Genomic DNA, 516,352 nt, shown 5'->3' with positions numbered 1-516,352 from the left:
GATAAAAGGTACCCAAAAAAAAGCAGTTTCCTCAGCTCAGATCAAAACATAGTTCACAGATGCATGCAGTAACCACCAAGCTAAAGATCACTTATGAAAACAATGCTTGTTTGTAAAGGAATGCAGAAGCTAGTGTTTACTTACATGATTTACAGAAAGAATCCAGGCAAGATTTAGGTTGACCCCCTTGCATTCAACATGCTGTAAACGACTAACAACAGTAGTTGGACACTTTGGCTGTAGTATTCTTATCTTTGTTTGGTACAAATTATCCCACTTTGATACACACATCAACTGGCAAGAAAATTGTTGGATGCCAAAGGTAATGCATGACAGTCAACCATAAATATATTTTTATATACTTGGACTATGCGTGCTGCCATCATTGTCACATGGTGTGTAGTCATAATCTGCTGAAAAGTTGTCCAACTGATTTATTTACCATCGATCATGGAAATGCACCTCATATGCTAGCCCACATTTGACATCAGGTCAATCAAGCCTTAGCCAACATTTCAAATACTGAATGCTGGAGGAAAACAAATTCTTTATGGTGCAGAATTGAGTAATGAAAGTAAGGGATCTAAAATCTATTGTTTGAAACAATCTGCCGTAGTTGCCACACACCTAACATTTATACTCCTGTAATAAAAGCTACAAATGCAAAGGTAAAGGAGACACAAGTGTTCATCTCTACTTTTCATCAACACTGCATATAATACTGCCACCGTGAACTTTATTTAGTCCAAGTCTTGTGACATGTTGCACTTATTTGGGAATGCCACTAGGACCACCATGCCTTACACTGCAGTTTGGCTAGCTTGTAGTAGGTACTGTAGTTCCATGACACTAGAGGACAACTATGTAATATTGATTAGAGCATCATTTTGGACTCGCTGTCATCTCAGCCACAGCAAGAGAATCTGTGTTTGTGTACTGTGTATTAGTTTGTAGTTTGTTTCAGGCATTCATCTAGAAAATTACTGGGGAAAAATACAGTTTAAGGGGGAGGGGGTGGTAGTGTAAGCATCTTTGTGCTTACTTTTATGTGCACGGCATCTAGGGACCATGCATGCCCACTAGACTGTGATTGCTTCTGGCGTATTCTCAGGTACAGTACCTGAGAATAGCATGCGACTCTTTTAGATTGCTTCTGGTGCATTCTGAGGTACTTGAGAATGACATGCCACTCCAGGAAAAAAATGTATTTTAGATTGCTTCTGATGCATCCTGAGCTACTTAACTATTACTTAAAATTTAAAGGAAGGGAGAATTTGTCAAGAGGGAGCAAGTGCCCTCCCCCCAATTCTAATTGAAATCCTATAGTTTACCATGTTGTATATTATGATCTTTACTGCCAGCTAGTGCCAAACTTCACTTGGCATTGTTACTTGCATACATTTCACTATTTCAATACAAAATTTATTATGTATGTTATTTGATCCTGTACAGTATTTGTGCTGTTAGTATATAGTGTATGCAATAGTTATACTATCAGCATTCATGCTTTGCCTGGTATATACGCACCGACACTTGAGTCTGTGGCCCTCAGGCAAGTGCGTATGTACCTGGCAAAGCACTCATGCCTGTGGTATACGTAACTACTAATATGTGCCATATGGATTAATCACCTACACATGTGGGAAACTGCTGACATGCTTCACGAGTGTATTGGGCCATGTGAATTTCAATAGTGGATGCTGGAGACAAGGTATTGTTGTGCTAAGAGTTCAAATGAACGTGCAATGACACAAGTTTGATGTGGGTTTATACAGTCAACAAGGAGACATTAAATGGTTGATAGCATAAACACATAGCTATATGCAAACTACTAAATAATACAAATACATCATATATATGAAATGATTTATTAATGTTCTTCTTACTGGCTGACCACATCCTAAGTAGAATAAGTTAATTACAAAAAGTATGCGGTATAGAGTAGTATAAAAAGACTGCACTTGACCAAATGTGTCATTTGTATACACTGTAAATTACTCTTGTAAGCTTATCAGTGCTGATGGCTGCTACCATGTTGATCATACTAATTGTTGGATTGAAATTGATGTTGGTTGATGGACACCCTATCTTCAAATATGCTTGTGGTAGCTGCTGTAAGATTGGAGTAGGCAATCAGTTCAAGTTTGTTACTTCTCCATCCAAGTCCGATGTTTACAATATTACAAACTTTTGTGGAGATCCTGAGCTTATGGCTGAAGCCTACTGTGATGCCACTACTAATGGAGGAGGATGGCTGGTCATTCAAAGAAGACAAGATGGAAGTGTTGACTTTGACAGAGACTGGTTAGATTATGAAGAAGGATTTGGTGAACTGACTGGAGAATTTTGGTACGGATTGAGCCCTATCCATTGTCTTACTAACCAAGGACAGTGGGAGCTACGTATTGACTATACATTTGCTAATGGAACAAGACGTTATCTCTTTTACAAGAACTTTAGGGTAGGACTACCTTCAAGCCAGTATCAATTGACCATATCAGGATATAGTGGATACACACGTGATCCCATTACACAGACAACAGCCTGGAGTTCAAGAACTTTACTTAACGGTATGAAATTCACAACTAGGGATAGAGACAACGATCAGTATTCAGGTGCTAACTGTGCAAAAACTTGGGGAGATGTTAATGGTGGTGGATGGTGGTATAACTATTGCAGTGCAATAAGGCCTAACAATCAATACAAAGGTACATACAGGATTTACCTTGATAGTAAGTGGCACAATCTACCATTCATCGAAATGAAAATCAGACCAACTAGTTGTAGCATATGACTTCATGGTTGATGATGTACATGTGTGCTGTTTGACAGATAATATCATGTATGCTTATTTTACCATCGTTGTTGGATTTGGTCAGTATTTCTTATATTTAACTGAAATCTCTAAATATGATGTATATAGAAATAAAGAACAATCCGGACGATTCCCATTACCAGTGGCGTAGCCAGGCCTCCACGGATGGGTGGGCACACTCACCTACACATTTCACCCCATGCCACTAACTATAGTACAAATGCAAGTCCAACCTTAGTGGACTCTACATACATTTGATTTTTAAAAACTGTTTAAACGCGTTTCCGAAAAATTCTCTGCGGGTTTAAGGGTATAAATGTATTTAGCAAGCTAATAATATGCTACGCTGCTGTTCCTGCAGCTTATTTCACTAGTCTAAAGCTACTGCATGAATGATATCATATCAAAACTCATATCAAATTAACCTATACATTACAATTTTCCATAAAATATTATTATGCGTAAAATCAATGTACAGTAGCCTATGGAGGTAAGTTAGTTTTAAGTTACATTATTCATCACAATCTGGCTCTCAGGGCCACCCAAAGAAATTAAGGGGCCCAGGGCAAAGAGTTAAAGTGGGGCCCCAGAGGCAAGGAGGTTTCCATTCTGAATCACAACTTCTGTAAGTTGAAGACCAAAAAAAAAAAGTCATGACCTGCTAACAATGACAATAGCTACCCCTCACCAACAATATCAAGACACACGGTAGTGTGTCGTGCGGCCCAAGAATCCGGCGCGCAACACCCGTGAGTATATTGACAGGAAGGACGAAAACGTAATTTTCGCACCTCCGTAGCTCTGTGTTGCCTTGATGAAACAAGACGATTTTTGCTGTGGACACTCCTTCCAACTTCAGTACTCCACATTCCAAATTTGAGCGAAATCGCTTTAAGCGTTCCCGAGATATCACAGGAGATGAGCGACGGAAATTCGGAATTAAAGAAATACGAAAAACTCACCATGATCGGATGAATATTCGCCAAACGCTCGGATTATTACATAATCACTCCCTGTATACGCACGGTTCCTCGAGAATAACTTTTCATCAATGAATGGGATTCATGGCTACAGAAGCTACCTCGAACTCGGCCTTGACAGTGGATATAGTCTGTGGAACTTTGCCAGTGAAGTTGCTCATACCAGAGACTTATCTTGTGGCAGGGGCGGATCTAGGATTTATAAAAGGGGGGGGGCTAACTCAAGGTACTATAATCTCTTGGATAGAGGTGTGCGAAGCATGCTGGAACCATAGATAGTATATACTATCTATGCTGGAACTAGGGGGGGTCTGGGGGCATGCCCCCCCCCCCCCAGGAAATTTTTGAAAAATATAGATGCTAAAATACTGCAATTTGGAGACATTTCCACATAAAATTCATAAAATTTTCTGCCTGTAGATATTTTATATACTGCCTTTAGATTATAGGTATGGCTCTCTGACTCTGAAGTATTTTGCTAATGGAAAAGTTTGGGTAGGTACAGGCAACCAAGTACATGATGCACCCCTCTCACAATTGCACAACACTGAATAGGTGCATGTTAGAATACTAATATTGAAAGTGGAAAATTTTGAAATTTGAACAATACAAGATAGAATCTGAGAGCATTTTCAATGGAAATTGTGTACCTGAATTAAGTATTGTCATACATATTAACTACACAAGTAGATGAATGAAGCCCTTTAAACAGACCAATGCACTTCATTGTATGTGTAGGTGCAGGCAGATTTGGAAAAATTCATAACAGAACCAACTACATGTTTCCAGTGAATGTTCTATTAGAGTAGTTAGCTGACTGCTCTATTAGAGTATCTCGATCTTGTACACTTCCAATGCTGATCCGAATCCTTGTTGCATAAACTTTAGCATAAATCCACTAATAATACCTTGGAAAGATGTTTATAAGGTGGTTTTATGAGTATTTGTATTATTAGTGATCATATAATTATGCTAAGACAAACTTTCGTTATAATACTCAGCATATTGATCAAGTAAAGGCTGAATATGAAGGGGGGGGCTTCAGCCCCCAAAGCCCCCCCCCCCCCCCCCCCCCTGGATCCGCCCCTGTGTGGGTCTAGCCGTTGCATCGAGTTTGGCTCTCGAACCCTGACACCCTGTGAGTTTCAGCGCGAAGCGGGTAAAGCCTCTGCTAAAAACTGGAAGAATACCATCCGCTATCAAGATCAACCCCTCTCCCGAAACTTGGACTCTTTCGTGGATTGCTTTGGTAAACGTTGTTGCCGGTTTATTGGTGTGCCATACCCTCCAAGTGTTCAATTGCAAGCTGGCGCAAACTCTCAGCCCAACTTTCCACCTTCTACTGCTAGTGCTTTAGCCGATACAACTCAAGCGTCAGTACCAGCGGACTTAAATAATGCTATTGATACCAAGTCGACTGACGTTTCTTCGCTACCTATTTCAATATCTGATAACATTGATAGTTCTACTCAAGACCAACGCTGTTCCCTACCGGACCGTGGCTTTGAGCCTTCATCTATTCCTGTATTTAACTGGGGATCTGTTGACTCAGACACTTTCTGTCATTCGCTTGAAGCAAGTTATAGTGAAGTTGTTCACTGGAGAAACAACGGTTTTAAAATACCTTCTGGAAACGTTGGTAAGAAATTTGTGCAGGAGCTGGCCAGACTCTTTCGTTCAGCTGGGGAAGGATCCAGTTTGGAGTCCAGTGCTTTGAAGGCTGCTTTCACATTTTGCACCTTAGTGACTCAGAAGCCAACACGTACTTCAAAATCAAAAGACCACATATCTTGTCTTGAACGACGGATGCTTTTGTGGAGTGATGGCAATCTGAATGAGTTGATTCTAGAAGGCAGAGCTATTCAAAATCGTCTTAAGACCAGCAATCGTACTTCTAGTAATAATTCATTATCACAGTCCTTTGCTAAATTGATGTTCTCAGGTAAGACTGCAGCTGCTATGCAGCTGTTAGCCTCTGAACCTGGGAGAGGATGAGTTCAGCGTTTAGATGATACCATACCTGGATCTGGTAAAGTACATGATATTCTCAAGTCAAAACATCCTGCTGCTGCCCCATTACATTATGAAGCTTTACTACCTGACAGTGTTACTACACATCCTGTGCATCCTGTTATCTTTGATGCATTGGATGGTCCAGCTATAAAAGCTGCTGCCCTACGAACTTCAGGTGCTGCCGGACCTTCTGGAATTGATGCTCACAGTTGGCGAAGACTGTGTTCCTCCTTCCGCTCTGCTTCAGATGAACTTTGTTCTTCCATCGCTTTATTAGCCCGTCGTTTGTGTACCATGTTTGTTGATCCTGTGATGATTTCCCCCCTGATGGCTTGTCGGCTGATAGCTTTAGACAAGAGACCAGGTGTCCGACCTATTGGCATTGGTGAAACAGTTAGACGTATTATTGCTAAAGCTGTTTTATGTGTGATTGGTGAAGATGTTCAGTTTGCTGCGGGCTCTTTGCAACTGTGTGCAGGACAACCATCAGGAGGGGAAGCCGTTGTCCATGCTATGAGGGAAGCTTTTAATGATGATGATACTGAGGGTATGCTACTAATTGACGCTACTAATGCTTTCAACTCTCTTAATAGAGCTGTGGCTTTGTACAACATCCAGCGTCTCTGTCCATCATTTTCCACCATTCTAATAAATACTTACCGACACCCTGCTTGCCTCTTTGTTGATGGTGATGTTCTCTACTCTGAGGAAGGGACAATTCAAGGTGACCCACTTGCAATGCCATTTTATGCTCTAGCCACTGTACCTTTAATTCAGAAACTCACTGTACCTGTCACTCAGGTGTGGTATGCAGATGATGCTGCTGCCTGTGGTAAAATTTCTGCTCTTCGTATATGATGGGACCAAGTTTCCTCACTGGGCCCTAGCTTTGGTTACTTCCCTAATGCAAAGAAGACATGGCTTGTTACTAAGACTCAGTTTTGCTCTGTTGGTAAGGAATTGTTTCATGACACAGCTGTAAATGTTACATCTGATGGCAGGCCTCACCTTGGTGCCCTAGTTGGCACCTCTGAGTATGTGGAAAGATTTACTTTTGATAAGATTAGCCAGTGGGTTTCTGAAGTTAATACACTCTCCTCCATCGCTATCTCCCAACCTCATGCTGCTTATACATGTTTTACTCATGGACTATTTAGCCGTTGGCTGTATGTAACATGTACAGTCCCTGATACATCTTCTAGTTTCCAGTCACTCGAGAAAGCCTTATTGACAAAGTTTATTCCAGCCTTGACTGCCCTTGACCCTCCTGGTGCTCTTCAACGTTCACTCTTTGCCCTTCCAACTAGATTTGGTGGTCTAGGCATTGTTGCACCTGATTCTTTATCATCTATTGAGTTTTCTGCTTCAATGTATGTCACAGCACCCTTACGATCACTCATTTTATCACAGAATTTTGGCTATACTGCTGATACTCGTTGTAGTCTGTACTCCCGTAAGCTTGAAATTAAACAATCCAAGACTATCAATTGTCCACTCTTTCTAAGGAACTGTTCTCTAAGCTTACTCCCACTCTTCAGAGGGCTGTTAATTTAGCACAGGAAAAGGGTGCTTCTAGCTGGCTTACTGCCCTACCTGTGCAGGAACATGGTCTCTCCCTACACAAGACTGCCTTTCAAGATGCCCTTGCTTTGAGGTATGGCTGGATTCCCTCTCGTACACCTTCCCACTGTGCGTGTGGTACCAACTTTTCTATTGATCATGCCCTATCTTGTCCAAAGGGTGGATTCCCTTCAATACGCCACAACGAAGTGAGGGATATCACAGCTGAATTGTTATCTGAAGTGTGCCATGATGTGGAGGTTGAGCCTCATCTGCAGCCTCTAAGTGATGAAAGATTTCAACAGAAGACAGCCAACACTCAGGATGGCGCACGCTTGGACATTATATTGCCATGAATGGATTTTGGGGTGGTCGTTATGAAAAATGTTATACGGACGTCAGAGTTTTTAACCCACTTGCACCATCCAACAGTGGAACCACCCTTCAGTCATGTTACAGGAAACACGAAATAACAAAGAAGAGAGCTTATGAGTTGCGAATCCGTGAAGTGGAACACGGTTCTTTTACCCCTCTAGTGTTCTCTGCTTCCGGGGGAATGGGCCATGAAGCCAGTGTTTTTTACAAGCGATTGGCGAGTTTATTGTCTGACAAATGGAATGACCCTTATGCCACAGTACTAGGATGGATTAGATGTAGATTGTCATTTTGTTTACTGCGTTCAGCAATCCAATGCATTAGAGGAGCACGATCTTCACAAGGTCGTTACATCAAAAGTGCTCCTGTGGCCTTGGTGCAATCAGAGACTCAGTTTTTGATTTAATTGTTAACTGTTATTTGTATGTTCTAATCTCATTTTCTTTATATCTTCAAAAAAATAAAAAATAAAAATAAATAAATAAATAAAAAATGGGATGAATAATCGGAAGGCGTTTCCGCATTACCTCTGTTTTCGATTATGGTTTACAATAATTTAATGAATATAAAGGGCGCGGTTATACAGTAGGGTGGCCACAAGAGTGCCAGCAAGTCGCGAGGCCAGTCGTGATCGTGGAAATCTCCCTCCTCCTTATTGTCCTCATTGCAGTGGGTACGTTTCAAGGGCTACGCTATATCGCCACCGATTGAAGTACTACGACCACGTACCTTACCAACAAGTGAACAACACGTGGCAGACCTGTACAGGTGGTGTTTCCACCGAGGCTTTGTCTGATGGACATGCACCCGTTGTGGACAGTAGTAGCGGGATCAAAGTACGTACGTAAGTATAATTAATATTTTAGGTTCTGTCCGCATGATTGCTGCACTCAGTCTTGCTTCGCCTCCTTTGTATGCAGAGATGCTAACCTCTCAACAATTTTAGGAGTGAAACCTCAAATACTACCAGCAATGTGGACTAGACTCGAGTGCAGCTCGAGTATTTTTGGTTGTCATTGTTATTGTTATTAGCGCTTTACAGTGACCAGCACTGAAGGTCTGACAGCAACATGTTGGTATTGAAGACCAAAAAAAAAGTACATTAAGCACAGGGCTAATTATTAAGCAGATCAGGTTATTATATTATTCTTATTATCCTCTTTACCAGTTAGGCACTGGAGGGTGTACACAGAAGGCAAAGTCTGTACGAGGTGTTTACCTATAGCCAAGGAGCCTAAACAAAAATCTTTGAACTAAATATCCTAAAGTGAAGCAGGACAGATATCTAGAGGGGTTGAAAAAAGCCAACCCCATCGTGACTTGATCCGCAGGTGTGATAACTAAGCTGAAAGAGAGAGAAACAGAGGGTTAGGTGTGAGAGTGTGACATTACTAGCCAAAGAGTGAGACTCACGCCTAATGCGTAAAAGCTGGCATGTCTGTTATATGCTTGAAACAGAGCTACATCTGTTGCTATATCCATGCAGACCCCCAAAAGAATGAAACTTAATTACAACATTGTAGATAAATAAGGCAAGCCAACAACATCTTCCCCTTCCCTGGCCCCTTCCAACATACACTTATCTCATAAACCGGTGCACAAAATATTTAGTCTGGAGTGGCCACCCCTTAGCTAGGTATCATTGTAAATGTTCTGAGTGATTCACCATGCCTTAGCACGTATCTGCTCTACCAATCTGCATAGCTCAGATCAGCTAGCAGGTGATTATTTTAATATGGTATGTACTAGCGGACAAGTCCTGGAAATATCACTAAAATTCTTCACCATCACCACGAGCATTCGATTGTTGCTTGTAGCCAAAACCTGCCAATAACGAATGATGACCATCTACAATGCCAAAATATTACGGTGAAGTTGAACTACACTTGTTTAATTAGTTGTATGTATACAGGCTACTAATAATTTGTGCAGCATGTGTTAATCACGAGTCTTAGTGTATATGGCTGCAAGGTACGCCAATAAATCATTTAAAGCGTTACCTCGCTCTCACTTGTCTTCAGTGGTGATATAGCACTAGGCTTCAGCTCATGCTATATTCTATATCCATCTCGAGTGCCACCTGCTTTATTTTCCACAGCAATGCTTTAATAATAATATATATATTGTACAGTGTGAGCTACTGTGTGTTACTCCATTTTCCCACTGGTCCCAAACTCAAATGTGTGTTACTCCCTTTTCCCACTGGCCCCTTCAATTATATATGTACTTCGTTTACTGGTGTTTGTTTATGTACCTTTTCAAAAATGCTGACAAGCATACCATGGGTGACACTGCACCTGTAATTTTGCAATGTGAGTTTCACTTATTGTGACAGTACAGATGTAAATGCTTTACTTACTTGTTACAAAAGTAAAATATTTTCGTTTACCTATCAGGAAATGGGCATGTCTGCGAATGACAGTACACCAATGATTTTACAGTGTAAGTACTATATACTGTAGTACCTTTTGAGGTAGTAACTACTTGCATGCAGAGGGAGACACTATAAACTTTACCTACGCTAGTGTTTGTTGTACCTTTTATAGCATTATGCAAATTTTTACACTTGGGTGACTGCCCTCAAGGACTTGCCATTTCCTAGCTATCCACACTGAGATAATGTGCTGTATTTCCTTATAAAAGCTAAGCTTTATTTACTAGCATTTTGTTCCTGGCCTATAGCAAACAGGACCTTTTTAGAAACCACACTAGAGTGATAAGATGCTGGGTGTTTATTATCATAGTATAACATGGTGTGTTGCCTAGCTAAACAAGTGTAGTCCTAAACCTAGAACAGTTCTCTACATGTATGCAAACTTGCATGGACTAATCACATAATTGCTCACAGACCTTCATTCCTTAGCTGGCTCTACACTACTAGCGTAAGTGACCGATTATCGAACAAAGTGTATACTTTACTTCATAAATATCTCCAGGAAAGTAGTATCAACCTCGACTTTTCACCAGGAGGTAGTGCCTTTCTTGCAGAATACCTCACGTAAGTTTGAGTAATAGTATGCAATTAGTGTCCGTGTTATGAGAGGATTTCTGCATTCCGTAAAATATGAATTATCGAACACCGATACCTATTATCGAACGCCCTTTAAAATGCGTTAATCAATTATTATCGAATGTTTTGCAACTTTTCTACTGTGGTGACTTCAGTGCACCCTACACACTCTTAATTATTGTATCAACGTGTTATCTGAAGTACCATGATACTGTAACTGAAGTATAGTTTTGATACAAGCATGCACTTGTGAGTTACAACAGTGAATCATTTAGTGTAAAATGCGTACAGTGAAAAATCAGCACATTACGACCAATAACACAGTCTTATTATCCTTGTTTACAACAACCCCTTCTGTACAGTCTTCATGGATACATCTTTTACTCAGGTAAATGACAAATGCACGGGGGGGGGGGGGGGGGAGTCAGCCAAATTCTGCCAAAGTCACGCTCGAGTTGTACTTCTTTCACGGCGATTCCTGTGTTCTTTTTCTTCATTTCTTCAGTAGAGGGATCAGCTAGAAGAAGTCACCTTGTAGAGAGTTCAGCTACAAAGAAACCATCATGTAGAGAGTTCAGTTACAAACAAATCACCCTGTAGAGAGATCAGCTAGAAGAAGTTACCTTGTAGATAGTTCAGCTACAAACAATTCACCCTGTAGAAAGATCAGCTAGAAGAAGTCACCTTGTAGAGTGATGAGTATCAAGACTGCTGTGATGTCCACACATAAACTCTAAAGGATGGAAAGCCCATTAAGAATAGGCTACACTATTGGAATTCTCCATATAAACACCTTACGAGTATGCGGAATAAAATTGTAAACTTCCGAATACGTTACGTGATTTTTATGTTCGATAATAGGTACCGTTCGATAATAGGTCACTTACGCTACCAATAATAAATTCTGTCAGTTAATTCATATAAGGAAGTGTAACGAAAACCTTCATAGTATATTGTAGTAAAGGGGATATAAAGTTTAGCTTAGTTGTGAATAGTTTATGTACATTGTATGTGACTGAAGTTTGGAGAATCGCCGATATGGGAGCATTTGACACCTAAACTATTTTATAGTGCACATCTACTTGTTAATGGTTTTAAGTCATTATTAATACCTTTAATTACAAGAAAATTCTCTCTTATTTGCAACCCACTAAACATGAAAATTAATTCTAATTATTTCACGTACGCCCAAATTGGTGATTTTCCAAAATTCAGTCACTGGATCTGATATATTGGCACATTTTTCAAATTCTTTATAATTGAATAATTATAATCTACTTAGCCAAGTGTATGCTCTAGCAAAAGTTTAGCCTTGTATGCAAACAACTTTTGTAGTTACAACCCTATAAAGTAGCAACAACAGTAGGATTGATTTGTACAGCAAGTATTGGAAAAAATAAATTACAGGCACTTACAAGAACGGCTGTAACTTACAAACACAATGCAGTACAGAGTTACAACTTACACCATTGTCTTCGCCATGAATAGGGGAGTCCATTACTTTAGACGTTTACCCTTCTATCACCTTTCTTCACTACATACAGAGACAAAATCGGTGAAGAAAGATCAATCATGTATGATCACTTCAATGTGACGTAAACAATTGCCCACATCTCATGTATCCTTTGATCTACTGTGATAAAACAAAAGATTTTTGAACTCCTTTTGAGTAGGCAAATAAGATAATATCTCCATCATTGGACCCTTTCTTCACAAAAAAACAAAGTATTTTAAAAAATTATGATTCTTTTCAATTGCACAAATATTTTACCCATGGTTTATACTGAATATTTAGGCTTGCACCATTATGTTGGGTTTCACAGATATTTGAAGATCAACCCAAGTATTGCTCTTCTGTTGTTTCACTATCCGGGTTTTAATGCATCCCACATACAGTAAGTGCTTTCTGTGTATGCAAGTTTCTTATTGTCACCTGTCCACACATGTTGTAATAGATAAAACTTCTAACAACTAACTTAACACTCTGTGTCAGGTCTAAATTGTGTATAGGATTCTTCAGTGGATACAATGTCAAACATATCACTTAGGTGCAGCTGAGGTGAGATTATTAGCTCCAGCTTTCATTCTTTTGAGGTTATTTATGTACTGAAAAACCATGGCATTACTTGTTGGTGAAAGTGAATAATTTTTGTTCTGATGTTTAGAAATGGACATGTCACAGACTATTTGGACAGTGGAACACCGATGACCTTACAAATGTGAGTATTACTTTTTGTAAAAATAGTTTGTGTGTTATTGTTTCTTCATCTTCAGCAATTGGATGGAATAGTCAGTGTATCCGTGCAGAGTGCAAGCACTACTTGTGTCAAAGAATGTGGGAGCATGATTACAATGTAAGTGGTATTACTTGTTAGAGTATCTTTTATCCCCTCAGATGTATCATGGGTGAATGGAGTGATGATACAAGATAAAGAAACTTGGATTATTTACAAAAATATTACAATGTCAATTTTTTTTAATTTGAATAATAATTATAACTATTGCAGTAATAATAATAATAAAAAATCCAAATGTTCAACTTTAAAACTGGTTGTATGGGCAACTAAAAGTGGGTCGCACAGTAAGCAATTGCTACCTATATAGTTTGGTATTTATTTAGCTCTACCTACCTGCAAAAACTGCTGTTGCTATACCAGGCCATTATTTTGTATATAGTTGATTACCTCTGTTGACTCTAATTGCCAGTATGTTGTTGCAATTAGCACTATCGCAGTTGATGTCTAGTTACCTTTGTTGAATTGACTGTAGCCAGTTACCATAATTATAGTTGCCAAGTGTTACATCGATATCATCAGTGCATAGCTAGACTCAGTGTAGTTGACTGTGTTGTAATTACCTCCGCTGACTCAACTTGACTAATTACACATGTACAGTATAATACATGTAATCACTGCCTCTACTGTACAGTGTATACCTGGTACTGTAGTCATCCTCTAGATTGCAGTTACCCTCTATACAGTAACCTTAATTATAGTTGACTGTATAGTCAGCTGTTGACTGTATACGTAGCGGTTACATAGTATACCCTCTACTGTAGTTGAATATAGTTACCCTCTCTACTGTACATTATAGTTACCTTGATCTGTTGACTATAGTTACCTTCTTATTCTTAAGTAACAAAACATGCACATATCATATATAGCTAGCTCATACTAATCAGTCACCTTGCCATGTAAGTGCAGTGTGTAGCCAGTATTCCCCCAGTTTCTTACCAAAAAGCTGTTGAGCCTTAAAAAGTAGGTATATAGCTACCTGCTATATATGAGACTGCATGACAATAAAAAGAGATTAACGCACTGTAAATTGAATGTCATACAAAATTGCCACAGGAGTCATACCATTTTTGACTCTTGTAATTTTGTTATTTCTGAATCAAGACACACGGTAGTGTGTCGTGCGGCCCAAGAAGCCGGCGCGTAACACCCGTGAGTATATTGACAGGAAGAAAGAAAACGCAATTTTCGCACCTCCGTAGCTCTGTGCTGCCTTGATGAAACAAGAAGATTTTTGCTGTGGACACTCCCTCCAACTTCAGCACTCCACATTCCATAATCGCCCTTGGCAGAAGCCATGTTGTTGATCACACAAGATGTTATATTTACTAAGATGAGCATAAATATGTGAATAAGCAATGTGTTCTAATAGTTTTGAGCAAATACAAGTTAATGACACAGCCATCTAGATGCAACCTCGTTACTGCAATACATATTGGACAAACATGATACAGTAACTTTCCTTATAGCTATATGTCACCCACTTAGATGATGGCGGGCTTCCATGTAGATTCAACCAAATGCATATAGCTAGCTGGAGCTTTTAACAGGAAATAGCTATGTAGGTGTCACGAATCCTGGGGCTGGAGGGATTTTTTTTTCCTTACTTTGGCCCTTTTCTGTTACACCTTATCAGTCAGTAAGTCAAGTCATTAGGTCTAAGTCCCTGAAATTAGGTTAGGTAATCCTAAGGCTGCAGCACATGTTGCTGTCAGACCTTCAGTGCTGGTCACTGTAAAGTGCTAATAATTATATAACCAAGTACTAAGAATAATACGAAACGCGGTTAAAATTACGTAATAAATAAATAAATAAATAAATAATTAAATAAATAAATAATTAAATAATTAAATAATTAATAATTAATGTTTGAGAAAACTACGAGGCCTAGAGACATGAACTAACCGGGGATAGATTCGCCTGTGAATGAAGGCACAAACGTATAATCGTCGCTCCTGTTTGTGCTGATGACTTGACCATACGTGTAATTCTATATAACGCCCTGTACCACACCCTTGCTTAATTACTTACATATTGCGCGAAGAAGATTAGTGATGCCCGTGCAGGAGAGCCAGAAGCCACTTGTGTAAACAAGAAGATTACAGAAGCCACTTGTGTAAACAAGAAGATTACAGAAGCCACTTGTGTAAACAAGAAGATTACAAGTAAGTTTATATGTTTGTAACATCTCAAGTCTCCATGCCAGCTGCCAGTGGATTCACTGATTCATGTAAATAAACAATACAAGAAAACATTAAACTGACATATGCCACGCTCTTTACAATAAGCTTACAGTTACATATAAAATACAAGTAAACAATTTTGTCTTGTGCAGCTGGCATGGCGAACTTTCTTTGTGTTGGTGTCAGGCAATTCAATACGTGCTTAATCTTTTTTGCCTTCACCTGGCGTAGCTACTAGGCTCTAGTGGCTTGGCTGTCTTCCTTTATCTGGTTCATCTGGCTTGCATACGCCTACAGCATTGTGTAGCTATCTCCTGAAAGTTGTGTATGCATAACTATGGTGTGTCACCCATCACTGTGCCATTGCTACATCACTGATGAACCTTACTTAGCTCTAGTTGATGTTGATATGCATTGCTGTATATTGGCTAATAATTTTTATCTGCATGGTGATGTTGCCTATAATGTATTGCTGCATACAATACTGCAATAATGTATAGTTCTCTCCTGTATGTTTTGTATACATATACTTTGTACACATCACTGTGCCATTTATACCACACCAATGATGTACTGGCACTTAGCTACTGGTGGCCTTTAGTTACGATGCCACTATAGTGTTATATCTGTCACTACTGTGACATATTGAGTTGATTTGGGGATAATGCATTCACCACCTAATAGCCTCACCGGGGGGCTGTCACGTTGGTGTATGTACTTGGTTATATGTGACGCGGTCCTAGTAATAATAATAATAATAATAACTAGCCATTGCAAACCGGCATAGTACTGCACTTTGGCTGTTGTGCAGTGGCGATCTAGACCTGACCTACAGAGGGGCCAAGAAGGGAACAGCATGACTATTGTTGTTTGGCTGTAATATAAAGTAGAATTTCAGGGGGATCTGGGAGTGCAACCCCAGAAGCTGCAAAATTTTTGCAATTCAAGACTTGAAAACCGCAGCCTAAAATTTATGTTTAAAACATGAAAAATGCTAAAAATAACAAAGCAATGACAGATTCAGGATGGGGCATCTGGGGAAAATGCACCCCCCCTCCCCTCCCCCCTCTTGTGGAGGAGCCAGTCATACTTCTGATTTAAATAATTACTAAATTTTGTCAGGCCATAGTATAGATAGGCATATTCTACGTACCCGGATATAAGCAACTAGTTGAAGAATTGAAACGTAGAAAAGCTGCAAATGAACCTAACCTAACAATTCGGAATGGAGTTATTGTAACCAAACGTCCTTATCATAGCAACAAAGGAAGCAAATCTCAATCCAATACTAATCACCCACAGCCCTCAGAAACCCAGAATTGACTAGCTTCGGCTACTTTCTGTGCTGATTCCAAAGTTTTACACAATAACAGTGAGCAAATAATTAATGCACAATCAGTAGAGCCTCCTATACATAATATAAGCTCCCTCAAGCTGATTTTCCTAAATAGCCAAAGTATTTTATCAAAGAGAGCTTCTTTCTGTGCACTTATGGATGAGTATAAACCAGACATTGTAGCAGTTTCTGAGACATGGCTGACACCTGATGTTTTAAACAGTGAATTTTTCCCTGAAGGTTATCATGTTTTCAGGAAGGATAGATCTGATGGGTATGGAGGAGTACTGTTAGCTTGCCGCAATACAATCACCTGTCAGGAATTAAGTTTTGACCATGACACTGAAGCAGTAATTTGTGAGATTACGTTAAACAGCCAAAACTTAATTATCTGCTCTTTATACAGACCTCCTAATAAAGATATTTGTAGTGTTGAAAGTTTATGTGACCTTTTTTCAAACCTAACAACAACTTATTCCAACTCTCCTATCTGGCTGGTTGGGGATCTCAATTTACCAAACATTGATTGGGTTAATAGTTGTACAGATGGTGCTGCATACCCCCTTGCTGTATGTGACACTATGATTAATTTTGTGCAGGAATATGGCTTCTCGCAAGTAGTCGATTTCCCTACCAGAAGACACAATACTCTAGATGTATTCATTACCAACAGACCATCCCTTATACACAGTTGCAATCCTGTTGCAGGCATTAGTGACCATGAGGCTATTTTAACTGAATCTTCTGTTACAATCACTCACCAGCAGCCCACCAAAAGGAAGTCATTTCTTTGGCATAGAGCAGATATGGTAGTTATAAAAGAAATCATAAGTCAATTTAGTGATGATTTTTTAAGTAAATACTCTTTGTCCACACCAGTGGAGGTGTTATGGAATGAATTCAAACAAATGTGCTTCAAGTGCTTAGCTCAAGTACCATCTAAGTTTTCTTCCACTAATACAAAGCAACCATGGGTGACCTCTCACATTAAGCGCTTATCTCGTAAAAAACAACGACTTTACAACTTAGCCAGGCGCTCAAATTGTAATCATCACTGGGATACTTATCATAGTTTTAAACACAAAGTTCAACAGGAATGCCGTAAAGCTTACAATGATTATATTGAAGGGCTAGTTGATTCAAATGGTTCTGTGTCAAAAAAGCTTTGGACTTACATCAAGAGTCAAAAGAAAGACCACTGTGGTGTGGCACCATTAAAGGTTAATGATGTTGTAATCAATGATAGCTTAGTTAAAGCACAAACACTCAATGAGTACTTTACATCAGTATTTACTCCAATTACAACAGAGACTCCTCCAGAGTTACATGTCCAATCTGCACCGGACATAAACCCTATCATAGTTGACACTAATGGTGTTTCTGAGCTGCTGCAATCTTTGGATATCCATAAAGCTTGTGGACCTGATGGAATACCAGCCCGTCTACTGAAAGAAACTAGAGAAATTATTTCTCCCTCCTTAGCCTTCATTTTTCAAGCCTCATTACAACAATGTTCGCTACCTTTAGATTGGAAAAGGGCAAATATTGTACCACTCTTTAAAAAGGGTGATCGTTCTCTTCCTAGCAATTATAGGCCTGTTTCATTAACATGTATCTGTTCAAAACTGTTAGAGCACATCGTTTATTCACATATTTACTCCCATTTTGCTAAATATAATCTTCTGTGTGATCAACAACATGGGTTTAGACAAGGTCGCTCATGTGAAACTCAGCTACTATTGACAATCAATGACTTTGCCGAAAGTTTAAATAACAATGATCAAACCGATGTTGTACTACTAGATTTTTCAAAGGCATTCGACAAAGTGTCCCATCAACACCTGTTCCATAAACTCCACCATTACGGTATCCGAGGTAATTTACTTGACTGGATTAAAGACTTTGTACTGCAGAGATCTCAGTGTGTGGTGGTTGAAGGTCAACAGAGCCACTTAACAGCAGTTACCTCTGGTGTTCCTCAAGGTACTGTCCTTGCTCCACTTTTGTTTCTCTGTTTCATAAATGATTTACCAAATAACATATCATCCAAAATCAAGTTATACGCTGAAGATGTATTACTTTATGCCACCATTCGCACAGAACAGGACTACAATCAGTTGCAGAAGGATTTAGATGTACTGGGAAAATGGGCAGACAATTGGAAAATGGTGTTTAACCCACAAAAATGCGAATTTCTTAGGATAGCTAACAAGAAACACACAATACTAGCTCAGTATAATGTTCAAAATAAACCAATCAAGGAAGTCAACCATGCCAAATACTTGGGTGTAACAATAAGCCAAAATCTATCCTGGTCAGAACACATAAAACAAATAACTTCCAAGGCTAACAGAACTAAAGGTTTTCTTCAGCGTAACCTCCACAATTGTACACCAACAATTAAGGACAGGTTGTACAAAGCAATGGTTAAGCCAATTATAGAGTATGCAGCTGTTGTCTGGGCACCTCATACTAAGAGGGATATTGATATGATTGAGAGAACACAACGACAAGCAGCTAGATTTGTGACCAGCAACTACTCCCATTACGCTAGTGTCACGCAAATGCTTACAGACCTTAATTGGCCTACACTTGCCGATGCAGAGATGAACTGAAAGCCATAATGATGTTTAAAATAATTAACCACCTTGTTGACATCCCAGTAAATCCGTTTCTGACATCCATATCCACTGTACATAGTACCAGAGGTCATAATATGAGATTTATGCAACCAATGACACGGATTGATTCTTATATGTACTCCTTTTTCCCTTCGGCAATCAAAATCTGGAATGATCTACCCCAAAATGTGATTGACTCCAATGATATTGATCAGTTCAAACAAAAACTAGCAATTATTTAATTTGTATACTTGTATGTATGTTGTGACCTGTGCACTATACTCTAATAGAGGTCTGCACAGTATTACCAATAATATATACGTAGAATATATACTATCTATGGTCAGGCCAAGAAACTCATGAAAATGTACACATTTTACTAGCAATTATTACAAATTCACCTAGCGAACCAAAGTCAAACTAGCTGTGAAATTGTCATCCAACACCCTCGTGCATATTAAGCGCCTCTAAAATAATTATCGTTTGCTGTTGTTTGCACTTGGTCGTTTGAGACATTCAGAGCCGTTTAAACAGCTTCTAAGACTTCACAACCATGGCCAAAATGGCAAATCTACAGTGAGACACTACTAAAAAGTGATCATTTGCTGCTTCAAAAATGCAGCACTGTACTAGAGAATCCGGCTCTCCCCAACCACTTACAACTTGAAGCACCTCGTACAGGCTCTGCCTTCTGTACAAACCCTCCAGTGCCCAACTGGTAGACTTGATCAGTAATAATAATAACTTAGCCTGTTTGTGCCCTTCCCCTTGCTAGCTCCTGGATCCGCCCCTGCAATGCCAATCTATACTGCAACTTCTCCCATTATTCAGCCCCCCCTAGAATCGCCTACGCTGCTGTGAATAAGAAGTAATGGAGAGCATAGCTGCAAGCATAGATAATATACGCAAGTCAGTCAGAGACTAAGCGCAGGCGCTTTTTTTTCAAGAAAGACCCACCAGAGAAAGACGAATTGTCACAAGTTACTCGAGGTCACTATCGAGGGAGATAAACGGTTTTATTCGTATTGCAAAGGTATGTTATGTATACATTGTACTTATAAAGTGGTTACTGCACATAATTGTCAGCACCCCTTCTTCTTGGGCTGTTTTATTATGACAGTAGACACCCCATACGACAGACTAAGCCGGAGGGTATGGTCACAGGTATACGTAACCTCGTGAATAGCTGAACCTATCCAGATGTGCCCCGGCCATCAATGTCATCATCAAACCACGTGATCAATATCGAGCTCATACGGTCAAGTGCATAAGGTTTCCGCCCTTTTGGTGATGGTTTATGGTGGTTGGCTCGGGGACTCTGATGTGTAAGGTTAGGGCACAGAGAATATTTTTTTTGTAATTAGGTTTATTAATTTTGTAATTATTAAGTAGTTCATGTTCCTTTTGTATTTGTTTGTGTGTAATTGTACATGTGAATGTATGTTCTGTGTTGGGGATCACCTTGTACAGGCAGTATTGCCTTTTGTGTTACCCATCTTTGGAAAAATTGATAATAATAATAATAATATAATGTCTGGCTAGTTTGGCGCCTCCCGCCCCTTTCGGAAATTGTTTAACAGACATGCCAAATTAGGCGTGAGTCTCACTCTTTGGCTAGTAATGAATCTCACGCCTAACCCTCTGTTTCTCACTCTTTCAGCTTAGTTCTCACGCTTGATCTACTAGCCCTGTGTACTTTGAGCATGCAGCGACCTTTTTTTTTGGTCTTCACTACCAAAAACCCTGGAGTTGCACTTGAGTCTAGTCCACATTGCTGGTAGTATTTGAGGTCTCACTCCTAAAATTGTTAAGAGGTTGGCATCTCTGCCTTTCATGAAATACAGTTACAAGGGGTACACGTTGTAGGTAGATCTGCGACCACGGTCAAAGTTGACCTGTCGAAATTTCACTTTCGCCTGTGACTAAGAGCCTTTTTCAATCTTGGACCAATGACTTAGCAATGATAGACTGCGGTCGCAGATTGACCTACAGCGAATGTCTGTTTGTCACCCCCTTGAGATACTAACACCCCATTCATACTACCTTCTAACCCGGGTAGAGCACAGCATGGCTCGAAACAAATTGCAGTGTGAACCAATCGAGCCATGCCAAACTGGGTCCAGCATGGCACGACAAGGAGAGGTGGGCTAACATGGGTTGGTCCGGGATAGGATACAGTATGAACGAATTCCGAGCTGGCCAACAATATAACTTGCTTCTGTTAGCTACACAGAGAGTATATTCCCCTAAAACCGAGGTCTAAAACTGTTCATCAAAAATGGCTACAACGTACCGTAGTTCTGGTAGACTTTGTGGCAGTTACGCTCGAACAACACATCAATATTCCTGGTGAAAGGAGCACCCACTAGCTTAAATGTGGCGGCTATAAAGTTATACGACATATTTCAGCTGGTTCCACGCTTCCTTGCTACAATTCTAGTACCTTTTTATAAAACGCCTAAATAATCAAAAGCTCATGCGATTGTTTAGCTAATTATTATTTGGCACTCGCACTGTCAAGCTCGTGTCAGATGCAGTAGTGTGAACAAGTGCCAACCCAAGTTGAAAACTCTGTGGCTAACCCGGGATAGTTTGAATGAGATGTAAATCATTTCTACTGCCCAGATTCAGCGGTAGCCAATTAATGCGTGCCAATGACATTCACACAGAAACTGCCTTGGCAACACAATGCTTTTGTTCGAATTGAAGGGAATCATCTGACGTAACGGGCAGTTACATGCACTGTCTAATTGAATCCCTTTTACGTGTATTTCACCAGACCCTTACTTTTTGCAAAGGGAGTAGTGGTTTATCTACTTCAGGCCACGTCAAATTGATTAGTTGTTTTACAGGCCTGACCAACCCCTATGTTGATAGAAGTTGTACCATACTCTCTGAATTTATTATCAATCATTGTATACATGCAGCCTTTACCAGGGTGTGGTGGACCAAGGGGCTGTAGGTGGTATGTTCCCATTCTCTTGACATATAATATGAAATAAGTGCCATTGGAAAGAATTTGTATTAAAATTTTTAATTGCGAAAAGTAACATCTTAATAGACTTTGAAGGCTTTGTAGGTGTAATGAACCTCCTGTAAGACAATTGTTCAAAACTTCCATAGTACAATTACTCTATTCCACATAATTTTCCATGGAGATAGAGTTCTCTGCAGTTACAAGAAGGCAATAAAACGTGGTTTTTCAGAGGGCCATCTATGTAACAGTACTGTGCTTACTTAGTTCAAGGTCCCTGGCAATAGCTTCCAAGTGTGCATAGTTCTGCTCACTTGCTGTTGACCAGTGTTTTAGAGAAATGGCATTCTGATCCAAATGGCATTCTGATCCATGAAAAATGTGGCTGTCCTGATTCCATAGACAGAAGCATCATCAACCACAATGGTAAGCTAGGATCATAGTAGGCTAAAACAGATGTTGAAGTTAGCCAGTATTTGGCCTGATTAAAGCTAAGTCCAGTGTCTTCCCTAAAGATGCAGCACTGCTCTACTTTGTTCAAAATTCCTTTGATGTAGTAAAAAGAATGTGAAAAACTAATTTACTTTGATGTTGGTAGCAAATTAACAATTTTATCGCTGTACTTTATTTTGCTGGGGAGAACTCTGTTTGTCATATCACTTAGTTGACCTCCAGGGCTCATTCAATGGGAGCAACTGTCTGGGTATGAATTTCTTATAGTAATTGAGGAGACCCAGAAATGCTATTGGTTACATAACAGTCATCTTTCCTGGAGAAATGTACTGCCCCTCTGTGTGTCCCAGCTGCTCTACAAAATCTTATGTAGCCTAAGTAGTTATTAACCTAACGTCGTACTGGAGATAACTTCAAATAATTATAATCTTTGTCTGTTAGCCCATAGCACAGTATATGGGCAATATTGCATCCCTGGCTTGTTGGATTATAGCAGGAGCAAAAGCCACTATAATGTTAAAGCCCCTTATGTTAATTTATGACTTTATCTAGAGTCCTGGTCCAATTCCACCTTGCTCCAAGTACACCTCAGTAAATTTCTGGCCTTCTGCTGGTGAAGCAAAAAGATTTTCAGGTTTTGGTAGGGGGTGTTGATCTACTGCCAATGCAGGGTACACACACACACACACACGCACACACATACACACACACACACGCACACACATACACACACACACACACACACACACACACACACGCGCACACACACACACGCACACACATACACACACACACGCACACACACATACACACACACACGCACACACATACACACACACGCACACACATACACACACACACACGCACACACACACACACACGCACACACATACACACACACGCACACACATACACACACGCACACACATACACACAGATATATATATATGTGTGACAAACTTCACCATAACCTTTGTAATCAGTGCGGCCCGCTCACTGTGTACTTCTTTCTCTAGGTATTGTAGTTCTTGCTCAATGGTTGCTGTTGTTGCAAAGTGCATGAAACAAGGATGGTGAAACACTTGCTTGGTCTGGTTTCAGTTAAGTTGTGTGGAAAAAACACCCTAAAATACTAGTCCTTAAAAGTTTTTTTTTTTTTTTAAACTGGTAACAATTGTGCATTACAACAACACCCTAATACCTATATGTAGAGTATGCGACTGCTCGTTACCACAAGCAGTCTTCCCAAATTGTGCACATGACCTCAACAGACATGGAGATACGAACCCAACACTGTGTATTTTGCCTAAGTACAATCCACACAAAAACAGCCAAACTGTAAAGAATGGTGCGGCTGGTTTGTTTTTACTCACATTTCTTCTTCTACCAATGATGATTATTGAAGACAGACTTATAAGTGTATTTTATGAATTGTATCGCATGATTTATTATTGTAATATTCTAATAGAGTGCACATATTTTTTAGGACTTCTAATAGAACATACAAAAAATGTTCCAGAACAATCTAGTACTTCTGTTGGCAGATTTATGAAATTACAAACATTTATTTATAAGTAAATTTAACTAGAATTTTCATTTATAAAGCAGAAATTATTATCAGCCAAGACCACAGTGGTTCAGTGGTTAAGGATGCTGGTGTTAGGTATGGAGGTCCATGGTTCGAACTCTGATAGGTTTTTTTCGACATTTGAGTATCTCAATCCTGCAATTTTATACTTGTTTGATTTTTGTTTTGTAACTTTGTAGCTGTTATTCTATTGCTATTCAAACTACCAAAAGGCACTGCTACAATGATCAGCCTATCTACACAAAATTTTCAGTTATTCCCATACTCGGTTTACCCTGTAGCCGTGACAGAAGTTTGGTCTTTTTTACGTAAATAAATGCTCATAACTTCATGAATATTCATTATGTGAATTCACACTTTATATGCTCTTTATTTGATCAAGACAATTGACTTACACGTTTACATTTTATAACAATTTTTGCAAAGTGTGCAAAAATTAATTGAGGTCCCCATAAGCCCCCCTACAGCATAAGAAGAAAAAACAAAGAAATTAAATCAAAACTTTGAATTCCTATATCTCACAAATAACTGTTGCGAGTGCTCTGTGGCCTACCTGACAGCTGTAATCCAAAAATGGTGTGCTTTGGAGCATGGAGCTATGCATGTGTGAAAAAGCTGTTTCCTTTCTGTCAATATACTAATGGTGTGGCACACTGGCTGTCTTGGCCACACAATTTGAAACATTTCCTGGGAGAGGAGAGGCAAGAAAAACTACTTCACACTTCTGCCTCGTGTATGCTCACTGTACCGCACATTTATGATATCGTTAGCCTGTCCTCCAGTCTCGGTCCTCATGACTGAGACTCTAGACCAAGGATTCGCCGATCAACCTGGGTCTAGCCCTTAATTTACAACAACTGAAACCCAAAAGCATTAAGGTGGCAGTCACCTGTAATTGGTGGTTTATGAAGCCTTTAAAAAGTGAAACCATACATTTTGCCACAAGAATGCATTAGATACTCCTAGAATCAACCTCATAATTTCAACTCTCAGCAAGCCACCGCACCTCTGTACTCCGTAATTCAACACAAAGTTTAATTCCCTAGACTTGGAAATATACCGTTTTCGACCTTTGTAATCCGACAGAGAATAATAGTGGCATTAAAAACAATCACAGAAAATAATTTTTAAGTATTTAATTGGTTGACAGTAATAGAAAAGGCTGTAATACTTGCAAATTCTAAAATTAATTCATGCTAAAAACCTTGTGTGATTTGTTTTACCTGTAATTTACGGCTTAATCCAACATAATTCTAGATATTGTAACATGTCGGATTACAGAGGTGACTTTATAATCCAACAACCTCCTTAATCCAGCAAAATTTATGACTCCTATTGAGCGTCGGATTAGAAAGGTTTGACTGTATGCCCAAGAACTCAACACCAGGTGGTACACCGATTCTTATAACATTCCTATGCTAATTTTCATGGTCAGATTACAGAGGTTGTTTTTTTTTATACAAAAGTGTTGGTAAATGATATTTTGGTCGGAGTAGAGAGGATTCTGGTGACAGATTAGAGAAGTTTGACTGTACATGGTTAGATGAGTTCAAAGTGGAGCTATGAAAATACACACTTCAGACTGGAAGACCAGGTGACTGCCACCTTAAGGAATAGTGATGCACTAATACTACTTTTACCAGTGGTATTTTCACTGTGTTGACACACTGAACTCAAAACATGCAAGGGTGAATGTTCTATTAGAGTAGTTATGTGCTCAATAGAGTATGTCACATGTTATCTAATAATATAGTTGGGGTCATGCCCTACCTCTGTCTACATTTTAACATGGTATAGTCATTGTACATGTAATAGTTATTTTAAGGATACGTGACTGAATCTGCAAGAACCCAACAATCATGCAAGCCTAAGTTTATAATATAAAATACTTACATATTGTTCTTTGTGAAGAAACAGTCTAACGGTAAAAAAACTGGATATCATCTTATTTGCCTACGCAAGAGGAGGTGGGGGTTTTGTTGCAGTGCATCATTGGAAACATTAAGTTATGAGTGTTTATGTCATGTAGAAGCAATAATATGCGATTGACCTTTCTTCACTGATTTCATCTTTGTACTCACGAGGAAAAAAAATACTTGGCAATGGATTTTCCTATTCATGTTTAACACGATACTGCAAGTCTCAACTTTATGTATTTGTAAGTTACAACTGCTTTAGTAAGCATCTGTGATTTGTTTGCTTTTCAAATTTATCTTTCTGTTGTTGCTACTTTGTAGGACTACGATATAAAGTTCTTGGGATATGAGGATGAAACTTCACTAGAACATACACTTGGATAAGTACCATATAGTAAAAAACTTTGGTAGTAAAGGAAGACCCACTATTGCAAAATTGATGAAGAAAAACTTTAGCAAATGGCCCTTCACCTGAAATTTTTAGCTACCATGTACTGTACGTATTGCTTGAATGCAACATCACTACACGTGAGTACAAGTGATTAACAACTAGCCAAATAAGGAGTGTGGCAGCTGTTTTGATTGCGAGTCTTTATCCCTCGCATTGAGGGATGATGACTCACAATAGAAATGACTGCCACACCCCTTAATTAGCAAGTCTTTTATTTGTTTGCATTTGCGCATAGCAGTGTTTCATTCGAGTGGTAGTTAGCGTACAAGTGTAAGTATCGTTCACTGGTTCTTGTAATGTCAAGAGCAATGTTTAGATTTTCGTGAACACTTGTGGGACAATAAACCTGGTGACAATCTAAGGGAACGCTTGCAAAAATATCCATGATACCTGTCATGATACTTCAATACCCATCCTTTCAACATGACTAATCTGCTCACGTGATTGCTAAATATAGTTGGCGGATAAAACCTTGGCAATTGTAATGCTATTTGCCAAATTCGCCAAAGTTTTTTACTATATGGTAGATTATAGTTGTTTATGTTCAAAAAAATTGGGGTTTTACAGATCTGGTCTTTAATATCTCCCTGTTATGAGCTGCCATGCACATTTTAACAGTGTTCATGAACCCTTTAGGTTAAAGATATGACAACTTGTATGCAAACATTGTTACACTTTCTTATTGCCATTGCTACTGTTGGTGGTATCACAGTTACACCAGTTGATGATATAAGACAAGGAAATTGTTCAGGAAAGTTGGACTATTTCTTGTGTACTTGTCTATCAACTAACACCACAATAGACATCCACCTGTCACCTGGTCATTATCACTTCACACAACAATCATGTGAACTATCAGATAAGAATGGAGTAACAATAACTGGTAGTGATGTAGTGATTGAATGTAATGGTAGTGGCTTTAACATTGTCTTCATGAACACTACTAATATTAAGATTAGTAATATAACAATGAAGGGATGTGGAGGAGTGTTCAGGGATTCCGTCAGTCAAAATTTTCAAGGCATAGTACCCTATGCTTACTTCGGAAATGGATCAAGATTTGTTTTAACGTTTTCTGACTCCAGTGATATAACCATTAATAACTTGACTATGTTTGATAACTTAGGCTATGGTATTCTTGTTTGGAATACTTGGGGAACTATACAATTGTCTCATATCCAGATTGTGAATACCACTTTTAGCAATGACCCTCAGTGTGTGAATTATGATTATAGTAGTGAAGAAGCTGATTCAACTTGTTCTGGTAGTGGAATATTAATGATTTTTGTAAATTCAACGTCCAGCAAAGATACAACCGTGAGCATAGATGACAGTCATTTTGAAAACAACGTCAATATTATTCCTCAATCACAACTCCAAAGAGTTTCAGACTTGGTTTCCACTGCTTACTATCGTGATCGTGTTCCAATTGCTGGAGCTGGCTGCATTTCTATTTATTATATTAGGAACATATCTAGTGTTACTACAACTATAACCAATACAATATTTCACAACAACAATGGTTCTTACTCAGCCACAGTAGCTGTTACAGTACTATACAGTATATCGGGTAACACCAGCTTTGAGAATTGTACGTTTCTAGACAACAATCGAATGTCATCATCAATGTTTGAAAATGATCTGTACAGTTTACATCGAAGAGGAGGAATTGTGTATTTGTATTTGATAGTTCGAGATGGGATTACTACACCAGTATTACCTGTTGTCACATCCACAGAGACAAGACTGCTTACACTGGTACGTTGTACATTTATGCAGATAGGAGGCAATATGGGTGCTTCCTTATATGTCGAAAAGATTTCACCTGATTTTGTAACAATTGCTGTAACAATTAAGGAGTGCAGTTTTATAAGTAATGAAGCTGATGTAGGATCAGCAGTATATGCAAAGCAACATCAATTTCGTGTATCCCTTCAGTCTGAAGTCAGTGGTGGAATCCAGTTCTACTTTATAAATGTGAACGCAACTAATAATGTACTTTCGCAAGGAAGTGAACTTGATATAACCTCAAATACATTTGTCACAGGAGTGTTTTCATTTGACAATTGTCGTGCCTTTATCAACTGTAGTCAGGGATGTAGTTTTACTGGTAACCAACCATCAGTGTTTTATGGGCGTGATTCTGGGTTGATGATATCAGGACATGCAATATTTGAGTACAATAAAGGAACATATGGGGGAGGATTTCAGCTACTTGATACAGTCCTGTATATTCATACTGGAACTGTGATATTATTTCAACACAACTTTGGTACAAAAGCAGCAGGAGCTATTGATGTTTACTTTCCAAACACTAATATCGAATCCGAGGATATTTGTCCAATCCAGTTCATTGGATCTGGTGCTACCATATTTGAACTCAAAGATGTTGGTCAACTTAATGTGAACATTTCTTTTTTTAATAATTCTGCTATATCATCTTCTTCTTTACAATCCATCTATGCTGATGTGTTTTACGTCTGTTCATGGTATCCTGACACTCTCACTCAAATTGTGTTAGGTCGACGAGCCCCTGTAATTAATGGGAGACGACAGTCTGTATATCGCAGTATCTTTAATTTCTATCCAGTTGATACCACCGATAAACACTTGCTCATACTGGCACATTTACCATGCTTGTGTGATGAATACTTACATTATAATGCTACTTCCTGCTTTAGTGATCAGTCGGTGTATACCAGCCAACATGTAGTTCCGGGAAGATTGTTTAATCTTTCCATCATAGCACTAGATGTGGTCGGATCAGTGGGTTTTGCTGATCAGCTGTTAAGTGAAGTTTACCACACTGATCGGTTAGATAGACTGTTAGCATTGGCTGAACGCCAGTACACCAGACCATTCACTATTGTTAATAACACTTGTGCATATGTAGAGTTTACAGTGTATGTAAAAAATCAGACAATTCCTAACAATGGAACACTAGAAATGTCATTATCTGAAAGACAACTCAGTTCAAAAATAATTTTTAACTTTGACAAGTGCTCTATAGGATTTCAATTGCATCAAATTGGCTCTGATACATTTGGATGTGTTTGTGATGATTTCTTTGGCACTAAAGAACTTCAAGGTAAATTCCAATGTGATGCTTCTACTGGTAACATAACACGTCTTAGTGAACAATCTTGGTTATCAGTATATGATGGCGACTTGGAATTTGTTAAAATATGTTTACCAACTTATTGTCATGATCAATTGTTATCATTTGACGTCAGTGAAGCTGATGTACTGTGTACCATTCATCATTCAGGACGAGCATGTGGTGGATGTGTTGATGACTTCAGTAGAGTGTTTGGTTCTGACACTTGTAAGAAGTGTAATAACATTTGGTTGATTACAATACTGCTGTATGTTGTTCTGGGGCTGGTACTAATATTTCTATTGTTCCTACTGAAATTAACAGTTGCTCTTGGATTGATCAATGGACTGATATTCTTTTGTAATATGATGAGCATAAATGAAAAACTTTTCTTTAACACAGAAATTTCAAAGTATTCATTTTTGCGCATGTTTATTTCACTAATAAATCTGGATTTAGGAATTGAGATATGTTTTTATGATGGGATGTCTCAGCTTGCTAAAACAGGACTGCAGTTTGTGTTTCCAATATACCTGTGGTTGTTGATGGTAATCATCATCTATGCGGGTAAACATTATATTCGCAGCAGAAGCTTGTCGTTTCGTTCTGCAATTCCTATTCTGGCTACTCTAATTTTGCTCTCCTATTTAAAAATCCTTCGTACAACAGTCAGTGTTTTTTCATTTGACGAAGTTTCATCATCAACTGGTGACTCCATTCATGTTTGGCTACCTGATCCAAATGTGAAATATTTAACTGGAGTTCACATAGTTCTGTTTGTGATAGCATTTTTGTTTTTGCTGTTCTTCATACTACCATTTGTCATCTGTTTCATCTTTCCACGTCTAGTTTTAAGATCAAAAAGACTAAGTTATTTCTTTCCAATGTTGGATTGCTTTCTAGCACCATACAAACACAAATATCGATTCTGGTTTGGGTTACGTGCGTTAGTGTTACTATACCTGTCAGCCATGGAAGCTGTCATCTTCTCATCCAGAGAAGCATTACTACTATCAAGTATTGCTGTTGTTGGGTTCTTTGCTTTACTACAAGCATATGTCCATCCTTTTAAGGACAAACTGGTAGATGCTATTGACCTAATCTTCATGGGTATTTTCCTACTGCTAGCTGCAGTTACCTTGTACCTTTACCCTAGTGAGAATGGCTTTGAAGAAGTCAACATAGCAGTTACAGTTCTTGGTTATGTGGGTTTTATTTTGTTCTTGGTGGTGATTGTTTACCATGTTTATGATGCTACCAAACACACACAGTGGAATATCTGGCTGACTAAACTGTTTTGGGTGAGGGTAACCAAATATTGTAACAAAGGAAACAACTTTTTGCCATCGACAAATAGTGTTGAAACTGATTTCACTAGTTACAGTGGACAAAGCTATAATGAATCAGATGGTAATTCCCCGTATGTGAGATTTCAAGAATCATTTCTTGAGCAGATATGACCTGCTACAATTTTTCTGTACCCATTACAAGTTCTGTATTCTGTAGGTAATATTTATATACGTTCTGTATTTTGCTGTTTGACACAATTATGTAATTATAATATTGTATTTTATTATATCATTGGGTGTAATTATAACATGGTGTATTTCTTGAGATTTTGTGTTTTGTGTTGTACAGCATTACAGTTGTGTGTATACGTTCAGAGGCGTGGCCGGGATTTTCTGAAGGGGGGTTCCGACAGCAGTATTAAGTTACCAGAAGCTGGGGGCAGAGAGACTTTTTCAATACTTTAATGAATCAAAACTCCACAAATTATATTTTAAAAAGTACATTAATGACAATGCATATAAGTGCCCCTGGGATGAAGCTAGTGGAAACAGATCTAGACAGCATAACACAGAGACGCATAGACACCTGCAAGTGTTATCTCACTGGTATAGGAACCATGCATGAATCCACTGATACAAATGGAATGACTTACAATCAAAACATTATAACTACAAAAATGCATAGTATGGATTCATTTTGCATGCCCAAGTGATAAATTACTGGAGTTCTATATCTTTAAACACTGCATACCAAAGCTATAGCAGTATAAGGTTATGCTCGGTTTTGCATTTAATGCTAGAATGAAGTTCCTTATATAACATATAAATATTTACATGCATGTTCTAGTAGAATATACATGACCGCTCTTTTTGAGTGTATACCTGATTGCTCTATTAGAGTATATAGATCTTTTAAACAAGTTTCAAAAGGGCTCATGTTACCTCTATACGTCCTTCCCTGAGAGATGAATGCAAGCTTTATCAATTGTGCTGTGCCACACACTATTACTCACTCATTTTGTCCTGCCACACTAAATGGTGTGTTAGGGTCCTCCTGTAAACTCAGAAGTCTAAATTTACAGGGGGAGGGGGGTCCTGAACCCCTTGAAACCCTCTCCCTATACCCCTGATGTTTGCTGTATGATTATAATATCATATATATCAGTCTCCCAGATACACAATGACCAGTTAATTCGTCATCTTCAATTATATAAATTCTCACTAACTTGTGATAAGTCAAGTACATAGTATACAGTTTACAAAGAGGTGCATCAACCTGTAATTAGTGATATATACACACATCTATCTGTAACCAATACATCTCTATCTCTACTACTGCTACGTATTTACTATATACAGCTAACAAATTGAAATATTTTACAATACTCTACTAAAGCTACATGTATACTTAGAAGACATACTAAGAATGATATTTTGTCAATCACTAACTAAATTGGTATGTAGTACATTCCAATGGCATCCAAAAACTGACTTGACCGACCAAATAATGCAACTGCTCTACCACTTAACGTAAATTCTTTTTCACTACAACTTCCGTATGGTCCATATTGTTTCTCGCTGCCATCTTGTTTTTGTGTGACTATGTGCAACCTTCCAACAATGTAATCTGGAAACTTGTCCTTGTATGTGCCTATCCTTAGTTTAACTATCTCTTCGCCTTCTTCAAAATCAACCGAGTTTATCTTTCCTTCACTGGTGTGATCACCATATCTCAAAGCATTTAATGTCTTCCCAGTTGTGTCAAAGTAAGTTACTTCGATTGACTCGATTCTTGAGGAAGATTTCACTTTCAATGACCTTATGCCAGCAATATCGGCAATATTATCAATGTCAAATGGTTTGCCATCACTTCCTCCTATCAGCTCAGTACGTTGCAAGGAATAATAAAATCCCAGAGCATCATCGAACCATCCACTACGACCATACTGACCCAGTACTGTACCTGTTATTACAAACTGTGATTTACCATCACTTCCATAAGGTCTGTACCATTTGGTGGAACCATCTTTCTTTTGTGTTCTAAATGCTAATTGTTTGATGATACTGCTGGGTTTTGGTAGTTGGTAGTCTTTTGATCCTTTCACTTGATAATCTGTTGATCCTTTTACTTGAATTATGCTTTCTCCATCTTCAAGCTGCAAATCGGCTGTCATATGTTTTTGAATTCCATGAGAAGAAGCTTTCCATATTTCTGCATCTTGCAAAACGTAGGTTGACTGGATAGTTGCAATGTGATCTTCTGTATATGTGAGGCTTATGTTCTTTACACCTACAACTCTAGGGATGCGTGTTAAAGTGTGCTCATCATAAGATGACCCGCCAGTTCCACCAAACATCTTGCTGGTTATAATAATGGGATGTGTAAATGTGAATTTAAACCCAACTGCATTAACAAAATGATCATCATCCATTCCTTTTATAGCTAGTAAATTTCCAGAGAGTTTTAGAGTTTCAGAATGGCTTGGCACAACAGTACCATATGGACCATATTGCTTGTACTTACCATCAGACTGTAGGGTGACTATGATCAATTGACTTAACCTTGTAGTGCTCGAACACATAGCACTAACAGCTATGATGGCCTCCTGCATATTGAATCGTAAAGAGTCACAGTTTCCTGTTGAAGAACCATGTAAAGATCCCATATGTGATGATCTGTCAGCTAAATAATATGTTGCTTTAATGCCACGTATGGAAGAGTCGTGGTATATCAGAAGTTGTTTAATGCCAACTATTTCACTATTAAGGTGTTCATCAGTAGTGTCATCAAAGGATTTGCCACTACCAATACCAAACAACTTACTCTCTGATATTGTTTGTGTTTGAATTTTGGCTTGAACAATGACAGGAATGCTAGGCAAGCAACCTGATTTAGTGGCAGTTAAATCCAGCTCTACAGTTTTATGGTGTGGTGCTGTAGTAGGAAAAACAAGAAACCTTTTCTGCATTGTGCAAATGTTTGCATTCTCCACTGTTCCTTTCACTAATCCATATTCCCCATAATAAGAGATACCGGTTGTCACAGAAGGATCAGAATTGTCCCAGCTAACTGTTAGCTCAGGATCAGTGGTACTGAACAACACTTTGGATGGCGATGAGACACGTTTTATTATGAAACAGCTGTTGGAGCTGTTGATATACAAGTCATTACCATGACAGCATATTGTGATAGCAATAGACACAACTGAGCTATAGATGTTGTCCCAATCAGAAATTTGTTCATTCATGTCAACTTGTATACTTGTGCCTGCTGTTTCTTTACTAAAGGAAAATTTGGTTCCACCTTTCACTTCTAAACAGACTGTCACCTTGTAAGCTACAGCGTCACTCACATTAGACCAATCGGCTGATAAAACTGAGGTGGCCTCTTTATATTCTGCAGAGAGAACTTCAGGTTTCTTTAAAATTTTCACAGGATTAGGAAATAATGCCAATTTACTTGGTAAAGCTGAACCATCACCTAGTGATTGTCCGAATGCAAGCCATTCTTGTTCTAATTCACCAGCATCCCTTAGCAACTGTCCTGAAAGGTGTACTTTGTATTTATCAGATTCTTCTTTTTCAGCAACATTAGAAAATTTTTTGGGGTTTGATTTTGAACGTAATCCCAACAAAACATCACTAGTTTCCAATGTACTCTGACAAGAAACTGTAATAACATCAACAGTGCTAGAGTATGAGCAGGAAAGATTGATAGGAGGTATGTCTCTATTCATTTCCTTAGAACTGGAAGTCTCACTGGTTAAATAATAGCCACTTCCTACAGCAATCACACTAGTACTAACCATTGCAATGCTTGGAAACATTACTACAATTGCTCTGTCAAAAGCCATTCCCATTAATACTTCATCGTTATCACTGGATTGACATATCCTTGACAGTTCTTTTAATATGGCCTTCTTTGAATCATAGATAACACAGCTGAGATGATAATGATTGGCATTAACAATGGATGGGATTGCAACCGTCAACACTTTGAATGATTTGTTAAACTGCATTGATGTGATGACGGGTGTAGACAAAATGGTTACACTTTGTTCTAGAAACAAATGAGGACTTGGCAGTTCAGATGAACTACTGATATTAATCAGGGTTGTTTGTGCATAACCTTTCCATGAATGAATTTTATTTATTCTAAGCTCATTTGCTGAGAAAGTCGCGATGTATTTTCTAGCAGGTTTTTTTACAACTTTAGCGATGTTTGATATAGAGCCATTTTGTAGATTACCAATAAATCCTAACTTGTAGACATGGTCCTCACGATAAACTGGCAAGCATGTGAGTGTGATAGTGTCTTTCTTGGCTGCATATGAGTACCTAATGTTTGATGGACATGGTAAAACTTTTAAATGCTCAATAGAATCCATAAAATCACCGCTAAGGAAATATCCTTGACCCAAGGCCTTCACATAACCAGTAATGGTATCTCCACTGACACATTTATCTATGAAATTATCTACAGGAATTCTTGCTGAACCATCAGGTGGTGTAATAGCTTTTGCAACACATGTTTTTCTGCTAACAAGATGATTAAGTAATTTATAGGCATTGCTGACTGGCACAGGTATCAAGGATACAGATTCAACTTCACTGTTATACAATAGCCAATACATCGCAGGAGTATCCAAAACCCGAAGAGGATTCTCTGCTTTACTAGGAACAAGAGAATCCATATTATTAATACTGTCTGCGACTGAGGTTATTTCAACAATGTACTGAATATTTGGATTGCTAATATTAAATTTTCGCAAATCAGAATATGGAATAATGATGCCAACTTTTCCAGCCTCAATATCAGGCGCTTTTACTACCTGTACAAGCTTAGAGAACACAACCTCCGAATTCAATCCAAGTATCTGTATGCCATACTTCAGTGTTGTTTGAACAAAAATCCAGGATATTTCTAAAGTATCTTTATCACCTGAAAAATTACATGTTACACTTTCGGATGATCGTAATGATATAACAGAATGACAAATAAATTTACTATCAATCATTTGATTGGAATTGCTTGATGCACTGACTTGAAATTGTAAGCTAGCTGGATCATTTGGGGAATGGAGCTTAGTGAAAGCACTAGTAATGTCACTTATTGAAAATTCACATGTGGTTGGAAGTGGAGCGCTTTTAGAGAGAGGATTAATCTCCTTTGAAAGCAAAACTTTGCTTAACTTGCAATCAATAACTTGAGACAAGAAACCAGCAGTTTTCGTAACATCTGCAGGTAATTCCCATGAAACATTAACAGTTTTACTCTTGTCGCTAAAATGTGGCACAGCAAGTCGCAGGTTTCTCACAGCATCAACAACAGTTAACTGATTGGAATAACCAAACTCACTGGAAGCCATATTTGATTTTGATTTAGCAAGGGACTGACCACGAACTTTGACTACAGTACTGGTTGATGAATTAATTGCAGAATGTGAGAAATGACACTGTATTTCATTTGTGATGGATGATGAACTAACAATGCACTGTGCCAGTGGCTCATCTTTGTCAGTCACTAATTCAAAGTAATACTTCTCAGCATGTTCTACAGGTAAAGCTACAGTACTAATATGAAGTGATGCGTGATGATAGACTATACGAATATTAGATGGTGGGTGTAGAGTAGGGTGCACGTGTGGTACATTTACTGTATACACTGGGCCATTGTACGTGTGTTCCTTTTTAACTGTAAGTGTACCATTAATAGATACCTTGAGCCCTATGACATTGTAGAGCCTTTCATCTTGAAATGTGATGTTACTATCAGAAGTGATGCTGTCATAAAGTGTAGCAGAGTTTGTGTTTATCTGGCCAAGGCTGCTTTGTACTTCATGTGATATTAAAGTCCCCGTAATAGTGACATGATACTTAACTACTTTATCCTTAAGTGGCTTCCAGCTTGCTGTTAACTGGTCTGGAGGATGAAAAGTTGCAGAAGGACTCTGTTTAATGTCTAATGCTTTTGACATCTTTCGTTTAATATCATTCATTTTGTCATCGATTTGTTTTTTGCGATGTTCTGCCTCCTTTTTCTTTTTCATGTAGCTAACAATAGCACAGAATGCTAGAATACAACCAGTAGCAACTACAATTCCTAAAAAGAGCTCAGCTGCACCAGCACCTGCTACTGCAGCTGTAGCTGCTGCTTCTCCAGCTGCTACTAAACTTTCACCCACAATTTCTGCTTCAAATGCTGCTGCCGCTTCACTAAATGTACTTTCAGCAACTTCTGCATCAAGGAAATCATCCACGGTAACATCTATTCCACCTTCTTCAGCAGGATCTAAATCCTTACTATCAACATTTCTGCAAAATAGTGTTCTTATTATTTCTTTTGTGATCTGTTTAAATACTGAAATTGCAAGTATTTTAGCAAGACGTTCTGGATTCTCTGCTACCTGCTGAACAATTTGTCGCGAGTTTTTGGCAAACAAATCTAAAATAAATTTAGGTAGCTTACTTAGAGTGAAATCATCTTCGATTGGTATTCCTACTCTAATATCTGGAATTTTAACTGAAGCAATTTTTACCTTTTCAAACAAGAGTACGTCATATGTCCCTGTAATCTCAATATCAGCCAAAAATTTATCAGGATCCTTTGTTTTGGAGAGATTAATATTGATATCAAACTTTGTTTGAACACCTTTTTTGAATGCCAAATCAACAAGAGTACCACAATCGTCTTTGTGTTTTTGTATCATGTCAAAGAAATCAAATGCATTCTTAAATGAGCCAACTGCTCTACACTTTGTCACCTTAAATCCATCCTCTTCACTCCATTCAAAATCTATTGAAGGATTTTCTATGAATCCAATTCTTCCATGGTAAGTCAACTGACCAAAGAAGCAACTATTTCCTCCTGCTTTAGACTTGTATCCAAGCCTTGCAATTCCTAAGAATGTTTTAAACAACACAAAACCAATATTTAAGGAAACAGAAGTACTTTTTGAATTAGTAACAAAATAGACTTCAGGACCCTTGGATTCATCAGGTTTGCTGGAATCCTTGTCATCCACTCCTGTGAACTTTGCAAATCCTAAGTCTAATGGGGAATGGGCATAACCTGTTAGGCTGATTTGGTTAGATGCTACATCTGCACTAATATTAAATACCTCTCCAAATATTTCAATGTCTGCTGAAATGTGGTACCCACTCTTGTATGTGACTCCATTTATTTCGATCGATTTTGTACTTCCTTTGTACTTAGCATAATATATGTGCCCATTAACAAAGCCAATATTAAGGTACTTTTTGGTATCAAACTCCCATCCAAACACAGTATTTATAAAATCAGCAATTGTTAGAGGAGTTGATGGCTTTATAGTGATGTCCACAATAGAGGGAATGAAGTTGACAAATATTATTACACACACAAATGACATTGGTTTGGCTAATTCCTTGCTGGATGAAGATTTTTTCTTTGAGCAAAAAGTTACCTTTGCTGAAATAGTATGGCTGAATGAATGGGACTTTCCTACTGGGTAGTTGTACGTCATCATTAATCTTGCATCTTCCAACTTGACGCCATACATTCCAAGTGGCTTGGTAATCTCTATACCATGACCAGAGCTGACCAAGAAATCAGACTGATCACTAGTGCACACAAATTTACCCAGGAAATCATATTGGGTTTTGCCAATCATCAAATTTATAGTACCAGTAAGCTCATAGGTAAGTAAGGTAACTTCATTTGCTGGTTTGTAGCTAAAAGTGACATGGGTGAAATGAATGCTTCCAAGGAGAACTAGTTCAGCTATGTATGCTCTAAATTCACTTAGCTTGGGATCTTTGCTAATCAGTGAGCTTACTGTTATATTGGGAATACGACTATCAGTGTCACTGGTGATCTGAACTATGCTATTGAATAAAGATCCTACCGTAGTTGTGTGAAAATTTAATTCCCCATAGATACTAAGACCAGGAATGAGTACTTGATCTTTAGTAAACACATCAAGATTTAAGTCTTCAAAAGGAAAAGTGTTTCTGTAGTCGTCTGGACATATAGCAGAATCTTTTGCTGCTTTTATTTTCTTGTAAAGGTAATCGACTTTTGCATTCTGTACAGTGACTATCACACAATTTACATTGCTAATGGTAAGAATGTCATCGATTGGTAACAAGTCAGGTATCAGATTCGAAAACATGAATCCTTCTGGAAGAGATATGCCAAATACATACCCATAATCCTTACTGTTAAACTGTCCAGCAATTAAAAAACCATGACCTATTGAGACCAGTTCCCCAAAACACAGAAAAACTGTCTGTGAAAAGTTAATGTTAATAAATAATTTGGAATATTTAATTGATTGCACACTGTGAGGTAGTAAATCTTGAAACAATATTCCACCTTTGTTATGTTCTTTTGAGTGTTTGAAATCCAATATATCATCAGTAACAGCTGAAACATCTATCTGGTGGTCCACAGCAGCTGAAACTGATAAAACAGTTGGAGAGTTTACTCCAAAATGAAGCTCAGATTTCATCAAGATACTGTCAGTGAATCTGAATTGTCCAACAAGATAAATATTGAGTTTTGGGCTATCTGGCTTGGATGATTTCTCAAAGCAGAGAATGCCTCCAAGTTGTTCAACAACAAATTGCTGGAACCCTATATCAATGTGCCAAACAAGGCTAGATTTCCCTGCGAATTTCACCAAATTCTTGTTTACTGTATAAAGCAATTCTACATCTAGTTTTGCAACAGACACATCAAAGTTTTCAGGAATACCAATGTTAGATGGAATTGGTGAACTTTCAGAGTCCTTAGGGGTTAGCCGATTAAAACTCTCTTGAATGTCAACAGAATCATGATCCTTCTTTATGATTAAAGTGAAAAAAGTTCCTTTTTCTTTTTTACTGCCTTTGAGCATCAATTGCACATTTCCTAGGCTAAATTCACCAGTTAGGAAAGCTTTTGTAGTTGGAGTAGCACTGGAGTCGTATTCCACCTGAAGGGAAATCTTACCAAGTTTTATTACAGGAGAGTCCAAAAGTATCACTTCACTAACAGTAGAAATGTCAACCTCAAATGCAATTATTTTGCAAGATGGAAGTGATAGAGTGACAGTGCCCTTTGTTACACCAATGTCAAAGAATGATGGCAATATTTGTCCTTTAATTTGTGGTATTGGTGGAGAATTGATACCAAGTACAGACAAAAATGACTTTAGAGTGAAGGAACTACCTTCTACTGGCATCAAGGAAGCTTTAACAGTATTATTCCCTGCAGTGTCAATTGTTAAATCAAGCTCTATCATGGCCCCAATAGAATGCACATCACTAAACAATTCTCCAGATAATTTATATGAATCCTGTGACTGAGAATCCTTATCAGTTACATTATGATACTCAAACCATAGCTTCTGAAGGGTAAGTGGCCCAATTGAAAGTGACTTATTTAAATTTATAACTAAGTCAGACAATTTGAAATTATTTGAAATGTACTTTACTGAAATCGCTATACTCAAAGTAGCTGATTGAGAAACATTTCTGAATACATCGTTTTTGTCTACAATATGTGTACCTTCCCTGTTTACAGCAGCAAGTACATCAGTGAAACTGGCTTTGTTGAAACTGCTGATAAAGACCTGTCCTGACAAGACAAAAGTTTCGTGGTCATAGTTTACATCCAAATAGACATTGTCATTGATGAAACCACTGATGGAATATCCAAAAACATAGCAATTTTGTGTTGGATCCAGAATGAAGCCTATACTACAATCAACTTGTGATAAATGAAACAACGATCCTATGTTAACTGCTTCGGAATGCAGTGAAATTCTTCCCTCAGTGATTGTCACTGTGCCATTGTGTGCTTTAGACATCTGAAGAAATGCTTCATTAACTGAAATATTTAAAAATTGTCCAACTACTGGTATGCTGTCCATGTTGCCCAACCCAAAAATTCCAAGAAATTTTGCTATTGTGAAGTCACTGCTTGGATTTGTGAAGTTAAATTTCGAAGGACGAGTGCCATCATATAGTTCAAAGTGAGCATTTACAAAATACTTATTGTTAAAAACTACAGTAGCATCAAACTTTGATGTCCACTGTTGGTCAATGTAACTCATGTTTATATTTGCTTCATCCACTACAATTTTATCAGGTATAATATCCCAGTTAAAAATCAGCAATTCTAGGATGAATGCTTTAATTTCTTTACTACCAGTGTTCAATGCTAAAAAAAGTTGTTTCAGTTCAACATTTTGTAAAATAGAACTTAAGATAGGAGCACTTTGTGCAGCTTTAAGAGCACTAGTCAACCCAAAAACTTCACAAAAATCGACTAAAGTAACACCTCCCTCAGTTGCTCCAACAACATCAGATTTTGCATTCACTGACACTGTAAAATCATGACTGGAAGGTGTTCCATGATCGCCTGGTACAGGCTCTGTTGCAAATGATGCACCCAACGCTATGTTCTTACCTCCAGGTAACACTGCACTAAATTCAAAACCAATTTGCAATCCTATTTGAGCATGTGGTAGTGTAGGCTGATACACTTTGACTTCTGCACTAACACTTTTTAAACATGAGAATGATGCTGGAAGATATTTATCTAAATTTTCAAATGTGATCCCAAACGCTATGCTACTGAGGTAGGTTTTTTCAGAATTCTGAACACCCTGTTGGTAAACAAAACTTGCCTTGGTGATGCTTATATTTTCAAGTACTTTAGATGTCAGAGGGATTCGGAATTTAGATATCCCAGAGCTAATCTGAAGCAGACTGACTATTTTACTAAGTGAAACAGGCTGTGCAAGCGATACTTGCAAAGTTGGGGGTGCATTTTTATCAGTACTGCAAGCTTTTATTTGCAGTTCAATATCTGCTACAGATGCATTAGCAAATAAATATGTATTCTCAATGGAGTGCAGTCTGCTAGGTAGGGTAAAACCAACCTTTGTGAGTTTTATGATGTTCTTCATCCCTAAATCAACTGTTGCTTCATTTTCTGGCAATTGAGCTACAAGATTAGCACTTATGACAACTGGGCCAGTTGGAAAATCAGCAAACTCTACTGCACTAGCCTCTTCATTAATGCCCCACCATAAGACATTGCTAAGCATTTTACATGCTAGGGAAGATAAATAAGTGTAAGAGGCTAACGCAGATTGATTAAGTAAAATCAAAGCATCATAAATTTTAAAAGAACTAGGATTTTTCATGATACCTAAACACATTAGATACTTTTGAAAACTGCGAACAAATGTTTCACTTTTCAAGGGATACATCAATGTTAAGGGAAAGTCACCATCAGTTGCTTCCAGCTCCAGCGTTACCTTTTGATGAACAGTTTTTGGATTGTTAACTACAAATGCTGCTCCAGTTATTTTGTAGTTGTGCAACTTCAATTTTTCTGATTGCATGATCACTGTGACTTTTGCAGACAAAATTTCAGAATCTTCTACAATGAAAGTTGAAGATCCATCTACCACGTAACCAAGAGCACTTGCTATGACCTTTCCAATGGCAGAATTAGCATAATCATTAAGCAATTGAGCGATAAACTGCTGGGATACAATAATATGTAAAAGTTCTTTGCATAGTATTGTACTCTTGGTGTGCTGAATAAGTTTTAAAAACTCCTTTAACAACATCAATTTATTGCTTGCATTAATCACAGCAGTGCTTTCTAAATTTAATGGCAAGCCACCTGCCCTTGAATTTATAAAGTGTTCAGACAGTGTAACACTTGGTACTGGTACTTCAGCAAATTGAAAGTTTGTAGCACTGTTTTGATAAATCGAATAAGATAGTACACCATCTTTTGCTACTAAATAATTTGCTGTTTTACCATCACTGACGCACAACAAATAAGTTTTGATATTTCTCTTTGGAGTGTAGCCTAGTAAGCCAACAACAGTTACTGAAGCAGTAAAAGCAGCGTGTGGGTCACTGAATGAAAATTGTGTTACAAGGTTTTGAGGTGGCTCTACAAATGTTATGCAAATGCATTGAACAGCAACTTCTGTCCTCCCACTGGACAATCTTAGATGTGTTCCTTTCAAATCAGACCATACATGAAGCCAAGAATGTTGATCATTGGAAGGTTTGATTTCATATTTACCAGAATTTGCAGCTCTGGCAATTTTTAATGCTTTGGCACCTTCTGTTTGATTGTAGCCATGAAGGAGCTTCTTAAGATCCCTATCAGATGTTGTATCCTCCCATTGTATGGCTCCAGGAAGAACAGTTAATGGATTGTTTTCACTGGCATCTATTTCTACTGAAGTAGTATCAGATGCAAAGTACTGCAGTGAACAATATTGTGTCCAATCGTCACTTAATTCTAAACTCCGCACTTTATCACCCTTGATATTATTACCGGATGTGAGCAATAGACGACATGTGTAATTGTGATCACTACTATGTCGGTCATGAGCAGCAGCAATAATCCCATTAACTACTTCCCAATTAGGATGGTGATGTAATTGTCCAGAGGAGATAAAGTAAGTTTTCGCATTAATTTTAGAGTAAAATTCTCTGTTTGCATGAAATGTAACCATACTGACAAATAATTTTTCAGTCTCTAGTTTGGAGAAGAAATCCTCCCGAGCTTTAGCTACTCTTCCTCCAGTACATAGTTTGTCTTTGATTTCTTCATATTTACTTTTAAATCTCATCATGTCTGCTAGATCTATTCCATGTGTGTAGATGTCAACACTACTAACATTGGGATCATTCAAATTATCATTAATTTGGTTGAATACAATTGTGAGGGTTACTAACCATCCGTGAGCATTTTTCAAAAGTCGTACAAATCTCTTTGCTAGATCTTCAAGCTCTATACTATAAAATAAGGGGCTCGGCAACACACGATTCCGCCTTTTTTCTATCTTTTTGTATGTAATAAACTTTTGACAAAATTCCTTTTTATAATCTTTTGGGAGTAGTTCATCAACCTGTGAACGGTCATTATTCACACCCAGATGAAGAAGTGCTCGAGCTGCTAGCAACTTTTTAATTAATTCCCCATTGTTAGGAACATATTTTTTCAATGCAATACTGTTATGAACACTGCCATGATGAGGAACTTTGAAAATTTTAGGATATGAACCATTCAACGACTGTAAAACTGAATGGCCAAGAGCATCACCATTTAATGATATCAATGGATTATCCTCATTACTTGGATTACTAATAACAAGTAATATTGTGGACTTGTTGGCAATAGTTGTGCTTGGACTATATCTGGGTTTGGCTGCTGGCATTGAAGAAGAAAGGGCAGGACCAGAATTAGGAGGACGACAAACATATTTATACAATGTTCCAGGATATTTATCAAGAGGGTAAAAAAATGTAAACCACTTATGAAATCCAATAATTTCATCACCAGAAGAAAGCTTTGGTGTTACTTGTTCTATAAACTTTACGTTTTTCAGTGAATCAATTATTCCTTTGTATTTCTTTCCTTTAAAATATTCTGTAAGTAGTAAAGGACCCTGAAATTCAAACTTAGCTTTCCCAGGCTGGGGATCTTGATTTGGAGGAAACTGTTCAAAGAGTTTTATAACTCCTTGAATATGATCAGCATCGGGATGTGTTACCATAATACCATCAGCCTTAAAAGTGTCATTACTTTCAGGATTAAATGCATACTTCAGAAATGTCTCCACCAGGTTTTGAAAAAAACCAACTCTCATTTTGCTTTCTGGATCAATAGTTGGGCCACCATCAATCAGATAGTGCTTCGTTTTACCTACAAATCACAAATGTACCATTATTTTAATTGTTGCGCAAAAAGGTAAAATTACTTTACAAAATCTATTGAGACAGACATGCATTGTATACTGCATACAATATTTACCATATTAGGATATACAACACTTCCTTCATTTAGCTAGCTACCTTCATTTAGTAAACATAAATATCAACCTTAAAATCAGTTTCGAAGTCAACTTTAAACTTTGTGCCACCCTCTCCACTGGCCCAATTGAGGCAGGGTGATATGGTTACATTCAGATGTGCTTAATACCACTGGCAGTCATACATCAAATTGTGGTCTGTTATCAGAAATCAACTGTTTGGATAATTCAAATCTTACATCCTATAGGTCCAAGACTTGCCTTTTGCTTACTGCAGCAGCTACAATACATGCATGCATGTATTGTGGATTTACCTTTTTGTCCTCCCAATTTCTAACCAGGTGGGTGCATGTGCACCTTGTTTACTGAAAATGTTTTCATAAATAAACATGTACCTATCTACGTATGTACCTATGTACTTGTTAGTCCATTTGCACTAATGTCAGCAAAATCATAAACAGCCAGCATGCAAGATATAAATGCTAAATAAAGCCTGTAGTTAACATCTACTTAATAGTAATTTCACAATGGAAAATCTAGAATATTCTATGTGTGTTCTATTAGAAATCTTCAAAAACATGTGCACTCTATTAGAGCATTACAAAAGTAATAGAATTCCATTGAATAAAAGCCCAATATTATAGTGTGTACAGATTGTGGAGTAGTACACTACTATCAGTACGACCTACTTGCGTCAATCGTCATCATTATAATCATCATAATAAGTGCTTTGCTAATAAAACTTGTGACAACAGGCTGGAAATTGTATTCTAGTACAGGATTAGCTTTGTTACAAATTGAGAAACTGCAATTAATCATGCATGTTTTGCATGCAAAATCAAGATACTCTAATAGAACAGTCACTGAAAAATCCTAATAGACAAATAGTATATTCATGTATACCTAACTTGGAAGGAATTAACTTTGTTATAAAACACTATTGCAAACAAATACAGGCACTATAATATAACCATGAACAAGTGAGCACAAAATTGTATCAGTATATTATAAATTGGCTTTGGTATCAGATTGGTAGGTATTTTTCTATTGGTAGAGCAGTAGTTTGTTTTATATCATCTTGTAGATAAGAAGAACAATGATTTGTATAAAGACAAACCTCAAGGCCAGTTTATAGTTGGCTTTGAGATACACTACAGTATATTTATGTGCTGATTTTTAGGTACAATATCAATGGCTTCTCTTTGCTGGCTATCATGTTTATAACAGGGACCATCTTTAATTTTCACAGTGAGTGAATTGATTGCAGAGATACTCCTTGTGCTGTTCTTTCATTGTAATACTGTGTAATGGATGAATTGTAATACTGTGTAATGGATGAATTGTAATAGAAAACAAAGCTAAATGGCTACATCGTGTGTTATACTGCATTTACACTTACCTTGTTCATGTCACTACAGTATCAACAACCTCACAATAAAGCTTAAATGGGGGTAAAGGAAACCCTATATCGAATGGAACAATTCAACATTTCATAGCAAGAAGACCACAGAAGACACACAATTACTTACAGGTATTGACTACATCATTATCTAGTCTGCCCCAGGTTGCAAGGATTTGATGCCATGCAATAAAATGAACAAAAGTGTGGTCACCAATCAGATTAGAGAATGCCTCTGATGTCAAGTATTCGATATATTTCATGTGACTAGAACTCACTTTATTCCTTTCATCATCTGGCATATGTGCTGGTTAACAGTCTTTGACATTTCTTTATGGTACTATTATCAACAGTGACCCATCATCAAATCAACCTCATGCACCGTGATCACATAATGCATGATATCATATAAATGTTGTGAGGTTTTGTATTATACAGTCAAGTGTTTCTATTGCATGGCACCATGCAAGACCCTTGCAGTCTGGGGTAAGACTAATTGTAACCAGGGACATCATAGATAATATATTCTTCATCCCTGAAGTATATACTATATATCCCTAGGAATATTACCAGCTGGTATAAGCCAGTAACCGTAACCATCCCTTAGAGCACAATCGTGCTAATGCACCACTGTCTTTCTTCCTAACCACCTGTTAATAGGTTCCCATTCCAGGCTAGGCTTTCATTGTAGTGGGTTCTTTCATTGTAGTGGGTTCTTTCATTGTAGTGGGTAGCGGTCATCGAAATACATGTCCACAAGCAGGATGTGGAACTGGAACTGGTTTGTACACAATATTGGTAGGGGTGCACGTTTTTAGCCACACAATTAATTTATGCACAGCCTCACTAGTTTTGTAGGGATTTAAGGTAAGAGGTCACCTACACCTGCAGCTATACCAGTAATGGTATTTAATCACCACTTCAGTTATGGCTATATACACTATTGAAAGGTTATATAGTAGGAATTAAAAATGCACTAGTATAGCTGCAGGTGTATGATCTCTACTTCAATTTATATTTCTCAATAGTTATACATCATCTAAGGATGGCATACTGCACAGCTGTGCTTGCCAAGAAAACCTAGGAACCAGGAATGCATTTCAAAGATAAAATTAACATTTGCCCACACAATGTTTTAGGGGACAGGAAACTTCAAGCCCACACAGTGTAGTCAGTGGTTTGTTCCAGGTGCTTGATTGCACTGCAGGGCACAAAGTACCACTGATAACTATCATTATATTTATAACCCCACACTATTGTAAAGGTGTGTTCCAACAATTGTGGAATTCCTTTGCAGCTTCAAGTCCAAATATAGAGATAAGTGGATTTCAATAAAGTTCTATTTCTTGGCCCCCACAGCAGAGAGCTAACAGAATATATCTAGTTGCTGAGAGTACTTTCAAGTTTATAAATGCCACTGTGTCACAGCATCAATGACACCCTTACACAGCGAACTTACTTAATTATTTTACTTTCGTATTTTCCCTTTTCTTTAGTTCAAGTCCCTGGCAGCACTTGCCAATGGCTCAGTACCTTAATTTGGACTGTCAAACATTAATAATAATAATAATAATACACTGTTCATCAAAGCACTATCAATGCTTCAATTAAATGACATTAGTATCTGCCAATTGGTGAAGACCATGCATCCTTTTGAGAACAGCAACCATCCTATGAAGGCATTTTGGAACTCCCAAGTTCTGGTTGAACTAAAATCAGTTAATTACCAACCCGTGTATTGTGTTTGTGTGTGTGTATGTCATAATAATTAGTTATAGTTATATCCCGTTACGAGTGTAATAACAATGATATCATCCGAGTATACGGGATATAACTATTTTATATCCCAGTGCGCGGGAGTGCACAGAAGTTTACGGATAGTAAATTAAGTTCTAGTTTGAGTTCCTGTCACTGTGCTCAAGATTTTGTCCGAATTGGGTGGAGATTCTACTTTGTAGCTACAAGAGAGACCTTGGATACTGCCTACAAACTGTGAAGGACGGTGTTACGAAACGTGGTTCCAAGTACGATTCGCCTTCGTCAGAAGTTGGTATGGTGGTGTCGCGTGGTGTGCAAGAGAAAAAGAAAGACCAACAAGTTGCTACCGTAGTCCGAGATAGAACGATGAAGCTAGAGGAAGTTAGTTCTTCACCATAGTGACCGTTGGGAGTGATTGCTGGAGTGAAAATCGTCACAGACTGTTCTTGACATTTGTTAAACTATCGTATTGGTAACTTGCAGTGTTACTGTGTAAAGGATTAACAGTTTTCTTGTACGATATAGCAGGTTTAAGTGCTGTATTGGGTGTTTTGTATCAATATTTCCTTATTTGGCTCTTTGTTCCATTGGTAAACAATACCATTTGCGGTTATTATGATGTCACGAACGAGACTGAGTGGCTCTGCAACAGGGTGATAAGTTAGTTATCACTGGGTGATAACTAATACATCGTACAGTAGCAGCGCTGCTCTGTCTAGCTATATGGTAGTTATAACCCAGCACGGCACTTTGATACTCCCACGCACTGGGATTTAAATAATCATATAGTACGGTAGTACTGTACATTAGGGATCATGGAGATTTGGGGTTTTTTAGCCAAAAAATCACCCAAAAACCAGCTTCACAATACCATCCTAGTGCCTTAGCAATATTGGTAAGGTATAACCATGTCTTCAGTATGATCCTAAAGGCTTCCAATAAATTACTACATTTTAAAAATTTTATTCTGTCGAATTTTCTACTGCCTGCCTGCCTGCCTGCCTGCCTGCCTGCCTGCCTGCCTGCCTGCCTGCCTGCCTGCCTGCCTGCCTGCCTGCCTGCCTGCCTGCCTGCCTGCCTGCCTGCCTGCCTGCCTGCCTGCCTGCCTGCCTGCCTGCCTGCCTGCCTGCCTGCCTGCCTGCCTGCCTGCCTGCCTGCCTGCCTGCCTGCCTGCCTGCCTGCCTGCCTGCCTGCCTGCCTGCCTGCCTGCCTGCCTGCCTGCCTGCCTGCCTGCCTGCCTGCCTGCCTGCCTGCCTGCCTGCCTGCCTGCCTGCCTGCCTGCCTGCCTGCCTGCCTGCCTGCCTGCCTGCCTGCCTGCCTGCCTGCCTGCCTGCCTGCCTGCCTGCCTGCCTGCCTGCCTGCCTGCCTGCCTGCCTGCCTGCCTGCCTGCCTGCCTGCCTGCCTGCCTGCCTGCCTGCCTGCCTGCCTGCCTGCCTGCCTGCCTGCCTGCCTGCCTGCCTGCCTGCCTGCCTGCCTGCCTGCCTGCCTGCCTGCCTGCCTGCCTGCCTGCCTGCCTGCCTGCCTGCCTGCCTGCCTGCCTGCCTGCCTGCCTGCCTGCCTGCCTGCCTGCCTGCCTGCCTGCCTGCCTGCCTGCCTGCCTGCCTGCCTGCCTGCCTGCCTGCCTGCCTGCCTGCCTGCCTGCCTGCCTGCCTGCCTGCCTGCCTGCCTGCCTGCCTGCCTGCCTGCCTGCCTGCCTGCCTGCCTGCCTGCCTGCCTGCCTGCCTGCCTGCCTGCCTGCCTGCCTGCCTGCCTGCCTGCCTGCCTGCCTGCCTGCCTGCCTGCCTGCCTGCCTGCCTGCCTGCCTGCCTGCCTGCCTGCCTGCCTGCCTGCCTGCCTGCCTGCCTGCCTGCCTGCCTGCCTGCCTGCCTGCCTGCCTGCCTGCCTGCCTGCCTGCCTGCCTGCCTGCCTGCCTGCCTGCCTGCCTGCCTGCCTGCCTATTTGTAATGCTGTGTAATGGGCTGAACATAGCTTATAGCGAAGCATAATGGCCACAGCACTTGTGAGACAGTATTTGATAGTTGGGGTACGTGAATCGTTTTGTGGTGACTGGATTGATTGCAGAGGTACTTCTTCTACTGTTTTTTGTTTGTAGCACTGTGTAACGGGCTGAACATAACTGAAAGCAAAGCATAATGGCCGCTGTACTTTTGTTGAAGCAGTATTTGATAGCTGAGGCATTCACACGAAAACATCCTTTCTTTTGATGCGATATGCGTGGGTTCACTAGTCATAATAATCAGTGTTATAAAAAAGTAAACAAACAAGTGTAAGGAAAAATTAGGAATTTTAGGGATCATAGAAAAAAAAGCACAGAAACAAGGGGGGTCGCCTACACCTGCAGATATACTAGTGAACACCTAATTCAGTCTATACCCAAGACCAAGACTGAATTAGGGATTAAATGTACCTGCAGGTGTAGGTGACCTGCCTTGTTTCCCAACTTTTTTTTCTATAATCCTAATTTTTCCTTATACTTGTAATAATAAATAGTACACAAGTACACTGATGATTACTATTATCTTGATGGTGATGTGACAAACCACTGAGTAAGCAGTGAATATAGGATGACTGCCCTATATGGTATTGAGGTTTAGAATTTTATTAGTTGTGTAATGACATCCACTGACATCAGTAATTATACTCTAGCCAGCTACAGTATATACCAAGTAAGACTGTATGTACTGTTCAATCCCTTGTGGCACATCACTACTAAATGAACCAGCTGGTGCCCAGTCTGAATTTTTCTCTATTAGGATTACATTCTCTCAATATGCTCTTAAGACATGATAAAAAGATACCACCATAAGATTTTGGTCCAAAAAGTCTGGTCAATACATTTTTGCCTCGGAGGAAAACCTCTATTGGTTTGCCATAGAGGGTCCACTTTAAGAGGTAACTGAAATCCTGGTAATACGTCTACACCTAGTTATGGTAGCTATCAGCGTTGAAACTGGGTCACTACTGCTGACCCGGATGACCCACTGACCCAGATTTGACCCAGATGTGACCCGAATTAATTAAAGCTGAGGCGTGCGATAAGAGCTATGTTTTGGGTGGTCTCAAGCGAGTGAGACTACGTTTTAAGCATTCGATCCTATGGCTCGATTCGTGTTGAGTAAATGAGTATTTATGTGATAACTAAGTAGTCTTGAACCCAGAGTGCAAGCCAGTAAGTTTATAAGACTCTCTCAACAATCTATGATTTAAAATCAGTCAGTGCATGGGTTTGGTTCCACGTAGTTACTGTGAGTTTACAGACAGCAATTGGGTGTGGCTTTGTACATACCTAGTATTACAATTTCCCGATATATTAAAGTGGTTGTGGCTCACTAAAGTACTTATCCTGCTGCAAGACTAGACTATGTACAACAAGTACAATAATCAATTAGTGGGCATGGGTTTTGTGCTACAGGCTGCACTTTCCCCAATGAAAAAATCGACTTTCACCAAACAATTTCTTTACTACTGCAGGACACTTAGCTTGTTGTACTGATATTTGAATCACTACAAATCAGAAGCCACAAGTCTTAGAAATCGGCACATCGTATTTTCGCATATTTCGTGATTTGCAGCAAAAACATGGAATTGTAAGTGTAGCTTCTTGCAAAGGACTGAGTTGAACTTCTTATTAGCTGTATGTTATCTTAAGTTGTTGTGCTGTGCAAACATGCATAGTAATGGGTAAACGCCTAGCTGGGTGGCTTACAATGGCTCGTTTTTGTGTCTGCAAAATCATGAAAATTATGTTTGAGTTGCTCTGGCTCCTACCACGAGAGAAGCCAGATCTTCCTCACAGCATGGTCATGCAACTGGATGTTCCCTCAGTCTATAATGCAAGTTTGAAAAGAATCTTAAACTGTATGCTATCTGGTTGGTGACGACGAAATATTACGGTGATTTTACAAAAAATAATGCAGCCCACTGCTTGTGCAATTAAAACTACTTTACTAATTATGGGTTAATTGCAACACTAACCAGTTACACTTTAAATATATCAAACCAGATGGCACGAAGCTGCAGCTGCTTTGGTGGCAGAGATCGCCAACGTCCCAAATTCAGTGTCGATAAAATATTTCAACATCACCAGCCAGATAGCATACATCCTTGGATTCCTTCCATCTTTGCAGCATAGACTAAGTAAGCATCCAACTGTGTCATCATGTGGTGAGGAAGGTCTGGCTTCTCTCGTCATAGATGATACTGCTTTCAAAACAATTATTTTTATGATGCTGCTTTGAAGAAAGCAACCTTGTGCAAGCAATACAGCCAGACATTCGTCAATAACTATACACGTTTGCAGAGCATAGCAAGCCTAGATAACACTTAGCAAATAAAAAAAGCTCAAACCATATCTTTGACAGTAACTAGAAACTGACGTAGGCCTAGCTTGGTCAGTTTCTAGCCCCGGTTTCTAGCTGCTGTCAAAGAAATGGTTTGAGCTTTTTTATTTGCTAGGTGTTATCTAGGCTTGCTATGCTCTGCAAACATGCATAGTTATTGACAAATGTCTGGCTGTATTGCTTGCACAAGGTTGCTTTCTTCAAAGCAGCATTGTAAAAAAATTGTTTGAAAGCACTACCATCTACAACGAGAGAAGCCAGATCTTCCTCACCACATGGTGACAAGGTTGGATGCTTACTCAGTCTATACTGCAAAGATGGAAGGAATCCAAGGATGTATGCTATCTGGCTGGTGATGTTGAAATATTTTATCAACAATTTGGGATGTCGGCGATCTCTGCCACCAAAGCAGCTGCAGCTTCGTGCCATCTGGTTTGATACATTTAAAGTGTAACTGGTTAGTGTTGCAATTAACCCATAATTAGTAAAGTAGTTTCAATTGCACAAGCAGTGGGCTGCATTATTTTTCGTAAAATCACCGTAATGTTTTGTCGTCACCAGCCAGATAGCATGCAGTTTAGGATTCTTTTCAAACTTGCATTATAGACTGAGGGAACATGCAGTTGTATGACCATGTTGTGAGGAAGATCTGGCTTCTCTTGTGGTAGGAGCCAGAGCAACTCAAACACATTTTTCATGGTTTTGCAGACACAAAAACGAGCCATTGTAAGCCACCCAGCTAGACGTTTACCCATTACTATGCATGTTTGCACAGACAACAACTTAAGATAACAAATAAGAAAGTTCGACTCAGTCCTTTGCAAAAAGTTGTACTTACAATTCCATGTTTTTGCTGCAAATCACAAAATACGCAAAAATACGATGTGCCGATTTCTCAATCTAAAAGACTCGAGGCTTCTGATTTGTAGTGGTTCAAATATCAGTACAACAAGCTAAGTATCCTGCAGTAGTAAGAAAATTATTTGGTGAAAGTCGATTTTTTCATTGGGGACCCTAAGTCTAGCGTTAATAAGTTCCACGTCATCAAACTAACAATTTCGTTTCTCACATGACCCAATCCAGGTCAGATCCAGATAATCTGTAAACCGGGTTGGACCTGGATGACCCGGAGAAAATGTGACCCGGTTGACCCAACCCAGTTTCAACGCTGGTAGCTATGGATACCATAGTGCATGTGTTAAATATTATAGCATTTAGCTATATTATCACATTACAAGTGCTAGTAAACTTCTATAATGCACCTATCAATGTCATCATGCTCCACCTGGGCAATAGGTGTGGCTTTCCATCAGATTTGTCATCCAAAGCCATCCCCGGATTAGGGCATACTTGCTGAGTGTTATGGTTAAATGGCATGAAAATCCCCACCTCTCAGTCTGTCTGACTTGAAGTGTGACAATGGTTGGCACATTACCATGCTGTAAGCCATAGTTGTAGCAAGCAACTACTAGCAACAGTTCATAATAATAAAATAGTGTCTCAACTGCCAAAGCAGCATGTACAAAATCACTGTGTACATGCAGTTGATTAACCACAGACACGCTTTTTCTTGTGATAAGCCTGAGAACTGTTGATAGGTGTTGAGAACTGTTGATAGCTAGGTGTCAAATAAGGTAAAGCCTTTTTATTGAGGTAGCGATGCTCTATTTTACGCTGAATGTGTCCTAGTTAGACACTCTGTCTCACTATTTAGTAGCTATTATGAACTCTTGGTAACATGCACGTGCACTTTCCGTTCTATTAACCACTACACACCACCTGCTAGCTAACATAATCAGACATATCCCAAGTGATTAACGCCTAATAAGCCTTACAAGGACATAATTATGACTGACAGTGGTTGGAACACATGCATGAGACATATATAGTAGCTACCTGTTTTCATAGCATAGTCTACGTAGTTAATGTACATAACGGAAATAGTGCCTATCTCACCATTTATATCTGTAACTTCAATTAATGTAGCGTCTCCAAAGCCAGCATGAATTACTATCACCTTGAAGTTAACAACATTTGCCAAATCCCCCTTGTTGTACAGCAACCTGTGCCTCCGCGGGCGTTCCGCCATAACGCTAGCTACTTCGCTAGCTAGCACAGGTAGCTAAGATACACTGCTTTCTTTTCCTGCCGGACCCAATACAAAATAAACCAAAACATCCGGTCTAGTTGCCACGCCAGCGCCACAATACGTACAGCACGTGATCCAGTACGTGGGCAGTACATTAGAGTGCATGTGGGCGGGCTGGTAACATGCATGATAATTATTTAGCTGATCAACCCACGCAAACATGCTTAAAACAAGGAAACTGACTTCATCAAGTGCCTAACTAGTATTAGCTAGCTGTAGCTGTTAAGTGTAAGGATAACACAGCTCAGTACTGAATGATATTAAGTGTCATAAGGCATACATAAATTACTGGGGGCCTAGACTCAGGGGTAACCCTGGCAAGGCATAGATTTACAAAATATACATATCATAAGGATAACTATAGCTACTCATGTATGCAGCAGACTGAGAACAAACCATTTGTGCATTAACAAAGAAACTCATGTAGCTGATCCCGGAGTGGGGAAAAGGTATGGCTTTTGTAAATTCACATGCATGTCTACCTAACTACCAGGCCATTTACATTATTAGATGCATACGTATATTAATACAGAGCTAGAGCATAAATTATGACCAATCATGACTGAGACATAGCTACTCGTTGTTATATGAACAGTCACACCACATATGCCTGTCATTAGTGCCAATAATAAAGATGAAAATATAATAGTAGTAAATTGGATTAGCAGAAACACACAATGTAATCGGTTTAGTCTTGCACACACATCATGAATTCATTTGGTCTCTCTGATCCTATGTACAAACACCAAATATATATGCCTACATGTAAATATTAAAATAGAATATATAATAGATATGTTGGTCAACAGATATCATATATAGCAATTATGATCTCACATAGCTAATACCACTTTGACACCTCAGATCAAAAGAAAGTCAGTGCATATATATATCACATACTGCACTGGCTTAAAATGCTGACAAGATATATACACTGCCTTAACAAGATATACGCACTGTAAACAGTGCATATATCTCGTTAAGGCAGTGCATAATCTTGTTAAGGCAGTGCATAATCTTGTTAAGGCAGTGCATAATCTTGTTAAGGCAGTGCATAATCTTGTTAAGGCAGTGCATAATCTTGTTAAGGCAGTGCATAATCTTGTTAAGGCAGTGCATATATCTAATCAGGGGCGTAGGGAGGGGGGGTTCCGGGGGGTTCAGGAACCCCCCCTGTAAAATTTAGACTTCTGCAAGCAGGATCCTAACACACCATTTAGTGTGGCATGACAAAATGAGTGAGTAATATAGTGTAATGGCGCAGCACAACAATTGATAAAGCTTGCATTCATTTCTCAGGGAAGAATTCATAGAGGTAACATGAGCCCTGTTCAAAACTTGTTAAAAGATCGATATACTCTAATAGAGCAGTCAGGTATATACTCTAATAGAGCAGTCAGGTTTATACTCTAATAAAGCAGTCAGGTATACTCTAATAGAACATGCATGTAAATATATCCATGTCCATATGAAGTTTTTCAGACATTCTAACATTAAATGCAAAACTTAGCATGACCTTATACTGCTATAGCTTTGGTGTGCAGTGTTTAAAGATATAGAGCTCCAGTAATTAATTTATCGCTTGTGTTATGCAAAATGAATTCATACTATGCATATTTGTATAGTTATATTGTTTTCATTGTAAGTCATTCCATTTGTATCAGTGGATTCATGGCTCCTATACCACAGTGAGATATAACTATCACTTACAGATTACTATATGTGTCTCTGTGTTAAGCTGTCTGTTTCCACTAGGTAGCTTTATCTAGTACTACCTTCATCCCAGGGACACTTATATGCATCATAATTAATGTACTTTTGCATAAAATATAGCAATTTACTCATTAAAATATTGACAGTCTCTCAGCGGCTGGGGGCTGCACCCCCAGATCCCTGCTTCTGGTAACTCAATGCTGGTGCTGGAACCCCCCTTCAAAAAATCCTGGCTACGCCCCTGATCTTGTTAACTCAAGACATTGCACACTTAATAGGTTTGCAGTATCTCACCCAGAAATCATCAGATTTCTGTTATGTTTTTATCTTCTCTTATATAGGAAGCTGTGATTGTGGATTGAATTTTCACAAGCAAGATGTGATTATGGGATGGAATTTAGTAACATGTATTAAATAAGTCAGTTGTTATGCTGAGCTGCTATCATTGTAATTTACAGTGACCAGCACTGAAGGGTCTGACAGCAACATGTGCTGCAGCCTTAGGAATACTATCAGGAACTGGAAACTTTATATGACTACTTAATCTAGCTAACAATAAGGTGAAGTGTATCAGTAATGTAGGTGTTTAAAATCATATTTCTTTTATTGCAATAATAACCATGGTCACTATGCATAAACTATTGTTGGTGCACTAAAATTCCATCCCACAATCACATCTTGCTTAGCAAGTTCAATCCCACAATCACGTGACAGTTTACTTAGTTTCCAAAGAAGAGAAGATACTGCCAAAAACTTATTTGGTATGCAATGGCTGAGTGTGTTAATGTAGAACATATTAGTTATACCACGGTCACCCGTGCTTTATCTGATATACATCAGGCAAAGCACTCGTTCCTATAGTATAACTATTACATAGCCTACAGTACTTTTACAATAACAATTAAGTGTACTGTTTGATCAATAACACTTACTCTGTGACTATCCTTTGACTGAATAATGTCACATAATATGACTACTACTACTATTACTACTACAAGGTAGTTGTTAAATTGACCCTTCTCTAGTTTTCCACCACTCCACTACACATATGAATACATTATAATAATGTCCTTTTTTGTATTATTATTAAATGTGACCTTCACCAGTTTCAGAGATCAAGATGACTGTCATAGACATCCTCAAAGATGATTCGTCATAAAACACTCTAAATTCTGGAATAAATCCACCAAGACTCCAAGCTTATGTATGTATCAGTAGCTACACAGTAGTAAGTATGTACAAACAATATTTAACTTCCTACAGTATTAACTGTAGCTATATCTGTTATAATAATGCTAAGTGCTCAGTTCCCATACATGTTTTGATAATAACTTGTGAGCAAATGATTGTAAATTGAAACATTATACTCTAATAAAACAGTCATGTCTACTGCACTGCTCAATTAGAGTTAGTTATTTGGAGTATTTTGACCTTTTGTGAATTTCATAAGTACAGCTTAACATATTTTGCTAGCAAAATACTTAATAATCAAGGCACCTACAACATTATGTATGCCATCATAATCAGTGCTGAGGCAGCTGCAGAGTGCCAATAAACTGCCAACAGCTACTACAGCCTATAACTAACTTGAATGAAAGCTCTTGTAGTATTTGAATTGATAGTAATCATAAATATTTTTGGTTAGCTTTTCAGTTGATTTCTGTACAAATGTAATTTAATAGTAATACTCAACATTAAATTGTTATTGATCAGTTGCCCACATAATATAACAAGCTCAATTGCATTTGTGTATGTGACATATTTAGGAAAGGCCACAGAGGTCTGACTCTCCAACTTATATGGTGGCCTAAATAATGTCATAGATGCAGAAGACATATTATGTTCACTAATCAGAATTAATCTAATTGTACAGATACACTTTTATTAAAGATAAAATACCCTAATAGATTAGACTCTGGTGGTATAGTACCTGTTTGTTCTATTAGAGTACTGTCATAACAATGCAATTACATAACAATTTAGTATCACTAAAGCAAGCCAAGACTTAAAAACTCCATTGAATTCCAAAGATAAAAACACTCAATGAATACCATCAGCCTTAGAATAATGAGTGTCTATGCACACATGCCTCCACATGGCTAGCATTATAATATGTATAGTAATTTTTACATTGAATCATGTATACTCTATTAAAATTAACAGCAGTCTAAAAACATGCAACTATAACTATTTGCGTACAGCATTAAACAGCAAAAAATAGTAACAGCAAGCAAGAAGTAAAATGAACTACAGATCAAAGTATGTGTAAATGTTATCCAACAGATTATTGTTATCACTTAGCAAGCTACATCTCCTCAAGGAAAGATTCTTGAAACCTTGCACTTTTAGGGATAGTATTTATCTCACTGTAACGATGATCACTATGATAAGTGGAGTCATTACCTAAGCTGCCAGACAATGATATTATGCTGTGTCGCTTGTATTGCTTGTTTACCCTCTTTTGGAAATACTCGGTCAAATAAACATTCCACTTAGCATGTCTGGTCTTATGGTAAACATGGTAAGCAATCACTACCAGGAACAAGATAAAACCCACATAACCAAGAACTGTAACTGCTATGTTGACTTCTTCAAAGCCATTCTCACTAGGGTAAAGGTACAAGGTAACTGCAGCCAGTAGTAGGAAAACACCCATGAAGATTAGGTCAATAGCATCTACCAGTTTGTCCTTAAAAGGATGGACATATGCTTGTAGTAAAGCAAAGAACCCAACAACAGCAATACTTGATAGTAGTAATGCTTCTCTGGATGAGAAGATGACAGCTTCCATGGCTGACAGGTATAGTAACACTAACGCACGTAACCCAAACCAGAATCGATATTTGTGTTTGTATGGTGCAAGGAAACAGTCCAACATTGGAAAGAAATAACTTAGTCTTTTTGATCTCAAAACTAGACGTGGAAAGATGAAACAGATGACAAATGGTAGTATGAAGAACAGCAGAAACAAAAATGCTATCACAAACAGAACTATGTGAACTCCAGTTAAATATTTCACATTTGGATCAGGTAGCCAAACATGAATGGAGTCACCAGTTGATGATGAGACTTCGTCAAATGAAAAAACACTGACTGTTGTACGAAGGATTTTTAAATAGGAGAGCAAAATTAGAGTAGAAAGCACTGAAATGGGTGAGCGAGATGATAAGTTTTTATTACAAACATTATGTTTACCAATGTAGATAATAGTGACTATCAACAACCACAGGTATATTGGAAACACAAACTGCAGTCCTGTTTTAGCAAGCTGAGACATCCCATCATAAAAACATATCTCAATTCCTAAATCCAGATTTATTAGTGAAATAAACATCCGTAAAAATGAATACTTTGAAATTTCTGCGTTAAAGAAAAGTTGTTCATTTATGCTCATCACATTACAAAAGAATATCAGTCCATTGATCAATCCAAGAGCAACTGTTAATTTCAGTAGGAACAATAGAAATATTAGTACCAGCCCCAGAACAACATACAGCAGTATTGTAATCAACCAAATGTTATTACACTTCTTACAAGTGTCAGAACCAAACACTCTACTGAAGTCATCAACACATCCACCACATGCTCGTCCTGAATGATGATTGGTACACAGTACATCAGCTTCACTGACGTCAAATGATAACAATCGATCATGACAATAAGTTGGTGAACATATCTTAACATATTCCAAGTCACCATCATATACTGACAACCAAGATTGTTCACTAAGACGTGTTATGTTACCAGTAGAAGCATCACATTGGAATTTACCTTGAAGTTCTTTTGTGGTAAAGAAATCATCACAAACACATCCAAATGTATCAGAGCCACCAATATGACGTAAATGAAAACCCATAGAACAATTGTCTAAATGAAAATACACTGTTGAACTATGCTGTCTTTCAGTCAGTGATATTTCTAGTGTTCCATTTGGTGGTATTGTTGGACTTGTCAAGTACACTGTAAACTCTACATCAGCACAAGTGTTGTTAACCACCGTCAATGGTCTTGAATACTGATTTTTAGCCAGTGCCAAAAGTCCATCCGTCTGATGGTAGCAATAAACTTGACTAAAAAGACGATTTGCTTTTCCCACTGAACCACTTACATCAAGAGTTATAACTGAAATATTGAATGATCGTCCAGGAACAACATGCTCATCCCTAACCACTGGTTGATTAGTAAGACAGGTAGTGGTGTTATACTGTAAACCATTATCACATGCACAAGCTAAATATGCCTGAATATTCAAATGGTTATCGGTGGTACCAGCTGGATAGAAATGAAAGATACTACGATACACAGACTCACGCCTTCCATTAACAACAGGTGCTTGTCGGCCTAATACAATTTGAGTTAGTGTGTCAGGATACCATGAGCAAACATAAAACACATCAGCAAAGATGGATTGCAAAGAAGAAGGTGTCACAGCTGAGTTGTTGAAAAAGGAAACGTTCACATCAAGTTGATCAATCTGCTCTAGTGAAAATATTGTCTGACTGTTATTACTAGATCCGATAAACTGGATTGGACAGATATCCTCCAACTGAACATTAGTATTTGAAAAGTATACATCTATAGCTCCACCAGCCCTAACAGCAAAGTTGTGCTGAAACAACAGCTCTGATCCAGTGTAGATGTACAAAACAGTATCTAGTAACCGGAATGCTCCACCATATATTGCTATGTTGTGTTCAAATATTGCATTCCCTGATATCACTATTCCTGAATCACGTCCATAAAACACTGATGGTTGATTACCAGTAAAACTACATTGTTGATTGCAGTCAACAGAAACTCGACAACGTTCTAATGTAAATACTCCTCTCATGCGATGACCAGAAGAAAAATTAATAACACTGTCTGGTAATGTAAGTGTATTATCAGTGGCATTAACATTAACTAAGTACAGCTGAACTCCACCACTGACATCAGAGGGTAATGATACACGGAACTCATTTTGTCTGGCATATATAGCTGATCCTATATCAGCTTCGTTGCCTACAAATGTACTCTCTTTGATTCTTATTGCTATTGTAACATAATCAGGAGAGATCTTTTCAATGTACAAGGATGCACCTCTGTTACCTCCTAACTTCTCAAATCTGCAGTGCAGTATTGTAAGCATGACTAACTCGGTGGACTTAGCAATAGGCATGACTGGTACAGAAATCCCGTCTCGCACTAACAAGTACAAAAATACAATACCACCTCTTCGGTAAAATGTTGATTGCTGTTCATCAAACATTCTATGAGATATCCGATTATTGTCCAAAAATGTACAATTTTCAAAGCTGGTGTTGCCTGAGATACTGTACACAGTTGTAATGGCCACTGTGGCTGAATAGGACCCATTGTTATTGTAAAACATTGTATCAGTTATGTTTGTAGTAACACTAGATACATTCTGTAAATTGTATATTGTAATACAACCAGCACCAATCAATGGAACACGTTCGACATAGTAAGCAGTAGATACAACAGTTGAAAATATTTGGTGTTGCTTTAATGGCATGGCGTTCTTGTTGTTGGTAAACATACATCCATCTATATTTACAGAGCAATTTCTATTGTGTAAGAACATCAGAAATATTCCACTGCCAGAACATGAGAAATCAGCGACATCATTGTTGTAGTTATAACTCAGACACTTAGGATCATTTTCAAAAGTTGTGTTTTCAATTTGTACATGTGATAGTTCTAGTTTTCCCCACGAACTCCAACTGAGAATACCATAACCGAGACTGTCAATCATAGTCAAGTCACTAATAGTTATATCACTTGACTTAATAAACATCAGCACAAATCTTGATCCACTTCCGAAGTAAGCATAAGGCAATGCTTGGTCTAAGGTGTGACCGACAGAATTACTGAACACTCCTCCACATCCCTTCATTGTTATATTACTAATCTTAATATTAGTAGTGTTCATGAAGACAATGTTAAAGCCACTACCATTACACTCAATCACTACATCACTACCAGTTATTGTTACTCCAATCTTATCTGATAGTTCACATGATTGTTGTGTGAAGTGATAATGACCAGGTGACAGGTGGATGTCTATTGTGGTGTTAGTTGATAGACAAGTACACAAGAAATAGTCCAACTTTCCTGAACAATTTCCTTGTGTTATATCATCAAATGGTGTAACTGTGATACCACCAACAGTAGCAATGGCAATAAGAAAGTGTACACAAATCAGTGATCTTCGTGTCTTTGTCATGCTTTTCATCTGAAAGATGAATAAGTTGATGATATCACTTAAAAGTACATTTGTGTCTACTAGTGAATTGATTCAATATACATACAAGGACCAGAATTTACAAATATTCCAATGGGGCATTCAACACTGCAGAGGAACTGACTGCTTTATTAGAGTAGTGCACTACAGTGCATTAAATAGAACACTGTGGTGGTGCAGTGGATTACTGATTGGATGCATTCAACAAAATTCTCGCACCTCAATTTTTTTTACTAGCTACATGTGTGTGGCACATTAATTAGTCCAGAATGCCTCTACAATTTGACAGTGCATAGTTTACTGGACCAAAGTACTTCATGTAATGATACTTCAATAATCCAACATCCTTACTGACCCGATACAATTTATGATGCCAATGAGTGTTGAGGTTTCAGTGTAAATGGATTATATATAAATTTTAATATGTACACAGTATAATATGCTTACCATGAGCAGTCAGTGTACTCAAAATTTATATACACCTGACTGCAGGTGTGCTGTATTTACTGACATTATTATTTTCTATTACATCAAGCTGTACAGTGTACAATACTAATGCTTATACTATAGTATGTGTAGTAGACAGCTAGCTTACATACTGTATCAGTGTACTAACTATTGTAAACAATTATTAAACTGATAATACACCATACTATGTAAGATTATTGACCAAGTTACCAAGTAAGTGATAGAAATAGATATCACCAGTATGGGGCCATCACTGGATTAGTCAAGTACCTTTTTCTTGCTCCTTAAGAGATTGTCTGAGAGAAGACCTGACTTCTACAAATTTGATTCGTTATACATACTATAGACTGACAGAGCCAAAGTGACTACAGAAATTAACTGAATACCACAACTCAGTGTACATATATGGTTAAAAGAAAACCTTCAAATGTTGTAGGGAAATATCATACACTACACATCTGACCATATTAGGGATGGGTAGTAGTACAACATATAATAGTGTGGCAGTCCCACACATAGATTAGGTGATAAACAAGTTCATGACAATTATCAGATTTTTATAGCTATGTATAGTTCACTTGAAACTTTAGCTGATAAACAGGTAAGAGGCCATATAGGCTATTTCTTGGAAAAACCATTAAATAGTAGTCATAAGTGTGTGTATTTCAGGAAAACATGATTTTGTAGTACATCAGAGACTTTCCCTTACAGAAACTGATTATATTTTCTGTGAAAGTGATACCAAATTCAACATAGCTAAATCAGTCCAGGCATCATAAAGCACACAGTTGTCTTATTTCTCAAGTTACATCTTTTTCAACATCAAGTAACTTGTGTAATGTCCATTGTTACAGCTAGCATGCATACTACCTCACCACAGCTAATTCTTGGTTGTTCCCTTTAGTACCAAAGGCCACACTATACATGCAGGGATGCACAGATATGCTGGCATGCCTTCATTTATTCATCCCCCAAAACTAACACAACTAAGGAACCAAATGTTGTATAATATACACTATTAGCATTTATACCAAAATTTGATATCACAGTTTTACATCAACCAAACATCACCTTATATCTCGGGGCTACTTTAATACACTGAAATACTCTAATAGAGCAATCAACATGTATTATCCCTATTTTACTAAGGACCTGTGTAAGAAAGTGTGAAGCAGGCAGTCAGAAACATATACAGACCAAGTGGTGACTGGATCACCAGGTAACTTATTTGGATTTGTAATTGCTAATTATGTTTTAAGAGAATCACGTGATCTGTTATACAGTGTAACCATTAATTTTTTTTTTTAATATTGCAGTCAAAAGAAATTGAAGAAACACTTTTTTTGTGGTGAACCTCATACTCAACAACTAAATACGTACAGTCATTATTATTAATAAGCTTTTGTACATCTTTAAGTATATAGTTCTCCACCTATCCCTCTTTCCACGTAATAGTAAATCTGCAGGAAGTTTAGTACAAAGTAATACAGCTGTAACCTGCCAGCTACGTATGAAACAATCAAAGGATCTAAAGTCACAAGGGTTCTGAAATCTTAAATGGTTAGCAGGATCATAATTATGAAGTCTCTGTGATCTTCTTGTGGTACTGGTGACAAATTTAGGACAAAAAGGTCAATAGATTACCTCGTCCTTCACCAGCTAACAGCCGACAAACAAGGCCCATTATTGCAGCATTTCTATGGTTGCATAAGGATGGAAATTTAGAGGAGCTCATATGTTCAATTTATGTCTGTAAAGCATCAAGATGATGTAAATGGGATGGTACTGCACCAGAATACAAAACATATCCATATTCAGTTGTTGGTCTCACCCATGACTTGTAAAGGATTGATAGTTTAAAAAGTTATGACATCGATGTAGCTAAATTGTTGCTTTCCACGAGTCAGCACCTTCACAATATGATCTTGCCGAGGTAGAGCTAAAAGTAAAACCCACAAGAATATTAGTTGAGTTAACTTCAGAAATATGGTAATCATTCAGAAACAAAGGTGCATGTTCCAAAATATTTGTCTTTAAAGAAATTATTAATGAGAATGTATTGTATGGGGGAAATTCTATATTCCAAGAACAGCCAAATTGATATTCAAATCGATCAGCATTTACTTGAGCAGCAGCATTGCAGCATGCAGTCTGACTTCTGAGGGATAATTTTCAAAAGTGTATAGTCATCGGCATATCCAATCATTTGAACAATGCTTTACTACAACCGGATGTATAAATTAAACAGAAGTGGTGATCAGATGGTCCCTTGAGGTACTCCTGCAGAGATTGAATAATGTTCAGATGAATCTACAGAAGTGACAACTTTAATGTACCGATCTGTCTCAACATGTCACACTCCTTAACTGTAGTGAAGACAACTAACAGATTCTATGTCACTATATATCCTCCTAAATATTTTTGTCTTTAATATTATTTGCAAGAATTGGTTATGTAAACTGCAAAGGTGTTAATGTTAATCTAGAATGTTGTCTATCCACTTCTAATAACCTTCTAACTATCACCAGTCTTGTATTACAGCTTGGGTTTCACTGTAGGCAAGAAGTGCTTAGGTACTTACCCACTGTAAAGGAAGCTTATAACAATGCTGATCAAAGCACATTATAGCACGATTACCATGATGTAAGGGGAGAACCCCTTGGAAAATCCCCTTATGTAATGGACCATATGTGGGATCTTTACATGCATGTTTTGCTTCATTGCCTACCAAAGGCAATATTATTCATCTTGTATCAGTGACAAATTGTCACCATATCTTTGCCACACAGTTTCTTAGTCAAAGAGTATGATTGTGGTGTCCAATATGTTGATGTCTAAAACTAAAAGTGATCTTTGGGTACGTTTTATTCAGCCAGTGTGGTTTTATGATAAGAACAAGCAATCAGCATCTTGCTCAATCATACTTAGTTATAAACCTTATTTGTGACAAATTTATTAGCATGCAAATACAGTGATATTACAATAACTGTATAGAGGGAAACTTTGGCAGGGAAGAACAATGGCGATTTGCTATAAATTTGCCAATTACTCATAGTGCCTGAGATTAGCATCTCCATAGCTAAAAATGAGCTTGAATCTATTTCTCCAAATGCACTTTAGCTTGCTATTTGCCAAAGATTTCTCCCACCTAAGTTTCCCTTTGTACAGTATATAACTTTGAAATTCCCATAATAATAGTGTTGTATAAATATTATCAATAGTGATAATATGTAAATAACAAAATATATATGTGGGCTGCATAGGCTTCTTGGGTTACAAAACATAGCTGATGTTACAAAAGGTAATAAAAATTTTAAGATATACATTTTAAATGCTATTCAAGCTCATCAAGTCCTCCTTCAGTTCTTCTGCTGGTCTTACATAGTCTATAGCTATCATAGCATTATACATGTTTCTCCAAGTTGGACGAAAAAATTTATCAGGGTGATTGGGGTTCCTTTTCAACCATCTACCTAACATGTCAATACACTTGCTGCCACATGGATTACTGAGTTGTCTGATATTGCTTAGATCATGCCCTGGAATATCAAGATAGAGGCCAACGTCGAACCAATCAGTAGCTATCCTAGGCACAACATCACTCTCGAGAAAAGTGAGATCCAACAATCTTCCTTGATTTACTAAGTAAAACACACAACCACTTCAAAGCTTGATGCAGGGTAAATGATTACGTATGGCTTTAAGGTTCACAAAACAGCCTCCCCTGGGATTTTATGGCAGCTGTTTACTTATAACCAACTACCTACATGGATTCCTTCAACTATGACATACTATTTAAGTACCTTGTCGTAGTTTTGAAGCATAAGCAGCATTTCCAGCCTCTTCAATAGCTTTAATCAATTTACTAGCTCTGATTCTTGTAGTTCTCGTTTTCCACAAGTACAGCATTGCCTTACAGCACTCTTCAACATGTGGAGGCTGATAATTTTTATCAATTTGGTCCAACTCTTCCACCTCAAACTTTAACTGAATGCCAATATCATGCCACCGATCTGCAATCCTAAAAGCAACACATCTTTTTAGTTGGAGTAGATCTGTTGGAGTCCTGTCCATAATCTGTTTTGCAAAATCTGTGAAACATATTATACTATATGACCACAGGTAGAAAAATTAATAATGTGTACACAATGAAGAATACTGCTTGGTTATGCAGTGCTTGAAATAATGGTCGGACATCTGACATTTTCCGACCAAAATTGGTGTTTGTCCGAACATGTTCTATTTTGGTCGAACATCATGTCCAACCAAAATTGGTATAAAATTTACTCAGACAAATGCATATCAGACTTAATATAATAATTTTTCATGGTAAAAGTACTCAATGTTTGAACAAGTTTTATAAATGTTTGGTCAAAAATAGTTTAGTTTAGGTGCTATGTCCTAGCATTTTTGTCTGCTTATTTCAAGCACTGGTTATGGCACAGAGATCATGTGACTTCCTGCTAAAGAGATCAAACAAACACCAGTTTCACATTACCTCTGTGTCACCTTGGCATTATTACAATCAGGACTTGCGGTACTAGTAAGCTTCTACTATAGTCAAGTCCAGATGTGACCCAGTCTGAGAAAACCGGTCTTATCGCCTATTTAAAAGTATCGAGAAATGCCAGTTTTAAGTATTTAGTCTCGCCAATGGTTGAAGCTATGTGTATCAAATTTTCACACGTTTTACACCAATTCCTTACCTTCCAGAGCATCCACTGTGCAAGTAGCCAACACCCGCCATTTTAGATAGTTTTTAAACCGTGGTTGACTGTATCAGGTGAGCTCCAAAAGGGGAGGGAGGCAGGGGCCTGGAAGGAGGATAAGAGACTGTTCAAAAAATTGAAAAGGAAGGTGTAGGGATGAAACTAGGCCAAGTTATGGGCCATTCGGGTATCAAAACTGGCTAAAATGAAAGCAGATTCCCAGCAGAGGTACTTATTCAACACCACAGAGCTGTATAGCCACATACAGCCATCCCCAGGCTGACCAGAGCTCCATTAAGGCCCCACATCACATGTACGGATTGACACTGGGCTTGGGAAAAGCAGCCAGCAAAAGCAGACCACTCAAGTCTAACTGATTTTGATTATGAAATTAGATAGTTTATTCATGTAGCTTTGTGTTCTGGGTGAAAAATCGAATCTGCTAACATGGGCGATAAGACTTTCCCAGACTGGGTAACAGATATGCTTTCAAACAACAAGTTTCTACATTTGTTGAATAATTACTAAGTGGTGCAACGACTAATACTCCTATTTCACTGTTAGACAGTTAACACACACCTTTGGCATACCATAGGAGCTACATGTGTCATGAACTTCCCTTGTCCCCATCCTTTTTCTCTCTAGCACTAAGATATTGATTTGTGGGTAGCAAATATCTCATGTAAAAATACAGCGACTGCCTATAAATAATAATAATATTTTACACAGTTACTATTGAATGTGCACTAGTATAACTGCAGGTATAGGCTATAATGGTCAATCCCTACTCATATTTAAAATCCATGAATAAAATCAGTGTAGCTAACAATGCTTGTCAAATGCTACCTGTCAATGTACATAATGACTATGCTCAATCAGCAATTAATCACATTATACAAACAGGAAATCCCTAGGTTTTTCCTAGAACTACTCAATGCAGAAATGATGCAAGGGAAAATTTTGAATCAGCTACTTTGGTTGCCTGGCCCAAAACTACTTTTCCTGTCATCCGTTACCTAGGAACCTTTCAATAAACTAATGAAGTGTTGCTACACAATTGTGCTCCTTTAAGGTGGTTACTATAATATCATTTATTGGCTTTGTCGTATGATGAACATTAGATGGACGCATATACAATTACTTCCACTTGTATTACATACCACTGCCTCAAATTTAATCATTTCTGATCCACGATGGATGATGAGATTATCTATCCCTGCCTGAGATATAGTATACTTCATAACTCCTTCCCACTAGTCCCTTTTTTCCCACTGCTCGTTTTTTTTTGTGAAATTGGCATCGCTTAGGCCACTCCAAATAAATTCTCTGTTTCCCGTCCACCGCCCGCATCTGGTTACTGCCAGCTCTAAATATTCCAGTATTCCGTATTCTTCCATTATTTTCCGGTTATTCTTGCATACTGATAAGCTCAGTAAAAGCTATCTTGAAACAGTGTCAACAAACGTGTCAGCAGTGCTATTAATTCAGCACAAATTTCACGTTTGAGTTATTTTTGCAACTTACAAAGGAAGGAACAAGCTTAAGCATGTTTTTATGCAGCCTTTTTGGCTGTGCCAGGCAAATAATGGCTTGAAAACTAAGCTAGCCAATCTTATAATGAAATAATGGGAATGGACCACCCACCCGCATACAAATATGCCTGAGTCCAGGACGGGAAACAGAGAATTTATTTGGAGTGGCCTTATCGAAAGGTTCTGGACACAACTCTATAGACTCAGTGTGGGCAATCATCAAACTTTGATCCTCCCACATGCACACACTGGCAGTAATGTATGGCTGCAAGCTAAAGCTCAACACCAACTTCAAAGCAGCAAACACATCTCTACAGACTAACACTAGTACTTCCCTATAGGCTCTAATACAACATTCAACTCATGATCAATCAACTGCTCTGATGAGCTTACCTCCCCCTTTTCAAACAGCCTTTCTCACAGCAGGGTGGCCTAGTGAATTAGAACAATCACGCCTAAGTATAGCTACTGTAGATGGTCTACCCGCATCAGACTTGGGGTTTTGAAATCTATGTTCACACAGTAGCACTGGTAGCTACCACATGTACATTGCAGTGCGCCGCCAGGACTGGGTGTCACTCATGTACTACGTGTCGATTAAACAAGTCACCGTATTCATACACTCACCTTTCTGAAGACCGGCCATCCTACACCGTTGAATTATGTATGATACAGCGAACACAACGCGAAAAAAACGTCGGTCAACGCTGTACCTGTTATATGGTTAAAGAAAGTGCAGAGTCATACTTCTGAGGTCCATAATACTAACATTGAGGTTTTTTCCGAGAGACATTGTTTATCGCTTCTTCATCCGTTTAATAGGGCCGGAAAAACTGTTTTAATTTTTATAATATACATTATTTTCGCGATCCTTTAATTATTCAGTCAATGCACTTAAAAATGTAGTTTTTTTTTCATGGATCAAGATTTATTGTTTTCAAAAGCCAGTGTTAGAGCTGTTTTGAATGAAATGGCTGGGGCATAAATTTCTGTATCTCAGAGGATCTTTTTTGGGAGGAACTGTAAAGAATGGACTATCAACCCAGACTAGATTTTGCAGTTACCTTATAGGGCTTTTTCTTATTGTATGTATGTATGTACGTACGCTTGTAGTTACACTTTTTCTTTCCTTGTCATGCCCACAACTGACTACTGTGTAGATCAGATCTGTGGTCGCATGTTAGTCCGAGGATTCACATACTTGCCTCTTTTTTTTGGTTGTTGTTATTGTTGCACACATTCACTGATCATGATGGTCTTTTCTCTACAAGTTTAACCACAGGTTAAACAGTGTTAACTAGAAGGTTGTTTACATTCATATAGCTAGCACTGTTGATCTGGAAATATGAACAACAGTGCAGCCACGTGTACCAACATAGTGTGGGTGGGAATTTTAAATAAGATTGAGGCGCCCGCCAACTGGTTACTTAGTGACGTTCAACAGACAAACCGTAGTGAGCTGGGAAGCTGCTTTCCCACCCTCCCTTCCTTTAATTCACCTAAATTCGTCTCCATTGATCATGCCTAACCTGGTATGGTTAATGTGACATGGGTTCAGGGTGTCAGAATATGGACAGTTGTGGGGTTGTTTACCACATGAGTTTGTAATGAAGATTTGTAGTGGCTGAATTGTCTCCCGGATCACGTGAGATGCTCACGTGTCCCCTAAACCAGGAATATGGTTAGCTACACAATAACGATACAAGACAATTCAGCCATTCCACCCTGGCACACCCATTCCTCCACACGAGCCTCATATGTATTCATATAATAGTATTGGTTGGTCATAGAAACCGCAACTAGTTAAAAGCTAGCTATATTTATTTTTTGTTAGTGTTTCTTCTAGTAGAGCGGCTAAGCAACAAATTTTGATGAAATCGTTTACTTTGTGATAAAAGCACCAAATTTTCTGTGGAAGTTGTCAAGAAGCATGGAGGGTCATGGTATATAAAGCCATAGATGTGCAATGTATATTTCTATTGGATTGTGTATTTTTAACACTGAGATATTGGCTCCATTAGAAGTGTTCAAAAAACAGTTTATTTTACCACATTTTGAAGATTTTTTGAAATTTTGAAATAGTTCCATGTGATAAGTAAATCTGAATGTGCTTGTATGGTTTCCTGGTCAGTTAGAAATAGGCTTATAACCCAGCTTTAAAGTTTCAAAACATGCTCTAAGGCAATGATTTTGATGAGGCACCATATCTCAAATGGTTTAGTATACCTTAATTACTCATGGCAAACTAATCCTTGTTCAGCTTTTGGATACGACCATCCCTTGCTCATCTACGTAGATGCAAAGTTCCAGAATATTTCCTATAGAGCACTTTTATGGCTTCAACAATACATTTTCTATTGATTTTACTTGTCGGGTTCTTTGAGCGTGACATGATTGGTAATTTTAATGGCACCGTATCTAATATGAAATAGTATGAATTAAACAAAAGTTGTACAAAGTTTGGTGCTTTTATCAAAAAGTGAACGGTTTTTTCCCTTAGCCGCTCTACTATTAGTTTCAAAGAGCAAAGCTAATGTGTTTAGTTTAGGCACTATTAATGAGTTGCACAGAAAGTCAGAAATGTAAAAACTCCATCATGATTGTGATGAACAAAAAATGAAAATTAAGTGCATGTATGTATATGGATCCTTGGTCAACATCCGGCGACCACATAATCTCTGACCAACTTGGGTCAGCTGTGGGCATGGCAAGGAAAATAAACATGCTAATTATAAACTAAAATTACAGCAAATTATAAAATCTTAAGCATCATGTAGGTGCTGGCAGTTTGACTGAGGTCTTGGCCAGCTGGACCTTTTGTTAATTTTTTTTGTCATTAATTTTTGATTTAGCTAGCTAACTTAAATCTCAACTATTAATGCCTGGGTCTACGGATTCAAAGAGGTGAGGGAGGTAGGGGCCAGTTGGTTAAGTGAGTCTATCCACCCTTTGCATGATCTAGCTAAGAAAATTAGAGGATGAAATGATACTTTTACAGGCTGCAGCTGGTGCAGCATCACATGATACAATGATCTCTTCACTTGACCTCTGTATTCCTTACACTCCTTGGCTGGCATCACAAAATGTCTGGCTAGCCACCTATCTAATGTCCTATCCAGCTCAAGAGCTCATAATAATACTGAGTTAGTAGTAAGATTTTATAACTCTGATCTTGATTACAAGTATTATCTCTAAAATAGTCTGCTTATCTATATGTACTGCCTGTATTCAGTAACATTTATTGTATGAGTGCAAAAGAAACAATGAAAGTGTTAGTGGGTTGAAAAGGGTATAGGTGCTCAATGAGAGAAAAATCGTGCATAGCATGAGAAGTCATACACAGTGGAAAAGAAAGGACATACTTGTTGAACTTTATTGCGCTATTACACTCTATGAGTATCTTCAGTGCCAAAAAAAAATTCAGCATGAAACTATGTGGTGAAGTTTTAGTCTATTGTAACTGTGCGGCTGTTATGGGTGCAGCTAGTTGATGATTTGAAAACAGAAGGTGCACAGTGAGAGAAAAAGTTATTTAAAAAGCTTCACAATAAGATAGCTCATAACTAGGGAAAAAAATGTACCAAAAAGGATGTGAAAATAAAAGAGTGCACAAAAAAGTTGGCTAAATGAAAAAGTATGCAGATTCAAACCACCACTAACATAGGGCATCACAATTATCAAGAACGTGAAATGTCAGAGGAGCCATGAAATGTCAGAGGAGCCATGAAATGTCAGAGGAGCCATGAAATGTCAGAGGAGCCATGAAATGTCAGAGGAGCCATGAAATGTCAGAGGAGCAATGAAATGCTTCATGAAAACATTTTCGTGTAAAGCTTCTGAGTAGATTTTTTCTGAATTCATACTAAAATTCGTACAAAAAAAATTCCTGTCACACATTAGTGTTTCATATAAAAGAATCTATGAACATTCTCTAGGAATTCTACATGAAACAGGAACTTATTTCATTAGTAACGTAAACAACTGCACATATACTGATATAGTCAACTAAATGTATGAGCAAGATGAATGGCATAGGTGTATATACTTGTGGTCATGCATGTGGTTAATAAAAAGTATTTCACTGAGTTTTGGTTCAACTCTCCCGTCTTCATGGCATATAGAGAGTGACCAAAAGCAAATATAAATTTGCTATAATTGGAGTTGCAAATGATGTACGTAGTTTTAGTTGGCTACATAATGTATGTACACATGTGTAGGAATAAATTTAGGAGTATAGTACTTATAGCCTAGCTCATAATGGTTATTACAAGTGGGTAATTGATAGATGAGGACTTATATATTTTTATGTGATTGAAACATTATAGCTACAATCTGTTGGTGTAAAGGTGAAATTTCTAGCTAGTGTTCCATTTGGTAGTATTGTTGGACTTGTCAAATACACTGTAAACTCTACATCAGCACAAGTGTTGTTAACCACCGTCAATGGTCTTGAATACTGTTTTTAGCCAGTGCCAAAAGTCCATCCGTCTGATGGTAGCAATAAACTTGACCAAAAAGACGATTTGCTTTTCCCACTGAACCACTTACATCAAGAGTTATAACTGAAATATTGAATGATCATCCAGGAACAACATGCTCATCCCTAACCACTGATTGATTAGTAAGACAGGTAGTGGTGTTATATTGTAAACCATTATCACATGTACAAGCTAAATATGCCTGAATATTCAAACGGTTATTGGTGGTGCCAGCTGGGTAGAAACGAAAGGTACTACAGTACACAGACTCACGCCTTCCATTAACAACAGGTGCTTGTCAGCCTATATACAATTTGAGTTAGTGTGTCAGGATACCATGAGCAAACATAAAACACATCAGTAAAGATGGATTGCAAAGAAGAAGGTGTCACAGCTGAGTTGTTGAAAAAGGAAATGTTCACAACCAGTTGATCAATCTGCTCTAGTGAAAACATTGTCTGACTGTTATTACCAGATCCGATAAACTGGATTGGACAGATATCCTCCAACTGAACATTAGTATTTGAGAAGTATACATCTATAGCTCCACCAGTCCTAACAGCAACGTTGTGCTGAAACAACAGCTCTGATCCAGTGTAGATGTACAAAACAGTATCTAGTAACCGGAATGCTCCACCATATATTGCCATGTTGTGTTCAAATATTGCATTCCCTGATATCACTATTCCTGAATCACGTCCATAAACACTGATGGTTGATTACCAGTAAAACTACATTGTTGATTGCAGTCAACAGAAACTCGACAACATTCAAATGTAAACACTCCTCTCATGCGATGACCAGAAGAAAAATTAATAACACTATCCAGTAATGTAAGTGTATTATCAGTAGCATTAACATTAACTACTACTACTACATACTATTTATAGCTATAACAAATTCATGACAAATATTTTGTTATAGCTATAAATAGTATAGCTGATAAACAGGTATCTAGAATTAGTCTTGTGCTTAAGCTGGACTGCTGGAGTCATGTGTCTGGTATGAAGCCACATAAGCTATTTCTTGGTAAAATCATTAGATAACTTAAGATTGTTTTCAGTTCTGAAAATGTGTGTATTTCAGGAAAACCGTGTTTTGTCATGGTATCTAATACCTAAATGCATTCATAACTTTTCCTTACAGAAACATATTATATTTTCTGTGAATGTGAGACACCTTTCATACCACATTCAATTGGCTAAATCAGTCCATGTGTCATAAAGCATGCATTTGTCTCAAGATACACATTTCCATTGTTACAGCTAGCACGCATGCTACCTCACCACAGCTATTTCTAGTTTGCTGCCAGTAAATTTTAAAGGCCACAAAAAGCTCAGCTGTTTTGGCTTGGACATGTAGGGATGCACAGATACGCTGGCATGCCTTCGTTTATTCGTCCTCAAAACTAACACAACTAAGGAACCAAATGTTGTATTTATACCAAAATTGATGTCGCAGTTTTACATAAACCAAACATCACTTTATATTTGAGGGCTATGACACTGAAATACTGTACTCTAATAGAGCAATCGACACACATTATTCACTATTTTACTAGGCCGGGACCTGTAAGAAAGTGTGAAGCAGGCAGTCAGAAACCTATACCAGCTGCAGACCAGGTGGTGACTGGATCACCAGGTAACTTGTATGTATGGAATGGATTTGTAACTACCGTACAGAGGGAAACTTTGGCACCATTAAAATTTGGCGAATGACCATGAATTCGCCAAATTTTCCCCATCCAAATATTTTCGCTGGTGAAGAAAATAGCAAATCAAGTCTCAGACTAATCAATTTTATACTCGACCAAGGGCTACTTGGGCCAGGCATCACACTAGAGCAAGGCTTGCCTCGACTATACCTCACTAGGTAGCTAGCTATACTCAACTACAAACTATGTTATTCTTTAACTTGTAGCTACTCTTTATAGCTAGCTACCCCTTGTAATTATTATTTGTAGATGTACAGCTTATTGTAATTTCTAAGTAATTAATTATGGCTATACCAGTGCAAGACACTGGTAGGCCTTCAGTTCTGTAATTTAAGCTCTCAAATTTTGTTTAATGATCTGTACAGTCCTGTAAAGTATTATTAATAAAACTAGCTACTGTATGTACATGTAGCTAGTCTCACCTCGAAACGGGCATGACAAGTAGCAAACCCCTTTTCTGTTACACCTTTCCAGCTATAAGTCATTAAGTCTAAGTCCTTGAAATTAGGTTAGGTAATCCTAAGGCTGCAGCACATGTTGCTGTAGACCTTCAGTGCTGGTCACTGTAAAGTGTTAATAATAAATAATTTAGGTTTAAGTAAGAAAATCCATCCCTCCTGGAGGAAGACTGATCCTGACTAGACATTGGTGACCTGCAGTTCGAATCCTGGGGCCGAGGGATTTTTTTCCCCCTTACTTGGACCCATTTTCTGTTACACCTTTCCAGCTATAAGTCATAATAAGTATTAGACCTTGAAATTAGGTTAGGTAATCCTAAGGCTGCAGCACATGTTGCTATAGACCTTTCGATGCTGGTCACTGCAAAGTGTTAATAATAATAAAGTCCTACCATATTAAGTACGATATTCACTATTCAAGAGGGTGTAGATCTACTGTTAGTTGATAGCTAACTCAAGGCATCAAAGAGGCGTGGCACTCCCAGTCATATGCAGCAATTAGTAATCAAATTAATTAAATAGGGCGTGCGCTTTGCTAATAATTCGCCTAATTTTATTTTGCTAACAGTGATATTTTGTTTGATTCGTCTAATTTTTCCTCCTCCAAAGTTTCCCTCTGTACAGTACTGATTATGTTATAAGAGGGTCATGTGATCCATTATACTACTAATTAAAACAACTTTTTAGAAACACTTTGTCTCAATATGTCACACTCCTTATCGACCTACAGCAAGAGTCTGAGTGACACCCCCTTGTATAGCGAAGACAATTAATTAACAGATTCTATGTCACTATCCTCCTAAAGATCCATGGTGTAGCATATTATTTGCAACAATAATAAGAATTGTCTATGTAAACTGCAAGGGTGTTAGCTAATGTTCAATCCCACACATCATGATCATTATAGACAATTCTCTGTAGAAACACTGTAACTGGACTGTATTACAGCTTGGAGGCAAGAAGTACCTAATGTAAAGGGACCTCAGAAACTTTCAATAACAATGTACATTTTAGTGCTGAACAAAGCATATTGTGGTAACATTAATGATGTAAGGGGGAAATCCTTGGAAACTCCCTTTATGTAAGGGGCCATGCTCTTTACATACAACCTGATCATTACCTATTAAAGACAATGTTCTTAACTTTGTATCCTAACTGTCACCATATCTTGGCCACATGAATGAATAACTCTGAAATCTTTTTCGTTGTTCTTATCAAGAAGTGCCACACACTGTTCAAGTGGTTGGATAAAAGCATGCCCTAAGATCTGGAAGATTTGTCAATAGTAACAATTCACTATACAGAGACAACATGAACATAAGAATATGTAGGGACAAGGACACCACAACTCATACCAAGGCATACAATGTATACTGTGACACACAAGAACAGATTCCCTAGCATGCACACTATAGTTATCTATATGCAACTCTGAAATTCCCATAATAACAATGTTGTATAAATAATATGCAAATCCAAGATATAAATGTAGGCCGCATAGGTTTCTTAGGTTACAAAAAATACAATTGTGTGCTTTACAAAAGCTAATGGATATACATTTTAAATGCCATTCAAGTTCATCAAGTCCTCCTTCAATTCTTCTGCTGGTCTTACATAGTCTATAGCTATCATAGCATTATACATGTTTCTCCACGTTGGACGAAAAAAATTATCAGGGTGATTGGGGTTCCTTCTTAACCATCTACCTAACATGTCAATACACTTGCTGCCACATGGATTACTAAGGTGTTTGATATTGCTTAGATCATACTCTGGAATATCAAGATAGAGGCCAACGTCGAACCACTCAGTAGCTATCCTAGGCACAACATCACTCTCAAGAAATGTGAGATCCAACAATCTTTCTTGATTTACTAAGTAAAATACACAACCACTTTACAGTTTGATGTAGGGTAAATGGTTACTTATAGCTTTCTCATTTAAACAAGATTCACAGAACAGCTTATAAAGCATCCCCTGGCAGCTGCTTACTTATGATCAACCCCCAAACGATTATGACATAATAGAGTTGCAGTATTTGCATATTGTATAAGTACCTTGTGTTAACTGTGAAGCATAAGCAGCGTTTCCAGCCTCTTCAATAGCATCGATCAATTCTTTAGCCATGACTCCCGTAGTTCTTCTCTTCCATGAGTACAGCATTGCCTTACAACACTCCTCAACTTTTGGAGACTGATTATTTTTATCAATTTGGTCCAACTCCTCAACTCCAAACTTTAACTGAATGCCAATATCATGCCACCGATCTGCAATCCTAAAAGCAACGCATCGTTTTAGTTGAACCAGGCTTGTTGGAGTCCTGTCCATAATCTGGCCTGCAAAAAATGTGTAACTAGATGAAAAATAATGATGTGTAGACAATGTGGAGAAGTGTGCTGAAACAGATGTGCACATAATAATATAGTATGGCAGCACCAAATAGTGACTTCTTGCAAAAGAGATCGAAAAGACACCATCGCATGCCTTGGCATACCATAGGAAATACATTGCATTTGTCATGGACTTGCATACCTTGTCCTCCCATGTCTCCCATTCCTTTTCTCTACTAGCATTAAGATGTTGATTTGCGATTGGCACATAGCTCATCACACAACTCTTCTTATATTCACAGTGAACAGATTGACTACAAACATGCACTGCTAACCATTTTCCTTGTATACTGTACAACATTGTAATGAGCAGAACACAACTGAAGCCAAAGCAAAATGATTATTCAACTCACAAGTAAGGCTGGGAAATATACTGGCAACATTGGTAAACCATTTGATGTTCTTTTTGCTATTCATCATATTGGTTGCCTACATCTGCAACCAAACTAAGATATTTACTTCCTTCACTATAGTCATGGCTATTTAAGGAATGTTTGTCAAACAGTGTGTGTCATATAACCACGAGTATGCTTAATCAGCCATAAATTACATGCAAAAAGGAAATCCCTTGGTATTTCTTAGAATAACAGATATTATCCAATAATTTCATTACAGTACATCCCCACAAGATTGCAAGTACAGCATTTTATTTCGATTACTTTCTATCAACTAAAACAAGTGAGTAAATTTCCCCCAAGAAAAATCTAGATCTTCTGTTTTGGTTTCCCCTGGTACAAAAATATTATCCAATCAGTTATTCTATACAAAATTCAGTTACCTATGAATCTTTCAATAAATAAATGTAGTGTATACCATAAGGTGGGTCTCTTATACTATAACTGTAGGCTTAGTTTGTTGTCTAGCGAACATTAGACGAGCACAGTCACTTACTTTCATCCATACGTACATTACTGCCTCGGATTTTATTTTGCTGATCCACAGAAATTATATGATTAGTTATATCCTGTTATGAGGGTGATATCATTGCTATTTATCATTGTTATTACACGAGTCCGAAGTGGAGCCGAGGATATCATCCGAGTATACGGGATATAACCATTTTATATTCGTGTGCGGAAGTTTACGAATAGTAAATTAAGTTCTGGTTTGAGTTCCTGTCACTGTGCTCAAGATTTTGTCCGAATTGTGTGGAGATTAAACTTTGTAGCTACAAGAGAGACCCTGCACACTGCCTATTAACTATATCAGAGGGCGATATTACAAAGCGGCAGTTCCAGGTACAATTCGCCTTCGTCAGAAGTTGGTATGGTAGTGTCGCGTGGCGTGCAAGAGAAAAAAAGACCAACAAGTGGCTACTGTAGTCCGAGATAGAACGATGAAGCTAGAGGTTATCGAAAGAAGTTTCTTCTTCATCATAGTGACCGTTGGGACTGACTGTTGGAGTGAAGACTGCTCTTGACATTAATTCTGTTAAACTATCATATTGGTAACTTGTAGTGTTACTGTGATTAACAGTTTTCTTGTAAGATTTAGCATGTTTAAGTACTGATGTGTTTTGTTTCAAGATTGCTTTATTTGGCTCTTTGTTCCATTAGTAAACAATGCCATTCATGGTTATTATGATGTCACGAACAAGACTGAGTGGCTCCGCAACAGGGTGATAACTAATATATAGCACAGTAGCAGTAGCGCTCTGTCTAGCTATACAGTAGTTATAACCCAGTGCTTATAACCCAGAGCAGCACTTTGACACTCCCACGCACTTGGATTTAAATATATATAGTGTACTTACCATTTATCAATACTAATGCCTCTCACTAGCACTAGCACTCTTTTACACCCACTACTCACATGTAATAAAAGCTGGTAGCAATCACTGTCAAAAAGGTTTTAAATACTTATACAAATTAAGGCTCAATGTGTCCAACCAGAGTTTAGTCAAAACTTTGACATTGTCACACTGTTACTTATTGCAGTATTTGCATATTGTATAGACAGAAATTTCAAGGGATGAAACTTCTGTGTTTTTGCTCATTTTAAAACCCTCAAATGTTTTTGCTCTTTTGAAAAATTTGTCTTTTGTTTTTCAAGGGGGTGTCACGTAGGTACGTGCTATAGGGAGATCTGCGATCGTGGTCAAAGTCTTGACCGGCCGAAATTTTGCTTTGACCTGAACCTTTTTCAATTTTTGACTGGTGACCTAGCGACAATATTTCAGTACTTTTCGATTGTGGATCAGAAATTTTTACCCTTGACCACTGACTTGACACAAATTAAATTTGGTGGCCTTGACCTTTGACTTAGACCACTGTTGCCAGATCTACATACAGTGAGTGCCTGTGTGTCATCCCCTTGTTTTTGAAGTGTTTTAATTTGCTCTTACCAATTGGTCTAGGTACAATACAACTCAAACCAGATAGCAAACACATCTCTACAGATTGCATCCACAGCTACCTCTGTACATCACTCTAATATAGCATTATTTTATGACAAGAGACTGCAGATTAAAGATGGTTCAAAACTATAAAATTCTACGGTTCTAGTTTTAATGAGAGCTTTGAACCAACCATGCACCTTCTCAGAACCCGGCCGCCTCACAGGTAAATACCTACCGAGATAGCAATCACGATAGCCTATAAAGTACAGATACTCGCATCATAGCCTTGGGGTAAATCTATGTTCGCACACTACTCGGCGCCTCTTGGTACACCAGTACCTGTACACCCTCGACTGATCATGACGACTGACCGCGTCTATCATTTGCTACATGTGTCCATTAAACACATGAAACAAGTGTGTAAAATGTGACGATAACTGTTAAATATACAGACAGCTTAATACTTACAGGATCTGTCCATACAAACTCACCTGTGCCCTCGCCTGCGCCATTACCGGCCATCCAGCACCCGATCGAACCGCTACAGTATGATTAAGTTACAGCGTACACAAAAATCTTCTGTGCTGTACTATTATACCTATGGTTAATGAAAGTGCAGACTCATATCGCTGAGGTTTTCACGAGGGATTTTCACATGGCACATGCATGCATCACTACACTGCCGGAACACACCCTGCGGAAGAGTACAAGTTAATATGTTTGCTAGCTACAAATATTTCGCGAGTCTTTATTAGTAATATTTGAGGCTGAAACGAAGTTTTTGTTTTCGCGTCTAGTAGTTGCCCGAGCATACGACTTTAGGGGACGCGAAAAGTGGCATTAGCGTTAGGGTTAGGGTCGGGTTCAGCTTTGGTTTCTTCTTCACCTTTAGGTTATGTTCTTCTTACAGACTACGGCTACGTGAGTGACATTTATAAAGGGGTAGCTAGTGCCATAGAATAGACACTGTCAACAGTTCCTGTAGTCCAGAGTCCGTGCCACAGCTGAGTTTTGTGGATTTTATTTTTCGTTTACTGAGTGACCCTTTTTCAGCGGCAGATCTAGCTAGGATTTTTAAAAGGGGGTTTCTGAAAATTGGTATAACTAAATAAGGCATCTGATGACAATTCTCGGAAAATTTTGAGATTTTAGAAGCTCTGAGATTGGATTTTAGGCTATTTTTAGTTAGCAATTACAATAAATTCAATACTTTAAACTGTATAATAGTTACTAAATACTATAGCTAACTATATAGCAAATATGGTGACCATACAAGCTGTAGCTTTGATTGCTCTACTAGAGTAGTTACTTGCATGACTGCTCTATTAGAGTATCTCGATCGTTTTTAATGTAGTGGGAGATGAAAAGTTTATTATTATTATTATTATTGTGATTTTGCTGCTGAAAGACATGGATACAAACTGGGGGGTTGGTATAAAACTAAACTAGACTATAAAATACAGCAGCTGGTGTGCTGATAAGAGCTATCAGCACCCAATTATAAGTTAAGATTACAAGGGAGCAACTAAAAATTACAAGTAAACTAATTAATTAACAAAGGGGTAATTGGGGTGGAACTACACCTATGACAAGGACATACAACATGATAAGTACAATAATTATTGTCATCAAAGTTTGAAGTGAAAATGGCCCAGAAGATGTTGTTTAAGTGAAGTGTTGCTGAAAGTTTAATAGCTATAAGTTAGTTATGTGCAACTACATGCATACTACTGGTATATAGTTGTTTACTATGACAAATTGTCAATTTATTATGCATTAAGAATGCCACTAAACTAAATAAACCAGGATAAGTTCATCAAACCATCTGCTACTGTTGATACATACAAATTTAGTTTTTACCCAAGATCAATTACCTTATGGAATCAACTACCAATCAATGATATTTTTTTCCCTAAATGATTTTGATAGTATTCTTCAATCAACACTGACACATTCAATGAAAAACAGTAATTACTAATCTAAAGACATTGTTTTTATACTCAAATTTGTGAGTTTTACAATCATAAATAAATATATATACATATAAATATAAATGGGGGTTTCTGTTGAAACTCCAGAAACCCATCTAGATCTGCCACTGAACATGTACAAGTTGAGCTGGATCCTGAAAAACAGCTAAAAATTGAAAGTTGATTTTTTCTCAAAAGAGTAAGCATTTCAGCCAACCAAATGATTGTCAACAACAGACATGTATGGTTTGGCTCCATTACAAGTTCGGGAATAAGCTGAAATGGAGAGTGTACTTTTGTGGCTTCTCCGTAGGAAATGTATGGTGGTTTGAAATAGTTTTAGCAGTACTGTAAAATCGTGTGTAATCACATCCATGAGTTATTAAATGTTTTTGAGAATCCAGCTCAATGCGTACATACATACCATAGCTAGGTCATACTTGCTCTCCAGCAAGACAGTTATTATACTCTATATGATGTTGACCATGCATTGTTGGTGTAGTGTTAAATATGCATGGACTGATTGGGGTAAATGAGGAAGCTAGTATATCCACCAGAACTATAACTGACTTGTTATATACAGTTTTATAATTTTCACTCAAACTTCAAAAGCAATTCCAGATTCAATCTCAGGCCTAGGAAGTTATTTCAGTGGGGAAGCAATTCCCTAGCAATACATGCGTGTGCTTTGTACAAGCTTGATAAAATTACACTCTGCCAAATCCCCGCTTCATATTTTAAATTTTGTTACTGTAGTGATGCTTGTATTACATGAAAGACCAAAGGCATGCAGCCACTGCTTTTGATATATTTCTGGATCACGGTGATCCTGTGTTTACTGGGTGTAAGATGAAAATAATATATAACCATTCAAATGTTCACTATGCAACCCCCAGACTCCACATTACAAAACTCACGGTACACTGTTGAAATCCCCTTTGAAAAATCCTCCCCAGAGGAACAGACATTATAAACATGTTAGGAATTTATGACATAAAACATGTAGCTGAAGGTCGGTATGTATTTACTGTGGAAGATGTTTTTGAGTCACCTAACTGAAAGTTATCTGACTGTCAATAAACTTAGTAGCTATTAATTGTACAATTGTGAAAATGTATTGAGTGGCATGGTCACAGAATAGAGTTTAGAGAGGATGTTTAGACATTTTAGCTTCTCTGCAGAGGGTGGTGCTACCGTTACAAGTGCTTCTTACTATAAATTTCCAAAATTAAATGATAGAATATGCTATAGCCATTAACATAAACTTTTCAATGTAACAAAACATATCAAACGATTTGATCTTGATTTATTATTCCTCACAGTAGCCGGCAGAGCAGTTCTTTGCTACTGACTGGAGCACACATATATTGTGTATGAAACAACAAAAACAATATATACAATACATAATTTAATATCAAGTCTGTGACAGTTTAAGATATCCTATACATTTAGACCTTATTATGGTAAAAGGAAAAATTATTGCACAGCCATTTTGTTTCCATACATTATATAATTTTCATCATATAGCATTGTATATTATCAAGAGTTAATAATAGTGGAGGGTACTATTGTTAACTCTTATTATGCATTTAAAATTCTGGCCTTAGTAATCCATTAAAATTACCATAGCTTAAGAGCAAGTTTGAAAATTTATGTTAGGAAACAGAATAAGTCAGCTGTACTCTACAGACTATATCTAACACTATGCAATGATGCACTGTGACTCATGAGATGTACATGGCAGAAGTTATCTTAACTATGTTGTTTTATACTGTTAATGCATGTAGTATAGGTGGCTAGTGTTGTTTTGTATTGCTGCAACTATACCTTGTAGAATATTCCAATTTCTGATTTTTACAGTTGACACTACAACTGATTTTTCTAGAACAGAGGGGAACCCATGCAGAAATAATTTTGTTAAATCTGGTGACTTCTATCCAATTCTGCCAATATACTAAAAGCCACTGTTATACTATATAATAAATTTGCTTCCTAATTTTCTGTACAGCTTTTTGCGTAGCTGGCCACTAATAATTGCTAGTCAAGATTTGATAAGCATGCTTGAGAGCAGGGTGTGGATGACAAAAATACTTCCCAGTAGGAAGTTAAAGGCGTTTTCAGGAGGGGAAAATCAATTTCGGGATAGGGTAGGCATTTTCAGGATGGAGTAACAAAATGTCTCTTGCTATTCCCTATTGAAATAACTTTGTAAGGATATGAGATTAGCTAATACGATATATTGATAAAATGTGCATACACAGACAACACAATATTATTTGGTTCTACATAAGTTACTCCAATGTTACATGCAATATAAAGTTAATTTGGGACTTGGCAATCTGTGTCTGTTTCATCTTCTACTCTTTTTAGTTCATCTTTCATATCTTCTGCAGCTTTAATCATTTCCAAAGCACACATGGCATTATACATGTTTTGCCAAGTTGGGTTAAGTCTCTTATTTTTAGGATCATCTTTTCTTTGTAACCACTTTTGTAGCATGCTTCTACACTTCTCTCCACAAGGATCAGTGAGGTGCTTAATACCATCTAGCTCGTGGTCTGTAATGTCAAGTTCTAGGCCAACATCATACCACTTGGTGGCTATCCTAGGAGTAACAGTCCTCTCAAGATAGTCAGTGCTTAAAATGTCATCTTTTTCATTCTCTGTATAATGAATATTTTGTTATGCATGTTATGTAACCTGTTAACTTTTATTTCATATTTGGAAATAACAATAGACATGCAAGGTTATGATACTATTAACACTGTCTTTGTAACATACGCATCAGCAGATGTATGCCATGTGTTGCATTGCGCTGTGGCAGTAGTACCTACAAACTGCATACATCTTGGAGCCTATATATATTTCCTACTAGAGAAATTTGAAAATGTGTTATGCATACCCAGCTAACTATTCTGTACTGTGTGCAAGCTTATTTATGCTAGCTATTGATGATGGCCAGTTATTATTGGCCACATGTTGTACGTATAGTGCACCACTGTTTACTTCATCCCCCAATACCTTGGTAATCACCATCAAATAAAATGTGTTCGCATGCAGTCTTCCTTCAGTGTATACTGTATATTAAGTAGTGGCCTGTTCACCAAAGTATAACCAGAATTCCCTCAATACAGTTGCTGCTCCTATCCCATTTATTCAAAAAACACATCGCTCTAGTCGGCCATGGCTATACATCATATTTGGAAATAGCACCCCAGCTGACTGGTCACATCTTTTACAGAGAACAGTTTAAGCCATTTTTTTTGACTGTACATACAAAACTGGAGGCAAATTCTACAAAAAATCAAGCCAATACTTTTTTTTCGGGGGGAGAGGGAGGGGGGGGCCTCTTACTTTTCAATTGGGAGACATATGCACCCATGGCACCCTGCTCTGCTGCTCTTGTTTGCACTGCACTACTTTGTAATGAGCCAGAATGATATGACTGTCAGAGAGCTGTGCTCGAGTGTGTTTCAAGTTCTCTACATCAGTGCACATGGTTGTCAGGCATGCGTTCTTCCATTCTTTTAGAATTGTATTCTAATTTTAGAAATATAATTTAATGTATTTATGATTGTGGTCATGCTTTTGCTATTCTTCATGACTGTTCTATTAGGGAACTTGTAAAGTGCAATCAACAAATCACCTTGCCAAGTACATTAGCTAACTAAATGCATGTATGATGCACAGATGCCATATCATCCTTAGCAGTAAATTTTCATTGAACTTTTGTTTTGTATGAAACTTATACAGTACATTGTGTGCATTCACACATATATACATACACACATATACAGATATAGGGACAAAGGTAAATGCACTATCCAGAAATTATGATCAATGAAAACAACTTTTTAAGATAGAATTTTTAATGGTGCTATCAGCAGAACACTCAGTTGTGTACACTGTACATGTTGTTTTGTTCCTTTCACAGAACATGTACATCATGTGGCTACACAAAAGTTAACCTTCGCTTACCTAAATCTGCAGCAAAGTTGGCATTTTCAGCCCCTTCTTCTATGGCACCAATCAATTTCTTAGGTGTGACGTTTTTGCCCTTCCGTTTCCACAGAGAAAACATATCTTTGCAGCATTCCTCAACAGGGTGCTGCCTAGTGCTTTGATTACGATCAATAGCATCCAACTGATCAGCTGTAAACTGTAGCTGAACTCCAATATCACGCCACCGAAATGCAATCCTGAATGCAACAACTTTTTTAAGCTGCTTTAAAGAAGTTGGTTTTGTTTCAAGGATATCTATAGAAAGAAATTATATGAACACAGGATAGTTGGTATTCATTACAGCTGAAAACCTTGAGTAAAACAGTAAAACAAACTCACTAGTAATTATAATAATGAAAGTTTTGCACAGATTTACAAATCCAAATGATGGAAATAGCCATAATAGTTAGCCCTTAGCTATGTAATGACAATTTTATAGCACTTTCATTAGGGGGCATATCCAAACTGATTTTGGTACACTTAACGTCATAATGATGTTAAGGGGGAGGCCCACGACATTAATAAAGCAGCTATAATGCGGAAATTCTAGGAATGGGACACTAAGGAAAAAGGTCTAAACGTAACATCATTATGACAATAAGCATACCGAAATCAGTTTGGCCTCTCCAAATAAATTCTCTGTGTGTCGTCCTCCACTAAGGCATATTTCCATGCGGGTGGGTGGTCCATTTCCATTAAATGCACGGATCTATATCCAACAGTAGCGCTAAGCCCACTGTAAGCATATTCATTGTTTTCCATTTTCCCTCAAATTTGCATGCGAGCAACCGATTATTTCATTACAGCTATTCGGGCTATAAATTACTGTACCTACATTAAAAAGAGCACGAATACAGCAAAAGCTATGAGGTTATTGCTAAATATAGTACTTGGGTCAACTGCTAGACAATTATGTGAAAATATTCAGTTGACAGTCGGCATAACAAACAAAAATATGTAGAAGAGAATCTGCATGTGGGCGGGAAATGGGAAAAAACTGAAGTATATGTGACCTGCTGAATGAAACCTGGCTTGTTTGCATAATTCTGTTTTTGAGATAAATGCCAATGAAATGCATTGGGTAAACAACATGTGCTACATAAAATAATTCTGCGCATGTTTTATTCACTTCAGTAAACAGTGAAGAAAGAGTGAAATTGAATTATCTAATATACCAATGGATTTGCCTTTTCATGGAAAATAAGAATATCTTTGTTTCGTTTCTGTACCATAAAGTAAATGTGAGTTATATGTAATGAATTTTTAGTTACGGTAAAACGTAACCTTATCTGTTTCTAAGCTTAAACAACCTTCTTGCTTAATAGCATGAGTGTATTTAAACAAAAAATCTGAATGCCCCAGTTCATGGTGAATGGAATGATACAATTAAGTCCCAACTCTGCATTTCAGTACACTCAAGACTTACTTCCCCATATAGGCACTGTACAAATTGATTGTTTTATGCTTCTTGTTGTTCATCACTAATGCTTTAAGTTGTTATGGTACATATGATGTGAAACTAAATTTAATCTAGATGTACATGTACACCTCTGTCGCTTCAATGGCACCTCACGCATACTAAAGTTTCTTTGTCTGATGCATTATGATGTGTAATATAATTGACAAACCACAATACACTAAAATGTGTTATATCTACAAAACAAAACAAAATCTAACTAAATCACATGCACCAACCTATCCCACTAGTAGCAAGGATTGATAATAGCCAAAGTGTATTTTACCATTTCAGTGGACCTTTAAAAGATGAAGATACAAGCTTTAGTTAGGGTCTGCAATCCGAAAAATTAACTTTTACAAATCGATCCACCTACCATTGTGGTATGTTCATTGTAGTATCCCATTGCTAAATCGATCATGAAACCTGAGGCTCGATTGTTGTCTTCACAGAAATATCAATTTCAGTATTCCATGAGATGCAAAATTTATTTTTAAAATTCTATGCTCCACACAAAGGAGCAGATAAAACTTGCTACTTAGCTAGATATTATCTAGAGGTATTGTAGTTAAAAACTACGTACAGTAATAAGCAAATGATCCACTGGATTCTCGGCACAGGTTACTTTCTTTCAAAAATCAGAAAACGAAACACTAATTGTCGAATTCAAACTGCCCTACCAGCCAAGACAAGAAAAGCCAACTCTTCCTCATAGTGATGTGATAAGGTTGGATGTATAGTCTGTCTATGCTGTTAGTCAGGAAAGGATCTGAGACTTCTCACCTTCTGGGTGAACAACGTCAAAATTTTCGGTCGTCATTCCACAGGATTCTCTCAATGGTACCAAAGTCTTTTCCAGTACTTCTGATGCCACACTGGTCACCTAACTTAGTTTAGGAGGATGATAAATGATGATAAAAAAGTTTGGTAGTAATAGCAGTTGGTGTTTCTGTGATTTCATATGATGCAGTATACCAGCAGCTCACCAGGAGTCCCACCCAGCTCGAATCGAAAATGAAAAATTTTATACTTTTTTTTGGTTTGTTTTGCAATATAATGGTGATGTAGGGTGATCTAGTAAAGATTTGAAGCTGTTGTGGAATGTGAGAGGTGAAGTCAAATTTGGACGATTTAGCTGCCTACCATGGTGCATCGCTTAGAGCGAGGTGTGGAAGGTATGGATGAAATAATTGGCAACCACTACTACCAAACGTCCAGTGACATCTTTTGCAATAGATTTAGTCAATAAGTAATGATTGTTGTGGCTGCAGAAGCGCTGGAAATGGCTAGAAAGCGCGATACAATTCTTTACTGCTGCAGAAAATTTTGACGCTCTTCACCCAGATGGTGAAAAGTCTCCAAACTAACAGTATAGACAGACTATGCACCCAACCATATCAAAACACTAGGAAGAAGAGTTGGTTTCTCTTGCCCTGGGTGGTAGGGCAGTTTGAAATCGAAAATTCGTATTCCTTTGTCTGCTTTTTCAAAGAAAGCAACCCTGTGCCGGTCATCCAGCAAATCATGTACTTATTACTGTGCGTACTTTTTAACTACAACAACTCTGGATATGATCTGGCTAAGTAGCAAGTTTCATCCGGTCCTTTGTGTGGAGCACGAAATTTTAAAAATAAATTTTGCATCTTGTGACATACTAAAAAATTAGGCAGGTTATATAGAGCAGGCACTGGTTACAATGTTTTGCCAGCTATATAATACTTAGAATGTTACGTGTATTAAAAAAAGCTTGCACAAAAAACCTAAGAAAGCGAAGAAAAAAAAAAGTTATCTAAGCGAGGGCTCGAACCCTGGCAGTCCTAAGCAACGTTTGTAACGATTATACCATCGGCGCTGCAGCTACTCATCTTCTACCTTATAAACATCCGACTGAAGTGACTTCTATATATAACAAGAGTGAAGAAGAAACCAAAGCTGAACCCTAGCCTACCCCTAACGCTAAGGAACTACTTTTCGCGTCCCCTAAAGTTGAATGCTCGGGGCAACCTACTATACGCGTGTCCTAAAGTCGAATGCTCGGGGCATATTGGTCGCGTACCAACTCTAGCTCGCCTAGACACAACTAGTTTGTTTGATAGTCCAGCAAATGATGGAGTTGTGCCGGTAAAATAGCCGTTCACGTTCGTAACCGGTGCCGGTACTAGCTATATCCACTTTGAAAAAATTAATGTTATTTCTGTGAAGACAACAATCGTGCCTCCGGTTTTGTGGTGGATCCAGCTAGCAATGGGATACTACAATAAACATCCCACAATGGTAGGGGCCGGGATCGATTTGTAAAAGTTGATTTTTCGGATTGCGGACCCTACTTTAGATTAGCTGATTGCTACCGACAGACGACAAACTTCACTCACTGATATCTTTATTGTCAACATCCATGGCGACCGCTTGGGACATGATACTCCTGCACACTGTCTAGCTGTAAAGAATTACCACACAATGACTGGACACATACACTCGAGTAAACAATGATCATGAGCGACGCTTTTATATCAATATGCACACGCAAGAATACGTCATGCTAATCACGTGACATCGTGTACTGCACTATTCTCTGCAGTATGGCACAACATTTTATGCTGCTAAAAAGCATCAGTAAAGTTTTCAAAATTTCTGTAACAACTTTAAACAGGCTGTAGAACCAGGTGTCCTACAGACTTTCAGCACTTGTGCTGTAAAGCCTTAATAAATAAATAAATAAACAAAGCAACGAACGATGCTCGTAATGACGTGCATGTTAATGAAATTAATAGCTATTATGTCATATGTGGTTACTTTAACAAACTACCGCAAATGGCATCATAATGCACAATGGTGTATCAAATTACATTAGGGAGAATTTTTGGGGAAAATAATGCTGATATTTCATCTTGCATTGTTTGTATAGTGTGCCATGCATAAAATACTGAGTCATTAATCCCACAACTGAATAAATATAATGTGCTCTATAAGGATGAGTCAGTAGACAATTAAATTGTGACCTTTGCGGTACTACCAAGAGTTAATAATAGAGAGTAGCTAACTTTTGGTACCACTGCAATGGCCAGCTAGATAGTAGAGAACGTTGCACGTTCACCTGAACAATTATAGGCAATGGGTATTGAGTATTACATGTCAGAAGGGTGGACATGTGTAGAGTGATAGCTACTCAAAAAGATAATGAGCTGCAATATATAATACAATAAAACTATGCCATAACTACAATAAATGCCATCAATGGGTAGTGCCCGGGAACTCGGACAATTGGAAACAGTGGAAATGGAAAACGGAAATGGTCAAATCATCATATAAATGTACCCTAGAGTAAAACCCTTGTTTAGTGGCCACCTCTTAAAGACTACCTTCTTATAAAGACCATCTCTGCACAAAAAACCACATTGTAATTAGATATCAAAGATGGCTAAGGACCACTTTGTGGTCACCTTTGATAAAGACCACCTCTTTACATGGTAATATTTGGTAAGCTTCAAACATGTATAAATTCATAACTCATATCAATGTTATCTCTCCTTGTCCACACTTCACTCAAGTCATATACCATCATCACTTAGTTTGTACCATGGTACCAGACTATGTCACACACAAAAAATATAGTTATATTTCATGCAAGAGAAATGTAGCTATTACTACTGTATCAATGAAAAATGAGGTTTCATAAGAAATGATTACCTTAAGAGCCTAGTTTTTTAGAAAGCAGTCATGATATAGGATGTTTGGCTATTATTACAATATGAAGAGGTGGTCTTTGTAAAGAGATGATCTTTATAAAAGGTGATCATGAAGTGGTCAGTATATGCCTTAGCCATCTTTGAGAACTAATTACAATGTGGTCTTCGTACAGAGGTGGTCTTTATAAGAAGGTGGTCTTTAAGAGGTGGCCACCAAACAAGGGATTTACTCTAGGGTACATTTATGTAATGATTTGACCATTTCTGTTTTCCATTTCCACTTTTCGTTTCCAGTTTCCATTTCCACTGTTTCCAATTGCCCCGGGAACTCTCTACTACTGAACTATGGCTATGTATGCATACTAACACACAATGTGACATAACATAATGTACAGTTCTACACATACCATACTAGCCTGTATACTAGCACTACAAACAAACAACATACATACCTAATTATAAGCCTCATGAGCCAGAGCTGACACAAATTGTTGCGACAGTGGAAACGGAAAATTGAAATTCTCAAAACGTTATTATACATGTATGATCCTAGAGTAAAAACTCATTTAGTGGTCACCTCTTAAGCCCACCTTTTTACAAAGACCACTTCTGTACAATGACCACATTGTCAATGTCTCATAACAGTGGAAATGGAAACCGGAAATGGAAAGTGGAAATGGAAAAGAGAAATGATTAAATTGTGTACTCAGAGCAAAATACTTGTTTAGTGGCCACCTCTTAAAGACCACCTTCTTACAAAGTCCATGTACCCTCTGTACAAAGACTCTTCACATTGTAATAATGGTCAAGTTCCAACCATCCATTTCGTCAAAACAGCTAAGTCAGCTAAAAAGACTATAGGTTCTTAAGATCATGATCTCCATATGAGACCACATTTTGCTATAGGTTACAGTGTATGCTTCACTTGCATGGACTATTAAATTTTTTGCATGACACATAGATACTTGTGCTGTAAAGCCTTAATAAATAAATATAGCCTGAGTGAAGTGTGGACCAAAATATGGGAGATGATTTTTTAGTTTCTATGAGTATTAAGTATGTATATGTTTGGAGCTTATCAAATATACCATGTAAAGAAGTGATGATCATGATCAATTAGACCATTAAGTATGCCTCAGTTATCGTTAGAACCTCATTACAATGTGGTCATTGCTGCACAGAGGTATATGGTCTTTGTAAAAGGTGGCCTTTCAGACCACTAACTGAAGTTTTTGCTCTATAGCTAGGTATTATAATGATTTGACCATTTCTGTTTTCCATTTCCAGTTTCTGTTTCCAATTGCCCATACTTATCTGTAGCCAGCTATTTCAATGCTGTATTATAACTACTTAATTATTTGAAGATGTGGTATGCATTGATGCTGCCTCTGTGCATGCGTCTTTTTATACAGCTAAAATTTCATGCCGGGTCATTACCCACATAGCTATATATATATGTATATTGTATATATAGGCCAGCTGTTTCTTGCATCTATAGTATGGACAAAAAATCTCCACTTATAATTGTATAAAATAGTAGCATGGATATTTATATGCTGTAAAAAAATAATGCATTATAAACATATGTTAATTGTGTTATCCTGTGTCTATGTTCCTCAAGTCATGTTTTAAGTCTTCTGCTGCTTTTATCAGCTCAACAGCTATCATAGCATCATACATGTTTCGCCAAATGTTACGACGACTTATGTCAGGATCATCTGGAGTCCTTGATATTAGCCACATCCTCATCATTTCATTACATTTACTGCCAGTTGGATTACTCAGTTGTCTGATTCTGTCAAGCTCATACTCTGGGATGTCAAGGAACAGGCCAACATCATACCAATCGGTAGCTATCCTACAGACAACATTGCTCTCAAGATAAGCAAAATCCAAGACCTGCTCTTGTCCCAAGAGATTCAGTGCTTGGCTTAGCCGTGAAGCATAGTAGACATTCCCAGCATCTGCAATAGCATTAATCAATTCATCAGCATTGATACGTATATTTCTCTGTTTCCACAGGTACAGCATCTCCTTACAGCAGTCTTCCACAGGTGTAGGTCGGTAGTTTTGCTCAATTTGTTCTAACTCTTCTACAGTAAACATCAACTGGATCCCAACATCATGCCATCTATCTGCTATCCTGGGTCCTACATATCTCTTGAGCTGTACAAGACTTTCTGGTTTGCTTTCCATAGTCTGTGCAATGACAATAACTGCAAAAATATAGCTATAGCTATATACTCTTGTCTTATTTTCAAATAATGCAGCTAGCTAGATAGTTAGCAAATGCTTCTAAACAGGTAACTGACTGGTTTGAGTTTCGCATGCCAAATTTATAGTCATTGTGTTGCTAGTTATAATACACATACTGTCACGTCAGTAATGTGTAACATGCACGCACGTAATGGGACTTTACAATGGAATCCCCCGTGTTTATTTTATGGTAACTACGTAATAACCACAAAAACGATGATCTTATCTTCATAGAACGAACAGTAAGCCGCAAGCTCTAGAGTAAAACTGCTGAGCCCTGAGATGAAGTCCATGCCGGCATGCATATCCACTGAGTGACGTAATTACTGAACTTTCGCGCTTTGTGCGCGCCTGAATGTGACTACACAACCGAGCTACTGAGGTGAAAAAATCTTATATACTACCCACACGCCTACATAAAGATTGTGTCATGGTGGACATAGCTACATGCAACTTGGGTAGCTAACAGAGGTTCGATCATAACATACACCTAAACTTCAAACACTGTTCACTGGCTGCATACGCATCAGAAACTGGTGGCAAATACAATTCACTAATTATAAAGTTCAGTGACAGGCTCAACTAAAGAAGTACACTTATCAACTGATATGAAAAATAATAGCTGCATACTAGGAAAATTCTATATGTATATTTAGCTAGCTATACTGCATGTGTGTGTGCATAGGTTGCATTGCTAGCTATTTTCCAAATCCGTATGACGGTATGGTCATGGCTGTAATGTGAGTAGGGAGGTATATATATATGACATCACATGGCCTTATGGAGTTGCTATTTCAGAACTATATGCCTACATGTTTAATACCTTATATCATTCACATAAACAAATTAGCTACAGTGACATGAGACTGCATTCACATTGCATAGTGTGTTATATCATGTAATCATGTAAATCCTTTAAACATAAATTGTATGTAGTGTGTAATGTTGCTATGGTAATTGTAAACCATTATCCACAAAACTAGATTGTTTCAACATGATCAGTGCCTTCCTAAGATGAGTCAGCAAACCTGTACACATGAAGGGAACATCATACAGTACAATAGTACTGTATAGTAGGGATCACAAAGGAGTATATAGGTGTGGCCCATGAAATAACATCACCAAAAACCAGCCTCAATTTTCCCTGACGACGATGAGGCAGTATTGGTTAGATAAAACTAAACCCAAACAAGCTTTCAGATTGACAACAAGTTGCTACGGAATTTCAAGAAAAAAAATTTAATAGAATTTTTTACTGACTGAGTAACTGATACCTTCAGGCAAGCGTAACTCAATAACAGCTAAGGCTAAGGGTTTGATTTTTCATTGTTCGACATCACTTTGGCCCAAAAGGTGCCTTTTGGCATACCACAGTACATACAATGCATTCTTCATGGACTTGCCAGTGTCCTCCTTTGTGTCCCATTCATCTTTGCTGACAGGGAAAAGCATCGATTTGGCAATAGCACATTAGGGAGTCCCTTGTAACGGAAATTGTCTGTATTTTTCATAGTGACTATTTTGATTGCAGAGGTACTTTACAAACAGTTCTTGATTCGTACTGTTGTGTAACGGGTTGAACATAGCCAACAACAAAGCATAATGGATACTTTACTTTTCAGACAATTATTGATATATCTGGGATGTGTGGTGCCATTTCAGATGCGGTAGCTATACATGGGTTTACCAGTCATGATAATTATTTACAAAAATTGTTAACAAACAAATACACAAAAAATTGGAATTTTCAGCTAGAGTAAGGACCATAGCATGTTGATAAAAGTACTGAAACAAGTTGGAGTAGTCCATGATATTAAATCACAGTAAAACAATAAGAAGTGTCACTGTCATCCCTACTGTGCATTTCCAATATGCAAATAAATACACAAAAAATTGGAATTTTCAGCTAGAGTAAGGACCATAGCATGTTGATAAAAGTACTGAAACAAGTTGGAGTAGTCCATGATATTAAATCACAGTAAAACAATAAGAAGTGTCACTGTCATCCCTACTGTGCATTTCCATTATGCATGGTATATTGAGCAGAGTAGGGATATAACACTTCTTATTGTTTTACTGTGATTCAATATCGTGCACTACTCCAGCTTGTTTCAGTACTTTTTATCGATGTGCTATGGTCCGTACTTTTTGTGTACTTGTAATAATAATAATAACATAGCCTTTACATAGTGTCAATAACAAAATCTGTACATGCATGTACTGCATATATGGTACAATCTTATGTAAAATTTAGCACACGCTGCCTTCTAAATACAGTACAATGTGCTGATTGTCACATGCAGTGAGATGCAGGAAAACAAATATGATGCTATAGCAATATAATTATGTTCTTTTTTTTTCATTGCATTTCAGTTACAGTTACAGTTGCAATAAACATAACTTGGCATTGTTATTGTATAGTGAGCAGCTAGATGAGTCATGCTAGTCAGCTAGTATAGTTTATCACATTTTGCAAGGGAAATATTTGTGGGATTTCCCTTGACATAATCATGTAGTACAAAATAAATCTTGCAAGTGGATATATGCAGCTTATTTAATTATAGCCTACTTCACCATAGGTAAATCTACTAGTCTCCAGTGGGATAGTAATTCAATATAGTACATTATATACACTGCATATTATACATTACATGATGGGTGTGTGCGCTACAAATAATGTACCTATAGCTATTGCTATTTGTACAAGTCACATTTCAGATCTTCTGCTGCTTTTATCAGCTCAACAGCTCTCATTGCATCATACATGTTTCGCCAAACGTTGCGACGACTTGTGTCAGGATCATCCGGCGTCCTTGATGTCCACCATTTCTTCAACATCTCAGTACATTTACTGCCAGTTGGATTGCTTAGTTGTCTAATTTTGTCTAGCTCATATGCTGGGATATCAAGGTACAAGCCAACATCATACCAGTCAGTAGCTATCCTACAGACAACATTGCTCTCAAGGTAAGGAAGGTCCAAGAGCTTTTCTTGCCCCAGCAGCTTCAATTCTATGTAACAGACAAAAGAATTGATAAAAATTCACAAGCACATTTTTAGAGACCAATTAAAAATGTCTTACCTTGCTGTAGTTGTGAAGCGTAGTATACGTTTCCAGCATCCTTGATAGCTTGAACAAGTTCATTAACAGTAATGCCTTTCTTTCTCTGTCTCCATGAATATAACATTTCTTTACAGCATTGTTCAACAGGCATAGGCCGACAGTTCTGCTCAATCTGATCCAATTCTTCAGTAGAGAACATCAACTGAATCCCAACATCATGCCACCTGTCTGCTATCCTGAAGCCTACACGTCTCATGAGCTGTACAAAACTGTCTGGTTTGTTTTCCATAATCTTTGCTGTATATAAAAAGCCAAAAATTAATACATAATTATGCAGTACAATATTTGATACTCAGTCAAATACAGAATGATGTAACTTAAACTATTGTTATCTCAGCATTTTTGTGTTATCTTTGTGATGGGCACGTGACATACAAAGTTACGTATAGGGGCCCGGTTTCCAAAGGATTCTCCCGGCTGATATATAGTACCGGCAGTTTGTCACGCTGGCACTATCAGAACACAAAGAAGCACAGTTTGTCAGGCTATTCGCTATGGTCGGGTATTTGCTATAGACTATATACAGAAAGCTAGCAGTGTATGTGCAACTATATCAAGGCCATAAACCATGCACCATGCATGCACTTTCAAGTGTGCTGAAGACGCGCCTTTAGCTACGTACCAATGTCGCTGTCTACTCGTTGTTGCCACGGAGAGGGAATGGTCGAAGACATCATTAGAATATAGCTAGATAAAGCACTAACTAATAGCCAGTAATCAATTCACCTCGCAATTCATCAAATGGCTTAAAATAATAACTATTCCGTTTTTAATAGGCGCATTTGGGAGGGGCACAATTGCATCATTTACTATATTTAGTACTAAATATTGCATCATAAATATATTTGATTCTCCAAAACCACTAACTCAGTAACTGCTGCTGAGGAAAATGACATGTAGCTAACAAAGGTGGATTTAGGCAGGTGCTTGCATGAACTTACAATTGAATCACACAGACAATCAACCTCACAACACAAACAAAATAATTATCATCATTTGCGGACACAAACTAGCTATAGCCTTGAAAACCCAGGTCCCTCACTGTGTGCTTCTGTGACCTGCACATTAATGAGAGCCTCGGGAATTGGGCTTACAATTTGGACTGGACCGGGATCCGGAACTATGCATGCATGTAAAACACCTTATATTTAACTCTAGCAACACCTGATCTCATTCTGAAACACTTGTGACTAAACTCTCTGTGATAAATGCATACAGATTTTCAGTAGTCTTTGTTTTGTAAATGTGGAATAAGTTACCAGTCTCTGTATGTAATTTAAATTCGCATAAAGTTTTTTGTTCTCCTGTAGCTACTTATCTTGCACGATTTTTTGTTGTTTTTGTGTATATAGTCTGTGCTTGCTGTGATGTAATATTTGTTGGAGGTATTCTTATACGTAGCCTCCTACTCTCCATAGTGAATTTCTACAAATTAATAAAGTAAAAATCAGTTAAATCAATACACGCATTATTACAGAACACAAACTGGAAGAAAAAACTTATGTAACTTATAATGAATCAGCTCTATCACTGTAAGCCCACACTTGGCTGGTGCTCAATATAGGTTGGCCATCCTCTTGTATGCTTATACCTCCTGTGGTAGTAAAGTCATATGTGGGTGTGAAATGATAATCAATGTCTCTAATCCTCTGTTCATATTCCCTTCTCTTTTCTTGGTGGTAGGCAGACTAGACAGGTTGAACACTGCATATAATTATAATAAATAATTTAAAATTTTGAGCATTAAAAATATAACTCAATTAAGCCTCCAGGAATTAAATAGGCTGCAGATGAGGCTTAACTTCAGCATTGTTCGCATTGCAAACCTCAGTCATCATGTTAGCTGTCAAGTCACGAACTTCATTGTGTAATAAAATATGGAAATTCATCCCAAGGACTGGATATGGCATGGAGGAATGTCTGCAAGTACATAAAATGAAAGGCATTCAGTGATAACACAGGAAACAGCACCATAGAAACATGGGGGGTGCTTGCATGGTTGCTGATCATAAAGCACTGAAACACCTCTCTGAACTTTTACTAGTCTCACGCAACCAGCTGCAGCTGCTGGTCACTTTTTCTTCTTATATCATTTGGTTAGGAGGAAGTAATTGGTGAAATTCTTAGCAAATGCTTCTTCAAATATTTCATCTGATAGGATTGTTCCATTCTCTTACAGTATTAGGAAAATGGATCCCAGACACTGGCTGCATATTCTATTAATGATCCACAATGGTGAGGTAGGCATTCATCTTGACAGCAAATAAAGCGTAAAGCCTTGTTGAACTTGTTTGCACATATACATGTGACGACTGCATGGATTCATGAAAAATAAATATTAGTGCTAATTGTTCTTATCATAGCTATATTCATCAAACCATTAGTTTTTACTCAGTAAACATGGTGAACATGCATGGTATATAATGCATGCATAAGTAATTGTAAACATGGGTATACATTATAGATATATAATAGTTAAAATTTATTTATTAAAAAAACAAAAATAGTATGAAGATGGGTAAACATTGGTAAATTGTGGCAAATATTACAGTGGAAAATTTAACTGTATATACATGGGTAAATGCATGGGGTAGATATCAAGTTTTTAAGGTTTGGGACTTGAGACAATGAAGGAAGTTGTCACACAATATTTCATTGAAAAGATTTCAATGCTTTCTTAGAATTTTGATTCTCAGTTTTATTGCACATGTGTTACACATTGATAGCTAAATGAAGGTTCGTAGATTATACACATGTGTTATTGTGGAATCACACACATGCACAAAAGAACAGCCACACCACTTATTCTGCTTGTACTGATCCAACAGGAGGGTCAACAGTTTAAATGGAATCTAATGAATTATCTAAATTGCTATGGTACTAAATAATTATTGTTAATGTTGCAGTCTCTTACAATACCTACACCAGTAGCTGATGAATAATTAGCTGTGCTATCTTTTTGTATATACACCACTTGCACCAACCAACATAATTATGCAATAATACAGAAGTCCAACTCTGTAAACTAACAACCATTGGTTAATTAAATTGAAATTCTTTTATAATTTGTGTAGGTCTTGTTTCAACTCTTCTGCTGCTCTTATCAAATTTATAGCAAGAAGAGCATCATACAGAGTCTTCCATGTTGGTTTTAGCTCAGGTGTATAATCTGAAGGATCTTTGCTCAGCCACTTCCTAAACATTTGATCACATTGACTAGCACATGGATTATTCCCTTGTTGATTAATCAGCTGTAGCTCATCCTCTACAAGACCAAGGTACAGTCCGAGGAAATGCCACTTTGTAGCTATGTTAGGAACAACCTTGCACTCCAAGTAATCACTTCTTAAAATTTGATCTTCTCCTTGTTCATCCTTGATATTATCTATGAGTACAACAGTTCTAGTAAAGTCACACACATGCAGAAACACTGAAGAAGATAGCTAATCTTACACTTCATTCAATGGCTGTTCTATTAGAGTATTTCAATATTTCTAAATGGAGAATTTCTCATGGCATTGCAAATAGGTTGTTTTGTCTTTATATGATTTAAAATGTCAACACAGAACAATATAGCATTGTGATAGAGGGGATTCTATATCTGCCACCATAGTGACGTGTGACCTAAACAAAGGCTGTAATTTAATGGAATACAACCGCAACTAAGGCAACTGCCTAGTTAGATTTCTATGCTGTTACTTAACACTATGGCCGATACACATTCATTACCTGTCAGTGCAGCAAATAAGGTGAACACGAGTCATGGAATACCAAGGCTCTCTCTAACAGAACAGTTCAAGGTTCATAGCACTACCCTATGCTCTAAATGATCGAATTATTTAAATTAAAAATTTTTGACTACATCTATGATACAGATGTGACCTGGTCTGACAAAACCAGTATTATACTTCCAAGTTCAACAGCGTGTAAAGGGCTGCACTGATTCCACATTTTACCGATACTTCAAATACCAAGTACTCAGCTGGGAAGTATCTGCAAGTACAAGTACCGATACCAAGTACCTCAAAGTAGCTACTTCATAGTGCACACATTTATTATATAGTGTATTTCATGGTATTCTTGTACACGTTTTCAGTATGATTCATGTTTATAATGAAGTAGCCAATCAAGATTCACAAAGAAGGAAGTCACTGAAATGCAAACCAGTGGATATTCCAGTATTCTTCTGGAGGAGTGTAGATAATATCATAATGGTGAAAACAAAAGGTATTCTAATACTGAAACAGTCACTTCTGCCTGATTGCTCTATTAGAGTTATTGACTGTTCTATTAGAGTATATCGATCATTTTCTCAGTAAAGTGTTTTCACACGTATAGGTTTCAACATAGATCAGTAATTTTGCTGGTAGTTAGCTATTAGTGTTATACTTCAGTGATGCTTTTAGGCGTCCACTGTGCTAGTAAAATAAGCAAGTAGCTAAACGAATGTTATTTTATTCTCCTCGCACATGATAAGAATCGGTATTTGTAACAATATAATGGCCAATTCCGATACTTCATGAAAACAGCAGCATCGGCCCGATACTGATACCAATACTAGAATCGGTGCAGCCCTATTTCCATCCCTTACATGTTTCTACTGGTAACTTTGCCACTTAATTGTACTATCAAACTGCTTTAAGCTGACCAAGTTTCAAGTTTCACAAGACAAGTTATGAGTTGTCAAATTGAAAGGCTATAAACTGGTTTTGTTAGGCTGGGTTGCTATAAACTGGTTTTGTTAGGCTGGGTTACAAATAACACTAGAGGGTTTAGCATACGCATGCAGTTACTTACACATGCAATATAGCTACTAACCTTTACTTAGTTGTGCAGCAAAGAAAATATTACCGATGTCTTTGATAGCACCAATCAATGCTTCTCCAGTGACATTACTGCCTTTCTCCTTCCACAAGGATAGCATTTTTTTACAGCACTCTGTAGCGGATGGTTGCTTATTGCCTTGTTTAATCTGCTCTAATTCTGGAATTGCAAGCCCCAGCTCAATCCCAATAGTGTACCATTGACTAGCAAAATTCTTTGATTGAATAACCAGTTTTAGCTGTTCAAAACTCTCTGGGGTCTTATCCATGATGTCTGTGAAAATGATATGTTATGAAAATGGAAAGAAAAAAAACAATTATTGGTTTTCAAATGCCACTTAATTTACCCTATACAAATCCTACCGGTTGAGTGTGTCATACCTCCTCTGCAGACAGCCATGCATGTTCATGTTGAAACTTTACTGATATTGTAGTACTGAGCAAGGGCAGACCCACAAGCTGACAGGGGAAGGGGCACATTAATGGCAACATTGATGATCTTGTTGAGTATAATAAATGATCAAATTCAAACACACTATATAGTAATGACTGTATTACTAGAGTTATATACTGACTGCTCTACGGATTTTGGTTAAGGTGCAGAAGGCTATATATATATAGCCTGCTATGAGGAGTGTCCCTAGACTTTTGTCTCAATGAAGCTAGCCAGCATGAAAATGCAGTTTCTTGTAATGGTAACCCTTTTAGTAAGCACAAAGGGAGAGAAATAGGATTTTAAAATACTGTACTTTGGACCATTGCAACACTGACACTGAAGATGAAAGCCACACACTATTCAACTGTGTGAAAACACTTTTGTTTTGTATGCATAGATTCACCAGCTACAAAGAAATTAAAGACTTTCAAATTTGAGTGAGATTAAAATGTGTTTACTATATAGCTGCAGGTATAGGTGATCGCAAGCATCATTGTTTCATTGCCTTTTATTTCTATAACCCTTACTCAAATTTAAAATTCCTACTTGTACTTGAAAGCACAGGTATCAAGTTTCTGGGATTTTTCTGATCTAATAAAGTTTGTTGCATGCTGGATTTTTCATCAAAATGCCTTTTTGCTTTTTGCCAGATTCTTCTACCATAACAACCGAAATACTCTTGTAGAGTGTCACTGTATCAGCTTCAATCACTGTGACCTTAAAACCAAACACATAGTTATTTTAAGTGTTTTTAGACAAAGACTACTGTTGATTTAATGACTGCTCTATTAGAGTATCTTGATCGTGTTGGGTGGAAGGATACAGCAATAAAAGGTGTAAAATTTATGACATGATGAGCTTTCTGACTCTCTAGAGCTCCACTGCCCTACACATTCTGTAACCAGAACATTTTAGGCCAACATTTATAACTTCCTTGTTTCCCATCACCCACCTGCATTCCACTTTGCCTATCGCAATGGTATTTATTATTATTGGAATTAAGATTTAATAATTGTGTGTTAAAATCAAGATACTCTAATAGAGCGGTCAGCAAACTCTAATACAACATGGAGCAGGGGCAAATCCAGACTTTTGAAAAGGAGGATTCCACTCTGGAATTGCAACTTCAGCTTAGCTGTAAGTCGAAGACCAAAAAAAAAAAAAAAAGGTCAACCTACTGACAATAGCTGCCCCTCACCATAGATACCCTCACCAACTATATTTCCTTATTTATAACTCCACAAGTAGCCTGCTACACTGCTCTCCTTAAGAATACTGTGACTGCTCTATTAGAGTAAGTATCTCGAGTAAGAGAGACTCTTTCAAAAGGGGGGTTCCATGGAACCCTTTGAACCCCTCATTTTATTAGTTTCAAATCCCTCTAAAAAGTGTTACTAAATTTCTTGGAAAGTGCAAGTCACAGTCCTTTGAAACATCTAGCCTGTTGCTTGAAACAAGTTAGCTGGTGGACAGTATTGTTATTTTGAAGGCTCAACAAAATAATGAAAATTTTAATAATTGCCTGCCCTCACTAGTCTCATAACCAGACCACATTTTTCTTGTGTGTAGGAGGGGCCCACACACAAAAGAAAGATGGGTACGAGACTACGCCCTCACTACCTGCTTGCTTTCAAGGTGACAGGAAACAAGGAATCTTATTTTGTTGGCCTCATCATAGATTTTATTCATTTGCACACAAATGCAATAACCTTATTAAGAATCATAACTAACAATAATGCACCTATCAATATTAAGCCCCACTACCCCCTCCTGGGCGTACATGGGGGAATTGATCCAATTTGACCTTAAAAATTGCCCCACTAGTGGGGCATTTGACCATTCGCACTTGCTTGACTTTATAAGCTATGCACCTCCAGCAAGAATAACTTACTTTCCCAAAGTATACTACGTGGGGATTTGACTACTCGGCCCCGTGGGGAATTTGATTTTTGAAAAAGTCAAATCCCCACCTTTCCCCGGGAGGGGGGTGGTGGGACATAATATTGATAGGTGCATAACCGAACAGAAGAACAGCTTTGGCTTACTGTGCTGCCTCCCTGTTAAAATTACAATTCTAAAAAACCCTACACTACTCATGCTCTTTTATAGCTGTTGTGGGGTAACCGGTAAAGGCATTTCGTTTCGTTATTCAACACAGTGACTCCCCATCAGAGCCGGAGGGTAACACAAGAGCTGCACAGCATGTTAACTGAAATCTGGCAAGTGGGAAACAGGTAGTCATTTGCAAACAACTAAATTACCTGCATTACGAGTACTGAGAGCTGCACTCATGTAATGATACACTATTGCTAGCAAGCTCACCCATTTTGTCCTGAGCAGTCATTTCAACGAATCCGAGCTCTAGTATTTTCCACAAGTGGCGCTTACAAATTAAATTAAAATTACACCCATGAACTGATTTCGCGGTTTAACAGCAAATATTTTACCCTTGAAATATTTATAGACCTCCATGATCTGCTGTAGTTAATACCAATATTTATAATACTCGTGTTTGCAAATCCATGAAAAATTTTTAATTAGGTAACTACTCAACCTCGAAAAGTTTAGGCTATACAGTACAAAGATTTAGGGTTCTGGAAGAATGTCCAATACGAAGTTATAATTAATAAGGGGAAACAAATCAATGGTTGATGCATGTCAGAATACACACTGGAGTATATTAAACATCACACAGCATATAGCTACAGTAGCACAAAATCCAGACATCTACACATTACATCATTCGGTACAACTTGTTACATCCTTTAAGTTGCCACCTTGTCAAACAAAATGACCCTCGATAGCGCATAATGTTGGAGCCTGAATAGAGAAACATAGACACTACACAGACAAATATAGTAGCGTCACAGAACACCCAATTCCCCCCCCCTAAACCCAGTGATATTACTAATGTACATTTGTTGTGTGTGTGTGTGTGCAGTATAAATTAGTGCTTAGGCTTTGATTTAGTTGACAATCTAGTTCTCAGTCTTGGAGTAAGTGATGGCTCAGCCTGTGAAGGGAAACATAGTAAAGTAATAAGATACAGTATAGTATACAACAAGTAAATAACACATTTAATCAACCTTATGAATACCATATTTTACACAGCAACTGCAAGCAGGGCCACCCAAAGAAATTAAGAGGCCCAGGGCAAAGAGTTAAAGTGGGACCCCAGAGGCAAGGAGGTATCCATTCTGAATCACAACTTTACCCAAGCTGTAAGTTGAAGAAAAAAAAAGAAAAGGTCATGACCTGCTAACAATGACAATAGCTACCCCTCACCAACCATATCTCCTTATCTATAAGCTTACTACACTGCTCCTCTGAAGAATACTGTGACTGCTCTATCAGAGTATTTAGGTCTGACTGCTCTATTAGAGTATATCGATCTTTTAAACAGGTATTCAGGGGGCCCCTTTCAGGCTGGGGACCGGGGCAAAATGCTCCAGTTGCCCCCCCCCCCCCCCCCCCCCGTGGGCGGCCCTGACTGCAAGCAAAAAGCATCAAACAAAATAGCATCATGCAGGGCAATAAATAGAATAATAGTCATAGAGCGAAGCTTAGCAACCACCTCCATAAAACACTAGTGGTCATCTACAGTACAGTTACTGTATGGTGTACAAGACCTCATTACTATGCTACTAAGGCCACATTTTTGGTCCCATAAGCAGCACAGTCATTCTGCCAACACAAAACTTGTTTACATTTAGAATGAAGTCCTCCTCTTCTTCAGTGAAGTCCACTGTCAGTTTTAATCTCTTTGATGCATTTTCACCATCTGATTCTTCATCTGATTCGTCATCATCCTTGTCATTGCTGGGAACAAACGAAAAGATTTCACACATGGACATAAACACATACACAACACACATGTGCACATGTGTGCATGCACACACCACATTCATGAACACACCAAACATGCTATGTATTTTGGGTGCTGAAAATATTCTTAAAAACACACCTTGAAAATGTGGACACCCTGAAAAAAGGACAAATCAGGTCTCATAAACTTAGCCTGGTGGGTATCACTGAATATACTAATGACATCACATATTGTCACCTTTCAGTCACATGATCCTCAGTAGGAAGCAGCTCTACATACTTTCTGTTACAATACTTGTACTCATGGGGTAGTAAGGGGCCAATGATGTCCGTCTCTTTGGCTATCTTATCAGCCCTCTTCTGACGTAGCTTCTCCACAAACATGGCAGCTTTCTTTCTTCTCTCATTCTTCATTTTCTCTTGCTCTTCAACTGGTAATGACAACTTGGGCAAGGCAGTTGTAGTAATCACTGAATGTAGAAGAGTAACACACAGACACTGTGTAATATTCTAACTTTTACTGACAATACATCACTTTCCAATTAACATGCAGTACCCATAGTGTTTTAACCATAGGATGTGACTGTACACAAACACTACCGTACCTTATACTACTGTGTATGAAAACCATACACTAGCAAACAGCACATACGCATGTTTAAGTTCTTGCATGGAAGCACATGACAATAGAATACCTACACACTACACATTAAACACACTGTAACTGCTTACATAAAAATAGTTTGTAGTAAAGCTTTACATAACTTTGCAATACTCAGCATACCTGTTGTAGTTTTTTTAGCAGTGCTGCTAGTGACAGTATCATCACCATCTGTTTCTGTACTACTAGTCTGTGGTGGCTCAGAGGGAACTGCTGTCTCCTGCTCTTCCTGGCAGCCAGCAGCTTCCTTGTCTTCTTCTGTACATGTCCCTTCCCCATCATCTTCATTACCCTCACCTTCTTCCTCATCATCACTTGCACTTCCCAAGTATACTCCACTCATCACCTTCTCTTCCTTGCTGGCTATCTTAAACTCCACAGAGCCGTCTTCTTTTAATGCTTGTACCTCACTAGTGTTAGTGTCTTTGCTGGTCTCAGTTGGTGGGGACGGCAGCGGCGGTGGTGGCGGCTCTGGTGTGTCAGTCACATCTTCAGCTGGTGTTTTATTATTCTTATTAGTCATTTCTTCCATCATGAACTTCTGCTGGTATAGATTCTTACGGAGCATAAAGTATTTGTAGTATTCATGATCAGAGTTAATAAACTGAAGACGTGGGTCACCATTACGTTTAACAGTATCCTCAAAGGCATTCCCATGTTTGGCTACGTACTCTGCCAGCTTGTCAATGATTGGTTGAAGGTCGGGTGGAGGTGGATGTGGCGGGTCCTCAATCAAGGCGTTCATTGGAATACCCGGCATTATCCCTCCATATCCACTATTATAGAGTGCTGCCTGATCCATGTAGTAGGCTGTATGTGTACAATATGATATAGTAATCATTTGTAATGTATGCTGGCCTCCCCATCATGTGTACATATACAGTCATGCAGCAACACACACACACGTACACACAACTGGGCGTTTACTGTTGCACACACGTACACACAACTGGGCGTTTACTGTTACACACACGTACACACAACTGGGCGTTTACTGTTGCACACACGTACACACAACTGGGCATTTACTGTTGCACATACATACACACAACTGGGCATTTACTGTTGCACACACGTACACACAACTGGGCGTTTACTGTTGCACAAACGTACACACAACTGGGCATTTACTGTTGCACACACGTACACACAACTGGGCATTTACTGTTGCACACATGTACACACAACTGGGCGTTTACTGTTGCACACACGTACACACAACTGGGCGTTTACTGTTGCACACACACACAAACTAAGCATTACAAGCTGTTACAGTACACTATCAAAGCTAGGAGCACATTTTCAAGAGTGCATGATGATAAAGATTGCATGGCGATATATATATATGCCGCAAGATCTTTCCTTTTACAGTGTTCCAGATAACCATCAAGTTAGAACAAACCTGATGGGATAAATGTACTTGGGTTTTCTACAGAGCTTCCAGGGGAGAGAAAGATAGCAAAACATTTCTCACACATGCACTACAAACACGATCGCTCACCATAAGCCATCTGTTGCTGGTAGGAATCACTGTACATCTGTGATGACATCACATCCCTAAAATAAAACAGTAAGCAAACGTGAGTAACAGTCTATTGACATGCAGTGCTTCACGTAAAAAGAGATCACTAGTGCACTGTATATTCCACACACTTTACACATTTTTCCATACGTATTGGATGTACACATGGAATAATTGGCAACCTCTTCAAAATAACTGATGGTTTGTTCAAAAAATGTAGTGAAATGATGTGAAAGGTTTTAAAGCCACAAAATAACTGCCAAAGTAATCTATGTGTACAGTAGTAGGTATTAATACAACAATGCGTGCACCAACAGTGTTATATACAACTTACCCAGACAAACATATGTACATGCATACATACAATATTGTCAATGGTGGATGTTTGACTCACTGTACAGTTTCGTTAACACGCACAACATGTACGCCCGGTCCCTGGCACCATTCTGCAACCTGCTAGACACCACCCTGTCGGCTAATCAGCAGCCATGCTTGAACATCAGCAAGTTCTCCACTTGTTACAGTTAACCCTCAGACTTCATACTTACCTTCCAATGTATCTACACGTCTATATGTACGTATGACTGGCCATACGTACAACAGTGACTTGAGAACAGTTGTGAAATAAAGTGTGATAAAGGGTGTTTACAATACAGAGCCAGGTAAGAACAGAAAAAAGGAAAGAAAACAACAGAGGAATTGTTTATTGTAACTGAAAGGCCAACATTAACAATCACTGACCCATTCTGGCCAATCGTAGAAGAGTCCTGACTAGTACTGTTTGTTGTAGTCCGTGATCCCAGTAGAGAAGGGTGTAGTTCATAATCACCATCGCTATCTTCATCACTAGATTCATCATCCACAATGTCCTTTTTACTTGACTGTTCTAATTGTTGCACACTATCATTTTTGGTAGGCTTTGGTTCAGGCTGTACGACAGGTTTGGGGGTGTAGTTGCCATTGGTGACGACTCGTAGCAAGTGCTTGTAGTAGGGGTGTAGCCGGTCGTTGATGTCCATGAAGGCGAAGTAGGGATTGTTCTTCTGGTTGATTTTAATCCTGATCTCCATCTGTGTGCCCTGCTGACTGATGAATAGTGCAGTCCTCTCAATAATTGAATGAAGTTTATTAGTGGTTGGCTGTGGACACAAAATGAAAACTAATTAACTGAGCCAATCCATAATGTGCATACATGGATAAAACACTGGGTAGTTTTAGCAAAACACAAAGCCTAGAAGATGTAAGGTATAATTGTTTTACAATGTCTGCTAGCCAACTTGGTACACAGAGTCACAAAATAATACACATTCATAATACCTGGTTATTCTATTGACCTTTTAAAAAGTTTTCTACTTGTAAGCACAGTGGAACCTGTCTTGGCAGCCATGTGTACAAAAAGGTCAAGCTCTCAAAACATGTCCTTATACAACCAACACATACTACCAGCTTGTTAGTTGTCACTTACAGTTTCAATACCAGCTGGAAGGTTTAGACCAACTGGAACAGTATAGACGTCCTCATCATCAGGACGATCCACTATCACCGAGCTCAGTGGGGGAGGGGCTGGGGGCTGCAATTTAGTTGTTGCTGGAGGTTGTTCAGTACCTGTAGCAGTAGGAATAATTATGATATGTATGTGATAGCCCCTACAAGGTCTATGTTAGTACACAATCAATATCCTTTAATCCATGGCTGCCATGTGCATACTGTATACAGTGGAACATCTCTAGTCTAGATGTCTTGGACCATGATAATGCAGGCCTTAATTTAATTTTTAAGGTGCTGAGGATAAATGTCCTACATATTCACAAATGTACAGACATAGCATCAAATTGTACAGACATGAGCTAGAGGAGCACTTTGTATAGACTGCTGGAATTGGAATAGAGAGTTTCCATTGAAAGTTTTGAGGTTAAACACAACCACATAGCTGCACATATCACCAGACTGTGGTCATAACAGCTGCTGGTGATAGCAGTACACAAAGGGGAGGTGGCATTGGTAAATCCTTGGGTTGGGAAAATGTAGTATCTCCTAGCAACCAAGTGACAGTTATTGTTAGCACTACAAACAAACATGCACACATCAGCTTTTATGGTACCACTATTGGTTTTGCAAGGACATGTGTGTCCACCCAAAACTATGTACGTGCAGACATTGTGCTATTTGTGCGGATTTTGTCCATTGACCGCACGTTAATTTAAGGCCTGTAATGGGTTCTAGTGAGGTGTTAGGTGTCTAAATAAATGTGTGTACTCTAATACAAAGGGCAAATGTCCTACTTCACATTTCAGGGAGCCTTTTATAGGTGTTCCACTGTATTTTTAAAGTGTATATAATAGTTACACTACTTAGTGTATCTACCACTACACATGTACACACCTGTGCTGTCTGAATACTGGAAGCCGACAGCAGAGTAGCCTTCTTGCATTGCCTCATACATCCTCTTCTCTTCCTCCTCTATATAGTAACACACATGACCACCAATATCAACCCAACAACAATCCCCAGTAGCGCTTGATAAACAATTAGTCATTATTCAAGCATTATCTTTGTTACTCTGATATTCATTCAATGATATGCCCTCATTCACTATATAGTGGAGTGTTATAACCATATATGAAGTATGAAGAAATTCACTCCTACAGTCCTACCATACCAAATTCTGATGCAATACACTGATCATTCAGATAACTACATGGCCAAACACAAAACAACAATTGTAAGAACACACAATCACTGTAGCACAAAACATATGGATTAACACTAGCATCAAGAGATCATAATAAGAGTTCCATTATGAACTCTTGCTAGCATGTATTCCTATTAATTCTAAATGAAGCCCACCTCTCCTAATGTCTTCCTCTCTCAGGTCCTCATTCAGTGCCATGTAGCGCTCACGATCCAACATCTCCTCAAACTCTTCCTCTTTTGCCGTCCAGCGATGAGGAAGGTTGGACTTCAGCCCAAACTGGCCCTTATCATAAAGGTGTCCTCTACAATCGTATCTGTGATGCGGGGAATAGTAGGCAAGACCAAACTTAGTACACTTGGTGGCTACTACAGTACTTCTTTAATAATACTATGTCAAGTAGGACTCCCTAACACAGTTGAAATGTACTTCAGTGCCCTCATTAATAATTTACAGCAATTATCTTTTAGTCTGACAGGTATTTTACTGTATGACACCAACTATGGGACTAAGTGGTCTCCAACTTAGGAGAGCTACCTGTCATGGCCAATGCAATGATGCGGTCATGTTATCAAGGTAGTGAGATTTTCTTTACTGGCATAGTAAATAAAGTTAATAGCTGTGGCTTGTATCTGCATATACTGATGCAAGCATTAATAAGACGCATTTGAAGCAGAAACCAGGCAAAGGTAAGCCAGGAAATAACATTTTCGAGAGAACTTAAAATGAATGATATGATTAAACAAGGTCAGTCACTCGTGAATCCATATAAATGCTGTGGACTGCTGCCACACAAGCCCATAGTAGCCACCTTTGCAAAGCAGCCACGGCTATTAACCAGTCAAATACAGTATGCTGATGTTGGCCACATGAAACAAGTGGGATGATAATCCTACATTAACTGTGTGGCACCACATAACAATATAACGTGCAAAGTCAATTATTCCAGAACATATACCAATAGTTGGAAGTAACTTATCATGGCCCATCAGCAAAGTTCATCATGATATACAATCTCGTACACTGTGTCTCTGTATGTTGTTGTTACACAGACATGTCCACCCTCCAGTGACAACACAATAGCATACCTGTCTATCATCAGAGAATGATCTCCCATCCATGGGATTAGGTACACGCCGCTGTCCTCTGCTATCGCCTTCGCATCGTCCCGGTACAGCTTACACGCGTAACCAAACACTAACAAATCGTCTTTATCCTCAGGTCTACCGTCTCCACTCTTTGTGCCAGTGGGATGACCCAAAAACGACATTTTTTATATTGGATATTTAAAAGTGCGTGCAAACTGAAAAGAAGAGTTTACAAATGCGTCATGTATTGAATAGTTACTTACTTTATCACTATAAAGAGAATCTACAAGACAATTTGTGCCGCTTCATATTTATGTATTCTAATATTTTAGTTCAAGACCTCGTGGTCTACTCCCACAATTGTCATGACAACGCTAATAAATTATGGAAACGTCCACCGTTCTGGAACCAGACGTAGAAAAACCTGAGGATGCTTTAGTGCAAGAAAACAGAGAAATCCAGGTGACTTATATTGGGGTGCTAAACTTTAACGTACTAAGCTTAATGACATGCACATTAGTCTAGGTGGTGCGCATTTATACGATTACTGATGTTTATTCATAGAAAGTCACGACAGCTCTGCAGGGCGAAATCACCACCTCATTGGCTCAGAATTCATCAGATAGTATTACTGAAAATGCGACAGCTGGTGTAGCGACAGAGGAAGACCCTTCACAAGATCAAATCGAGGTGGGGTCTGAACATAGTGACACTGGATGGGAGACTGACCTAGAAATTGAAGGTGTGTCTCTGTCTCTGTCTCTGTGTGTGTAGTTTGAGTGGGTGAGTGACTGCACACGCACAGAATGCAGTATCTGTGTGTGGTGTAGTATCAATGTGGGTACGTCTGTTTGAAATTTGTGTATGCATCACTGAGCCAAACCATTTTATTCACTTCAGAGGAGAAAGAAGAATTTGATGTTTCTGGGAAGAAGATATACCTCAAGGCTTGTGAGACAATGGGCATCATTCCAGCCTCCTACTTTGTACGTAACATACAAGAGACAGATATCTTAATGCAACACCATGGGATTGGCAGTAAGGGTGCTAAAGCTATTGCTGTTGCTTTAGTGGTAAGATTTATTTAATGTTCTGTACATTGTTTATTAGTACCTCTCTATTATTTACTCTTGTTAGTACTAAATTCGTGAACTTACTTGTGCAAATTTCATGTGCAGAGAAATAGTTAGCTGGATGTTCCTATTGAAAACAAATGACGATTTGTAATAGTTTATTTGTTGTGAATTGTTTCTTATCATGTAATTCACACATATTGATTTAGACTATTGTAGCAGTGGCTGTCACAATATTATTGATGTCAAACACATAGTTAGCATTGTTTAACACACAGTGTACTGACCTGTAAAGCTATAGGGGATTCTTGAGAAGCTGTATACTAACATCCATACTCTCCATATTCGTAGAATTCCTGAATGACCAGGTTATGTGTTATGTTGGAGTCCGAAGTATGGGGCATAAGGGGTATTGCATTAGCATCTGAAAAGTGAATAATGTAAATGGGTGTATATAGTTAACAGGTTCATAGAGGTGCCATGTAAGGAATCTCCAGACTGTAGCTACAACAAATCACAACATTTTACCCAAATTTTCTCGTGATACTATTTTAGCACACTTTTTCTTTCAAGATTTATCAATAAGAAGCTTTCAATTATGCTAGTAACAAACCCTCCCAACCTTCAATTATTCTTGAAACCTTCTGTGATGACACTGTTTCTAAAAGGTTTGTGGAAATTTTTAGTTGCTCAAGCAGGAAAATGGTTGAGCATGTATGGGTTAGCAATTTAGTATGCAGCTTCTCGTAAATTCATGGAATCTTGGAATGGTTGCAAGACATACAGTAATATGGTTATCTTCCACTTAACTTAAATACTGGCCTGTGAATTTGCATAAACTAGTTTGGTACAAAAACAAGTTTTAAAATAATGCTACACCCACACGAGATTTCTGCACTGTCAGGCTTGATACTTGTCAGGTCTGCTTTTGAGCTGATAAATAATACAGTGTAGCACTTAGTAGGGTTTTATAACCATTTAGATTGTGGAGTACAAGTATATCAAGCTATCATGTCCTACCCCCTGGCTGTTAGTACCATAGTGATGTGGTGTGTGAGCCACATGACACTACTGTGTGCCTTGGACCTGTACTAATATATGGATTTGGCCATACTATGTAACTTGCCAGATTACGCTCACCATCAAACCAGCAAATAAATTATGTTTAGAGGCAGCTAGGTGTCCGCTACACAGTCAAAATCGTTATAAATATAATTACCATGTTATCTATTATCAATCTCAATCATACTTACATATATTAGCAGCCTACTCCATTACAACGAAACTGTTGTGCATAATGTCAATAGTAGAGTATACAACAATTATAACAGTGAAAATACAAGTATATGAATGTACTGCAATAGTTGTACTGTAAAATATCAAATACAATAGCTCAAGGTTCTATATAGACCTAACAGTACAATGGTTGATGTGACTTGATGACTTTTATGTTCTGTTGATCAAAGTTTCTGCACAGGCTTCTCCAGATTTTAATTCTTTTTTAAATTTTTGGTTAAATGTTTCACATAAACACAAACCTGTACCTCCTAATATAAGAATGGGAACCAAATAGAGGTGGAAGCCAGAGCAAAGACACATAGCAAGGGTACCCACTACAGTAGCCAGTTTACCAATGAATGGTCCATTTTTGTAATACCAGATTCTATTTTCCAAATTTTTGCAGTATTTATTAAATTTTTCTTGTAGTCTTCGTAATGCTTTACTATCTTTTTGCATTTCATTGATCATGTCAGCCAAATATTTCATAAACGCATGGCAAGCAGCAATTTCTTCTGCATTAAACCATGATGAAAGTGCCTTTTCTATTATGTCAACAATGATTTGCAAGTAGTTTAACAATCCCTTAATAGCTTCATTCACTTCTGTGTCTGAGGATTGTGAACTTAAATTATTTTTGACAGCTTGTAGCTCTGCGATACATCTGCTTAATTTCTGTTCAAGTGGTTTTTGGTATGCTTGTTTAATCATTTCTATAATGGCATGGTATAGCATTTGCACACCGCTCAGCGTATCTTGAAGGACTTCTATGGCTTTGTTATAGGCAGCCTCGCCTCCTTCTCGGAGTTTGCAGCTTGTAGTTGACTGTAGTACCAACCTGTAGCGATCTGGATTGTGGTCAGGAAGCTGCAGCCTGTACTCGTCAATTAGCATCTGTGCTAGTTTTTGGTACTGGGGGCACATCTTTAAAACTTCACAGAATCGCACAAAGAAGTCTTCTGGGCACTGCCTGGTGATCATTTCAGTAACCAATTGATCAAAAGACTCATATGTATTTTCATCTTTGAGCAGTTCCCATGTAACAAGGACCCTTCTAATAGCATTGTAGTCCACAACAGCCAATTGGTGCTCACAATTTTTAAGAGCTTTAATATGTGCTGGCAACTCAGTACTACCCTATAATAATTATGTTATTGGTAATGTATATATTGTACAACCAGCTAACCTCAAGTACAAATGCCATAGGTTCAGTTGTTCAGTCACTATGTGTAATCCTCTGCATCAAACAAAAAGAATGATCTTATTGTAGCTTTTATACTATACTGTATATGCTATGACATCATTATAATAATATTACCCCTGACTCTTGTACAAATATGTAACAGTTCATTATGGTTTGATGACTATTGGTGTGGTGTCATAGTTTGTTGTCTAAGTTATCCATTCATGGTATTTAATATGAGTGTAGGAGTCAACAGTATTGTCAGGAGTTTAATTTGGCAGATACGCCTGTATCTTATTTTGTCAATCTGCGTGATTGAATTCTTCACCAATTTAACCCTATAATACATTTAGGTCCAATTATACTTTTATAAGGGTCTGTACATACAACCAATAGTGTAAACAAGTCACAGAATTCGATACACTCCTGTTACCAAATATCCATTATGTAAAAAAATGGTCTGTTTATGTGGTACATGTATCTGCACCCATTCATGAGTTAAGATATGTAGTATATAAAATCTTGATAATGGTTAGTTAGGGTCAAGTAACACCCCTGTGGACACATTCTTGTAGTTCCATATCCTATTAGCCTCGTCTGTACATTTATGTATGCAAAGGTGTAGGTAGGCAATGCTAGGGGATGAGCAACTACAATATTTTAAAGCAAATAATTGACATGTGGCATTAAAAAACAACAACATGAAAATGCGTACATTATAAACAAGAGATATGTTTAAAAATAACTTTATGGTGAAATAATATTATAGGGACACCTGTGTTGAAAAATGCTTAGCTTTTCATAATGAAAGTCAGAAAAGTTGAATTGGCTCAATAACAAGTTTATTGGTTAGACAGGTTTTTCTTTGTATGTTTACAATTGTCTGCTTGTAGTAGGGAATCTCCTGACATATTTGTGTACTGTTAAGCTACATCATGAATATGATCATAAAATTCCCTGGTCCTGTCCCATTACACAATACGTCACCTGATACATAATTTTGTGTGTCAACCTCAATATCTAAGTGTGTCTAGCACATGTAATGAGCAGAAGCTTCAGTTTCTTGAGTGTGTGTGTGTGTGTGTGTGTGTGTGTGTGTGTGTGTGTGTGTGTGTGTGTGTGTGTGTGTGTGTGTGTGTGTGTGTGTGTGTGTGTGTGTGTGTGTGTGTGTGTTGCTTTACTCTACTCACTCAACCCATGTCAAAACTGGTGACTTAGTGTCAACTGGGGAAGCAAATTTCCAACTAGCGGTATTGGAGTCATTGTATAAATCTGGGTACCACTACCTCTATGTGAGACATGCTCCTGTGGGATACTAGTCCTGCCCCAGGAAAATATGTCTGTACTGGCAGAGACCCAGTGCTGGTTCACTGGATGACAAGTTGACAACAGCTTTGCATGATTTCATGGCTGTCAGAGGCTTTGCTTTTTGCACTGTATACCATTATTTATATATTATGTTGCAAGTGTATATTCATATTATATTATTTTTCATGTTAGTCCAATACAACAATTACTACACTCAATTTGGCTGATAATGGGATAGGTACAGAAGGAGCGGTAGCCATTGCTGATATGCTCAAGGATAACTGCTACATCACTAAATTGGTAAACCGAAACCCACAATCATTCTTATACCATCTTAACACGCACAGGACATATCAGATAATGCTATTGGTGCAGCAGGGGCCTATGCCATCTCTGAGATGCTCAAGTATAATACAACCATCACTGAGTGCTCCCTACGAGGCAACAACTTCGATGATAAGGCAGCAGAAATAATTGCTGAAATAATCAAGGTCTGTTGCCGTATATACATTGTTACAATTATAGTGGTCTTGTATTACAGGGTAATCTTCACTTGACTACACTTGACCTCAGTTATAATGAACTAGGAGATGCTGCAGGAGTTATCATTGGTCCTGCAATAGGTTAGTGTGTGGTGGGGGGGGGGGGGGTAAGATTGTAAACATTGCAGAGATTCGCATTCATGCAAAGTATGCGTTTTACTCTTCTGAAGAATAGCTTGTTACTTCAGATAATGGACACTTGTATTAAAGCCGGCTCATCATGCATCAACATAATATTATGTATGTGTACCTTCCCATCATCTGTATAAAGGCCAAATAAGGAAGCATGTTAGTAGAGCATCCACTATATTTGTACTGTAGTTAATCACTGAGACAGTCACTAATTGTTAACCTGATGTGTGTCACCTCTACAGCTGACAATGAAGCATTACGAGTACTAGATCTTAGCTGGAACCACATACGAAGGAAGGGTGCTGTAGCAGTGGCCTCTAGTCTGAAGGTGACTTCTTGTGTATACATGCGTATGTATGTTGGGTAGATTTATACGTATGTAAATGTGCGTGCAGTTATATCGTATAGAGGGAAACTTTGGTGAATAGCAAGCTAAACTGCATTTGGCGAAATAAACTTTGGTGAATTCAAGCTCAATCTATACCTATAAAGATGCTAGTTTCAGATGATACAAGTAATTGGTAGGTTAAACTGGCGAATTTGTAGCGAATCGCCAAATTTGCCGAAGTTTCCCCCCGCCAAAGTTTCCCTCTATACAGTATACCATGACTACTGCGTATTGTTACATACAGTATATGTAAGCTAACAGCTTCCATAGAAAAAATCTGAGGGTTTAGGGAAATACGTGATTGGCACTACTGGCCAGTGGTTCTAGTCCTGCAGAAGTGTATACTGTATAGACGTTTTTCCAGTGTAACGGACTAACTTAGTAAAATCCGGAAATGCGTTACATTGGTAGGCAACTATGCCAACCACTTGTGTGGTTGTAGGTTGTAATAACCGCAAGTCTAAGCAAAGCCTTATCAGTTTTTATCGGTTTCCAAAAAGAAAAGAAGAGGAAGAGCGTCGTCGAAAGTGGATTGCCTTTGTTTCAAGGAAGAACAGCGATGGTTTGGCTTGGAAACCGGGTAAAGGAGCCCGGGTTTGTTCAGAACATTTCATAACAGGCAAAAAGTCTAACGTGTATACTAACCCTGACTACGTACCATCTATTAAAGCCAAGAAGCCGCGAACTGCTGAATGTAATGCCACCCTGTCTCGTTTTGAACGTGCTAGCCGTCGAGCCAAATCACAGACGGAGAGGAGAAGGAAAGAAGAGAGAGACGCGCTGGAGCTTAGAAGAGTGGAGGAGGAGAAGAATCGTCGAAGCATTCGTGGTTTTAACAACGACCACATGTACACTGGCCCATACACTCGTCAAGTAGAGAACGGTGAAGAATCAAGGGAAGAACCACTGATGGAAGACTGTATCATTGGGGCAGAACTCGAGGTAGCGGAACTTGTAGACGACACGAGTTTACTGATAGATTTGCAGCCAGAATTGTTACAACCAAAGCACGATATTGCCACAGATTGTTGTATCCCAGCAGAAATAGGTATGGTAGTTGTTAGTTCAGTACAGTAATTCCTAGCTAACTGGGTAATTTCAACTCATCTGCACCCAATAGTGTTTTCTGCCTAATTCAGCCCGGCACCAGCCAGGAAATATTTAGTTCCAAGTTGACTAGAGTAGACAGATTTCACTGTAATAATGATTGCACGCTTGCACCTAAATACTCTTATGTACTTATGTGTTTGAACTTGGAACTTAGTCTCACGTAGCCGGACCTTTTCCCCACAGGGGCTTATTGATTCCAATAAGCTGCTGCTTGTAAAAGATTCTGGAATAACAAACTTGTTTTAGCACCCTACAAGTCTGTAGGGTGTTACATGGTTAAATGGTTATATTCTTCATGTCGCAATGCAATGTCACAATAATTATATGCAGACTCTAATTAGTTTTGAATCGAACTCAACGGAGACTGCATATATATATACCACACCTGTGGTTGAGATCAAAAGCGCCGCACTGTGGTATATAACTGATATACCAGGCAAACTGTGGTATATAACTGATATCCCACGCTTTGTGCATGGCTACGCTTACCATATATAGTATAACTTCACACATTCCGCGAAATTCTTATCTAATAACAAGCACCTAAATCAACCAACAATTATTCACCTGAGCAATTTTCGATGAACTCTTGTCTCCTTCACTAACTTCAATAATCGCGAGTGGGTAGGCGTGGCACCGCCATAGAGTCTATAATATAAAACGCCTGATCCATCAAGGATTTCAAGTCTCTAATACTGACAAGAGCCTAGAATCACTCACCTGAGTAAGGAGGATTTTCAATGAACTTTTGTCTCCTTCACTGATCATGAGTAAATGGGCGTGGCACTGTTGAATCTAAAATGTCTGATCCATCAAGGATGTCTACTCAACAGGTGCTGTTTCACTATACTTTGCCATCTATAATCGTTTCATCTACTGGGCTGTAGAATATAACAGTTATAACACGATTACTCGGGATATGACAAAAATATAAGCACTAGCGCCTGCAGTGCTTGTGCATATATATTTGTCATATCCCTTGTAGGCATGTTATAGCTATAAAATATATATTGTGACATTGCATCATGCACTGCAACCACTTGTTTCATTAACACCCTACAGATTTGCTACTCCAAATCTCCCAGGCCCTTTTGCAAGCTGGCACTTTAAATGGAATCGATAAGCCCCTGCACGGAAAAAAGGTCTGGCTACGTGAGACTACTTGAAACTATTAACAGCTTTGGACAATCCTTAGTTTTTTGAACTTGAATTGTAAATAATGCTTTGTTTTATTTATTGTTATATTACTTCTTATAGAGTGCCAGACAGACGTAACTTGGAACACAGTTGAACAGCGGATCAACCTGCTAGAAGCATTGTTACATCAAAGGCCTGAATTCAGTGTATCAACAATACTGAAGGGAAATGATAAACTGACTCGATTTTATACGGGAATGCCAATTTACAACAGTTTTGTAGCTTTTGTAAACTACATTGAACCCAAAGCTCTACATTTACAACCTTGGCGAGGAAGTGAAACCACCAAGCTGGATGAAGCTGTTTCAGCGGAAGTGTCGAGTTCACGAAGAAAAGGGTTTTCGTCATTGCCAGTGGCCGAGCAGCTGTTTGCAGTATTGATCAAGTTACGACGAGGGCTAGAATCTCTTGATGTTAGCATCAGGTTTAAGATCAGTGAGACTACTTACAGTAGAATGTTCACAACTTGGATAACATTTTTATCGAAAGAACTTAGATTACTTTTTCCATTTCCATCAAGGCACCTAGTGCAACAGTGGCTACCCGATCGTTTTAAGAAGTTCAGTAACATCCGTGTAATCATCGACTGTTATGAGATTGAGTGCCAGAGGCCATCTGGCTTGCTCAATTCCTCAAAGACCTATTCACAGTATAAAAGTCGTAATACCTGGAAAATTCTTGTAGGATGTACACCCACAGGACTGATAAGCTTTGTGTCAGAAGCATGGGGTGGAAGGATATCTGACAAAGAACTAACTGAAAGGTCAGGTCTGTTGGACATGCTAGAACCAGGGGACATGATAATGGCAGATAAGGGATTTGACATTCAAGAAATGGTAGCAGCTAGAGGAATCCTAGTAAATGTTCCTCCTCGGTTAGAATCTAAGCAAAAACAAATGCCAGCCTCAGATGTCGAGAAGACCCGGAGAATAGCTGAACTATGCATCCATGTGGAAAGGGCAATTGGAAGGGGACGTCGTTTTAAAGTCTTGAATGAAAAGTTCCCTAGCACAATGTATGATTTGGTTAGTGATGTTAACTCAGTATGTATGTATATTACTAACTTTGATAATCCCCTGGTCGTTTAATTAATGACTTTAATGTTGTAATATTTGAAATATTGTAAAACAGTGTAGTGATACACATACAAAGAAAATACACAAGTACAAATAAGATAAAATCACTTATCACTTGGCATTTTCCTTGTAGCACCAATGGACCGGACTTTGTCAATATATTGCATTGGTCTTTGGCTTATCTTAGTTTGTTAGCAACAATAATAATGCTAGGAATTTTTTATGTTGCTTCTAATCACTAATGAAGAGAGCCTGGGTGTGAGAATACAAAGTTTTATGCAGTCACCCCAAACTTCTCTAGGAACATGCACCTCGACAACAGTTCTGGTACAACATGGTAGAGGTAAAACTGTTCTAGTTTCTCTTCTAGGTTCTTCCAGTAGTCTGCATCAGCCAAAATCCTGTCTACCACCACAACGCCATTGCTGTACACAATGAAGTCACACCACTCAACACCTAATATTGCCATTTCTCCCTGTACTTGTGCATAATATCCATGGTTGGTAGGAAGGTGTAAGAGGCCATCAGATCCTTTCTTCATGAAAAAGGCAGGAAACTGTTCTGCTATCTCAGTGGGAGTGAGTTCAATTGTGATGGTACTCTTAATACTATATGGACACTTTATTTCAAGACAGCCATAACAACAAGTGTCAGTACTCCTACATAATATCTTCCCATCTGATGATGCTCCTAGGAAACTTTTGTCAGGTAGAAGATGTAACCCCGTCGGTTGCACTATCATGTCTTCACCAATTGATTGCCTGTTTTCTAAATAACATTGCCTGGCCTTTGCTTCGTTTTCTTTTCCCCACCGCATTGCAGGAGGTATGTGCTCCATGGGTCCATTATATCCCATAATGTCTATAACTAGTCTAGTTGGATCTGTTGCAGCTCGTCTCTTCAATATCTCACCAAACCGAGAACTAGTGAGCCTTCCATTATGTAGCACTATCCACAGTTCACTATCAGACTGCGTACGAGTAGCAGCTTCTATTGCTTCCACTTGACTGTTAGAAAGCTGCATGCTACTAATGAAGCGATGACAATCAACTACAGATGGATCAACTTGTACAGCATGTGTTTAACTGTTCCATGTTTTGTGTGAGAATAAAACATGATTCCAAAGACTAGGGTTATTGATCTCTGCAGCAGGCTGCAAACATCTAGGGTTTGGCGAGTCACGCCAAAACTGCTGTAGGCCTGTATTGGGTACAGAATTCTGCAAATCTGTCAATAACAAATGTAAATGGTTTCGATCAATTTCAACGCGATGTTCTGGTAAACGTGGATCAAATGAGCTTCTCTTGATTTCACTAACTCCTTGTGTTTCAGATTTAGGGGTGTCACCATGACTAGGTTTCACAAATTTCATATTCCGTGCACATTCTGGAGAAACGATTTTTTTTGGCGGTTGATGCCAAGCCATAGGTTGCGAAGTCTTTGATAATTCTGATGGCAATTCCTCATCATTAGCATGATAATCAATAAAAAACAAAAGAGCTGCAATGTGATTGCATGCCTGACCTAACCTATAAAGTACATAGTGTACATAATACATAAATTTTGCACCTATCATTGTATTGCCTTTAAACTATTATATATATATATGGGACTATGGTGGGGATTTGACATAGCATAAGGCCCAGTTTCAACATGGGGATTATTTGATGCTGTATAGAAAGTACAAAAACAAAAAATACTTGGGCACTTAATGAATAGATGTCCAATACTTTTCCCCTGTAAAGCTCCACCTAAGCCCAAGGGAGTGGGGCGATACAATTATAGGTGCATTACACCCACTGGTCACTTACCCTGATACACAAGAACATTTCCCAGCATACACGTCGCCATTGTCACCATTGACTGCAACATACACCTCAAGTGGAGTCTCACAAGACAGGGAATGATATACATAGGCTCTGAAGTACAGGACTCTCAAATTCAAATCATTGCTGACAGGACATTGATACAGCCATACATTCTTTACAAAGCCGTCATAAAAGAACTTAAAGGCTTTCAACTGCCTGTACGCATTCATGCTTTGCATATCAAACGTCTTGTCCCTTCCATACACAAGATATACTACCAAATTCATTAAGGTGAACTCCATCAGTATTCCAGACAACTTCTTTTCCCACCAAGTCACACTCGCAAAAGATGGCAGGCTGCGAAGGACGCGCTTTGTTTCTTCAGTCAAGTAAGATATGGTGGTGATATCATCTGACTCGGGATTTCCACACTGCAAAGCCCCAATACGAGCCATCCCCATAATTCGATCGATAATGTCATCCTTTCTAATGGAACCGGTTAAACGAACGTGAACTTCCTTAGCGAGCGTCTTCAATTCTTGCACCTTCAGCTTCTGCAACAATGTAGCAAGCAACTCTACTTCTTCATCAACCAGCTCCTGGCCTCGGAAAAGTAATTCCTTGGCTTCACAGAGCGCCGCCATTGTTGCGTTGCCTACCAACGTGACTAATTCCGGATTTTACGGACAACTTCGTTATACTGGAAAAACGTCTATAGAGGGAAACTTTGGCAAATAGCAAGCTAAATTACATTTGGCGAAATAATCTTTGGCGAATCCGAGCTCAATCTATAGTTATATAGATGTTATTCTCAAGCGCTATGAGTAATTGGTGGGTTAAACTTTGGCGAATTTGTAGTGAATCGCCAAATTCGCCAAAGTTTCCCTCTATACAGTATTATGATATCTTTAGAGTACATGATAGTATTGTCATTTAATACAAGGTCTGGAGGTGGTACCTGTAGACTACTCTGAGCTCTCCATTTCATGGTACCAGCAATTTCACCACATAATATATACCTGAAATCTGTGAATTCTTAACCCCAGCAGGAAATAGTCCCATAACAATGGAATTTCCATTGGTATAGTTGACCCTCATTATCTGTACTATTAAATTAAATATAACTGTTCAGTAAGTGTGTGCTCAATGTAAGAATATTTGAATGACTGCTAACCTGTTGCTTGTACAGGCTAATCAGATGTTGAAGGTGGTCAACCTGTCCAGTAATGGGTTCAGTAATGATGGGGTGACTGCAATAGCTGATGCCCTCAAGATCAATTCTTCACTATTAGAACTGGATATCACGTATGTGTGTATGGATAGTGTAATTCATACTCCGGACCCTTGATAATAGAACATTGACATCGGTAGTGATTGTTTTATTGGAGTAAATTAAGTGTTGCATTAATATGTTGCTGTACTTGTTAAGGTAGTAACTAGTTCTACATTGTTACATGTGTATTTGTTCATTTACAGTAATAATCGTTTCTACTCTGATGGGGTCACTGCACTGGCTAAGGCACTACAAGTCAATGAGACACTAAAACAGTTGAAGGTACATATATATATATATATGCATACACAATGTCAATGTAAATCTCACAGGTTCAGTAATGGCTGGCTTTTGGTTGCCTGTCTTGTTCCATCTAGCTTATTGAATCATTTTCAGACTCAGAATTACTGAAAACACATTGCCAGAAACATGTATGCTAACCCACATGCTCATGAAAATATTGGCCCTTGACTGTCCATAATATACTCTAATAGAATAGTCAGGAAGTTAGCACTCACTACAGTAATTTAACGTAGAAAGCTTTTAATGCACTAATGCTCTTTATATTCTGTACACTGTGGGAATTAAAATCATAAGGTACTTGCAAATTTTAATCTCTAGAAAATTCCTTGACATTGTATCGTCATTGATATCAAAAACTGTACATTACAAATTATCCATTATGAGAGTGTAACTGCACATACACACTAACCACAGTACAATGTATATAGTATTTACTGTCAATACAGTAAATTTCCTTTGGTGAATTGTGTGGTTTGAAGCAAGTCATAAAACAGACTCTTGATCACTTAATTTCTTAATAGAAACATTGTTACAAATGAGGCTTTAGCAATTTTATCCAGCTTGGGAAGCACTATATTACATGCGAATGTTTCTGTATTTATTGTGTTGTTACCCTACAGCTGGGCAAGAACCCCATACAGGCTATGGGGGTGAGGACAATAGTCAGTGTGGTCAAGACAGTCACTAATACTGCCCTGGAACTATTGGAGTTCAAGGTAAGTGTTTATGTGGAGCTGTTGTGAGCTAATGAAATTATGTGAAACAAGGTCACTAGTTTATAAAACAGTACAGTAGTACTGTTTAGTAGGGCTCCCCTTACGTAATGTAACGTAACTATGTCGTAAGCTTGTAAAAGCTACCATGATTTTGTTTCTCTGCTTTTTCACTAGAACTCTACTTCATTTTTAAATTTATAATTTAAAATTGTTCCATTTAAGTAAATTTAGGGTTAAAGTAACTGCTAAAATCCTTTGTGATTCTTTTTTTAGTTGAACTACTGAGGTTGAAACCCTCTTTACTAAAGTGTTTATCTGTGCTCTCTATACTGAGTGTACAATTAGAGTAGTTTGTGTCTTGTGGTACACCTACATAGACCTACTCGATATGGTCGTTATAATGTGAGTCGAATAGAATCGAAATAGTACCCATGTCAAGTAGGACTCCCTAACATAACTGACATGTATTTCATAATCTCACTAATAAGACACTTGAAATCAGAAATACTGTTCTGTATATTTCAAGTGCAAGTGTATCTTCTATTAGAGTATTTCAAAGTTGTTCTGTGTATAAATGTGTGTGCTTCAGTTATCCAAACAGTTAACTTATCTAAGTGCCTTTACCATTACCTGAGACACATTGGGGCTCAGATAACCCAGGCTCCACTGTACCACATTATTAAGACTGCCTCATTTACAGTTAGCTGTGTGTTTGGTGGCCCTGTGCACCATACACATACTATGGTTTGCTTATGATATACACAGTCAGTTCACCTCATGATTACAGGATATTACTATTGATCCTGATGTGGAGAAGGAGATCACAGAGTTGAAGGAGGCACATCCAAACTTGTCAGTAATCCATGGAGGGTTAGGTGGCTATGTCAAGCCCAAGCCCAGACCAGAACCACTCAGTAGACTACGTAAACACTTGGAGGAACACAACATTAAAATGATTGATGTGTTCAGAAAGTTTGATCCTGAAAATAACACTACTGTGTCTGAACCAAGCTTTAGAGAGGCCATAAAGGTGTGTATGCGTATATGTATGTATACAAATACTATGAACTCTAAGTCTTGTAATCATGTATACACATAACTTTATTTTATATTTCAGTTCTTAGGCCTTAAACTGTTAGAGAGTGAAGTACAGAAGTTGATGAAGCTATGTCATGAGGGATCGGACACTGCCAACTTGCATTATGAGTGAGTGAAATAGTCCCAGTTGTCATAAAACACATTATGTTTTTTGTAGAAAATTACTTGAAGCTGCCTCCACAGACACTCTCACAGATCAATCCAATACTTGAATTCACTTTTCATGGTATATGTGTATAGCAATAACATGATGTATAACTCTGTATAATAACTGTAGAATTGATATCAACAGTAATAACAGTAAAATTTAATACTATACAGAGTATTTTGCTAGGTGGTACACAACAAATGGATCCAGCAATGTGATACTCATTGAGAACCATACTACTTGCATCTACACTTGTGTGTGTACATGTTACAGTCAGTGTAGGTGTGCGCGTTGTTTAATGAAGGTAGTACACATGGTAGAGACATAGCCAGTTAAAAATTGTTACTAAGAATGCTATGTGAAAAGGTTAGCATATTCAAGTTATGAGAGACCTATAGCATATTACATGATCAGGATCATATTGGATTTGAAGTGTTTCTATTAATAGCTTATTATGTAACCGAAATGAAGATTGTTGTTATGGTTACATATGTGCTGTTAGTGCTGCCAAATTGCTAAACAACTGTTTATGGTCCTGCTATTGGACAGGTGATCATTTTATTGGATGATGTGGAGCACACTTCTGAGGTTTTTTGTTGTTTTTTTAACTAGGAAATCCTCACAATACTTATACAAATAAAAATGTTAGCTACACACAAAACGCTGAATGTCTTTTAGTACAGTGCGTCAGCCAGAAACTTCTTGCAAAATCGTATCAGCTGGAAGGCCATTTCATATATCGGCAGCTGTAGCCAGCCAACTGCACTTGAATCTGTCTAGTGTTCTACAGTTACAGGGTATCAGTATAAGTTTCCTGTTATAACTACACTACACTGTTCTTGTACCTTTGTGCATCCAAACTTTGATAGTTTGGTGTTTTCGTTGCAAGCTCAAATGTTAGAAGAGGGTTTTTTAGAATCCCAGGACCCCCTCCCTCTCCATATGCCACTGGCTACTTAACTGTATTCCTTGTATATCACAACTTTCGTTGACTTTACATGTTTTTGTAGTTGAAGACTGTTTATGTAGCTGTTTTAAAGCGGAGGATAGCAATTATGTTGATTATTGATATTATCTTGAGTATACCAAACTATATCAGACATACTACCTTATCAGTACATTTATTGTGTATGTATAGTGACACAACACCATGGTGTATAGTTACACAATACCATAGTTACACAATGCCATGGTGTATTGTTACACAATACCATGCTTTCTGTATTCATAAAATGCATATAATAAACTTTTCACAGTTTGAACTAAATTAGTTTAATACCTTGATGTATCAGCAGACAAAGATGTTATCTTAAAAATATTAGCAGCTGGCATAATCAAAGCTTGTTTAGCAGACAGTTACAGGTTTTTGCAATTGAATTCGGCGACTTTGCAATTGAATTCGTCCCGTTTGCAATTGAGTTCGTCGCTTTTGCAATTGAATTCGTCCCGTTTGCAATTGAATTCGTCCCGTTTGCAATTGAATTCGTCGGTTTTGCAATTGAATTCGTCCCGTTTGCAATTGAATTCGTCACTTTTGCAATTGAATTCGTCGCTTTTGCAGTTAAATTCGTCCATAACAAGAATGGCAGCTGGAGCAAACATGAAAACATGATGTAGCAGCTGCTACAAGAACTTGTTCAAGTACAACAGTAGTAAACAACTCTTTATAAGGCAATAATTCTTCCTCTACAGCCTATCCAACAACATTCCAAACTCTACTACGCCATTCGCGATGGGTGTGGTCACTCGCGAGCAAGCTAATTAACTTGTCAGACAGCTATCAACTTCGCGTACTACCAGCTTCAATTACCTTCTAGTGTCTCAAGTGTAACTCTCCAAGGCATAAATAGTTGAACGGGTTGGTTTCTTGGAGCCGTTTTGTTTATGACGAATTGTAATGCAAACGCGACGAATTCTATTGCAAAACCGACTAATTCAACTGCAAAAGCGACGAATTCAATTGCAAAACCGACGAATTCAATTGCAAACGGGACGAATTCAATTGCAATACCGACGAATTCAATTGCAATACCGACGAAATCAATTGCAAACGGGACGAATTCAATTGCAAAGGCGACGAATTCAATTGCAAAAACCTGTACTAAAATTCATTGAATCTTACACCCTTTTCACATGGTCATTTTAAACCACATTCAACCCTGTTACAGGTTTATATAGGCTTGTTGAACCTCACTCAAAGTCATAAAATACCATAAGCGAGTTCAACCCTAGGGTTCAACCTGGGTTGAACTCTGGTCTGCAGAGTAAAAGCAAGAGTTCATAATATGTGACTGAATTTGACAAAACAAGGCTTCGACGCACAAAGCTTTGTTAGGAGATATGGCGATTTTAAGGAATCATTGTGTAATAACTTCCCAGTGTCTACAGCTGTGCAAACAAAATTTGCACCAATTAGCTATCACTGAGTGGGTGTATACATTTCTGATAACCAAAATTTGCCCTGTTTTGGGCAGCTTTTTTCGAGCGGGTAATAATATCACAGCTGGTAGTAATAGGGTGGGAGGGTGGGGGTGGTCTTAATATAGGGGTATAAAATGAAGTAAGAAGATGATTGAAATCCAGAGGCCAAGTTTGGGCTCTCCATGGCCCTCAAATTACTCCAAATTGACTGTGAACACTATTGGCGAGCTCTCTGTGAAGTCCCAGCTCACTACACACCATTATCACAAAGCCATGGCCATTTAATGGCGCCAATCTCCCACTCGTGGCTTTGACAGGGTCGGAAGAAAGTTGCTACAGAAACCAATTATGAAATCCGGTCACATATTATGAACTCTTGGTAAAAGCAAGTTGCAGTTTTTGATGAATACATAAAATGCTTAGAAAACAATTATCACTCGATGAATACCATCATGTGATAATTGCTTGTGAACAGAAACTGGGTTGAATGTGGGTTATTCAACTGGGGTTGAATGTGGGTTATTCAACTGGGGTTGAATGTGGGTTATTCAACTTGGGTTTAACTCACTTTTGAGTGTCCATGTGAAAATAATGTTAGATGTACATGGCTTCAAGCAGCTACAGACACAGAGATTTTCTCCATTTAAGGCTATAAATTAATATAGGGGTATAAAATGAAGTAAGAAGATGATTGGAATCCAGAGGCCAAGTTTGGGCTCTCCATGGCTCTCAAATTACTCCAAATTGACTGTGAACACTATTGGCGAGCTCTCTGTGAAGTCCCAGCTCACTACACGCCATTATCACAAAATGGCGCCAATCTCCCACTCGTGGCTTTGACAGGGTCGGAAGAAAGCTGCTACAGAAACCAATTATGAAATCCGGTCACACATTATGAACTCTCGGTAAAAGTGAGTTGCAGTTTTTGGTGAATACATAAAATGCTTAGAAAACAATTATCACTCAATGAATACCATCATGTGATGATTGCTTGTGAACAGAACTGGGTTGAACCTGGGTTGAATGTGGGTTATTCAACTTGGGTTGAACTCACTTTTGAGTGTCCATCTGAAAATAATGTTAGATGTACATGGCTTCAAGCAGCTACAGACACAGAGATTTTCTCCATTTAAGGCTATAAATTAAAGCAGCCATTAAGTATTATTAGTGCATGTAGTTAGAAATGAGATTGTATTGTAGCTTGGAAAATAGAACAAACAAACATTTCAATCATATGTCTGGAGGTATTTACTTAACACGTTTTTTACCTGTTGTATTTTGAGGGCGAAAGTAGGGAAATTGAAAATATGTAAAAAGTGCAGTCCGTAGTGTGAGGTTATATAACACCATTTTCTACCATTCATGATCAGTGTTAACTTAGACTACTTTGCTCCACTGAATTTATGAAATCATATAAAAGTGCTCCTAATTGTCTCCCAACAGATATTATTGTAACGCAAGCGTCAAGCTTTCACCATATCTTCATTTGCTCTAGCTGGCACATGTTTCTTTGCACCAAAACATTGATAGTACAATAAGCATACCACAAACATATTGCCTTCAAAGTCATGAAATGGGAACTTTTATTAATATGGGGAATCTTCATTTGATTTCATGAATAGTTTATGTATGACCTTGTGGAAACGGTGGCTCTATTTGTTGGGTAAAATTAAGAGGGGTGTACTTTTTGTACATCCTGCCTCTGCATGTATAGGTAGAGATTGGCACAGTTCTTTGTTCGTGCAGAGGCAATATGTGGTATTTTGTCCGGCTACTAGCTAGGCCATATGATGTGTGAAACTGCATGGCTGACACTATGTACAGGTATATGCTCTTAGTTTTCCATTATGTACAGTAAACTATTTAAAGGCTTACTTAAGTTATACAACTTCTTTGCATGGGCTTAGTGACACTTTCAGTGGTTAAATTTGTAAGGTAGTATTCTAAATATAGACACAACCTTATTAGGATGATACAAAAAGGTGAGTATAAAAGCACAAGTTTCTGACCAGCTCATCATACCTGCAGGATTCAGTAGAGTTATAGAAAGTGAACAATGAGTGCTACTATTGCTGTAATCATTTCACTACTAGCAGGGTGTTCTGTTGCAGTCAGTGGTTGTCCTATCCCAGAGTCTCCTAATGGAAGTTGCTGTGACATTAGTGGAGGAAGTGAACCATTTAAGTTCAGCCCAAATGCAATAAGCAGATCTGGTGTTTACAACATCTCAAATTTTTGTGGAGACTGTGAACGTTGGGCTTATGGATACTGTGATGCTACTTCAGGGGGTGGAGGATGGTTAGTCATTCAGAGAAGAATTCAGAGATACTCTACTGACTTCCATAAAAAGTGGGTTGACTATGAAAATGGATTTGGTAATCTCAATCAAGAATTTTGGTACGGTCTTCATCCAATGCACTGCTTGACAAACACTGGAACATGGGAGCTACGCATTGATCTTACCTTTACTAATGGAACTAAGACTTACATGCAGTATAAACAATTCAGTGTTGGGTCTGTATACGATCAATATCGATTAAGTGTATCAGGATTTGTTGGTGTTACTCCAACTGACCCATTTATTTTGCACAAATTAAATGGGAAACCATTCAGTACAGTTGACAGATTGAATCATAGAGCTTGTGCACGTAATGCACATGGCAGTGACTCTCCAGGAGGATGGTGGTACAACCACTGCTTCTTCATTAACCTGAACTATAACTATGGCGGTGACCATGGGTTTATTTCATTTGATAGTGGTGGATCATGGCACTCTCCTAGCTTTATAGAAATGAAAGTACGCCCAGCTACTTGCAATATCTAATGGTAGCCATTTGCAAATTGTACTAGTTATGATTTCCCCTTTTTGGTTAAGTGTTAGAGACTACTTACTTGCTCTCAGCTGTAAATTAGTTACAATTGTAATGTATTTATTGTGATCATGAATAAAACAGTGTGTATGACAACCATAGTCTACAATTATCTTGTATACCTGTCACAGATAAATGTTAGTACATACAAAGTACAGTATATATCTCTCTTGAAAATTTTACACACATGCATGGATGTTGGATTTAGTGTATTTAGGAAATATGCACTTACTCCTTGCAAGTGTGCTCTTCCACTAATCAAGTACGTGGTCAAGCTTTGTGCTGATGGAGAACAAATTTGCTCAAATGTCTTCCCGTTATTATTTGTACCCTAACCTTATTGACATTGGTATTCATGTGATCTGGCATGACTGCAGAAATCCTATTATGTACTATTTCCTATTTTACTGAATGGGTGAAGTACCATACCTATATGCAGCAGATGGCTGTAATGCAGGCGTTTATGTCCTGGGCTCTATGAGGTAAAGAATGAACAATGTCACAGTAAAAGAGACGGAGCTGCCAGACGCTGCCATTAGGTTATTCATATACGGAGTTTGTTGTGTGATGAAAGCAGTTCTATTTGTTATAATTATATTTGTGGAAGTATACAATACATAATTAGTATGTGACACTGCACATGGATGTTGCTTTAACTAAAATTTCATTTGTTGCAGTGGTTATTGATTTGTTTACAGCTGGCAGATAGAAGTAACTTTTTTAAATTGCTCGCACTCTTGCGAGACGATGTTGCATTTGAGCGGTACCATATGTGTATGTTTGGGGTGTACAGTGCCATATACCTTGACTATTCTTCAGCCTACAGCTAGTCCTAATGTGACTGCTCTATTAGAGTAGTTTTGTTAAAGTGCTTAAAGTTTGTCTTAAATTTTACAGCTGTTGTGATATTCAATGCAGGATACAAACTTCTTATCCATTTAAACACCAAGTGCATGGTCCCAGGATAGGGCCAGGAAACTTGATTAATAGTTTCTCATCCCCACCCGAATCCCTTTTTACCTCACTGCCTCTAATTCATTATTGCTATTATCCATCACATGCACACGTATTTTGATGCTAAGAAGGCTGGCTATCATTTTATGGCACAACAAATGTCACTTGCATCTCAGAAACGATGATAAAACGTAAGTACTAGGTTTTAAAGGCTTTAGCTAACCTTTATAGTAAACAGACAGCTTGATTTCTTAATAAAACAAGTTCATGTTGTGAAGTTCATGTTGTGCTACTTCTAAAAATCAGATGCCATGAACCTAACTGGAAACTAAACTAATTTGTTGCTACATACACAATTGAATCAGTAATAATATAGTAATTTGTATTTCGTAAATAATGAAATATGTCATAATTCTGTAATTACGTTGCTAAGGTGTACGATGAACAAACTGCTTAACTCATTAATAATGCACATAAGTATCTTCTTAACTGTTTTATAGTTTATCTATAACATTTTCTATGTAAATTCTCTAAGCAAAGCCTCAAAGCTGCTCTTCATTTCCATTCACATATGTATGGACACGCCCCCATTTTCAACTCAAAGGAATTCATTATACTTGGTAGCCTAGGAGGCCAGCTGTGTTGTTTTTTGGCTGTTAGAACCCATTTCCACTAAGCACTACAAACTGTTACAGTACACTATCACAAGAGTAAATGATGATAAAGATTGCATGGCAATATATATGGTATAAAATGATTCCTTTTACAGTGTCCCAGAACAAATCATGAAGAACCATGAAGAACCATGAAGAACCATGAAGAACCATCTTTTACAGTGTTCCAAATAACCATCAAGTTAGAACAAACCTCATGGGATAAATGTACTTGGGTTTTCTACAGAGCTTTCTCACTTATGCACTACAAACATGGCTGCTCACCATAAGCCATCTGCCCGGATCACTGTACATCTGTGATGAAGTCACTCCCCTGTAATAAAACAGTAAATGCATGTGAGTAACAGTCTATTGACATGCAGTGCTTCACGTAAAAGAGATCACTAGTACACTGTATATTCCACACACTTTACACATTTTTCCATACTTGGTGGACGTACACATGGAATAATTGGCAACTTCCTTCAATATATCCAATGGGATTGTTCAAAAAATGTAGTGAAAGGATCATCAAAATAACTGCCAAAGTAATCTATGTGTACAGTAGGTATTTACACAATGCATGCACCAACAGTGTTATATACAACTTACCCAGACAAACATATGTACATGCATACATACAATATTGTCAATGGTGGGTGTTTGACTCACTGTACAATTTCATTAAACATGCGCCACACACATGTCCCTAGCACCACTCTACAACCTGCTAGACACCGGCCCTGTCAGCCAATCAGCAGCCATGCTTGAACATCCACTTGTTACAATTCACCCTCAGATTTCATACTTATCTTCCAATGTATCTACACATCTATATGTACGTATGACTGGCCATACATACAACAGCAGTGGTGTAGCTACCATTGAGGCAACCGAGGCAGCTGCCTCGGTAAAAAAATGTCCAACAACAGGCTGAGCAGGCCTGAGTTTTGGCACCCCGGATTTTCTACTCAAACGTTACTAGACAGCATTACTGTACCCCAGTAGCTTTACTGTCCAGCACCATGTCACCATAGGCTCCAGCCCACTTAGTACTACAGCCATAGATTCTATTTTGTGTGGCTTGAATTTGTAAAAGATCGAGATACTCTAATAGAGCAGTCATCGTAATATACTCTAATAGAGCATTCAATACAGATGATAGCCACTGTTCTCATTACACTGCTTACATTTATGTTAATTATCTTTGCATTATTTTTCAAAAGTTCCAATGAGTCAACTGCATGGCATTACATTGAGCTAATTGATCATGCATATCATGCATTAGCAGTTACAATCAAAAAAATAACCTCCACATGCCATTTCAAAGCATATATTTTCAAAATTTTCCTTGAGGGAGCATTCCCCAGACTCCTAGCTTGACATACTTAGCACATGCAGTTGAGCATCACATGAAAGAGGTAATTATCTCTGACTTAAACATCACACCAGATCAAAAAAAAGTAGTGTGCATGACTATGACCTCCGTTGCAGTCCATGGATGGCCTGACCGCTCAAAATATCTCTGGAGTAAGTTGTGTTGCAGGCAATTAAACTAGTCTAATAATTGAAGCTGTTAGCAGATTCGCAAATTAACCTGACAATTGACTACAAAATAGCTTTTAATCAGCAACTCAATAAACAGTGTCACACAGTGTACAGCTACTCAATTCTACTCTAAAGTATTAAAAGTTACAACTGCTTTTATACCTACAAAACCACAGAAAAGTTCTGTACAGGTCCAGAAACTTCTAGAAGCATGTGATTACAATTACAAAACTAATTCAAAACCTTAACTACATTATGTGGTAATTTACAGAGACAACCTGTCTGATTACATAGCTACACAGTAATACACACATGTATTATGTCATATTACAACACTCCCACCTAATCGACAGGTTACATACTTAAAAGTTCAGTTAGTCCCATAGCATCACGTAACATTGTAAAACGTCCTCTTGGTAATGGTTTTGTTAACAGATCTGCTATCATGTTCTCAGATGGACAAAAGCACAAGTTAATAGTTCCATTTTGCACAGCTTCACGGATATAGTGATAACGAATATCAATGTGCTTAGTTCGAGCATGTGCAACAGGATTCTTGGCAATTGAGATGGCACCTTGATTGTCTTCCATCAAAACGGTTGGTTTTTGTGAAGTAGACTTGAGATCAGTAATCAATAATTTCCTCAGCCATACAACTTCCTGGGTGGCAAAACTAAGAGCAACATATTCAGCTTCAGATGTAGATAATGCTACAATTGCTTTTTTTTTGCTCAACCAACTAACTGGACCTCCTCCCATCATGAAAATATTACCAGTTGTAGAATGACGATCGTCCAAGTCACCTGCCCAATCTGCAACCAATCAATTCTTCATCTTCTAATTTTTGATATCTAATTGCTAAATTCAAAGTTCCTTTAAGGTATCGCAATACTCTCTTGGCAGCTGTTAAGTGGGATTGATTTGGTGAGGAACTAAACTTTGCCACTACTACTCCCACTGCTTGAGCTATGTCTGGGCGAGTTGCTATCGCAGCATACAGCAAACTTCCAATGATTGATTGGTAGGTAACTGAATCAACTTTGTTGCTGACACCATCATCTTTCTTAAGTTGAACACTAACATCTGCAGGAGTAGAGACAACCTTTGCATTGGAGAGTGAATACTTCTCCAGCATATTCAGAATGTACTGCTTTTGGTGTATCCACAAACATTTCCTTTCTTCATCCTGCTCAATACTTATTCCCAGACAGTAATGTAATTTACCCAAATCTTTCATCTGAAAACGTGACTTCAGGGTTTCTTTGATCTGCTGCATTTCTTCTAATGTACTGGCCATTACAATCAGATCATCCACATAAACAGCAAGAATGACAATTGCATCAGTCATCTTGACATAGATACAAGGATCTGCCGTACTTTGTTTGAACTGAATTACTTCCATATATTCTTGAAATGCTTTGTTCCAGCACCTAGGCGATTGCTTGAGCCCATACAAGGACTTTTGCAGCTTACACACGAGAGTTTCCTTTCCAGGCTGAATGTAACCATTAGGTTGCTCCATGTATATTCCTTCTTCAAGGTTTCCATTCAAAAATGCTGTAACTACATCCATTTGATGGATCAGCAGGTCATTCTGTACTGCATAGGCTAACAATGCTCTGATTGAGGAAAATCTGACAACAGGAGAAAATGTCTCATCATAGTCAATACCGTACTTTTGAGCATAGCCTTTTGCTACCAGACGTGCCTTGAAACGTTCAATTTTGCCATCACTACAGTATTTGACCTTGAATACCCATTTACAACCAATTGGTTTACGGTCACTTGGTAGTTCCACAAGTTTCCATGTCTCATTCTTCATTAGTGATTCAAACTCAGAATCTGCAGCAGCTCTCCACTGATTGGCATGTTCTGTAGCTAAAGCCTCCTCTAATGATTTTGGCTCTTGAACCTGGTTGACATTGTATGCAACATGATGAACAAACTCATGCATCACTGTGTCTGCATATTCGTCTTGACCATACCTAACAGGAGGTCTTCTCTGTCGCTGTGGACGCTGCTGCTGTTCTACTACAGGTGTGTTAGCTTCTCCTTGGCTAACATCTACATCAAACGTGTCAGTAAGCTTCTCTTCAGCTTGACCAAAATCTGTCTCGTTAAAGACCACATCTCGTCTTACAATCACCTTCTGATTTTCATCAAAGAGTCTGTATCCCTTAGACTGTATGCTATACCCAACAAATCGCAGCTTCTCTGATTTCTTGTCAAGTTTCTTTCTCTGTGATTCAGGTTTGTGAGCATAAGCCATACACCCAAATACCCTCAAATTACTTACATCTGGCTTTCTTCCATACCACTTTTCATAAGGTGTTTTATCTTCTCTGATTGCTGCTGTTGGCATGCGGTTTCTGATGTATGCAGCTGTGGCTATTGCTTCTGCCCAGAAACTCTTGGGAAGCCCTGCATGTGACAGCATACTACGAGCAGACTCTACTAGGGTGCGATTCATTCTTTCTGCTATGCCATTTTGTTCAGGTGAATGAGGAACAGTAAACTCATGAAAAATTTCTCTTGATTTCAAATAATTCTCAAACTCTTTTGAAACGTATTCACCATCATTGTCAGTTCGTAGCCTTCTGATTCTCTGACCACTGCTAGTAGTGGTAGCTGTTTCAAACTCTTTGAACTTTTCAAACACTTCATACTTGTGTTTTATGAAATACACAGAACAACAACGTGAGTAATCATCAGTAAAGGTGACAAAATACTTTCTTCCCCCAATGGAATCTGTGGACATGGGACCACACACATCACTGTGTACCAATTGTAATTTCTCAGTTGATCTAATTTCTCCCACTGGCTGAAAAGACTGACGGTGTATTTTTCCTTCGACACACCCTTCACAAAAAGATAACTCTTCCATTTTTGAAACATTAATACCACTCACAAGTTGCTTGTTCACAGTCAGTGAAAGACGTTGTTTTCCAGGGTGTCCTAATCTCTGATGCCATAAATCAATCACACGACTTTTCTCAAATGCCACTGACATACTCTCTGAAGGAACCAGTTCGCAATCAAGATGATATAATTTGTCTACTAGCGAGCCCATGCCACAAACATCCCCAGCTCTATTGTAAATCCAGCATTTGTCATCAATAAACTTCACTGATTTGCCCTTTGATGCTGCTGCTCTCACTGAAAAGAGGTTGCACGCAAGATTTGGAACATATAACACTTTGTGGATCACAAACTCTTTGGATTCACCTTTTGCTAGCTGCATTCTAATATAGACATTTTCCACTCCAATTGCATCAACTGTGTGGCCATCTCCTAGGCCAACCTTTTCAGGTTTCTTAAATTCACGGAAGTTAGCCAGTGTCTTCTTATTTGATGTCATGTGACTAGAGGCACCTGAATCTACCAGCCACTTGTCTACCTGAGGTAATCCCTTTGAACCAGCTGATGTACATGTAGCAAACGCACTTTCGTGTGGATGGTCATCAAGTTTGACTTCAGGAGGTTCCCCAACTACAGTTTTTGCTTTGTGCTCTGAGTTGTTTCTCTGCTTTCTTTTGGGACAGTCTCGACGAAAGTGTCCTGCTTGTCCACAGTGGTAGCACCTCAAATTCTGTGGCTTGACTGTCTTCTTGAATTTACCGATTAATGCAGAGTCACCCTGCTCTTCACTGTTGTTCTGCCCTTTCATCTTCAGCTCTTCGTGTATTAATGCCTGCTGGACGAAATCTAACTTGATGTCGTCTACTCGAGCTTCAAGGGCTGTTACGAGAGTAGAATAGCTCTGGGGCAAACTACCTAACAAGGTAACTACCTGATCTTCCTCAGTAATGGGAGCACCAATTGCTGCCAGCTTGTCAGTAAGCTCTTTCATATGCTTCAGGTGGGATTCCATCGAGGTACCCTCCTTCATTTCAGTTCGAAAGTATCGCTTCTTCAAAAACAGTTTATTTGCTAGGGTATCTCGCTCGAAATGCTTTTTCAAAACATCCCACGCATTTTTAGGTTGCTCACATGATGTGATCAGGTACAACTGTGACGTACTGACAGCTAAAACTATTGTGGAAAATGCTCTCTGAGATTTTTTACGAAATTCAGCCTGTGCCTGAGCATTTGCATCCTCAGCTAGTACCTCAGTACCATCCACATGCCCCCAGAGCCCCTTCGCGAGTAGCAAGTGACGCATTTGAAATTTCCATGTAGTCCAGTTTGAGCTGTCAAGTTTCTCAATTGACCACTTTTCATCTATCGCTGATCCTGCCATTTCCAGCCTATTTATCAGCTGATACAGCACTCGATACCAATGAAATTAAACCAGTTACGTATGCCAGTAACTCCTGTCGATTACTTAAAGCTCAAACACTTAGCTACAATACTCAGTTGATATAAAAGTTTAACCACTTCGCTCTTCCAATGTCAGATCAGTTAACAACTCCAGGTGTCTGGGCCCATAACCTGTTAGCAGATTCGCAAATTAACCTGACAATTGACTACAAAATAGCTTTTAATCAGCAACTCAATAAACAGTGTCACACAGTGTACAGCTACTCAATTCTACTCTAAAGTATTAAAAGTTACAACTGCTTTTATACCTACAAAACCACAGAAAAGTTCTGTACAGGTCCAGAAACTTCTAGAAGCATGTGATTACAATTACAAAACTAATTCAAAACCTTAACTACATTATGTGGTAATTTACAGAGACAACCTGTCTGATTACATAGCTACACAGTAATACACACATGTATTATGTCATATTACAACAGAAGCATGGTATACTGTAGCATTAACTAGCTATACTGGAGCATTGTTTATGACATGTAGAAAAACACTGATCCTCTATCCAACCAGATAGTCAACCTGCAAATGCTGCACCACCCATACTTGAAAGTATTTGTGAATCAGTTGAGTCAGAAGCAGACCCTCTCAATTTGGTCAATGTGTATAGCTAAACTTTGCCTCGGTAAAAAATTTTTCCTGGCTACGCCACTGAACAGTGACTTGAGAACAGTTGTGAAATAAAGTGTGATAAAGGGTGTTTACAATACAGAGCCAGGTAAGAACAGAAAAAAGGAAAGAAAACAACAGAGGAATTGTTTATTGTAACTGAAAGGTCAACATTAACAATCACTGACCCATTCTGGCCAATCGTAGAAGAGTCCTGACTAGTACTGTTTGTTGTAGTCCGTGATCCCAGTAGAGAAGGGTGTAGTTCATATCCACCATTGCTATCTTCATCACTAGATTCATCATCGACAATGTCCTTTTACTTGATTGTTCTAATTGTTACATACCATCATTATTGTTAGGTTTGGTTCAGGCTGTATGACAGGTTTGGGGGTGTAGTTGCCATTGGTGACAACTCGTAGCAAGTGCTTGTAGTAGGGGTGTAGCCGGTCGTTGATGTCCATGAAGGCGAAGTAGGGATTGTTCTTCTGGTTGATTTTAATCCTGATCTCCATCTGTGTGCCCTGCTGACTGATGAATAATGCAGTCCTCTCAATAATTGAATGAAGTTTATTAGTGGTTGGCTGTGGACAACAAAATGAAAAAATTAACTGATCCAATCCATAATGTGCACACATGGATAAAACACTGGGTAGTTTTAGCAAAACACAAAGCCTCTAGAAGATGTAAGGTATAATTGTGTTGCAATGTCTGCCAGCCAACCTGGTACATAGACACACAAATAATACACATTCATAGTACCTTGTTATTCTATTGACCTTTTAAAATGTAAGCACAGTGGAACCTGTCTTGGCAGCCATGTGTACAGAAAAGCCAAGCTCTCAGAATCCTCAATTGACAAAGTATGCACTTATACAACCAACACACACACACACTCAGGGCTCAACCCAGAATATTAACCTAGAGGGGGTGAAGTAAGTCGCTTCGGATTCTAGGGGGGTCTGGGGGCATGCTCCCCCAGGAAAATTTTGAAAATTTAGGTGTAAATATACTCAATTTTGGTGAAATTTTACTGTGATGCCATTGAATATTGACCATTGGATTATACAACTTTGGGATCAATTAAACCTTTCCATTTCTCAAGGCTTTAGGTATAAACCTAGGGGGGGCAATAGCTAACCCAGAGGGGGCCTGTGCCCCCCCCCGGCCCCCCCCTAGATTAACCCCTGACACTACTAACTTGTCAGTTGTCACAGTTTCAATACCAGCTGGAAGGTTTAGTCCAACTGGAACAGTGTAGACATCCTCATCATCAGGACGATCCACTATCACCGAACTCAGTGGGGGAGGGGCTGGGGGCTGCAACTTACTTCTTGCTGAGGGTTGTTCAGTACCTGCAGCAGTAGGAATATGATAAGTACAATGTGACAGGTACGTATGGTAATAACAGCCGCTACAAGGTGTTCCACTGTATTTTTAAAGTGTATATAATAGTTACACTACTTAGTGCATCTACCACTACACATGTACACACCTGTGCTGTCTGAATACTGGAAACTGACAGCAGAGTAGCCTTCTTGCTTTGACTCATACATCCTCTCCCTCTGTATAGTAAAAACACACACATTACCACCAATATCAAGTGTGTATGGTGAAAACCCAGCAGTGGCGTAGCCAGACTTTTCGCCATGCCTGGGCAATGGGTGGGCAAGCCATTTCCCATGCAACACACGTACACATGCCCATCTTCATATGCAGTGGCGGATCCAGGATGGGGCATTTGGGGCAAATGCCCCCCCCCCCCCCCTTCAAGAAATTGCATACAAGATCGATATACTCTAATAGAGCAGTCAATTACTCTAATAAAGCAGTCAATTACTCTAATAAAGCAGTCACAATGTTCATGAGGCAGTGTAGCTTACCTATGAAGCTACAAATAGGATTTTATTTTACATAACAGACGTGATATAGTAGGTAAGGATAACTAACTATTATTGTTGTGACCTTTTTTTTTTTTTTTTTTTTGGTCTTCAACTGGTTTTCAGCAAATTTTTTTGGTCTTCAACTGTTTTTCAGAAAGGTGCCCCCCCTCTTTCGAAACTCTGGATCCGCCCCTGATATGGACATCAATATAACATTTTTAAAATGCATTATGTATCATCCTACACTACTGTATGCAAGATGACTAATATCAACCTAATAGAAGCGAACGGCTAGCTAGCTATTGGCCTTCTAACATATTACATACATCTAGCTACATGTGTCTTAATACCAGACCACAAAGATTCTTGAATTAAAGCACGAGGCGCTCTATCACGTGATGACTATGCTCTGCCACTACAGTTGTTAGCCTAGAAAAGTGGAAACAAAAAGAAAAGAATTGCTGACTGAACAAGTACTCCATACCGTTTCAACTGAGCAGTATCCACACGGATAGATGGGTGCTAATTTCACAAATACCTCTAGATTGCTTTGCCTCCCGAGTTTTGACCACACCAATAGCTACCGTGATCACTTAATCCAAATGTAAACCGTCCAGTCCACTATAGTGAAACCAATTCTTTGTCCTTCACTCCTTGGCACAATGCTGCGCGGTTTATTGTAATCACGTGATCTTGCTTCTATTTATTGCCTCCTATTTGTGTACAATCAAGTTACTCGTAGGGAAAATCCCTTGGATAACCCCATCTCTGTTTAGCCAAAAAGAAGGAAACCATCGGCGAAAATGGCTCGGTGAGTGTTGTATAAGTTGTGCAGTGACTAGTTAAGTAACTTTAGCAAAATCTCGAGCTATCCAGCCCACGTCTTTATAATTACTCTAGGAGCTGATGGTGGGGCAAAGAAGTCTGATGCCCGGGCAATGCCCTGGCTTGCCCGGGTTTGGCTACGCCACTGAAACCCAGCAATAGTCCCTAAAAGCACTTGATAAACAATTTGTCAAGCACTTTCTTTCTGATATTCATTCAATGACATGCCCTATTGGTTATATAGTGGAATGTTATAACCATATATGAACATATGTAAGTATGAACAATTTCACCTCCTACTATACCAAATTCTGATGCAATACCTTGATCATGTATTCAGCTAAATACATGGCCAGGAAAGGGAAAACACAAAAGAACAATTGTAAGGAGACTATTTCACAACCAATGTAGCACAAAACATGATTGCATGCTATTAGCATACATATTCCTTATTCCCACCTTTCCTATTGTCTTCTTCCCTCAGGTTTTCGCTCAATGCCATGTAACGCTCACAATCCAACATCTCAAATTCTTCCTCTTCTGCCGTCCAGCGATGAGGAAGGTTGGGCTTCAGTCCAAACTGGCCCTTATCATAAAGGTGTCCTCTACAATCATATCTGTGGTGTGGGTAATAATAAGAGTCAATCCACTATTACTAATTGTTGGTAATAATAAGCAAGACTATTCTAGTTCACTTAGTGGCTACTAATTCTAGGAGAGCTACCTGTTGTGGCCACTGCAATGATGTGGTCATATTATCAAGGTGGTCGCTAAGTGAGATTTTACTGGCATAGTAAATATACATCAGTACTGACGTTGGCCACATGAAACAACCACAAGTAATAATCCTATCTAAACTGTGTGGTATGACACAACAATATCATGCAAAGTCAATAGCGGACTTGCATGATTACATCATGCGTGAGGGTACACGCCCATTTATGCTATCACGTAAAATAAATTCTGTATGAAATGTATTGAAATTTGTCACAGGTGTGCGCTTCAGGAGCCACTACAGCTACATTCTACTATATATTTCTATGAAATGTTGTGTGGTTGAAGCCAAATCATAAAGCTATCTTACTGTGAAAACCACTCATTAATACCTCTTACAGAACTGGACTTATGGAAGCTGCTAATGGGACAAAATCTGCTGCAGCTAGGCCTGCGCCTATTATGCCGGCATAATTTAAAGAATAATGGGTGCTTAACTTTTCAGGAATAATTCTAGAATAATCGGAAGTTATTGGGAATAATACGAGAATAATCGGGTTTAAAAAAATGGCCGACTTGGTTGGAGATATTCTTAATGACCACAGTGGAAGTAGTGGTATAGATTCTGATGATTGTGATTCACACGGAGCGATTCCAGAGTATATAATGGATGAGACTGACACTTTAGAGTATCCTGCAACGCCGAAAAGTACCACCTCAACAGTCTCTACCAGTACTCGACTAGTGTGCCATCAACAACAGATACTTCAGGATCATCAAATACTGTGAATAGTTTTCTTAGTATCCTACATAGGCCGACTTCATCTGAGCTGTCACGAAAACGGAAAGTAGATCGAAACCCACCTCCTAAAGGAAAGAAGCGTTCGCGAGGGACGGCTTCTACAAATGATCCAAAATCCGTCACGCCCTCTCAGCGTGTTAGGCAGTACAAAGGTGAAAACCTATCTGTTTCAAACAAAAAGTTGTTCTGTCTTGGTTGTCGGGAAGAGCTTTCAGTGAAAAGCTCCATGATCAATAATCACATTAAAAGTACAAAACATACCACAGGTAAAAAGAGGCTGGAAAACCAAAGAAAGGATGAACTAGAAATAGTGGAGTTATTACGATCACAGGATGCTTTGGAACATCCCAAGGGTGAGTCTCTCCCGGACCACCAAAGAGTTTATCGAATTAAAGTAGTACGTACCTTCCTTTCAGCTGGAATAGCTCTTAACAAAATACCTGAATTCAGAGATTTAGTAGAGGAGCATGCATTCTGTTTGACTGATAGAAGACGAATGTCTGACCTAGTGCCATTTATTCTGGATCAAGAAAAGGAGAGATTGAAGAAATGAGATTGCTGGTAAACCATTGTCTGTTGTTTTTGATGGAACAAGCAGGCTAGGGGAGGTTTTCGCAGTTGTTATTTGCTTCATTGACTCAGGGTGGTGCATTCAACAAAAATTAGTTAGACTAAAAATGCTAGCCAAGAGCCTTAGTGGTGATGAAATTGCCCGTGAGTTGATTAATACATTGTCTGTTGATTATGGTGTCAAGTCTGAAAATGTTATTGCCATCATGCATGATTGTGCATCGGCTAATAAAGCCGCAATGCGCACACTGCAAGTCCTTTATCCTGCTGTCTTGGGAATTGGCTGTTTTTCTCATACTTTGAATCGGGTGGGAGAAAGGTTTAATGTCCCTCATGTCAATGATTTCACGACTTATTGGGTAAGCTTATTTTCGCATAGCTTTAAGGCTCAAGCAATTTGGAAACAGCAAACGGGTCGTACAATTTGTGGCTTTAGCGCTACTCGTTGGTGGAGCAAATGGGAGGTTATGAACCAGATATTGGAGCTCTTTGGAGATATTGAACCTTTTCTTAAAGTCCCAGAAGATTTTTCAGGCAACACTAGAACTAAATTACTCGAATATTTTGCTACACCTCGTATACAGCATAACCTCAAGGTAGAATTAGCTGCTGTCATTGATGCAGGTAAACCTTTCGTACAAGCTACGTACAAGTTGGAAGGTGATGGCCCTGTAGCAGTTGAATGCTATGAAATTATTAGTTCCTTAAGTGTTTCTGTTAGAATGGAAAATTATCCAAATGTGCAAGCTATTGCAAAGTCTATTGCTAGTGGCAAAGCAGATGTACAGCAGAGGTGGATGAGATATGCTAAATCATGTATCAAGCCTGCCTTAGACTATTACAAAGAACACTTAAACGCAGATCTAATGAGTATTCCAATGAAAGCATTCAAGGCAGCTCGATTGTTTTCACCACTTATTCTCCAAAAAACAAAGCCTGAATGCACCGCATTAACAGATTTGTTGGCTTTTCCATTTATAACCAAGTCAACTCTAGCAGCACTAAAAGAAGAATTCCCCAGGTATGCAGCGATTGTAGAAGATGTTTCAAATGAACATACTGTTTTAGATTTTTGGAGAAACAATTCAAAATCATTGCCAAAGTGGGCAGAGGCTGCAATCAAGGGTTTGCTATGTCAACCGTCTTCTGCAGCTGCTGAACGAGTATTTTCTATTATGAAACATTCGTTTGGAGACCAACAACTTAGCAGTTTGGAAGATTATTTGGAAGCTTCAATAATATTGCAGTACAATAAAGTTAACAATGTTTAACTATTCATACATGTATACATGGATAGACAATGTACATGTAATGCAACAAAATTATGCTGTGTACAATGTATTAAACTCTTTGCTTGATTTATTTCTTCCGTGATAGTTGAAATACCTAAAACATTATATACGTAATTATACTTAATTATAAACAGCAAGAATAACTTAAGAATAATAGGCCTGATGTTTGGGAATAATGGGTAATAATTTTGAGAAATTCTTGAAAGAATAATAGGCAAATTTTTAAGCATAATAGGCTCAGGCCTATCTGCGGCCACAGAAGAAACTCGATCAGTTCATAAACCAAAACCTAGGGGCAGATATATGTGCTGTGTTCCTGGCTGCTACTCGAATTCTATGAAGGATACAACGCTTTCTTTCCATAAGATTCCTAAAGATGAACCGTACAGAACGAAGTGGATCAATGGTATAAAGAGGAAAGGGTTTACTCCAGGTGAGCACCACTGTGTGTGCTCTGCACACTTTAGAAATGGAAGAAAATGGGTATGACTGATGTTCCAGTGTTATTTCCTTTACTACCCACACCTTCTTTTAGAAAACCACCCACAGCATGACAAGCTCCAGCCAAAAAGCATAAAGCAAGCTCCCAGTCAATAGCCACAAGTTATAGTAGTAGTACCTCAACACTGGCAGATTCTGACACCACTGAAACCTTGACATCTGAATCCATTACTGAAGAGCTTCAACAAGAGATAGCTGACCTTAAGATAAAGGTTGAAGCCCTAACAGCTGAGAAGTTTTATTTGCAACGTTTCACTGGTAGTGATAATGATATACGGTTTTATACAGGATTTTCTTCATACGCTATTCTCTGTACTTTTTATGAATTTTTGGGCCCGGCAGTAACTCAAATTAAATTATTGGGGATCTGATTTCAAAAGTGACCGACCAGTTGGAACAGATAAATGTAGTCCAAGCCGAAAAGTCCAGGCTACTGATGAATTTATTGTTCTGTACCGACTTTGTTGCAATCCATTAGAGAAGGACATTGGTGATAGATTTAATTTACATCCAAGCACTGTTTCTCGTATTGTAATAACCTTTCTTTATTTCAAACTGTTCAAAGCAGTTGCCAATATGGGCCACTAAACAGACAGTGAATGACACAATGTCAGCTTGTTGTAAAGCTCATTATCCACAAACACAAGTTATTATTGATTGCACTGAGATTTTTATACAGATGCCTTCATCATTTAGAGCTCAATCTCAAATGTACACTCAATACAAAAGTCATACACAGCTAAAGGTTTAGTGGGCATATCTCCAAGTGGAATGGTTACATTTGTATCATATTTATATGGTGGACACGTATCAGACAAGGCCATAACCCAAAGCTGTGGGTTAATTGAGCTTCTCGAGGGAGGTGATGTTACAATGGCAGATAGAGGCTTTGATGTGCAGGATTTGCTAGTAGAAGAGAGTCATTTCACCATTTTTAAGGGATAGAGAACAGCTAACGATTGAAGAAGAAACAGAAACAAGGCATATTGCCTCAGTGCGGATACATGTTGAAAGGGCCATAGAACGAATTAAAAATTTTTGGATTCTTCAGGGTGTTATCCCCTTGTCGTTACATAATCAGTTGGACCAAATTTGGTTTATTTGTTGTATATCGACAAATTTCTTATCTCAGCTGGTCACTGTGAGAATGTAGCTACACTGGTTTCTTTGCATGTTAGTCTGGTGGTTCAAGTATTATATTTTGTGGTAATGTAAGGTATGTGGGTGGGTTGGGCACAAAATTAGAGTACCAGCAATAAGTTTGTGTACCTACATGCCTAATCATTTATATGATGAACTGTTGATATTAACCGATAATACTCTGAATATGACAATGGACTTTACATCGTATGCAACTTTTTCTCCAATATAGGTATCAGTTCCCATAGAAGTCCTTCAGTTTTGGTCACATTGTCATCCAGTGAGATTCATCAAAACTGATACGTTCAACTGACACTTTCTTGTTTGCATATATTACAAAGTCACACCACTTTCTGGAGCTAATGGCCATCTGCCCTTGAATCTGATAAAAATAATTGTGGTTCCTTTTGAGTGTAATGGTGTCACCTGCCAGAGTTCACAACAGAAGTCTCTGTTTGCTGCAGCTTCACAAGGGTCTATATCATGGTATTTGTAGGAGCATTATATTTCTAATATGCCATTTGGATCAGTGTTGCTAGAGTCTGTCAGCAACCCATCTGGAGACGCACCCAAATAGGGAAAGCTTGGATTGATTATAAGACCTGTTTGACCAACTGTAATGATTTTATTTAGCATTGCCATATGCTGAATGTAAGTTTCTATAGCCAGTGGCTCCTTGTCTTTTTCCCAAGCACATGCCAATGGGATAAATTGTTTTTTTTACATTGACTGATAATGGTAGTTGCTAATTTATTACCAGATGTTGTTTGCCGCATTTTACAGACTCGGCCAAAGTAGGAGGCTGTTATTCTACACTGACGTTCCTTATACCATGCTGAAGATTTTGATTGCTCTTTCGTTTCTACCTGAATCCTTTCAGCTTCTAATTGGTTCACACTAACATAAGCAAACACTGCTTCCTCAGTGCTTAACAGTTTCCTCTGTGCTTGCACTGTTTGTTTCAGGATTCATTTCTTCATCAATATAACTCTCCAATAGATCCTGTTCAACGTTGTTTGGTGCCATGCTGCTGTGTACTGTACTGTCATCTTTGACATCGTTACTTCTGTTGTCTTCTGTATGAGTACTGTGCTTTGGATTAGATGTTGATGAGGTGGATGAACAAGCTTCTCTTTCAACAAGTGGTATGCAGTCATTGCCCCTTAAAACTTTAGGAAATGGAGGATTATCTGTATGGGATTCAAGGCTTGTGCACAAAGCACGGATTTGACCTTCTGACACAGCTTGAAGTGATGTTGGACAAACATGGTATTCCTTACGTTTACTGGATCTGGTATATTCTTAGCTTTACGTTTACCGTATACATGATGCACAATTAATATGTCTGAGAATAAAATTGGACCGTCTGTAGAGTTTTTGGCTATATTCCATTGTTGAGGCTTATCTGTACAGGTTTTATGATCTGGAATCACTTGGAGCTGACGTTCAGAATAGTCTAACACACAGTACAACAGAGCTGCAACACGTTTGCAACAACCTCCACCTCTTGCCTTACATTTACAATGTGCACCACATACTGCACCATTTGATCTATATAAACAAATCAATGTAGAACGGTGTACTGATGTTTTGAAAGAAGCTTGCACCAGTGCACTAAAAAAGCATACATTTTGATCAATATTTCCTGGATTAAATTTTATTCTTTTGACATGGTCATCTTGGAAAAGTCTATATCCTGCCTCTTTGTGTTTCATAGCTCCTGTAGTCTTATATGTTTTCTTAGCTGATGACTTCTGGTTAGCTGCAACAGTTTTGGAGTTAGACACCAAGTGTGCAAACAAGTGATCATATGAAAATTGTGGTAGACTGTCTAAATTCTTATTCCAACCATCAGTTGGCAATTCCCAACTTGTCAACAACAGTTGTTGGTCAGTCTTAGCTCCAACATGCTGCCGGCCTCCATTAGGATCCACTAAACGAGTGGCTATACCAGTCATGTACTCTACACAAAAAGTAACAAACAAATCTACAACTGAATGACTCATCAACACTAATCATAATGTATTAAATGGATGGAGTTGTAATTTTAGTACTTAGGTATATAAGTAGAAGTAAAAACAGAAACTGGACAATTTAATGTACGTGTGGACACTGAATTATTTACCTCTTAACAAGGTCAGCTTTTCATCCTGAGAGCTTAGCTCCTCTACACTTCCACCAACACTTAAGCTCCTGCACATGAAGCTCGCTGGGATCCTGACCAGATAGAGAGGCACCTGGTATATCGTCCTCTGTTAGCTCTATGGGAGTGGATTGTAGGAATGGCCTAGTTAACAGGTATCCGTGTACCGATAGTTGATACAGTGACTACAGGGTCTGTCCCATTAGCAGCTTCCATAAGTCCGTTCTGTAAGAGGTATTAATGAGCGGTTTTCACAGTAAGATAGCTTTATGATTTGGCTTCAACCACACGAAATTTCATAGAAATATACGTTAGAATGTAGCCGTAGTGGCTCCTGAAGCAAGCGCCTGTGACAAACTTCAGTACATTTCATACAGAATTTATTTTACATGATACCATAAATGGGCATGTACCCTCATGCATGACATAATCATGCAAGTCCGCTATTCATTTACAAACAACTTATCAAGGCCCATCCCTTCTCCACCATACATCATGTCTCGTACACTATATCTCTGTACATTGTTGTGTTACAGACATGTCCACCCTCCAGTGACAACACAATAGCATACCTGTCTATCATCAGAGAATGATCTCCCATCCATGGGATTAAGTACACGTCTGCTAATGCCTTCGCATTGTCCTGGTACAGCTTACACGCGAACCCAAACACTAACAGATCGTCTCTGACTTCTTTATACGGAGGTCTACCATCTCTACTCTGTGCCAGTGGGGTGAGCCAAACTACATTTTTATATTGGACGTTCAGAAGTGTGTACGAACTGAAAAAGAAACATTCACAAATGCGCGCTTATTATGTATACAATAGTCACTTACTTTATCACTTATAAAGAAAACCCTCGAGAAAAACCTTCATATTTCTGTATTCTAATATTTTAGTTCAAGACCTCGTGGTCTCCTCTCACGATTGTCATGACAATGCTAATAAATAATGGAAATGTCCACCGTTGTGGAACCAGACTTAGGAAAACCTGAGGATGGAGAAATCCAGGTGACTTATATTGGAGTGCTGTTTGGTATAGTTGTATGTTGTGTGTAATTTTTGTGGGGAAGTGCCCTGTACAGGCTTATGCCTTTTGTGTGACCCTGTCATTGACACAAATTGATAATAAATAAATAAACTACTAAACTTAATGACATGCACATCATCAGTCTAGGTGGTGTGCATTTATACGAATTACCGATGTTTATTCATAGGAAGCCACGACAGCCCTGCAGGGCGAAATCACCACCTCGTTGGCTCAGAATTCATCAGATAGTATTACTGAAAATGCGACAGCTGGTGTAGCGACAGAGGAAGACCCTTCACAAGATCAAATCGAGGCAGGGTCTGAACATAGTGACACTGGATGGGAGACTGACCTGGAAATTGAAGGTGTGTCTGTGTGGTGTGTGTGTGTGCGTGCGCGCGCGCGCGTGCACTGAATACAGTACCTGTGTGTAGTGTAGTATCACTATGGGTACGTCTGTTTGAAGTTTGTGTATGCATCACTGAGCTTATTCACTTCAGAGGAGAAAGAATTTGATGTTTCTGGGAAGAAGATATACCTCAAGACTTGTGAGACAATGGGCATCATTCCAGCCTCCTACTTTGTACGTAGCATACAAGAGACAGATATCTTAATGCTACACCATGGGATTGGCAGTAAGGGTGCTAAAGCTATTGCTGTTGCTTTAGTGGTAAGATTTATTTAATGTACTATTATTTAGAGTATAGTAGTATGATAGTACTATCATTCCATAAAAAGTTGTCATGAGCAGAATAGCCGTTCTTGTTGAAAAGGGAGAGTAACTGATGATTTATGTTGTAAAGCATTTCTAATCATGCAATTTGCATATATTGTTTATTACATCAGTTGCTGTTGCAATATCTGTGTCAAACACATGGTCCTGTTCTGACCTGCAAGGCTATTGGCTGTGTGACACACAGTATGGCACTTAATTACTTGGTGCATAGCAATACATGTCATACAAGATTTCTATAGCATTTTAAAAATATGCATCAATAAACTTATCAGGTCTGCTTTCTGCGTTATTTCTGACAACAATTACAGTGTTACTTACATGTACATCAAGTGTCATTGTATCTTACCTTCTGGCTATAATGACACAATGGGTCTGCTGCATGACAATACTGTATCTTGGTCTGTAGTACTGATGCATGGCCTATTTTAATTTGGCCAAATAGCCAGATTATGCTGGCCATCAAACTACATAAAAAACCCTGTGTGTATAAGCAGCTGTGTAGTCTTTTGGTACACACATCTATTTCCACGTTGGCTAATGTAGTATCAACATGACCTCTAATACTCAGTTGCATAATTATATAAACAATCTTCTCATTTACAACAAAAATGTGATGCAAATGTCAAGCTATGTACGTTCATCAATTACAATGGTAAAAACACAAATTTATTTATAATGTACAATAACTCAAAGTTCTGTGTAGACCAATAATCAATGTCATGTAGGAGCTTTTTCGTTAATTAAATTTTTTCCAAGGGTATTTCCTGATTCTAATTTTTTATTAAAATATTGGTCGATGCTTTCGCATGCACAGTAGCCTCCAACTCCTACTAAAACAATGGGAACCAAATAGATATTGCAACCAGCATAAACACACATAGCAAGGGTACCCACAATACTAGCTAGTTTACCAATAAATGGCCCATTTTTGAAATACCAGATTCTATTTTCTAATTTTTTACAGTATTCATTAAATTTTTTTTGTAATTTTGGTAATGATCGACTAACTTCATTATCCATTTGATTGACCATGTCAGCCAAATATTTCATAAATGCATGGCAGACAGCAATTTCTTCAGCATTGAACCATGAAGACAGTGCATCATCTATAATGTCGACAATGATTTGCAGGTATGTTAGCAGTGTCCTTATAGCATCGTTCACTTCTGTTTTTGAGGACTGTGGGCCTAAATTATTTTTAATAGCTTGTAGCTCCATGATGCATTTATTTAATCTCTGTTCAAGTGGTCTTTGGTATGCTTGTTTGATCATTTCAATAATGGCATGGCAAAGCAGTTGCACACCACTGAATGAGTCCTGAAGGGCTTCTACAGCCTTGTTATAGATAGCCTCGGTTTCTTCCTGGAGTTTGCATCTTGTAGTTGACTGTAGTACCGACCTGTAGCGATCTGGATTGGTTTGGTCTGGAAGTTGCAACGTGTAGTCATCAATTAGCATCTGCGCTATTTTTTGGTACTGGGGGCACATCTTTAAAACTTCGCAGAACCGTACAAAGAAATCTTCTGGGCACTGCCTGGTGATCATTTGAGCAACCAATTGATCAAAAGAGTCGTATGTGTTTTCATCTTTGAGCAATTTGAATGTAACAAGGAGCCTTTTAACAGCATTATAATCCACAGCAGCTAATTCTTGTTCACAATTTTTAAGAGCTTTGATATGAGCAGGCAACTCAGTGCTCCCCTATGTGAAGGTAAACATTATTCTGTACATGTCTACATACAACCAGCTTACGTCAAGTACAAATGCCATATCACAATTCAGTCACTATAATATGCTGCTAAACTCCTTTGTGAATGCTTCAATGACAATCCTATTACAGCTTTTATATGCTATGCCATGACATCATATATTTTATAGGGCCATATATAGTACAAGCTTATTTTCAGTAACAGTATAAATTGCAAATGTGGGTTGATTTAATTGACAGGAGTTATAGTTTGTGGTTTCATTAAGAGCTATAACTCTTGGTTTCGTTAATCAGTTGGTATGTATATACATGTAGGTATTAACCATGGAGCATTGAAATCACAAAATTACGTACAAGGGTGATTGTTTTAGATGGGTTCTACTGTAGACAAGTTTGTAAATGGAACCGGTACAAAAAAAACCAACTTGCTATAAAAAAAAGAATGCATCAACAATCCACCAAATTAAATTCTTAACTGATTTACAGTACACACATTTGTAGTTTATTGTGAGGACCTGTACAGACCACAACTAGTCATAGGATTTAATGTGTTCATAACACCATATACAGTGGAACCTCTCTTAAAGGACCCTCCAAGACTCTGTATATTTAACTTCACTATAGAGGTCAGTTTCTGAAGTCCTTACAGACCTCTACCAAAATGATTTTACCTCTGAAAAAGGATCATGACAGTAAAATTCTGTCAAAATCAGCGCTATGGAGGTTCCAATGTGCATAAGTGTGAATAAGTGGTTATCTGAAAATTTATGTTGAAGGTGCATATTATAAGCAGTTATGAAATTATTTGCAGGCTCTAGGTTTCTTTGTTATGTGGTTACATATGTTTGCTAGCAGGGGATTCCTTACTGGACATATTGGTTATTTGTATAATAATAATAAATTTCATGCATTCATTTGGGAATTACCATAAAATTCCCTGGTCCTGCCCCATTACACCATAGATCTATATATGATTACACAAAATATCACCTGATCAATAATGCAAAACCTCAACTTCTCTTCTATGTTATGTCAGAGAAGTAGTGTGATTATGCAACCAAACATAATCCCAAGTATCTCATATTGGGTGTGCTTTTTGTTCTTAGTTTATCCACCATAATATCTTCCTACCTATGTTCTAGTCCAATACAACAATTACTACGCTTAATTTGGCTGATAATGGGATAGGTACAGAAGGAGTGGTAGCCATTGCTGATATGCTCAAGGATAACTGCTACATTACTAAACTGGTAAACCAAACCCCACAATCAGCCCTTTACTATCTTAACACACACAGGACATATCAGATAATGCTATTGGTGCAGCAGGGGCCTATGCCATCTCTGAGATGCTCAAGTATAATACAACCATCACTGAGTACTTCCTACAAAGCAACAACTTCGTGATAAGGCAGCAGAAATAATTGCTGAAATAATTAAAGCCTGTTGCTGTGTACATTGAGGTACATTATTATAATTATTGTGGTCTTGTATTATTCACTTGACCTCAGTTATAATGAACTAGGAGATGCTGCAGGAGTTATCATTGGTCCTGCAATAGGTTAGTGTGTACTGGGATAAGATTGTAAACTGGAGATTAGTGTTCATGTATATGTAAAGTATGTGTTTTACACTTCTGAAGAATAGCTTGTTACTTCAGATAATGGACACTTGTATTATAGCCCTCTTATGCAGCAACACAATATGTATGTGTACCTTCCCATCATCTGTATGAAGGCCAAATAAGGAAGCATATTAGTAGAGCATCCACTATATTTGCACTGTAGTTTATCACTGAGGCAGTCACTAATTGTTAACCTGTGTCACCTCTACAGCTGACAATGAAGCATTACGAGTACTAGATCTCAGCTGGAACCACATACGAAGGAAGGGTGCTGTAGCAGTGGTCTCTAGTCTGAAGGTGACTTAATTCTTACATAGGTTGGGTAGATTTGTATGTATGTGAATATACCATGACTACTGCATATCGTTACATACATGAAATGTAATGGGTTCAGTAATGATGGGGTGACTGCAATAGCTGATGCCCTCAAGATCAATTCTTCACTATTAGAACTGGATATCATGTATGTGTGTATGGATAGTGTAGTTCATACTCCGAACCCTTGATAATAGAACACTGACATCGGTAGTGATTGCTTTATTGGAGTAAATTAAGTGTTGCATTAATATGTTGCTGTACTTGTTAAGGTAGTAACTAGTTCTACATTGTTACATGTGTATTTGTTCATTTACAGTAATAATCGTTTCTACTCTGATGGGGTCACTGCACTGGCTAAGGCACTACAAGTCAATGAGACACTAAAACAGTTGAAGGTACATGCATACACAATGTTTATGTAAATCTCACAGGTTCAGTAATGGCTGGCTTTTGGTTGCCTGACTTGTCCCATTTAGCTTATTGAATCATTTTCAGACTCAGAATTACTGAAAACACATTGCCAGAAACATGTATGCTAACCCACATGCTCATGAAAATATTGGCCCTTGACTGTCCATAATATACTCTAATAGAATAGTCAGGAAGTTAGCATTCACTACAGTAATTTAACGTAGAAAGCTTGTAATGCACTGATGCTCTTTATATTCTGTACACTGTGGGAATTAAAGTCATAAGGTACACACAAATTTTAATCTCTAGAGAATTCTTTGACATTGTATTGTCATTGATATCAAAAACTGTACATTACAAACTATCCATTATGAGAGTGTAACTGCACATACACACTAACCACAGTACAATGTATATAGTACATACTGTCAATACAGTAAATTTCCTTTGGTGAATTGTGTGGTTTGAAGCAAGTCATGAAACAGACTCTTGATCACTTAATTTCTTATTAGAAACATTGTTACAAATGAGGCTTTAGCAATTTTATCCAGCTTGGGAAGTGCTATATTACATGTGAATGTTTCTGTATTTATTGTGTTGTTACCCTACAGCTGGGCAAGAACCCCATACAGGCTATTGGGGTGAGGACAATAGTCAGTGTGGTCAAGACAGTCACTAATACTGCCTTGGAACTATTGGAGTTCAAGGCAAGTGTTTATGTGGAGCTGTTATGAGCTAATGAAATTATGTGAAACAAGGTCACTAGTTTATAAAACAGTACAGTAGTACTGTTTAGTAGGGCTCCCCTTACGTAATGTAACGTAACTATGTCGTAAGCTTGTAATAGCTACCATGATTTTGTTTCTCTGCTTTTTCACTAGAACTCTACTTCATTTTTAAATTTATAATTTAAGATTGTTCCATTTAAGTAAATTTAGGATTAAAGTAACTGCTAAAATCCTTTGTGATTCTTTTTTTAGTTGAACTACTGAGGTTGAAACCCTCTTTACTGAAGTGTTTATCTGTGCTCTCTATACTGAGTGTACAATTAGAGTAGTTTGTGTCTTGTGGTACACCTACATAGACCTACTCGATATGGTCGTTATAATGTGAGTCGAATAGAATCAAAATAGTACCCATGTCAAGTAGGACTCCCTAACATAACTGACATGTATTTCATAATCTCACTAATAAAGACACTTGAAATCAGAAATACTGTTCTGTATATTTCAAGTGCAAGTGTATGTTCTATTAGAGTATTTCAAAGTTGTTCTGTGTATAAATGTGTGTGCTTCAGTTATCCAAACAGTTAACTTATCTAAGTGCCTTTACCATTACCTGAGACACATTGGGGCTCAGATAACCCAGGCTCCACTGTACCACATTATTAAGACTGCCTCATTTACAGTTAGCTGTGTGTTTGGTGGCCCAGTGTACCATACACATACTATGGTTTGCTTATGATATACACAGTCAGTTCACCTCATGATTACAGGATATTACTATTGATCCTGATGTGGAGAAGGAGATCACAGAGTTGAAGGAGGCACATCCAAACTTGTCAGTAATCCATGGAGGGTTAGGTGGCTATGTCAAGCCCAAGCCCAGACCAGAACCACTCAGTAGACTACATAAACACTTGGAGGAACACAACATTAAAATGATTGATGTGTTCAGAAAGTTTGATCCTGAAAATAACACTACTGTGTCTGAACCAAGCTTTAGAGAGGCCATAAAGGTGTGTATGCGTATATGTATGTATACAAATACTATGGACTCTAAGTCTTGTAATCATGTATACACATAACTTTATTTTATATTTCAGTTCTTAGGCCTTAAACTGTTAGAGAGTGAAGTACAGAAGTTGATGAAGCTATGTCATGAGGGATCGGACACTGCCAACTTGCATTATGAGTGAGTGAAATAGTCCCAGTTGTCATAAAACACATTATGTTTTTTGTAGAAAATTACTTGAAGTTGCCTCCACAGACACTCTCACAGATCAATCCAATACTTGAATTCACTTTTCATGGTATATGTGTATAGCAATAACATGATGTATAACTCTGTATAATAACTGTAACATGTAGAATTGATATCAACAGTAATAACAGTAAAATTTAATACTATACAGAGTATTTTGCTAGGTGGTACACAACAAATGGATCCAGCAATGTGATACTCATTGAGAACCATACTATTTGCATCTACACTTGTGTGTGTACATGTTACAGTCAGTGTAGGTGTGCGCGTTGTTTAATGAAGGTAGTACACATGCTAGAGACATAGCCAGTTAAAAATTGTTACTAAGAATGCTGTGTGAAAAGGTTAGCATATTCAAGTTATGAGAGACCTATAGCATGTTACATGATCAGGATCATATTGGATTTGAAGTGTTTCTATTAATAGTTTATTATGTAACCGAAATGAAGATTGTTGTTATGGTTACATATGTGCTGTTAGTGCTGCCAAATTGCTAAACAACTGTTTATGGTCCTGCTATTGGACAGGTGATCATTTTATTGGATGATGTGGAGCACACTTCTGAGATTTTTTGTTGTTTTTTTTTTAACTAGGAAATCCTCACAATACTTATACAAATAAAAATGTTAGCTACACACAAAACGCTGAATGTCTTTTAGTACAGTGCGCCAGCCAGAAACTTCTTGCAAAATCGTATCAGCTGGAAGGCCATTCCATATATCGGCAGCTGTAGCCAGCCAACTGCACTTGAATCTGTCTAGTGTTCTACAGTTACAGGGTATCAGTTTCCTGTTATAACTACACTGCACTGTTCTTGTCTTTTGTCTGTACCTTTGTGCATCCAAACTTTGATAGTTTGGTGTTTTCGTTCCAAGCCTGCAAGCTCAAATGTTAGAAGTTTGGTGTTTTTTTAGAATCCCAGGACCCCTTCCCTCTCCATATGCCCCTGGATACTTAACTGTATTCCTTGTATATCACAACTTTGTTGACTTTATATGTTTTTGTAGTTGAACACTGTTTATGTAGCTGTTTTAAAGCGGAGGATAGCAATTATGTTGATTATTGATATTAACTTGAGTATACCAAACTATATCAGACGTACTACTTTATCATTACATTTATTGTGTATGCATAGTTATACGGCAATACCATGCTTCATAAAATGCATATAATAAACTTTTCACAGTTTGAATTTAGTTTAATACCTTGATGTATCAGCAGACAAAGATGTTATCTTAAAAATATTTAGCAGCTGGCATAATCAAAGCTTGTTTAGCAGACAGTTATACTAAAATTCATTGAACCTTACACCCTTTTCACATGGTCACATTCAACCCTGTTACAGGTTTATATGGGCTTGTTGAACCTCAAAGTCATAAAATACCATAAGCGAGTTCAACCCTAGGGGTTCAACCTGGTTTGAACTCTGGTCTGCAGAGTAAAAACAAGAGTTCATAATAATATCACTCTTGGTAAAAGCAAGTTGCAGTTTTTTGGTGAATACATAAAATGCTTAGAAGACAATTATCACTCGATGAATACCATCATGTGATAATTGCTTGTGAACAGAACTGGGTTGAACCTGGGTTGAATGTGGGTTATTCAACTGGGGTTGAACTCACTTTTGAGTGTCCATGTAAAAATAATGTTAGATGTACATGGCTTCAAGCATACACAGAGATTTTCTCCATTTAAGGCCATAAATTAAAGCAGCCATTAAGTATTGTCAGTGCATGTAGTTAGAAATGAGATTGTATTGTAGCTTGGAAAATAGAGCAAACAAACATTTCAATCATATGTCTGGAGGTATTCACTAAACACGTTTTTTACCTGTTGTATTTTGAGGGCAAAAGTAGGGAAATTGAAAGTATTTTAAAAGTGCAGTCTGTAGTGTGAGGTTATATAACACTATTTTCTACCATTCGTGATCAGTGTTAACTTTTAGACTACTTTGCTCCACTGAATTTATGAAATCATATAAAAGTGCTCCTAATTGTCTCCCAACAAATATTGTTGTAGCGCAAGTATCAAGCTTTCACCGTATCTTCATTTGCTCTAGCTGGCACGTGTTTCTTTGCACCAAAACATTGATAGTACAATAAGCATACCACAAACATATTGCCTTCAAAGTCATGAAATGGGAATTTTATTAATATGGGGAATCTTCATTTGATTTCATGAGTAGTTTATGCATGACCTTAAATGGAAATCGTTGCTCTACTTTTTGTTGGGTAAAAGAGGGGGCATACTTGTTCGTAATTCCTTGTGCATCCTGTCTCTGAACTTGTATCTTTATGGGGAATCTTATTTTCATTTGATTTCATGAGTAGTTTATGTATGACCTTGTGGAAATGGTGGCTCTATTTGTTGGGTAAAATTAAGAGGGGTGTACTTTTTGTACATCCTGCCTCTGCATGTATAGGTAGAGATTGGCACAGTTCTTTGTTCGTGCAGAGGCAATATGTGGTATTTTGTCCGGCTACTAGTTAGGCCATAGGATGTGTGAAACTGCATGGCTGACACTATGTACAGGTATATGCTCTTAGTTTTCCATTATGTACAGTAAACTATTTAAAGGCTTACTTAAGTTATACAACTTCTTTGCATGGGCTTAGTGACACTTTCAGTGGTTAAATTTGTAAGGTAATATTCTAAATATAGACACTAGGATGATACAAAAAGGTGAGTATAAAAGCACAAGTTCCTGACCAGCTCATCATATCTGCAGGATTCAGTGTATATCAGTGGAGTTATAGAAAGTGAACAATGAGTGCTACTATATTGCTGTAATCATTTCACTACTAGCAGGGTGTTCTGTTGCAGTCAGTGGTTGTCCTATCCCAGAGTCTCCTAATGGAAGTTGCTGTGACATTAGTGGAGGAAGTGAACCATTTAAGTTCAGCCCAAATGCAATAAGCAGATCTGGTGTTTACAACATCTCAAATTTTTGTGGAGACTGTGAACATTGGGCTTATGGGTACTGTGATGCTACTTCAGGGGGTGGAGGATGGTTAGTTATTCAAAGAAGAATTCAGAGATACTCTACTGACTTCCATAAAAAGTGGGATGATTATGAAAATGGATTTGGTAATTTCAATCAAGAATTTTGGTACGGTCTTCGTCCAATGCACTGCTTGACAAACACTGGAACATGGGAGCTACGCATTGATCTTACCTTCACTAATGGAACTAAGACTTACATGCAGTATAAACAATTCAGTGTTGGGTCGGTATACGATCAATATCGATTAAGTGTATCAGGATTTGTTGGTGTTACTCCAACTGACCCATTTATTTTGCACAAATTAAATGGGAAACCATTTAGTACAGTTGACAGATTGAATCATAGAACCTGTACACGTCATGCACATGGCAGTAACTTCCCAGGAGGATGGTGGTACAACAGCTGCTTCTACATTAACCTGAACTATAACTATGGCGGTAACCAGGGGTTTATTTCATTTGATAGTGGTGGATTATGGCACTCTCCAAGCTTTATAGAAATGAAAGTACGCCCAGCTACTTGCAATGTCTAATGATAGCCATTTGTAAATTGTACTAGTTATGATTTCCCCTTTTTTTTTTGACTACTTACTTGCTCTCAGCTGTAAATTAGTTGCAATTGTAATGCATTTATTGTGATCATGAATAAAACAGTGTGCATGACAACCATATAGTTTACAATTATCTTGTCACAGACAAGAGCCTGCATATCGCTCTGTTTAGTGTATTAGGAAAATATGCACTCACTCCTTGCAAGTGCGCTATTCCACTAATCAAGTATGTGGTCAAGCCTTGTGCTGATGGAGAACAAATTGACTGCAGAAATCCTGATATGCACTATTTCCTGAGTGAGTGAAGCACCATACCTATATGCAGCAGATGGTTGTAATGCATGTGTTTATGTCTTGGAGGTAAAGAATCAAATGCACTGTGCAAATAGAGGGATATAATATGGTATTTCCAGTGGCTTATTGAATACAAATAAGCCTTAATATAAATCCTGTATTATACTCATTTTATACTTTAGTATAATCCATACTATACTATTGCATATATGGTTTCAGTTTATTTACCACATTACCTCAAATAGCTTATATCTAATATAATGCCCACACTATACCATCGCATATATGGTTTCAGTATATTTAACACATTAACTGAAGTCTTACATGAGATTGTTAGTATAATACAGGATATACCAAGCTTTTTTGTATTCAATAAGCCACTGGAAATACCATCTTATATCCCTCTTTTTTCACTAACCAATGTCACAACAAAAGAGCCAGAGCTGCCAGACACCTGCATGGTGCTGCTATTAGGTTATTGGAGTTTGTTGTGTGATCAAAACAATTCTATTTGTTATAATTATATTTTTGGAGGTATACAATATGTAATTAGTATATGACACTGCTCATTTTTTTATAGCACTGATGTTGCTTTAACCTTTAACTGAGATTTCATTTGTTACAGTGGTTATCTTGTTTGATTTGTGTACAGCTGGCAGATAGAAATAATTTTTTTAATTGCTCGCACTCTTGTGATACGACATTGCATTTGAGCAGTACCATATTTGTATGTTTGGGGTGTACAGTGCCATATACCTTGACTATTCTTCAGGCTATACAACTATATAGTCCTAATGTGACTGCTCTATTAGAGTAGTTTTGTAAAAGTGCCTAAAGTTTGTCTTAAATTTTACATCTATTGTGATATTCAATGCAGGATACAAACTTCTTATTCTGTTAACCTGTTGGTTGTACAGGCTAATCAGATGTTGAAGGTGGTCAACCTGTCCAGTAATGGGTTCAGTAATGATGGGGTGACTGCACTAGCTGATGCCCTCAAGATCAATTCTTCACTATTAGAACTGAATATCACGTATGTGTGTATGGATAGTGTAGTTCATACTCTGAACTCTTGATAACACTATGTTTGTTGTTAGAACTCGACATCATTAGTGATTGCATTATTGGAGTAAATTAAGTGTTGTATTAACGTGTTGCTGTACTTGTTAAGGTAGTAACTATTTGCATTGTTACTATCTGCATATTTGTTTATTTATGGTAATAATCATTTCTACTCTGATGGGGTCACTGCACTGGTTAAGGCACTACAAGTCAATGAGACACTAAAACAGTTGAAGGTACATATATATATGCATACACAATGTCAATGTAAATCTCACAGGTTCAGTAATGGCTGGCTTTTGGTTGCCTGTCTTGTCCCATTTAGCTTATTGAATCATTTTCAGACTCAGAATTACTGAAAACACATTGCCAGAAACATGTATGCTAACCCACATGCTCATGCAAATATTGGCCCTTAACATGTCCACAATATACTCTATTAGAATAGTCAGGAAGCTAGCGTTCACTACAGTAATTTAACTTAGAAACTTGTAATGCAGTAATGCTCTTTATATTCCTGTACACTGTGGGAAGTTAAAGTCATAAGGTACTCACAAATTTTAATCTCTAGAGAATTCCTTGACATTGTATTGTCATTGATATCAAAAACTGTACATTACAAACTATCCATTATGAGAGTGTAACTGCACATACACACACACTAACCACAGTATAATGTATATAGTACATATTGTCAATACAGTAAATTTCCTTTGGTGAATTATGTGGTTTGAAGCACTTCATGAAACAGACTTTTGATCGCTTAATCTCTTAATAGAAACATTGTTACAAATGAGACTTTAGCAATTTTATCCAGCTTGGGAAGTACTATATTACACGCAATCATTTCTGAATTTTACTGTGTTGTTACCTTACAGCTGGGCAAGAACCCCATACAGGCTATGGGGGTGAGGACAATAGTCAGTGTGGTCAAGACAGTCACTAACACTGCCCTGGAACTATTGGAGTTCAAGGTAGCTGTTTATGTGGAGCTGTTGTGAGCTAATGAAATTATGTAAAACAAGGTCACTTGTTTATAAAACAGTACAGTAGTACTGTTTAGTAGGGTTCCCCTTATGTAATGTAACGTAACTATGTCGTAAGCTTGTAATAGCTACCATGATTTTGTTTCTCTGCTTTTTTCGCTAGAACCCTACTTCATTTTTAAATTTATAATTTAAAATTGTTCCATTTAAGTAAATTTAGGGTTAAAGTAACTGCTAAAATCCTTTGTGATTCTTTTTTTAGTTGAACTACTGAGGTTGGAACCCTCTTTACTGAAGGATTTATCTGTGCCCTCTACTGAGTGTACAATTAGAGTAGTTTGTGTCTTGTAATACACCTACATAATTCTTGGGATTTACTCGACATGGTCATTATAATGAGGTGGGTATGAGTCAAATAGAGTTGAAATAGTGCCCATGTCAAGTAGGACTCCCTAACATAACTGACATATATTTCATAACCTCATTCATAAGACACTTGAAATCAGAAATACTGTTTTCAAGTACAGGTGTATGTTCTGTTAGAGTATTTCAATGGTGTAAATGTGTGAGCTTCAGTTATCCAAACAATTCACTTATCTGAACACTTTTACCATTACCTGAGACACATTGGGGTTTGGATAACTGAGGTTCCACTGTACCATATTATTAAGACTGCCTTATTTGTGGTTAGCTGTATGTTTGGTGGCCCAGTGTACCATACACATACTATGGTTGGCTTATGATACACAGTCAGTTCACCTCATGATTACAGGATATTACTATTGATCCTGACGTGGAGAAGGAGATTACAGAGTTGAAGGAGGCACATCCAAACTTGTCGATAATCCATGGAGGGTTAGGTGGCTATGTCACATTCAAGTAGCTGCACCAGTAGATGCATACATTTACTACCAATATTTCAGTCAAATACATTTTATTGCAAATCCACAAAAATAAATTAAAAATTTGGTACCATTGCTCAACCTCAAAAATATTTCCCCTCGGAATATTTAGGCTGTGGAGTATGCACCCATCAGTTATATTGATAATTTTTGGTATACTACCCCAAGAAGGCTGTTGTTTTATGACAAAACATTTTTTTTATAAATGACTATATACCATGCAATATACCATGGTTTTCTTCTTGCTCATAAAAAAATGATCAAGCAAGAGGATCATCATTTTAGATGGCAGCTGTCATGATTTGTTAATGTTTATATAGCAGTGGCTTTACATTGGTATTGAAACTTCATTTAACTTTGATGCATCAGGCTTCGATTGCAAGCAGCTTGGTGATAGCACATGGGTATGATACACATGCACTATGTAAAGTAAGCTATAATATGTTTGCTGCTATGATTTACACTGTTGTGAGCTTCAGATGAACCATTCCAGCCCCACGCACTGTACAGTATAGTAGGGACAATACATGTAGCATCTATTATAGTTATTTTGATACATATCCAGAAATCAACAATAACATACCTTCAAGATACAATAGAAACAACCAACTTATTTTTGTACAGTATGTGTGGTTTGTATATTAAGGCCATGCATGAAGCCATATGGTACTTATCTTTCACTTGGAAAGAAGCCATCACAGCAGTCATAGAATATCTTATCGACGCTCATCTTCCAGCTTCACCTCAGCCAGACTCATGTTGATAGTACTCCTGCTGTGATTATTATTATTATTATTATTATTATTAGTTAATGGATATACACAAGTGATACAAAAATAAAAGTTTAGGCACAGGGCCTTTGTTCGTATCCATATCCTGTGACAAGACAAGCCATAAGTTGTCTAACTTCTTTTTAAAAACTGATATGGTGGGTGCTGAAACCACTTCAGCTGGTAAACAGTTCCATTGATTTTTAACCCTCTGGGTGAAAAAGTTGGTTCTCAGTTCAGTCTACTTTGCTGTTTATAGAGTTTCAGATGGTGACCTCTTGTGTGGGAGATGGGGCTAAGTGTAAACAATTTCGACCAGTCAATATCATAGTAACCTTTCAGTAGTTTATATGTTTCAATAAGGTCACCACATTGTCTTCGACAATATAAAGAATAAATTCCAAGTTCTTTCAGTCTTGACTCATATGGCTGATTAACTAGAGCAGCTACAAGTTTAGTTGCACTCTCTCCAGGGTATCAATGTCCTGATATAACATATGTACAAGCTTACAAGCTGTATTAGGGATCATTATTTTCCTTGTACTTGTTTGTTAACTAGTATTTTTTTGGCAACATAATTCATGCTTCTGTATACGTTCCTATTACTGGTAGGAATTGGTGGTTTGTCACGAGCTATAAGAAGGTATGACTTGTTTGGAAAGAAAGTGAAGTGAGCTACTGTAATGTGAATCATAATCAGTCTTAGCATAAAACAAGATGGAAATATAAGTGGTAAACAGATTGTTTCACAGTTTCATAGTTATCAACTGTTTCTTCATCACTAGGTACTTACAACAATCTAATAAACTGTACGGTAGGGCTGGCTTTTTTGTGTTGTACAGGACTACATGCAGTATTCAAGTGCAGGGGCGTAGCCAGGGTTTTTTGAAGGGGGTTCCAGCACCAGCATTGAGTTACTAGAAGCAGGGGTCTGGGGGCGCAGCCCCCAGCTGCTGAGAGACTTTCAATATTTTAATAAATCAAAACTCAGCAAATTGCTATATTTTATGCAAAAGTACATTAATTATGATGCATTAAGTGCCCCTGGGATGAAGGTAGTACTAGATAAAGTCACCTAGTGGAAACAGACAGCATAACACATAGAGACACATATAGTAATCTGTAAGTGATGGTTATATCTCACTGTGGTATAGGAGCTAGGGCTGGGCGGTTTCTCGGTATTATAGTAATACCGCGGTATTGCAATGAAACGATATCTGTATCGCGTAGATTTCGGTGAAACGATAATATCACGATATCGATATTATTTTTAGTGTTTGTGACAGCTTATTAAGCCCTTAAGGTTGTTATAATGCACCTCAAATAATCACGTGATACTACTGCAAACAAGGACCTAGTACTAGCTAGTCAATTTTTTTTACAAAGATCGAGATACTCTAATAGAACAGTCAGCTAGGATCGAGATACCCTAATAAAGCAGTCAGCTACTCTAATATAGCAGTCATCTTTAATAACCGCGATAAATAGTAATATCGTGATATATTTCTGCACGATATATCGTGAAGCGAAACTCCAATACCGCCCAGCCCTAATAGGAGCCATGAATCCACTGATACAAATGACAATCAAAACAATATAACTATACAAATATGCATAGCATGAATTCATTTTGCATAACACAAGTGATAAATTACTGGAGCTCTATATCTTTAAACACTGCACACCAAAGCTATAGCAGTATAAGGTCATGCTAAGTTTGCATTTAATGTTGGAATGTCTGAAAAACTTCATATGGACATGGATATTTAAATGCATGTTTTATTAGAGTATACGTGACTGCTCTATTAGAGTATATACCTGACTGCTCTATTAGAGTATATCGATCTTTTTAACAAGTTTTGAAGAGGGCTCATGTTACCTCTGTAAATCCTTCCCTGAGAGATGAATGTAAGTTTTATCAATTGTTGTGCTGTGCCATTACACTATATTGCTCACTCATTTTGTCCTGCCACACTAAATGGTGTGTTAGGATCCTGCTTGCAGAAGTCTAAATTTTACAGGGGGGGTTCCTGAACCCCCCTGAACCCCCCGGAACCCCCCTCCCTACGCCCCTGAAGTGTTATAGAGAATCGACACAATTTTAAATTCAGATGTATGATTTTATCTATAACCCTTGTCATATAGCAAGAGTAAATACTACTTTACTTTGTTTTTTTACACATGTTTTAGTTTTCAGTGGTGCAACGTACATTTCCTGCTTGTGTATTGATCAGATAAGATTCTCTTATTCATATACAGTCGAACCTCTCTAATCTGACGCTCAATGGGAGCCATAAATTTTGCTGGATTAAGGAGGCTGTTGGATCATCAAGCCACCTCTGTAATCCAATATCTAGAATTATGTTGGTAAAACAAATCACACAGTGTTTTTAATTTAAGAATTTGCAAGTATTACAGCTTTTTTCTCTTGTTGTTAACCAATTAATTACTTTGGTTGCTTAAAAATATTTTCTGTGATTGTTTTTAATGCCGGTAAAGTTCGAAAACAATGTAATTCCAAGTTTAAGGGAATCAAATTTTGTGTCGGATTACGGAGTACAGAGGTGTCAGATCACAGAGGTTATTTTCTATACATAATGTTGGTAAATGACATTTTGGTTGGATTAGTGGATCATGTAGGTGTTGGATTAGAGAGGTTCAACTGTATGTATGTACAGCCACTTGAGTCATGGCTAGCTGTATATCATCTTTGAAACCTTGCATGGCTTTACTGTAATAATTTATTCTAAATATAGACAACACTAAGGACCTTATAAGGATATAAACATGGGTATATAAGGGCACTGGTTCATCATTACCTGTAGCATAATATCAGTTGAGCTAAGAAGTGATGAGAGTTACTACGTACACTGCTATCATTTTACTACTAACAGGGTGTTCTTTTGTAGCCCGTGGTTGTCCTATTCCAGTACCTCTTAATGGAAGTTGCTGTGAAACCAGAAGTGAAGAATTTAAGTTCAGCACAAAATTTAATGCAATAAGCAAATCTCGTGTTTACAACATTTCAAATTTTTGTGGAGATTGTGGACACTGGGCTGATGGGTACTGTGATACTACTTCAGGAGGAGGAGGCTGGTTGGTCATTCAAAGAAGAATTCAGAAAGATTCTACTGACTTTCACAAAAAGTGGGATGAATATGAAAATGGATTCGGTGATCTTAATCAATCCAATGCACTGCTTGACTAACACTGGGTCATGGGAACTACGCATTGATCTTACCTTTACTGATGGAGCTAAGACTTACATGCACTACAAAAATTTCAGTGTTGGATCTGCCTATCATCAATATCAATTAAACTTATCAGGATTTGTTGGTGTTACTCCAGTTGACCCATTTTCTGCACACAAATTGGATGGACAACCATTCAGTACAGTTGACAGATTGAATTATGGAACCTGTGCTCGTAATGGACATGGCAGTAACTCTCCTGGAGGATGGTGGTACAAAAGCTGCTTCCACATCAACCTGAACTATAACTATGGTGGGCCAGATGGGTTTGTTTATTTTGGTTCCAAATGGCAGAGTCCTAGCTTCATAGAAATGAAAATACGCCCGACTACTTGTAGTGCTTAGTGGTAGCTATAGCAAAATTTGCAAAACTACACAATGTTTCTTGTTCATGTGCTCTGTTTTATTTGTGTCAATTTTATTATTAGACTATGTACTGTCATGGAGTAAGCTACAGAATATACCGTATAGGGGGGAACACTGTAAATTCAGAAGTGTGATGTTCATACTGAAAGTATGACTCCTGCGGTTGCTTAGTGTGATGATGCCCATACTTCAGAAGTATGACAACCACACTAAGCGACCGCAGGAGTCACACCATCAGTATGAACTTCACACTTCTGAATTTACAGTGAAGTTTCGATGGGTGCGAGGATGGGCGAAACTTTCGCGGATTTCGCGGTTTTGTATGTTTATCAACAACCGCGAAAGTTTTCCCGCGATTTTTTTCTTCATTGTTAAATGAAATGAAACAAATAAGCAAAACCACAATTGCTGTAATCAACATGCAAGAATACTAAAAGCTGCTCAGTGGAGAATGCATGTGGAAAGTCCTGCAACAGCTGCTTATTTCGTGAGTCACGCCTACTAATTGGGATTATGCATCACTGTCTGTAGTTGGAGCCACAGTGTGTGTTGCTGCAGTCTGAAGACACGAAGCCATTGCTGTGTGTACGCCGAATGTAGAGCCACGCCCACTTTAATCGATCGTGTATGCATGCATCATAATCGTCGTGAGCCCTGCCCACTAAAGTGTATTTTTACATGCACGGCTTTTAAACGGGCGCCGCCATACTGTAGTTTACCGCGAAAGTTTAACCGCCGATAAGTTTGTTTACCCACTACCGCGAAACTTTGGCCCATTGAAACTTTTAGCATCAGGTAAGTTTTATTTTCATGCGGTCTGAATAAAAATGCATTTCAAGTTGTTTAAATTTTAGAATTGCATGCAATGGTAATGCTATTGTGCAGAATTGTCCTCTGCCCCATTGCATGCTATTGCAATGGTAAGGCCAATGAAACTTGATTACCAGTTTCTCGCTCAGATTTTTGAAAATTTGATGCGGGCGGGCGGTTATTATTCATTATACATTATTTTCCAAAAGCACAACACACATCCCAAACATGAAGATTTCTGCCAAAAAACAGTGAGATCTACATTGATTACTCTTGCATTAAATAGCTAAAGTACGTTACTAATCCACATAAGAATATTCAGCTATTTCTGTTCCTCCTAAACAAGTGATTTTTTTCCATTTAGAGTATAGCTGACTGCTCTATTAGAGTAGTTCGATCTGAATTACCAATAATGAAATTCCATGCGGGTATATAAAAACCATGCGGGCGATGACGCGAAACTGCTAATCAAGTTTCATTGGCCTAATGCTATTGTGCAGTCTGCAGGGCCGCTCACAGGGGAGCGGGGGGGGGGGGGGGGGGACTGGGGCATTCTGCCCCGGGCCACAGCCTGAAAGGGGCCCCATCAAGAGCCCCTTGAATACCTGTTTAAAAGATCGATATACTCTAATAGAGCAGTCAGGATCTAGATACTCTAATAGAGCAGTCACAGTATTCTTCAGAGGAGCAGTGTAGCAAGTTATAAGTAAGGAGATATGATTGGTGATGGGAATCTATTGTCGTTGTCAGTATGTAATGACCTTTTTTATTGGTCTTCAACTTACAGTTAGGCTGAAGTTGTGATTCAGAGTAGAACCCTTCCTTGCCCCTGGGCCCCTCTTTAACTCATTGCCCTGGGCCCCCTAATAACTCTGGGCAACCCTGACAATCTGTATCATCAGGAAATAGAAGTCAATGGATATTACCAGGTGGTCTGCAATTTTGGTGCATGGTTTCTGGAACTAGAATTTCGGATGCACACGTCTGTCTGTGCATGTGTGCAGCATGCGGTTGGTATATATACGAACATGAAAGTATATTTTTAGAGCAATGACCTCATCCCTAAAATGATCATAGCTATGTGCACAGCCATATAGCTAGTGGTCAATGAAAGCAGTGGGTACACTGTGGCTATAGATTGTCCACATCATTAAAAATATTCATGTACTTAAATGCATTCCTATCAACTTTACACTACATGCACTAACAAAGCAAAGCCTAACACACACACACACACACACACACACACACACACACACACACACACACACACACACACACACACACACACACACACACTACACAACATTAAAGAAACCATAATTGATACTCAGTTTAGAATGTCGTAGAATGTGCCTGTCACAGAAACTTGCAAATTCTTCCCTGTATCAAAAGCACTGATTGTGCCAACTAAAGGTAGTGAATTTGATAGTGACAGACTGTTAGCAGCTATAGTACTTTTTGTGATTCAAAATGTCTATAGGCCATGCTTGCATACATGGCTCAAAAGCAATAACAAAGTAAGTCCTTCCAAGCATTGGTGACACAAAGACTAACGGCTGTTGCTTCAAGCCACTTAATGCATTCATATGACCACCTTAACCAGGATTGAACCTTGAAGTCATTAACCAAGTTCAACCCTACAAAAAGCTGTAGGGTTGAACTCAGTTTATGGCTTCAAAAGTGGGCCATATGAAAAGGGTATAAGGTGATCATATGGAAGCGTTAACCCGGGTTGAATGTGAGTTCAACCTGGTTAAGTGACCATATGAAAGGGATATTATACAGTGTTCCCTCAGTAAAGAGGCCAAATGAGCAGGCAATGAAGGTATCAGTGCAAAGGTGCTGCTCTTAAGTGCATATTAATTTTTACTACTAATATAAAAGCTATACCCATTATTCTGGCAGTATACTTTTCCAACCATTATGTCTCAAGTAATACTGGAATAATTGGTACAGTGTATATTCCTACCTTTTTCTGTGATAAACTCTACACAGTGATCAATTGTAATATTGTTGTTACAACAACAAGGCAGTGGCTGGTTTGTCGAAAGCCTTATAATAGGTTAGTTGAAAACCTCCACTTTGTTTTATTGCCACATTAATGAGGTTTTCGGTAATAGGGCCATCTGAGTAATAGGGCCACTTATCATGGTTCCCATAGGTGGCAAGATTTCACTGTACTGATACTTTAATTATTGAATGTTCTATTAGAGTATCTGAACACTTTTTCATTGTGGTTACATGTGTACTCTTGTTCTCTCCTGAGGAATCAGTATACGTTTCTTGTTATAACTACGTGACTGTTCTTGTCTTTGTCTGTACCTTAGTTTGTGCATCCAAACTTTGATAGATTGGTGTTTTGCTCCAAGCCTACAAGTTCAAATTTAGAAGAGGGTTTTTTAGAACCCCAGGACCCCATGCATATGCCCCTGGCTACATCCTTGCTGTCTTCCTTGTATATTGCAACTTTTGTTGACTTTATAGTGCATTTGTATAGGTTTATGTAACTGCTTTAAAGCCTGTACCAGAGGATGGGACCATGCATTCACTACACTCATCAATTATGTTGACCTTGTCTTGAGTACCAAACTATATCAGAAACATTACTTTACTCTTTATTCATAAAAATGGCTAAGCATGCGGATAAACAACATAATTAATTTAATTTTCACAGCTTGACCAAAATTGGTTTGAATACCTTTGATGCATCAGGTTTCAAGATGTTATCTAATATTTAGCAGCTGTCATAATTCAGACAGTTACTAAAATTCATTGAACCTTAGATGTACAGGGCTTCAAGCAGACACAACAGAGACTTTCTCCTAACACTAGGGCTTCAAATTAAAGCGGCCAAGTAGTGCATGTAGTTAATGAAATGAGATTGTATTGTAGCTTGAAAAACAGGACAGACAAACACCTGGAGGTATTACTTAAGATAAATTATTAAGCACTTTAATCAGGATTATGATGTATTATGTATGCATGGAATATATATTTTATAAATCTCAAGGTATGGTATGTTGAGCCTCCATACGAGTTTTAAAGCCGTTCTATTTGAAGGGCAAAAGTACGGAAATTGAAGGTATTGTAAAAGTGAAGTCAGTAGTGTGATGGTATTGAGGTTATGAGTATACTGAAAGATGTAACACTATTTTCTACCATTCATGATCAGTGTTAACTTTATAGACAACTTTGCTCAGTGAAATCATATAAAAGTACTGCTAATCTTCTTTCAACAGATATTGTTATAGCACAAGTATCAAGCTTTCATCATATCTTCATTTGCTCTAGCTGGCACATGTTTCTTTGCACCAAAACATAGTTGGCGCAATAAGCACCACAAATATAATAATTATTACCTTCAAAGTAACTTAGTATGAAACGGAACTTTTATTGATATGGGGAATCTTCATTTGATTTCACGAGTAGCTTATGCATGACCTTAAAATACTTTGTGGCTTATATTATAGAAATAGTGGCTCTATTTGTAGGATAAAATTAAGAGGGAGGTCTATCATACTTGTTCGTAATTCCCTGGTTCTGCCTCTGCTTGCATAGGTAAAGATTGGCACAGTTCTTTCAAGTTCATGTATATATAGGAAATATATATGGTATTGTGTCCTACTAGGTATAGCTAGGCCATATGATTTGTAAAACTGATGGCTGACACTACATACAGATATTAGTATACTATGACATTAGCGGAGGAAGTGAACCATTTAAGATTAGCACAAATGCAATATAGCAGATCTGGTGTTTACAACATCTCATTTTTGTGGAGACTGTAAACGTTGGGCTTACGGATACTGTGATGCTACTTCAGGGGGAGGAGGATGGTTAGTTATTCAAAGAAGAATTCAGAGATACTCTACTGACTTCCATAAAAAGTGGGATGATTATGAAAATGGATTTGGTAATCTCAATCAAGAATTTTGTTGGTCTTCGTCCAATGCACTGCTTGACAAACACTGGAACATGGCAACTACACATTGATCTTACCTTCACTAATGGAACTAAGACTTACATGCAGTATAAACAATTCAGTGTTGGGTCTGTATATGATCAATATCGATTAAGTGTATCAGGATTTGTTGGTGTTACTCCAACTGACCCATTTGCTCCACACCCAATAAATGGACAACCATTCAGTACAGTTGACAGATTGAATTATGGAACTTGTGCACGTAATGGACATGGCAGTAACTCTCCAGAAGGATGGTGGTACAGAAATTACTTCCATATCAACCTCAACTATAACTATGGTGGGCCACAAGGGTTTGTTTATTTGGGTTCCAAATGGCAGAGTCCTAGCTTCATAGAAATGAAATGCGACTGCTGTATTAGAGTAGTTGACTGTTTTCTGCTATATTGCCTTAAAGTTCTCTGTAAGATGATTATTTTGCTGGAAAAAAGTTCCATATCTGATTATTTTGCTGGAAAAAAGTTCCATATCTGGGATACAATTATTAAAATCCTTTAAGTAGTCCCAGTGGTATTGGTAATTATTCATGTCAGAAACCTGTACATAGTGGCTACATCACACTTACTGTAACAGCTCTTTTTTTATCTTACTTCCACAGCGGAACAGCCCAAACTCTAGGTTGTGCATAAGCAAAGTTGCATTTACACTGTTCAGTCACCTCTACAATCAGTGACCACCACTATTTTATTGAGCTCTACTTTGAAATAACCTAAACTAAATCCCTGTAATACATTGCTCAAGTATACACCACTTTGTTGACCATTAGTTGGTCCCAAGATGGCCAAGTTAGAAATTAAACAGGTTACACTACCATACTATAGATGAATGCATCTGTTAAAGTGGTGACCTGATTTCCCAGGCCAGTTTATGTACTATTGGGTGCTTTGAGACCTTGACTAAGTGTCTGGATTATGTAAACGTATATACACAGGTGCTCACATTAACAGGCTCCAGTGTAGGACACTACATACTAGATCTACTACATACGAGCATCTAATATATGTTCAGGAAACTAATACATGTGTTGGATCGGCCTGTCACAGGCAGCTAAGCTCCACAGATGGCTCCAATAAACCAATCATTATTTCATTTGTTTTCCAATTGAGAAATAGAAAATGATATATATTAAGTGTGCAAATAAAAATAATAAATTAAATTAACCTGTAATTCAATGAAAACAAATGAAATAGATACACACAAGTCATGTAGTACAATGTTGGGTGACGCCAGATGTTCCTATACTGGTCTGCCAACACTTGTAGCCAGCTTGTTCTAGTTCAGCCATTAAACCAGTCAACTTCTGCTGAGAATAACCTACACAGGAGTAGTATAACCACTACAATAAATTGGTATCTCCTCTTAAATAAGCTACTAATTCACTACAAATCTTACAATAAACTTGTGCCCCAATAACAAGACCTACTACAGATGATGGAACTTGTGGCTTGCCAAAATGACACTGCTATGAAAGAGCGAACAGACTTTACAAATTAAAGGGTTTCATTGTCAACCCTGAAAAGCCAATTGTTGATGAAAACACAGAGGCAGACACACTGATGGATATGTAAAGTAAGCAAAGCTATCAGCTATGCATGCAAAACTCTGTTCTCCCTTTTAAATTTTGGAATGCACTGAAATTACAAAAAGATAGATAGTAGCTGACTGTTCCATTAGAGTTATTAGACTGAGCGCTCTATTAAAGTATCTTGATCTAGTATTTTCTAAGGAACTTGCCTATATAGATCAAAGTTGTTCGCCATACCTTGTTCACAGCAAAACATTTAGACTTCTGTGATAGTACGTATGGGTGTATCATAACAATGATACAAGCAAGAACCATCTGTTGTTTGCTTCTTGCAGGTCCTTAGTGGGAAAGTGATTTATAAATAAAAGGCTTAGTTATAAGTCAGTGATGGCATGCAGCAGTATATCCTTCCCCCTCCTCACCACACACACACACGTATGCACGCACACACACACACCCATGCACATACACGCGCACACACTTACACACACACACACTTCACCTGGTCTGATGACAGCAAATGCACATCCACCTCCTCCTGCACCGGTGAGTTTACAGCTGAGCTCATGTGATCGGCAGATGTGACAGACACGGGTGAGTGACTCATGCCCCACTCCCATCAAGTCTAGTAGTTGCTGGTTCATGGATACCATGTCCTGTGAATAAAACATGTTGAGTTGGGTAGACACATTGTACACATATAACTACTAAACCAACTCATTACCTTGTACTCAAGCTTTACCTTCAGCCTATATTTAGGCTTTAATGCATGCCTTTGTATAAACTACAATAAACTTGTATCTATTGGTCTATGGATAAAGTACTCGGCGCTTGGCCTCGATGCTAATAAAGCAATCGGCTTCACCTTGTGCTTTATTAGCATCTCGGCCGCACACCTCGTACTTTATTTTTCATATAGCACTCGCGGCTATGCTTTAAATGATTTATGGAACTTTCTAGTCATGTAGCTTCACCATACACTAGGACTTGTAATTAACACGCGTTGCATGAACTATCAGCAGCCTGAATGCACACAGACTAGTTTAACAAAGTACCTCACGCATAGTTCACCATAGTTTGGCATGGTAGACGTTCATTGCGTCTTTTGGCAGGTTTTGCTCACAACCAACAATTGATTCTATTGTGAGTCACATAGTGAAGTATTTCCGTGATACCTCCAGGACTTCTCCATTAACATTAACAAACGTAACAGCAACGTTACCTTCTCCCACCCATCATCTAAGCATTTAGGTATGTCTATAAAAGCAATCCAGTGCTAGAACTCGTATTGGCTGGGGTGATTGATCACTCAGCGTGGCGAGGCTATCAGCCTTCACCGGCTTGGGTGATTAGTTGTACTGGCGCGAGCCCCGTAGACTATTAGCCTACACTAAGGCACGTGGGCAACTGTGCTTTATTGCCCACAAAGAGTGCTTTATTAAACGAATAAAGCACTCTTTGCGGTGCAATAAAGCATTCTTTGTGGTAGATGAAGCAGTTGGCCGGCTGAGAGTATACTTTATGACATTTAAAGTACACCCTTTCCTTTGATCTCGCCCACGCAAAATTCTATAAAGTAAATTAAAAGATCTTTAAATGGATGTTTGTATCATTAAAAACTCCATCGTCAAGTTCTGCTGTCCATCGCTTTGTATCAAAAGTACTCTTTAGTGCTGTTTATATGCTATTGTAGTGCAAAGGTTCCATTTCATGTATAAAAATAACCCGGTGTACAGAAGGCTGACGCTAGCAGTTACGCATATTTTATGTTCGAAATTAATTTGGAAGCTATCAAATGTATTAATGCGATTCTAGTGAATTCTTTGCATGTAATATACGATGCAGTCAAACAGTGGGGTCTGTGCTAGGACATACACTTACAATACACATAAGTGGCATCCTAATTGTTAACTTTGTACTGGAAACTTGGGTAGAGTGGAATCCCTATGAAACAGGACATGTACATATTGTACACCCTGAAATGTGGACACCTGTTCAGGTGGTGTACATATATGCTTACACAAATAAGGAGACCAAAATTAACTTCAACATGATGTCTTGAATGGGCGTAAGGGACTCCAATGCCTCATTACAGTGGTATCCGCAGATAGTGTCAACTTTCCAGGTCAGTTATAGTTTGTGGCCTTGTGTAGGTGTCCCGTGTCCCATATCCAAATTAACAGATAGCTGCATGCACCCATACACACACACACATACACACCTCCAACTGATCATAGATTTCCCCTATACCATCACTACTATTAGATTGCTGTAGTGGTAGTAACTGATGTAGCTGGTCCCTACAGTGTAGTGTGATCCCCTCCACTGCATCTAGGATATGGTTCATTACCTCAGGATACTGTAGGATACAAACATGACACAGAACATTAAGATAACTGCTGTGGCAACCTTGTCATGTTTGGTCCGTACAGCAGTGATCAACTTCTTTGAGCTGCGAGGTACCCCAGTATTGATCAGTAAGATGTCCAGCTTGGCCATGCTACAGGTGTGAATTAGTATGGTATACAGAGATATGACCTATAGCAGTATGTGTGTTTTATTAGAGTAATAGTATGGGAGCTATAGTAGCAGTTATTGGTTTGTAGGTAACTAAATTCCAATGATTGATGCCCCTAATTATGTTAGGGGAGAGAGGGGTTGGGTTGACATCAATACGGAGATGTATGAAAAAGTAATACAATACTGTGTCCATTGTGGTCTAGTGTAACACATCTCTCACCTGTCAAGGTGCTCCATCTTACTTGATCTCAACATGATGGTCCCACCTGCAGGAAGACACAGCGAAAACACATCAATGTAGACGATGATTAATTGTATATCAGTGGATCACACTTCACAAAGTCATTTTTAGTCATGCGTAGTCTAATGCACAGTTTTTCTAGAGCCCTACAATGCCCATACTTCTTGTGAACGACACTGGTAACTGTGTTTAGCTGCACAACACATGTGCTATTATTACGTCACAAACTTATGACGAGGCAAATTTTAGCAGTTAAATGCCTGAAACCTCTCTTACGTACCAGTGTAGGTTCCTAAAGAAAAGCTCAGACTGGTAAATCTTACATATGCAAGTGGTCTTTTTTGTATGTCACTCACCATAGCAACTGATGGAGTTATCAATACCAGACGGAGTACCATGGATAATCTCTTCAACAGTAAACGCCCACTTGTTTATCAGATCAAGATCACTGCTTGTCCAATCACAAAATGATGGACAATCTTGTGAACTCCCTGTTATTCTTGCCCTTAGGCGTTCAGGGATTTCATGCTTATTTGTTGGTTTGATAGTAGAGTTCAGTTTGCCAGTAGCTGACAGCATTGCTCCAGCAAATGTCACTGCAAAGGCTGCAGAGGAGCCAAGTCCCGCCCCCATTGGGAGCTGTGATGTCATCACAAACTGCAACCCACCACATGTCCTGGGGCAACAATAGACATGCAGCATGTCAACATGTGCATACACAAGTACACCTAAGGGTGAAGCTATATAAGGTCAAATGAACCACAAGTATTTTTATTAAATTTATTTTAGTCTGCCCTTTATCATTTAAATTGTACCATTTTGATGTTAGTCATGGGGACACCATAGAATATTGAATGAATGACAATAAACTTTTGCACCATGACAGAAAATTTGATGGAAGAAAAGTTGACGAAAATCATGAAGTGATAGATAAAACACCTATCTATCATGGTTTGATGAATGAAAAAGGGCCTAATGTATTTCGCGGACTGGACTCACGCACTGGACTCACGCACTGAGCTGGAAAGTTTTTAAACAATAATCCAGACATTATCCATCTCTTGCAACACTGGAGACCCCACTATCGAGCTACAACTACTGATACTGCTCTTCCTTACAAGTCTACAAACTAGCGCATGCACTAATTAATGCAGTAGATATAACTTATTACAATTACAAACAACTATTACAACTACATAAACTACATAAACTACAGCTAGCTACAGGGGGAAAACTATTACTAGGGGGAAAACTATTACTAGGGGAAAAGGGGATTGTCATCATCATCCGAGCCCTGAAGGGCCCAGTACCTCAAGATCATCTTAGCATTGTTGGACCACAGTTGCACAGACAGTTGCTGTAACAAGTTCTTTCTAGCAACTTTCCGAGGGACACCGCTGCGAGGAGTGGTACGGTCAGCTATATTCTGTAAAGATTTTAGAGCAAAAGGTGTCCAAACTCCAAATGTTTCCACAACTAAAGGAATGAAATCTGACCCCACCTTCTCCACAGCTGCTAGAATACACTTACGATACATGAGTACTGGCAGTGATAAAGCGTGATAGAGGTTATTGTTGTAGCATAGATGTTTTCCTTTATTGTTTTGGCACTAGCGCTAGGGTTGTAGAGATGAGTCAGTTACAATTCTTAGCAGGGTAGCTATAGGTGGCACTGCCCAGCGAGGTGATGGGGCTATGCAAATAAACTGGCTCATCACTACAGCCCTAACACTAGTCCTAAGTACTGGAGTAACAAAGAAAAAACATCTAAGCTACAACAATGGCCTCTATCACGTTTTATCACTGCTAGTAATCGTGCATCGTAAGTGTATTCTAATTAATTAGTGCATGCGCTAGTTTGTTGACTTGTAAGGAAGAGTAGTATTAGCAGTTGTAGCTCTACAGTGGTGTCTCCAGTGTTGCAAGAGATGAATAATGTCTGGATTATTTTTGTTTAAAAAACTGTTTCCAGCTCAGTGCGTGAGTCCAGTCCGCAAAATACATTAGGCCATGAAAAAGTGGATAAATTCTATACTGCTTTGTGGTTTGCTACGTTTTTGTCAATTTTTTTGTGGCCTAATGTATTTCGCGGACTGGACTCACGCACTGAGCTGGAAACAACTTTTAAACAATAATCCAGGCATTATCCATCTCTTACAACCCTGGAGACACCACTATCGAGTTACAACTGCTGATACTGCTCTTCCTTACAAGTTAACAAACTAGCGCGTGCACTAATTTATTAGAATACACTTACGATACACGAGTACTAGCAGTGATAAAGTGTGATAGAGGCTATTGTTGTAGCTTAGATGCTTTTCCTTTGTTGCTTCAGTACTTAGCACTAGTGTTAGGACTGTAGTGATGAGTCAGTTTATTTGCATAGCCCCATCATCTCGCTGGGCGTTGCCACCTATAGCTACCCTGCTAAGAATTATTACTGGCTCATCTCTACAACCCTAGCACTAGTGCTAAAGCAATAAAGGAAAAACATCTAAGTTACAACAATAGCCTCTACCACGCTTTATCACTGCTAGTGCTCGTGTAACGTAAGTGTATTTTAATTAATTAGTGCACCGCTAGTTTGTTTACTTGTAAGGAAGAGCAGTATCAGCAGTTGTAGCTCGATAGTGGTGTCTCCAGTGTTGCAAGATATGGATAATGCCTGGATTATTGTTTAAAAGCTCTGTGCGTGAGTCCAGTCCGCGAAATACATTAGGCCATTTTTTGTCAGTCAAAATTTCTTGCATGTTATGTATGATAAGGCGATACACTGTATCACACAATACAAAGTGGAGTATAAACAACACATGTGCTTATAACTGTTTTGCCACTTCAATACTTACTTAGTTAAGACTACAAACAATAGCTCATCATGCAGCATAGTTCCTGTAGTGTAGTGGCTATCATGTGAGTCTAACACACTCAAGGTCCCTGGTTCAATTCCAGGTACGAACAATTGTTTTGTGTGTTTTTTTGTTTGTTGTTGTTATGAAGTTGTCTAGACACAACACCACTACCCTCACTGGCTTAAAAATAGTACTCGGGCAAACAATATTTTAAACTTACTACATATAATCAAGAGTTCTTTTCTATAATGGACTCTTGATATAAGATATTATACAGTACGGTAGAAAGCTTGTACATTCCAATTAAATATTGACCAGAAACAGCCTCACAATATCCTCACAGTGTCCTAGCAGTACAAGTTACCAACCGCAAAAACTTTTAAGAAACTTTTATTTAGTGGAATTTTCAGCTGATTGATTAACTTACCTTGTGCTGTCAATGGGACACAAAGGAGGACAAAGTTACAGTCCATGATCCATGCATTGTACATACTGTGTATGCCAAAAGGCACCCGTTGGCCTGAAGCGACATGTAACAATGAAAACTTAAACCCATAACCTTATCCGTTGTGACTTGTGAGCTACAGGTGTATGCTTGTCTGAAGGCAACAGTTTCAATTTGAAATAGTGTTATGGCTTCCTTGTGGCTTTGTCACAGTTATCAACCATATTTTCCATAGTGACTGGATTGATTGCAGAGACATTTCTTGTACTGTTCTTCATTTGAAATGCTGTGTAACGGGCTAAACATATGGCTTCTTCATTTCACATAGGGTAATATGCAAAATTAATGTCTACTGCTGTTCTTTCTTTTGATGCGAAATGCAAGGGTTCACCAGTCATAAGTATGTTACAAAAGAGCACAACTATGAGCTTTAAGTTCGATTAGGGAATAACTGATTTAGGGATTATATGGCCACTAGTATATCTGCAGGTATAGGCAACCTCCCTTGTTTCACTACTTGTTATTTCTGTAATCCCTCATCAAACTACCCTAATATTCCTTGTATAGTATGGAATACTATTGATCTATTTACAGATACACAGACATAGGCTACTACTTATATGGTACAGATTGATTGATTGATTGTTTATTATCTCTAAACAGTCGGACAAAGCCGCTCTTCCCTGCCAGAGGGGGCATACATACATACATACATACAACATAAAGTAGTATAGACGTGCACACACACGTACAACACACATACACTACACAAAACCTCTGAAGCCTCCTCCAGTAGCCATGCAAAACACAACTATTGCCACCCAGCGAACCCCACTAGGATGACTCTGCACTACTCAGACACTTGAGTCTTGGGGCAGGCTAGGACTGGTAACCAACAGGAGGACTGTCGGTCTCACACAGAACCTGAAGTTCCACAATGACACCAGGCCACAAGGTCCCCATTATATAGCTCGGTAGATTGGAGAAATGTGGGTCAAGTTTCTTGCTCAAGGAAACAACAACAACACCAAATTGGGCAACCTGGAAACTTTCGATTAGCAAGCCAATGCTCTAGCCACACACACACACACACACACACACACACACATGCATGTACGCACACACACACCTACATGCATACACCTATAGTACATGCACACACATGCACGTACACGCATGCACGTACACACAAACATACTTCAGGTAATCTCCACATATAGCCAGTAGCAGATGGAGAAATGATCGAGCAGCCAGCACCTTCAAGTCCCCCAGTACAGTTCCCACTTCAACACCAGCCATCCTCACAATATCCTCACTCATCTTCTCCTGCACATCTTTGTCAGCAGCTGCAGGTCCTCCAGCACTGAATAATGGTCTGTAGGCCTCTGTGAATACAATATCCACTGTGTGAGGTGACTAACAAATGTCTATATGTACTTGTGTGTGCTCTACACAATAGAGTGGAACCTCTATAAGACCAAAAAAAATTTGTCCCAACTTTTTGCTACAAAAATAGGTTTTCTTTGAAATATATGGAGCCAGACCAGAGCATGACACCAAAGCCTTGGTCCTTATTATGAAGGTTGTCTTTAATCCACACAGAGAGGTTATACACTATATGAGTTATCAGGGATTAGAACGTACATACATAAAAGACAAACTTGTATGGTTTAGTACTATCCTTTGGTACCTAAAGGACATATTTATGCTTTATGATGGTCAGCTAACACTAATGTAGAGAGCATAAAATACAACATGTTTAAAGTATTCATACACACATACATAATAGGAGACCACCTTTACACCATTGTGTTACACTAGCTTGAGAACATTGAATACCCCCTTGAAGTTTGGTATGTAGTATTGCACATTGAGACTCTGTCACAAAATGTCACACAATCTAACAACAAATTATTTACCAAGGAAAGGAGCCAAGTCATTTCTACTCCAGGAGAATTGAAACTCCAGATCCACCAGTTCTAATGAGATGATGTCTGCATCATGTGATCTACCCATCATTACATATGTCCTCACATCAAGACTGGTAGCCATAGCAGCCTGGAAACATAATTACAGTGACATCGTAAAAATATGCTTTAACCCATTAGCAGCTACTTGGCACCGCCTGCCCCTTCACGAAAGTGTCTGGTGAAATACAGATACTAAATCATTTCAATTAGACAGTGCTGGTTACGTCAGATGATTGCCCGTCAATTTGAACTAAAGTATTGCATTACCAAGGCAGTTTGCATGTGAACATCATTGGCATGCATTAATACAATTGGCTACTGTCGAATTTGAACGTTAGAAATGATTTTGTATCTGTAATTCACCCTTACTTTTTGCAAAGGGGCAGGTGGTGCCAGAATACTAGCCCCTGCATTAACACTCTTATCATTTACAACAAACAATATTGATGTACAACTACAATATACAGCTGCAGGTGAAACATATAAGTGGTTAGAAGAACCAGAAAATTTTCTAGCTAGCATACTACTGTAGCCTGTAGACCTTACTACTACTCACAGCAGTATGATCTGGAATAAAACAACAGCGTAATTCAGTATCTTAAATATCCCACAAAAAAAAAGGTCACAGCTAAAATACCTGCATTTATACTCACCTTCCCGTATACTACAGCATGCTCACCGTGTAGGATCACCTTGCCAGGAGCTGAAAACACTACTGTCAACTCCATACTAGCTACGCCGAGTAACCTAGATGAATTGCAGGAAATATAAGCACCACAATCGAATTCTAATTATCTATTTCTATTTTAAGCGCACCTTCAATGTTCGTGAAGTAAATTCCAATACTTCCTTGCAATGAACGAAGACCTGGTATTGGGGATTGATATTGGAACTAGTTCTGTAAAGACTTGCATTGTTCGACGAAGTAGCGAAGATGTACTGAGCGAGTTTTCTAGCCCTTCAAATGCCACGGTGAAGACGGAAGATTCCAGTGGCGATGAACAATCAGTGGAACAGATTTTCTCCTGCATAGAGTCGTGTATGAACCAGCTGCCTGAACAATTGTTGACTCGCGTGAGTTGTGTCGCCGTGTGTGGGCAAATGCATGGCTGCGTTTTATGGCAAAGTGACCGGATAACTCCGGTGTCTACAGATCATATTAAAGAAGCAACAAGCAATCTGATCACCTGGCAAGATGGAAGGTGTACAGAAGAGTTCCTTAGATCTCTCCCTTGTACAACACAACCAACGAAAATCTCCACTGGCTATGGTTGTGCATCACTGGCGTGGTTACATAGAAACAAGTTGGACCTGTTAAACCAGTTTGACACATCAGGTACCATCATGGACTTACTGGTTTGCGTACTGTGTGGTGCTGGTAGGCCACACATGTCCACTCATAATGCTAACAGTTGGGGATATTTTGATCTTCAAGCTAAACAATGGGAACTGGAATTGTTAGTGAGTTGCATGGGTAGTAACAGTGAAACGTCCATAGCTACCTCTGTATTATAGCCATCTCATTAGTGGAGGTCCCAAGCATAGCCAAAGTGTTCTTTGTGACCTCATTGATAAGATCACCTTTGTTCAGGTTGATGAGTCTGTGCTGACTAACAGTATGTCCAGCTCCTTAAATTGATGAAGTCATACTATGCACAGAATGCCTGAAATTAAATTTTTAGATTTGTCCCACACAAAACCTGTTCATGTACTTTAATTGTAACAATAAAATTTGTTGAACTGTACAGGAAACTTGTCTATTCAGATAAAATTACCTGAGCAGGTGGCTACATTTTTTGTGCACATATGGGGATTGTTACAGTGGCCACTTTAGACAGGTGACCTTATTACACAGTGGTCTGATTAGACATGTTTCATTATACAGATTTGAAGTCTATTCTAAGTGATATGAATGTGAACATTGTGAATTATGTTGTCTAGACTTTGTTGACACTGGAGATTTAACAGATGCAATCCTTGATGCTCTTTATTGTATTACTACTAGGTTGAAGAAGGAAGGTTTCCCTGTTGAGTATCTCCCAAAGGTAGTTGAGGCTGGAACAACGGTTGGTCATCTTGCTCAGTCATGGTATCATGTTCCCAAAGGAACTGCTGTGTTGGCCGCAATGGGAGACTTGCAGTGTTCAACTCTAGCAGTTTTGCCTGGACCTCATGATGCTGGTGTGTGGTGTGGTGTGGTGTAGTGTGTTTGTTGTTGTGTTGTGTGTTTGTTGTGTGTGTGTGTGTGTTTGTTGTGTGTTGTGTGTGTGTTTGTTGTTACATACAAGTGCACATTGTGTTAGAACCCTACCCTGGTAACTACAAGTTTGGTGTTTAGTGATGCCCAGTTGGTGTTATTTTTGTTTCCTTGACTAAGAAACTTTACTTAGTTGTATTTTTAGGTGTCAACCGGGAAGCAAACGATAAACTGTCCACGTCTCACATTACATAGCAGTGTTGGGGTCATTGTGTAACTTTAAAATTCTGTGACCTCTGACATGACACAGTCCTTCTGTTGATTACTGTTACTACCCTACTAGATTGGTGTAACACCACAGTGCTTTTCTAAAATTTATTTTGGTGTGGTTATATTTTTATTTATTTTTACAGTATAAGTGCTTCTTCAAATACAGGCAATTATATAGTTATAAGTAATAATATTACTTTGATGTTGGAAGCAAGGTAATACCTTTTACTGCTGTACTCCATTTTGATGGGACTTTAGGAGGAATTGCAAATGCTGACTCTAGTACCCAAGTGGTGCACAGGTATCCCAGTACTAGGCAGCAATAGGAGTGTTTCACACAACTGCTGAGGCTTTGCTTGTGTTTGGTGTGTATGCATACGTGTGTATATGGCATAGTCAAGTAGTTAGAGCACTCTCCTGTAAATTGAAATGCTCCAGGTTTGATGCCTAGTTATGTCCAGATGCTGTTGTTGTTTCTTTGAGCAAGGAATTTTACTCACATTGCTTTGGTCTAAGGGACCTGATGACTTGGTGTCAACTGAAAAAGCAGTCCGCCAGCTGTAACATTAATGGGTACCTGGTATTAACTGGGAGAGGAAATGCTAACTGTCTATGTCTCACACAGTGGGTGAAGCTCCAGGTGGGACTTTGGGTGCCCACATCTTCTGGAATTATACAGCCTCCTGCGGGTTATAGTCCTGCCACAGGAGGTTAACCCTAATAAAAGAACGCTGAACTATTGTTCTAGTCAACTCCAACAGTCCATTTGGAGAATTAAATGGTATTATGTCACTGATGCTGTGTGTTGGTACAAGAGATTTGTATGAGAGTTGTTATCCTTGCCAAGGCATACACGTTTGATTTCTGCTGCATGCATGAATAGCATTTCATGTTGTCTTTTCTTTTTAGTGCTCAACATTGGAACATCAAGTCAACTAGCAGTTGTAGCTACTGAAGGCAGCATATCCATCAAGGACCATCCTTCCTTGTTACAAGTACCGTATTTTGGTGGGAAGAATTTAATTGTTGCTGCTTCACTGACTGGAGGAAATGCTGTGGCCCAGTTTGTCGACCAGTTAGAAGGATGGTGTAGTGAGTTGGGTGTACCCACTCCAAATAAGGACAGCATATATCAACATTTGTTTGAGAGTGCTGCTAAGATTCATGAGAGCTCTCTCTGCTTAGATCCACTGTTTTGGGGTGAAAGACACTTTCCCAGTGGACGTGGGTCAGCGTCCAACATTCATACCAACAATGGCAGCTTGGGGGACATAACACATGCTCTCTGTAAGGGCATCATCGTCAACATCAAGAAAATGATGCCTGCTGATATCTTCCATGCTTGCAAAGTATGTGTGTATTTGTAGGGAGAACTCAGTAGCAGTGTAAAATCAAGGCATGCTTTTATGTGGTTATTGTATTGTTTGACATCCAACACTGTGCTTCTACTGATATTGGCCTCTGCCTGGAATAATGTGTAGCATGTAATGATGAAATCATGTGTTAGTTGGGAAGCCATTTGGTGACTTTATTGTTAAGTTATCCCATCATTGAGAAGCCTCATGATCAACCTTGTTAATATGACCACCTCATTATAGTAGCCACTTAAATAGGAACTTCATGACCTCATTAATCTGACACCTTGTTTATTGTTGTGGTCATACACAATTGATGATGTCATCAGTAAGAGGTTTAATTAGTCAGTACATGTGATATACTTGCTGTCAGGCATGTGCTTACAATATAATGAGACCTGTTGCCAGCTCCTATATACAGTGTGGTAACTGGGGTCTCGAGTTAGTAATGTTATAGTTTTTACCAGAAGTGAACAATACATTAATGTATTAGTGCTCCCAGTCTCCCTGCCACTTCATTGTGTATTGTTTGTATTATGGGATGTTTGTGTTGTAGGTGGACTGTATTGTGGGGTGTGGTTCAGCATTGCTGCGTAATGAGCTGTTACAGAGATACATCAGAGAAGTATTTGAACTGAAACTACAACTAAGAACCAGTGGCATCAGTGCAGCGTTCGGTGCTGCCTTGGCTGCCAAATCTGAACATGCCAAATCTCAGAATTAACACTGTATGTTCTAATAGAGTATTGATAGTTGAAAAAATTAAGATACACCCATATGTACTATCACAGTTGTGTTTGACATAATAAGAATGTTTAGTAGTACCAATAATTGTAAGACATGGAGTATAATAAATTACATAGAAATTCTTTGTATGTAAATAAATAAATAAACAAGTTTTATTGATATATTTAATACCTTGGAGGTCCACCCCAGTATCCCCCTCTTCTACTGTTCCAATTATGCCACTGGTACATGTGTGGCTGGGCATAAGGGTACATCATTTGTGGCTGGGGATGACGCAGTGGTGACCGGTACTTGCATGGACCAGCTTGATAGTGTGTGCGACCACTGTAAGGATTGTGCTTCCCACTGCCCTTGTTTGCATAGCTAGGGTTACTAGAGTTTGGTTTACCACTGCTTTTCTTTTCCTTGTCTTTTTCTGACGTATTTTTTTTGGATGTGTCTGTCACTTCAGCACCTGTGTCTCTGTCTGGTGTACTCTCAATTGAAGAGCTAGGGAGAGAGCTATTAGAGCTGATGTCCATGTCAATTATATCATGATCAGACTCTACAATAGTTTGATGCATGGGGCTTTGTGTTCCATAATCTGATGTTGTCAGTAATTCTAAAGTGCTTCCTTTCTCCTTGTCAGTTTTTGTGTCTACTGGTGGCTTTTCCCCATTGTACATTGCAACCTCCATATCATCTACCGAAGGAGTCTCATCTGAGCTTGGTGATCCTGCTGACTTGTGAGGAGAGTTCTTTGATTCTAGAGTGCTCCAATAATTATCATTCAGTGGTATTCCATCAAGTGCAGGTCTTTTTTTGGTAACTGAATTGCTGTCAGTAATAGGTGGTTTCTTTCTTTCCTCAGGTCGCACAACTGTAAGATGTGTAGAATCCTCAGGACATTTGCTATCATGCATAGCAGTATGTGGCTGTCCCTTAGCTGAATTACTACTAGTGTAATTGTGATCAGTGTGTATACCTGTGAATGCTTTAGTTGGTGACTCTGATGGTGACTGATATAACTTTGAATTAGCCGGCACAAAACTCATTTCAGTTTCACCATTCTCTTTCTTAATAGGCATACCTACCTCCTCCTCATGGGTAAACGGTTCATTACTAGATACACTACTAAATTCAGGTATGTGTTTTTCACTATTGTTCATTGTATCAATACCAGATGTATTATTACGTACATTATTATCGACTTCAGTTGACTGAGCAGATCCTTCAGCTGTTACTGTTGTACCATTGTTGTACTGAGACAACAGCTGGTTAATGTTTGGAACATTGTCATCACTTCCTTCTGAGTCACTCAAAATGTCACTGTTACTTAGTCCACTACTATCATACGCATCATCTACTGGTGTAGTGGTAGGAAGACACACTACTGGTTGGTTGTCATCCATCAATGGTGTACCAGGCCTATCAACATTGTCTGGTGCTGAATACATGCTACTAGCTTGTCTCTCTTTTGCCATAATTGAAGGCAGTTTTGTTCTTTTAAGCTTCCTCATGTAATCACATTCTAATACTCGCCTCAACTGTTTTGGGTATAAGGTAAGTGATTCCTGCTTTGTACCATCAGGATGGAACAACCTGGTTATTTCTTGATCCAGGTATTTGATAGAACTGGAAAGTATGTCATTAAAATGGAACACGTCACTTGGGTATGTCTCCAGATACTGAGCAAAGTTGTTGAAGAAAGCAGAACACATGGAGTTGTCTGTCTGTGCCTCTCTGCTGTTCTCAGGAATAGGATATGTCTGTGATGCTTTGCTGTGAACAAATAGTAACATGTCAGTTTGAACTTCTTTTTCATACACAAGTTTTGTTTGTTCAATGTTTATTTCGTCAACTGTTTGTGTACCCATACTCTTTACATTGGTAGAAGTGTGTGTGTCATGTTTCTGAGTATGGCGTTCCCTGCGCTTTTCTCCCCTGCTACTTCTTTTGTTACTTCTAAAGTGTCTTCTAAACTCTGTACTAGATTCTCGAGAGGAGGATCTATGACGATGGCGTGATCTGTATGACCTGTGTGATCTAGGAGACTTTGATCTTGATCGTGTCTGTTCACGATCAGAACCACGACAAGAGTCTAAGCTTTGAGAACGGGATGATGACTTCCTGGACCGATGTGGAGATCTCCCACGGCGTGACTTTCTCAGACTTGGTGAAGGGCTTCTACTCAAAGACCTGCAACGCCTTGGCTGTGGAGATGAATCACGGCTACTTTCTGTAGAAGGAATAACACGCTTCAGTTCGTTCTGCAAAGTCTTGGTGAACCTTTCTCTCAAATCCTCAACCTGTGCCATTTCACTTTCAACGTTTGAGATAGTTGCAGTAGGCATAGGGTCATAAATAGGAGGTCCCATTAAAATGGATGATGGTGGTAGGTGTGGTGCATTAGCAGGATGTAATAAGTACGGCCTTGGTGGTGTTGGCAGCAGACTATTAAATACATTCGGATAGCTTGGCCATTCAGAGGGATAGCCATACTGAGATCCACCATAGAACTGTGCTGACAATTGCTGTAGATCAGTGGTCAAGTTAGTGGTAGTGTACTTGTGTGACAAGAAGGGACCACTTGTGGTCGGACCTGTCAGCACTGACATGGGATGTGGAGGAATCTTAATTGGACTCTTCATGGTAGATTGGCTCTTGCTGTACGTCACCACTTGTAGATCAGACTTAGATGGTGATGATGATTCTGGTTTGCTTTCCTCTTTAAATGATACAGAAACATTTGCTTTTGATGTGACTGTACCATCTGAAGAGGATGCCACATCATCTGATTTTGATTCCTTTACATCAGCAGCAGCAGCAGCAGCAGTTGTAGTCACTGCTGTTAATGCTTTTGTTGGTAAATCAATTGTCAATGCAATTTCCTCACTTTCTGTTGTACCTTTGTTAGTAGTAGAAACTGCTATTGATGTAGACTGGCTATCGTCCACAGTATCTTCACTATCTTTTCTGTCTTTGTGCCGCTTCTTGTATTCCGCTAATCCAATCTTTCTTGGAATCCTTGGCTCCCTGGTCATTGTTGGAGAATAGTCATCTAGTGGTGGAGGTGTGGCCACTTCACTGTCAATTTCACTTCTACTGCCACCTTTCAGAATAGACTTGGGCCTCTTGCGTGGCCCATCATAGACCACCTTAGGTACATTGAACCCTGGCTGCCCTATACCACCAGGTGACACAGCTGCGTCATCAGTTGTCGCTGCAGGTTCTGTATCTGAAAGTTTCTCAACTAGCGACTTTACTTCACTGGTGACAGGTGACTGACTCTTTACAGGTGAGCTACTTTCATAAATTTCCTTCACTAGTGGCTTGATAATACTGTGCAACTCCCTTGTACTGGTGGTCATCACACATTGCTGTGAGAGAACACCATAAACTAACCAACAGCACCACTACTACCTGTAACGGCTCACCTCAGCTGGTTGAAACACTTCATCAGCTATTGTAATATCATCAGTGTTAATGTCTATAGACACACACTATATTTAATCACTGCTTTCTGGCTAAATTACTAACCTGCTACAACATCTGCAGGATATGACTGGCTGTTAGTTGATGAGTTTCCACTATTCTTTCCTGCCAAAAGTTGTTGGAGACTACTGTGAATTGATGCACGTGTCCTTTTAGCTGGACTGGCACCTGTTGAATCACTAAGCTTCCGCTTTTGTCCAGGTTTCACCTCAAGCTCTTTGGATAACTGTTCTTTAGAAGCATCTCCTTCAGTACTTGTTGCGGGCTTTGCTTCAAGGTGATTTGCTGAGGAAAAACTGTCCGCTACCTTGTTAACAGCTGCTTCAATAATTTTATCACTAGTGGTAGCATCAAATGTTGGCTCAGTCTTTACAGCACCATTGTGCAGAGCATGGATGATCTCTTTGTCATTGTTGGTCTGTTTTGCTGTAGCTGGCTGGTAAACGGTAACTTTGTCCCTACTTATCTCTCGGTCAGGTTTAGCAAGACCAGCTTTGTAGAGACGGTCAACTGGTATGCCTTGAGATGTCCGAGCATCTAAATACAGAAATGTACAATTACAATATATTGAAGAGTAGATTGCCTGAATATCAATCAGCTGAAATTCCGATTATCCAAATGCTAAAATAACTATTCAATTAGAGTATTTTGTTAACAGGTGTGTGTTCTATTAGAACAACTGAACAAGCACTGTGTGTTTCTTTTATTTAATTATTGCTTTACAATGTATACCAAGATTATCACATAATTGGTGAGTACAAAACTAGGGGCGGTGTTTAGGGTCAGAATATGTATTGGGTTTTTATGAACATTTCAGGTACAACCATAATAGTTTGGATAACTAATTCTCCATTGTATAATTAACTAATTAGGGACAAAACACATATTTGTAGTGTGCAAATTATTCTGAATCACGTACCTTTGTTCACTAGAAACTTCACAAAAAGTCCGTGCAACATTTGTGGATGGTTTTTATGAGTTATTCCTACACAAATAACACTAGCCATTCAACATGCTCATTATATTGTATACCATATATGTACAAATTTTTGGGAACGTATATTTTGTGAATTAACAAGTTTTAGTAGTTTTATTTGCCTACCTATTGTATAGCCATTATTTTCAGGATGAAAATTTCGTGGGAGTCAAGCAACCATGAAATCAGTAAAAATTAGGTCCCTCAAATTTGTACATAAACAGTGTTTCTAGACCTACCAAGTTCATGTGACAATGAACACGTAGGGAAAATGTACATCTTAGTTTCCTTGCTTGTTTGTATAACAGCCACCTACATAAAGAAAGTACAATTTGAAATACAAACGTACAATGTATACTGTTAATATTACCCATTCTTGAGCTAGCAGAAATTCAGCTGTCTTGAAACCATTATTGCCGAGGTCATTAAATGGCCTCACCTCCGTGTAGAGATAAGCAAGGTTCTTGTATCGTACTAAATAAACAAAACCCAACCAACTAACATTTTGAATTAGCCAGCTAGCAATATATGGAATGCTTATAAAGTACAAGACACGTACAGTATAAAAATCATTCAACAAATTATGAAAAAATGTTGTGGGCGCAGTAAACTAAAAATCATTTTCCAAGATAAATTTAAAAATCATTAATACCCCCCCACACATGGATAGCCCATGTTATTAACACAGAGTAAACTAAATATACACTTATGACAACTGTTCTGGTTTATCAAAGGGTCTACATTCAAAGCTTTTTACAAAGGATACTTACATGGTTCTACGCAGGATATCATGGGATAGGCAGGATCAAACATTGGCTTCGGTAGTAGCTTCCTTGCTTTAGTAAATGGCATGCGTGTCTTGATGTTCAGAGACCCATCACTACAAAATAAAATGTGGCACTATCAACAATTACTAACATTTTGTTACTAAATGAGCCATCATGTGGTTCAGGGGTTAACACATTTTACTGTTGCATAGGTGATGTGTTGCTTTAGCCTTGTTGACAGCTTATTTGCACAGTAACTGAGAGGGAAACTTCTTAGTTCCAAGTTGACACATATCACCTTCTAAAGTGAAACCTTCTAACAAATTGAGGACTGGGCAGAAGCACCCACAAGGACAAAAGTTTTTGTTTCTCAAGGTTCCATACACATAAATCTCAATATCAAGTAAGAGATGGAAAGTTCTTGGTCAAAGATAAAGAGGTTATTTGTTTCACTACACTTTAGGCTAAATGGTATATTTGATTACATCAATTCACTAAGTTGTTGTAGCTACTGCGACTCACATTTCGAACGGCATCTCAGATCCATCGAAGAATGTTATCAGTTTCACCTGCGTTAGAAAACTGCCCTTGTTTACCAAGTCACCTGTCCATACGCTGGTGCCTTTGGAGTGAAAACCTGTCGTGTATTGAAGGGTACATAATCAGTACACAATTTGATAAAAACTACATACCCTCAATAGCCTCACGAGAGAGATCTTCATCTTCCATATCGACGCCGAGTTCCCTGCTGAATCAGCGCGTTTATTGCTAAAACAAACTTGCTTCTTTTTTAAAAGGCGTTGCTTTGATTACCTTGATATCACGTGACGCGTAACCTCAAAAGACAACCACCTCTTAAATGAAGTTACTTGTGGTTGGCGGAGGTGCTACTGGTAGCGTAATTGTTCACCTTCTCAGCAAGAGCAATGTTGCATCGAGAGTGGCGTTGTCTATTTGGGAGAAGGCCAGAGGAGTTGGCGGGAGGATGAGCACACACCGTTTTGAAGGTGACGCACTGGCAGACATGGGCGCTCAATACATAACTGTACCCTGGAATTCTAATAAACCATCTACAGGGTCATCTATTTTTAATGAATCACTACAAGAACTCTTGTATTCTAACATTTTAGTACCGTTTAATGGTAGCATAGAAAATGAAGTGAGCAGTAGCGAACTGCAGAGGAATTTTGTCGCGCCTGGTGGGATTAACACAATCGTGAAACATTTCATTAACAACTCGAAGGCCCAGATATCCGTTAATACAAAGCTGGTATCTCTCGATGTTTGTAAGGAGGGCGTAAAGTGTTCAACGGATGACGGATCAGAAATATTTGATGGTGTTGTATTGACCATACCGTTACCACAGGTCAGTGCTTTACAGGGAGATCTTCGTACATACTTGAAGGCACATGAGAAGGTATTCAGTGATGCAGAGTACTCTTCACGCTATGCAGTGGCATTCGCTTACAAGCAGAGTACCCATTTGCCTTTTACGTGGAGTTCCAAGTACTTTCAAGATGATGTCATAAGGTATGTTTCTTATGAGGCAAGGAAGAGAGGTGTAGTGGAAACATTGGCACCAGTGTTAATGATTCATACAGCAGTTCCTTTTGGAATGCATCATTTAGAAGATGACAAGCAAGAAATTATCAAAACAGTACAGTCTCGTCTTCTCATGCTAGTACCCGGTCTACCGCCACCTGTTGACAGCTATTGCGTACGCTGGAGGTACTCACAAGTGCGTCGACAGGTGTGCAGTAGTAATGGATACTCGATTGTTCACCAGAATCCCATGGTTGTTTTAACTGGAGACGCATTCACATATTCTAACTTGGAGGGGAGTTTCAAAGCAGCAGAAGCTACTGCCAGAATGATTGAAGAAAAACTGACTAAAGAAACCACAAAAACATAATATTATTGTTATTGATAGTACTAGTGTATTGAAGTGGAAATAGTGTAATGAGTTCAGCAGAGACAAGGTGCTATAAAAAGCATGTTCTGTTTGCATTGCTACAGGAAGTTTGCTGCATGCATGCATGTATCTCATACTTGAAGTCACTAAAAACATTAATTTTGATGGTAAAATTTTATAGGAATGCAATCTTTCACTTGTGTGTCAGCCAAAAAATGCTCAGTAATTTGTCTTGTGTGATCTAAATGTTGCACACTTGTATTATTCTGTCAGTACATGCAGTTGATTTGTGGTTCATGATCAGGTAATTTGTCTTGTCAGTACAATCAATTTGTGGTTTATAGCTGAGTATATCCATCAAAGCTGTGGTTGTAACCACACACAAAAATGTGGTTTTGTAATCTCACTGCATTGTCACATTAAAAGTCAGATAAGGTATAAGTAAATGAGTGTTTATCTATACTTTCATTATACACTTGAGTGTCATGTTTTTTTCTCCACTATAACACATTTGATTGCCATGTATGCTTACTGTTATAGAAATGCCAAATGCATTGACCATATAGTAATGTGTCTAGCTACTATCTTAATCTGTACGGTATACTACGATCTGTATATAACCTGTTGTTTGGTGTAAAGGATGCTCATGCTATATCTCATGCATAAATGAATAACCTCAAAAATTACTCATAACTGTATATTGTACATGTATGCACTCTAAGCATATAATGTGTGGTGTCATACTGCCCTGTGATAGGAGCATCAGGTATTCAGTCACAATAGTTGTATAGTGTCACTAACATGGTAGTCATCACAGTCTCAGTATGATGTTTCTCTGTGTGCTTGTGCATGCTGTTTAGATTTTAACACCTTTGAGCTCATCATCTTGTAAAGCAGTTAATCCGTTATAATCTAGTTGACAAAAGTTTATTTATAAGGACAGACAAACTTGATTACTTATTTCTCATCAACAAAAATTTGGATTTCCATGTGGGCAGGAGGTCATTTTTCATTATCCATCGTTGAATAAAATAAGTCAAGCTGTCTGTTACTGTAAAGGTTAGCTAAATTTAGCTTTTTAAGAACTAGTACTTACATTTTACCACCATTTCTGAGGTACAAGTGATATTTGCTGTGCTGTACAAAATATGTCACAGTGTACACGTGATTGATATTAACAGCAACAATGAAATTAACTGCCAGTACTTAAGCACTGACTGGCTGGCTGGCTGGCTGACTGGCTGCATGTGTAATTTGAACTGTCTGCATGCCGTTTACCTTCCTACATGTGGCATGCATGTGTAAGGCAGTTGAAGCTACATTATAGGCCTGTGCTGGAGCCAGTCAAAAGATTCATGAGCCATAAAAATTTCTTGCATGTCAAATTAATTGCTATATAACCACAACTTGCATGCATACCAAAATCGATTGCTATATATGCTTGCTGACTTACATACCAAACTCTTAATAGCCGTGTAATGGGGCATGGTATATGTACGGCCAGGGCTGCTATTTGTATGCACAATGCTGTGACCTGGCCAGTAAATCTGTTATAGCTATAGGTATATTGCCGCTGAACGGTTGATTGTTATTAATGTTACTAGTGTCAGTAAAGTCTCATGTGCCTCATTATGAGATTGTACAAAGCACACATTGACTTCCAACCAGCCAACCTCTTTTCATAATTTAATGGCCAGCCCTGAACTATGGCTTGGTGAAAGATAAACATGTAGCTACAATCCCTAGCCAGTGAGGTCCAACCCAGGTGCGGTTATTGCTAATTGAATACTACAATAGTAACAAATGTAATTGTAGTTTTTAACTAGTTCATACATTTGAAAGATGAATAATATGGTATAACGATATATAATCGGGCGCCGCGAGGCCTCTATTAACTGATCATACTCATATCACGTGCTCGCCAAACTGTCAAAAATGGACGAGATTACGGAGCAGAAAACATCAGAACTGCCGTAAGTGATTTGTATAACACTACGTATAGTATAATGAAAATGACCTAAGGCACCATACCGTAAGTCTAGTGTGAAAGAGTGGGAACGTGTCACGTGATCGCGCAGTGGGTAACATTTATCGTACTGAACGTCCCTCTCACTTATCCGCGCCCCTCTATTATCTCTGCACTTATTAACAGGAATCCCTCTAAACACCCGATATGCTGCCATAAAAGAGCAACAAAAGTCACAAAAAAGCTCGCATCTAGTTTCAAATCTAGCAGAAAACCCTTATACAAATTGAACACCGATATCTCCAAAAACTCTGTCTGATGGCTACAATACAAACTCATGTGGCATGTGCCTTTTAGGGTTTCGATGAGTGTCTACCCACCGTACCTTGCCTTTACCTTTTGTCTAATCACAGAGTACAACAACTACACATGTACTGGCACCCCTTTATTATCTAGTAGACTTATAACAATTAGTTTTGCTGCAGTAAAGTGACCACACAACCTTTATTTGACCTATCATTAGGCTACTTCTCATTCACAATCAAAGAGAAAACACCCTGACCACCTGGCAGATTCCTGTAAACGTTTGAGTGCATGTAAATCGGATGGCTGCAGGTTCAAGGCCCAGTTTTTTCCTTTCTGTACCTTTTCAAACATACTATATAACATTTATAAACTGGCTGCAGGACCAGGTGTCCTATAGGTCTTCAGCACTTGTACTGCAAAGCCTTAATAAATAAGAAAATCTAATAAAACAGTCACACATGTACAACATACTATAGCAATGTACAACATAGCAACATGACATGATAACATTTATGTAGGGCTTGGCATTAATTTAAAACCATGTCCATTTTATTAAAAATGTGACTGCTCTATTAGAATAGTTCATTATCAAAAACAAATTAGTCAGCTTGTATTGTAGTAACAGAAACTAGAGACCATTCTTTCTATAGTGAATATATGGCCACATCAACTTAGTCATTAGTTTCTGTACTACTGCTGTAGGTGGGTGGATTTATAGCTGATTTATGTAATTCACATGACCCAGAAATGGCCAGAATGCAACCGTTTTAGTCTCCTCTAGCTAGTTACCAACTTTATAAATTGCTAATAGCTATATTCAGCCACCGATAGTAATTTATACAGCAAGGAGAACAGTGACATGAGTGGGGATGAGAAATATGGCTTATAGCATTAAATGTAAAAGCTTTACAGAAAACTTTCCATATGCCTGCTACCTGTCCATATATGGCAACTTAAAAGAATGTACTTAGATTTAGATTCCTTGACTATTAAGCAGTATTGCAATAATAACCAATATTTGTGGGCATTCAGGCATGTTATCAGATGGTGAAGCTACATCTTGCTAGGAGTGAGTGAGAGTTAAACCTCCTGGAACCAAAACACAAATTGTGCCGATGCAATATAAGAAGACCATCAGATAGTTAGCAATCCTCTTCTTTGTACCATACATCAAGAGCTGAGCAAAGAGGCATTAATACACCATGCGAAAATTATCATGTATTATAACCAAGTCAGTGAAATTACACCTAATATGCCAGCATAATTTTGAGAATAATAGGTCACCAATTACAAATGGGTACCTTTGATCCATATGGCACTGTACCACAAAATAATTAATATCACACTATTTGTAAACAGTCTGCCTTGTAGCTTGCAGGCCTTGTACTTCATGTGTGTACATACTCACAGGTGACTTGGGTGTGTTTATAACTCTTACTTATTGGTATGTTTATCATGATTGTACTGAAACAGTAGGTGGCTTCAAGATACCACACTATAAAAAAGAGAATAACATCAGTTTTGCTTCAGTGGCTATTAAGCAGGACTGCTCCAATTGTTGCTCCATTTTACGATCCATGAAACTAGAGTTATTTATAGCAAACAGTATACACGTACTCGTCATATAAACACCCAGAGGTATTAAATGTATGATTAATCGTAAGGTTATTACAGTTGTTCATGTTGTGTTATAAGGCATATTCAAAGTGGAAATTAGGTGTCTTATTAATGAAAAACACCATGGCCTTATTATTATTAATTGATGCTTAGCAAATAGTGATAGAGTGACTATTTAATTAGAGCATTTCATGCCAGCTGTGTGCTCTATTAAAGTGATGTGTAATATGATTAAGTATTTGGACATAGCTAATGATAGGGACACTAAATTATGAGCAGACTTGAATTGGAGGTTTGGGAATAGAGTTGTTCAGATTAATGAGTGTGCACTATATAGACTGTATAGATGATGGGTTCTATGGTTAATTGTAATTGCTGAGTATTGATGCTCTCAGTTTGCTTGTTACTTTGCATATCTCTATTACCAGGATTATAGGTACTCTTGTTTAGAAATCCTGTTGAATGTCCAACTAACCAATATTAAGGGAAAATGTTTTAAAATTAGGTATGAAATTATTTATTAGCAGAGGGTGTGTGTGGAAGAAGGGCCATGTTTCCCTCTCCTCCCACCAACTTCTTTTCATTGGATGGACAATGTTTGCAAAAAAAAGTTTGAGATAATAGAAGTCACTTTAGTATTTCTTTTAAAAACTGATAGTAGCCACTTCATTTAGGCCATACCTATTTGAAAAGTTGTTGCTCGGATTTATTTTACAACAAAATGGGTCGGTCGGTAGGCAAGACAAAAAAAAAGAACAGCTAGCTACAGTGTAGCTATAATTTTAGATGTGTACATGCTTATGATTTCTGGTTACAAGCCATATAATAGATCAGTAAGTCATATTAAAGCTGTATGCAGACCTATCAAATCCCTTCTAATACATAACTATTAAAAACGGATAAACATACGTAGCTAGTAGTTCAATGAGCACTGCACTGCTGCTATCATAGATTTTTTTCGCCAAGGGTGAGGAACTCGCTGGTTTTACGTTTACAGATAGCTAGCATTATAATTTATTTGACATCAAAATTGTACTGACTGACTGTTCTATTAGAGTATCTTGATCTTTTGCAGCAATTTTTAAGGTGTCATGTAATCTAATTTTTTTTCTCTTCTTAATTAAAATCAGTGTAAAATTGGGTCGGTGGGGTCCAAGCAACAACTTTTCAAATAGGTATGGCCTTATCTGTAATAAAATACTCAGAGCTTCTTTTGGCAGGCCCCCATGAATAACATCAATAACTGTTGCATGCTTCAAATACCACTATGTAAATCTCTTTTGTCAAAGTTGGCCTCTGCACACATTCTTTGACTTACTCCCCTGCCTCTGTCAGGTAGTTGAAATAGCATCAACAAAAATCCACAAAATGTTGGCTGGTATTGATATTTAGAATTGCTGCTATTATTGCCTGACACATAGGTGATGAAGACAGGGAGGCAAGGCCCCCCCTCCCCACTTTTATGGGACAATGTTTACAAGAAAAGATCGAGATACTCTAATAGAACAGTCTAGATCTAGATACTCTAATAGAGCAGTCACAAGCTACTTAGCTACGTATGTGTGGCTATAAATAAGGAGATATAGTTGGTGGAGGGTAGCTATTGTCAGCAGGTAGTTACCTTTTTTTTGGGTCATCGCTTAAAGCTGGCCTGGCCCCCACACTCTTTGGCCTGCTCCACCTCCCCTGGCCTGACAAATCAATTGGTACATCATTACTCAATACTCACCATCGTTTGTAGGAGGATATATGGTTCTGCCAACAAAAGGAATTGCATGCGCAAGACATGACCACAAAAATGGGAACTTAAGGCTATACTTGGTTGATGAATGTGTGCATGTTTGTGTGTACATAATCCTGTGATGATATGTGGAAACATTCTAATATAGTACAAAAGTACCTTACATATAATGATTAATAGCAAACACAGTATTGTAACAATATGTTGACTCTTCACTTGTTGCAGTGCTAAAGTCACTACCAATTTGACAACCAAGTTAACACTCATCCAGATAACTCCTGATTCATTTTCTCCACCCACTGATGTAACCCTCAAGTTATCTGATGGTAGTATTGATGCTCACAGGATGATACTAGCTGCTGTGTCCCCTGTCTTTGAGAGGATGTTCTATGGAGACTTTAAGGAGGGAAAATCAAAGGAAGTGGGTTTGCCAAAGGACAGCTACAAAACCGTGCAACAGCTCATTGATATTATCTACAAAGGAAGTTGTGAGATTAATGATCTTGATGACTCTGTTCCACTGATGGAGATGTTCAACCGTTTCCAAATCAACAAGGTCCCACTGCAACATGTGTGGGGTGAAGCCGTCCTATCACAATTGGATTCCTGTAATTACCTTACCTTGTTACCAAAGTATGTAAGTGTGATGAGTGAGGAAAGTCACAAGAAAGCAGCTAATAAGGTCATGAGCTACACTAACAATGATTTTGTTACTACGTTTGATGAGACCAAAGATCTTCCTGAAGAAGTAATGCTTCAAGTTTTAAAATGCTTTGGTATTACATGTTACGACATAGACATTTTTGAATTTCTGATCAAATGGCATAATTATCAAACGAAAGATCTTGGAAAATCACTTCAGCTTACACCTCAAGTCTTCCAGTGTGTCAGGTATTCTCTGATCATTCCTCAGTTGTTGTACTCCAAAGTGGCTACAAGTGATCTCACAGACAAACAACTTTTAAATGAAGCTTATTGTTACTTGTACAATAGTAGCAGTCCACTGGGAGTATATGGTGACAATGACTGTAGGCACCCTCCTGAACAGTCTTCTAGAAAGCCTTTTGTTTCAACAAAAATTCATTGGGTTAACAATAAAAGTGTCTCATACAGTTCTAATGAAGCTGACAATTATGATGTCAGCTTTAATCCTTGCTCAGTACCTGGTCATGATTTTGTTATCAAATCTATGCCACTCGGGAATGGAATTTACTCATTTTATCTGTGCAACTTATCTTTTACGAGAACCAGTAATGCTGCCACAAATCTTGACCATTGCAATCAGATTTCATTTAACATTGCTGGTAGGAATCAACAGTTTTTACATATTAACGCTGTCATCTATACGAGTCTCTTAATCACGATTTACATACATGATGATAATTTATTTATAAAGTTCATTGAAGGTGGAACTGTCATATCAACCACCACCACTACTGGAACAAGGCCGTTCAGTATTTATATTTGTAATCTGATACAGCCACCATCATCTTCCAGTTATTCATTTTCATCAAGATTTAGTATTAGACATCTAAACTGAATTTACAACCATTGCATGCGTAATTGTAACATGTGCACACTTCAACCTACTGTACATTATCATACAGTACAATAGTACTGTTAGTAGGGACATTGAAGGTGTGGGGGCGATCTGTGATATAATATAACCCCAAAAACCTGCCGCGATTTTTCCTCACAATGACATGACAGTATTGATTGGGTAAAATCAAGCCCAAAGGTTTTTTAGATCGACCTGAAACGTTTCCGTCAAGTTGCTATAGAATTTTTTTTTTAAATTTATACAACAGAATTTTCTACTCCTGCCTGACGCCTTCAGCCAAGTGTAGTGGAAAACTGGCTACAGCTACAGGCCTAATTCTTTCGCAGAAACATTTCTAGTTCACTTAAGGAAAAACCTTTGGTATATTGATAAACATACAATGCTATATTTATTCAAACTAATTCAAATTATTTGCTATTCAGACTATTTGAGTAACAAATTTGATATTTGTTTCAGCTCTAGCATCAACGAATAATCCACAAAATGTCGGATAATGAAGCTGATATTGATTGATATTTAGAATTGCTGTTATTGCCTGTGGATCATTACTGTCGCCATGGTGTGGTACAACAATTCAGTTGTGAAGATACTATCCTACCTCCAGGAGGAATTGCATGCACAAGGAATCTGTGTTGGCATGACCAAAAAGATGGAAGCTAAATGCTTGATGAATGTGTGTTTGTGTGTACATAATACAAGCTTGTGCTATTATGTGAAAACATGTAGTAATGATTAATAGCAAATACCTGGTCATCCATTTTTTTCATTCTCTAAATGTTTGCATATAGAAAACATATGTAAGTACTTCGAATTGTGATTTGATAGGAATTGTAATAACATTATTTTAGTAACGTACTACAGTGGAACCTCTTTATTATGGACATTTTGGGACCAAGAATTTTTGGCCACTTATTACTGTAATATAGAGGTTTTCCTCTTTCAGAGGTAAAAAATGTATTAACTAGACCTGTTGAGACTAAATTTTTTTCCTGATTATGGAGGTTTTTCATACTGTGTCCTTAATCCAGGGAGTTTGTTAAGAGAGGTTCCACTGTAGTACAAAGTTTGGAAATTGCAATAATACTTAGCTGCACTTAAATGTTTATCCTATAGGCCACAAAATGTTGTAATAAAGCCTGCTTTGAGAGGTGATGTATCTTGCATGAAGTTCTGCAGCTGTTTATAGTATAAAAATTTTGATACCTCTGTCACCATAAATGTTGTTCAAGAGGTCTTAATTGTTTGCTTTGACTATAAGTTACATGCACATGGGGTCATAGACTTAATGGTCCTACATAATAATTATATAGCATGCAATATACATGTACACATGTACATTAGATACTGCATATTATAGCTATTATCTGGCTGATACCATGCAGTGCTTAGAATGTTGGGTAAATAAATAAATAAAAGTCGCAGATTATATTATTAATAATTTATGCAGCAAGGAAGATGAATGACACAAGATTAAGGTTAATTCTATGGTCTTTATGCACACAGAATTATGTCAATCACTTGTTTGCTGAATGATACCTGCTGTATACATGTGCCAGCTGCAGGTTTGTTGTGGCAGTAGTGTACTAATAATAGAACATTCCTTATAAAGAAAACGTTATTTTTAGCACAGCTGTGAAGTTATTTATACACTGCAAAGTGCTCAGTATTTGGCAGTTATAAACTTTCACTGATAACAGGCTCTTTGGTACTTAGCAATTTTAGCAGCAATATCCATTGTGAGTGCTGCAGTAAGTTGACTACAATGAGTATGGCTTGTGTGCTAAATAAACTTCCTGGGAAATCTTGTGGAGATATTTACCGGCTAAATCCAACAAGTCGTGGTAAATCTGGCTATTATGTTGTACAAGCTGGTGATAGGCCAATGTTTGTATACTGTGATATGGAACTGGAATGTGGTGGAGAGAAAGGTTGGATGAAAGTAGCTGATCTTGACATTGGAGATTCCTGTCCTCGTGGATGGAGTAAGATTACTAGTCCTGTTGCAGTTTGTAGAGCTCCTAGTGATAATGCTGGATGTTATTCTGCTCAATTCTCAACTCACCAAGTTTCTTACAGTAGAGTGTGTGGAATGATGATAGGTTACCAGAAGGGCACTACTGATGCATTCCATGCTGGAATAAAATCTATAGATGGTCCATATGTTGACGGAATTTCTATAACTTATGGTAATCAACGAAGACACATTTAATTTGGACCTATGCAATGGTTCCTCAAGGTATAGTCTTAGGCCCATTAATGTTTTTATTATACATCAATGACATTACTACTAACATCACATCCAGTGTCAGACTATTTGCAGATGACTGTGTACTATACCGTGTCATTCACTCAGAACAGGATCATCATCTTTTACAACAGGACTTAAACTACATCATCCAATGGACTAAGCGATGGCAGATGAGCCTAAATACCAACAAATGTGCTATACTCTCCTGTTCTAGATCTACCTCACCACCTGAGTTCCAGTATTACATAGACAATAAAGCACTTACTCGTACAAATCAGCATCTATATCTCGGAGTCCTATTTCACTCATCAATGTCATTCTCTCCACACATTAGCAACATCACTAGTAATGCAATAAAGTCACTAAACTTTGTGAGACGTAACTTAAACAGTTGTGATGAATCAGTTAAATCCGCTGCCTACCTGGGACTATAATTCGACCAAAACTAGAGTATGCATCCTCAGTTTGGGATCCTCACTTATCTAAAGATATCCAAGCCATTGAGAGGGTGCAGAGAATTGCTGCCAGATGGGTAAAATCTAACTACAACTGGGAAAACAGTGTGACCAGCATGCTTTCAGAGTTGCAATGGCCCGCATTGAACATTAGAAGACAAATTTCAAGGCTCTCTATCTTATACCAAGGACTACACAATTCAGTTTCACTAGAAATACCTACTTATATTACAGCCACTACCACTACACCCTTCACTAGATTTCAACATTATTTTTACTTCAATATACCTACTGCTAGAACTAATTACTATCATAATAGTTACTTTCTAAAATCCTTTCGTGATTGGAACTTGCTACCCATTTCTGCTATCGAAGCTGCTACTGTAGATAATTTTACTAATCAACTACGTAAGTTATTAATTGTATAATTATATTATCGTAACTTCTTTTTTTATTGTAATATATGCACTATAACTCACTGATTGATTATAACTAACAATTATATGTATGTACTGTATGCTGTAACTTATTATTTATGAATAGTAATTGTAATCAACACATGCACTGTTTATTATTAGTAACTGTAACATACACATTGTAGCATACATACTTTAACTTATTGATTGTAACGTGTTCTGTGATTTACATCCTAGGCAAACCAGCTGTGCTGCCTGCCTAGTAATTAATAATAAATAAAGAAAAAAAAATAGGGTATACTGAGTTTTATGTGTGTCCTTGTGCTCAAACTCCCAGTCTCCTGCCACCAACTTTTGTTCATGCATGAGAACTATTACTGTGAGTCTGGATCATATAGTAAACCAGGATGGGGTAATTACTTTACTAATGATACGGTTTGGGATGGTGAAGGTTGTTCCAATGAAAACGGTTGCTGTGCAGAACCCAACCTGCCATGGTTTTATCGTCAAATACCACTAACTACTAGCAGGAATCTTGAAGCTAGGATTTGCCGTAATGAAGTATTTGCAAATGAAGGTGTTTTAGTGAAAGAAATCAAACTGTATGTGCAGTGAATTAACTACTAACTATTATTGCTTTTGTTCTGGATCAAAATTAATATTGTATGTGTGCCATATAGCTATGTATGGTAGTTTAAGCAATGTACTAGCTTGTAATGCTATCAATGCATGTAACCACTACATGTAGTGTCACTCAGTGAACTTGTTTTACTTTTTGTGGCTTTTCATACTAGAACTATAATGCATACAGGCTGTTGGCTATACTGCTAGTCTGCTAGCTACTGACTAGCTGCTGCTGCTGCTAGCTAATGTGTGCGGCACGCCTAAGTAGTTTTCCCTTCGTATCATGTGTTTGAGGCATCCGCAGTCTTCACTTTAGCAAACATATCAAAACATATGTATGTGATTTGTCAAATGAGGCATTTTCAGGTGGTCAACATTAAAAGTTTTCAAACACTGGGTTAAACCTTTAAAAATTAAGAATTATGCATTAAACAAATCTAATATCTGTTTAATATCTTTTTTGAAACCTCAACTTGGTAAAACAGGCTGATCATAAAATCTCATCATTCCTTGTCCTTTGCTGTCCAATACAAAATACATGTATTTTACACTACACACAAAAACACTAATTTACAACCTTTAACTCACAAAATTTCTACAGCACACCATACAATAAAAGAAAGCCCTTGAATTTCTCTATCCAATTCCGACCGTACAAATGGGAAAATGTCGCTATAGCGACAGTTATTTACTGCTGATGATGACATAATACGCGCTCCATACATTAACCTATTGGAAAATTTAATTATCTCGCCGGGAAAATCCCAATTTACAAGTTGTTATCCTCAATGAAATTCGCTAAATTTGGTATCATTCTACGCAGCGAAGGATGCTTAATAAGACTCCGACCGTACAAATTGTTAAACAGATTAGTTTATAGAAATATGTTTAAAAACACGTGTTATTACGGGCATCCTGAACACGTAAATTTCGCGGTACAAGGCTCCTTTTTTAGCTTCCCCTTCGTTACTACACAAAGAACTTACACATGAATCGAATCGCCTTTCATCAAGGAATCTGATACACCAAACTTCGTGCCTGTCAACCAAAGTACGCGGAAGTTATGGCGCCTTGTTTAGAGGACGGTGTTATTTTATACGAAACGGGCGTAACCCATTCGGAAATCCGGAATATCTTACACAAGTTTTGATATGAACCATCACGTCCATCAGTGTGTTAACATGGAACAAGATTCACCGTATACTGAATCTTCATCTGATTCACCGTAAGTATTGCTCTAGCAATAGCTGCAAAACGGCCTTTGTGTAGTGCTATGATGTCTGTGGATCAAGTCCTGGCCTGGGATTTTTTACTGCATTCAGCATAGTTTTTGTTGTGTATCTACTGAACTTATAGTTATAATTGTAATTGTGATTTCTACTTGATTTGTAATTATCAATATGGTATTTATATCTGATTGTAATCGATGATCATGAGTGTGTGTACGCATGCGTGTTGTTGTATCATGGAACTTGTACATGTATGGCGTGCTTTGTTTGTTGATTTAAGATCCTTCCTGATCGTGTCTAGAAACATAATACTGGCGACGAGGACGGGATATAACAAAGATTAATGGCTTCTTTTGGGAAAATTGACATATTCCAGCCGGAATCTGAGGAGTTCTCGGCGTATCTAGAACGAGTAGAACTTTATTTCGAAGCAAACGGGATCAAAGAAGATAAACAAGTACCAGTTTTTCTTAGTCTGTTGGGAGCGAAGACGTACAGTCTTTTAAGGACGCTTGTTGCACCGGAGTCTCCAAGGAGCAAATCGTTTAAGACGCTAGCAGACTTGTTAAAAGATCATTACGAACCCAAGCCCTTGGTGATCGCCGAGAGATTTACGTTTCACAGAAGAAACCAACGTCGCGAAGAATCTGTCATGCAATACTTAGCGGAGCTTAGAAGATTGGCCACTCATTGCAAATTTAAGGATCATCTTGACGAAGCGTTGCGTGACCGCTTCGTCTGTGGTTTGATCAGCGAGACCATTCAGAAACGACTATTGACGGAAGATAACCTTGATCTCAAACGTGCACTGGAGCTAGCACAAGGAATGGAAGCAGCTCACAGAAATGCACAAGTGCTTCAGGACAACAGCGAAACTACTGAATTAACAGTAGCACACAGTGGTAGCAGGGGACCCAATACAGTTGCTCAGATGCAAGGAGAGGAGGAAATTGATCGGGTCAGCAGGTACCCCAGGACACAAGGAGCCAGTAACACAGGGAGGAGTTGCTATAGATGTGGTAGAAGTGATCACCTGGCACACAATTGTGTCCACAAAGACTCAGTTTGTCATCACTGTAAGAAAGTTGGACATTTAGCAAGAGTATGTCGAAGCCAACCACAAAGTAAAGTGCCAGTAACCAAGAACCATTGGGTGGAACAAACTACAAGTAAACCGGAAGAAGATGTCACAGACCTTGAAGAAGATGTGATATTTAACCTAACCTCAAGGACGACACCACCCTACCAAGTAGTAGTGGAAATCAATGGGCAACTGATCCCCATGGAGATTGATACTGGAGCAGCGGTGTCAGTGATGTCTCAAGAAGTTGGGAGGCCAGATTTGCAGAGTTAACCCTGGAGCAACCTTCACTGTGTCTCCGTACCTATACGGCAGAGAAAATGGCAGTTTTGGGAGAGACGTCGGTAGTGGTGAGGTATGGTAAATATAAGGGTACACATAAATTGTATGTTGTAGAGGGCACGGGTCCTACCTTACTAGGCCGAGACTGGTTGCGTTCCATACCTCTAGATTGGGCTAATATCAAGTCAGTATCGGGAATTGATTCCAATGTAGATAGGTTAATGGGAAAGTACCCTGAGGTTTTTCAAGAGGGGTTGGGCACATTGAAACACTTCAAGGCCACACTTCACTTGCTACCAGGTACCACTCCCCGCTTTTGTCGCCCTCGTCCCCTTCCTTTTGCAATTAGAGAGCAGGTAGAGGGGGAACTGGACCGTCTAGTTGAGCAAGGAATCCTGCAGAAGGTCGATTATAGTGATTGGGCAGCCCCAATTGTGCCAGTGCCAAAGAGTGATGGGGCAGTACGCATTTGTGGCGACTATAAAGTAACCATCAACCCCTCGCTGCAGGTGGACAAGTATCCCTTGCCCAGGCCTAATGACTTGTTTACATGCCTAACGGGGGGTAAGGTGTTTACCAAGCTTGACTTGACAGCCGCTTATCAACAAATGTTGTTGGATGAAACATCTAGTAAATTAGTAACCATCAATACCACTAAGGGTCTTTTTAGATACACGCGGCTTCCTTTTGGTGTAGCCTCGGCACCGGCAGTATTCCAAAAGACAATGGAAACCATCTTACAGGGTATGCCACAAGTTATTTGTTATTTAGATGACATTTTAGTTACTGGTCGTACAGAATCCGAGCACACTAAGAACTTAGAAGAGGTGTTGTGCCGATTGCAAGAGCATGGAGTCCGACTAAAGAGAGAGAAATGTTGTTTTTACAAAACTTCTGTGGAGTATTTAGGACATAGCATTGATGCTAAGGGGGTGCACACTACCAAGAGTAAGGTTAAGGCTATTCAGGAAGCACCTATACCTAGAAATGTACAAGAACTTCGCTCTTTTCTAGGGTTGTTGAATTACTATGCTAAATTTATTCCGAACCTGGCATCACTGTTGCGACCGCTGCATGTTCTTCTACAGGCAAAACAACCGTGGAGATGGACTAAGGATTGTACCACTACATTTAACAAGGCCAAGAACCGTCTGGTAGTGGCACCAGTGTTAGTGCATTACGACCCTGACCTGCCGCTGTGCCTAGCTGGGGATGCTTCTGCTTATGGTGTTGGGGCTGTATTGTCCCATGTCTTCCCAGATGGCTCAGAGCATCCCATTGCTTTTGCGTCACGCACCCTCACTTCCAGTGAGCGTAATTACGCTCAAGTAGAGAAGGAAGCCCTCTCCCTTATATTTGGGGTAAAGAAGTTCCATCAATATGTTTATGGCAGGGAGTTTACTCTGGTGACTGACCACAAGCCGCTTACCACCATACTGGGGCCCAAAGACTCTATTCCATCTCTGGCTGCTGCTCGGTTGCAACGCTGGGCATTATTACTAGCCGGGTACTCTTACAAACTCAAATTTAAGCCTACCAGTACACATGGCAATGCTGATGGCCTTTCAAGGCTACCGCTCAACGATTCTACTGCCGTGGGCTACTTACCAGATGCTGCAAACTTTAATATTGCACAAATTGATGCGTTGCCAGTGACATCCGCAGAGTTGGAAGTTGCTACACGAAAGGATGTTGTTCTCAGCAAAGTCTTGTATTACACTAGGACGAGGTGGCCAAATACCATTAAGGAGCCTTTCAAACCTTACTGGAATCGACGCTTGGAGTTGTCTATTGAAGGTAACACACTCTTGTGTGGGGTACGTGTAGTTGTACCACTAGCGCTTCGTCAGCGGATTATGGAGGATCTTCATCAAGGCCACCAAGGTGTAGTGCGCATGAAGGCACTGGCTCGAAGCCACTTTTGGTGGCCAGGAGTAGATAAGGACATTGAGGAGCTAGTGAAGAGTTGCTCTGCTTGTCAGTCAGTGAAGCATGCGCCTGTTAAGGCACCATTGCATCCTTGGGCTTGGCCCACAGTTCCATGGGATAGGGTACATGTAGATTTTGCTGGCCCTTTTGCCGGTAAGATGTTTTTATTAGTAGTGGATGCGCATTCTAAGTGGCCAGAAGTGTGCATTATGTCCACTACTACCGCTACCAAAACTGTTAATGTCCTTCGAGAAATCTTTGCTAGATATGGCTTACCGCAACAACTTGTTTCAGACAATGGCCCCCAATTTGTAGCCGAAGAATTTTCCTTGTTTTTGAAGTTAAATGGTGTCAAACATATCCGGTGTGCTCCATACCACCCTGCCTCCAATGGTGCTGTTGAGAGAATGGTCCAAACCATGAAACAATCTCTCAAGGCAGGGTTGAGTCAGGGAGTTCCAGTTGAGCAAGGTTTGATGAAGTTTTTGTTACAGTATCGTATTACCCCACATGCTGTTACTGGTGCATCGCCTAGTTCCTTATTTTTGGGCCGTACTATACGCACGCGTCTTGATCTTCTCCACCCTAATATAGGCTCAAGGGTGCAAGCTAAGCAACTACACCGGAAAGCTACTGTAGATACTCACCGGCGGTTACGCCAATTTGCTGCTGGGCAGCATATTATGACACGAGATTTCTACAATGGGGCAAGGTGGATACCGGGTACCGTAGTAGACCAGACAGGGCCAGTATCCTATAGAGTTCGGGTCCAAGGGGGGAGGGTATGGCGTAGGCATGTAGACCACTTGTTAGAAGCCAGTGGTGAAGGTGTTCACCGAGACCACTTACAACAGAATGCTGACAGTGAATTGGATGTCATGCCTGACAGTGAATTGGATGTCATGCCTGGGAATAACTCTGCCTTACGGCCTCCCACTACTGGACAATCTGACACTGCAGCTCAAGCTGATGAACAGTCTGAACCTGTTGCTGATGCAGACTCGCAAGGTCACGAGGTCACAGATGCTGGAACTGAGTCAACAGAGTCTCCCAGATATCCCACAAGACAGAGAAGACCTCCACCACGCTTCAAAGATTATGTTGACAGTCAAGGGGTGCATCAGATTTAGTGGGGGGGAGATGTTGTGTATCTACTGAACTTATAGTTATAATTGTAATTGTGATTTCTACTTGATTTGTAATTATCAATATGGTATTTATATCTGATTGTAATCGATGATCATGAGTGTGTGTACGCATGCGTGTTGTTGTATCATGGAACTTGTACATGTATGGCGTGCTTTGTTTGTTGATTTAAGATCCTTCCTGATCGTGTCTAGAAACATAATAGTTTTCAGTTACAGGTTTCTGACTCCCTGCTTCACAGGCTTACTGTTAGCCGCCTTGCAGGTCCCTAGAGGGAAAGTTGTCTAATAAATAAATAAATAAATGTTGTAAAGGGCGTGGCCCAAACCTCATGACTAGCAGATTGTATCATATCTACATAGCGGATGCAACCGGTACATAGTGATGTGCGTTAAATTTACCATTTCACAGGCAACTGATGTATGCAAAGCATCAAATGTTCTGTAGCTATGTATGTAGCTGGACACGTACACTCACAATCACTTTCCCAGTTTTCAATAATGATATGTCTGTACTCTCAGTTTGTGCGGTATTTTGCATATTATGTGCATGAACCTATAAGCACAATTCGGCACATAGACATTTGCTTCTCTCTGCAATTTCACTTTTGTTTGAATTTCACTTTTGTTTGTAGTAATTATAGATATTATATTTTATTTGTTTATCTTGTTAATATTTTTGCTATCGTATTTGTGTCTGTTTGTCATTGTACATTTATGAAGGTTACCTGTAGCTAATTCTGTATGTTTGTATGCTGTGGTAAGGAAGAACAACTATGCCAATTACCATGAGGACAAAACAAAATATCAATCAGTCAATTAATCAACAAAGGGTGACTTAATACCACAATCAAAACAGACACACCCAGTAGTGTACATAAGAGGAAGTACTTGGTTAATTAAAGGTGCATGATTCATAACCTTTAAAATCTTAATTCATGCACACTATACTACCACGCTTTATCAGATGCTATATAATCAGCACACATAACACACACACACTAACTTACTCTGTTGCTACCATTGAACAGCTATAAGGAAGCCAAAAATGGCAACTGGAAAAATGTCATAAATTATTCTGCATGTGTGTACTGATAGGAGGGAAGAAAGCCTGACATGCAAAGAGTGATGCCATCAAGTGAAATTTCTGCTGCAGCAACAGCCATAGCCACAGATAATGTTTGAAACCTGACATTAAAAGCAAAGCCCACTGCATTGTATCTGTCCTTATCAAGGTGAAAAGTGATATTGAAACTTTAAGATTGCCAACCACCTGTGTTCTCTGCTGCCAGTGGCACGGGACCTATCACTATTAACTTTTACAAATGTTTGGCTTCCTTTCATCAGAAAACTTCATCAGACATACAATCTTGTTGGCTTATTTCAGCTCATTCTCTCTGTTGTAGTCGATGATCATGCATGTGTTTATGAGGGGTAAGTTCTTCATGCTGCCAGTGATATTTCCCTGGTAATCGGTACAACTAAAATGCAACTGTATTAATTGTATTGTATTGTAAACTAAACTAGTACCAATCCCAATGTCAGGAGAAGGGACTTCAACCCTTGACTTCTCAATGAGTCAAGATGATAATTAATGAAATTGAGATACTCTAATCGAGCATTAATAAAACAGTCAGGTGCATGTAAGAATAATGAGCCTCCTGCCTGCATTGGTTTAGGCTAACTTTCTGATCTGAAACATAAAACTAGCAATAAGTAGCCAAAACAATAAATCTAATGTGATGCTGAAAGCAAATGCTCGTTTTAGGAACTAAATTTGTGTCAATACGCAGCATCTGAGCATTGAATAATTGAGTTCCAAACTAATAGGCATAGAATTCTAAACTAAATATTGTTACACAATATCAAGCATCAGCATCACTTTATGTTTTTGTTGTTGCACAAGAATGTATTGTAATTGTATTTATGTAATGTTTCAATGGGGAATTCACTCAGTGCCGAAACACTGATCTTCAGTGGAGCCCTGTGTACAAGCAACAAACACATATACACACATGCAATAATTAAGGGATACAAAAATATACTAAACAATGTAATCAATATATCATAGTACAGTTTCCTAAATGACGAAAATTGGTTGCTTCAGGATAGGAGAAGTATAGGTCTAAGTCATGCCTAGATTGTACGTTTTCTAGGGATGCAATTCACTGACATTATTATTATTGTCTGCATTTGGCAAAGCTTTCAGTATAAATTTTCTTGGCCCCCTTTGTATATAGGTAGTCAATCTTTATTTAGTGATATAATGGTTTAATATCATGTGACAAGTATACTGGAAAATATACTGTATTTATGTGGACACTTTTACCATGCAGAGCAAAAGTCACTAGCAGCTTGGCAACCAAAATAACGTTCATCCAGATATCACCGACCTCATTTTCTCCACCCACTGACGTAACCCTCAAGTTATCTGATGGTAGTATTGATGCTCACAAGATGATACTAGCTGCTGTGTCTCCTGTCTTTGAGAGGATGTTCTATGGAAACTTTAAGGAGGGACAATCAAAGGATGTTGATTTACCAAAGGACAGCTACAAAACAATGCGGCTACTCATTGATACTATTTACAAAGGAAGTTGTGAGGTGGATAACCTAGATGATACCATTCCACTGATGGAAGTGATGGACCGTTACCAAATCAACAAAGTCCCACTAAAGCATATGTGTGGTGAACCCGTTTTATCACAATTGGATTCCTCTAATTACCTTACCTTGTTACCAAAGTATGTTAGTGTGATGAGTGAGGAAAGTCACAAGAAAGCAGCTGATAAGGTCATGAGCTTCACTAACAATGATTTTGTTACTAAGTTTGATGAGACCAAAGATCTTCCTGAGGAGGTGATGTTACCTTTGCTGAAAAGCTATGGTATCACACAACCTGAAATCAATGTTTTTGAATTTCTAGTCAAGTGGCATAACTATCAAACTAAAGATCTTGGCATGTCCCTACAACTGACTACTCAGTTGTTCCAGTGTGTGCGGTACTTCCTGATTCTCCCCCAGTTGTTGTCTTCAAAAGTGATTGCAAACAGTCTTGCTGACAGGCAACTTGTAGCAAAGGCTTTTGATTATTTATACAACAGCCCCAGTCCATTGGGGTCTTATGGCGATGGCAGCCATCAACTTCCACCTGAGCAGTTTAGTGAACTATCTAGCTGTTCAATACGTACACAATGGATTAGCAATACGAACGTGTCACTGAAACCAGTACTGCTAGACAGGTACGATGTAAGCTTTTATCCCTGCAATGTAGCTGTTAATTCGTTTGCAGTCAAATCGATGCCTCTTAGTAGTGGCATGCATTCATTTTGTCTGTCTAATTTATCATTCACTGTAACCAGTGGACAGGGCCAGATTCTTAACATAAATAGCCAAATTTCAATTGCCATTTTTGACAAACACGACCGATATTTAGACATACATCCAGTCCTATGCAACGATATATTAATATCTCTGTACATACACGATGATGATCTATTTGTAAAGTTCATTGAAGGTGGTAAGGTTAAGTCAACCACTACAACTTCTGGAGAAAGTCCATTTGTGATTTGCATTTGCAATTCTGAGCCTTATTCAGGAGGCAACCATTTATCCAGTTTTAGCATTTGCCATTCACTCAACTGATGTGTCTCAAAATCGTTAAACATTAGTAGAAGCTAGGAACTTAATAGCAATGTACTACTACTTTGTCAATTGCGAATCATGTTTATTAATTGTATACATGCATGAAAGTAATTTTTAAGGAATTAAGCCACAAACAAGAGTTACCTTGTAAGAGATTAAATCTGAGGAGCAAAATTGCCCCACTAACATCTAGTTTTTGTAAAAACAACTTTTTGCACACATGCATAAGTATAACCCAAACCAGTTTAAACATACATGCCCAAGTGTGCATGCATGTATGCAAATTAAAGAAGGGTCTTAAATTTCACACAACGGTCTTACAAATGACTTCGTTTATCAATTGTAATATTATGCATGTATGGTTTATTGTTTTCTTTGCAACAGAGTGCAACCGAGAAACTTTATTTAGGATATGCACACTATCACTTTTACAAAGTAAAAAATGAAATTTTTTTCTAAATTTGCTTTCTACCTGTTGGACTAATGTTGCTAAAATGTTTCTCTATAACTTCTAGCATGCATATAATATTAATGTGCAATATTTGTGTATTTAGGCCCCTATTTGGTGATTATTAGTTTCTCATCCACCGCCCGCATCCTTCTTAAGCTACCGCATGGTAAGCCATTATTTACTCTGCGCATGCTCAGAAGAACACGTGATACCAAACTGTTATAATTTTTGTTGATGAACGCTACAATGCGCTATATATCACCAGGAGAACTGTTGTTTTCCTTAGCAAATTGCTGCAGTGCCAATTGCAATCGTGCTCTATCGACTTCATCAAAGCAGGCTTTCAGCTGACTGTCGAAAAACAGTTGGCGATCACGAAAAGTAGAATCAGCTGGTGAAGGAAATGTTTGTAGTAAGAAAGAAAGACAATTTGGACAAGGTCTGTACATCAGAGTGTTAATATTATAAAATAATGGCATAATGGTAATACCCTCCCGCCCGCATCATAATAATTAGAAAGGCTGGATGAGAAACTAATAATCACCGAATAGGGGCCTTAACGTGTTCGTATTATTTTCACCTGTGCATGTGTGTCTGTGTGATAGTGTATTACATGTATCCTCATTACTACAAAAGTAAAGTATAGTACTTCAAAATGCCATAATATATTTTCTTGATGATCTGATTCCGGATCCCATTTTCCCTTCCATACACGTCAGTATAGCCAAATGCAGGGCCGCCCACGGGGGGGGGCAACTGGGGCATTTTGCCCCGGGCTCCAGCCTGAAAGGGGCCCCAGGAGGCCCCATGAAGGGCCCCCTGACTACCTGTTTAAAAGATCGATATACTCTAATAGAACAGTCAGATCTAAATACTCTAATAGAGCAGTCACAGTATTCTTCAGAGGAGCAAGCTTATAGATAAGGAGATATGGTTGGTGATGGGTAGTTATTGTCATTGTCAGCAGGTTGTGACCTTTTTTTTTTTTTTTTTTTGGTCTTCAACTTACAGCTTGGGTGAAGGGCCCCACTTTAACTCTTTGCCCTGGGCCCCTTAATTTCTCTGGGCAGCCCTGGCCAAATGCACAACCAGATTTACTAATGCATGCAGACATGTGCCTGGTGCACTTCACTCTTTAGTGTTAATTTTGTCGAATAATTACCATATTATGTTTTGAGCGGTAGCTACTCGCCCCTAACATAATTATATACACTCAAAATTAACGTTTTATCTCAAGAGCTGACAGTTATATTATACATGTTTTTGACATTACCAATAGTATATCTACACTTTAATACTTTAGGCCCATTCAATTTAACATTAGTATCTTGAAAATAATCCCACTATGCTTGAAATTTCGTTAGCCTATTATACTCAAAATAACGCTGTATATATAGCTAACTATCAAGTTATATATGCTGTACCTCAATACACTATCATGCAATGCATAATAGTGTATTGAGGTATAGTTAATAAGTTTGCTAATTACTGAGTATTGTGTGTAGTTTTGTATTCCTTTCACTTAACAAGAAAAGGGAACTGGCTACTCCCCTCCAAGTAGCTATTCATAATTAGTTCCCTTATCAGAATAGAATTATTTGTGTAGCTATATAGCTTGTACGTCCTAGGTATAGGACTGATTATCATTTTTTATAATGATTGATTTGTATGCATGTAATTGAGCAGGATTTAAGGGCTGTGTCTTTTCCCTGCAATTAATAGAGCAGTTTCAAAACCATGGTAACCAAAATTACGCAATGGACCACACCCAAATTGCCATGTTTTTGTACCAGACTGTTTCATGTTGCAAGTTGAATTCCTCGCTAAATTCATGCCAAGACTTATTAATACGTAAGTAAAATAGTTGCCAGTGATAGAAAAAGTATGTAGGTGAGTTATTAGGCATTAAAAGATACGTACTGCCTTCCAACAGGGCAGTTTCGTAGGAAAGAGAAGTGCGTAAAGATGGGTTTGGCCAAATTGCGACCTATTCACCGCCCAAAGGTGGTTAAAACTAGGGGAAACGTACAGTACAGGTCTTTATCCAGCACCACAGTATCGTACAGCCACATCCAGCCATCCCCGAGTTAGCCAGAATCGCTCATGTGCTGGGATTCCCACTTCGTGTGAAAAAGCAGACAGCAAAATAAGACCGCTAAACTTTAACTGATGGTTGATTTCGACGATAAAACTTATCTCTAGCAAAATTCACCACTAAGAGTCTTTTGCTGCCGTTTTATCACAGTTTGGTAGTACGCCATCACCGGCCTCGTGCCTTTCAGGAGCTCTGGCTAATCCTGGGATAGCTGGATGTGGCTGTACGCTACTGTGGTGCTGGATAAAGACCTACACTTCAAGTTTCCCCTAGTTTTAACCACCTTTGGGCGGTGAATAGGTCGCAATTTGGCCAAATCGAGGGGTCCGCCACGCTTTAAATCTAACTTATCCGAGATTCAAATCTCTTGGAATCCCCATGCAATCTACAAGAATCTTCTCAAATCTCTGAATCTCTGTGAAATCTGCAAAATCCATTAAAATCCATGGAATCTTTAAAATCTTCCTAATCTTCGTGACAATCTTTTACAATCTTTAAAATCTCGCTGAAATCTTTGAATCTGAGACTACCACAATCAAATCTTAATCTTCTTGTTAGTAAATTTCAGTAAACGTTTGGATATTTTACTCAAGCTCTTGCTTGTTAACACGTATTCTTGCACCTAGGCCTGTTCGTCCACGTGTACTGTGTGATTATTGGGTTCTTGCAGTCTACGTATATTGCCAGAGATATAGCCAGTTGTTCCGCCCGAGGTTGTTTCTTCTTCGCAACGCCTTTAGCTACTTGACGAACTCGTTGGGACAAGCTAGTTAGTGACCCTGACTCGGATCTTTGTTAGGTGAGTCTACATACTGAATTCACACCTGTGAAAAGAGTGAGCATGGTGCATGTACGGATTCATATTGCTCCTGACATAATAGCCAAGATAAAACTCCAATAGCTAACAGCTACATCTCTTTAGTGAGCTCTTTAGCTAAATCAGGAGTAGCTAGCACGTCTCGTCAATATTCACATTCTTGAAAATCATCATGCAGTAATTATAATCAGCACATCTCAATCTCTATATTCTAGATATAGTATAGACCTCGATATAGACTAGCCAACATTCATGCAGCAAATGAAAAGTTTAGCTACACATGTGGGACCCCTGCTTTTAGTGATATGAGTAGTGATATTTGCTATGTAGTTTAATTTGTTATCCCACTCATATGGGACCTCAGCTGTGAAGGCTACTGAAAGCCTTTGTCAGTTTAGGGAGTCAGAGACATGCTGGCAAGAAGAATACAGAGAAGACTAATAATCCCTGCTATGGCTCCATAACCATAGGTACATGTCTTGATTGTATGTGGCTGTGGATCAAGTCACAACACGGCTGGCTGGAGTCTCTGAAATCTTAAGGTTTTGGTTACAAAGAATTTGCATGCTTTTGAATATTCCTGCACTGGTATCTTGTGCCAGCATCCCACAACATTAAGCTCAGGTATGAAAGCTTAGTCCAATTATAATTAGCTATGTAGCAACATGCACTATGTAATGTGTAAGCTTAACTCTACCATGCCAGCAAGTAATGTGTCCAAATGATATCACACTCTTAGCTGAACAGATTCGAGCAGATTAAATTACTATCTCATCTATTATTGTTTAGTGAAAGATAACAGGAGATGGAGCAGCAACCTCAGGAACTATCCACTACCAGTTTGGAAGTTGATATACTTGCGCTGAACGCATGAACGCATCTGATACCATCTGATACCTGATACCTTGAAATGCATGAACGCATCTGATGCCTTCGCTTAGCTGAGTTCATGTACGTATGTATATACATACAATTTACAATACACGCACAAACTTTAACAAGCATGCTAGCTAATCATTTATATCTCAATGGGTCAATGTCCATATCACTTTGCTAACTCAGGTAGACAGTCTCAAAGACAGTTGCACTATAAGTTATATTATATATAAGTGTGGAATCTATGTGTAAAATCTAATTGTGTGGTATATTCCACATTTGCTGAAGTCACCTACACCATTGATATGCTGAAGTTCCTGTACACAATTATCGAGACAATTATGCAGTCCAACTGTCAGCAGTTGCAAGAGATGTCTAAATAATGATATAGCTAAAATGTACACAACTTGCATGGACATGGCAAAACATGATGATTTTAGACATATTATTTGATGCATACAGTACTATAATACAGCTATACATGTGCGGCATGAAAATCTAGGGCAAAGTAGTAGTTAATAATAGTATAATTAAGCTTTGCCAACTCTAGTGTGAGATTTACTGAGCTTATGTGTGCATGCAGGGCTATTTGATTCGATTGGATGCTTTAGCTACAGTGACCAGCACTGAAGTAGTTTGCTATGTCACTATCTTGGTTGCTCAGTACAAATGAAGTATTTACAACTCAAGATCTAGGCATTTTCTCATCACTACTGAGATCACTACAAGGAGAGTTAGCTCTTAGTCATGATTTACTTACTATGTGAGGTAACTGTATAGATGCATTGGGAACAGTTCCATTAGCTATAGGCTAACTTGCTACGTGTCAGCAGGCAAAGCCGCCAATTTAACTAGGCAAATTAGCCACATATACTAAGCTCTATTGCTGGTAGTATGCAGTATTGCAATAGCTAAAGAGTAGCCTCTTCAGTAGACTCGTACCTCGACTCATACCAGGCACAGAACACGGCTCCACAACACTACAACATAGTATTTAAAAGTATTTCAAATCTTAACTGAAATCTTAAAATCTTTTCAAATCTCAGTCAAAATCTTGAATCTTTCTTAAGATTTCTCAAATCTCAAATCTAAGTACTGCGTTACGGACCCCTCGGGCCAAATCCATTTTTACGCATTTCTTCCCTACGAAACTGCCCTGTTGGGAGGCAGTACGTATCTTCCTGGTATCTTTTAATGCCTAAGAACTTACCTACATACTTCATTCTATCACTGGCATCTATTTTACTCATGTATTAATAAGTCTTGGCATGAATTTAGCGAGGAATTCAACTTGCAACATCAAGCAGTCTGGTACAAAAACATGGCGATTTGGGTGTGATCCACTACTATAGCTAGTAAACGATTAACACAAGCACCGTAAACTCAATCTTTGTAAAGTCTGTGGAAGCATAAAAATGTATTCGTTCTAAACGCATACCGTGGTGGAAGCTGTCAAGCAAGCAACCGTTTGTTATTATGGAGCAAGCTAGGATCATCGTCTAATGAATCTTCCCCAGATGCTCCGTAAGTATATACACTAGGGCGTGGCCCACCCATGGGATAACACGCACGTGATAGTACATAGGGCAAACAGTGGAAATGGAAAGTGGAAATGGAAAACGGAAATGGTCATATATCATTATATAAATGTACCCAGCCAGTGAGTGAAACCTTTGTTTAGTGGCCACCTCTTAAAGATCACCTCTTAAAGACCACCTCCGTACTGACAAAGACCACATTGTAATTATGCACTTGTCAATTTCATGCCCCACTCCCCACCCCTGGGCGTCCCCGCACCCTGCAGGTGGGGATTTGACATTACTTCTTGTCCCCACCCCTGGGGCAATTGACAGTTGTCCAATTCACTGACCGATTTTCGGTAGTTGCATTTCTAAACAATAAAATCGCACTTGCTATGATTTTACTAGCTACAGGGCAGGTTTAGGCCACTCCAAATAAATTCTCTGTTTCCTGTCCACCGCCTGCATCTGGTTACTGCCAGCTCTAAATATTCCATTATTCCGTATTCTTACATTATTTTCCGGTTAGCCAATCATGAAATAATGGAAATGAACCGTCCGCCCGCATGCAAATATGCCTGAATCCAGGACGGGAAACAGAGAATTTATTTGGAGTGGCCTTATTACTAGTCACATGCATGAGATAGCTATGCGCTTAGTCATCCTTGAGGTGTTGTCAAATCCCCTACTATGGGTGTGGGGACATAGTGGGGATTTGACAGCTGATTTTGCCCCAGTAGTTGACATCACGATTTGTCAAATCCCCTATATTCCCCCACCCTGGTGGGGCATGAAATTGACAAGTGCATTACCCAAATGGTCTCAAAGATGGCTAAGGCATACTGGGCACTTTGGCATGCCTGATGGTCACCTTTTATGAATACCACTCTACACTTTACATTGTAGCAAGGTCATCATCTCCTTACTGATACAGCAGGCTGTAGTGTACTCAGGGGCGGATCCAGACTTATGGAGAGGGGGGATCAAAAATGAACTGAGGCACTACATTGTCTCTGGTTTGATAGTGTGAGACCAAAAAAAAAAAAAAAAAGGAGGTCACAGCCAGCTGACAATAACTGCCCACCTCACCGACCACGCATTTATAGCATAAAGTACATAAAAATCCTTAAATAGCTCACTACACACTGTTCTAATACTCTGACTGCTTTATTAGAGTGACTGCTCTATTAGAGTATTTCGATCTTGGTATACTAAAAATTTTTGGAGGGTCAAGAGCCCCCTTTGACCCCCCCTGTATCCGCCCCTGAGTGTACTAGCTGCATTTCATGGACTATTTTTGTATGACACATTCTGGTACAAACTAAGTAATGATGGTGAGGGAAGTGTGGACCAAAATATGGGAGATGACATGAGCCATGGATTGCACTGACAGTGTTGGGACAGTTACTTTTTAAATGTAACTCGTTACATATTATTTACAACTGAACTATTTATAGTTACAGTTACATATTACCCATATAAGGTCAAAGCTTATCACAACGGTAGTCATACACTCCAGATTTTTGGTTACTACCTCTCCATTAGGGCTTAACCGGTTTTCTGGATTATGCGGGTTTAAGGGTTAGATAAGGATTTCATGGAATGTTTGAAATTACACTTTATATGGTAAGCATATCTACAAAGCGTGGTATATCAGTTATATACCACAGTGTACCGTTGTATATCAGTTATATACCACAGTACTGCACTTTTGATCTCCACCACAGGTGTATCATATTTAGGTACATAGTCCTCAAACCACAGGTGAGATATAATTATAATACACACCTATACCTGGGAACATTAGTATATATGTGACTGGATTTTGGGAAAACATTCCAAATTGCACATTAGAAGCTTTAAGATTAACGGTTTTAAAGAATTCAAGTCAGCATAACTTGCCAAGGATAACAAGCATGCATATGAAATTTACAGAAGAGATGCATCAATCTATTACCTTGCAGACCACTTTTAGTACTTGTAGCTGCTTGTAGAGTTTCAAATAAAACAGAAAATCTGAGCAGTTCCACCAGCAAAGTAGTATCACTAATGCTCACAAAGGCGAAGAAGGCGGGGGGTAGTAGGGTGGGCAAGAGATAAAAATGGAGACAGACCATGATTGAAGCCCAGACATGAGACAGAGGACTGTGCTGGCTTCTTAGTGGCTGATATGCAACAAAATCAGCAGAAAAATTATTTCACCAACATTATCAGGGCCATCCACCAGTAAACCACTGAATTGCCAAGCTAAGCCCTGTTATTTTGATTTTGCCTGATGTGTGATTTGGATCGGTTTTGTAAAATCTGGTCACTTGCAGTTAGGTAAGTACACCTCACCTGTGGTTTGAGGTATGTGACACTAATGCATGTCATGTCTATTAGCAAGCTAAAAGCCTGCGATGGGTGCCAGTAGAGTCAACTGCAAAAGCTATAGCCCTTGCCGTGCTGAATGATCAATCACCCCAATAATATTACATATTATATTACTTTGTGTCCACAGCCTTAAGCTGTCATGTGCGAAACTACCACCTTATGACGTGACATGATTGCGTTGTTGGACAATGTGCAAATCTTGGTTATAAGCAAGAATCTAGGTCTAGTGAATAAGTTTCATTCAGTAGGCTTCGTTACTTCGTAGTGGCTAGGTGTTACTCAGTGGATTATTAATGAGATTAGTAACTTCATTACTTAAAGTAATAATATTACATAATATTAGACTCGTTGTAGTAACTTCATTACTTAGGTAATGCATTACATTTGCAAGTAAATAACTTGAGTTGTATTACCTGTTTTACAGCATATTTTGTTATATAGTTACCACAAAAGTAATAATTATTACATAACGTGTTACTTATGTAACGCGTTACCCCCAACACTGTGCACTGATGTTTGAAGCTCATCATGTAAAGAGGTGGTCTTTATAAAAGGTGTAATCAATTAGATCAAGGTATGCCTTAGAACCTAATTGCATGTATAGAGGCGGTCTTTGTAAAAAGGTGATCTTTTAGAGATGACCACTAAGTGAGATTTTTACTCTAAGACACACATATAATATGATATGACCATTTCCGCTTTCCGTTTCCATTTCCACTGTTTCCAATTGCCACAATTTGAGGTATGCAATATAGCAAGTAGGGGTTGGATGCAGAAAGAATTGTATGGGTTTTAGGCTTGGATATTAGTTGCCTAGATTGTAGTGAGCTGTCTGGAGATGAAAGTCACCACCATATTGTTGATTCAGAGTTTGCACTATTAAGTTTTTAGACTCCCCAGTGCATGTACAGGATTTATTACCTGGTCTCTGTATAGTGGATAGTTCAATAGTTAACATCATGTGACAAGTATATATATATATATATATATATCAAGACACACGATAGTGTGTCGTGCGGCCCAAGAAGCCGGCGCGCCACACCGTGAGTATATTAACAGGAAGAAAGAAAACGCAATTTTCACACCTATGTAGCTCTGTGATCCCTTATCCGATTGGAACCAAATTTGCTGGAGACGTGCCGCCCAGTTAGGGTAGTCTACATACCAAATTTGAAGAAAATCGCTCCAGCCATTTCCGAGATACGAGCGAACAAAATTTCGTTTTAATTTCTTCGTTTTTTTCTTCTTCATCTTCTTCATTTCGCACACTTTGCAAAATTCGCCATAAAACACGAATGCGTGCTCGGATTTGGCTGAAATTTGGCACACTTAAAGGGCTCATTAAGGCGGATCTCCGTACCAACTTTGGTAGGAATCCGATGAACATTCACGGAGTTATGACCGATTATTTGCGTAAAATAAGGTCGAAGGTCTGTCACGCCTACAGGGTAAACGCCTTGGAGGAATCAGTTGACAATTGATATGTAGATGGAGCAACCATCGTAGGAGTGCCTTTTTGTGGTTTGAAAGGAATCGGGATAAAGACCATGGAGATATGACACGAAACCCAACCTGTGTCAAAATTACGCGATCGATTTTTATGAATAAAAAAACTATTAGTTTTCGTATCTACCAGGCAAACCGCTTAGAGCAACGAGCTGAAAATCAGTATGTAGCTGGAATAATCATCATAGAAAGTCCTTGCAGTAGTACAGAAGAATCGGATTACAAATCACTGAGTTATGATTCGAAAGGCAACTAGGTGCAGCAAATGCGAGATCGACATACTCTAATAGAACAGTCACCCTAATAAAGCATTCAGCTGCATTTATAATTTACTCAGTTATATTACATTGTAAGTTATTCTGTAGGGAATTCAGCTACAAACAAGTCACCCTGTAGTCAGATCAGCTAGAAGAAGGTACCTAATAGAGAGTTCAGCTACAAATAAGCCATCATGTAGAGAGTTCAGCTCAAATAAATCACCCTGTAGAGAATTCAGCTACAAACAAATTGTCCTGTAGAGAGATCAGCTAGAAGAAGTTACCTTGTAGAGAGTTCAGTTACAAAGAAACAATCATGCAAAGAGTTTAGCTACAAACAAATCACCCAGTAAAAAGTTCCGCTATGAACAGATCACACTGTAGAGAGTTCAGTTAGAAACAAGTCATCCTGTAGAGAAATCAGCTAGAAGAAGTCACCTTGTAGAAAACAATCATGCAAAGAGTTTAGCTGCAAACAAATCACCCAGTAGAAAGTTCCGCTATTAACAGATCACACTGTAGAGAGTTCAGTTAGAAACAAGTCATCCTGTAGATAGATCAGCTAGAAGAAGTCACTTTGTAGAGAGTTCAGCTACAAAGAAACCACCATGTAAAAGAGTTCAGCTGCAAACAAATCACCTGTAGAGAATTCAACTACAAACAAATCACCCTGTAGAAAGATCAGCTAGAAAAAGTTACCTTGTAGAGAGTTCAGCTACAAACAAATCACCCTGTAGAAAGTTCAGCTACAAACAAGTCACCCTGTAGAGAGATCAGCTAGAAACAAGTCAGCCTGTAGAGAGTTCAGCTAGAAGACGTTACGTTGTACAGAGTTCAGCTACAAAGAAACTACCATGTAGAGAGTTCAGCTGCAAATAAATCGCCCTGTAGAGAATTCAGCTACAAACAAATCACCCTGTAGAAAAGTAGATCAGCTAGAAGAAGTTACCTTGTAGAGAGTTCAGCTACAAACAAATCACCCTGTAGAGAGTTCAGCTACAAACAAGTCACCATGTAGAGAGTTCAGCTAGAAGAAGTTACATTGTAGAGAGTTCAGCTACAAAGAAACTACCATGTAGAGAGTTCAGCTGCAAACAAATCGCCCTGTAGAGAATTCAGCTACAAACAAATTACCCTGTAAAAAGATCAGCTAGAAGAAGTTACCTTGTAGAGAGTTCAGCTACAAACAAATCACCCTGTAGAGAGTTCAGCTAGAAACAAGATACTCTGTAGAAAGATCAGCTAGAAACAAGCCACCCGTAGAGAGTTCAGCTAGAATAAGTTACACTGTAGAGAGTTCGGCTACAAAGAAACTACCATGTAGAGAGTTCAGCTGCAAACAAATCGCCTGTAGAGAATTCAGCTACAAACAAATCACCCTGTAGAAAGACCAGCTAGAAGAAGTTACCTTGTAGAGAGTTCAGCTACAAACAAATCACCCTGTAGAGAGTTCAGCTACAAACAAGTCACCCTGTAGAGAGATCAGCTAGAAACAAGTCATCCTGTAGAGAGTTCAGCTAGAAGAAGTTACATTGTAGAGAGTTCAGCTACAAAGAACTACCATGTAGAGAGTTTAGCTGCAAAAAAATCGCCCTGTAGAGAATTCAGCTACAAACAAATCACCCTGTAGAAAGATCAGCTAGAAGAAGTTACCTTGTAGAGAGTTCAGCTACAAACAAATCACCTTGTAGAGAGTTCAGCTACAAACAAATCACCTTGTAGAGAGTTCAGCTACAAACAAGTCACCCTGTAGAGAGATCAGCTAGAAACAAGCCACCGTAGAGAGTTTAGCTAGAAGAAGTTACATTGTAGAGAGTTCAGCTACAAAGAACTACCATGTGGAGAGTTTAGCTGCAAAAAAATCGCCCTGTAGAGAATTCAGCTACAAATAAATCACCCTGTAGAAAGATCAGCTAGAAGAAGTTACCTTGTAGAGAGTTCAGCTACAAATAAATCACCTTGTAGAGAGTTCAGCTACAAACAAGTCACCCTGTAGAGAGATCAGCTAGAAACAAGCCATCCGTAGAGAGTTTAGCTAGAAGAAGTTACATTATAGAGAGTTCAGCAGTTTAGCTGCAAACAAATCTCCCTGTAGAGAATTCAGCCACAAACAAATCACCCTGTAGAAAGATCAGCTAGAAGAAGTTACCTTGTAGAGAGTTCAGCTACAAACAAATCACCTTGTATAGAGAGTTCAGCTACAAACAAGTCACCCTGTAGAGAGATCAGCTAGAAACAAGCCACCGTAGAGAGTTTAGCTAGAAGAAGTTACATTGTAGAGAGTTCAGCAGTTTAGCTGCAAACAAATCGCCCTGTAGAGAATTCAGCTACAAACAAATCACCCTGTAGAAAGATCAGCTAGAAGAAGTTACCTTGTAGAGAGTTCAGCTACAAACAAATCACCTTGTAGAGAGTTCAGCTACAAACAAGTCACCCTGTAGAGAGATCAGCTAGAAACAAGTCATCCTGTAGAGAGTTCAGCTAGAAGAAGTTACATTGTAGAGAGTTCAGCTACAAAGAACTACCATGTAGAGAGTTTAGCTGCAAAAAAATCGCCCTGTAGAGAATTCAGCTACAAACAAATCACCCTGTAGAAAGATCAGCTAGAAGAAGTTACCTTGTAGAGAGTTCAGCTACAAACAAATCACCTTGTAGAGAGTTCAGCTACAAACAAGTCACCCTGTAGAGAGATCAGTTAGAAACAAGCCATCCGTAGAGAGTTTAGCTAGAAGAAGTTACATTATAGAGAGTTCAGCAGTTTAGCTGCAAACAAATCTCCCTGTAGAGAATTCAGCTACAAACAAATCACCCTGTAGAAAGATCAGCTAGAAGAAGTTACCTTGTAGAGAGTTCAGCTACAAACAAATCACCTTGTAGAGAGTTCAGCTACAAACAAGTCACCCTGTAGAGAGATCAGCTAGAAACAAGCCACCGTAGAGAGTTTAGCTAGAAGAAGTTACATTGTAGAGAGTTCAGTAGTTTAGCTGCAAACAAATCGCCCTGTAGAGAATTCAGCTACAAACAAATCACCCTGTAGAAAGATCAGCTAGAAGCAGTTACCTTGTAGAGAGTTCAGCTACAAACAAATCACCCTGTAGAGAGTTCAGCTACAAACAAGTCATCCGGTAGAGGGATCAGCTAGAAGGATCACCTTGCAGAGAGGTCAGCTACAAAGAAATCACCCTGCTTCATCTTTTCTTCTTCCCGTAGTAAAGAAAAAAATGACAGGTTAAAAAGCCCTAAAGCCGGCCATAGGCCGGCGGCTTTGGGGTATACAAATGCAAAAAGAAGTGAAATCTAATCCAAAACAGCCAAGCTGTAAAAAAAGAGTGCGGCCCTGAGAAAGGCTATGGTGAAAAAAGATGTGAAATCCAAGGTGGCGGCCAAGAAATGGCTGTGATGGTAGGTTAATGGTAAAAATTTTAATAACAACAATTCAGTGAATTTGGTGCCACTTGGTCTTGGCACAAAATTCACTTGAATTGTCGTTATTAAAATTTTTACCATTAACCTACCATCACAGCCATTTCTTGGCCGCCACCTTGGATTTCACATCTTTTTTCACCATAGCCTTTCTCAGGGCCGCACTCTTTTTTTACAGCTTGGCTGTTTTGGATTAGATATATATATATATTGGATAAAGTACTGTCATTATGTGGAAACTTTTGCCAATTGCAGTGCTAAAGTGACTAGCAGCTTGACAACCAAGTTATCGTTCATGCAGATATCTCCTGGTTCATTTTCTCCACCCACTGATGTAACCTTCAAGTTATTTGATGGTAGTATTGATGCTCACAAGATGATACTAGCTGCTGTGTCCCCTGTCTTTGAGAGGATGTTCTATGGAGACTTTAAGGAGGGAAAATCAAAGGAAGTAGAATTACCGAAGGACAAGTACAAAGTCATGAAGCTACTTGTTGATACTGTTTACAGTGGAAGCTGTGAACTAGCTGATCTTGATGATACTATTCCACTGATTGAAGTGATGGATCGCTACCAAATTAACAAGGTTCTACTGCAACACATGTGTGGTGAAGCCATCCTATCACAATTGATTCCTCTTGTTACCAAAGTATGTTAGTGTGATGAGTGAGGAAAGTCACAAGAAAGCAGCTGATAAGGTCATGAGCTACACTAACAATGATTTTGTTACTAAGTTTGATGAGACCAAAGATCTTCCTGAAGAGGTGATGCTACACCTACTAAAACATGATGATGTCAGAGTACATGAAATAGATATCTTTAAATTTCTGGTGAAATGGCACGACTACCAAGCCAAAGAATTAAGCAAATCAATACTGCTAATAAAGGAGCTCTATCGTAGCATCAGATATTCTTTAATACCTCCTCGCCTTTTGATTGAAAAGGTGGCTAATTGCACCCACGTTGATAAGGAAGTTTTTGCCAAGGCATTTGATTGTATTTACCGTAACGGTGATAAGCCAAGAGTGACTCTAAATTTGTTGGGAACATTAAGCACAGGCAGAAAGGGTTTTAGTATAACCTGTGCTTCTGAAAATGAGTGTTCAGTTTCTTACACTTGGGAGCAGGATATTAATGCATGCAAAGATGTTGTTACATCAAATCCACTCAAAAATGGGATATATGCTCTTAAAATAACATGTGCACCAAATAACCTTTTCTTTCGTATCACTGACAGAGCACATCAACGGTTGCACTGTGATAGTATGATATACAACGGCTACTTGATTATCCTAAATGTTTATGACAATGATATATTTCTAAATATAGTGGAAAACGATAACAATGTCAAGCTAACTGTTAGTGCCACAGGAGCTCTGCCCTTTTACTGTTCCTTTGTCACTGCTTGAAGTTTCTTAGTTTACTAGAGTGGTATATCCCCAGTATATGGAACAGTTAATTGTTTGGAATTTTAGTAGCTTTTCAGTAAACCTGCATTCACTGATGTTTACTGAGAGTTTAAAACTTAGTAAAACAATTATGTTCCATATACTTAAAGTTACTGACATTTTACTATCAGTATAACTGCACACAACTACAGTAAAGCAGCTTAACAAATTAGTAAACTAAGAACCTTCAAGCAGTGTGTAGTGTTCAATTCAAACAGGCAAGGCAATGCGCACATATGCATGTCTTTTAAAATCCATTCTGCATTTTAATAGTACTGGTTATGTGTGCTGACAGTGTGACAATTGAACACAATAAAGTATTGTATTGTACTTTTGAATGTAGAACATTATATATATAGCTAATTAAAAATCAGGAACCACAAGCAGGGCTGCCCAGAGAAATTAAGGGACAGGGCAAAGATTTAAAGTGGGGCCCTAGGAGCAAGGAGGTTCCACTCTGAATCACAACTTCACTCGAGCTGAAAGTCAAACAGAAAAAGAAAAGGTCATTACATGCTGACAATGACAATAGCTACCCCTCACCAACCATATCTCCTTATTTATAAGCTTGCTAAACTGCTCCTCTGAAAAATACTGTGACTGCTCTATTAGAGTATCTAGATCTGACTGCTCTATTAGAGTATATCGATCTATTCAAGGGGCCCTTCATGGAGCCTCCTGGGGCCCCTTTCAGGCTGGGGCCCGGGGAATAATGCCCTGCCGGTCGCCTCCCCCCTGTGGGCGGCCCGGACCACAAGTGGATTATATTTAATCTACTAGCACTATATAATATAAATCTTAGTGAATGAATTCTAATCCAACCTTTGTGGCATACTATACAGCATTATATCATGTAGCTATATATACTTCATACAGTATCTCTCCTGTACAAATGTATATAAGACATAAAAGAATTACTATGAAGTTTAACTGTTTTCTAATTGGTTAGTTTGCTAAGTAAATTAATTTAGAATCTGGGTATATAGGCACCAAAACTATTATAATATGCTTTATGCACTGCTACAGTGTTTAAAGAGGTAATTACTGACTTTTGCTAGAGTATATGTCGATCATTTTCTGTGACAAGCATTTTCACATACAATCCTCAAAAAGACTACAACTACATAGATCAGTATAGCATAATTGTAGTCTCACCATGAGTTACCAGCCAGATTTTATTTATTGGAGAAAACAGTAGTTTCAAGTGACAAAACACAGTCTGGCAGGCAAGACTATAGCATAATTATGTGAAACAACGGTAGATTAATTAATCCCCACACTGTTAAAATGAAGAGTAACTACAACTCTTAAAGAGCTTCCATAATAGGGAGGATTTAACATCCCTGGAGAGTAACCATTACTCCAAAGGAGTAACTGGGGAATAACACATGCTCTGAAGGTGGTGTCACTTACTCTTCGGAGTAATGGTTATTCTCTTCAGAGTGTTGGTTACTCTCCAGGGGTGTTAAATCCTCCTTACACTGGGAACCTTTTTAAGAGTCATGTGGGGTTACTCTTCATTTTTAAGGTTTTAACAGTGCACTGCAAAGGGGCTGACACCAGATTGGTAGTAGTAAGAAAATGGAGGCCATGCCTATAATTATGGTAGATGTTTTTAGCTAGTGTGTTTGCAATTTGTTGAGTACAGCTCGATTACTAGCATGTATTAGAGTATGGGTAATCAATATCACAAACTCTACCAGTAGCTATTCCATGCATGTACTACACCACATCATGTAGATTCCCATTATTCTTGACAGCTGCATGATAGTACTTTATGGACCACAGATGATTAATGATATACTGGGACCTAGCTGTTTGTCTCAGTCCAGGTGTATAGCATTATAGAATAGTAGTTCCAGTAAAGATGGAGTAAATACAGAAGTTGCAGTGGAAACCGTAGTTGATCATGATAATGAATTAAGACCTTGTCTATTAAACCATACCCCCTCCTGTTTTTCTGGTGTCTACAGAATGAAGTTATATGATTTCATCAGTACTTATATTTAATTACATTTTAAACAATAAAACAGTACAACATGTTGCATTCATTGATTTAAAAATGGTGGCCATTTAATATTATTTGTACTTGAGACCCAAGAGGGTTCCTAGTTTCATAGGTGCTAAAGAAACTCTGTGCAAAATTAATGTTGATGCTTTTGTCCACTCAATAATGATATTTTCACTAAGCCACCTAACTTTAGTATTATGTTTAATTCTTCAGGCACCTGTTTATACTTAACAGCATGACCAGTAATTGCCAAAAGTTCATAATATTGTTATGTTTAAATCTGTGCAGCTGTTCCAAGTGTACATGCTTTGGTGGACTAACTCAAGGTTGTGCTACGTATAATCTGTGTCCTGTGTGTCAGTGTTAGGGGATACTCTCTTTAGCTTTAGGCTTCAATGACAAAAACCGAGAGTGAGTTTTACAAAGGAAGTATAGACCAGTGGTTTGGTGTATTATCTTCTGAAGGAAAAGTATTAGTAATATGTAGGGGATAATCTGTGTAATTAGTGCTTGCATTTATAACTTTATGATTTGTATGTGTATTGAAGTAGATTTTATGGACAAAGTTGTGTTCTGTGTCTGGATAGAGTTTGATCTGTAATTAACACTGACCTTCAATTCTTCTGTACATAGCTATATATGCCTTCAAAGAGACTGGATGATGACAACTTTCATGGCCTTACAAGTTTCTGACAAGGTTGGTTTGCTCTACATGACCACTTGTATTTCATATGCATTAGCACAAGTTATACGATACATCATCCATAAAGTCACTCTCAGTAGAGCTACCATACAGTGCAGTTCAGGGGGGAACTTTTTGCAAATGTTGGTAAATTGGCTGCTGCTATCTAAAATTTGCCCCCCCCCTCCCCCAAAATTTGCAAATTGATTAAAATGGCAGTTATCAATGCATAAAAGATCCTGAAGAAGTGAAAATTTCCCTCCTTGAAATTTTGGATGGTGATGATCCATGAAACTTTCATCTCTTGAGTAAATAACCTACTGTACAGTATGTCTTTTCATGGCTGTAAGGATGAGGACATTCATACACCAATCAAACAGCCTATTGTATATATAGAGCTTTGTTCCAATAGAGTATAAATCTGTTGACAAAACACTCTAATTGTACTGTCACTTTGGAGCTTTACATTTCTGACATTCTGATACCATAGCTGTACAAATTTTCGAGACATAATTTTTTTTGGATCTACACATTTCAGGATTTTCATGGTTTTATTTTCGAGGATTACTCGTTTTTCACTGAGGTCACCTTTTAGAAAACGTAGAGCTAACCTTGATAATCATTAATTTGTGAGGATGAAAATTTCGTGGACAGTCAAACAACCATGAAATCCACAGAAAATACATCCCTCAAAAATTTGTATGTATACAGTAATTAAAATTTCACTATATACCATGATTACTATCCAACATGTAATTGTAGCTATTTATCACTAAGTTGTTTTTATCGTAAATAACATTCATATACATAAATAATATACAAACTATAAAAGTTTCAAGTGTCCAGTAACTTTGTCAATATCACTTGATAGAGCTACAGCAAACAGAACAACACAGTAAACAGCTGCAATAGGATTCAGCTATAACACATATTAGGTACTTCCGTAGCAATTAAACTGACACTGTAATTCAATGGCCATTACATTGTAACAAAATTCTACAAAGCACTTAAAAAGCAAATGAAAAATGTTGTGAAGGTTATCTATAACTCATTGCATCATTTGTCGCGCATAGTCTGATACCCTAGCTACTTAGACGTGTGGATAGTGGGTAGTCTCTTGCCATAATTCTTTGACAGCCAAAGTGGATGCAACCACATAACAACGCAGTATTCACCATGAAATATCACACCAAGTAATACACTGTTCAAGGAAAATCTTTTACCACTAGGCTGCGTTAAAAAAGCAGCTTTTGCATTGCCATTGCTCTACATTCATTATTCTGATCGGCCATATCTTGATGGCACCTCGTCCTAAGCCATTAAACTAAATGCCATTAGACTCAGTATACGCGATGCGATTGACATACAAAGGATCACTTGAGATACCTCTGATAAAGAGAAAACAAAGGGAGTGTTTAGTGGAGGCAACATTGTGCATTCATCACTTCATATCACAAGTACTTTCCTTATAACACAAAGTAACACGTTTCTCCATACTTTAAAATTAATTTGGTACTCAAAGGGTTTATGGTTCAGTCAGACAAACTACCACACCTCAAGTAGTTTGTCTGAGTAAATCACTATCCCTTAGGAAACTATGAGAGGACTACAGCACCATATTAAGCAATCGCTACTTCACTCAATTAACAGTTGCTCTATTATGTATAGTTTCTACTGAGGTACAGTAGTAAGCATGATTTTGTAAGGTACCTGTAGATGCGAATGTCCGTGTGTGTGTGTGTGTGTGTGTGTGTGTGTGTGTGTGTGTGTGTGTGTGTGTGTGTGTGTGTGTGTGTGTGTGTGTGTGTGTGTGTGCACGCTTGTGTGTCTGTGCCTGTGAGCTTAATAGTATTATCCTGTGACAAGAGAAAGTATCATTAATAAGCCCTCTAGACCTCCCTTCCAATTGAATGCCCATACATTGCCAATGTTGAATCATATTTTGTATCACCCCAGAGACAGGGATCTATTGAGACATAAACAAGTGATCTACAGAATTTAGATACCTGTAAGTAGCCAATGAAATTTTAGCTAGCTGTAATCTAATTAGACTGCTTTATTAGAGTATTTTGCTTGTTATATAGAAGACTGCAGAAACTTGTTGCTACATCATTACAAACCAGAAACTCTACTCTTTCCACATAGTGGCCTGCTAAGTAAGGCTGAACAGTCCCAAAACTAAATATCTGGCACATGAGACTATAATGGCATCTGAAAAAAAACAACATGAAGACATATGATTTTACATTTGTGCCTTTGTTCGTCATTGAACTGATCCTGCCTCCATGTTTACAGGTTACACACCAATTCGTTATTTATAATGTAATCTCGACCACATTTTGCATTATTCTTAGTTATAATTTTGCATCCATATTTTAGACTTATTAGAATATCCATATAGTCCCAGCATAATTATACGAATGTATGTCCACACAACACAGCAGCACACACCTGGGCCAATACAGAGTACAGTTTGTGATCCAGGTGCGATCTGAGTCCTACCAGCGTCACATACCACATGAGAGTTCAGTCTAGCCTTCCTTACTTCACTTAGTAAACTATGACTGAACAACAACACAAAATTAGTACAGTACACCCAGATAGACAGTACAATCATACATGACTGAAAGTGCTATTGTGTTCCTACACATGTGGCTGAACACGTTATCTTAGAAACTCATCCTAGTTTTTGTACATAGGAAATAACTAGAAGTAATTAGTGAACACTGAGATATACAGGATAACAATGTTACCAATGGCCACACAACTTGTTTAGATACCTTTGGCATCCAAAGTAGAAACAGGTAGAGTACATTGATAATAGAGCTGTGAACCTGATAACAAATTCAAAACCGGTTAACCGGTAACCAATAACTGGCAGTTAACTGGGTTCTGTGTAATATAGCGGTATTGGCAGACATAATGATACTCAACATGCCTACTGGAAGCTTTAGGGTGGTACCAAAGTGACCATCAACATCCTGTCTTACAATAACAGTCATTACAATCACATATTTATACATACTTTGGTTCACCAAGTGGGTGGGAAAAACCGGTTATTGGCTGACCTAGACAATACCAGTTAATAACTGTTTTTTTTTTGCATACCGGTTCACAGCACTAATATAGTATGTAAGTGTTCTAATACAGCGACAACATGAAACACCAATGTTAGTGCTCCGCATGCCCTTCCAAAGTTGATAGTGCATAGGTACCCATTTTGATGTTTGCAAGTATTGTGTAAGGCCTGTGGCATTTTTCTAATGCAGACCGTCTGACAAAGAATCTCAGAGCACACACAGACATTTCACTGAGCCCACTGCTTAAATTCCTGCAACTATAGTGTGGTGAATTAACCACCTTATCAAAGCCTGTATATGCCCAGTATAACTTTTCACTGTTTCGTGAAACACATTGTCAATATAATACTCTAATAGAACAATCAGTTTATTCTCTGCAGCAACGTGATAATACTCGCGTGCCTTCACAGGTGGAAGGTGTACGTACTTTGTTTGCAAGCTACTACTTGACATAACAAGTTAACGGTATGCTATTTCTGAAATTTGGATGACCTGTTAACCCTATCCTTTGCTAAATTTGGAATTTATCAGCCAAGTATAAAATTTAGTAATCCATTATCTACTTATTCACTACATAAAACTTATGATTTATACAACACATACTCACAATTCTTCCAAGTCAGGTACTTTCAGTACAACCTTGGCACACCCTGTTGTCTCCCAGATACGAAGCATCTGTGGTGTGAAGGATGGCAGCAGTAGTTTGGGTCCCATCGGATAATTGCTGTACTCACCATTGGGTCTGTCTTCTGCATTTGTGAGTAAGCTCCAATTGCAGCATGTCCACACTGGATTGTAGAAGATAAGATAGTTGATTAAAGACACATGAATAAAAAACAAATACATGTTTTCATAAGTGTGTGTGTGTGTGTGTGTGTGTGTGTGTGTGTGTGTGTGTGTGTGTGTGTGTGTGTGTGTGTGTGTGTGTGTGTGTGTGAGTGAGTGTGTGTGTGAGTGTGTGCGTGTGTGTGTGCGTGTGTGTGCGCGAGTGAGTGTGTATGAGTGTGTGTGTGCGAGTGTGTGTGTGTGTGTGTGTGCGCGAGTGTGTGTGTGTGTGTGGCACCAATGTTGTTGTCATGCACCTGGTAGCACACTACTTGTTAATGGTGCAGCTAATGGCAGCACCCTAATCCTTGTGGACACCAGGGTTCTCTCACATTTGCCTCACAAGCCTTACATTAGTGGTGTGTGATATAGGATATTTTCCTATCACGATTATTGCACACAACATATCACGATATGATATATACCATGATATACAACTCATCACTCAGCTAGTGTATTTACACTAATGACACTTGCAGCAGTGATGTACTAGAAGTACAATGCAACATAGTACATGACTAGCATACAACATTGTAAGTTCTTTTATCAAAAAAGTACAGTGTACAATGACATCTTGGGGTATATTTTTCTCTAATTATAGCTAAAATCTATACCTAGGCTTATATCACGATATAAAGATTCAATATCATATCACGATATAAAATTTTTATCATGATATTTCGATATATATCACATATTACACATCACTACCTTACATCATGCAAACAGGTCACGCTTTATTTCAGAAAGGATAGGTCAATGACTCAGATCACTATTCTTGTTTGTGGAGTATTCACCTTCCTGGAAGTTCGCATAACCAGGTTTGCATGAAAATAAGTTACTCAACATTCCTTGGCTAGATGGGTGGCCACTGACTAGCACTGTGAAAAAAGAGGAATATAAGATGGTATATCTAATGGCTTAAACTATACAAATAATCTCAGTATAGTCTTGCATTATACTAACTATCTTATACTTTAGTAAAAACCCCATCTTATATTATGGGAAACATATTATACTTTAGTTTAATACACATTCTTTGTATGGCTTTGTTTACTTAACTAAATGTGATAACTTTTTAGCTTCACCATCAGATCAGCCATTATTGTCTCATTTTTAGCTTCACCATCTCATGTGAATTAAGATTTTTTTTGTACCAAACAAAGTCATGATGATTTTACAATAAGTAGCTACACTTCTGTTAATCACTATAGCTAGCTAACTATAGCTTCAGTTTGTTGTGATAATTTCATACACACACATTTTCATACAGTCAGTAAAGCATATAATACCAGAAAAAAATATTTATTCAATCTAAGAGTCATACAAATCTAGATTTTCTTGCTCAGTTAGCACACCTGCAAAAGTTCGTAGTAATGCTTGTTTAAAAGTCAGTGGTGTGCGCATGCGTATTAGATGCAATTAAGTCGCCATCTTTGTCGCTATTGTTGTATCAGAGGTTGTAAATGTGAGTGATATGACGGTGTATCTCGCGGAAAGAGTGTGCGCGATCGGCGCCATCGTCCAATGAGCCACGATGATAGTTATGGATCACAACTGTACATCCCCTCGTACATCCCTGTTGGCTGTAGTGGTGAAGTGGCGCGGCCAAGTGGACAGTTCCTTCGATGGCAGCAATCAAAAACAGCTCTAGATGAGTAAGTATTAGACTAAAATGATAGCTTGTACGATAGGTTTAGCCGTATTAAATTGTTTATTGTGTATTGTATGACAATGACCTGCAAATGATTCAACTTTGGTGTTCAGTGCTGTGTACGTATTACATGTTTTATATCCTGTTATCTCAGCTTATGGCGGATGACGAGTGGACACAGTTCATCAGCCATCAACAGTAAGAGTATGCATGATCTGCTGTTATGATTTTGTATCAGAGGTACAATTTCTTGTCGAACCTCTTAGTTCTACAGGCTGTCAGTGTACAACATCTGCAGTGTTAGTTTCCTTCAATGGCAGCTGCTTCCTTTAAAGAATCTGGTAGCGACCATATGTGGACAGTTTTGTTCTTTTTTCATGGAGTTGTCCAACGTCATCTTCTAATTACTTACAGCTGTAAGTGCATTAAGCCTGGTTGTGTTTTTATTCATTTTCTTTTCAATAGGGTAGGAATTACAGACTTGGTCTCAGTTCTAGGAGATTCTTCTTATTGCTAACATCTGTAAGTAAGTACACTGAGAGTGTCCAGTATACAATTTATATTTACCTTCGTGGAAACTGGTCTCATTTCTTCTGGGAACCGGTCTCATTTCTTCATGTTTTTCACTACTTTTTATCAACAGCTGATGGCTGCTACCTTGTCTGGCACTGTAAATGAGTTGAGTGCTTTCAAGAACCTGTTCCGTCTTGTTTGTCCTTAATTCACTGACCATGCTCGTATTGCTAACAAAAGTAAGTCCACTGAGAGTATGCAAATTATATTATATTTAGTCTTGTTTCAGTTGTACTTTAGTGATTACAAGATTCTTGGACTTGGTTATCAGTGTATCAGATGCTTCTTGTGAGCTTACGTAACACGTTAGCCCAACAAAGTCACATACTAAGTGGCTGTTTTATGTCTGGTTAGACTCACTGATAACACCTGTAAGTACACCAAATAATCCAGAATATGAATTATGTTTGCCTCCACTTAGGGTTGTGAGACCTGGTCTTATCAGACTTGTCTTAGTTGTACATGGATTGTCGGTCTCAGACTCGGTTTCAGTTTTAAAAGATTGTTACAAACTGTAAGTACAATGATTGTTCAGTATACGCATTATATTTACCATCTTTAATAGAGTTGTGGGACCTAGCCGCCGTTCTACATGGTAATACTAGGTTTCCAGACAAGGTCTCAGTTTTATGAGATTTTTATTGTTACAGACTGTAAGTCCAACGATTGTCCAGAATACACATTATATTTACCGTCTTTGTATTAGAGCTGTGGGACAGTTCTACCAGACAACTAACAGATTGTCACAGAGTTCTACATAGTGATGATAATACAGGTAATTTGTAATGGAACTTGTGAATTGTATTTACTGTCTTACCTGCTGCAGTTGGATAAAGACTGATAAATGACGAAATTGATTTGATACTGTCATGGCCAAGGAGACATTGATTTACTAGCAGTACCTATTGTGGTTTTAACATATTTACAGAATTAAATTCATTACAAATATAATTATAGAAATTATTTAATTAAGGTTATGGAAAGTAAAAAAGTACAGTAGTATAGTAGCCAATATATGGTTGAAATAGGCTTAGTATAGTCTGATAATACACTGCACTATACTAGTGATTTAATCTCTAATATATGACTGTCTTAAATGTATTCAATAAGCTTGTTATAGTAAAGTCCTAATCTATTAATATACGCGGTACTATTTCATTCCAATACTAACATAATAAGACTGTTATAGACCTTATTATTCTGAGCTTTTTTCACAGTGTAGGATATGGTAGGGATGAAGATCTTCAAACAGGCAGTAAGATGTTGTGTGTGTGGTTTGTGTGCGTGCGTGTGTGTGGTTTGCGTGTGTGCATGTGTGTAGTTTGGGCGTGTGTAGTTTGTGTGTGTGTGTAGTTTGTGTGTGTGTGTAGTTTGTGTGTGTGTGTAGTTTGTGTGTGTGTGTGTAGTTTGTGTGTGTGTAGTTTGTGTGTGTGTGTAGTTTGTGTGTGTGTGTGTGTAGTTTGTGTGTGTGTGTAGTTTGTGTGTGTGTGTAGTTTGTGTGTGTGTGTAGTTTGTGTGTGTGTGTAGTTTGTGTGTGTGTGTAGTTTGTGTGTGTTACACATCAAAGCAGGTATAACTACTAGCAAACACATTTTCAATCCAGCTTTAGATTGTTACCAGGAACCATGGCTTACATAAATGAGTAGCTAACATCTAGCTGGCCACCACACAAAATTAGCTGCTGTGGCCACTCATTTCAGAGTAGCTTCTTTTCAAGCCAATATTTGCTTGAGTACAGCCATAGCAAACTGCACAAAAGCATACTTAAGCTTGTATCTTCATCTTTTAAGCAGCAGGTATTACAAAAACGTAAATTTCAACTGAATTGCTAGCACTGTTGCAAGAAAAACTGGAAAACAGAGATATGGAATATTTTAGTAACTAGTTAGTGCTGACAGTGAACAGATGTGGGCGGTGCACAGGAAACAGAGTATTTATTTGAAGTAGCCAATTTGCCACCCATTTACACCCAACCAGAAAAAATACAGGCTGGCTAGGAGACTAATTGATATGACTGCTACTTACAGCACACGCAAACATATTTACCTGAGCAGCTACCTTTCCTTTACCCATCTTCAGATCAGCACGTACCACCATTATCATTTTGTACTGCTCAAACATGGAGGGAGCCTGTAAGACTAAGAGTTATGAGAGCCCACATGATTAATAATGTTTGACAGTACTGTAAGCATAAACCCACAATCGAAATTGACCTAGGCCCAGTTATGTACAGGGGTAGAAAGCTAATCCAGCCTGTTTGCAGTACTGTTACACACAGTACCTTGGATTCTCCATGTGATAGGGATTGGGGTTTCGCGTTGGTTGTTAGGGAACGTCTCGCCCGAATCCTAGCGAAAGCTACTCCAATGAGAACGGCTCCACCAAATCCCGCTAAATACCATGCCAAGGACAGCAGATCCAGCGGCATGATAATTGAGTTAGTACATATGCTGCTATGACATGTTGTGTTTCACCATCACTCTATTTATTTCGATTTTTGCTAAATATAAAGTTTGCTGAAATAAAATCACAAATAAAGTCTGTGCCATCGCCCGCGCCGCATCGACAACTTGTCATGGATTCGGCTAAGGAGCAGGAAAACTCTTCACCGTAAGTGTCGTAGTGTTAAATAGATGTGTACTTGTAGTCACGTATTGCCAGCCCGTTTTATCGGGTTGGGGAGTTTCTCCATTCTCTCCCCTCCATATTATGCACCTATCAATGTATTGCCCCACTGCCCCCCCCTTCGGGCATATATGGGGCTATAGTGGGGATTTGACACAGCCGAATGTCAAATGCCCCACAGTAGGGCAAACCTATCGTGTCAAATCCCCACCGTTGGCCCCAGTTGCAACGCGGGATTAACTCGGGATTTGACATAGCGAAGGAAGTTACAACAAAAAATATTTGGGCACTTACTGAACGATCGTCAAATGTCCCATAGTGGGGCAGCAGTTTCATGTCAATTCCCCCTGTAAAGCCCCACTTACGCCCGAGGGGGGGTGGTGGGGCAATACATTGATAGGTGCATATTATATGGAGGAATATCTATATGCCCTACCTAAGGCCCCTATTTGGTGATTATTAGTTTCTCATCCACCGCCCGCATCCTTCTTAAGCTACCGCATGGTAAGCCATTATTTACTCTGCGCATGCTCAGAAGAACACGTGATACCAAACTGTTATAATTTTTGTTGATGAACGCTACAATGCGCTATATATCACCAGGAGAACTGTTGTTTTCCTTAGCAAATTGCTGCAGTGCCAGTTGCAATCGTGCTCTATCGACTTCATCAAAGCAGGCTTTCAACTGACTGTTGAAAAACAGTTGGCGATCACGAAAAGTAGTGAAGGAAATGTTTGTAGTAAGAAAGAAAGACAATGTGGACAAGGTCTGTACATTAGTGTGTTAATATTATAAAATAATGGCATAATGGTAATACCCTCCCGCCCGCATCATAATAATTAGAAAGGCTAGATGAGAAACTAATAATCACCAAATAGGGGCCTAATAAAGAAAGAAATGGCTATGGTGGAAATGGAGGTAACTTTTTGTGAAATTTTTACTGTGATGGTGTGTAACTTCTAAACCACTTAAAGGAATGATACCGAGGGGTCCTTCACTTCCAGAAATGTCGTTGACGACTATGGAAATTTGATAGAAATTTTTGTTGGAAATTCAGAAATATGTAACTGAAATTTTAAATACATAACTCCGTACAATTAAAAAATTTAAAATGTTTGGCATCGAATTTTGATTATTTCATTGGTGTTAGTTGTACTGCATAGATGTACACGAGGTGAGATGCAAGGAAGAGGGGTCATTGTCAATAGAAGACGTATAGCGATATCTAGATTATAAGTGCACTAACATGTGTCCGTAATCTGCTCCGTAAATTTGTTGTATACTTTCAAGCTGATTGATTCTCACAGTGCAAAGGCCGAAGCAAAGGCCACAGTATAAGTCATTTTGGTGTGTCCGTGGATTACTAGTTGTATTATTCAAATTCTGAAAGGTCACATGCACTGGCACCCTCGCCCCAACCGTGATAGAGTCACGACAGCTTACCAGACTGCTACTGAACTGCTCGGCTTGAACCCATGCTGAAACCACAGCTCATCTAATACAGTAGCCTAAGGCACAGAATATACTACAACTCAAGCTACAACTTTGTAGCACCCAAGAATTTCCAAGACAGAAATTTGGAAATTTGAGTTGGCTAATTTCCATATTTCAAAATATCACGATGGATTTCATGAAGGACCCCACTGAATGATACACCAGCTGCTGGCTATGGAGATTACCTGTACCAAAGTGGTAGTTTTTAGTTACTCTAGTGCTTAGTTTGATTAAACAAACCCCTCTAATCCGATGCTCAGTGGGAGCCATACATTTTGCTAGATTAAGGAGGTTGTTGGATTGTCAAGTCATCTCTATGATCCAACATTGTACAATATCTAGAAATATAGTTCGTGGGCCACACCTACTCCTTTGTGATCCCTACTATACAGTTACTAATGTAATGTATAACAACCTCTATAATCTGACACCTCTGTACTCCATAATCCAACACAAAATTTGATTCCCTAAACGTGGAAATACATTGCTTTTGACCTTTGAAATCCGACAGAGAATAGCACTATTAAAATCAATCGCAGAAAATAATTTTTAAAATCACACAAGGTTTATAACAGATTAGAATTTGCAAGCATTACAACTTTTTTTCTATTATTGTTGACCAATTAAATGCTTTGGTTGCTTAAAAATTATTTTCTGCGATTGATTTTAATAGTGCTATTCTCTGTCGGATTTCAAAGGTCAAAAGCAATGTATTTCCACGTTTAGGGAATCAAATTTTGTGTTGGATTATGGAGTACAGAGGTGTCAGATTATAGAGGTTGTTTTCTATATAATAGTATTGGTATATGGTCGGATTAGAGAGGATTCTGGGTTACGTAGGTGTCGGATTAGAGAGGTTTGACTAACGCAGTTTTGCTTGAAAAACATTGTGAATTCAACTTTGATGGGTAGTAACTCCTAAACCACGTAACAAAATAGTTTACTATTTGTGTTGAAGATACACCGGGCTATGGTGATTGCCTATATCAAAGTGGTGGTTTCTAGCTAGTCTGGTTTTCATGCCAGCTCAGGGAGTCATTTAAATTTTCTTGAAGTTTCAATCCGCCTGAGGCAATGCTACAAGATAGTTGCAAGGACTGATTTGCTTTTCTGGCATGTTTTAACACAAATAAGATCTTTTCCTTGAATTACAGCAAGAATGGTGGTGTTGCTGGCTTTATGTCAGAAATTCATGAAGTTATTTACCTCGTATGCATTTTTGGCACAACCAGATGCTGTGCCATATCTCCATAATGGCTAGGTCAAATCACTCATAATTTGGCATACCATAGAATACATAAATGAACCCACTGCAATCGGTTTTGTTGCTCATAAGTTAAGAGTGTAAATGAATCAGTATTCATGGAGTTACCTTAGTAAAAATCACTAAAATCACTGGATTGACTAGCTGTAACACCAGCCTTACATGTAGCATTAGGCTGCATTACAGCTAGCCAGGTAAACACAGTACTCACAAACACAAGTGCTCTTTTACTACATTTTAATTAAGAAAGTAAAAGATGGGTTAAAGTAATGTGCACACATGTGATTTAGACCACTCCAAATAAATTCTCTGTTTCCTGGACTTGGGCATGCATATTGCATGTGGCTAGGTGGTCCATTTCCATTATATGATTGGGTGCTTTTAAAGGCATTATTTGTCTGGCACAACCTTGAAAAGCTGCATAAATTCCTTTTTAAGTTGCAAAAATAACACAACTGTGAATTTGTACTGACTTGATATATAGCACACGACACTATTACAGGATGGCTTTTATTTAGCCTGTACAGTATGTAAGAATAACTGGAAAATAATGGAAGAATATGGAAAATGAAATTTTAGAGCTGACAGTAACCAGATGTGGGCTATGGATGGGAAACAGAATTTATTTGAAGTGACCTCATTGTGTACCTTCCTAGCATTGCCAACTACCTGAAGATAGAGGTATGTATAAAATAAAAGGCTGCTGTGCACAGAACAGTTGCATGTGATGCAGCTTTAAATGTAAGGCTAACTAGATTACACGATAACTGTTGTCAGTTAAACCATGTTTTCTTATTTTGGGAAGAATTTCTGGCACCTCCCAGACTTTGGGGGTTCTACTGTGCAGCTTCTGATTGTTGTGAACTGCTTGCTGATTGGCATTGTTTGGTGAGAACTGTGCACAATGGCTTCAACTATTTTAAAAGTGGTTGTGAATCTATCGTGTGTGATTCTAAGCATTTAACAGCAATCAGAAGCTGACCTAAAAAATATGTGGAGTGCCAGAACAAAACTGCATTCGTCAGACCCTGCAAAAGTAGAAAAAGTGGCCTGGCCATGTGAGACTGAACTATTGTGGATAGTGTAAATGCTACTTAAAAACCAGATGCTTGATTAGTTAGCACAGTGGCATCAATAGAACAATTGCCATTCATTGCATCATATCAAAAGTACTCTTTAGTGTTAAAACTATTTAACATGTTATTGTAGCCAATAGGATATCTTAACTGTAGGGCAACTACACACCTCTAATAGTGATGTAAAACTTATTGGCAGCAAGTTTCTAGGACTTGGTTGTGATGAGGAAAGAAGCAGGGGTCTGGGGCAGCACCCCTAAAAGTTGTAGAAAAACATTACAGGTATTGCCTGAATGCAGTGACTGCTTTATTAGAGTATTTGGTTGTTCTATAGGTGTATTTCAGTTTTGCTTTAAAAAAAGCTGTTAATGCTGAGGCCATGCATACTAGGGCCTGAACCAAAGTTGAAATTTTAAAGTATTGGTGGCCATTTTGGCCACTGCCAACCAGTGTGGGCAATACTCTGGTTTTTGTGATTTCTTGAAACACCTATTCAAGTTTGAGGTATAATCATGGTAGAGTCAGACTCAAGAATTTTGATAATTAGTTGGATGAAAGTGTTGCCATCCACCAGCATGAATTTTTAAGTTGATATGCTTTGTGAAGTGATGTTCTGCTGCACTGCAACCTTATTCTTGCTGATGCTTTCTCTACCACAACTGAATAGTTCATCTAGAGTAGCCACAGTTTACATACAAATACTACTGTGATATCTTGTTGATACTGTTGAAGTTGTTCTGGTGTTTGTCAGCCAAAGCTCAACGAAATATTTAACAGTCCACTTTTTACGTGAAACCGTATGTTAAGGTAGAATAAAATGCTTTGTGGCTTCTAATTACTGCTATATAAATTAAAACTGAAAGAATTTCTTTCTTCTCTTTCAAGTGAAATTTGTTCTCTTCTTTACTTGTACCATCCAATTCAGGAAAAGGCAAACAGACAGGTACCAAATTGTATTTAATATTGGATCTACTGCTATTAATATTTGATCCATGTTGTATTCAGATCTGGAAAGCAATTACGCTATCCTGGAGGTAAAGAATGCTTGTACAAATTCAGTGCACTAATACTGATAATTAACCTGTCTCCTATCGTACATGGAACAGTGAAAAGTTGCAAGCTAGCAAAGTATCTGCTCAAACAACAATGTCTAAATTAAATTTCTTAAATGTTTTACTACATATGCTACCATTGAATCATATTGTAAGGCTTGTATGGGCTATAGGCTTGATTTCTTCATTCACTTCATTCTGAGACATGTCTTTTTGCAAACCACAGCATGTACAATCATGAACTTACCTTTGTGCTTCTTTGTGTCCAGTTCTTTTCACTGACAATGCAAGGTTGTGTGCGTGTGTGTGTGTGTGTGCATGCATGGCAACATAGCCAAGTGGCTAGAGCACCGGCCTGGTAATCAATAGGTTTCAAGTTCGATGCCTGGGTATAACTAATTTCTATAATTGTTTCTATAATTAATTTAATTATAATTATTAATTGTTGTTGCAAGAAACTTTACTTACATTCCTCCATTGTAATCAACTGTTTAACAGGAACCTGGTAATCTAGCTAGTGTGAACATTCAGCTGTAACATCAATGGATGCCTGGTGTTAACCAGGAAAGAAAATGCCAACTGTCCATGTCCCACACAGTGGGTGACGGTCCAGGTGGGACTGTGGTATATAAATGGTACAGCCTCCTGCAGATTACTAGTCCTGCCCCAAGAGGATTTGTCTGTACTAACTCATAGCACTTTAGTGCATAGGTGTCCCAGTACTGGTTTATTGGGTAGGCGTGACCATGCTAGCACGATAGCCGAAGATTTTGTGTGTGCGTATGTAGGGGTTGTATAATGATTACTTCAAATTCTAATTATTTACTGTATATATAGCTATGTACATACTGTTACAATACATGCATTGTCAGTAACAGTTGCTTTAATGTTATGTATAATGACTGCTGAAGTAAAAGTGGTTGCAGAGTAGTATGTAGCAAATGCATATGCTGTACAACGACTTTGGTGGTAAACAACATTTCCTTTTATGTAATCTTCATTCAAAAATTTATGATTTGCAGTAAGCTGACTGAGAGTTCTAAATCACAATTACTTGACTTCTACAGTGGTTAATGCTAATACTTACAATAGTACCTCAATTGTCTGAATTCATTTGGGCCTAGGTGTGTTCAGATAATGGTAAACGAAGCCCATAAATTTATTACACGGAGCTCAGTTATGAATTGTGATACTCTAATAGAACATACACTTTAGGCAGAATACTCCACAGTTTGGATAACAGAACATCCGGATAATCAGTAGCTGGATAAAAGGAAGGATAACTTTAATAGACTTATTAACTATATTGTAGATAATGTTACATTGATATATTGAGTGTTATAATTAGTGAGTATCTCTGTTTATTCTTGTCCATTTCACCATTTTAAGGCACCCACCACATAATTGGTATATGCGTTACAATTATTTTAATGCTGTAGAATTGCTGCTGAATTGCTGCACAAGTTAACACTCATCCAGATTTCTCCTGGTTCATTTTCTCCACCCACTGATGTAACCCTCAAGTTATCTGATGGTAGTATTGATGCTCACAAGATGATACTAGCTGCTGTGTCCCCTGTCTTTGAGAGGATGTTCTATGGAGACTTTAAGGAGGGAAAATCAAAGGAAGTGGATTTACCAAAGGAGAACTACAGTACAATGAAACTGTTGATTGATTTTGTTTACAAAGGAAGCTGTGATCTGGATAATCTTGATGCCATATTGCCATTGATTGCAGCTTTTGATTATTACCAGATTAACAAAACACCATTTCTTCACATGTGTGGTGAAGCCATCTTATCACAATTGGATTCCTCTAATTACCTTACATTGTTGCCAAAGTATGTTAGTGTGATGAGTGAGGAAAGTCACAAGAAAGCAGCTAATATGGTCATGAGCTATACTAACAATGATTTTGTTACTAAGTTTGATGAGACCAAAGATCTTCCTGAGGAGGTGATGCTTCCCCTCTTACAAAGAGCTGATATCGACTGCCATGAAGTGGACATCTTCAACTTTCTAGCCAAATGGCATGATTATCAAACTCAACAACTTGGCAGGTCCTTAAAATTGACACAAAAACTTTTCCAAAGCATTAGATATCAAGTGATGATCCCACAGATGTTGTCTTCCAAGGTGGTCAATTGTGTTCATGCTGACAAACATCTTCTAAGCAATGCTTACCAATATATGCACAATAGTTGCAGTTCACTAGGGAAGTACAGTGCCAATGATAATTTTTTTAACCCTGTCAACTGTTGTTCCAGGAAACCTGCGCATTCTTACAAGGTAGAATGGGAGGTGTGTTCAAATATTTCAATGAATCGGCAGTCTACAGATATGAGTATATTTAACTTTCAATTTCAAAGTAGTAACCATCAAATTATCACAGAATCTGTACCACTCGAAAATGGAGTATATACATTTAAGATCTCAAACATTTACTGCTATGTTAATGCAATACTTTCTGTTGATATTATTGGTCAGAGTAGAAAACATCTGTACACATTCCCATTGACAAGTAACGATGTAGTTACCATGTCGATACATGATAATGACATGTTTCTGAAGTTGATCAGTGCTGATAAAGTCAAGTCGACAGTTTGTATCAGTGAATCACAACCTTTCAGGGTATGCATTTGTAATATATCATCATGTGGTCACAACCACGGTCATTCCTTCTGCATAGATGATTGTTCTAAACATTAGAGGTTTACATGAAATGAACTGAATGTATATATATACACCTTGGAACTACACAATGTTCACAATGAGATATACGTATACATACAATGGTATGAAACGAATCTTTATTAATGTATATGCATATTATAACAATGAATGCTATACAGTACATGTTGTATAGTGTATACATAATTAATGTTAAATCAAGATACCAGGTTTATAGTGTTGCATATATGTACAGTACAGTGTAGTGTGTCTGCATGGTGAGAAGTTAATGTATAAATTAATTATAACTGATGTGGCTCCTTGGGAGCAAAGATGTTGCTGAAAGATCATGCAAGTTATTTTTGGGTCTGGAATTTTCTGCATAGCTACACGTGATATGTGACCACATTTTACAAAACCGATCCAAATCGCACATCAGGCAAAATCAAACTAACACCTTCAGTGGATAGCTACACTATCGTACTACTAGTTTTGACCCTCAGTACTACTCAAACTACTCGAGGCTGGTTTCAACAGACGTCTTTTCTGGGTGGTGTGGAGTGCTCAAAAGGTGGTTTCCGGTCTTGTGAAGGACCTGGCTTGGCAAGAACGATTTACTGGTGGACAGCCTCGTAATGTTGGCCAGATGTTTTTGTGTTGATGATCAGCCACTAAGGAGCCAGCACAACCCTGTAATCTCATGTCTGGACTCCAATCGTGGTCTGCCTCCATTTTGAAGTCTATCTACCTATTGAAACATGGGAATACATGATGTATTGAGCCAATTAGCCAATTATGCTTTGAAAATAGTCTATTATGCTTTGAACATGAAAAATGTTCAAAATTATGATATCAAGATTATGCTCTAGAGTTGGCTGAATTATTAGAGTATATCAGCCCTTCCCGACTGCTGTATTAGAGTATTTCAATCTTATTTCCACGAAGTGTGAACTAAGAAACAATAAAAATGATAACGTTGTACCATTTCTTGATACGAAATACAGTATATTTAGATGTAATGTGTTCGTGATTTTCCGTATTCTTGGCGCGCGCACTGCGTATTTAATTAAAGAATCTTGAAAATCGTCCTATTATGCTGGCATAAAGCATAATGCTTGATGCTTTTGCTAGCCTATAATGCTCGAAATTATGCCAGCATAATTGGCGCAAGCCTATAAGTACAAGTTGAATGCAGAGATAACCTAGATCCCATGTTGTGTGGTTTCTCAGGCACTTGCCTAGACTGTACGCTGTCTGTGGATCAAGTCACCATCTGGTCAGGGGATTTTTTTTTCTGCATTCAACAGAGTTTTAGTAATATGCTTCTTACATGCAGCAAGAGAAAAAAAGAAAATGCAGTTTGAGGATGATTGTTTTTAGTCACTGTGAACTGAGGCTTTACAGTACAAGTGCTGAAGGTCTGTAGGACATCTGGTCCTAAAGCCTGTTAAAAGTTGTGGTTACGTAAAGCGTATGTTTGAAAAGGTGGAGAAAGGAGAAAAAATCCGTTGGCAGCCTCGAACCTACAGCCATCTGATCAATGCTCGAACGTTCACAGGAGCCTGCCAGGCAGTCAGGATTTCTCCTTGTCAATTTAAGTACACATAGAAACTCTAGAGATTGACTTATTATCTCAAACTACTCCTCCAAATGGACTATAAGGACTCACAAAGAAGGCTATACTGAAAGCCTGTGTTGTGACCTTATTAGTAAGTGACTATAATATATTTATTTGCTAGAACCATTCCAAATGTGTTTTTCAGCCACTAGAGAGTTGTGTTTGTCATCATTTTATAACATCTGTGATATGACTGGACACATTCATCTCCCGGTGAGAGATCTATTACTGTTTTCTCTGCTACTGCTAGTATGGGACAATTAGGAATTTCTATTCCTGCTCTTTTGTCATGCAGCCGGCAGTGAGTTCTGTGCATATTATGAAATTACTCAGCCTGGTAGTCCACAATCAGTAATTTTACCTCAACTTGTAGGTAATGAGGTAGGAATGCTCAGCTTAAAGTCAAGCTTTTAAAATCTATACTATACTTGGGCTGTTTCTACACAATCTGACTTAGGTTCCCGAGTTGGGTTCAGAGAAGGGTGCATTTGACAGGTAATTGGCAGGAACACTATTTGCCTTACATTAAACATACATAATTCACCCACATCATTGTAATGTATACAGGAAACAGATTAACTAGATTGAGTGTCAGACTGTGTTAGTATATAGCTATAGTCCTAAAAACATAGACATACTGATTTATAACACAGTGTATTTCATTTATATAGCTATTTAATCTGGTAACACATAGCTATTGTTTAGGACATGCATATGTAGTTAGATATATTATACTATCATTATTTTTCTCCATCTATTCAAACACACTTTATGTAACAACTTTAAACAGGCTGTAGGACCAGGTGTACTACAGACCTTCAGCATCTGTGCTGTAAAGCCTTAATAAATAAATATAAATAATTTCAGAAATTATATACACAAACAAGAAATTTATTATTTATACATTCAATAAGATTCACTGAAAAAAAGAATTACATTATGCAGCACTACAATCAATTGGGGCCCAATTTTGGAAAACCATCCTTTTGGGCACATGCAAAATTTGCAGGAAAACTCATTTAAAAATTTCAGTAATTTTCTTACACATTAGGATAAAACAACTATCAAGCCTTCTTCCTGTGAAATTTCACACCCAAAGCTTCTTTCTGCTAGGAGATATGGATGATTTTATCAGACCATGTAGTGATTTCACAATGCGTGGGACGCCAATTATATAAATGGGGTGATTTGTTCAGGAGCTAGAATGGTTAAAACTAAGTCTTAGACAATGATACATGGCGTTTAATTGAAGAAAAGGACCAGGATCACTTGATTTAGCTATCAGAAGTCTCTTTATAATATTTTTAGACAGTAGGAATGGAATTATTTGTAAACAAAGTAATTTGTCACAATTTGTCATACTTAATCACTCGCTGAATTCAAAGCATTAATATGAAAAGTTACTTTGTAATGTATTAGGCAGTAAATTGACCATATCTCTGGAACCCTTCAAGATATCAAGCTGAAATTTTGACACAAGATAGATAAACACCCAGTACCTCATTTTAGCTATGAAAGAGAAAATTTACCAACGTGCCAAAAAGGATGATTTCCAAAATTGGATCACAATTGCTATGTAACTTTTATTTAACAGTATGAGTGATGAAGGTTTGTAGGACACCTGATCCTCAGCCTGTTTGAGATGTTGTATTAAGTGTTTTTGAAAGGTTGCAAAAAGGAGAAAAAATCTCTGACTGGACCTGGGCAGCCTTGAACCTGAAGCCATCTGATTTACACTCAAACGCTTACAGGAGTCTGCCAGGTGGTCAGGATGTTTTTTCTTATCAACTGTGCATGTATACAAGCATGTTATAGGATGCAGGCATGTCAGCAGATGGGCAGCCTGCCAAATAGTATGATGTCAAATTAAAATAAAATCATCAAAACCAGTCTCACAGATACAAATTCAATACTGAGTCTGACATATCTTAAATGACAACGTAAGGTTCAAAGTCAAGGAATGTGACCTGGTAGTTAACCTGTTAAAATGAATGGAAGCTCAGTTCACACACTGAGCATGTAAAGCATGTTCTATCCGAGGTACCATCTGAGGGTCTGGGGGGGCACAGGAACATGTGGTCTAATGATGTACAACTTGAACTGTTGTCACATGCTTCCTACTTATATAGATTGTTTTCCCATGCATGTCACTATGTACAATATAGATTATATCTGATGAACTGCTGAGGCTACTCAGAGTATACAGACAAAACAATAACAAACAAAGTCACTTCTATGCTCCAGACTGGCCAGGCAGATCCCTTAATGGAATCAGTGATCCAGTGGGTTAGTACTAACTAATGAACTAACCTGTAAGTGTCATCTACCATCCATACTTTTAGGCACTCCTTTTTTGTGGCTGTACCAATGGAACTCCATACTATTTGAACTCCATACTATTGGCAATTTTGTCTCAGCTGACTGCAGGCAGTTTTAAGCATAAACTTAAGCATCTTCTTTTTTGTAATTGGAGATTTTTTTTCTTTGTGATTGTATAGTATAGTTTATTTTTGTTTTGTGTTTGTTTGTGTCTATCTGTATGTGTGTTGGGGACCAGGCTGTCTAGCCTTTTGTGTTACCCTTTTTCGGAGAAATTGATAATTTTTAAAAAAATTTTTGCACATGATGCACTGTACTATATCAACCAGCGGGTCACTGAATCAGTCACCCTTTTCTTAGCCTCCTATACTATTAACATTTGGGTTTAAGGAAGAAAATCCATCCCTCCTGGAGAAAAACTGAGCATGGCATCTGACTAGCCATTTGGTGGTCTACAGTTTGAATCCTGGGATTTGAGGAATTATAGTTTTTCCAGCCGCTCAGTTGGACCCACTTTCTGTTTCACATGTACAGGTTAGGCAGGTAACTCAAAGCAAGTTGCCTCTAGTTCAGTGCTATCAGACCTTCACTATCAGTGCCAGTGGACCACCTAACTGTAAAGTAGTATAGCTAGACTCAGAATACAACATTTAATCTGGTAGGTCTAGAAAACAAAACAAGGCTGAGTATCATCAACTGCTTGCGGAATTTGATCACTTAAAGATCCCAAACTATTATGAAACTATTGAAATTAGTGTGCTAGGTCACTACCTACCTTCTTCCATTCAGAACATCAAGAACTTTATTGACTTTGTACAACTTTGTGTAACCACCAAATCTTCCATCCAAAAGATCCTCGACAATGCTGCTCATCAATGTATGACATGTTCGTAAAAGATTTTCTTGGACAGGAATTGTAATGATTGGTCAACTGAGCACTTAACTTAATTTTTGTCTTGTAATTATTGTTGTTAGTCTTTTAAAAAAATTTTTTTACATGTATACTCACTCCTTGCCGTGCCCACAAGATCTCATTTTGCTTGATCTGACTGTGGTCGTACGAGACCGAGGACTAATAATCTATTGTATGTATCATCATAATTATTACTAATGATGGTTCTCTCTCTTAAATCACTTCAGTAGCTATTAAATTCCTTCTGAAATCGTAGCCGACTTGGCCACCAACTGACCGACTCCCTCAGTAGCAGGGGCGGATCCAGGGGACTGAAGCCCCTCTTCACTTTTAGGCTTTACTTGATCAATATGCTGAGGATTATAATGAAATTTTGTCTTAGCATAATTATATGATCACTAATAATACAAATACTCATAAAACTACCTTATAAACATCTTTCCAAGGTATTATTAGTGGATTTATGCTAAAGGTTATGCAACAAGGACCCGGATCAGCATTGGAGGTGTACAAGACCGAGATACTCTAATAGAGCAGTCACTTGACTATTCTAATAGAACATTCAGCAGATACATTACAGTTGGTTCTGCTATGGTATCTATCTACACCTATACATACAATGAAGTGCATTGGTCTGTTTAAAAGGCTTGGTTCATCTACTTGTGTAGTTATACACAATTTCCACTGAAAATGCTCTCAGATTCAATCTTGTATTATTCAAATTTCAAAATTTTCCACTTTCAACATTATTATTCTAACATACATCTATTGTTGTGCGATTGTGAGAGATGTACTTGGTTGTCTGAAAAATTAACAAAAATGAAGTAGGGATCTATGCAATAAAAAGTAGTGAAATAATAGATGAATGATGGTATTACAGGCTTTACAGCTACGCAAACCTTTCCATTAACATATCCATACCTAATATCTATACCAGAATGTGTCATTGCAAACCCATTTATTACTAGAGGACAGAACAAGAGGTTTACCAACATCTCAAAATCACTGGAAAGCTATAAGCACAGTTTCTTCCCAAGGATAATTCCTAAGTGGAACTCCCTCCCTAGCGAAGTAATTAATGCACCAACACTGGAACAATTTACACTACACTTACATCATCATTATAATTAATAATTAAACATTGCATTATACTCATATGTATATATGAGTAGTCTGGCGCGGCCGCCCCTTCGATTAGAGATTAAGCTCTAATTGAAGGGGCGGCCGCGCCAGACTAATGTATGAGTGCTACAATTACACAATATAATAATAATCAAAGGCAGTTTATAAAATATCTACAGGCAGAAATATGTATTTTACGTGGATATGTCTCCAAATTGCAGTATTTTAGCATCTATTTTTTTAAAATTTCCTGGGGGGGCATTCCCCCAGACCCCCTAGCAAAGCATGCTGGGAGGTATCCTAGATCCGCCCCTGAGTAGCTAATTCTTCATAGGGAGTGATGACTTCATCCAGAAGTGACAAAGAGATGATGGCGGTGCATGGCGATCCGATGATCTTTCTTGTTGGTACAGTGGTAGTATAACGAAATTCCGTATATTTCTCCTAATTTTCTCGTGACTGAGCGACTGAGTCCCGAGCTTCATAGTATTGTGTGGTTTAACTGATTTTACTTCGGATTTTTCGCATTATGGCAAGCGAAGGAGATTTCAGACTTTTATTGTGAGTTATTTATTGGGGCGAGCCTGAGCGAGTCCCACAATTGCAGTACTCTATTCGACCGTACGATCGTCGCGTTCCCAAACGTTTACGCAAAGAACACGGAAAGTCCCACACTGTTAGTAGTCCATTGGACCGTACGATCGTCGCATTCCCAAACGTTTACGCAAAGAACACGGAAAATCCCACACAGTGGTCACTTTTATTGCACGTGGCGCGATGTGACCATGGCGAGTGTTGAAAGTGCAGAACAGAGAGAAGAAAGGCTCAGAAGAAGAAGGGAGCGCGATAGGCTCAGAAGAGAGAGAGAAACCGAGGAGGAAAGACAAGCAAGGTTTGTAAACGAAAATAGCCGGTACATGCACTAAGTGCAGCTTGCTACCTGTGCCTTTCGAAAATACTACTGTAGGTTGGCTAGGCGAAGACAATATGAAAGAATTAGACGCGAGAACGTGGATGAACACCAAAGGCTTACCAGAAGACAGCAAGATCAGCGTACACGTGGAACAGAATCTGATGAACAGAGGGAAGCAAGGTGCTGCCGGGTAAAATAGGACTGTTGATGGGTGTTAAATGCATGTATCTTTAATTTGTAACACATTAAGTTTATCAAAGAACTGTGTATTAAGTACTTTCAATAAACTAAGTGAGGCTGTGTTGATAGCCATCTAAATTGCATGTCAACATAAGCCAGTAATAAGCTGACTATACTGTTTTTTTGAATATGGGATAGATCAGGCTCGCCCCACAATGCTTTTAGCATCTGTCTAGTAAATAATATTGTAGTAGGGTTGGTATCGGGGTCGGGTGCCGGCGGGATGGGAGCGGGAGGCTAGTCTCGCGTCAGTAGACCAGAGCAAGACTAGTGTGAGTTCAATGGGGATATCATCATAGATAATCACCCCATGGTTGTACTATTAAGCAGTGGTTAATAATCATTCATCAGATAAACTACGTGCGAACAAGTATAAATACAGCAATCAACGAAGCCTGGCTAATGTTAATGTGACATCACGTGTGTGCATGTATAATAGTCTGTCACATCCCCCCTCCTAGGATCAAAGGTTAAGTCTATTAGGAAGTTTTATTGCAGTTCCAGTTTGACAACGGGTTGCGATCTAATTAGGAATCTGATCTGTTGACTGTGATGATAGCTACGAGTTTCAGCGTGCAATCGAATACAAAGCTGACTCCTGTTCCTGCAAATTTCCCCAGATTGTGTGTCAATAATATAGGCTCTTGGAGTACTAGCTCGTCACACAACTCTTCCAGGAACATTTCTGTTGTCAGTATACCCATACTGTTGTGTTATCTGGCAGAGATGGCAGTGGAATGGTATTTGGTCGTAGTTGTGTTATTTCTGTTCTGCCATATACTTATCATCCTGTATTCTGAACTCTTGGTACAACTTCAAAGGAAAATGAAGAAAACATACAGATGAATCAATAAAATCACTACAGTAAGGTGAATTACAGACTAGTAAGATCTTGGTTAATTAATGACAGTGGTTGGAAATTAAGTGTGGTAGTTTCTTGTTCTTGAATATGTTGCAAAGTGGAAGTACAAATCAAAATGGGATATCAATTTCATTATGAAAAATTTGTATACATAAATAATCTAGCATTACTATTTCATTTGTCCTCCACTTAAGCATGCTACAACAGTACTAGTGTCAGTACATTGGCAGTGAATCTACCTTGAAATCTCAACTCTAGAGTAGATCCAACACAGGACAGCCCGCACTGTAACAAATACATGTGATCCCATTGTAATTTCATGGACCAGCTGGACTGGGAATCACTTGAAAATAGACGAACAAATTTAACCTGTTTTGTATGAAGTGAAGCATGTGAAATGTTACACTTAAGAAATCCTAGGATTCTTAGGTGGTATGTAATTAATGTGAGTGTTCCATTTCAGGTCTGACTAGATACATTGAAATTACACACACATCCTGGTCCAAATCACGTTTGCCTGGTGGCTACAGGCATGGTTTCACATGCGGCTTATAAGAGATTTGGCTGATCTTGGAGTTTTGGCATTTAGCCTGATTCAAGGCTAGTAGTCAGACACATCCTTGAATTGTGCAACAGATAAAATCAGCTCACTATTGAATACGGCATTAGTCCACTGCACCAGCTGTTAATATATAAATAACTCCATGCATACACTTCAGTGATGTTTGCAGAATATACCCTCCTTGCGGTCTGCCAAAACATTTGCTCCTCACACACTGCACAAAATTCTTCAAGTTTTAATCTTTCCTGTTACCAGTATCTTCCTGCTTGCTTTATTTATACACTGACTTATAACTTGAAAGACCGGCCCAGACTGTTTTCTAAAGTCTAAATAAGAAAAACAGCTCACATAAAGTTCCCTTCCGTATGGATGAACATCACTGATACAGCTCATCCCACAATAATACTTCGTTACTAATAACAACCAACAAAAACCCACAATCGATCCGTTAATTCTTTTTATCTTATGTTTAATCACCCACTGGAGATGCCACTGCTAACTTATAAGGGAAGTTTCAGCAATGGTAAGTTGCAAGCTTCAATTTGAGAAAGCATTCCGTTCCGTGGTTTAGTCCATCATTCCGTTCCGTTCCGTTCCGTAGAATAGTCCCCACCTTAAAACACCCCCTCACTGAATGATGTGATTTATCTGTTTTATTTTATTTTTTTATATTTATTACTGTGCAGCAATCAAAAGATTATAATGCACAGGTGTGATCATAAAAGTTACTTAAGTTATTACAAAACTCATTAGGGGTAGAGGAATTAATTACATCAGCAGGGAGTTGGTTCCACAATTTGATGGTTGATGGGAAAAAGGAAAATTTGTATGCATCAATAATGAATTAGAGTCATTGGTTGGTGATAGTAGCCACTCCTTAAAACTTGAAAGTTTAGGGGTAAGATCATCTGTAGACACAATCAAATATCCGTTTATTATTTTGTAAAAAGTACTTAATTTAGCTTGGGTTCTTCTTGCCTGTAACAATGGTAGATTAAGAGAAGACAACATGTTAGTAACACTTGAATATCTTGAAAAGTCATTAAAGCAAAATCTAGCAGCAGTTCTCTGGATTGATTCTAGCTTGTTTATATTCAACAAGGTGTGGGGATCCCAAGCAGACGCAGCATATTCAATGATTGGACGAACCATAATCTTGAAACAATTACATTTAATGTGAGTAGGACATTCGCGTCTGTTGCACACAACTACACAAACAACTCGGACCGGCCTGCACAGTCAGTCTCATGATATGTCACCAATAAGATTCACTAGCCTGGAACACTGTACACTTCCTTACCTCTGTTCCATATGTAACACAGAAATGCTGACTCGCCTATCTCTTTGTCCGCCCAAATACGGGTCACAGTGTTTAGTAAATTCAATCGCACGTGATTTTCTAGCCCATCCCAGTTTTATGAGAACAATGGAAACGGCAGAACGAGCCGAAGTGAGCCCAGAAGATTGTACGGACTCATCGTGACTATAGGCGTCGTGTTATATGATACATTACAGTAGGGCAGAGCTGCACATGTCACCTAGTGTAAATTACTTTAAACTAGTCTCCTTTACTACACGAGCTTGTTTAGCTCTTGCTCTGTGAAGTGCACTAGTTCTACGTTTAATTTTAACATCTTAAGCAACAATACAGGTGTCCATGTGCTGCTTGAATACTGTAATTCACTGATTCTGCTGCTGGTCTTAGTTTTGCAGTTTCTTTGCCTGCTTCTTTTGTTGTTAAATGATTGCTGCTGCTTCTGCTTGCATCAGCAGCAGCTGCGACAGCAGTCAGCTAACTCAGTACCGAGTAAAATATATTCAAAGTAACTAGCTATTAAATGGGCGTAATAATTTGTGCGATTTATACTCACGTTCTTTAAGAATAATTATTAGTCTTTATTTTACCATGCACTATGAAACTTGGAGAAACAATTAATATGTTATTTTGTGTTGTTGCATGGTATTGCTCCCCACCCTCTGAAAAGAACATCAGATGTTATAATGTAATAAGAATCTTGATACACACAAGACTACATGCACAGCCAACATATTAACGTACTCTGTCCTAGGGGGATAAATAATTATGCTATTGCAATTTTACTTCTCTGGTTCCTCATGCATGGTCTCCAACTTGACATATACATTTTGTTGTTGTTATTTGCTGTGTAGAGCTCACCACAGAAAGAGTATATAATTCCTCAAACATCTTCTAATTTATGCATAGGGTAGAAGGACCACTGGCTGCGTCCACAGGTAGATGATGAAGGGGAGTGAGGGCAATCAAAATGTCAACAAGACCATGTAATACTATGTAAAACATTACCAGTTTTAAGATATCCATTGTTCTAATAATGGCCACTTCATATTTTCAGGAATGGTATAGCTACACTGTTATGGTAAGGAGAAGTCATTTGTGATGAATCAAGCGGCACTGCATTGAACCTCTTCTTACTTGGTGTTTTTGGTATTGAAGGTGTGGGACCACACTGTAGCTGTATCACTGTAGGTTAGCAGTGTCATGCATCCATTTCCCGAAGATCAAAGGTAAAAATGAGTCTGTAGATACACTGCGATTTTGATATCATTGGGTAAAAGTCCTAAAGAGATGTTATATAATGTAATAGAGCTTTGTGTGATGGCATGGATAGGACATACTATGCTATGTTGTGATGTGATTATGTGTTCAATGCCTATTAGTATGTAGTACAAAAATAATTTCCAAACTGTGAGTATAGCAGAAATGTGTTACTACAATGTATATAACAATAAAATTACCCATACTTCAAAGTGATGTATGGATATAGATATCATTTGCTATGTTTGATTTGTCAAAACTGCATCAAAATAATATATAGCCTATTTTGTAGCAATAACTTCTGTCTATTTAAATGTTATGTGTACTTTGTACTCTACATGCATGTAGCCAATTCCAAACGAATATGTCTAAATATGAGATGACATTCAATCAACACTGTGTCAACTATAACTATTTAAGCACCCTCAGGGCACCTGCAGCCCACTTCTAAATGCTGAAGACGAACAGTGGAATACGCAAACTTTACATGGCAACTACAAATTATGCACAAACCCATTCAAACCACAAAAGGTTTTCCCTACCCACAATAATTCTGATCTTTAAAATTTATACAAATATGTATATTTCTCAGCATGTATAACCAAATTTCAGAGGGGGTGTCGTCACCTAACCCCTCTGTACCCCTAGTTATACCCTCATATTTAATCTCTAGTGCAGACAAGACGATTAATTTTGTTCATTTACATGAAAACAAATTACTAAACCATGTTAAGCATTACAATAAGTATCACACTCCAATTAATGATCACCACAATATACAATATGTTCTATTTTTATGGCTGCCTTCTGAAGCTAGCTGCACATAGCTTTATGTAGGTCTTAATAACACCTATGGAAGCCATAGACTGGGACTCATGCATTATATGCAGTAAACACACTGGAAATTTGAAATGTCCAGTAGACAGTTATAATAATGGTTTAGAAGTTTACAGAAATTTTCTGGGAATTGTTGAAGAGTTTCACAGTTTAGATGCATCACCAGTTGGTGTCAAATTTGAAGGTGACAACTTGGCAGAAGTGTTTTATCAAAACAAAACTAAATGGCATAAATCTTGTCATTTAAAATTCTCTGCTTCTAAATTGTTTAGAGTTAAAGCACACATAAAGTGGTTTACACATTTCATGTAGTCTATGTTCGTTAATGTCATGTGATTATCAAATGTCAGCCATTAAAGTCACATGACTTTTTCTCCATATTTGTAATGAGCTTCTCTTGCAATAGTGGGAAATCAGTTGGTGGCAGCTTTATGTCTTGTAGTTGTCCGGTCCCTTATGTCAAAATTTTGGAAAAGTCATTGCACAGCGGATCAAAGTACCAAACTTGGTACAGTGAGCTTGTATGTTACATTGAAAACAGTGTAGAGAATGATGACTGTATTTTTTAAGTTAGCTCAATTGCACAGTCTTTATGTGGAACGTTTGCAATGCTTGGGTATCAGCAAGGGTGTTAACAAAACCAGGTTGAAGAAACAGACACTAGATCATTTTTGTGGTGAGTGTCAAGAACAATCAGATGGAAAAAATTCTTTGCTTGTTTTCAATGAAGGTTTAACAAAAGTTTTAAAGGAGTCAATGAAATCTCTAAATTTTGAATCGGAGGCATTTTTAATGACCAAATTAGTAAAAATCATGATGCAGGAAATTTTTGACTGTGATTCTTTCCATTTCTCCGGTACTTTTCCACCCAACTTCCAACAAAACTCTGTGCCAACTGTCTTGAAGAATTTTCTCTTAATGTTGCTGAATGGACCTCATGCACAGAATCAAGATGATGATGAATCTCAAGCTTGTCTTACAATTTTTCAACTTGTGTGCTTTAATGTCAAATCAAAAAGATCTTCTGCTGAAAGCAGTCGACATTTCAAAGACAGAGAAACTCCAAGAAGTAAAATGGACCAAACATGCTACAGCATTGTTGGCAAAGGACAAGCTGAAAGTTGATGATTATATGTTTCCTGGGCTGCATTTCATGCTGAAAATCAGTCTAATCCTGTTCATCCCATTTCTGTGGTTGCTCTTTTACCCTTATTTTATATCTGCAACCATTGCCATGGTCAAATATGGCATGGATGTTCTGCAAAAGATTACAGCTTACCAGGTCAGACTCCAGTAATGGCTTTCGATCAACCATTGTTTGCTCTAGCAGAATATGTTCAGTGGTCATGGCCACTGTCTCTTGGAGAAGATGGTTTTGTAGTTATGTTTGGAGGTCTTCATATCGAAATGGTTCTGTGGAGTACTATTAGTGATTTTTTAGATTGCTCTGGTTGGACAGTAGCTTTGTGTAAAGCCAGTGTAGCTACTGCTGGAGTAGCAGATTCCTTCTTGAAGGTGTCACATCTCACTAGAACCAGATGTAGCCATCAGATCGTAGCATTGGTGTTAAGCAAGCTTCACCAAGAAGCTTGGGAGAGTGTGAGAGCTGAAAATGAAGAGGTTTCGTTTGAAGAATGGAAGCAAACAATGATAAAGAATTGTCCCACTTTTCAGTACTGGGATATTGTTTTTGAGTTTGAAATTCTTGCTTTGGTATTTATCCATGCTCATTGCACAAATGATTTCAACTTGTATCTAGAATCTCTGAAAGCTCTCACTCTATGATTTTTTGCCTTAGACCATATCAACTATGCACGCTGGATTCCAGTTCATATTCGAGATATGGAATCACTTTCAGAAAAGTGCTGGGTGCTGAGAAAAACCAGTAGCAAATTCTCGTGCATTCCAATTGACCAGGGTCATGAGCAGAGCAATGAACTAGTAAAGGCATCTGGTGGAGCAGTTGGACTTACAGAAAACCCAAAAGCCTTTAGAAGATGGATGGTTGCAGGACCAGAACAAGCTAGATTACTGACTGAATTTGAGAGCCAGTTTATGGAAGAGGAGAATAGTTGGTGCAAGCAACATAAACAAGGTCTTTCTGCTCAAGACCTATTCCAGAAGCATGCAAACAGCATGTATCAAACCATGACAGGTATGGGCAATCCTTTCAAAGACAATTGTTTAGAGCTTTTAGCTTTGGATTCCCATAATTGTGCTACAGAGAGTGTAGTTGAAACAGTTAGGAATATCAAAAGCATTGGAGAAACTCAGTACCAAAATTATGTGAATATTGTGAAGCCCATCAAGAAAAACTCATTACCTTTACAATCCTCCAAGCCTGCTACCAAAAGTGTACAAAAGATAGCAAGCCTTAGAAGCGATTGTAATCAGTTCAGCCATTTGTTCATAGCAAGCAAGTTTTGAGATGGTGACTTAGATGACTTCTTTTTGCATGAAAATCATCCTTGGCCTCCTTCTATTTCAGAGCATGGAAAGCTTCGCTTGTCCAATAGAAAAGCAGAATTATTGAGTTGCTTGGGTGGATCATTTGTGGAAGCTCCTATCACATTCTATGCTAAGATATTTGATGGCCCTGCTGTTGTCCACTGTCTTCCTACTAAGGTCAGTACATTTGAGGAATATGCCAATGAAGTGTTCTTGCCATGGACTAGTCAACAACTCTGTCTCTGTGACAGGATTGACATTATTTGGGATCAGTATGTATCTGGCAGTCTGAAAGAATCTACCAAAGAGAAGAGAGGCAGAGGCATTAGACAAAAGGTACAAGCCCTAAGATACCATCAATTTTTTTTTGACTTTCTTCAAGACAACACAAACAAAGCAGAATTGTTTGAATTTCTAACACAAAAGGTGTCAACTCATGAATATCCTAGTGGAAAGCAGGTTTACATTACTTCAGGTTAGTAATTTACATGTATTATATGGTTTTACATACACTTAAAATTATGTTTTCTCATGCTAGGAGACTATTGTATTTGGCTGTTCTAGTAATTTTTTTGCTGAATAGTTTGTTGGCATATTTTTAATGCACATACTTGTTCCTTTAAAATTATTCATTTTATTCACATTTAGAATATTCATTTGGTCCTGCTGTCCTGTAGGAAAATCAGTCATTTGTAAAGGAAGTAATCAGCCTATGCAGGACTGTGATCACGAAGAGGCTGACACAAGGATATGTATTCATCTGCATAATTCTCTTGAAAGAGGAGCCCACAACATCCTGGTCAGCATAGTTGATACAGATGTCATTGTCTTGCTAATCAGCGTTTACTTCCAACTCAACGATGCATTCTCAGAATTCAATGTTTGGGTCAGGTTTGGAACTGGCAACCATATGAAATTTTATGATATCAATTCTATCTGTGAACATCTTGGAGAAGTAAAATCCAAAGGCCTGCCTTTCTTCCATGCTTTTTCAGGCTGTGATACCACATTGCAGTTTCTTGAAAGAGGGAAAAATTCAGCCTGGGAAGCATGGAAGGCATATCCAGATGTTTCAGAGGCCTTCCTCTTTCCCCTAGAGCATCCATATTACATCCTACAGTTGGGATCCTCTGAAATGAAGCTGATTGAGCGATATGTGTGTGTCTTGTATGATAAAACAACTTCACTCTGCACCGTCAATGAGCTACGGAAGGAATTGTTTTGTAAGCACTCAAAGACAATGGAAACCATTCCACCAACACAGGTAATTCTTTAGCTAATAAATTCTTTACTTCACATCAATTTTTTTGCAATAGTGTGCTCTTCTTCAACACTTTTAAAGAGCTCTCTATCAAGCAAGTGTTTGGGCAACATGCCTGCAAGTCCAAGTAGATAAGCCACCACCAGAAGAATATGGCTGGAAACAAGCCAATGAGCTTTCCTGGGAACCAATGTGGACACTATTCCCTGAGGTGGCTAAAGCTAGCCGTGCATTATGCCAGTGTGGTGGAATGTGCACATAACATTTTATAATAGAAATAACAAGCTGGTGTAATAAGTAATATTAATGTAATATCGGGTTTTAATTTAGCGGATTTATTTTTGCTAATCTTAAATTAATCTTATGCACTCTATAATCAGGATAACAACAATGTAATTTGTATCAATGTACTATACTTTATAATGTGATGGATAGCTAAATCATATTTAATAGTAATACTAACACAACAAGTAAAGACAAGAGGTTGATAGTATATAGAAATATAACGATTTTTATTTCTGCAGTTTATTACATTTAATTGATTTTAGAGGGGGTGCCGGATCATTTCATCATGGCACCCCCTATGAAATCACTTAGTACACACTAAGGAATCACTGTACCAAATTTGATGTGTTGATCCACTGTGTAACGATCATTTCCATAAGCAACCAGACTATAGATGATGATCATCATGTACAGGTATAAATTCCATCATGGTATAAAAAAATTATATAAATGAAGTTCATGGATGGTGAGTGTATTATTATGCTAACATATAATATAGTCTTATTAGGTGTGCAAGCTATTATTTATGTCAAGTGCATAAATAGTATACAGTCTATATTTACCATGAAGCTGCATGTGGTTAGTTTATTCATGAAGAGCTGCTGGATCAATGGGAAGCTCAATTCTTCTGTACTGGACATCAATCTACAATTGTGCATCTACATTATATGTATAGCATAACAACACATGAAAGCAGGTGTGGATACAGAAGCAGGAAGGAGAGGGACACAAACAGGTTCAGATTCACACCATTAAAAGGAGGAAGCCATACTGATCAACTAGTAAATAGCTATATACAATCATTTAATATAGCTGATGTATACACATATAATAGACTAGCAGCATATAGTATAGTGTTTCATTGTTGAATTGTGCAATTTAAGCAATTGCAGAAGGTTTTCAAGTCTTAAAAAGAAAGGTATGAATAGCTTAATTAAACTGCCATACGGTAATTATTTATAGAACGCTTAGTATGCATGAAGGTGCTGGGTGACAGCTTGAGTTTAATTTGAGGCAAATGGGACATGATTGATATTTCTGCCTTTTTAGCTAAAATGGTATTTAGTTCTTGAGTAATAAACTGATCTAATTGGCATACCAAAGTGATAGCTAAATATAGCTAATTCTTCCTAAAAGGAAAAGGCAGAGGGGGAGTGGTGGTGGTGGGGAAGGGGTGGGGGGATTGGGGAAAATGCCCCCATCCTGGATCCACCATTGCAAAGGAAGACAAATAGCCATTTGAATTTGCAAGGACATCAAGATCAGATCAGTTGTACAGAGATAACAAGTAGATACATAAAACTACTGATAGAGATAAACCTTGCAGATCATAGCTGACCATGATCTTTCATTATAGCTAGCTGATTTTTTCTTTACTGTAACTTGTTCATCCACAAATTAAAATTGCAGCAGTGACTTGACACAAGTGATCATGACTAGCAACGTGCACAGTTGTGGGCTATCCAGTACGCTTGTCACTGTTGTATTGAGGGAGTTTACTGGTCTTGTGTAGCCAGACTGCTTTTTTTTCCTTTGTATTTTTCCACCCACACACAAAAAGAAAAAAGGCAGTCTGGCTATGTGAGACTAAAGCTCCCTCTTATTGGGGCATATATAATATGTCAAATGGTTGGAACCAGGTGATGAACCTCCAGGGCCAAAGTTTCTGATTATAATCCATATGGCTCAAGCAAAATGATTTCACGAAGAGTTTTTTTCTAATGTAATTTGTGAAACACATTAGTTAAATATTTAGAGATGTTGCATGGACATGGCTTTCCTGTTATATATCTTCACCCAGTTTTTTTTTCAATATCCTCCAGTCCAAAGCTATTGAAGCCCCATTGGAAAAGAACCAAAAACAGTTCTGTCTTCAGAGCACTCCACTATTGTTTATGTTGATAATGCTACACTGATATCTACCACTACATGCACCAAAGGTTTGACTGAAATGGACTCTATAGCTGGTGATATTAGCCTTAAATTGAAACTATCCAAGTGTGTGTCCCTACTCCTTAACAGAAAAAGGTTCTCATCTATGTATGTGCATAACACTGTCTGGTGGTACAGCCAAAACCATACTATATATAGATGGCCAGACAAAATTTTTGGGGAAATTGATTGGAATCTAAGCTCATTCCACAAAGTCTGCTGCTGGCAAAGCTATTTTTGGAAAACTCTGATCTTCTAAAGAAAGTTGATAATTGCCAGTGAGACCTGAATACCAAGTATAGTATGTTCTTTTGATCATTTAATTCACCTCACTATGGATATATAGTATTGGGCCATCGACCATCACTAAAATGGAAAATCTTTCTACTAAATACATGGAATCCTGGTTATGTTTACATCACAGTGCCACACATGTCATCATGAACTACCCAGGTGTCTGCTGCCCCAGTGTATCATCAATTCAAAGCTCAGCTTACTTGCCACTATGTCTAAACCCTCTGGCCTGTTGATACAGAAACTAGCATTACAGTTGGATCTCTCCTCTGAACTCCCTGCACACACCATTCATCAAGAGATCCTCAGCCAAGCCAGCGCGCAACTTGCTAATATATATATATACCACTTTCACACCTCAGATCAAAAGAAAGCCAGTGCATATATATCACATATTGCGGTGACTTAAAATGTTAACGAGATATACACACTGCTACCAGTGCGTATATCTCGTTACACACAGCCTTAACAAGATATATGCAGTGCCACCAGTGCGTATATCTGGTTAACTTAAGACATTGTGCACCTAATAGGAGTGCACACTATATCCAGAAATCATCAGATTTCTTTGATGCTATACTGTTATCCTCTTCTCTTATATAGGGAATCAAGCAAGCTGTGAATGTGGGATTGAGTTTTGCCTGTGATTTTGGGATTCAGTTTTAATACATCAACAGTAGTTTGTTTTTTACTTTTGTAAATGTAGCAATTAAAGTAACATAATTAACACTAGTCTCTTAAAATTACTATATTAGCAAAAATAAATCAAACTACTGTTTGATGTATTAAAATTGAATCCCACAATCACAGTTTGTTTGGCAAAATTGAATCCCACAATCACAGCTTACTTGGTTCCCTATATAAGAGAAGGGTATAGCAACTGAAGATTTTGCCAATTAGATAGGTCTACATGCTAAAATAGAACATATTAGTTATACCACGGGCACTTGTGCTTTGCCTGTATATACACACTTGCACTCGGGCCTGCGGCCCTTGTGCTTGTGCATATATATCAGACAAAGCACTCATGCCCATGGTATAACTATTACATATATTCCATCAGGTTGCAAACAATAGATGGCTTGAAGAAGCCTTGTCTTATCCAAGGAAACAGCAATTGTTAGCAGAAGTTACACAAACTTTCTGTATAGTACAAAATCAACTTTGAAAACAGTGCCACCTTGGAAGCCAAATCACACTTATGGAACTGACTTTTTGTTATACAGTAGTATAGCGGTGTAGCCCCCAAATTAGCCAAATTGTGCACTTTTTAATAAAAGCATGAACTTTACACATAAATAGTATTCCTCACAGCATGTATCCTTTGGTAACCTTTATGGTCATTTTGTCCTGAAATTTGACCATTTCTGTCTTTATCTCCCTGAGGCATTAATTGACGTGTTAAAACATGGTAGCAAAGAAAAGATCTTGTTGAATGAAATAACTTGGTTTTATTTGAAGTTAACAGGTTGAAGTTATGATCACCTTTTTAGCTGCAAAATTCTTTGAGTTTACCTGCCCTTGGGATGTAAATTATCCATGGGGAGGTATATAAAATATCTAAAAATTCATGGGTAATATAAATGATCATAACTTTGGAATGTAATCACCTATTAACTTCAAAGTTCTTTTGTTCAACAAAATATTTAATTTATTTTGATACCATGCTTTAACAAGCTAAGTATTTCCTCAGGGATATATAGACAAAAATGATCAAATTTCTGGAAAAAAATGGCCAAGGTAAAATCTGTGACAACATTACATCAGATTTCATGAGAAGCATTATTCACGTGCAAAATTTCATGCTTGTATGAAAAAGTGCACAATTTTTGCATTGTGCCATTGTACTATTAGGCTTTCATCCAGGCAAACAATCATTTGTGTTAAGAGCTTTATCTGATACCTTTAGCTTCGAATTCCCATTCCTCTGAATTTGCATAGCTGGCACAAAGCATCTTGTGCCCTTTGCCAGTCACCATGACCTACGTATGCCATTATGTTTGGAATGCATATGGCTGCCTGGTTGTCAACAAGGTAGGTATACCCATTACCATGATGCTGTGTTGTTAGTCCTCACAACTAAACTATACAATCTTACATCCATGGTGTCAAAATATTTGCTGATTTGGATGGCAAGTGTGCTTCAGATTCTTCTAGGTCTCCATCTAGGCCTCTACCATTCCACCATCCACTCTAGTGTGGTCATATTTACCTGGCATTGTTGTTTATGATGAGGAACTGAGAACATTTTACATTTAATTCACATGACGATCTTGCAGCTGCACGGAACCACAAAGCAGCTAAACCTGAATAGTGAATACCAGCAAATAGTTTCAGAACTTGACAGGTTTGGTTTCTCCTGCCATTACCTCAAAGTTGAGATTGGCTGCCTTAGATACTATTGTAAGGAACCCATCACTACTATGCAGAAGGTTATGAACCAATTAACCCTTCTCTCATTACCATCATGTACTTGATAATAATATAAAGCAGCAGCAGCTTCCATCAATGCTTCCCAAAGAATATTCTTTGTCCATAGCAATATACTTTTTGTAATTTTAAATTTCCTTTCCATGCCTGCTTTGGTTTTTGCCTTATTTACTAGTCACATGTGACTGAGGTTATGTATATTTTAATTGCTTCATCAAAGTTGATGGTTCTAAAAAAATATATATATAGCTTTGGACCTGGCAGTAATTCCATGCAAATGGCCATGGCATACTGTTCCCAAAATTGGACTTTGAGAATACAAGAGTTGCATATACAATATCAGTATTGTAGTTTCAGAATATAAAATTGCACTCACTGAGGTTCCAGTCAAACCACACATTCTGGAACTATTTACATTCTGCCCATTCCATCCTGGAATAGTACAATACTAACATGCACATATAGTACCCAGAAATACTACATGGCAAGTGCAAGATGCAACTAGCTATAGCCACATATAGGCAACCGGCTATGTACATCACAGAGAGCTCGCAAAGTTGTTGACACGATAAATACATGACCATGATAATAATTCTCATGTTCTGAATCCCACTTCCTTTACTACTATAGCAACAATAATGAATTTCTTTAATGTAATACAATTGCAGCAGTAAGTATTGCAAGTAATGTACAGTATATAAGAAATGTATACAATTGTAGCAAATTTACAAGTAATAATACATAGCATAATTGGACATCTAGATATTAGAGCATGCATCTACGTACGTGGGTACAAATGACTGTCTAAGTGGTATTATACAGTTTTGTACTAGCTACAAATCTTATTATGGTAACATGCTAGTCTGAGTTTTAGTGTAACACATTCTGTCACAAAGGCATCTCCAAGTGTAGGATGTTCTGTGACACAAACATCAAACAACCTGTTACTTAACACAAGGAGGTAGTGAAGGTGGACCATGTTCACTTGTACTGCACTCTTGTTAGTCAATATATTCTCTAAAGCACGTTGAACACACATTATGGAGATCGCCTTGTCTGTAGCGTCCATCTCACTCTCAATAGCATAGCAAATTAGTTTAGGAACAACCATCACTTCAATAGTGGGATCCACATTTTGAGGGTTAAAGTCTTTGTGATATACAATGGGATAAGGAAACTTCCTGATAATGCCTCCTTGCTCTAGCTGCTTCAGTAGTGGCTGGGAAACAAGTCCATGTAAACTTTGCATCCTCTTATCCTCCTTAGTAGTTATGGCTGTTGTTATCACACTGTCAAGTTCATTAATAAAGAATTGTGGTAGAGGGATTGACCCCACTATAGTGAGGCAATACAACAAGTGCTGAGCTGGTAATGAGAAATGATCACTCCTTATTAGGTCATCAATAAACGTGTGGATAGTACTGTGTAGTTTGTAATGAGATCCACTAATACTGCCTTTAGTATTTGTAGAATTTTGTGAAGCTTCAAGATACTTTTTATGTCCAATGTGGAGCTTTAGCTGGTGTTTAGCCAGTTGAAAACCAGTTCTACTATCGTCACATTTCTTCATGAGTGATGTTAGAATGTGTACAATTGTGGCTGATCCTCTTGAGTACTCACTTAAAAGGGTAAAAACAGCATGATCGGCATCTCTCACACTGAACGTACTCTTCTCTAGCAAGCCATACACCATTCTCTGTATGATATTAACAGTTTGGAGATTAGTTACGTCAATCAAATTGCACTTTCTCGAAAGATGCTTTTCTACTTCTGTAACTATGTCTTCTTTGAAGAGAAAATCATAACTAACAATAATAATGTCAGTTGAGGTTTCTTGTAGTTGATTCATGATATAACCGCATGTCTCCAAACTGATGAAGTTATACAGTACAATTAGTTTCTTTTCTTCACGACTGGCAGGCTTGTTATTCTTCAGTGCTTGCAAAGTTGGAGCACCAATAGTTGGTAACTTGTCAAAACTTCCTTTCTGCTCTTTATAAACTCCTCCTCCAAGTGTAGTCTAAAATGTATTAAAAGTTAAATACTTGACTGTATCATGACACAACAGTATACATATATAGTCACAATAAATTTTCTGTTATGGCATTTGCAACTAATACATACCTGTGGACTTGAACTTACATAATTCAGCACATCTTATTTAAAATGCTACCCAACACCATGCAACTTGGGATTAAATGTACTGATAGATATTAACAGTGTAGCTAAATATCACACTTTGTCATAATTAACATACAAGAAGAAGCAATGCTGAAGTGAAAGTTACTGTAAGGAACAAGTTGATGTTGTGCTACCTCTAAAAAAAAACAAGGCACCCATGCAGTAAATACTATCCGTTGAATTAATCAACTCTTGATAAATAACACACAACATGTCAATTATATTGTAGATTTGTTTCTTGCCTTGTTTGTAACAATACATGCAGTACAATAAAACTGAATGTATTTCATAATTCACCAATTATTTTGTAATTGATCAATTACACTACTATGCATCGCTTAGGAAGAGTAACCACTCTTTAAATAGCAAATTACACACAGAAATATCTTCTTAACGGTTTTATAGTTTGTCTATCGTGTTTTTATATGCAAATTCTCTACACAAAGTCTCACAGCTGTTCTTAATTTTCATTCGCATACAAAGGAACACGCCTCTTCCAAATAAAGCTACTCCATTCCTGGTAGCTTACAAGGCATTTTTTAGTAGTTATATGCCTGTTACTGAATGTAGGCTAGATCTTACTGAACTGTTTTACATGGTTACAGTGACTCAGGGGCGGATCCAGGGGGGTTCAAAGGGTTCCATGGAACCCCACTTTTGAAAGAGCCGCTCTTACTCGAGATACTCTAATATAGCAGTCAAGATCGAGGTACTCTAACAGAGCAGTCACAGAATTCTTAAGAGAGCAGTGTAGCAAGCTATGTTTGTAGTTATAGATAAGGAAATATAGTTGGTGAGGGCATCTATGGTGAGGAGCAGCTTTTGTCAGCAGGTGATGACCTTTCTTTTTTTGGTCTTCAATTTACACCTAGGCTGAAGTTGCAATTCCAGAGTAGAACCCCCTTTTAAAAAGTCTGGATCTGCCCCTGTGACTGATCACACCTCTTCAATTAGCTAAACGCTTTTATACAGTACAAAAAAAAGTTATTGTGTACTTGTTTGTTAACTTTGTTTATACAATAAAATTATTATGACTGGTGAACCCATGCATACCACATAAAAAGAAAGTAATGGCACCGCGTGCCTCAGCCATCAATCATCATCTGAAAAGTGAAATGTTCATTATACTTCATTGTCAGCTATGTTCAACCCGTTACACAGCATTGTGGATCAATAACCGTTTGAAAAGTACCTCTGCAATCAAAGTAGCTACTATGAAAAGTATGGACGATTTCCATTTTGAAAGGAAGCTATCATGTGCTACCATAAATTGACACTTTTTGTTGTCAGCAAAGATCAATGGGACACAAAGGAGGACACTAGTAAGTCCATGAAGAATGCATTGTGCATACTGTGGTATGCCAAAAGGCACCTATTGGGCCATAGCAATGTTGAACAGTGAAAAAATCAAGCCCGTAGCCTTAGCCGTTATCAAGTTACACTTGTCTGAAGGCATCAGTCAGCCAGCCAGTCAGTCACTAGAAAATTCTGTTTAACAATTTTTAAAAATTCATAGCAATTTGTTGAAAGCATTTTGGGTTGATCTGAAGACTTGTTTGTGCTTATAGTTTTACCAACCAATGCTGTTCATCATCATCAGGGAAAAGTGAGGTGATGTTTTTTCATGGGCGATGCTCACACTTTTTTGTGGTCCCTACTATACAGTACTATAATGTAAACAGGCTGTAGGACCAGGTGTCCAGCACTTGTGCTGTAAAGCCTTAAAAAAAGAAGATAACAGCCTTTATTCATTGAATACCGTATAGCTGGTAATTTTCGAAAGGTTTTTATTTTCGGATATTTCGAAGAGGTCCTTCTCTTCGAAAATAAATTCCCATGTCTGGTTGTTTTTCGAAAATAAATTCCCACAAGTGAAAGCAACTGTCTAACTTTCGGCGATTCCTTTGTGTATTCCTCGAGTTTTAGCTCAGTATTGCTGATGATAATGGGTAAACTGTATCATTACTGTACCAATAACCGGAAAACAGGTGATCTAGAATGGGAATTGATGCCGTCTGTTCTAGAATCTATGGTGATTAGGATACTATGAGCTAGCTATGATCGAGCCAGTGAGTTCACTCCACCCGAGACTCCTTCAGTCTTTTCTCCAGTGCACAGGAATGGGGATTATTCCATCAGTAAGTCAGTTTTCGGCAAACATTCACGGATCTTCATAATTTGTGACACAATTTCCGTTTATTTGAAATCCATCCGGACTTCGAAATATGCACTCTTTGAAATTAAAATCTTTCGAAATTCAGATTTTGCTTCTTGTACAAAAATTTCTGTGTTGAAAATAACCCGCTATACAGTAAAACGTTTGCTCATCTGTAGTCAGTGTTGGGACAGTTACTTTGTAAAAGTAACTAGTTACTGCAACAGAACTATTTATTTACAGTTATGTATTACGTTACTTTGTGTCCACAGCCTTAAGCTGTCACATGTGAAACTACCACCTTATCATGTGCCATGATAGCGTTGTTGGGCTATGTGCAAACCTTGGTTATAAGTAAGAAGCTGGTGAATAAGCCTCATTCAGTAGGCTTCATTACTTCATTGTGGCTAGGCGTTACTCAGTGGATTACTAACGAGATTAGTGACTTCATTACTTGTAGTAATAATATTATGTAATATTAGACTCATTACAGTAACTATATTACGTAGGTAATGCGTTACATTTGTTAGTTAAGTAACTTGAGTTATATTACCTGTTTTTATAGCGTATTTCGTTGTATTACTTAGTTACCACAAAAGTAATAATATTACATAACGTGCTGCATAAGTAACGCATTACTCCCAACACTGTCTGTAGTACTACTCATGTGGGTGTGGACAGACATACCAACATGCAGACACATGGTTTTACCAAACCAATTTCAGGAAACCAGGCTGGCTGTGGGTGTGTGCCTGGCTTAAAAAGCAAATACAGTGGAACCTGCATTAACAGTTACCTAGTTACCTGAATTAAGCACAGCAATTTTTTTCATGAGGTCTCGCCTACGTGTGAATCATTGCGTACATAACTAAACCTCACCTTACTGTTTCTGTACTGATAATTGTTTACAAACCAGTTGGTCATAGCCACTAAAACGCTGCTGACTGCCTTATGTATAAAGGCCAACTGTATATAAAGGCCAAAACTTTCTGGCTCAAAAGGTGACTGACTGTCATTTACATATTCCACTGTAACCAACAAACAAAAACCATGCAATGTTAAAGCTAGTATTTTTTTTGTCGGTGAGTGTTCCATCCATGACTATGAACTGTAACAGCAGAACCTGTTTTGTGGGACACTAAAATCAAGGCATCTAATTACTCTGGACACTTTGTAATAGTACCTGAATATATCTTAGCATATAATCTGACCTAGGGCAACAATATGATAGCTAATTATGATTGGTCCCAAGTGTCTTTAACACACATGCAGGTTTCACTGTCCATTAGCAAACCAATAGGACTCTATCAAATTATATGTATCTACTGAGTAGAAAACTATTTATGTGTGGTATATACATGTAGCAAAGTGGCATTCAGACTTGGGGTCAAATACAGTGCATAGTATTTAATTACAAATATTCGACATTTTCCAAATACAAATATAATAGCAAATTCTTTGTCAGGACAGTATTTAATGCTAATACAAATACTTTCCAAAGTAATTAAATACAATTTCAAATACTTTGTTGTTCAGGGGTCAGAGCCCCCAACCAAGAAAATGACATTTTCCAATGATTTGATACATGAGACACCATCCTCTAATATTATTATACCACTTTGGTGATTTACTGTCACCATGCTTACCACAAGAGTAGGATCCACTTAAAGTTCTGGAAACTAAATACATATTTCCCATTCGCTAAACTAGCAATCCAATTTCTGTGTGTGCCGGCTTTGTATGCACCCAATGATAGACTTTTCAGTATTGCACGGAAATATTTCAATTTGAGAGAGATGCAGGCTAACAGATAAAAGATTGATGTTTATCAAATGCAATCAGTAGCGTACAATACACGTACACTCCCTGCACATACATACAGCTAGCATGTTGCCTTATAACCTAATAACAGTAGTTACAGTGAGAACAAAAATACAATATTATGTGCATAGATTAGAATGTAACATGCATACAGCGTAGATAGACAATTAAGTAGTAGTTCAGTCACTTATGTAGAAAATTTAATATATTCAAACGACATTGCTTATGATCAAAGATTCATTTGCTTATAGTTTGGCTAGTATATTTGAAGTAATAGAAAGTATTTAAATATAAATACATCCAGTCTCTAAACTACAAATACAATTACTCAAAATTTGTAGTTGAATACAAATACTCATGTATGTATTTGACCCCAAGTCTGGTAGCATTACCTTTGATGAAATCAAATGAAGTATCACAATAGAATTTTATTATCATTAGGATTGCCTACAAGATATATAAGTAAAAGTTATAACACACCCATATGAGGTTTGTATCTGATTATGCCAGAGTGTTTACAAATCAGATAGCTACAAACCAAATGGGTGTGTTGTTACAATTTAAATGTGCAGATCAAAGGAACCCATTTGTAACACCATCGGGAGAAAGAACACTAAGACTCTGGATAAGACTGTTCAAACATTGGCTGTTGGTGAGATTGTGCCCAAGGAACATCGTCGCAGATTGTTACCACATTGGTAATCAAGCAATGGTGAATCAATTCTGATTCAGCCCTTGCATTCAGAGCACAACTGTTTTGGGATATTCATTCTAGAGTCTTTGTTAGCCTAATATGTTGGAAAATGTTAATAAACCAACGTGTGGTATATATATAAATGTCAATTCAGCCCAGCCATGGTCCTGCTTTCCTTTCAGAGTGAATGAATGTTTTGGATATTCACTGCTGAGCAAAGTAGTGATGTGAGAGCTTTCCTGTATTGACTGTATTGTGACGTCCTGTGGTGGCATTGTGTATGGTTTCTTTGATACCTTTGAACTAATTAGTAGCGACTGTGTGGCCTAAACGTTATGCTTAGCTGTCTTACAACCATTTGTATACTTGATGTATAACTCTGGTATCGGCCTTTGATCTGCCCACACACGCATTGTACATAGTCATATACGTACATAATCTTTGGAAATGATTATAGCTAATATTATAGAGGACTTACGCATGTAATGATACAGGCTATAGCAATGGTTGTCAGGCAGCCATGTTTAGGACAACTTTATTAGGCACATATTGGGTCAGAACAAAGGTAATAACATTTGTTTACTAAGCACCAGGTATAGTGACACTGGGAAGCAGAGCTAGAAAATTTTTTAACATTATTTTTGCAAAATAGGTGGCTTCTTAAATTTCAATACATTAGGCCAGGAAAATTTGATTATTTGTTTCTCATCCACAAAAATTTGGATTTCCATGAGGGAGGGAGGTCATTTTTCATTATTAAAGAAAATGCTCCAAATCAAGCTGTCAGTTGCTATTAAGATTAGCTAAAACCTTTTAAGAACTTGTACTTACATTTTACCACCATTTCTGAGGTGCAACTGACATTTACTGTGCTGCAAAATGATAGCCAGCCTTCTTAGAATCAAAATATCTGTGCACATAATTGATAACAGCAATAATGAAACTAGAGGCGGTGGGGGTAAAAAGGGATGCGGGTGGGGATGAGAAACAATTAATCAAGTTTGCCTGGCCTTACTCTATCAAATTTCAATACATTACTCACTTCTTTTGCTGTTTCTAAAGAGCTGGGTATTATTCACTCAACAACTCAATACTCATTCGTTTCACTATGGATAGGCCCGAGTCAAATATGCTGCCCAAAACGCTTTCCCAATTTTTTCAACCACTATGCTCTTTCAGTGTTCCTATTATGCTTGCATTATTCTCATAAGTTAACAACTACAATTATTTTGGAACATATTAATCAGTGAATGCTCTATTAGAGTATTTCACTGTAAAGTGATTGTTCTATTAGAGAGTATCAATCTAAGGTGCTGTGTACAATGTATTTTTACTCTATTGTAGTTTACAGTTTCCACTGACTGCTCTATTAGGGAGTATCCATCTATTTTCATGGAATTAAGCTCCATAGTTTGAAATATCCACCTAATATCACTGCAACCTATTATGCTCTTTATTATACTGGCATATTTGGACACAGGCCTAACTATGGACCATCACATAATTATAGTGAGAAGGCACTTTTCAGTCAGATCATTGTTCTGAAACATGGCCGACAGCTGCAGTTGCTTATAGTAATTGTGATGAATTACATCACCAAGCAAGTCCTCTATAATCAACACAATGTTACTACTTTTAATTGCTTCCTCTGTGATATTCAAAACAAATATTATGCAACTATCATACAGTATGGTGGTACTGTATATTAGGGATCATGGAGATTTGGGTTTTTCTGGCCAAAAATATCACCCAAAAACCAGCTTCAGAATAACATCCTAGTGCCTTGGCAGTATTGGTTAGGTATACCCAAGCCCAAAAGTGCCTTCAGTATGACCCTAAATGCCTCCATTAGATAGTTATGAAATTTTAAAAATAACTTATTCCATGGAATTTTCTACTAACTACCTGCCTGCCTGATGCCTTCAGGCAAGCATAACTCAATAATGGCTAAGGGTACTGGCTTAATTTTTCACTGTTTGACATTGCTTAATCTGGAGATGTGCCTTTTGGCATACCACAGTATGTACAATGTAAACACATACCTTTGTCCTCCTTTGTGTCCCATTTCTTTTTGCTGACAGTCCAAGGTGTTGATTCGCAGTGGCACAATGCATGTCTTCCCTATGTTTGTAAATGGGAATTGTCTGTATTTTCCATGGTGACTGGATTGCAGAGGCACTTCTAATACTGTTCTTCATTTGTAGCCTGTGTAACAGGCTGAATATAGGTGAAAACAAAATGTATTGACCACTTTACTTGCAAGGCAGTAATTGATAGTTGGGGCACATGAATCATCTGTATTATTTGAGGTGACTGGATTGATTTGCAGAGGCACTTCTCCTATGTACACTTTTCTTCGTCTGTAGCGCTGTATAATGGGCTGAACACAGCAGTGTAATGGACACTCCACTTTCAAGTCAGTAATTGATAACTGGGGCACGTGTTCTGATGAAAACATAAACTCTGGTGCCATCCTTTCTTTTGATGCGGTATGTTTGGGCTCACCAGTCATAAAAGAAAGTAAACAAACAAGTATAAAAAAAATTGGAATTTTAAGTTTGATTAGGGATCATAGAAAAAATAGGGAAACAAGAGAGGTTGTCTAAACCTGCAGATATACTAGTGAACATTTAATCCCTAATTCAGTTATGGGAATAGGGATTAAATGTCCACTAGTATATCTGCAGGTGTAGGCGACCCCCAGCCTTGTTTCCCTACTTTTTTTCTAAGATATCCTTAATCGAATTTAAAATACCTAATTTTTTTTATACTTGTAAATAGTTATGTACATTCGTATGACTTGAAAGGTGAGCACTCTCAGAAATGTGTACTAACTAATCATGTATACTTTACATACATAAATACAGTAAAGGGTAATCTCTTGATATAATTTTCTTAATTAACCACATTAGTCCCTACATTATCCAGTCATTCATTAACCAAACAGCAGAAATGACTGTTCTATTAGAGTACTTTGTCTAAGGTGTGCATTTATCAGAGTAATTAAATAGAGCTCTGTATATAAATGGGTTTCACAAAATTTTCAATTATAGGATAATAGAAGGACCACTGTACATGTAAACTGAGCTCAATAAATACACAGCAAACCTCAGTGACCACTTTAACACAAGTCTCCAGTATCAACTCATCAGACACATCATACCAGTACACTCCACAGGGATAATATTGGTAGTAAGTTTTGATAAAATCTCTAGCACATTCTTCAGGCTCATTACCAGGTGTACCAACAAGTAACTATATAAAATAAAAATACATGTTATAACAGTTGCAGCAAAGTAGCTTGCATTGCTATGCATATGTATGTCGTTAGCTGATAGTGGTGCATGCTACACCATAAAATTATACACTAGAATTGCTCCTACAAACACAAAACCTGATTCATCAATAATCTATGCTAAACCATACCATAACAAAATATGTGCAGTCTTTTGTACAATCTACAGTGTGGTATAGCAACAAGGTTACACTATAAATTGTTTTTTTTTGTGCACACATACCTGTATATCACTGTGACTTTTAGTACTGAGCCCTAACAAATTCTCTGCAATATCCTTTACAATTTGTCTGGGGAAGATGGATGCTTCACCTATCATTTTCAAAATAGGAAATTGAGAATTACTGCTTTTATGAAGTGTAATTTCTTTTCCAATAATTTGAAATCCAGACCAATGCACAAAATGTGAATACTTGTGAAAACATCTCAAACTCTGCATTGATCTCTGTAGAGCATGAAAGCTGGGTAAACCATTTACTAAAAACTGGTAAAAATATTGCATAAAAATATGAGCACTTTCATCTGGCACTCTCCATAGGGACACCAATACAGATTGTGCTCCAGCTGATAAAAAAGCTCTTGCCATTCCAATGACACCTTCAGCCTTCACCTGACCTCGTCCTGAATCACATGAGCTCAAAACTACTAAAGCTGGTGATATGTTTAATGTTTCAACCTCTTTAGGAAAGATTAAAATGTGCTCTGTGTCAGCAATCCCTGATTTAGGTACAGGAAAGGATGAAGCAAAAGCAAGGAAACCAGCAATAGCTGACCCATGTGTTGCTAAATGTATAATCTTTGCTGATCGCAAGCGATACAAAACACTTTGTTTGGTTGCTTGTTCTCTCAACACTGCAGTGGTCCCAATAATATCTGCTACAGAAACTGCTTCTTTCTCAGCATAAGGTAGTCTACCCAAGTTCCACTGCACAGAATCATATTCAAATGCTGGAATGGTTGGGTTGCCAACAACAAGAAAGTCACTTCTATTTCCTGGTATTTCAACCACAGGATCACCACTTACACTCATCACAAGCTGAGACAAAAATGAAGGTATAATTCTAATTCTGAACCTGTCACCAAAAAATTCCCAATTTTGTTTATTAATCAGAGAAGAAAACGGCATCAAGTGGGTTACACTATCTGGTATTACTATAAACTCTGTCACTTTACTAGCTCCAAGACTCTCAAATGCTCCCATTATCTTCTTGGCTATCACATCATAAAGTACTGTGAACGGTGACTCTTGTTCATAGGCACACCTCTGGAATATGTGTACTTCATTTTGGTTGAGAAACTGGAGAAGGTTATATCTGATGTAAAGTTCAAATGAACTGTTATCAAAATCTTCATCCTTGAGTTGAATTGTGCTGCATCTCATCCTCACTTCATCACCAATTGGTAGGAGAACCCACATCAAGAGTTTAGAAAGACAATGTGTTAGAAACACCACTGGCATTTTCTGCTTCTCCACTGCTCTGTAAATGTCTTGCAAGACAAGTGGTGTAGTTATAGCAAAGAGGTCATGGTTTGAAGCTTTCTTCTTTTGTAGTATTAACTCACCAAGTGTTCTAGCCCGAGCTTGCTCTGCATACACCAAAGCTTGTTTAAATTCTTGTGGCTCTGCACTGACTAAGTCCATGACACCAAGCTCTGACAACCGTTGATATACCCTGCCAAGTTCAACTAGTGTTTCTTGTAATTTATAAAATGATCTTGAGTTTCCCTCAAACAGTAATAAAGACAAATTTAGTGATTCATGAGATCCTTTCACATTCTGTACACTTTGTTCATGAGCATCAACAGCTTCAATTAAATCAGCTTTAGCAGTCTCATAAAATGGTAATGCCTCAGTTAACCTGGTGACTTCTTCCCTTGTCATGATATCAAGGGATTCATGATTCAAAGTCACTGGCTGTGGAGTGGATGTAAGTGGCTCTGCAGATTCACTGACTCCTTGACCACTGGGTTCTATATCATATTGTGTCTCTTGCACTGGATGAGTAGTGATCATTTCATCTGTGAGTTTAATAGTTAGTGTTCTGTATACAGAATCTTGTGTATTGGATGGCACAAGCTCCTTTGGTTTCTTTTCCTGAATTATGTATTCTGCTACTTCAAATCTTGCACAGCCTCGATTATGGTATGCCGTAATTTTTGTAGATCTGTCTATACTCAGACGTAAAGTTTCTGTGTAATAGTGAACTGCCTTGACTGGTTCCTTCATTGTCATGTAAATATTTCCAATATTGCCACATGCTCGGCCTTGTCCTTGCTGGTCACTACCATATATAGCATGACCAAGAGCAATTTTGTAATGTTCTTTTGCCTTCTCCAGACTACCCATTGCTTGGTAAGCATTTCCCAAGTTTGATACTGCTCTACCTACTGCTAAGGGGTGACATTCATACTTGGCACTCATGTTATAGGCAATGGTCAAGTGGTCTAATGCTTTGTCTTTCTGGTCTAGTCCCAACAGGGAATTTCCAAGGTTACCATGAGCCCATGCCTCAGATACACGGTCCCCTAACACCTTAGATAACTTCAGAGAGTCACAATAACACTTATGTGATTGCTCATAATCTCCTATTGACTGTAGAATGTTTCCCAAAGCAGAGACAGCATCCAACTCATCTTCTTTAGCTGCCTTCAGTGTTTCTCCAGTCCTGTTGCACTGCTGTAACTCTGCCTGTTCTTTTGCTGTCTTAAAAGCACTGATAGCCTCCTTGATCTGTGACAATGCTCTATGACATGATCCTTTTCTCACCAGCACTGTTGATTTTGACAATACTGTCATCTGAAATAATTCTGCCACACTATCTGTGTGATACTTATCGGCTGCTACAGTGAAGTGTTTCACAGCTTCCTCATTGTTGCCCCAGTAAAGTTCCACTTCTCCAAGGTAAATTGAAGCCAATGAATGGTTGCCGGCACTCTGATATTTCACTGATAGCTCAAGCAAACTTTCAAAAAATGTTTTAGCAATCCTGTATTGATATTTACTGTAATGGGAAAGACCCTGACCAAACTCACGTGCCATTTCAATTTCCTCACTTAACACTAAATGTCTATCAAGCACTTCAAGTATCTTGACCATTGTCCCATAATCTCCAGCATGATAAAACTGTGCAGCCCTTTCAACAATATTTTGTGGATCAGACAATTCTAAAGGTATATTATTTTCATAGCTGGAAGTTTGCTGCTTTGACAGGGTGATTGCTGTGTTGTGGTTAGCAGCTGCAGAGGGCCAGTTTCTAGTGGCTACAGTTTGCTGCTGATGTCTGTCAACTTTTACATTTTTAATTTTCTTTTTACCTCCAAGTACAGGTAAGTCTAAAGGGATTGGTGGTGGTAAGGCAATACCAGGCATTTCTGTACGCAGTCCAACTATTGGGTACAATTTAGGAACTTCCTGAGTTAAAACGGCAGCCATCACTAACTCATTTTTTCCATTAGGAACATCCAAAAGTATTGGCCCTTTTTCATTCGAGCCACTGCCAAGTAGAAAGTCAGTAGAATCATAAAGTGTTGAATTTGGTGGCCTTGTTGGTAAGGTGGGAGTGATATTATTGGAAGCTGCAACATGTACATTCCTTGCTCTTTCGCTTCTCTCACCAACAAAGGCAGAGGCAGTGGGCAAAGAAGTGAGTTTTGCTGATTGGCGTGATTCATAGTGTCTTGGAGAAATTTGTAAAGACTGATGAAGATCAACGTGGGTGTGATGGGGCACCAAACTGTTAACTCCTCCACCACTACTATCACTGGAACTGTTTTCAAAAGACATATAAAGTGACTTTGATCAAACAGTGATTAACCACTACTACCTACATGGGGACATATCACATTAGTATAACACCTTCATAATACATATAGGACAGTATACACACATCCTGTACACAGTTCATCATATCAATAAATACATAATCATACATACCATAAAGTATAAATGGCACAACTGATTATATGTGGTAAGGTCTATTATTGGATACTTCTACCAGTGTGGTTTGCAAATCATTTGCTTGCAGTTTGATAGGAGGACTGCCGGGTATGTAAATAGATAATTTGTTAGTGGTTTTGGTATCTACAAGGAATACACAGTATACGTACAGGGACATATTTTTGTGGATTTGGCTGTTTAAAAACTTTGTACGCATACAGTACAAACAATTAGACTTGTAGTCCAGACATGACTAAATATGGGATGGGCACATTTGTGTACAGCAGCCATTAATGTAATTAGATAAGGATTTCACAGAATGTGAAGTGATAGCATATATGGTAAGCATAGCTACAAATTGTGGTATATAACTTATATACGTATCACAGTTTGCCATTGCTTATCAGTTATATACCACAGTGTGGCACTTTTGGTCTCCACCACAGGTGAATAGTACGTTATAGGAATTGTAAACTATAGTAGGGACAAATGTAGTACCACGATAAAATAAATTGGATTGTAGTAGTATGCAATGTTCAATTGCTGTAAAACAATAAGAACTCTATTTATTGTGCATTACAATCTCTATACATATTTGCTTTTTATTGCATTACAGGAATTGGACATTACATACTACTCTACAGTGTGGTACTACATTGTCCCTATACAATTCCTACTTTTTCTTATATTTGATTGTGAACTTTTTCTGCAAGTTGATGACAACTAAATACACTGTATAATAATGCAATTAACCTATAACTGGATTTTTGAAAATAGGGCTTTAACACTCATCCATATAAAGGCTGTAAGCCCTAATCTTTTTTTCATCCATCTGGCAATGTTGGTACTAACTATTGACCAGATTCAAGTCATTACTTTCCTTCACTTTGTATGACTGTTAAAGTTGGCAAATTGGATGTGTCCATGGAAAGACCCTTTTCACAAAACCAGTTACAATATTACACAATTGTAATTAATACAGCTATAATTAATCAGGTATATGCAAGCAGTCAGCATATCTTTGCTGATCAGCACATATTATTGCTAAACTACATGTATACAACTACACAAAAATTTCAACTAGAGTAGGGACCATTGCACATTAATAAAAAGTACTATACAAGTTGGAGTAGTCCATGATATTAAATCACAGTAAAACAATAAGAAGTGTTAAACCCCAGTGCGTGGGAGTATCAAAGCGCCGCACTGGATTATAACTACCATACAGCTAGACAGAGCGGCGCTGCTACTGTACGATATATTAGTTATCACCCAGTGATAACTAACTTATCACCCTGTTGCGGAGCCACTCAGTCTCTTTTGTGACATCATAATAACCGCGAATGGCATTGTTTACCAATGGAATAAAGAGCCAAATAAGGAGATATTGATACAAGACACACCAATACAGCACTTAAACTACCTAAATCTTACAAGAAAACTGTTAATCCTTTACACAATAACACTACAAGTTACCAATACCGTGATAGCTAGTTTAACAAATGTCAAGAATAGTCCGTGACGATTTTCGCTCCAGCAATCACTCCCAACAGTCAGTATGGTGAAGAACTAACTTCCTCTAGCTTCATCGTTCTATCTTGGACTATGGTAGCCACTTGTTGGTCTTTATTTTTCTCTTGCACACCACGCGACACCACCATACCAATTTCTGACGAAGGCGAATCGTAGCTGGAACCGCTGCTTCATAACACCGCCCTTCGCTACAGTTTGTAGGCAGTATGTAAGGTCTCTCTTGTAGCTACGAAGTAGAATCTCCACACAATTCGGACGAAATCTTGAGCACAGTGACAGGAACTCAAACCGGAACTTAATTTACTATCCGTAAACTTCTGCGCACTCCCGCGCACTGGGATATAAAACAGTTATATCCCGTATACTCGGATGATATCATTGTTATTACACTCGTCCTCAGCTCCGCCTCGGACTCATGTAATAACAATGATATCACCCTCGTACCGGGATATAACTATAACTTATATCCCTACTGTGCTCAAGATACCATAACGGAAATGCACAGTAGGGATATAACACTTCTTATTGTTTTACTGTGATTTAATATCATACACTACTTCAGCTTGTTTCAGTACTTTTTATTGATGTGCTATGGTTGTTGAAAATTCCAATTTTTTGTGCACTTATTTGTTACCTTTTTTGCAAATAATTATTATCTAAACCAAAACAGCCAAACTGTAAAAGAGTGCATCCCCCAAAAAGGCCAGGGTGAAAAAAGATGTAAAATTCAAGGTGGTGGCCAAGAAATGGCTGTGATGGAAGGTTAATGGCAAAAATTGTAATTATGACAATTCAGGTGAATTTGCATTGCCTAATCCAAGTTTCACTGGGATTTGGTACCAAATTCACCTGAGTTGTCGTAATTAAAATTTTTGCCATTAACCTACCATCATAGCCATTTCTTGGCTGCCACCTTGGATTTCACATCTTTTTCACCCTGGCTTTTTTGGGGGCCCGCACTCTTTCTTTTTACAGCTTGGCTGTTTTGGTTTAAATATCACTTCTTTTTGTATTAAAAGTCACAAAGTCAGCCATAAACTGGCTTTGGTGCTTCCTTTTAACTTGCTTTTTTTTCTGCAGGAATTGTGGAACAAAAGAAGCGATTTTGTATACAGCTTTTTGTCTGATTAAAAATATTTGTATGTTTAATAATGAATGATAATCACATACTGTAGGTAATAAGGCGACTTCTTATACATAGACTGAACTGTAGCTGAAACTCTCATTGTTCATAGCTCAACTCTCTTTTGAACTCTCTACTGGGCAACTTATTCCTAACTGATCTCTCTACATGGTGATTTGTTTCCGCACATAAACTGGGTGAAGCTGATCACTATAGGGTAATTTGTACTTAGCTGATATCTCTACAGGGTGACTTGTTCTAGCTGATCTCTCTACAGGGTGATTTATTTGTAGCTGAACTCTATACGGGTTACTTGTTTCTAGCTGATCTCTCTTCAGGGTGACTGCTCTATTAGGATGACTGCTTTATTAGAGTATCTCGATCTTGTACTTGCTACACCCTGTTAGATTTTGTGTTGCACTCCGTGGCTTTAAGTCTAATTCTTCTACACCATTGAAGAGCCATTTTAAGACGATTACTCCATCTGTACAGTGATTTTCAAAGCATTACTCCAAGCAGTTTTTCTGGTAGGTGTGGTAAGTAGTCGTTTTTTAAAATTTTTTTATTGACCAATCTCAATTGCATAATTGTTACAGGCTGCTGGATTTTTGCTTGATTTCTTTCAACCTACAAAAGGTTTGAGGTTCAATAGTTAACCTATTCACCCACCAATTTTCAGCTTCTTCCCATAAGCGGTTTACCCTGTAGGCGTGACAACATATCAGTGTTATTTTTCATGAATAATCACTAATAACTCCTTCACTATTTATTGTATTACAGCCAAACTTGGTACCAAGATGCGCCTTTATACTCCCCTTCTGTGTGCCAAATTTCAAGGTAATCGAGTATGGCACTCATGTTTTATGGCAGTTTTTGTAAGTGTGCGAAAAGAGGAAGAAAAATAAGAAAACAAAATGAAGAAACTAAGCTACTTTTTGAAGTCTCATATCTCAGGAACACTTGAAGCGATTTTGCTCAAATTTGGTATGTGGAGTACTGAACTTGGTGGGCATGTCCACAGAAAAAATCGTTTTGTTTCATAAAGGCAGCACAGAGTACGGAGGTGCAAAAATCGCATTTTCTTTCTTCCTGTCTACTCACAGGTGTTGCATGTTGGCTTCTTGGCCGCATGACATGCTACCATGTGTCTTGATGACTGGTGAACCCACACATACCACATCAAAAGAAAGAAATGACACTGCACGCCCCAGCTATATCAATACGTGAAGTATCCATTATGCTTCGTTTTCAGCTATGTTTAACCTGTTACACAACATTAACTGTTCAAAAAGCACCTTTGCAATCCACGCATACATACCAAAAGAGAGAAATGGTACCAAGCGTCCCAATTATATCATTTATCGCCTGAAAAGTGAAGTATCCATTACACTTCATTGTCAGCTATGTTTAACCTGTTACACAATATTACAAATCAAGAACTTTTCAAACAGTACCTCTGCAATCAAAGTAGTCACTATGAAAAATACGGACGATTTCCGTTACAAAGGGAAGCCAACAAGTGCCACCACCAAATCGGCACTTTCTGCTGTCAGCAAATATGAATGGGACACAAAGGAGGACACTGGTAAGTCCATGAAGAATGCATTGCAGTATGCCAAAAGGCACCTCTTGTGCCAAAGCAATGTTGAACAGTGAAAAAATCAAGCCCGTACCCTTAATCGTTATCAAGTTATGCTTGTCTGAAGGCATCAACCAGCCAGTCAGTAGAAAATCAAGACACACGGTAGTGTGTCGTGCGGCCCAAGAAGCCGGCGCGTAGCACCCGTGAGTATATTGACAGGAAGAAAGAAAACGCAATTTTCGCACATCCGTACCTCTGTGCTGCCTAGATGAAACAAGACGATTTTTACTGTGGACACTCCCTCCACCTTCAGCACTCCACATTCCAAATTTGAGCGAAATCGCTTCAAGCGTTCCCGAGATATGCGACTTCAAAATTTGGCTTAGTTTCTTCATTTTTTTTTCTTCTTATTTTTCTTCCTCTTTTCGCACACTTACAAAAACTGCTATAAAACGCGAACGCCATATCCGATCGCCTTGAAATTGGCACACAGAAGGGGGGTATAAAGGCGCATCTCTGTACCAACTTTGGCTGGAATACGATAAACAGGAAAAGAGTTATGAGCGATTATTCACGAAAAATAACACCGATATGTTGTCACGCCTACAGGGTAAACCGCGTATGGGAAGAAGCTGAAAATCGGTGGGTGAATAGGTTAACTATTGAACCTCAAACCGTTTGTGGTTTGAAAGAAATCGAGCTAAAAACCAGGAAGATACAACGAAAAAACCAACAGTGTGTAACAATTATGCAATCGAGATTAGCTAATAAAAAAACGACTGCTTGCCACGCCTACCAGGTAAACCGCTTAGGGTAATGCTTTGAAAATCGCTGTACAGATGGAGTTATCATCTTAGAAAGGCTCTTCAATGGTGTAGAAGAATCAGACTTAAAGCCACGGAGTTATAACACGAAATCCAACTTGGTGCAGCAAGTGCGAGATCGAGATACTCTAATAGAGCAGTCATCCTAATAGAGCAGTCATCCTAATAGAGCAGTCACCCTGAAGAGAATTCAAGAGATCAGCTAGAAACAAGTAACCTGTATAGAGATCAGCTACAAACAATTCACCCTGTAGAGAGATCAGCTAGAAGAAGTTACCTTGTAGGGAATTCATGCAACTATAGAAAGAGATAATTCAGCTAGAAGAAATCACCTTGTAGAGTTCAGCTACAAAGAAACCACAATTTAGAGAGTTCAGCTACAAACAAATCACCCTGCAGAGAGATCAGCTAGAAGAAGTTAACTTGTAGAGAGTTCAGCTACAAAGAAACCATCATGTAGAGAGTTCAGCTGCAAACGAATCACCTGTAGAGAGTTCAGCTACAAAGAAATCTCCCTGTAGAGAGATCAGCTAGGAGAAGTTTCCTTGTAGAGAGTTCAGTTACAAAGAAACCACCATGTAGAGAATTCGTTTACAAACTAGTGACTCTGTAGAGACATCAGCTAGAAGAAGTTACCTTGTAAAGAGTTCAGCTACAAAGAAACCATTCTGTAAAGAGCTCAGCTGCAAACAAATCACCTGTTCAGAATTCAGCTACAAATAAATCACCCTGTAGAGAGATCAGCTAGAAGAAGTTACCTTGTTGATAGTTCAGCTACAAACAAATCACCCTGTAGAGAGATCAGCTAGAAGAAGTTACCTTGTAGAGAGTTCAGCTACAGAGAAACCATCATGTGGAGAGTTCAGCTGCAAACAAATCACCTGTACAGAATTCAGCTACAAACAAATCTCCCTGTAGAGAGATCAGCTAGAAGAAGTCATCTTGTAGAGAGTTCAGTTACAAAGAAACCACCATGTAGAGAATTCGTTTACAAACTAGTGACCCTGTAGAGACATCAGCTAGAAGAAGTTACCTTGTAAAGAGTTCAGCTACAAAGAAACCATTCTGTAAAGAGCTCAGCTGCAAAAAAATCACCTTTACAGAATTCCACTACAAACAAATCACCCTATAGAAAGATCAGCTAGAAGAAGTTACCTCGTAGAGAGTTCAGTTACACAGAAACCACCATGTAGAGAATTCATTTACAAACTAGTGACCCTGTAGAGACATCAGCTAGAAGAAATTACCTTGTAAAGAGTTCAGCTACATAGAAACCATTCTGTAAAGAGCTCAGCTGCAAACAAATCACCTGTACAGAATTCAGCTACAAACAAATCACCCTGTAGAGAGATCGGCTAGAAGAAGTTACCTTGTAGAGAGTTCAGCTACAGAGAAACCATCATGTGGAGAGTTCAGCTGCAAACAAATCACCTGTAGAGAGTTCAGCTACAAACCAATCTCCCTGTAGAGAGATCAGCTAGAAGAAGTTTTCTTGTAGAGAGTTCAGCCACAAACAAATCACCCTGTAGAAAGATCAGCTAGAAGAAGTTACCTTGTAGAGAGTTCAGTTACAAAGAAACCATCATGCAGAGAATTCGTTAACAAACTAGTGACCCTGTAGAGACATCAGCTAGAAGAAGTTATCTTGTAAAGAGTTCAGCTACAAAGAAACCATTCTGTAAAGAGCTCAGCTGCAAAAAAATCACCTTTACAGAATTCCACTACAAACAAATCACCCTATAGAAAGATCAGCTAGAAGAAGTTACCTCGTAGAGAGTTCAGTTACAAAGAAACCACCATTAGAGAATTCATTTACAAACTAGTGACCCTGTAGAGACATCAGCTAGAAGAAATTACCTTGTAAAGAGTTCAGCTACATAGAAACCATTCTGTAAAGAGCTCAGCTGCAAACAAATCACCTGTTCAGAATTCAGCTACAAACAAATCACCCTGTAGAGAGATCAGCTAGAAGAAGTTACCTTGTAGAGAGTTCAGCTACAAAGAAACCATCATGTGGAGAGTTCAGCTGCAAACAAATCACCTGTAGAGAGTTCAGCTACAAACCAATCTCCCTGTAGAGAGATCAGCTAGAAGAAGTTTTCTTGTAGAGAGTTCAGCCACAAACAAATCACCCTGTAGAAAGATCAGCTAGAAGAAGTTACCTTGTAGAGAGTTCAGTTACAAAGAAACCACCATGTAGAAAGTTCAGCTACAAACTAGTGACCTTGTGGAGACATCAGCTAGAAGAAACTACCTTGTAGAGAGCTCAGCTACAAAGAAACCATTCTGTAAAGAGCTCAGCTGCAAACAAATCACCTGTACAGAATTCAGCTACAAACAAATCACCCTGTAGAAAGATCAGCTAGAAGAAGTCACCTTGTAGAGAGTTCAGCTACAACGAAACCACCATGTAGGGAGTTCAGCTAGAAGAAGTTACCTAGTAGAGAGTTCAGCTACAAAGAAACCATCATGAAGAGAGTTCAGCTACAAACAAATCTCCCTGTAGAGAGTTTAGTTAGAAGAAGTTACCTTGTAGAGAGTTCAGCTACAAAGAAACCATTCTGTAAAGAGCTCAGCTGCAAACAAATCACCTGTACAGAATTCAGCTACAAACAAATCACCCTGTAGAAAGATCAGCTAGAAGAAGTCACCTTGTAGAGAGTTCAGCTACAACGAAACCACCATGTAGGGAGTTCAGCTAGAAGAAGTTACCTAGTAGAGAGTTCAGCTACAAAGAAACCATCATGAAGAGAGTTCAGCTACAAACAAATCTCCCTGAAAGAGTTTAGTTAGAAGAAGTTACCTTGTAGAGAGTTCAGCTACAAAGAAACCATTCTGTAAAGAGCTCAGCTGCAAACAAATCACCTGTACAGAATTCAGCTACAAACAAATCACCCTGTAGAAAGATCAGCTAGAAGAAGTCACCTTGTAGAGAGTTCAGCTACAAAGAAACCACCATGTAGGGAGTTCAGCTAGAAGAAGTTACCTTGTAGAGAGTTCAGCTACAAAGAAACCGTAAAGAGCTCAGCTGCAAACAAATCACCTGTACAGAATTCAGCTACAAACAAATCACCCTGTAGAGAGATCAGCTAGAAGAAGTTACCTTGTAGATAGTTCAGCTACAAACAAATCTCCCTGTAGAGAGATCAGCTAGAAGAAATTATCTTGTAGAGAGTTCAGCTACAAAGAAACCATCATGTACAGAGTTCAGCTGCAAAGAAATCACCACTGCCCAAATTTCAAGGCAATAGCTCTTTCCAATCTGAAGTTATCAATTGTCAAAGTTGGAAAATTGGATGTGTGGAAGGCCCCTTTCCGCAAATCTGGTCACATATGTATTATATGTGACCGGATTTACGAAAAAGGGTCTTCCACACACATCCAATTCTATGAACTTGAATGACCATACCTTTGTGCTCAAAGAAGATACTAACCTGAAATTTTGTTCGTGTATTAACCTATGTTGTTACTCATCACTGTCCAAATTTCAAGGCGCAATACTATTTTCCTATCTGACATTATGAACTGCCAAAGTTCGTAAATTGGATGTGTGTGGAAGACCCCTTTTCGCAAATCCGGTCACATATATATAATTTGTACATTTACTGATAAAATATTTAAAGTACATCTACTTCATCTTTTCTTCTTCCTGTAGTAAAGAAAAAAAACAGATTAAAAAAGTCCTAAAGCTGGCCATAGGCCGGCTTTGGGGTATACAAATACAAAAAGAAATGAAATCTAATCCAAAACAGCCAAGCTGTAAAAAAAGTGTGCGGCCCTCAGAAAGGCTATGGTGAAAAAAGATGTGAAATCCAAGGTGGTGGCCAAGAAATGGCTGTGATGGTAGGTTAATGGTAAAAATTTTAATAACGACAATTCAGGTGAATTTTGTGCCAATTGACCAAGCGGCACAATAATTCACCAGAATTGTTGTTATTAAAATTTTTACCATTAACCTACCATCACAGCCATTTCTTGGCCGCCACCTTGGATTTCACATCTTTTTTCACCATAGCCTTTCTGAGGGCCGCACACTTTTTTACAGCTTGGCTGTTTTGGATTAGATATATATATATCAAGACACACGGTAGTGTGTCGTGCGGCCCAAGAAGCCGGCGCGCAACACCCGTGAGTATATTGACAGGAAGAAAACGCAATTTTCGCACCTCCGTAGCTCTGTGCTGCCTTGATGAAACAAGACGATTTTTGCTGTGGACACTCCCTCCACCTTCAGCACTCCACATTCCAAATTTGAGCGAAATCGCTTCAAGCGTTCCCGAGATATGCGACTTCAAAAATTGGCTTAGTTTCTTCGTTTTTTTTTTCTTCTTATTTTTCTTCCTCTTTTCGCACACTTACAAAAACTGCTATAAAACACGAATGCCATATCCGATTGCCTTGAAATTTGGCACACTGAAGCGGGGTATAAAGGCGCATCTCTGTACCAACTTTGGCTAGGATACGATAAACAGAAAAAGAGTTATGATCGATTATTCACGTAAAATAACACCAATATGTTGTCATGCCTACAGAGTAAACCGCGTATGGGAAGAAGCTGAAAATCGGTGGGTGAATAGGTTAACTATTGAACCTAAAACCCTTTGTGGTTTGAAAGAAATCGAGCTAAAAAACAGGAAGATACAACGAAAAAACCAACAGTGTGTAACAATTATGCAATCGAGATTAGCTAATAAAAAACTATTACTTGCCACGCCTACCAGATAAACCGCTTGGGGTAATGCTTTGAAAATCGCTGTATGGATGGAGTAATCATCTTAGAAAGGCTCTTCAATGGTGTAGAATAATCAGACTTAAAGCCACGGAGTTATAACACGAAATCCAACTTGGTGCAGCAAGTGCGAGATCGAGATACTCTAATAGAGCAGTCATCCTAATAGATGTAGAGAGATCAATAGAAGAAGTTACTGTGTAGATAGTTCAGCTACAAAGAAACCATCATGTAGAGAAATCAGCTACAAAAAAATCACCTGTAGAGAGTTCAACTACAAACAAATCTCCCTGTAGAGAGATCAGCTAGAAGAAATTATCTTGTAGTGAGTTCATCTACAAACAAATCACCCGCAGTCACCCTGAAGAGAATTCAAGAGATCAGCTAGAAACAGGTAACCTGTATAGAGATCGGCTACAAACAATTCACCCTGTAGAGTAATCAGCTACAAACAATTCACCCTGTAGAGAGATCAGCTAGAAGAAGTTACCTTGCAGGGAGTTCATGCAACTATGGAAAGAGATAGTTCAGCTAGAAGAAATCACCTTGTAGAGTTCAACTGCAAAGAAACTACCATGTAGAGAGTTCAACTACAAACAAATCGCCCTGTAGAAAGATCAGCTAAAAGGAGTCACCTTGTAGAGAGTTCAGTTACAAAGAAACCTTCATGTAGAGAGTTCAGCTGCAAACAAATCTCCCTGTAGAGAGATCAGCTAGAAGAAGTTACCTTGTAGAGAGTTCAGCTACAAACAAATCATCCTGTAGAAAGATCAGCTAGAAGAAGTTACCTTGTAGAGGGTTCAGCTACAAAGAAACCATCATGTAGAGAGTTCAGCTGCAAACAAATCACCTGTAGAAAGATCAGCTAGAAGAAGTCACCTTGTAGAGAGTTCAGTTACAAAGAAACCACCACGTAGAGAGTTCAGCTACAAACTAGTGACCTTGTAGAGACATCAGTTACCTTGTAGAGAGTCCAGCTACAAAGAAACCATCATGTAGAGAGTTCAGCTGCAAACAAATCACCTGTAGAGAGTTCAGCTACAAACAAATCACCCTGGAGAAAGATCAGCTAGAAGAAGTCACGTTGTAGAGAGTTCAGCTACAAAGAACCATCATGTAGAGAGTTCAGCTGCAAAGAAATCACCTGTAGAGAGTTCAGCTACAAACAAATCTCCCTGTAGAGAGATCAGCTAGAAGAAGTTTCCTTGTAGATAGTTCAGCTACAAACAAATCACCCTGTAGAAAGATCAGCTAGAAGAAGTTACCTTGTGGAGAGTTCAGCTACAAAGAAACCATCATGTAGAGAGTTCAGCTGCAAACAAATCACCTGTAGAGAGTTCAGCTACAAACAAATCTCCCTGTAGAGAGATCAGCTAGAAGAAATTACCTTGTAGAGAGTTCAGTTACAAAGAAACCATCATGTAGAGAGTTCAGCTGCAAATAAATCACCTGTAGAGAGTTCAGCTACAAACAAATCACCCTGTAGAAAGATCAGCTAGAAGAAGTCACCTTGTAGAGAGTTCAGCTACATAGAACCATCATGTAGAGAGATCAGCTGCAAACAAATCACCTGTAGAGAGTTCAGCTACAAACAAATCTCCCTGTAGAGAGATCAGCTAGAAGAAGTTTCCTTGTAGATAGTTCAGCTACAAACAAATCACCCTGTAGAAAGATCAGCTAGAAGGAAGTTACCTTGTGGAGAGTTCAGCTACAAAGAAACCATCATGTAGAGAGTTCAGCTGCAAACAAATCACCTGTAGAGAGTTCAGCTACAAACAAATCACCCTGTAGAAAGATCAGCTAGAAGAAGTCACCTTGTAGAGAGTTCAGCTACAAAGAACCATCATGTAGAGAGATCAGCTGCAAACAAATCACCTGTAGAGAGTTTAGCTACAAACAAATCTCCCTGTAGAGAGATCAGCTAGAAGAAGTTTCCTTGTAGATAGTTCAGCTACAAACAAATCACCCTGTAGAAAGATCAGCTAGAAGAAGTTACCTTGTAGAGAGTTCAGCTACAAAGAAACCATCATGTAGAGAGTTCAGCTGCAAACAAATCACCTGTAGAGAGTTCAGCTACAAACAAATCTCCCTGTAGAGAGATCAGCCAGAATAAGTTTCCTTGTAGAGAGTTCAGCTACAAACAAATCACCCTGTAGAAAGATCAGCTAGAAGAAGTTACCTTGTGGAGAGTTCAGCTATAAAAAAACCATCATGTAGAGAGTTCAGCTGCAAACAAATCACCTGTAGAGAGTTCAGCTACAAACAAATCTCCCTGTAGAGAGATCAGCTAGAAGAAAATACCTTGTAGAGAGTTCAGTTACAAAGAAACCACCATGTAGAGAGTTCAGCTGCAAAGAAATTACCTGCACAGAATTCAGCTACAAACAAATCACCCTGTAGAGAGATCAGCTAAAAGAAGTTACCTTGTAGATAGTTCAGCTACAAACAAATCACCCTGTAGATAGACCAGCTAGAAGAAGTTACCTTGTAGATTGTTCAGTTACAAACATTCACCCAGAGAGAGCAGCAAGAAGAAGTCACCTTGTAGAGTGTTCAGTTACAAAGAAACCACCATGGAGAGTTCTATGATAAATATATGTATTATATATATAATTTGTACATTTACTGATAAAATCAGAAATATTTAAAGTACATCTGCTTCACATTTTCTTCTTCCTGTAGTAAAGAAAAAAAGACAGGTTAAAAAAGTCCCAAAGCTGGCCATAGGCCGGCTTTGGGGTATACAAATACAAAAAGAAATGAAATCTAATCCAAAACAGCCAAGCTGTAAAAAAACAGTGCGGCCCTCAAAAAGGCTATGGTGAAAAAAGATGTGAAATCCAAGGTGGCGACCAAGAAATGGCTGTGATGGTAGGTTAATGGTAAAAATTTTAATATCGGCAATTTAGGTGAATTTTTTTGCCAAGACCAAGTGGCACAAAAATTCACTTGAATTGTCGTTATTAAATTTTTTACCATTAACCTACCATCACAGCCATTTCTTGGCCGCCACCTTGGATTTCACATCTTTTTTCACCATAGCCTTTTTGAGGGCCGCACTGTTTTTTTACAGCTTGGCTGTTTTGGATTAGATATATATATATTTAAAATTCCGTAGCAACTTTTTAAAAGCATTTCGGGTTGATCTGAAGGCTTGTTTGAGTACCTCTGCAATCAAAGTAGTCACTATGAAAAATACGGACGATTTCCGTTACGAAGGGAAGCCAACAAGTGCCACTACCAAATCAGTACTTTCTGCTGTCAGCAAATATGAATGGGACACAAAGGAGGACACTGGTAAGTCCATGAAGAATGCATTGCAGTATGCCAAAAGGCACCTCTTGTGCCAAAGCAATGTTGAACAGTAAAAAAATCAAGCCCGTACCCTTAATCGTTATCAAGTTATGCTTGTCTGAAGGCATCAGCCAGCCTGTCAGTAGAAAATTCCACTAAATATATATATACATATTTAAAATTCCGTAGCAACTTTTTAAAATCTTTGTAGTATAGAAGTAGTAATGGTGTGTGTTGTGTTAACGGTTGTAAATCTATCTAAGTTGTCACAAAAATAGCCAACCAGCAGTGGTGGCACAAACCATATGTGTTAATTGGCATGGGTAGTAATGTAAAGTTTGCATCAAGTGTAAGTGTAGTAGTATGATGTGGGAGCAAAACCTGCCGTGACTACAAAGCTGAAGAGACAGACTTTATACATACCACTGATATATCCCTTCTCACTATTAGATATCAATTTATATGTTTAAACTCCATTAACATGTTTAGCATGTTGGATTACTAAAGCCAAGTAGCCACTGTAAGCTATATTCCCATTACCTGACTCTTTCTTCTTGAAATTCCGGAGCGACTTTCTAACCAGTGACCCAAATGTCTCTTCACAGGAGCACTTCACTATTTTCTGTTTTAACGATGACTACACCTCGTTTCAAAGATTCGTGAAGCTGTGGTGTCAGTTTCATCTGCCATGTGAGTTCACATGAGCCGATCATGTGGTTTTTATTTTTTTTAGAAAAGGGAAATTGTTGACCCACTGCATCCAAGAAACATAAAATTAATTTGTGATGGCCTAATAGCTTTACAAGATAAAGATGACAATTATTTTTAGAGGCACCTATCGCAGAAAGATGGCAGTTTCAAGTAATAATTAAAGTATTATTGCTGTAAACAAAGATAAAAGTAAGTGTTTTGTCATAAAATCCTCTAATAAATATTTCTTTGACAAATAAACCAATTTTATTAACTTGTCAGCAGTTCTCAGTCCATTGAGTCCCCCGCCCTGCACTAGCTGCTTCTCTTGTTCACTTCATCATTATCCTAGCATGCTTTCCTTGTGTTTCTTTACATGATGTGTCACATATAAGTGCTACTAATACCATGTAAACAAAGTGAGTAATCTTGTGTTAAGCTAGATAACTTGATGAACTTCTAAATGAATCATACAGCACAATAGTACTGTATAGTAGGGACCACAAAGGAGTAGGTGTGGCCCACGAAATAACATCACTCAAAAATCAGCCTCAATTTTCCCTGATGACGATGAGGCAGTATTGGTTAAGCAAAACTAAGCCCAAACAAGCCTTCAGATCAACCCGAAATGCTTGAGCAGAGTGGGGGCTAGCCAAACATAAAATAAATAATAAAAAAATCCAGAGCATCCAGCCCCAGGACACCCTTGGAAAAACCTGGTGCCTTTTTTTTTTTAACCACTCAGGAAAAAACCAAAAACTGCTCACTCTGCTGTGTATGCATAAAATTCAATTGTCATACAACTGCCACCAATTACAGATGCCATCTATCTGAGACCACAGCTAAGGAAAATACAATGGGTGGGGGGGAAGGGATCCAACCTGTTCACACACGTGGCCTAGAGTGAATTAATACACACCACACAGCATTATATATACCATGCATCGCATGACACTACTACCATATTCACGTGGGAGCTTATTTTCTTGCTAATTCACTGCTAGAAAATACATCTGATCCAGGTATAGTGTGGCAGCTACTTGCTCCATATGTACATATTCTGGTTGACCCTACAGCCCAAACATGGCATATATACATGCAAAAGATAAGATGCACACTGACCATATAATTTATTGCAGCTATATAATTATGTTCTGCTGGGAGTCAATATACAGTATTATTATAAATCTACGTATGTATTTTAACATGCATGTGCCATTCTTTTTTTTTTTCGACCTGCCGGGTCACCCTTGAGGGTAAAATAATCCGAGAAACATAAGATTTATTTGGTATGGCCTTACTGTTAAAAACTTCAGTTGCATTTCAAAATGTCTACATAGTAAGATTTAACAGTGAAACATTGCCGGTGAGTCTACCATTAAGATGAAACTTCCCCTTTAGAAGTCTTAGATCCGTGCTAGTCTCGCGTGGCCAGACCGCTTTTTTCCGTATATTGGGTGGGGAAAAAAGGGTCTGGTGCAACTCCAATAGCTGTTTACTTCTGAGCCGTCCCCACATTCCGGGGACGCTAATTGAATAACATTGGTCACAAAGGAGGTGCCATGACGTCAGTAAGTTAACTAGAGATCTTTTATCCTTTAAACGAATCTTAATTTGCTCCGATATCTCTTTATTAGCGTCTTGAAAGTTAATCCTCATCGTGTAACAAGACTCACAACCGGAGCAGGAGTGTAGGAATACTTCATAGTTTTACTGACGTCATGGCACCTCCTTTGTGACCAATGTTATTCAATTAGCATCCCCGGAATGTGGGGACGGCTCAGAAGTAAACAGCTATTGGAGTTGCACCAGACCCTTTTTTCCCCACCCAATATACGGAAAAAAGCGGTCTGGCCTCGCGAGACTAGATCCGTGCTTGTAGTGAACAGTGTTGATCACAGCAAATGTTTGGAAACGCTAATACAGTGGAACCTGTGTTACGGTCACCTGGATTAAGCGGTAACCTCTGCATAACGGCCATGGTCACGAGGTCCCAAATATTTTCCCATACAAATGTATGCATTGTGGTCTGCATTAAGCAGTCACCTGTCTAACGTCACCTGTCTAATGGCCAACCAACAATTTGCCTATGAATCACTGTATACATAACTTTCACCTTCGCATAGCGGTCGCTACCTTTTATGGCGGCTTGTTAAGCCAATTTCCTGGTACCATGGCACTGTTTCAATTAATGCGCAATTATCACACTTCCTGCCTTTCAATGAATACTATATAATCAATCAGGCTTTATTGCTTAAGCGTATTCAATAGCTATAACCAACATTCATAGACTCACCTTACCCTTTCTGTACTAAATATTTAGACTGTATTGCGGTTGGCGCGAGCCTCTTAATAATAATTACTCATTCATAGCCACTAAAATGCTGCTGACCACCTTATGCAGGTTTTCTCTATAACAGCCACCTGTATATAAAGGCCAGATATATCTGGTCCCAAGGTGACCGTTATAGACAGGTTCCACTGTAGTTACGTTAACTTGATGATCTCCAGCAACGGAATTTCATTGATTCAGTAATAACTGTAATGTACCAGTAATTGCATACTGTGGTTTTAAATGATAATAATAAGTACTGAAATATATCGTCGCGCTATTAAGTCACCGGTCAAAGATCGAAAAAGGCTCTTAGTCACAGATCAAAGCGAAGTTTCAGCCGGTCAAGACTTTGACCGCGGTCGCAGATCTACCTACAGCGCGTACCTACGTGACGGTGACACACCCCCTTGATTAGCTACGAAAGGGCAAACAAGACAATGCTAATAATTAATACTCACCTTCCTTGTGAGTTCTCTTAAACAATGATAAACCCCTAAAACAATATCGACCAGGCTGGATTGATCCGATCTCCTCGTCCGATCTGTCTTCAGCGACTTCAGGTAGCTAACACATGTAACACCTGCTACGCAAAATTGACTTGAGCTGCACAACTGACCGCCGAGTCAGGAACATACCTCAGGCCTTAATATGGTAAACTTGAAATACGAGAATTTTCACCTGTACAACGTGTTTAACCAGAATGTTCTTAAAAAAATTTTTTTAAAAAGAATGTTCTAGCAGGTTCTGCTCGAGTACAAAGTTTAAAAAAAAATTAAGATGATGACGTCAGTTACATGTACAATGTAAATACAAGGGCTAGTCTCAGGGATATCAAGTTATTAAATAACTGGAGGCGCAAGACAAAAAAGTAAAATAAAATACTGTAGCTACTAAATACCTAAATCAACAGTTCAACAGATTTCCATGATCATATGCTACCTCGTATGCTACGCACCCAGGTGCGTAGATATAATATCTATGCCATGATGCATGCTGAAGCCCGAACATTACACCTGTATGAACAGAAGATGGCAACACAAGCTGCCTGCTGAAGTATACAACATATATATTGTACTCTTCAATAGATGGCACACATTGCTAAGTCTTGTAACAGTCACTGGCATTTCCTTGAAATGGTCTAGACAGCCAGCTTCAATTGTCACCAGATTGACCGAAAATCCAGCATGTTGAAGAGAGAGAATGAACCATAGCGAGCAGTAATAAACCATAGTGACCTTCTCTACAGTTCCTTGCAGCCAAAAGATGATGTTCAGTATTAATGACCATGGAGAGTTCTAATAGCACGGTGGAATTTGTGGAAACCAGCACGAGATCAGGTCTGCTGAGAGTAGATGTGATATGAGGTGGAATAGTACTTGGGGGACAAACAGTAGCCTGGTAGCCAGGAAGATCAGCATAAAGCTCATAACAAGATAGTAAATCCTTTTTAAAGTTCTGAACAAAAACTTGCAAAACAGAGTCATGAAACCTAAGTGCAATCAAACAACCAATTAAAACATGATTGGTTGTAGGATGAGTAGAGTGACAAAGGCTACAAACTAAACTAATGATTATATTCCAGCGAGCTAGATTCAATGGTGTGAATAAGGTGTCACGACCGACTCACAATAAGAAAGAAAGTCGCTTTTCAAGTAAAAGATATATCAGTTTTTTTTTTCACAGGGGATATTCTTGTTCTAGAGTAACTATATCCAGAAATTTATTCTGTACAGTCAATTTAACGATCCGAGAGTAGTATTCCAACAATCGACATGAGAGGAATGTAAACTGAGCCTTGGTCTTAAAAGTAGATGAACAGATGTTAGAAACTGATGCCTTAGCAGCAGAAAGTGCATCCTGAAAGTCAGTAGATAAAAGAGACTGTCCTCCTTTGTGTCCCATTCATCTTTGCAGACAGGGAAAGGTGTTGATTTAGCATGAGCACGTGATGGCTTCCCTAGCGATAGATGCTAAACAATAATGATTGTTTGAATCCATATAGATTTACATTATATAACTGAGTCAAATATATACCCAAACATGTTACCTGTAACAAAAATAGGTTCATAATAATCGAATTCAGTTTGGGCTTTATCATAAGAACTAGGTGTTCCAGCCAAAAACATCCCCCTAAACCAGCCTCAATTTCCCTTCATGACAACTTGGCAGTATTGGTTAGGCACAGCCAAGCCCAAAAATGTCTTCAGACCAATCCCAAATCCTTCCAAAAGTTTCTATGGAATTTGAAAAAATTCTATTTACAGAATTTATTCTGACTAACTGATGCCTTCAGGCAAGCATAAGGCTTGATTTCTCCACTGTTTGACATAGCTTCGTCCAGAGATGTGCCTTTTCACCAACTGCAGTATGTACAATATACACATCATGGACTTTCCTTGTTCCCAGTTCTTTTCGTGACAAGCAAGATGTTTAGTTAATCGTGATAACACATAAGTGGCTTCCTGCTAATAATTTATGCTGCTCGACTTTCTGTGCTGGTTGGTACATTTGTTTCTCATGTTTTTGAGTTCAACTGATTGCTCCAGATGATGGGTGTAGGATAAGAACTGGTTTTTAGCAAGAACAGGCATGTGCTGATTAGTTGGCACAGTTTAATTGCTGGCATTTCTTAATGCACTGTGTAGAAAAGGAAAGATCTAGCAAAACTTATGTTGTGAAGTAAAACCAGGTGAAAAGATGTAGAAGCCATTGAAAAACACAAACAGTAAAACAATTGGTAGACAAGAGGTCACATAAAGAAGAGCTATAAAAGAAGCGGATTTAACCAGAAGAGCCTCTTGAGCTTATTGAGGTTGGTTGCTGTTCATAGCTTTGTTAATATGGTGTCGCCCTGTTATAGAATTGCAGAAGAAGAAGATAGATCTTGAAGAAGAGCAGCTGGCTGAACTGACCTTTAGTTGAACAGACTTATTTATTTATTTTGTTATTGTCAATTGTCTATTTGTCAAAGATTTCATCTAAGGTCTTCTAAGTAAGCAACAAGATTCTGGTATGTAGCAGAGGATGGTTGAGGAAGAGAATCTACTGACCTTGGAAGCTCTTCAGAGAGATGTCCAGCAAGAGGCTGAGGAGTAGTTGATAGAGTTAAAGAGAGAAAAGGCAAGAGCAAAAATTGACTTTACTAGTGTAGGCATTGTTTGTTAGTATTAATACAGAGTGAAGAAGTTCCTGTATAGCAGAAATTAAATTTAAATAGGCTTGTGAGACATTAGATGAAGCTTTGGATAATGCTATGAATGTAATGGTAAGGTTGTCAGAAATTTACATGGTAAACAGAGACTGACTGAATATGGAGAAGGTGGACCAAGAGATAGAGAAGATCAAAACAGAATATAGTGAAGCGCAAAATCATGTGCAGGCAGCTTCAGATAAGCAGTAATCAAGCAGTGTAAGATTTGGGAAGATGGCAATAATAAAAGCCAGGAATCTAATACTGGAAAGTCTCTGAATGACACAGCTACACTTCAGTCTGGTAGTAGAACAGAGGGTACAGCATCAAACATACAGCAGCAGCTAGGTAAAGAGATTGCAAAGTCAAATTCCTATGTATCCACTTACTGAGGTTGGATGATGTAGAACTAGTCTCACTAGGCCGAGACATGTAGAAACAACTAAAGTGTGTTACCATTCCTGTATTTTTAGGTGACAAGAAAACTTACCATATAATTATTGGAAGGTTGCTTTTACAGCCTGTGTGGATCAGGCACCTTCCACAGCAGAATACAAGCTACTACAATTACGCCAATGTCTAACTGGAGAAGCTTTGAGAGCTATTTGGAATTAGGACATTTAGCCATAGCATATGAAGCTGCAAAGAAGGATTGTAAAGGAAATTTGGGGTCAAAGGAGGCAGATAGCTTTGTACTTAGAAGAGATTGACAACTTTAAACCAATTTATCCTGGAAACTCAAAGGATAGAAAGGTATATGCTGATCTTTTAGATGTTACTATTGTGAATTTAACCAGTCAGAGGAATTGAAACATGGTATGATGTATATGAAACTGCAAAAGAAGCTACCAGCTTCTCTGTTGGCTTCATATCACCACTAGGTATATGAAAATCACAAGATTGAATGTGTAAAAGTCTTAAAGAGTTGATAATACAAGAGATCGAATTTCAGGTTAAAGCTCTTGAAACTGTTCAAGAGGTATCGTATAGCAAATCAAAAAAAGCTGAATTCAATGCTGCAAGACAATTTCAAGAATATCCAAGAACTTTCTATGGAAGATCAAATACCAATTCTGAAACTTTTGGTGGCTTTTGTATACCAACAGATCATGTTGAGTTTCTCGTGGGGTGAAACTTCAAGCAATTAGATGTAGTAAAAAGGTGGGAATGTGCAAAACAATGTAAACTGTGTTTTCGTTGTCTAGGTGATAGTCATCTAGGGTAGCACTGCAATCATACAATAGTGTGTGGAATCAATGGCTGCAAAAAAGTCCACCATTGACTGCTGCATATAGGATGGACGTGTATTGGTGTGGTAGGGAATGGTATACATACTACTAATGTCAGCACACATTTTGCTCACTCATACCTTTCTACAGGTGTTGAAAACATAGAAAAGGTTAATGCATTGCTTCAAAGGTTCTGGGAAACAACGTTGAACCTACTGCTGACCCGGATGACCCACTGACCCGGATTAATTAAAGCGCGTGCGATAAGAACTATGTTTCGGCTAGTCTCGAGCGAGCGAGACTACCTTTTTGAGCGTTCGATTCGTGTTGAGTAAACAGGGGTGGATCCAGACGCAACTTAAGACCAAAAAAAAAAAAAAAAAAAAGGTCATCACCTACTAACAATGGCTACCCCTCACCATAGTCTAGGCATAGATACCCTCAGTTTCGTGCTACATACTGCACTTACTAATACATGGGCGTGGCTGAGCATATGTTTGTAACGCTATAAGTGGGCGTGGCTCACGAAAGAGCTACGCGATTGCGTTTATAAGTTTCCACGGCGTCAAACGAACAATTTCGTTTCTCACGTGGGTCAGACCCGGATGACCTGCCCCGAGCGAATTTTTTTTTGGACGAGGTTATGACTTAGAGAATTTCTAGCACCAGTAATTTTCCGTAAATTCTTTTCAGGCACGTGTACTCGAGTGTACTCCGGAACCAAACTGTGAACTTGGCCCCTTTCAGTCTACATGCACAGGATGGACTGTCGAATCGTGGATGATGGAATAGCAGCGATGATGTGCTCTGGAGAACTTTGCGATAACGTAAGTTCAATGTTTACTAGGCAGCGGGAAATTTGACAACTTATCAAAGCGGCTACAGTAAATTCCGCCACAGTACTAATAGTAATAATAGGTTATTAAACGGCACAGACTTTAACGTCAGCTCCATTTTGTACTATTGGGACAACCCTTCAGTTATAATAAGAAATCAGCTGCCACTTTAGTAAATTTCCCAGGGAAAGCCCCTTCAGCTAATGTAAAAGCTAATTAGCCAATTTCTGTATTATTAGCTACAAGACAGTGCTATAGGTACATGTAACAATTATTGTGTATCTACCTTAGGTAATATCATGGTACCTGAAGTTACTGTAAGCAGAAGCTACCAAAACATTAAAGTGTGCATCCTGTGCAGAAGGGTAAACACTGTGAGGTACTGTCACCGAAGCTTCAAACTGGGACGAGAAAGAGCAAAGTCATTAGAATGCAGACTTCAAAGGTGTTTTTATGCTTTACTGTACACACATATTAAAACTAAATGTCACATCTGTAAAAGCTATTGTCATTGTCACAGATGGAAGTACACTTTGAGATGTTTTTTATGTTTTGTGGTCACTATAGTGTGTAAGTATTATTGAGTAACCTGTGTTATATTAAATTATGCCCGCAATTAAAATCTGCACATGCCCGATAATTCAACAAATTGTTTACCATTGGTGTACAGTATCAACTATGAAAAAGTCATGTATACAATGATCTCTAAAGTTAGTAGTTTCACCATTTTCCAGCATTCTGCTACTTAAATTGATATTCTTGGATAGAGAATGTGACCTTTTTTGTACTGTTTGATTTTTACGCGAACTGTTAATGTGTAACGCTTTGCTTGCTTGCGAGCTTCTGCTACTTTTTTGGTGCGTGGACGTCCTTGTTGGGCTGGACCCCTGCCTTTTGTACCAAACTTCCGTCTACCTGTAGCTGTGGTTTGTACTTTAATAATTTTTCCTTTTCGAATCAAACCAGATTTCATAGACTTGGAAAATCCATCCTTTTCAGATCCAAAACTATGTAAAGCAGATGCTAGTCGAGCTTTGGATGGAAAAGAAGATAAAGTAGTAAAACGGCTTAGAAACTTTTCGATTCCACTGTTCAGTTGAGGATCATCAGCACAAAGACCATGCTTTAAAGCTTCGGCAATGTGGTCAATTGAACTGAATAACTGTGACCTTTTCTCTTCATCCTTGGTAGCATCATCGTACACTGTTTCTATTGGCTCGTCTTGTGCTCCTGCTCTAATAAGGTCCCAGCAGCTCTTTGAAAAATCTGGCTCATCTGGTTTGGGATTCGTTACTTCTTGATCTGGTGCACCATACATTTGTTGATGTAGAGATGAGTAAAAGAGATGTCTTTTTCAGCATCATCACCCAATGCAAGTATTGCAAAGTTTCTGCGGACTGAAGGATTAACAGTAGGAACAAAATTCAAAGAAACTGAGTGATGTTGTTTAACTATTGCTGCTTGATGTACACAAGGAGATCCATCCATACCTTGTGGGCATGAACAGGTACATAGATCCATATCAACATTGTATTGTATATCAGGATCAGATTTGCTGGTCACTACAAACAGTACATCTGAATTGTCTTGCTTGACGATCTTGTTTGCCGGAATCATGGTGGCTTTCAACCCTTTGTATTTAGATGCTATGTAATTATCAAAACGGTTATGCGCCACACTCAACAATCTCCTCTTGTAGTACACTTCCATAGCATCTGTGACAAACTGAAACATCTGAACAAGATTATAGGCCTTAACCCTGCCAAATACAATCTCTTTCACAATGCGTATTCCAGCCTCTGCAATATTGTTGGTATGGTTACCTCTAACCAACAGTGATTTTCGGTAGCACAGTGCCCACTCCATTCGTTTCTGCCACCACTTTTCTATATAGCTCTGAAACTTTGGATACTGACGTACTAGTTCATTCTGGTTGAACTTCTTGTATAATTCATCTAGCTGTGACGCTGACTTGGCATATACCATTTCTTTAACTTGAGCGATTAACTCCTTTCGGTGGTGGTGGCTTATTTTGTTTTTCCCATCGTACAACCTTGTCCAACAGCTCTGTAAAAAATGAAAAATGCAAATTAGTAATGTAGCTCCTGGCCAGACATTTTTAAGGGCATTACGCTCTGCTACACTATCATCAGTCATGATAACAGATGGACCATCTTGATTCCCATATAATGCATTCACTGGCACAACTTCCTTGATCATTTGCATGGCTCTTTGAATTGTGTCCCGTTTTTCATCTGAGGTGATTGCTACAGCCAGTGGCAGTCCTCCAGCTGGACTACTGGTTGACAAAATGAAGAGAGAACAATTGTATTTTTCCAAACATGAAGTAGAATCACAAAATATCATCTCACCAGATTGTTGAATTATCTCATGCACACGTGACATGAGGGGTGTACAAGCTACCAATACTAAAGGTTTACCATTAGCCATTTTCTTCTTTTGCTTTTAGGGGGAGAAACACGATTTTCAATGTCACTGTCCTCATCTGATACTTCAGAGCTATCCCCAAACCTTTCAAATTTCTGAAGGAGTGCTTTCCCACCTTGACAGCTGTATTTATCATTGTAATCATTGACTTCTGCTTCTAAAGTAATGAAAAGTTGTGGTCCATTGTCCATTGGTCCGTACACTGTAGAACGCCACTGTTGGTAAAGACAACTAACGTCGTGAACTTTAGGATTAGTTGAACGATCAGCCAGCTTTGTTTGAAGATTGTCATCAACTTCATCCATTAAAATGTTTTCATAGTAATGGTGGGCACTTGCTGCACTGTGACCTGCCAAAAACAGTTTAACATACCTTTCTTTTGTTTCAGCAGAAATAGGTCTAAAGCCTAGTGTGTGAGCTGAGTGTAGAAAATGATTGTGAGTAAAGTTAAACTGAAGGTGCCCTTTATGAGAGGAACAGAAGTTGGCTTGTTGACTATGGAGTTCCTTTTTTGTAGGATTTTTAATTTTAAGAACAAGAGATGATGGACACCCGGTTTTCTTTTGTTGTATATCTTCCATCAATGGATTCGGGTTTTTTTTACATACCGCTTTAGCAGCTGATTGTTTTATGGAGAGAGGCTTTCTCTGATGTTGGCAGTGCATATCAGTACGCCATAGTATTCGCTTTAAGGATGGCTTGTATGTTCTGGTAACTCAATATGTGCATTTGCTATGATCGCACATTTTCCCAATCCACTCCTTGCCTCTTCATCATTGTTAAGGTTAATTCTTATGGCAGCTGTAAATCTCAAATCTGAATATTCTTCTTTTGGAAGCTCATTGAACTCCTCAACAACGTATAGGTGTACATTTCATCTGTAGGCATAACAGACTGAAGTGCATCTGGAAGATTATCCCAGCAAATTGGTTTGCTGTTGTACCTGTAACTTCATGTGACAACATCAAATTTACTTTGTTTATCAGTTATAGTCAAAGAGTTCTCCATTGATGCATCTAACTCTTCATATGGTTGGTTAGAAAGATCCATGCTTGGCTTTTCACATTTAACGTGGTGCGGATCCGAAACAAAGCAACCAATCTCTTCACTTGCCAGTGCTTCACCCTTTAATCATAAATACCAGTGTAACATTTTTTCACTATTTGTTATATTGCTATGGAGTAGGGATAAATTCTTTTGAAACTATAGCTATAGACAGTAGTTGAACTTTTCTGTGGGCTTACCACATGCATAGACACACCAGAAACATCTTAGGCAGTTTTACCTCGATATATAGTTAGTCGGGTAATATAATCTAAGTCAAATACTGTAAGTGCACACTGTCTAAGTGGTTTACCTACGTATACATACATGTACACAGTTACAAAAATTAAAATTACCTGTGTAAATAAAAGCAAATCTGAGTTCACAGGTGACAAATTGGAAGGGGTAGAGATGTTTAAGTCTTCATCAGGTGGAACATCAGCAACATCACATTCGCTTGTTATGGCATCATTGCCATCAAAAAAGACAGATCCTTTTTGGTTGAGCAATGAATTTTGTTGTAATTCTACAGCCATGGTATAGCGGATTTCTTTCATGTCATTCTACAAATAGCATAGAACAGGAATTACAAAACTATATTAGAAAGAAATCGGTACTTATGAAACTAATGCAGCACAGAAGTAGTTTAACATTTCATAAATAAATATTTTGGTCACAAAAAATGAGATCAGTAAGCAAAATATGTTGAGTTTAACATTATTAGTTTTTGTTATGATGGAGAGAAATATTGGTGACAATAATTAATAAGGATTTCTTAAATTTCTTGCTTTTGATTCAATTTATTATGAATTTTTCACTTTTCAATATTTCTTGTTTTTCAAACAATTGAATTGTATGATTTGTATTCGAAACGTATAGCTGCTGCTGCAGACCTGCAGTAAACAGTAATTATAAGAGCCTTTTATAGGACACATACCCCGCAATCATCATTCGAAGTTTGTGATGGAATGTCCTGTGATTGCGCATATGAATGTATATAGCAAATATGAATAATTTGCATCACCTGAGCAACGAAGAAATTCCAACTGTTCCACTCTATTGCAACATCATCAACTGTGGCTTGAGATGCCTCTAAAATATTCCTGTAGTTTAAGATATGAGTAAATGATAGTTAAAGCAAGCTAATTTCTATAGAATTCTGAATTTGCAATGAAGCACTGGTAAATGATACTTTTAGATTATTAGCATGGAAAATGGTCCACTATTACTGCTAGCAATTAAGCTTACTTACAATCACATGTATGTATGGTAATGTACCTACCGGCATTTATTGAATAGTTCATCAGTCGATCTCCAGATTGAATCATAATATGTCATTACTTTCATAGACGGTACAACAACCTGTAAAGGTAACCGATTATAGCTACTGCTAGGCCACATAAAGTTAATTGTTAGTTAACGCATCCAAAATTTAAAGTTTGTGGGTGGGTATTTCAAATATTTAATCAATTTTTTTAAATTTGAATGAACTGTGTTTACTAGAAAAAGTTAAAAAGTAATAAAACCAGTTACAAGTTGTGACGTTACACATGTTGTAAACAGTAAATAGTATTAGCTCTTTTCTATCCTTGCCAGCCAGGCATTTCACTGTTGGATTGGTATACTATTCCGATAGAGGTTGACTACCGTCGTGTTGTCCAGAAGAATAATCTGTACATAAGTCAGCTAGAGTAGATGACTCAGGATATGAACGAATATCACAGCACGAGAGCAAAAAAATTAATGTTGATGCGGCTATGAAAAATATGATGCAGGCAATGATGAGAGACTAAAAAATTACATTTATGTGGCCTTATAGTATACATTATTTATTTGTACATACAATTAAAGCCCAATGACATGCTTTCACATTTAGTGGAATCAGTACCAAGTCACATTCTAGAAGATTTCTCATCTGTAATACATTATATATGAATGTGAATAAAGCATAAATATACCTTTTTAAACCAGCATTCTAAAGACTTTGCTCCTTCTCGTTCTAATTTTCCTAAGGTGAAGGTTGACAGTACCTCACAGTGTTTGCCCTTCTGCAAAGGATGCACACTTAATGCTTGAACCAGACAAAACAGAAATTTTAATGGGACAAAATTTTGGCATTTTCACTTGTGAAGGAATTTGGTAGATAATAAAGTGGTGAATGCTTGGGTCATGTTGCATTATCTTAGCTAATATTGGCGAGAATATTTTGGGAAATTGAAAGCTTTTGCCAAACTCGCCAAATTTTTATCCCACCAAAATTTTGGATCGCATGGCATACACATTAGATACTAACTTTGCTAGCTTCTTCCTTCAGTAACTTCAGGTACTGTGATATAACCTAGAGTGTAATTATTAATACTGTGTAAAACCTCACAAGGAGTGTAACAACACAGATAATTATACAAATATGTGTTAGCTCCATAAAAATGGGATAAATGCTCTATGTATTCATTAACTTGTCCATCATTACTAATGGCTCTGCATGACAGATTGTTCCAAGGTGGAGGGTACAAAAGTTTACACAAGTAAAATGCTGGTTGAAAGGATGGAGTTACGGTAGTGGTAGGTGCCCCTGAGTAATGGCAATTTGTGGTACTAGACTTGTTGAAGTTGCTACCAAGCTTCTTTTAATAACGTACTTTAAGGCTGTCTAGACTCTAAGATACTACACATATAGTAGACACGCAACATCAAACTACACATTGTTGCATGTAGACTGCAGCTCAGCTACAGTATAGCACATTCATGTAGCTAGCTACTACGTATAATAGGAATTGGCTTCGCACGTTGCATGCTTTTACAGCAGTAGCTAATTAGCGGGTTGTCCCAATAGTACAAAATGGAGCTGACGTTAAAGTCTGTGGGCGTGCGCCTGGTTTACTGTAATTGTTTCTGTAAAAGTGTGTGTGTGTACCTATCTACCTATGTTTGTCCGTACGCACCCACGTGAGCAAAATCGTTTAATAACGGTAAAAGCAGCTTTTACGTAAGAAGTAAAAGTGAAATGAAGTCTGTATTAAACTTCTGCACAGGTGAACTTTGCTCTGAGGTGGTTTCTTTTCGGCGGACTGAAATACGGCTGTGGTGACTTTCCTCAGACTACCTTCCCCTTGAGGTTTTCAGGCATTTAGCAACTGAAAAACAACGGTGCAGGCCTCGTACACTGCCAGGAATAGCCTATCGCTTCGAGTTGAAAGGGGGCGTATCCCTTACGTACGCGAACGAAAATGAAGAGCAGCTTTGAGGCTTTGTCGAGAGAATTTGTGGGAAAAAACACGTTAGTCACACTATAAAACAGTTTAGAAGATAGTTTTGTGCGTAATATGTTGGTTAAAGCGGTTTATTTAACAAACGCTTCCTTAGCAGTGCATAGCAACGTAATTGAACGAATTACGAATATTTCATGAATTACGAAATACGAGAAATAGCTAATTATATTATCAAACCGAGGGGTCCGACACTTCGTGAAATCTTGTACGCTACTGCGGTAGAAATCAGAAATCAAGCCTCTAACCTCCGTGTTTCTCTGTACATTGGAGAAGTTTTTCCGTAAACTACAGCTTACGTGGGCGGATATCAGCAGAAATCAACCTGGAAATCAGAAATCACGGTAGAAATCTGGAAATCTCGTACGCTCTTTCCGAAGTGTCGGACCCCTCGTATCAAACTACCCTATTGTAAAGTAGTAATACATAGTTGGTTAATTCATAATAGTATATACTGTCTATAGTTATTCCAGATGAGTTAGCTAGCTGCTTGGCGCCTGGTTTTTAGAAGTAGCACAACATCAACTTGTTACTATTAGTACTGTGGCGGCGTTTACTGTAGCCGCTTTGATAAGCTGTCAAATTTCCCGCTGCCTAGTAAACATTGAACTTACGTTATCGCAAAGTTCTCCAGAGCACATCATCGCTGCTATTCCATCATCCACGATTCGACAGTCCATCCTGTGCATGTAGACTGAAAGGGGCCAAGTTCACAGTTTGGTTCCGGAGTACACTCGAGTACACGTGCCTGAACAGAATTTACGGAAAATTACTGGTGCTAGAAATTTTCTAAGTCATAACCTCGTCCAAAAAAAAAAATTCGCCCGACGCGGTTTCATGCAACGCTGCTGGGAAATAGACACTAGTGGCACAGAGGCAGTGTCAGTGTTGAGACCTGAGGATAAGAGTGCACTAAGTATAGCTGAAAGATCCATAACATACAAACAAACACGAGAACAAACATACAAACGAGACCATTATTGAAGTGGCTATACCCTGGAAGGATGATGTTGTGAGCTTACCTGACAATTATGAGATGGTTAAGAAGTGGCTGTGTAATCTAGAGAAGAGGCTAGCTATATGTGTCCAAAAACAGCAGAAGAATATAATTGGATTATTTTGATTCACCTGGAAAAAGGATATATCACCCGAGGGGTCACCAACTGCTTCGAAATCTCGTACACCTTCAATAAAATCCTGCCTGAAATACGAAATCTTATGTTGTTATCGTATTCTGATTCTATACTCGTTCTGGTACCGTAACTTACACTCAACTGCTCCTGCACAAAAGTAAGAACGAAATACGATGTTCCACTCTTCGGATTTGTATAATCAAGTTGTGGAAGCCGCACAAAACCAGGAGCTGTGGGAAAGAAGCCGTACAAAACCTGGAGAGAATCAAATTAAGAATAAAACCCGGTGTTCGGCTCCGTTTTGGATTTGTATTAAGCGAGTTATGGAAGCCAAACAAAACCAGGAGTTGTGGGAAGAAGCCACACTGACAAACCAGGAGAGAATCCATGCAAAGTAAGAATAAAATTTGGTGTTCCGTTCCGTTTCGGATTTGTATTATACGAGTTGTGGAAGCCAAACAAAACCAGGAGCTGTGGGAAAGAAGCCAAACAAAACCAGGAGAATCCATGCAAACTGCTCCTGCACAAACGTAAGAATGAAATTCGATGTTCCGCTCCGCTTCGGATTTGTATTAAGCGAGTTGTGGAAGCCAAACAAAACCAGGAGCTGAGGGGAAGAAGCCACACAAAACCAGGGGAATCCATGCTAACTGCTCCTGCACAAAGTAAGAATGAAATCCGATGTTCCACTCTGCTTCGGATTTACTTAGCAAACTACAAACTTAGCAAAACTTCATAAACTTAGCAACACGCCAACTACAAAAGCAACTTAAGCATACAGATGCTCCTGGTTTTGTGGGCAGTGGCGATTCTAGACCTGACCTACAGGGGGGGCCCAGTAGGGAACAACATAACTATTGTTGTTTGGCTATAGTATAAAGTAGAATTTTCAGGGGGGTCTGGGGGTGCAACCCCCAGAAGCTGCAGGATTTTTGCAATTTAAAGGCTTGAAAACAGCCTAAAATTTGTTCTAAAAACATGAAAAATGCTAAAAATAACAATGCCAATCTATACAGCAACTTTTCCCCAAGATTTTTTAAAAGTTACTTTTTAACAGGGGGGGCCTTGGCCCCCCCTGGCCCCCCCTTAGAATCGCCTATGTTTGTGGGGTTTCGCACAGGATTTCCCCTGAATGATTGGCCTTGTTTCCTGGTTTATAGGGCTTCAGCTGCGAGTTGCTCCTGGTTTTATAGGGTTTCATTTAATAGTTATGCCTTGGCTTTACTCCTGGCTTTATATGGCTTTGCAATTCCTCTCAATTTCGTGAGGCTTTGCTCCTACATGCCTGCTGAACTTCTGTTTCTTTCTCCCACTATTTTTTGGTGATTTCAGAACTTATCACTCTGCACCAATCAGTAATTTAAAATCAGATTTTGCAGCTCTCGTTCGATTTTGTGAAATCTTTTTAAATCCGTGAAATCTTGAGAAATTTGTTCAAGATTTTGAAATCTGTACCCCTTTTTTAGTGAGTTGGTGACCCCTCGATATCACCAGAGTATGGCCCTCAAGTGATTGTGATATAATGAAGAAGTGGTGGTATTTGCCTCATTTTCCAGTTATAAGACAGGATCGGTCATCTACCAAGGTATGAATTGTGTTTAACACCTGCCAAATGTGATGGTGTCAGAGATGCCAACCTCTGAACAATTTTAGGAGTGAGACCTCAAACACTACCAGCAGTGTGGACCAGATTCAAGTGCAGCTCCAGGATTTTTGGTAGTGAAGACCAAAAAAAAAAAAAAAAAAAAAAGTCGTCGCATGTTCTAAGTACAAAAATAAGCACAGGTCTGCCCAATTTTAAGCACAGGGCTAATTACGAAGCAGATCAGGCGTGAGAAATGCGTGAGAACTAAGCTGAAAGAGTGAGAAACAGAGGGTTAGGCGTGAGAACGTGAGATTACTAGCCAAAGAGTGAGACTCACGCCTAATGCGTGAGAGTTGGCATGTCTGTGGTGTTGCCTTGAATGACATGATTTATCAAGGGCCCAAATTGCAAAACGATTTGTTTAATGTTTTAGACAGTATCCAGTAGTGTTAGCATGTGATATTGCAAAAATTAAAGAACAGGTCTTGTCATAGGTTTCTGTGGAGACATACTGTATGAATTGTGAGAAAGAACCTTCTGAGTATGAATTTAATCGGTTGGTGTTTGGTATCAATTCATCCCCATTTTTGGCAAAGTTTGTGTCTAATATCATGTCAAGCTTTATGAACAGAGTTACCCTAGGGCAGCTAAAGTGATTTTAAAGTCCACTTACATGGGTGATAGTATGGCTTTGGTGTTAACTGATGATGAGGCAGATGGACTTTTTAAAGAACTTTTTGACCTGTGGGGAAAAGCAGGAATGAAAACTCATAAATGGCTTTCAAATTCAAAAAGGATATTAGAAAACATTCCATTACAGAACAGAGCTTCTCAGGAAATGGAGAGTTGGAGTCATCAACTATAAAAACCCTAGGGGTACGTACATGGGATGCTACTACTGATGTATTTACCTTTAGTCACAGCATAGTATTGTTGAGGAGTTTATTCCAACAAAGAGAATGTTTTAGAAAGGAATTGCAATTTTTAACCCTTTAGGATTATTGTCCCTATTTCAGCCATTTGTTGTCAGGGCTAAAATACTGATGCAAGAAGCTTGGGTTTGTGATCTTGATTGGGGTCAAAACTCATGGTAGTGAGTCGCGAGGCCAAGAAGCACAAAGCGCGCGCCCACAAAACAATAAACACGCGACCACTACTGTGAGTCATTTACATGAGGGATTGATTATGCAATCTTTTAAAATCTGCATGGCGAAATCTCAGCCTTACTAAAAGATTCCGCCTTGAAACCAAGGGCATGTAACCTTTGTATAATGAGTAACTACTACACAAAAAGTCAGGCGAATTGTTGGAGTAGTTTGTTCCATCGCCCACCCATTTACAATGCATTAATTAAATTATTTATTCAAATGTGCATCGTTCTTTTTTTCATTTTCTTTGTCATCGCATCCCATTGGGGCGATTTTCTTTCAACCATGAAGTCGTATTGTAAAAAGGCTACGGCTATCAGGGGCTTTTTACACAATGTATCTGTACATTTAATTTCGCTAAGAGTTGTTCGTTGGTTTATGAGATCGCCTTTGTGCTCTTTGAAGATTCAAACTTGCCGCCATGACATCGAGATGTGAGGCGCCCGCCTCAATTCCCAAACCCAAACAGTGTGGAAGTGGTTAGCCATAGCGAGCTGGCTGATTTCATTGTGCTGTCAACTCTTGGTTTAATTGTGAGTCCAGTCACTGATTTGTTTTAACTATGATTCGCCATGGTATGCCTCCACTGACTCGTTATAGCGTGACTCGGCCCATGTAGGGCCGTACATAGCTATAGCCAGCTGTTTCATACCCGCTGTAGTGATATAGTTGGAAGTAACTTACTGCTACATTACCCGTGCACGTCTTTAATCCCGCCCCAGCCCTTCAGTGCCTGTGAAACTTCAGTGTTCACTTAAAAAGCCAGCATCAGCGCATCACCTTTCAGTAACCCACAATTATAGACCGAAACTCTTTAATGATAGCATGAATATACTGTAATAGTAAACAATTACATTATGATGATCCCATAAAATTAAAAAAATGACTACAATAGCACAAGAAGCCAGATACACTAGTGTTCGGCTATGAAGTACCACCAAGAGTTCATAATATAGTAGTGGGGTCTTGGTAGCTACCACATATTAATTTTTCTTCACCATTTGCATGATTTGTCCATTGACCATAAACTCACCCGCCAACAGTCACAACATCAGTATCCACCCTGCATATACAGAAAGGGATACAGTATGGTAAGGCACAGCAACTAAAACCATGTAATCATATAGTCAGACTAACATGTCAACAAACACTTAATTCCACTATTATGATTATTGTGAAAGTGAGCATCCCACATAGCCATTTCAAGATGTATTCAGCACACTGCAGCAGTTGATGACCAATTTTGGAATATATTACTTGACTTGTTTTGTGGTTCTCACCTACATTGTTGACATAACAATTTTTGTTGCTAGGAGACATATAAACTAGGAGGGACTAATGGTTATAGCATAATGGTAAACAAGTTACACAACAGTAAAGGAAATTTTAATTAAATTAGCAGTGATTGGATAGTTGATAGATAAAAGTAGAAGACAATTTGTAGTTTTTCCAGTCCTGACTGTTTGAGATAAGCACATTAGCTGCTATAAGCATGAAAAAAGCAAGACAGACTAAATTTTAACATGTAAACTCATTATGCACCTACCAATGTGTTCCCCCGTTGGATGTAATGCCTGTAAGTGGGGCTTTACAAGGCAAATTGACATGAAACTGCTGCTTCACTATGGGGCATTTGTCAATCATTCATTAAACACCCAAGTATTTTTTTCTACGCTATGTCAAATCCCCCATGTTGCAACTGGAGCCAATGGTGGGGATTTGACACAATAGGTTTGTCCTACCATGGGGCATTTAACATTCGGTTGTGCCCACTATAGCCCTATATATGCCCGAGGGGGAGGGGGGTTAGTAGGGCAATACATTGATATGTGCATTATATATAATATGGTGCATCTACTGGGGTAAGTAGATTAAGCCTGTACCTTGCGGGCCTAAGCATGTTCCTCTCCTGCTTTAAAAAATAATCTTTTATTACCTGCCCCTAACTGGAGTTTGCTTGACACCTTCAACATCACAAAAAGCTGTCTATATATGGTTAATTTAGCTTTGACTATTGGCAAACTACAACACTAAACAATTATATCAGAGTATACATAACTCTATATATCTGCCCAGTTACTATATAGTAGGGTCCATGGTTGTCTCAGATCTGCTTATATTATTATCACATCAATCAATTGATGCATAGTAATTACGGCCTACTGGTATGTACGCATTGAGCTGAGTCCTCAAAAATATTAACTCACTTGTAGTATTGACTTACCCGCTAATCATTCAAATGCCTGACACATTATTTATAGCCAAAGTTTTCACCATACATTATAGGATATAGCCTATTAACCTTTCCTGAACTGTTGGTGGAAGCACTTGTTTGCTCTTGACATCTTTGTTGTCATCACCAACCATCTTGGTTGGTTGAAATGTTGAGAAAATATCCTCTTTCATTTTTAGCTGTTTTCTCAGGGTTCAGCTCAACTTGTTTGCGGTCTGACCCATGCAGCTAGAACAAGCCAGCTACGAGGCTCTGGTAAGGGGGTGTCACGTCGGCTCACGCTGTAGGTAGATCTGCGACCGCAGTCAAAGTCTTGACCAATTTTCAACTTGACTTTTGACTTGCAGCATTTATCATCGTGACTTGAGCGTTTCTTGTTGAACTTTTGACCTCCACTATTTCTCTATTTTCCTATACGCACCTGCACTTGTAACCTAGTATGATACTTTCTTAGTATGTGCTACCAGCAGCTAGGAGAGAAAAATCATTATAATTACAGCGAAATGCCTGTTGGACCAATAAAACATCTTCTTGGAGATCCTTACTTCTTGTGAGTTATGTATAATTCCGTAAACTTGATAGTAGCTATGTATAGTTTCGATTGTGGGTTTCAAACCTTCCGTATCGTCTTGACCCTTGACGCACTGTAAGAGCTATTTTGTGGCCTTGACCGTTGACTTAGAGTTTGACCGCGGTCGCAGATTGACCCACAGCAAGAGCCTGAGTGACACCCCCTTGCTCTGGCCTACATGCACAAGCATGGTATATAATCCCAGGAAGCTACTATGGCATGGGAGATTCCTGTCTAAAAATACGACGGTAGTTATATAGCCGTTTATAATGACTTAACTATACACGAACTTACCCGGGAAATTTGCTGGGAGAATAGTGTGATGCATTCAGTGCCGTCAGGTTTCATGTCCATTCCTAGGCATACATTCAGCAACAACTTGCAGCTGATTCGGCTCCACTTGCCACGCACAGATTTCAACTACACTAGTTATATCACCAACCCACTGCTTCAGCAAGAACAGTTAAGACTGTAGCCTCGACGTTGCCGGTTCTTATCTTACGTGAAACATCACGCGAGATATCACATGAGTCCTTGTGGGAATCTGACCATTATTTTCAGTTTGAATGAATTTTCTCTGAGCAAGTCACTTTTAGTAGTGTTTCTAAACACTGAACTTGGAAGCTTTTGCTACTAATTTAGCTAGCTAATCTGTTGCTGAAGCTGTTTTATGCATGCATGCATGCAGTGTCTCCTATAGCACTAAGCGACCGCAGGAGTCATACCAACAGTGTGACCTTCACACTTCTGGATTTACAGTGTATGTAATATAATACCTAGCTGTATGTTCTCTAGTCAACAAAAAGTAGTGATATCCTGTGCCAAAAACAGCCCAGCTGTAAAAAAAAGCGAGGCCAAGAATGCACAACTACATGTTCATGGAGTAACCAAAAGACGTGATATCAAACAAGAAAGCATTTACAGTATAGGCACTTTTGTGCATTCATTTTCTATATGCTTCACATTATTACATCCAGCTAGGCCAGTTGAAGTGATGAATGAGATTGGTTATGACCTTAAAAGACAGTGGTGAAGAATTCAGGAGTTGGTCCGACATTTCTGGCATTGGTAGTTAAAAGAATGGATCCCAAGTTTAAGTCTCAGACAAAAGTGGCTAAAGATAAAGAAAGATTTAAAGCCTGGAGATTGTGCTTTAATGTTTACGCCTAACAATGGCCATTAGGGAGAGTGCTAGAAGTCTATAAAGGAAAGGATGGCCATGTAAGATCTATGAAACTTCAAGTTGGCAATGCGCAATATTTGGGACCTCTTGTCAAAGTGTGTCCACTGGAATTAGAGTAAATCACAAAACTGTAAATACACATATGTAGCTACATACATATATAGCTAATTTAATAGTCTAAATGGTGAACACTGATCTTAATTGTTATAGCTACTTGTTATGTGGACCATGACAAGGAAGTGGGGATTGTAGAAAAGAAAAGGTCTAGCTAAATGTTATGTTGTGAAGTAAAATCAGATGACCAGATGTGGAAGCCATTGAAAAGCAACAAACAGTAAAACAATTGGTAAACAAGAGGTCACATAAAGGAGAACTATAAAAGAAGTGAATTTAACCAGAAGAGCCTCTTGAGCTTATTGAGGTTGGTTGCTGTTCATAGCTTTGTTAATATGGTGTCGCCCTGTTATAGAATAGCAGAAGAAGAAGATATGTCTTGAAGAAGAGCAGCTGGCTGAACCAACCTTTAGTTGAATAGACTTATTTTGTTATTGTCAATTGTCTATTTGTTAAAGATTTGATCTAAGGTCTTCTGAGCAACACACTGCTTTGCGATGTAAGTTCTTTGCACTAAGGTATTTCATTCTATGAACACTGATGTGCTGGCCTGTATGCCCAGCTTGTTACAATTGAGATTGGTTGCTTACGCCTGCAACGCTGACCAACGTATCTCGTGCATGCAAGTTACCATCCAAAACTATGCATTGTTTGATCAAGCTGCCAGAATATGCTCATACAGAATAATAATTGCTCGCTCTTCAGAATGGTGGGGTCTGTCAGATCTGACAAACTAATTAATTAACTCATAATTGCAGTATGTGTATGTTTTGTTTCTTGTGTGCTTGCCTCTCCAGGGCTCCAGCTGCTTAAAAGCTTCTTGGTACCCCTGTGTCTAGGTCCCTTATTTATTTCCTGTACACTTGTCTTAAAAACTATAAGACGTATAAATCAATTAATTAAATCAATTGTTGTAGAATATCAGTACACCAATCTACGTGTAAAATTGCAGTTTATGTTCAACGAAAAAATTGATCGCATCTTCTTTGATTGACTTTCCATAGCTACATCAATTCATCTTAATGAAATAAACTAGTTACCTATAGAATGATCACCAGTTCTATAAAAAAGAACAGAAACAAATATAGGAATTTTAAACTAGAGTAGGGATTAAGTTAGAATATATATAGTATACCAATAAAAAGTACTGAAACAAGCTTGAGTTAGTTAGTACATATATTATGACAGCAAATTACTGTAACACAGATGTGAATATCCTACTGTGCATTTCAATTTTGGAAACTCTACAGCACAGTATGGATATTCACTTCTTTTTGTGTTACAGTAATTTGCTATCATTATACTAACTCAAGCTTGTTTCAGTACTTTTTATTGGTGTACTATATTCTAGTTGATCCCTACTCTAGTTTAAAATTTGAAATCTATTGGCGATACGGTATTAGAAAAATGTTTAAGTGACTACAAGCTTTAGAAAGTATATCTCATGGAAGATAGTTACAATCGAAATAAAGAGCCTAGTGTGCAAGCATGTGGGTACTTAATATAGCACAACTCATTCAAGTAACGTGTGTTGCATGTGTATGTTTTATATATCTGTTTGTAGGTATTGAGTATTCTTTTGATTATTTTTTCAGCTAGTTCATGGTGTTGTCATTACAAATTTGAAAGCCTACTCTTCACTGTATTGCATAGCTACAGTGAAGTAGGGACTAACCAAGTGTCCTGATGATCAAGATGTCTGGAATTTTTCAGGTCAGTTTGTATGTTAAGGAACACTTGAGACCATTACCAAATATCCTGATTAACAGGTTCCACTGTACATAAAACAAAAGGTCTTGGGAGCGCAGCTCTACACCCCTATATTATAACTAATGTCAAGAAAGTGACTTACAAAGGGCCATGTGAATTTAGCAACAAGCAGGTGCATGCTTCGTGGGTTACTATTGCAGATTCATATTCAGTGGAGGATACTTAATAGTGTTACATAAGGTGAATGCTCTATTAGAGTATTTGATTGACTGCTCCAAGAAGAGCATTTGCATTCAATTATTTTGTGTGTGTGTGTGTGTGTGTGTGTGTGTGGGGGGGGGGGGGGGGGGGGGGAATGGGGGTGGGGCACATGCCTCCTGCCCTCCTTCAGATCCACCACTGTAACTAGCTGTTCTAAAAATTCGCTCTTCCCAATGGAGGCTGACATTGGATTTTAGTAGTTGACTGATTGCATGTGGACATATTTATTTAGAATAGGTTGACCTCTTGAGCAACAGTGGCTTCAGAAATTTTGGTGACAGGTTTTCAAATTTCTTTTGCTTACTCTAATAGAGCAGTCACGTATACTCTAATAGAACAATATCCATATGTTAAGGAACTTCATTAGTGGAATTTTCAGACATTCCAACTCTAAATGCAAAACCGAGCATAACCTTATACTGCTATAGCTTTGGTGTACAGTGTTTAAAGATATAGAGCTCCAGTAATTTATCACTTGGGCATGCAAACTGAATCCATACTTTGTAGATTTGTAGTTAGTGGATTCGGTGCTCTATACCAGCAGGAAATCTATTACTTACAGCAAGAGTTCATAATATATATACATACAACATAATGAACTCTTGCTTACAGATGTCTATGTGTCTTGATGTGATATATATACTGTCTGTTTCCACTAAGTAGCTTTATCTAATACAAGCTTCATCCCAGGGGCACTTGCATATACATTATAATAAGTACTGTTTTTCAATTTTGGAGTTTTGATTCATTAAAATATTGAAAGTCTCTCAGTGACTGGGGGCACAGCCCCCAGATCCCTGCTTCTATAACCCAGTACTGTTGGAACCCCCCTTCAAAGAATCCTGTATATCCTCTAGAGTTGGTAGCTGAGAGTGCTTCCATTGCTGGATAAGTATATAATGGCCTTCTTGGACTAATGTTCTCAATACCACTAGTGAATTCACCCTGTCAGTGGGTTCATCAACCTTTCTATCACTCCCATGTTACATCTCATTCAAAGTTTGCTTGAGTCATTCTTGTGCCACTGCATATATAGCTGGTTGGTTTAATGGTGGACACACAACTCTATCTCAACATGATAGGAATCATAAGACATTGTTAAAATTTAGGTGCTACCATAACACCTATATTTTCTAAAAATCAAGGTAGTGTTCTGAAAATAATAAACACCTTAGAGGTTTTGTAGTTTCACCCATTGGATGTTAAAGATGTCAAAGAGGTGTTTCTTGCATTTCTGAGAATTATATTCCACAACTAAAAGGATTTCTTTGGTAAATTCATATTACAACTTACATAAAGTGTGGAAAGACAGGTAAGTATGTATTTGTAATCCTGTTGAATTACTGTACCGTAATTTGCTTTTTTTTCCTTCTTTGTAAATTAATTTTTGTATGCAAAAAAACTTGTACGAAACTTTCTCACATGAAAATTTTTACATAAGATCGAACTACTCTAATAAAGCAGTCATTCAAGTGAATCATACGAAAATGTTTTTAAGCGAAAATTTTTATCACAAAATTTTTTTGCATGAAAACTAAAGGTAACATGGCTTCTGAATAAACCATTAATGTAAATGAAGGAATGAAAAGGGCTCCACCCCCTTTGGGGAATTTACTATGGATGTCTGGTGTATCACCATAACACCCCACCTATTATTACACTCTGGATTTACACCATACCCTTCACTTTCTGGCATTGACGCTTGACACGTAACACCGTGCGAGTGTCATCACAGTACCATTTTAACACTTTAAAGGATTTATTGTGATGGTGAAGAAATTACCGGTGAAATATTTATTATTTAAAAATGAGCACCTTGGAACAGCCATGATCAGTTGCAGTACTATAATTTATTTTTAAAGTTCCCTATTTGTGAAATAGCTATAGTATAATGCTGTTTCTTTACTTCCATTCTCATGCACCAACTGTAGGCGAGAGGTCTAGCTTGACCTAAAAATTAACCGCATCTGAAATAATATAATTTTAGATGTCAAGAAATGTATAAAGCTAAATTTTCTCCATCTATGTTATATACATATATATATATATGTGTGTGTGTGTGTGTGTGTGTGTGTGTGTATGTCATCAGGGCTGCCCAGAGAAATTAAGGGGCCCCAGGGCAAAGAGATAAAGTGGGGCCCCAGGGGCAAGGAGGATTCCACTCTGCATCACAACTTCAGCAAGACCCCCAAAAAAGAAAAGGTTATTACATGCTGACAATGACAATAGCTACCCCTCGCTACACTGATCCTTTCAATAATACTGTGACTGTTCTATTAGAGTATCTAGATCTTGACTGCTCTATTAGAGTATATTGATCTTTTATTCAAGCAGGGTCCAGGGCAAAATGCCTCAGTTGCCTCCCCCCCTGTGGGCGGCCCTGTATGTTATTGCTCACTGTACCAAGTTTCAATGGGATTTCCCAATTTGACGCTATTTAGGGTTTCCACTCAAAATAGGAATGTGCTTCATTTTGTTGTTTCTGGAGATTTTCACACAGATTCACATTTAAGATAAAGCAAACAAGTGCTATAATTTGTTATTGGATTGTTTGCAGCATTCAATATTAGCATTATTGTAACATGTGAAAATTTACAAAAAGTGGTACGTGACCAAAAATCCCTTCATAAAAGATTTTCACTGTAAAATAAGCTGATGCCTCAGCTCTGTTCATTGTTTCTGACAGGCTGACCTTAAGACAAAACAAACAAGTGTTATTATATATTTTAAAAAAAACTGTCTATTACTTTCAATACCAGAGTAGTATTAACTGTAAATATCTCAAAAGTGATCACATGGCCAGCAATCCCATTACAGCTCTATGGGATGTGCAATAACACTACAAGATGTAGAAATCTTTATTAAGGTAAGGAATACACTAATTGTGACTTAGAGCACCCTAAAACACAATGATTTTCAAATAAGCTGTCCAATTAAAATTTTTGGTCATGTGCCCACGTTTTGTATGCTTTGTGCGTTAAACTTGTGCTGATATCTGCTACTACCAGTAATCCATGGCCAATAGTAAATTAACACTTGTTTGCTTAATTATTTTAAAGGTCAATCTGTGTGAAAATCTCCAGAAACAACAAAAGGAAGCACCTTTCTATTTTGAGTTGGAAGCCCTATGTTATTTTAGTAAAATGGATGTGTGTGCGTGTGGTAAATCCCTTTTCACAAATCTGGTCACAAATGCTGGAAGCCTGGAACATCATATTTTAATTATTATGCTTCATTTTAATTTATCTATTTAATAATTTTTAGCACTACAGAAAACAGACAGACAATTGTGCAGTGCTGCAGTTGTACTGTGAAACATAATGACCTTAATAATCAGGCATTTCTGCTAGTCATATTTGTTCGTAGTTGTTTCAGTATTTACCGAATCCTATATAGTATATGCTGCTGTTTACCTGTTAGCTATTATTACTACATGGCTTTGCAATTAATTCTATTAATAATATTATTTATTAAGGCTTTACAACACAAGTGCTGAAGGCCTGTAGGACACCTGGTTCTACAACCTGTTTAACTTTGTTACAGAAAGTGTGTTTGAAAAGGTGGAGAAAGGGGAAAATTTCATGACTGGACCTGGATAGCCTCGACCTGCAGCCATCCGATTAACGCTTGAACATTTACAGGAGTCTGCCAAGAGGTCAGGATGCTTTCCCCTTGTCAATATCATGTCTATGTATCCATAGGAACTCTAGAGAGTGACTCATTATCTCAAAGTACCCCTAGCTGTGGAACCAAATGGATACTAGTTTATTAAGGCTTTTCAGCATAAGTGCTGAAGGTCTATAGGACACCTGGTCCTACAGCCTGTATGCATTGTTACAGCCCAGAGGAGTGACCATGACTGCACACTCCGTACAATCATAGTGACTTCCTTCTTGCTGTCCACTAATTAGCTGCATAATACTACAGTGCGGGAAGTCATAAACGTCCGCGGCAATGTGTCAAATTACATCTCGTGTAACTTGGTAATGGTACAAGATAATTGTTTAAAATTTGGTACAGTACATATATGTACATTAGACAGTTTGCATACCAATTTACATTTTATTATGTGGTATGGGTACTCAGATATTCAGGCAACTACAAAACAAGTGTGATTTCACTAAATTAGAAATTTAAACATTAGGGATTATTGTATTGTCTTTAATACCTACCAGCAAGTAACCCTGTTTGAGTTTTAAAAAATTGTCAGAGAAATTCTTAGATATGTACATAGTTCATCAGATATTCAACTTTTTTCAAATTTGACCCTGTTTCTTAAAATAGAAATTTTAGATCAAGGAGCAATCTGTTCAGCTTAAAATTTACTGTGTATGTAGGGTACATAATATACAAAACTTTTGTCAGACAGTTTTTAATTGTCAATTAAAATGAGGAAGTTATGTGTCGTTAAGTTCGTTTTCATTTTCAGACACACGACGGTGACTTTGTACACCTTTAGAGTTTTTAACATTTCTTTTCCAACTGTCACTTCTTCCCTATATGTTCTGTGGTACTCCCTTACTTTCCTGTAAAATTTTCTCATCACTTCCACAGTAACAGAGTCAAGGGCTATATCAATGATCTTTTCAAGTCCTGCGAAAGAATAATCACAATGAGCCCGAGTGTATCGTTTGGCATGATACCATACACATTCTATAGGGTTAATTTTGCAATGAAATTTAGGAATAAACATGACTCTGTGACCCCTCTTCAAATTAACTCCTCTACTCTTGTCTTCTGAAACTTAAAATCTCTCATTTCCTGGAGTATCTTTATCATATCATCCTTATGCTGCTTATTCGTCACATTCACTCCTCGCTCTTCCAATACAGTTTTTAGGCCTTTTTGCATACCACTGGCTGTCACCATTTTTTGGGGCTTGCCATCCCACACAGTATCCCTTTGAAATGGTTGCTTTCCACCATCTGACACATTCATCCTGTGTGCAAGAAGTGCATTGTCGGCAAAAGCACAGTGCCCAGAACTTTGATCAAATAGAAAAACCAGAGTATTATCTGATGGTGGATATTTAAACTCAGCAATTTTGATAGCAGTCTCAACCTGGGCTATAAAATGCTCATTGTTCCAATATCCATCACCTTGAGCACCAAATTTGAACAAAATCCTAGCATTTCGTGAAAGGTTAGGCTGGGATAACTTCGCCAGTTCATGCTCTTCAAAGGTTAGGCATAAAAATCCACTATGTTCATCAATAGTCACCCACCATCAATCCTCAACCCTGACTTTTAGGGTGAAGTGCTAATTTATCTTCTTCAGCCCACTGCCATGACTGGCTTTCATTTGCATGAAAACTTGATTCGTCATGGTATATCAAAACAAGTCGCTTTTGTGCATCAGCATTTCCCAAAACTTCCTGCGTTTCCCCATTAGCACAACTGGGTGGTGGTAAGTGAGATAATTGAAGTATCTCGAGTTTACGGAGGTAAATTTTACGATATTCCACTACATCCTCCCTTTCATGGCCATCAAAGTACATACCTTTTTGTAGGATTGAGAGTGGAAGCCTAAATTGTGAAGCCATTTTCTTGCTGTACGTGGGGTAATCCACCGTGGAAAACCTGGAGGAAGATGGGAGTTAGGAAGCAGATCTTCATTTACCCAAGCTGCAAATGTGGCTACAGTCAAGTTAGGTTGGTTCTTCTTGTATGCATTATCACGCAACCAGACCAGTGCTTTTTTCCGGCAGTCTTCATCATCCAATACATACGGACGGTTATGTTTCCCTTGAACTAAGTCAGAGAATCCACCTTTGCATTCATAAAAGTTATTACGCCACATACGAATAGTTTTCTCATTGAACCCAACCACCAGACCAGCTTCCTTAGCAGCAGCAACATCTGTGAGTCCAAAGCGTATTCTAAAGGTGTCCATTAAAACAACAGCCATTATTTTAATAGTGTATTTAGGCTGACATTCAATCCATTCCTTGTAGAATTCTTGAGCAGTGTTCTCAGAAAATTCTTCATCTTCACTGTCCACCTGTTCATCAATCTCAGGTTCAACCCTTGGTAAAACCAAAGATTCATAAAGTGGCACATCACCAGATGATGAGGCTGACATTGCATCAGAATCAAGTTGCAATTTTCGTTGTTTAGCTGCTCTTGCTGCAGAAACACTTGCTGAATACCTCTGTTTTCTTTTCCAAGTCTTTGCTTCACTCATTGTGGACAAATAAGCACAAAAAATCTAGGTGGTGAGTATTAATTAGATATCAACCAAAACAGTGTTCAGCCTCAGAAAAAAGATGCTGTACAAATTTATAAACAACTTACAAACCTATCCATACAATCAGAAAGTTTTTAAAAACTATTAAAGTGACTTACTGGATAATCTCAGTTAGTTCACACGACGGTTACCATGGCAACGATGACGAAATAATCGTATCGCAAAAAATTGGTACCACACTAAGCGGATTTACGCGGACCTGAGTTGAATGGCGCTAAAATTTTTGTGGTACAATGTAATATGCGGAAGTTATGGTGTGGACATTTATGACTTCCTGCACTATATAACCAACACTTTTTACAACATCAGCATGCCTTTTCAGACCACACTGTCTGTACTTCATCCCCATTCTCTGTATAAGGGAACAAGTGTCATTTTCCTTCCTGGCTATGCTCTTGCTATTAGCTATAATGCAATAATTTAGTTATTCTAAATAATTATTATTATTAACACTTTATATTATACTACAAAACTGTGTTGCATGTTGTAAAATATCACTTTTGTAGACCTTGCCTACAACTACAACATAACTACACAACAAATGTAATGGATTTACTATACTATACCATTGCAAAAAAATACAAGAAAATTAATAAAGAACTTCGAATGTCTAACCTTCGTCTATCACCAACACCTATACGTGTATGTGTACATAATCAGTACATGTACAGGTACAACAAATATTATTGTGATCAACAAACTATATGTATACTAGCTACAAATCTTATTATGGGAGCATACTAGTTGGAGTTTCAGTTTAACACTTTCTGTCACAAAAGCATCTCCAAGTATAGGGTGCTCTGTGACACACACATCAAACAACTTGTTACACAACACAAGGAGGTAATGGAGGTGGACCATATTAATCTGTACTGTACTCTGGTCTGTCAATATATTCTCTAAAGCATGTAGAAGACACATGATGCATACTGCCTTGTCGGCAGCATCCATCTCACTCTCAATACAGGAGCAAATTAGTTTAGGAACAAACAAAAGTTGAAGACTTTTATCCACAGTCTCTGGATCAAACTCTTTGTGATAGGTAATAGGATAGGGAAACATTCTGATAAACCCTCCTTGTACTAACTGTTCCACTAGTGACTTAGAAACAAATCCATGTAACCTTTGCATCCTCTTATCCTCCTTAGTTATTACAGCTGTTGTTATCACACTATCAAGTTCATTAATAAAGAATTGTGGTAGAGGGATTGACCCTACTATAGTGAGGCAATACAACAAGTGCTGAGCCGGTAATGAGAAATGGTCACTCCTTATTAGGTCATTAATAAACATGTGAATAGTACTGTGTTGAGATCTGCTAACACTGCTTTTAGAATTTTGTGAAGCTTCAAGATACTTTTTATGTCCAATGTGAAGTTTCAGTTGTTGTTTAACCAGGTTAAAACCAGTTCTGCTATCATCACTGTTCTTCATCAGTGACGTTAACGGATGTATGATTGTGGCTGATCCTCATGAGTACTCACTTAAAAGAGTAAACACAACATGATCAGAATCTCTCACACTGAATGTATCCTTCTCTAACAAAGCATACACCATTCTCTGTTTAATATTAATAGTATGTAGATTGGTTACGTCGATCAAATTACACCCTCTAGAAAGATGTTTCTCTACTTCTGTAACAATGTTGTTTTTAAAAAGAAAATCATAACTAACAATAATAATGTCAGTTGATGTTTCTTGTAGCTGATTCATGACATAGCCACATGTATCCAAACTGACAAAGTCATGCAATACAATCAGTTTCTTTTCTTCACGACTGGCAGGCTCGTTATTCTTCAGTGTTTGCAAAGTTGGAGTACTAATATCTGGTAATTTATCAAAACTCTCCTTCTGCTCTTTGTAAATTCCTCCTCCAAGTGGAGTCTGAAAACAAAATGACACATTTCAAACAGTGAACAACTGATGAGCTCAGTTCACACACAAAATTAAATAGAATTTTTGTACCAATGATGTATGCCAGTCAACCATTTCCTAATAACATCATGCATTCATGAGCTATCCAAGCATAAATGGGTGCAGGAGATTAAAAATATTTAAATGTTGATTTCACATGTGAATGTGAATCTAAAATGCAAACTGTATGGATATACCAGATTTAAAATTTTCATTTCTAGAGCTAAAGAATAGTGTTCAGTAAGGCCCAATCATTCATTACAAAGTTACTCTAATAAAACAAACATTTACTCTAACAGAGCACACACTACCAACAAAATAATCTAATTAAATGGCAACTTTTGACGTTTGGATAATCAAGGATTTCGAATTCACATAATTGAGGTTTATATAATCAACGATGTGCTATATATAACTCTGTGTCACAGGTACAACACACACACACACACACACACACACACACACACACACACACACACACACACACACACACACACACACACACACACACCTCCATGGCCACTTTAACACAAGTCTCCAGTGTCAACTCATCAGACACATTATACCAGTATACTCCACAGGGATAATATTGGTAGTAAGTTTTGACAAAATCTCTAGCACATTCTTCAGGTTCATTACCTGGAGTTCCCACAAGTAACTGTATATAAGATATAAGAATAATAAATGACATGTAACTATTAATCATGCTGACATACCTGAACATTACTCAGACTTTTTGTTTTACCACTTAATAAACCTTCACCAATTTCTTTTACAGATTGCCTGGGGAAGATGGATGCTTCACCTATCATTTTCAAAATAGGAAATTGAGAATTACTGCTTTTATGAAGTGTGATTTCTTTTCCAATAATTTGAAATCCAGACCAATGCACAAAATGTGAATACTTGTGAAAACATCTCAAACTCTGCATTGATCTCTGTAGAGCATGAAAGCTGGGTAAACCATTGACTAAAAACTGGTAAAAATACTGCATAAAAACATGAGCACTTTCATCTGGCACTCTCCATAGTGACACCAATACAGATTGTGCTCCAGCTGATAAAAAAGCTCTTGCCATTCCAATGACACCTTCAGCCTTCACCTGACCTCGTCCTGAATCACATGAGCTCAAAACTACTAAAGCTGGTGATATGTTTAATGTTTCGATCTCTTTAGGAAAGATCAAAATGTGTTCCGAATTGACAATCCCTGATTTAGGTACAGGAAAGGATGAAGCAAAAGCAAGGAAACCAGCATTAGCTGACCCATGTGTTGCTAAATGTATAATTTTACCTGATCGCAAGCGATACAGAACACTTTGCTTTGTTGCTTGTTCCCTCAACACTGCAGTGGTCCCAACAATATTTGCCACTGAAACTGCTTCTTTTTCTGCATAAGGTAGTCTACCTAAGTTCCACTGTACTGAGTCAAGTTCAAATGGTGGAATGTTTGGGTTGCCAACAACAACAAAGTCACTTTTGTCCCCTGGCACTTCCACTATTGGATTTCCAGTTACACTCATTATGAGTTGAGTTAAAAATGAAGGTACAATTCTAATTCTGAATCTATCACCAAGAAACTCCCAATTTTGTTTATTAATCAGAGGAGAAAATGGCATCAAGTGGGTTACACTATCTGGTATAACTATGAACTCTGTTACTTTACTAGCTCCAAGACTCTCAAATGCTTCCATTATCCTCCTGGCTATCACATCATAAAGTACTGTGAACGGTGACTCTTGTTCATAGGCACACCTCTGGAATATGTGTACTTCATTTTGGTTGAGAAACTGGAGAAGGTTATATCTGATGTAGAGTTCAAATGAACTGTTATCAAAATCTTCATTCCTAAGTTGAATTGTATTGCATCTCATCTTCACTTCACCATTGATTGGTATGAGAACCCACATCAAGAGTTTAGAAAGACAATATGACAGAAACACAGCTGGCATTTTCTGTTTCTCTACTGTCTTAAAAATGTCACATAAGCCAAGTGGCGTAGATACAGCAAGGAGGTCAGAACAAGAAGCTCTTTTCTTTTGTAGCATCAACTCACCAAGTTTTCTCGCCCAAGCTTGTTCTGCAAACACCAAAGCTTGTTTGAATTCTTGTGATTCTGAGTCCATAATACCAAGCTCTGACAACCGCAAATGCACTCTTCCAATTTCAACACTAGTTTCTTGTAATTTGTAAAATGATTTGGAATTGTTCTCAAACAGTAATGTAGACAAATTTAAAGATTCATGAGAGCCTTTCACATTTTGTATACCTCTTTCATGAGCTTCAACTGCTTCGATTAAATCAGCTTTAGCAGTCTCATAAAATGGTAATGCCTCAGTTAACCTGGTGACTTCTTCACTTGTCACAATATCAAGAGATTTACCACTCACTGGTGATGGGGTTGCAACAACTTGTTCTATCATCTCTTCAGATTCACTGACACTGTGAGCACTATAATCAAGACTGGTCTCTTGTACTGGATGAGTAGTAATCACTTCATCTGTTAGTTTTATAGTCAATGTTCTGTATACAGAATCTCGTGTAGAAGAACGTACAAGTTCCTTTGGTTTCTTTCCCTGCATTATGCATTCTGCTACTTCAAACCTTGCACAACCTCGATTATGGTATCCTGTGGTCTTTGTAGACCTGTCTGAACTCAGACGTAAGGTTTCTGTGTAATAGTGAACTGCCTTGACTGGTTCCTTCATTGTCATGTAAATATTTCCAATGTTGCCACATGCTCGGCTTTGTCCTTGCTGGTCACTACCATATATAGCATGACCAAGAGCAATCTCGTAATATTCTTTAGCTTTCCGCAGACTTCCCATTGATTGGTAAGCATTTCCCAAGTTTGACACTGCTCTACCTACTGCTAAGGGATGACATTCATACTTGGCACTCATGTTATAGGCAATGGTCAAGTGGTCCAATGCTTTGTCATTTCGGTCTAGTCCCAACAGGGAATTTCCAAGGTTACCATGAGCCCATCCTTCAGATACACGATCCCCCAACTCCTTGGCTAACTTTAGTGAATCACTGTAACACTCATATGATTGCTCATAATCTCCTACTGACTGTAGAATGTTGCCCAATGCAGCAACAGCACCCATTTCATCTTGTTTAGCTTCCTTCAGCATTTCCCCTGTGCTGTTATACTGGTGCAACTCAGCATCTTGTTTTGCCATCTTGAAAGCACTAATGGCCTCTCTGATCTGTGACAAAGCTCTATGACATGATCCTTTCTTCAGCAACACTGCAGATTTTGACATTACTGTAATTTCAAATAATTTTGCCACATTATCTATTTGGTACTCACTGACTGCTACAGTAAAATGTTTCACAGCTACTTCATGATTGTCATAGTACAATTCTACCTCTCCAAGGTAAATGGAGGCTAATGCATGGTCACCAGCACTCTGGTGCTTCACCGATATCTCCAACAAACTGTTAAAAAACTTTTTAGCAATATTGCATTGATACTTTTTGAAATGGGCAAGACCTTGGCCAAACTCACGAGCCATTTCAATTTCCTCACTTAACACTAAATGTCTATCAAGCACTTCCAATGACTTGATCATCATCCCATGATCTCCAGCATGATAAAACTGAGAAGATATGTGTATAATACTTTGTGGATCAGATAATTCCAAAGGAAGATCACTGCGATCATGACTAATAAATTGCTGCTGTAATGGAATACTTTGGTTAGTAGTTGTAGCATGTTGTCTTCTAAATGTTGAACTTTGCTGCTGAAACTTCTCCACTTGTAGCCCTTTCTGTTTTTTGTTCCCTCCTAGTGTAGGCAGGTCCAGAGGGACTGGAGGTGGTATAGCAATGCCTGCAGGTATTCCTTTAGGTACTCCAATTATTGGAAACAAATTGGGCACCTCCCGATTCATATTAGAAGCATTAACTAACTCATTTCTTCCACTAAGAGTGTCTATTAGGATTGGTCCATTTTCATTACCAGGAATATACTCTGTAGGTTTTACTGGTACACTAGGAGTAATACCAGCTGTTGTTGTTGCTTGTGTATTCCTTGTCCTGTCACTTTTCATACCAGCAGGACCAGTAGATAGTTTGTGTGGTTCATGGTATGTTGGAGCTGGTTGTAAAGAATGCTGAGGTGATATAATACTGCCAATAGCTTCACCATCACCATCAAAGCCATCACCACTATCACTTAGATTTTCCATAGCAAACCTGTGAGTAGTGTAATCAATCAACTCTAATAATATATGCAAATATCACACAGTATGATAGTACTGTATAGTAGGGACCACAGGGTTTGGGCGTGGCCCATGAAAAAACATCACCCAAAAATAAGCCTCATGTCTCCCTGATGATGAAGCAGGTAAAACTAAGTTCCTGAAATGTGACTGAATTTGACAAAACCCGGCTTCGACGCACAAAACTTCGTTAGGAGATATGGCGATTTTAAGTAATCATTGTGTAATAACTTCCCAGTGCCTACAGCTGTGCAAGCAAAATTTGCACCAAGTATGCATCTATTTACTAGCTATCACTGAGTGAGTGTATACATTTCTGATACCCAAAATTAGCTCTGTTTTGGGCAGCTTTTCTCGAGTGGGTAATAATATCACAGGTGATAGTAATAGGGTGGGAGGGTGGGGGTGGATGGTGGTCTTAATATACGGGTATAAAATGGAGTAAGAAGACGATTGGAATCCAGAGGCCAAGTTTGGGCTCCCCATGGCCCTCAAATCACTCCAAATTGACCGAGAACACTATTGGTGAGCTCTCTGTGAAGTCCCAGCTCACTACACACCATTATCACAAAGCCATGGCCATTCAATGGCGCCAATCTCCCACTCGTGGCTTTGACAGGGTCGGAAGAAAGCTGCCACAGAAACCAGACTTGCCAGTCCTGAAGGAAGTACAGTGTGGAATGTGATAGTGTATTAGGCCAGCAATCCATTTCTGGTAAAAACGTAAGTTTGATTTTGTGTGTGTGGAAGCCTTGTTATGTGAAATCCGGTCACAAATATGCTTTCAGCAAGTTGCTATGGAATTTTTTTTAATTACCAAATGGAATTTTCTAGTGATTGACTGACTGACTGGGTAACTGACTGACTTGAGTAACTGACTGATGCCTTCAGACTACCATAATTCAATAACAGCTAAGGCTTGATTTTTTCGCTGTTTGACATCGCTTCAGCCAGACACGTGCCTTTTGGCATACCACAGTACGTACAATGCCTTCTTTCATAGGAGGGTGGAAGCACCTTAAGTGCCGTTAAAATGAATTATATAAACCCTTGTTTTTCAGCATCAGCTAAATGTGCGGATGATGTAACAAAGCGTGACATCATTGTTTTACTTACAATAAACACACCTGGTTAGTGCTAAACTCGCTACGCGTGAAATAATGTTTCATCAATTTTGCCTAGAAAACTAAGCACTTTTATGAAACTAATTACATCACCTTACTCCTTACACGAAGCATGATCTAAAAATCTAGTTAACCCCACCATTTGCTGTTTTGTATTAAGACTATTGAGGTTCATGTGAGATTTTGAACAGAACTATGCAATTAAGGTAATATTTTTTAAATAGCGTCTAAAGCGCTTCCACCCTCCTCTGGCCTTCTTCATGGACTTACCAGTGTCCTCCTTTTTATTTTTTGGTGTCCCACTCATCTTTGTTGACAGCAAATGATTTGGCAGTAGCGCAATGTATATGGCTTCCCATTGTAATGGAAATCCTCTGTATTTTTCATGGTGGCTACTTTGATTGCAGAGATACTTTTTGAACAGTTCTTGATTCGTATTGCTGTGTAACGGGTTGACAATGAAGCGCAATGGATACTTCACTTTAATAATAATTTTATTTTACAAAAAAAAAAGAAGAAGTTAACAAACAAGTATACAAAATCAAATTTTAAACTAGAGTAGGGACCATAGCACATTGATAAAAAGTACTGAAACAAGCTGGAGTAGTGCACGATGTTAAATCAAAGTAAAACATTAAGAAGTGTTATATCTCTATTGTGCATTTCCATTATGGTATCTTGAGCACAGTAGGGATATAACACTTTGTGATTTAATATTGTACAATATTGTACACTAGTTTCAGTACTTTTTATTGATGTGCTATGGTCCCTACTCTAGTTGAAAATTCCAAACTTTTTGTGTACTTGTATCTAATCTCAGCATATGGTTAACAGTATGAAATTAAGTTTATATACGTATGTACTAACAGCATTACTAGTGTGCCTTTTATCTTGCAATAACCAGTACATACAATGAATTTTGACTAGTGCAACAGTAATGCAGTACAGTATCTGAACAATACGAATTAGTCACTGACTTTTCATTTTATATTTGGTTGGATGCCATCCTTCCCTTTTTGATAACAAAATAGATTAAGAAAAATGCCCTTATCTGAGAGGGGAATATTGGAACTGGAAGCATAAGTATGAATCCAATTAAATCAATTATTAAAATACGCTACCATTAAAAGTTACCACTTAGATCTCATTACAGTAAAATAATTTGTATAAATAAAATTGCTCTAGTGTATGACTTCACCTTGGATATATATAATGTGTAGGATACATTATTACAGCTGAAATAGAACTAGCAGGATGTTTCAGCATTGCAGTTTATAATAACATATACTTAATAGCCATTAAGTGTTAAGAGATCCAGGGGGTTGCTTTTGGGATGAGTCTTACTTAGTCAGTCATTATCTTTCAATTTGCAATTCATGTAGCCAACATCAATCTATCATTGAAGACAGTATGCTTAATGTTTCATAGTTGAAGAACTAATTTTATCTCTTCATTATTCATTCTATATAACACATAATAGCTTCTGCAATTATATTTTAAAAGACTACAAATCCTTCTACTAAAGCCTAATTGTAAGATTTAACAGTAAAGCAGAAGTGTTTAAAAAGGCATCTTAATTTTTTTCAATGGACCTTTGACATGAGAGCTGAGAAATTTTAAGCTACAGCACTACCAAGTGGTAACAACAGAAAAAGAATTATCCATGTCATGTATTCAGAGCTCAAAATAACAGCCTGTCATTTTCTGACCCAAAAGCCACAATAACCAATCAAATTAAAAATGGTCTAACATTATAACTTACGTATCAAAAATAAGCTTTTAAAAAACATTGTGTATATAAACTGGTTACTATTATGCACTAATGGCCGACCATGATGCACAATCAAGTAAGAGACATCATGTTGAGCAGAAGTGGGATTCTACTTTGAGGCAACATAGTTTGTATCATGTATTCAATTCAGTTTATATTCAATGCATTCAATTATGTTGTTATACTGAGATATTAAGCCTAATAAGCCACAAAGTCTACTGTGACCACAATCAAGCATGTTGTGATGTAAGACCAAGAATCAGAAGTATTGTTATACTACACTTTACAATGGGAAGGTGCACACTATCAAACTTCACTGTTGGTTTGGAATGTTTACAAAAGTGGGTTAGCAAGCAGTACCAGGATATAAATAATGGGCCTTTCTACTGGCCAAGTGAGAGTGGTGCTATCAGTGACAATCACTTCTCTACCTCAACCAGCTGTGTTGGGAATAATATGTCCTTAAACATATTCAAAAAACCAAGGAACAAACTCTGGCTTGTCTTTAAAAACTGTACTGCTGATTTACAGCCATTCTTCATTATCGCAACAGCATACATTCACCTTAGGCTTTAGCAAGATCTTGTACTGTATTTCAAGTTGCTATAGCAAAACACAAAACCAAAACTGGCTGTACATGAATCGACACACACACTTTTGTGCATTACATGTGTAGTAAGGGCTCTTGGTGTGATGCATTATGATACAATGTATTTGATGATTATTGATTAACCACGATCAACCACAATGTACTAAAATCGCATATCCTTCTAGTTGCATGGCAAAAAATGATAATAGCTCAAGTGTATGTTACCATTTCAGTAGACCTTTAAAGCTTCATCTAGTTCCTTATGAAACCAGTTAGGCTTTCAAGATCTGATCACTTTTATGGAGGCATATAATTAGTTTAAAACTTTACCAGTATGGCTCTTTTATAACCTAATAAACTTAGCAAGTTTTTAACTGTGCACCTATCTTTAGAAGCACACATTTTGTAACACTTTTGACTGTTCTATCAGGGTATTACAATATTAGAAGCTTCTATTTGAATATGTACCATGTCCTGTATGTACAAATTTTTGAGGGACGCAATTTTTACAAATTTTTGACTTACCGCGAAATTTTCATCCTCAAAAGTAACAATTATCAGGTTTAGCTCTATGCTTTCTTATAGGTAACCTCAGTGAAAAATGAGTGATCTTTGAAAATAAAACTGTGGAAATCCTGAAACCGTTGATCCGCAAACCACAAAGATAAAATACCTAAGTTTCAATTAAGCCATTACTCATGAAACAAGCCTCAACCTATACCATCATATTCACTTGCTCATGGAGAGTTTGAATATCTTTGTTTCATCTTTGTATGCCCAATGGTATGTGTGTCACATGTGTTTGTTCATTATGCCATGACATAAACAGGATCGCCTTCATTTAAAACATTGGTGAGCATTTTAATTCTCAACTCTATAGACCAATGTAAACGGATGCCATGGCTACAAATTTTATTTTCAGTATAGCCACTGTACAATGCTCTTCCTACTGTCAAGTGTTATGATTTCAAAAGTATACTCATCACAATAGCCTGAAAATCTACATAATGCTGGGACAATAAAAAGAAATTTGGAAATTGTGCAAACTAGATGGTCAATAATATTCAGCAAAGCTCACACCAAGATTAATGACAGTTACAAAAATTTCTATGTAAATCATGAACCACTGTAGTGGTTCATAACCAAAATTGCCTATGTTTTAGCCAAAATCCTAATAGAACACTAACCTAAATATCACCTTAGAAAGATTCCTAAACCACAAAGAAGCCTTAGAAGTTAATTTGTAAGAAGTATAAGTCCACTCAAAAATATGAAGTCAAAAGAAATCAATAAAAGTACTTTTTAAAAACCTGAAATATGCCATTTTGTTCAATTTTTTCACTACAGTGTACATTACACTAGTCACCACACCAGGTGTTGGAAGAGTTTTGAAGATGATGATTGGTCACCATATTGTAATCTAAGGGTTGAGGTAATGGAAAATTGACCATATACATTAACATATTAATATTTTTAGAAATCCCAACCAATGTAACATTGATAATGAACTTCCAACCAGCTCCTCTCAGTAACAACTACACTTGCTCATGTACTGCTAGTGGTAATCCTGTACCACTAGTACATGTTACACTGGGATACTGAACGATACACTAGAACAGCATCATTATCCAGTCACTACAGAGTGTAGAGGTGCTGTGGTAAAGTGTCGAGCAAACGATACTGAGAAAATGATGATACTAAATGTTACTGGAAAAACAATCACATCAAGCACTATACAGAAGTTAAATACATTGCTATGTCAAGTACATAGGCCTTAATTTATTTATTTATATATGGAAAGACAGCACAGCTGATAGTAAAAAGGAAAATCGAATAATTGCAATCATCTTTCACAGGCTGGACTACTCCTGATCTTGATGATATTGATTATTCGCACTGCTGCTCTTGAAAGCAGTGCCTGATGATGTTGAAGGTGATTCTGGCATTGACAAGGACAAAAACAATCCTGATCCTTATAATGAAGTTAATCTTGATAAGGGCAATGATGATCCTGATCTCAATCAAAGTCCTGGTTATGTTTACGAGGAACAAGAAACCAATTTGGTATTGATGAAAAGGATGAAGATCATAGTCAGAATGCTGATGGTGGTAATAATTCTGGTATTGATGACAACAATCAAGATCGTGATCATAATGTTACTAACAACACAAGTGACATAAAATACATCGGGAATGGAGCAAGCAGTGGCAGTATTGAAAACTCTTCTCCTTCATTGTAACTGTGTTATGGCTCACAGTATACCCTTCACAAAATCCATTCACTTTTTAGGGATAAAAACTACATAACTTTCCTCCCTACCATAGATTCCCTAAAAATTCAGCAGAAAATAAATTAATTCCGTTCATGTCGGCCGAACAATTAGGAAAAAATGTACCAACCTGGTGCTATTGTCGAATTTTTAGGGATATCTCTAATACAGTCTGCATACTTCATGGCTATGTTATTTGCTATCCGTTTACTGCTTACTTTCTGGATTTCTTTCTAGCTACAGGGATCAACAGGAATGCTTTGCGGCCAGAGTTGGGGTCGTTACACTAAAAATGTAACTAGTTACATATTACTCATTACTTTTACGCAATGTAGCACACTACAGTTACATATTACTTGCTGAAAAAGTAACAAGTTACATATTACTCGCTACTCTGAGGGCTGTAACTAGTAATGATATTACATATTACATTTGTTCATTACAAACTATAAAGTAAGTCCAACTTTCTAAATACAAGCTACCAGCCTACAACTACAAGTGACACAAGCAAGACACATTCAGCCACAAATACATACTTTGTTGTTGTATCTTGGCCTCAAGGGCACTCCCCATACACTATCATTCTTTGTCCATGCCTATAACACTATCTCCAGTCTTGTCTGGACCCAAAATGCAATCAATAAAGTGCCTGGATACAATGCGCCTTAAAAGGAAGTACATTCGTTACAATTTCCGGATGTAACATCCACTACATATTACTCGCTACTTTGTCATGTAACGCGTTATATTACTCATTATTGTAAAAGTAATATTATTATGTAACGGCGCGTTACCCCAACCCTGCTTGTGGCGAAACTGATGATACTGGCCGCTACACTCACTTGGCTGCAGCACTAACTTATATACCGTGATTGCCTACATTATCCAGGAGAGATTTCATTACAGCATTGCTTTTGAATACAGTCACTCAGATGCAATATTAAGGATTTCAACAATTAATAAAAATAGAAACCACAATTAATAAAAATAGAAACCACAATCAATAATATTATTAAACTATCTCGTGATAATTAATTAAATCTCACTACCAGATGCTGCATGAAGCGTTCCATGACTTAATAGAACGTTATATCTGAGGGTGTATCATATTTGTGGGTTCCGGGAGAGATGTTCTTCTGTGTAGCAGAATTTATATTGGGCTAGGAGGGAGGCCAGACATGATGGTATTGACATGTAACTAAGTTAATTGTTTTTGGTCTGTGATGACCACAAAGGCATGCCCAAGATGTACTCTGAGGTTAACAGTTTGATATGCTGTGCCAGCCTACCTGTATCAGTCAACTAGGGCTGCACCGATTCCACTTTCTACCTACTGCTAAGGGATGACATTCATACTTGGCACTCATGTTATAGGCAATGGTCAAGTGGTCCAATGCTTTGTCTTTCTGGTCTAGTCCCAACAGGGCATTTCCAAGGTTACCATGAGCCCATCCTTCAGATACATCGTCCCCCAACTCCTTAGATAACTTTAGTGACTCACAATAACACTTATGTGATTGCTCATAATCTCCTATTGACTGTAGAATGTTGCTCAAAGCAGAGACAGCATCCAGCTCATCTTCTTTAGCTGCCTTCAGTGATTCTCCAGTCCTGTTGCACTGCTGTAACTCTGCCTGTTCTTTCTGTCTTAAAAGCACTGATAGCCTCCTTGATCTGTGACAATGCTCTATGACATGATCCTTTTCTTACCAGCACTGTTGATTTTGACAATACTGTCATCTGAAATACTTCTGCCACACTATCTGCATGATATTTATCAGCTGCTACAGTGAAGTGTTTCACAGCTTCTTCATTATTGCCCCAGTATAGTTCCACTTCTCCAAGGTAAATTGAAGCCAATGAATGGTTTCCAGCACTCTGATGCTTCACTGATAGCTCAAGCAAACTTTCAAAAAATGTTTTAGCAATCCTGTATTGATATTTACTGTAATGGGCAAGACCCTGACCAAACTCACGAGCCATTTCAATATCCTCACTTAACACTAAATGTCTATCAAGCACTTCAAGTATCTTGATCATTGTCCCATGATCTCCAGCATGATAAAACTGAGCAGCCCTTTGAACAATGTTTTGTGGATCAGACAATTCTAAAGGTAGATTATTTTCATAGCTGGAAGTTTGCTGCTTTGACAGAGTGATTGATGTGTTGTGGTTAGCAGCTGTAGAAGGTCGGTTTCTAGTGGCTAAAGATTGCTGCTGATGTCTGTCAACTTGTGCATATTTAGTTTTCTTTTTACCACCAAGTACAGGTAAGTCTAACAGGATTGGTGGTGGTAAGGCAATACCAGGCATTTCTGTACGCAGTCCAACTATTGGGTGCACTTTAGGAACTTCCTGAGTCCACATGGCTGCTATCACTAACTCATTCTTTCCATCAAGAACATCCAAAAGTATTGGCCCCTTTTCATTTGAGCCACTGCCAAGTAGAAAGTCAGTAGAATCATAAAGTGTTGAATTTGGTGGCTTGTTGGTAAGGTGGGAGTGATATTATTGTCAGCTGCAACATGTACATTCCTTGCTCTTTCGCTTCTCTTACCAACAAAGGCAGTGGGAGAAGTGAGCCTTGCTGTTTGGCATGGAGAAATTTGTAAAGACTTATGAAGATCACCATGGGTGTGATGGGACACCAAACTTTTAACTCCCTCACTTTCATTATCATCCCCACCACTGCATGCTATCATTGGAACTGTCTACAAAAGACATATACTTCAAAGTGACTATATAGTCAAACAGCGATCAACCACTATTACCTACATGGGGACATATCACATTACAAGTTTGCACAATTAGCTATGTATAACACTTTCAAAATACATATAGGACCATGCAGACATCCTGCACACAGTTCATCATATCAATAAATGCATAACCATAAAGGCTTGATTGATTATATTATTATTGGATACTTCTAAATCATGTTTGCTGTTTTGGAGGACTACAATAAAACTATCAGGTACCTAAATTTATTAGTGGTTTGTGGTGACTACCAGGCAGGGCTGTAGTCTGCACTTTGAACTACTGTACTATATAAGGTCAAAGCTTATCACAACAGTAGTCATACACTCCAGATTTTTGGTTACTACCTCTCCATTAGGACTAGTAACCAGTTTTCTGGATTATATGGGTTTAAGGGTCAGAAAAGGATTTCATGGAATGTGTGAAATTACACTGTATGTGGTAAGCATATCTACAAAGCATGGTATATCACTTATATACCATAGAGGTATATCATAATTAGATACGCAGCTCTCAAACCACAGGTGAGTACCTGTCTGGGAACAGGTGAGTATATATGTGACTGGATTTTGGGAAAATGTCACATTAGAAGCTTCAAGATTAACGGTTTTAAAGAATTCAAGTCAGCATAACTTGCCAAGGATAGCAAGCACGCATATGAAATTTTCACAAGAGATGCATCGGTCTATTACCTTGCGGACCACTTCCAGCTGCTTGTAGAGTTTCCCGTCAAATAAAACAGAAAATCTGAGCAGTTCCACTAGCAAAGTAGTATCACAATGATGTGCAACAAAATCAGCAGAAAAATCATTTGACTACAAGGGCGTAGGAACCCGGGGGGGGGGAGGGGGGGTGGTGGGCCGCCACACTATTTTCAAAAGCATGTTTTTCCTCCCCCCCCCCCCCCCACTTTTTGGGCCAAGTAGCCAAAGCTATATATACACACACAGAAATACATGATACCTCCATACGAGAAGCCATACAACCATCATGCAAAACCACTCGCTGGGGTGTGGCATCACCAGTCCACCACAACTGTCAAGCCATTCATTGTAGGGGGCATATATAATCTATGATTGTACTGTATTAAACACAAAAAGCGCCCGTAAGTTTATTTCTGTTATGCTTGCACGTGATATCTGTTTCCTGGATTCCGTGCAGTGAGAAGTTTAAACAGTAGAAAAAGTGCCACATCCATGGCATTATACGTATGATGTGGAAAAGATTTAACTCGAATTGAGGTTGGTAACAGATCTAAGGGCAGTCTAACTGTAGTGCGCGAGTGTATGGAAGCTGCTGACTACCGACAATTTATAACCAGAAATTTATATGAAGACTTTGGTGAAGTAGATTTATTAAGTAGTCTAAAGAGAAACATACAAGGATGCTGAAAATGAAAGTGGCCAACTGTGAACGCAGTATGGTATTCACGTGATCTACACTCAGTTTGGGAACTCCTGCTAGAGCAGACATCCCAGTTTGTAGTTCCTTAAAGGTAACGATGTTTCACTTTTTGGAAAACAACTATTAATGTTGTGATCCTTGTAGTGTGAAGTAGCATAAAGAGAAGACCTTCACGTGACCATGATTTCTCACGTGATACATACATGCATCGAGCACATGCAGTAGGTGTAGAGGAGCATAGCAGCCATTAGCAGGATAGGGAGTGAAGAGATAGCTATGCAGTATAGGTGACACACCCCACAACACCTTTATATAAACGCATGTATGAACTGGGTAGAGAGGAGCTGTAATAATGGACCTTTGTGTGTGTCTGCATGGGTGTTGATTAATTTATGGTTAACTAGTATGGCTATATTTGGCTCCCCCACTCTTTGACCAACATTATCAGGGCCATTCACCTGTAAAAACCACTGAATTGCCAAGCCCTTTTATTTGATTTTGCCTGATGTGTGATTTGGATCAGTTTTGTAAAATCTTGTCATCTCACCTGTGGTTCAAGGTACGTGACAATAATGCGTGTCATGTCTTAGCAAGCTGATAGTCTGCGGCAGGTACCAGTAGAGTCAACTGCAAAAGCTATAGCCCTTGCCATGCTGGGCAATCAATCACCCCAGCCAGTAAGAGTTCAACCACTGCTAGGGACCCGCCGATTATGCTCATAATTTTACCTATTATGCTATGCTGCACTGCTCAAAAATTTACCTATTATGCTTAAATTTATGCTCAATACTTACCTATTATGCCCAATTATTTATGCCTCAGTTCTCATGCTCTGCTAATAATTTCCAGTTTATGGATAGCTGAAGCACAAACTTACTGGTCAAAATGCAAATCACAGAAAAAATCGATATACTCTAATAGAACAGTCAGCTGTGTGAATGTTCTATTAGAATTACTGACTGTTCTATTAGAGTATATCGATCTTTCTGTGATAGCTATTGCAGGAATTCATACTATTACACAAATATTCTACCTATTATGCTAGCATTATGCTCAATGCTTTCAGGCACCTATTATGCTCATAATTATGCCAGCATAATCGGCGAGTCCCTAACCACTGCAAGGATTCATCTTACTGACATACCTCTAAATTTTGATGATGGGTGGCACACTGTTTAAAATGAGGTAATCAGCACACTTAACTAGCAGTGCACCCTTTGGGTACAGGAACACTTTCAGGATATGGAATGTAAAGCACATAAGACAAGCAATGTGACTGCATATTGGTGTGCATGATTCCAATAATAAATGAAAAAACCCTTTTCACTATAGTAGATGATTCTAGATGTAGAATATTATAAATTTAAAATAAAGTAGGAATCCAAGCAATAAAAAGTAGTGAAACAAGAGATAGATAATGGTAGCTATTACAGTATAGCTCAGTGGGAAATCCCTACTTTGGCACTGAACACAAAATAATTGTTATACTATGCCAAAGTAGGGATTTCTCACTGAACTAGACTGTAATAGCTACCATTGTTCACCTTTGTTTCATTACTTTTATCGCTTGGATTCCTACTTCATTTTATAATTTTTAATTACTAGTTTGTTTAGTTTTTTGATAAAGCATACAGCTAGCTATAAACATGTGACTGGGTGACTGCTGTATTAGAATATCTCAAGTCAGCCTGCAAAGAAATGTGCTTACCCTAAAATTGTGGTTTTGATCGATTCATAGTATTAGACTAGAGAATCTCAAATCCAAGCTCGAATCAGCCTACCAACTTGAAGGTGTGTGGTCACAAATATAGCTAGCGTAAAAGGGGCACGGTCATTGTGGTCTCGATCGATAGATCGATAATATGCAGAACAAGGATGGGTATGATGTTGTGATCTACATATCATGGAGTACCGGTACCTCTGTACAGTAGTGTAGTCCAAGCACCTTAAAAAAATTTGTGATGTCTTATGCTGCTTAAAGAAAGTGATGATATGGAAAATTAACTCGATATGGTATGTTTCATTGGATGAAGAAGACAAACAGCCTGACTGAAGATAAAAGATAAGACAAGGCGCACAGGGCATACACTCGTCGGAATCCCAAAAGGCAAATCCCTCCGGTGAGTGAGTTTGTTGTTGTGGCGTAAAATGGTGACCGTGCACTGCTTCGTTTGGGCTCTAGGCTTGCAACTGTGGTCAGTGAGTGAGTGAGGCAGTGAGTGAGATGAAATTTTGAGTTTAGACAATTAAAAAAAAATCTATATCCAGCCGCCAGTCAGTAAGTATTTTCTTGTTTTTAAAGCTACATTTGATGCTAGATGGACTAATATTATTCCGTAAAAGTGATTTTCGTCACATAAGAAGTTTCTAAGCTGGTTTTTAAAAGGTGATATTTTTGGTGGCACGCGTCATTTCGGGGATTCCTACTTAAACAGTACTACCGTACTGTTTGATAAAAATAAGGTATTCTGTGGCATCCTTTATCATTTAGGGGTAGTAGAATATATAGCAAAGCATCAATTTTATTTAATCTGTGTTATAAATATAACAATAAACTCATTTTGTGCTAAGCCATTACACACAGAGGTCATATTGATGCACAAAGCTGGTATGTTTGTATCAACAAAATAAAATTTCCATTATCCCATAGCTGTATAGATTAAACACAATCAGAATGCAGACAACATTAGAGAGATAAAAGCATTGTGTACTGATGATCAGTGTGGATTTTATAGGGAAGGACATGTATGAGTGAAATTAAAACCCGCAATCAAACTCCACGCTTGGTGATATAGACATATAAGTACAGAATTGAAAGCAGTTAAGTTACAGGTAAGTAGAATTTGAGGAAAACAGGAATGGGACGAGAACAGAAAGCAGAACGGGAAAATGCCTAATAAACATTCTGTAGCACAATATTTCTTTGCTGGATCCTTTCACTAAAACAATTGAAACACTCTAATAGAGCAATCACCTGCATTAAAATATTAAATCATAAATATTGAAAGCTAGCAGTCGTCCTTTGATTTGTGGTAGCACAATGCATGGCTTCTGTACATTTTTAAATGGGAATCATCCATATTTTCTGTGATGAATGAATTGATTGCAGAGCACTTCTAATACTGTTCTTTGTTTGTAACAGACTGAAAGCAAAGTGTAATGATTACTTCACTTTTTGCAATTAGTTGGGGCACACGAATTACCATATTTTTGTAACGACTAGGTTGATTGCAGAGGTTCTTTTTCTACTGTTCTTCATTTCTAGCGCTGCATAACGGGGTGAACATAGCTGTAAGCAAAGTTTAATTGTCATTATTACTTCCACACCAGTAAATGACAGTTATGGCATGCATTCACATTAACTCTGGTGCCATCTGCTCTTTTGATGCGGTATGCGTGGGTTCACCAGTCATAATAATTAATGTTAAAAAGTCACCAAACAAGTATAAGGAATTATGACCAGGATTTTAATTTCAATTATATAGGGATCATATAAAAAAATATAGGGAAACAAGGGAGGTCACCTACACCTGTAGATATACTAGTAAACATTTAATCGCTAATTCAGTTATGGGTATAGGATAAAGTAGGGAATAAAACTAGAATATCTACAGGTGTAGCATCCTTTTCATATAGTCACTTTAAACCAGGCTGAACCCACATTCAACCTGCATTCATATTAGTGTTGCACCGATATCCAAATTAGCCAATTATTCCGATAACCGATATTAAGCAACAGAATTAGCCGATACCGATAACCGATCCGATATACACTAATAACACTAACACTCATCCTCATCATTATTAAATGGCTCATATTAGTGACATAACCATTGATATACAGCTCATTCTAGGCTAAAATGTAAAGTTAGATGTATACCACAAGTAAAAGTTACTCATAGTAAACAGGTTTTACTACTGCTATACAGTTGAGACAAGTGGCTGGTACTACATAGAAACCTAAAAACCTCAGTTTATTGTTGGGCATGGCCTAAACCCTGACAGTTTATTATGGGCATGGCTTGTAGTCACCGCTAAACCATTAACACATAACTTGATTAAAATGCCAAATAACTTATGTCTAGCCTCCCCCACATCATTATACTACACAGCGCAGTGGAGATTAACATCGGCCTTGATTTAATCAAAACCGATTAATCGGCTAGTAGCCAATATCGGCCGATACCGATTATTGAACCGATTATCGGTGCAACACTAATTCATATGATCACCTTAACCAGGGTTGAACCTCAAAGTCATAACCAAGTTCAATCCTACAAAGCAGTAGGGTTGAACTCAGTTTATGGCTTCAAAAGTAAGTAGCGGTTTTTGGTGAATACATAAAATGCTTAGAAGACTATTATCACTCAATGAATATCATATTGCTCGTGAACAGAAACTGGGTTGAACCTGGGTTGAATGTGGGTTATTCAACTAGGGTTGAACCCACTTTTGGGTGTCCATGTGAAAATGGTGTAGGCAACCTCCCTTGTTATCCTACATTTTTCCCTACGGTCCCTAATCGAATCAAAATTCTTAATTTTTCCTTTACTTTGTATAGCACACATGCATACATTATAAACCATAGCTACAAGGTGTATTGCACCTATATAAACTCGCCAGAGGAAATTTTGTCAAGTGATTTTATCAACAATAAATGTGATGACTAAGGAGGAGGGCTGGTTAATAAGACAATATTATAATAACATGCCTTGTAATTACATGAAACACTATATAACATGCCATATGTACACAAAGTTAACTTAACAGCATATTTCACAATAGTTTGGCATAGTAGAGTTCTTTGTAGCCTTCTTCTAGCAATTGACGATGGATAATTGATTGTGGGCTACTAAACATTGAAATATTCTAATAGAACAGTCAACTACCATATACATATAAATTTTTGAAGTATGTAATTTTTACGGATTTTGTGGCTTAGCTTTCTGCAAAATTTTCACACTTGGAAATTAATAATTATCAGGTTAGCTCTATGCTGTTTAATTGGTAACCTCATTGAAGAACAAGTGATCCTCGAAAAATAACTACAAAAATCCTGAAATCACTTGATCCACAAAAATTACATGCCTCAAAAATTTGTACATATAGAACATCCATCATCATAGAGAAAAAAATACCAACTCATAGACCCCTTGAACTCTTCAACTTTGAAAGTTATCACTTCTAGAAAATAATGATTTCACTTAGTTAATGTGGCTCACAGTGCTTATTCAATAAGGTTCAATCAGTATTAGTATTATTGCCAAATTTGATCTCAGAAAGTTAAATTACCAAAAAAAATAATAATAATTCTGTGAGGGCATGCCCCCAGATTCCCTCAGATGCCCTATACTCTTCATGCTGAGAATGCTTCTTACATTGTATCAACCAGTTTCCAATTTTTAACCCCCACCATACTGGTAGATGACCCTAGATTAGCCCCCCCCCTACTTGAGAAATCTCTTTAACCCCTCCAGCTAAACAATCGCAGTTCAAGGGGGTGGAACTCCATATATCCTGTACCCTGATCGTCATCTTCAATCAAAGCGATAGTCAAAAGTCAAGCTAGAAATTTGCAGTCAGTCAAAGGACAAGTACAGCTTGAAAGGTGTACAGTAGGCAGAGAAGTTACGCATGGACTTTTAACCATCGCAAAACTTTTATACCAGTTGGATTGCTAGACTGTTTAAACTTTTCCCACATGTAATTCTCCCTATGTACAGTATACCACTATTGATACTAGTCTCGTGCCCAGCCAGGCCCGCACTAATGCGCAAACACCGTCTGGTGATAATGCTCAGGTTTTTTGGGCCCAGAAGTGCAATCCAGCCAAAATATTTGCTCGTTTAAAAAACCATTTGAAAATGGCTAGGAATAAAGTAAACTCTGAATAGGGTGTTTACTACATACAATCTCTTCATTTATCATATTAGTAAAGGATGGTGTAATTTCATTTCTGGTGAAACACCAAGTCACGATTCTTCGGTATTATAACTATAAGGTCAGATCAGAAAACACAACTTGATAACAAATGTCTTAAACAACCTAGGTGAATAGGTTCTAATATAATAACTGGCTATAAATCATCTGCCTTTTTGTCTACTTCCAATACCTTCATCTGATTGTGCAACTCGTTGATTTTGATTGTCAGCCAATATTTTGGCTGAATTGCAATTCCAGACCCAAGAAACTTGAGCATTGTCACCAGACGTGTACAGTGTTTGCAAGGGGGTGGCACTCCAATATACCCTGTACTCCAATTTTGTTCTCGGTAAAAATGGTCAAACTCAAAGAATAAGCTTTGACTCTTGACTTACGCTAAAATCCATGCTTGACTCTTGACCAATTTTTTTGTGAATTTTTGTAAAATTGTGGTTATAATTATAAAAGTATCGATTGTGGTATGTACTTTACAAAAAACGAACTTGTCTTTTGAACTACTGCAAATTTCTTGCTTGACTTTCATTTTGACTGAGGATGAAGATCAGAGAACAGGATATATTGGAGTGCCACCCCTTGTGTTCGTGCATTAGCATGAGGTGGCTCAGTGCATGGGAGTGAGACTATATTGATACTTCCAGATTAGCAATATAATTGTATAAAATATGGTCAAGAGTAAAGTGTGATTTTTAGTAAAAATCTAAGGCAGGTTATATACGTAGAGCCTGTACCGGTTGCACTGTTTTATTGACTATTTTGCCGGCAGTGGAGGCAATATACTGAGAATGTTACATGCATTAAAAAAAAAAGAAGTTGTACAAAAACCCAAGAAAGCGAAAAAAAAGTTGCCTCAGCTGGAGCTTGAATCCTAGCATCCTTACTCATGGTCCTACTCGTACTCGTAACCCCTCTATCTACACACCAATTTCCTTAACATGCATTGTTTGTAAGATACTCGAACATATAATTTCCACCACTATGTATCAATATTTAGAAGAATATCATATTATATGCAGACAGTGACATGGCTTTTGTGAGTGACCCTCCTGCGAAACCCAACTGATATCAATTGTACACGACTTTGTGACTACTTTGAATGATGGTGGAGAGATACATGCAATTCTGCTGGACTTGTCAAACACTTTCGACACCATTCCTCGCAATATGTTATCTCATAAACTGTCCTCATATGGTATACATGGCCAATTGTAAATTGGATCAATGCCTTTTTAAGTGATAGAAAGCAGCTAGTTGTGCTTAATGGAGAAACCAGCCAACCACAATCAGTAATATCAGGAGTCCCACAGGGTTCTGTCCTGGGACCGCTACTCTTTTTGTGTTAAATTAATAATGTCCCAACAGTAGTTAAATCTAAGATTAAGTTATATGCTGATGATGCTTTATTATATTAATTCAGAAGAAGACATTACTATTTTACTACAAGATCTAAATTCATTATCTCAGTGGGCCAAGAAATGGCAAATGAACTTTAATCCAAGTAAATACGATGTTTAAGAATATCAAACAAGTCTAACTTACTTAACCTTACATATCACATAGACTATACTATTATCCAACAAGTTGAACATGCTAAATACCTCAGAGTCACCATAGACCAAAAACTGAACTAGCATGAACACATCAACAACGTTGTCAAGAAGGGAAGTTCTGTGTTTGGTTTATTGCAACAAAATTTAACAAACTATCCAATTGCAGTAAAATCATCATGCTATCATACTTATTTATGACCAGTTTTAGATTATGCATCAGTGGTATGGTCACCACACTACCAGACAGACATTGACAGACTAGAGATGATACAAAGATGATCAACAAGATTTGCTTTAAATAAGGAAGACAGATACGCTAGCATGACCAAATTGATGGAATCTTTGGGATGGCCTAGTTTGCAAAGCAGAAGAACAAATGCAAAATTGATAATGTTTTACAAAATAATTAATGATATTGTTGATGTAGACATTGATGACTATAATATCTAGTACCAGTAACATGTCACCACTATACGCATGGTCACCTCATGCAGCCGTACACAAGAGTGGATGCATACAAATATTCGTATATTTCATCATTGATTAAACTTTGAAATACCTTGCCAGGAGATGTTAAAACTCAGTGGAAAATTTTCAAGCCAACTTGCACACACACACACATGCACACACTTGTAATTAACTGACAAACAGCTAATGTTAATAACATACATTCACACATAATCATAATTGTGATTCAGATATGTACGATTATACTCCACTTATGGAGATATGTACATCAAATCCATAGCTATTATTATTAACCACTGTACCAGCTACTGGCTTGCCTTAGTTTCTACCTTATAAATGTCCAACTGAAGTGACCAAAGCTGAACCTGACCCTAACACTAATACTTGTTGCGTGCCCTAAAATACAATACTTGAGGTAAACTACTGGCCGTGTGCCCTATTAAGTCGAATACTTAATTGGGGCATACTACTATGCTGGCACAATAGCCGTTCCTGCTTGTTAACTAGTACTGGCACAATATCCACTATGAAAATGAAAAGCCAAAGCTTATTTTTCGAGCTAGACCACTTTGACCGAGGATGAAAATTGGAGTACAGTACTCAGTGTACTATACATGTTGGAATGCCACCCCCTTGCAGTTATACGTAGTGTACCTATGGGTCAATGTAAATTCCAGCATAGCTATAGTACGAGGACCGAGGAGTCGCAAGGGGGTGTCATGTAGGTACGTACTGTAGGTAGATCTGCGACTACAGTCAAAGTCTTGACCAGCCAAAATTTCGCTTTGACCGGTGATTTAGCGATGATCTTTCAGCACTTTTCGATTGTGGGTTGGAAGCTTTTACCCTTGACTGTTGAATTGGCATGATTTTGGTGGCCTTGACCTTTGACTTAGACTTTGACCAGTCGCAGATCTACCTACAGTGAGTGCCTGTGTATCACCCCCTTGAGTTGTAAAGGATGAGAGTGGAAGCAGTGTAGCATCATTGTGTAGAAGGAAATTAACAGCACAGGCCTTTTCAACACCATGGAACTGTATAGCCACATACAGCCATCCCCAGGCTGGGCCCAAGAAAAAAATATAGCAGGGCCAGTATAGCGAGACATTACAGACTCCATGCTAGTACGATGAATAGACTAGGGTGAACAAGACACTAACAGTACTCACCTTCCTTGTGGCTTCTCTCAAAAAATGATATACCCCTAAAACAATATCGATCTGGCTGACTCGATTGATCCGACATAATAATGTGGCTCAATATGAGGTATATTTGTCTTACTTTTAGCTATTCCTCCCTGTAACCAGTTACAAAGGTTACTGAGGGGCAGGTTCAGAGTACAAAGTGGGTGCACCTACAAAGTGGGTGCACCTACAAAGTGCATTCTTTTTTTAGTTTTGAAACATATGATTCCCGGGACTAGCTATGGGGGTGGCACGCCAATATACCCTGTACTCCGACCTTAGTCCTCGGTCAAAGTGGTCAAACTCGAACTTAAGCCTTGAACTTTGACTTAAGCTAATTTATAAAAAAAATAAAAAAAATTTTCTCAATAATAAATAATTAGCATCACAAAAAAAACAAAAAAATTGCTATATTAATGTCCAAACTAAGGCTGGAGATGCCCCTCGTACAAAGCCAGGTCAATCATCGAGGAAGATGTCCAGGTACGAAGAACGGCAACCACGCAAGTACAAAACAGCTGAGCGCATCAAAGAAAAGAAAATGTGGCATCGAAGCGAGCAAAGCGTGTGACTGTAGGGCTTTCCCTGGCGCATGCATGAAGCCAACCTCTTAAGGACAAGATCACTCAGTTAGTCCACAGCCGGCGCCAGCAGCTGAAAAGACAAGTGGTGAGAAACATCCCATCTCCACATCACTGGCGCACCCGATGGTCATAAGCCCTTCTCTTCTGCTGCTCATTACGCCGGGCGATAACAAGTCGACAATGGGACTGATTGATAAGATGGGGCATAGGGATTGAATACACGTACATCAAAGCCGGTAGGCACGCTGGTGTGAAATACCCCAAAAACCAATATCCAAGCGAACACCACTGATCATCTACAACAGCACTATACGATAAGAAAGGTTCTCACCAGTCAAAGGCTGAAGCCCGGCTCACATGATAAATCTCCTTTAGCAAATTAGCAATAGAATCACGGATTTCGTTATGACGGACAAATAAGAATCCTCCCCGAGCCGGCAGCTTAAGCGGCATGCTCAACAGTAAAGGAGACACCACACACACACACAGGAAGCTGGTAGTAGAACAGGCATCCAGCCGTATCGCAAGCAGAGGGAATCGCGAAAATCACCCTTATGTAGATGAAATTGACTCCCTCGCAGGTGTCAACAGGCTCACGGGCAATGTCAATTGAGCAGCTTATATTAAGGCTGAAGGTGCAGATTCTTGAAATTTATATAGATGGTCAAGCCGCTGCTGATGGTTAAGTGAGCACTTAGCCTTTGTAGAGTGTTGTGAGTCCATAACCTCACGGGTGTAACAACTGTTACGGGAAATATAGGGAAACAAGAGGATCAGTAACAGCAAGAAATATTAGAGCCTTCAAAAATTTTCAATGCAGAAGCATAAAGGTGAGGCTTAACTAACAGCCAAGTTTTAACTGCCCGTGGAAAGTAGCCAAAACCTGGGCCAATATTCTGTAAACAGTCCCACCAGTTACGCAAAGTGTGAAGTTTCCCAACAGCTGTAGCTAGCATCATCAGTGTTAAAATTCATGCTTGACTACTGACTAAATTTTCATAAATTACGGTTATGTTCTAATTCATATTCACAATCATATTCACAATAATATCATATTACATAGCTACCAGAATCCTCCAATATTAAGCACCACATACCGTACACAAGGAAATTTTGACGTCAAAAAAATTTGACGAATTCAGACTTCAGCAGATTTGACAAATAAAATGTTGACAAAAATCAAGAAATTGTAGCAAAACCTGTACTTTTAAGGGCGCTTATAAACATTTGACGAATTTAAATTTGACGAATTAAACCGATTCGTCAAATTCGTCAAATTTTTTTGACGTCAAAATTTCCTTACATACGGTAGACCAATGGCAGATCAAGGATGGGGAATTTGGCGCAAATGCCTTCTCCCTTGTGGAGGAGAGACATACTGCTTTTGATTGAAATGCTAAATCTTAATAAAATAGAATAAATTATACACATTACTACCATTAATTGCAACCTTATCTAAAACAAAAGTCTAAGCAGCTGTCAAACTGTCACCCAGCACCTTTGTGCATATTAAGCGCCTCTAAAAACAATTATTGTATTGCTGGAGTGTAGCCTTTTAAACAGCTTTTAAAAAGACTTCACAAAGCCCAAAATAGCAAAAAAATAAGCAGTGATACAACTATGAGGTGATTATTTGCTGCTTCAAATATACAAGAGAACCTGCTGTCCCCAACTACCTACAACTTCGTCCGTTTGTGCCCCTCCCCTTGCCAGCCCCTGGATCTGCTCCTGTAAACTGTGTTATGTTATAGTTAAACCCACCACAGTAGTTATCAATCCAAGGCCAAGGTGTTGATAACTAGATATTCTACAAATGCAGGTTGGTTTAGGCTTCTATCCCACACTTTGAAGCACTCAAGTTCACGAACAAAGTGTCAGATAGACATGTCAGTTGTGTATGGCTCCAATTTTTACTGAACTTGTAGTTTTACAATGTGTGAGGCTTCAGTTTGCTTTATTTGATATCACTTCTTGCATCACTTCTTTCAACTAAATGTGTATAGCTAAATATATTATGTTGTCTTCCATATATGTACTGGGGTTTAACTACCATTCCCTGAGCATATACTCCCAGTTTTTTACTTTGATGTAGGAATTCAGTGGGATAGAATGTATACACATACATATAAGGATACACGCAGCTCACACATATCAGTGGCGGATCTAGGAATTTATAAAGGGGGTTTCCAGTTTAGAAGGTGGACATATACACTGACATGATGCATGCAAAAGTCTGCACTACATTGTCTGGTTTGGTAAGGTGAGACAAAAAAAAAGGTCACAGCCTATTGATAAAGTACATAAAATCCTTAAATAACTTGCTACACATTGCTCTAATAGCTACTGTGACTGCTCTATTAGAGTATCTCGATCGAGGCACATGTAAAAATGCACGCCGCAATTAAAACATTTAATTGTTATGTAATCATTTTTCAAAGGGGGTTTCTGAAACCCCCCTAAATCTACCACTGCATAGTCTATACTGACCTAACTTTTAACACATAGTTGTGCTTTTCTAACAAACCCAGATACTACCGATGTGCTGGCTGCAATACAAAACAACAAACCACTTTCATGTGTATGAAAAAGGAGGAATTTAAACTCCGTGAATATTTATTTTTGTGCATGGCTGTAACTACACATAACATAATTTATGTTAAGTGGAAAGATACCGTAATTTGCTTTTTTTTCATTGTAAATTGATTTTTGTATGCCGAACTTTGTACGAAAATTTCTTACACGAAAATTTTTGCACAAGATCGAACTACTTTAATAGAGCAGTCATTCAAGTAGTTAAAGCATCAGTACAAAAATATTTTTGCACGAAATCTTTTATCAGGAATTTTTTTGTACAAAAATAAAGCGAATTATGGTAGTGCAAAAATCTGGCACAGATTTGCTTGAATATATTAATGTTATGCTTACGCTTGGTATTGAGTTGTATAATATTATAGGCATCAATGTTGGTGATGCTTCTAAGAACTGCTTTCTGGCCAGATTGTTTGCATACACGCTTAGTTTAATTGTTTACATAATAATTATTATTTCTGTAGGATTTCACAAGGGGCGCACTAACAGGAATGTTACAGCAAAATTTATGGTATAATAGAGAGCTAAGAGTTGTGGTAAATGGCTGATACATTATACAGTGTGCAAATAGCAAGCTCTATCTAGGTGTCCCCACAAGAAAATTTCTAAAAGTGTATCCATCTGAGATGGAATTTGGGGGCAATTTTGACTAAAATTTAGTGAATCATAATAGCTATATTTGATTAGAGACACTCATCTGAAAGAAACTATCATTATAGTCTCTCTAGCTATGTACAAAATAATACAGCAGTGCTTAACATGCACATGCTATTATATGGTAATAGCAAGCAGTTCATGCAAGGGTCACAACATAAAATGGTGCAATATAATGTATGGTGTTACTATGAGCATGAGCCCTTCAGCCGAGCTGTGATTAAGCTATATAAAGGATACTAAAGTGCCACCATTACAGGGGAGTATATTCAGTCAAGTAAAATAATTGGTTTTGCATTGTTTTGCAAAGTTCAGATCACAAATACTCTAACGGAGCAGTAAACTACCATAATTATTAAGTTAGCCAACACAGTAAAAATAATACTCTAAAATCATATCTTAGAGTGTTTAAGACTTGAAAAGTTTCCTGCCCTAAATGACATCTATGTCTGTTTTATGCTTCAAACTTCACATACAGTAGCTCCATCCCTTAACCCCGTCACCAAAATTCCTGGAGCCGCCCTTGCATTGCAACATGCATTTGTACCAATCTGTGTTTCCATTCTCAAAGATAAGCAGACATTAAACCATGTACTTAGCTATAACTCTAGATCTTATTATAATATGCATACAAGTACAAGACTGCACAATTAGAGTAGCTTACTGCTCTATTCAGTCTTCGTAATCAAAGCTTTATGAAATGTCCTTTCCATGCACCGTACCTATAATTATAGTACTGGGTGTACGTGTATATTGCAGAAGTATAATTATAAATGTACATGTGTATGTGGTGGTCACATTTTATATAACAGTCAGGAATATATTGAAATGATTATTATTACCACTTTACTAGTCATACATACATTATGATGGAATAATTTCGGGAATAATAGGTGACAAAAGAATCAGAAATAATTCCTGAATAATAGGATGATCTTCAGAAATAATTAATTAGAATTCACTTTTTTTTTTTCTTGTAGTATTGCAGAGAATTTCGTAAAGACACATCCTCAAACATCGCTAGATTAAACTTGTGGAAAAACGATCGAGAGCATGCAGTCACTTAGCCTAATAAGACAGTCACCCAGGTTATATGTGACTGCTCTATTAGGATATCTTGCATGCAAGTGATTTTATTTTCAGCTGCAGAAGAAAATCCATGTGAATTTCTATTATTCTAGGAAGTACTTCAAGAAATATTTGAGAATAATTTTGGGCATAATACAAAAAAGAATTTCCATAAAAAATATTAGGTAATTTAAAAAGTATAATGTACTCAAGTCTACAGTAGTAGAGTGGCTATATTTATAAACCTCAAATTTTGATAAAATCGTTCACTTTGTGATAATAGCACCAAATTTTCTGTGGAAGTTGAGTAAGGTATACTAAATCATTTGAGATATGGTGCCATGTCAAAATCATTGCCTTAGGGCATGTTTTGAACTTTTAAACTAGCCCATTTCTAGCTAGTCATGAAACCATGAAAGTGCAGTTAAAATCTTTTTTTGATTATATAAATATCATGAATGTATGTCAAAGTTACAGATGTAATCAGAAAATCTTTCAAGATGTGATAAAATTATCTGACACTTCTAATGGCGCCAATATTTCAGTGTTAAAAGTACAGGTACAATCCAATAGAAATAATATATCACACATCTATGGCTTCATACACCGTGATCCTCCATGCTTCTTAACATGGCTGGCAAATGTTCTGCATGGACACCTCCCTTGATCAGCTTTTGGATATGACCACCCCTTGTTTGTGTATTCAGATGCCAAGTTTCAGTACATTTACTATTGATCCAGCTCAGAGCACTTTTATGGCTCCCCAATACATTTTCTATAATTATATTGATTTTACTTTTCAGGTTCTTTGAGCATGTCATGGTTGGTAATTTTAATGACACCATCTAATATCAAACAGAATGAATTAAGCAGATGTTGTACCAAGTTTGATGCTTTTATCAAAAAGTGAACGATTTTTTTGCTTAGCCGCTCTACTACAGCAACTTGTGCTGCAGTCTTTGAGTTACCTAACATAATACACAGGACTTGAATGCTTTGACATTACATGCTAATGATCTGATGTGAGAAAAGTGGGCCAAAGAAAAGAAAAAAAATCCCTCCAAAAAAATAAATTTCCAACCCCAGCCAAGATTCAAACAATATGCACGTGGTGTATATCTCTTATAATGTGTGTGTATAACATGTATATACTTATATCTATCAATATAAATTGTGACTGGATCTGTGAAAAGGGTCTTATAGCCTTTCCATAGTTTCCAATTGCATAAACATGGCAATCTATAACTTGACTTGTACCAGTTCACTTTACACTCCTATAGCTAGCACAGCACTATTCCTGGGTGTAATTTTAAGACAATAGGTTATGCACATGAGTTATATATGACACACCAAACTTGCATGGAAAGGCTATAAGACCCCTTTCACAGATCTTTAGTCACAATTATACTCCAATCAAAAGTTACAACTGTCTGGCAACTGTGGCAAGCATATTAAAATCAGCACTGGCACTGATCTGTATCACATGTACCATGTTGTGAAACATTATCAATTATGTCAGGGCTTTCCCCCTATCCTCCAGTAACAAGCTAGCATCCTTTCTGGATAGCATTTCAGCCACATTACTTAAACTTGATGCTGTTAACTACCATTAAAGACTGCATCTGGGCAGACCCCTGCACTTCTTCATGTGCGTATAGTGAACATATGGGTTAACAATAACAATAATAATAGCTAATGTCATTGTAGAATAATAGCAAATCGTACAAATCATTGTACATCGAATGAAAATAATAGCTACAATATAATGTAGAACTACAATGCCTAGTCAAATATTAATGTCACTAATTCTATATACTAGTCTGAGTTGTAGTTTAACACATTCTATCACAAAACTATCTCCAAGTGTAGGGTGATGTGCGACACAGACATCAAATAACTTATTGCACAACACAAGTAGGTAGTGGAGGTGGACCATATTAATGCGTACTGTACTCTGGTCTGTCAATATATTCTCTAACGCATGTAGTAGACACATGATGCATACTGCCTTGTCTGCAGCATCCATCTCACTCTCAATAGAGGAGCAAATTAGTTTAGGAATAAACAAAAGTTGAAGACTTTTATGCATAGTCTCAGGATCAAACTCTTTGTGATAGGTAATAGGATAAGGAAACATTCTGATACACCCTCCTCGTACTAACTGTTCCACCAGTGACTTAGAAACAAATCCATGTAATCTTTGCATCCTCTTATCCTCCTTAGTGGTTACAGCTGTTGTTATCACACTGTCAAGTTCATTAATAAAGAATTGAGGTAGAGGGAGTGACCCTACTATAGCGAGGCAATACAACAAGTGTTGAGCTGGTAATGAGAAATGGTCACTCCTTATTAGGTCATTAATAAACATGTGAATAGTACTGTGTTGAGATCTGCTAACACTGCTTTTAGAATTTTGTGAAGCTTCAAGATACTTTTTATGTCCAATGTGAAGTTTCAGTTGTTGTTTAACCAGGTTAAAACCAGTTCTGCTATCGTCACTGTTCTTCATCAGTGACGTTAACAGATGTATGATTGTGGCTGATCCTCGTGAATACTCACTTAAAAGAGTAAATACAACATGGTCAGAATCTCTCACACTGAATGTATCCTTCTCTAATAAAGCATACACCATTCTCTGTTTAATATTAATAGTATGTAGATTGGTTACGTCGATCAAATTACACCCTCTAGAAAGATGTTTCTCTACTTCTGTAACAATGTTGTTTTTAAAAAGAAAATCATAACTAACAATAATAATGTCAGTTGATGTTTCTTGTAGCTGATTCATGACATAGCCACATGTATCCAAACTGACAAAGTCATGCAATACAATCAGTTTCTTTTCTTCGCGACTGGCAGGCTCGTTATTCTTCAGTGTTTGCAAAGTTGGAGTACTAATATCTGGTAATTTATCAAAACTCTCCTTCTGCTCTCTGTAAATTCCCCCTCCAAGTGGAGTCTGAAAACAAAATGACACATTTCAAACAGTGAACAACTGATGAGCTCAGTTCACACACAAAAGTAAATAGAATTTTTGTACCAATGATGTATGCCAGTCAAACATTTCCTAATAACATCATGCATTCATGAGCTATCCAAGCATAAATGGTGCAGGAGATTAAAAATATTTAAATGTTGATTTCACATGTGAATGTGAATCTAAAATGCAAACTGTATGGATATACCAGATTTAAAATTTTCATCTCTAGAGCTAAAGAATAGTGTTCAGTAAGGCCCAATCATTTATTACAAAGTTATACTCTAATAAAACAAACATTTACTCTAACAGAGCACACACTATAGTATGTTCACGTTGAGCTGAACCCTGAAAAACAGCTAAAAATTAAAAGTGGATTTTTTCTCAACAGAGTTAACATTTCTGCCAACCAGATGATTATTGGTAACAGCAAAGGTGTCAACAACAGACATGTATGGTTTGGCTCCATTACAAGTTTGGGAAAGGGCTCTAATGGACACTGTACTTATATGGCTTTTCCATAGGAAATGTATTGTGAAAATTTTGATTGGCCGTAAATATTATGTCAAACATTTGAACAATAAGATTTTGAAATATTTTTAGCGGATCAAGCAGTACTACAAATGAGCCAAATTTCAAGATCGTGTGTAATTGCATCCATGAGTTATTAAGTGTTTTTGAGGATTCAGCTCAACGTGAACATACTATAGCAAAAGAATAATCTAATTAAATGGCAACTTTTGACGTTTGGATAATCAAGGATTTCGAATTCAGAGGTTTATATAATCAACGATGTGCTGTATATAACTCTGTGTTACAGGTACAACACACACACACACACACACCTCCATGGCCACTTTAACACAAGTCTCCAGTGTCAACTCATCAGACACATTATACCAGTATACTCCACAGGGATAATATTGGTAGTAAGTTTTGACAAAATCTCTAGCACATTCTTCAGGTTCATTACCTGGAGTTCCCACAAGTAACTGTATATAAGATATAAGAATAATAAATGACATGTAACTATTGATCATGCTGACATACCTGAACATTACTCAGACTTTTTGTTTTACCACTTAATAAACCTTCACCAATTTCTTTTACAGATTGCCTGGGGAAGATGGATGCTTCACCTATCATTTTCAAAATAGGAAATTGAGAATTACTGCTTTTATGAAGTGTGATTTCTTTTCCAATAATTTGAAATCCAGACCAATGCACAAAATGTGAATACTTGTGAAAACATCTTAAACTCTGCATTGATCTCTGTAGAGCATGAAAGCTGGGTAAACCATTTACTAAAAACTGGTAAAAATACTGCATAAAAATATGAGCACTTTCATCTGGCACTCTCCATAGGGACACCAATACAGATTGTGCTCCAGCTGATAAAAAAGCTCTTGCCATTCCAATGACACCTTCAGCCTTCACCTGACCTCGTCCCGAATCACATGAGCTCAAAACTACTAAAGCTGGTGATATGTTTAATGTTTCGATCTCTTTAGGAAAGATCAAAATGTGCTCCGAATTGACAATCCCTGATTTAGGTACAGGAAAGGATGAAGCAAAAGCAAGGAAACCAGCAATAGCTGACCCATGTGTTGCTAAATGTATAATTTTACCTGATCGCAAGCGATACAGAACACTTTGCTTTGTTGCTTGTTCCCTCAACACTGCAGTGGTCCCAACAATATTTGCCACTGAAACTGCTTCTTTTTCTGCATAAGGTAGTCTACCTAAGTTCCACTGTACTGAGTCAAGTTCAAATGGTGGAATGTTTGGGTTGCCAACAACAACAAAGTCACTTTTGTCCCCTGGCACTTCCACTATTGGATTTCCAGTTACACTCATTATGAGTTGAGTTAAAAATGAAGGTACAATTCTAATTCTGAATCTATCACCAAGAAACTCCCAATTTTGTTTATTAATCAGAGGAGAAAATGGCATCAAGTGGGTTACACTATCTGGTATAACTATGAACTCTGTTACTTTACTAGCTCCAAGACTCTCAAATGCTTCCATTATCTTCTTGGCTATCACATCATAAAGTACTGTGAACGGTGACTCTTGTTCATAGGCACACCTCTGGAATATGTGTACTTCATTTTGGTTGAGAAACTGGAGAAGGTTATATCTGATGTAAAGTTCAAATGAACTGTTATCAAATTCTTCATTCCTAAGTTGAATTGTATTGCATCTCATCTTCACTTCACCATTGATTGGTATGAGAACCCACATCAAGAGTTTAGAAAGACAATATGACAGAAACACAGCTGGCATTTTCTGTTTCTCTACTGTCTTAAAAATGTCACATAAGCCAAGTGGCGTAGATACAGCAAGGAGGTCAGAACAAGAAGCTCTTTTCTTTTGTAGCATCAACTCACCAAGTGTTCTCGCCCGAGCTTGTTCTGCAAACACCAAAGCTTGTTTGAATTCTTGTGATTCTGAGTCCATAATACCAAGCTCTGACAACCGCAAATGCACTCTTCCAGTTTCAACACTAGTTTCTTGTAATTTGTAAAATGATTTGGAATTGTTCTCAAACAGTAATGTAGACAAATTTAAAGATTCATGAGAGCCTTTCACATTTTGTGTACCTCTTTCATGAGCTTCAACTGCTTCGATTAAATCAGCTTTAGCAGTCTCATAAAATGGTAATGCCTCAGTTAACCTGGTGACTTCTTCACTTGTCCCAATATCAAGAGATTTACCACTCACTGGTGATGGGGTTGCAACAACTTGTTCTATCATCTCTTCAGATTCACTGACACTGTGAGCACTATAATCAAGACTGGTCTCTTGTACTGGATGAGTAGTAATCACTTCATCTGTTAGTTTAATAGTCAATGTTCTGTATACAGAATCTCGTGTAGAAGAACGTACAAGTTCCTTTGGTTTCTTCCCCTGCATTATGCATTCTGCCACTTCAAACCTTGCACAACCTCGGTTATGGTATCCTGTGGTCTTTGTAGACCTGTCTGAACTCAGACGTAAGGCTTCTGTGTAATAGTGAACTGCCTTGACTGGTTCCTTCATTGCCATGTAAATATTTCCAATGTTGCCACATGCTCGGCTTTGTCCTTGCTGGTCACTACCATATATAGCATGACCAAGAGCAATCTCATAATATTCTTTAGCTTTCCGCAGACTTCCCATTGATTGGTAAGCATTTCCCAAGTTTGACACTGCTCTACCTACTGCTAAGGGATGACATTCATACTTGGCACTCATGTTATAGGCAATGGTCAAGTGGTCCAATGCTTTGTCATTTCGGTCTAGTCCCAACAGGGCATTTCCAAGGTTACCATGAGCCCATCCTTCAGATACACGATCCCCCAACTCCTTGGCTAACTTTAGTGAATCACTGTAACACTCATATGATTGCTCATAATCTCCTACTGACTGTAGAATGTTGCCCAATGCAGCAACAGCACCCATTTCATCTTGTTTAGCTTCCTTCAGCATTTCCCCTGTGCTGTTATACTGGTGCAACTCAGCATCTTGTTTTGCCATCTTGAAAGCACTAATGGCCTCTCTGATCTGTGACAAAGCTCTGTGACATGATCCTTTCTTCACCAACACTGCAGATTTTGACATTACTGTAATTTCAAATAATTTTGCCACATTATCTATTTGGTACTCACTGACTGCTACAGTGAAGTGTTTCACAGCTATTTCATGATTGTCATAGTACAATTCTATCTCTCCAAGGTAAATGGAGGCTAATGCATGGTCACCAGCACTCTGGTGCTTCACCGATATCTCCAACAAATTGTTAAAAAACTTTTTAGCAATATTGCATTGATACTTTTTGAAATGGGCAAGACCCTGACCAAACTCACGAGCCATTTCAATTTCCTCACTTAACACTAAATGTCTATCAAGCACTTCCAATGACTTGATCATCATCCCATAATCTCCAGCATGATAAAACTGAGAAGATATGTGTATAATACTTTGTGGATCAGATAATTCCAAAGGAAGATCACTACGGTCATGACTAATAAATTGTTGCTGTAATGGAACACTTTGGTTAGTACTTGTAGCAGGTTGTCTTCTAAATGTCATACTTTGCTGCTGAAACTTCTCCACTTGTAGCCTTTTTTGATTCTTGTTCCCTCCCAGTGTAGGCAGGTCTAGAGGTACTGCAGGTGGTATAGCAATACCAGCAGGTATTCCTTTCGGTACTCCAATTATTGGGAACAAATTGGGCACCTCCCGATTTATATTTGAAACATTAACTAACTCATTTCTTCCACTAAGAGTGTCTATTAGGATTGGTCCATTTTCATTTCCAGGAATATACTCTGTAGGTTTTACTGGTACACTAGGAGTAATACCAGCTGTAGTTGTTACTTGTGTATTCCTTGTGCTGTCACTTTTGATACCAGCAGGACCAGTAGATAGTTTGTGTGGTTCATGTCGTGTTGGAGCATGTTGTAAAGAATGCTGAGGTGATATAACACTGCCAATAGCTTCACCATCACCATCAAAGCCATCACCACTATCACTTTGATTTTCTTGAAAAGACATTGTAAATTTGAGTAGTGCAGAAGTCCTCAATCAATGCTAAAATATACATACATGCATTGAGTAATGATCAGGCCATGCTAAGGTACAAAATGCAAAATGTATTGGTTCTTTCTAACTACCGTTAAGTGACCAATCAGATCATTAATGTAATACTCTAATAATAGAGCTATCAATACTCCAATCATATACAGTACAGTATAATACCCACGGATAATATATATGTTGCACATGGATTGGAAATGACTCTATAAATTGCACAAAATGGTGAAACAATCCTTGTAATGAAGTTTACGGTGCACACTTAATTCATGGTGAACTAGTCATTTATGTAGAGGAAGACAATGTTTTATACAAAAACTGATTTGAGTACTTATTCTTCTAGTGAATAGCAATGAAATGAAGAACCCCACTTGAGTTTCTGTGAGTGCGCATATAGTTGTCTGAACATTTCACTGTGGTGTAGCTTCACACAGTGCCAACTCACCACATTGCATTGCCAAAGAAACAGAACAGATTCTGCTCTTTCATGTGCGCCAAGCATGTGTAAGTACACATATCCACTGCCACGATTTGCCTACACAATTATATTCGTGCTTCATCTACTCAATAAATCAGCATTAACTTATCCTATATCAGGTTTTAATAGCTAAAGAAATAAAACACAGTTTTGTTTATAAATTAAGTGACCATCCTTTCTATTGCCATCACCTAGCCAGTGATTACCCTAAACAAACGTACCAGAGCAACATATTAACCACAAACAGCGTAGTTAACTGTGAAACTATGCAACACCCAACAACAAAATAACTTTAATGATGATACCAAGACACTACTATTTGATGAAAAGGCCTTATAAGTTTCAAAAACATTCTGCAACTGTGAGAGAATTGCATTATTCTATACTAGTCTCCACTACCAAATCTGCTTGTGACATTGTACTACAAAGACTGAATACCATTCATAATACTTTCATATGCACGTTTCCAATCCATGTGCAACATATATTATCCACCCCTCAGCCCTCCAAACAAAATGGGGCTTCCAAAAATAATGCCATGCATGGACATCACTACAGAAATATTTTAAATACCTTCATGGAGGAGCTTTAGTGTATCTAATGTCAACTCTACATGTACATTATATTACAAATTAAGTTGATGTTGTGTTACTTCTAAAAAAAAGATGCCTATGCAGGTAGTTACTCTTCTAGCTAAATAGACATTAACCAACCATGCTATTACTTATTTAGTTAACCAATTTTTTCTGTGATTTAATGGATTTTGTAATATGAAAATTCTTTTTGGTCCATGCTTCTAAGTGACTGGTAAGTACTGTATTAACTCGTAGCAAATGAAATAGTTTGTGAAGGAAATTAATTACTTTGTTATATTCTGTTTTTTTTTGTGGACAATTTTAGCATGTTACAGCATACGTATTTTATTTTCTAAAGGTATTAGCTTATTACATTGTTTAGAAACATATACTGGTAATGACCCCAACTCAAAATATTTAAAATTTGGGTAACCCCATTTTAATGTACATGAGACCAGCCAGTCAAGAGATATTTAAAGCTTTACAAAAGCAAACTGGTTTCCGATAGAGTTCACCGATAGCGTGATACACTTCCCCAGGTATTACTGTGTTGCATTATATGAAGTGTAGTGTAGTAGCCTACAATTTGTCAATCATGTTCATACAGTTTCTATAGACCATTTTCCAGTGTAACAGACACATCTCGTAAATTCTGGTAACATTGGTACAGTCTAGTATAGTAAAGCTTCTTTCAGTGATTTTTAACAACTAACGTGTTGCACTCACATACAGGAAAAGAAGTGTAGAGATTCAGAGAGAAACGTACAGGCATCCAACAACTAGCAGTTGTAGTGTGAAAACCATCAATATGTAGTTAGTCATGACCATACTTACACTTTCCAGAACGAAGAAGTTTCAGGAGATCTACAAGAAGGACATGAGCTATAGCTACAGTGAATGAAGAAGGACTCAAGACAGCTATATACGATCAATGAAGAAAGACTCAAACTACATAGCTACAAAGAGTAAAGGAGTTGAACTAGCTACAATGAATGAAGGACTTGAACTATCTACCAATATGATGAATAAAGGGGGACTCAAGGTAGCTACTATGGATGATGGTCACGAACGGTCAAATGAAACAAGAATATCTTCAGAGGCCTGTGAAGTTACTGAGGATACTAAGGATCTGTATGTTTTATAGCAATATATATATTTTTAAATTTAAATAAGGTGCCAGACGAATGTGGAATGGTCTACCATTAAGTTCAAGATCACTGTGAGTTTAGTATGGGGACAATCCACACAAAAACAGCCAAGCTGTGAAAAAATGGTGCAGCCTTAAAAAGCCTGGGTGAAAAAGTTGTGAAATCAATGGTGGCAGCCAAGAAATGGCTGCAATGATGTTAATGCTAATAAATTTTAACAATGCACATTATTAAGATTTTATAGCATTAACATCATTGCAGCCATTTCTTGGCCGCCACTTTTGATTTTCACAATTTTTTCACCCAGGATTTTTAAGACCACACCATTTTTTCACAGCTTCGCCGTTTTTGTGTGGATTTCACTTCTTTTTGTACTTTATAAGGCCCCAAAAAAACCAGCGTTGTTTTTACTCACATTTCTTTTCTATGTAGATACAATGATGATTATTGAAGACAGACTAGTAAATTGTATGATTTAATTCAATATTTGATAATATTATTGTAATACTCTAATAGAGTGCACATTTTTTGAGGACTTCTAATAGAACATACATAGAATGTTCTAAAACAATCTATATAGTACTTAATTCTATTGGTAGATCTATGAAATTACAAATGTTTGATTATAGCTAAGCAGATTTCAACTAGAAATTTCAACTAGAAATTTCATTTAAAAAGCAGAAATAAAGTGAGATGATCAGCGAAGGTAACAGTGGTTTAGTGGTTAAGGATGCAGGTGTTAGGTATGGAGGTCCCTGGTTTGAACTCTGGTAAGTTTTTTGCACATCTTTTTTACCCTGCGGTGAATACTCTATTAGAGTATCTCAATCCCATGATGTTACACTTGCTTGGTTTTTGCTTTATAACTTTGTTGCTGTAACTCTACTACTATTGAAACTATCAAAAGACACTGCTACGATGGTCAGCCTATCTACACACCAATTTTTAAGTTATTTGTATACTCGGTTTACCCTGTAGCCATGACGGAAGTTTGATCTTTTTATGTGAATAAGTGCTCACAACTCCTTGAATATTCACAACAACGCTGGTATGTGGATCCACTGTTACACACTTTTCATTTGTGCCAAAGACAGAGGCAATTGAGTTGCACGTTTGCATTTTATAGCAATTTTTGCAAAGTGCGCAAAAAGAAATCAAAGGCCCAGGTACGAATAAGAAAAAAATGAAATTAAAACGAAACTTTAAACGTCCATATCTCGCAAATGGCTATTGTGAATTTAATCAAATTTGCTGTGTGGTGTACCCCATCTGGGGGACAGGTGTAATGCAAAAGTGGTGCGCTTTGGAGAAGGGGCCATGGAGCTATGCACGCATGAAAAGGCCGTTTTATTTCTTACTGTCAATATACTCACGGTGTGGTCGCTGGCTTTCTTGGCCGCACAACACTACCGTGTGTCTTGATTTTACTAAACTGACTTGCTATTATACTGGATTGCCAATTTGTAGCTTTAGCAGAATACCTGTAGCCAAAGGTACTGAATCATGGTTGTTAAACTTGAATAAGAACTGAAACTGAAATGGAACTCACTACAAGACAGTCCAGGTTGATCATGATCTACAAAACCATTAATAATTTAATGGAAGATAACTTCAAGTCTCATTTGTACCCTTCTGAAACACCGACTAGAGGCCATCAATTAAAGTTTAAACAACTGCAAACAAGAATTAATTCATTTCAACACTCATTTTTGCCAGCCACGATCCATGATTGGAATTCTCTGCCAGCTGTGTACCTAGTTATTTCTTCTAGTTTACTGACAAACCGAACAATTTGTGCACACACACACACACTCATATAATATGAGGTTCTATGCATAATCAATCAATCAATAATAATAAAGGCACTGCATCTGCAATCATGGAGAGGAGGTAGTGAGACGTGTAGCAACAGTGCAAACGAAGGAGAGGTACAACAACGGGGAAGTAACTCTTGTTGCTTTACAATCTTGTCAATAAATAATCAGTTATTTGCTGTGCTAATCAATTTACATCAAGGACTGGAGTCATTGAATGTACATGTACGGTTCAAAATTAATGAGACCACTTACAGTCACATGTTTATAGCATGGATTTTGTTTTTGTCGAGAGTCCTGTTGCCATTGCCATCCAGACAACAAATGGTGCAATGGATTTCAATTAGGTTAAAAACACTTCTTATAAGAATTGACTGTTTTGAGATTGAGTGGCAATGACCTTCTGGTTTGATGAACTCTTCGATTACTTACTCCCAATACAAGAGCAGAAACACTTGCAAAGTGCTAGTGGAATTTGTTTGTGTTTAGACACCAGGCGAGGTATATTTAACAGTACTCCTTTTTCTGCAACAGTCTCTTGAATGTCAAATCCTTTATCTGCCATAATATCATCACCTGGTTTAAACAGGTCTGGAAAATCAGATTTCTCAGTAATTTCTGATACACGTCACCCCCAACTTCTGATACAAAACTAACAAGCTTTGCTGGTGTATACCCTAGCAGCAGATGTAGAGAAGATGAGAAGAGTTTCTGAACTAAGGATTTATGTTTAGAGAGGGATATTGGACGTAGAAATTGTTTCAAAACATTAAACCACATACTATGCATGATCTAGTCAGTAATATTACTTGTGTGTAATTGTATTTAACTAATTATGATAATCCATTGGTACAATAACAAACAATGACTATAAACCATTTAAAATAAATTGAATGGGTATGCAATAGACGGAGTAGTCATGGTCACTAATAATTACTTAGCTGTTTCCAAATTCTTCAATAAGTATCTGGTACGACATGCTGAATATAGAATCATTTCAACTTGAGTAATAGATCTACCCACTACTCATAATCAGTTAAAATTTGGTCAACAACAATAGCATCATTACTAAATATAGCAAAATCACACCACTCTACATCTAACACAGCCATTTCACCTTGAACCTATGCGTAGTAAAGCATGTTCCTTTGAAAAAAAGCTGTAACAAACCATCAACTCCCTTTTTCATAAAAAAATCTATGTAACAATCTCTGTGGGAGACATACGAAGTGGTGACATGGTGAATGACACTGTATAGGGACATTGGATCTTTAAACAGCCTCTGCTGCATGTATCAACATTCCTACAAAGCACTTTCCTATTAGTGGAGGCTTCAAATGAAACTCTTCTCTGGAAGGAAGTGCAAGCCACTAGCCTCAACTATCATATCCTCCCAACATTGCTTCCTGTGTCTATTGTAGTTATGATGAGCCCTTTCTAAATTTTTCCTTCCCCACCAAATCTGAAGTGGCATTTTCTTCAGGGGTCCATTATGTCCTGTACCATCATTGAGAATCTGTTGTTGGTCAATGTTTCAGTACCTCGCAGAATCTGGAGCTGGTTAATCTTCATTCCACATAAAATGCCAAAGTTCACCACCAGACTGCTCACAAGTAGCAGCTTCTATTTCTGCTACCTTATCACATGGCAGCTTCATATCCATAACAAACTGGTGACAATCAATGGGGGTGGGATCAGCAATCTGCTAGATGTTACCATTAACAGATCCACGTAAAAATAGCACATGAGTCCAGAGAAAGACATCATCACAGTTGGCATGTGTCACACCAAAAGTGCTGTAATCCTGTACATATGGCATGGTCTCTTTAACTCAAGCAATAAGAATGTCAATTCTTTCCTTGTCAATAGTTCCCGGCTCGAGGGTCAAAAGAGTTTCTGCTAATACGCTATACTAGCAAATCAGTACTGTCAATGTGACAAGGCTTGATAATTGCATATCACTAAAACATTCAGAAGCTACACAGTTTTTTTGGAGGGGGGGTTTGATTCCAAGTCATAGGAAATTTCTATGGGGAGGTTCTCATCAATAGCATGATGTGCAATAAAAATAACAAAATGGTTGCAAGCTTGACACAACCTACTACATAAAAACAATGTCCACATAATATCAAGACACACGGTAGTGTGTCGTGCGGCCCAAGAAGCCGGCACGCCACACCGTGAATATATTAACAGGAAGTAAACACAGTTTTCACACCTTTGTAGTTCCGTGATTCCTTATCCGATTGAAACCAAAGTTGCTACAGAAGTGCCGGCTAGGTAGGGGAGTCCACATTCCAAATTTGAAGAACACTGCTCCAGCCATTTCCGAGATACGAGTATCCACAGTTTGGGGTTTTTTTCTTCGTTTTTTTCTTCTACTTCTTTTTGCACACTTTGTAAAATCCGCTATAAAACACGAATGCGTTGACCAATCGGGCTGAAATTTGGCACACTTAAAGGGCTTGTTAAGGCAAATCTCAGTACCAAGTTTGATAGGAATCCGATGAACATTCATGGAGTTACGACCGATTGTTTGCGTAAAATAAGGTCGAAGGTCTGTCACGCCCACAGGGTAAACCGCTTGAAGGAATGAGCTGAAAATTGCTATGAAGATGGAGTAACTATCGTAGGAGTGCCTTTTTGTATTTGAAAGGAATCCAGTTAAAGGCCATCGAGATATGACACAAAACCCAACCTGTGTCACAATTATGCTATCATTTTTATGAATAAAAAGACCATTAGTTTTCACGCCTACCAGACAAACCGCTTAGAGCAGTGAGCTGAAAATTAGTGTGTAGCTGGAATCATTATCATAGTAAGTCCTTGCAGTAGTACAGAAGAATCGGATTACAAACCACTCAGTTATGATTCCAAAGCCAACTACGTGTAGCATATATGAGATCAAGATACTCTAATAGAACAGTCACCCTAATAGAGCATTCAGTTAATTTATTTACTCCATTATAGAATTATATTACATTGCAAGTTATTCTGTAGGGAGTTCAGCTACAACAAGTCACTCTGTAGAGAATTCAGCTACAAACAATTCACTGCGTAGAGGGTTCAGCTATAAAAAAGCTACCCAGTAGACAGTTCATCTAGATCAGCTACACACAAGTTATTGTGTGCAATGTTCAGCTACAAGCAAGTCACTGTAGAGAGTTCAGCTACAAACTAGTCACTCTGTAGTACAAATAACCGTGTAGCTGGAGAGTTCAGCAACCAATCAAAAAAACCACTCTGTCAAGTGTTCAGCTATACAAACATGTTATAACTCTATAGAGAAAGTTATAACTCTATAGAGAGATCACCTATAGAAACAATTAGTCATCTAGTAGAGAGATCGGCTACATCACCTTATAGAGAGTTCAGTTACAAAGAAACTACCATGTAGAGAGTACAGCTAGAAACAAGTCACTGTGTAGAGAGATCAGCTAGAAACAAGTCATCCAGAGATCAGCTAGACACAAGTCACCCTGTAGAGAGATCAGCTAGAAACAAGTCACCCTGTAGAGAGATGCCTATAGAGAGATCAGCTACAAAGAAACCATCCTGTAGAGAGTTCAATTACAAACCGATAACCCTATAGAGAGCTCAGCTAGAAACAAGTCACTGTGTATAGAGAAATCAGCTAGAAACAAGTCATCCAGAGATCAGCTAGAAACAAGTCACCCTGTAGAGAGATCAGCTAGAAACAAGTCACCCTGTAGAGAGATCAGCTACAAAGAAACCATCCTGTAGAGAGTTCAGTTTCAATCAAGTTACACTATAGAGAGATCAGCTAGAAACATTTCAGTTGCAAACAAATCACCCTGTAGAGAATTCAGCCATCCTGTAGAGAGTTCAGCTACAAAGAAATCAACATGTAGAGAGTTCAGCTAGAGACAAATCATCCTGTAGAGAGTTCAGCTAGAAACAAATCACACTGAAAAGAGTTCAGCTACAAACAATGAGAGTTTCAGCTACAGTTCAGTTATGTAAGAAGTCACCTTATTAACTACAGTATGTGATAATCATCACTATACAAATATTTCATCAGACAAAAGCTGTACATACAATTTCTTCCTTTGTTCCACAATTCCTGTAGTAAAGAAAATAAAACAAGTTAAAAGGAAGCACCAAAGCCATTTTATGGCCAGCTTTGTGGCTTTCAATACAAAAAGACGTGATATCTAAACCAAAACAGCTAAGCTGTAAAAAAGAGTGCGGCCCCCAAAAAGGCCAAGGTGAAAAAAGATGTGAAATCCAAGGTGGTGGCCAAGAAATGGCTGTGATGGTAGGTTAATGGTAAAAATTTTAATAACAACAATTCGGGTGAATTTGTGTTGCCGAATCCTAGTCCTTTTGGGGGGCAGCACTCTTTTTTTACAGCTTGGCTGTTTTGGTTTAGATAGGTAGTACAAGTATTTACAATAGCAACATTTGTGCCTCAAATACTTTTATGACTACTCTCCCACACAAGAACATTTGTCAGAATACACATCATCGTTGTCAGTATTGATGGGGTAACATACACTTCTATGGTGCATCACAGGTCAAGGAATGGTGCACATAGACATGGAAGTAAAGCGCTCTGAGGTTCAGATTATTTATAGATGAGCACTCATAAATCCACATATTTCTGACAACTCCATCAAAATATATTTATATGCTTTCAGTGACCTAAAAGCTTTCATTGATTACATGTCAAATGTTTTGTACCTAAACATATTAGCAGGTTCATAAAAGTAAAGTCTGCCAGCACACCAGATAGCTTATTGCCTCAGGTAGTAACCATTGTGAATGGTGGCAGTTCACAAATAACTTTCTTTGTATCATCAGTAAGATATGATAAGGAACAATAATCATCGTTGGAGTCATCACCTTTGTCTTCCCTTGAATCCCTAATGACACCAATTCGTGCCATGTACATTATACAGTCAACATTCCTCAACTGAGATCCAACTTATACCATCAGGTTCTCCATTAACAGGTAACTAATTTTTGTCTTTCAGGCCCTTCATACAACAAGGACAAAAAGGCAAAAACATGAGAAAAAATGATAGTGAACCACTTATCCAATGCGAGGCACACTAAGACTTGTATCTATCGTCTCCTTGGGTATACCGACACAAAACAAAGATTTGCGAACTCCTCTCGCTTTGGGGATCATGATGTTACCAAGGTTTTTGCTGTTATCACTTTCCTTCATTGTGAAACAAGCGCTCAAAAAATTTACAGATTTTTTCTTTCGATTTTGTAAACATTTCACCCACTGCGTTCATTGCATTCTACTGTAAAATTAGTCTAACATAAAATTATGGGATTCTTGCAGATCCGGCCACATTTCATTTGAGTGGCCCAGCCACTGCTGACCATTGTGAACACATTTCCGAGTGCCTGCTCTTGATTACTCTATTACAGTATTTTTAATGCAGGTGACTGCTCTATTAGAGAGTTTTAATTTCTTTGTTGGAACGATCCAACACAATTAGCGATGTGTGATAATGATTTTGCTATTATATCAAATTTGCCTCACGATAGTTTATCGCAATAGTAGATCCAATAATAAGTTGCAAACATTGCATAATTTAGTAGTAATATTGATCCTACATGCCATACCAGGAGCTTATCAGCCGCCGAAGGAGCATGAAACTCGGTTCCATCACAATCCAAATTACGTCACGTTTTTTGAATAAATTGCTACGAGTGTCGCGCACAATTAGTATACGACATCAACTAATGAGGTTTTACTTTCCTTATATGGAACTAATCACTAATGAATTTAGATTTCGATGGCACCCAACAGGCAGCGTAAGTTTAATCCTCCTTTGCCGGCTCATAAGCTCCTGGCCATACCGAATGTTAATGCAGTTTAATGTTAAGAGAGAGCAAAATTCAGAAAATTGGAGTTAACCCTTAAACCCGCAGAAAACTTTTCGGAAATGCGTGTTTACACAATATGGGCATGCATGGCAACACTAGGTGGGGTAACTTAATTCTTACAGCCTACAAATACACATAGATTCAAAGTGTGTTTACTGGGCTACTTGGAGAAGGTTAAATGAACACTGTAACTACAGTGGCTTACTTGTTATGAAGCGGTGAACAGCGACGAGTCACGTTTCCGTGTTTCTAAATTCTTGCCACGTGTTTAATTTTGATTGTGGGTTTACTTACGTGAGTCATATATGGCCTGATGCAGAATTTCACGAAGAGTTGAATGAAAGTTGTTGCAAAGCGATAGGATCAACTACTATTGAGTTATCGACCATTTTATAAAGGTATGAAAAGGGGTTTGCATGTTTCCTTACCGAAAAGTTATTTTCACGGCTAGTTTAGGCTTCAACATTTAGCATTAAGGTAAAACCCTAGGTATCATTTTGATCCTTGCTACATCACGAATAGAATGACATAAATTGCATAGCCGTAGTATGGACGCTTCGAAAATTACAGTGCTTTGTGCAAAGCATGCGTATTTATTCCAGTTTTCTGGATTATGCGGGTTTAAGGATTAAATAAATAATTGACGAATGCTTCAATTGTAATAGGATTTGGAGATAAAAATATCTAATATGCACTCACGATAAACAAGCTATTATCACATCATGATAATGGATTACTGTGATATGATTCACACTATTGATACTGTTGCACATCACTAAACACAATGCTGCAGAGGGCATTGTGCCATACCTGTATATTAACATGATGGCCCTTTTCAAGTATTTTTCATTGGTTGTTCCTGCTCTTGCTTTCCATTCCCATCCTGTTCCCAATTTTCTAGAATGCTAAAGTAGAAATGACTGTTCTATTAGAGTATTCTGTCTAAGATATCTGTTCTAATAGAGTAGTTTGGTATATAAATGGGCTTTGATTATCTGAACCTAAACATGTCTTGGTCCCAAGGGGGTATAATCAAGGGAACACTGTACTTACCTGTGGAATGGATTGCACTATAGGTAAATTATTAAAAATAGATCTTTAGAGTGTAAGGCATCTTTGTAAAGAGTTATAGCGCTCCCCCCTCTATTTTCCGAACTCATTGGGCCTTGAGGGTGCTCATCGAAAGGTCTAGATAATAGAATGCCATTCATTTATACACAGAGCCCTTAGTAGAGTGGCATAGCACCAAAAAATGGGCATTTTGTGCACTTTGTGATACAATTATGAAATTTTCCACACAAATTGTGCTCCTCATGACATACGTTTTTGATATTGAGCCATCACAGATTTGACCTTTGGTGACCGTTAGAGCCATTTTTTCACTGAAAATTAATCATTTTTATCTTTATCTCCCTGAGGCATTATTTTACACCGTTAAAACATAGTATCAAATTAAAGGTGTTGATCCAAGAACTATATTGACTTTTGTTTGAAGTTTGTACCTCATTCCACTACAAAGTTATGATCATTTTTGTAAGTCATGAAATTCTTTGCCCTTGGGGTATAAATTACTAATGGGCAAGTAATTCATAGAATTTCATGGTTAATATAAATGATTATAACTTTGGAATGCAATCACCTATTGACTTCTAACAAAATCCGAGTAGTTGGTTTTAGCAGCACCTTTAATTTGAAACCGTGCAAAATGATGCCTTAGGGAGATAAAAACAAAAACGATGAATTTTCAGTACAAAAATGGCTGTAGAGGTCACCAAAGGTCAAATATACGATGGCTCTATATCCAAAAAATTACGTCACAAGGAATATGGAAAGTTTCATAAGTGTATCAAAAATTGCACAACCATTGCTGTACAAATACTCTAATAGAACACACATTTTAGGCAAAATACTCTAATAGAACAGTCACCTCCATAATTTGAATCAAAAATCTGGATAATCAATTGCAGGATAATTGAGGGACCACTGTATATAGTTGGTATTGCTTACTTAGGCTGGTTTTTACCAAAGTTCAGACTTTGCTGTTTAACACCTCATTCCAGTTTATCGTTATGTAACCATAAATAAAACAGTCGAGCTTCTTTATTTATAGGAATCATTTAATTACCATATATGTGTCAGAATTTACGCATTGGATAGGTTTTTTTTTGTAGTACATGCAAAAAATATTGTTGTACATCATGTGCGAAGAATGTTCGAGAAGAAGTGTTAACACGTGTGATAATTGTACTAGAACTTGTCAGGGAGTAGATACGAACCAGGCTTGTTCAATACTTGCTGGATACTTTTCTGACAAGTGGCGTCCAACATGGGGCTCAAGGATAGGAGATTTCAATGTACCATAACTTTGAGAAGACTTTGATCGACCGGGCTAGCCAATTTCTAACCTTAAACTCAGAATCCTTAGTGCCGGGCATATAAACGGCACCAGTAGAGGTTAGCCCATGCAATAATCTGTATAGACTGTTCTCTTGAACTCATTTTAGTGGACTCAAACAAGCAGTTTCTGGAAACGATGAGCACTGAAGGATATGAGCATCTGAGGCTTGTTCAGAGGACATCCTGGAGTAGTCACTAAACTCACGAAAGAAGTTGATACTTTGCTGACAGATTTGCCCACAAGTGAGCAAATAGTGCATTTGAATATTGTGTATGAACAATTTGAAAATAAAATGCGGCTGTTACAAACGTATGACAGCGAGATAGCAAAGCTTTGTAAGACAGACAAAGTGGCACAAGAGATCGATGAATCAGTGATGATTTTCACAAAAATATTAGAGTACAAGAGATGCATTATGTCTGCCTACTCCGATGACGTCTGCTCCAGTAACAGTTACACGTGATGGTAATGTTATTGCTATGGCTAAGTCCATTGTGTAATCACTTGTACCTACTGGAAATGCGCAATTACCCAAGTTTGTTCTACTGAAGTTTCACAGCATTGTGACCCAGTAAGTACCTTTTGAGATGGCAGTACACGAGAATTCCAGTATTTCTAAGATTGATAAATTTAATTATTTAAATTCACTACTTGAAGGGGCTTCCGCAAGAACACGACAAGGTATGTAGTTGACCAATGCCAATTATGGTGCTGCTGTTGAGACACTTCAGGATAGATTTGGGGACTGTCAACAAATAATAGCTGGGCAACCGGCATCACCAATCATTGTGTGACAGACAGGTTGACGATTCAGTGAGCACTGCAGATTCACCTAGCACTGATGTTGATTCTAACACAACTAATAGTGTAAAAGACAACAAAGTAATACTTTTACAGACAGCTAAAGTAGTGGCATGTGATTTGGATGAAAAAAGTAAGGCTGGAGTGTGAATTCTCTTTGATAATGGAAGCCAAAGAAGTTATATAACTGAATTATTAAAACAGCATCTAAGTCTGTCTGTCAGTAGAAAAGAGAAACTGCACTTGAATACGTTTGAAGATGATCGTTTCAAGTCTCGACAGTGTGATGCAGTGAAATTTAAGTTGATCAAACTTGGGATGGGTAAACACGTTTTTATCAAAGCTCTTAGTTTTCCTACGATTTGTATCCCATTGCCTCCCATGATGAAATTGGATAATTATCTGTGTTTAAAGAGCTTGAATTGGCTGATGACCTAACCAATCAGTCAACTGCAATTGATATACTGATTGGGTCTGATTCTTATTGGGCATTAGTTACAGGAGAAGTGTTTCAAACTAATGGGGGGACCTACAGCAGTTGGTAGCAAATTGGGATGGCTGTTGTCAGGGCCGATTCAAGGGTCCCACACTTTGGTGACTATCACTAACCTAATAACCTTGCAATAAGTCAAGGCATCCTCTCATTACATCTGCAGATGATCCTCTTTGCATCTTGAAGTGTTTTTGGCAGTTGGAATCTTTGGGGATAACCGAGGCACCTGTGGACATTGAGAATATTGAAACCTTTTTGAGAAATTTATGATTTACTGGGTCACGTTACACAATAAGTCTATCCTGGAAACTTGATCCCCAAGAATTACCTAGTCATCAACAGATGTGTACCAATCAATTAAGGGCGTTACTACGTCATTTACAGAAAGATGAAGGCATGTTGCAAGGGTCATACAAGATCAGATGAAGCAAAGAATTGTTGAAAAGGTTCCTAATATTGAAAGGTGCAGCTCTGTACACTATTTGCCACACCTACCAGTAACCAGGACTGATCAAACCACTACTAAGATAAAGATTCTTTATGATGGATCAGCAAAGTCCAATGAATCAGTTCTGTCCTTGAATGATCCAACCTTATGCCAAAGCTGTTTGAGGTATTGATCCATTTCCATAATCATTGTATTGCTTTGACTGCTGATGTGGAAAAGGTTTTCCTAATGATAGGGATTGATGAGGCTGATCGAGACATACTAAGGTTTTTTTTGGCCAACAAACCCCCTTAATGTCAATAGCACATTAGATCATTTGCATTTACACGGCTTGTCTTTGGACTGAAGCCCTCATCTGCCATACTGGGTGCGGTGATCTTAAAGCACTGTGAACAATTTAAAGATAGTCACACCAGTGTGTTCAAGGTGACTGGCAATGACTTTTATGTAGATGACTTGATAACAGGGGAGAACAGTGTGCAAGAAGCATTTCAGCTGTACAAGTCAGCCAAGAGTGTGATGGGCTTCGTGGCACACTAACTCATCAGAGTTACGTAGTCTTATTGAACAATCACAGAATGAACCTGAGTCACATCAGCAAGCAATATGACATCACCACTAAGGCTGAGAAAAGACCTAAGACCAACAAGATATTGGGAGTTTTATGGGATGGAGAGTCTGATGTATTCACCTTTAAGGTTGTTATGGTGTTCACACCTCTCTGCAGGGGAAACCAGATGGGTGGACTTTATCATTTATAAGGATTCTTAGCCTAGTACTGCATAACAAATGGTTTTTAATGACAGCAATGTACAGGCATGGTATCACGATAGTTAATAACAAAATATCGCGATATCAATACTTTCAAAATATCACGATATATCGCTAAAACGGTAGTATCGCTCAGCCCTAAACATAGGTCAAAGTGACACTTTTCATTCATGTTCTATTGTACTTTTCCTCTTTAGAAAAAACACAAAATAAAAGCATAATGCATTTCTGAAAAGCATAAAAATAAGCATAATAGGCAGAAAATTGGGGAAATGCCAAAAAGCATAATAGGCAAATTTTGGAGCATAATAGACTCAAGCCTACTTAGTTTATGCATGTACTAAAAGTAATTTATTAGTGTGCCTTTTATCTAGGGTAGGTATAAACATTGGACCCAGGGACTGGGTATCCAGGGATCTGGGGGACCCAGAATACCCATTTTTTGTGGAATTTACATACTTCGAAATGTTTACACACATTCTGTAATTTTACTACACACCTCTGCTAGTCACAATGGCTAGTCTCACATGGCCAGTCAACTTTCTGTCTGTTGCAATTGTTCATACTGTGTTTAACTCCATTAGAAATAACAAGCGCCTTTAAAAATCACCTGCAGTAAGCCACCTGTGCTGCACAGAGAGCATGCTAGCCTGTTATGTCACCAGTTAATAAAGTTCAGTGCAAATGAAAATGGCTTTGGTGAAGTAATTACTACAAGGTACACCAGTAGCTTGATAAACAGACCATGTAGGCTGTAGCATATGAAGGCAATGACTTGTTAGAAACAAGCGCTTGATTTATATTATAGTTGCTGAAGAATGGGTAGTCTACAAGGCACTTTACAACAAATTTCTAGGCATTGTGCAAGGAACCGACATGATGACAGTCGACAGGACAGAGAGAAAGAGTGATATAGGCTACTTGAGACTAGCCACGGTGACTTGCAAATCTAGTACTGTAACAAGGATTGAATGTATGAACATTGTGAAGCATGAAAAATTCATAAAATTCCACACAACATAGGGCCCCGTACAGGTCCTTGGATCCCCAGTCTCTGGGTCCACTGTTTGTATCTACCCTTTTATCTTGCAATAATTGATACATATAATGGATTACTAGTGTAATTGTCCAACAGTAATGCTTCTTAAAATACAAATTAGCTAGTCACTGACTTATTTTTCATTTCAAATACTTTTAATACTATTTGGTTGGGTGCAATCCCTCCCCTTTTGATAGTAAGAAAAATGCCCTTCAAGAGGGGAATATTGAAACTAAAAATGTAAATATGAATCTGATTAAATCAATTATTAAAATACACTACCACTAAAAATCACCACATAATTAAAGAATGATGTCTCATAAAAATCTCATTACAGTATAATGTTTCTATAAATAAAAACTGCTCTAGTGTATAGCTTTCACACTTGGAAATATATGTACAGTATAAGATGCATTATTACAGCTGGAATAGAACTAGTAGGATTTTTCAGCCTTGCAGTTGGTACTAGCAATAGTAAATAATGGAAGAGAGAGTATCCAACTGCCATATACTGCATCAAAAATGAGCATGTCAAGTAGAGAAGCTATCCTGTAGTGCTTTCAAAGGCAGTGTTGAATGAAGTAATAAAACCTTCTAGCTCAGTCTGTTTGACTTCAAATCATGCCTGGACACTTCAAACAGTCTGAGCTAGAAGGTGTTTATTACTTCATTCAACACTGCCTTTGAAAGCACTACAGGATGGCTTCTCTACTTGACATGCTCATTTTCGATGCAGTATATGGCAGTTGGATACTCTCTCTTCCATTATTTACTCTTGGTACTAGCCATTAATGTTTTGTGGTTAAAGAATCCATTTTACCTCTTCATTCATTCTATATCAGCTTCTGTAATTTAAGACTACAAATTCTTCTACTAGAGCCTAACTGTAATATAAGATTTAACAGTAAAATATTACTGCTGCAAAAGTCATCATTCATTGCTACTAGTAGGTAGCTAACCTATTTATTCAATAAAAGGCACCTGAAAATTTTTCAATGGACTTTGACCCTGAGAAGCTGAGTTACAGCACTACAAATTGGTAACAACAGAAAAAGAAAAAAGTATGTTATACATGTCATGCTCTGGCATTCTACTTTGAGGTATAGTTTGTATCATGTAATGCACAATTCAAGTATATGTAGCCACAAAGTCTACTACATAACATCACGATGTATTGTTCAACCAAGCACGTTGTGATGTAAGACCAAGAATCAGAAGTAGTTATATGTACATACTGTACAATGGGGAAGGCTAATAAAATATAGTGCAAATGGTTTCAACATAATAGCGTACCAAGATTAACTGCTGAACATAGTCTGTTCGCATTCACCTGAGCCCTCATTTCTTGTTAATAATTCTTGTTACAAGGGCTAGCTGCTCAAAACATTTAGTAGCGCTGTGAAGCCCTTCAAATGCTGGAACTGTTTATCAAAAAAGCCCTTTGACACAGGCAAGAACAAATGAGTTATGAGGTTTTTAAAATATCTCATACATTTAGTATGGATGATTTCAGGTGCGAAAACATGTTTATAACATGGAAACATGCTTGTTCCTGTACAAAACCATTGTAAGTGAACACATGTTCATCCCTTTGGTATTACTATATTTGGCAGGCTCAAGTACTATGCTGACTACAGTAAAGGATAATGGAGTTGTTTGTAGTGCTCTGTACAATTACACTTCTCTGTTGGTTCAGATTGTTTGTGGGTTAGCAGTACAAGGATACAAATAGTTGGGTATGCATGCATTTGTATGTTAAAGGATTGTAGGGTTCCACAATGTCTCAAAGATCACCAGAATTGAATTATTGTGAAGCAGTTCACCTATGCATAATAAACAGAGTTTATTAGGTTATAAAAAGTAGGTTTAAACTAACACACTTTTGCTGAATCTTCGTATACTCAATAATTATGTAACATTTATAAACAATACAAATGTATAGTGTAGATACACAACATATAGATCAGATCGCGGGTAAGAGGTTTTGATCTCAACTAAAAGATCTCAATTAAATGTGTGCTCCTAAAAGTTTTCACTGTGTGACTACACTTTTAGGAACACACATGTTGCTGCTCTATCAGCTAGGGTATTACAATAACATCAGTATCATTATACATGGTTTTCAGCCCCACTACCAGAAACACCAGAATAGTCAGCCAAAGGATCTTTGTCCTCTTTGCCTGTTATCCTATTATTATACAGCCCTACATGGTGCAGCTAAACAATTGTACAGTTGTATGAACCAAAACTTGAACATATCATGAAAAGTGAATAAACATGACCGTCGCAGCAAAAAAAAACTCACCCAGTTCACATAAGCATACTTTCTAAGAAAAAAAGAAATTGGTAAAAGTAAACATGCTGCATAGATACAATGTCCAAGATGAGCCATTGCTGAGGAGAATGCCTCAACCTATACCTTATTCCTGCTCATGAAGAGTTTGTTTCGTTTCTATACACCCAATGGTATGTGTGCTACATGTGTTGTTTATGATGCAGTGACATATAAACAGGATTGCCATCATTTCTTCATTTAAAATGTTGTTGAGCATTTTAACTCTCAACTCTGTAGACCAATGTAAACGGATGTTGTAGCTACAAATTTAATGCATTTTATTTTTAATCTAGTCGCTGTATAAATCAATTTTTTGCTCTTCCTACTGTCTAATGCTATGATTCCAAAAGTACTCACCATACACAAAATTTGGTAAACCTTTCCTTGGATACTGTAGAGACAATAAAAAGAAATTTGGAAATTGTGTAAACTATAGGTGCAGTGGTCAAAAATATTCAGCAAAGCTCAGACTAATGATAGCTTACAAAAAAATCTGTATGTACATATTTGTACTTTATTGTGTAACATAAAAGCCAAGTCCATTCATTTGTATAATTTGTCTACATCCATACAGGGATAGTGTAAAACACTGACTGTGGACTGGACTGTGGACTGAAAACTAACTAGTTAGAAGTATTGGCAAGTGAAGAAAAATGATCCATCCACGTATGGAACTATTGATAATAGTCCTTGAAGCAACCAATGAGTTCATGGCTTCTGTGGAGTGCCTTCTTTTAACTGCAAAACCATGTTTCCTAATGGCTACAACGTTTTGCTTTCTTTCCAGCATGTAATTTACAATCCCAATACGTAGAATAGCTTTAAGAACAATCATGTGTGGCTAAGATCTAACACAGAATTCTGGTAATGAATGACAAATAAACTGAACAACTTCTTGTACTACTACAGTGTACCATGTAGCTGAAGTTAGTGGCCCTGTCACATCAATGATATACTACTGAAAAAAGTGAAAATTCTTTGCTTTGTAAGAAGTACACAGAAACACAGCCTTTGAACTGATTAAGTTAAAGCCTACATGACTCCTAATCTTTGTGAGTCTTAGTCAATGCTTGCACTATTGTCTGCTGATATAGTTATCAGTGTCACAGCTAAGCAAGTAAAATGAAAGGAATTTTTGAGACACAAGACAAAGGATAGCCAAATACATGGGTGTGTTCCTATGGTTAAATTAATTAGTGGCCAGTATTAGGTTAATGGTACTTGTTGTTTGTGCTGATAACTAGTACATCATCAGGAAGTGACTACCACTACTTTCACCCAATGTGCTGCGTTTGCACTTTCAACAACAAAAACTACCATGACTCATGACTTATATACTGTATCATGAGGTTATGTGGAAGTTCCAAACAACACAAGGACATGTAGAAACAACAAGGGATGCCAAATAATCCAGTCCACAGTCCATTCCATAGTCAATGTTGTACACCATCCCATACACACACAGGTGGTGACTGTTTGGGTTACTTTCTGTGATAACAATTAAATTAACTAATAGCCCACAGAATGCAATTATTATGGTATACTGGGTTACCATAACGACAAGCTTTTAATTTACTACTTTTGTAGCAGTGACTTCTTATGTTGCTGTGGCATGTGTACACATGAAACTGTGATCATTTATGACAGGGTTGAAACTTGGCAAGCCTCAGATAACAGCATTCTGGATGTGACCCAGATATAAAAATCAAAGCCAAGTTGTCCAAAAGTCTGTGGTCTTCTAAGATGTACTATTGAAGGTGGCAGTCATGTAATCAAGAACATATAATGCAATTAACATCACTGCACCTGATACCATATTTGAGTATCTACTACTTTTGATATCATGTCATTTTCATACTCAAATGCTACACCTTTCTCCACAGGTTGGTAGTATTTCATAATTGTTCTGTTGTACATGCACCAAGTCTTAACATTAGGTATAGAGTGCTAATCAGTATGTATACATACATGAGTTATATCATTACTGAATGCCAATAAAGCCTGTCCAGGCTTATACGTAGCTCTGTTTTTTTCAATTAGTTTTTGTACAAGTTCTAATGTCAGCCTATGGATGGCTATGACACTTGACCTAGCACTTGCTATAGATTGTCCCTCTTTTCTTCTCTACAAGTATCAACAAAGCTAGTCAAGATTTCATGCGTCACATTTACCAATGTAATCCACTGATATGGCATAAAGCAAATAATGCGTAGCACTTCAATCTAGGCACAAGCAAATACACAACTATACCTACTCTACTACTCCCACTACTACATACAGGGGAATACTCTAGAGTACAGAGAATTACAAACTTGCATCTTTATAACATATTTTTCTTGGCATGATTCACAGTAAACATTACACTGTTGTGTCGCACATCTATGCTTTTTGTAGTACTGTGTAGCACATATCCTACCATCTGGATTATCTATTGTACTTGCAAAGGCTCTTCTATTGATGATATACATCTAAAGAAGGCTTTTCCAAACTGATTTTGCTATGCATATTTCATACCCCTCCCTTAGCGTCATACCATGAACATAATGTATTGACAACAGTTCCTTGTAGTCTACCAACAATGTTGTTATTAGTCACTTCACTTTCTTACTTACTTTACTATTACTATTGCTCTGCTTTAAATAAATACTAATAACATTAGGTGTAGGAAAATCAGCTTGGAGATGCCCCAAAGTTATAATATGACTACTCTATTAGAACATCTTTAATATGTGTGACTGTCTCAGCAAAAACCCGACTTATTCACACAAATTTGGAAATTTATTTATTTTCTCAGCATTATCTGTAATGTCCAAGGAATGGATCCCCAAAGTTTCAGCCTTTTGTGGTGAGTAGGTTTGGAATTGTAGCACTAGACGGTAGGAAGAGCAAGATAATCAATTTGTACAGCAACTATACTGAAAATAAACTACAGGCGCTTACATTCGCAGCTAGTCTAATACATTTTGGGAGTGTTTGGAAATCTGCAAAAAAAAAATAAAAAATAAAAAATTAGCAACATTGCTCAACCTTGAAAACTTTGCCTCTCAAAATATTTAGGCTATATGCTAAGTATAGATAAAATAGAACCTCAATATCACTTAATCCCTGCCATCAGTATAGTGTACAGGACCTATTGAGTTCACGAGAAATGTTTTCTGACTGCGAATTTTTATACTAGTAAATGTGACGCGTGTCATATCCCCACTTGGTAGTAGTATTATAAGTACTCTATTATGTTATGACGAATATGTATGTGACTGTCTCAGCAAAACTCGACTTGTGCGCACAAGCATGCATGAAATTTAAAAATAATTAGCATGCTACAAAGAAAAATAAGCAAGTTTTTATCGGGCCAATATTCGTAGTCTATAATGTTGGAATTTGCCTTAAAATGTTCACCATGGATTAGCACATCAGCCAAGGTATAGTTTTAGCCCTGTAGTCACTTGTGCATATGGATATGAAGGTGGTTTAGTAGAAGATATGACAATCTTGTTTACATTTACCGCATCGTAAACAAACATACGTGACACACATACCGTTGGGGTTACAGAAACAAAACAGCAATTTTCAACTCTCCATGAGCAGGCGAATGAGATGGTGTATAGTTTTAATCAATTTGAGTTTTCCTTCTTGTGCTACTACACAGTTTCACAATCTGTCTTCATTTTATTTCCATAACATGCAAAAACTGTGGTAAATTGTGAATGCTATATATGTGGGTGGTAGTAGTGCATTTACATTCTAATTTTCATATAGATGGGATAGGACAGTGATAAGCTGCATGTTTTTTTTTTAACTTGCAATTGTTACCATGATTACTATAGACCTGCTCAACTGCAGACTATCAAGACACAAAAATGTTTAAAATCCAAGTTGTAGATTAAAAAGAGTTAATGCAAAAGCCATCGGCATACAGGTATTGGGCATTTCAGGGTATTGTGACACTCCCTTTTCCCCTTACTTATAGTAGGAGCTTATAAGCACTGAAGGCAGTGCTTATGAACTCCTGTTGTAGTATTCCCTTGTTTGTTGTGTGTATGTCTAACTCTCCAGTATGGTTCATCAAAAATGAGAGCCACAGGTCCACAGCTTCCCTTGAATTTACAGGAAGGGTGTTAATATGCTTTGGCTTGCATACACTAACTTTCAAGGGGCTGCTCAAAGTCACCACCTTCTAAAGTGTTAACTTACCCAATCAGCACTTATATCATAGGTATGAATTTACTATAATATCCAGAAAGACTTTTTTGATGTCCCATACTGGAGTTAGACACTCTCTTATTATTTACTCTTGGTAGTCAGGGTACAACACGCATGCATATATGCTAATCAGATTACGTAAAGTACCAGAGTGCTAGCAAAAAGTATTTTCAGGCATGAATGATTGTATATGGTCATTAAAAGATTGTTGTAACCCTTCATGGGAAGTCCGGACTGCCATTCATCATCATTATTTATCATTGTACCACATAGCCTAAATATTTCAAGGAAGAAAAGTTTGGCTGATTTCACCGTTTTGGGGGTTATTAGCGAAAATTTTATTCTTGAAATATTTAGACCTCCATACATAACTTCTGTTTGCATTAACTGAGTTACAAATGTATAAAATTCACACCACCATCTTGTTTACATAATAACATTTGTCTGGTGCATGCTACACTGGTTTTCCTTGGCTACAATACAGGGTACCACATGTGTTGTTCTTTTATGTAAGAATCTGACAAGCAAGATTATCTAGTATATGCAACACTCCTTGCATCAGTGGACAACTAGTAAAATACAATACATAACTTACTGCATAGGGCATCCTAGCCCTTAATGTGTGAGCTGCAAAAGGAATCCTGGTTGTTATCCAAGAATATGGAAATATCTGCTCACGCTGCACGAGAAGTGGTTTCAACCTTGTTCTGTAAATCTGCAACCACACCTGTTATAATAGAACACACACATTTACTATGTTTCCACAATAAATTTCTGAGAATTACAGAATATTTGAAATTTATATTCTAAATAATATCATCCTTCATCTATAGTGCTTATACACTCTTCGCTTTGTAGCAGCTAACCATTACAATTGCTGAGCAGCAATAAAGGCAATCTTATAAGATGTGCACAGACTATGTTAAACTACTTTCTAACACACAATTGCTACAATACTACAAGTTCTTTCTGCTACACTTGCATATAAAGTACTGAATTTAATAGTGACCCCCTTAGAAATCTACCCTGACATTGGTCTTGTTAGGCCAGCCTATATTTTTTCTTTCGTTATTTGTGTGACCAAGTGACAAAGACAGCTAGTATATGCAAGTAACTTACAATTTTGCAGTGATTGTGTAATGAGAAAGTAGTTCAAGCTTAGTTACATTGTTCTAGAACAGATAGTTTGTGTGTATCTAATCTAAAATCACCTTTATTGTTATTTGGCCATTACATTCGGATGTCTGGATTCAGTGGAATGGAATGGTGGAATGGAATGGTGGAATGGAATGGAACTTAGGTAATTTCAATTAGTGGTTACCTCTTTTAAAAGACCACCTTCTAACAAAGACCACTTTACTTTAATATCTGAATTGTTGTTTTAGAGCCCTATAAGACAGTCTTATTGATGAATTGTGTGCCATATATTATGACCCCTAGAAAAGCCAGTGATATCTGATTTATGATACAATACAGTAATAGCTATATACCCCATACAAAAAACAGCTTGGCTATACAAAAAAATATATGTCCACGAAACTAAAAGCAACTGGCAACTAAAGGAGCTAATATCTAGAAATGAATGTCGATATACACTGGCAACTAAGTATAATTTACAATAATCTTGGTCCTTTATCATTGACTTGTGCAGTCTGACTGTATTAACTCCCTAATTGGCTAGTAAATTGGTACCTTTCTCAATAGTCCGGTGTTGTAGAGGAGAAAAAAGGCAGCTAGTTCTAAGTCCTTGAATTAGGTTAGATAATCCTAGTTTGATGGGACGTCACTTTATACAGCCAAACTGTTTTTGCATGGGTATATTGCCGTATTACAAATCAGATATCACTCTGATTTTTCTAGGCATGTGGTGCACAACTAATCAATAAGACCATTCTATGGGGTACATTCTAAAACAACAAGATAGCAGCATTTTAAACATTAAAGTAAAACGGTCTTTATAAAGAGGTGACCACCAATTGAAATTACCAAAGTACCGTTCCATTCCACCGTTCCATTCCACTGAATCCAGACGCCCATTACATTCTCAGCAAGTTGCTGCAAGGTGAGGAATATAGAGGATATAAATAGTTTACACTATAAAATTCACTTATTCTGTGGAATACAGCTAAAGACCCTTGCAGAGACTAAGTCAGAAGCAATGGCAAAGTGAACCTACAAGAAGCAAATTTGCTTGAGAATGTGTTATCATTGTAATATGCATTTAAAAATAGGTCATGAATGTGAAGAAAAGACATAGGAAGGAAAATATGTATTTTTTATCCCCAAAAAAGTACTCACATTTTGCTCTAGCCCTGTGGGGAAAAAAATAAGAAGATGAACAAAATGGTTCAAAATGGCAGATTTCAGTTCTTTAAAAAAGTACTTTTATCAAGTCCTTTTGACTTCATGTTTGCTAGTGGACCTAACTTTCTTCCAAATCAACTTCTAAGGCTTCTTTTGAGGTTGGAAAAGGTTTCTAAGGTAGTGTTTAGTTGAGTGTTCTATTAGGATTTTGGAAAAAACAGGCAATCTCTATTATGAACCACTACTGTGGTTCATGATTAGTGGTCAAGAAGCCAGATAAGTTCACCAGCATGGTTAACTATTGCATCATACTGCACCCCCTATGGCTAACCTCAAAAGTAGCCTGCATATATGTAAAATGAAGGCTTTGTAAACATTGTATTCTTTCAAGAAGCCTAAATGGGATAAAGAACACCTTACACACATTTCCTAATGGGTTATATGGGCATCCAAAAAAACAGCATAATAGGTTTTGTAGGATACCAGAAGTAACAAAATTCTTTTGAAGAGAAAGGGGCATGTCCCATACTTATGCAATTGAAAATGAAGGGCAGCCTTGAGGCTTTCTCTAAACAATTTACATGAGAAAACATAATAGACACACTATAAAACAGTTGAGAAGATACTTCTGTGCAGTTTAAAGTGGTTTGCTAAGTTACCCTTCCTTAGCAATGCATAGCAACGTAATTACCAAATTATAATACAATTCATGAATTACAAAATACACTAAATTACAGTATTTACAAATCTAATTATCTAGCTGATATACTGATAGCAATAGCATGAATAAAAAATAAATAAAAAACATGGTTGATTAATTACCCATTTAGTTAGAATGGGATAGTCTGCATGGACGCCTGGTTTTTAGAAGTAGCATTAACATCAACTTGTTTTTAACCCATTAATCACATAGTGATTTAATTTGCCATACATTAGTCTCAATAGTAGGAGTGCAATTAATCCCAAATCTCATGGCCTTGTTTCTGTAATTGCACTGTAAAGTAGCCAATAAAATAGCAGAATAACAGAAGCCTTTTAAGTGCAGCAAGAAAGTGATATAATGAATAGCCAATCAAATGAGCTGACAATAGACGCCTTTTAAGTGCAACATATGTAGACATTTTGAGTAGCCAATCAGAATTGCTGACACATGAATCCTTTTAAGTGCAACAACAAATGATGTAATAGAAAGAAGGATTATGCAATCACCTGGTAGAAGTTAATGGCCACCATAGATAATATACGTGCCAAGAACTGGATAGATGTGTACTACAAACCACGAAGGGTGGTCACTATGTGATTAGTAGGCAATCACATGCATTTTCGTGCAATTATGGAATAATTGTACTCGTAACAGCCAAAATTGCACTCGGCTTCGCCTCGTGCAATTTTGACTGTTACTCGTACAATTATTCCCTAATTGCACTCAAATGTGTGTGATTACCTATACTAACCGCCACTGCCACCATATGGCAGCATAACTCAATCTTGGAATAAACTTTTGTCTCACTATAACTTGTAAAACACATTTCATAGCAAGATGCGCTAGTACTGAAATGGAGACGCCCATAGAGGTCCCATTTCTGGTATAACTGGATCCTTCCCGGACTAGTGCATGTTTGGTATGTAATAGCGTAAAGTGTAATCTTTCATAATAGGCTAATTAAATTGTTCTACGAGTTGAAAACAAGTAGTTAATAACAAAAAAATGTTATACATCGATGGAGACAGGTAAAGTCAACAGCTGGCTGCTTTATCCCAGACGTGGCATGGAGTTCACAAGTGCAGATACGCATGTGCAACAACAAAAATGGAGCTGTGGAATGTAAATACTCTATAGAATAGTTCTTTGGAGTGTAATACACATTTGTGAATAGCTAATTGGAATTCCGTTGTTTGTTCGGGCTGACGTTTAGACTTTGTTGTTTAATATAATAACTTCGTTGCGATTACTGTTATGTAAACAAAAACAACACAGTCGACCTCCTAAGTTTATAGCGAGTAATTAGATATATGGTTACTAAGTAGTTCTGCGTATTGGATGGTTAGTATGATGCAATTCAGCCAGTGGTCTCAGAGAATTTGACGGCCGTTCAATGGGATAATTATTAAGTTGTACCAAGAGTTCATAATATACATACTGAGGAGAGTATCCTACTCTCATATACCCCTGTAGAAGGGTGTATCATGAAGTTATGACGTAATGACAAGATGTTGTGGTTTGTGACGTACGAGCAGCCGTAAAAGCGCAAGAATTGTTAGAACCATTTCACACTCACGACGCTCAGGATAGCTGTATTCGCAAATGGCCTAGCAAGAAATGCCTACGAAGCGGTCTTAACCCATGATGGAACGATTGTAGTTCGGTGAGAAACACTTAGAGCTGGAGTTAATTTGGTTGCTAGTGACATTGTTAGGCACGCGTTCAATTGATATTATGTTCAATTAATGACATCATTAGTTATACCAAGAAAAATGGGCGAACTCAGAAATGCTACATCATAACTTCACGATACGCCCTTCTACAAGAGTAGGATACTATCCTCAGTATATATATATTATGAACTCTTGGTTGTACAGTATAGGAAAACAATAATCAATGAAGCACAAGGTGAACTACGTAGTACAGCACATGGCAGTGGAATTTATTAGAATATGCTTTAGTAATAGCATCCTGGTGGCATGCATTTAATAAATACATGCCACCACCACCACATACTTCATCCCAAAGTGTATAAATACTATTTATATACTTTGGGATGAAGTACATGCAGCATATAATTGAGCCCATGCATATGCGATTGTCTAAGCAAAAAAACCACCTAAGTTCGTACTTTTTATTTTTTTTATTTTCTCAGTATTATCTCAAGTCTCCAAGGAATGGATCACCAAAGCTAATTGTAACACAAAGTGGTACTACTGTCTCATTTACGAAATAATACAGTACCTTCACCATGCTTTTCTCAAATATGTGGAATTCTAAACACTAGCAGGGATCACAACAATACAACAACACACACACACACAAAACAAGGATAACAGTGTACCTACCGTACATTTAACCCTCTAAACTGTCACCACTGCCATAAGACAGACCAGACAGATGTTAAACCATATTGGGGCATAGATATTATATACTACGTACCCGGGATTGTGTACCAACTTCGTTAACACTTATCAACATACCACTCCGTGTTGTACTTCAATATACGGTCTTCCATTAGTATTCATAAACTTTTCCTGTAAAACAGGCCACCTCCTAGTGATTTTAGTAATACGAAATATTTAATCTCTTCACCGTTTAGGAGACAGTAAAAGGATACACTAGAACACTTCTCAATAGACTGAATTCCCAGGAAAACGCTTGAAATATGTACAGCATAAGCATCGTGAAAGTGATTTTACAAGCCTCAAACTTGCCACCATATTTCATCAAATAACAGCTCAGAAAACCAGGATACAATTATCATGCCTATCTTAAACCGTCCATCTGTGTCCACTCAACCAACGGAGTCATAGTAAGTGACATATTTAGCCATTTAACAAGAGCTGAGATCCCCAAACTCTTTCCGAGCAACACAAAGCGGATACCACTCAGCTCATTCCAATTTACTGACTTCAACACTTATCCGATCGGGATCTTTATCACATAAAACTTTACGGTCTGGAGCACACATTGCCATCTATGGTTTTCTTCATATTATTAATCAGTTAATCTTTACTGCCTTATTCATCATTCCTCACACACATTGCTACTACGGTGCTATTTCTAGATTCAAAAACTTTTTGGCTATCGGTATGACACTAGGAAGTAAAAATCGATCCCGATCCCTAACAGCCATGTGGATGAAAGTGGATTGAGCTTCAGTGATCCATGATTTTTACATGAAATTTAAACCATGAAAATCCTGTGCTAGGAGACATCCATGAAAGCAAACACATGAAAACATTGACAAAGTGAAATACACGTGCTACAACAATTGAGCGAACTTCCAACTTCCGGGCCCTGTAACTTCGTGCTGGATCACAACAATTATAATTCCATGCGCTAAAAGTTTGCAAATTTATCACTGATGGTCCACCAAAAGTTTGGTAGAGATCCGACTATTGTGTATTCCAGAATATCGCCTTTTACAATGCAGTGTAGAACATGCACACGCAGACCAGTTACTACAACAAATTCAATAAACCACAAATGCCAACTTTATCAAATAACAAGTTATAAATGAAGTTCTGAACTAAAGAAAAGCTCTTGTTCCTTTTTTCTTTACACACTGGGACACCTTCCTGTTGGTTGTGGAATCGCCAAGCCTGCTCTTCAATAGGTAGCCTCATAACGCAGTCAATTGTTGTATAAATCCAGCTGGAACATCCTCTCCACTTAAGAACAGGTGTTCAATTACAAATATAACTTACCAGCGTATACTATCACTTGAGAAAACACAGGAAGAATGTGTGTTGGCTACAAATCAGCCAACACAAATCAGCTTGTGTCATGTTCACATGTGTGCATTGTAAAAGGCGATATTCTGGAATACGCGATAATCGGATCTCTACCAAACTTTTGGTGGACCATTGGTGACAAATTTGCAAACTTAGCGCATGGAATTATAATTATTGTGATCCAGCACGAAGTTACAAGGCCCGGAAGTCGAAGTTCGCTCGCGGACACTCGCTCTTTGTTTTATAACTCAAAAAAGAAGTGCAAAGACAAATCCATGCGCTAAGTTTCCACAAGTTTATTGAAGAATCTTCACAGCGAATTTGATGCTTGTGCAAAAGTTAGGTCAATCTTTGAAGCAGTAGCTTAGATTCCTGTAGCTTCCTTTTTGCCTGTATCAAAGGTAAAAACAACAGCATTTGTGTGGCTTCAAAAGGCGCTAGCACCCTTAACAAAATTACCCATGTCTCACTCAAAGCGCTGTAACTTTCGAAGCGTATATCTATTGGTTATGCAATTTACATCACTCTATTTGTGATGTAGCAAGGATTTAAATGATAACTCTAACACTAAACAGTGAGACCAAAACTAGTTACATACCTTCACAAAATGATCCATAACTTCATGGTGGTTGTTCTTATCAACTTGCAACAAGTTCTATTTGCTTCGTCTTAAGTTTTCTATCAGGCCACACATGACTCACATGATTACTCAAAATTAGCCATTGGCAAGAGTTTTGAAACATGTGTTGCTACTGTTCATCACTTCGTAACAAGCTGCTGTGGTTACATGTTGATTTATACTAGCCCAGTGTGTAGTTTAACTTAATAGCTTAATGAAAAAGCACTTTGATAAAGTGACTTTAAAAATATCCCATACAGTTAATACTGGTGATTCCAGTGTGCAAACATGTTTACAACATGAAAATATGTTTACAATGTGAAAACACGCTACAAAACCATATTCAGAATGAACATAATAATTATGTTCATCTCTTGGATGTTACTATTTCTGGCTGTGCTTAGGAGAAGGACTAAGGTTTTCACTTAATGGGTCACACATACAAGAACAACATTCAGATAATTATCTTGTTCATACTGCACCCTCAAAGTTCCTCAGCACACCGGAAAGCTATAGACCATCTGTTGCTTAACATTTATGGCATTGTATAGAATCAAGAGTATATAACTATGAGTGCACAAGGCACTTAAAAGTGCTCACTCAAAACCCAACACTTGTTTATGTTGTGTCCCTTTTCTGGTGATTAAATGGAATCAAACATTTATACAGAATCAAATGTAATTTAATTAATGTAGCTATTATTTTTAACCCAAGCAACTGCAAACAAAGGCATAGATAACTCTGAGCATGCACATAGGGCATGGCTTCAATCAACAAAACAAAGAACAGAAAATGTGTAGATAAACACCTACCAATGTGTTAAATTTATTAAATGGCTTCTCTGTCTATTCAGACAATTGCTGAAAGTACAACTGTAATACAACAAAGCCATTCTGCATATTAACAGTTTCATATTGCACAAAAGAGTGATGATCATGTATTTCACTACTTCAACACTTGACCATGGTGAGACAGACTCTGTTTACATGTACATTTTAACCCAGATACAGCATGAAATAGTTTGGAAAAATGGCGGCATGTATCAACTGAGCGGTACCACAGCAAGGCAAGATAAAATTGTCAAAGTCAAGAAGGTTTTGGCAAAACATAACTTACTCGAAAATATGCCTTCCAGCAAATTACACAGAAACTTGGACAGCCTGCTATAAAGTAGTATATAGTATGTGATTGCACAACCAAACAAGGCACCTAGAATAGCATAACATAGCTATACAAAAGCCAGAGTCTGTTGGGTGACTGAAAGGACTCTAGGAGGCACAATACTTGGTATTGATACTGAGGTGTTGAGAATGAATTTGACCTGCAAACTGAAAGTATTTCACATAAGACCCTGTACAAAAAGTACAGGAAGGAACTCAATGGGCATATTTTAGTTTGTTGTTTGGAATGATGTGATTCCCGACTGGAAAAATACTGCCATTATGGAGTAATTACAATGGTGACAATGTGTGGCAGTCATGATTTTCACATCCATAAGTGATCGTAATACAATCGTTGAACGATCTATTACATTCAACAGGTAGTATCACTACGCTTAATAAAAATATTTTTGTTAGGGTTACGTAGCGCAACACACAAAACATGGCTTCGCCTCTTAGTTCAGTGTATCCTTATTCCCTCCACACTTCTTTCATCCACACACCATTTCAACAATATTTCTGCGGACTAGCTAAGTTTACTCTGTGGATTAGCTACACCGGGAATCCGGCATGTACAGAAGGCAAAAACGAGGGCAAAAGTTTGTGAGGGAAGCGTATTACCTTATGGCATATGCTTATGGCAATTCACAAGCAATCGAAGGCCCTCAATTTTCGTCAAAGGATAGCCTAACAAATTATTTGAACAGTGTAACTAAATAAACTAACTTACTGCCTTAGCCGGTCTTTAAACAGGACACGTCAGCACATGGTTGTCGATCCGGCACAGCACAGCACAGCTGACTGTACCTCCTACATGAACCTATCAAAATTTGTGGTAACGTTTTCAAAGTTGGTGGATCACGTGATGCTTAGCGGTTTGTTGGATTGTTAAGAAAAGAAAAAAATTAGATCACGCGACACCTCGAATTGATCGTGTGTAGAGCTTTATCCGAAATAACGTCACAAACATAAAAAATGGCCGCTGTAGTGTGGGGACATTCGTAAAATTTGTAGGTATATACCCTATGGGAAGAAAATTTTTGAACGGAAATATCTCAGCCAAGAAGGAAGATATCGAACTCTAACTAGCAGGTACGGCTATAAGACATTACAATAAGTGCGTAAAAGCAATTTTCGGCAGATTTTCAAAGCAATACTAGATTCCTATTCTTTAAGCTAATTTATAACCATACCTGCTGGTTAGAGCTCGATATCTTCCGTCTTAGCTGAGATATCGCCGTTCAAAACTTTTCTTCCCATACTTAGTCACCCATACAAATTTTACGAACGTCCCCACACTACAGCGGCCATTTTACGTAATTTCAGATAAGCTGTAGTTCCCTTAAAATCATGTAGCTCTATGGTCGGGCGCGCGAGACTAATACTTCTTGGCTAGTGTCGTCCATGACTCATTGGGCTATATGAATGTACTGAGTTAATGCACTTGTCAATGTCATGCCCCACCCCCGCGGAGGGTGGGGGAATACAGGGGATTTGACAAATCGTGGTGTCAAATTCCCCACTACTGGGGCAAAATCGGCTGTCAAATCCCCACTATATGTCCCCACCCCCATAGTAGGGGATTTGACAAATCGTGGTGTCAAATTCCCCACTACTGGGGCAAAATCGGCTGTCAAATCCCCACTATGTCCCCACCCCCATAGTAGGGGATTTGACAACACCCCAAGGATGACTAAGCGAATATTTCATGTATGCGACTAGTAATAAACCTGCCCTGTAGCTAGTAAAATTATAGCAAGTGTGATTTTATTACTTAGCTAAGCAATAAAATCGCACTTGCTATAATTTTACTAAGCAATAAAATCGCACTTGCTATAATTTTACTAAGCAATAAAATCGCACTTGCTATAATTTTACTAGCTACAGGGCAGGTTTATTACTAGTCGCATACATGAAATATTCGCTTAGTCATCAACTACCGAAAATCGGTCAGTGAATTTGACAACTGTCAATTGCCCCAGGGGTGGGGACAAGAAGCAATGTCAAATCCCCATAACTACTAGCTACATTTCAAGCCAGTTAAAAAAGAGGCTAGTTAAGGCCAAAAAGCTAGTTGTAAATGAATTTTGGCTAATTGTAAAAGTCAGACTAAATAGCAAGCTGCACCACAGAAAAGAATAAAGTCAAAAATTACATAGCTACATGTGCTGTGCATGTTTAGGGATTTGACTAAAAATTTCCACTTGTGCATGGTCCACTAAAATTGCTATGGTCATTTTCAGTCCACTATTGATATAAAAAAATCTTATAAACAATGGCTTGTACCGTTGTACGTCACTGTAAGTTTGTTTGCTATTTCCTAGTTCCAGATCTCAGTCACTTATCTCAAATTGCTTCAAAATTCAATCTTGCCACAATTATGTTTCAACTATAGTCTGGTAGATATAACTGAAAAAAGGGGTGAACCCAGAAAAAATTCGAAGAAAGCTGATTTTGGTATCATTAGAAAGCAAATTTTTCATAGAATAACATATCCAAAATCCTCTAAAATCCACCTTGGGGAAAAATTGTTATGGCCAATTTAGTATTGAGGCATTATGTTACTGGATTCGGGAAAGTGGATCTTCCACACATATCCAATTTACCACCTTTGACAACTCATAACTTCAGATTGGAAACTGGTATTGACTTGAAATTTGATCAGTAGTGAGCACCAGCATCACTTATTAGGTGGAGAAAATGTCAGATTGATATTCAACTTGAACACTGAGTTGTGGTTTCTCAATCGGATGCATTTGCAAACCCATTTTTGCAAATCTGGTCATTTGTGACCAACAAAAATGTGTTTTCCTTAAATCATTTTTTCGAAGCAATTTCCTTAGCACTTCTGCAACTCTCTGCAACACACTAATAATTCATGTTTGCAACAAAAGCATAATATTGCTACCATATGGATTTGCAATGGAAAGCTGGCATTTATATTGTACAAAATTAATATATATGATCTCTGGAACTGGTCCCATGTCTATCATTATCGGTTGCAGCCTTAATCCTTCTAGTTTCCAGCCCCATATTAAGTTCCCTCCAATGAATAACTTCTTGCATCAGCTAAAACCATTGATCCTCAAAACTCCATCCAACTGCAAGGGTTAGCACACTTTCACAGCTCGCATGTGTAATAACTTTCTGATGCCACCATTTCCATGCACTTTGTTTTGTATACCTGAGACTCCTCAATGAATCAGACTGACTCCCATCAAACTCCAACTTTTTCAACATGTGCAATTGTTGCATTATAAAATCCATCATTAACTTTTCAATTGTTTGCACATCATTTGATTGCTGATTAGGCCGACTTTAAATGTTGCGGACGTTGTATCACAGCCACCCCAGGCATGTGAAAAGAGGACCTACGTATGTGCCCAATTACGTCATCATTTTTCCAAATCTTCAAATGTTTTACAACCTCTGAATAAAAAGAGATACGTGCTTGTCATGTTCTGCTTCCAGCATGAACCAGTAGCACAAGAACTTCATTGTTGTCATCAGCTACAACATTCACTCTACTTCCTTCAATTGCAAAATTGAAGTGCGCATTGGACCATTAGTATGTCAGAATCTCCATGTGTGCAATCAGTGTGTAGGGCTGTCAGCATCCCCAGGTATGTTATGGTATGTGCAGGTGCAGATATTCAGTCAAGTGGATCTATGGAAGCATACAAAAGTCAGGAAGTTTTCTTGCAAATGAAAAGAGCAAACATCAATTGATTGTCCAATATCTGAGAGATGATGGCCAGGTTGTGCATCAGAGTAATTTGGATGCTGACACACTGATTGTTCAATGTGCACTTCAATTTGCAATTGAAGGAAGTAAAGTGTGTTGTAACTGATGACACTGATGTTCTTGTCCTCCTGCATGGTGCACCAGAACATAGCAAGTATATTATTTTTCTTTCAGAGGTTGGGAAACATTTGAGCATTGGAAAATTGATGACATTATTGGGCACATAGGTCTTATTGTAACGTCATAATTACATCTTCTCTTTTCACATGCTCGCATGGAGTGGCTGTGATACAACATCTGCAACATTTGAACAGGGTAAAGTTGGCCTAATCAAGAAGAAAATGATGCGCAAATGATTGCAAGAGCAACACACTTTCACAACTTGTATGTGCGTCTACAAGTTATTCATTAGAAAGAACTTAATGAATAACTCGATCCATTATCATAATGGAACTGGAAACTAGAAGGATCGAGGCTGTATGCAACTGATGATGACAGACATGGGACTAGCACCAGAAATCTTACTTAAATTTGTACAATATAAATGCAAGCTTTCTACTGCAAATCCATGTGGTAGCAACATTATGCTCTCATTGTAATCATGGATTAAAGTATGTTGTAGCAGTTGCAGGGGAGATAGTTGCAGAAGTGCTGAGGAAACTGTTTATAATAATTGTGACAAGTATATTTGTTCAGAACTTACATGATATAGGCACCTTTTTATTTCTATAACCAGTCTTATTCTTATTTCATACAGCTAATATTGATTGCAATGAATTTCTTATGAGAAAATATTTTAAGGATAATATGCATGTTTGTTAGTCACAAATGACCAGATTTGCAGCATAATAGGACGATTTTCAAGAATTTAAATTAAAATGCGCCATGCGCGCGCCAAAAATACTACACAACATGAACACACTGTACATTATTACTGCATTTCATATCAAAAACCTTGTAGTGTTATTATTTTTACCATTTCTTGACTGATGATTCACACTTAAGATCGAGATACTCTAATAGAGCAGTCACTTACTCTAATACAACAGTCAGGAAATGCACATATATTCTAATAAAACAGTCAGCGCTCGAGCATAATCTTGATTTTGAGAGCATAATTTTGAGCATAATAGGCTGGACTTTTGAGCACTGCTCAAAAGCATAATAGGCAATTTTCAAAGCATAATTGGCTCAAGCCTATCCATGTAGCCTGATGCAAAAATCTTTTGAATACACCACTGAAACAGTCAGTGCAAGCATAAAAACATCAAGATACACAAATAGAGCAGTCATTCACTCTAATAGAGCAGTCAACTTTGAGCCCATAATTCTAATATAAACAGTCATGTAAATAATTTCGTAATTAATATGCTTATATCTGGCACAAATTTCAGGACTAATTTTGGGAAAATAATAAGTAGATGGGGAATAATTCTGAGAATAATAGGTGAATAAAAAAGAATTTCTAGAAAGAATAATTAGAAGATTTTGGAGCATAATAGACTTGAGCCTACACAGGTGTTGCTTACCTGAATACTGTAGGTGATGAGCAAGCACATAATGACAATGTGCCAAAAAGCTGGAATGTGCAAGTCACAATGAAAAACAAAAGGTGTTGTTTAAAGTAGACACAGGTGCAGAAGTTACAGCATGGAATTCAGTGAGTCATCCAAGCAAACTGAGAAAAACAAAACAAAGGCTTTGTGGACCAGATTGTAAACCATTAGATGTCCCGGGAACAGTCAATCTGACAATGAGAAATCCTGTACTCAACAAATTTACATTATTCGCAACTTGAAAAGTAATCTCCTAGGCTTACCTGCATGCTATTAGACAACTACAGATGTTACCTCAAATTGATGTCATAGAGAAGACTATTCCAGATCAGTTCCCTGACCTATTCACAGGCTCATATCTGAAAGAATTCAGAGAAAGGGAGAGGAAGTATAGAGATGACCAAAAGAGGAACTATGACAAGCATCATATATAGAACAAGATCTTTACCTGACCTTCCAGAGAACACTCCAGTTTGGGTTGACATGCAGAATGGCCAAGTTCAAGGAACTATCCAATCATCAGCACTAGAACCAAGATCTTACATAGGGATAGTGCCATCTGGAGAAGTTCATCATAATCACTATCACCTGAGAACCAGGACCTCAGGAAACTCCGAAGTTGTAACAAGTGATAACAGTACCAGTGTGCAGAGACAAATACAAACTCGTTCTAAAACTGGAACTGAGATTCGACCTCCACTATGTTACAAAGACTAGTGTTATAGCTTGGAGGGAGATGTAGTGTAACAGTAACTATTAGTAAGCTGTAATCTTGCGTGATGTAATGTTATGATGTAATAGTGATTATAAGTAAGTGTTAGAATGCATGTACATACCCTATAATTGTATGACTATAAAAGTATGTACTGTTGTACAATGTGTCAGTCTTTTATCAGTCTTCTATGATTGCAACAACTGGAGGTAATAGCAACAACCATACATTGATAGACCATACCCTATTTTGGGGCACTTATAGGGGCCTAAAAAGGGTGTTAGTTTCATGGATTTTCAAAAAAAGATTGAGGGTGGGAGGCCATTTTGATTTTGAAGTGTGCTATACTTCAGGAGTCATTACTGAGCTGCATATCAGCTAGATTTACCCTCAACTTCAGCCCACATAACTACTCTCTCTCTATATATATATACCGTATTAATTGATTATGTCGCAAGGATTCTATTTTTTTGACTAAAAATAAGGATGAAACCCTTTGAATAGTGCCGCACTGCAGTATTATTCCAGGGTGCACTACTTACGTTTTAAACCTGCCACTACTAGCTATTGCTAGTTTTATAGCAATCACAACAACACTTAGTTCTTCTATACATAACCTTTCTTTACTCAACCTTCAAGTACTTGTACGTCACGCCTCATGTTACATGGTCAGTTTACTAACCGGAATTTCAATTATGCAACAGCCGTTTAACCTTCTTTTTTTTTGTGAATACTGTATTTTTGTGGAACACTATATCATTTGATACACTCAATATCAAATCTGTAAATTCTTTTCATCGTGCCATTCATCATCTTTCTGTACATAGTTTTTAAGTCTGTGTGTGTGTTTTGTTTATTGTAACTATTGTTTCTTTTCTTTGTATATAGTGTACTTTTGTGTTGTTATTCTTTGCCCTTGTAGTGTTATTTCTTTTTGTAATGTGTGTTTAGGTAAGCACCCTTATACAGGCTATGCTTTTTGGTGCCACCCTGTCATTTTGACAAATTAGATAAATAAATAAACTAGGACTATGCATTCCATAAATTGAGATGGAGATGAATACTAAAGGTATGTGAGCACTAGTAATGAGTATTTACAAAGGCATAGTGTGGTACTATTCGAGGGTGTGGTACAATTAAAATTATTTTCAAAAACAAGGATGAAACCCTTTGAATAGTACCGCACCGCTGTACTATTTGAGGGACAGAGTAAACATGGATACAAGCTGCATGCTAGCCCTTTTATTGTGGAAATTAGCTGCTATAATTCAGAAAGATATCACAATAAAATATGAAGCAACTTTGTAATACTATGTGGGCGGTGATGATAAACTTTAAATGAACTCCCATCTGAGATTAGAAAAAATATTAATTAGATTGTGGTTTATCTTTGTCCTTGATCATTGACTTGTAAAAATTTAGACCACTGACGTTGAGTTTACCCAGTCACAAACCGACCTACAAGTAAGTGTAATGTATCAATCTCCTTGTGATAATAATTTAAGCCTATGCTCAAGTAAAGCTGGTTGGTATCGATAAAATGATACCTCAGTATTATGTTCATTCTTGCAATAAAAGAAAAAAACATTGGTATAACTTGATATTCAAACCACTTCTTTTGGTAAACTTTAATTTAAATTGGTACAACTATAATATTATTCAGCTTTTTTTAATATTACCGTCTAAATATCAATAGCAAAGCTAAAATAATGTGCAAGTGATTTCTAGATAGCTATTCATTCATTTATAAACATTATTATCAGCCTAATTATTGCAACTTCATTGAGGAAGATTAAAACTTAAAGCAGGGTAGGGATATAGAGACAGTGAAAGCAGAACTGGGAGACACATGCAAGGACTATGATATTAGGACCTCCATGCAGCTGTATTAGCTTCTAGTCCACCTCTATCAAAATCTGGGATAAAGAGGGAGATCATGTGACTATTATCACAGCATGTGAAAAGAGAGACGAGTAGAGATTGATTGATTGATTTTTATTTTAGTTCAAACATTCAGCATAGCCATTCTTCTTTACAAGAGCATACAAAAAATCAAATACAAAAACAGTGCACAACAATAATAACCACACAAGTACAAAAGCAAAAAAGTACAACACAAACACAGTTACAAGAGCTATTTAAACACAACACAAATATGATGCACACAAAACTACGCATTATTACACAATATATAATGGGATCATGGCAGGGGTGGGAAAGGGACATTGCCCTGAAATACTTGCAACTTATTCATATTGATTAGTGGTCACTCAAAAAGTTTAATGCTAATTATAAGGTGGAGGTTGTTAATGATTTGGATGTTCTAAAATCAGCGATGGTTAAATTTGCAATAGGTATATAGATAGCGGATAGTTCTTGGAAGGAGTGAGTACTCACTGCAGCTGATGACTGCCATGCAGTAACCGGATATGGTAAGTTGTGGTCATGATGGGGTTGCATACATCCTACACTCTTTGAGAAACAGCCAATTTAATTGACTTAACATTTTTGTAATGGCTTATGCTGTCATCAGGTTCGATGCTGCGAATCATTTGTTTGGAGGTTTATTTCGATGATAGTATTCAATAGTTGGGTGCATATTCTTATGACATGTGCAAGTGTTTAAAGTGTGTATATAAGGCTGGTGGTTAAACCTATAGATGTCATCTGTAAACAGTCTTTGGCCTAGCCTAGAACTGCTGTTTAGAAGCATCAAATCATAAAAAAATAGTGCAGTAGAGAACTAACTAATTAAGTTCATGATTCATTTTTGGGCAAGTTACTTTGTTAATGTAATATATTTAATTCTAACCATTGTAACATTCACAGTTAGCTATGTATTTACTCTAAATGTAACACGTTGTAATTGTTATCCTCTGTGGTCACATGTAGTTACACTGCGACTAGTATGCAACTAGCTAACTAGTTGCAGTAAGCTAGTTGCAGTAATGTTGGTTGCAGTAAATAATTGGTTGCAGTAAATAATTAAAGGTTTGCGCTAACTTCTTTTGTATAGGTGGGATTGGTGCTACTCACACCTGGGGTGCATTCAATTATGTCTAAATTGTTAATACCATATAAGAGGAAACTTGGGCAACATAACTTGAGAAACTTTTGCGAAATCCAATTGGCAAAAAAAAAACTGTCACTACACATCGAATGTAGATAATGACAACAGGAAATATACTTTGGTGGCCAAAAAAAGTTTGGAAAATTAAAGGATAATTCACCAAATTGGCCATTGTTTTATGTAGACGAGAGTGTCCAACTAAATGAGCCCGTTAATTAAAAAGAAGCCTTTTTATGAAGGGTGTCTAAGGGTATAAAAGGCTTCTATCAAAACTCTCTATATAGGCTTCTATTATGGGCTCTATTATGGAATCTGATACACAACATGATCACTACCCTCTAATGGCCCATTTTCACACAAGGGCTAAGGAATGTGGTGGCTAATGTGCAACATCCGGTGTGGAATGAGGTAAGAAATCTTCACGGGAGTCTAAACTGTACCGTTTATTCTCATTATGAGAACGAAATTGTAATCTTCAGGTTGTTAGCCGGCATCGCGGCCAGATGGTGTATAGTTTGTGAAGATTTGCTGTGTTGAAGCGGAAAGAAGCGACTTTAGCATGGCAGAAGACTCTAGTGACTTTGTTTTCAGCATCTAGAAAGTCTACTTAGTGAGATAAAGTTTGTTACTACGTTTCTACAAGGCTGGGAACAACGCTATGCAAATTTTATCGCTGAAATAGGCAATCTTTCATCGCTGTGATTCTATCAACTGAATACTAGGCGATTATTTCACCCATTACAGTAGGTTTAGTGGCCATGCTTTGTTGCCTAACAATCCTCTATACTTATAAAAGTAAAAATACCTTAGGTAGTGATGTCAAAAACCTTTTTTTCTCGTAAATTGCATGGTGGGGTCTAATCGACGGAACGGAAACGAGGCGGAATGGAATCGGGCTAAAACATGGAACGGAACACTCTAAAATCAAGCTTGTAGCTTACTATTGCTGAATATGCCCTTGCAATTTATTAGTGGCATCTATGGTGATCAAAGCAGTGGATCGAAATAGCAAAAGATCAATTGTGGGTTTAGCTAGCTGTCATTGTTAGTAATTGTAGGATTGTTTTCTTAGTAATGGTTTACCTCCTGATGTCAAGAAAGAAGCTTCCAATCAATTAATACACGACAAGGCAAGTCTTGTTACATTATGTATTAGTCGTTTCTGCTGAATGAGCTGCTAATCACTATTATGGTTTCATTTTTATTATAGCTGATGTTGCAATTAGAAAGAGGAAAAGCAGCTGGCCTATTAGCTAAGTTAAAAGCCGGGAGGTTATGAAACTAAGGAAATTTGTAAAGTATGTGAAAAACAGATATGCAGCCATATCAACGATAGAATATGACGATCAGTGAAATGCAGAATTGAAACACTGAGCACAGTAGACTATATAAGTATTATCATTATAAGTATTCTCAGTAGTACAAACACTTTTACTGGTGATAGTGAATTGCTAATAGGTATTGAGTAGTGTTGAACATGGAAACCCTTGCATACTATAGAACAAAGTGTTGATACTCTACCTCACCCAGTGGAATGTATTCCTGCACTGTTAAAAATGAAGTGCTATGGTAGCACCTCTAGGTGCTATTTTTTGACTAGAGTCAAAATTTAGCACTTTTAGGTGCTACCATAGCATTTTAGGTGCTATCATGGCACTTCATTTTTAACAGTGTGTTGGACACACTCTTACTACTTTATAAATCATTGTTTTCTGAGTGAACAACACAAGATGCACTAAAAAGCAAGTATTATTATTTTTGATAGAGCAACATATCTATCAGGCATAAGATCCATTTAATACCGGTAGCTACCAATGGACTATATATATCAAGTTAGCTACACAGGTTTAATACTATTGATCTAAAGAAACAGTGGACTAATAATGATCATGTGGACAATATAATACATCAAGGCACTTAGATGAGCATTGTATCGTGTAAGATGATAAATAAATAGTGCAAAACTGCCTTGTACAAAGTCAGCTGAATACCATGTTGAGTATAGGCAGTGGCAATTCTAGCGCTGGCATACAAGGGCACAGCATGGATGTTGTAGTATAAAGTAGAATTTCAGTGGGGCCTGGGGGTTGTGCTGTAGGATTTTTGCAATTTAAAGACTTAAAAGTAGCCTAAAATTGCTGCTAAAAACATGGAAAATGCTAAAACTAACAATGCCAATCTCTACTTGCAACTGTTTCCCAACATTTTTTTAAAACTTATTTTTTTAGCAGGGTGGGAGAGGGGTTCCCCTTAGAATCACCTATGAGTATAGGTTTCTCTTTTTTTAATTTAATATCGTACTATGGACAAGAAGGGCTTTAACTTGATGTAGAAAGCACTTTGATTGACTTGATCCAGTCAGCAAGGCAAGCGCATATATAAGGGCATACATATCAGGCATAGCCCGAATGCCCTGTGTTACAGCTAATATGTAACACTTATTAAGCTGATAGCCTGTACAGAGCGATCAATCACCGAAGCCAATACGAGTGCAGCCACTGAATGTATTATATATGCATACCTAAAATTTTCGATTGTGGGTCAGCAGCTAGTACATTCTGGTTACGTCCAGCTATGATGAACGGACATATCCTAGAGATATTAACCACAAAGCCTGGGATCCAGGATTTCCTCTGCATTCAACCACCACTTTTCAGTATAATTTCTCATGCTTCAGTAAGGGACATAACCTTATGGGCATCAATGGCTTGGCAAAAAGGATCATCCTGATAATTATTCTGCTGATGAATGGAAGGCCCAGTTGATTATAAGCATCTGGACTTTAAAATAGTCCCTCCTGTAGATGTAAAATGAGAGAAACTAAAGCAACATTATCAATGGAATAGACTCTGACAAACACTGATCATATGCATGTAGAAGTTGCATCAAAGGTGTAATGGGAGACATTGTGAATATTTAGTCGGTGGAATTTCCATCCTGCATGGTGAGAGTAGGAATAAATCACATAGCTATTACACAGCATTCTCTGAATTAATCATTGTTGGCAGACGTTGCATGAGGAGACTGGGAGAAGTGACTGACATTAATCTCAGGATTATGAAAATTGTTGGTCTTGATAAGAGTAGCTACTGGACTTAATGCAGTCCAAGACTTCCAAAACAAATCTTTGGTTTGAAATACTATAGTGTCAGTAACAGAATTCAAATTCCACTGCAATAAAAATTTGATATCATGACTATCACAGAATAGGTATGTTGTATAGCCTCTTCTGTCTTTCACTCATCTCTAAATATTTTTAAACACGGTTTCTACACACAGTACTATAAATCTCCAAGTGAATTGGCCTTCTGTCACCAGTTTCTTTCTGCTTTCTTTATGGATACATCATTTATAATACAAATTGAGACTGATTGGTAGTAAATATCACGTCAAATTGATCAGTAGAAACAACAAAAGCTCTTACAGATACATTCCAGGAACTGAGACAATTAATCCCACAATTGATATCGTTACTAATGGCAACTAAACCCACAATCAATCCGTAAATTATTTCGATCTGGTTGTGTGATAAGTTTGATCACCTGGAGGTACCGCTAATAAAGTCGTAGGGCAATAGTAAGCTGCACACCTTGATTTAAGATTGTGTTCCGTTCCGTGGTTTAGCCCCTGATTGCGTTCCGTCGATTAGACCCCACCAATTGCATCGTAAGAGAGGCACTGAGTGGCACAATGGTTGCAAGTTCTGTAGACGGGTTAGGCGGTAGGTTCATTGGTTTCATAGTGTTGACTTAGTAAAGATGGTGCTCTTCTGGTGAGTTTCTTCGTGATCAGAGCAGAAAGGCTTTTGGTTAAGCAGTGGATACAATGGCGGATCCAGGATGGGGCATTTGGGGCAAATGCCTCCCCCCCCACTCACCTTGTGTTATTGTTATTGTGGAGGAGCCATATTTCTGATTAAAACACTAAACTTTGTGCCAGGCAAGATCAGCTTATTAAACTCACGAAATATACACATTTTACTAGCATTTATTACGAATTCTCCTGCTACTAAAGCGAACCAAAATTCAAACTAACTATGAAATGAGTCACTCAGCACCTTTGTGCGTACTAAGCGCCTCTAAAAATAATTATCGTGTTGCTGAAAGACTTCACAGCCTTGGCTGCAAAGGCCAAAATGGTAAAAAATCAACAGTGAGATACTACTAAGAGGTGTATTATTTGCTGCTCCAAAAATGCAGCAATTAACAAGATGATCTGACCTATAAACGTGACTACCTACAAGTAACTTGCCCGTTTGTGCCCCTCCCCTTGCCAGGTCCTGAATCCGCCCCTGGGATATCTGACGTGAATAAAAAAAAAACTTGGACAAGAGTCCCAAACCAAAATATTATCTATGCCCAAACGAAAAACCAAACCAAAACCATGACCAGTCCGAGAATCGAACCCGGGACCTCCAATGCGGACCAGAGTTCTGTGGTATTCATTTGAATTTTTGACTCAGGTGAATTCTTTTCCTGAATTCCCCCCCTGATATTAAGTGGCCCGGTGTTGCTGGTCTCAGTAGAAACTTCATCTTCTGTGCAAGATTATCCATTCTGTTCCTTTTTCTGTGTTGCAACCATTTTGGCTTTGTCAATTTGACCTTAGCGTCCCCAATTGTCTTAGTAATATTGTGCAGTGTAGTATTATTATTATTATTATTATTAGTGCTTTACAGTGACCAGCACTGAAGGTCTGACAGCAACATGTGCTGTAGCCTTAGGATTACCTAACTTACAAGGGCTTAGACCTAGTGACTTCACTTAGTGACTTCACTTACTGACTGAATAAGGTGTAACAGAAAAGGGGCCAAAGTAAGGAAAAAAATCCCTCCAACCCCAGGATTTGAACTGGGGTTGGAGGGATTTTTTTCCGTTGGGGTTGAACTTAGTAGTTTTCCTGATCTTGGTGTCAAGCAACTTTGCCTCTCCACTTTGGTGGTTTAAGTTTATGAGAATCTATATACCCATTCTACTGCAACTGCTTTTTTTTGGAGTCATCCCATCAGTATGATTTAGCCTCCTGGCTTCTGTTTATTGCTCTTAATCAGTTTTACTTCCTTGATGACTGCTGTTGGAATTTTCTCTGACACTTCCATCCCCTTAGCTTCACAGAATGATCTGCAAGCCATTTTAGATCAGCACCAGTTTGATTATCATGTAGTATTAGTGACTGTACTTGTTTGACTGCCTTTGCTCATTCTTCTGGTACCATTAGTGGCTGGCTATTCTTTAAATGTCTTTTGGTTTAACTATTCTCTGAGTTCATTGTTGTTTGCATCTGTAGCTTGGAGTTTCTCTGCAGGGGTGGATCCAGGGGGGGGCTTTGGGGGCTAAAGCCCCCCCTTCACTTTTAGGCTTTACTTGCAATATGCTGAGTGTATAATGAAATTTTGTCTTAGCATAATTATATGATCACTAATAATACAAATACTCCTAAATCCACCTTATAAACATTTTCCAAGGTATTATCAGTGGATTTATGTTAAAGATTATGCAACAAGGACCCGGATCAGCATGGAAGTGTACAAGATCAAGAGACTTTAATAGAGCAGTCGCCTAACTACTCTAATAGAACATTCAGTGGAAGCATAAATTTTTCCAAATCTATACCTGCACCTATACATACAATGAAGTGCTTTGGTCTGTTTAAGGCTTGATTCATCTACTTGTGTAGTTATTATGGATGGCAATACTTAATCAATTTCCATTGAAAATGCTCTCAGATTCAATCTCGTATCATTCAAACTTCAAAATTTTCCAGTTTCAACATTATTATTCTAATGTATACCTATTGTTGTGCCATTGTAAGAGGGTCAGGTGCATCATGTGCTTGATTGTCTGAACCTAGCTACACAAACCTTTCCATTAACAATGCTGCAGAGAGCTATACCTATAATCTAAAGGCAGTATACAGCCAGCAAACTGTACAACATGGAATGGATACAAAAAGGTGGACACAGATACGAAACGAAACACTTAGACACAAATGGAACAATTCTTAATAAGGCAAATTACACAGATTACATGAAGATAAAAAAGAACAATGGTCATTAATAGCAGCAGGATAATATTCATTGTTAGGTAAACCATTCCACCATTGTGAGGTTTTGTATCAGAAATGTCTTTGTGAAATGTTGCAAAACGAATTTCTGTTACACTCATTGCAGTTAACTAAGCCTTCTGTGAATGTTTCTTTAATGATGTAGCTGGCTACATACTACCACAATGTCTTCTGTATTAATATAACTTTGTGTGTGCAACATGACATTAGTTTTGGAATATACTGCATGTTAACTGTAGTACAAGTGTATAAAGCTGAAAGTTTCTAATCATCCTAGAACATATTTTCTCATGCATACTACTACATACAGTTTAACTGTGGGATGCATGTTTTCCTACTGTACAATTCAGCTGTACCTGACTGTTTTAATAGAGCATAGACATGACTGTTCTATAATAGTATATCAATCTTAGAAGGAATATGGGGTGCCATTTGTCTCAAAATTAGTCAAAATCACAGTATTTAAACTGCAAACACAGATTTATAAATACTGCTATAGTTAAATAAATACTGCTACAGATTTAATAAACACTGCATGCACCAGATATATAATCCTGCTACAACCTACAGATACGTAAATACTGCACCAGATATATAAATCCTGCACAGGATATATATATAAATACTGCACTAGATATATAACAGCAATATTGACCAATCACTGAATCACTTCTTGGTAAACTTCAATGTACGAAGGTTCAAAGGCATCACAGAGGTGATATAGAACTCCAATGTACAGCGATTGTGCAACAACAGTTATTGAAACAGGCATCACATGCATAAGTCATGGTCAATGATTTGACCAATCAAATTGCTTCTTTTCAAATTTCAAAGTATGACTACACGTATGCAATTTTCTTTTTGGTGTTTTCACACAACAACTATTTGAACCACTGTAGCTTGAAGTTTACCAAGAAGGGATTGGTCAAAATTAGTATCCACCTCAAAAACACCTTCACTGTAAAAAAAGGCGTGTCCAAGAAACTACAAGTACTTGTAATCCAATGTAATTAAAAATAGCTCAGTTGTAGGGAAAGACTTCATAAAAGTAAAAATAACTGGTAACTTGAAGAGCTGATATCTGGAGAGGTCAAGAATCAATCTTACTCATACTAAAATTTTTTAATCTATGCAAGAACATCTTGCATTGGCTGTAAAAAAAAGTGCACCCATGAAAGTAACTGGCAATTGAAATAGCTGATATCTGAAGCGGCCAAGAATGAATGCTGATATACAACTAATTGGAATTAACAAAAAGTTTAACATCGAACCTTTATCTTTCAGCTGTGTTCTACATTCACTCTTGCTGCATCATAAATTGATTTCTTTTAACTCTAATTGGCTGGTAATTTGGCCGCCTTTTTTTTGCTCTATACACTGAAAAGGCGGCCAAATTACCAGCCAATTAGAGTTAAAAGAAATCAATTTATGATGCAGCAAGAGTGAATGTAGAACACAGCTGAAAGATAAAGTTAAACTTTTTGTTAATTCCAATTAGTTGTATATCAGCATTCATTCTTGGCCGCTTCAGATATCAGCTATTTAAATTGCCAGTTACTTTCATGGGTGCACTTTTTTTTACAGCCAATGCAAGGTGTTCTTGCATGGATTAAAAAATCTTAGTATGAGTAAGATTGATTCTTGGCCTCTCCAGATATCAGCTCTTTAAGTTACCAGTTATTTTTACTTTTATGAAGTCTTTCCCTACAACTGAGCTATTTTAAATTACATTGGATTACAGGTACTTGTAGTTTCTTGGACGTGCCTTTTTTTACAGTGAAGGTGTTTTTGAGGTGGATATCACTCATTTTTGTTATAGTGATAGTCCCACTGGGGGAGCAACAAAATTGTTAAAAATTTAATGGTAACATTTAGATGACTGATATTTGGAAATTAGCAATAATATTATTATCTTGGAGAGTCAAACATATGCACCTGTCATCTTGTTTGACAAAGGCATGCACATTACAGACTGTTCACACTGTAAATTTGGAAGTATGAATTTACAGTGTAGAATAGACAGACTGTTCTATAGATTTATGTTTACAGTGGCATTCATTTACTATTTACAACATCTCATATCTGTGGTTAATGCTTTAGATTATGCTCATAATTAGCAAGTGCCTAATTAGTTCACAATTACTACACAGCTAGCTATTGACTGTTCTATTAGAGTATATTTATCTTTTTAAATAATATTATTTACAAAATATATCTGTGGAATACTTCAGGCATCTTATGCTCAAACTTAGCTAAGTGTTAACTGGATGCGTAATAAATTACTACACAGCTAGCTATGCATAATTTTGACTGAATTCATAATACGGACAATTTATTGCACAAGCACTGATTGATGGTAATACGACGCAATGCTTACCAGCAGCTATAGTTATCTTACTTAGTTCACTGCAGCTATATACATGTAAGTATCAGATTACATTTCAAGTGTTTTTGTGTTGTGGCACTGTAGGGAAACGCTATGCATCTCCTCGTCTCGATAACTGCATCATCATCATCATAATTTATTTAGATCAACTGTTGCAACTGGATTGACAAGGTGTACAGATTTTCTAGTCATATAAAATCAATAAAGAGGGATCAGTAAAGAGGATTGAGGGAAACCAACAAGATACCAGTTAATTGAACAAGAATTATAGGAGGAACAGTCAAAATGCACTTAAATAAACATCTCAATTAATATTCAAAACTCTTTGCTGATACAATAACCATGAACTCTGCTCTGACAATTATCTTATCATTGTGTTGAACATTATATAATTTGATTCTTAGTGTGGAGCTAGAGCCTTACATTTCCCAGGCCTCATAGTGCATGGAATAGCAATATATACTGGCAGATGAAAGAATACTTGTATACACAACCTGAAAGCTAAACCCTATAGTGGGATAGCATTTAATAATAATAAATAAATACATATAGTCATTATTATCAGGAGTCCATGAAAGCATATAACAAGTGTTCATTTTAATATGGGACTATATTAACTATCTTTTGGACAATGTATATACAGGGCCGGAGCTCAGAGATTTTGAGTGGTCAGGCCATTCATGGACTACAATGGAGGTCATAGTCATGCACACTACATTTTATTGATTTGAAATTTAAATCACATTATCTACTGTAATGTATTTTGTGTGTGCTAGCTACAGCATGTATTAACATGCTAAGCTAAGGAAGTCTGGGGATATGCTCCCTGGGAAAATTTTTGAAAATACATGTTCTGAAATGGCATCTGGAAGCTATTTTACATACACGGTCTCTTTCTGTTTTTTACACCAAGAATATATCCAGGTAATTTTGTGCTACTGTATACCAATTAATTCAATTTAATATATAGCTAGTAGCTAATTTTACTTTCATGATACAAAGTGAGTTTAGTTCTTTTGAGATACAGAAGCAATTTTGATTGTAATTGTTAATACATAACATGCATTATCAATTAGCCTATTGTGCAATTCTATGCAGATGGTTCATTAGAAAGTAATTTGAAAACAATTAAAATAGATATAATGGCTTAGATCAACCAGTGTAATAAGAGTATTGATATTGTATACCGAATGCTCTAACTATCACCATGACTGTTCTATTAGAGTATCTTCTGATGCCCTATATAATAATTATATAGGGCATCAGAAGATACAACCAGTCATAGGCGGCGGAAAGGGGGGGGCTAGGGGGCTGAAGCCCCCCTCAGAATGATATCACACCGAAAATTATCTTTCTTGAAGTGGGACTGAAAACCGTGATAAAGATCGAGATACTCTAATAGAGCAGTCACTCTAATAAAGTAGTCAGTGTGTAGCGAGCTATGTAAGGATTTTTATGTAGTTTATTAGCTGGAAATGGTAGCTGGTGAGGTGGAAAGCTCTTGTCAGTTGGTTGTGACCTTTTTTTTTTTTTTTGGTCTCACCTTACCAAACTATAGAAATAAGTCTGGGTCAGCCCAGTCCCCCGTCATATCAACTACTTCCTCCGCCGCTGCAACCAGTGCATTGAGATCTAAACCTTTTTGACTGGAATTAAACAAACTTTCAAACTTGATGAAGCGAATTTGGTCACTGAAGGATTAGCTAAAAGTTGCAGTATACTTAGCTAAAATTTTCTGAGGGAGTATGTCCCAGAGGCCCACACTATATAGACCAGTTGACTTAGCCTTAGCTACCACTTTCACCTTACTCTGGTGCCCCTGATGTATCAGCAACATAATAGTAGCTATAGAAAAAGCTAGTTAATGCCATAGGCATAGCTAGCTAGGGGCAGGCACCATCATGCGTTCTTCTATGCGACCATATGCATCATCAAAAAATCCTAGGCTATAGTACACACGTACCGCAATGCTGAGCCATGACTAAGGACAAGTACCACACAAGACTGACAATTATCACGTGATCTATTTAGGGGAAGTCCCTTGGAATGTCCCTGCAACGCCCCAAGTGGACACAGGTGATACGCGGTTTTGAACAAAATTAATGTTGTTTAAAATGGCAGTCCAAGAAGGAGAGTGAGAGTAACGAGACTGAGTAATCATTAAGTCTTGTTGTAACTGGATTTCATTTCATGGTGAGGTGTACTTTAATGCAGAGGCCGTACACCGTTGTTGAAGTATGAAAGAACCCGTGAAAGACTATTATAGGGTCCGCAACGCGAAAAATCGATATCCTCCAATCAACTACCTAACTATTGTCATGTGTTAGGCTAAGTGTAACTTGAATAACACCAGCGTGGCAGCCAAGTTTGCCACTTTCTTCTGGTAGAAAACGATACAAATGTCTTAAAATCACGCGATTTTTCGTTGCAGCAGTTCGTAGGGTTCTTCGTATGCCACGATATTCACTCTCAACATTGTTCAAGTAGTCTACCATCAACTCAAAGTATTGGTGGTTTGATTATATTGGTCAGTTTCCGGTGGCAGCACGATATGTGCAGCTTTTTGGCGACAGACGAAATGTTTCTTGCTCTGGAGCACAGGACAAGCAGAGCAGCAACTGCGCCGTGGGTCAGCAATGACCAGTACTAGGTAAAGTACTTGCATGCAGAGTATGGTTATAACTGAAGCTTGTTAGCCATCTGGCTGAGCCATCTATATGCTAAAATTCGGCCAAAACGACGCGATTTTTGCAAACAAATACCAGAATGGTTGATACAACAGTGAGACGGTCTTCAACAGCAAGGATACGAAGCTTATAAACACCTAACAATACGGCCATCTCGCCCAGTAGACACATAAAGCAATCTAATGCATGAAATAGGCACTCACGTGATCGAAATTCACATCGCCGAAATACCCATGAAATCGCTTTCATAGGAACCATGCAGTGTACTCATTTCGTAAATATTTGTGTTAATTGTTCACTCGGGCGTGGTCTGGGCCAGTGCAGGTATATTTTATGCTGTGATGGCATAATAGGGAGAGTCTCAGACTGCTGCGCTAATCGAGATGCTGAACCTAATGCACACAAACTGATTGCCATTTGATTCCAAGTGATTTTAAGGTCATTGGAATAGATTATGGTTGTATTTTCCGCGATTTGAATTTCGATCACGTGAGTGCTTATTTCATGCAATGGATTACTCTATGCGTTTACTGGACGAGATAGCCGTATTGTTAGGTGTTTATAAGCTTCACATCCTTGCTGTTAAAGACTATCTCACTGATGTATCAACCATTCTGGTATTTGTTTGCAAAAATCGCGTCGTTTTGGCCGAATTTCAGCATATAGATTTTATTTTATTTTTTATTTTTTTTACCCGGGCTTGATGGACTGCCCTTGCCTACCACCCCCAGCACATAAATGGCCTGTGCTGGACAAACCGGGACTTTCTTAGTCCACGGCAAACTGAGACTCTGCCCGAATCAGCTCCACAATTGGGGGAGTCTTAACATAGTGACCGATGGATGAGCGGGCTCCGCGGATGCATTGTATGGAGGACCGCAAGAGAGAAAAAGATAGACAGCACCTTAACCACCCCATGACAACAGAGTAATCATCGCCCCACTTGTTTGAAAGTTGATGAGCCAAGCGTTGATAAAAAACAGAAGCCTCATGAGCCAGACCACCAGAGGCAGACATTACCAGGGGGGTAAAAGAGGCATGCTCCTCCTCACGAATTCTCTGAGCATACGCACGTTTCTTAATGTTCTCGTGCCTCCGATAACAGGAGGCCAGTGATGAGGACGCATTAGAAGCAGCCAGAGGGTTGAACACCCGCACATCCACAAAACATCTTTCACTTCTTCCACCCCAAAAACCATTCATGGCGATGTCAAGACGGGCACCATCTTGGATATTGGCAGAAGCAGGGTAGTCCTGCTGTGAAACCGGCTGGAGCTCTGGTTCAACAGCTACCTGAGAGCATACTTCAGTCAACAGGGTAGCAGTTAGATCTCTGATCTCATTGTGTCGGATAGAAGGTAAGCCACCCTTGGGACAGGATAAAGCATGCTCCACTGAAAAGGAAGTCCCACATGCACAGTGAGCAGGAGTCCGCTGAGGAGACCACCCATAACGTAGTGCCACGGCATCGTGAAACGCGGACTATTATTATTATTATTATTATTATTATTATTATTATTAATGGACAAAAATTGCTTGGCAGTACAAGACTGTCAAGCTAGGCCGCAGGCCTTTGAGAGTGCCCATATCTTGTTGTTCTCCATAAATCATCAAGATTCTTAAACAATGCCACAGTTGGTGCAGAAATAACATCTGCTGGAAGAGAATTCCACAAATTAACTACTCTGTTGGTGAAAAAATTATGCCTCACTAGCAGCCGAGATCGACTTATGCAGTGCAAAGCCATGTTCCTGTAGGGGCCGGGTGGTAAGCCAGTTGGAGGCCCCTTTGGCTGAGGCTAGATCTAAAGCGCGTTGAGAGGAGGGATCTAAGTGGGTACGCAAACTGGAAGATCTATCCGAATAGTTGGAAGATTTGGAATTGCGGATTGCGGACTTGCGAGATAGCTGTTCTGTTTTAACAATAGCCGAATTGATACCCCGGTCCAGAATGAATTGTGAAAGAGGCTCAGCAATGTGACACGAGGCTGAATACTCCTCAGCTGCAATAAGAGTTGGGTTTATGATACCCAAACCACCATATCGAGGTGGAAGGGCAAATAATTTACGGATTGTGTCATTTGGTGGAGAGCAACCCATCAAAGTAGGGATAAGTACCAGCCGGATGTAGATGGCTCAGCCAGATGGCTAACAAGCTTCAATTATAACCATACTCCGCATGCAGGTACTTTACCTAGTACTGGTCATTGCTGACCCACGGCGCAGTTGCTGCTCTGCTTGTTATGTGCTCCAGAGCAAGAAACATTTTGTCTGTCGCCAAAAAGCTGCACATATCATGCTGCCACCGGAAACTGACCAATATAATCAAACCACCAATACTTTGAGTTGATGATAGACTACTTGAACAATGTTGAGAGTGAATATCGTGGCATACGAAGAACCCTACGAACTGCTGCAACGAAAAATCACGTGATTTTAAGACATTTGTATTGTTTTCTACCAGAAGAAAGTGACAAACTTGGCTGCCATGCTGGTGTTATTCAAGTTACACTTAGCCTAACACATGACAATAGTTAGGTAGTTGATTGGAGGATATCGATTTTTCGCGTTGCGGACCCTAACTATTAATGCACTTGTCAATTTCATGCCCCACCCCCCCACCCCCGGGCGTCCCCACACTCCAGGTGGGGATTTGACATTGCTTCTTGTCCCCACCACTGGGGCAATTGACAGTTGTCCCGGGGCGGACCGATTTTCGGTAGTTGCATTTCTAAACAATAAAATCGCGCTTGCTATAGCTAATTTTACTAGCTACAGGGCAGGCTTATTACTAGTCGCATGCATAAAATATGCGCTTAGTCATCCTTGAGGTGTCGTCAAATCCCCTACTATAGGGGTGGGGACATAGTGGGGATTTGACAGCCGATTTTGCCCCAGTAGTGGGGAATTTGACACCACGATTTGTCAAATCCCCTGTATTCCCCACCCTCCCCGGGGGTGGGGGGGTGGGGCATGAAATTGACAAGTGCATAAGAGTCTGGAGTGGAGGTTAACGAAACTGATTAGATCGAGGATTAGATCAACATCGACACACACCGATTAACCGCATTTGCAGTATTTTAGAGTCCTGCCAGGCGAAAACTCCTAGTACTGTAGCTCCACTGCACTAGCTCGTATTATCTCATGGCGAGATTTTGTAGTGACAAGGTGTATGGACCAATTACCAAAAAACCGTGGCTATCTTATCATTTGCCACTTACATCATAGATAATATATGTCCGGAGGTATATATTATCTATGCTTACATCATCATCAGAAGTCTTGGGAACTTAAGTCAGATATTGATGTTTGTATGAAAAGGTATACCCATTCACATGTTCTGGTCTAAATTACTGAATTTATGTACAGTGAAACATGAAGAAGTTTTGCTGCATGGGATGGACATTATTTTGTTTAATCACGGAACACTGTCATTTTCACAAACTAACCTGTAGAACTAATTCACAGTGCTTTTGTTCAATTGTAACAATAATGTAGTGAAGGTTAATAATGGCTGTCAAGACATCAAAATAGATCAGAGTGTTCCTTTCCAAATATCTGGCATTCAATTCACCATAGAAAAAATAAGTGATTTTCAACCTTAAAATGACGAGCTTAAATTTCCTCTGATTTCCTTCTGCTATAGCTCATCTTAATCACTATTCACTGCTATTTCCAAATCTGGTTCGAAATCTGAGGTATCTATCACGTGTCGTGGGTTATTACACCTTTTATTGCATGACCCCAAAATGTTCAATACAAAATGTATGGGGGAATTTGCTACACCTGGTCAGTTTAGGCCATTTTGACAAGCCAAAATTTCCATGAATTGGAGGCATCATTGTACTCGCAGAGAGTTGCTCTACGTGTATCAAATTCAGAAAGTTACTGAACAGACTTGAGGTAGGTGGTACACGATAATTAATTTTTATTGATTTTTCAATTGAAATGTATTGGACACTGGCATTTTTGCCATGAACAAAAGTATAGCAAATGTCTGCAAACTTCTTGATATGCCTGTCTATTCAGGTCTCTGTGTAACAATGTCAACTGTTTAAATGAATAAAATGTTTATTTTTGTAGTGTGAACAGACTATTAGCCTTGCACATGCACACGCACATAATTGTATTAGGCACGATACAGAATCACGTGATTGTTGATGTTGTAATGACACGTTTATATGTGATTGATCCCGAATTGTACATGGTGTCAGAAGTGGGATCAACAGCACCCTACCAGTAAAAGACTGATGGCTACTGTGAATATCGACCCTCCCAAACCGTTCAACTTTAAAGATCCGGACGATTGGCCAAGATGGAAGAAACGCTTCCAGTTTCGCGAAGCGTCTGGCCTTTCAACTGGCAGTGAGTCACGCCAAGTCAGTATGTTACTTTACTGCTTAGGCGAAGAAGCAGATGATGTTCTGACTTCTACAAACATAACGGAAGAGGAGTATGAAAGGTTTGACGATGTATTGGCGAAATTTGACCAGTTTTTAAAGGTTCGACAAAATGTTATTTTCGAACGAGCAAAGTTCAACAAGAGAGCACAGCTGGAAGGTGAAAGTGCTGAACAATATATCACCACATTATATCACCTTGCTGAAACGTGCAACTACCGGAATATGAAGTCAGAGATGATTCGTGATAGATTAGTGGTTGGTATCCGGGATCAACGTCTTTCTCAGCAATTACAAATGGACCCCAACTTAACCTTAGAGCAGGCAAAAACTAGAATACGTCAAAAGGCAGCTGTTAGCCAACAGCAAGAGATTTTAAGGGAGAAACCAGAAGTGCTACCTACAAATGACCTAGGGGACATTAGGTACAAGCGTAGGAATTCTACTAAGGAACCAGAGAGCACGTCGTCACGTACTGAATCATTTAAAAACTGTACACGTTGAGATGTAGCTTGTTATAAATGCCACAGACGAGGACATTACGGTAGTATGTGCATGTCTAAGAGAGCAGCTGACACAGTGGAACTATACGATGACCCAACTCGGCCGTTAAGAGATGTTGAGGAAGAGGAAGATGACAATTTCCTTGGTGCTGTAACTACTCGACAACAGACACAGTGGCTAACAGAGCTCAGGGTAAATGATTTGCCAGTTACTTTTAAAATTGACACAGGGGCGGAAGTTGGCTAACAGAGCTCAGGGTAAATGATTTGCCAGTTACTTTTAAAATTGACACAGGGGCGGAAGTCTCAGCAATTAGTGAAGCCACCTTTACTCAGTTACAAAATGTCAAAATAGAGAAGACCACTAGGAGATTGTATGGTCCAGTTATGTCACCTCTGACAGTATTGGGACAATTTACAGCAAGTCTCACTTCCAAGCATGTTTCCTGTAAGCAGAATGTATTTGTGGTAAAAGATCTAAAGCGCAATTTATTGGGGCTGCCTGCTATCACATCGTTGAACCTGGTATCAAGATTAGATTCATTGCAACTCACAGCTAAGGAAATCCAGAGACAATATCCTCAGCTTTTCCATGGTCTTGGCACATTTGGGGAGGAGTATGAAGTGTCACTTGCAAAAGATGCCAGACCATTTGCGCTCCACACAGCCAGGAATGTGCCACTACCTTTACGCAATAAAGTGCAAGCTGAACTTAATCGAATGGAATCACTGGGTGTCATCTCCCCTGTTTGTGACCCCTCTCCTTGGTGTGCTGGCATGGTGGTGGTCCCAAAATCTTCAGGACAAGTGCAAATATGTGTGGACCTCAAACACCTAAATGAGAGTGTCCAGAGAGAATTTCACCCTTTGCCTAGGGTAGAAGAAACCCTTGCCCAACTCACTGGTGCTCAAGTGTTTTCGAAATTGGATGCCAACAGTGGGTTCTGGCAAATACCACTTGCCACAAAGTCACGTCTGTTGACTACATTCATAACTCCCTTTGGGCGTTATTGTTTCAATGTGTTACCCTTTGGCATTACCAGTGCCCCGGAATTGTTTCAACGTCGTATGAGCTCATTACTACAGAGATTGCCAGGAGTGGTTTGTATGATGGACGATGTCCTGATATTTGGCAAGGATCAAGGTGAGCATGATGCACGCTTAGAAACTGTGTTGAAGTGTTTGGTTTCGGCAGGAGTAACTTTAAACCCAAGCAAATGTGAGTTTTCCAAACCAGAAGTAAAATTCTTGGGACACATTATAAACCACAAGGGTGTCATAGCTGATCCTGCTAAGACAAATGCAATTCTTCAGATGAGCCCACACAAGAATGTGTCAGAGATGCGGCGTTTTGTTGGTATGACCAACCAATTATCCAAGTTCATTCCCTGCAGTGCTGACCTTATGAAGCCTCTAACTGAGCTACTCAGCTCTAAACGCACATACTTGTGGGGACCAAGTCAGAAAGAAGCTTTTGCCAAGGTTAAAGAGGTATTGACAAACACCCCACTTCTTGCACTGTACGACCCTAGTGCAGATACTAAGGTGTCTGCAGATGCATCTTCTTTCGGTTTAGGGGTAGTTATCCTACAAAGATCAGAAAGTAATTCAGAGTGGCGGGCCGTCTCCTTTGCTTCATGCACCATGACTGAGACAGAAATGCGCTATGCGCAAATTGAAAAGGAAGCACTGGCACTCACATGGGCCTGTGAGAGATTTTCTATGTACCTGTTGGGTAGGTCATTCGTCCTTGAGACAGACCATAAGCCATTGATTTCACTATTTGGACAAAAAAATCTAGATGCCTTACCACCACGGGTTTTACGATTTCGTTTACGCTTAATGCGATATGATTACCAGATAATTCATGTTGCAGGGAAAGCTTTACTCACTGCCGACACCCTTTCTAGAGCTCCCCTAAGAATAGAATTCTCAGAGTCCACTGATTTGCAAAAGGCAGTAGAACTGTTTGTTTCTACAGTGATGGAATCTCTTCCAGCAAGTTCTGATCGACTAGAAGGTATACGTCTATCTCAGAGTGAGGACCCTGTTTTGTCCCAGGTAATGCACTTTTGTCAAGAAGGGTGGCCAGCCAAGCACAGTCAAAAGTATGCTCAAACATTATTGGTGTATATGTAGTGAACTGTCTCTTCATAATCAATTACTTTTACGAGGTAATAGACTTGTGATCCCCATAGGGCTTCAGGATGACATTCTGCGTCGCATTCACCATGGTCACCAAGGAATTGTAAAATGCCGACTGCGTGCCTCAGAATCAGTTTGGTGGCCAGGGATATCACAACAAATCAGTACTATGATACAGAATTGTAAGGAGTGCTGCCAGAATTTCCAGCGTCACAGTGAGCCCATGATCCCGTCCACATTACCAAATCGTCCATGGGAAAAGATCGGAACAGATTTGTTTGAGTTTAAAGGTACTACATACCTGCTACTAATCGATTACTTCTCCAGGTATATTGAAATAGCAAATCTATCTGCTACTACTACAAAGAGTGTTGTTTCCGCCATGAAACCCATCTTTGCAAGGCATGGCATACCTGATGTGATTGTCTCAGATAATGGCCCACAGTATGCTTCCCAGGAGTTCAAGGATTTTGCTACAGCGTACGACTTCCGACACATCACAAGCAGTCCCTACCACCCCCAGGGAAATGGGGAAGCAGAAAGAGCCATCAAAACAATAAAGCACTTACTTAAATGTAATTGTGATCCTAATAAAGTCCTGTTGTCGTACCGATCAACTCCACTCTCCTGGTGTCGATTGTCTCCGGCCTAATTGCTAATGGGAAGACGAATTCGCTCCACTCTTCCTGTACCTAATGAGACATTAGTTCCCCAATGGCCTGACCTGCAAGAGTTCCAGAAAATTGATGAAAGTTTTAAACAGAAGCAGAAGAGAAATTTTGACCGACGGCATAGAGCCAGAGAACTGCCAAGTTTTGATGTTGATCAACCTGTATTTATTGCTACCAGGGAAGGCACTGACACTATACCAGGAAGAGTAGTTCAAGAGACTAGAAACAGGTCTTACGAAGTTCAGACACCCACAGGAGTTGTCAGACGAAATAGAAGTAACCTTCATGCTAGACCTGAAGAATGTCCAACTGAACCCTCTACAGAATCCCCTACTACAGAAGACAGGCCTGAAACAATGCTACAAGCTAGACCAGAGTTTGTCAAAAGTCCGGTTGTCACCAGATCACGAACTGGAACAAATATATGCCCTCCTGACCAACTGAACTTATAACTTGAGAAAGGGGGATGTAGTGTGAACAGACTATTAGCCTTGCACATGCACACGCACATAATTGTATTAGGCACGATACAGAATCACGTGATTGTTGATGTTGTAATGACACGTTTATATGTGATTGATCCCGAATTGTACAATTTTGTGATAAATTTAAGTGTATTGCATTTAATGCTCACCTATCTGTTTTTACAGGCAATCTAGTCATAGTGATTCACCCACTAACAGTGGATGTGGTTGTAATACTTAACTCTGGACCAGGTAGGACCTTTATTAGTATTGTGAATTTCATATGTTTGGTCTCTTGTGTTGTCAGATTACCAAGCAAGTTGTGTTTTGTGGTGACCATAAACCTAGCTCTAGTGATAATTGGCCAGTTGTCTGATTAGCAGCTTTGACTTCAGGTGTGTGTACAAGCTCACAGCAATTGCTTTATAAGTTGTACTTTTATGCACTAGTGTAACTTAATGTTATTTAAGATCAGGTATTGGTTGTAAAATGGGTTAAACAATATTGTCAGGTATTCACTTAGCTTAAAAGTGGGAATTGGTACAATTGCAATCCTGAATTTCCTGTTGTATAGCTAAGAAATATATTTACCATGTTGTACATTCTGTTTGGTGGCCACTTGTTGTTTGACAGGTCTCATGTTTACGTACTTAGGCACCAAAACACATTTATGTTACCTCTGGTACACAGTGGCGGATCTAGAAATTTCAGAGGGGGTTTCAGATTCCATTCAACTTCAGCCTAGCAAAAAGTCAAAGATCAAAAAAAAGAGGTCACAACCTGCTGTAGAACGTCGTAATTGTGATTTCAAAGGCTAAAGTATGAAATTTTTCATTTTACACCCATATGACGACTCGTCAATAAATTTTGGGCATGCTATTTCCAGAGAGGGTTTCAGCTGAAACCATTGCAACCCCCCTGTATCTGCCACTGGTACACCAGATTCACTTATAGTCTTAAATATAATTTTTTAAATGTTTAATTTAGTGCCTGCTTGTTCTTTTACAGGGCTCACTTAATGTTGTGTCATCATGCAGATATCCAAGAAATAATCACTTGGTGTTAAACTGATGTTTATTAAATTTTTGTTATGTGTTGTAATAGCATTGTTATATGTTTACTCTACCACAAGAAATTTTCATGAATTTTGCAGCCATCTTATCCACAATTAGAATTGCCTCATTTGTTCTGTCACGGCAGTTCACACTTCCACAAAGCACCATCAGTTTAAGGTGGAGTGTAGTGGCTTTCATTATGTACGTAAACTAATGTAGGGCAACAAAGTATTGTCTGGATTGTGGTTTGTGACTGTACATGAGTTTTCAGTGGTCATTCCACACAACTTACAAAATATTTCTTGAATCATAAGTGGTGCATGGCACTAAATGGAGTATTGACTAATGATTTATGGTGTCTGTACCTTCTTCACGCTTTCACACTTTGTTTTATAAGACATCTGCCGATTATAAACGCTCGCATGGGGCGTGGCACTAAATGGACTCTAAAAGATTTCTGCTCAAAACGCCTTCCCTAGGGAACTTACGGGTCTGCACGCTTTCACAACCTGTTTGTCAGACATTAGGGCTTGTGTCCACATCGTGTCTTTAAAAGTTATTGTAGGGATTACAGGTTTGAATGGAGAAAATGCGCGTAGGGCCAACCAGAATTAGATAATGTCAGGCCTAGATGGCCGGTACAAACACAGGTAAGATGACTGGTATAACGTGACGATACGTGTAACACAAGGTAGAGAAATAAAGTAAAATATGTCTAAATATGGCTATATTCTTTATTTTAGTTAGCACATATTTATCGAATCACGTATTGTGGTTGTTGGTGGTATTAAGTATTCATCGAATTACATTTAGTAGATGCTGGTAGTATCACTATTACTGCGGTTCTAAGAGACCTTGCGCGACAACAAAACAAGCGAAAATCACGTGCACAAGATTTCGTCCAATCAAATCAATTCATTTTTGAAGTTCAAATTATAATTATCGCACGTGACGTAATTGTTGTCGCGCAAGGTCTCTTAGAACCGCAGTAACTATATTTTTGGCAGGTGGTCAAGTTGTTTAATCACGTGATCAGGTGCACGTGATCCCCTCTCAACGCAGGTCGGTGACAAGCACGTAGCTGCTATTGCGTTTTCGAGCCTTTGTTGTAATCTGTATGGCTCGATGTAGGATTTTTGGCCCCTGCAGCTAACTCGAGCCTATCTGGACGAGAGTTCCATAGCCCGTGCTGTGGAGAAGGATCTGACCTTTCACCTTATTCCTTGTTTATTAGGAGTAAGGGAGTATGTGATGGAATTCGTAGAACGGGGTTGGGAGTGGTGGGGCACTTTTACGGACGACGACGATCACACGAGCCAACAAATGGCGCCTTCTGCATCACGTGCGTAACTGGCTGGAGGCATGCGTGATTCTTTTTGTGCTAACCACAGTTAAGCTATTAACCTCCATTTAGCACATATTCATCGAATCACGTATTGTGGTTGTTGGTGGTATTAAGTATTCATCGAATTACATTTAGTAGATGCTGGTAGTATCACTATTAACTATATTTTTGGCAGGTGGTCAGGTTGTTTAATCACGTGATCAGGTGCACGTGATCCCCTCTCAACGCAGGTCGGTGACAAGCACGTAGGTCGCCTTTGATAGGCACTGTTAAACGTTAGCGCCATATGGTTAGCACGTGTGTCTGCCTATTCATGGCTACCTGGCCACCTCTGTAAACCGTGCCAGCAGCGCAGTTTAGGAGCTGCAAATTGCTATTGGTTGTTGATACTGGCCGGTATAGAAAGGAATATATTTCAAAACGTTAAGTGAGTGATGTTGTATCAGTGCCATGCCCCGCTGGTCTGGCGAGCAATCCGCTGTCAGCGGACTGCCCCAGCTTCATCGATACTTAGCTGCGTGACACTACAGCCTTTGTTTGATTGAAGTTTTATGGTCATAGTTATGACTTATGCTAAGACTGCTTGCTATAGGTGTGTCACCAGCGTGGTGCAAAGTTGGCAGTATCAGTATCCGTAGCTATAGCTTGTTATTAATCTATAATGTACGTGTGTATGCAAGTGCGTTTTAGTGGCTGCATGGCCTGTTGGATTTTAGCACTGTAGTCATGTGATGACCTAGCTGATGTGCAGTTGCGCTCTGTCCCCAGCTCGCAGTGCAGTCATAGTGAGTAATATTGGTTCACCTATTTGTGCACTCTTGACACAATCATAATTGACATGTTCCCCGTATCCGGAGAATTGAGGCACAGCCCAGTCTGATGTGTCTATGTGTCACTAATCTGATACTGCTTAGGGCAATCTCACATCTCTATTTATAGTGTAAGTATGTGTGTTAACCATGCCTGGTGTGATTTCAATAAACTAGTGCATGATACCGCTGGCATGTGGTAATGATCAAATACCTTAGTACCACTTTGTCTTGTTGCCTGAAGTAGTGCTACTAGATCTAGACTCACTCGGTTGCTTTGTTCGGTGGTCACCATAGCTGTTATAGTGTGCTGCTTATCTGTCACATCCTGACTAGCTGGATATAGAATATTCTAGTCTGTTTTTTGTTTGTTTTTCTTTTTTGATTGCTAGGAGTTCTAGTCAAGGTGTTCCAGCAAGTGAGCTGTACTAGTCGCAGCTGGTCATCTTGATTATTGGTTATTGATTTAGCTGATATGTGTGTACTGTACATGTGCTACTGAACATCGCTGCCACATCTAGCTACAGCAAATAATATAGTCTGGTGCTAACGCTCAAGTTGATGACTGACTACACTGTGCTGGTCACTTAGCAGGTATAGTCATATGCTCTCGGTGTAGCTGAAGCGTGCTTAAACTGTGGCCACAGCTGCTGCAAGTCCTGCCATTTAGTGGTAGTGATTAGCTGATGTGTCACTGTACCATGCTACAAATGTAGCCGTCCTGTCATTCAGTTAAGTGCAGTAACTGATATGCTACTGTATAGGCAACTGAGTAGCCATTTTGTTTACTGCCATCGATGTTGTGATGCATAGCTGATACATATCTGTAGTGAACTGTGCTATACCACTGTATAACTGTCAAATATACTGCAAATGACACTGTCAGGTGCTATCGTTATAGCTGATGCAGGAACTAGGCCTTTATGATCAGTGTGGGTGAAGAGGAGTCGTTAGAGCACATGGTTGGACATGCTAAGTATGTAAGATTTTGCAGAGATCAAAGCCCAACCTCATGCGATTGCTATGGCCACTGTACTGCATTACTGACATAGTTGTCTCACCCACTGTGACTGATACTGAGTGATAGTGATGCAGTCAGGTGAGAAAGCTCATAGCTGCCCTGTGCTGTTACTATCTGTAAGATCTGTCGATGGTGCAGGTATAAATAACGCAACTAATGTGTAGCCGCAATCGTGATGTGGTCAGGATTATCTATCCTGGCATGGCTGTTACGTCTGCAACTAATGCGTCAGGTGTTTTCAGTATGCAGTTGAAATTCCTGACACTTCTGCTGTACATTATTCGTAGCAATCTATCTGATGTGTGGATGTAGGGTCATGACAAAGCCAGATGTCACATCTACTACAATTGATGCAGTCAGATGTAACAATATACCTGATATATGTGACTGCACAGTGCTACTGATGTAGCTGTTGTGTCCACTGAAGCTGCAATTGATGTAGTGAGTGTGTGTGGTTACACTCCTGATATTTCTGCTACCTCCACTGTAATTGATATAGTCTGATGCTAACAGTATAGACTGTACAGTGCTACTGGTGTAGCTGTCCTGATCATGATGCAGTCAGGTGATGATATAGCTGATATGTAGCTGCCCTGCTGAAGTTTCTACCACCTCCGCTGTGACATGTTCCTATGTAACAATATAGCTGATGTGTGGCTGTTGCTACAGTGCATGGTAATAATGTATAGCAGTACTATGGCTGTCCCATTTTTCTTTTTTTTTTACCACTGATGTAGTCAGAAGCTAGCAATATAATGACTGTACAGTGTTGTTGACGTAGCAACTACAGCTGATGCATGCAGTATAGCTGTCGTGTAAATGTGTGATGACAAGAGGTCACGTTCACTGTGATTGATAGTCAGGTAGCTGATGTATACATGATTGTACTGTGATACCAACATAGTTATCACATTAATTTTATTAAAATTGATGTTGCATCATTCATGTTTGAGAGCTACCAATGTAGCCCATGTTTGAGTACTATGGATGTAGCCCACGTTTACTGATGTAGCTCATGGTTGAGTGCTATCGACATAGCTCACGTTTGAGTGTTACTGGCGTAGCTCATGTGTGATTGCTACTGACATCACTCATGTTTGAGAGCTGCCAACTTACCTCATCTGAGTGCTACTGACATAGCTCATGTATGGCTGCAACTAATGTAGTTCATGTCTGGTGCAGCTCGTGTTTGAGTGTTACCAGCTTACCTCATTTGAGTGCTACAGACTTACATAGCTCATGTCTGGGAGCTCCTGTCTGGGTACTATCAATATAGCTCATGTCTGAGTGTTACCAATGTAGTTTCTGTTTGAGCATCAGTGATGTAGCTCATGTAAGCATGTTTGAGTACTACCAACATGGCTCATGATCATGTCCACATAATGCTAATGATATAGCTCATGTTTGAGTGTTACTGACATAGCCCATGTTTGAGTGTTACATGGACGTAGATCATGTTTGAGTGCTACCAACACAGCTCATGTCTGAGTGCTACTGATGTAGCTCATATTACCAGCTTACCTCTTTTGAGTGCTATGTACCAAGTAGCTCATGTACGAGTGCTACTAATATAGCTCATGTTTGAGTGTTACCAAACATAGCTTATGTCTGAAATTGAGTGCTACTGATGTTCGTAGCTCATGTTTGCAAGCTACTGATGTAGCTCATGTTTGAGTACTGCTGATGTAGCTCATGTTTGTGTTTGAGTGCTACCAACATAGCTCATGTCTGAGTTTAGTAGCCCGTGTTACCGACTTGTATAATTACCTCTTTTGAGTGCTACTGACATAGCTCCTGTCTGAGTGCTATTGATATAGCTAATGTTTGAGTACTACTGACTGCTCGTGTTTATGTGCTACCAAGATAGCTCATGTCTGATACTGAGTGCTACTGATGTTTGTAGCTCATGTTTGCTTGCTACTGACATAGCTCGTATTTGAATGCTACCAGCGTACCTCTTTTGAGTGCTACTGATGTAGCTCATAATTGAGTGCTACTCACTCTTGAGTGTTTGCAATGTAGCTCATGTTTTGAGTGCTACTGATGTAGTTCATGCTTGAGTGCTACCAATATGTTTATGGTGGAGTTCTACTGTTGTAACTCATGTTTGAGTGCTACCGACATAGCTCATGTGTGAAAGCTTTTAACTTACCACATAAATAATGGATGCTACCGATGTAGCTTGTGTATGGGTGCTACTGATGTAGCTCATGTCTGGGCACTACCAATGTAGCTCATGCCTGAGTGCTACCGACGTATAGTAGTTCGTGTTTACGTGCTACTGACATAGCTCGTATTGTGAGATGTAGACTCATGTTTGAGTACCAACTTACCTCATTTGGGTGCTAGCAACATAGCTCATTTCTAGGTGTTATAGCTGCTCATGTCTGGCTACTAGTGATGTAGCTCATGTCTGAGTGCAACTGACAGCTCATTTTGGGTGTTACCAACATATTGAGTGCTACCGATGTAACTCAGATTTGGGTACTACCAATGTAGCTCATGATCATGTTTGAGAACTGCTGACATAGCTCGTTTGAGTGCTATACCGTCTTAACTCATGTTTCGGTGCTGCTGACATAGCTTATGTGTGAGTGCTACCAATGTAGCTCATGTTTGAGTGCTACCGGCGTAGCTTATGCTGTGTGAGTGCTACCGACATGGCTCATGTTGTGAGATGTAGCTCCTGTTTGAGTACCAACTTGAGTGCTACCAACATAGCTCATGTCTGGCTACAACTACTGATGTAGCTCATGTCTGGGTGCTACTGACAGCTCATGTCTGGGTGTTACTGACATATTGAGTGCTACTGATGTCACTCAGGTTATTACCGACGTACTTCATGTTTGAGTGCTACCAATGTAGTTCATATGTGACTGCTACCAATGTATTTTTCTACAGTTGTGACTCATGTTTGAGTACTACCGACATAGCTCAAGTGTAAATGCTTTTAACTTACCACATTTGAGTGCTACCGATGTAGCTCATGTATGGGTGCTACCGACGTAGCTCCTGTCTGGGTATTACCAATGTAGCTTATGTCTGAGTGCTACTGATGTATAGTAGTTCAGTTTGAGTGCTACTGACATAGCTCATACTGTGAGATGTAGCTCATGTTTCAGTACCAACTTACCTCATTAGAGTGCTACCAACATAGCTCATCTCTGGGTGCTATACGTATCTGGCTACTAGTGATGTAGTTCATGTCTGGGTGTTACTGACATATTGAGTGCTGCTGATGTACCTCAGGTTTGGGTACTACCAATGTAGCTCATGTTTGACTGCTACTGACATAGCTCATGTTTGCAACATAGCTAGTGTTTTACTGAGTGCTACCAATGTAGCTCATGTTTGAGTGCTACCGTTGTAGCTCATGCGTGAGTGCTACCAACATGGCTCACATTGTAAGATGTAGCTGATGTTTGAGTACCAACTTACCTCATTTGAGCGCTACCGACATAGTTCATGTCTGAGTGCTACTGACAGATCGTGTCTGGGTGTTAATAACAAATTGGATGCTACTGACGGCTCAAGTCTAGGTGTTAATGACATATTGAGTGCTACTGATGTAGCTCAGGTTTGGGTACTACTGATGTAGCTCATGTTCGAGTACTATTGACATAGCTCATGTGAGAGTCCTACCGATGTAGCTCATGTGTGAGTGCTGCCAATGTAGCTGATGTTTGAGTGCTACTACCGTTGTAGCTGATGTTTGAGTGCTACCGACGTAGCTGGTGTTTGAGTGCTGCCAACGTAGCTGATGTTTGAGTGCTACTGAAGTAGCTGATGTTTGAGTGCTACCGACGTAGCTGATGTTTGAGTGCTACCGACGTAGCTGATGTTTGAGTGCTACTGACGTAGCTGATGTTTGAGTGCTACTGACGTAGCTGATGTTTGAGTGCTACCGACGTAGCTGGTGTTTGAGTGCTACCGACATAGCCGATGTTTGAGTGTTACCGATGTAGCTGATGCGAGTGCTACTGAAGTAGCTGATGTTTGAGTGCTACCAACGTAGCTGATGTGAGTGCTACCGACGTAGCTGATGTTTGAGTGCTACCGGCGTAGCTAATGTTTGAGTGCTACTGATGTAGCTGATGTGAGTGCTACTGAAGTAGCTGATGTTTGAGTGCTACCAATGCAGCTGATGTGAGTGCTACCGACGTAGCTGATGTTTGAGTGCTACCGACGTAGCTAATGTTTGAGTACTACTGATGTAGCTGATGTGAGTGCTACTGAAGTAGCTGATGTTTGAGTGCTACCAACGTAGCAGATGTGAGCGCTACCGACGTAGCTGATGTGAGTGCTACCGACGTAGCTGATGTGACTGCTACTGACGTAGCTGATGTTTGAGTGCTACTAATGTAGCTGCCAATCCACCTGTCCCCAACTGAACCAGGCCTAGCTATCATTCCCCTTTTCCCTCCCTCCTAGGGGCTATACTTTAAAATGTGGGATCCAACCAGCTTAATTTGCGGTCAACCAATCCATAAATTCCTTTCAAAAGAAAATTCCAGCAATCTTACCCTAAAAAGGCCAGGTACCCTCTACGCCTACCTCCAGGATGTACTATATTTCACTCCCTTCCTGTGTGAAGGGAGGAGAATGAGTATAAAATTGATGACTGGTTAGTGGGGACTTCCGGTGGTAGGTGATAACTCACTCGGCGAGACGATACTGGAGCATCTACCGATACAATCAGTTGTGATCTGTGTGTGCCACCGCGGCTAGAGCACTATTGATCAAACTAGTGCCGGAAACTTTCTTGAGAATCTTCCTGGTCACATTCTTACGGTTATCACTGTGGTTCGCGGGGTAAAAGTAGAAGTTGATACCCTATTATTCATCACGATATCATTCCGTTTGAGGTAGAGATGAAATATCATTGCTCTCCGTCTCGCACTTTTACTCGCACTTTTACTCGCACTTTTACTCGCACTTTTACGCACGACGAGTTGAAGTTCGATCACACGAGCCAACAAATGGCGCCTTCTGCATCACGTGCGTAACTGGCTGGAGGCATGCGTGATTCTTTTTGTGCTAACCACAGTTAAGCTATTAACCTCCATCAAGGTCGCAAGAAAACGATGACGACTAAAGATGTTTTTATTACGTAACGAAATACAAATCCATGTTGCATAATCCAGGGCTAATATTGCAAAACCGACCCTACACGTAAATAACTCACAGTAGTGGCCGCGTCTTTTAATTGGGCGTGCGCTTCGTAGTTTCTTGGCCGCGCGCCTCACTACCGTGAGTCTTGATAATTATATATCCTGTGCAGTATTTATATATCTGGTGGGGTATTTATATATCTGGTGCAGGATTTATATATCCGGTGCAGTATTTATTAATCAGTAGCAGTATTTACTAATCTGTAGCAGCGTTTATAAATCTGCAGTTGCCATTTAATACTGTGATTTTGACTTAATTTTGAGACAAACAGCGCCCCAGGTGACTTTTAACATGTCTAACCTAATAGAGTGACTCACTGTACAGTTGACTGCTCTAACAGAGTGACTGCACTATTAGAGTATCTCGATCGTACACTTGCTACAGGTAGTGTGCAGGCCTCAAATGGAGTATGTATGCAAAAAGTAAATTACATTACAAAAATAGTTTAAACAGTCCCTTTGTTTAAATCGTACAACATTATCTGGTAAAGAGTTATACTGCTTGGGAAATAAGAATTTGCATTCGTAGTAGTTCTTGCAGATAATTATAAGATCTCTTTGAGTGTCCATGGTTGCAAGAACCAGGTACACTGTTAAAACGAGGTGTTACAGGTACACCCATCGTAAAGGTGTTCATGTACACCCATGGTATTTACAACACCCTAGGGGAGTATTGTAGCACTTGGGGTGTTATTGAACACCACAAATGTCATTTTACTCCCCAATGATAGCTAAGCCACTGTAAGGGTGTTTGCCTACACCTAGGTATATTGAAACCCACAATTGGATGCTTCTATTGAAAATTAGGTTATAAGTACAGTTTGCTAACTTCTATAAGAGTGACTTGGAAACAACTATGTGGTAAGTATAAGGTGTTGCAAAAATATTATTGCGTACTGCTAATGTGCTTTGTTGTTGGTAGTCATTGAGTATAAATTGAAATCAACATGAAGGTTACTGGAATGCTATAGCAAGCCTACATTTCTTTTCAACAAAATGCCACCATGGAGAGCACTAGAACACCCTTAGGGAGTGTTGCAATGCCCTTGTAACACCTTTTAGTTGCTCCTAGAGCACCCCTGGGGAGTACTACAACTCCCTTCAAAGGAGTTTAATTTAAACAGCAGTTAGAACTCCCCCAAAGGTGATTGGATTACACCCTATTTTTAACAGTGTACATTGTCTTTGTTGTGATCTGTCTTATATGCTCATTCCAGATGGGTACTTCTTAATCTTTTCATTCTTGTAATACTTGTAATTGTAATATTTAAACAGGGATTCCACTCAGTGAAAAACACTGATTTTCAGTGGAGCCCTGCGAAACAAGCATACATACATACATACTGTATGTAGTAAGATGGGGTTTGCCTTATAAGTGACTCTAAGAAACTTGCATTTGGGGGCATTAAAGTATGTTCTATTTCTTGGCACATTGTTCCAGGATTTTTAAGTCAGCTTGTAAATGGTGGCAATCATCTGGTGTTGTGATTGCTGTGTACAATAGTACATCATCAGCATAAAGTTTTGTGCTGCTTTTTGTACCCTTTGGTAGGTTATTTATAAAGCATAGGAACAATAAAGGAGCTAGGACAGTACTCCTGAGGTGACATTGGTTGCAGAGCTGTAATATCCAAATAACTAGGCATGAGGCTATTATGCTCCAAAAGTTGAGTATTATACTTTTGAGCAGTGCTCAAAAATCACCTATTATGCCTTTGAGAATCACCCATTATTCCCAAAATTATGTCACCATAATTGGCTAAAAATGCCAGTTTATTGCTGTATCACACCATTTTCATTGATGTTTAAGCTTCAAATAGTCTTGAATGCTTAAGCTGGTTGCTTTATCAGAGTATTTCATTTCAATGTGACTGTTTTATTAGAGTAAATAATATTCAGTGACTGTTCTATTAGAGTATCTCGATTTTATTAATGGAATTGTGCAATCTGCAGATTTTCCTACTGTTAAACTTTATAGTCACCTCAAAAATAATGCTAGCATAATTCCTGATTCCCACACATACCTATTATGCCCGAATTATGCCGGCATAATTGCTGCATTCCTACTAATAACACGCATTAGTATAGCGGCATAGCACAAAAATTGTGCACTTTTCATAAAAGCATTAAACTTTCCACATATGTAGTACTCCCCACGACATAAATTTTTTGATATAGTGCCATCGCAAATTTGACCTTTGGTGACCTTTATGGCCATTTTTGTTTGGAAATTTGATCCTTTTTGTGTTTGTCTCCCTGAGGCATTAATTCTTATTAAAACATGATGCCAAAATGAACATCTTGTTGAATGAAACAACTTAGTTTTTATTTGAAGTTAATAGGTGATTTGATTCCAAAGTTAGGATCATTTATATTAAACATGAATTTTGAGATAATTTACCACCCCAAGGGCAGGTAAATTCAGAGAATTTTGCGGCTAACAAAAGCAATTATAACTTCAAAATGGAATTACCAATTAACTTCAAATAAAACCAAGTTGTTTTGTTCAAAAATATCTTTACTTTGGTATCATGTTTTAACACATCAATCACTGCCTCAGGGAGCTAAAGACAGAAATGATCAAATTTCTGGGAAAAAAATGGCCATAAAGGTCTGGCACTATATCAAAAAATGCATGTCATGAGGAATACTGTTTATGTGGAAAGTTCAATGCTTTTATGAAAAAGTGCACAATTTGGCTAATTAGGGCTGAAACAAATACTACTATTCGGAGAGTACTCGTTAAGGATTTGGTACTCAAGTACTCATTAAGATCACGTGACCCAGCTCACATGATGTATTTGTCATCAGGGAGTGACACAATGGAGGCTGTAGAGATTTGATTAGCATTTTTTTTGTCAGGGACACTAATATCAGTGCTTTAATACAGTGTGTGTATCATTGTTGTTACTTGAAAAGCTGTAAACTGTTTAAGGTTGGTACAAAGCATGTCAAATGGGTATGACTACAAATAGCTAGTAATCGTGAGTACTTGATCATTAACTCTAGAGAGTACTCAAATACTAAAAAACAATGATCGTTTCAGCTCTATAGCTAATTTTGGGGGCTACGCTGCTATACTACATGTTGAGCTCTTTGATATAAAAGTTTTCTAGCCAGGATAAAAGGTCACCTCATATACCATCATAATAATCAAGTTTTTCAATTAGACAGGAATGGTTGAATTTTACAAAAGCCTTGGAAAATTCTAAAAAGATTATACATATTATTGTCCTGGTTTCTTGTCAAGTCATTGATACTTAGAAGTAACTGAGTTTTGCAGGATTGCCCTTGTCTAAAACCATGTTGGTTATCACCTAGTACTTGATGTGTGTTAAAGTGAGAAAAAATGTGTGTATATATATAAATGATATTGATGTGTTTGAGAAGCTCTTACAACAAATGCTGCTTAGTGATATAGGATGGTAATTTCTAGGATTGATGTGATGGCTTTTTTATGAGCAGGGACAATGCGTGTTTACTGTTTTCCACTCTGCTGGTACATGACATTGCTACAAAGAAGCTAAAATCATTGTGAGGACTGGGGAAAGTTCTAGGCTAAGTTGTTTCAACAGGCATGTAGGTATATTATCTGGGCCAGTGGCCTTGTGATATCTAATAAACTCTTTACTCCATGCATGTCAATAGTGATTGGAACAATATCTGAAACAGGAGATTCTTCCAAGGTTGGTGGTGCTGACTTTTTATCACTGAAAACGGATGAAAATAGTTGTTGAGAATTTCTGCCTATCTAGGATGCCTGTATGTACTATCACTGTTATCATTTCTTTGGCTTTTAAATATATATTAGACCATAATTTTTTGTCATTCTCACCAATAACACATAGATTTTCTTTAATTTGTAATAAGCTTGCCAGTGGTTGGGAAATTGTGATAGCTTTGCCAGGTTGTACAATCACTGTTTCTTGTGGGATAGGCACCGAATGTGTTATGTTTCTATTTTACTATTATTTTAAAAGTTATGGATTTGGGCAGAAGGTGATTATTATGTGATTGTTAATAGCTAACAAAAAATGCACACAAGAGAACTAAGGCATACATTTAATATTATCAGTCTGCATGTCAGTAACAGGTGGTAAATTGACAAAACTTTCCTTAATATTGCCAATGATACAGTCTTTTGGATCTCAACAAAAAACAATTAACTTATTTGGCAACTTGTTCAAGATGTCAGCTTGTCCATGCTTGACTATAAGCTCCAATGATAATACTACAGCTGTGCCCTACATTCTGTGTATTTCATCTTGCAATATATATAAATACGATACTTAGTCAAATGGGGTGCAGTGATTCCACCAATTTCACGCATATTCAGTCTTAAAAGCTTTACAAAGATGCCAGTGGACAAGTTTTATTATTATGAAAATTTACATCATATACAAATATGAGGGAAAAATAACTATCTGAATTCATACCATAGTTTCAGATTATTGATGGTATACTCAGTCAAAAATTTTCGTGTAACTTAAGATAACACTCTTTTGTATCTTAGGTATTAGTCCATTGTAACATATGTTCAAAAATTTAAAACATTTCTCCAGGCACAAAGGAACTGATCCAGGGCAAGGGGGAGAATGACTACCCATGCACATCTTCCATATTTTCTGCAATTCAATCTTTAGTATTGGTGATGTTACCCTGTACATAAATCTACTGTCACCTGGAATAGCCACATATACTATCTTGTGTAGATCGTCTACACAAACAATATTTGGGCAATTGTGTGGGATGTATCTGTTTTATTATTTATTATTATTATTTTTGATTAATCACAGAAACATGTTTATAAAGTACGTACTTGAACTGGTAAAACCATTCTAGCTTGGAGTGCTACCCACACTGAGAGCTGAAGAGCTTTACTTAAGTGGTTCCCAATGGAGCAGTCTTCTGTAACAAGTTAATATATATATTTGAGATTCAAAAGTTCCAAAAAACCCTGAAGTCTCTTAGTAACAGAGCCAAGAGCTCCAATCACTATAGGAAACATCAATGTTTTTTCTGCCATAGTCTTTCTAGCAGCTCAGCAAAAAGTTATGGGATGTGTATAACAAAATTAAAGTTATAGTCTCAAGTTCAACTTGAACCTGGAAGACTTACGTAGATGTCTTCTAATGATTGTGGCTGTTTGCAAAACAATAGTCTTCTGCAGCTGGTGGACCTTACGTTCCTTCACTTGTAAGCTATAGTCATTTGGAAAGATGGAGTCAGATATCGTCCCTAGTGCTCCAAAAATAAGAGGTATAGTTTGAATGGTAGTGTTCCAAATCTGTTGAAGTTTAATCATTAAATCCATATACTTTTCCACTTTTCCTTCTACTTCGTCAAACATTCCTGTCCATAACACATGTTACATCATTTACCTCTTTATTGATGAAGATTATGTCAGGGTGCTATGCTGATATTACTCGATCAGTAACAATGTTTAAATTGTATAAAACTTTGTAATTGACATTACTGGTTCAGTATTGTGCTTCCACCAGTCTTGTGATTGTTGAAAGCCACAAGTACCACACAAATTCCAATGAACTACAACTGCAATGGCATTGTGGCGGTTGAGATATATGGTCTGCATCATTGCTGGACATTTTGCTACTATGTGTTCAATGCTTTCTGGAAACTGACCACATTTCCTGCAAAGATCACTGTTGGCAGTTCCTAAAATATGACACGCTAGCCTGTTAATGCAAAGTGCCTAATCCTAAGCTGCTGTAATTAATGCCTCTGTAACAGGCTTGAGTACACAACATGTTTACTGTGAATACCATTAAATAATAAGGGATAGATGAGATTGTTGTTTCTCACCTACTTTATTTAGATGACCTGAAATATTTCTACATTGTATTCAAAATCAGAAGAGGATATGACCACATTAGTAAACACAGTGAGGATTGTCTCTGATGACATCAGAATGAATTTTAGCTGTAGTAAATGTGCAACAATAGCTATAAAACGTGGTAAAGTGACTGACTGTACCAATTTTGAACTTCCTGGAGGCACTATTGAAGCCCTGTCTATCTCATCCACCTACAAGTACTTGGGAGTATTAGAAGCTGATGGCTTTCAGCATAAAATCAAGAGTGATTACATTTATTACAACATATATATAAGCAGTGATTACAGGAAATTTTAAGCCTCAATTGAGTGGACGTAATCAGATTGTAGCAGTGAATAGTTTTGCAGTACCAGTTATCCATTACACAGCAGGTATTATGAACTGGACCATGGATGATCGTACTATGATTTTGAATTGTTTAACATGGAAGTAAATGACTCCTCCATCCTAAAGCTGACATTGACTGCCTGTGTGTACCTTGAATACTTGGTGGAAGGGGCTTAATTTATGACACTGTGTGTATTGAGAAAAGCTCTTTGTTAGCTTATGTTACTAGAGCTGAGGAACCAATTATGAAAAGTCAAACAACACTTAATGTCCCAGAACACCTGAAATTCTTCAGTAACAAAGTCATCTACTGTGGCTCAACATGTTGAACAATGGCACAATAAATCTTTACATGGCCACTGGCCATGTTTGTTACTGGAAAGAAATTCTCATTCATCTATGTTAATCCAAGCTTAAATAATGAACTAAGGATAAGTAGTTACTTACAACACAAATTTAAATGTTAAAGTATCTTAGTATCTGAGTTGTATACTCAAAAGAACGGACTTCTGCATTTTTGCCACTGTGTTTCTAGAAATGTCAATAGTTGATAGATAGTGTACTAAATCAGATGGAGTGGAGCCAAAGGCCCCAATAATAATGAGAACAACCCTGGATGATGTGTGCCACATTTTATAACTTCAATCTGAAGATCCCGGTACTTAGACAGTTTTTCTCCTCAGTTTTCTCTGATATTCTTGAGTCTCCAAGTATAGAGATATCAATAAGGTATGTTCTCTTCTGCTATGGAATAGATAAAACTATACCCGGTCTATTATGATGGAGACTCCTATCTGTAATAATGATGAAATCTCATAATATCTGTAAGTTACAATAGGAGTTAGACAACAGTCTTACTAGTAGATGATTTCACCACTTGTTGACCTCATCAAATCCAACAGATCTACACAACTGCCAGTGTACAAATAAAGCAACCCGATCATGGTGAGTCTTATATTGGGCTTGTGCCAAATATGAGCAGCTAGCTACTAATGAGGTGGTCCACTGTCTCATCACAAGAATGACACAGTCAACATAAAGGCGACACAGTTTAGTTATGGATATTATTTTTATCACACTAGTAGCCAGAGCTTGCGCTTGCACAGCCGTGATAAATTCCTCAGTTTCTTTGCCAAGATTAACCCGGTGAAACCATGATTACTGCAGTGTATTTTTAAAATAATCAATATTGACAACAGCAAAGACAAAAACCAAAACATAGCAGCTAGACAGATGTTAACAACATCATGGGGTGAGCCTGAGTGAGCATTGCAAAAGATTGTAATTGTACATGGTTGAAGTAGCTATGTTGCATTTTTGTTATTTTGTAGGTGATGCAGAAAGCAGATTTGAGCAAGATGAAAATTTGCTAGTATGTACCCACTGCTAGCTATTTTTGGTAGCTACACTTCACATTTTATTAACTACAATGAATCTACGTACATGAAATTCAATGCCACTTGGTTGATTAAAACTGTACAGCGTTGATGCTGGTGTCATGTGTCTACTTCCGGAGCTATTTGCTTCTACTTCACCTGGCATTTCTGCTGCCATTCTCGCCCTGTCTCGTTCTCTCCTTCTGTTGTAAGATTGGTACATTTAGTTATTTGATTTTGTAAGTGATTTAGAAAATTATTTTGTGTGTACTATTTGGTGTGTATCGCATGATTATAAAGAATGTGATCAAGATTTTACTGCTTAAAACACCTTCTTCTAAGGAGGACAGTCTTCTGTCCATGTAGACAACGAGTGCTAAGCCATGTGGCACAAATACGGTCTTTTTTCGTACAGGAATTTTTGTGAACACGACGCATGTAACCAGTGTGGGGCAATCCGTTTTTATACAGGAATTTTTTGTGTATGCTAGCCTCATATGGAAGTATTTGTAAGTCATTCGTGTTTTCTTGTAATTGCTCATGAACAAGACGTACGTACCACTGACTCACTAGTGTGGCACTCACTCAGGCTCACGCCAATAAGAAACAAGTCAATTGTTCAGTTACAATGCTTCAGACATAGATCCATCAACTACTATCAATGACCCGAGAGCCCCAAACACAAAGCATACTATAGTACCATGAAGGATTGCAAATGAGAGTCTTACTTTTACCCGGCACTGTATGACTTTTCCCACTTAGCAGCCAAATGATCAGCTAGGCATCTTAAGAAATATGCTTCACTGCCATCAACACTAAAGCAAAATAGGGTATTATTTTGATAGCAAATTAAGCACCATAATCAGTGGCGGATCTAGAAGGGTTTCGGTAGTTTTAACAGAAACCCCCTTTCAGAATTTTACTTTAAAAGTGATGCTGGCTGAGTAAGCCATTTTTCGTTTTCATAATATATAACTTACAGAATGTCTTCTTTTGCATCTCTGAGGTCAGCTAAATAGCAGCTTGTCTGCTCACTTGATAATTATTAAACCAGGCATGCACCCACAGCCAGCCAAAGGCCGGCTGTGGTTGCACCTGGTTTACTGAAATTGTTTTCGTAAAAGTGTGTGTGTGTGTGTGTATGTGTGTGTGTGTGTGTGTGTGTGTGTGTGTGTGTGTGTGTGTGTGTGTGTGTGTGTGTGTGTGTGTGTGTGTGTGTGTGTGTGTGTGTGTGTGTGTGTGTGCACCTATCTATCTACCTATCTACGTATCCATGTTTGTCCGTACACATCCACGTGAGCAAAATCGTTAAATGGTGAAAGGAGCTTTTACGTAAGAAATAAGAGCAAAATGAAGGCTGTACTAAACTTCCGCACAGGTAAACTTTGCTCTGAGGTGGTTTCTTTTGACGGTCTGAAATACGGGTGTGGTGAGTTTCCTCAGACTTTGTGAATTGCCTTCCCTTCGGGTTTTACAGGCGTTTAACAATTGAGAAACAACAGTGCAGGCCTCGTAGACTACCAGGAATAGTCTATCTCTTCTAGTGGGAAGGGGGCGTATCCACTAACGAAAATGAAGAGCAGCTCTGAGGCTTTGTTGAGAGAATTTGTGGGAAAAACACAATAGTCAAACTATAAAACAGTTTAGAAGATACTTCTGTGCACAATATGTTGTTAAAAGCGGTTTGTTTAAGAAGCGATTCCTTAGCAGTGCATAGCAACGTAATTGAAGAATTACAAAACTTTCATGAATTATGAAATCCGAGAATTACAAAAATTAATTATGTTTTATTAGTATTATTTCACACCAAAAACCTATTGGTTAATTCCAGATAGCTGCATGGCGCCTGGTTTTTAGAAGTAGCACAACATCAACTGTTTTTTCAGACGCTTGTTTTTGCATTAGATCAAAATGAGAAAATGAAAGAGAAGAGACCCTGATAAGAATATAAAGCAAGGAAAAACCATTGTCTTTCTTTGATAAGAGAGCAAGGGCAAGTAAGGATGTCTAAATAGTAACACAATAGTGTAGCTACATAGCCATACTAATAACTATGGCTTTAGCTACCAGAAACCCCCTTTCAAAAATCCTAGATCCGCCACTGCCATACGCGCACTTTACAGAATACATACAGATAAATAAATTGATATATTGTCACTCAAGTTCAACTAGAACTTTAGAGTATGTAAAAATAATTTTAAAAATTAAAACATGGGAATAGAGATCGCTGAAAAGTAAAGAAACAAAAGTCAAACAAGCTAGCAGTTAAACACACAGAGATCTCTGTTTGGACTCAATGGATATGGTAGAAACTAAGGAAAAAACAGTAGTTTCTCCATAAATCAGGGGCAGATAAGTACTGAGAATGCTTCTGTATAAATGTTTATTTGAGTCCAAATAGAGATCTCTGTGCATTTAACATGCTGGCTTGTTTGACTCCTGTTTCTTTACTTTTTCAGTGATCTCTATTCCCATGTTTTAAGTTTTAAAATTATTTTTATTTACTTTTTATAAATCCATTTATGGATAACAAACATGATAATAAGAGGCGCTGGTGGTGCTTGATATTACACAGTACTAAACATGTATATCAAGTCAGACATCATGTACAGTAGCTGTTAAGTAGTCAGCTAATATAATCTAATCAAAAACAGCCAAACTGTAAAAAAAGGTGCGACCCCTAAAAAGGCCATGGTGAAAAAAGATGTGAAATCCAAGGTGGCGGCCAAGAAATGGCTGTGATGGTAGGTTAATGGTTACATTTTAATAACAGCAATTCAGGTGAATTTGGTGCCAAGACCAAGCGGCACAAAATTCACCTGAATTGTCGTTATTAAAATGTAACCATTAACCTACCATCACAGCCATTTCTTGGCCGCCACCTTGGAATTCACATCTTTTTTCACCATGGCCTTTTTAGGGGCCGCACCTTTTTTTACAGCTTGGCTGTTTTTGATTAGATATCACTTCTTTTTGTATTTGTATGCTGCAAAGCCAGCCTATGGCTGGCTTTGGGGCTTTTTTAACCCATGGGTTTTTTTCTTTACTACAGGAAGAAGAAAAGAACTTAAAGAAGAATTTTAGTACTTCAATTATTTTTGATTTTATTAGTAATTATACAAATTATATACATATATTTATTACATGCCCATTATTCCCCACAGGATAATTTTTTGCAGCTGATCTCTCTACTGGGTGACTTGAAATGTAGCTGAACTATATACAGGATGGTTTCTTTGTAGCTGAACTCTCTACAAGGTAACCTCTTCTAGCTGGTCTCTCTACAGGGTATTTTGTTTCTAGCTGAACTCTCTACAGGTGATTTGTTTGCAGCTAAACTCTCTACATGGTGGTGTCTTTGTAGCCGAACTCTCTACATGATGGTTTCTTTGTAGCTGAACTCTCTATAAGGTGACTTCGTCTAGCTGAACTCTCTACAGGGTGATTTTTTGTAGCTGAACTCTCTGCAGGGTGATTTGTTTGCAGCTGAACTCTCTACATGATGGTTTCTTTGTAGCTGAACTCTCTACAAGGTGACTTCGTCCAGCTGATCTCTCTACGGGGTGAATTGTTTCTAGCTGAACTCTCTACAGGTGATTTGTTTGCAGCTAAACTCTCTACATGGTGGTTTCTTTGTAGCTGAACTCCCTACATGATGGTTTCTTTGTAGCTGAACTCTCTACAAGGTAACTTCTTCTCTACAGGGTGATTTGTTGTAGTTGAATTCTCTACAAGGTGGTTTGTATGAGGCTGAACTCTCTACATGGCGGTTTCTTTGTAGCTGAACTCTCTACAGAGTGATTTGTTTGCAGCTGAACTCTCTACATGATGGTTTCTTTGTAACTGAACACTCTACAAGGTGACTTCTTCTAGCTGATCTTTCTACAAGGTGAATTGTTGTAGCTGAACTATCTACAAGGTAACTTCTTCTAGCTGATCTCTATACAGGGTAATTTGTTTGTAGTTGAATTCTGTGCAGGTGGTTTCTTTGTAGCTGAACTCTGTACATGATGGTTTCTTTGTAGCTGAACTCTTTACAAGGTGACTTCTTCTAGCTGAACTCTCTACGGGGTAATTTCTTTGTAGCTGAACTCTCTATATGATGGTTTCTTTGTAACTGAACTCTCTACAAGGTAACTTCTTCTAGCTGATCTTTCTACTGGGTGATTTGTTTGCAGCTGAACTCTCTACATGGTGGTTTCTTTGTTGCTGAACTCTCTACAAGGTGAATTCTTCTACCTGATCTCTCTACAGGGCAATTGTTTGTAACTGAACTCTGTACAAGTGCGTTTTTGTGCGTGATCTCACTGCAGGTTGATTTGTTTGTAGCTGAACTCACTAAAGGGTGATTTTGCTTGTAGCTGAACTCCTTGCATTGTATTTAGTTTCTAGCTGATCTCTCTACAGGGTGATTTGTTTGTAGCTGATCTCTTTACAAGTTGATTTGTGTGTAGCTGATCTATCTGCAGGTTGATTAATTTGCAGCCGATCTCTCTACAAGGTAATTTGTTTGTAGCTGAACTGTCTGTAAAGTGATTTATTTGTAGCTGATCTCTCTGCAGGTTGATTTGTTTTAGCTAAACTCTCTACAGGGTGATTTACTTGTGTAGCTGAACTCCTTACATTGTGTCTAGTTTCTAGCTGATCTCTCTACAGGGTGATTTGTTTGTAGCTGATCTCTCTACAAGTTGATTTATTTGTGTGTAGCTGATCTTTCTACTGGTTGATTTGTTTGTAGCCAATCTCTCTACAGGGTAATTTGTTTGTAGCTGAACTCTGTACAAGGTGCTTTTTTGTAGGTGATCTCACTGCAGGTTGATTTGTTTGTAGCTGAACTCACTAAAGGGTGATTTGCTTGTAGCTGAACTCCTTACATTGTGTCTAGTTTCTAGCTGATCTCTCTACAGGGTGATTTGTTTGTAGCTGAACTCTCTATAAGGTGATTTGTTTGCAGCTGAACTCTCTACATGGTGGTTTCTTTGTTGCTGAACTCTCTACAGGGTGTTTTGCTTGTAGCTACTCTCTACAGGGTGATTTGTTTCTAGCTTATCTCTCTACAGGTTGATTTGTGTGTAACTGATCTCTCTACAAGCTGATTTGTTTGTAGCTGAATTCTCTGCAAAGTGTTTTGTTTGTAGCTGATCTCTCTTGAGGGTGATTTGTTTATAGCTGATCGCTCTACAGGTTGGTTTGTTTGTAGCTGAACTCTCTACACGGTGATTTGCTTGTAGCTGAATTCCTTACATTGTGTCTAGTTTCTAGCTGATCTCTCTACAGGGTGATTTGTTTGTAGCTGATCTCTCTACAAGTTGAATTGTGTGTAGCTGATCTCTCTGCAGGTTGATTTGTTTGTAGCCGATCTCTCTACAAGGTAATTTATTTGTAGCTGAACTGTCTAAAAGGTGATTTGTTTGTAGCTGATCTCTCTGCAGGTTGATTTATTTTAGCTGAACTCTCTACAGGGTGATTTATTTGTAGCTGAACTCCTTACATTGTGTGTAGTTTCTAGCTGATCTCTCTACAGGGTGATTTGTTTGTAGTTGATCTCTCTGCAGGTTGATTTGTTTGTAGCCGATCTCTCTATAGGGTAATTTGTTTGTAGCTGAACTCTCTGTAAGGTGATTTGTTTGTAGTTGATCTCTCTGCAGGTTGATTTGTTTTAGCTGAACTCTCTACAGGCTGATTTGTTTGTAGCCGATCTCTCTACAGGGTAATTTGTTTGTAGCTGAACTCTCTACATGGTGGTTTCTTTGTTGCTGAACTCTCTACAGGGTGTTTTGCTTGTAGCTGATCTCTCTACAGGGCAATTTGTTTGTAGCGGATCTCTCTACAGGATGATTTTTTGTAGCTGACCTCTCTTCAGGGTGATTTGTTTCTAGCTGATCTCTCTACAGCGTGATTTTTTGTAGCTGACCTCTCTTCAGGGTGATTTGTTTCTAGCTGATTGTTGATTTGTTTGTAGATGAACTCTCTACAGGGTAATTTACTTGTAGCTGAACTCCTTACTTTGTGTCTAGTTTGTAGCTGATCTCTCTACAGGGTGATTTGTTTGTAGCTGAACTCCTTACATTGTGTGTAGTTTCTAGCTGATCTCTCTACAGGGTGATTTGTTTGTAGCTGATCTCTCTACAAGTTGATTTGTGTGTAGCTGATCTCTCTGCAGGTTGATTTGTTTGTAGCCGATCTCTCTACAGGTAATCTGTTTGTGGCTGAACTCTCTATAAGGTGATTTGTTTGTAGCTGATCTCTCTACAGGTAATCTGTTTGTAGCTGAACTCTCTATAAGGTGATTTGTTTGTAGCTGATCTCTCTGCAGGTTGATTTGTTTTAGCTGAACTCTCTACAGGGTGATTGCTTGTAGCTGAACTCCTTACATTGTGTCTAGTTTCTAGTTGATGTCTCTACAGGGTGATTTTTTGTAGCTGATCTCTCTACAGGTAGATTTGTGTTGATTTGTTCATTGCTGATCGCTGTAAAGGTTGATTTGTTGCAGCTGAACACCCTGCAAAGTGTTTTGTTTGTAGCTGATCACTCTAAAGGGTAATTTGTTTGTAGCTGAACTCTCTCCACAGTGACTTGTGTGTAGCTGAATTCTGTGTAACTGAATTCTCTAGAGAGTGACTTAATTGTAGCTGAATTCTCTACACAGTGCATGACTTGTTTATAGCTGAACTTTCTTCAGTGTGACTTGTAATGTTCTGAATCTCTATAGTGATATATTTGCTTAACTCTCCACATGGTGACTGTCTTCTTGCTGAACTGTCTATAAGATTAACTGTTTGCAGCTGAACTCCCTACAGAATAACTTGTGATGTAATAAAATTCTATAATGGAGTAAATAAATTAGCCGAATGCTCTATTAGGGTGACTGTTCTATTAGAGTATCTCGATCTCGCATTTGCTACACGGAGTTGGCTTTCGAATCATAACTCAGTGGTTTGTACTCTGATTCTTCTGTAAGGTGTATGGGGGGTATTATGAGTCACTTAATATAAAAGCATTCCTATCACCTAATAATGTGACCCCAATTTTTCATACTACTTGTAAGCAAAAATGTACTCATAAACTACACTATCCTAAATTTCAAAAATTATCCTACCATGTGGTGGGCTGTATAATCTTTTCTCTAAAGCACTGTAAGTGCTCATATTACGAGTCATATGGGGGTATTATGAGTCACAATATTCATAAGTTCATTATTTTATATCCGATTACGGCAAATATTTTGGAAATATTACAGGCACTCTAATGGCATTCAAAATAGCATAGTTGACTTAGTTTTTCCAATTTATATATTCATACTCCCTACTACATGGTGAGAGGTACATGCAGCTAATCTGAAGCAGTATTCCTGCTTAATGAACTATGTTATCTCTTAATTGGTTTAGTGGTTAACTTATGATCACTGTCTATGTTGATCTGAAGTAGTGTCATCCATTTCTTCCTAAATCTGCAGGATTTAACCCTCTGGACACATTTTAAGCTATGCGACCCTTAATACAATCTGACCCAAAAAACCAGCATATACCTTACTACTGCAAGGACTTTCTATGAAGATTATTCCAGCTATACACCGATTTTCAGCTCATTGCTCTAAGCAGTTTGCCTAGTAGGCGTGAAAATTAATACTTTTTTATTCCTAAAAATCGATCGCGTAATTGTGACACAGGTTGGGTTTTGTGTCATATCTCCGTGGTCTTTATCTCGATTCCTTTCAAACCACCAAAAGGCACTCCTACGATGGTTACTCCATCTACATAGCGATTTTCAACTCATTCCATGAAGCGGTTTACCCTGTAGGCGTGACAACAAATCGATCTTGTTTTACGCGAGTAATCGGTCATAACTCCTGAACCATTCATCGGATTTGTACCACATTTGATGCTAGGATTCGCCTTTGGACTCCCTTTCTGTGTGCCAAATTTCACGGCGATCGGAGTACGCGTTTGCTTGTTATAGCAATTTTTGCAAGTGTGCGAAAAGACGAAGAAGAAAAAAAAAACGAAGAAAAAAAAACGAAACTTTGGCAGCTCGTATCTCGGAAATGGCTACAGCGATTTCCTTCAAATTTGGAATGTAGACTCCCTTGTCTGGCGGGCAACTGTGTAGCAAATTTGGTTCCAATCAGATAAGTGATCACCGAGATACAAAGGTGTGAAAATGACGTTTTCGTTCTTCCTGTCAATATACTCACGGTGTGGCGCGCCGGCTTCTTGGGCCGCACGACACACTATCGTGTGTCTTGATCGGAGTTAGCGAACACCAGTGTGTTGTTTCCTTACATTGAATGTACTTTGTACTATACAGCTTTGACATATCCAACTATAGGCAGTGTATAGCATGCTGTGGTCAGCAATAGTATGGCTTCTGAATTATCATAATTTATACACATGCACACTTGTGCAGCTATGTAATCAAGTACGCAGTAGCACACAACAACATTGTTGCTCTGATATGAACTTATAGGTAATCATATAGGGTTTCCAAATGAACATGTTAACACAAATAGATTGGATACTTTTTAGCACATATTAACACATAGGTTACCTTTGCAGAGACTAAGATCAATGGCAAAGTGAATCTACAGTCCTACAAGAAGCAAATTTGTTTGAGAATGTGTATTATCATTGTAATATGCATTTAAAAATAGGTCATGAACGTGAAGAAAGACATAAGAAGGAACTGATCGATCTGTAGTTATTAGTCTTGTGCCTAGAGCCTTTTTATAACAGGGATAGCATGGCCTGCATCCACTCATCAGGAAGAATCCTACTAGACTAAGACTGAAAAATAGTTTACTCAGTGGAACAAAGGTGTATAGCACAGGATTTGAGGATGTAAAAGTGTAATTCATCCGGGCCAAGAGCTTTGTTGTCTTAAGTGAGTTCAGCTTCTACAGCACAACGGATTCAGTGATTTCAACATTACGAATGCATTCCTCATATCTAAATGTGGGAACAGGAATTTTAGTTAGATCTTCCTGGGTAAAGTTGATTAAACAACTTGTTGAAGTTTGTCAGCAGCATCCAAGTCATTGTAAACGTGAAAGTGCCATTTTCCTTCTCTAACGGGCCAATACTTGGATTTACTTTTTTCTTTGAGAATAGAATGCTTTAGGGTTAGAATGGAATTTATATTTAGAGAGATAGTTTGCATGATAATTGACCAGCTCTGGTCTTGGATTGAACTTTGTTCTTTCTTTTTGACCTTGTAATCTTCATAATCCAAATGTGACTATGACCTTCTGTATCTTGAATAATAAGCAGCATAGCATTAATTGCTCTTGACAAACTTTTGAATACCAGGGGGGTGATTTACTAGGCTTGGTAACAGAGGTAGAAACATACTCATTGATGGCATCATCCACTAGATGTTTGAAGGTGTCCAAATTATCTTGTACATTGTCACTACTCATAGTTTCTAGCTAATAAACATTCACACCATCACAATTTCCTCTCCTAGCTGTAGTTAAATTTTGGCGTGTTATGCTTGGATCCTCATAACACTTATATTTCCACCAAAGACAGCCATGATCACTACTTCCCAAGGCAGTAACGTTGTTGATGGAGTAAGGATCAGAACTGAAGACTAGGTCCAATAATGATGACTGCTGCCCATGTCTATGCCTAGTACAGTTAGAGACATGCTGGGTCAAAAAAGCTGACATTCAAAAATGAAAAAGCTAAAGAATTTTCACCACTCAGGCAAACATATTCATACCAATCAATTGATGACCACTAAAGTATCTATCTCATTAGGAAATGGTAGTGGGAAACATAAACTGAGTGTTGAGGTCACTAATGATATCGATGAAGAGCATGCAGTTTTGGGTTAAGGCATTCCTTCACATTATTACTAAATAGTTTTAAATTTGATTCTTCTAAACTACTCAAAGGTCTTTCTACAATAATTAATCCACAGGTTTTAGCTTAATTAGGGTTTGCCTGGTAGGTATGGCAAGTAATCATTTTTTTTTATTACTGAATGAATTTCAACTATTGTATGATTGTTACACGCCAGGCTGTTTATCTTTCTCAGTGAATCTTCGTGGTCTTTTCCAAATCACAAAAGATTTGAGGTTTGATAGTTGACCTATCCCTGTACCAATTTTTCAGCTTCTTCCTAAAAATGGTTTGTACCAACATATTGGTGTTAATTTTTGGTAAATAATCATTTATAACTCCATGAATTATTGATCAGTACCAAGATTCACCTTAAATCCCCATATATGTGCCAAATTTCATGGTAATCAGATAATGCACTTTTGCATTTCAAGGCAACTTTTGTATATGCCAGTGAAAAACTGAGAAGAAGGAGAAAAAGGAGACACCTTGGAATACACCAGCCATAATTCCATCAGCTGTGATGGTGACCACCTATCAACCAGATCCTGTTATTCATAACACTACCACTAATTTTGCTTACTATCATGAAATAATTTGATTGTTTTGCTTGAGTTGACCTGTCCATTGGATTCATATTGCCATCTTCAGTCAGCCAGTCACGTACAGACAATGTAAAATATCGGTAACTGTTAGCAAAATCAGATCACTTGAATACCGTATTTCTATAAATACAAGCTGTGAGAAATTTTCACGAGTCAAATTTTCATGTTAAAAAATTTTCACCGGTGTCCTCAAGTGCTGAAAATGTTTTAACAATGAATTGTATAACTTTATTAATTCTGTACGGCCTGTTTTGTATATAGGAGAAGCAGAATGACAAGCAGTGAAACTGAAGTGTGGCGTCTCCATTCCATGGAGGCTGCACCCCAGATTCAGAAGTTGTCCGTCACAAATCAAGCAATGGAATGGAGTGGAATTGCTGTAGCTAGAAGCTCATTCATTCCATGCAACTTGCATACTTGTGTATATATACTTCATTTAATGTGTCCTGTAGTAGCTGTCTATCATGGAATGGCATCATTACCAACACTATCGCTTGTGTAGCGAAATAGATGAAGACAGCTCTCCTCTAGGATGAGGGAGGCCCTTGTTTTTAAAAGACTGCAGCAAAGACATATGCTTGACACGCCAATGGCCAAGCCTTGATCCAGATGGCCAGAAAACAGTTAACTTTTTTCTTTCTTTTTTTTCCCGGACTTGATGGACTGCCCTTGACAACCACCCCCAGCACTGATGGCATGTGCTGGTCAACTGAATAAAAGGTCTAACAAGAAAGACAAGGCCCAAGCATTATTCAACTTCTCTAATATTACATTGGTAAAATTTTTTGCGTAATTCATTTTCATTGGATGCTAGCTTTGACGAAATATTTTTAACAGTTTATAAATATAGAAATACGGTATCTAACTATTATGAAACTCTTGAAGTTATGATTTGGGCCATTACCACCATTTCTATGTAAAGAACTTATGGAACCTCGTATATTTCCACCAGGATACACTACATGGGCAAATTTTAGATGAAGCTCATAGCAGTGTGTATTATGGCTTCTCAAAGAACCTTTATGGCTCAAGCAGTGTTGGGGCAATTACTTTTTAAAAGTAACTAGTTACATATTACATATTACTTGCAACTAAACTATTTAGTTACAGTTACATATTACCCATAAAATAAAGTAACTATAATAATATTACTTATTATATTACTTTGTGTCCACAGCCTTAAGCTGTCACATGTGAAAATACCACCTTATCACATGACATGATTTTGTTGTTGGACAATGTGCAAATCTTGGTTATAAGTAAGAAGCTGGTGAATAAGCTTCATTCAGTAGGTTTTGTTACTTCATTGTGGCTAGGCGTTACTCAATGGATAACTAACGAGATTAGTAACTTTGTTACTTGTAGTAATAATATTACGTAATGTTAGACTCGTTACAGTGACTATATTACTTAGGTAATGCGTTACATTTGTAAATAAAGTAACTTGAGTTATATTACCTGTTTTTATAGCATATTTTGTTATATTAGTTACCACAAAAGTAATAATTATTATGTAACGTGTTACATAAAGTAACACGCTACCCCAAACATTGGACTCAAGTTTGCTATTTGCAATTGCACTGATTATCTTTGAAGTTAATGTACGTACATGCTTGCATGGTTATTTATTTTTGTATACTCCTCAACACTTCCTTGCCATGCCCACACAGGCATTAATCACTAAACCTGCTTTAGTGGTCGCATGTGACTAAGAATTCATTTTAGTAGCTTATTATCTCAATGAAGCAATATTGTGACTATATTACTACTAACATGACCAAGCATAATGGATGCGGCTAACGATGATTATCATATATTGTGAAGATACAGTTATATATGCTGTTCAATTGACACTAAAGTGACAATCAAGACACCAGATCACTCACAAAAAGATTGATATATCTAATGGTTTTTACTTTTAAAACCCAAAGCAATTTTCAAAGGCTCATATCTTAGAAATGCCTTGAGCAATTAAGCTCAAATTTGGTATGTAGATTACTGAACCGAAAGGCATCACGGAGTGTGAAAATTGCATTTTTGTTTTTCCTGTCAATATGCACACTGGTGTACCATGCTGGGAAAATTCAATTTCACATCCTTAAAAAATTCAGTGGAAGCTTAGTTCTTTGAGATACAAAAGCCATTGGGATTAGACCAAGCAGTGCAATTAGAACGATGGCCATAATGCTCTATTATATTGTGATGACTGTTCTATTAGAGTTTATTCTGATGACTGCTCTATTAGAGTATCTCGATCTTTTATTCAAGTAGCTGAAAAGTGGTCCGGCCAATGGTCCAGCCCTGGTGTGTCTTGATTTATATGTTAAGACTGTGTGCATGTTCTTTGAAGGTATGGTATATATACTAAACTAAAGCTTCTATGCTGTTTATTACCCAACAGCATTTTTAGGCGTGCCATTTTGTTTCTGGGATCTCTATATACTATATATTACTGTATGATATTGTCAAACCTGTATAAGTACTGTCAAACCTGAATAATTCGATGTCTGCTTCCTGACCAAAGTGTCATAGCAGCGCCAACAAAACTGCACATGTAAACAATCACAGTAACCTGAAACAGTGGCGGATCTAGAAATTCTCAGAGGGGGTTTCAGGTTTATACATCTGGGATATTCTTACATGGGCATTAGTGGAAATCACTCAACAAGTGTGTGAAGTACACTCCAACTAGGGGGATCTGGGGCATGCCCCCACAGGAAATTTGAAAAAATTAGCCTTCTGAGATAGCAATTTTGATTAAATAACACTATATAAAATATATGAATTACTGCATGGTGTTATTATCATCCAACTCTAGCAGTTGCAATTCTAAAAACTGACATTCAGAGGGCAAAGCAAATTAAACCAACTGAATGCCCCCCCCCCTCCCCAGGAAAATCTTGACATTTTAGCCTTATTTGGTGCTGAACTTGTTGAATAAACATTGTAAGTGATCATACATGTTAAAAGAATGCTCATTATTTAATGCGAGTCCATCCTTAGTGGACTCTACATACATTTAGTTTAAAAACTGTTTCAAAAGTGCATAAATGTAACTAGCTAGCTAATAATACGCTATACACTGCTGTTCCTGCAGCTTATTTCACTAGTCTAATGTTACTGCATGAATGATTTAGAAGCTAGAAATTGAAACTAACTTATTACACCTCCTTGTCTTCGTCTCCTTTCACTCATCTATACTTGTACACAACTCTTTGTACTCAGGCCTGACTCTTCAGATAATCGTATGGCTTAATTCAGCCACCAATTGCAATTTATCACCTACAACCGACTTAACACCACTTTTCGTCTATCACTTTAGGTCATTTCACCCCAACACCTAAAGAATATCTGTGCTGTTGCTCACAATTCAATGTTGCAGATGTAAAAAGTAGACTGGATTCCTCCTTCCTCTTTTGCCCCCGCCTAAAATTTGGATCACGTGATGCTGTGCGTTAAATAGAAACCACCAAAATTGTTTGGATCACGCGATGTAATCATTGAACTTATACCAATATCAACTGCTGATTTACAACGATAATATTACGCTACCAAGGTATGCACTACTTGTCTCTTGTTCATAATAACAAAATCGGGTGGGCGCCGCTCTCTTATGGAAATTTTGGTGGGTACGTGCCCACCCAGGCCCACCCTTGGCTACACCACTGGAGTAGACCATGACAGTAAAACAATAAGAAGTGTTATATCCCTACTGTGCTCAAGATGCCATAACGGAAATGCACATGCAAGTATGCCATGAAACATCTATGGTTTTTTCATGAAATGTTAAATCTTCCCTATGAAATGTACCATGAAAGTCAATTCATGGTATACAATGGGTTGTTTCATGGGCCATGAAATGCGTTTCCAGATCAGATTATCATGGTACTTTCATGGCATTGCAGAGATTTCATGGGTGCAGTACCCATGAAATGTTAAAATTCATGGGATAAACCATAGGTATTTTCATGGGTATTTCATGGTTATTTTCATGGCAATTTCATGTACTGTATCTGGTTGTGACAGTAGGGATCATACAACACTTCTTACTGTTTTACTGTCATGGACTACTCCAACTTGCTTCAGTACTTTTTATCGATGTGCTATGGTCCCTGCTCTAGTTGAAATTCCAAATTTTGTTGTGTACTTGTTTGTTAACTTTTGTAAATAATTTATTATGACTGGTGAATGGGTGAACCCACGCATACCGCATCTGAAATGGCACCGCGCACCCGAGCTATATCAATTATCGTCTGAAAAGTGAAGTATCCATTACGCTTCGTTGTCAGCTATGTTCAACCCGTTACACAGCATTTCGAATTAAGAACTTTCCCGGAAGCACCTCTACAATCTACGCATACCAAAAGAAATGGTGCCACGCCCCAATTTTATTAATTATCATCTGAAAAGTGAAGTATCCATTATGCTTCGCTGTCGGCTATATTCAACCCGTTACACAGCAATACGAATCAAGAACTATTTGAAAAGTACCTCTGCAATTAAAATAGCCACTATGAAAAATACGGATGATTTCCGTTTCGAAGGGAAGCCATCACATGCTCGCACCAAATCGACACCTTTCCCTGTCAACAAAGATGAATGGGACACAAAGGAGGACACTGGTAAGTCCATGAAGAATGCATTGTACGTACTTCGGTATGCCAAAAGGCACCTGTCGGGCCAAAGCAACATCGAACCATATGGAAACAATTTTGCGACACCAATGAATATTCTATTAGAGTATGTAAATACAGTCTTCATGGATTTCATTGATATACACAGCACCTTCAGAATTTTTGTGTGTATAGACACTTAGTAAAGTGCTATATACATCATATGGACCAATGAATTTGCTTTAATAATGAATAACATTTAAGAAACCAAATATGTCATACCTGTCTCATTGAGTGGTATGAATATACTTAACAGTTGTAAGGATTTCATTGCCTGAATAAGTAAGTAGCTAGCTGACTACTAAAGAAGGCAACCAGAGCAAGTACAATTGTTTCTGATATACAATAACAATTATTTGGAAGTTCTCTAATAAAGCAGTCAGCCAGGTTTGGATTTAAGTTTTTTACAGTAAACAGTGATCACTTGAAGAAAAATTGAAGGGTTTGCCTTGAAGACAATTATTATGTGCACTGTATGAGTTAATGAATTCCCTTTAACAATGAATTATGTTAAAGAAAACTAATGTACATAGAAAAGGCTTACTGTCACATATTGAAATATGAACATAATTGCACTTGTAGGGATTTCATTGGTTAGATAGGCAACTGATCAACAACTAAAGACGTTTGTACATCAATCATCTCTCAGAATAACTATCTCTGTTATATATATATTACAGAAAGATTTTCAAACACTCTAATAAAGTAGTCTGTCAAATTTTTGCATTAAATTGTTCCATATGCAATAAAAAGATCAAGCCTGTAGTCTTAGCCGTTATCGAGTTACGCTTGTCTGAAGGTATCAGTCAGTTACTTACTTACTCAGTCAGCCTGTAGAAAATTCCATTGAATAAAAAAATTTAAAATTCCATAGCAACTTGTTGAAAGCGTTTCAGGTCGATCTGAAAGTTTGGTTTTACGTCACCAATACTGCCTCATCGTCGTAAGGGAAAGTTGAGGCTGGTTTTTGGGTGATATTATTTTGTGGGCCACGCCTACTCCTTTGTGGTCCCTACTATACAGTTACTATCGTACTGTATGATACAAGCGAAACCTTTAGAATTAGTAATCAGCTTTAAATCATTAAAACGATATGTTTTTAGAGGCGTTTGTTGTATATGAAGAGCCCGCTTCCGACTCTTGATGGGGTGATACTAAGATGGGATTAAATGATTAACTAGGTCGTTAGCAAGTAATATAGCGAACATGAATTGCGCACTTGGTTGCTGGTCTACAAGCTAGGTAGTTTCACTCACCTGCACCCACTCTGTAAACTGATTTTGGGTGTACGTCTTATTTTCAGAGGGGGTTCAGCTGAAACCATTGCAACCCCCTGTATTTGCCACTGTGAAACTTCTATATTGATAACAAGTCTTACATAGATTGGCTGACATCAATGAATTTACCATCTCTTTTGTACAGGCACAGACGTGGTGACTTAATATTTCTTTTCAAGATGTTGAATGGTTACTTCAATCTGGATCACTCCAACTTTTTCACTCTATCCCACAATACACAAACTAGAGGTTATGCATATAAATTACTTAAGTCCCCTGCCCACCATTCATGTTGGGTCAACTATTTTGGTACTAGAGTAATTAATGACTGGAACAATTCTTACAAGTGATATTGTAGGAAATTCTTCATTAAATAGTTTTAAATCAGTTACTTTTATGACTATAGATTTATGTTAATGTAATAATTATATTCATAGTTAATTTTTGTTTATTGCATCTAATTTATGTATGTATATGTATGTAATTGAATGGGTGTACAGGCTTCTAAGCCTCAACCCAAATCACATCATAATCATAATCATTACTTAATTGCAGTCAGAATAAAATTTAGCAATCACAGCAATGTCTACAGTAATTATTCAATACCAATCGGTAACTTGAAAAATAGCTCCCAGAGGCGTAACCAGACATGTTAGGAGGCAAGGCAAGCCTGGTTGCTCTATTAGGGTAAATGGTAAGCGACTGCTCTATTAGAGGACTACATCTTTTATTGTAATAAACAATCTTCACACCAACTCAGTTTCTAAATATTTACTGAGGCAGCTGTTGTAATGTAGTATTGTATAATTCATAATTTTAATTTAGTTATGTACCATAATATTGTGTGATTGTGTAGTGCTGCCTGCCTACTGAGTAATTAATAATAAAGAATAAATTTATTATTATTACTTTAATTTTATCACAGCAAAATATACGTACAAATACATTGCTGGTATACAAAAAGAACCTGACTCTAACCAAGAGTGTAAGTTAATGTAAAAAATTGCCAGCTAGCTATGAGACACACAAAGCAGCAATATGTGCTGCAGCCTTAGGATTACCTAACCTAATTTCAAGGACTTAGACTTAATGACTTATAGCTGATAAGGTGTAACAGATTTATATACTAAAGAATAAAATTTAATTGTTCTAATCAATAAGAATATGGCTCTCCACTAAACACAACTCAGTGGAGACAGCAGGGTGCACCTTAGTCTGGCAGCGCCCGCCCCTTCGCATATAGAGGAAGGGTCTGGTCACTCTAGCATTCAAAATTTGTAGCGTGTTACCGAAAACAGGTAACACCAATCAGATTACGTTGTTGGTAATTACTAAATATTTCTGACGTTTGTTTTGGAGTTACCATAGATACCATAATGCGTGAAAGAGTTTTCGTGAAGATGCGATATGATTGTGGCTGCTTGTAGTCGCCAATAGGATGTTCTTTAAAAGAACTAAAGATGGAGGTAGTGAAAGAGCCTTGTAGTTAGAATTGATGTACTCGTAAAGCTGCCTAATCAATATGGAAAGAATCTCGGTTACGTTAGCAGCCTTTCATTAATCTATCTCGAGAACTGCTTACTTTGTGTGGCTGTTAGACGTGCCATTCTTGTGACATCATTGTTTAATTGCATTCCATTGTTACAACGTAATGCTAGAGTGACCAGACCCTTCCTCTTTATGGGAAGGGGCGGGCGCTGCCAGACTAGGTGCACCTTTGATTGCTCGGCTGCTCCCACGAATAGCCAGTACAGCAGAACGCAGTAGTTCGGCAGACCAACCTTTTTCGTGAGCCACACCCACTTTAAATATGTGTTAATCGTAATCATACTATTTGTAATTACGGTATGTTAGGTATGTGCAAGCCACACCCACTTGCAGGAAATGTACGTATCTTAATTGCTATCTGTAAACCGGTTTACGTGGAACTTGACTAATAATAAACCTTATACCTGCTTAGTTTTTATATAGCCACCTTGTACTTAGCTAATACGCTAGATGAGCACTCAAAACATAGCGCCTCAGTTTAAAGTGATCCGGGTCACTTTCGGGTCCGGGTCAGCTAGAGACCTGGTTTCAACGCTGAGTCAGACCACTTTCTTTCCGGGACAACTTTTTTTCCACTGAATTCAATAATAAATAATCAATACTAATCACAAAATTGCTATACTAATGTCCAAACCAAACTAAGGCTGGAGATGCCCCTCAATCATCGAGGGGTCGGGGAGATGTCCAGGCGAAGATCGGCAACCACACAAACACAAAACAGCTGAGTGCATCAAAGAAAACCAATAATTATGGTATCGAAGCCAGCAAACTTTCTTTCCAACCCAACATGAACTGGGAAAAAGAATACACTGCGATTGCACGTATACTCTTTTAGAGTCCTGCAATTATTAGGTAGCACGCATATGATGCGAGACTAGCTAGGTGACATACAGTATCAAAAAGTTTTGAACTTTTATATTGCCGTACTTTACTATTGAAAAGCACACGCCCCAAAAAATATGTACAAACCAACTAATACAGATGGATATTTACTCACATACCCTTTGGGAATACTCCACGTGAATTTCACGTTTGTAGCAGCAGTAGACTGACAGGGTGGTAGACTGATATTCTGTTTCCGCCACTGATTCATCAGTTCAAATGAATTGGACCATAGATATACGACTCTTAATAGGGATTGGAAAAGGCGTGACTGAAAAGTGACGCGCTCAGTACTGTATACAATTGACGTCACTGCATGGTTAGATATGGTTAGTTAATAAGCATCAACACGGTTTCAGGCCTTCCCATTCCTGTCAAAGCCAGCTACTGCTACTAACCGATGATATTCTTAAAGCTATGGAAGAAAGAAGCAAGTAGATCTGATCTTTTTAGATTTTTGCAAAGCCTTTGATAAAGTGCCACATAGACGGCTATTAAACAAACTAAAGCACTATGGAATTACTGGTAACCTTGTTAAATGGATAGAGCAATGGCTGACTAAAAGAAACTAACAAGTAACTCTAGAAAATCATGTGTCAAGTAAAGTCTGGAGTTCCACAAGGAACCGTATTGGGACCTCTCATGTTTTTGTTGTACATTAATGACATTGATGAAAATATTTCTTCAACTGTTCGACTATTTGCTGATGATTGCGTTATGTATAGGATAATTGATTCCTTAGAAGATTCACTGTGCCTTCAAAGAAACCTCAGTATCATTCTTAACTGGACTAAAAAGTGGCAGATGCAATTGAACATTGACAAATGTGTAGTATTAAGGTGTACAAGATCAACATCTCCCATTAATTATGACTATAATTTAAATGACGAAACTCTTCAATTAACAGAACAACACCAATACCTGGGACTTATTTTTCATGAAAGCATGCAATGGTCGCATCATATTCAAGCTATGTGCATTAAAGCAAACAGATCCTTAAATTTTCTTCGGCGCAACTTAAGTAAATGTAGTAGTAATGTCAAGCAAAATGCCTACATTACCATCATAAGACCATTGTTAGAGTATGCAGCTTGTGTCTGGGACCCTTATCATGAATACTTAATATATGACATAGAAAAAATCCAACGACGTGCTGCAAGATGGGTCCTTTCTGATTTTAGTTGGTACAGTAGTGTGTTGAACTTCCTTGAATGGCCAACCCTACAAGAGAGAAGACACATTAATAGGTTAAGCCAATTTCACAAAATCGTTCATCAACTTACTCTTTCCATACAGCTACCATCTTATTTCTTACCAACTCAGTATCCAACTAGACAGCTCCATCAACATCGATTTATAATCCCAGTCAGTTCCACTGTATCATATCAGAAAAGCTTCTTTCCGAATACTTTAAGAGAATGGAACACTTTACCTAACAACTTTATTGAAGAGCAATCCACAGAAATTTTTACCAACCACCTTGTCATCACACAATAAATAATTTTATGTATGCATGTATATGTTAAATGTTTTTTTTTGTCTGTAATTACCTGGGTCAATTATCAGCTGTGCTGTCTCGACCCAGTATATAATCATAATCATAATCATAATCATAGTCTGGCGCGGCCGCCCCTTCACAAATAGGAAGGGTCTGGAGACTAGCATAGTGACCACCAAAAACAAATAGACATCATCCTATTAGACTTTTCGAAAGCATTTGACACAGTACCACACCAGCGACTACTAACCAAATTAAGATTCTATGGAATTAATGGTAATAGTTACAATTGGATCCAAACTTGGCTTACTCACCGCTCCCAGTGTGTTGTGTTAGATAGCGAATCCTCAAGTCCAGTACCGGTGCTTTCTGGAGTACCACAAGGCACAGTGCTCGGACCATTAATGTTTCTGTTGTACATTAATGACATTACTAAAGATATCAACTCACCACTCCGCTTGTTTGCTGATGATTGTCTACTTTACAGAGTTATTAACAGTGCAGAAGACGCCAACATGCTTCAAGAAGACCTGAATAGGTTATCAGAATGGGCAAACACCTGGCAACTTAGATTCAATGTTAGTAAATGTACTGTCATACGTTGTACATGATCCTTGACACCATTCAATCACGTCTATACCCTCAATAATCACATCTTAAATCTATCTGATCAACATACTTACTTGGGAGTAATCCTTAATACATCACTATCTTGGTCACCACACATTTCTAGTATTGTTACTAAAGCATCTAAAACACTTAATTTCCTGAAACGTAACTTAAACAAATGTTCAGAACAAGTTAAAGAATCTACTTATCTAACAATGGTCAGGCCACAACTAGAATATGCATCTGACGTCTGGGACCCTCACCAAACTGGAGATTTATTTATTTATTTATTTTAATACTTTTTAATGCAGTTCAGGACTGCATTAAAGGTCAGTGGGTAATAGATACCCACTGCCAAAGAAACATACATACAATACAGAGCAATAACTAATAATTACAACTGTTAGTTACTTATAATTACAGTAGATAGCTAGAGTTTGTTAAAATTGGTAGAAATTGGCGCTCTAGAGCAGCGGTGGCAAGGGCACAAAAGGTGAAATGTACAAGCTCTCTCAGGGTTGAAGTTATTAGTAAAATGCGACCATAAGTAGTTAGTTAAACGATATTTAATTGTGTTGGTATATAGTGAAAGATCAATGACTGGTAAGTAATTGTATAGTCTGGCTATCCTGTTAAAGTAGAAATGATGTTGTGTTACTGATGATGTCCTTGGATGATTCAGTTTTTGGTTAATCCCAGATCTGGTGTTGCCTCTTGCAAAAGTAATGTAGTTGTAGATGTTAAAATTATCAGTAGGTGACTTTAATGATTTTATTAGAAACAGTATATCTTGGAGTTCGTAGTGATACATGAGAGGCAGGAGATGCAGTTGTTCCAGTCTGAGTTTGTATGAGGATGTATAATCGTTAAGAATATATTTAGTGGCTCTTCGTTGAATGCGTTCTAGTGCAGTAATGTCTCTTATTAGTTGAAGCCTCAATAGTTGTGAACAATATAATAGTTGTGATCTGACTAGTGCTAGGTATAGACGTTTCTTTGCCTCAGCACTGTTAACCTGGAATGTTCTTCTGATAAGTCCTAAGGTTTGGTAAGCTTTCGTACATATGTTGTTATAGTGTGCTGACCAGCTGAAGTCAGATGTGAATGTTACTCCAAGATCTTTATGCTGTGCTAGACATTTAATAGGATTTCCATTGATGGTGTATGTAGGGGGGACTGTTGTAGTCGAGAAGAAACGTAAATGAATAAATTTGGATTCGTGGAAAGGTAAGTCAGTCAGGGTGCTCCAATTAGAAGCTCTGTTGATATCAGTTTGTAACTTTGTAGTATCTTCACGAGATCTAATTGCATATAGAAGTTTGGTGTCATCAGCGTATATAAAAGGAGTTGCAAATTGAATGAATTCGGGTAGGTTGTTAATGAAAATGACGAATAACAAAGGTCCTAAGACACTTCCTTGGGGCACCCCTGAATGTACATAACATAATTCTGACAGTGAATCTCCTATCTTGACACATTGATAGCGATTATGTAGATATGCTTCAAACCACTGTCTTGCTTTACCAGTTATTCCAAAGGTTTGTAATTTGCCAAGTAAGTGGTGGTGAGAGACAGAGTCAAAAGCTTTCTTGAAATCCATGTATACTACATCCACTTCACATTTGTTAGGTTCAAAGACTTTTTCTGCAAATACTAGTAGCTGCTGTAACGTAGATCTTCTAGGAAGGAAACCAAACTGATGTTTGGTGGATTGTTCTCTGACACGATTAATTAGCTATATTATTATACACAATTCTTTCTAGAACCTTCGATAAAATACATAACAGTGAGATGGGTCTGTAGTTGCTCACAGAACTTTTGTCCCCAGATTTGTACACAGGAACCACACAATGAGTGCGCCAGTCAAGAGGAATAAAACTGCATGATATACTCGTGTGAAAAAGATGGCAAATTATATGAAGTAGTGGCCCTGCACAGGAGATATTGTAGAGCTAGAAAAAATACAACGAAGAGCAGCACGCTGGGTAATGAATGATTATGGTAGACTTAGTTCTGTCACCTCAATGTTAAATCAGCTTTCATGGCCAACTCTCCAGACTCGCCGCAAATTATCTCGACTACAAACTTTGCACAAAATTTTTTACCGACAAATATCACTTACAATTCCTCCATACTACCTACCAACATCACGATCCACGAGACAGTACCATCCACTGCACTACATCTTACCACATGTATCTACCACTGCACACCAAAATAGTTATTTTTCAAGAACAATTAATGATTGGAACTCCTTACCAGCAGATCTTGTTGAAGTTGCAGATGCTGACATTTTTAGAACTGGACTACAATCATTATTGTAATTGTGTTACATGTATTCGGGCAAATCTGAGCACACCAGCAGGGCTGACTGCTCAGTAATAATAATAATAATAATAATAATAATAGTGTACTTGTGCGAATGGAATGTAATTAGTGGGAGAGACGTGGTTTTCCGTAATTAGATTGCACCATTATCGTTAGTCATTGTGATATTCATACCCAGTGGAACGCTCAAAAAACTTACCGCTTCTAACCTACAAGACTACTTAACGTACTCTTTGTACTTTTTTAATATGCCATCCTTATTCCTTCACGATGAGTTGTTCTAATTGAACAAGACTCGAGACAAGCAAAACATAAGCCATAGTTTGCCGCCTATCAAGTTAGCCAAAACGGATATCCACGTCACTAAATGAGCAGGCAAGCGATTTGATTGGACGCACCAGTTTTCGGTAAGTTCGCACAAGTTACACAATGCTAGAGTCCCCAGACCCTTTCTATTTGCGAAGGGGCGGCCGCGCCAGACTAGGTTAGATACGAGGCACGTTTCGCTTGTTACCGCTATTAAGAGCATGAAAAGACTAACATTTCTCTTTATTGTAGACTATCAGTTCTATGGCATTAGAGGCAAGATTTTACAATGGCTAGAGTCTTTCTTGAGCAATCGCTACCAACAAGTTGTCGTAGATGGTTCCTTTTCTAATTATTGTAAAGTCACATCAGGAGTACCACAAGGCTCAGTTTTGGGTCCTACCTTGTTCTTACTGTACATAAATGATATAACTGAGGGTATTAGTAGCCAAATGAAACTCTTTGCAGATGATTGCTTAATATACAAAGTTATTCACAGTTCAACAGACCATCAAACACTCCAACAAGACTTGACAATACTGTCAAAGTGGGCAGATAAATGGCAAATGGCTTTTAACATCAGCAAATGTAAGATAATGCAAATTTCTAATCACCATAACAAAAGTTTATTTTCGTATGTAATGAATGGCACCTCACTGGCAGTTACAGAACAACATTTGCATCTTGGAGTAAAGTTACATCACAGACTTTCATGGAAGCCACATATAGATTACATCTGCAATAAGGCAAACAGAGCTGTTGGTTTTTTGCGACGAAATCTACAGCATTGTCCTAGCCATCTACGTGAGCTAGCATATAAACAATTTGTCTTGCCTATTTTAGAGTATTGTTCCCCAATATGGGATCCATATCACCAAACCAACACAAATCAAGTAGAGATGGTCCAACATAGAGCTGCTCGTTTTGTCACAGGTCAACCATGGAGACGAAATAATAGAGACAGCATCACTAACATCCTTGAAAACTTGCAATGGCCTACACTACAAGAACGTCGCAAATCAGCTAGACTAGTTTTACTGTATAAAGTACTACATGATTTATTAATTATACCGAACTGTTATCTCCCATTTAAATCTACTGTATTACGGACCCGACACTCACACAACTTTAAACTAGTACCTTACCAACCAAGAATTGATGTATATAAATATTCGTTCCTCCCAAGAACTGTACCAGAATGGAATAGATTAGATGCTGAGATTATTGAGACTGACTGTGTTGAAGAATTTAAGCAAAAATTAGCCCCTTTTATGTATATGGTTAAGTAACTTATCGTAATTGTATATATTTTTATAGGTTATTATTGTAATTGTACATATGTATATAATTAAGTAACTTGTCGTAATTGTACATACTTATATAGTTAAGTAACTAATTGAAATTGTACACATGTAATTGCACATCAGCATTATACCCCTGGAGGGTCCTGCTGATTAACAATAAATAATAAAAAAAAAAAATAATAATCAGTGTAGGTTTAGTAGAATATGAAAGTTCTAATTATTATTAATTATAGCAATCGGTACCCTACAGGGTTTTAACGTTAATGTACACGGTAGCTACATAGCTACACATAGTTAAGTGCCTATAGTTTAAGTTACAATAACAATTGGTGCTAAGTCACAATAAGTGCTAAGTTACAATAAATGCTAAGTTACAATAGGTGCTAGGTTACACTGAGTGCTAAATTACACTAGTAAGTGGTTAGGTACAATAAGTGCTAGATTACAATGAGTACTAAATTACAGTGGGTGCTAAATTACAATAAATACCATATCAGACAATTCAATGTATTTTAATGTCATTCAGCTACAGTATGAAAATGTACCGTTTGTTCAATTAGAATTTTAAAAATAAAACTGATTCTAAAAAAAACCTGTTAATTTTAGCAACTTTTATATGCTCACCTGTATAGCACATATATCATATAGGGGGTGGGTGGGTGGGTGGGAGGGAGGGTGCGGAGGGGTGGGTGGGTGGGTGGGTGGGAGGGTGCGGAGGGGAGGGGCGGTGGGCACAAGAAGTGGTTGACAGTGAAAAAACAGTCTATAAGTATCGTACAACTGTTTAAATATATACGTTCTTTGATATTGTATATGCATTAGTTTGCCAGTGATAGGTATAAACGGCAAAAAGAATGTAATGAATTGTCCGCCCACGCCCACGCCCAATTTGCGCCTTCGTTAAATTGGCCTTGCTCAAAGACGATTAAATGTCTATGACATAGTTTTCTGTATAAATACTTTGGTTTGTTTATCATGCTGTAATATTGTGCTGCTGTGTTATGCTATAATAATATTAATGCTTATATTATTTAATGATGTTTGTTTCTATTACTTTAGTGCACGGTGGGAGGTGGAAGCGTCCATGATGACGATTGGGCAATGAGCAAATAAGGTGAGTGTATGCTTTGTAGAAAGAAGCCCACGTAGCTGTGCAGGGCTCATCTTCTGTACAGCTCATCTTCTGTATAGTCTTTCATTATTTTATTTTTCCCGAGGGGTAGCCAACTCCCACGCAAAACACAGAAATGGTGTACCAGAGGGATTGCCAATGCCCACGCAAAGCACCCAAATGGTGTGTACGAGACTCCCAATCTTTATGTATTTTTAAAAGCATTTAGTGAGATTGCTAACTAGTAACTACCTGTACAGTTGTTGATCTACATCTTGTTCTAGTTATTCATGATCGATCATTGTCTACTTTCTCCATTATTTTTACATGATTTTGGATTTAGGATTTGGTTTCTAATATATTTGTGTATTTCTGATTGGATTTCTCACATAGCATACAAGAGTCCCAAGGCATTGGCTACCCCTCGCTTTTTACCAAAAGCCAGTTCATCTCTAGTTGACAAAGATAGTGTGACCATCTAATTATGATATTTCAGTCTAAATTAAATTCTTGATCACAAATACACATTTCCCTTGTTGCTATATGTGGTACACCACAAAATTAACCAATGTAAACAACCATTACCATACCTTGTAGTGTTTTATTTTTATGTGAATATGTATTGAAGTGTGTGTGTAGTGTGTGTTTGTGTGTAGTGTGTGTTTGTGTGTAGTGTGTGTTTGTGTGTAGTGTGTGTGTGTGTGTGTGTGTGTGTGTGTGTGTGTGTGTGTGTGTAGTGTGTGTCTGTGTGTGTGTGTCTGTGTGTGTGTGTGTGTGTGTGTGTGTGTGTGTAGTGTAGTGTGTGTGTGTGTGTGTAGTGTGTGCGTGATAAAGATTTTTTAAATTCACCAATTTAAATGTGACTGTTTTTTCCACAGGTTTATATGTTGGAGAACTGCAAACAACTGACTTGAAATTTTTATAATGACCATTTAAAAAAAAATATTTATTTGATTACATGTACAAAATACAAAGATGTATCACGTGATCAAAACAGTTATTAGCATGATGTACAAGGACTATTGACCATTGAAAAGTTGATGAATTAAACATTCAAGAACGGAATGCTTTTCCATTGCAACTCGCCCACGCAATGGAGCGCGCGCGTCACTAATAATCAGTGCTCAGCCGGGGTATGCGACTATTGGATTGAGATGGTGATTTTTATAAAATTATTTGTACCGTGTAAAATGTTCGTCACGAACGGTGTAGCTAGCTGAAGTATTCAAGAAAGGATAGATCTAACCTGGTATAACCTGGAATCGTTAAAAAGTTGCGCCTGGATTGTTGGGGTGAGCCAATATTTTCATTGCCAATGGTTCTATGTGTAATGTTAAACCCCCTACTTTGTACCATGAAGAAGGCCGTATTAAGCTGTTACATTTTACGTGAAAGTAGATGTCATGCTGGTCATTCCTGCTAGAACCTGGAAAAGGTTAAAAAGTTATCTGGCGCTCCATTATTATCCATAACAGAGCCTTGAAAACCTGCTTCCAGTGTAGACGCGTGTATCTTGTCAATAAAATTTTTTTTATTAAAAGTCGCTTAATTGTTGGATATGCTAAGTTACAATAAATGCTAAGTTACAATTATAAAGTAGGAGTAGTTAATTGTTTAAATATTTCAAGATCAATGGTAGATAGATTTGGGATACATAGATCGTTCCAATGGGGAATAGTTCTGGGTATAGGAATGAATAGAGATACGTGTTTACTAAAGATGGTATATGATTAAACTTCTGATCGTGATGGGTTCAGGTAGCATTTTGATTTAGACTAATGATGGCAGACAGTAATTTGGGACCAGTGATAAATGATTAACTATCTTGTGCAATAAGTGCCTTGGTGCCAACTAACTATCTTGTACAACTATCTTCTCTAAGTTTGAGCAATACAAGATGCTTTGGTGGAAGTCACTGACTGGCCTTTCCCACAGAAGAAACTCGTCATATCGTGCCGTTTCGGTATCACTTCTACACCAAGGTACGTTTCTGTTCCTGTAGCAGCTGTGTAAACCTTCTGGTATCGACGATACGTGGCTTTTTATAACCCCATTGGTCATTAGAATTGAACAGTATGGTTTGTAAGCCACACCTCTAATTTAAATGCTGCATATTTCCTTGGTTACAACTTGGCTGGGTGTTGTTGTACCGTCATGTTTCTGTTCTCCTAACTCTGCACAGCTGCTGTCTAGCATGTAATAGTTGTAACGCTGGTGGGGGTGCATTGCCTGATATGTATGCACGATTCCTGAGGGCATGTGGTGCCCGAGGGCGAGTCCATACATATCAGGGCAATGCACGACTTCCAGTGTGCTACTTTGAAGGCACTTTTTAAAGTAGTTTTTAGCCTTTAAAGTTACTTTTAAAGTAGTCTTATGCTGCTAAATTCACTTTGTAAGTTAAATGCCTTTGATGTGGTTGAAGGTTGCCGGCCTTTAATGTGGGGAGTTAGTAAAACACGGAATATGGAATAACGGAATTGCGGAATAACAAAATAAGCAAAACTTATCTTTTACAGATTGTACAAATAGTTATATGCTCTATAGTAATTATACTTATTTACCTTGTAACAGCTCTGCATGGCACACCACGGCGATGGATAGAACAGCAGCTGGTGAGCATTAAATGGGATGGGCACACAACCAATCACCCTAGAAAGATCTACCTTCGCTAAACTTACTTACCTACACTCTTGATTCAAACCTGAAGAGTTTTGAAATCCAGTTAAAAATACACAATCATTGGACTTCCCTACTGAACTCTAGTGTGACTCTATAAATTCGGTCGTATGCACATGAAGGGCAGCTAGTTTAACCTAAGAATAGAACTAGGTCTTGGCGTTTTGTAGCTATATCAACTAAGGAATATAGATAAGTAAGTTTAGCGATAGTGGACCGTTCTAGGATGATTGGTTGTGCGCTCATCCCATTTAATGCTTGCCCAGCTGCTGTTTATCCATCACCGTGGCATGCCATGCAGAGCTGTTGCAAGGTGTAAATAAAGTATGATAGCTATAGAGCATATAACTATTTGTACAATCTGCAAAAAATAAGTTTTGCTTATTTTGTTCCGCAATTCTGTTATTCCGCATTTTACTAGCTCCCTTTGATGTGGCCTGGTATTTGTCCAGGATCCTTTGTGGTGGTTGAATATATCATTATGGTTACTATATCAAAGTTTCATATTAACTCTTACTATAACACTAGTACTTGCTATTTAAGGTTTTCAAAATGTATAAGAAACCTTATCACCAAGTAGAGGTAGCTATATACCGATAATCGGATCGGCTACAATATCGGCCACCGATATGGTATTTTTTAACCAATATCGGTATTGGTACAGAACAGCACGAGGACCGATATCGTTACCGATATTTATACAGTAGCAATAGTTTGGGTTATGCACTGGTTTTCTTGTGGTTCTAGCTTATTGTTCACTCTGAAACAAGTGCTACGCTATGAGAAGCCATATAATTACACGCGATTCTAGTGTTTGTTGCTGGAAAGCTTATCGCAGTCTTTACAAATGAAGCAGTTATAGAGTACCTTTGTAATAAAAGAAGGATCACAGGATAACCAAGGAAACTGTACCAGCTTTCTCACAAGCCATTAGACTGCGGAGTAATGCAGAAATATCCGTTTAAGGCTTCATGGGAGTATACATAAAAATGTTTGTAGGTGCCTAATTGTCTGGATTGCACAATAGAAACCCAAGCTGTATACCACCACAGGCAATGAATACATGTACATGTTGTTGTAGGGTAGGTAAATGTACACTTTCGTTTGCTTAAAATATTAATGCAAATATCGGATCGATTATCGGTAATCGGCTTCTTTTGGTTGCATCGATATCGGATATCGGTACATGCCAAAACCCCATATCGGTACACCTCTATCACCAAGAGACAATTTTGATTGTGGGATTCACTTGGTCTCAATTGAGAGCCACAGGAGGCTCAATTGTAAACCATAGGAGATCAAATGTAAAGTGCATCTTGCTCATATAGGTTTATATACTTTTTACAGTAGTCAATAGTAAGAAGCATTAAACTGTACAGTTTGTGGAATGTAGTAAATGAGTTGTCAGCACACTTTGCAGTGCACCAGATGTTGCACTGTTAAGTGTGCCACATCACATTTATAGCATAAAGAATTCCTTTGATCTGAGGTGTGAAAGTGTTACATAACCGTTTGTCTTTCAAGCTTTAATCTAATGTCAAAGCTGTGCAACAAATCTAGTAGGATTGTAGCACACTTCGCTGTTAGGTTCTAAATCACTCTCACTCTCGCAAAACTTATAAAACTTCATTAGGGTACAATTAAATTAGTAGCTATATGATACAAATTACGAAAAATACCTGTAACATTCGAAACAATCCTATTTCTGGTGCGTGACGCCATTTCCAATCCTCATTAGGAGCCGTATATCTATGATTGGACCAACTATATTTTTACGAGTGTAGGCGGTGCTTTAACGTATGAATCTAGAGTTGCAGTTAATTTAATTTGTAGCTCGTTTCAGTGTAGCCATTAACGCCGAGTTATATCCCGACAGATCCAAAATTTATTTAGTAGTGGGACAAGAGGACGAGGAGAATGACGGAGGAAAGCTAGCTATGATGTACGTGAGTTGTGGACGGTGCTTGCAAGTGTGGCTATCAATGCAACACAGTTGAAAGCGTCAATATCAAGCGGCCACTGAATCTATTAACCAAGAAATTGCTGGACTTACAATGATGGATAGTTTAGTGAACAATTTAAGACTGAATGGTATAATTATTGTATTGGGATTGCCAAACATTTGAGTGCATGCATAGTCATTAATTTGTTGTTAATTGCTATGATAACATTATTGACAGAGCTTTGTTGTGGAGGTAATTGTGGTCATACCAGTGTCTCCGTGTGTGTTGTGTTTATGGTTCTGTCGACATTCACACAAAGTGTGACTGTATTGCCATACAAAGGGAAAATAAAGTACGCTTTGATGGAAGATATAGCATATTTCAGCACGGTATGGAATATAAAGCACACTTTTCCCCTTTGAACTTATGGATGGTATCATATTATTGATGTTACATATCTTACATTATCGTACAAGTCTCTATGTAAGCTTTTTCAGTGTTGCGTGCTCATTTTGGTTGATAGTTTGTATTTATGAGATCATAAATCTCCCAGCTCAGAGTTATAATTATCACATTATAATTTATAAACTAAAAAGTTAACATACCAAAACGTTTGTCAAATTTACCATAAAAATTTAATGTAAATATACATATTATTTCATTGTTCAATGCATTTTGTACGCAAACATGTTTTCCAAGCACAACATTTCCTAATGCTTTACATTGTAGAAATTTCTAAAAAAAATGGGCAGAATTAACAATACCTATTAACCTTCAGCTTTTTCTTGTGTTCAATACTCTTTATCACAATTCCACTGGGAAGTGACTGCTCTTGTAGTTTGAAGTCTGGTAATTGAAAATAACTCCCATACATTTCATGCAAGTATTTCAAAAAATTTGGAATCTATAACTAGAGTAGGGACCATAGCACATCGATAAAAAGTACTGAAACAAGCTGGAGTAGTGCACGATATCAAAATCACAGTAAGTGTTATATCTCTACTGTGCTCCAAGATACCATAATAGAAATGTACAGTAGGGATATAACACTTCGTATTGTTTTACTGTGATTTAATATTGTGCACTGCACTACTCCAGCTTGTTTCAGTACTTTTTATTGATGTGCTATGGTCCCTACTCTAGTTATAAATTCCAACTTTTTTGAAATACTTGTTTGTTAACTTTTTTTGTAAATAATATTATTATGGTGACGCATACTACATTTGAAATGGTGCCACGCACCCCAGCTACGCGCACATCCCAGCTATATCGTCTGAAAAGTGAAGTATCTATTAGCTTCGTTGTCAGCTATGCTCAACCTGTTACACAGCAGTACGAATCAAGAGCTGTTCGAAAAGCATCCCTGCAACCCATGCATACCGAATGGGTTGGTGCTGCGCGCCCCAGTTATATAAATTATCGTCTGAAAAGTGAAGTATTCATTACGCTTCATTGTTGGCTATGTTCAATCCATTACACAGCAGTACGAATCAAAAACTGTTTTAAAAACACCTCTGCAATCGAAGTAGCCACTATGAAACATGCGGATGATTTTCATTACGAAGGGAAGCCATCACGTGTTACCACCAAATTGACACTTTTTGCTGTCAGCAAAGATCAATGGGACACAAAGGAGGACACTGGTAAGTCCATGAAGAATGCATTGTACGTACTGCAGCATGCCAAAAGGCACCTCTCGGGCTGAAGCGACGTCGAACAGTGAAAAAATCAAGCCCGTAGCCTTAGCCATTATCGAGTTACCCTTGTCTGAAGGCATCAGCCAGTCAGTCAGGCAGTCAGTAGAAAATTCCATTGAATAAAAAAAAAATTAAAATTCAATAGCAACTTGTTGAAAACATTTCGGGTCGATCTGAAAGCTTGCTTGAGCTTAGTTTTACCTAACCAATACCACCTCAGGGAAAATTGAGGCTATTTTTTGAGTGATGTTATTTCGTGGGCCACGCCTACTCCTTTGTGGTCCCTACTATGTAGTGTATGATTAACGATTGCATATGACTATATCGCGACGATTCCTAGTCACGCAAGGGGAAATCCCAACTAAATAGGTAGAGCATTCTAGCAGCTGCACGTTGGTGTGAAATTTAAGTGGATTGTGTTAAAATTTGCCACTGCTTTGGTGGGTCAAGTGTTTGTATGAAAAAAACTCCATGGACACATGGAATACCTACTTTCCGGAGTGGTACTGTTTCAGTGCTATACTTGATGCCACAAGATTTCTAGTGAACTGAGGCCTGTTGTAATGCATTTTATATCACATAAGAAGGAAGAGTGTTTCGGCCTCTGTTTATTACCTATTATTATCACTATGCTCACTTTAAAACTTCTGTTTGCAATCAACCAAATAGCTACCGTATAACTTTATGGTGGGTATAGTTTGTGTTGTACATACTACACATTTCCATGATGTGTAGGAGATGATGGTTTATGCTTAAATATGTAAACTTATCTCCCACTTGCAATAACTATGTTGCACATGCATGCAGGCATATCAAATTGAATGGTTTCACACACGGTGGAATGTGAAACCAGTCACCTTGGAACTATTAAATCACTTTATCACTTGATGGAATAATTTGTTGTTGTTGTTAAAGCTTTACAGTGACCAGCATTGAGGTCTGACAGCAACATGTGCAGCAGCCTTTGGAATACCTAACCTAGCAAACTGGAACTGGAAACCTAAGAACAGTACTTGAACCTAGCTAACAACATTTCAGTGGTAAGAAGCACTCATTTTGCTTAGAATGTGAAACCATGCACTGTGCATCCAGCCACTTTGACTCCATGCAGCAAATCTAATATTATCCTGATGTTTAACTGTTTAACTCGTACAGCTTTTGTGAAAAGAATTGAAACCCTTTTGCAACATGTATAGTCCTAACATTAATAGTATACTGAAAGTTCAATAGTACAGCGCATAGGAAATTGCACACATGTCATACAACTGAGTTGAGTAATTGCTTGACCCGGAGTCTGTTACATCATAGATAATATATACCTTACCCGGGATTGGAAACCTGAGACAATTCAATGTGCGGCAAAAAGAGCGAGCCGTCAGCGTTGCAATAATCAACACCTTTCCTTTGATCAGTATGGATTCATCTGGCCGAAGAACGAAGAGAAAGGGCAGATAAGCCTTCAGTCTAGAAGCGGACATAAGGCCATACCTATAGAGCAGTTTCAGCACGTGATCAACATTACGTAAACCTTACCGAGATGCCATTTTGGTGCACCACCTGATTGATACGAACTGCGAATGTAGAGATTGTCAAGCTAGACTGAAGGCCTTCCTGACGAAACAAAGAGCGATACAAGGGTAAACTATGAACTATAGGTGGGATCGACCAGTTTCTCAACGATTTGCGAATTTAGCTGACGGTTTTTCCGAGCTTTCCTCCTGCCTGTCCTGTGGAATCCATTGATACCGTTTGTACCCGGTTTGTCATAGGCGATTCTAAGGGGGGGCCAGGGGGGGGGGGCCATGGCCCCCATGCTAAAAATTAACTTTTAAAAAATCTTGGGGAAAAGTTGCAATATAGATTGGCATTGTTATTTTTAGCATTTTTCATGTTTTTAGAATAAATTTTAGGCTGTTTTCAAGCCTTTAAATTGCAAAAATCCTGCAGCTTCTGGGGGTTGCACCCCCAGACCCCCCTGAAATTCTACTTTATACTATAGCCAAACAACAATAGTTATGCTGTTCCCTACTTGGCCCCCCCTGTAGGTCAGGTCTAGAATCGCCACTGCGGTTTGTTACTTTGTTTTAAGGACTAGTTTGTCACGTACAACTAAGCAGCTTATAGCGTAGAAAGCCTTGAAGCCTACAACCAGTTTGTATGTTAGTGGTTGGGGAAGGATGTTTATATCATACTGAACTGAAAAGTCACTGGCTGGGTAGCTAAGAATGCAGCTAAGTGAATGTTGACAAGAAGTCAGAATGTGATGGTTCTGGAACTGTGCAGGATCAGCTTACTGATTGCCAGACAGCTATACATGAACTAACTGAGCAAGCAACTGAACCTGTATACCCTCGCCTCTACCACAATTCTGTGAAGAAAGTTTTGTGAGTGACGATTTCACTGGAGCACACACCGGTTTACCTAACTTAGGAGTACTGAAGGCTACATTTGATTGTGTGAGCAGGACCTTGCCAGCTGACAAAGCTACCAGATTGTCATGGTTTAGGGTGTCACTGACAAATAGTTAACAGAACACTGGTATTGGAAGAAACTCTTGCCAGGGAATATAATGTTGGCAGACCGTGGATTTGATGTTACTATTTCTTTGGGAGCCATGCAAGCTACATTGCACTTTCCTACATTCACAAAAAGAGTCAACTGTCAGCAGCAGAGGTTAAGCTAACTATAACTATTGCTAATGTCCGCACACATGTGGAATGTGTCAGTTGTTAGCTGTCCAGGAAAGGTTTCCAATTCTTCAAAGTACTTATAATTGCTGACTCATTTGATCAGACAGAATAAAGGTGAAAAAGTACCTTTGATTGATTGAATAATCCGTGTTTGCTGTGCTTTAATCAATGTATGTGACTCAAACTAAAGTTAATGGACAATTGTACAGTAAATATTTTATTTTACATGAATGGTTGTACAACAAATAATATGGCATGCCTAATGTACTTCTTAAGTGGTTTTTTACTGTTGCCTTTTCCTTTAGAAATTGTGGCAAATTCTACATTCAGGGCATGCAGTACCACTTTCCACTTGGAACAGTCATGAGCTTAAGTAAAACCATTTACAGTTACTGTTGTCACAACCAACTGTGGATACTTTCTCTGGACCTTGACAAAAGCACAAGTTTGTTTTTCCTGTTTCCTCGAAATTGTCTGTGTGAACCAGATAAAAAAGCACTGCTGCTACAGTATATGTGTACAGACTTCTCCAAGGCCAGCCTTGCAATTGCAATGTGAACAGCAGACATGACCTGTCTCCTCTAGAATTTTCCACATGCACAGTGACGTCTCACTCATCATCTGTGAATGGCAAACCTATACAACACATAATATATAACTACAACTTTGTATGTGTATAGAATGAACTGTACATGTAAGAAGATAGTCATTCAATCAGAGGCTATGGTTCAATAAAGAAATATACCTTACCCAGCCAGTGACTTTCCAGTTCAGTACAATTAATATAACCAACCACTAGCATACAAACTGGTTATAGGTTTCAAGGCCTTTCCACGCTTTAAGCTAAGCTGCTCAGCTGTGACAAAGCTAGTCCTTAGAACAAAGTAACAAACGGCCGATGTCATGGATTCCGCAGAACAGGCAGGGAAAACTCGGAAAAACCGTCTGTTAAATTTGAAAATCGCTGAGAACGGGTCGACCCCACCTATAATTCATAGTTTATTCTTGTATTGTTCCTTTGCTTCGTCGGGACGCCTTCAGTCTAGCTTGACAATCTCCACATTCGCAGTTCGTATCAATCAGGTGGTGCACCAAAATGGCGTCTCGGTAAGGTTTACGTAATTTTAATCACGTGCTGAAACTGCTCTATTTGATCTTATGTTGCGCGGGCCCGACCGACTACATTTTCTTGAAATGAAATAATTTTGAAAATCACGTGTGCGGATCACGTGTACTTAATTAAAGACAACACATCATCAGCACCCTCGTGATATTTATTTATTTTATTTATTTAATGCTTTATGGTGAAAAGTGACACCAAAGGTCTGATGGTAACTTGCACCATCAGCCTGCCTAAATACAAAATTATCTACAATTATACAATGTTATGTTGATTAATTATAAATGTTTGAAGTTTGTGACTGGAGGTCTGGATTGATGACAGGTTCTGCAAGGACAAAGGAAGTGAAAGGTACAGTTGTTGCTCTCGTCAAAATTCGTTAGAAAGTGATTCCATAAGATAGTCCAAAAGGGACCATTGAAGGTCATCCAATGCTCTAAAATTGTAGAATACGATGGGAAAACTCTTTTTGGAGATACCTGATACCGTAGATTCCCTAAAAATTCGGCAGAAATAAATTAATTCCGTTCGTGTCTGGCTGAACAATTAGGAAAAAATGTACCAACCCGGTGCTATTGTCGAATTTTTAGGGATCTATCCCTAATACAGTCTGCACGCTTCATGGCTATGTTATTTGCGATCCGTTTACTGCTTACTTTCTGGATTTATTTCTACAGGTACCAACAGGGACGCCTTGAGGAGGAGATGACGATACCACTACACTCACTTGGCCGCAGCGCTATATAGTATTATTGCCTACATTATCCAGGAGGATGGTCAATTCATTACATCACTTTTGAATACAATCACCCAGGCATAATATTAAGGATTTCAACAAGTAATAAAAAATAGAAACCACAATCAATAGCTAATATTATGAACTATCTCGTGATAAATCTCGCTACCAGAAGTGTTCCATGGCTTAACAAAGCATTATCTGAGGGTGTATCATGTTACAAGGAGATGTGGGGCCAGGAGAGTTATGAAACGAAGATCGTTTTGCGGTACTAAGCCCCAGCGTGATGTCACATGATGATATCGTTGGGTACGTTCCCTGAACAATTTCGCACTTGGTGCTTCATCCAGCATCGAGGTAGCTTATTGTGTGAGGTCACTGGGAATCCTCAGTACTCAAGAGACCTTCGTCAACTAGTAATCCAAGTGCCGAAAAATTAGCGCGCTTATAATTAGAAACTTTCCTGCACTTGCCGAAATTTAGAGCACATTGCGTTCAAAGCATGGGGAGTGCCGAATATTTAGAGATGCCGAAATTTTAGGGAATCTACGGTACTACTAGAAGAGTATGAAACCTAGATTTTTAACTGTGTATGTACTAGTATAGCTACATTCATTATTTGCATTTTGTATGGTTGTGTTTAAAATTTTTATCATTCAAACCGACCTACCTACCCAAATTTAAAATAATTTTGCCCGCGCAACATAAGATCAAATAGGTATATATGGCCTATAAAGGATTTCTTATTATGGTAGGAGTTATAGTGTTGCTTTACTGGTGTATGATTGTCTAAATTTTGAGAGCGAATCTCGTAGAATGAATTTTGTGCAAAAATGACGATTTGATCGCATCCTCAAGGTTTAGATCAATTGGAGTGGCCATTATTACACCAGAGACAAAACTACTTCACTATCTGTCAAGTACATAAAATCTTGCACCACCAATCAGCTATCCCTTCACGGTATTTCTCTGCAGTTATAGACATTCAAATCCATCAGCCATAGACACCTCCAATGGCGGATCCAGGATGGGGCATTTGGGGCAAATGCCCCCCACCTTGTGGAGGAGCCAGCCATAGCTAGCTATACTTCTGATTAAAATACTAAACTTTGCCAGGCCAAGATCAGTTTATAAAACTCATAAAAATATGCACATTTTACTAACATTTATTACAAATTCGCCTGAAACCAAAGCAAACCAAAGTCAAACTAGCTGAGGAAGTAACTTTTTTTTCTTTTTTTTTTAGTACGCACGAAGGTGCTGCGGAAGTAACCCAAGCACTTTCGTGCGTACTAAGCGCCTCTAAAATAATTATCATGTTGATGCTGTTTAAGACATTCAGGCGAGCCTTTAAAACAACTTTTAAGACTTCACAACCATCTGCAAAATGGCCAAATGGCAAAAATCAACAGTGAGACACAACTAAGAGGTGATTAGTTGCTGCTTCAAAAATTCAGCAACTATAAACATAGCCGAGAATCTGGCTCTCGGGCCCCAACCACCTACAACTTAGCCTTTTTGTGCCCCTCCCCTTGCCAGCTCCTGGATCCGCCCCTGACCTCTATATCCACCATCAATGCTTATCGGTTTTCCTTTTTCATCAACTCACCTTTCCTTTGGAACAACGTACCTTACAAATCTTACAGATAACTGACCCCAAACTTTTCTGTGTTGCCCTCCGGCGCTTTCTTTTTAAACTAAATGTTGCTTTGTATTTATCTGCTATTGTACTGTTTTATTTGTTGTTTTTGTATTTGTGTATTGTCCTTGTATCTTGTACCGTTTTGTCCTTTTGGGGAGCACGTTTGCAGGCTCAGCTTTTTGTGCAACCCTTGTCATTTGACTAAAATTGATAATAATAATAATAAGACGTTAGCGGATCCACTCATGTAAGCCAAAACCTTTAGTTCCACTTAGTCTCGCTTGGCCAGACCACTTTTTCTCCATCACGGCGCTTATCGATTAGAGATTATAAGCGCCTACTCCGAAATAGGGTCTGGTCTAGAGTAAACTCGTTTTCACACCCCAAGCAAGAGTTCGGGGTGTTTAATCAACTGTCGTCATAAAACGTATACTTCATTTTAAATTTCAAGCCACGTACACACTGGAAATGCCATGAACGATAGCCGATAGAGTCAATGAGAAACACTGAGGCTGGTTTTCTAAAGCTAAAAAGAACACGGGTTGATTCCTTGCTAAGTTCGCCTTTAGCCTTTTCGTTTTCACAAGGAATCGATCCGTGACCTTTTTAACCGTAGAAAACCAGCCTCAGTGTCTCGCATCAGTTCCACCGGCTATCGTTCATGGCATTTCCAGTGCGTACGTGGCTTGAAATTTAAAACTGAGGAAGTATACGTTTTATGACGAAAGTTGATTAAACATCCCCGAGCTCTTGCTTGGGGTGTGAAAACGAGTTTACGTATTGATTCTGGACCAGACCCTATTTCGGAGTAGGCGCTTATAATCTCTAATCGATAAGCGCCGTGACAAAGAAAAAGCGATCTGGCCACGCGAGACTAAGTTCCACCGTTTTGTGGTGAAATGGCAACATGAACTGTGAAGTAAGCATTTTTCAGTATACTACTACAAATTGAGGTTCACAGGTTTTTTATAGACGTTCTAGGCTTATTTTCTGACTTATTTTTAGTAATTCATATATATAAGAATGCCTTTAAAAGCTATTTTCCTGTACTGTTGTAGTGAGATATTCAATTCTTTGAAGCACATGCAAGTATTTCAATTTACCTACAACTACACATTTTACAATGATTGTCATTTCCACTCTACAAATGACAGGAGGTCATAGAAAGCTTAGGCTTATCAGTAAAAACATTTTCAGCCTAAACCCAAGGAATTGCCGGTGTCTATCCCACTGAGAGGTGTGTCAATATACTGAAGGTGCATGTCTCTACTACTATCGCCTATACCTATGTCTTCCTTCACTGACACTGCACTTGAGAGTCTTTAGAAAGGTTTGAAGTGATGTACTGTCATCCCTTAAGGTATTATATAATGTGCATGCATATACTTTGTTTCCTACAGAGTGGATTGTGGATTGATACAATCCAAAAACTAATTTTCTAGCTATATTTTGAAGTTAATATGATGGACCGTTACGGAACACTTTTTGTGGATATAGCTAAATTATATGAAAAACAGAAATTCTGAAACATTGTGGTACACAGCTAGCATTAGAAGACAAACTGTACTGGAGTTGCTCCTGCAGAAACATTCCCTTTGTGTGAATATAGTTACTAGACTTCAATTTTTATTTTGTACCAGTATTTATATCAATGTATTGCTGTAATCACAAAGTAATATAACATTAACAATTACATATGGATGATTCGTATTTTCTTACATTATACATGCTATCGTACAAGTCTCTAGCTTTTTAGTGCTGCTTGCTTAATCGTTTTGGTTGATTTCAACCCAGAAGCTTCATATGAAAATCCAGGGGCAGTAGAGCAGGCCAAAGAGTGAGGGGGCCAGGCCAGCTGTAAGTTGAAGACCAAAAAAAAAGTCACAGCCTGCTGACAATAGCTGCTCTCCACCAATTACATCTCCTTATTTATAACTTCACATACGTAGCTAAGTAATTTGCTACACTGCTTCTCTGAATACTGTTACTGCTCTATTAGAGTATCTAGATCCTGGCTGTTCTATTAGAGTATCTCGATCTTTTCTTGCAGTGTCCCAAAAAAGTGGGGGGGCCCATGGCCCTCCCCCCGTCTCCACCGCCTATGTGAAAATCCATGGATTAGTATGCATATATAGACTATTTTTTTGAACAGTGCTTCATGTAGCTACATTTTCTCTCATGTTTCTAATTTTCTTACGTAGATGTCTACAAACTAGTTATGTGCGATATATCGAAAAAATATCGATTTCGCGATAATTTTGTCGATATCGTTATCGTATCGATTTTCGATACTGCTTTAGCAGATTTCGATATTTATCGAAAAGGTTATATTTTTCGATAATTATCGAAATATCGAAGAATATTTCGATAAATCTATAGCATTTAGTGTGTGATTGCGCACTTACGCTAGAAATGAAGGTTTGTTCTGTACTATCTAGCCACTTTAAAAACTTGTCTACCAGTTTCCTAGGCTTCTTATTAGTTTTATGCAATAGTTTGTGTGTAAATTGTGTTTCAAGCATATTTATAAATATCGGCCGTCCACGCAATTACACCACCCACACAATTAAAAACTATCGAAAATCGTATAGAAATTTCGATATTTACCCCAATATCGTATCGATAACATATCGAAATATACAAATCCTGATATCGCACACTACTACAAACATAGCCAGCAGCTTAACAAAGAGCATTGCCTCCCGTATAACTGGCTTGGAAATTTTAAATCAAAACTGTAAAACTGGAACTGTCTTCAGCAGCAAAACACCAGCCGTCTAACAAACAGCACTTCCTTTGCTTCTATTGTCTCTGTGGACTTAATGTCTTCTGCCTTGGCACCTGTAATGAAAAGAACCAGAGACAGTACCTCATTCCGGCAGTCACTGATCTATCACCACACAACACTAAATGACGGTTTACAAACGAGTATTAAGCTACCTAATACTGTAGTACTTATCCCTATCATTCATTTAACAACGACGACGGACCTTCATCGTCCTTCCCAGGTGGGGTCTATTCTACGGAACGGAACGATGGACTAAACTACGGAACGGAACGCTTTCTCAAATTGAAGCCTGCAGTTTACCGTTGCTGAAACTGCTCTTACATGTTATCGACGGACCTTCAGAGGGTGATTAAACATGCTCTCAAGAAAGATAGAAACAATTAAAGGACTGATTGTGGGTTCTTGTTGGTTGTCATTAGTAACGAAGTACTTATTGTGGGATTAACTGTCTCAGTGATGAATTTATCACGAAGGGTATTTAATTCATTGCTTGTTTCATCAAGGCTAATAGTATGTGATCATGAGTTGTTTATGCTTACTTATACACTCTGGGGCCTGGGCAGGTGTTTCAATTATGCATCTGTACACTGGAGGTACACTACATAGCGGAAAGCAATTAGACAAGAAAGAGTTAGTGGAATTAACTCAGTCAAAAAGTTAAGGAATTTCATGCAGTGTGTGGAGCAATGATACTGACAGACTGGGCCGTGTGCCATAAGGAGGCTATATTCTGTGAGCATCAATAAAGTGGCATGCCTGAATCCATTAACTACTGCAGTGGACTAAAGCCAGTAGTGAGTTGAAAAGTTTCTGTTTTCAACTGCTAGCCTTAATCAGTACTTGAGACCAACCAGATCTCCTAAGACTCCTGTGTATGTATACTATGTTGATAGCCACCACAGGGATTTCTGTAGTGTAACATTTCACATACTTCTCTGCACATGTACAAAGAAGCTAACATGCATACAGAGCAGGACAAAATTAATACATGAACTTATGAACCCATTGGACCAGCTGGACTGGGAATCACTCGAAAATATGTACACAAATTTAAAAATTATGTATATTGCACACAACATGATGAAAATGATAATATTATAATACTTGATTTGTTACACTCCGGTCCCATTCAAGAGAAAATAGAGTGGATTATTATGACACAGTCAGTATGGTTTAATGAATCATCTTTGACAGTGCTGTCTAAAAGGTCCTTGGTTTTAGCTATAATATATGTCAGAAACACCAACTTCAAGTGTATTTGTAATTAGTACACTGTAAATACAGTAGTGGTCACAACACACTAACACAGGTGTGATACTGTTGTCCAAACTGGCACATCCTTACAAGAGTAGTACGCACACCATATTAGTCACACTAATAATAGTGTGACCATACATGTACAGCTGAAAAAAAGCACTTGTGCATTCAGGAGTGGAAGGGTAGAATGTGACGGCTTTATTATCAAAGTCAACCACTCATCATAGTATTATTGTGAAATATTATACATTATCTGCAGTTTCACAATTGGTGTAACATTCCTGGAAAGTCAACAATCTACAAACAGTATACAACACTATTAGTCAGTCAGCAACCTACTGCTTTCAAATCTCTACTTAAACATTGTTTCAAAATGTATATAAAACCTATATCACCAAGCCTGAAGTTTGATTGTGGGTTTTAATTTCACTCAACTAGATATGTACGGGCCCCCACTGATCATCAGTATACAAATTTTCATCTCTCTACTGTTGACTGGATTAATCTGATGAAATATTATTTGAATGTGTTTTATCTAATGGAAATTCTATGAGTTAATGTTGATCAAGAGTAAATTTACTCTTGGTTAATGTAAACTGATTACTTTATTGATACAAACATATCAGCTTTGTTCATCGACTTGAACTTTCACTACAATAAAATGTGTATTTGTGCATACGTGTTGAACTCTAAATGTGATATGCATAATTATAATGTACTTTGGTGGAGTATGTGATATGTAGGAGATGATGGTTCTCATTTGCTAACTAATGGACAAATGTGAACTATCATCTCCTACACATCACATACATACACCACAGGAGTGCATGCTATGTACAACACATTTGGAGTATACCACACTATGATATGCACAAATACACATTTTATTGTAGTGTTTCTGTGTAATGGCTTAGCACAAAATGAGTTTATTTATAGCACATAAATTCAATGCTTTTTATACATCCTACTATCTCTAAATGATAAAGGATGCCAAAGAACACCTAATTTTTAACACTAGAATCATCCATAATAGCAGAATATAGTTTTCCATCTTAGTGTCATGTACACCAATATACAGTCACACTGCTTGTCTTGTGTGCTTCACACACCATATCCTGAAAGTGTACCTGCACCCCAAGGGTGTGCTGCTGGTTAAGTGTGCTATGACCACTTCAATTTTAACAGTGTACATACTTTATGATAGCACATATATAGCTATATTAATTATATTTAGTATATAGCTACTTGTATGTGAGGCTAGAATTTTTGCAATTAAAGATGCAGTAAGATTTCATTTTACTTAGAGAAAATTTCAGCTCGTCATTAAAACTGGATTTATTTGTTTACTATGCAGAAGTCACACAAGATTATAATTCACATGTACTTAAGTTGTTACAAAACTGAATGAAGGAGGGAGAATTAATTACATAAGGGGGAGTGGGTTCCAAAGCTTAATTACTAAAGGGAAAAAATTTATATGAATCAATGTTCTGTTTGTCATTAGTTGAAAATATCCATTCCTTTAACCGAGGGTCACAATGGATAAAGAAATCTTTAGTGATATCAATGTGGTCATTAATAATCTTGTACATCATTGTGAGTTTAGCTCTGACTCTTCCCTGTTGTAGTGTAGGTAGATCAGTATATTAGAACACTGGAGTATCTCGAAAAAATCATTTAGACAGAGTCTGGTAGCTCTCTTCTGGATGGCTTCAGCTTTGTTTTTGTGGGGATCCCAAACAGGTGATGCATATTCCACAATAGGTCTAACCATGCTTCTGTAACAATTGCACTTACACAACTTGGGAACGCAGTGATGTAAAATTCTATGTATATAGGTGTTAATTTGGTTGGCTCTTCTGAATATGATATTCAAAGTCAGCTTGCTATCAAAACTCCTAGATAGGTAGCAGACAAAACTTCCTTGATTAGTGTGTTCTCAATGTAGACAGTATGTACGATGGGACTTCTCATTTGTCACTCTTAAAAACTCACATTTTTGAGGATTGACTGACATCATCCAAGTGTGAGACCATTGGACTAGCAAGTCCAGATCTTGTTGCAAGGCAACAGTCATCTGTATTGTGTATAAAAGAGTACAAACAAAAACATCACCATCATAGTCCATTGCAACTGAAATTTGATGAATCCAATCTCATAAATCTTCACATGTGGTCTGAAACTCTGAAAGTGATACTTCACTCACTCAGCCACGTAGCTATTATGCTGAAGTTAGACTGAATCAAGTTGTGATCAACTAACCTTTTCCTGTCACCAGTGCCTTTCTGGTTTCTGGAAGATGTGGCCAGTTTATTGTGACTGTGCTCTGAAACTGATGAAATTCATTAGCCTTCTGAATAGCTTGTCAATACCAGCAGAAATAAGTAACTGACTTCCAATCCGGCATCTGATCCACTGCAACAAACTCGCCTCAGTCATCAATAAATGAATTAAAGAGTACTGCTTGGTATATTAGTAATTACTCTCAGAACAGTCACTGAGACAGCTAGCTAATACCACAATTACAAATTCGTTGCTAATAACGACTAACACGAACACACGATCGATCAACACAGTGGCTATTTTTACGGGCCCGTAAATAGTAATTCTATAGCTATTTTTATGGCACTGCACAATACGCGTGCGCAGTTACACACGTGTTCAAAATGGCTGATAGTGAGCGTCCGGGTGAACATCAGAGTGACTGAGGGAGACACTCAGGGGGTGGCAACTTTAAACTTTGGAGCAAAATATGGTTCTTTTGAACAGTTAGAAACAGCCATTAAAAGATATGAGGAAGTGAATTACGTCACATTTTTTTGTTGCCTGTCGTGATACCCTTATTACTCATGATATTCATCTCACTGCCTTGTCTTGTGAGTTAGTGGCTTGTCATATTCAACTAGCAGATCAATCATCACTTATTGCTTGCTCAGTTTACAGACCACCTTCTAGTGACAAATCTTACCTAGCAGAACTCTGCCGACAGCTTACAGCTATTTATATGAAATTCCCCAATTCTGCATTCTGGATTGCAGGAGACACTAACCTTCCTGATATAAACTGGATAAATAGTTGCACCACTGGTCACTCTTATCCTGTTACTCTAAACAACTCCTTCCTTGATTTCCTTAATGACAATGCACTTAGTCAAATGGTCAACACACCCACTAGAGGTCCAAACATATTGGACGTTTTCATAACCAACAGACCTTCTTTAGTTGAGACATGTGATACTGTAGATGGTATCAGTGATCATGAAGCAGTTCTTGTTGTCTCATCTGTTATAGCAAACCTCTCCTCCCCATCTAAAAGAATAATCTATCTGTGGGCCCAAGCTGACTTTAACATTATCCGAAGCAACATTCAAACACTCTGTGAGGACTTTCTCAATAACCACTCAAGTTCAACTTCTGTTGATGTTTTATGAAATGAATTTCTGTCCATTTGTAATACCTGTATGGATTCAGTCCCAACCAAACTAATTTCTTCAAAATGTAAGCACCCTTGGATCAATAATTACATTAAGAGACTGACCCGCAGAAAGCAGTGTGCATACAATCAAACTAGACGTTCTAACCTATCAACAGACTGGTCTAAGTATTACGATCTTAAAAGACAGTCCCAGCGCGAATGTCGTACAGCTTTAATAGATATGTATCCAACCTTGTTGATCCTAATAAGAACACAATTACTAAACGTCTGTGGTCTTTCATTAAGAATAAAAGACAAGATTCTGTTGGAGTGGGCACCCTCAAACATCAGGATGAAACATTTGTGGATGCTACAGACAAAGCAAACCTCTTAGCAGATTATTTCTCCTCTGTTTTCACCAATGAAGATGTCAGTCTCTTTCCTACGCTAAGTACTGATCCAACACCTAGCATACCACCAATTCAGATACATGTGGATGGCATATACCAACTACTATCCAACATCCAACAACATAAGGCATCTGGGCCTGACAACCTTCCTGCCCGTTTTCTTAAAGAAGTGGCATATGAAATCTCCCCAGCCTTATCATTGATCTTCCAGGCTTCTTTAGATCAAGGTGCACTACCAAGTATCTGGAAAACTGCGAAGGTAGTTCCTATTTATAAGAAAGGTAATAAATCAGACCCATGCAACTATAGACCTGTGTCCCTTACGTGTATCTGCTGTAAAATATTAGAGCATATAGTATATTCAAGTGTGTCTAATCATCTATCATCTTTTAACATTTTATGTGATGAACAACACGGTTTCCGTCACAAAAGGAGCTGTGAAACACAATTAATTTCCACGGTTAATGACTTTGCCAAGTGTTTGAATCATAAGGGCCAGTGTGATGTACTCCTACTTGACTTCAGTAAGGCCTTTGATAAGGTTCCACATTCCCGACTCTACCTCAAGCTTCAACATAATGGGATTGATGGATTTATCCTATTGTGGATTAAGTCCTTCTTAACTTGCAGATCCCAGTATGTAGTGCTAGAAGGGAAAAACAGCTACTCTAAACAAGTTCTCTCTGGTGTACCCCAAGGTACTGTACTCGCAACACTTCTGTTTTTACTGTACATAAATGATCTCCCTGCTTGTGTCAATAGTAAGATTAAACTGTATGCAGATGATGTCCTACTGTACTCCTACATACATTCCAAATCAGATTGTATAGCCCTACAACAGGATCTTGACAAACTCATTGAATGGGCTCATACTTGGCTGATGGAATTTAACATTAAGAAATGCGAACACTTGAGAATTACCAATAAAAGAAATCCCATCGTTCATATAGCTATCATCTGGAGAATTCTATCATCTCTGAGGTTCCTCACACAAAATATCTCGGGGTCACCATTGACCAGAAACTATCATGGAATGAACACATTCAAAGAGTCACTAACAAAGCAAACCAGGTTAATGGATTCTTGCGCCATAACCTTCACCAATGCCCTGTTTCTGTTAAGAGCAATTGTTATAAGATGATGGTCCGTCCCATTGTTGAATATGCATCCCCTGTCTGGGCCCCCCACACCCACACCAACATAAACCAACTTGAGTCCATCCAAAGGAGAGCAGCTAGATTTTGCTACAATGATTTTTCTGGATTTAGTAGTGTAACAAGAATGGTGTCATCATTAAATTTACCTACCCTTGAAGAAAGAAGAAACAAGTCTAAGATAACTACAATGTATAAGATAATTAATGGCAATCTAAGTATACCCACAAATGATCTAATACCTAATCATCGTCCATCAAGGGAAGGTTATTATAAACAGCTTGACACTATGATTGATTCTTATAAATTTTCCTTTTTCCCTTCTACAATCAGACTCTGGAACACACTCCCCCCCTTGTAATTCACTCCCCTACCTTAGATGAGTTTTGTACTAACCTGAACATTCATTATGATCACACCTGTGCACAACAATCTTTTTGATTTCTGCACAGTAACAAATATAATATAATAATAACATTGTACAGGCGGAGCTCTAGGACCATAGAGGCAGCTAGGAAGCGAGCTCCAAACCGCCACTTTTCGGAGAAGCTGTTATATTACGAAATGGACTTGGCCTGCGTTCATGGTGGTAGGGAGTATGTTTCTACGTCGAAAGGGAAGCGAAAGCAGCAGAGGTATGCTAACCACATAATAGTAGTTGTTGGTAGTATTGGTTCCATGCATGCATCTAGTGCATAGTAATTTTGTACTTATTACTACACATTGCTCTTCTGTTATGTACACTCCCCCAGACCTAAACAGATAGAAAAGGCCATTTCATATAAATTCTCTGTATAGTACAGTGTCCATCATCAACTTCTGTTTGCTGTCAGCACTGTAATGTTTATTCAAGTATTCTGTATTATTCGCTTTCTTGCGTACTATAGCTACAAGCTCAGTACAAAGAAATTTCACAATTTTTGTTGATGGTCAATGACATATTGAACTTACCTCTTTGTAAAAGAATGCTTTGTGTATACTAATGACTTGAAAAGTTTCTCCCTTAATGAAATGGGCCACCCACCTCGTGCCTGGATGAATAGAAGGAAGCAGAGCTTATTTGTAGTGGATAAAGTTATAATGTTTTAGGCAGCTTGCAAATGATGTCTCCAATCAGTGTTAGCCACTTGTTCTGTGAGCAACGTGCACACATCAATGTATGTGTAGCACAAAGCTCTTTAGGCATATCACCTGCATACAATTGCTTTTATATAGCGCATTTTTGAAGGAGTGTCCTTTTTACATCAAACTGAGAACAACACCAGATGGTACTAAATTATTTGTAAAAGAGATGAATAGCCAACACAGCCATGAGCTATTGAAGGTTAGCTGATTTTACATATATTATTCTGGTTTAACATTACCATGGAATGCTATAGGAAACTTATATGCACATGCCTAAACAACGTCGACTTGATTCCGACACTCAGAAAGAAGTAGCTGAGATGTTGCAATTGAAACCTAACAAAAAGCTACTGCAAAATCATTTAGTGTGTTTAACCGGAAAGCCTGTAATATTGAAAGATATACACAATCTTTCTTCTAAGTGTGCAAATTATGAAAACAATTTTCAGGAGTTACTTACAGAGATGAGAAAAGTGAAAGGTACAGTATTGTGGTTTGTGGATCATTATTATGCAATGTTGGAATGCAGGGGCCGAAATCAGAAGTTTTATTGATGAAGGAAAGACACTACAAGCTATTTACTTTCAAACAGCAGAAATGAAACATATGTTCAGTGTTTACCCCGAAGTATTGTTCGTTGATGCAACATACAAGCTGAATGATTTGCACATGCCGCTCTATATACTTTTAGCCATTGATGGAAATGGTGAGAGTGAGATTGTCTGCTTATGGGTTGTCCAAAATGAAGACAAAGTTACAATTACTAATCTTTTCGCAGAATTCAAAAGGTGCAATGAAAACGCTACACTTGTACAATGTGTGATGACTGACAAAGACATGACTGAACGAGATGTCATTAAAGAGCAATTTCCTCAAGCTGGCTTAGCTATTTGTTTGTTTCACACCTTACGCACTATGAGGAGAGAAATATCTTGTGATAAACTTGGCATCTCTCAAGGTGAGAGAGTAATGTGTCTAGAGCTTCTTTCAAAAATGGCATACTCTAAGAGTGAAGAGGCTTACCAGGAGTATTATGAAGAACTAACTCAGTGTGCACCAAGAAATGTATTAGATTATTTCGAAAGCAATTGGCATTGCATTCGTCATGAGTGGGTTGATGGACTGAAAAATGCCTTGTGCAATTTTATGAATCGGACAAACAATAGACTAGAGAGCATCAATGGAAAGTTGAAGGCTGTTATTACGAGATATTCAGGAATGGTACAATTATTCAATGATCTGATGCAGTGTATCCAATCTCTCAAGCTTGAAAGGGATCATCGAACTTCAGAAGTAACCATGAAAAGGCGAGTTCATAGTTTTACAGCTGAATCTGTACTAGGGAAGTACTCTGCTGTTCTAACACCTTATGCATTTGAATTTGTAAGCAATCAATTGCAATATTCACGAAAGGTTACAGTTAGAGATGACATCGACGACTTTAGCTGCAGTATTGATTCCAGTGAGGGACAGCTTGTGACCAGTACAGTCAATTGCTCGTGTACCTTTATCACATCAATGAAGTTGCCATGTCATCATATATTTGCTGTGAGGCGTCATAAAGGCTTGGATGAGTACACGGAAGATGTTTGTGTAGAAAGGTGGAAATTGTGCCATTTTTTGCAGCATCATCGGGTTTATCAAAGAGATTCAGAGACTGTAGGGGAAGACAATGTTGGTGCTAACGAGGAAGAATCTAGCGGTGTGGATTTCATCTGTACAGAGCAACAGGAGACCAATACTAGTGCAATATTGACAGAGCAAAAGAAATACAAAAAAGCTTTCAAGATCACTCAAAGTTTAGCCCAACAATTATCTTGTTGGGGCATGAAAGAATTCGAGGAAGGTCTATCTTTGTTGAAAGTTGTTAAATCAACGTGGGAGCAAGGAAAGAAGTTGGCAGTGGTAGACGCTGATTCTAGTGAAGGACAAGCAGGTACATATTTGTGTTTGTACACAATAGCATATACACTGGCTTAAAATATAGTCCTGAATGATATTCAGGAAAATGAGCAGAGTGAGGATGAAAGTTCACTTGATGTGCTGTTGCAAACAATGGAAGCCATGGATGGTACAAGTTAGAAGATTAGAAATTTCATATTTAATATTAATCAAATAGGTGATATTAATTATGAAACCAGCCAGCATGATGCCAATGAAGACAGTGATGGTGTGTTAGCAGAAATAAATGGTAAGATTCCGTGTCTTTGTCATGCATTAGTAATCACCAGATAAACCATCACTCATAGAGGAAATCAGTCCTAATGAAATCAGAATGCCACCTAAAATGAGAAAAAAAGGTAGACCCAAAGGTGCCGGTTTAACTGTGATCGGATTGCCGAGAAAGACGGGGAAGTCACAAAAGACAGTGCCGTTTGTAAAGAAATCACAATGGGAAAAAAGTAAAGGTAATGTATTGTTACCTGGAACATTTATTGTACATGGGAAGAAAGGTCTACAAATATAATCCCACAGCAGAAGCCCTTAGTCTAAGTGCAATCACAGCTATGTAATAGTATGTATGTATAATTGTACAAATATAGTTGTACAAATCAAATGTTCATCCATCACACTCCTCGTTTCTGAATGGACATGTGTTCGTAAAGCACACACATAACACTCAATCACTACATAATTCTAACTAACACGCACACACAGGGCAAAGCCTTCAGCTAACATAAACAGTGAAGCCCACCACACTACTCAGGTTCTCACGCAAGACAAGGACAGTTGGTATTTGTTTCCCCACTTAACAACAGATATTATGGCTGGGTGAAGTGCTTTCCCTAATTTACATAAAGTCTGTTTTCCAGTTGGGGATTGTAGTAATGTGATACACTTCTTGTTCAAGGCAACTAGACACATGTGCATGCTATAGCAGACACCATTGGTACTTCGTATAATGCTAAGTTGTGATGCTAAGTTGTGAAATTACTACTCTTAGCAAATGTCATAATTATGGATAAAATTACTTTACTGCTGATATTTAGATGAAACTAAATTCTTTGTTTTGTAGTAATGCTGAGTTGGTTTGTGGATACGGAAATTGCTGATAACGCTATGCATAATGGTGTTCTAATTGATGAGCAATTTGTTGAAGTTCGCCCAGAATGTGTCCCAATGAAGTGTTTGGATGAAAACGTCTGCATTAATACAGTGAAGAAGTATTTTACCATGGATGCTTGGGTGTTAGTTGAAAATGTTGTAAGTGTGATTAAAAGAAGGAGAGAATGGGATTGTGTAACTTGTTGTTCATCACTAAGTGCCTTTGAAAGTATTGCTTGTGAAAGCTGCCTTGACTGGTTTCACCTGAAGTGTGTTGGTTTAAAGGCTGCACCAAAGAAAAAGAATTGGTTTTGTAGAAGCTGTTACAAGTAGTCACTCAGATTGACACATTTTATATATAATGTATACATTTTGCTTTTCCACACAGACTGTTTAATAATCATTACAGTTTAATAATCGGTAAATCATCATTACCATGTATATACGTATGCCAACAAGTAACTTAAGTATTTCCACAATAAGGTTTCAGTGTCTTTGGGATGACCAGCACCTATAGTGTATAAAGCAAATGTATATAATAAATTACTAATGGGCAGTTTATCTCAATTTCTTTTGCCCATTGTCTACATTACCAATGTAGCACCACAATAGCTTAAGTATATCGTATTTATATATGGAAAGGGCAAACATATAGTGACTGTAGTAGGTCTCTCATAACAGACCAGAATGAATACAAAACCGTTCTAGATATTTTTGTTGTACAACAAATTCAAAATATTTTACGAATGAATTTTTTGTTTACATAGCTGTTAGCTGCATGTATAATTAAATTTGTATACATCACTTTGATGTGTTGTATATGAAGCCAGCATACCATTGCTATGTTAGAAGAGTCACATGTGTCCTGCTTGCACTTGCAAAAGATGATGAACCAAACTTATCAAAGAGAGGACCTTTAGGACTCAGTGAGTCATTTTCCACCCAATCGAACAGAGTGCCCATCCTTCCACTCCAGCAAATAATTCCTGCATGATCTACGATATCGCACAGGCTATTTTAGATTGGATTGTGTTCCACAGACTCACATATTTCGTGCTTCAGATGGTAAACCCACAAGAAGCTTTTCTGGTTTAAATACTGTGGTAGTAAAATCAACTAACCTTTGAGGGCTCCACTGGCTCATGGTTGTGTTCATCGTTTATCTCTTTTACAAACAAGCTGGTACCATCAAGTGTTCTCACTTTGATACAAAAAGGACACCTCATCATAAATGCGCTATAAGAACAAGATACAAATTGAAAATTTCAACACAATAGCTAGCAAAACATTCAGCCACACCATAAAATATTATACTGTCTAGCTACAAACTGTTCATAGCTATAATTATGCCGGACAGGAAATAGACTGAACTTAGTGTGCCTATCACACACCACAGCTATAATATTATAACACCCTCACAGGCTTGGTTGAGAAATTGATGGTGGTTACTAGGTAAGAGCACACAAACATATTATTAGCAATTCTGAGAAATATAGAGTGAAAATTACAATAGGACAACGGGCCTTGGAAAACCAATCTTATTACCCAATGCCAGCAAGTTTGCCAGTAAATTGCCACAAACACAAATTACCATACACATATTTATTCACCACATCAACAGCTCAGACAAAGTTTAGTTCTACAAGACACTTAAATTTTATGAGTTTGTCAAGTGATGCCTGGACAGGCTATAACATTGGTTTTGTCAGCTCAAGTCGCATAATAAATTACAATAAAATACAAAGTTGGCTCTAGTCACCAACTGACCATCTACTCTACCCCACCACATTAGTTTTTGTACTGCATTGTGCATATCACTTCAACGATGCTATCATTCTTCTGCAGTGGCTCAATTTGGTGTTGTAAAACAAAACAAACACAATAAAGAAGTATCACAAACCTTTTCATAGGAATGCCTCTGCAAAAGCATGCAAAATCCACTTCGTAATTTTACAGCTTCTCCGAAAAGTGGCAGTTTGGAGCTCGCTTCCTAGCTGCCTCTATGTATAGAGCTCCGCCTGTACAATGTGACGTAATTCACTTCCTCATATCTTTCAATGGCTGTTTCTAACTGTTCAAAAGAACCATATTTTGCTCCAAAGTTTAAAGTCGCCACCCCCTGAGTGTCTCCCTCACTCTGATGTTCACCCGGACGCTCACTATCAGCCATTTTGAACACGTGTGTAACTGCGCACGCGTATTGTGCAGTGCCGTAAAAATAGCTATAGAATTACAATTTACGGGCCCGTAAAAATAGCCACTGTGTACAATCAATCCTTTAATCATCTCTATCTTTCTGTTTGATCACCAACTAGAAGTCCGTTGATAACTTGTAAGGCCAGTTTCAGCAATGGTAAGCTGCAGGCTTCAATTTGGGAAAGCGTTCCTTTCCGTAGTTTAGCCCATCATTCCGTTCCGTTCCATAGAATAGACCCCACCTCATTCCCACACGTTTTTTTTCTCTCTAGCTAGAAGTTAAACCTAATTTAATTTATAAATGACAAAAAGCAGAAGAAGGGGTTTATATAATTTTATATGAAGCTTGGCATTTTAATTTGGTTATAAATAATTTTATATCTAAGGGGAGTATGTGATTAGGATATCATTTATATAAGATCCTAATCACATACTCCCCTTAGATATAAAATTATTTATAACCAAATTAAAATGCCAAGCTTCATATAAAAATATATAAACCCCGCGGAATACTAAACGACTAACTCCTAATAACCAACCACAAATCCCACCTACCACAACAAAGACAAGAGATAAACTCTTTTCAAACATAGTTGCAAAACTCAACAACTGCCGGACATTAAAGGCCCTATCGCACCAAATCCCAATATTATACTACCCAAACTTAAACACACTAATGGTAACAAAGTCAACCAAGTTCCTTCTCTTATACCACCTACACCTTTACCTGACCCTTTTCATAATCCCCCTCCTGCCAATACTAACAAACGAATTGAATATCCTCCTGTAAACAATATAGATACTAATCCCAACCAATAAATACCCCCATAAATATACTGTCCTCCTATTCCTTCTACTATTATATCTTTTGAATAAAACCCCGAAAGAAAGGGAAAGCCCATTAAAGAAAGAGACCCTATTAAAAGTCCCAAATAAGTAATAGGCAGGAAGGCACTTATTCCTCCTAATTTCCGTAAATCTTGTTCTCCTCCTACTGCATGTATTACTGAACCCGCTCCCAAAAACAACAAGGCTTTAAAACATGCGTGTGTTAACAAATGATATAATCCACTTGAAAAACAAAGACCCCCACGTGCCAATACCATCAAACCCAATTGACTACAAGTTGAATAAGCTATCACTTTCTTTAAATCACTTTGTACTAACCCCACACTTCCTGCAAATATCGATGTCACAACCCCTCCTATTCCCAACACTACCAAGTTTACATTACAACACTCAAACAAATATCCAGATCCTATTAATAAAAATACCCCGCGGTCACCATCGTTGCTGCATGAATTAATGCTGAAACCGGAGTTGGACCCTCCATTGCGTCCGGCAATCAAGTATGCAATCCTAGTTGCGCTGATTTCCCTACCGCACCCCAAAATAAACATAATCCTATACTACTTCCAACACTACCGCATCCTTCTCTACCAAACAACTTAATACATCATAATTCAATGTCCCATACTCTTTCAATAACAAAAACATCCCTATCACTAACCTCAAATCTCCCACTCTATTTACTATCATCGCCTTTATCGCTCCCCTATTTGCCAATATTCGCCCACTTCAAAACCCTATTAATAAATATGAACATAGCCCCACTCCTTCTCACCCCACAAATAACTCCAAATAATTATCACTCACCACTAACACCAACATAAAAAATGTAAATAATGACAAATAACACATAAATCTACACAAATGTGGGTCTTCCTTCATATACTCTATTTTTCCCAAGCGTTGTTTCCTTCATTCTAGCGCGAGTTATTTTCGTTCCATCTTAAATAACATGGACTGATGTAACGGAGTTACGTTACACTAAGTTAGCTCTTTGCAACGCTGAGTGAATCTGTTTATGATTATATACTGGGTCGAGACAGCACAGCTGATAATTGACCCAGGTAATTACAGACAAAAAAAACATTTAACATATACATGCATACATAAAATTATTTATTGTGTGATGACAAGGTGGTTGGTAAAACTTTCTGTGGATTGCTCTTCAATAAAGTTGTTAGGTAAAGTGTTCCATTCTCTTAAAGTATTCGGAAAGAAGCTTTTCTGATACGATACAGTGGAACTGACTGGGATTATAAATCGATGTTGATGGAGCTGTCTAGTTGGATACTGAGTTGGTAAGAAATAAGATGGTAGCTGTATGGAAGGAGTATACTGATGAATGATTTTGTGAAATTGGCTTAACCTATTAATGTGTCTTCTCTCTTGTAGAGTTGGCCATTAAGGATCTGTTTGCTTTAATGCACATAGCTTGAATATGATGCGACCATTGCATGCTTTCATGAAAAATAAGTCCCAGGTATTGATGTTGTTCTGTTAATTGAAGAGTTTCGTCATTTAAATTATAGTCATAATTAATGGGAGATGTTGATCTTGTACACCTTAATACTACACATTTGTCAATGTTTAATGGCATCTGCCACTTTTTAGTCCAGTTAAGAATGATACTGAGGTCTCTTTGAAGGCACAGTGAATCTTCTAAGGAATCAATTATCCTATACATAATGCAATCATCAGCAAATAGCCGAACAGTTGAAGAAATATTTTCATCAATGTCATTAATGTACAACAAAAACATGAGAGGTCCCAATACGGTTCCTTGTGGAACTCCAGACTTTACTTGACACATGATTTTCTAGAGTTACTTGTTAGTTTCTTTTAGTCAGCCATTGCTCTATCCATTTAACAAGGTTACCAGTAATTCCATAGTGCTTTAGTTTGTTTAATAGCCGTCTATGTGGCACTTTATCAAAGGCTTTGCAAAAATCTAAAAAGATCAGATCTACTTGCTTCTTTTCGTCCATAGCTTTAAGAATATCATCGGTTAGTAGCAGTAGCTGGCTTTGACAGGAATGAGAAGGCCTGAAACCGTGATGATGCTTATTAATGATGTTATTGTTGTTGAGATGTTCCATTATGAAATGAAATACAATATGCTCCATTACTTTACAACATGTAGATGTAAGAGAAATAGGCCTATAGTTGGATTCCAGGTTTCTGTTACCCTTCTTGTGGATCGGTACAATGTTAGCAGATAGCCAGTCTGTAGGAAGTGTCTGATTTTTAAGGCTTTGAGTGAAAATTACCTGTAGTACTGGAGCAATGATTGAGCTACAGAGTTTTAGTACAAAGTTAGGGATACAGTCAGGTCCAGGAGATTTATTAGTAGACAGATTGTTTAAAACGTTTTCGATTCCTTCAGTAGAAAAACTAAGACTTTCAATTAGTGGAAAAGTGGTTTCTAAGTTTGAGAATGAAGTATTTTCATCTGTAAAGAAAGTAAAAAATTGGTTGTTCAATGTTTCAGCTTTCTCTTGTGGAGAGGTAATGCATTGCCCATCAACTTCTAAGGATGTTATGCTGGATAAGTCTTTCCGCTGATGTTTAATCAGTGACCAAAATCTTTTACGATTATTAGTATGAGAATCATCAAATAGATGTGTACAATAATTATGATAGGCATCTTTCATTAAGTTATTAACCTCGTTTCTCACATGCCTATATGCAGACCAATCTGATCCTACTTGTGTGCGTTTAGCATGAACATATAATTTGTTTCGGAGTCTCATTTTTTGCTTGATAAACTGATTTAGCCAAGGAACATCTTTATGAGGTTTAATTACTTTAGTGGGTACAAATTTCTCGATGATATCAATAATATTAGTTTTAAAGAGATGCCAATTAACTTGGATTCCAATTATCTTGGATAGTTCGACGGTATGGATCATGTTCAAAGAATTTTTCAAAAAATTCATGCATTTCTGATATAATTGAATCTTTGTCAGCTTTGTGAAATTGGAATATTTTTCTTCTTTGTATTTTGTGCTTTTCTAAACTAGTGAGCACTTCAAAGCTCACAGCATCATGATCTGACATACCTGGAATTGTATCTATTTTATTTATTATATTAGGTTGGGATACAAACACAAGATCTAATGTGTGATTTTCTCTAGTACATTCGTAGACTTGCTGTTCAAGTCCAAATTCATTTACTATATCTAGAAACATACTATTTACTTCTCTACCATACACTGGGTTTGCTCCAATTTGTCCAATGCCGTCTTTCCATATTATGCTTGGTAGGTTGAAATCTCTAGCTAGGATTAGATTGTTAATGTTAGTTACCATACTTAGGGCTGTTTTGAGATCTTCCATAGGATTAACATTATTGTCAGGTGGTCTATAAAATGAGCAGATACTTATGGGTTCTCCATGTACTGGGGAAACGTTTGCCCAGATCATTTCTGCGTTAGTAGTCATTGACACATTAAGGAAAGGACTACTTTGAGATATTGCCAGAAACACTCCTCCACCTCCACAACATCGATCCTTTCTAATGATGGAATAACTTTGTGGGAACACTTCTCTACTCGTATATGTTTCATCTAAGTGAGTTTCACAACCTATAATAATGTCAGGCTTATGTTCATCAACCATGGCCTTCAATACAGCTCTCTTTCCTAAACTTCTTAAGCTACAACAATTTAAGCTGATTACTTTTAGAGAAGTTAATCGGGGTGGGTCATCTGAGGGAGTACAGTGATTTTCATAATCAAAGGAAAGGGGTTTCGGATTATTTTCCTGATTAGATATGTGCTCAACATTGTTATCAAAGTCAAGGGTATGGGGGATCTGTGCAGGGAGGGGAGCTAAAACTGCCCCTTCCGCTGCACAATCTTGCCGTTTTTATCTGGTATCGGTTTCCGTCTTTGTTTAGTTCTTTAACGTCAAGGCGCAACTTCTTGTTCAGTTCCTGTTCCCTAGGTGTCATATCAGGTGAAATAAATATGTTCTTGGTTTCTTGTTCTCTACGCAACTTGAATGTGTTCCTTAGTGCATTAGCCTTCTCAGATTCAGTGGAGACAGTGATTCTTAGTAACCTTGGTCTATCTCCACGTTTCCCAAGCCTGATTGCATTAGTTATAGAGGGAGTCACTTCCACATGTTTTTGAAGTAAGTCATTGATTTGTTTGATGTCTTCCTTCTTACGTGTGGCACCATCTTCAGAAGATGGCTCCTTCAAGTTGTGCACAATAAGGTTTAGTCGTCTTTTAGACTTCTCTTTTTCCTCATTAAGGTATGATGAAACAATTGTTGTGATGTGATCATTTGGTGGTGAGGTCACAGAGCTTGGAGGAGCAGGAATTGGTTGAGAACTTATGCTACTAGCTGTAACAGAAGCATAGCTTATATTTGCATTGGTTGAATTTTTAGTCTCGAGAGTTTTAACTCGTTGTTCTAGGGAGGAAATGATAGATTTCATGTTGTCTACTACTGATTCATAACTGGCTAGTCGACAGTGAGGACAATGATATGATTTCTCTGACTTAGCAAGGGATTAAAACAGAGACTTTGACAGACCTGCACATTGGCTATGCAGCCAAGAATTACAAGTACCCTCACAAAAGATAGCATCATGACCATCCACTTCTTTGGTATTCTCAATAATGATATCAGTACAAATTGGACAAATATACTCCTCACCTTGTTTCCTTTTCTTAGGAACGTCTTTACTTTGACTATTCACTTTATCTGGTGACTCGGTTGGCTGTCTCCCTCGTTTTACAGCTCCATTATCCATGCTTAGCGGCCGCAATTCTGATTAATGCCCACTATGACTAAAGACAATCAGAGACAAACGCACGTACTGCAATAACAAACAACTGGCCTTTGGTGATACCGTTAAAAACGCCACGGTACAACAGCTGGAGAGCTTAGAAGTCGATTTGACGAGTTGAGAATGAAGAGCAAATTTCGCGCAAACCATCGATCACGTGTATCTGTTAATTGCCTCTGTTTCCAATCCCGGGTAAAGTATATATTATGGAACACTCTATCGTGTGATGTATTTGATCTCAGCTCATCTAAGTTTCGCCAAGCTGTATATAATCTGTTTTGTTGTAATTAATTTATATGTGTATGTGTTCTTTCTTGTTTTTTTTTTGCAGCTGTGTTTTCTCTGTATTTGTCCCCTCCGTTTTTGGTTTTGTATCTTCTAGGGAAACACCCTCGTACAGGCTCTGCCTTTTGGTGTCACCCTGTCTTTTTTGACAAATCAGATAAATAATAATAATAATAATCTATGGTTACATGCATTTTTTGAAATTACCTATTAGCTTTCAACTATATCCTCTGATTTATCTAGCTAGCTCCATTATGCATGCATGTGACACCCCAAAAGTGGTCTCAGAAAATTGTACTTTGTCTGTTCTACTTTTGTGTGAACATTCTATTAGGATATTTTCGAGAGGTGTGACACCTTCGCAAATCTGTACGTGATTTTGAAATCAGTTCGTGATTTCAAACCTGATTTGTGATTTGAAATTGCATGATTTGTGATTCAGGTTGAAACTTGATTTGAAACTTCACGCGTGATTGCCGTAGTGTGATTTGTGATGTTATTAGGCTATTATGCTGTGTTCTGAAGGACAGTAGTTCATGATGAAAATAGTATCACTGTGAGCATGTATTGTTTAGAAATATGTTTTCGAGAGTAGTTTTCAAGCAGTTTTAATTATTTGCATGGCCGAAACCACTCGAGATTTTGTTTGATTTGTGATTTAGTAGCTGAAAGGTGAAAGTTTACGTGTTTTGGAGAGGTGTCATACCCTCCAGATGTTTTAAAGCATTAATTATAACTGTTCTATTAAAGCATCCAGAAATTTCTTCCTACTGCTTGCACTTGTTTAGTAGAGTAACTTAATCTCGCTGATCTGTGTCATGCAAAACGTGTGGAATTGCAGCTCATACCCAATGCATAAAATTGTGCCTATTATGCTGGCATCATGCTCAATGTTTTTCCTATTGATTGCACCCCTAATTATACTAACAAAATCAGTACAGGCCTGGTAATTGTTCAAAACCTCCTGGCCATTGTTTGCACTCTAAGTGATGTATTAATAAAAAGCATTTCACTTGAATGTTTCCAGTAGAAACCATCCAAATTTTACACGGCAACGTTTCATAATAGCAACAAGTACACAGTAACTGCATTTCTAATTAAGCAGTCGCTTATTCTATATAGTACACGCTTACAAGTGTACAAAGCAATGAACATGCAATATAACATACTACATGGTAGAATATGGTTTTAATTTAACAGGTATACGTAGTTATGTATCCGCAGATTCCCAAACCATGATTATTCTCAGACTATATTGCATTAGTTTTCTAAGTGAACACACCCTCTTACTTATATCCCATACATGCATTTGAATTACTGTTTTATCCATGCACTTAAACCATTAAGCTTTCATATAACAGTTAACACCACACTAAGACATTGAGGTTTGTACATGAGGGTTTAATAATTTTAAGTTTCCATCGCTAGTATCACGTGTCTAGTCCTATAGTTTCTGATACAGTTAGGTAAAATTTTATTAGGAAATGGAGGTGTGCTCCAGGAAACACCAACCTATCAAAGCTTGGCAGCACAAAGCTAGGAGAGAAAAATACACAGAAAGCACAATCAAATGTATTGTATTGTAATAAAGCAATTAAAACTATTCTAGTATAGAACATATATTTTAAAGTTTCTGAATCAACCTTAAACTTTCCTTTATGCTTTAAAAATGTATATAGTATATAAACCTTGAGTTGTTTTTTTTTTTTTTGAATTTGAATATACATTTCTACTATAATATACCTATGTCATGTGATCAACATTAGCACTAAAATTTGTTTGTATCAACTTAGCATAGAATCATGAATCTAGTAAGTTTTGAACCATTTTTATAACTGATGCTCCATCCTGGCTACACCAGTATTCCTGCTGTGTATCATATAGCTCCTAGAGAGATAGAAACATTATTAGGATAATGAAACACCATTTTCTCACTCAGATTTGATGTGGGCAGGTGATTAATTATTTATTATTCATTATTAATTTTTACAATCATAGCTAAAACAGTTATTGTTGTCTTATAGTTTTTCTTTGGCTAACTCCTGGATATAGTTCAGTACCAGAAAAAAACTGTATTGAGAGTTCAATACACACACACACACACACACACACACACACACACACACACACACACACACACGCACACACACACACACGTGGCACATCACTATGCAATTACTATATGCCTCTAGTAGGATAGTTCATAGTGTGATCTATACAGAGAGGATTCATGACTACAGATACATTTGCATTTGTTTACTCCATTAAGGGAACTGCCAGCATAAGCAAAGGACACCGTGGAGTAGGAACATCACTGGACAGTGCCATTATTTCTTTGTAAATCAATTTTGACGAGATTGACACATGTGGTGGATTTAGTTTCGTGTTCTCGCTCCCAACATACTTTGAACATTAGCACATGCATTTTTTGAGATTAACAACTGCAAGAGTATTTTATAGGCATGCATAGTGTGATCAGGCCAGCTAATTTGGGGCATGTAAGTACATAAAAATAATATGCTTACTTTTTCAAACTTTCATATTCATAACTTTTTATATCATTAATCTATGGTTCACCACTCATTAGCTTTAAAATGCCAGTTACAGAATGCAGATAATGGGGTATTGTTGTTTGTGTCCACATGTCCTGTTTCCACAGGCCTGCATGGTCACATATGCTGATTTACAGGAATATGAGAAGAAATCTTGTAACCACTAAAACAACTGATGAAAAGGTATTTAAGTTTGTATGATTCGCCATGCACCATTATAGCTCAAATACACTGTTGCCTTTTAATCATAAACTATAATCTGTACTTAATAAGTAATGTTTCTTTGATGACTCTTCAGTAGATCTAGAGTACAGCTGATTGTTCTGTTAGAGTAGAATTGACTGCTCCATTAGAGTATCTGTCAAAATTGCCAACAATAAAAATCCCATGCAAGCAATGATGCAAAACTGTCGATCAAACCTTCAACAATAAGTGAGTCCTCACAGCTACAAATGCATACCTGCCAAGTGGGTGTGGCAAAGGAAACTTAGCTACAAGTAAAAAGTATAAGGCTGCAGCACATGTTGCTGTCAGACCATCAGTGCTGATCGCTGTAAGTACAGTAATAATAATAATTATACAACCAAGTAGTAAGAATAATACGAAATGCGGTTAAAATTACGTCATTAATAATGAATGAATAAATAAATAATAAATAAATAATGTTTGAGAAAACTACGAGGCCTAGAGACATGAACTAAGCGGGGATAGATTCGCCTGTGAATGAAGGCACAACCGTATAATAAGTACGCCTGTTCGTGCTGATGACTTTCGTACGTGTAATTCTATATAACGCCCGGCACCACACCCTTGTTTAATTACAGATTGCTCGAACGAGAAGATTAGTAAAGGTTCGTAGAGAGGCCAGGCGCCACTTTACTGGTAAGCAACAACATTACAAGTATGTTTAAATGTTTGTAACTGTGTATTTTGTGTGCAGGATATGCGCTCCAGGCGTCATGCAGTGAACGACCAGCTGATGACCAGTTGGGATACCAGCTGATGCGCTCATAAACAACCAGCTGGAACAGCAAGGTAATGAGTAATGTAATACTTGTACCGGTAGTTGTATTATAGGTCTACATCTTCATCCTTCATCTGGCTTGCTAGCGGCTGGAATTATTTTCATTATACCGGCACCTTCATTTGGCTTGCTGGCGTCTGGAATTATTTTCCACTCGGCTTAACTACTAGTCTATTGTGAGTCTGTAATAGCTAAACAAGAAGCCGATGCAGTGCTGCATATACAACAATGTGTAACTATCTCCTGTATGTTGTGCATGTTCCCTTGTCCACAGTCGCCTCTCAAAAGTATCTGGGAATAACATTTCAGTGATAATAAACTGGATTGGTCAACTCATGTAGCTGCTATTTGTAAGACAATGTCTTTTTATTTATTTTGAATTAACTCCCATAGGAAGTCTTTACCAACTGAGTCATTAAGATGTTAGTTGCTATCTCGCCTGATTTATGCTTTACCAGTTAAGTACCGCTGCTTGTGTGCCTTACACAAGATTTATATGGGTGATGGTACTATGCTGGATCCTCCAGTAGTATTTGGAACTAATCATAAATATCACACTAGATCTTCTCAGAAATTTATTCAGCCAGCATTTTGTAGACTATCCTCTACTAAGAAACTGTTTAGACATTCTGCTGCGCACTGGTGGAATGATCTGCCTGATGAAGTTGCTCTGTCCTCCTTCCTCAGTGTATAATTTACTATTGTGTAATGATGTGTAATTTGTATGTGTATTTTTTTGTTTACTTATTGCTTTTGTACCTGTGTGTTTATTGTAGTTGTAAATTATTGTATTGTACCTGTGTGTTTATTGTAGTTGTAAATTGTTTTCTGTATTTGTTGTTTGTACGCTCTTGTATGGAAGAACGGCTATGCCGAATATTTGAGCTTAAATAAAAATAAAAATCAATCAAAAATCATGGCTGTATGCATAATATTATAGACTGTGATCACTGTGCCAATGCCACACCGCTGATATACAGGTACATCACCAGTGGCCTCTAGTTACAACAGAGTCTGTTGTGCCATATTGGCTTGATTGGGATCAATTGCTACTTGTGCCTTCACCATATCCCTTATTCTGCATAGCCTCACTTCACTGCTGAGTCATCTTCAGAGACACGTCACACCTACAATATATAGTTACTTTCAATATAGCTAACTTAACTTGGTTTTTTGTGTAGGTTGTGTTTTAGTATTGTAGTTTTCTGATGCCAGTTAAACTCCCTTGCCTGTGTACGTATGCATATGTATCATTTCCACAGGTACACGTACACTGCTCTGAGTGTTTCCTATAGCACTGTTTATACTTGGGTAGGTTGCAACGTTGGTGTATGTACTTGGTTGTATGTGACACGGTCCTAGTAATAATAATAATAATAATAAATAAGCAAATAAACCGATAGAGTGAATGTCCAAGATTCTCCTGACCATTCTGGGCAATCTCACTCCATGAAGATTGAAGAGATTGAAATATCAGCTGCCACATACAAAATATGTAGGTTGATTTAATCATTAATTATTATTAGCTATTATTGTGCATGCACATAGGGAATTACCATACAAAGCACTGTTCACTTCTCATTTTAAATATACAGTAGTCTTAGTGGCCACATCTCCAACTATAAGTATTCATTAATTCACCTGTCAAAAGCAGGTCAAGGCCAAAATAATTTTGGCCCAAAGGTGGCTGGCTTAGACAGGTTCCAGTGTAGTTACCACAGCTCTGCAGAAATGATGACAAAAAAGATGATGGTAGATATATACATTATTCAGTGCAGGTCTCTAGTTCTAAATCCATGTTTTAGTCACATGTTTCTGATTTACAGGCTTTAAGCCTTCTCACAGGTTCCTAGTGGGATAGCATTCTCAGAATGTGTTATATAAGTTTCTATATAGTAGCTAAAGCATCTGTTGTATAAGTATTTATTTGATGTGTCTGTAGTTTATGTTTGTTGTGCTTTGTTTGGTTTTGTATCTCGTCTTATTGTAGGTGATACTCCTACTCACCTTACTGAACTAATAAAAATACCGTATTTTTCAGGTTGCTTGTGAAATGTAAAAACAAAATGTAATCACATGCACATTTCATGTGAGAATTTAAGACGAACTTCTGTTGAAAATCTGTGTATTTTGCCTATCATATAAAGATTATTCTGCTGGCAAACTGTTAACTACAATCCTCGCTAGCTCAAGATATTTTGTGTCACGTGTTTGATCATATTTCTGTTCTATGTTTTTTCGCAAACATTCTCCTGAAAAATACGGTAAATAAAGTGTTGTCTTGACTCACGTAATACAGAATGATACACATTCCCACCCAGTACTTGCCAACACCATCCCCCTAACAACTACCAGGGCAAACTACAATCAAAAGCTCATGCAACTGTACACAAGAACAAATTGTTACCACTATTCATTTCTGCCAAGGATCATGGATGCTCCTACATCTACGATGGATACCTTACAACAACCAACAGAGCAATCTGCACCCAAACCAAAAGTTCCATCCAATGGCCATGATGTAATTGCAGCTGTGGACGAGTATGTTGAGAGAGAAAGCGCAAGTGCAATCTGATCGTTCACAACATCCCAGAGCGTGATAATTCATCATCTCATGAACAACAAGTTTTTTAAAAGACACACAAACTGTTGGTGACTTGGTAAACAAGGCGTTTAACTTACCAAATATTCAAATCAAACGAGTTGAATATTTGGTTAAATTACACATAAGTCCTACTTGGTCTAACATTTACATTTCTCTAGGTCTCACTCCAAAAGAACACCAGCAGAATCAACTTCTGAGAGATGAACTTAAAATACGCAGAAATGCTGGTGAAAAAGACCTCTATATCAAGCATGGTAAGATTGTCTCCAGACAAGCTGATGCTGGCTCATCAGTTCAACCATCAAATTGTCAACCAGGTAGCCACATTTCTGTGTCAAGGTCTTTAAAAGTATTTTATGCAAACCGTAACCAACTATTAAACAAATTTGATGAGCTCTTAACTCTTGTTCACTCTGACAATCCGGACATAATACTGATAGTTGAAGTTATACCCAAAGCTCAGCAGTCTCCCATTGCTACACCTAATTTATCCATTCCTGGATTTACAGACTTTGATCCCAACCTAACTAACCTTGGAAGTTGTGGGAAAAGAGGTATTTGTATATACATTGCTGAAGATCTGCAACTATCTGAGATTCAATTTGATAACAATTTTGAAGTGCATATGTGGGTTAAAATTAAACTCCTTTCTAATGAATGGCTGGTTATTGGAAATTATACTGCAGCCCCTCTTCTAACATAACACAAGTACCTCCAGCTTATGCAGCCTCATTAACTTGGTTTGCAGTACCAATCTCAGCTTCCTTTTAATAACGGTGATATTAACTATCCTATAGCAAACATTGACTGGTTACATTAGCTAGTAATTACCCCTCATGAGTAAATATTTATTGATACCATCCAACAACATGTTTGCATCAAATGATAGACCAGCCAACATGATATCAGTCTAGCTCTCAACCACATTTACTAGCTCTTTTATTGACTAATAAGGCTAACATGGTCAGCAATATTAATAATTTTCCTGGTTTAGGATTGAGTGACCATAATTATTTGTATTAGCTTTAAGTTGGATTGTGTAATGTTAGACATCAAACTACATACAATTTGTACAAAGGGAACTATACAGAGTTTAGATAGTTTCTAAGTCAAAACGATCTTAATACCAATGATAATGGAGTGTACTAATGAAAAGATACACAATATTATCCACTTATTTGTTCCCATTGAGACAACAACTACTACAAAAATAAATGCCTGTATATCAATGCTAAAGTTTTCAAACTTCGACACCAAAAAGAAGCCCTATAGAAGAAGTATACTTTTACTTGAAATAATTTGGATTATGTAAGATACACACAGAAGAGGAATGCTGTGAGGAAATTACTATGATGACTTAGATCTAACTATGAAGCCAAAGTAGCAAAAAGTATGAGATTCAACCCCAAGTGTTTTTGGAATTACATAAACTCTAAGACCAAAGTCAAAAGTTCAATACCAATTAAGGTCCGGATGGGAATTAAGCTACTACTAATTCTGAGAATGAATCAGCTTTATACTCCTAATTTGGTAGTGTGTTATTATAGAGAATTTAAATAACTTGCCTTAAAATGGATTATTACTCTTACAGAGAACCACTATCAAACATACATATTTCACCTGAACTAGTGTGCTGTAAGTTAAAGTCATTATCACCATCTAAATCCCCTGGTCCAGTCCAGATGGTTACCATCCAAAGTTGCTTAAGGAGACTGCTGATCAACTCTATATTTCATTGAGATTTTTAATATATCGTTTACAGAAGGGTTCTTCCACAAGACGTTGCTGTCAGACCTTGAGTACTGGTCACTGTAAAGTGTTAATAATAATAATAATAAAGACTAGACCCGGCAATTATAGACCCGTCAGTCTCACATCCACAGTGTGTTAAGTATTTGAATCTATTACATTGTCAGCCACATGATGGAAAACAACTTGTTTTCTAAGGAGCAGCATAGTTTTTCTTCCCAAATGTTCATGCATGACTCAGCTATTACTGGCAACAGAATGTTGGACAAAGGTACTAAATAGATCATGGAGATTCTGTGGATGTAATATGCTTTGACTTTAAAAAAGCATTCGACTCTGCGCCACGTAAGAGGCTGCTAGAGCATATGGAATAGATGGACCTCTATTGCACTGGGTTGAATGTTTCCTTACAAGAAGAACAAAGAGTATCTGTAAACAGATTATTCACTGCTTGGTCGGATGTTATTAGTGGTATACCTCAAGGGTCCAATTCTGTTCAAACATTAATGATCTCCCGAGTGAAATACATAGTCCCATGTTGTTATTTGTAGATGACACTAAGATTTTCAGTGCAGTACGTAGAAATAATAGCTTGGAAGATATAGCTTAATTGCAGCAAGACATTAATGATCTTTTCAAATGGTCGGAGAAATGGCAACTGTTCTTTAATACTTCTAAGTGTAAATCACTACACTTGGGGGGAGCATTCAACCCTAAACACACATATTAAATGAATAATGAAGATGTTCAACAAGTTAGCAATGAGAAGGACCTTGGTATAACTATAGATGACCAAATGAAGTTTCATCTACATACATCATTTGCCACCAGCAAGGCTATTCGTACTGTTCAAGAAGTCATTTGTAAATCTCACCAAAGAAACATTTACACACTTGTTCACAACAATTGTTCACCCTCAACTTGAATATGGCAATGTTATCTGGGGACCATTATATGTTTTAGACTAGAACGTGTCCATCAAATGGCTACAAAATTAGTTCCATCTATTAAACATCATACCAAGAAAGACTTGAAGTGCTTAACCTGCCATCATTGAAATATATTTTATTTATTTATTAAGGCTTTACAGCACAAGTGCTGAGTCTGTAGGACACCTGGTCCTACAGCCTGTTTAAAGTTGTTACATAAGTGTGTTTGAAAAGGTGGAGAAAAGAGAAAAAATCCATGACTGGATCTGGGCAACCTTGAACCTGCAACCATCCGATTAACACTTGAATGCTTACGGGAGTCTGCCAGGTGGTCAGGATGTTTCTCCTTGTCAATTTCATGTAGCTACATATATGTATCCATAGGAACTCTAGAGTGTGACTTATTATCTCAAAGTACCCCATGTGAAACCAAATGGACATTAGTTTATTTGTATATAGATGGTTACGTGGCGATGCTGATATGATTACAGTTTACAGTAGCTTCCATAACATTTTACAATCTACTCACTGGTCGATTTTTTTTTTTGACTTTTCCAACTTACAGCAATATTAGAGGTCACCCATTAAAGATATTTAAACAACAGATATCATGAGATGTAAGAGCTCACACTTTTAGTCAGAGGACTGCTGATACAGTGAAACCTCACTTAGCGGCCACCTCCCTAGGCCACCTCATTATAGTGGGGTCCAGCAAGTCCAAACGTATTTTCCATTATATTACATGTATTTAAATTTCAGTAATAGGGCCACCTCAGAAATAGGGCCACCCATAATAGGTCTCATAGGTGGCCCTATTAACGATGTTTCACTGTAATTCCATATGAAGTGGTCACAGCACCTACACTAAACAGAGGCGGAGGAGACACCTTTATTTAAGGGGGCTGGGGTCTAGCTTGGTGATGCCATGGCCTAGCAGACCAAAAAAAAAACGTAACTATAGTATGTTCACGTTGAGCTGAATCCTCAAAAACATTTAATAACTCATGGATACAATTACACATGATCTTGAAATTTGGCTCAATTGTAGTACTGCTTGACCCGCTTAAAATATTTTAAAATCTTATTGTTCAAATGTTTGACATAATATTTATAGCCAATCAAAATTTTTACAATACATTTCCTATGTTGGAAGCCATATAAGCACAGTGTCCGTTACAGCCCTTCCCACACTTGTAATGGAGCCAAACCGTAGGTGTCTATTGTTGACACCTTTGCTGTTACCAATAATCATATGGTTAAATGAAATGTTAACTCTGTTGAGAAAAAATCCATTTTTAATTTTTTGCTGTTTTTGAGGATTCAGCTCAACTCGAACGTACTATACCTGCTGACAATAGCTTCCCTCCACCAACTACATCTCCCTAGATCTACATACATAGTTTGCTACACTGCTCCTCTGAAGAATACTGTTCTAGCTACCAGATATAACTTACTTGTATAGATCAGGAGCCTTCCAGGCTAATGCCTTTCTAGTATTTACTGTTTAATAATATTAATAAATCAATCAAATCATTACCCTATGTCATTATGATAGATAAAAATCTTGCAGATTGGAATCACACCTTGACATATCATACAGTGTAGCTGATATTTTGGATTAAGGCTCCAGTTGTCAAATCGTCTTGCATTTTACTCTGCACTTTGTTGTTTTCTAGTTGTGTAATATAACTGTTTTGTTATTTTTTGTATGTGTCTTATCTGTTGTAATTGTAAACTTGTTCTCTGTGTGGTGCGTGGGTGTGTGTGTGTGTGTGTGTGTGTGTGTGTGTGTGTGTGTGTGTGTGTGTGTGTGTGTGTGTGTGTGTGTGTGTGTGTGTGTGTGTGTGTGTGTGTGTGTGTGTGTGTGTGTGTGTGTGTGTGTGTGTGTGTGTGTGTGTGTGTGTGTGTGTGTGTGTGTGTGTGTGTGTGTGTGTGTGTGTGTGTGTGTGTGTGTGTGTGTGTGTGTGTGGAGCACGTATGACTTCTGTGTACCCATGTCTTTTGACAAAAATGGATAATGTAATCTAAGGGGTACGCAGTACGCGACTAAGGATGTTTAGGTGGCTAAGCACGTCATGTGCCCATCCTGAAGTCCGGTAGTCTCGAGCCCAGATCCCACCCACTGCGTGTGGGTGGGGTCTGGGCACGAGACTATAGAAGTCCGGTTACATTGTACGCCACTGTTTGAGGCCATGAAACGATGGCAATGAAACGCTGCCAACAAGAAAGTGCAGAATCATCGGCATCGCCGGTAAGTAAATTTATCAAGACTGGTGTGCATTGCGTAGTGACAACAGCGCAAACTTTGAATTTTGATGTATTGCATGGGTGGGGCAAAAGTTTTTCAGCTAAAGAAATTGGATTAACGCCCAACTGAAAAAATCGCTACATTTATTTTTATTCTCTGGGACTCTACCTTACTACACTGTGACAGGTTGTAGCTATAGCTACGTAGCTATATGCAATTTATGTAACTATAGGTAGGGTCCGCAATCCGAAAAATCAACTTCTACAAATTAATCCCCCTACCATTGTGGGATGTTCATTGTAGTATCCCATTGCTTGATCCACCATGAAACCGGAGGCACGATTGTTGTCTTCACAGAAATATCATTTTCAGTATCTCACAAGATGCAAGATTTATTTTTAAAATTTCGTGCTCCACATAAAGGACCGGATGAAACTTGTTACTTAGCCAAATCATATCCAGAGTTGTTGTAGTTGAAAAGTACGCACAGAAATAAGTAAATGATTTGCTGGGTGCCCGGCACAGGGTTGCTTTCTTTGAAAAAACAGACAAAGAAATACAAAGTTTCGAATTCAAACTGCCCTACCACCCAGGGCAAGAGAAGCCAACTATTCCTCATAGTGTTTCGATACGGTTGGGTGCATAGTCTGTCTATGCTGTTAGTTTGGAAAAGATCTGAGACTTCTCACCATCTGGGTGACGAGCGTCAAAATTTTCTGCAGCATCAAAGAATTGTGTCGCGCTTTCTAGCCATTTCTAGCGCTTCTGCAGCCACAACAATCATCAATTATAGACTAAAACTATGGCAAAAGATGTCCCTGAACGTTTGGTAATAGCGGTTGTCAATCATTGTTTCATCCACAGCTTCCACGCCTCGCTCTAAGCTATGCATCAAGGGAGGCAGCAAAATCGTCCAAATTTGACTTCACCTCTCACGCTCCACAGCAGCTTCGAATCTTCACTAGATCACCCTACATCACCATTATGCTGCAAAACATCCCAAAACAAACCGAAAAATGCACAAAATCTTTCATTTTTGATTCGAGCTGGGTGGAGCTCCTGGTGAGCTGCTGGTATACCACATCATATGAAATCATAGAAATACCAACTACTACTACTACCAAACGTTTTGAACCATCTTTTATCATCATTCTGAACAAAATTAAGTGACCAGTGTGGCATCAGAAGTACTGGAAAGCACTTTGGTACCATTGAGAGAATCCCTTGAAATGACGCACGAAAATTTTGACATTCTTCACCCAGATGGTGAGAAGTCTCAGATCCTTTCCAGACTAACAGCATAGACAGACTATGCATCCAACCTTATCACATCACTATGAGGAAGAGTTGGCTTTTCTTATCTTGGCTGGTAGGGCACTTTGAATTTGAAAATTCGTGTTTTGTTTTCTGATTTTTGAGAGAAAGCAACCCTGTGCCGGTAACCCAGTGAATCATTTGCTTATTACTGTGCGTACTTTTTAACTACATTAACTCTAGATAATACCTAGCTAAGCAGCAAGTTCTATCCTGTTCTTTGTGTAGAGCACGAAATTTTAAAAATAATTTTTGCATCTCACGAAATACTAAAATCGATAGTTCTGTGAAGACAACAATCGTGCCCCCGGTTTCATGGTGGATCTAGCAATGGAATACTACAATGAACATCCCACAATGGTAGGGGGATTGATTTGTGAAAGTTGATTTTTCGGATTGCGGACCCTACTATAGGAACCAGCCCTATATGATGTTTTTTTGGTATTTGTACGTAGACTGTAATTGAAAACATAACGCATAGCTGAGGGGTGGCTATCCATTGAGTGGGTATCCACTTTGAAGATGCAGCCATATGCATTTAAAAGTAATACAACTGTATGGCACTAAAATTGCATATTATATACTTTTGCTAAACAATGTATAGAGCTTTACTGTTACTACTATTATTAGACAGTTGTCTTATCACCACTCTCTCAACAACATACAGTACAACATATTTACAGCACAGGTTACAACAGATAACATACAAAAATGACCTGAATACATACAACTACAGTAACAACATGGAAATGACATATACAAGAGTACTGATACTGCATGTTACAAAACACAATGTAAAATCAGAAGATGTGTGCAATGAGTTCAGTGATTGCAGCATTTGCTGAGTGGCTGAGTGTGATGAGCTAGTTGCTGAGTTAGGGTTGATGATTCAACCTCTGAGTCAGGATTCAATCGCTGAGTCACAGTCGCTGACGATGCTGCCACAAATGTTAAGCTTGGCTGTTTTATAAGCTGTGTGTTGTGTGTATAGCAAAAGCATAATTATTAAAGTGTCAACCATACAAAATCACTGATGATGCCATGTTTATGGCAAACTCAAGTTAAGACTAACTGAGCTTTACTTTTCTGTGACCTTTACAATATTGGTAATAAGCAAAACAATATGTATAGCATAACTGCATGCCCTATTCATAAAAAGGTTAAATGTGGTCAGAAAGTGATGATATAGTGCAAGTAGTGGTTTGTGGTATGGAAAAGGGCAAATCATTAAGTTAATCTTGCAAAAACGCATGCCATGCCCATGTGAAATCCACATGCAGTTTATCATAATTATCTTTCCAGTAGTGGTTTTGTTTTGTTAAAAGTGTGAACACCAAATCAATGTGGTACATAGCATCATTGCAACGAATATCTGTTTAATTTTATAGTGGTTTACAGTACTTTTTTGCCCTGGTTACGCGACCACTTGAAATATTTCTGTTTCCCATTCTGTATTCAAGATTAGCAGCTTTTAAATTGTTTTCCTGCCACAACCATAACAAGCTTGCATGAAGCATACTTAAGCTTGTACCTTGATCATTTAAGTTGTAGGAATAACATACACAAATGAATTTGTGCCAACTTGATAGCAAACTGATATGCATGCATGAATTGACACCCATACAAGATTGCTTTTACTAAGCCTGTACAGTGTGCAAAAATAATCTGAAAATAATGAAAGAATACGGAATGAGGGAACATTTTAATTAAGAGATACAGGTGGTGGATGGAAAACAGGAAATTTATTTGGAGTGCCAATCGGACTAACCTATGTACTTAAGAAGTTCTGAGCCAAGAGCTGAGTAACTGGAATAGACGCTATAAGTGTTAAACTTTTATCTCAATAGGACACTTGTTTACAACCACAATGATACTCACAGTAATGCAATTAGAACTTGTGGACAATTAATATTTTAACATCAAGTGATGTAAAGTGAAGCATTTGCAATGAAGTGACTCCTGACAGGTAATTCTTTTTGGTGTTTGTTTATTTGAAGAGGATTCAATCATTGTCAGCCTATTAATTTCTTTATGGCTTTTGCTATATTATACATTGCTGTAGACTTAGAGACAGCCAAGTAACATTGGCTCTTCACATTCACTGCCATTCTCACACAACTGTGAAGCCTCAAATATGTTTTCAAATTATTATCACCCAAATTGGCTCCATGGCTCACCATGACCCTTACTGAGTTACCTGGTGCTTATGATAGAAACCCTCTATACTAACTCACTGCTTGTATGCCATTGTCTAAAACATATAATAGGCATCTTTTGAGGATT

At 38.1% G+C, this 516,352-nt stretch overlaps 32 protein-coding genes, 6 long non-coding RNA genes, 1 other non-coding gene and 1 pseudogene across 74 annotated transcripts; 19 read left to right on the top strand and 21 right to left on the bottom strand.

The window, feature by feature from the left end:
• Positions 1-20,128: 20,128 nt before the first annotated feature.
• Positions 20,129-31,306, top strand: LOC136245665 (uncharacterized). Its single transcript, XM_066037158.1, has 2 exons — positions 20,129-20,220; positions 27,206-31,306. The coding sequence occupies exon 2, from the start codon at positions 27,215-27,217 to the stop codon at positions 31,124-31,126; it is 3,912 nt and encodes a 1,303-aa protein (XP_065893230.1). The 5' UTR covers positions 20,129-20,220; positions 27,206-27,214; the 3' UTR covers positions 31,127-31,306.
• Positions 31,307-58,267: 26,961 nt separating this feature from the next.
• Positions 58,268-63,248, bottom strand: LOC136245467 (uncharacterized). Of its 2 annotated transcripts, none has more exons than XM_066037004.1 (2): positions 63,114-63,248; positions 58,268-62,366 (listed from the first exon to the last, which is right to left on the bottom strand). In XM_066037004.1, exon 2 carries the CDS (start codon positions 62,364-62,366, stop codon positions 58,437-58,439), a length of 3,930 nt encoding a protein of 1,309 aa, XP_065893076.1. In that variant the 5' UTR covers positions 63,114-63,248; the 3' UTR covers positions 58,268-58,436. The 2 variants fall into 2 exon arrangements, with proteins under 2 accessions (XP_065893076.1, XP_065893077.1); XM_066037005.1 differs by having other exon boundaries at positions 63,054-63,221.
• Positions 63,249-66,043: 2,795 nt separating this feature from the next.
• On the bottom strand, positions 66,044-69,946 carry LOC136245456 (uncharacterized). 10 transcript variants are annotated; one of them, XM_066036987.1, is made up of 5 exons: positions 69,854-69,933; positions 69,712-69,797; positions 68,143-68,253; positions 66,647-66,934; positions 66,044-66,484 (listed from the first exon to the last, which is right to left on the bottom strand). In XM_066036987.1, the coding sequence occupies exons 3-5, from the start codon at positions 68,180-68,182 to the stop codon at positions 66,171-66,173; spliced, it is 642 nt and encodes a 213-aa protein (XP_065893059.1). In that variant the 5' UTR covers positions 68,183-68,253; positions 69,712-69,797; positions 69,854-69,933; the 3' UTR covers positions 66,044-66,170. The 10 variants fall into 10 exon arrangements, with proteins under 10 accessions (XP_065893059.1, XP_065893057.1, XP_065893058.1 ...); XM_066036985.1 differs by lacking the exon at positions 68,143-68,253 and having other exon boundaries at positions 69,854-69,927; XM_066036986.1 differs by having other exon boundaries at positions 69,712-69,921.
• A 7,220-nt stretch (positions 69,947-77,166) lies between these two features.
• On the bottom strand, positions 77,167-81,203 carry LOC136245628 (uncharacterized). Of its 6 annotated transcripts, none has more exons than XM_066037122.1 (4): positions 81,061-81,203; positions 80,931-81,003; positions 77,792-78,070; positions 77,167-77,608 (listed from the first exon to the last, which is right to left on the bottom strand). In XM_066037122.1, exons 2-4 carry the CDS (start codon positions 80,941-80,943, stop codon positions 77,295-77,297), a joined length of 606 nt encoding a protein of 201 aa, XP_065893194.1. In that variant the 5' UTR covers positions 80,944-81,003; positions 81,061-81,203; the 3' UTR covers positions 77,167-77,294. The 6 variants fall into 6 exon arrangements, with proteins under 6 accessions (XP_065893194.1, XP_065893192.1, XP_065893191.1 ...); XM_066037120.1 differs by having other exon boundaries at positions 80,954-81,003; XM_066037119.1 differs by having other exon boundaries at positions 80,954-81,103.
• A 3,446-nt stretch (positions 81,204-84,649) lies between these two features.
• Positions 84,650-90,418, bottom strand: LOC136245573 (uncharacterized). Its single transcript, XM_066037084.1, has 3 exons — positions 90,263-90,418; positions 86,411-86,689; positions 84,650-85,095 (listed from the first exon to the last, which is right to left on the bottom strand). Exons 1-3 carry the CDS (start codon positions 90,303-90,305, stop codon positions 84,752-84,754), a joined length of 666 nt encoding a protein of 221 aa, XP_065893156.1. The 5' UTR covers positions 90,306-90,418; the 3' UTR covers positions 84,650-84,751.
• Positions 90,419-93,069: 2,651 nt separating this feature from the next.
• Positions 93,070-93,899, bottom strand: LOC136245133 (uncharacterized). Its single transcript, XM_066036639.1, has 2 exons — positions 93,616-93,899; positions 93,070-93,540 (listed from the first exon to the last, which is right to left on the bottom strand). The coding sequence occupies exons 1-2, from the start codon at positions 93,770-93,772 to the stop codon at positions 93,173-93,175; spliced, it is 525 nt and encodes a 174-aa protein (XP_065892711.1). The 5' UTR covers positions 93,773-93,899; the 3' UTR covers positions 93,070-93,172.
• Positions 93,900-96,426: 2,527 nt separating this feature from the next.
• LOC136245444 (uncharacterized) lies at positions 96,427-97,715 on the bottom strand. The gene is made up of 3 exons (XM_066036963.1): positions 97,579-97,715; positions 96,915-97,193; positions 96,427-96,843 (listed from the first exon to the last, which is right to left on the bottom strand). Exons 1-3 carry the CDS (start codon positions 97,631-97,633, stop codon positions 96,527-96,529), a joined length of 651 nt encoding a protein of 216 aa, XP_065893035.1. The 5' UTR covers positions 97,634-97,715; the 3' UTR covers positions 96,427-96,526.
• Positions 97,716-98,388: 673 nt separating this feature from the next.
• Positions 98,389-112,375, bottom strand: LOC136246013 (splicing factor, suppressor of white-apricot homolog). The gene is made up of 13 exons (XM_066037467.1): positions 112,267-112,375; positions 112,004-112,218; positions 111,071-111,231; positions 110,606-110,683; positions 109,689-109,828; positions 108,965-109,362; positions 108,203-108,258; positions 106,825-107,511; positions 106,279-106,510; positions 105,923-106,034; positions 104,538-105,228; positions 101,775-102,053; positions 98,389-100,341 (listed from the first exon to the last, which is right to left on the bottom strand). Exons 2-11 carry the CDS (start codon positions 112,183-112,185, stop codon positions 105,163-105,165), a joined length of 2,112 nt encoding a protein of 703 aa, XP_065893539.1. The 5' UTR covers positions 112,186-112,218; positions 112,267-112,375; the 3' UTR covers positions 98,389-100,341; positions 101,775-102,053; positions 104,538-105,162.
• Positions 112,335-126,794, top strand: LOC136246016 (leucine-rich repeat-containing protein 74B-like). Its single transcript, XM_066037469.1, has 13 exons — positions 112,335-112,465; positions 112,568-112,745; positions 112,904-113,076; positions 117,038-117,145; positions 117,193-117,336; positions 117,387-117,468; positions 117,762-117,847; positions 124,288-124,403; positions 124,575-124,653; positions 125,295-125,390; positions 126,178-126,420; positions 126,508-126,596; positions 126,646-126,794. The coding sequence occupies exons 1-13, from the start codon at positions 112,388-112,390 to the stop codon at positions 126,698-126,700; spliced, it is 1,527 nt and encodes a 508-aa protein (XP_065893541.1). The 5' UTR covers positions 112,335-112,387; the 3' UTR covers positions 126,701-126,794.
• LOC136246017 (uncharacterized) lies at positions 114,277-115,631 on the bottom strand. Its single transcript, XM_066037470.1, has 2 exons — positions 115,541-115,631; positions 114,277-115,491 (listed from the first exon to the last, which is right to left on the bottom strand). The coding sequence occupies exons 1-2, from the start codon at positions 115,556-115,558 to the stop codon at positions 114,523-114,525; spliced, it is 987 nt and encodes a 328-aa protein (XP_065893542.1). The 5' UTR covers positions 115,559-115,631; the 3' UTR covers positions 114,277-114,522.
• Positions 118,238-122,611, top strand: LOC136246015 (uncharacterized). Its single transcript, XM_066037468.1, has 2 exons — positions 118,238-118,955; positions 120,275-122,611. The coding sequence occupies exons 1-2, from the start codon at positions 118,325-118,327 to the stop codon at positions 121,300-121,302; spliced, it is 1,659 nt and encodes a 552-aa protein (XP_065893540.1). The 5' UTR covers positions 118,238-118,324; the 3' UTR covers positions 121,303-122,611.
• A 4,319-nt stretch (positions 126,795-131,113) lies between the features above and the next one.
• On the top strand, positions 131,114-131,881 carry LOC136245259 (ryncolin-1-like). The gene has a single exon (XM_066036748.1). The coding sequence runs from the start codon at positions 131,114-131,116 to the stop codon at positions 131,879-131,881; it is 768 nt and encodes a 255-aa protein (XP_065892820.1).
• A 12,945-nt stretch (positions 131,882-144,826) lies between these two features.
• On the top strand, positions 144,827-146,177 carry LOC136245384 (uncharacterized). The gene is made up of 2 exons (XM_066036902.1): positions 144,827-145,820; positions 145,868-146,177. Exons 1-2 carry the CDS (start codon positions 144,907-144,909, stop codon positions 145,956-145,958), a joined length of 1,005 nt encoding a protein of 334 aa, XP_065892974.1. The 5' UTR covers positions 144,827-144,906; the 3' UTR covers positions 145,959-146,177.
• A 4,586-nt stretch (positions 146,178-150,763) lies between these two features.
• On the top strand, positions 150,764-164,524 carry LOC136245386 (leucine-rich repeat-containing protein 74A-like). Of its 3 annotated transcripts, XR_010695826.1 has the most exons (10): positions 150,764-150,887; positions 151,094-151,271; positions 151,407-151,576; positions 154,493-154,600; positions 154,648-154,812; positions 154,861-154,910; positions 155,185-155,270; positions 162,451-162,831; positions 163,474-163,569; positions 164,354-164,524. XR_010695826.1 is itself a non-coding variant. In XM_066036905.1 (6 exons), the coding sequence occupies exons 1-6, from the start codon at positions 155,348-155,350 to the stop codon at positions 157,718-157,720; spliced, it is 651 nt and encodes a 216-aa protein (XP_065892977.1). In that variant the 5' UTR covers positions 155,333-155,347; the 3' UTR covers positions 157,721-157,831. The 3 variants fall into 3 exon arrangements, 1 of the variants encoding a protein (XP_065892977.1); XR_010695827.1 differs by lacking the exons at positions 162,451-162,831; positions 163,474-163,569; positions 164,354-164,524 and adding exons at positions 155,608-155,686; positions 156,314-156,374; XM_066036905.1 differs by lacking the exons at positions 150,764-150,887; positions 151,094-151,271; positions 151,407-151,576; ... (5 more) ...; positions 163,474-163,569; positions 164,354-164,524 and adding exons at positions 155,333-155,436; positions 155,608-155,686; positions 156,314-156,409; ... (1 more) ...; positions 157,528-157,616; positions 157,666-157,831.
• On the bottom strand, positions 152,183-153,505 carry LOC136245385 (uncharacterized). The gene is made up of 2 exons (XM_066036903.1): positions 153,395-153,505; positions 152,183-153,343 (listed from the first exon to the last, which is right to left on the bottom strand). Exons 1-2 carry the CDS (start codon positions 153,410-153,412, stop codon positions 152,360-152,362), a joined length of 1,002 nt encoding a protein of 333 aa, XP_065892975.1. The 5' UTR covers positions 153,413-153,505; the 3' UTR covers positions 152,183-152,359.
• A 3,788-nt stretch (positions 164,525-168,312) lies between the features above and the next one.
• Positions 168,313-168,849, top strand: LOC136245258 (ficolin-1-A-like). The gene has a single exon (XM_066036747.1). The coding sequence runs from the start codon at positions 168,313-168,315 to the stop codon at positions 168,847-168,849; it is 537 nt and encodes a 178-aa protein (XP_065892819.1).
• A 4,738-nt stretch (positions 168,850-173,587) lies between these two features.
• LOC136245257 (ryncolin-1-like) lies at positions 173,588-174,283 on the top strand. The gene is made up of 2 exons (XM_066036746.1): positions 173,588-173,945; positions 174,264-174,283. The coding sequence occupies exons 1-2, from the start codon at positions 173,588-173,590 to the stop codon at positions 174,281-174,283; spliced, it is 378 nt and encodes a 125-aa protein (XP_065892818.1).
• Positions 174,284-174,790: 507 nt separating this feature from the next.
• LOC136245041 (mevalonate kinase-like) lies at positions 174,791-184,331 on the bottom strand. Of its 3 annotated transcripts, XM_066036557.1 has the most exons (10): positions 184,031-184,331; positions 183,868-183,970; positions 183,164-183,302; positions 182,443-182,629; positions 178,308-178,627; positions 177,931-177,976; positions 177,600-177,690; positions 177,412-177,549; positions 175,693-175,846; positions 174,791-174,979 (listed from the first exon to the last, which is right to left on the bottom strand). In XM_066036557.1, the coding sequence occupies exons 2-10, from the start codon at positions 183,940-183,942 to the stop codon at positions 174,867-174,869; spliced, it is 1,263 nt and encodes a 420-aa protein (XP_065892629.1). In that variant the 5' UTR covers positions 183,943-183,970; positions 184,031-184,331; the 3' UTR covers positions 174,791-174,866. The 3 variants fall into 3 exon arrangements, with proteins under 3 accessions (XP_065892629.1, XP_065892628.1, XP_065892630.1); XM_066036556.1 differs by lacking the exon at positions 184,031-184,331 and having other exon boundaries at positions 183,868-184,019; XM_066036558.1 differs by lacking the exon at positions 184,031-184,331 and having other exon boundaries at positions 183,894-183,982.
• Trnav-aac (transfer RNA valine (anticodon AAC)) lies at positions 180,836-180,908 on the top strand. The gene has a single exon. It is a non-coding gene; the product is annotated as a tRNA-Val (tRNA).
• Positions 184,011-187,942, top strand: LOC136245040 (sedoheptulokinase-like). The gene is made up of 4 exons (XM_066036555.1): positions 184,011-184,671; positions 185,220-185,395; positions 186,591-187,030; positions 187,593-187,942. Exons 1-4 carry the CDS (start codon positions 184,070-184,072, stop codon positions 187,758-187,760), a joined length of 1,386 nt encoding a protein of 461 aa, XP_065892627.1. The 5' UTR covers positions 184,011-184,069; the 3' UTR covers positions 187,761-187,942.
• On the bottom strand, positions 187,766-194,109 carry LOC136245039 (uncharacterized). The gene is made up of 9 exons (XM_066036554.1): positions 193,693-194,109; positions 193,523-193,637; positions 193,004-193,113; positions 192,604-192,707; positions 192,473-192,545; positions 192,177-192,242; positions 191,303-191,794; positions 191,200-191,252; positions 187,766-191,142 (listed from the first exon to the last, which is right to left on the bottom strand). The coding sequence occupies exons 1-9, from the start codon at positions 193,727-193,729 to the stop codon at positions 187,948-187,950; spliced, it is 4,245 nt and encodes a 1,414-aa protein (XP_065892626.1). The 5' UTR covers positions 193,730-194,109; the 3' UTR covers positions 187,766-187,947.
• LOC136245042 (renalase-like) lies at positions 193,799-194,968 on the top strand. The gene has a single exon (XM_066036559.1). The coding sequence runs from the start codon at positions 193,860-193,862 to the stop codon at positions 194,910-194,912; it is 1,053 nt and encodes a 350-aa protein (XP_065892631.1). The 5' UTR covers positions 193,799-193,859; the 3' UTR covers positions 194,913-194,968.
• A 1,823-nt stretch (positions 194,969-196,791) lies between these two features.
• Positions 196,792-203,062, top strand: LOC136245743 (kelch-like protein 38). The gene is made up of 2 exons (XM_066037225.1): positions 196,792-196,885; positions 200,768-203,062. Exons 1-2 carry the CDS (start codon positions 196,848-196,850, stop codon positions 202,080-202,082), a joined length of 1,353 nt encoding a protein of 450 aa, XP_065893297.1. The 5' UTR covers positions 196,792-196,847; the 3' UTR covers positions 202,083-203,062.
• A 3,562-nt stretch (positions 203,063-206,624) lies between these two features.
• Positions 206,625-215,176, top strand: LOC136245256 (kelch-like protein 20). The gene is made up of 3 exons (XM_066036744.1): positions 206,625-207,071; positions 213,849-214,761; positions 215,111-215,176. The coding sequence occupies exons 1-3, from the start codon at positions 206,998-207,000 to the stop codon at positions 215,174-215,176; spliced, it is 1,053 nt and encodes a 350-aa protein (XP_065892816.1). The 5' UTR covers positions 206,625-206,997.
• Positions 215,177-228,770: 13,594 nt separating this feature from the next.
• LOC136245255 (speckle-type POZ protein B-like) lies at positions 228,771-229,133 on the top strand. The gene has a single exon (XM_066036743.1). The coding sequence runs from the start codon at positions 228,771-228,773 to the stop codon at positions 229,131-229,133; it is 363 nt and encodes a 120-aa protein (XP_065892815.1).
• Positions 229,134-233,381: 4,248 nt separating this feature from the next.
• On the bottom strand, positions 233,382-241,267 carry LOC136245540 (peptidyl-tRNA hydrolase 2, mitochondrial-like). The gene is made up of 6 exons (XM_066037063.1): positions 241,030-241,267; positions 240,795-240,878; positions 236,431-236,484; positions 236,304-236,371; positions 235,068-235,180; positions 233,382-233,489 (listed from the first exon to the last, which is right to left on the bottom strand). Exons 1-6 carry the CDS (start codon positions 241,174-241,176, stop codon positions 233,440-233,442), a joined length of 516 nt encoding a protein of 171 aa, XP_065893135.1. The 5' UTR covers positions 241,177-241,267; the 3' UTR covers positions 233,382-233,439.
• On the top strand, positions 237,463-239,727 carry LOC136245541 (uncharacterized). Of its 3 annotated transcripts, none has more exons than XR_010695924.1 (10): positions 237,463-238,179; positions 238,330-238,373; positions 238,442-238,591; positions 238,641-238,697; positions 238,819-238,927; positions 238,978-239,119; positions 239,170-239,262; positions 239,314-239,401; positions 239,455-239,523; positions 239,575-239,727. It is a non-coding gene; the product is annotated as an uncharacterized lncRNA (long non-coding RNA). The 3 variants fall into 3 exon arrangements; XR_010695923.1 differs by having other exon boundaries at positions 237,466-238,179; positions 238,414-238,591; positions 238,641-238,701; XR_010695922.1 differs by having other exon boundaries at positions 237,468-238,179; positions 238,414-238,591.
• LOC136245539 (kelch-like protein 22) lies at positions 240,972-249,162 on the top strand. Its single transcript, XM_066037062.1, has 2 exons — positions 240,972-241,358; positions 247,700-249,162. The coding sequence occupies exons 1-2, from the start codon at positions 241,204-241,206 to the stop codon at positions 248,967-248,969; spliced, it is 1,425 nt and encodes a 474-aa protein (XP_065893134.1). The 5' UTR covers positions 240,972-241,203; the 3' UTR covers positions 248,970-249,162.
• Positions 249,163-255,474: 6,312 nt separating this feature from the next.
• LOC136245651 (uncharacterized) lies at positions 255,475-468,795 on the top strand. 4 transcript variants are annotated; one of them, XR_010696038.1, is made up of 4 exons: positions 255,477-255,794; positions 255,870-255,995; positions 467,769-467,823; positions 468,699-468,795. It is a non-coding gene; the product is annotated as an uncharacterized lncRNA (long non-coding RNA). The 4 variants fall into 4 exon arrangements; XR_010696040.1 differs by lacking the exons at positions 467,769-467,823; positions 468,699-468,795 and adding an exon at positions 259,704-259,719 and having other exon boundaries at positions 255,484-255,794; XR_010696039.1 differs by lacking the exons at positions 467,769-467,823; positions 468,699-468,795 and adding an exon at positions 257,381-257,396 and having other exon boundaries at positions 255,484-255,794.
• Positions 262,734-265,030, top strand: LOC136245876 (uncharacterized). The gene is made up of 4 exons (XM_066037336.1): positions 262,734-263,046; positions 263,332-263,814; positions 264,017-264,603; positions 264,656-265,030. Exons 1-4 carry the CDS (start codon positions 262,734-262,736, stop codon positions 264,677-264,679), a joined length of 1,407 nt encoding a protein of 468 aa, XP_065893408.1. The 3' UTR covers positions 264,680-265,030.
• LOC136246140 (tetratricopeptide repeat protein 28-like) lies at positions 270,219-300,452 on the bottom strand. Of its 5 annotated transcripts, XR_010696256.1 has the most exons (7): positions 300,193-300,362; positions 279,911-283,511; positions 279,501-279,647; positions 276,091-276,145; positions 275,524-275,680; positions 271,799-271,858; positions 271,440-271,561 (listed from the first exon to the last, which is right to left on the bottom strand). XR_010696256.1 is itself a non-coding variant. In XM_066037599.1 (6 exons), coding segments are annotated over exons 2-6 (3,921 nt in total). In that variant the 5' UTR covers positions 283,472-283,511; positions 300,193-300,362; the 3' UTR covers positions 271,422-271,560. The 5 variants fall into 5 exon arrangements, 3 of the variants coding, with proteins under 3 accessions (XP_065893670.1, XP_065893672.1, XP_065893671.1); XM_066037599.1 differs by lacking the exon at positions 271,799-271,858 and having other exon boundaries at positions 271,422-271,561; XM_066037598.1 differs by lacking the exons at positions 271,799-271,858; positions 275,524-275,680; positions 276,091-276,145 and adding an exon at positions 300,370-300,452 and having other exon boundaries at positions 270,219-271,561; positions 300,193-300,317.
• On the bottom strand, positions 308,387-312,475 carry LOC136246142 (sentrin-specific protease 5-like). Of its 4 annotated transcripts, none has more exons than XM_066037604.1 (9): positions 312,362-312,475; positions 310,775-310,819; positions 310,440-310,529; positions 310,325-310,396; positions 309,764-309,843; positions 309,506-309,584; positions 309,419-309,454; positions 308,838-309,044; positions 308,387-308,562 (listed from the first exon to the last, which is right to left on the bottom strand). In XM_066037604.1, exons 1-9 carry the CDS (start codon positions 312,434-312,436, stop codon positions 308,389-308,391), a joined length of 858 nt encoding a protein of 285 aa, XP_065893676.1. In that variant the 5' UTR covers positions 312,437-312,475; the 3' UTR covers positions 308,387-308,388. The 4 variants fall into 4 exon arrangements, with proteins under 4 accessions (XP_065893676.1, XP_065893677.1, XP_065893678.1 ...); XM_066037605.1 differs by having other exon boundaries at positions 310,370-310,396; XM_066037606.1 differs by lacking the exon at positions 310,325-310,396.
• LOC136246144 (uncharacterized) lies at positions 316,493-318,936 on the bottom strand. Its single transcript, XR_010696258.1, has 2 exons — positions 318,712-318,936; positions 316,493-316,676 (listed from the first exon to the last, which is right to left on the bottom strand). It is a non-coding gene; the product is annotated as an uncharacterized lncRNA (long non-coding RNA).
• Positions 328,360-354,168, bottom strand: LOC136245875 (tetratricopeptide repeat protein 28-like). The gene is made up of 8 exons (XM_066037335.1): positions 354,073-354,168; positions 353,836-353,901; positions 342,360-342,539; positions 341,539-342,312; positions 341,185-341,471; positions 330,562-334,048; positions 330,357-330,503; positions 328,360-329,815 (listed from the first exon to the last, which is right to left on the bottom strand). The coding sequence occupies exons 1-8, from the start codon at positions 354,166-354,168 to the stop codon at positions 329,402-329,404; spliced, it is 5,451 nt and encodes a 1,816-aa protein (XP_065893407.1). The 3' UTR covers positions 328,360-329,401.
• On the bottom strand, positions 359,706-397,322 carry LOC136246141 (tetratricopeptide repeat protein 28-like). 3 transcript variants are annotated; one of them, XM_066037601.1, is made up of 5 exons: positions 397,209-397,322; positions 388,548-388,679; positions 362,054-365,578; positions 361,849-361,995; positions 359,706-360,985 (listed from the first exon to the last, which is right to left on the bottom strand). In XM_066037601.1, the coding sequence occupies exons 3-5, from the start codon at positions 365,540-365,542 to the stop codon at positions 359,813-359,815; spliced, it is 4,809 nt and encodes a 1,602-aa protein (XP_065893673.1). In that variant the 5' UTR covers positions 365,543-365,578; positions 388,548-388,679; positions 397,209-397,322; the 3' UTR covers positions 359,706-359,812. The 3 variants fall into 3 exon arrangements, with proteins under 3 accessions (XP_065893673.1, XP_065893675.1, XP_065893674.1); XM_066037603.1 differs by having other exon boundaries at positions 397,205-397,303; XM_066037602.1 differs by lacking the exon at positions 397,209-397,322 and adding an exon at positions 393,443-394,169.
• LOC136245618 (uncharacterized) lies at positions 424,404-426,167 on the top strand. Its single transcript, XR_010696015.1, has 3 exons — positions 424,404-425,131; positions 425,187-425,274; positions 425,888-426,167. It is a non-coding gene; the product is annotated as an uncharacterized lncRNA (long non-coding RNA).
• Positions 462,338-463,045, bottom strand: LOC136245592 (uncharacterized). 3 transcript variants are annotated; one of them, XR_010695973.1, is made up of 4 exons: positions 462,986-463,045; positions 462,846-462,929; positions 462,477-462,796; positions 462,338-462,424 (listed from the first exon to the last, which is right to left on the bottom strand). It is a non-coding gene; the product is annotated as an uncharacterized lncRNA (long non-coding RNA). The 3 variants fall into 3 exon arrangements; XR_010695971.1 differs by having other exon boundaries at positions 462,477-462,929; XR_010695972.1 differs by lacking the exon at positions 462,986-463,045 and having other exon boundaries at positions 462,846-462,974.
• Positions 464,716-465,172, bottom strand: LOC136245037 (uncharacterized). The gene is made up of 3 exons (XR_010695703.1): positions 465,031-465,172; positions 464,914-464,976; positions 464,716-464,856 (listed from the first exon to the last, which is right to left on the bottom strand). It is a non-coding gene; the product is annotated as an uncharacterized lncRNA (long non-coding RNA).
• Positions 468,796-496,141: 27,346 nt separating the features above from the next.
• On the bottom strand, positions 496,142-497,061 carry LOC136245254 (NADH-ubiquinone oxidoreductase chain 5-like; annotated as a pseudogene).
• Positions 497,062-500,121: 3,060 nt separating this feature from the next.
• On the bottom strand, positions 500,122-501,515 carry LOC136245795 (uncharacterized). The gene is made up of 2 exons (XM_066037272.1): positions 501,231-501,515; positions 500,122-501,176 (listed from the first exon to the last, which is right to left on the bottom strand). Exon 2 carries the CDS (start codon positions 501,007-501,009, stop codon positions 500,362-500,364), a length of 648 nt encoding a protein of 215 aa, XP_065893344.1. The 5' UTR covers positions 501,010-501,176; positions 501,231-501,515; the 3' UTR covers positions 500,122-500,361.
• Between the last annotated feature and the right edge of the window lie 14,837 nt (positions 501,516-516,352).

The sequence above is a fragment of the Dysidea avara genome, chromosome 15 (genome assembly GCF_963678975.1).
Source record: "Dysidea avara chromosome 15, odDysAvar1.4, whole genome shotgun sequence".
Taxonomy (NCBI): domain Eukaryota; kingdom Metazoa; phylum Porifera; class Demospongiae; order Dictyoceratida; family Dysideidae; genus Dysidea; species Dysidea avara.
This window is presented reverse-complemented; position numbering and strand designations above follow the sequence as displayed.

Coding starts and splice junctions, on each gene's coding strand:
- LOC136245876 (XM_066037336.1), top strand. CDS start 262,734: ATGGAATCACTTTCAGAAAAGTGCTGGGTGCTGAGAAAAACCAGTAGC. Junction 263,047..263,331: donor CATGTATCAAACCATGACAG/GTATGGGCAATC, acceptor ATGGTGACTTAG/ATGACTTCTTTTTGCATGAA. Junction 264,604..264,655: donor AAACCATTCCACCAACACAG/GTAATTCTTTAG, acceptor TTTTTGCAATAG/TGTGCTCTTCTTCAACACTT.
- LOC136245539 (XM_066037062.1), top strand. CDS start 241,204: ATGACATGTTGTGTTTCACCATCACTCTATTTATTTCGATTTTTGCTA. Junction 241,359..247,699: donor GAGCAGGAAAACTCTTCACC/GTAAGTGTCGTA, acceptor TTAATGCTGTAG/AATTGCTGCTGAATTGCTGC.
- LOC136245039 (XM_066036554.1), bottom strand. CDS start 193,729: ATGGAAGATGAAGATCTCTCTCGTGAGGCTATTGAGG. Junction 192,243..192,472: donor TTCATTGTCACATGAACTTG/GTAGGTCTAGAA, acceptor TTATTTGTGTAG/GAATAACTCATAAAAACCAT. Junction 191,795..192,176: donor GAAGTTTCTAGTGAACAAAG/GTACGTGATTCA, acceptor TTCTGTATTTAG/ATGCTCGGACATCTCAAGGC.
- LOC136245041 (XM_066036557.1), bottom strand. CDS start 183,942: ATGGAGTTGACAGTAGTGTTTTCAGCTCCTGGCAAGGTGATCCTACAC. Junction 177,691..177,930: donor AAGATGGAGCACCTTGACAG/GTGAGAGATGTG, acceptor TCACACCTGTAG/CATGGCCAAGCTGGACATCT. Junction 177,550..177,599: donor TACGGACCAAACATGACAAG/GTTGCCACAGCA, acceptor TGTATCCTACAG/TATCCTGAGGTAATGAACCA.
- LOC136246016 (XM_066037469.1), top strand. CDS start 112,388: ATGGAAACGTCCACCGTTCTGGAACCAGACGTAGAAAAACCTGAGGAT. Junction 112,746..112,903: donor GACTGACCTAGAAATTGAAG/GTGTGTCTCTGT, acceptor TATTCACTTCAG/AGGAGAAAGAAGAATTTGAT. Junction 124,654..125,294: donor AGACACTAAAACAGTTGAAG/GTACATATATAT, acceptor GTTACCCTACAG/CTGGGCAAGAACCCCATACA.
- LOC136245258 (XM_066036747.1), top strand. CDS start 168,313: ATGGGTACTGTGATACTACTTCAGGAGGAGGAGGCTGGTTGGTCATTC.
- LOC136246141 (XM_066037601.1), bottom strand. CDS start 365,542: ATGTCTTTTCAAGAAAATCAAAGTGATAGTGGTGATGGCTTTGATGGT. Junction 361,996..362,053: donor AAAGTCTGAGTAATGTTCAG/GTATGTCAGCAT, acceptor TCTTATATACAG/TTACTTGTGGGAACTCCAGG. Junction 360,986..361,848: donor GTGTTAAAGTGGCCATGGAG/GTGTGTGTGTGT, acceptor TTTTGTTTTCAG/ACTCCACTTGGAGGGGGAAT.
- LOC136246013 (XM_066037467.1), bottom strand. CDS start 112,185: ATGTCGTTTTTGGGTCATCCCACTGGCACAAAGAGTGGAGACGGTAGA. Junction 110,684..111,070: donor AGAGGAAGACATTAGGAGAG/GTGGGCTTCATT, acceptor GTTACTATATAG/AGGAGGAAGAGAAGAGGATG. Junction 106,035..106,278: donor GAGGATCATGTGACTGAAAG/GTGACAATATGT, acceptor GTTTGTTCCCAG/CAATGACAAGGATGATGACG.
- LOC136245743 (XM_066037225.1), top strand. CDS start 196,848: ATGGACGAGATTACGGAGCAGAAAACATCAGAACTGCC. Junction 196,886..200,767: donor CAGAAAACATCAGAACTGCC/GTAAGTGATTTG, acceptor CACTTGTTGCAG/TGCTAAAGTCACTACCAATT.
- LOC136246140 (XM_066037598.1), bottom strand. CDS start 283,471: ATGTCTTTTGAAAACAGTTCCAGTGATAGTAGTGGTGGAGGAGTTAAC. Junction 279,648..279,910: donor AAAGTCACAGTGATATACAG/GTATGTGTGCAC, acceptor TATTTTATATAG/TTACTTGTTGGTACACCTGG. Junction 271,562..279,500: donor GTGTTAAAGTGGTCACTGAG/GTTTGCTGTGTA, acceptor AATACATTTTAG/ACTACACTTGGAGGAGGAGT.
- LOC136245456 (XM_066036985.1), bottom strand. Junction 66,935..69,711: donor GATGGCCGGTCTTCAGAAAG/GTGAGTGTATGA, acceptor TATGTTTCACAG/ATTTTGCAAAACAGATTATG. Junction 66,485..66,646: donor TGCTTCAAAACTACGACAAG/GTACTTAAATAG, acceptor TGTTTTACTTAG/TAAATCAAGGAAGATTGTTG.
- LOC136245255 (XM_066036743.1), top strand. CDS start 228,771: ATGCAGATATCTCCTGGTTCATTTTCTCCACCCACTGATGTAACCTTC.
- LOC136245133 (XM_066036639.1), bottom strand. CDS start 93,772: ATGGAAAGCAAACCAGAAAGTCTTGTACAGCTCAAGAGATATGTAGGA. Junction 93,541..93,615: donor TACACCTGTGGAAGACTGCT/GTAAGGAGATGC, acceptor ATGCTATTGCAG/ATGCTGGGAATGTCTACTAT.
- LOC136245467 (XM_066037004.1), bottom strand. CDS start 62,366: ATGAAAAGCATGACAAAGACACGAAGATCACTGATTTGTGTACACTTT.
- LOC136245540 (XM_066037063.1), bottom strand. CDS start 241,176: ATGCCGCTGGATCTGCTGTCCTTGGCATGGTATTTAGCGGGATTTGGT. Junction 236,485..240,794: donor AAGGAAAGGTAGCTGCTCAG/GTAAATATGTTT, acceptor TCTACAATCCAG/TGTGGACATGCTGCAATTGG. Junction 236,372..236,430: donor TGCAGAAGACAGACCCAATG/GTGAGTACAGCA, acceptor TTCACACCACAG/ATGCTTCGTATCTGGGAGAC.
- LOC136245573 (XM_066037084.1), bottom strand. CDS start 90,305: ATGTCCCAAGCGGTCGCCATGGATGTTGACAATAAAGATATCA. Junction 86,690..90,262: donor TGTTGACAATAAAGATATCA/GTGAGTGAAGTT, acceptor TTCTTTCTATAG/ATATCCTTGAAACAAAACCA. Junction 85,096..86,410: donor CAACTTTGCTGCAGATTTAG/GTAAGCGAAGGT, acceptor TTCATTATACAG/AGAATGAAAAAGATGACATT.
- LOC136245628 (XM_066037118.1), bottom strand. CDS start 78,544: ATGATGAATAGCAAAAAGAACATCAAATGGTTTACCAATGTTGCCAGT. Junction 78,071..78,477: donor TATATTTCCCAGCCTTACTT/GTGAGTTGAATA, acceptor CATTTTTTGCAG/GCCAGATTATGGACAGGACT. Junction 77,609..77,791: donor TGCTTCACAGTTAACACAAG/GTACTTATACAA, acceptor TATTTTACTTAG/TAAATCAAGAAAGATTGTTG.
- LOC136245665 (XM_066037158.1), top strand. CDS start 27,215: ATGACAACTTGTATGCAAACATTGTTACACTTTCTTATTGCCATTGCT.
- LOC136246015 (XM_066037468.1), top strand. CDS start 118,325: ATGCCAACCACTTGTGTGGTTGTAGGTTGTAATAACCGCAAGTCTAAG. Junction 118,956..120,274: donor TTGTATCCCAGCAGAAATAG/GTATGGTAGTTG, acceptor TACTTCTTATAG/AGTGCCAGACAGACGTAACT.
- LOC136245040 (XM_066036555.1), top strand. CDS start 184,070: ATGAACGAAGACCTGGTATTGGGGATTGATATTGGAACTAGTTCTGTA. Junction 184,672..185,219: donor AAACAATGGGAACTGGAATT/GTTAGTGAGTTG, acceptor TATTACTACTAG/GTTGAAGAAGGAAGGTTTCC. Junction 187,031..187,592: donor ATATCTTCCATGCTTGCAAA/GTATGTGTGTAT, acceptor TTTGTGTTGTAG/GTGGACTGTATTGTGGGGTG.
- LOC136246142 (XM_066037604.1), bottom strand. CDS start 312,436: ATGCACAGGATGGACTGTCGAATCGTGGATGATGGAATAGCAGCGATG. Junction 310,530..310,774: donor TGAAGGAAGAAGCTAGCAAA/GTTAGTATCTAA, acceptor CATCCTTTGCAG/AAGGGCAAACACTGTGAGGT. Junction 309,844..310,324: donor CATGTCATTGGGCTTTAATT/GTATGTACAAAT, acceptor TTACCTTTACAG/GTTGTTGTACCGTCTATGAA.
- LOC136245256 (XM_066036744.1), top strand. CDS start 206,998: ATGAACCATCACGTCCATCAGTGTGTTAACATGGAACAAGATTCACCG. Junction 207,072..213,848: donor GAATCTTCATCTGATTCACC/GTAAGTATTGCT, acceptor TTTACCATGCAG/AGCAAAAGTCACTAGCAGCT. Junction 214,762..215,110: donor TACTGCTAGACAGGTACGAT/GTAAGCTTTTAT, acceptor AGCCTTATTCAG/GAGGCAACCATTTATCCAGT.
- LOC136245795 (XM_066037272.1), bottom strand. CDS start 501,009: ATGAAATCTATCATTTCCTCCCTAGAACAACGAGTTAAAACTCTCGAG.
- LOC136245042 (XM_066036559.1), top strand. CDS start 193,860: ATGAAGTTACTTGTGGTTGGCGGAGGTGCTACTGGTAGCGTAATTGTT.
- LOC136245386 (XM_066036905.1), top strand. CDS start 155,348: ATGAAATGTAATGGGTTCAGTAATGATGGGGTGACTGCAATAGCTGAT. Junction 155,437..155,607: donor CTATTAGAACTGGATATCAT/GTATGTGTGTAT, acceptor GTTCATTTACAG/TAATAATCGTTTCTACTCTG. Junction 156,410..157,197: donor TGGAACTATTGGAGTTCAAG/GCAAGTGTTTAT, acceptor TCATGATTACAG/GATATTACTATTGATCCTGA.
- LOC136245875 (XM_066037335.1), bottom strand. CDS start 354,168: ATGCCGCTTAAGCTGCCGGCTCGGGGAGGATTCTTATTTGTCCGTCAT. Junction 353,902..354,072: donor TGCTAAAGGAGATTTATCAT/GTGAGCCGGGCT, acceptor CTTATCAATCAG/TCCCATTGTCGACTTGTTAT. Junction 334,049..341,184: donor GCCTATAACATGAGTGCCAA/GTATGAATGTCA, acceptor CACTACTCACAG/GTTTGCTATGGAAAATCTAA.
- LOC136245257 (XM_066036746.1), top strand. CDS start 173,588: ATGGATTTGGTAATCTCAATCAAGAATTTTGTTGGTCTTCGTCCAATG. Junction 173,946..174,263: donor CAACCTCAACTATAACTATG/GTGGGCCACAAG, acceptor TTACTTCCACAG/CGGAACAGCCCAAACTCTAG.
- LOC136245259 (XM_066036748.1), top strand. CDS start 131,114: ATGAGTGCTACTATTGCTGTAATCATTTCACTACTAGCAGGGTGTTCT.
- LOC136245384 (XM_066036902.1), top strand. CDS start 144,907: ATGCTAGCCAAGAGCCTTAGTGGTGATGAAATTGCCCGTGAGTTGATT. Junction 145,821..145,867: donor CTAAAAGAAGAATTCCCCAG/GTATGCAGCGAT, acceptor ATACTGTTTTAG/ATTTTTGGAGAAACAATTCA.
- LOC136245444 (XM_066036963.1), bottom strand. CDS start 97,633: ATGATGTCTTCGACCATTCCCTCTCCGTGGCAACAACGAGTAGACAGC. Junction 97,194..97,578: donor ACGAGTAGACAGCGACATTG/GTACGTAGCTAA, acceptor TTTTATATACAG/CAAAGATTATGGAAAACAAA. Junction 96,844..96,914: donor CGCTTCACAACTACAGCAAG/GTAAGACATTTT, acceptor TCTGTTACATAG/AATTGAAGCTGCTGGGGCAA.